At 41.9% G+C, this 566,219-nt stretch overlaps 3 protein-coding genes and 4 pseudogenes across 20 annotated transcripts; 2 read left to right on the forward strand and 5 right to left on the reverse strand.

Annotated features, from left to right (window-relative positions):
* Positions 1-20,115: 20,115 nt before the first annotated feature.
* Positions 20,116-24,087, reverse strand: Hey1 (hes related family bHLH transcription factor with YRPW motif 1). Of its 4 annotated transcripts, none has more exons than XM_004842016.4 (5): positions 23,522-24,087; positions 23,269-23,344; positions 23,075-23,158; positions 22,732-22,813; positions 20,116-21,849 (listed from the first exon to the last, which is right to left on the reverse strand). In XM_004842016.4, the coding sequence occupies exons 1-5, from the start codon at positions 23,608-23,610 to the stop codon at positions 21,266-21,268; spliced, it is 915 nt and encodes a 304-aa protein (XP_004842073.1). In that variant the 5' UTR covers positions 23,611-24,087; the 3' UTR covers positions 20,116-21,265. The 4 variants fall into 4 exon arrangements, with proteins under 4 accessions (XP_004842073.1, XP_087046640.1, XP_004842074.1 ...); XM_087190514.1 differs by having other exon boundaries at positions 22,738-22,813; positions 23,063-23,158; positions 23,522-23,802; XM_004842017.4 differs by having other exon boundaries at positions 22,738-22,813; positions 23,522-23,799.
* Positions 24,088-139,825: 115,738 nt separating this feature from the next.
* Mrps28 (mitochondrial ribosomal protein S28) lies at positions 139,826-274,423 on the reverse strand. Its single transcript, XM_004842015.3, has 3 exons — positions 274,176-274,423; positions 241,028-241,209; positions 139,826-140,112 (listed from the first exon to the last, which is right to left on the reverse strand). The coding sequence occupies exons 1-3, from the start codon at positions 274,383-274,385 to the stop codon at positions 139,932-139,934; spliced, it is 573 nt and encodes a 190-aa protein (XP_004842072.1). The 5' UTR covers positions 274,386-274,423; the 3' UTR covers positions 139,826-139,931.
* Positions 142,795-153,118, reverse strand: LOC147824166 (leucine-rich repeat flightless-interacting protein 2 pseudogene; annotated as a pseudogene).
* On the reverse strand, positions 257,466-260,058 carry LOC106009178 (obg-like ATPase 1; annotated as a pseudogene).
* On the forward strand, positions 270,677-271,978 carry LOC106009177 (bifunctional phosphoribosylaminoimidazole carboxylase/phosphoribosylaminoimidazole succinocarboxamide synthetase pseudogene; annotated as a pseudogene).
* A 13,590-nt stretch (positions 274,424-288,013) lies between the features above and the next one.
* Positions 288,014-389,834, reverse strand: Tpd52 (tumor protein D52). 15 transcript variants are annotated; one of them, XR_015442755.1, is made up of 10 exons: positions 324,282-324,759; positions 308,854-308,969; positions 305,898-306,046; positions 303,448-303,549; positions 303,176-303,193; positions 302,486-302,576; positions 302,364-302,390; positions 294,029-294,070; positions 292,544-292,592; positions 288,014-289,670 (listed from the first exon to the last, which is right to left on the reverse strand). XR_015442755.1 is itself a non-coding variant. In XM_087190516.1 (10 exons), exons 2-10 carry the CDS (start codon positions 375,679-375,681, stop codon positions 289,551-289,553), a joined length of 639 nt encoding a protein of 212 aa, XP_087046642.1. In that variant the 5' UTR covers positions 375,682-375,816; positions 389,722-389,764; the 3' UTR covers positions 288,014-289,550. The 15 variants fall into 15 exon arrangements, 13 of the variants coding, with proteins under 13 accessions (XP_087046642.1, XP_021111656.1, XP_087046641.1 ...); XM_087190516.1 differs by lacking the exons at positions 302,486-302,576; positions 324,282-324,759 and adding exons at positions 375,666-375,816; positions 389,722-389,764; XM_021255997.2 differs by lacking the exons at positions 302,486-302,576; positions 324,282-324,759 and adding exons at positions 375,666-375,816; positions 389,421-389,544.
* Positions 389,835-394,642: 4,808 nt separating this feature from the next.
* On the forward strand, positions 394,643-396,508 carry LOC147824167 (signal recognition particle 19 kDa protein pseudogene; annotated as a pseudogene).
* Positions 396,509-566,219: the final 169,711 nt, after the last annotated feature.

Here is a 566,219-nt window from a genome sequence, read left to right on the forward strand (position 1 = left end):
AAAAAATATCTACACATAGGCATATAATTGTTAAGATTCCAGAAACACAACAGAAGAACAAAGTTCTCCAAGCAGTCAGAGAAAAGAAACAAATCACATACAAAGGAAAGCCTATCAGAATCACAGCAGACTTCTCAACACAAACCATCAAGGCAAGAAGAGCTTGGAGTGACATATTCCAAGCCCTAAAAGAAAACAGCCTCCAACCCAGATTGATGTACCCTGCAAAACTATCTTTCAAAATGGATGGAGAAATAAGATACTTTCATGACAAAGAGCACCTTAGGAACCTCGTGAATACCAAACCAGCACTCCAAAGAGTTATACACAATATCCTAGGAATAGACATTGAGGATCACAACCCCAGGAAGCAAAGCAGAATGAACCCATCTGGCATGACAAGAAATTAAATGTAAAGGGGGAGAACCCAACAAAAAGAAAAAGTCATGACAATGATAAGTCAATACATTTCAGTTATAACCATCAATGTTAATGGTCTCAATTCACCAATCAAAAGAAATAGACTGCCTGAATGGGTCAAGAAGCAAAATCCAACAATAGGCTGCATACAAGAAACACAATTCAAAACGAAACTCACAGACTGAAAGTTAAAGGGTGGAAAACAATACTGCATGCGACAGGAACCCAAAAAAAAGCAGGAGTAGCTTTCCTCTTGGCAGATCAAGTAGATTTCAAACCAACACTGATTAAGAGAGTCAAAGAAGGACATTACATCCTTGTAAAGGGAACAATCCAACAGGAGGAGACGACCATCATAAATATGTATGCACTAAACACTAGTGCGCCCAACTATATAAAACAAATACTAACGGACATGAAAAGTCATATATGCACTAATGCAATTGTAGTAGGGGACCTCAACACCCCCCACTGTCACAAATAGATAGATCAACTGGACAAAAAATAAGTAATTAAATACTAGAACTCAATTGAACTCTTGAACAAATGAACTTAACAGATGTTTGTAGAGTGTTCCACCCCACAAAATCAGAATACACATTCTTCTCAGCTGCACATGGGTCATTCTCCAAAATAGACCACATACTCACACATAGAACATGTTTAAGTAAGTGCAAAAGAATTGAAGTTATCCTCTGTATATTATCAGACCATAGTGCCATGAAATTGGAGATCCATAGCAAAAGAAACTCAAAAAATTTCATAAACACGTGGAAATTGAACAACACACTTCTGAATAACCAAAGTGTCACAGAGGAAATTGAAGAAAAAAATCAAACAGTTGCTTCAATTAAATGACAATGACAATACAAAATATTGGAATCTATGGGACACAATGAAAGCAGTCTTACAAGGGAAATTCATAGTGAATACGCATATTAGGAAAACAGAACGAGCCCAATTAAACAACCTGATGCTGAACTTAAGCTTCTAGAAAAAGAAGACAAGGACAAACCCAAAACTCATACAAGGGAGGAAATTATAAAGATCAGAGGAGAAATCAATGCAATGGAGACTACGAAAACAATACAAAAAGTCAATGAAGCCAAGAGTTGGTTCTTGAAAAGAATCAACAAAATTGACAAAGCCTTAGCCAACCTTATCAGAAAAAGGAAAGAAAAGGCCCAAATCCATGCAATTAGGAATGAAAAGGGTGAGATTACAACATACCCATCAGAAATCCAGAGGATCATCAACACCTACTTCGAGAACCTACACGCAAATAAGATGGAAAACACAGAAGAAATGGACAGATTTCTAGACACACATGAATGACCAAAGTTGAATGAAGACCTAAAAATTCTAAACAACCCAATATCAACCAATGAAATTTAAAACATAATTAAAAACTTATCAACTGGGGCCAGGGATTTAGCTCAGTGGTACCAGCGCCTGCCTCACAAGTGCAAGGTCCCAAGTTCGATCCCCAGTACCAAAAAAAATAAAAACTTATCAACTAAGAAAAGCCCGATCCCTGATGGCTTCACTGCTGAATTCTACAAGACATTTAGAGAGGAACTACTGCCACTACTGCTTAAATTCTTCAATGAAATTGAAAGGGAAGCAATACTCCCAAATTCATTCCTGGAAGCAAGCATCACCTTGATCCCCAAAGCAGAGAAAGACCCAACCAAAAAGGAAAACTATAGGCCAATCTCACTAATGAACATAGATGCAAAAATCCTTAATAAGATACTGACAAATAGAATGCAGAAGACCATCAAGAAGATCATACACCCTGATCAAGTGGGATTCATCCCAGGGATGCAGGGATGGTTCAATTTACAAAAATCAATCAATATAATACACTGTATCAATAGAGCCAAGGACAAAAACCATATGATTATCTCCAAAGACGCACAAAAAGCATTTGATAAAATCCAACATACATTTATGATAAAAACCCTACAAAAATGTGGAGTAGATGGTCTCTACCTCAAACTGATAGAAGCCATCTATGAAAAAACAACAGCCAATATCATACTAAATGCTCAAGCACTGAAATCCTTCACACTAAAATCAGGAAAGACAAAGATGTCCACTATCACCACTCTTGTTCAATATAGTTTTGGAAACATTAGCCACAGCAATTAGACAAGAGAAAGAAATAAAAGGACTGAAGATAGGAAATGAAGAAGTCAAATGTCATTATTTGCAGATGACATGGTACTGTATATAGAAGACCCCAAGAACTCCACCAAAAGTCTTTTAGACTTAATAACCAAATTCAGTCAAGTAGCTGGTTACAAGGTCAACACACAAAAATCAATAGCTTTCCTTTACACCAATGACAGACTCACTGAGAGAGAAATAGGGCAAATAATTCCTTTCACAATAGCATCCAAAAAACTGAAATACCTAGGAATCAACCTAACAAAAGAAATCAAAGACCTCTTCTCTGAAAACTATAGCCCTCTGAAAAGAGAGATTGAAGATGATATCAGAAAATGGACAGACATCCCCTGCTCCTGGGTAGGAAGGATTAATATAGTGAAAATGGCCATACTTCCAAAACTGCTATATAGATTCAATGCAATTCTAATTGAGATCCCAGCAGCATACTTCATGGACCTTGAGAAAACAATCCAAAAATTCATTTGGAACAAGAAGAGACCCAGAATAGCAAAAGCAATTCTAGGTAACAGAAACATGGCAGGGGGTATTACAACCCCGAACTTGAAACTCTACTACAAACCTACTGTGATAAAAAACAGCATGATACTGGCAAAGAAACAGACCTGACGACCAGTGGAACAGATTAGAAGATGCAGAAACAACTCCAGACACACTCAGCCATCTCATCTTTGATAAAGGAGCCAAACACCCTCACTGGAGGAAAGATAGCCTCTTTAATAAATGGTGCTGGAAAAATTGGGTTTCAACTTGTCAAAGATTAAAACTAGACCTATATCTCTCACCATGCACTAAACTAAAATCAAAATGGCTTAAAGATCTAAATATTAAAGTAGAAACGCTGAACCGGCTGGAACAGAGGTTAGTTAGAACTCTTCCTACACCAATATCTTCAAAAAATTTTATGAACAAAACCTCAGTTGCCCATGAACTAGCACAAACAATCAACAAGTGGGATCTCTTCTTATTAAAAAGCCTCTGCACAGCAAGAGAAATCACCAGCAGTGTGAAGAGACAACCCACAATGTGGGAAAAAATCTTCACCTCCTCTTCCTCAGACAAAGGTCTACTATCTCGAATCTATAAAGAACTTCAAAAGATCAGATCTCCCAAATTTAAAGACCCAATCCAAAAATGGGCATCTGAAATGAACAGACATTTCTCAGACAAAGAAGTAGAAATAGCAAATAAATACATGAAAAAATGTTCAACATCACTGGTCATTCAAGAGATGTAAATGAAAACAATGCTGAGATTCCACCTCACTCCAGGAAGAATGACTGCTATCATGAAATCAACCAATAACAAATGCTAGTGGGGCTGTGGGGAAAGAGGAACCCCGCTCCACTGTTGGTGGGAGTGTAGACTGGTGCAACCACTGTGGAAATCAGTATGGAGATACCTCAAAGAACTAGGACTGGAAATCCCATTTGACCCAGCTATTCCCCTGCTGGGAATCTTCCCCAAAGAATTAAAAGTATCATACCACAGTGATATATGTGCTCCCACGTTCATAGCAGCACAGTTTGTGATAGCTAAAACTTGGAAACAGCCCAAATGCCCATCAACTGGAGACTGGATAAAGAAAAGGTGGTTTTTTAATAAAGTGGAGTACTACTCAGCCATAAAAAATGAGAAATTAGAGACATTTATATCTAAATGGATGCACATTGAGGTGATACTCTTAAGTGAAATAAATAGGAGACACATGTATAAATACCGAATAGTTTCTCTAGTGTGAGAAACTGAAAGTGTAAATAAGGACTAAGAGGTATAATAGATAATGTGAAATAAGAAGAAAAGGGGCAAAGGGGAGGGGGAAGTGGGAGGGGTAGGGGAAAGGAAAGAAGGAAATGAAATTAATATGAGAAAATGAAAAAATGGAAACAAAGTCTTTGTAAATAGGGAGGACTGGAGGGGTTGAAGGGAGGGCTGGGCAAGGGTGAAAAATAAGAACCAAGAGAGACTATGTAAAGGTGCAAATTTCCAATGATGAATGTCATTATATTGTATACCTAAAATGTAGCAATGATTAGAATGAATAATCGATAATGCAAAATAGGAAGAAAAGGTCCAAAGGGGTAGGGGTAGTGGGAGGGGCCGGGGAAAGGAAAGAAGGGAAAGGAAAAATGCTGAGAAATGGAAAAAATGGAAATAAAGTCTTTGTAAATAGGGAATGGTGGAGGGCGTGAAGGGAGGGCTAGGAATGGGGGGAAAATAAGAACCAAGATGCATCATGTAAAGGTACAATTCCCAATGAGAAATGTAAATGTGTTGTATACCTACAATGTACCAATAAAAGAATTTAAGTTAAAAAAATGTGTAAAAATTTAGCCTAGTGCCTGATGCATAGGATATAATCCATGAATGTTATTTGTTTCAGGATTTGTTTCAACTGTTAATAACTAAAAAGCCAAAACTTTTGATGGCTTATGTATATAAGTGTTTTTATTGTTTTTCATGAAGCAAGTTCCAAAGGCAGTCAGTTCAAACCATCACTGGCTACCATTGTGTTTCAGACCTCAGAGACCCAAATCTTTCTATCTTTCCTCTCCGCCATCTTCATTCATCACGTCAAGATCCAACAGAGTTGTGGAGCCCAAGCCACATGCAAGAAGCAGCAGAGTCTATAGTCCCACTGTGACAATCAGTATGGAGATTCCTCAGAAAACTAAAAGTAGAAATTCCATTTGACCTAGCTATTCCTCTTCTAGGTATCTTCCCAAAAGAGTTAAAGACATCATACCAAAGTGATATATGCATATACATGTTTATAGCACCACAATTCATAATAACTAAATATTGGAAACAGCCTGTATATCCATCAACAGATGACATAAAATATGTGGATAAAATGTAAAAAACTGTAGTGTTTATAACAACAGAGTACTACTCTGCCATAAAGAAGGATAAATCTGAATCATTCATAGGCAAATGGATGCACCTTGAGATCATAATGTTAAGTAACTCAAATACACAAGCTTAAATATTACATGGTTTCCTCTTATACGAAAAACTATATGTATATATCTATACCTATATGTATAAAAATAAAAGACAGAAATTGGAAAAAGGAGGGGAAAAAAAGGTATCCTAATCCAGCACACTGTGCCTAAAAGTGTACCTTGACTTAGGACACTTAAAACAATTGTTGGGCCGGGGTCTTAGCTCAGTGGTTCCACCGCCTGCCTCACAAGCACAAGGACCCGAGTTCAATCCCCAGTACCAAAAAAAAAATTGTAAAATTGTATAAAACATGTTTTATATATTCTTTGGTCTATTAGACTGGCTTTCAATCTGTATATATGATAATTAACTTTATAAGGTCTTCTAAGATAAATAAATTAATCTGACACTAGAAAAATAAAAGGGGGTGAATTGAAATGTGCTATGTACATGTACCAATTCCCTACAATGAATGTAATCATTATGTACTGCAAACTTATACTAAAAAAGTAAAACAAAAATTTTTAAAAAAAAGCAGAAGCATGAGGAAAGTGCATCACTCCCTCTACTTCCAAAAATCCTGCAAAACTTTTGACTGCAGCTCATTGAGCAGAACTTAGCCCCATGACCATGCCTAAAAGGCTTTGAAAACTGAGCGCATTGCTGTCAGGTGAAAGCTAAGATGGTGCTCCTAACAAAGGAGAGAGTGAGCATTAGAGTAGTTGTGTAGCAGCAATCTTCACCGCAGATGGCCTTGTTGTTGGCCTTGTTGTTGGCCTTGTTGTTGTTGTCACAGAAGATAAGACTCTGGGAAAAGAGCGTGGCCAGAGCCAAAGATTCTGAAAGTCATCAGTGTGGCAGGTGACAATTAAGATCCATGAGCAGTAAGTCCTGGAGATCTACTGTTCCACACAGTGCCTGTAGTCAACAGCATTGTCCTGTGTACTTAAAAATTTACTTACAGAGGAGATTTTAAGTTTCATGTTCTTATTGTCACAATAAAGTAAAATAAAATGAAATAAAATAGGGCAGGAGGAAACTTCCGGAGTTAATAGCTATGTTTATGGTATTGACTGTAGTGATGACTTTACAGGTAGATATTATCTAAACTCACCAATTTGTGTACATTAAATATGAACAGCTCTTTCATGTCAGTCATTCTTCAATTAAGTGATTTTTTAAATTACATGTATAGGAAAAGTCTCAAAGGAGTAACATGAACAGTGGTGTCAGAATCAGAATCGTCTAAGGCTGATGAATTCATAGATCTACAGGTTTTATACTCTTACTCCACACCTCCTGCCCTATTCAGGGTATCTGGCATTGGCTCAGATCACCTACATTTTAACAAACCTCCCAGGTGACTCGATGCAGCAGGCCTAAGGAGAGCAGTCCTGGTGTGGGTCAGGTCTCCCTACCTACTCTCTTCTCTAGGGGGCCCTGGAGGATTTCTGCTTCAACTGAAGTACAAGGGTATTGCTGCACTGGGCTATGGGAAAGGGGGAGAGTGATTACAGAAGTGATTACACCTAAGACATTTTTATCTTCTCAAAATTCACTTAGACACTCATTTTTTAAATCAGTTTAGAAAAAAATATATCTTATGTCATTCTAAAATTAATATAATATATTAAATTGCTCATCAAGAATATATAAGTAGTATATTTATAAATATATATTTGAATATGAAGAAAAAAACAATAGACTTTGCAAGTTTGACTCAATCATCAAATACCAATCACCAATTGATTAAAAGCAAGGGCCTATGAGCTCAGGGCTTGACCACATCTTACACAGACAATTGCACCTGAAGAGATGTGTATTCATTATTTTCCTGCCACTGGGACAAATATCCATGGCATAAAGGGAGAAAGTTTTATTTTTGAGTCAATTTCAGTCCATGGTCAACGGGCTCCAAAGCAGAAACGACATGGCAGAAGAAAGTTGTTCACCTCATGGCATCCAGGAAGCAGAGAGAGAAAGAGCCAGGAAGAGGATTCAGGCTTCAAAGCCTCTCCCCTCCGTGACCTGCCCCTTCCAACTAGTCCTGACCCCCAAACAGAAGACTTTTGGGGGACATTTTAGATCTAAATCATAAGGTGTCAGATGGGAAGCAAGGATGGGAACTCCTTCTGGGCCCGTGGTGGTCCTTGGAGTTCCAAGCCCTTTCATCTTCCTCACTGCCTTGCCTGAAATTCATCAGTGAGGTAAATCTACCACCCTTTCGTTGGTTGGTCCCTTCTCCACCACCCTGACCTGAGCCACTGCCACCCACAGGTTCCATTGATAAGAATTCCACTTCTTTCTCCCTCTCCCCACCTCAGTGCAGAGCTTCCTTCTTACCCTGTGTGGTAACTTAACTAATAGTCAACTTGTAATGCCCAGCTGAACTGAATCAGTCTGGTTTGGGCATGGAAAACCCACCTGAGGATTGTTGCCAATGGCATAAAAAGAGAACTGGAGGGGAAGATTGTGAGCTGTTGATTTTCTAGGAGAAGCTTTCTGCTGCTGGTTTTCCTGATGCAAACTTGGCTGTTCTCATCGAAGAAGGAGCTCAGGGCCTCGCTGTCACTGGGAATGACTGCTGTTCTCGTCAGGGGAGCTCTGATCTTCACTGTAAGCATCACTTCCTGGATCCAGTATAGATCCCTCAGCCTGATGGCACAAATTCTTCACCCACCAGCACAGGTTTTCTGGCTTCCACCACTGGCCTCTGGGCTTTCCTGGTATAGATCCTCGAGACAGAAAAGCATGAGTTATTATCATGGGCTCTGGCTGGACTCACAGAGGACATTGCCTTGGACTCTAGGCTTTAAGCTGGACTTGTATGGGACACTGCTGTGTGATCCAGACCCTTGGCTGGATTCTTTGGGTCTCTAGAGTGCAACTATTCTCTTGCACTCCTCTGCATTTGACTTTTTGGGCAACTATTATAAAATCCTATAAATTATGTGTCCTGTATTAAATCTGTTTCCCTTGCAGACCCTAACTACAACACCCTGTTCTGCACATTCTATGCTCTTTCTGTTCCTGATGCCTCTGGCTTTTAACTTTTCTCACCTCTTACTTCTGACCTCATCTTTTCCTTTCTACCAGCTTGTCTGCTCAGGTAGCACAGTGGCTCCTTCTTGATTATTATTTGAGATTCCAGTCCATCTGTGTTGCCTTCTTAATTTAAACTACATCTTCCCTCCCCATCTCCACAGTGTCATATCATATACAATGTATTTCTCAGTCCAACTCCTCATGGGGAAGAATGTGGTGCTTTCTAGGTGCCAGGACACGCAAAGGGTCATGTGTGAAAAATATCCCCAAAGCACAATTGTTACCTTCATGTTTTAATGTACATGGTTCTCATTGCTGTTTATTTTAGTCCATTTTCTGCTGCTACAGCAGAACACCCAAGATGGTAATTTATAAAGAAAAGAGGTTTGTTTTGGCTCATGGTTCTGCAGGCTGCAAAGTCTCAGATTGGACAGCTGCAGCTGATGAGGTCCTCATGGTGCTTCACCTCTGGTGGAAAGCAAAAGGGCAAGGAACTGAATGTCTGCAAAGACAGTGCACGCAGGGTGGGCTTGCTTTTATAACAACCCACTCTCAGTAACTCCATGAACGTGGAGCCCTGGTGACCTAAACACCTTCCCTTGGGCACCATCTCCCAGCACTACCACACTGGGAATTAGGGTTTCAACACAGGAGCTTTGGGGGTCATGTTCAAACTGTAGCAGCACTTTATACATAGTACTATCCTCAGAACCAAGATGAACAAGGAAGGAAGGAAGGAAGTTGGTCAGGAGGGAGGGAGAGGAGAGAAGCAACCAGAAGGAAAGAAGGTACAAAATATTTATCAGTAAGTAGATTTCATTGTCTCTGGAGATCTTGCAAACCCAAGCCCCTGAAGAATCAACTTTGCAATCTAGTGATGAATGAAAACATGCATACTTGAAATGACTTGTTGACCAAGCCACACCCTCCTGTGTCCAGCTAAATGATGAAGAGAATGATGTGAACAACAGTGTTTCAGGAGCACAGAGCAAGGTGAAGGTGCTGGGCTGGAGGGAGTGATGAAGGGGGCGAGTGTTCTAAGCTGCACTGAGAAGAAGTCAGGGTGGCCATGACCTTTAGATAAGGGTCTGACAACCTATATGACTCCTTCTTCAGCTGCGTCCTGACTCCATTATCCCATCCCAACAGTGTATCTCTCCTGTGAGATCAGCTCCACACAGCAGCCCCCACAGATGTGCTTCCTTCACAGTGATGGGGGACCCCTTCCCAGAGGAAGTCTAGGGACCACAAGGCTAGAGATGGGCAAAGAGGGCATTGTCACAGCTGGCCTATCAGTGTCCAGGTTTCCCAATCCTTGGAAGAAAGTCAAGCTCCATAACCAGAGAAAAATGGAAGTTAGATCAACTCAAAGGAAAGAATGAAAATCAGTGTTGGCAATAAGAACCAGAGTTTACCTCTTACCCCTTCTCCTTAATTACTGGACAAAGTCAACTAATCTCAATATTAGCTATCTGGGTTAAGGGGTAAAGGGCCAAAGGCTGCTGCCTTCTTAGCTGTACTTGTGATCAGCACCAAAAGCAGCCTCACTTTGAGCAACTGGCCTCTCCAGTGTTGCCTGGAGCTCAACACTACTCTTTCTTCCATTTTCCTAAAGCAGCAGTTATCAACCTTGGCTGCACATTGTTTGAATCAATCAACTGTTTGGAATTTTTTAATGTACTGATGCCACTCCTGAATCGTTTGACTTAATTGGTCTGGGTGTGAGCCAATTTTGGCCATCAGGATTATCCAAATTTCCCCACATGACAGCTAAGTTGAGATCCTTTGTCCTGAATCATCATTAACAGGAAATAATTATGTATTTAAGTTTTTACTGAGGCTTTGGGGGTTATAAAGGCATAACTCCATCGGAAGCTGAAAAAGCTTTGAAAAGTTTTAAATACTATGTCTTTTAAAAATACCTTGGTCTGTACTCTCCCTGGGGCAATTCCTTCTGACTAGAGAGAGACAACTTAATTTCATCCTGCTGGCCCCTCTCTTCCTCTCAAGACCATTTTCTTTCCCACACTAGCACTCTGTACCCAACTCTGGCACTTCTAGTATATAAAACTCTGCCGTAATGTAAGTAGTGCCCAAAAAACTGCACGAGTACATAACTGTGAAATTAATGGCGTCACCAGATGAGCCAACCTCTGCAGTTGGCCCGTTGAGCATCTGGGAATCCCACTGTGTGATTTAAAAGACATCCCACCTGGTGGTAGGGATCACTCTTGATACTCTGGCCAGACTACAGCAGGGATTCAGGACCTCTGGGTGCCTGGCAACCTTTTCTTCCACTAAATATGGAGAGATCGGACAGGAGAACACAGGAAACCCTCTGCCTCTCAACATTCCAAAACGAGGGGCTACCTTTCTCTGATCTGTGCCCTGGCTGCAGTGCTTCCTATCCTGTTTCCTTCTGCATCACTTTATCCTCTCACCCTAGTCCCGCCCTACTGCAAAGAGAACTTTTGGCGAGCCCATGTGAAAATGAGGGGTAGGCAGGCAGAGAAGGGGTGTTGGTTGCTGTGCTTTGTTATGAAGAGTTCATCTTTCTAAACTACTACTATGTCCAGCCTACTGCCCACCTTTCATAGCCAAACTCACTCACACTTTTCACCCAGCAAAAGAGACCCTACTCTTCTATGTGAATTTTCAGTACCTTAGGGGTCCCCCAGTTTAAACTACAAAGAGCTTATTAAACTGGCATCTTTTTCTCTTTCTGACACCACTATTATGTGCCAGGCACTCCACAAAAGGTTTTGTTGGTACACTATTTCTCAACTGAAGATTGAAACTCAAAAGCTTAAATAACTTGTTAAGCCACCTAGTAATCCAGATTTGAACCAAATTTAATTCCAGATACTTGTCTATAATAAAAGAGTTCCAGGTTTAAGGCCATCTAGATAGTGGTATTAAAGTTTTTTGGATTTCATACTTCTCAGGACAATTAGAAAACTATCTTGACCATATTTTAAAATTAATATCTACTCAATAGATGCAGAAAAATCATTTGACAAAAGTCAATGGCTATTTGTGATTTTTTTTAAAACTCAACAAAATAGATATAGAAAGAATTTACCTCAACACAATAAAGATCATGAGTGAAAAGTCCACACTTAACATCATAATCAATGGAAGAAAGCTGAAAACTTTCCTCTGAGATCTGATATGAAACACACCCACTCTTACCACTTCTATTCAATATAGTGCTAGATTCCTAACCAGAACAGAGACAAGAAAAAGAAATAAAACATATCGAAATCAGAAAAGAAGTAAAATCATCTCTGTAGATGATATATATGGAAAACCCCAAAAATTCAAGAAATAAATCTAGTAAAATTGCACATACAAAATCAACATTCAAAAATCAGTAGCATTTCTCCATACTAACTAGTTATGTGAAAAGGAATTAAGAAAACAGTCCATTAGAATAGCAACAAAAGGAATAAAATACTTAAGAATAAACATAAAGAAGTGAAAGACTTATACCCTGAATTTATGATACATTGATGAAGGAAATCAAAGACACAGATACATGAAAAAACATCATATGTTCACAAACTGAAAGAATTCATATTGTTAATTCATATTGTTAAACTGTCCATACAACCCAAAATGATCAACAGATTCAGTGCAGTCCCTATTAAGTCCCAATGGCATTCTTTGCAGAAATATAAAAAACAATCCTAAAAATTATATGGATTGGTTTGAGAGGGAAATAAGTCCAAGAGATTCATTTTAAAATGAGGTTACTAGGCCGGGGATTTAGCTCAGTGGTTTCGCCGCTTGCTGCGCAAGCACAAGGACCCAAGTTTGATCCCCGGTACCAAAATATAAAAAAATAAAAAAATAAAACATGGTTACTATAGTTAGTAATAATGTATCATATTCTTAAAAACCTGCTGAGTAGATTTTAAATGTTCTTAGCACAAAAACTGGGTAAGTATGGTAGGTAATCCATACGTTAACTCAATGTAGTCATTCCACAATGCACATATATTTCACAATAACATTTTGTCCATGAAAAATACATCCAATTTTGCCAATTTTTTAATTAATGGAAATTTAAAAAATAAATATTATTTTAGCATATACATTTTATATGAAACCATATAATTTTTTAATTTAAAACGGCTGAAAACATCACACTTCCTGTTTCAAAATACATTACAAAGTCTACAGTCATCAAAACAGTATGATACTGGTACAAAAACAGACACACAGATCAATGGAATAGAATAAGTCCATGCATCTAAAATCAACCACTCTTTGACAAATCTGTGAAGAACACACAATGGGAAAAAGTCTCTTTAATAAATGGTTTGGGGAAGACCTGGATGTTCAAATGCCTAATAATGAAAATGGATGCTTATCTCATACCATACACAAAAATCAACACCAAATGAATTAAGGAGTTAAATATCAGATCTAAAACTATAAAACTACTAGAAGAAAACATTTTAAAAATAGGCTAACAACCTGAATAGACATTTCCCCAAAAAAGACATACAAATTGCCACACATACATAAAAATGTGTATTACCAATTATCAGGAAAAAATGTCAAAACACAGTGAGACATCACATTGAGCCTATTAGAATGACTTATAAAACAGATAAAAAATAACAAGTACATGTGAGGGTGTGCAGAGAAGTGAACCTTTGTACACTGTTCATAGGAATGTAAATTAGTACAACCAGTGAAGAAAACAGCATAGTGTTTTCTCAAAAAAATTAAAAATAGAACTATCAATCTGGGCATAGTGGTACATGACTGTAATCCCAGCTTTCTGGGAGGCTGAAGCAGGAGAACTATGAGTTCGAGTTCAGCCTGGGCAATTTAGCAACTTAGCAGACCCAGTGTCAAAATTTAAGAAGAAAAGCGGGGAAAGGGGCTAAAGGCATAGCTCAGTACAAAGGCACTGGGTTCAATGCTTATTACCACACACACACACACACACACACACACACACACACACAAGGGCTACCAATGATCTAGCCATTCCACTTCTGGGTATATATGCAAAGAAAATAAAGTCATTTGTTGCAGAAATATCTGCACTCTCGTGTTCATTGCAGCACTATTCACATTAACCAAGATGTGGAACGTCAGAAAGGTCCATCAACAGATGAATGGGTCAAGAAAGTGTACCATTTATATCTATATCTACTCCTAAATTTACCCATGTCATTCAGCCTTTAAAAAGTAGGAAATTCTGAAACCAAGATTGTCTCTCCCCTTTGGCATCCTGTAGATTTCCATGTCTCACATTTGGAATGGGTGCGGGGTACAGCTTTCTTCTATAATAAATGGGAATACCACTATGAGCTTGAAGGTGAGAAGGTTGAACTTTCAAGTCAGGAACTGCATGCATGTGGTAGCTGAGCATCTGCAGATTGATGCCTTTAAAATATCTGCATCCATCACCTTGGAAAGTCTTAGACCCTCCAGTGACAACCTCTGCTTCATTGTCCCTGGGAGCACATGCTCTCTACCAAGAAATTTTATTTTAAGGCTACAGTAATAACTAGAAAGTATCACAGGAGATTCATTATCAAGTTAAATTCAACCAACTGATGATTTGAATTTGAATGTTTTAAAAAAAAAAAAAGCATGGAGTTTTGACTTGCCATTAAATCCTATCTTTACCTCTCAACAATTTGAAGATTTTAAACAGGTGTCTCTATATTGCAAATGTTTCCTGTTAATAGAGATTAAATTGATTTTTCAAAGCATCCATTCTTAAACATCAAAGATAATATAGGAAAAGGAAAAATACCTAGCCCAAAGCTTGGCATATTGCAAGCATTACATAAAGAGTAGTTGTCATCCAACCAATTCCTGAGCCTTCTAACCTATCCCATCATCCAGCTCATATTCCTATTCCAGAAGATAATGAAATAGTCAAATACCTTACGTGGTAAGATATGCTATTCTACAGTAGCTCCCTCATGGGCCAGCAGAACAACCCTTTTCCAAAGGGAAGGAGGATTGTAAGGAGGATGGCTTATTCTTTGTGGACTCTTATTAGCTGCTGGGTTTTATCACTTCTTTTTATAAATACTTCAGATGATCATGTTAACAATTCATCTTAACACACTGCCCAAACAGATGCTTAATAACTTACAATGGGTTACATCCCAATAAACTCATTGTAAGTTTAAAATATTGTATGGTGAAAATGTATTTAATATACCTAAACCATTGACCACCATAGCTTAGCAGAACAGTCCGCTACAGAGCACTGGTTGTTTGCCTCGTGGTGGGATGGCAGGCTGGGAGTTGACACCCTAAGACAAGAGCATATCACATATCACCAGCCAGGAAAAATGATCCAGTTCAACATCTGAAGTAGTTTCTATTGAATGTGCACCACTTCCACACCACCCTAAAGTCAACAAGTCTTAAGTCAGGACCACTGTACTACCATTAAATTCACTGGCTTATAATACAGGAAATCCATCTTTCCTTTTAAAAGATCCAGTCTTCTTGGATCTTTTCCATGTTTTACTGTCCCCCAGATCACCAGCACTCCCATGAACCCATAGACAAGCTCACAGCACTTGCCTATTCCCATCCCAAAACAAGGGACAAGATTAAAAATGCTTAGTCACCCTGATCGGAGAGAAGACAGAAGTGAAGAGGAATTAAGAATCTGATATCAAGATGGGCATGGTGGTGCATGCCTATAATTGCAGCTACTCAGGAGGCTGAGACAGGAGGATCTCAAGTTTGAGCCCAGCTTGGGTAACTTAGTGAGAACCTATCTTAAAATAAAAACTATAAAGGGATAGGATTTAGCTCAGTGATAGAGAGCCCATAGGTCCCATCCCAAGTACCCCAATACCAGAAAAAAACTTTATCTTTGGGAAAGCAGCATATATAAAAAAAGTGACTGACACCATACATTTTCACTACACACACACATGGAAATAGACTTGAATGATGTTTCAATTAGATGCTTATAGCAGAATTTTGTAATAACAGAGAAAATACTGACGTGAAACCTAAAACTATCTTCCAAATAAAAGACTGGTGGTGGGGGCTGGAGGCATGGAGACATGTCTTTTGGCATCTAGTTTGCTCTGCCTCTCAGAGCTAACAGGGCAATACATGGGTTCGTTTGTTCTGCCAATACTTACTGAGAGCCTCAAACTTGCCTGGCACTGCTTTAAGTTACAGAATTGTGGAAGTGAACAAACCAGGCAAAAGCAGTCAGTGAACAAATATTGAAATAGGCATTCGGACAGATAATAATAGGTACTGTAGAGAAAAGCAGAAGAGGAAAGGGAGGTAGGGAGTAAAAGGGTAAGATGAGGATGCCTGTTTTAGGCAAAGTACTTTTTGTTTGTTTTGTGTTTTGAGCTAAGGTCTCTATGTAGCCCAGGCTAGTCACAAACTGGTGGTGATCCTTCCACCTCAGCCTCCTGAGTGCTGGGATTAGAGGTGTGCACCACAATGCCCAGGTAAAGGATGGTTGTTTTAAGTAGGAAAAGACCTCATGGAGAAGCTGAGCTGTGAGCAAAGCTCCAAGTAGTTTATAGGTTGCAGATACATCTTAGTTCACTTTCTGTTGCTGTAGCAGAATTCCACAGACTGCTAATCTGTAAACAAGAACATGGCTTCAGCATCTGGTGAGGGCCTTTGCACTACATTACAACATGGCAGAAGGGCAAATGAACACCTGCAAAAGAGAAAATTGTGTGGAGTCATCTTTTTATCAAGAAGCTGCTGGCGTGATTACCCCCCTCCCACAATAACTAATTGAGAGCAGAGCCCTGGTGAACTAATCAGCTCCTAAGTGTCCCACTTCTTGGTATCACAATCACAAGGGAGGAGGCACTGAAACCACAGAAGACAGATTAGCAGGCAGCTGAGGAAAGAGCCTCCCAGAGCAAGGCAGCAGCCAATGCAAAGGCCAGCAGGGACCACAGGGGGTGCATGTGGCAAAGCAAAGAGCAAAGGTGGCTGCATCGACACAGGAAGAGCAAGGGGCAGGAAACAGGGTCAGAGAGGGTAAGCAGAGCCACGAACAGGTCATTCTTTAATTTTATGGTTCTATTCTGCATGAGTGGAACATTTCTGTGCACCAGAAACAAAACCATGCTCCGGGAGAGATTTTTTTAAAACAAAAACTAAAGGTAGCTTCAGCAAATGTTTAGTAATCACCTCTCTCAGGGAATAGCTGGTCTCTTTCTGGCTGAAATAGGATGTTTTCAGGTCTCTTCTTCTAAATCAAGCTGTACACCATCTAACAACAGCCTACACTTGATCTAGCGTTTTCAATTATAGGCATGATCTTTTAACCTGGGTATGTGTGAAAACCCAACCTTTAGTATTTCATAAAAAATACAAGCGCAACAGTAAATACAATGGGAAGGTTAACAACCAATTTATAAAGAAGTTGCTATTACAGACTCTTAACACAAAATCTGAAAACCTGCCTGCATTCCTTGAACCCAACTCTCGGGAGTGTTTGTTTACCTTGTATTTTGCTGGGACTTAAGAGGCTGCTGGACAGTTCTGTGGGAACTATGACATTATCTACAGACATCTCAAAGAGAAAGGCCTGGGCTTCTTTTTCCTTGGCTTTTCTCTCCCCTCTCCCACCTCCACCCCAGTGCAGAACACCGAAGCATCTGAGAGAAAAGCCCATCAAGATCAAGGCAGGCATTATATTTCAAGTTGAAGTTCAAAACAGCTTGCTTTTTGCTGGGCCTTACTTCCTGAAATCAGACGGCGCCTTTTAGTACTTCAGTGCGCTGAGTCACAAGCCAGCTACACACTCGCTCTTTTATTTGAGGCCACCAGGTCGACAACCGGTCTTCTCCCTGGCTAAGGGAACACAACACAAGGACCGTGTCCAGGGCACCTTCAGAAGAGATTCCAGTGAAGCGTCAAGAGGTAGAACAAAAGGATGCTTTTTGCCTCTTTTTCTAGCTTTATTTTACCTTGAGGAAATTTAACAATCCAGAAAACCTTTTTTAAAAATGTAAAACCTTTGTGCATAATTTTTACATGGTACTACCTACAGCTGCCTGATTACTACACTGTTTGTTTTACTTTAGGCTTTTGTCTACCCTCTCAGCATATGCAAAGGATCTGCCTTGCAAAGACAGAAGAGTCTAGGCTTCTAGGGAGCCACTCAGGTCAGATCACTACAAGCTACGCCCACTGTCTTTCTGGTAGACAGATTTGGGTGAATTAGTCAATGATCAATAAAAATTCAATAATTTCACATAAAAATCCAGTTATTCTAAGACTCGAAAGATTTACCAACACTGGACAAAAAATCCTGTATAGGCACAATATGTATTGATAATGTGGGGCTCTAGACAGACCTATGGATAGGAAGGCTGCTGGGAATTTGCGCTTCCTGGATTGCTGCATTCTTCCCCAGTCCCTGATCTGTGCACTTGGGACCCCCATGGGGCCAAACAGATTCGTTTAGCAGAGGAGGAAACCGGGGTCCAGAGAGTTTTAAAGGCTTATCCGAGGTCAACCAGTTAAATAAAGGCAGAGCTGGAGCCAGAATTCTGGCCCCCTTCCCAAGATGCCCCATTCCCTGGAGATCTAGTTGAGAGAGAAACTGGGCCATATTTGAAGCAGTGTCTCAGACGATGTTGGCTCTGAAGTTACTTTAATTATAGATCATCACTGGAAACTAATGAAGGCATCAAAGCTGTGATACTGGGATAGACCAGAAGGGCTGGGGGAAAGTATAACTAGCAGTAGAACATTTCCTCGAGGGTTTTAAATGTAAGTAATCTATATTTAAAATATCATGATTTTAGTGAGTAACAGAGTGGGGCAATGAAAAGCTGAATAAAAATCACATCCTAATTTAGCTATACTGAATAAATGAGAAATCATATTTCTTGGGATTTTTCTATTAGTGGCATTTAATGCAAGACTTTGCTCTATATCCTTCATTTTGTTAATTCATTTTAATATATTTAAAAATAACTAGGCAGTTTTAAGGCCTTTTAAGAGTCTTTATATCCAATGATACTATTTTTCTCAGAAAGTAAATTTATAGGTCATCTAAAAAAATGTTTTACACAGGTAGCTGTATTATAAACATATATAATACTAACGTATGCTGGTACCAAGGACCCTGATATTAATATTTTTTTCTTATTGCATCAATTCACAATAGAAGTGGGAATGTCCTCACATTAGCTTTCTCCATATTACTGGCTCTCAGTAGCAATTCCATCCTGTTTCCCTGGAAGCTACAACTCTACCTGCACTATCCCCAGAAAACCAGAATATTTCCTTGGAAAAGTATGTGATCTGGAAAATTATGTACTACACCTAAAAAAGTACTGCCCCACCCCAGATCACGACATAACCACATTAATGTGAGGAGTGGGACACGCAACATGCTTTACACTTCCATAGCTCTTGGGGTAGAGCCCACAAATAAAACCTGCAAATGGTTGATCAGCCATCTAAACCTAGGTAACAACACAAATCTAAATAGTGCACGATGATGTTCAGTGAGACTGCAGAGCTACTGGAAATCGAGGTTGCTAAATTAAACTGACACTTGGCAGAAATTATCTTACACTTTCCATCAGCCTCATGACAGGCAGAGTGTCTGCAAGGCACAGGCAGTAACCCACATGCCAGCCTCCCCAGCCTTCTTAGGAATCCAGAAGTCCTTGTTGAAGTTCAAAGCCCAAACTTCCCCTTGCCTCCTTGCCTTTGTTTTCTCGTAGGGGTTGGCGAGCTCAGAAAAAGGCTGTTTTTTCATCTGCCAGAGTGGGTTTTCTCTCTCCTTCCCATCACCCTCAAGATTAAGGAGAACATGTTCCGAACGAGGAGGCAGCGCTCCTTAATTGGCAGGACTACTCTTAAGGCGATGGAAGCCTTCCTCTCCCCATCTCTGTTCTGGCAGTGTTCGTTCTAATCTAAAGCCTATTTCTGCTTCCTCAGACACTTCAGAGGAACCCAATGCAACTAAAGGGTTAAGCAAATCCCTCAGAACAAGAGGACAGAAGACTCCACAAGCTGTGCAGGTGCGGAATTACAGCTTGCCACTGCTCATCATGCCAGATTCCCCAGCGAGATTGCGCGGGCTCTCGGATACAGCGTTTGTTTTGTCTTGTCATTAAAGTACATTTTCTATGCTCTCAGCACATACCTAAGCACACAGCTCTCAGCAGCTATTTGTGAAGTGGTCCACACAGGTTTTAAAAGATTTTAGAATTCTTTCCCACCCCTGAAATTCCCAGTCTGATTTAAGCATAGTCCATAGATGGCCAGGTTAGAGCCAGAGCAGCTGACTGAACAGCAAAAGGCTATGTCCCTTTGTAGGAGGCTGCACTATAATGAAGTCACCTTATTCAAAAGCACGAATCACAGTTTAGAATTCTGAGAATAATGAAACTGCTAAATGTATGAAAACCAATCGTCATGCAGAATGCAAATGGAAGAAAATTTATCTTTTCTCAGTAAACAGAGGGAAATGCCAAGGTATGTGAGACACATATAGCAGAATACTTTGTTCTTTCTTTTTTATTTAGTCACAACACATCAGTACAACAGAGGTCAAACCCAGTTCAGTGGAGGTCATTGAAACTACACCTGCTAAAGGAATAAACCTCTAAAATGATAATTTTATAGCCTGAACCAAATTAAAGAAACCAAAGAGAAGCAGCAAAGTCCTTTTAAATATCTCAACAACCACATTTCCATGCACCAAAAGAAAAACACAATATAAAAACCTCCAGTTAAAAGAAAATCTGGCAGATCCAGGAAAATTAGATTATCCATTTAACAGGTTCCACTGTATTACTCAACCGACCTCTTGCATACCATGATCATTTATCGAGGTTAAGACTTGCGAATTTGAGATGCGGGATTAAAACTTCATTGCATTGCTTGGGGCTAATAAATGTAGGCATATTCTATGCAGTCCTCTTCACACACCAACATTCCAAATGGGGACCCTAACCTACCAGTGCATATGCCCTTGGCTCCAAGGCCAGAACAGCAAATCCTGTCCGACAACAGGAGTCAGTCATATGGATTCAGGGCCACTGATAGTATGTACATTCACCTTTTTTGTTGTAGGAGGAAGAGAATTAATGGCTCTTCTTTCTTGGATAAAGCTGATCATCTGATTTGTCAACGCTTTGCTTGGAAATATAAAATTCAATATAGCTTCCCCCAAAAGAATATTATTTATACACCTTAATCTGTCAAAATATTAACAATCATGTTACATTAAGCATAGTGGTTTGGAAATTAATTCTAAAATCAGACCACAACTGTACAAGAAAAACAGACCAAAAACACTAAATATTAAGAGTCCTAAAACTCTGAGGCAAAATGGAATCACTCTTAGACAGAGGTTTACAAAGTAAATTAGGCACAGTACAAACCTATCACAAAATGTTGGCTTATACTATCTCAATTTAATGTTTTAAACAAAAATCAACTACCTTTTTAAAACTGCTAAAACACGACATGATAAAAAAATGAAAAAGAAAAAAGTAAACCAACAAACCTTTAGTCTTTAAAAAATTATCTGAAAGTGTACCTTTTTCCTTTTTACTTTTACTGACGACTTTCAGGTGATGTTGGCAACACAGTCCAGCTCAGCTGGGATTTTAAGTTTTCCCCTCCCTCATTCTATAGCATCAGTTCCTTAAAAGGCTCCAATCTCCGTCCCCCACGGTCTATAGGGCTTGCCAAGGTTTGCGGCCTGCGTGGGTGCCGAAGGGCTCAGTGCATTGGGAGAGAGTAAATGGAAGGAGCCAAAGGAGAAGGGGAAGGCGGACAGCGAGGCCACGGAGGAGAGTAGAGGTGGTGAGAGTTTGGAAGCGGAAGTGACCACGGGGAGCACGGGTCCAAGGCCGCCGGTAGGGGGTGCTCGCAAGGCAGGCGCCTCCGGGTGTGCTGAGGCCAACCTGCCCTGATGGTGTGGCTCTGTAGGCGACGCCGTGGTCCCAGCGTTCGAGTGGCCATTCTGGGCCAGTAACAGCGGGTGCGCGATGTGCGGATGATGTCCGAACGCACTCCCCCAGGGAATGTGTCCAAGGCCTGCGTGGGCGCCACTCGCAGCTTCCCGCTGGGAGGCATAGTTGTTAAGATGAGAGACGAGTCGCACGCGAAGCGGATCAGAGGCATCCAGTCCTTCAATCATGCTCAGGTAACGGGCGACTTCTGCCAGGCATTCCCGGAACCCCAAACTCCTGTAGTCCATAGCGAGGGCGTGCGCGTCAAAATAGCCTGAGAGATAGAACAAAAGAAAAACCTCAGGGCTTTGCGCATTTCCCACATTTCTTCCATCCCAAAGGCAACCCTTCCTGGCAAATGCCTACATCCTTAAAACATGGCACTCAGGGGGTCTCCTAGATCCAAATATTTTGGAGCTGACCAAAATTTTTGCATTAATCAACATGAGCAGAATGTATCTGCTAACGCGAGTTCAAAGCCCAATTAGAAGCTATGGGGCAGAAGTTGGAATTATACCCTATAAGCAGATGAAACCATGTTCATTCCTTTAATGTTTTTTCTCAACAACAACAAAAAATACATCAAGGACAGAGAAACCACAGAGCAGTGAAATTCATTAGACACACAGATGTAAGTTATCATCCCGGAGCTTTCAGGCATTGGGCCCTTAGCAAAGCATTTTCTGGTTGGAGACAGACACACAGATCTTGGTCTCCCACCTTGCTAGATTTTTCTCTACTTAACCACAGGTTTCTTTCCTCAAGTCATATGACAGCTCTTTAAAAAAAAAAAAAAATCCTGCATCTGAAATTAAGACCATATACTTCTTTTTTTAAAGCTGTTTCTCAAGCTTTTCCTCAAAAGAACAATGGGCAAATGTGAAAGCTACCTGATTTGTATCAGGGCTGTCAAAACTTTACAGAAGACCTTACAGATGACAAGCATTGTCCAAAAGATGTACTAGCTCAATGTGCAGAGAGGGCTGGGGTGATGAATAAACTGCAGAAATTTTGATGAGCATATGAAGATGTAATGACGGGCTCCCGCACACACCATGCACTCTCCCCACCCCCAAGGGAAAAGGAGGTTGGGCCTGCATCAATCCTGGCCCAAGACCAACCACTCAGATCCCCCACTGGACTAACAGAGATGTACCTTTACCCCCGGCAGTGTGCAGCATTTTCAGGTGATCCACAGTCATCTGCAAGATCTCAGCTTTTTCTAGCTTAGCAGAACCCTGAAAAAGAGAATGGTAAAAACAATGATTTGATAGTGTCTTTGGGGAACAACTGAAAATATTCACAAGCACACAATAACTCATCATAGGTGGTGTAAAGCAAGTGCGTTGCGTTCACAAAATCCGCTGAGTCTGTATGAATTCATCCACATATAAGCAACACAGCTATTTTCCAAGACACAGGTAAGGTTCAGATCCATGGGAGAGCGGGCAGAAGATGCAAACAGCCTCACTAAGAGCTCTACCTACTTTCTCCATTACCTGCTTCTCAAAAGCACTGGGCACCAGCCTCCTCAGCTCAGACAAACTGTTATTGATCCGGTCTCGTCGGCGCTTCTCAATGATCTATGGGAAGCAGGCAAAACAAAGGAGGACATTTCCATTACGACTGTAAATTCCACAGAAACGCAGCTCTTGCCGTTAATTAAAAACAAGAGCATTGTAAAAGGACTCACCCCTCTCCGTCTTTTCCTGGCCAAGATCTGGGAAGATGTAGTTGGGGACATGGAACCTAGAGCCGAACTCAAGTTCCTGCAAAGAGAGAGGAGGGGGGAATCTCCGCTAAGTACAGTAAGTGACCTGAGAGGTGGCCGCAACGCCCTCCCTGAACTCAAATCTGCCGAGGGTCCCCGGGGTCGCCGCTCAGGAGTCCGCGCCCCAGGGCGCGCTGTCACCGCCGGCAGCCGCTCCGTCCTCCCGCCCACTCACCCATTCTCGTCCACACTCTCCTTCTCCACCTCGATGGGCTCGTCCAGCTCGCTGTCGGAGGAGCTGTACTCGGGGTGAGCTCGCTTCATGCTGGCTAGGCAGGGGCAGGGAGGAGTTAACCACGGCGGCGCCGCTCCGCGCTCGGCTGCTCGCGTTCTGCACACACTGATCCCGCTCGCGCTCTGCCTCGGGTTAAAACTCAAACCATCCTTTCCCACGCTGCGCCCCAGCTCCGAGACCGAAGGAGGGAGGGAGGCGGGGGAGCGGGGAAGGCTGGCGTGGGGGCGGAGGGGCGGGGCCGCAGCTCCCGGGCAACAGCCTCCCTCCGGCCAATCCCGCTCCTCAAACTCGGCTGATTGGCAGCCGCTCTCGGGAGGGGCGGCGGTGAGGCCGAGCGCCAGGGCGGACCGCGCGCCCGCCCCCTGCGCCACCCCTGCCCGGCGGCTGTGCGTCGGCTCGGCGGGGACTCGGCGGGGGGAAGGAGGAGGTGCCGGCGGCGGTGGGCAGGCGGCGGGGAGACGCGGGAGTACAGGCGGAGACCCCAGCGCGCCGGCGGCCGCAGCCCCGCCCCGCCCCGCGTGCCCTGATTGGCCTGGCCGCGCGCCAGGGCCGCGCCTGCAGCGCCGCCGGTGAGCCGCACGCGCCGCGGGCCGTGGGAAAGTGGCGGCGCCGCGGCCGCCAGCCAATCCGGGCGGCTGGCGACGGCGACGGCGGGCTGCGGCGGCGGCGGCGGCGGCGGCCCTGGGCGTCCGCATGAATGGAGAAGAATGGCCGGGCGGGGGCGCGGGGCCGCGCGGCCGCAGCCGGGCTCCCCGTGTGAACCTGTAATCGGAGCCCGGGCGCCGGCGGCCCCGGAAGCCGCCGCAGAGAAGCCGCGGGTGCAGACAGCGGGAGGAGGCGCGCGGGGCGGGGCGGGCGCACCTGGCTGGGCTAGCGCCGATCCTGCAGGGAGCACGGAGAGGGGACGCCCGGGCGCCTGGCGCGTTCCTGGTGGCCTCCACCCCGAGGGCCAGTCACGTGGAGGGGCAGGCGTGTGTTTGGGGGATGCTCGCGTTCAGTTTCTGGAGCCGTCTCCCCCCTTGCAGCCAGACTATTTTCTGCAAGGGCTTCCCGGTCTCCAGGATGGAATGAATTCCCTTGTGCATTTAATTTCCGGGGAAGTAGAGCGCTTGTTTTCTCGGCTAACTTTTGAAAAAAAAAAAAAGTCCCTGGGGATATTCATTATGTTGGGGGTTTTTGTTATTTTTTTTTCCAGGCGTTGGCGGCCAGATACTCTCAGCGGGCGACAGGGTGGCGGCCGGCATTTGCGTCTGAGGCCAACCTCGCTGCGGGTATGCACGTCCCTGATCAGTGGACATACACACACACACACACACACACACACATTCACACACCCTCTGGCCTCGGTTGTGGCATGACGTGTCCTTCAAGTCCTCTAAGAAAATAGACCTTTTAAAAATAGAGTTTTACATCTCTATACTGATTTCCTCTTCTAGGTTTTGCAGAAGCTGGTCGGGTGGTTATTTTGAAAGCCCAGTTTTCTCTATCCCTTACAAACATGCACAGCCATCAGTCACAGGTCCACTCAGCAGTCCTGTCTGAGGGAAACCTTAATAAATGTTGAGGGTAACAAAAGAAATTGTTTTACTTTCCAGACCTCATTAATTATTGATCTAAATGCCATGCATCTTAACACATCTTGGAAGTCACATTTTGAGTGGCGTGAGTATACTTCATATGTTCCTCTGAGGCCTCACCTCCACACACATGTTATGCCACCTCCTGACTCCCGCTGAAGTTCCCATTACCCTTCATCTTGACCTTCAGCCCCTCAGCCCTCCTTCTGGCCTCCTCTGCTCCCCCTCTGGCCTCTTCTGCTCCCTGGCTGGCTGTGTGAACACATATTGGATGTGTTCTTGCTGGTACCCAGTTCCTTTCGCCTCCTGTGACTCCACCACATACTGCCTGTCAGCTGTCAATCTCACTGCCTGCTTTCTCTGCTCCTGCTCACAGGTGACAGGGCCTCCCGGGGGTTGCTGCTGTCACAAAACTGCAGATTCAGCTCCAAAGCTCTTTTCCATTCCCTCAGGCTTCAGTGAGACACATCATGCCACCTGCCTCTTCCCTACCCAACCTGATGATCCAGGCATATCAGGAACTGCTGAGCCCACTCTCTGCCTCCCAGAGGTCCCTCTGACATGTTGTTTCTTCCCCTAAAGTGATAAGCCACCCTGGCCCAGAATCAGTGCATCCAATCCTCTGGGATTCTGTAAATTTCCCCAGTCTCTGGCATCTACAGTGAACCAGCTTCTGCTTTGGCCCATTTCAGCTGTTGTGTAGCAGTGTAGACAAGCTACAGGTTGGTGGGTGAGAGGGAAGAACAGGCTGCGGTTGACAATATTTGAGTCCACATTGGTACATAAATGAAATATTCCTCACATATGCATGTTTACAGTCAAAAATGAAGTTATCTTCGGTCTTGACTCTGTCATCCATCCAACAAATACTTAGTGCTGTCTATGTGCCTGTCACTGTGCTAGGGCTTGAGAATCCAAAGGTGACCTCAAGGTCATGGCTCCACCTCTGTGAAACTCACATCTTAGGGGGAAGTCAGACCATACACAAGTGAAATGCCTGTGGATGACTCAAAGCTTGGAAGCACCTTTGATAAGGGAAAATGAGGTGAGGGCATTTATGAGGTCTGGGGGCCATCTCTGGGTTTGGGAAGAGACTTGAGAGCAAGATAAACTGAAACAGGAAGGAAAGGATGCTGGAATGAGAGGACATCCTCAGTTGAGGGGACTGGGCCTAATTTCCCACCCCTACTAGGTAAATAGAGGCATTTATCCCTGAAGGCCTTGGGCAAAGAACTGCTTTAAACTTCCAGGAGATGCTTTGAATGCAGGGCACATCCTGCAAAGTGAGGGGGCTGCCCAGGCCTGGACACAGAGAAGGAACTTTTCCCAACTGGAAGTGCAGGTTGAGGTGCTGCTGCTTCTAATCTGCCTGTCCTGAGGAACAGCCCCATTTGAATTTGCTTGCCGGTCCACTTCCTTGCCTGGCTGAGGAATGTGGGCATTGGAATAGCTCTGTATTTACAGTTCAGCAGGCTGCCTTTGCCGTGTTCCATGGAAGGAGTTCACACTCAGACCATACCTCTAGCTTTCTATGTGAAGGAGACCAAAGGATCGCCAAGCAGTTGGAAGGGACACAAGCACTAGCCAGGCAGGGGGTGCACAGGAGGAAGTCTGGGTCTTCAGTCATTCATTCATCAGAGTGTGGGCAGAGTGGAGGTCCCTGCCCTGGAGCTGTCTAAGAGGCCTTTGCTCTGTTAGTGTGCTGGTGGATACAGATGATCACTGCACAGGCGCTGAAAATGGAGCTGAGGTTACACCTGCAGCTTTGAGAACACCAGGAAGCGTCACTCTGCACTTCTGGTCAAATCACTTCATGTTGAGCCAACAGGGCTTTGTCGGATACACTTAGGTAAAGCCAGCTAGTATAGGAAACCCCTGGGATTTGATTGGTCACACATTCACTCAGCAAACTTGTAGAAAGCCCTTATTATGTTCTGGGCACTGACTAGGTTTTGAGCAGTGCAGCTGAAAAGCCACAATCTATCAAGCTCCTCACAAGAACCTCTTAGCTGTGTGGCAGTGGGCAAGCTACTTAACCGTTTTAGGCCTCAATTATCTCATCTGTAAAATGGGATTATTCAGTTTTCTTCCAGTGTCACAGATTAAATTAGATCAACTATGTAAAGTGTGTCACATAGTATGTGGCCATTAGTAAGCACTGGATAAGCAGCGATTGTTACTGTGTATTAATGTATTACAGTATTAGTATAATATATTAGTGTGTTACTGTACTACTGATGAACTCTGAGAACTAAGTTACCCTAGAGTCTTTTTCTGATACTGTTACACATTAAATGTAATTACCTAGTAATTGGATATCTCAAAACAGTGTCTCAATATAATAGTCTTTTAATATCATGGGAAGAACTCAGTTCTTATTGAGAGCACCAGATTATTTTGAGTAAAATGCCCATCTGCTATTCATTATTAGTGAAAGTTGTGCATTTTGAGCCTCTTATTAAGAAACATCCCCTGAGCATTCTGTGCTCTGTACATAAAGTGCATAAATAACCCGGGTACTGTAAAATGGTGAAAAGCCACCAGACCAGAATTCGGTCCAAGTTCTCCTTTTCCTCTGTCTTTGTCCTTGCCGATGAGTCTAGGAACCTGTCTCAAGCTCCAGATTGCCTGGTGGTACACTGTGCCGCCCAAAAGGGCACTCCCACTGCAACTCTGCTGATTGAGGGCAGATGTGAGATGCCCTGGGGTTTCCTTTGAAGAGATTGTTTAATTGGAAACCCAACAGGCCACAGTGGTGCAGAGGGAAAAGGAGGGGATTTCAAGTCACCTCTTTGGGTTTGAATCACCCTTTATGAGCTGTGTGACCCTGAGCCACGCCCATACCTCATTCCTCTAAACCTCTCTTTCCTCATCTGTAAAACAAGAATAACGCATCAGTGGTTTGTTTGTTTTTTTTAAGATGAACTGAGGCAAAGCATTTTGTAATTAAATGATATTCCTTATGCTTATACGTGATGGTGGTGGTCATAACGTGGGCTGCTTCAGCCTCAGCATTGCTGCGCCGCCTAAATAGGTTTCCTTGCTCCTGCCAGTGAATTCCTTCACCTGGGGCACTCCATCCTTCAAAACAGAAAAGGAGAAGAGGAGGAGGAGGAGAAAGATATTTATAATACCAAAGGGCATTTCACAGACCATTAACCTCTTAAGATGCTGTGTAAATAAAATAATCTGTTTTCTAAATACGTTTGGGAAACTAGCTTGTCTCTTGGAGGTCTCAGGATATGTTAGGGCATGAGATAGTCCTGGTAGAGAAGCCTTAGTTACACTCCTCTAACTCAGTTCTTCTAAACTCACCAGCTGCCTTTTTATTTTACATAACACCTGCTAATATTCCACTAAAATAGCATCCCAAGAAACACATTTTGGGAAATTCTGCTCTGGCATAAAAGTGGATGTGTTTTGCTTTTGATTGAAGACCACTGACCCACCAGAAAAAAAAAATAATCATAAGTGAAAAGTAACTTAAAATTGTTATTACTGAGTCAAGCACTGAATTTTTTTGTTTTAAAGTTCTTTGCTGACTAATCAGAAAGACTAATTCCTTTAAAATAATTTTCATACTTTAAAAATGTTTTTCCATTGTGAACATGTTTATGGCACATTACTGTATGTCAGGAGCAGTCTTTTAGAACTTCACATATAACTCATTGCATCCCCACAGCAACCCAGGAAGTAGGAGTTATTGTTTTCTCAAGTTTTTAAAAGGAAGCCTGGGACAAAGAGAGGTAAGAGGTGGCCCAAGGTCATATCTGAATCCTTGCCATGGATTCATGGGTCTGATTCTATGACATCCTCTTTTCCATGAAGGGTAATTTACAGTGTATTATTTTTTCAGTAAAAATGATGCAAATGCCAATGTGCAGCATGTTCTTTTTTCATTTAAAGTAACTTACAAGGTAATTTGTAGTAGACTTTCATAATTTAAATAATTCAAGTACTTTTTATACTTTGAAGATATCTTAGGATATAAATGAGGTAAATCTTAGGATGCCAAAAAAGCAGTGGGAATAGTTCGTGGAACTGGTACCAAACTGTCTTCAGTAGAGTGACAACCAATTTTCCCAGTAACCTGGAGCCACAATATCACAATACTTGTATGTACACCTTTTTATATCTGGTTTCCAAGTACTTTTATGTTCCTAGATGTTTATGATAAATAAATCGAAAATGACTTTAAATTATTGAAGTTCCAAGTACAGCAGGAAGTGCAATGTGAGCTCAGACTAGAATACAGACTCTGTGTCTGTGAACCTAGAAAACTGTTAACCTCCTAAGCCATCTATTGGCCAGAATAGAGCTTTGGGTATTGTTTGGAAAGGATTCCCCACTTGATTCAGTAGCACAGGGCAGTGATGAGGAAGAAAGAACCTTTTTAATCTATAGATTTGGGTCCCAGGACAAAAGGTTTAGGAACAGAAGATGAAGGAGCTGTTTGTGTGATAGATAATTCTAGTGGAAAAAAAAAAAAAATTTTGTATCAGCATCCAGGTGAGTGTGGAGAGCAGGGATAGGATCATACTGCCCCACTGTGTGTGCACACTATAACTAATGGCACCCTGAGGGTGCATGGTAATACAGCAGTGGAAAACTGGGTCTTGTCATATCAGCAGTCTTAGGGAAAGCTTGGCTTAGGAGACAGCAAAATCCTCAGGTGGAAGATATAGTTAACAGATAGTATTGAACTTGATCCAGAATATCAGCGAGGGGTGCAGTGCCCATGTAGGGAGAATTTAGAAAAGGGTTGAAGTCCTACAGTAAGGCAGGAAGAGTTAAGAGGAGTCATTGTAATTTGGGCACTGATGTGACTTCAAAAGTTTAGCGAGGCCAGGTAACCACAGGAGGAAAAAAATAAGTGAAAAGCGTTTAAATATCTTTTTCAAATTGTGTCCCCTCAAAATTCTTATGTTGAATCCCTAAACCCCAATGTAATGGTACTTGGAGATGGGACATTTGGAAGATAATTAGAGATAGATGGGGGTGGAGTCTCTCGTGATGGGATTCTTGACCTTAAAAGGAGGCAAGGAGAACTGGTGCAACCTTTCCCCGAACCTCTTTGCTCCCCTTTTTCTGCTCCCTCTCTCCCTCCTCCTCTCTGTTCCTCTCCCCAGCCCTTCTTTCCCCTCTGCCATTGGAGAACACAGGAGATGTCAGTCAAAACAATCTAATAAGAACCTTACCAGAACCTGCCCATGCTGGGTCCCTCATCTTGGTCTTCAGATCTCCAGAACCCTGAGACAGTTATTTTCTCTGTGTGAGCGACTCGAGCCATGGTATTTTGTTATGGCAGCTGGAGATAAGACAATTCCTATTTCAAAACTTTTGTAAAATGTTAATGTATCTTTGTAAGTAGGCATTTCTGCTATAGATAAGTGTTCTGTTTCTCAGCTTTTAAAATGTATTCAATTTTACTTGTCAGAAATCAAAAGAGCTAAGCAAAAGATACCAATTTTCCCCCACTTAAAAGCACTATTTTTAGAGCAAAGATTTTTTTTTCTATTTTTCAACAACTTTTTCAAATCCCTTGTGGATTATAAATTAATGAACCAGGACAACTTTCTTTCCAAATCAATGACAAAGAGCTTGGCGCTTCTGGTATCACCATTTAAGAGGAGCCCGAGTTTCAGTGTGCAAGTTACTCTCACAACCCTCTCCTTTTTGAGCTGCTTGTCAAGTGAGTGAAATAAATGGGTAGTTTATCTCTGCTGGAAGTTCCCACTGTTCAGAACTGGCTCCCTTTAGGCCTTCCACCCCATCAACCGGCTGCAGCAGCTCTCTGCAATTCACTGCTAGGAGGGCTTCTTTCTCCAGTCTTGCAACTGTGGCTCCGCCTCCATGAACTCCCTTCAGAGTGCAGTTGGCCCAGTGTTTGTGTTCCCTGAGAACACACTTTAAGAACACAGCGCGCTTCCCTGGATATTTATAGAATGCATTCCTGCAAAAAACCAAAATCTGTTTCACCCTCTACCATAGTTTGCATCTGTAATACCCTCCAAAGACTTACAAATTTGGGAAGCAATAGAACCTTTCAAGAGTTAAGGACTTAGGGGGAGGTCTTCGTTGGTGCTTTTACCCCCATTAGTGCTTTTTGAAGAATAAAATCAATGTATTTTCTGCCAGATTGACAAAAGTAATACAGCCAGATAAGTGAGCTGGCAGAATTTTTCATAGGGTTTACGTATATGCCATAGTTTTGAAAAATCTGAGTATATTCAACTTGAAGACAGCTTGGTTTTTCTTTGCTTATATGTGCCATTGCATGTCATTACCTTGGTTCCTACACAACTACCATAATAAATATTTAAAGCACTTTTTTAAAGTGTTTATCTAAAATATCCAACCTGCAAGTAGTTTTCTCAGAAGCTACAGCTTTGACTTAAAAGTTTTTGTCCTCTGTGAAATATATGCATCTTAGTGAATTTTCATATCCAGTTTTAAGCATTCCTTTAATATTTATTGGTGTTAGAGAAAACTGAAAAATGCTAATAAGTATTCCTTAATTTGGTGACTTTAACCAAAATTCCACTCTACTAATGGCTCATATTAAATTTTTTTAGTACTCAATTCAAACTGCCTTAGTTTCTTCTAAACTGCTTTTTAAAACACAAAAGCTTATCTTACTGTTCTGGTACTACTTATTGTTCATTAGCAATATTTATTTATTGAACTTTTTTCCTTGAAATTTGACTGGAAGAATTCATTTTTCACTTCACATGTACGCGCATACACACACACACACACACACACACAAGATCTTGCTTTACAACTGTTAATGTTCTCTACACAAGGCACCATAGTAGATACAGTAAGTATTCTGCTTTTTGAATTAGCCACTCTGAAGCCCTCAACACTAAACTGTGTGACTATAGCACAACCTTAGACCAGACTGAACAAGAACATGCCACAACGTCTCTTCATTAGCATTTTCTCTCTCCACGTTTATCTCCAGGAAGACTTTTCATATCACTTCTTCTATATGGTTTTTCACAAAATCTGGTCTCCATGGCCCACAGTTTTGAGGGCAAACAACATATATGTTGATATATGGTGAGTGAAGAAATAATTGTATACTTCCATCCAATGGATGAGGAGCCATCTCCTGCTTTTATTTCCATTACCTTTACTTGTGGCATTCATGGTGTTCACAGAAAAAGTGACAGAGTATGGTAGTCTGTGCCGGGTGAGAAAACAAAAAAGGCCTTGAATATAAGCAAACAAGTGGAATGGGGTGGTCCAGTGAAAACTGATGACCATTAAGAACAAAGAAAGTGAAATGGAGTAAGTCAATCTAGTTAGGTTTAGAAGCACAGGGGAAAAGATTTCAGGTCTTCATTTTACTCAATTGAAGTAATACAAAAAGAATACACACAAAGAATAATAAAAGTCCTAGAGTTATGCATCTGCCTGGAATAAATCTGGATTAAAGGTATGGTTTCAGGAATGGAAGCTCAAGTTAAAGGAATTACAAAGGAACACTGAAAAACACTTGATATATCATTGGGTGGAGATGATACTACCCTGATAGTGAGTCAAGTTATTCCAAGTTTTTTTTTGCTTTAGAACAGAGATTCTCAACTTTTGGCATGCATCAGAATTGCTTGAAGGCTGAGATGCTGCTGTCACTGTTGGCCCAAGGATCACACAACGAAAACCACCATTCTAGAAAACGATTTCTCTTTGTGGGTAGAGAAACACATCTCTAATGGGACCGTTGAAGAGGACACAAAGTTGTAAAGCTTCAAGTCTATCAAAAACTCATGAAATATACAATTTCCAGCTATATATCTATGAAATCAGCAGAGTTCTTTCAAATGATAAGAACTTTGTACTTTTCTAACAATTTCAAGATAATATACTAAATTCCTAAATTGAACTATTTGAATTTTGGAATAATTTTGTTGTCAGAGGTAAGAGTTTGATACTTTAAAAAGTTGCTTCCTGTCTTGAGAAACCATGGACTCCCAAAATAAGTTTCCCATGGGAAGGGCTCCATAGAGAAGAAAGGAAGCCATTGTTTTCCCTCTGTCAAATGAAATGTTCACGCCTCTGAATCCCAAATAAGTGAACAAATACAGGGTAAATGCATAGATGAGAGCATCCTTCAAATCTACAGAGGCAAGATAATTTAAAACAATGTGCACATTACAATGGCAAGAATAGAATTTAATAACATCTTAATTATATAAACAAAAACTATGTTCCTCTAATGCCTGCAGTCTATAGTTTTGTAATGAGCTTTGATCCACCCAAAGTCTCTATATTTATACATATATATATTATACATATATATGTATATATACCATTTTCAGAACCTAGAACTATGCTATTTAGGCTAGTGATTCCCAGATACCAAGCATTAGAATCACACCGATAGATTAATAATAAAACACAGATTTGGGAGCACCCCCCTCCCATGTCTGATTCAGTAGATCTGGACTGGGTTGAAGAATCTGGCCTTCAAACAAGTTCTCAGGTGATGCTGATGTGCTTGTTTGAGAAAATTGCTGGTTTACCTCTATGGTTCACAGCTTGGCCAAATACTAGAAATCTCTGGGAAGCTTTTTCTAAAAAGTCCAAATTATTAGGTCAGATCTCAAAGTCACAATTTCCAGATTTTTAAAGGTTCTCTGATGATTTCAATATGCGGCCAAAGTTGAAAGGTTCTCAAACTATAGTACCTATCCTAATCACCTGGAGACGTTACTAAGATGCTGATGGCGGGCTGCTCTCCTGAAATCTTTAAATCTGTAAGTTTGGACTGAGCCCAAGAATTTGTATGTCAATTAAGTTCTCAGGAGATGTTGTTGGTCTAGAAACTACACTCAGAACCACTGGGTAAAACCAGTAAAACCCTGGCTGCACTTGGAATCTATTGGGGAGGTGGTAGAAAATAGAGAAGTGAGCTCCACCTCAACCCTTCCTCCCCCCCCCCAAAAAAAACAAAAAACAACTAGAAATTAAAATTTAATTAGGGTTGGAGTCTGGAAAAAGTGTTTTAGTCACTTTCTCTTCACTGGGACAAAATAACTGACACCTCCACCCAATTCCCCAGTTTAAAGGAGGATTCAGCTCCACCTTTGGAGGGCTCCAAGGCAAAACCCGCTTGGTGGAAGGGCCTGGTGAGAGGATAGCTGGTTGTCCCCACTGCAGCCAGGAAGCGGAGAGAGAAGGGAGGGGTGGGAATGGGAGCTACACCCTTCCAGGTCACACCCCCAGTGACCCACCTATTCCAACCAGACCCCACGTTCTAACAGCTCTGAACTCCGGTGGATGAATCCACGGATGAGTACAGCGCCTCCACGATCCAATGGCCTTCCAAAAGCCTAGCCTCTGAACGCATGAGCCTTTCAGGAGACATTCTAGATCTAAACCATGACAGCTTCCCAGAAGCCTAAGAATCACTGCAAAACCGAGCAAGGTGAAAATGCATGGATGCATCACATACAAAGTTGGCTTCTCATCTGAGTTAAACATGACCTCTTCCAATCGGAATGCATTTTAATCATTATATGCAGAAGATACCTTTGTTGAAGAAAAATACTACATTGAAATAAATGTAAGATGATGACAGTCATTTTTGAATTTGAGAAATAACTGGGTTACTCCAGGAGGGGATTCTCCCCTCCCCTTTCATTGCTATAAATACAACATACTGTCTACAACATTTTTTAACTATAAAATGGTAACCCACCCCTTTGGTGATCTGCAGCCAGTCATGTAAACAGAAACATTATAACTGTTATTATAAAAGCAGTTTCTATAAATGAAAATTTATGCTTATATCTAAATAAACTTGAAACCTGATCAAACACCCTGGTTCCAGGAAAATAACTTTGGGTTTGGACAAGACAACCTCGAGTAACATTTTACTGCCAGTTCAGGTTTTTGAACATACAGAATCATTTTTAATCATATAGTATGGGAATAACTTGTCTGGTACAAACTAAGAGTTCAGATTTGGGAATGGGGTGGGGGAGTAGCAGAGAGAGTCAGCTCTTAACTGGTCCATTCTTAGCCAATTCTGTGTTATCAGTGAGATACAAATTTGTAAATAAGTACTTTCTACTTCAGTTTTCACTGAAAAGTATTGTGTTTTAACAACTGATATTAATAAGTTGCCCTTCATGACCCTCTAGAATATTCTGGAGGAAGTTACAGTTCTTATACCCAGAAAGCCCTCAGAAATTTAGCACTGGAAAAGAGTCTAGGGCTTATCAAATCTTTTGATTTTATATTTGAGGAACTACTTCACAACCACTGGAGTGGCAATAATAAAAAAGAAAAACCATAGCAAGTATTGGTGAGGACCTGGAAAAAATGAAACCCCCGTGCATCACTTGCTGGGAATTTATAGCTGATTTGGAAGCAGAGTGTCAGTTTTATTAAAAATTAAACATAATTTAACCACCAAATGGGCAATTCTGCTCCTATATATCTACCCAAGAGAAAAGGAAACAAGTTCATACAAAGACTAGAAGGTGAATTTTCACAGCAGCATTATTCATAATGGCCAAAAGGTGGAAACAATTCTAGTGCCCATCCACAAAATGTGTTTCTATCTGTGCAATGGAATATCATTCAGCAATGAAAAGAGCAGTATTGATAAGTGGCACAACCCAGATGAACCTTGAAAACATGCTAAGTGAAAGAAGTCATGGAAGATGACGTAGATGATTACATTTAAATGCAATGTCTAGAGTGGGCTGCTATATAGGTAAATTAGTGGTTCCTTAGAGCTGGACGTGAGAGGAGTAGGGTTGGGTAGTGTTAGCTGAAGGGTAGGTACAGCTTTTCGGTTTTGCAAGTCAACAGTAGTGATGGTTACACTTACCTCTGCGGGTATTAAAACCATTGACTCATACACTTTGAATGGGTGAGTTGTATGGTACATGAATTCTAGCTCAATAAAGGTGTTAAGGGGGGGAGGGCACAGAACATCGTGTACTGGGAAACCTGAGAAGCAAATTTCCGTCGTTCTACCAGGGGAGTCACCTTGGCAAGCAGACGGCTGGGTGCATGAGCCCAGGGCAGCTTCCGGCCAGGCGCAGTGAGCACAGGTGGAGACCTCGGGTTAGAGACGCGGGGCTCTGGCCAGCTCCTTGCGGACCTGTACCAGCAAGACGCCCACAGGCTAGGACCCCCTTCTCCAGCGTGCACCGACCGACCGACCGAGCTTGTTAGCTGCAGGCTTCCCGCGGGGACCCTGATCCCCACAGTAGGCCGTGCTCCTAAGCTGTCCGGGCCCCCAAAGAGTCACAAGGAGGGCGGTTGAGAGCGTAGTTCTTCCCTAGCTCTTGCCCAGCAAAGGTTAGGTGACCTCCCGCGTGACCCAGCAAGAGCTGAGGTTCCCTAAACGTCCTTTACTTTCCCTCTATTGTGTGCAGACCCTGGCCGATCGGAGACCAGCGGCGCGACCCTCTGGAGGGACTGGAGACGAGGACACGACGGGCAGTGCGTCGCCTGCAGCGGATCTGGGCGGGCGGGGTGGGGGGGAGGAAAGGCGCTGTAACAGCCGCGCGGCCCCGGTTCCCACGCTCCTATTGTTGGCGACTTTGTTTCCAATTCCCATCGCGTGTGCTAATTAGTTAGCGCTGCTGGCTGACTGGGTGGCGTGTGGCCGGCCTAAAAGCAGAAAGGTCACTTCCTGTAGGGAGCCGGACAGGGTGAATACCACTAGAGGCTTCTTCCTCTCTCCTTCGCCACTGTCCCTCCCAGGAGGACGGAAGTTGAAAGGAGGAGGAGAGGGAAGAAATGCAGACTGGATCAAATGCCTCTGAATTGCAATAGCAGCCAAAAAGCTGGGGGTGAGGGCCGGGCAGTGAAGGGGAGATTAAAGGAGAAAGTCACATTAGATCTCTAACCCGATTCAGAAATGCTGTACGAAGTTCCTTTCATAATTTTATTCATTGACTCTTTTCAAGATTAGTGCGACGGAGGAAAGGTATTTTAGCCTGTTAATTTTTTAACTTTTATTAGTACACGTTAGCAGTACATAATAATTACATTCACTGTAGGGAACTGGTACATGTACATAACACATTTCAATTCTTTTTTCCCCTTCCCTCCATCCACTTTTATTTTTCCAGCGTCAGATTCATTTATTTATAAGACCTTATAAAATTATCATATAAACAGATTAAAAACCAGACTAGTGTTCAGCCTGTTCATTTAAAAATCGAGTTTTCACATTCTGAATGCAGCACGCACACGCATCACTATACAATAGGAAAGGAGAAGAAAAGTGAAATGCAGTGAGTCATCACTTTTGCGTCAGTGACTTTGTCCTTGGACCACAGCTTGACTTTTTTTGACTTTGGCACTGAGCTTTTAAGAGGGGTGCAGTGACGAATTAGAGACCACTGGCAGGTGACACTAGTAAGCTTTGCCAGTATACATAGGTCTACTGAAAAGAAAATGCGCTTCCTATATTTCTCAGCTTTTTATGATGTTGCCGGATTTAGGAATGCTCTGGTTCTCACAATAGAAGTTTCTGCTTTGAAAAAACTGTCATCCGTACTTCTTCACACAAATAGTGGAAAGCTGGCATTTATAAGGAGTCACTGTAGAACCTTACATATGGTAACAATAGGGAGAAGATTTAGCCCTTTCCTTAGAAAGTGGCAGAGTGGCAATGGAATACTATACCTTCAAGCGTAGTAACTTCACTCAACATGCACTTAGCAAGGATATTTTGAGCATCTATTGGGTGCAGGCATTGGGCTGGAGATGGAGAGGTGAAACAACTAGGATCTCTTTTTAAGTAGCTTGCTCACAGGTCTCGTATATAAAGCAGGAGTTAAGGATGACTTGGAAATGGCAGGGTGCAGGGTGCTGGGGATTATGAGACCAGGGGTACTAGATCCAGACAGGGGAATGTGGAGAGGATTCCTGGAGAAAAAAATGATTCCTCTTACACTTACAGGACAACCCTTGGCCAAGGGAAAAGGGGAAAGGTCATAAAGAAGAGAGGTGACAGGGCGTACAGAAAGCCTACAGATTGGTGATGGAGTATGAGCACTGGGCAAATAGATGTGCTTAGCTGTAGCTCGGGTCTGCAGGAGTGTGCATGAGTAGGCTGATGAGGCAAGATCATGAAAAGTCTGATGGAGAGTAGGGGCCATGAAAAAAATTATGAAAAGGAGTAAAAATATCCAGATTTGTCTTTAAGAAAGATTACTTGGAGGGCTGGAGGTGTAGCTCAGTGGTATAGTGTTGCCTAGCATGCACAAGGCCCTGGGATCGATCCCCAGCACCAGAAACAATCAAAATAAATTCCATGGGCAGTAGTTTGGAGGATGGATTAAAGGGCTCAGGCTAAGGCAGGGCAAGGAGACTGGAGACTAACTCAATGGTCTGGAAGTAAGAGATACAACACACTGAAATGAAGAGTGGGATGGAAGAAACTGGCCAGATTCAAAATATTCTTAGAAGAAGGAATTGACTATCGGGAAACCAATCTTACTTTGGCAATAAGCAACTGGGAGGAATATGGATTGACTCCAAGTTTCCATGCTGTGTGCCTAGACGGAGGATAGTGGCCTTCACGAGGATAAGCAACTTGCAGGGAAGAAACAGCTTTGAAATGGCAATAATCTCAAGTGATTAGGGATCAAAAATGCTAGGGAAAAATGATTGATGATATTAGATATAATTTTCAAATGAGGTATCCAATAATGGAAAAATAAATAATTAAACATGATGAAATACCACACAACTGTTAAAAATTTTTCCAAAGAATTTATAGCAACATGGGAAATACTTATAAAGTGAAATAAAATTTGGGATACAAAATTGTATTTATTCTTTGATCACAACTATGTCGAACACAGTCTATAAACAGAATAAATGCTTGGAAGAATATGTACTGAAATATTTATAGTAGATATTTCTGATTGGAGCTGTAGATGATTCTTTCCTTTTTAAATTTTCTATGTTTTCCAAATGTCCATATTAAGCAAGTATTATTTTATAATGGGAAAAGTAGCACATTCTCTTTAATTTTTCTATGAAAGGATTGCTGTCCCTTTAGCTTTAAAAAAAAAAAGAGAGATTCACATTTAACTCAAAGCTATATTTTTTTCAATATTCCCTATTTGCATTTAATTCAAAGCTACATTTTTCCAAGTATTGTTACATAAGTGATCTACAAATATCAAAAGCAAAAAAGGAAAGAAAAAAGCATCCTCAAATAAAAATGTTAAAAGACTAAAAATTCTTCTATTTGAGTATTGATTTTCTTTCGCTTCTCTTGTGTGGGAAAAGGGAAGCAAGAGAGCTTAGCTTCAGGAAATGACGTCAAGCATGTTAGCTGAACCTAAGAGCTTGAAAGACAAATTAAGGCCTTGTCTCTAATTGAATATAATGGGTGGATAGGCCACCTGTGGCTGAGATGGAGCCTCTAGGATGCCAGCTCTGGCCAGAACAGCCCTAAAGGTCAGTGCTTCCTGGGGGATGGGCTTTTGATTCCATATCCAATTACACCCGCTGTGCTACAAAGAAACATTTAATTAAAACCTGAGCGTATGATTTGGTTTAGAATGTGTTGAGAAACCAAAGAAAGGTATAGAAGTTTACAATTATGAATTTATGTTTTTTAAATCAACAACCAAACAAGAGCTCAACAACCAAACAAGAGCCCTTTCCTGTGTGCCAGGTGGTTTACTAAGCATTTCACATATAATTAACTTGCTAGGGAGCTGTGAAGTAGATTCTATTACTGTTATTACAGTCATCGCACTTTGCAGGTGAGGAAACCGCAGTGCAGAGTAAGAGTAAGCAATTGATGCTAGGTCACAGAGCTTGTAGATAGAGCTGGAGCTCGAATCCAGGCAGTTGTCTCCATCATTTGTATTCCTAACCATTATGCTGTGGTGCTTTTTGAGATCTCTCGAAGATTATGCTTTACTAGTTGACTGTGAATTCCAAACTCACAGTAGGTCAAACCTTGTATTTAAAGCAAGTGCCTGTACTGCGCTCCTTCTCCTTCATGTTAGTGTAATAATAGCAGAAGCAGCTTTTGGGAGATAGGAAAGTCCATGGAGGACTGAATCAGAAAAACTAAAATTACCATGTGACAGCAAATGTCACAGACACCTGATTCATGCATTATTTCATTTGAGCTTCTAGCGTGATACCTAGATAAGTTAGGAGCAAATGAGCATTCCTTTGGAAGCAGAAGAATATTTCACACCTGGCTTTGCCACTGTCCACCAGGACCCTCTTTGGCACAGTTAGGAGAGAATCTGGATTGGTGATAGTTAAAAGCTCCTAAAAGAGAATATAGCCACTTGGACTCAGGTTCTTCTTAGCTAAAAATGTGTCCTAGGAAATTCTCCAATGGCCTAAGTATCCTTTAGACTCTTACGTGAAGTGAAGATAAGCATTAGACTGCACATCTGAAAATAAGCTCATCAGCTTCTCCCCAGACCAATTCTTCCTCCCAGTAAATGGAACTACTATTACCTAGTTGTCAAAGCTAGAGGACATCGTGCTGCCTCAATGTCCATTCCACATGAAATGCCCTCCTCCCGTGATTGTAAATCTTCCTTGGTAATCATCTCCCTTGCTAGTGATTGGTTCAGGGGTGGGCAGGTCTATGTCAATCTAGCCATTGGAACATAAGAAGAGGCTTGCACTAGACTTCTCCGAAAAAGATGTCAGTATTTCCTTCTTATTCCATATAAACGAAAATATGTCCTGTGTGTGGCCATGGATTTGTGTGATGTAAAAATTTAAGATAATCCCAATGTTGTGGATGACAGAGAGACAAAGAATGTTGGGCTACTGAACTGGAAAGTCCTAAAGCTAGTTCCAACCCAAAGTCTTCAACTACTGAGATAGCACATTTCCTATTTCACCAGCATGACAAAAGGTTTCAATTGCAATACAAGCCAGCCTCCCTGGTCCATTTTGTACATCCAAATCACCACCAAGTCCAGGCTATTCTCCTTCCTAAATGTCTCAAAACCACCCAACTCTCTGCACCCCACTGCTACTGATACTGTTGTTCAGGCACCAGTGAGGCCCCTTCAGAGGTACTGCAAAGCCTCCTGTCTCCAAAATGCCTTGTTTGAATAGGCCTGAAGACAAAGTAAGACAGAGAATGTGGAAGGATGAGAGCATGACGGGGGAACAAAAATCTCCTTATCTTGTCATAGGCCAAACTTTGAGTGATTTTAGACTTCAGACCACCCCCTAAAATTTTAAAAGACACAACCCTCCATTCCGAGCTTCTCTGACAGAGCAGATCTTCATGAATGGGCTGTTGAAACCACCTAATGGTGGGCAGGTCGCCTCATTCATATCCTTCTATGTGATGTGTCCCCTGTACTGTTTGCTTGTACCTTGGCAGCAGTCCCAAATGACAGCACTCTCTACTGAGTTCAGGTCATTTTTGTCGTCAGTCTTTGGACCTGGACCAGCCTTTATGGTCTGGCTTTACTTGACAGGAAATGCAGTGATTTCTGCCAGTCATGGTTCCAGTTAGAGCACAAATACTTGTTGGCCACCTTCTTTGTTCTGGGAATGTGCCAGGCATTAAAAAGTGCAGACAGTGAGCACATCTTGTTCTCAGTACCCCAGAACTGGACACAGTGGCACTCAAAACAGAGCTGTTGCATGAATTAAAGAAAGATGTAATGGTGAATATGTATTAATCTACCCTTCAGCAACTCACAGTCAGAACAGATAAACACAAAGTTAGTCTACCACAAGGTTCACTAGTATACAAAATACAAAAATAAGAACATTTATGGATGCTTAGTAGACTGAAGCCTCTCTTCTAACAGTTTTGCTTGTATTCAGTTCTGTAGTCTCCACAATGGCGCTTGACATGTACACTGGTACTGTCCATGTTTTTAGAAGGAAAAACTGAGGTGCAGAGAGGTGAAGTAGCCCAGAATCACTTAGCTGGTGATGTACAGAAGCAGATGAGTTGGAAAATAGAGAAGGAAAATATTTAACTAAGAATCTTTTAAAAGCATCATATTATGGAAAAATGGGCTTTGAGCTATATCTTCTGGGATGAGTAGGTATTCAGCATGCTGGGGAGGCAGCATATACTAGATTACAGAATAGTATGAGTAAAGACTTAGAAGTGGATATTCAGAGAACAATAAATAGTCCCATGTGGCTGGATATAGTATGTGCAAAGAAGGAGGGTATGGTGGGAACTAAGACTGGGAAGATGGCCAATACCTTAGTTATAGATGGTCTTTAGTGGCCCATTGAATTTTTAGTCCCTGGTAAATCCTTGTACTTGTTTTGGAATTTCCCATCCTTGGTCAACTCAAGTATACTTTCTTTCCCCCGACTACAAAATGAGTTCAAGGCTAACCCTGGGACCTAAGCCTGTCCAAACAAGTGAATCTCAAGACTCTTGCTCAGTGACCTGGGACAGTGCACCCCCACCCATCTTTGTCTCTCCGCTTGAAAGTACCCAGGGGAGGATGCACTTCTACAAGCTATTGACTCCTTCTTGCAAGCTCAGGACAAGTCAGCCTCTGTACAGAATGCAGCTGTAGCACAGGAGACATGGCAGTGAGACACAAAGTGCCTTGATCCTTGGCCACACCACTGAGCCACTGGATCAACCCCTTCCATAGGTAGTACTCTCATTTCTGGATCTGCCTGTACAAAAACCTGGAAGGGGAGGTAGGTCTGCCCATGCCCTACCGAGGTCCTGAGTCACACAGAACACGCCGTATCAGCCCGCTGCAGACAGGCAGGTCTGTGCACGCCCTACCGAGGTCCTGAGTCCTGCTGAAGACTCCGAATCACCCCGCTGCAGACAGGCAGGTCTGCCCATGCCCTACCGAGGTCCTGAGTCACACAGAACACGCTGAATCAGCCGCTGCAGACAGGCAGGCCTGCCCATGCCCTACCGAGGTCCCCAGTCGCGTGGAATACGCCAAATCAGCCTGCTGCACACAGGAAGGTCTGTGCACGCCCTACCGAGGTCCTGAGTCACGCGAAAGACACCGAATCACCCCGCTGCAGACAAGCAGCCACCTGGTTCCACACTACAAAGACGCAGAGGACACCAGACCACCAGACCAAGGTACTGAGTCCCGCTGCTCCCGGCCCAGAGGTAGGGGCTTCTGAGCCGTCGTCCCACTGCTCCTGGTCCAGAGGAAGGGGCTTCCTGGTCACTATCTCTCCCGCTGCTCCCAGCCCAGGGGAAAGGGCTTTTGGGCCACCTTCTGTCCCACCGCTCCTGGCCCAGAGGAAGGGGCTTCCAGGCCACCATCCCTCCCTTTGCTCCCAGCCCACAGGAAAGGGCTTTTGGGTCACCATCCCTACTGCTGCTCCCGGCCCCTGTCCCACCTCACCCAGCTCAGAGGAGGTAATCCATGCAGGTGCTAACAGCCCCCCACCCCAGTCGAAATGAGAAAACACATAAATAAGTCTCAAAACCAGACTTCCAGATCACCTACAGCAACCCCAAAGGGAAATGAGATGGAACACTCTGATACTCAACCACCTGGACCCACTGAACTGGCAACAAAAGGGGCTCTGGAAAAATTGAAATCAGAAATAATTTCTCAGATAACAGGAGAAATTGTGCCCCTAGTGCAAGACATGATTAATAAATCTAGAGAGGAGCTCAGGAACATGATGAAATCCCAACATAAGAAACAAATGGAATCCATAAAACAGATGCAAATAGATTTCCAGGACATGAAAAACTCCATTGAAAGTCTACACAGCAGAATGAGCCAGTGTGAGGACAGAATTTCAGATATAGAAGATAAGATTGCATTTAGTGACCAGGAAAAGAAAAATTGCTTCAAAATTATAAGGGAACATGAGAAATCAATCCAGCAGCTCCTAGATGATGCAAAGAAGAATAACATAAGACTGATTGGGCTGAATGAAGAAACAGGAGACAGTGCAGATGACATAAAAAATCTCTTCACAGAAATAATGGCAGAAAACTTCCCAAGCAAGGGAAAAGAGCTTGACATACAGATAAGTGAGGCATATAGGACTCCAAATAGCCTTGATCAAAAAAAACCTACACATAGGCATATAATTGTTAAGATTCCAGAAACACAACAGAAGAACAAAGTTCTCCAAGCAGTCAGAGAAAAGAAACAAATCACATACAAAGCAAAGCCTATGAGAATCACAGCAGACTTCTCAACACAAACGATCAAGGCAAGAAGAGCTTGGAGTGACATATTCCAAGCCCTAAAAGAAAACAGCCTCCAACCCAGATTGATATACCCTGCAAAACTATCTTTCAAAATGGATGGAGAAATAAGATACTTTCATGACAAAGAGCACCTTAGGAACCTCGTGAATACCAAACCAGCACTCCAAAGAGTTATACACAATATCCTAGGAACAGACATTGAGGATCACAACCCCAGGAAGCAAAGCAGAATGAACCCATCTGGCATGACAAGAAATTAAATGTAAACCGGGAGAATCCAACAAAAAGAAAAAGTCATGGCAATGACAAGTCAATACATTTCAGTTATCACCATCAATGTTAATGGTCTCAATTCACCAATCAAAAGAAATACACTGGCAGAATGGGTCAAGAAGCAAAATCCAACAATATACTGCATACAAGAAACACACTTAATTCAAAAGGAAACTGATAGACTGAAAGTTAAAGGGTGGAAAACAATACTCCATGCAACAGGAACCTGTAAAAAAAGCAGGAGTAGCTATCCTCTTGGCAGATCAAGTAGATTTCAAACCAACACTAATTAAGAGAGATGAAGAAGGACACTACATCCTTGTAAAGGGAAGAACCCAAGAGGAAGAGATGACAATCATAAATATCTATGCACCAAACACTAGTGCACCCAACTATATAAAACAAATACTAACGGACATGAAAAGCCATATATGCACTAATACAATTGTAGTGGGGGACCTCAACACCCCACTGTCACAAATAGATAGATCAACTAGACTAAAAATAAGTAATGAAATACAAGAACTCAATTGAACTCTTGAACAAATGAACTTAACAGATGTTTACAGAGTGTTCCACCCCACAAAATCAGAATACACATTCTCTTCAGCTGCACATGGGTCATTCTCCAAAATAGACCACATACTCACACATAGAACATGTTTAAGTAAGTGCAAAAGAAATGAAGTTATCCTCTGTATATTATCAGACCATAGTGCCATGAAATTGGAGATCCATAGCAAAAGAAACTCAAAAAATTTCATAAACATGTGGAAATTGAACAACACACTTCTGAATAGCCAATGAGTCACAGAGGAAATTAAAGAAGAAATCAGACAGCTCCTTCAATTAAATGACAATGACAATGCAACCTATCAGAATCTATGGGACACAATGAAAGCAGTCTTACGAGGGAAATTCATAGTGAATACGCATATTAGTAAAACAGAACAAGCCCAATTAAACAACCTGATACTGAACCTCAAGCTTCTAGAAAAAGAAGAGCAGGACAACCCCAAAGCTCATACAAGGGAGGAAATTACAAAGATCAGAGGAGAAATCAATGCAATGGAGACTAAGAGAACGATACAAAAAATCAGTGAAGCCAAGAGTTGGTTCTTTGAAAGAATCAACAAAATTGACAAGCCTTTAGCCTACCTTGTCAGAAAAAGGAAAGAAAAGGCCCAGATCCATGCAATTAGGAATGAAAAGGGTGAAATTACAACAGACCCTGCAGAAATCCAGAGGATCATCAATACCTACTTCCAGAACCTGTACACCAATAAGATGGACAACACAGAAGAAATGGACAGATTCCTAGACACATATGAATTACCAAAGTTGAATGAAGAAGACCTAAAAATTCTCAACAACCCAGTATCAACCAATGAAATTGAAAACGTAATTCAAAACTTATCAACTAAGAAAAGCCCGAGCTCTGATGGCTTCACTGCTGAATTCTACAAGACATTTAGAGAGGAACTGCTGCCACTACTGTTTCAACTCTTCAATGAAATTGAAAGGGAAGCAATACTCCCAAATTCATTCCTGGAAGCAAGCATCACCTTGATCCCCAGAGCAGAGAAAGACCCAACTGAAAAAGAGAACTATAGGCCAATCTCACTAATGAACATAGATGCAAAAATCCTTAATAAGATAATGGCAAACAGAATGCAGAAGATCATCAAGAAGATCATACACCCTGATCAAGTGGGATTCATCCCAGGGATGCAGGGATGGTTCAATTTACAAAAATCAATCAATGTAATACACTGTATCAATAAAGCCAAGGACAAAAACCATATGAATATCTCCATAGACGCAGAAAAAGCATTTGACAAAATCCAACATGCATTTATGATAAAAACCCTACAAAAAATTGGAATAGATGATCTCTACCTCAAACTGATAGAAGCCATCTATGAAAAACCAACAGCCAATATCATACTAAATGGTCAAAAACTGAAATCCTTCACACTAAAATCAGGAAGAAGACAAGGATGTCCACTATCACCACTCTTGTTCAATATAGTTCTGGAAACATTAGCCATGGCAATTAGACAAGAGAAAGAAATAAAAGGAATAAAGATAGGTAATGAAGAAGTCAAATTGTCATTATTTGCAGATGACATGATACTCTATATAGAAGACCCCAAGCCCTCCACCAAAAGTCTTCTAGACTTAATAACCAAATTCAGTCAAGTAGCTGGTTACAAGGTCAACACACAAATATCAATAGCTTTCCTCTACACCAATGACAGACTCACTGAGAGAGAAATAGGGCAAATAATTCCTTTCACAATAGCATCCAAAAAACTGAAATACCTAGGAATCATCCTAACAAAAGAAATCAAAGACCTCTTCTCTGAAAACTATGGCACTCTGAAAAGAGAGATTGAAGATGATATCAGAAAATGGACAGACATCCCCTGCTCCTGGGTGGGAAGGATTAATATAGTGAAAATGGCCATACTTCCAAAACTGCTATATAGATTTAATGCAATTCCAATTGAGATCCTAGCAGCATACTTCATAGACCTTGAGAAGACAATCCAAAAATTCATTTGGAGCAAGAAGAGACCCAGAACAGCAAAAGCAATTCTAGGTAACAGAGACATGGCTGGGGGTATCACAATCCCCAACCTGCAACTCTACTACAAAGCTACTGTGATAAAAACAGCATGGTACTGGCAAAGAAACAGACTTGAGGACCAGTGGAACAGATTAGAAGATGCAGAAACAACACCAGACACACTCAGCCATCTCATCTTCGACAAAGGAGCCAAACACCCTCACTGGAGGAAAGATAGCGTCTTTAATAAATGGTGCTGGAAAAATTGGGCTTCAACTTGCCAAAGATTAAAACTAGACCTGTATCTCTCACCATGCACTAAACTAAAATCAAAATGGATTAAAGATCTAAATATTAAAATAGAAACTCTGAACCAGGTGGAACAGAGGTTAGGTAGAACCCTTGAAGACATCGGTGTAGGAAAAGATTTTATGAACAAAACCTCAGTTGCCTGTGAACTAGCACAAACAATCAACTAATGGGATCTCTGCTTATTAAAAAGCTTCTGCACAGCAAGAGAAACCACCAGCAGTGTGAAGAGACAACCCACAATGTGGGAAAAAATCTTCACCTGCTCTTCCTCAGACAAAGGTCTACTATCTCGAATCTATAAAGAACTTAAAAAGATCAGACCTCCCAAATTTAAAGACCCAATCCAAAAATGGGCATCTGAAATGAACAGACATTTCTCAAAGTAGAAATAGCAAATAAATACATGAAAAAATGTTCAACATCACTGTTCATTTGAGAGATGCAAATGAAAACAACACTGAGGTTCCACTTCACTCCAGAAGGAATGGCTGCTATCATGAAATCAACCAATAACAAATGCTGGCAGGGCTGTGGGGAAAGAGGAACCCTGCTCCACTGCTGGTGGGAGTGTAGACTGGTACAACCACTGTGGAAATCAGTATGGAGATACCTCAAAGAACTAGGACTGCAAGTCCCATTTGACCCAGCTATTCCACTGCTGGGGATCTTCCCCAAAGAATTAAAAGAATCATATCACAGTGATATATGTGCGCCCATGTTCATAGCAGCACAGTTTGTAATAGCTAAAACTTGGAAACAGCCCAAATGCCCATCAACTGGAGACTGGATAAAGAAAATGTGTTTTTTTTAATAAAATGGAGTACTACTCAGCCATAAAAACTGAGAAATTAGAGACATTTATAGCTAAGTGGATGCACATTGAGGCAATACTCTTAAGTGAAATAAATAGGACACACATGTGTAAATACGGAATAGCTTCTCTGGTGTGAGAAACTGAAAGTGTAAATAAGGACTAAATGTATAATAGGTCATGTGAAATAGGAAGAAAAGGGGCAAAGGGGAAGGAAGTGGGAGGGCTGGGGGAAAGGATAGAAGGGAATGAAATTAATATGAGAAAATGGAAAACTAGGAACAAAATCTTTGTAAATAGGGAGGACTGGAGGGGTTGAAGGGAGGGCTGGGCAAGGGTGAAAAATAAGAACCAAGAGAGATTATGTAAAGGTGCAAATTTCCAATGATGAATGCCATTATACTGTATACCTAAAATGTAGCAATGATTAGAATGAATAATCGATAATGCAAAATAGGAAGAAAAGGTCCAAAGGGGTAGGGGTAGTGGGAGGGGCAGGGGAAAGGAAAGAAGGGAAAGGAAAAATGCTGAGAAATGGAAAAAATGTAAATAAAGGCTTTGTAAATAGGGAAGGGTGGAGGGGGTGAAGGGAGGGCTGGGAATGGGGAAAAACTAAGAACCAAGATGCATTATGTAAAGGTACAATTCCCGATGAGAAATGTAATTGTGTTGTATACCTACAATGTACCAATAAAAGAATTTAATCCAAAAAAAAAAAAAACCTGGAAGGTACTTTTTTTTTTTTTTTTTTTTTTTGGTACCGTGGATCGAACTCGGGTCCTTGCGCTTGCAAGGCAGGTGGTGGAACCACTGAGCTAAATTCCCGGCCCACACTTATTATTTAGGCAGATTGAGTAAAGTTTTCTATTACTTGCAACATAAAGAGGGCTAATTGATAAGGCCTCCAATATTGGGTCACATTGTTTAAAGTATATCTTGGGAAGTCATTAGAAAGATCACTCTGCAGCCATATGAGGGGTGAATTGTGTAGAGAATCCTGAGGCAAGGAGATGGCTAGAGGACATGGCAAGATGCCAGTGAGTTAACTGGGGCAAAGTGGACACCACTGATGGGAGACGCAGACAGGAGAAGATTTGAAAGAGGAACATGGGCAAAGCTTGCTTTAATGAGCTGTTGAATTTACCTGTGATTGCAATCTTCATTTGTCTTTCTATTTAATCTCATTGCAATTTAAGATTGCTTTGAAAAGCTCTCTCTGTAAATGGCCAGAGGTGACCTGTAAAAATGGTATACTACACTCTTGACCCAGAAAACCCCACAAAATCATCCAAATCAAGAGGCTCAAATCCTTTTGTTCAGTTTAAGAATACCCGTGAAACTGCTCAGGCCATAAAGGGTATGCATAACTGAAAGGCCACCAAATATCTGAAGGATGTCACATTGAAGAAGCAGTGTGTGCCACTCTGGTGTTACAATGGGAGTTGGTAGGTGTGCCCAGGCCAAGCAGTGGGGCTGGACACAGGGACAGTGGCCCAAAAACAGTGCTGGATGTTTTCTGCACATGCTTAAAAATGCAGAGAGTAATGCTGAGCTTAAGGGTTTAGGCATAGATTCTCTGGTCATTGAACACATCCAGGTGAACAAATCACCCAAGATGCGCCGCCATACTTACAGAGCTCATGGCCAGATTAACCCATACATGAACTTCCCCTGCCACATAGAGATGATCCTTACTGAAAAGGAACACATTGTTCCTAAACCAGAGGAGCAAGTTACATAGAATAAAAAGATATCCCAGAAGAAACTGAAGAGACAAAAACTTCTGGAGCGGGAATAAATTAGGCATAAAATAAATGCAAAGATTATTTTGAAAAGATAATTTTCAAGATTAGGTCAGGGGCCTGAGCTCTGTCTGTTTCTGTCTTTCCCTACAGAAGTAAGAGAAAGGAAAAGAGACTTACCTTCATAGTTATTTTGTCACTGCTCAAATTATGTTTTAACTCATGTCATTCATTTGCTCATCATATGATGAGATTCCTCACTAAATGGCTCACCTTCCTAGGTGTTTCTGGCCTTCACATATTCATATTCCTTGCAGTCACTGAGTAACCATTTTCACCTCTTTAGCTTTTCTAAATCTTCCTTCACCTATCAGATCCTCTAATTCCTTTGCAAGTAGAAAACTGTACTCATTTTATATTCATGTGTTTTTCCTCCATTCTATTTCACACCACATTAAGGGCATTGGCCCAGGTGTCCAGTCTCAGCAGGAGGTGGGGAGTAGGGAAAGAAGCTACACCCACCCAAGCAGAGGTGTGTTATGTTGGGCCTAAAGTAAGACCCAGATGGGCTACCACTCTGCCTAACTGCATGGCCTGGGACAAGCCACTTAAACTTCTGAGCCTTCAGCTCCAACACAAGAATGATCAGTGGCCTGTAAGGGTACTCGAGTCTACCTTATGTTCTTCCTTCATCCCCTCCCCTCTGTTCCCTGAGGAGGATAAGGGCTGATACAGATGAATCGAGGGCTTGTTCCTGGGCCAAGTGGGGAGTGGTGAGGTCTCACCCTCTGATTTATTGTTATCCCTTTGAATTGCAAATTCTCCAGGGAGTAACTCAGCACAGGTCTAGCTATTCTGCTCTGAGGTGAAATAAACCAGATTTAGAAAGACCTCGTTTTCTTCTTTGCTTATCATGGTTTTTTGTTTTTTAGTTTTGTTTTTTGTTTTTCCATCAGCCTCTCTGGGCTCAGCAGAGAACAGAGAGCTAAGAATTGACTGTGGCTTGGTGGCAAGCGCCAAGAAAGGGCCTTGGCCTACTTTTCACATTGCAGTCTCTGGCCAGTCACAAGGAGCTCTGAGCAATCCAGCCTGGCTCCAGGCACTGGTGTTTAGGAGCAAAAGCCTTGTGCTAACAAAGGTCTGTGTTGCACTTTGGCTGGATCCCAGCACGTGTCCTTGGGGACAGCCGCAGAGCAGCACTTGAGCTTCTACCATCTTGCAATTTTTTTAACCGGAACAGAACTAATGCTATAGCACCATCTTATAGGATTGTCCTGACAACCTAAGGAGATCATCTAAGAGAAAATGTTTTGAATTTTTTTTTTTTTGGTACCAAGGATCAAACTCTGGACCTTGTGCTTGCGAGGCAGGCAGCAGAACCACTGAACTAAATCCCCGGCCCCTTACAGAAAATGTTTTGAAAATCACCCCAAACTGTAAAATAACAGTCATGAATTCTGAATTCGTCATACTTATGTCCCTCGGTTGTTAGATATAGGTTTTAAAAACTAACATACTTGTGAGGCGTTGAGGGATCACTGGAGGAAAGGATTGGGTTAACAACAGCAAAAAAGACGATCTGTGGTCCTGCGACTGTTTCATTTAATCTTTACTAATACCTTTGGCATTGAGAACATCTTGCTATGGTTTGAGTATAATCTGAGTGGCCCCCAGGGGTCCATGTGTAAAGGCTTGGTCTCCATGGAAGCGGATTTGGGAGATGCTGTGGCCCTTTAAGAGGTGGGGCCTTTAAGGGGGGGCCCCGTGGGTCATGAGGGGGAATGCTCTCAAAAGGTATTGTGAAACTTGCCTGTCCCCCTTCCCAGCACCTCTGCTTCCCACTGGAGATATGACAACATGATGTGAGGCTCCAACCCATGGGGCCTGACCTTGAACTTGAACATTGAGAACCAGGAGACAAAATTAACCTCTCATTATTTAATTTGTAGCTCGTGTCTGATATTTTGTTGTAGTGACAGAGCTGAAAACAAACCTCTAAAAAGTTAGTATACTGTTAAAACTTTATAAGGCTTTCTGCCTTATTAGTGATTTCTTAAATCTGCCCCCAAAAGACCATTCATTGGCTGTATTCTCCCATCAAGAATGTATAGATGGTTCTACGTCATATTGCACAACTGTTTCCTTTCCAGTTCCTCGAAAGTACATAATTTCTAGCAGTAAATGAGCCTCTTTTATTCATAGCAAGATCTGTCTGTTTTATCATTGCATCTATTTTATTGTATTCAATTGTCGACCCTCATGTAGCTCATATGTCAAAAACATGGCCCTGTCCCCCCGGACCTACACTCCAAGCAACTGACGTTGACCTTAGAGATGTGAGCATGTGGAACTCGCAGCCAGTCTCCTACATATGTGCTAAACATCACATCTTCCCAACATAAAGAGCTAGATGTATTGAGACCTTAAATAAAGTCTAATTTTCTGAAAGCACAGTTAACATTTCAGGGAAAAAACCAAAACCAAAGACGTGCAAAAAAAACACCCCTCAGCACTGGAAAAGCTATAAAAGAAATTTAAGGAGTTACACACACACGCGCGCGCGCATACATACACACAACTGTCAGTAAAGGAAATGCTTTAAAAGAAATCTAAGGAGTTTTTATATCTTGAAGGCAATGGATGAATGGGTGCCTAAAGATAATTACACCAGACTAGAAGTAAAAATCAGCTAAATAACCATATAACTGAGTGCAGATCTTTTTGGGATTTCTCCAAAGCCTCATGACTGTCACACTCCAGGGGTTGCTGTACCCCTTTCCTTCCCTCTCTGGGGCCTTTGCTGAGCCTGTCAGTGTTCTCACAGGGCTGAGTCTCTACTTGCTCTTCTGCACCTCAGTTGTAAGGTTCCTGGGGAAGGGCCGGGGATGGAGCTCAGTGGTGCCACGCCTGGCTGGCAAATGCAAGGTCCTGAGTTCGATCCTCGGTACCATCGAAAGAATAAAGATTCATGGGGAATCTGTGCCAGAGTCCATAGCAGAGCATAGAAAGAAAGGGACAGAAAGCACATGGGCCCCTTGCCCTGGCCACCACCCTTAACCACCCATGGCCTGGCAAGTGCACGAGCGAAGCTCCCCCTAGGAGCTGGTGCCATCCTGGAAGAGAACGGGCATGGCAAGTCCAGGAAGATGGTGGACCTTCTGGCCCCTGTCAACTGCCCTTGAGCATAAGGGAAAAACTTCAAGGCCTTAGGAAGGGGTCTAGCCCGACATGTCTCTTGTCATCTGTTTGTCACACATACTTTTTAAGTATCCCAAATGGTCAAACCCTTGGAAAATACTAGATACATATTCGTGAATGCAGAGACCACGTGACTGCCCAGGCCCCAGAGCAGAGTGAGGCTGAACCCTCCTGGTCAAGGTTGGTTTCCTCCCCGGAGAGACTTCCAGTGTCTCCGACTTGACAGCACCAACACTAACATCTAACACTCAGCACCTTCATTTTTGCAGTGTAACGTTGCCTAATCTCAAACTGGCAAAAGAGCTTTTCCCTATTAGCTGGACTCCAGCCCTGCCCTTCCATAGTTGCATGGTGGCTCCTTCCTGCTGGCTGAGGCCAAGCATTCACACACTAAAGAACCCAAGGACATGTCCAGGCCCATTACATTCTTTTGATTCAGATTATCTGACAGAGGGAGGTAAGTCAGAGAAGTGGTGGGAGGTGGATCTTCATTTTCTCAGTGCCCAACTTCCATTAGTATTTTAAAGTACAAGGAGGAGATTCTGAAATTTTCCATTTAAGACTCAAAAATATCATTTGATTAACTTCTCATTTCTCAGACAAGCAGCTGTAATAACCTCTAATTAAATGATAAGTTCCATTCTGCCACAGAGTCTGAGTCAATGAGATTTAGCTTCTATTTTGTAGGTGGAGACCCGAAGGCCCATTGGGGCTGGGACACTTGAGGGAGGGGACTCTGCTCACATGGTCTTAATCTCTCACTCAGCATAGTTTGGGAGCCCAGGGTTCACAGGCTCCTTCCCCCTGCCCAGAGTAGTCCTCTGCCCTGCACCAACTCCAGGCCCTGTGAGGTCCCAGCCACCCACGTTACAGGATGCGGCTTCAACTCCAGTTATTCATATGAGAAAGCAGCCTAAAGCCACCGGGGGCCTCATTTTCCAAGTTGACAGCCACCACCCACTCAATTTCACCAGCATTTTTGAAAAATAAGTGTAGAATAGAACATGTTGCCTATAATAAATGTAAGTATCTTTTATTCATTTGCACAGTTTGTTTCATAAAATTGCTTATGAAATTTTATTTCCAGTGGATAGATAGGTAAATAGGTAGATGAGGCATCATTTTGGTGAGCTGGGTCATAATATAGATTCTACTACAGCTCTTAGGTGAGGTAGTCAGATAATGGCTAAGGGATGCTTTTGTTATGTAGTCTTCCCTTTGAATTTTAATTTTTTTTTACTCTGCTTTCAGTGCTACAGAATAAAATATGCTTCATTTCTCATTCCTCTTGTTCACATTCCCCAAAGATATCAAATAGTATCTGCATACCTAGTCTGGATTTTACCTATTTTTAAAAGGTGATTCTAGGTTCTTAGGATGGCAACAGTCTGGATATTATAAGCATCACATATATAAATTCCAAACGTTTTGCAGAATTTAAAAACATGCATACACATGCATGCCAGCACACACACACACACATTTTTGTTGTTGTTTTTATTTTTTCTGGTCATGGCAGTAAATGGTAGGAGATTTTTAGAATTTAGCCTGAGATACATCAGACTCCCACACATTGTGACACCCTCCATTTCTTGGCTTCTAAAAGCCTGCATGTTTGCAAGCCCCTGTGCAGATGGTGGCCTGGACTGACCTCGTAGCCCTCCGGTTGTGCAGTGGCTGAGATGGACTCGCTTTGCTGCAACCCACGGGTTAATCCTCCTTCCACTGAAGCCCGACACGGTGTGAACCACAGCCACCCCCTCACAGCTGTTTTAGCATTTCACATGCCTGACAAGAAGCATTTATGTCGAACCTAAACCTCACCTGTTGCAATGTGACTCCACTTCACTGATTCACTCCATCATTTGGCAACCAGATATTACTTGTGCCCCCCAAACAGGCTTGCTATTGCCCAAGGCTTTCCAGAGCCCAGATGCAGGAGCTTGCAGGCCATCCAGAAGGATGGCAACATAAATCACAAGGCCAGGCCACCTATGTGGCGAAGGCAGTGAGGCTGGAGGTGCACAGGAAGGGGCTAGAATGGGTTGGCATCAGACAGTCTGGTTGGGCTTGCAAGGTGCTAGTTATGACTTGACTGTCCAAGTAGAGAGGAACAATAGTTGGTGATCTCATAAAAATACTTTTCCCTAAACTTTTCTTTGACTCTTGATTAAATATTCTCAATTAGTTGTTTTATTTACATCTGATTGTTAGCCCTTTCATCAATTCTATTTCAAAGTTATTGATTTTTTTTATCCTTGCTATGATCTGAATGTTTGTTTTCTAAAATTCTTCTGTTGAAATTCTAACCCCACAAAGATGAACGTTAGGAGATTGTGCCTTAGAGAGGTGATTAGGCCATGACAGCAGAGCCCTTATGAGGGACTGGTTCCCTTCTAAAGGAGAGAACAGAAAGACTCTCACCCTGTCTGTCATGTGAGGTTACAATGAAAAGATGATCATCAGTGAGTCAAAAGCAATGCCCTTGCCATATGCTGAACCTGTTACTGCCTCAATCTTGGACTTCTCAGCCCCCAGGACTATGAGAAATAAATTTCTATTGTTTATAAGCTACCCAGTTCATGTTATCTTGTTATAGCAGCCCAAGGAGGCTAAGACATTTCCTCTATAATGTAAGCTCAAGGACAGCAGGGACTTTGCCTGTTTTTTTCCCTATTCTATCTTCAGCATCTAGTACAGTGCTTGGCAATGAGTATTTGTTCAATAGATGTGTGAAGCCCATTCTTCATGGGCTTTCCTTAGGCTGATGTAGGGAAGGGAGGGCTGATGTTTAAAATAGGTTCCCACTACAAATAATGAAATCAACATCTCAAGCTCCCCTCTGTGTGCATTAATCATGCCTGCCAACTTGACCAGATTCAGAGACACCTTTGAGATTAGTGAAACACACTCCTGGGTGTGTCTGGGTGGGTCATGGGGGTGTGAGCTTGGGCACTGTCTTGGTCCCTTTACTCCTACTCTCTGGAGCTCCTCTCCTTTACTCTGCTTCCCAGCCACCATGAAGTGGTCAGCTCTGCCCCATCATGCCTTCCACTAAGATGTTTGCCAGCTGACCATGGACTGAAACTATGAATCAAATAAATCCTTCTTTCTTTAAATTGTATACGTCAGACATTTTGTCCCAGCAATGGGAAATCTGACTCTTTTGTGTATCAGGTCTTTGTTGTGTACTTCTGAGAGTCCCTAGGGGTATCTTCAATGTGCTCAGGAAAAAGTTGCTGACAACATGACTACCACACTGAAGAGCTCAACCACTGAAGAAGGTCTGTGTTCTCTGAAACCATCTCTGAAGCCCTCCATGCTTCAAACCCATGGCTACAAGCCATGGAGAAGGGGAAAGAATGCCTCTTCCATCCCTTGAATAAACCTCTTGTTACAAGGACACCAAGGAACCCCACTCTGTGCCTTGTATTTGGAGGATTTGGAATGAAAATACTTCTTCCCATATTTACTTCCAGTACCTTATTTCCCTTGAATCCAGACATGAGTCCTTGAAGATCTCATCCAAGGACAAGGGGCACCACTGGGAATCTCTTCTGCCCACAGCCCACTGAGACATTGGAGTTGGGCTAAATCTACTAGCCTACCTCTTCCTTAGGGTGAGAAATTCCATGAGGTGAGTCACCACTTCCTGCAAAAGACACTGCTCTGTTAGCCCAGTAGCCACTACCAGGTGTGTGTCTCAATTCCAGCAGTGATTGTGCTCAACCTTGAACTTGAGAGCCACCACCAAATCCCTTCTTTTAAGTGGAGCCTCAGGTTGACTAAGCTTGTGTCTACAGATTGTATGTGGCCATTAAGTTTGGTGAATGAGTCCATGAATCCAGACATGGCTAGTGGCTGAATCCCATGGGATGACACTTACTCTGGTTCTCGATAAACCCATGAACATTCTGCCAGTTAGGCGGTCACAGTCCAACTTGGAGAGAGTGTATGGACCTCACAGAAGGTGCTGTCACTCCCACCAATGCAACTGTCACAAATAGAACCACTGTACTCTTCATGGCATGCTCAACCAGTCACTATGCTTAGGACGCTTGCAGTTGCACTTGCTTATCTGGTGCTTTGTGGGTATATGGTATGTTTTAGAAATCCATTTGCATTGCTTCTCAGCCTTTTGGCTAAGATCAAGTGTAGAAATCCATTTGCAATAGGAAGGGAAATGTTATTTTTTAAATTCGATGATCAGCAAACTGAATGTTTAATCTACCAGAGATTCTTTTTATTCAAAGCCACAAATAAAAAATACATGGCCACTATTCTTATGTACCTTACCCGAAAGAAGAACATGTCATAAGTAAGAACACGGTTCCATAAAAAGATAACTTGCATAATCATGATTCTGTGGAAAAAGTAAACAACAATATGGCATAAAATATGGCTGGGATGAGCCTCTCCATGTCATTCACGTCTCCTCTTCCCTTGCACTCTCCAGTGGGCATGCCAGAAGGATAAAACCCTTTTCCTCAACCTCCCTTGCTGCTAGGGGTACCAGTGTGACATAAATCCATGACTCCAGATAGAATACCTGGAGAGGGCTTCCCTGCCCAGTAAAATGCAGAGATGTTTAAGAAAACAATTTAATCCTTTGAGATTTCCCTTCTCCTTATGAGGAACACAGACATTATACCCAGATGTACGCTGGATATCTTGTGCTTGTGCAGTGCTAATCACAAGGAGGGAAGCCAAGATGCTAAGGATGGCAGAGTGGGAAGAAGGAGCTGGAGCCCTGAAGGCACAGTGAGCCGTGGATAGCCTCCATCTAACTACCCTAGATGTCTAAGCACGTGAGGCAATAAAGTTCTGCCAGTTTAGGCCTCTGGTAGGTTTGTTCCTATTTGAAGGCAAATACTTTCCTAACAGAGGAACGTGGAATTTGTGTGGATGAGGTGGGGGGTGGGGTGGCATTTTAACCAGAGTATTTAAGGAACTCTTCTCTGGGATGACATTTAATGGAGACCTAAATGATAAAAAGGAGCAGCCATGACCTGGGAAAAAGAATTCCAGACAAAAAGAAGAGCAAGTACAAAGGCCCCAAGACAGAAATAAGTCTGCTGTATTCTAAGATCGGAGTGTGCCTGCAGCATCATGAACAAAGGAGATTCCAGCCACACTAGAGGTCTTAGTGGCAAGGGGGATGAGGCCACAGGAAGCCCTGTGAGTCATGGCTTAGGGTTGGGATCTGCAAAGTCTCCCAAAGGCTTATGTGTTCAAGGCTGGGTCCCCAGTGCAGCCATGGGGCTTTGCAGAAGTGGGGCTTTGGGGAAGCAATTGGATCATGAAGACTCCAACCTCAACCATAGACGGCTCTACTGATGGGTTCAGCCCTGAATGCACTATGAGGAAGTGGCGAAATCTGTAGGAGGTGGGGCCTATTAAACGGAAATCCTTTGAGGGCCTTTGAAGGTGTGCCCTTGGGGACCATATCTTGTCTTCAACCCCTCTGTCCCCCACTTCCTGGATGCCATAGGTTCAGCAGCTCTGCTCCACCACACCTTTCTGCCCTCATGTTCTGCCTCACTGCAGGCCCAGAAATTACAGAACCAGCCAACTAGGGACTAAAACCTCTGAAACCATGAGCCAAAATAAATCTTTCCCGCTTTAAGTTTCTGCCTTTAAGTTTTCTCAAGTATTATGGCACGGAGACAGAAAACTGACCAACACACCATACCAAAAACTCTGGACATAATTTTAATTCTAAGGAAGAGATTTGAGATGTATGGATTTGAGTTATATTTTGGAAGTAAGTCCTTTAACGGGACTGGTTGAATGACTGACTGTAGGCCAAGGGAAAATAAAGACTTACAAAGACGCCCAGGATTTTGTCCTGAACAACTGTGTGGGAGATGGAGCCATTCTTGTGTCAGGAAAAACAGGGAGACATGAATAGGAAAAAGAAGGGGAATGAAGATTCAAGAATTGTGTGCTAAGTTTGAGGAATCCATGAAAACTACAAGTGGTGATGTCATATGAGAAAGTGGAAAAATGAATCTGAAGCTCCAAAGAGAAGTTAAGTCTGGAAATAGACATTTGGAACCATCCACATACAAATAATGTTTAGTCCTGGTCTGGATGTAATGTCTTGACCAAAGGATGCAGCAGTTTTTGCCCTGCCATATATCACTATTTAGACTTAGAATGAAGGTGAAGAAACCAACAAAGGGGGCCAAGAAGGAGCACTGGGAGAAATGAAGTAAAAAAAAGAAGCTCTGAGGGCTGGGGATTTGAGTTCGATCCCTGGTACCAAAAAAAAAGAAGCTCTGAGAAGGAAATGAGAAGGAGAAGGAGAGTGGGATGAGCTCTGTGGAACAGGGCAGAGAACAGCTGAGTTGCACTGGCTGCATGTTTGGGGATCTTATTGAGAGCAGACTCAGGAGGAGCAAGAGTCTCATTAAGGTGGGATCAAGCAATGTAGGAGATGGGAGATGAAGCACAGATATCTGTTAAGTACAGATGGTTTTGCTCTAAGGAAGAGCAGGAAAATGGGGAAAATGGGGCAGTGGCAGCAGAATGTTTGGGTTAATGGAGCCTCGGGAAGGCTTTCTAATTATAAGATAGATCCTTGTTTGCAGAGAGGTGGAAAGCTTGACATTGCTGAGCCCCCACTATGTATTAGACATTTTATAAATTCCTGTTTAATCCTCCAACAAGCCTGTGAAGCTGGAATTTTCCACCTCTTTATGGACACGAGGAGGGCAGTGTAACATTGGTTGGTGCCTGTGATTTAAGTACCACATAATCTGAGGTCTGTTCCTTGTTAGCGGTGTGGCCATGACCAGTTATTTAAATATCCTTGCCTCAGTTTTGTCATCTGAAGAATAGAGACAGAAATACTACTTTCTCAAATGATTGGCCTGAAGATTAAAATGAAATAAACCACACAAAACACGTAGCAGAAGCCTTCATACACCTCCATAAACATGCGTTTTGGAGATGGGGAAAGAGCCTCAGAGATTATCTTCATTCGTTTAACAAATATATTCAGCATCTACATTTTACTAAGCACCAAGCAAGGGCAGGAAGCACAGCAATGAGCAAGATGCAAAGTGTCTCGTCTACAGAGCTTACAGCCCATGACGATAGTGGTCGTGATAACAACAATATCATTATCAACATCATCATCATCATCATCATCATCATCATCATCATCATCATCATCATCATAATACCAACAATAGCATGTCTTTTCTGTGTGCCGGGACCTGAAGGCTTCATCGTAGTGAGTAACAAAAGCAGAGCCTGTCTTGTTCCCTTACTTTCTATTATGTCATCCTTCCCAGGGGTATCATTTTGCAAGAAGAATGAAATCCAGCTCTAATGAAATAACCCAGTTGTGGGAGGACATGTTATTGAAAGGAAAACAGTAGAGGTGATGACTAACCTTCCTTGCTTTCTCCCCTGTTTCCCTGATCATATCACAAACAGATTTGAAGGATTGTTTTTCTGTGCTTCCTGCCTTGTTTCCGTTCCCTCATTTCTTCCTAATTTGTTTAATTAATGAATGACACAAATGTGACGGGTACCATGTAAGGCTGGGTGGGTTATCAAAGATAAGTGTTATGGGCTGAATTGTGGCTCCCCCAAAGTTCATATGCTTTACCGCCAAGTAACTCAGAACGTGATTCTACTTGGAGATGGGGTCTTTAAAAAGATAATTAAGGAGAAAAGAGCTCATATAGGTGGAGTTTAATCCAATATGACTAGTTTAAGAAGAGACGATTAAGACACAGACACACACAAAGGCAAGACTATGGGAAGGTACAGGGAGAAGACGGGCACTTACAGACCAAGAGGACAGAACCCAGGAACAACTAACCCTGCCAACACCTTGATCTTGGCCTTCCAGCTTGTAGAACTGTGTGAGAATAAAGGTCTGTTGTTTAAGCCACCTATCTGTGGTACTTTGTTATGTCAGCCTTGGCAAACCAGTATAGCAAGCAAAACACACCCCAGGCCACAAGACTTTACTGCAGTTGAGGAGGTGGGACATGCTCCATACAACTACCAAGCAAGGAAGAACAGACCAGAACCACATGAGAAGCGTGAAGGTGAAATTCGGGGGCACCAAGGGTAAAGAAACCATTTGCACTGGTGGGTGTGGACAGTCCTGGAAAGATCTGAGACAGAAATAGCTTGTGAACTGGGATCACAGTGACCCCCAAGGACTTCCTGGGTATCAGGCGGGACACAAAGCATTCCAGGGAGATGGCCCAGCATGAGTCATCCTTCCTCTCCTATGAGGCCACTCTCTTTGGGCCCCTCTTATGGATTATCTTTACCACGCTCTGTAATCAAATGATCATTCAGTTATCATTTCATTATTGTGTCTATGAAAGAGCAAAAGTCTCACTTTACAGATGAGGGGGCTGGGGCACAGACAGGGAGGCCACATATCAAGTAAGCAGTGGAGCCAGATGCTCGCCGGGCAGGCCCCTGCCCTGGCCTTGTAACTGAGACCAAGTCTGGTCAGTTGCTGAATGGGTTCAGACTGAGGGCCTGAGGAGCGAACGGTGCTGTGGGAAAGTGGAAATCCCTCTTTCAAGACAGGTGAATGAACCTGGAGGGGCGGAGCTAGAACCGGAGTTTGAGAAGAGAGTGAAGGTGGAGGAAGTCGTGCTATCTTTGAGGAGAGGGATGATTAAATGCATGTGCAGAAAAGGGAGGAGGGAAATACTGAAGCTTGGAAAGGAGACAGTTGGCCAGGAAAGCTCCTGGAGAACAGAAGCTCAAATGAAGTGGCCTGCAGAGTGGGGCAGTTTGGGCGGGGTGGGGGGAAGTGAAAGTAAGGAGCCAAAGGTAAGAAAGAGGTGAGGAGATGTAGGTGCATCAGGATGGTGGCTCCTGGCTCTCGGTTTGGTTTTGATTTTTAATTTTTATTTCTTTCTCTAAAGTATGAGGGAAGGAGAAGGGGTGGGATGGGAATCCTGAGAGGAGTTGTGATGTTTGGAGACAGATGACATAAAGAATTAGAGAAATACTGGGGAGAAGAAAAAGAGTAGTGAGCCACCCATTCACAGGAAGCATGATTCCGTCCAGGATTCCACAGCCAAGGGGCACGGCTGGAGATGGCAGCAGGTGGGGGAATCTGCTGGGGTCGGTGTGGAGCAGAGACAAGGCGATCAGAGAACAAAGCCTAGAGAAGTGGAAAGATTAAACAGGGGAACCAAGCTAGAGAGGAGTAGAGTAATGAAGGAAGTGACAGAATAAGGAATATAAGATTCTGGGATTAAGAAAGATCATATTCTAATATCCACAGCCTATTCCTTATTAAATATTTCCCTCTTAATTATTTGTACAGATATTTATACTGGAGACTTCCAAGCATGGACAGAATTTTACTTTGTTGTGATGTTTATGATCCTGCCGTGAGAATACAAGGAAGACACTGATGGGGCGGGAGTGACCAAGAGAGATGGCACCTTTGTCCACAAACATCAGAACACACTTGTCAGCAGCCTTCTTGGGAGGCTGCTGTAACTCTGGTGATGCTCCGGCATCTGCCTTTTTAAAATCTTGTCTTGGGACTTTCCTTCCCATCCCCTTGGTCATGCTGTATCATCAATCTCTCTGTGTGGATTGGATTTTAGTGGATTTTATTTTTTTAAAGAACCAAGACATTAAGCATCACTTCATAGGAGAGATATTTGATCAAACTGAGCAGCATACTTCTTGTCAAAAACAAAGTGACAATAAAATGACAAATTTCTTGGGACACTCATCAGTTAGTTTGAGGACAAATACTGGATGAGTTCTAGAATAGTTTTGAGGGAAAAAAATATATATGGAGTATTATCCCAGCACAAGTACAAAAAGGAAGGACATTTAAATGGTTGACTGATTTATATAAATCTAGTCTTCATATTGCATTTACAAATGTATGGTATGCTAGAGAATCCCATTAGCCAAAAAACAAACCCTGATGTGCAGATGCACTGAAAACACACAAATGAAAATAAGCATCCCCTGTCAAAAATGAATGGTGACAATCTGAACTTCATAATTTCTTCATAATACTGAAAAATATACCTGGCCAAGGGAAAACTTTTTAATAGCCACCTTTGAAACTGGGTTAGAGAAGAAATCAAATTTTCTTTCTTGTATTCAATTCATTTTCACTCAAGATATTGTTTTACTAAGTTGCTAAATGTGTGGAGGAAGGGGTGATACATGTCAGTAGGTCATAAGTCTGAGATAAATTTACAAAAAAAAAAAGAATGCCCTTCTAAGAAGAAGCTTTTCCTTAGCATAGTTAAGAAGTCAGAGATTCTGACAAATCCAGGTTCTGCCCCTGCCCTGTCACTGTCACTGTCATTCTGGATTTCCAGGCAGGCACCCACAGCCACCACAGTGCCTCACAGGTCCTACAGCACTCGGTGACCAATGTCATGTTTTCCTACCTCTCTTTTATCTGCATTCACAATTCTCCTTCTAAGCTTTCAGAAATAAATTAGCACCTAATTACATGAAAGCATGTCATTTTTTTCTACATGAAGTAAAACCTTGAAGTAATATACTTTAATTATCCTCCCTGTGTTAAATTATGAGAAAAGATAAATAATATATTTACTTCATTGTTATAAAAATAAATTCTGGGCTGGGAGCAGTAGCAGGTCAACCCGGAAGCCTCCTCTGTACTGGAAGCAGTGGTAGGTGTGCCCGGAGGCCTCCTACTCTGCACTGGGAGCTGTGGCACATTGATCTGGAAGCCTCATCCTCTGCCATCCATGCATTATTTTTAACTAAATACTATAACTTATATGGACTTCTTAAGTCGTTCCCAAATGTCCTTCTTGTATTCCAAAATCCTGTCCATGTTCCCACATTACATTTAGTTTTCTTCTTAGGCTCTTTCTTGACTGGAACAATTTATGATTAACTTTTTGGAAGAGAGCCATTCTATATACAATCTATAACAGACCCCAAACCCCAAAATAATGCAATAAATCATAATTATTTTTTAAAAACTCTGTTTCCAGCTATTTTGTTTATTGGCTCAAATCAAAATTTGAACAGTATAATCAGTACGTATTTTTGGTATTCATATGAAATTAGTACTTCATAAATATGAATCATGCTAGTAACTGTGTGTATTATGATATTCTTGAACTACTGTCATTTACATACTACACTTATCTCCAGTAGTCAAATACCTCTTATCTCCAGTAGTCAAAAGATTACAGGAGAGTTTGGAAACTGCACTGCACATTTTTAATACAGAGCACAGCACACAATAACTTGGTCTTTTAACACATGTAAGAGAGCTGGCTGTTAAGTAAAGTATACAGGAAAACAGCCCTACTTTAAGCAAGCTATCAAACTCTGGAAGAAACTCATATGTAGTAATCCTGTGTAGCAGGAAAATTTTGTAATTTTTATTTTATTTACTTTATTTCAGACAGAATAAAGACATTTTAAAATACTTTCAAACGTGGAAATTTTTTCCCCCACTAATCTGGATTATAGAGGATTTTTTCCTGTAAAAATAGGAGGGAAAATAATGGTGGTAAGTGAGGCCGGGGATTTAGCTCAGTAGTTTCACTGCCTGCTCTGCAAGTGCAAGGACTGGAGTTCGATCCCCAGTACCAAAAAAAAAAACAGTGGTAAGTTTTATTTAAATATGCAAAGGCTAAAAAATAATGGGAATCTCTGCTTATATAGCATTGGATAGAAGAGCTAATGTGACTCTCTTACAAAAGCAATCAAAAAGTGAGTCATTTTGCAATGGACCTTTGTTTCTAATATTTGGGTTCTAAGGGGTTGGCTGTGACAGTGGCCATCCAGTGTATAAATCTGCATAACACCACACTTCCTGGCAGAGATAAAAGCATTTAGGAAATACTCTTGTTGCAGAAGCCATCGACAGAGACTGTCTTTTGAAATCATATCCAGCTTTAACCTTGGTTTCCTTCTCTCCCCTCTCCCTTCCCCCCAGTACTGGGATATTCGACCCAGAGCCTTCATACTGAGCTACACCCCCAACCAAATTTTGAGACAGGGTCTCACTAAGTTGTCAAGCAATCCTCCTGCCTCAGACTCACAGTGCTAAGATTATAGGCGTCCATCACCACGCCCAGCTTAGTATTTTCTTCTGGAGGCATAAAAGCTTTATTTTCTTCTTATACAATATTTCGTCCTAAACCAACATGCCATTTAGAACTAGGGGGAAAAAAACCAACACTTTTTATGGTTTTGTTCAGGTGGAAAACCAGAGGAAGGACAACGAAGAGAGTTGGCAGCAGACTGCTCTCTAATGCCTCCCACGTGAATCCACCTGCACAGCCTGCTGGCCCAGGCACTCCCCAAGTCAGTGCGGCTGCTCTGGGCATGCAGATCAAAACAGCAGCACCAGACACCAGGAAACTCACTGCATCTCACACCACACCTCCTAAGTCGGAAAGTTTGCCGTGCAACTCGGGGATATCAATTTTAAATGAGTCCTCCATGATTTCGATGTTTAAGAACTCTGCCCTGCAGCACGTGGCCTCTTGATTCTCAGTTAATTTTCACTTTCCTATTAATGTCCTTCCTTCACCCCTTAGCATCTAACAAAACCCTATCTCTCCAGCCTAGCTATTCCATCCAACGTGGACAACTATGTCACATACGGTAATTCAGTGTTACCTCTATATGCTGAGATTTGATCACACTATGTCTTAAGTCATGGATTTTTCAACTTTACAGTGGAGCAAAAGTGACACATATTCAGTAGAAACCATACTTCAAATTTTCAATGTTGATCTTTTTCCAGGCAAGAGCCATACAATGCTATCTTCTCTCTCCATGCTGGCCAGGGTTGCTGGCCACAGCCCACAGCCAGCCCGAGAGGAGAAGGAGCAGAAACCCAAGCACTACAGTGTACTGTGTTGCCAGTGCTTTTTCAGTACAAGTAATTAATAATGGACATGAGATATTCAACACTTCATTAGAAAAAATAGGCTTTGGTTTAGACGATATTGCCCAACTATGAGCTAATGTAAGTGTTCTGAGCACATCTAAGGTCGGCTACGCCAAGCTTCGGTGTTCCCTATGTCAGGAATATTAAATGCATTTTCAACTTAACAGCAGTTTCAACTTGGCATGCATTTACTGCGACATAACCCCATTATAAGTCAAAGAGCATCTGTATTTCCTCCCTCTGTGTGTTTTATCACTTCAACAGAAGCAAAAGCCTCTTGAAGTCAGGAGCTGTATCTTTCAGACTAGTTTCCTTCCCATAGCATCTGTCAGTGCTAAAGCCACAGTAAGCCTTAAGAAAATGTCTTTGGTTTTGTCGCTTCTGTTCCAGCTAATGCCCTTTTCCTCTTCCCACCAACTTCCATGTATCCAAATCCATGCATTCAAAGTTCAGCTCGAAGGACACCTTCTCTGATCTGGCTTCTTCTCTATATAGAACTATTTTTTCTTCCTTGAAAAACTTCATAGCATTAACATTTTTTTGTTTGTTTTTCTGCTTCATATTACAGTCATTTATATATGTATTATCTCTCATCACTTAAAATGGAAATTGTTCAAAACCACCCTTTAAAAGGGGAAGAAAATAACTTAGTATGCTTTAGGGTATGGTTGTATAATTAGTATATTTCCCCCAATATTTCTAGCTCTGATTTTGGTTAACCTAACTATTTACACAGGAAGTAACTCTCCTGTTTCAGAGAGATACAGTCTTTCTCCTAGGCACACTCAGGGTCTGGACCCTGCCTGTGTGTGCAGGAGACAATTGTTACAATTTGTGTGGTCTAATGAGTGGTCTCAGAAGATTAGACATGAGGTACGGGAATCTGCAGGAAATCGAGCCAGAAGGAAACCAGGGCGACTTAAGTCCCATTGGTGAGGAAGAAAAGAGCCTCACCCCAGGGTAAGGACCAGTAGCAGGGGCTTAATTGTTACCATGCCCTGGTGTGAACCTATGGTGCCACTGTCTGGGCTAATGGGAACCTGATGCAGCCGGCTTCCTGAAACCCACCAGTCCTGACTTCAAACAAACAGAAGCAGAAGCAGCGGGCCGGACTCCCACTCACAGATTTATTTCCTCTCCAACAAAGAGCTGTACCTTGCTTCCACCCCCATCAGCCAAACCAGGCTGCACCAGGGCCCCTTAGGACTTGGGGCTACTCTTCCAATTTTCCCCACTTAGTACTGAATCCCAACCTTCAACCCCATGAAAGTCGTCCAGAATTATCTCAGCAGCCTAGAGAACCTCTGGCTCTGTGCTTGCAGATTCAAGAGTGAGAAAAAAAATCTCACAGGTCATTTGCCAACAAATCGCATGTGGCCAGCTGGGAATGTGTCCCAGGCCCACATGTGCACGTTAGGAAATCAGGTATGAGAATTCCTCATTGGTGGGACAGGCAATGCCAATAAAGGGAATCTGGCTGAGCTAACACTTTCAAGGTCTGGTTCCCCTCTTCCTAACTGAATCCTTCACTTCTGTTTGGCCACCGGCTCTCCACAAGAATCTGTCTGTTTATGTGGTCAGAAAAGTGTTTACGGTCCCTGGTGTTTGGGGTCAGCCCAAACCCCCCAAGGCAGGCAAGTAGAATCTCAGGTCTCCTCTCTGAGGAGCTGTGTTCTGCAATTTAAAGCTTTCTGGGCTCTTTTTCTTATGCCAGGTCCCAAGGGCTACCCAACCTCTGTGTTTTTCCTTTGCTGAGATTTCTAAAGTTCCCTTTTTTATAACCCTTATTGACATGTAAACTCCACACTAGGGTGAAAAGGTAGGTGTTTAAGACAGACGGCAACAGCTGGCATAAACTGCCCCTTAAAAGGCTGTCTTAATGAAATGCATCTATTTTTATTTGGGGCACTTGTAAGCAGAATGGGAATGAAACTTGAGAAGACTGTGTGATAACCAGACTATATCCTGTCAAGAGAGTTTCTCCAATAACACAAAGATGAGCTTCTAGATAGTCTACCAGATAGCCTGCTTCCGCCCAGTGCCTCCCACCATAAATTTTCATTCTCACTCAGGTTTTCAGTAGATTTTTGAGGACAGAGCTCATTTCCCTGGAGAGACTGGCCTAAGGAAAGATCTGGAATTCCTCCAGTTAAAAAAAAAAAGCCACCATTCTGCTTAGTCAACACAGCTCCTTCAGAATCAATATCCTGCTGAGGGTGGTTTACATTGTTCTAAAATCTGTTTGCAGGTGGCCAGGCAAAGATACAGTTCCTAATCTGGATTTTTCTGAAAGAGAAAAGAAAATATTCCTTAGAATAGACACACACACACACACACACACACAAACACCTGAATTGTCCTTTTGTAAATAAGCTTCCTTTTGTACATTTTCTGCCTGGTTTTGCACTCTCCAGAAATTTCAGTAACCTGATAGTTTGACAACACCTCCCCCCTTCAGTTATCTGATACATGTGTTCTTCATAATGCAATAAAATGCATCAAATATTATTAACACAACAAATACACTTAAGAAGCCAAAGAAAAGTGTTTATCTCATCGAAAACAAGTATTGTGTATCTGTTCTGACTGGTTTTAAGATTTTTGACTCTAGGAGAAAGGCATTTATGGAGGAGCTAATCCAATCGAGGTGCTTAAACGATACTCTTTGAGCTACAAGGAAGAAATCCAGGGGGGAGAAAAGTTTTCTCCTGCTTGGAGATACATGGATACTCAAATAACTTGTGAAACTCAGAGTAGGGGATTATCTGTGCTCCTCTTTCTGAAAGGGATCGTGCATAGGTAGAACAGCTGGAGATCCTCCCAGACCCCTGCTGTCACACCTTATCGGTGTTGAGGGACACGATCCACAAGGCCATTCCTGCCCTGCTGCTCCCATAGAAAACACACTTCTCTGTTTCCACTGTGCTTTTATCTTCCTCCAAATGAAAGAACAACTTTGTTTATGACACTGAAATATATAGGAAGTCGTGAAAGCATTAATGCCATGGGGCAAATTCTGTCCCTGGACTTCCATGTGGCATAATTCTATTTTCTACCTATTTTGGGTTTCTGGTTTATTTTCACTAGAAGAGTAGGAAGACTGAGCAATCTGTGAATTAGGCAATGCATATAGGAGCTAACACAAATACATATGATACAAGGGCAACCCACACACACATATCTGTGTGTGTGCCTGCACACCCTACAATCAATTGGTTAGTAAATTTGAAAGAATTTAAACTTACATAAATTTGGGCCTAGGGTTGAATATTTCACAGATTACCAAAAATGTGTACATGATAAAGTCATATAGAATGTGTATTGTTTTTGTTAATTTATGCCTGAAAAATAAGCACAACCCTGAAGAAGTATGAATTTACTCCTTTCTAATAAGATTAATAGGTAAAAAGTAAATAAATTGATATATTATTATTCCATAAACATTTAGTGAGTGCTTACCGGGTTTCAGGTGCTGTGCCTGATACTTCATTGATGTCAAACCAATATGCTTCCTACCCTCAGCATTGGCATCCTGGTTTAAAACATTGAGTGCAGCTTCACTCCCTTTGGCATAAGTAAGGGGAGATCAGCGTAAGAAAACTGTCTCCATGCTCATGATAACTTCCACTTTAACCTGGACCAAAAGGCAGGAAAGAGTCAACTTTGTCAATTGGCAAGGTAAACTGAGGCTATGAGGGCCACCTGGAGGGGCAGTAGGCGCATGGGCTCTGGAGTCTAACTGTTGAATCTTGACTTCTCCACTTCTACTTCATGCTTGTGGGAATGATACTCTCCCTGTGGCGCAGCAAAATAAAGGTTATATTAATATCCACCTCATAGGGCTACAGTAATGACCAGCTAACCCTAAACACATAGAGCACTTAGGACAGTGCTTGGACAATGCACAGGTGCTTGAGAAATGCTAGAAATTGTTACTCATCTCTGACCTCAACCCCATCCCTGGCTCCACACACCACCTGGAGGCCAGGCAGGATGACTTCCATTCTCGTTTGTCACAATTTTCCTTGCTGGCCCCCTACCCTCCCACCACCAACCCCATGGTTTTACACATGGTGTTCCCTTGGTCGGAAGAGTCTTAATCATTTCTTTTCTTCCTAGCAAACTTTTCTTGTATCCTTCAACCTCACCCAAAGCTCACTTTCTCTAAGACAATCACCTTGCCCCTGAGGATCAAGGGCTGGGAATTCTTCCGCTTTCCTTGTCTAACACCTGGGCAGAGATCTAAGGCTTTAATTAGTAATCCACTCTAACAGCTCACTTTTGTGTTCCATCCCACCAGATGGGGACTTCCATAATGCCATAGGTGAGGCCACTTCCATGTTTATTAAGAAGATGAATGAATTAATGAGGCAGGGATGAAGACAGAGAGGGAGGGAAGAATGGTCCTTGGAACCTTGAATCCTTAATTATAACTTGTGGAGCAGGCAGTGAGATAAGCAGGCAGTGAAGAGCTCTGAGCCTGATGATTATCACCTCCTCCTGGCTCTATAGCACTCTGCTAGTGGTCTGAAAACGATGGTAAGCAAAGACAGCAAAAATCAGAGAGCAGCTAACTTTTTATGTGACTTTATCATCCACGAACTCTAGACCAGACACCTACAAGCTGCCTTAAGATGGAATCTGCACCAATCCTTTATCATTAAGCACATGAATACCTGCTTTCCTGGAGAGGAATGGTTATCCATGGTTTTAATAGTATTTTCAAGTCTGGAAAATTCACAGTTCTCCTTGGTAGAATTTGCTTCAGGGTACTTCTGCACAGGAACAACCTTTCTTGTGGTTTGGTTTGGTTTGGTTTTTGGTTTTTGTTTGTTTTTTTTTTTGGTACTGGAGATTGAACTCAGGTCCTTGCCCTTGCAAGGCAGGCAGCTGAACCACGGAGCTAAATTCCCAGCCCCAGGAACAACCTTTCTTGAGCTGCAGTTGAAGTCCACAATTGCTATCCTCAAAATGTACATTCTTTTAATCTCTGGCTCTGGCTCACCAGAAGCATTACATTTTGATCGACTACATATTTGTATTAACAACAACAAACAGGAAACAAAGAAATGTCAGCTTCGTGATACAAAAGATCCCAGGCACATCAACATTTAGCAAATACCAAGAAAGGGGGGAGATGTTTTGTTTGAATATCTTTAGATCTGAGTGCCAAATGGGGGAAAAAAATTACCGAAGCACTCACATTCCTCATAGACCCTGAAAAGAGTAGGCATTGTGTTCATCAGTATAGAAGTTTCCACCACTGAGCTTTTAATTTCACCCTTCTGAATAGAAACAATTAAACATTAGAAAAACAAAGTATAGTTTTTCAAGTTTCAAAAATGAAATCTCCATATCCTCTTCTTAGTTTCTCTCTCTCCTTTCTTCGTCTTATGTGCCTAAATTCGCCACTGGCATGTAATGAGCTACATCCATATCTTGTTGTCTGGTGCTGGGGTGATGTGCTTCCATGTCGAGGAAGACAACTTTCTAGTCACTGTCCTCAGCATAAGTTCATTCTTTTACTTGCTTATTCAACTAGTAATTATTTATTGACCTAGCACAGGCATTTTACTGATGAAAGAGGATAAAACGGTCAGCAAAATCTGTCCTCTGTCCTGGGAAAGTTCTGAGTAGTTTGTGATTTCCTAGTAGAAGGCAATTTGCATGTGTGTACCTAAGTGACAAATATATTTTGAGCATATGCCACAAAAATTGTATTGTTATGAAATTTAATATTTTAACAAGATGAGATATTTATGTCCCCTGGCATAATACACGGATATAGTAGTCACTCAGCAAAAACACATTCCTGGCTTTCTTACCTTTGAAAACTAATCAGGTTTAATATGCATTTGGGTTTTGACATATCCACTGAAAAGTTGTCTAGTTGAGAAAATACTAGCATGGTCTTTAAGAGAGAGACTCATCTAGCTTTCAATACTGGTTTCTCTCTCCACTACATAGAGAAGAAATCTCAGCAATGGAGCTTAAACAGTACCTATCTCCACCAGTTGTGTTAAGATTACTTGAGATGAAGTATGCAAAGGGCTGACCATGTGACTCTTGCATCAATAGCATCTCCTCTTTAATGCAGTTTCTCTTCCCAATTTCTCTGCTGTGGGAAACCAGCTTACTTATCAAAGTTGGAGTTTCTTTTTGTTTTGTTTTGTTTTTTGGTTTTGGTACCAGGGATTGAACTTGGGTCCTTGGGCTTCCAGGGCAGGCAACGGAACCACTGAGCTAAAGCCCTGGGCAAAGCTGGACTTTCTTAAGGCAAAACATCTCTGTAATTTACAACCAAACATTAGCTCCAGAAAGGAGATCTGTGAGATTCTGGAATCTTCATTATTTTTCAAGATGCATCATGACCCCTGCCCCAAGAATCCCCCCGAAACTGGCAGACACAGGCCACAGCAACACAAGCCATGCACTCCCCCCATGTGATGGTCCGAATCTTGCACTATCAAATCTACCCAGCTTCTTTGCTCAACAGGTTTATCAAGGCCGAACCAGATGCTGAGTTCCTTAAGGCTCCCATGTACACGTTCTCTCTTCATTAACAATGCCCTCTCTCCCAGAGCACAGCCTCAAAACTACAAATTCTGGGAGCAGAGTATCAGCTGAATGGAGCCATCCTGGGGAGAAACATGGCCCCACCCCACGCCCAGCACCACCACGACAAAGGGCCACCGTGTGGGTCTGCCCTGCCTGCTTTTGTTTGTGCTCTCCCGGTTATTGTTTTCATCGCTTTGCGTGAGTCAACAGCCAGACTCTACTGTGGCAGAGAGCACAGCAGACAGTGCAGTTTACTTTGTGGAGACTGTGATTGAAGGAAGCCAAAGGCCCCCTAAAATTAGCTTTGGAAAACCTTTAATATAAAGCAGTGGTTCTTAAATCTGGGGGAGTCTTGGGCTCTGGAAAATGTCTTTCTGGGGCTGAAGGAAAGACCTACGTTTTCTCCACGTAAAATTTTAATTCCATCTTGGATGAATCACAGACTCTCTTCAGCCTTCCCCGGCACACTTTTGGCTTCATCTACAGAAATCCCAAACTGCACCTGAGTTCTTGTCAAAATGCTATCTCTTCTTGTATCATGACAGCCCAACAATGTGGTGAGTGCCTCAGAATTCAAACACTGAATCAATCAGATCCCACACGGCAGACTCTGTTCTGCGTGTCGCTCTTCTTTATAGAGGGGTGATCACTCATCTTACTGGGGACATCCTGGCCAGTTTCCTCAGGCCCAGATGTGGTACAAAACTCCAGAAGCGCCTCAGTCCAAGAAAAGGAACATTAGGCCGAAAGCACACTGCATCACAATAAACAAAGGCTTTCTAGTGGGGAGTAGTCTGGGGTCATTTTCTTGTTGGCAGCAGCAGGCTCAAAACTGATGCACACACCAGAAGATTAGGCAGCTGGGGAGGGAGTTGTGCTTTGCCTGGTTCAGGGGAAGTTGCTGTAGGCATTTTTGCCGCCAGTCTCTTGTTGAGTGACGGGAAAAGAAACAAGAATCATGTGAAGGCTCCCAATTCAAATGGTTTATACAGAATGCCAGGCCCTGGCTGCCCTGGAGAAAGCTGCTCTGGTGCCAGCTTAGGGAACAAATGTGCTCCCACTGTCTCCTGGAAAGGCTTTCCCCACCCCTGCTGAGGGGTGGATTTCAAAGCAGCTGACTTCTTGCCCTTTTTAATAGGACTGCAAGCGTTCCTGTTTTAATTCTAAAACTTTCCCCCATCTTCCACTCCTCCAATGCCTCCCCAAGAAAAGCTGGTATTCTGGGTCACTGGAATGGTGGCAGGTTATTAAGCAGAGAAAGAGGATTAGAGAGACCATTCATAGCAGCAGCAGCAGCCGCAGCAAACACAGTTATGGTATTGAGTGCTCACGTTGCATGTTAATGAAATGCTATAAAACATCAAACCCTAAAGGTACCAGGAAAAGCCACCAAAATCCCTTCTGGAGTTTGCCTTCAGCAGCTGTGACTCTAAAAGTTCCACGCCTTCCCCAAACTTTCATAATCATACTTTTCCTCCTTTCAAGACACACACAGACTCACTCCCAAACTGGGTGTGTGTTATGAATGCTGACCACCCCATCCATCCCTGACACCATGGAGCCTTTCAGTCTAAAACCCCAGAGTCTGCACACTGGGGAGAGGTAGACAGTAATGAAGTTAGCTATTAGCTGCTGTGAGCTGACTTTGGTATTTCGTCGCAGCTGCCTGCCTCTGTCTCCCCAGCCGCCCTCCCACATCTTCCTATGAGACAGGCTGTGTGTGTGAAGGAGGAGCTGTTTCCCACAGCTCTGATCTAATTCAGCTGAAATTCAATCTCCGTGTGACCCACCTCAGCCAGCGCTCTCCCACCCGCCGCCAGCTTCTGCAGGCTGTGTGTGCTGGCCATTTACACCGTCAATCCGGCAGCCTCCCCTCCAGCAGCCCTGGGTGTAGACTTACGGTGTCATCAGGCCAGCCTTGGGGGCCTGCCTGCTGCCCGGACGCTCACCCCTCATCCCCAGTGCGCAGAGGGGACACTCTATACCTGCCACTCAGCCAGCTGAATAGGGCTTGTGAGTTATCGCAGCAGAAAAGGCAGTGGAGCCAGCTGAGGCTGAGAACCTGAAACAGATGTAAAAGACATCAGGCTGGGTTTTCCATGGATCTTCAATGCCCAAAAAGATTTATGGGCCCCTTTAACCTTCTTTTAAGATAGGTTGAACTGAGCTTGTTTTATGCAAGGAAACAAGCCTGGCAGTCATACAGAAAATCACCAGAGCACTGGGGTCTGCTCTGGGCTCTGTGGACCCTGGCTTCCCCTCTTTGTCCTCCCTCCCTTGAGCTCCCTCCTTGAACATCTATGCTTGGTGGGGATATCCCATCACCAACTCTTCAGAACTCTTTATTGCCAGACACCCTGAAGCTGCCAGTGGCATGGACCCTAGATGGTGCTCAATTTGGGTTTCCATTTTCCTGCTGAACAAGGAAATGATAAATATCTTTTAGAAAGGCAGGGGTTGTAAGGGTCCAGCGCTGGTTAGTGATGCAGGGGCCCCAGCATATTTTGGTCTAATTGTCACCTAATCATGTTATACTGGATCAGGCTTACTTTCTTTTGACCAAGAAAGCTTTGAACTTTGCTTTGCACTTCCTGCAAGAGGAGGATTTCTACCTAGGGGCAGGGAGGCACAGGAAGGCTGAGGTTTGCGGGCACCTTTTACAAGCCCTGTGAGGCAAAAGAGCCAGGGTTTACAAAGGCGTCATAATTAGGAATGATGTGTCAAGGCAGGCAGGCACCTCCTGAACCTGACCTTGCTAGTCTCTTTGCAGGCTGCCAGGGAACATGGGGAATTCAACCTGCTTTGGTACCTGGCGCCCAAGCCACTCTCCAGGACAGAGGACCCTAATTATCTTTCATTCATCTTACTGCACGTAGTGAGAAAGTGCTAACAAGGTCATACTTCTGTTGTTCATCACTATTTTTAAGAGCAATATAATTTGCATGAAAAGATCCCTTTTTGCTAACAATCCAACAGCCTGCTCATCCTGATATACAGATAAGAGCAGACAGGTGGAGCTGGAAAAAGTTTCCCTCGCCCTCTCCTCTCAGCTCCCAGACTCACAAACCTTTCCATCCCTGTGGCCAAGGGAAACATTCTTTTCACAGTCTCACAGAGAGAGTTCTTCCTTTTTTGCAACTGTGGGTAGATGTGGCCAGAAGAAAATTCTTGAGCACTTAGAAAAGCAAACAAACAACAAACAAAAACCCTGGACTTCTCCTGGGCACAGGCTGTGTCCTGGGAGGAGGTGTCATGGAATAAAGAAACTGCGGTTTTGCAGGAGGAGACTCTTCCCTGCCCCAGGAGGAGGGGGATTCCCGAAGCCAAGCTCAGAAATAATAGTCTCCCTGAGTCCTGAGAAAACTGCCCAAAACGTGAACACATCGGTCTCGAGGAAGCAAGCCTGGCGTTTACTGACTTAATTTCATATAATTATTTCAGAGTTTGAGTCTTTACAAGAAAGAGGGAGTGGAGGGAAACGATCAGAAAATTGAAGGGGATGGACAGAAAGGAATGAGATTGTCTTTGTTTTGAAGATTCCCATTTCTGCTGCCTGCCCAGGGCTCCATGCGGGCTTTCAACTTCCAGGAGCAAATGTGCAGCATACTCAACAGCATGGGAAGCAGCTCTGAAGGCACGGGTTTCAGCTAGGGTCTATCTCTAAGAGACACTTTAATAAAGCCTCCTCTTGTGTCTCGGATCCTGGAGCACCAAGAGCATAGTGAAATGAGGCTAGGAGATCCACACCAGTCCTGCCTCCTGACAACAGCTATTGTGGTTGGCCCAAGTCATTAAGCTTCAGAGGACTCAACTCTATCCGCAGAATGCAGGCAACATAGCTCCTCCAGGTCCCTGCCCACCTCAGAGTGCTCCTTGCTGGCAAACACTGTGAAAAGTTAAACATGCTGCAATGCAAATGAGAGGTATTCTCTTTATGGTAATCAAGTAGAACTAGGATAAGTGTTCTGTAAGGATTTCAGCCTAATCATTCGTAATATTGACAGAAAAGTCAGAGGTGTAAAATTTGGTTATGTAAACAAAAGACTTGGACATCATCTAGTTCCTCTAAACTGTAAATTACAAAGCCCATCCCCCACAAAGTTTAGTCAGTAGAGTCCCGCCCAGGAAAGTGAGTTTTAAATAAGTACCTTGGAAGATTCTGAGCCAGAGTCCAGCAACCTGACATTGTTTTGCAAAAAGAGGACATTTTTCATCCTCCCATTCCCTGGCCCTGCCTACACTCCCACTGAGGCTGGGTGTGAGAATAGAGCACATTACATTCACCTCCCTTCATTAATATTTCAGAATCTACAACACGAAGGCCTGGAAAGAAACAAAGCAGCATGGAGGATTATGTAGATGGGTTTGGTTTCCTTTTAATGATGAGAAAAATGCATATCTGCTGTGAGCAGATGATAAATTGATCCAGAAAATGTTGCACAAGTGTTCTTTGCTAAGCTTCAGGGTCAAAGTCAACAATATAAAAGAAAATATATCTCCATTCAGTTGAAAAGGACTTACGTTTAAGGCATTGCACAATGGGGCTGGTATGGGTTACACTTTGTCAAATGGCCTTGTTCATTTATCCAGCTTTCCACAGGACTTTGCCAAAGAGGACAATAAAGGAGGAAGGTAGAGAGAAAGAGAGAGAGAGAGATTTAGCTCTTGTAGTTGCAGTTTGTTTTTACACCTGTGGGTTTAAAACAAATGACAATAGTTAGAGAATATAATGATAACATTTTAGTGCAATAGTTTGTATGTGAAGTGGGGATAATGAACCGAAGGGCCTTCCATAAAAGGAATTGCCTTGGAGGAACCATTACCTACACTAAGTGACAACAAAGCATGAGACTGAGGAAGAATTTTCTAGAAAGAGATGGCTCCTGAAAATTTGAAGATAACTTTTCACCAACATTAAACTCATTTGCCCTCCAACTTTCCACTTCTAGCATGAGAAAAACGAAACAAAATAAAAACTTTTTTTAAAACCCTAACAAAATGGCCCCTGGAAAACCAAAATAAAGAAGCCATCCTATATTTGATTTACTCACCAGGAAACTTCCCAGCTCTTCCACATTGCAAATGAGAGAAGGATGGCAGAAGAATTCTGAAGATAGGTACATTAATCACCACAGAGATAGGTGATGATGTGGCAAAGAGCAGGGAGACCGAGCTTATTTAAAAGTTTACAAAATAACTTCCAAAAATCACAGAAATCTACGATTCTTTATATTCCCAAAAGACTCCCAGGGCTCTATTATATTGTGGCAGAGTGACAAAACTTTTTTTCACTGGAATGATCCCAAGACATCCAGAAAAGAGATAAGTCTGTTCTATTTCCCTATTTAGGAAGGTACTAAGTAATGTGTTTTGGAAAGACATGCATCAAAATGGTTAAAATTAAAAAGTTGTCCATATTGAAAGAGGAAAATGTTTCCTCTTTCAGAAATTCTCATTTAAAAATATGCTCCCCCCACCCAAGTTTCTGGATAAGCAAAATCTGTCTTCTAAGGAGCAAGAAGGGGAGGAGGCAGAGGAGGAACAGATGTTTTGAGTTAAGGAACATGTTGATGACAGCACAGGAGCCAGGGAGAGGCCTGGGTTGGGCCTGCTAGTCAAAGAAGTCATGTATTAAACTGCAGCCTAGAAACAATTTTTGGAGGCCTGTCATAGTGGGTGTGAGGAGGGAGATTTGGAAGACAGCACTGACAGAATGGGATCTCTGCGGTACAAAATCATCCTCCCCCAGGCCGCGATCAGAAGCAGGTGACCACTCTGGCCCTCAGTACTGACGGAGAGGGCTTCATCGAATCCACCAACATTTGGATTTTTTCTGGGAGCGTTGATAACTGGAACACATATGGGCCAGGGTGGGAGCCAAAGAGGAGAAGACAGGATGTTTTCACTGGAATATTAGTGATAAATACAAATGCCATGATTACTAAGAAAGGTACAGGCTCTGGAGGCAGTAAGGAACAAGAAAAACAGTAGATCATTTTATCTTTACAGTGATTCCTATAAAGGGGTCAGCAGGTCGAGGCAGAAACTAGCAGTTAATTACCTCCTCGTGTCTCTAAGTCAGCACAGGCCTCTAGCAAGAGCTGCAGCCCCTTTGGAAGAGACCCGACCTGGGAGAAGGACAGGGGAGGGGGTGCCAGGCACTAAGCTTCCCTAGCTGAGGTGGGGTTGCACCAGGAGCCACATCCTGCTTCTGGCACCCACAGACACTGAAAATGTCCCAAACTTCCCCTTTGACTGGGAACCGTCTCCATCTGAATGGAACTGAAACAGAACTGTGTTAGTCAGCTTTTGTCACTGTCACTAATCCCTGACAAAAACAATTTGGAGGAAGAAATATTCATTTTGGTGCAGTTTCAGGGATTTCAGTCCATGGTCAGCTGGTTCTATCGCTGTGGGGCTGAGGTGAGGCAGAACATGGCGTCAGAAGGGCCTGGTGGAGCCAGACTGCTCTTCTCATGGCAGCTGGGAACCAGAGCACAAGAGCAGAGCCAGAGAGAGAAGGGCTGGGGACAGGACACACCCCCAGAGGCACGCCCCAGTGACCTGCTTCCTTCAGCTGTGCCTACCTCTGATTAAGCCCTCGACCTGTGATTCTTTGGGGGATAATTCCTAATTCCAGTCATAATAACTTGCTTTAGAAATGGTATTGTATACCTAAAATGTACCAATAAAAGAATTAAAAAATAAAAGAAATGGACAAGGAACACAGCCTTCTGATCAAAACCCCAAAACTGCTCTCAGCAGAATGGGAATCTTAACCTTAATGTCAGCCCTGTCTCCCAAGCCACTTGTCAAGAAGGATTCATGTTTAGGACTTTGAAAACACATAAATCTTTCAAAAGTTTTTTCTAATTCTGTGTCACATCATCTAGTTTATGCTGTAGATTATAAGAAATATAAATACACATCATTAGGTTCAAAAAAAGTTGGAGGTCATGGGCATCAATAATCCCTTCTATATAAATGACTCTGAAGTGCAATTCCCTCCTCAGTCCTGGACTTGTACTTCCCATTGCCTGTTGGACATGACATTTCCACTTTGCTGCTCCATTCCTCTGAAACAATTGTGCTTGACTCAGTTTACTTCAGACGCAGGTATGGTGTCACCTTCTCTGCTTTGTAAATTACTGAGATGAGGTAAGACCAAAAGGCTGGATAGTCACAAACACACCTGGCTTGCCTCAACATAGAGGTGTAGAATGACACTGTGGATTTTTAAGGATGTGTGAAGGGTTCAGAACCCAGGTATTAATGCAGGGTGTGTGTGCCATGATCCTACACATCAGCTGTTCCCCGGCACCAGGAGTCATGCAGGTAAAGGTTAACAAAATGCCAGGCGCATACCACAGGCATTAACAATAATCTTTATTACTCCTATGGTTATTTCAGTATGCAGCCACAGGGATTTCCCTTGACAGCAATGTGATGTAAGAAAAGTTTGACTTTGGGTGTCTGCCTGCCCATTCCTGGCCCTTTGCCTGAGTAGAAACCTGCTCGCTCAGATCCCTTTCTACAAGTACTCCTGGCCACCTAGTCTTTTTCCTTGGAGCCTCACAGAAAGTGGAGCCTGAAAGGGACAGTAGAGATATTCTGGTTTGGTCCCTTTCTGTGCAGATGAAGGCAGTGAAACCCAAAGGGAGCTACAACTAGGACCACAGAAATCCAATGGCAGAGCTGTAGCTAGAAACAAGATCATCTGCAGTGTCCCTGTCTCCTTTCTGTTTTCATACCTACACTGGGATGAAGAAAAATGAATGCCCTTCCCAGGGATGCGCACACCTTAACAAGGCTCACAGGACCAAGCTAACCAGCAGTGAGGGTAGGACATTAGTGATCAGCTGCAAAGCAGAGCAGGGCTTTGCAGGCTGGCCACCCATGAGGCTCTGGATTCTAGAACGCATCCTTTTCAACACCACAGAGGTGTGACATTCATACAAAGCTTTACTTTCTCTCAAATTCCTTTCAGTAGTGACACCTTGGAGTAGGAGGGTAAAGAACCAAAGCAACTACCTTTTATGACCATACAGTGTGCATGTCATAACCAGATCATGCGCAATGTGGGCCTTCTCGTATGGGCAGTAATCTACATTATTTTTCTCCAAGAAAATTGAAGCTAATAAGAAATTCACATTTCCCTTTTCTGTTGTTTGTCTTTTGTTGTCAGTGTAGTGATTGCTCAGCTACAAATGTGACCTGGAAGAGGGACAGAAGGTATGGGGTAAGGTCATGGGACACGGCCTTGAACCCAAGGAATGTCCATGCTTATTTACCTTGGTGACTCCAAGGCCATTTCTCCTGAGCAGACTAATTTGGCTGCAAGAGAGCCAGCTTGCTTCATCCTAAGCATTGCTTCTTAGCATGATCTCAGTCCCTCCTTACTTCTCCATCCCTTCTTCTTCCAAGACTGGAAATAGCTTTGTCATTTCCATTTATCTTCACCTCCATATCCCTACTTCCCTCCCATTTATCTTAGCAAAGTTAAGATATTCAGAAGACTTGCTTAACCTGCTTGTCATCGGTGTACAGTAAGCATCTGAGATTACTCCATGATCGCTATCCTTCCTCTGTTCCTATGAATCTAGAAGCCCCTGGAGAATCTGGCTCTGTACCAAATGAAAATAGTTACATAGATTGTACATGCCGAAGGTGACCATATTACTTCACTGCTAACAAGGATAAAGACTGATTCTAGATCAGACTCTTGACAGCATTCATTGAGTTTTCCAGGGCCCCTAATAAGGGAGCTACAGGATCTTTTCCACAAAGGATCCATCTGTCACCATGAAATTCAAATTATGTTCCAAAGAAATGACTCCTGACTGTTTTGCAGTCTATTCCATCATACGTTCATGTTTGATTTAATATAAAATTTCCCTGAAAAATTCTGGTAAATTCTTCGAAGAACCAACCTCTTTGAAGGCCTGGCTTCCAATTTTATTCCAAGGCTTTCTTTCTCCATTAAATATAAAATCCTGTGACTGTTTCTGTTGAATAAATGTATTAGAATTTGGGGTAATATATAATCTGTGTATTATTTTTTTCTAAACTGTTTTTATTCACACTGTTGCTAAAAGGTTATACCAGACCTTGTTAATCCTATGCACCAGAAAATTCCTTGGCCACTATGTATTGCACCTGACCCAAACTGGTCCAATCAGAAACTCTCCTGAGAGTTTAGAATTGGGACCCAGGAAGAGTGTTGGGCCGAAGATCAGAGAGGTAATACAGAACCAGGGCTGGCAAGTCTTCTTATGCCATGAACATTTAAAGCAGAGCAAGCCAGTGCTGAAAAAAAAAAAAAAAAAAAACAGAAGAATTAAGCAAAATCATTTTAAAAGAAAAAACAATATATGAGTTGATGAAATATTTGTGTATTATATATCAGTTTAAATTTAAAAAGTAAAATTTTTTTCTGACAAAAGTGGAATTAAATTGAAATTGATAACAAAAAAACTGTATTGAAAAACCAGCAGATATTTAGAAATTAAATAACATGCCTCTAGATAACTCACAGGAAAAAAAATCTTATCATCAGAGAAACTTTAAAATATTTTGAAGTGAATGAAAAGAAATCAAATTGTGTAGGATGAAGGTAAAATAGTTCTAAGAGAGAAATCTGTATGTGTTAGATCTTTACACTACAAAAAGATTAAAGCCTCAGATTAATGCCATAATCTTCTACCTTAAGAAATGTGAAAAGAACATATAAATCCAAATCACAAAGAAGACAGAAATATAAAGGTAACAGCAGAAAACTAGTGGAATAGACAACACAGAAACAAAAGAGAATATGATTAAAATTAAAATCTGGTTCTTTAAATTATCAATAAAATTGAAAACCTGTAGTGAGACTAAATCAAGAAAAGGGAAATTGCACAAGTTACCAGTGTCAGAAATTAAAGTGTGAGTAGAACAATAAAATAATCATAGTAAAATATTACAAATAATGTCACGTGGGTAAATTTCACAACTTAGATGCAATGAACAAAGTCCTTGAAAGACACAAAACTACCATAGCTCATGAAGAAGTAATCATCTGAAAAGCTCTGAATCTATTAACACAATTGGATTAATTTTTTAAAAGTAAATTTACAGGTCCAAATGGTTTCACTAGAGAATTCTACCAAATATCTAAGGAAGAAAGAATACCTACTCTAAAGAAACTCTTTTGTAAAATAAAAGAGGAGATAATATTTCACAATGTATTTTTTTTTTTTGGGTACCAGGGATCAAACTCAGGTCCTTGAGCTTTCGAGGTAGGCAGTGGAACCACTAAGCTAAATCCCCAGCCCCACAATGTATTTTATGAGCTCAGAATTGTACTGACAGACCAACTAGAGAGACATCACATGCAAAAATGACAGACCAACATTCCCATGAACATAGCCATAAAAATCCATAACAACAGCTAGCAAACTGAATCCAGCAATACAGAAAAAGGAAAATGTATTATGACCAACTATATTTTTCTTATGAATGTAAAGTTGTTTTTACATTTGAAAATCAGTCAATATAATTTAGTGTATTAACAAACTAGAAAAGAAAAATGATATAATCATCTCAATAGATAAAAGTACTTGACAAGATTCAATACTCATTCATGGTAAAATTGAAAGTCATAAGAAACTATGAATAGTAGGGAACTTCTTCAGCCTCAAAAAGGATATATCTAGAGCTGATGTCTAGAGCCAATACTATATTTAATGAAAACTGAAAGTTTTCCCCTAAGATTTAGAACAATGTAAGGATATCTATTCTCATCACTTGTATTCAATGTTGTACCATCAGTTCTAACCCTTGCAACAAGGTAAGAAAAAAAAAAGGCACACATAAAAGAAGTAAAACTGTCTTTTATTTGCATATGACATGATTGTGTTTGTATAAAATCCTGAGCCTACAAAAAAGTTACTGAAGCTGGAGACATAGCCCAGTGGGAGAGTGCTTTGTAGCATTCCAAGGCCCTGGGTTTGCTCCCCAGCACTATCAAATAAGTTACTAATATAACAAATAAAAAACAACTAATATGTGAATAAAGTCAGATAATAAGATTCAAGGTCAATATTAAAAATCAATTGCATTTTTATATACTAGCAAAAAGTAATTGGCTTGATTCAGAGAGTAAAGAATTGATAAGCTGGACTTCATTAGAATTTAAAACTTCTGCTCTGAAAATCCCATCAAGAGGATGAGAAAACAATTGACAGGCTAAGAGGAAGTAGTTATAAAATACATATCTGATAAAGGAATGTTTCTTTATAATAAAGAACTCTTTTTTTTTTTTTGGTACCAGGGATTGAACTTGGGACCTTGTGCTTGTGAGGCGGACACTGGAACCACTGAGCTAAATCCCCGGCCCTAATAAAGAACTCTTAAAGCTCAACAATAAGAAAGCAAATAACCTTAACTAAAAATGAGCAAAAGATCTAAACAGGCACATCACTAAAGAAGATGTATATATGGCAAATAAGTGTATGGTACAGTTCTCAATATCATATGTCATCAGGGAACCTTAGGCTGCAGCAACAGTGATCTACTAAGGCACGCCTACCTCAGTGGCCAAATCCAGAACACTGCAGCAGGAGCTCACACTCATTGTTGGTGGGAATGCAAAGTGGTACGATCACATTGGAAGACAGTTTACTAGTTTCTCACAAAACCAAACCACACAATTTACCAATTGCATGAGTTGGAAAGTTAGGTCGAAACAAAAACCTACACACAAATGTTCACAGCAGCTTTATTCATAATAGCCAAAATGTGGAAGCAAATAATATGTCCTTCACTGGATAAATGGATAAACTCTGGTACATCCAGATAATGGAATTTTATTTAAGGCTAAAAAGAAATGAGCTATCAAGCCATGAAAATACATGGAGAAATCTTAAATGCAGTGTCAAGGGAAAGAAGTCAAGCCCAAAAGGCTGAACCACAGTATGATTCCGACTGCCCAACTGCAGATACTCCTCAATTTATGGTGGGATTTTGGTCCTGAAACCCATTGTAGACTGTGAATCTAAGTTGAGAATGTAGTCAATACACCTGTACTACTGAATGTTATAGCTTGGAACAAATAAACTGTAGAATACCAATTGTTAGCTCTCAGGACGGCTTGGCTGATTGGCAGCCGCAGCTCCCTTCTGCTATCCGGCATCACGAGAGAGCATCGTGCCACCATGTATCACTCACCCAGGAAAGATCAAAATTCAAAATAAGCAACCTGGCTTCTTTGGAATGCATATCGCTTTTGCACCATCATAAAGTTGAAAAATTGTTAAATTGAACCTTCCTAAGTTGAGGACTTCTGGGTACAACATTCTGGAAAAGACAAAAGTATGTAGGCAGTAAAAAAAAAAAAAAATCAATCAGTGGTTGCCAGGGATTAAGGGGAGAAAGGGGATGAGGAGGTGGAGCACAGAGGGTTTTTAGGGCAATGAAACAATTCTGTGTGATATCATAACGGGGCTACCTGTCATTATACATTTATTTTCTTTTTTTTTTTTTTGGTACTGGGGATCAAACTCAGGTCCTTGTATTTGTGAGGCAGGCGGTGGAACCACTGAGCTAAATCCCCAGCCCCCACCATTATGCATTTTTAAAACCCATAGGATGTACAGCATCAAAAGCGAAATAAAATGAACTGTGGACTGCGTGTGATCATGTAGTGTTCTATGGTTTGGATCTTAAATATCTCTGTAATGATCCATGTGTGTGAGGCTTGATACCCAGGTTGGCACTACTGAGAGGTGGTTAAATCTTTAAGATGTGGGCCTAGTGGGAGGTTTTAGGGCACTGCAGTGCACCCTTCAAGGGGACAGTGGGACCCCAGTCCCTTCCTCCACCTTGTGTGTCTTGGCCAAGAGGTGAAAGGCTTTTCTTTGCTATGTGCTTACAGCCATAAGGAGCTGACTCACCACAGGCCCAAAACCAATAGGGCCAATCGGCCATGGACTGGGACCTTCAAAATTGTAAGCCAAAATAAACCTTTCCTCTTTATAAGTTGTATATCAGGTATTTTGTTACAGTAATCAAAAGTTGATTAACACAATGTATCATTGTAGATTCGATAACTGCATTGTTACCACTGTCATCGCAAAGTGCCAACACTGTAAAAATCTGAATGTTTGGCTGCTAGGGTGATGCTGGGTGACTTGGCTCATGTGCCGACAGAGAGGGCTCTGCATGCCTGCTGTGGCATTCATGCCGTAGGTTTGCCACCACTGATACCAAGACAGTATTTGCTGGTGGAAGGATGGACATACAGTGCTTGGGATAGAAAGAAAGTCCAGAAACTGACCTACATATGTCTGGTCAATTATTGACTAAGGTGCTAAAGTAATTCAATGAGAAAATAATAAAGCTTTCAATAACTAGTTCTGGAACAAACTATGTGGGGGATTAGGGTGAGCGTTAATAACTCCTCACCGAAACAAACAAAAAACTTGAACTGGATCATAGAACCAAATATAAAAATCTAAAATCATAAAATGTCTAGGGACAACATTGGAGAAAAATCTTCCTGACTTTGGTATAGACAAAGATTTCTGAAGATACAAAAAGCCTTAACCATAGAAAATGATATAATCATCTTCATTAAAATCTAAGACATTTACTTTTCAAGAGATACCATTGAGAAAATGAATTGGCAAACCAAAAACCCGAAGGAAATACTTGCAATGCATGTATCTAACGAAGGACTAGCTGTGTGATCCCCACCGAGTAATTCGACCTTTCTGCATCTCAGTTTCCTTACCTATAATGTGGAAATAGTAGTAATACTTATCTCATAAAACTGTGCAAGATTATGTGCCATAACAGGCCAAATCAATCACAAAGTAGTCTTCCTGTCTGATTTTTAATATGGCATAGATCATTCTCTTTTATGAAAGGGAAAGGACAGCACTCAAAGTGAGCAAAGAATGCCCACAGAAAATCTGAACTACTCAAAGACAAAAAAGTTGCCCTCTATTTCCAAAAGGTTTTATAGAAGAAGGGGCTGGGAAAAGCCCTCCTTTCAGCTCTTTGGTAACCGAGGTCCACGCGATATTCTGTCTCTGAATCTGGAGAAGTCTTGTTTCCTAAAGGGAATCGATAATTAAAAAGTCTCAGTGAGAAGCATGCCTATAGTGCCAGCTACTCAGGAGGCTGGAACAGGAGGACGGACGGCAAGCTCAAGGTCAGCCTGGACAACTACCTTAGCAAGACTATGTCTCAATTAAAAAAAAAAATAGGCGGGAGTGTTGATGGATAGGAATGTAGCTCAGTGATAGCATGCTTGCCTGGTGTGCTCTACTCACTACTGAGCCCTGGGTTCAAATCCCAGGCCGTGGGGTGAGGTAGGAAGATTGAATCAGGAAGCATCTTCTCTGCATTCGAGATGAAAGTAGAGTCAGGTAAGGTTGGCTAATTGTTGAATTTCAGGCAGATATCAAATTGTATCTTTTTCATTTTACTTTGTTCTAAATTGAACTACTTTCTCATAAATGTTTGTAATTGTAACTACTAACTACCTAATGTTAATAGCTGATTTCTGTGCCGCAGTCAGTGTCGGCAAAGGCCTGCCTTCCTCTTCTCTCTTCCTTTGCTCTTCCTTTCAACTCTCACTCCCACCAGCTCTGCTCTCCCCGACTCATCCTGCTGCCACTGCCCTCATTGCAAACATGAGGACTCAGCCAGCAGGGCTAAAGTGTGACCTTATTGGGGTGGGGACCAGGGGTGTCTTAGCACCTTCTCATGCTGAAACAATTCCTGACACCCAGAAATTAAATGAGGAGAGGTATATTTTGGCTCACAGTCTGTAGAGGTTTCTGTCCACTGTCCATAGTTGGCTGACTCCAAGGCAAGGTGGCATAGCAGAGGAGAAACAGCTCATGACATGGTTGGCAGGAAGCAGAGAGAGAGAGATCAAGGGAGGAAGGAGGGAAACAGACTCTTTCAGGCCACACCCATAGTGACCCACCTCCTCCAACCAGCTTCACCTCACAACCTCACATCTAGCTATAAACCCACCTGTGATAGTTAACTGCCTGTGTCAATTTGAGTAAGAAACACCCTACTAAATTGGATCAGCATAGTTCTCAGTGTAGCTAATGGGATTTATTAAAGACAGAAGACCCATCGCGGTGTGAGTGGCACCAACAAATAGGCTTGTCCCCCAAATGGAATAAAAGAGAAATGAAGAAGGAAGGCTTGCTTCTGTTTCTTCAGAGGAGCTCCAGCCTTCACCTTCACCTTGGATGTTATCTGGCTTCCATCACAGACCCTTTGGCCTCCTGATATGAACTCACCTGGGACACTGCAGTGAGCTCCAGCCCTTTGACTGGATCCTTTGGATCTCCAGTGCACAGACAGGCTTTCTGCACTCTTCCACACCTGACTCTACACAGCCATTGTAAGACAATCTTGTAAATTCTTATATATTTATCTATCTTGCATAAAATCTGTCCACTGACTGATACACCATCATCAGACTAATCCATAGATGATTATCACATCCCCATGATCCAGTCACCTTCTAGAAGCCCCACCTATGAGCTCCCTAGGCTTGGGGGGACATCTAGATCTAAACCATGACAAGGGGCTAGGGCTAGATCCTTTCAAGTAACTGCAAAGAGGAAAAGGTGATTTAGAGGAATTTCAGATTATGAACCAACAAGAAAATTTCCTAAAGAACTTCGAGATTATCATTAAACTCTTCTGAGTGTTTTTAAATTTAAACCACCTTTGTGAAACAAAAGCAAATTATTTAGGTGCCGAGCTCGATCCCCGGTACCAAAAAAAAAGCGCAGCAAATTATTTAAAAGTAAAAAAATCCAAAAGGAAAAAAGTGAGGTTTTTGAAATTAAAAGCATGACGTTAATTAGCCTGAGTTAGCCATTCCGTATAACTAGGGGACTGGCTGTCCTTGGGAAAGGGGGAGCGGAAGAGACACTGGGGACTGCGGTTTTTCCGAACAAACCTTCCAGAACTAGTTGACAGTTTAGTGACAAAAGGTGTTACTTTGATAAAAATAAAAGCTTAATTCTCCAAGCCTTTCAATCCTACATTACAAGTGAATTTCTTAATGCCCTATTCTCTGCAGAGACACACACCCCAGCCTTGCCTTGGGATTCCGTTACAGCGTCCCGAGTCTTTGTTTCATCCCAGGGCTGTTTCTAGTAAAAGATGGCTCTTGGAAGAGGAGAACAAGAACAAGGACGAAACACAGCCAGAATTTTTCTCCTACCTGAAAATGTTCAAATGGACTAAAGTAGAAATTGCAGAGGTAATTTTACAGAGGTAGGAATGAATCCAAAGGTGTCAATAATTATAATAAATTAGAATAGCTTATTAAGTGCTATTCAAAGTAAAGGCATAGATTGTCAGCCCCAGTTAAGAGTAAACCAAAACAAACAACTGTAATTGTACCACACACACGCACACGCATGTACACTGGTGGGACCTTCACACTAGAGTTCCCTCAGTCCGGGGCGCTGTTACTCCTCCTCTGTTCCCCTCACTGCAGGGGCCCCTCTAAGGCACCAGTTACCCCTCCAGCTCAGCTGAGAGGCAGCCTCCTCTGCGAAGCTTTCTGGCTGAGTTAGTTGTCCTCCTCTGTGGCCCTCTGTTCATACCACATCCACAGATTGCTCTGACCACAATCACCTCTCATAGGTGCACACCCAGAGCTCCTGCAGAGGAATCGCCCTGTGTGCCTTACACATGCAGTGTGAAATGCAGTGCCCAGCGCTGCTCCCCCTTGGCTCAACAGATAGGATCACAGAGGCCTCAGACCTAGGACTTCAACCCACAGGTGGCCTGTGCGTGGGCTTCACCCAACAGAAATGAGGGGACTGCATTAGACTACAGCATCCTCTTAGGAGAATCAGGCTGGATGCTTTGAACTGGGGAAAGAAGCTAAAAGACACAAGAGAGGAGCCAATCTGCAGAGATCCTACAGCAGTCAATGAGTGGAAGAGCTGTTTTCTGTAGGATGAGCCGTGTGGTGGAGACCACGGTGGTAGAGTTCAGGGGGCTCTGTGGTGCAGCAGTAGGAGAAGCAGAGAGGAGCCAAGTGAGCACAGCAGGTGTAGCTGAGTGATGAAAAGCTTGGGAAGCCACTGCAGTGCCACACTGCCTTCCCATTGGCACACACATCCAACTTCCTGAGGCTGTCCATGAGGCTTTTCCTGTTTCTCGGTGATTCCTGCTCTTTATGCAATGTACTTGAGTGCTACTCTGTTCCTCACTAGCAAGAAGACCCAGCAGACAACCTCTTGTGGTTTACCAGTCTGCATTTCATTTTCTGCAGGCACAACCCCCTTCCAGACTGGAAGTTCAAGGGTACTGTTTCCTGTTATTCTGTGTCCCTACTACTAGGCAGTGCCTGGCTCAGAGTAGGGATTAATCCTCGCTGCCTTAGTAAAAGGACTCATGGTTAATCTAAAGCCATAAGTGTGTCCACATCTATGTTGTGGGTCTCACACAGAAACGTCCTCAAGAACAGGGAGATGGGCCAGCAAAGAACACTTACAGGCATTGGTGGGTCTCCAAAATACCTGCTCGATATGCAGAGGCTTAGGAAGCTGGTATCTGTGCTGAGATCTCAATCTCCCTGCTGCCCGCATACCTCTGCACAGAATTAAATGTTAAGAAGTTGTGTGGGTTTTTCTCAAAATCAAAAGTACATGCAATTCTTCTGAGAGCTTGCTGATTACTCTTAGCACATTGTGTTTTAATTTTGATCTCTGGAAAATATCAGGAACAAGGAAAGAACTTTTCACCCCCCACCCCAGCAATCCTGGCTCCATAGGAAAAACAGTATTGAAATAATACAAACATCTTGGATCAACCCTCTTTTGAAAGTAAGAAACGCGCCCCACCCTCCCAACAGGCCTGAAGCCTGCACAGTTTGTCCGCCAAAAGAGTGGGATTTGGCAGCACTCCTTGTAAACTTCAACCGCAGGAGGCCTCTGATTGAATTGAAATTGTTTCCTCTGGTCAGATTTTGCTGGTGGTGCACCCCCCGCAGGATGTGAATTCATCATGTTTCTGTGGGGTGAGGCTGGGGAGGTGGTCGGGGCGTGTGGGGGTGAATGCACATCCTTTTATCCCCCTAACTCTCCAATGAGGGCACTGACTCTGCCCAGAAGAATCTTGGGAGAGTCTATCCATTCTTATTTATCCTCAATATTTTTTGAGTGACTAGAATTTAATCAGAAAAACAAGGCAAGGAAATTGGAAATGACAACATAGAAAGGACAAAACCGACAGTCAGTTGTCCACACGTCATTGACCTGGCCTCCTTGTCAGAACACATGTGGCCTGTAACATGCGAGGAGCCAGCGGTGATCACAGGGACCCCGGCATGTCCTCCTTCATAGGGATCGGAGAGTGGGGAAAGAAGGCAGGTGTGAGCTGTGATGAAATTCCATCTTAGCTGCGTGAGGTGGTGCACACCTGTAATACTAGTGCTCCAAGAGGCTGAAGCAGTAGGATATCAAGTTTGAGGCCAGCCTAGGCAACTTAGCAACTTACTGAGAGCTTGTCTCCAAAAATAAATAAAAAGGTTGGGGATGGAACTCAGTGCAAAGGCCCTGGTTCAATCCCCAGTGCTGAAAAAAAAACAAACCATCTTGCCCCTGGGTGGATTCCTATCCCTGCTTGATCTGCTTGAACAGCAGTCCCATTATCTAAAGAAAGGACACTACGGGGATGGGTATCTTTCTGGCCACTGTGTCTAGGATTTGAACTTCTGCACTGGAAAATATTCCAGCCCCAGTGAATCCTCAGTGTTCTCAGGACTTCTCACAAATGTTCCACAGGACCGATGTGGTGGATCTCCCAGCTCATTCGTTTTAGCGTCAGTAGATAAATTAAAGCACTGTTTTGATTTTAAAACAAAAATGTATTACAAAATATAATGCATCATTTTCACACATTTTTAAAGATAAAACACAAGGCTATGAAGAAATCTGCTAGCTGCAGTGGGTGATTTAGCCATGCTCAGGCCAGGCTGGCAGATAGAAGACCTCCCCTCTGTGCTGCTAGCGAACTGGTAGAGACGTAAAAAAATCCTGCCATGTTCCGCAGAGGACCACCAAGCGTCTTTTCCCACTAGTTATAGAATTTTATAGGTGAAAAAACATCAGAGAACTTCTTGCTCCTCCCTATCATTTTACAAATGGAGAAACAGGCCCAGGAGGTGGAGGTCTGGTGACAAGTCCCTTGTGCTGATCCCACTGTCACCCATCCAAGAACATGTACCTGATCTCAGCCAGAGGACTGAAGTTACTGACAGAAAACAGTCATGGGCACATGAATGTGCCTACACTGCCACTCAGATATGCATAGAAAATTAGCTTTTTTTTTCCTTTGGATTCTATTGGATTTGGCCTCACTGTCTAGGAAGTAAGGCAAGAGTAAGAATTCTCCATCTGAACTCTGACCCAGTGCAGTTCACTTACAAAGTCTGGGGAGGCAATGTCCAGCGGCCCTTCCACCTTATGCTTTGCCTCCCTCCTGCCCAGAAGGGTGGCTGGGTGTGCTGAAAGGCCCAGTGACCTCTGGTGGCTGGGTGCCTGGGCCTCTGTGTGGCCTGCTGTTCACTGGGCCAGCTGCAGAGCGACTGCTCAGAAGCCCACTGGGGAATCATTGGCTTGAGAGCTTCCTGAGCATCGAGTTGATGCCTATTGCTCACATCCACAGCTGATAAACTTGCAGCCAATTCTTCCCCAGCCCTGCCCTCCCTGCAATCTAGGCCTCCTCCCAGCTTGACTGGTCCAAGTTTTAGCCCCATCCCCCGTCTGGTCTCCAGGCCCTCCATCCAGCCCAGGCCTCACCCAGTCCTTGTTGTGGGGCACTTACCTCCAAAGAGCAGCCCTTTGGAGACTCACTAAGTCCCAACATGCAGGTCACAAGTAAGTCCAGGCCAGTTCCTGGGAGTTCCCCAAGCCCTCTCTCCATCTAACTCCCCTGTCCCCTGCCTGAACTGCCCATAATGGTAATCTGGGCTCTCACAAAGTCACCTGCTCCAAGGTTCAGATGAGCAGGGAAAGAGCCCCCAGACCTAGGTGATCCTCAACTTTATCTAACACCCACCCACCCCTCTTGGGGCTGAAGCCTACAGAGGGGAGAGAGGAACCCACCTTAACTCTTCTACTTTCTATCTCCCTCTTTCCCTGTTCTCTCCAAATCCACTGGCGTAAAAGAGATAATCATACTCTGATCTTTTGGACAAGAGTTTAAACTCTGGGGCAAACTTTATAATCTGGCAGGAAAAGCTGGCTATTTGAGGGACTGAAAAGGAATTTAGGGGCTGGGGATTTAGCTCAGTGGTGCCACTGCCTGCCTTGCAAGTGAAAGGACCCGAGTTCAATCCCTGGTATCATCCTTTCCTCTGGTTTTATTTGATTTGGGGGGGGGGGGTCAGGGTCCCTCATGTAGTTTAGGCTGGTCTTAAACTCACTGTGAGCCCAGGCTGGCCTCCAACTTGTGGCGATCCTCCTGCCTCAGCCTTCCCAGTGCTGGGATTACAGGTGTGTGCCACCACACTTGGCTCATCTGGTTTTAAATCCTGTTGCTGAGGCTCCCACTATTCTTTCCTCCTGGCTTGGTCTCTTAGGGATGGGAAGAAACCAGGTGATGGAAGATACAAAGAAGTAAATTAAAGTACATCAACTTAACAGTTGTAAAAATATTATCCCTATATTTGTAAAACATTAGTACAGACATGTTTGTAAAATTTATGAAAATATTAATACAAATATATGTTTATAAAATTGAATGGTTAAACTGTAAAGGCTTATGTAAATATCTAATGCAAAAGTTCTATTTCTAAATGCTTCCTAATTTCCAACATTATTCAGGCAGGCTTTTTTGTGTGTGTCCTGGGAATTGAACTCAGGGTCTCATGCTTGCCAGGCAGCTGCCATGCTGCTGAGCTACGTCCCCAGCTCTTCAACATTATTCAGTATTTTAATGAACAGTATTTTCCTGCACCTTGCCTCTTTCTACACAGGACCATATAATCTCAATAACAGATTGGGGTGTTTGTGTTGTCAGTGGATTTTTTGTTTTTATTTGGGAAGAAAAGTTAATTTTTTGAAGAAAGGCTAAAGAAAATTATATATATATATATATAATATAAAACATTAAAGAAAATTATATATATATATAAAATATTTCAGAATACCATACCATTAAGCCATAAAAAAGATGAAATCCTGTCATTTGCAACAATATGGTAGGACCTGGAGATCACGATATTAAGTGAAATAAGCCAGGCACAGAAACATGAGTGCCACATGACCTTATCATATGTGGAATCTAACAAAATGTTTTTCTGGGAGTGGAGAGTAGAATGGCGGTTACCACAGGCTGGGGAGAGTAGGTGAACGGAAAGGGGAGGAGGCACCGATCAAGGGTGCTGAGTTTTGGTTAGATGGGAATAAGAAGTTCTTGCGTGCTCACACAGGAGGGTGATGAGAGTGATAAAGCACTATATATATTTTAAAAGCTAAAAGGATTATGAATATTTTCACCATAAAGAAATAATAAATGTTTGAGGAGATAGATGTATTTACCCTGATTTACCATGCATTGAAAAATCACATAGAGCCCACACATATGTACAATTTATATGTATAGCACCAGTTACATTTTTTAAAGAAAGTAGTGTGGGGGGGGTAATTTCTCCTTCTTCCTTCCTCAAAGGATATCTCTGGGGGTGAGTGACGGCTCTGGATCTACAACAGAGGGGAGATGGAGATGTCCCCCAAAATCACCCCTCCCTGGAAATCTGGTGGTCAGTTTGTCCCGAGAGGAGCTTGATGGCCCCCACCCACCCACCCACCCAGCACCTCCATGGGTGGCAGGAGCTCCGGCAGCATGGGAAAGCATCTAGGGTCCCAGTGCTGAGCTCTGTGGCTCTGGGGAGGCCATGGCCCATGTCTGAGGCTCTGGCCTGGACAGCCCCAAAGTGGTCACCTTCCTTTGTGCAGCTGAGGGGCTTGGCTAATGAGCTGCTCGTCTGCAACCTTGCTGAGCAGAAAGCTAAAGGCCCCTCCTATTTCCCCAAGACTGCACAAGCCCACTAACCCCTGCGCTGAGGGGAGGAATTGAGAACCCTGACATTTCATCTTCCCCCAACTAGACTGTTACAAGGGACCTCCGTTTAATTTTATTTAGAAGAGTAAATGTCACCCTTCTTGTATTCCAGGGTCATGAAGCAGTTCGTACTCATTACATTTATATGAAAAGTCTCACAAAGTTGTAATTAGTTTGACTCAACAATTGATCAATTGATGACAATTGATTCAGCTTTATATATTTTTTTTTAAAAAAAAAATATCACTCTATAGTGATGGACTTTTGTGAGCTTAGACCTAAGTGCTATGTCTCATGCTGGTACTAGGAGGACAAGGACCATCTGGGGGGATTTAGCTCAGTGGTTCTGCCTCGCAAGCACAAGGACCCGAGATTGATTCCTAGTACCAAAAAAAAAAAAAGAAACCTGTTCTGGGTGCTGATTTGTGAGGACAGGGTCTGTACATAATGGAAATACATGATGATTCCTGAGGTGAGTTTCACCTTTTTGTCACTGTTTCCTCTCCCCACTCTTCCTTCCCTTCCTTCTTCTTTCTTCACTTACAGGTGGCCTTCACTGTGCTAGATATCAAAGATAAAAACAGAATGGAAACTCCTGCTCCTAAGGACCTAACAGGCCAGAGGCCTGGAAAAATACATTCTTGAAATATGACCAGTGCTCTGATTGATTCATCAGGACACGACGGTGGCAGACAAGCAGCCCTTAGCCCACCGTTCAAATTGGAGAGAATAACATTTTCAACCAATAAAGTCATGGAACAAACTTGGTAAATGTTCTAAAAGCAGAAATTAGTGAGTCACATCTCAGAACTACTATACCCCAATTAATAGGAGACTGCTCAGTGCTGGAAGTAAGGCAGAAGGCTTTGGTGTGGACTGTACAAAGGCCAAACCCTGGAGTCAAGATTCCATACAGGTTGCCCAGGACACTGCACAACAGGACTTTGGTCACAAACCCTTCATTCTGGGATTTAGGATCATTTAACATGTGCTTTCAAAGAAGTCACCTGGTGACCCTCCCAGTCCCTTGCACAGAACAGGTGGGAGGATTCCTGATTTCTGACTACACACACACACACACACACACACACACCCGCTCCACCCTCCCTCCAGGGCAGAGCAGAGAGCTGACCAGGGAAGAGAAAGGGTAGCTAACCTATGATCATCAGTCCTTAATGAAAAGAGGTATGGCCAGGGGACTTCAGACTTGTCTTTCTCATCCCAATTGTTTTTAAGAGTCTTCTAGGCCTTGTATCTGAAACTTGTCACCCACGGGATCCGGACCTATTTTCCTGCAATGGCTCACCTTTTCTTTTTTTTTAACACTTCAGGTCCATGCTTATCTGCCTATTCTTATTTAATCTTGACTAAAAACTTATAACTAATCAAAGACTTTCAGTTTTACAGCTAAACTCTCTTAAAGATTCATAGAAATTTTATATACAAAAAAGAAAAAGAAATAATTCAGCCTTAATGTTAGTTTCCATAAAAAATTACAGTGGAATCAAGAAGTTATTAAGAACATATTTTCATCATAAAATATTTTAATCTTTTTATAATGTGGCACTCATTTTTATATCACTTTTCAGTAAACTTCTCTTGTTTTAATGCCTTTCTAATGGAAAGCTGAATACCTGAGGGCATATTTCAAAAACTAAAATTTCTCTGAAACATTTTTATATCATTGGTAAATGGATTTTGATACATTAGCTAGCATGAACTCCTTGCTTTTAAATAGTTATTCTGGGCCCAGGGATTTCGCTCAGTGCTGCCATGCCTGCTTTTCAAGTATAAGGTCCTGAGTTCGATCTCCCAGACCAAAAAATGAATAAATAGTAATTCTGTTAAAATAATATAAGATTATCTGTTTGCATTAACCTGAACAATAAAATAAGCAGAGGATAAATGCTAAAACATAGTTTACCTCCATTCAATGATTATTCTTGTGTAAAATTCAGCTACAGACATAAATCATAGATAATTGAGGGCAAAACATCTTCATGTAAGTTTATTATTATTGCTAAGCAGACACCTCAGAGTGAGAGGGAGTTTTAAAATCCATTTAGTCCCAAATGAATCCTACACAGACTGAAACCCAAAATGTCATGAAACACTAGAACAGACCCTAAAATCCAGGTGGTACCCACACAGGTCCTATCATGAATTATATGTGGCAATCACAATGGAAGAAAAAGGACACAAAGTACAGCCCCAACTACAAAAGATTAAAATAGAAAAATTGCACAAATAACTCATTTCTAAATGGTTCTGTCAGCCTATAGTAACGCCACACCACCTTCTGTTTCTGTTGACCCACAAACAAATTAGATTTGGATTTTTCTGAGTGTTCCTTCATTTGGGCAGCAAGACGCTGGGACAAAGCGGTGGTCAGCATAGGCACAAAACCCAGAGAGTGGGTTTTGGACAGGCAGAGGTAGCGAAGGCACCTGTCTGTCGCTGACGCACAGGCCGCCAGCAGTGTGCCGGCAACAGGGCCCTTTCCCTGTGGACAGCCAGGCCAGCTGTCTAGGCAGCAGGAAGAGCCCTCCTTTCCCAAGCCCAGGCCTGTGGGAAAATCTTCACTGGCCAGTAATTGATTCCACCCTGCCAGCTCCATTACTCCAGGCTGCAGTCAAAGTGGCAGCCAGCTAGGGAGAGGACCAGGAGCAGAGACCGTTGCGGGGAGGGGGGCTGCAATTAACACTGATCTCAAAATTGGCCTCTGACAGCAAAGCCCAACACCTGACAGCTAATTTCTTGTGTCAGACTGATGTGCACTTCGTATGGAAAGGTTATTTATCAGAGACCAGGGGAAACCTCCCTCCCCTTTCAGTTTCTCTTTAGTTGAAAACAGTAGGGAATTGTTCCTGGTTGCCTGGCCCTGTATATGAAAGTTCTCATACTTCATTCAACTGAAAGTCGCCTAAATAACCTTCCTGAGGCCCCATGCATTGGTCCGGGGCCACTCACCTGCACTGGAGACTATAGAAAGGTTTAACGTCCCACAAGGTGAGGCTCATTTCCTGTTAAAGGTAGAGCCAGAGCAATGACACAAACTCTTAGAATTAACATGCAAATAATAAGGGGTTCCAGATTGGACCGATCAAATTCATTAATCTTATTTACAAAAAGTCAATTACAGTGGAGAAGATTCTTACAGAATCAAAAGTCTTGTGTCTTCAAAGTATTTTTTCAAATCTTCATATAGCTATATAGTAAGTATCCAGGTGCCCTACACGGTATATTGTCCTCAAACTGATGATTTGTTCTGTCTTGCCAATAATAAAAGTAGTTATTGGGCCAGGGACTTAGCTCAGTGGTACCATGCCTTCCTGGCAAGCACAAGGTCCTGAGTTCAATTCCTGGTACCCAGAAAAAAAAAAGTGATTATCATTGGGGGAGAGGGATTTCTATGGGACTTTCCCTGTCTATTTCATTCTTTCGGTCAACACACAAATTTTGAATACCCATCCTATGCCAAGTATTGTGCTGGCTAGGAATATGACAGACATATTTCTTGCTCTTAGGAAGGTTTGGAGACTGGCTGAGAGAGAATTCAGCAAAGTTGAAGGCCAGCACAGACATGACCCAGATGACGCTGATAACTACAGAACATAGTTGATTTGTCCAAAGATTTTCCAAGAACAATGATCAGTTTCACAAACGTTTCACTACTTACCTGACCTGACCCCACCTCCGGTACAAAGTTGTGGACAAATCCATGCCAGGGAAACTCAGTCCTACTGAGAAGAAACAAAATCTATTGGCTCTCACAACAGGAGCCACAAGGCCTGGGACGGTAGACAGCTTCAATTTTTTTGTCCACCAAGCACCCATCTTTCCAATGAGATTCCCTCTTCCCATCTCAAGTGAGTTTTTTTTAAAGGATTAATGTATTCATCCAACAAATACTTTTGAGTGTATCCTTTATACCAGTTTATAGGTAGCACCAAGAAATCTGAAATGAGCAAGATGGCTGGGTCCTGCCCTCAAAGAGCTCATCTGTACTAAGGGGAGAACAGATATGAAACAGATTGTTACACAGAAAATATGCTAGTGGAATTTCTGTAATTGTTAAAAATGCCAGGCACAGTGGTGCATGCCTGTAATCCCAGCTATTTGGGAGGCTCAGGCAGGAAGACTTCAAACTCAAGGCTAGTCTGGGCAACTTAGCAAGACCCTGTCTCAAAATAAAATATAAAAGTGGCTGGGGAGATAGCTCAGTGGTAGGGTGCCCTGCATTCAATCCCCAGTACTGAAAAGTAAGTCAGAAATACATTATCAAAAGCAATCATCTATATGAAACTGTTACAAATAATGTATATAACTGAAAGGAAAGATTCTGCCATAACACATCCATTGCGGAAAGTCATGAGGAAATGACAGAGGACATCAAGACACATGAGTTGAGTTCTTGTATGTCTGAGGCTGGGCTGATGCTTTACCTGGACAGTAGCATTGGTTTTTCACAAGTCTATGATGGTGTTATTATTTCCCCTATTTTGTAAACCAAGTTGCTAAGATGCTAAAGCGCTTTAACATGTTCAAGACCACCCATTTAGTAAAGGAGGGGAAGGGGAAGGTTGGAGCTACACTTGACAGCTTTCTTCTAGCCCTCCCAACCAAGAAGGCTTCATTCAGGACAGAGGAAATAGTTGACCCCCAGGCCAAGGACTTCATCTAGTGGCCAGAGCAAACCTGACTGGAATGTTTTACAGCTCTTGTGGGCCACCTTTCCAGTTAGTAAACATTACCAGCCTATATTATCTTGGGACAAATCCTTCCCCTTTCCCAGGTACCATGTTTCATGAGACCTGTGGTCATCACAGCACCTCCAATTAAGGGCAGCCAGGCCCTTGAGAAGTGTGATACTGAATCTAGAAAAACTGATACACCGTACCATTTTGAAAGATAGAAGAATCAGTAACAAAATAGAGATGTGGAGCTATTCAATGGTATAAACCTAAAAGAAAAACAACTTTGCAGGGCCGGGTATTTAGCTCAGTGGTTTCGCCACCTGCTGCGCAAGCGCAAGGACCGGAGCTCGATCCCCGGTACCAAAAAAAAAAAAAGAAAAACAACTTTGCAAATAGATATAGCGTCCTAAGAGTGTTACCATCATGCCACATGCTGCTGGTGTCAGATGGGCCCCGCATGGCTGAATTATTACCGTACAGTCATCACGCCTGGTTAATATTTAGGGACCATTGCTGCTTCAACAGTCACAACCAAGTCTCCAGGCACCAGCACAAAACAGCCACTTTAGCTAAGTGATGAGCAGAGAAGCAGTAGTCCAGCTCAGCCGAAGACACCTGAAGAAGAAAACAACCTCACATTGTTCATTATGCGCAATGGTTGTTATCTCTGAAGTGTCCTCAGGACACCAATCCCACAGCTCTGCTCAAGTGACCCCTGAGCAGGGGCTCTTGTCAAGACAGTGTCAGCAGCAGCTTCTGGAAGCCGTAGACACTGTGATCTCAGTCCTTAACAGATCATTATGTTTGGGCCTCCTAATCACCCACTTGGAGTACAGAAAGAGAACACTAACTAACCAGAGTGACCCAGCTGAGGCCTGCACTTGGCCTCCTGCTCTGGCCCAGAGGCCACCTCCCCAGCCGGCTTTTTTTAGGCACTCCAATGGAAACAGTTAGATAGTCTCTTGGCCCCAAGCAAGGGCCCCATTCCACAGCTCCTACTGTCTATTTAGCACAAAACCAACCCTGTGACACATTTATATCCACTTATGTTTTGGGCATTATTGAAAATGCTTAAATCTTATCAAACTTTTATTTTCTTTCATCTATCATTCAACTCTTTTTTTTTTTTTTAGCAAATAAAACAAAACATGTCTGACACCAAGAATGAGTGCAATGTTTTAAAGTTTTGATTTGTTTCTATGAAATGATTTCTTGCCAGTTTGCCTATAAATGATGAGAGGGTGTGATTTTTAAGTACAGAGTGTATACCATTTGTTTTGTGAATAAAGAATTCCTGTCTCAGTCTTCTCAGAAGTGCTTATTTTTCTTAAGGAATAAAGCCTAGCACAGCTTCCCACTAAGTATGGAGGTTCGTACAAGACAGCCCACGGAATGGTCAAGGGCCTGGAATGCTAATATGCCAAACTGGCTACCACCACCAATTTCCATTCCCCTTCACTTACCACGTATCACAAAACCATATGTATGCCCAGGACCCCAAAATATTTCTGCATGAAGAGTTCCCCATACAACTGCTCTGGGTGGCTGGAAATCGGCCACCACTCTCAAAGCTTCCGCAGTCCCTGGACACCATCAGAGTGAACCTCTGAGCCGAGTGACACCTGCTCTCAGCCAGTCTGGATGGGTAGACCCTTGCTGTGAGATCATTGGCATGGTGCAAGACCCCCGGAGAACTCCCTTAACCAAATGCTAGGCAGGTGGGCACCATGGCCACAGATCCACGGGCCCCCTTGAAGTACTATATTCAAAAACATCATCATCCAAAAAGAAAAAAAAAAAACAGAGAAACAGAGAGAGAATCTTGGCAGCTCAAAACATGAACACTCATTAAGTTTAATAGAGAATTATTAAAGAGACAGGCTTTATTTCAATTCTTATTTGCCAAATTCCAATCTCTTTGGAACCTATTTGGCGCCCGTTAACAACGCACATATTGTTTTACCTGGGATTGCCTGTTGTGTACTGGACTCATGGCACCAGGAAGGTAATTTTCAGATCAACATTTTCTTAAGCATGAAGATGGTTTTAAAATCACAATAAAAGTAACTATGGTTTGGGTTTATAAGGTGCTTACTCCAACAAAGAGCAATGCACATTTTTCGTAATCATTATCTGGCACTAACTGATATGCAAATTCCCCTTCGACTCCCCAGAGTGCACAAAGTTGTATGCTACACAGCTGTGAGTCATCAGGCATTAATGTTGACTTAATTTGAAGTGGTGCTGGAGGTAGTGGGTACAACTCAAATTAGACATGTGGTGGGCGTTTAACCACAATATTACCAATTCCCATTCTGACATTTGACAGCCCTTAATAATTAACTTCATGTAAATGGTCAGAGCTTCTCCCACTGTTGGACCGGTCTGTAGCCATACCAGTCACTGCATTGTAATTGCTAGCTGGGGCTGTCAGTTGCACTGGAGACTAATCATAGGCAAAAGATCAGACAGCTTCAGGAGCCCCGTGTCCTCTGTTCTATCTGCCTTTTAATTGGACTGGAAGGCCTTCCCAGCAGTTCCCATATGCTGCCTCCTTAGAAAGCTATAATGTCCTCTGGATAAGAGGGAAATTGATTGTGCTTTAAGTCTTAATTGGAGGCTTTTGTGATAGGCCTCACAGTGCTCTCTAGAACATACCCGGCAGGCACAGAGTCCCAGACCCACACCTCACTTCCCCGGTTTGGAATCTTCACCCTTATCTGCCTTCTTTTCTCCTAAAACATCGCATTCAGATTTGAGCCCTAGAGTAACAGGCTAAACTTTTTTCTGTCCCCCACTGAACAATGATGGTGTATTCTGAAAATTAAAAGGAAATGTCACATGGCAGCAGTGACCAAATTCAGAACTATAAACCCATTGTCTCTGGAAAAAAGTTGATATCATATTCAGTCTTGGAAGCTTGTGAGCAAAACATTCTACTGTTTCTGCTCAGCCAAATTAAAGTCCTAGAGCCAGGCGTCTCTTTCTTGGACAAAACAAAGATTCAGTTGACTCCTCAGGACAGTTTGTTATCTACAAAAAGATCATTATACCTGTTAGCGAAGGAAACCTTGACTGATTAATGGCTGTAGCTCACATGCTGCAACCCATATTCCACATAGGAACTAATGACCCAATTACATTTAGAATCAAGTTTTATATAATGCGGATAGAAACAGAAGCGACTTTTCTTTTCAACGCTGGAGCTTGAATCTGAGGCCTTGACAAATGCTTGACAAGTGCTCTACCACTGAGCTACATCCCCGGCCCTTTTAAATTTTTATTTTGAAACAGAGGGTTGGGGATGTAGCTCAGTGGTTTCGCCACCTGCTGCGCAAGCACAAGGACCCGAGTTCGATCCCTCATACCAAAAAAAAAAAAAAGAAAGAAACAGAGACTCACTAAATTGCCCAGGCTGGCCTCAAACTTTTTATTCTCTTGCCTCAGCCTCTCAAGTAGCTGGGACTACAGGTGTAGTCCACATCCAGCCAGAAATGACTTTTACTCTTGTATTATGAATGAAAAAAATGATTTGCTAAGCAAATAAATTATAGCAAGCGGATTATGGAATTTGTAAAACTAGTAGAGGCATAAAGTTTTCAATGTTGTGAAGCTCTTTGATGTACCACTTACATACAATTCATACGATTATGAAGTTTGTTTTCTTTTTCTTTTTTTCCCCATTAAGTTTATTGGTACATTTTAGGTATAAAATACAGTTACATACATCATTGGGATCTTGTACCATTACATGAGTATCTTGGTTCTTATTTTTTTCCCCCTTCCTCTGCCCTCCCTTCACCCCCTCCATCCTTCCCTATTTGCAAAGACTTTGTTTCCATTTTTTTTCTTTTCTCATATTTTTTCTTTTCCCTTTTTTCCTTTCCCCTACCCCTCCCACTTCCCCTGCTCCTTTAGAGCTTTACTTCCTATTACACAATATCAATTATACATTTTTAAAATTACAATATCAAGATCTAGGAGACATTGCCACAGATTTTACAGAATTTAAAAGGATATAGAAAGCATATTAGAAAAATCTGTTTTGAAATAAATTTGACAACTTCTAAGAAGTACCTTGGAAGACAAATTAATGAAACTAACTCTGGAGGAAATATAAAATTTGAATAGCATCTATTAAAGAAAGTATATTCCTAGCTTGAAAACCTACCTATATGACAACAGGCTTGTATGCATTTTAACTGATAAATTATATCAAACATTTAAAGCAGAAAAAAAAGGAACACTTCTCCCCTTGTTTTCTTTTTAGTAAAAGAGATCTCCTAATAACATATCCTAAATAATATTTTATTACTCTAGCTGGATGCTCTTCAAAGTATTAAATTTGTACTTCTTTGTAAAAATTCTAAAATTGAGGCTGGTTTTACCCAAGTCAGTTTGCAGTGTTCAGATTTTGGGGGGGAGCTGGGGGCTGTCTCACTCCAGCTGTGAGGAAGCATAGCAACAGCCTGACGCTGTGTGTTAAGCAATGAATAAGTAAACAATTAATAGGGCTGTCAGCCTGTCCTACAGTACCCCCAGACTGAGTAAGCATACTTGCAGTATCAGCCCAGTTATAACCTAAAGGCATAAAACTGAGTTAAGAAGGAGCTTGAAGCAAGAAACAAAGATGCATTAAAGAGAGAAAATGAAAGAAATGTTCTCTGAACATCATCTCATGGATTTGTACCCAGAATGCATGAAGCAAACAGATGTGAGGGCCCTTGGAACTTAAAATATGGCTACGTCCTGGTCATTTTTCTGTCATAGAAAAAGAATAAACCCTTTTCAAAGCCAAGGAAGAGCTAACATCAAACAGCCTCAGAATAACCAGGAGATGAAAGCCCAAAGCTATTCAACTTCCCTGCCTTATAACTAACTAATCTCCTTAGAGATGGAGGAAGATGAGGGGCCACCATTGTACCAGAAAAGCTTTACAGGTCAGAAGCATGGCCTCGTGGCAGAGTGGAGGAGAGCAGAGCCAGGAGTGAGGGGACTCGTGCCACTGTCTGTCCGTGATCAGCCCCCTGTGACTGGACAGGTCCACACATGCCCCTTTCCAGGCTGTCCACATCCTCACAGGGCTCCCCTGCTCTGCATACCTGGGAGCCACCTTGCCCCAGAAAGAAGCTCAGGAAATGCTTTCAGCAGAGGTAGAAATCGGCTCCAGCTCCAGGATGCCTTGCAGCCAGTACCTTCTAACTGATGGTGTGGCCAGGGTCACCTCTGCCATGTCAAGGGCACTGGCTGTGGCCTGCTCACCAGGCTCCATCTAACTGCTAGTTTCTAAGCACTCTGGGGCCTGCCAGCTCCTGGGTCTGGCTTTCCCTTTGTTCCTTTCCCAGCCCAGCCTTGGCAGGCCCCGGTCCTGGCCCCAGCTATCTGCCATAATTCAGGGGCCTGGCGTGGCAACAGAACTTTAGCTAGAAACCTAAAAGTGTTTCGGAAAATGTGAGCAAATATGAGAGGAAAAACCCACTTCCACAAACCAGTAATGCTGACCAACAGACTTTACACGGTGTCATTTGATGAAATTTAGGAGAAACTCAGCAAAAAAATAAAAAAATAAAAAATAACACCATTTCTGTACACCCCATCCCATCCCCCAAAAGTCAAGCATATTTATCAGTCATACATTCCTATGCATAACTGACCAGCTTATGAAACTGGGAATATTACCAATATTTAAACTATTACTAATATTTAAAAATTAAGTAACTATAAATATTTACCTTGCAGAACCATTAGTCACCAAAATACAAAGAGTAATATTCCCAAACCCACCCAGGAAGTACCCTATCAATCTACTTAAAAAACACTGAAGTTATAAAAATAAATATGCATCAAAATCTAGGGAATACCGTTCCAAGATAACAATGCCAAAACTGAACAAAAAGAATAATTATATTCTGTTTTCTATGTATATTTTGCAATTAAAATATTCTGACCTCTCTGTCTCTTCTCCATCCCTCATCTGAATTCCATGCAAGGTCATAATCTTATTTCTACCTGTTGTCTAAGAGTAGGAAATACATAACTTGCAAAATAATATAAAAATTATACATATCCACCAAGCAATAGTTAGCACAAGGCTATTTAATAAATGCCCATTGAATGATGAATGGATGAATAAGTAAATGAACAAACAGATGAATGAGTGAAAACTCAACTCTTACAATTACTGCTGAAAAAATTCTAAGCCAGAATCTGGTCTGCTTTTTTCACATTTGCCAACCCAAAAGACTTTGTACTGTACAGTCTAAGGTGGCATTTAAGTGACAGTCCAGAAATACTTTCAAAGTGAAAAGAAACACATGATTCAGACTCTTTTTAGAAGCCAAACTAGTTTGACGGGTTGGTTTTTCTCGCCTGGAGCACTTGACTCCTGTGCCCTGAGGCTGCTGCAAGTGATTAAAAGGTGTGAGCTGCCCTCGGGGCTGCTGTCTGTCCACAGCGAGAACCCAGAGGCAGCTAGGCTGTTGCTTCTCTAAGCAACCAAACTTACAAAGATCTCAAGAAGCAACTCTTGATTCTATAAGGGAACATCCGTATCTTGAAAATCCCACACCTACAATGCTCCAGAATCCAAAACTGACATGGTGCCACAAGCAGTAGACTCTGTCCCTGCCCTCATGGGATAGGTCACAGTCAAAATGCAGGGGCACTAAAAATATTGTGTGATATTACTTTCAGACAATGCATATAAGATGCGCCTGAAACATAAATGAATTTAGTATGCAGATGGCTCCCACTCTTCATCTGTACCCCATCAATACTCTGCTTACTCCCTCTACATAATAAACAATTCTCTTTTAATTCTAATACTTTTGCCCACAAATTCAAAGATTTCTTCCAATATACAGATGAACACAATAGCATAAGCACCCGGTGAATAAGCAAAAACAAGGTTAAGATTTTGCCTTAAAACAATGGTTTCCAATTTGTCTATAAGGAACAGATTTTGGTTCAAAGTAGATGACTTTACCTCTTTGGACTCTGATTAGAGGTTAGTGGCAAAAACTCCTGGACCATCAGAGCTGGTTTGGAATCTCAGCTCTAGGACTAGGTGATCTCAGGTAAGTTATTTAGCTACTCTGTGCTTCAGGGTTTGGTTTGGTTTTGTTTTTAATCAATTAAAGGGAAGGAGATAAAGGCTTAAAGGAATTACACGAAAAGTGTACAGGAGGAGTGGAGAAAGACACTGGCACATGATAGGTATTATTGGAAAAGCAAATTTAAACTACACTGAGGCACCACTTCACATCTACTAGAATGGCTGGAACAAAAGCTGCTGACAACACCACATGTTGTTAAGGATGTAAAATATATGAGACTCTCATGCATTGCAAGCAGGAATATAGAATGTCGCTAACACTTTGGAGGACTGTTTGGAAGTTTCTTGTCTGCCCTACTAGCAAGTAATTTCACATTTAGGTATTTACCCAAGAGAAATGACCTATGCCCTCCTCTCCAAAAAAAGATTCAGAATAGGCAAATGTCAATCAACTCAAATGACTATCAAAAAAGAATCAACAAGAGAATGGGTACATTTCAGTACGCTTATGCAATGGACACCACTCACAAAAGATCAAACTTCTACATGCAACAATCTGGATGAACCTCAAAAACATTATAATAAGGGGAAAGAAGTCAAATAGAAAAGGCCAAGTGCCATCTGGTTCCAAACAGGTAAAACTAATCTACAGTGATCGTATTCAGAACATGATTGTTTTGTTGAGGATAGAAGCACGGGGAATGGCTGCAAAGGGGCATGAGCGAATGCTCTGGAAGAATGGAGATGTCCTGACCTTATTTTGGATAGTGGTCCCAAGAGTGTATATAATTGTTAAAATACATCCTCTGAAGAGCACTGAAGGTCTGTATGTGTTACTCTGTGGTAAATTCTACCTCAGTGAAACAACACACACAAACTGCCCAGTGTCTCAGTCTCTGCCCTCACAAAGTTTGCACTACAGCTGGGGACAAAAGGCATTGGTCCGTTTAGATTATGAAAAAGATTAAGTTGCACATATATTTGTGGAGTCTCGGTCATTCAAAAAGGGTGCTGCAAGACACAGAACACAATGTTTCCCATGAAGCCAGAAAACTGCACGCTGCAGGAGAGGCCATGGAGCATAAAGCAGCTCTTCGGGCTTCCTTCCGCAGGCCTGCGATCATGGAGGAGGTGTTGGCAGGTGGCTGTGAAGGGGTCATTCTCCTCTGGCAAAAGCGCACTGGATTATTAAATTCTTCCTCCTCCGGCCCTGTTCACCTTCACTGTTTATTGTTTTGTCTTGTGTGTGCGGCTGCCAGCCCTAGGCAGGCCCTTGTCCTCTTGGTTCTGCCCCAAGGCATTAGGCCTCACTGTGCACTCTGTAACGTTTTCATTACTGATCCCAGAGCCTTCACAATGCCACCAACAAAAATGGCAACGCTCTCAGGCACTCACACTCTTGATTCTGGGACCAGAAAGCAAGTGTCGATTATTTTTTCCCTCTCTGTTTTATTCCTATTGCTTAACTCTCTAAGTAATTGTGCTTTTTAATTTGTGATTAAAGGCAATCGTGTGTTTTAATTTGTGATGTTCTAATTGATAGTGACATTGGCCAAAACTGAAAAAAAAGCACTCAACAGACACCATTCCTGGCTCCTTGGCACAATAGAGGGGGGCAAGTGTCCCGACAGCTCAGAAAAACTCCGCGGGGTTCAGGGAGGGAGGAGCCAAGTGCAAGTCCTTTATTTGGGGCATTGTTTATATTTCTAAAGCTTCTGTCTTGTGCCCTCTTTTCACTCACAAATGGAATATTGTTCCCTTTCTCCCCACCAATAGAGCCAAAAGGGAGAGGCCAGGGGAGTTTAGAAAAAGGAGCAGGAAAGGGTACACAAAATGGCTCATTTGGTGAGTTAAAGACCCAGAAACTAGAAGGGAGAGACTTCTACACAGCTTTGTGCTTCCTCCCTCATTTAGGGCAGGTGAGAGAACAGAGCAGATAGAGCTCTCAAGGAAAGACACACACTTAGTGCTCCCCCATCCCATGCCTGTGTGCCCCCCACTCAGGGAAAATACTCAGCACACGTGACCAAAGGTAGCAAACACCCGAATTAGCAATGCCCGGGAAGCAGCATTTGGTGTTCAGGTGCTGTTGTCATTTCACTACTAATTTTTTAAATAATCAGTGGATCGTCTCATTTGGAGATGAAATTCTCTTCTTACTTTCCCCACTGCAGTCTTTTAGAGGTGGAATCCATGGAGATTTTTTAGCCATCTGACTTCCAAACTGTCCACATCACCTTGCTCAAGACTCCCTCCTCTCTCCCTGCTCCTGTCCTGTTGCAGGCCCTGGAAGTCACCTGCTGTCCTCTCTCATGGTACCTGTGCTCTGCACTCTCACAGCACTCCCAGGGCTTAACCTCCTCAATCTCCTTTTCTTCCTGTCACTCAGCTGAAGGGCTGAATTCCTAGTGAAGTATTTATCATCCCCTTTGGGAAAACCGGCCCATGATTTAATCACCCACTGTGTGCACTTCCATAAAGAAATTCTTATTCTGTACTCGCTTAGCTCCTCTGTCTCCGGGTTTCAAGTGGGCAGGAATGGTGTCACTACCTCACTGTATACCTGCTACAATCCCTTATACTTCGCTTACAGCACACATTACACACACATTAGATCTAGCCATTGCAGGACACTATAGACCTTCTAAGTATTTATTATTATTATTATTCAAGTGGAGACATCACAAATAATACTACAGAGAGTACAACAGTGAAGAGGTATAAACTAGCAGAGGAAACTATAGACAACTCTGTTGAGCAATTTGATAACAAAAGCTAAAAATAGAAATAGAAAAGTAAATGGGGTGGGAAAATGAGCCATGATAAAAAGAAGAGTTTGGGCGCTTTTGAGAACTGAGTCCTTGCATGGAAACCAGTAGGGAGAGAGATACTGGAGACTCAAGACACTCACAACACAGAGACCAAACTCTTGAGGGCATGTAGCGAACTAGGGCTAAGATTCTTTTCCAAAAGAATAAAATGCTGCTCATTCTGAGATTATAGGATAAGAAAGAAAATGACAAAATGAAGAAGGTGAAAGAAGAGAATATTAATGAAAATAAAACTAAGTGGAAATAAGCTAGAGCTTCACGTTGATAGACCTTCTTAATAAAGCAGTTCTGTGGGGAGTGAAAGCTAGAAGAAACCCTAGAGGTCTGGAGGAGGAAGGAAGGGCTAGAAAATCCAGTGGGCCAAAGAACTGTGAAGCACACTGGGCATGGTGGCATTCACCAGTAATCCCAGCTAGCTAGGGTGCTGAGGCAGGAGGATCACCTAGGCCATTTGAGAACAGCCTGGGTAGCACAGATCTTATTTCAGAATGAATGAATAAATGAATTGTGCAGCAGCTGAGATATTTTATGAAGTTCTTCCTATTCCCACTTCTCACCCCCTTTCACCTAAAATTCTTTCTCGGTCCATATGAATTGATGCAAACAAAATGCTGAACTAACAAAACAGATTAAACTGAGAACTGAAACCAATGGGCTCAGTAATTCATTAAGAAAAAGTTACTATGAAGTTCTGGTTATTATGTGTGTTATGGTTTATATCTAGATGTTCCCCCAAAGCCTCATATGCTCAGAGGTGGGGATTTGGGGAGGTGAGAGGATCATGGGGATGTGATCCTCATTGTGCATTAGTCCTCTGATGATTTATAGCTGACTTGCTGCTAGGAAGTGAGATCTGGTCAGAGATGGTGGGACACTGGGGCATGCCCTGGAAGGATCTATCTCCCTGTTCCCTCTCCACCTTGCTCTCTCTCTCTGCTTCCTGCCACCATGCTATAAGCTGTTTCCCCTCTGTGACACTACCCTGCCTGGAACCAGCCAACTATGGACTGAGACCTCTACAAACTGTAAACCAAAATAAACCTCTCCTCCTTTAACTTGTAGGTGTCAGATATTGTGTCTCAGCAACAAAAAAGTAACTAAGACAATGTTGGATATCCTAAGACAGCTCTCTTGGACACAATGTTAGAAGTTGTACTCCCAGATCAGTAACCAGATGAACTAAAGTCAATTGAGGGACATTTTTCTAAACCCTGTGCTATAGTAGATCCTACACTAGGCCTGGGATTGAAGGAGTCTGTGAACCTCAAGAAGGACAAAGATTAGCGGTGGCCCAGGGCAAGATGTCTACCCACTCATTCTACAAAACCTGAGAGCTGCTCCATGCCCAGAGCCTTACCCTTGCTACTGTGCACACTACATGTCCTCATTATGCATATATATTTTATTGTAGAACAGAGATAGTAGGCAGATACCAAATATCTAATTATGCTGGGGATTTAGCTCAGTGGTTCTGCCACCTGCCTCAAAAGCGCAAAGACCCAAGTTTGATCCCAGGTACTATAAACAAAACGAAAAACCCAAATATTTAATTATGAACTTTGTAAATGCTGCAAGAAAAAAGTCTGAATGCTAAGAAAGTATGTAAGAGTCTTAGCTGGAAAAATGAGAGAAATTCTTTCTGAGGAATTAAAAGATAATAAGGAATCATTTAGGGGGGGTGATGGGAGGAGACTTCCAGGCAGAGAGAAGCACATGCTGAAAGCCCTGGAGCCATGGAGAGTGGGCATATGAGGAATCGAGAAGATGCCAGGGCAGGTGGCCCCCTCAACAAGAGAGACAGTACAGTCCGGTGAGGATGATGAAGAGGCAGATAGACCGCACCTCAGGGAGCACTCTGTGAGTCATGGTAAGGAGTCTGGGCTTTATTCTAACACAACACAACACAACACCACTGAGGGTCTTCAACAGCTTCGACTGGTCCTTTGAAGCGATATGCTGCTTGCTGTGTGCAGAATGGACCGGGTGGGAGTGCCAAGATCAGATGCAGGGGGATGAGTTAGAGACCACTGCAGACATTCAGGATGGGAGATGAATGTGGCTTAGACTGCATGTGATAGCAGGGATGGAGAGAAGCAGAAGCGTTTGGGACAGTGGACCTGGATAATGGACAGGAAAGAGGAAAACGGGGAAAGGCAGAGCCACTGATGGGTAAGTGTGTGGACATGATGCCACCGACTGAGACAGAAACACAGAGGAAGATGCTGCTTCTCCAGCCAGTGAGGGGCTAAGGACCAGCGTGGAAGTCTCAGGTCGGTGCCCCTCTGGCCCTGCCTGCACAGCTATGATCCGGCTCCTTCAGGCACAAACACTCTCAGAAGCTTTGTCTGTGGTCACTGGGCGACCAAGCAGTTTTGGTTCACGCATGAGCACTTGTGTGCTATCTGTTAAGGCTTTAGTCTTTCCTTCCTTCTTCCCTGACCCATATCTCACTCTGACAACAGGAACAAATGGAACTCTGTGATTTTAATTTTTTAAGCTCCCGACAAGCCTTTTTACATAATCTTCAACAATAACTGGCCTTGAGTGTCTGGGCACAGGCTGTGTTCCGCACTTGGAGACACATATCTTCCTCGCAGAGATGAAGAGATAAGCGGTTAGTCCAAAGATAAAGTATTAGGCAGCTAATACAGCTCTGGTGGTGTATTTTCCCTCCTGCTTCTCTGTTCGGCTGTTAGAAGTGCCAGGCCTCAGGTTTAGCTGGGCTGTCTTAATCCCTCATCACCTGCTGTAGCTGTTTACCTGGCCATGGGCTTGACATCTAATGCAGTATGGAACAGGAACACGCAACTTAGGTTTCCTTTTTTTAAAGACAAGGCAGGGATCCAAAAATCAAATGAAACAGCATCTCTGATTCTACTACCCAAGAAGGAATCTTCCTGCTGCATGAAGAAATCAGGGCAGACACCTCAGCAGCCCCCCTAGAAATCAGTGCTGGGCCCTCTGAGTCCCTTAAACCAACACTTGGCCATATATTCCAAGGGCAGACAGCGTGAATCAAGCCCGAAGACCTATATTCTAGTTTGTAGTTTGGCACTAAGTAGCCAAGTGACCCTGAACAAGTTTTTGGGCCTCAGTGGTCTCGCTTTTACAAAACTGGGATGGAACAGAATGGAGTTATCTTCTCTCCAAGTTTGATTCAGGCTGTGCTGTCTTGGCAGAGTCTAAATCACATCCGGATCAATATGTATGTGTGTGTGGTGTCTTATTTAGGAATCATCTCTTGTTCTCCAATGAAGTTATCTAGACAGAGGAGACACTATTATTTTAATGAGGCGGCGTTCAAGAAGGCCAAGATGGGAAGGCAGGAATGTTTGTTCACAGCTACTCTTTCTCCCTAGACAAGAGCAAGGCCCCGTCTGTCTCGTTCATCAGAGTACAGTGCCTGTCACGTGGTCGGGGCTCAATAAGTACTTGTTGATTGGCTGCTGAATGGTGGGGGACACGTTGCCCTCTTCTTCAAGAAAACTGAAATTCCACCAAGGAGAGAGTCCCTCTCTTTCGTGGAGAGCCCCAGTGCCTGACCTCAGAAGCAGCAACTCCATTTGCAGAACCTGAAGCGCTGTCCGGCGCAGAGCTGTGCTTTCCAACTGTGGTCTACGGCAGCATGCTGGCCTGATGTGAAACCTTCATGAGTGTCAGTTTTTCTGGATAAAGTAAAACAAAATGTATTTTCCTATTATCCAAAAGCATATGTGTTAAGAAGTAGAATGCAAAATCAGCATGGCTTTGAAAATCAAGTTAGACTGAGAGGTTTGGGGGAACAGTGCAGGGGAAGGAGCATCGGACTGGAGCCGGAGACCAGGAATCCACCCTGGGGCATTGGTGCTCTGACTTTGGAAAAGTCACTGTAGCAATCTTAACATCTCTGATGATGATTCCACAAGAAACAGATGAAAACTGTCCTTCTTTAGTAGCTTCTCACATATGTTGCTGTTGCTCCCACCTGCTCTCCAGCCTTAGCAACAGCTCAGACCGTACTATGGGAGAAGGTAGGAAATCTCTAAGAGCAAGTTACTAAATTTCCCCCTTTCCCTCTCTGTAATATTTATATAATATTATGTAACATGATGAATTATAAGCTGGCATATTATACAATATTATTTATTATGTAAACTAAAGTATAATGTAACATATAAATGCTCCCAATAATCTGAGATAACTTCTTCAGCTACTTTTGCTCAAGGTTCCTGGCACATCCATCCACCGCCCTTTCCTCTCCAGACACACCACTCACTTGCAGTTTTGTTTTGTTTTTTGGTAGGGATCGAACTAGGGACCTTGTGCTTGCAAGGCAGGCAACAGAACCACTGAGCTAAATCCCTGGCCCCACTCATTTGTGGTTGAATTGCTTCCTATCTTTCTTGCACTCTTCCCAGTCTATGCAAGTCTTCTTTGCTAAATTCAAACTGCCCAGTTCTGTGGCTTCTGAGACATACTCTCCTCCTCCTCTCGGTTCCCCTCTCTACAGAGCCTTGTACAAATTGGGGATAGCATATGACTTTGTTAAATTGAGTTTCTGGGTGCCCAGGTATTATTTTATATGTAATGTTATTGCAAAGTAACCTGAGTCTTCTTACTGAAAAGCTTTCTCTTCAGGAGAGATAATTCTCTCTGTCCAAATTGAATACGGCAAAAATGACTGAAACGTAACAAAACTATTCCTTCTTCCTCTCTCACCAAAGAAAAATTCTATAAACTTGATAAACTTTCACAAATTCAGCTAGTTGCTTTTCTGTCTCCACTTGTCAAATCCTAACCATGCTTCAAGGCCCATCTCAAATGTCTGTCCCCACATAAAGCTTTCCATGTCCACTGCCATCAGAGGTATTTACTCATCCACTCTACCCTAAAGAGCTGTGTGTTGTGACGTTTTTGGTATTTATTTCCCTCATGCAGTATTATGAACATTGATAACCCAACTGAAAACTAAGCTCCTAGAAGAGCAAGGTCTATTTTTTTTCTATGTGCACAAAAGCACCTAACAGATGTCTGTTAAATATTTGTTGAATTGTTGATGGTAATGGTTTCCTCAGAACATTTCAGTGCAGATTCTGGCAAAAATATGTCACCATCACTGTTTTCCTATAGGAATCTCACTTCTATTTTCATTACAAATTTAGTCTGAAAGGTATTTTCGAGTTACCTGCATAATTTTGAGGCAGACTACTGGGAGCCGTTACTGAACTGCCATGAGGTGCTGAGAAGTGCTTGAGTGCTGGATCTGTTCTGAAGATAGAACCATGGGATTTACTGAGAAATTGGAAATGGGGTGTACACAAAAGGAAAGGGTCTAGAATGACTCCACGATTTATGGCCTAATAGCAGGGACAGAAAGTTGTGGGAGGTTGAAGGTAAAGGGTATTGGAAGTTCATTTTAGCAGGTACTAAGTTTTTGGTTTTTTTTTTTTTTACCAGGGATCAAACTCAGGGCCTTGTGCTTGCACAGGCATGGTGCCACTTAGCTAAATCTCTGGCCCTGGTACTAAGTTTTGTGATGCTGATTGGACATCATAACAGAGTGGAAGATGTTTGTACAGGTTGAGTATCCTTTATCTGAAATGCTTGAGATCAAAAGTGTTTCGGATTTTAGATTATTTTAAATTTTGGAATACTTGCATATACATAATGTATATCTTGACCATGGGATCTAAGTCTAAACAAAAAACTTACTTATGCTTCACGTATATTGTTTGTTTTATATTGTTTTGTTTTGTTTTTTGAGGCAAGGTCTCACTATGTAGTTCAAGCTGGTCTTGAACTCATTATCCAGCCCAGGGTGGCCTGGAACTTGTGGTAATCCTCTTGCCTCAGACTCTGGAATGCTGGGATTACAGGCATGTGCCACCACTCCCAGCATTTACGTATATCTTTATACATATAGGCTGAGGTAATTTTATGCAGTATTTTTAGTGCACCTGCATTTTGATTGAGACATGATGTCAGGTGTGAATTCAGTACCTATAGCGCTATGTTAGTACTCAAAAAAATTCAAGATTTTAGAGCATTATGGAAATCTATATGTGTATATGTCTTGAGTTATGGAAAGATTCAGGCTAGAGATCCAAATTTGGGATCAAAGCTATGAGCCATGAAAGATCACTCCAAAGAGTGAGTATAGAAAAGGCAAGTTAATAGATGCTAAGACTGGATCTTGGAGACTCGAACTGTAAGATATAGGAGAATCAAGCAGTGAAATAAGCTTGCATGTCTTAAATCTATCTCTAAATTATATTTTCTAGCTCTAACATTCAGAGGCTCCATTAGAGCACTCCTACAGCCATCCTTCTGTAGCAAAGCAAGGAACTTCTGTAATTGGCAGCTTTGAAATGTCTAGAAAGTCACCTCAGAACTGGCTACTAAAATTGTGTGTTGTGTTTATCAGATCTAAATTCAAATCCCACCTTCTCTCTTTTGCTTTTGGAAGGAAAAGAGGGAGGAATGGAAAGGGGGCATTATTTGATCTCTTCAGTAATATTTTCCAGAGTAAAGCAGTTCTGGAAGACTCAGCTACAAGATGCATACTTGAACACTAAGATATGTAAGTTATCTTATTCTGTAATTAAGATATTGTTCACTTTTATTTCAAAAGATATAAAGAGGATAAATGTCTCTACTCTTGGCCAGATTCTTTGCAAAATACATGAAAACCCTAAACCCAAAGACAAGACAAACCAAAAATTCTCTTATTTCAAATGAAACCTTTTATTTATTTATTTATTTATTTATTTGGTACTGGGGATTGAACTCAGGTCCTTGCACCTGCACAGCAGGTGGTGAAACCACTGAGCTAAATCCCTGGCCCCAAATGAAGCCTTTTAAAGCGTGTCTGTGTGTGTGTGTGTGTGTGTGCGTGTGTGTGTGTGTGTTTATGTCAGACTCTTGAAGTTTAACATCATGACACTTTTAAAATATGAAAGTTATATTCATATTTCTGACGGCCCCCAGCGCCATCACCTACTGGGAGGAGAAATGGGAAATGAATGGAGGTCCTCTTTATTTTTGAAATATGAATGGTTAAAATTTTAGCTCACTTGAAGAACAAACACTATTATCTGGAAAGAAATCATAGGGAATGTCGATTTCCTTTTTAAAAAGGGGAAATTTAATATCATGGGTTAAGTGCTTCCTAATTTTTTTCACAGACCTAAACTTTGTGTTATTACCTTATTGTACTTCTCAGAATTTCTCAACCCTCTATACAAAGAAGTAGAAAGTACACAACTACAAAAGACTCCAAATCCTTTTTCTGTATCGGAACACAATACCAGCCCTTTGTCCAGTTACACAGGGCTATTTCTTCTTCTCTTTGAGTTGCAGAAAGCACACAATCCCATTTCTTACCTTCCATTTACATTCATCCGGGAGTTCCAACTACATTTTGAGCAACTTAGCAACAATAAATGAAAAAAATAAATAATAAATGAGACACACAACAATTTTTAGACTCATATAGATGGATATGTCAAAATGTTTGAATTTTTAAGGAGGAAAAAAGAATTCCAAATTTCTTACACATTTTTGCTATTCAGAATCTAAACATGTATTCCATACATTTGTAGATGCCTGAGGACTTCTGTGTATCCAGACCTGGGGGAGGGGGAAGACATAGTATATGCAAATGGAGTCTTGGGATAAGCACCTGCTTTAGAAAAGCAGACCTGGATTTAAAGTCTAATTCCAATGCTTTTACTACTTACATGTCCTAGGGCAAGTTTGCTGACCTCTTCAAGCTCTTAGAGTCTTCATCTACCAAAAGAAGATAATAAAGCCTTCCTCATTGGGTGATAAAGTGGGTCAGCAGCTAGAATAGATGTGCTCAACAAATGTGATACCCCCAAGTAGCAATGCAGAGAAAGAGACTCAACAATAATTACTGGAGATGGAAGATCTTTCAGGTGTAGTTTTCAAATAGACATCATCAAACGGAGGAAATGCACAAAACTCTTTTTCAAATGATTACATATGGTGATTTGAGCTACACATTCTTAAAGTAAGCAAAGCCTCAGTATTACCAAATCTATCAATGTAGCTTAGTGATTATTACACCAGAGCAAAGTATGAGTTTTCTTAATAGATCTCAGACAAAAATTTTTCCAAACTTCGCAAATTCAAATATTAGAATCACTTTTGGAAGTATTCATCAATTATCCTTACAACTGAGCTATTCCAAATCAAATGTTAATCTCAGAATTTTATTTCTAAAGCTTTATTTTGATTGGTGTAAAATCTTTGCTTCTTCGTATGGCAGAGGAAACCAGTTCTCTGGGCTCATTTTTCTTTTCTTTTTCTTTTTCTTTTTCTTCTTCTTTTTTTTTTTTTAGTTTTTGTTTTTGAGACAAAGTCTTGCTTTGTAGTGCAGGCTGGCCTTGAGCTCACCTATGTAGACCAGGCTGTCCTCAAACCCCAGGCAATCCTCCTGCCTCAGCCTCCCAAGTGCTGAGATTACAGGCATGCGCCACTATGCCTGGCTTCATTTCTTTATTGTTGTGTTCTTGAGAGAAATCCAGATATTCTTTTTTTAATATTCTTTGGACCAGAACAATAGTAGCCTGATGTGCTTTCAAAATGTCTAGTATAACTTTCCATGGAATTCTTGTGGCTAGTTCTTGTGTTTCCCAGGTATTTTCTGTAATTTTATCAAAGTTCTCCCCAATTTTTAATTGGAACAGAGCCAATGTGGTAACCCAAAATCTAACATGCCTAGAACTTATGATCTTTAGCCAACGTTTTCTGGAGGGAGGTGTCACAAATTAAGAAAACCAGCCCTCAACTCTGTGGATAGAAATCAGAGGAAAAGAGGATGTGAGCTGAATCAAATAGTGGATGATAGATAACCTTTCTCTCAATCAGGACTATATCAACCACCCTTTGTAGTCTGAGGTTTAATGAGAGGGCATCCACTGAAATAATAGTAGAACTAAGGTCCTGTGCATTATTTATCTAATATTCCTGAGGAATAAGGAATTCTGCCTACATGTTTGTAACAACTAAATCTTATCTCCTTAAGTGCTAAAATTTTTCATTTTAAGTGGAAATCTTTATAAAAATTACTATTTCCCTGCCTATCTAAGTGGAGGGCAATAAGCATAATTCCACTTTAATAATTAAAGTTTATCATTATTGTCATTTATGCTAAGGTTTGTTTATGACTTCAAGATCTTTTGTATGGAAAGGAAAATTTGCTCTGGTAAAGTCTGCCTGTACTATTTTTTAAATTGTCATTTTTTGAGGGGGAGAGGGTTCTTAAAAAGTTTCCTTCATAGTACTGGTTATAGTCAGCATTCTATGTTTTCCATTACAGTTGTCTATTGTACAGAGAATACTCAAGAAACTAACACTATGTGGATGTGATTCAAGAAAAAGCAAATAGGCTCTGAGAGGATACCTGCAGGAATCTCTTAATAATAAGTTATACAACCTTAATGCCTAGCTTTCTAAGGTTTTTTGGTTTTTTATTGCTTTCATATTTAATAGTTGTATGTCTGACAGGTAAATTTAAAGATTTTGTTTGAGTGGAGTGTTAGCATTTCCTTCTAAGAGGAATTAGGAACATAAAACATTAGTCTTCCTCACTTCCTAGACAGTTTTATGAGAACTCTTGCTTTCTTACATTTAGTAATGGGAAGAGACAGTGACATGACTTATCTAAGGACAGCAACACTAGGGTAGAGCCAGACACAGAAATGTCATCACAGAAATTTAACTATTGTGTTAGTGAGCTTTCCATTACTGTTACAAAATACATGAGATAACAGACGTCCAAAGAAGGAAGGTTTATTTTGTCTCATAGTTTTGGAAGTTTTGCTTTGTGACTGCTTGGCCTTATTGCTTTAAGTCTGTGGTGGCAGGATATCATGGCAAGAGCATATAGTGGAAGAAGTCCATTCACCTCATGGCCATAAAGTGAAAAAGAGAAAAAGGGTTGGGGCCCCACTGTACCCTTCCTCAGTGACCAGAAGATCTCTCACTGGTCCCCACCTCTTAAAGTTTCCACCACTTCCCAATGGTGCCAAGCTAAGAACTAAGCCTTTAACACACAGAAAAGTCTTTGGGGAAAATTTCACATCAACCACAGCCCAGATCAATTCGGTAAATTTATAAAAATCTATAGGACTTGCTTATTATAAATTTATAATAATCTGTAGAACTTGCTTACCTGGAATTTCAATTGAGTATTTTAGTATTGTTTTTGTAAATCAAATGCTATGAACAGGGTAATCCCTGCTCATTACAATACTCTACTTGGTGTTATCTTTAAATGTTTAGTTTTCATAAGTGGAAGGATGAAGGGAGGCCTTACAGAAAGCATGGAGAGAGCTTTATCTGTTGCCTGAACTGACTAGAGGCCTCATGATATCTTTCCTCTGCCACTTGGGATTTCGTGATCTGAACCATGAAACTTTTTAAAGATGAAAGTTGCTGCCAATCACATGGCTCCTTAAGAACATGTAACAGTGAAAAGGGGTGCTTCTCAGAAATGTCTATAATTCCACTGGATGAACAGAGGGCATTAAGTTGATTCATTTGATTTTTAGGGAAGTAAAATCCTTCCTACAGATTAAGAGCCCCTTTAGTCTAAATCTTTAGAACACGAAGGTTTATTATTACTATTAGGAATAGAGTAGGGTCTACGGTTAGTAGACTTCATCAGGTTGCATTCTTCTTTTAACTTAAGCAAGCACCACAAGGCCACTGCTGGGGGAATGGGAGGGTGCTAACCCCACCACCAGTCCAGAAGCTTCTACCTTGCCTCAGGCCACTGTGCTGTGGGAGGTGGGGCTTGGACACTGAGGCCACTAGGCTGCAGGAGTGGGAGGATGGAGAAACCCAGGGCCCACTGCCTGCGCCACCCTGACACCCCCCCAGGGCGCCTCTGGACGGCAGGGTCTCCTTGTACCCAGCCCCACACCACAGTCAGCGGTGGACTGAGATGAACTCCCTGTCGTCCATGAGAGTGTGTCCTGGAAACTGTTAGCCTCACTCAATACGATTATTTATCCCTTGTTCAAATCTCTTACAGTTTTAGAAAGATAAACATTAGTCTATGGGCAGATAACTAAGCAAAAACAAACAAAAAACTACTTTTAAGTTTCACTTGCTGTCCTGGTCATTCAGTGATTTCTGAAAGTTAATGCGGCACACAAAGAAAAGTGTAAAACACGGAGAAGCTGAGTTTCTGAAATGAAGACATTGCTTTCATTTGTCAAGCTCTAGGGATTTCCCAGCCTGGAATTTTCCTGGCTTGAATAGTTTTTAAGAGGTTGGCTTTTATTCCGAAGTCCAATCCCACCCCACCTCCCCCACTCACGCATCCCCGCAGGCACACGCGTGTGCACACACCAACCAGACAAGGAGAGGAAGGCAGGGTTAACAGCGAGGAGAGGGTGGTTTCAGCAAGTTGTGTTTACACAGCACTTTCCTCCAAGACCGCAGAGCCCTACACAGATGCTATCTCACTAATCCTCAATGGGGCTTTCTCAAAGCGCCTTTATCCCGGCTCTGTAAATGAGAAAGTGAGGCTGGGCCCGCAGAGGTGGCTGAGTCCGCGGTAAAGGTGGAAACCCAACCCCAGGCTCCTGACGCAGAGGCCCTTGTCCTTTCCACTCCACCAAGCCACCTTCCTGTCAGGTGTCTGGTAAACAGGTTAACCGATCTTTCCAGAGCAGGGAGTGACTGGGGATCCTCGTTTCTAGTCAGTAGTAGACATTTAAGTGCAAACCATTGAGGCAGGAGATTCAACCCCACTCTGACCCTAACGCAGGAGGGAGGCTGCGTCCCGCGTGGCAGGGTCTGGTCCTGGAAAGATGCTGAGGGGGCGGGGTGCCCTTTGGGGAAATGCAAAAAACAAACCCCGTTTGTTAATTTTTTGTACTTTCATGCCACTGGCGCATTCCTACGAAAAGAAAAGAGAGAGGAAGAGGGGAGGAGGCTGAATGAATGAATGAATGAATGAGGATGAATGAATGAGGATGAATGCCCCAGGGAAAGGTCCTGAGAAATGATGCTCGAGACCATGAACTTGGCCCGGGAAGACAAGCATCCATTCGTGGGCCCAGGACGAGCGGGGGCGGCCAGCCATTCCCATGCCATCAGGGGTGACCGGGTGACTACTCGGCACCGTGGCGGGGGTTTTCACACAGGAATTCCGTCCCCGCGGCGCCCTTGACGCCTCTGGGAGCCGCCCCAGCGCGGGCCGCAGCGGAGCAGACGGCGCGGCCCCTGGGGCGGGGGACTTGGTCACAGCAGAGGGTCGCTGACTGCAAGGCCCGCTCCTGACACCTGACCACTGCTCCTTCACAGCCCCGGGCCTGTGCCTCCGCTGGCGGCGGCCTCCGCTCCCTTCCCTGCCCTCCTGGGGCCCCGCCTCCCATTCCCATTTCCTCCCCCATCGCCCTCCCGCCACGTCACCCCTCTCCCAGGCCCCTGCCCATCAGGGGCCGTGGCCTCTTATCCCCACCCCCATCCCGCCTCTCTCTCTCTCTCTCTCTCTCTCTCTCTCTCTCTCACACACACACACACACACACACACACACACACACACACACACTCCACTCCCCATGGCCACAGACTCTGATTTCCACCCTGGCTACCCCATCCCGCTTGTCTGATACCATGCAGTCAAGATAAAATCATGGAGAAGAACATGAAATAGCCCTCCATAAGACCTCAAGAGATAACTGAAGTAAATTTATCTTGTTCATTATGAATCTCCTTTTGTTCCATGTATACATCAAGGAGGGAATTTTTCCCTAAGGCAGTTAGACAGGAACCCCTTCCCCCAGATCACCTCATCTTAAGACAATAGAGGAAGAGAACGTTTATCAACCCAAGGATTGCTCCTTCCAGTTCAGGGATTAGTGCATCGCCAACATCTCCCAGCCTGCCCTTGCAGGAGCCACTGAAACATGGCCTCTTTGACTATCACCTTTAATCTTCAGAGGGATGCTTGAGTTCTGGAGAAGGGTGAAAGTCCTTGCCGCTCTCTGCATCTCTCATAGTCCTGGCTACTGGTCATTGCTAATTGCTGTGTGAACGCTGGACTTCTTCACCTATGTGGTAGTTTCAGGAACCAGGAGGCTTGCAGGCAGGGTCCAAGCAGAGGGTCTCTGTAGACCCTCTGCACTGCTAATAACAGGCCTGAGTAACACCACTTGCTTAGTAGTTGCTAATTATCTTATTTACTCCTCACAACAGCCTATTTAATGGATGGTCAAACTAGCTTAGGGAGGTTCAGAACTGCCCAAACCACACAATTGTTAAGTGCAGATCTGTCTGGCTCCAGGCTGTTAAAGGGTTTCTCAGTCCTGGCCTTGGTCCACTAGTATTGTGTGGCAAAGCAACAGAGGACAGAAGGGCAATGGGGCAATGAGAAGGCATTTTCCTTTTTGTAGATACTAGTTTAGAAGCCCAGTGATAACCCTGGATTTACCTCTGAAGAATTCCCTCCAGGCTCCAGATTTCAACTAGCATCAGAGAAGTCAAAAGTTCACCAGGGCCAGACCCCAGCTGTCATTCTTCACTCCTCAGACTCAAATTCCGCATGAAGCTACTGATATGGGAAATGTAAAAATTCAACATGGTGCCACAACTCAAACCTAAGGTAGCTTCGATAGCAATGAACAATTAGATATTAATAACACATTAATATTAATGGAAATGAACTGATAGTAAAAAGGAGAATGCCTTGGTATGCCCTGGCAACTGTGTAAGAATAGTTTTGTATTTTTTTAATACTTGACTTGATATCCATTATTCAAAGTCCAGTGCCATGAGACCGTCTTTAGGATGCAATTGTGTTGTACTGAATGCCTTCTGACACTTTGAAAACTAGACCTCTTTCAGGAAAGTCAAAGAGTCACTTTATAATTTTATTTGAGAAAGAGTTCCTTGGAACTGGAAGCAACTTACACAAATATTTTTATAAGCTTAGAATAATTTATTTAATAGAGCAACTTTGGTTCAAGCTACTACATCAGCAGAATACTGTTTTGGAATGATTTTTCATCTATTTCAAAAACAGGTCCAGGGAAGCCAGTAATCAGGAGCCTGAGTCTGTTTCTCCATGTGTGAAAGAAGAATAATCCTATTGAGGAAGCTTATCTTGGTCAAGCAGATGGCCACCTGCTCCTTTCTCCAGACATTTGTGTAGGGTTGGTTGATTGCAGTAAAGAGCTAGGAATTGGGGGCTGCCATGTTCTAATAAAATTCCTCTCTGACCTTAGTCTTGCAAAAGTAAAATGATACACTGACCTGAGAGTGGCAGAGCACAGTAAGTGACAGCTACAGTACAGGAGGAGACCTAAGACATTTCCTCCTTCTGCCAGTAAATCCTTCAGCCATTTACATCCTAGTATGAATCTATTTCATTCTTAAATGATGGATGAAATCAATACACATTTTCCTAGCTTATTCTTTTACTAGCCACTCTATGTTTTATAGTAGACAGTATTTTTTTCCCCATGATCCACAGCCCTTTTGAAAACTTGTTATTAGATTACTGGAAGACTTGATAGGATGGACAAGAGGTGAAAGAAGGGATAATTCTGGTTGTATGTGTCTGGCTTCCTGGATGAAAGGGTTGGGGTTGGGGTGGGATATCAATGGCAAGACGATTAGGGCTTCAAAACTGAAAGCAATTGGTGCACAGTGGGAAGGGGAAATAAGATTTCAACAGATGGAACAGGAGCATAGGAAGGGGATGGGGAACCAGACTTAATTTGCTTTATGACTTAATTAGACTCAGTCCTAGGCAGAGGCAGTCACCTTATATAGTGACCACAGGACATGGTCCACTCTGATAAGAAGGCTCGTGGGGACCATCAGAGCACTGTTTAGGCAGAAACAGGCTCCTGAACTGTGGCTGCTGTATATGACTGGGACAGTTGTTGTCAGAAATAACTAATATATTGTATCCTAAATTTTAAGAATTCAACTTCCCTAGGTTCCTGGGCTTTAAACGTCCCTGGGTTTATACATTTATCTGTTGTTTCCAAAGATAAGCCATATTAAGACACACTTACCAAAAATTTAGATTGTATTTCTTATTGTTAAGTAATTATTTTGAACTGTTTATTACGAATAAATATACATACCATCATAACATTTATAATAATCATTTTAAGTGTACAGTTCAGCAGCTTTAATACATGCACACTAATGTACAAGTATCACCACTCTCCTTCACCAGAACTTCTTCATTCTCCCATACAGAAACTACACACTAAACAACTCCCTACCCACCCTACAATTTCTTTCTGTATGCATTTGGCTATTCTAGGTCCCTTATGTACGTGGAATCACACAATATTTGTCCCTTTGTGACTGACTTATTTCACTTGGCATGATGTCTTCAGAGTTCATCCATGTTATAGCATGTATTGGAATTTCACTTTTAAAGAGCCAAATCATACTCCAGAATATACTACATTTTGTTTACCCATTTATACATTGATGGAAGTAATCCCTTTTTCATAACCTACCAGTATTTACATGTAAAAATGATGTCATCCCTCAGAGTAGAGCACTTGGAAAATTATAGACTTGATGATTTGTCTCATAGGCTGAATCCTGTTCCCTCCAAATTCCTGTGTTGAATTCCTAACCTGACTGCACTTGGAGATTATGCGTGTGAAGAGGTGATTATGTCAAAAGGAAACCATCAGAGTGTGCTCTCATCCAATCTGACTCTGGTGTCCTGATGGAAAGAGGAAATGTGGAAGGACAGAGAAGCAGGGAAGCTGCACGAGGACACGGCGGGATGGTGACCATCTGCAAGCCAGGGACAAAGGATACCGGCACACCCTTGATCTTAGACTTTATGCCTCCAAAAATGTGAGAAAATAAATCTCTGGTTAAGTCACCTAGTCTGTGGTATCTTGTTACTGCAGCCCTCACAAACTAATACAACTCGTTACAAGTAATATTTTGGTGCTTTCATTGAAATTGCTTCAGAATCCATCTAAATCCATGTGTCCACAGCAGTCTTATTACTTTGCGGACACAAGCATTACTCAGGCTAATCACTAGCTTCTTCTCATCAGATATGACTATTTATTTGGCTTTTGACTCTTTAGCAAAAAATTAAATCCTTTCATAATGGATAAAATGTCTTCCTCAGAAGAAATTCAAGGGAATACTCTGCCAACTTTGAAAGCAGTTCTGGAAGGAAATTGCTTTGAGCAGTAGCCACAGAGTTGAAGAAAATATTTTGTCTACTATGACAATTTACACTGGAGGAGAAAACCCTCATTAAGATCAATACGCTCCATTATATCTGCCAAAGAATCTGTTGCCTTACTTTATCTCCCTGCTTCTTCTTTACAATGTTCATGCATTTGGAACTTGCTTCCCACTCTTCCTACAAGAGCGCAAGCCCTTCAAAGACTTCTATGACTTGACTCTTAAACCCAAGCGGCAGAGCCTTCTGTTTCTTTAATCCACAGCTGGGTTGCTTTGATACTTTGGTCAAAAGGATCAGCTCTCAATGAGCCTTAGTTCACAGGCAAGCTCCAGGGCAGACCCTTCTCCTCCGCCTCCAGATGAAACAAGGGAAGGTGGGGGTCATAATGAAAAGACAGAACAATATGAAGAAGAGGGCAAGTCCCAGGAAAGGAGGCTTTTGTGTCTTGAGGGGAAAGGACAGAGTTGGAATTGGAGGCCTTGAGGTTTTTTGTGCACTTGGGTTGGTAGAGATTTAGTATTTGGCATTTCCCAAAAAGCTTCTAACTACATTATCTTGTAAAGTTATTTTAGAAGGCAAGAAGAGGTTGGAATAGGTCTCATGGTCAGTTGATTGCAGCAATCTCTGTCAAGGTTCTTGCCTGTAAATTTTTTACTGGAAAAAAAATGTAAATATAATACCAGCTTGGAATATCATTTATTTTTCTAAAAAATAAAGCCATATTTCCCCCTGGGCTGAGCTTGAGGACAGGGTCTGTGCCTTCATCATCATTATAAACTCTGCACAGTGTCAGGTGCCTCTTAACAACCCTAAATGTTAAATGAATGATTTATAGCCATTCAATAATTTTCAGGTCCATGATGCTCCACTGTGTTTCCCATTTTTGTCCCATTCCCACTTGATTTTCTCTCACTCTATAGTCCTCACGTTGAAACCCAGATTTATAGTAAAACTTTGTCCATGGCTCAAACAGATTTTATCTTTACCACAGCTCTGAATTTGAACTTGCAATGTGAATTGAGGGCTACAGAAAGTAACTGAATGTTGCATAAATCTATTTCTGTCATGGTTTATAGCTAATGGTTTGTATCTAAAATGTCTCCCAAAGCCTCATGCACTCCCAGGTGGGGTTTTTGGGAGTGACTGGATCAAGGGTGTGTGATACTGGATTAAGGGTATAATAACTGGAATAGTCCACTGATGATTGGTTTAGTGTACTTCTGAGTATGGATAATGGGAAGACCCACCTTGTGTGTGGCACCAATAGGTTTGTAACCTGCATGGGATAAACAGGAAAGGAAGGCTCAATACTTGCTGCTCCCTGCCTGCCATTCGATGAATTGTTTCTCCTCTGCAATGCCCCCCTGCCTTGGAGCTAGCTGACTATGGACTGAAACTTCTACAAACTGTGAGCTAAAATAAACCTTTCCTCCTTTAACTGTGTCACATATTTTGTCCTAGCAATGAGGAAGCAACTAAAATAGAGTCCACTGAAAATGTGTGTAGGGAACAAGGAAAGGGAACGTTACCAGAACCTCTGCAGTGAGTTCTAGTCTCCTGAAAGCCACGGCAGCACAAGGCGCATTAACTTATTATACAAGAAAGGTAGAAAAAATGAGACTTGGAGAAGAAGCTGAGCTTTGGGCCTGATCAGTGCTGCTCTGGGCACCAAAGACGAAAGCCCGGGAGCTTTCTGCACCTTTTATTCAGTACATCGGGAGAAACATATGTACAAACGACTTGCAGAGAGTTCAGTACATCGGGATAAACAAAGTGTAACAAATGATTGGGGGGCAGTGGAAATCCAAGAACAATGAGGAACTGAGTAGATGAAGATTTTGTTCCTCCCAGGATGTCTTCAGCTGGTGTAATCTTGTCCTGGAGCATCACAGCATCACCGGATCATCGAGTCTCAGTTGTGACCGGAGGCCAAAATGGAATTAGTCGTGAACTGCCATAGCTGGCCTACAGGCAGAAGAACTAGGCCTAATCAAATGATTTTTCCCTAAAATTATGTAGCATTGCTCCGGACAGACTTGGACTGAAGCTCTCTCCCCTCTCTGTCAACCGCCTGTCAGCAGGTAAAGAAAGGTGCCAGCCAAAGGAATCCAGCCATTATATTCCCCCATCCTTCATACTACCTGACTTTACAGCACTCCTTCAGACTTCAGATGGTTAATAAAATTAGGTTAATGCAAGAGAGCTCTTTAGTAAAGACAAAGAAAATCTAGCACACGAAGACACTTATTTCATTATATAGAAAACACATGAATCAAAACACCTGTTAAAAGACCTGCCTTATTCTCCCACTGTCCCGGAGCTTTGTAGCTGGTGTGAAATCAAAACATCTTGTTTTACTGTTCCCCTCAAAATATACCTTATATAGAACTATTGTCTGGGAGCAGAGACCAAGAATGATACCTGCTCACAGTGAAAAAAGTTTTAGTTCCCTGAAGAAAATTATTTTTCAGTGAGTCTTCACTGTCCCAGCAGACCACAGTGCAGGCTGGCAGGTGGAATGCTCCTTTTGTGAACACCAAAGCCTGCAGAAGTTCTTAACTTGGCTGAACTTGGCAACAAGGACTATTGAGAAGGAGTTTTCTGTTTTGAGGTCCAAGGAATGCAATATGCATGGGGGCATGCGCTCACGTGTGCGCACACACACACACACCCATTTTATTGTCTCTTAATGTCAAGAGGAAGGGCTGAGAATCCTTGACATGCAGATGCCTCATTAGGGGCTTTCAAAGCTGACACCAAGTAAAACACTCACATTTTCCTTGAAAGGAAAGTAAAAGAAAAAAAATGTTTTTACTTTGCTAAAGACATCCTCCAATAAAATTAGTTTCTTATTTATACATCCTACATAAGCTAGGCTGAGCTTGTTGCTCTCATTCAGGAAGTAAAACGTTCACATTCTCATTTGGAATAAGAGGCATTCACTCCAACTTACCTGAAACCTCTTTCAGAGGCTTTTGCTGACTCTGCCAATCTAACCAAGCAACTCATTGTTATGGTTTGGATGTGGTTTCTCCCCACCAAAACTCATGCTGAGACTCTTTCAATGTGGCAGTGTTGGGAGGTGAGGTCTAGTGGGAAGTGAATGGGTCACTGGGGCAGAGCCCTCATGAGTAGATTAATGCCCTCTCTCAGGAGTAAATCCTTGCACTCTCAAAGGAGAACAGGTTATTTTAAAGAGGTTATCCTTGTGTTTTGTCTATTCCATACATACTACTTGCACATACTCTCTTGTGGGATCAACTTTCCTTAAAGGAAGAGCCTGACATCTGAGCATATCTGGGAGGTGGTCCTAGGGCAGAGAAGATCAGGAAAGTAAGATAGCAAAAGGGGAAAGCACTCTGCTAAAGGGAAATAGGGGCTTGATTCTGGTAGGACCACTGGAAAAGACCACTTAATGTCTTCCAGGACTGTCCTACTGAAAGAAAGGAAGCAGGTCCTTGCAGCCATCAGCTCCTTCCCAATGATCAAAACGTAAACTCAGTAGCATTAACTTCCTGACCTATGCAAATTCTTGGGCTAACCCAACCTTCCTCAGTATCTGTGGTGGCCCAGGGTAGAAAGCAAAAGTATGTGACTTATTAGTTATCTGTGGCTGTAGAATAAATCATCCTATAACTTCATGGCTTAAAACCAAGAACAATTATTATTTCATAGCTTCTGTGGTTAGGAATGTAGAAGCAGCAGGGAAACTGGCTCAGGTACATTCAGGATAGTGCAGTCAAAGTGTTGACCCAGACTTGTAGCATCTAGAGACTTGATTGGAACCAGCGGACCTATTTCCAAGGTGGTGCACACAAAGGGCCGATGGCAGGTGACCTCAGTTCTTTACTAGCTGTTGGAAATAGGCCTTATTTACTATCACCTGGGTCTTTCTACAGGGCTAGAAGGTTTTTACTGCATTGGTAGGAGCTAACTTCACCCCCCTCCACCAAAGTGATCCAATAAAGTACAAGGTAGAAGCCATAATGTCTTTTATGACTTCTTTAAGACTGTTCATGCTATTGCTCACATAGACCAACTTTGACAGCACTGTGGGAAGGGTCTACCCAAGAATGAGAACTCCAGAAAGTGGAGATAATTGGGGGCCTTCATGTAGGGTAGCTACCATATGTGAATACTTATTTAAGGTGCACTGTTGGCATGAAATGTACTAGAACCCACAAAGAACTGTATATGCCAACATGGCTGAAATAATGCATGAGGTCACAGGATGTAAGTCATGGCATTATAGATGTCTCTTCAAGTTATGCTTCCTTCATCCCTCCTACTACTCATATTCAATCATTTCCTTGGCTCTTCAAGTTGAACCCAGGAGGATGTTCAAGTAAACAAAGATTTCAGAAAATATCAATGTGCAAAGCTGATCTAGAATTTTAACAATTAAAATAGATTATCTGAAAATGGCCCCTTGGATTAAATCATTTAGAAAGTTTCTTTCTTTTTTTTTTTCCTATCCTCAAGCTACAGTACACAGGCTATAGAAGCCAGCATGTAACTTTCTGCCTTTTCACAGAGGAAACTCACAGAGCTTACAGATCTCTGACTCACAGGTCAGACTGGATGCTCCAGTTTTATGGAACAAGACATAACCCTAAAGGAAACAAATCTGTTATTATAAGGACAAGATTTATGTGGTTTAAGTATGTTTAACATTTCAGCACACTCCTTTGGACTGTTGGGGTCATAGAGTTTGATGAACATAGCCCCAAAGACATGTTTTTTGAAACACATGTAACCAAGTCATTTGAGTGGTATAGAAAAAGCATTTCCCCTCATAGACTAAAAAACATTTGATCTCAAAAGGAAAGATCCAAGTCAAAGACAAAGATCCAACATCCATCCCCACATCCATCCTCCTCCCTTTCTTTATTGGCAGATCCTAATTTTGATGCCCCACCAAAACCAAAAACAAAATTAAAAAAAAAAAAACTCCATCCAAAAAACCCCCCCAAAAAACCTCTCATCTTCTTCAGCAACTTGGAATGGTCACGTGATTGTTCTGATGTAATTTATGTAAAGCCTGCTGGTGAGTTCTGAAATTGTTTTCCTGATATACACATTAATCCTACTTTTTGTGCCCTGCCTGTGCTTGCAAAGGCAAGAGAGTGACTGGAGCTGGGGCCAAAGTAGCCACCTTGTAGTCATGAGGGAAAGGCCAAGGGAATCAAAGCACTCTGGAGCTACCAGACAACCAGCCCTTGGTCAGCCCTGTACTTGTTGCTTGGAAGAATCCTCCTGTTGGTTCCCCGGTTCCAGGGTATTTCCTGTTTCACACTGTTACTCAGTCCCTAATGGACACAGCCCACAAGCGTATTTTTAGATTAAACCTAATAAACTGATAATTTTGTTGCCTTGTTAATTTTTTGGAATTTTTATTATCTTGAAAGATGTAGATGCAAAGTTTCAGGGCTGGAAATTTAGCTCAATGGTTCCATCACCTGCCTTGTAAGCACAAGGTCCTGAATTCAATCCCCAGTACCAAAAAAAAAAAAAGGGAAGCAAAATTTCAAATTTATAAAAACCATTACTGGTGATCTTCTGAAAAATACCAACCTCCTGATGATCCTGACACTTCTGCACAATCTTTTCAACCAGCCATTCACGTGCCTTTGAGTTTTCACAGATGACAGGCTGTCCCAATGCAACCCCCTCTCCCTACCCCAACTCTGTTTACCTAGCCTCTATTTTGGTGATTCTTCCAACCTAACCCAAGTAATGTGGTTTGTCCCCACCAAAACTCACATGGAAACTTCATTCTTCAATATGGCAGAGTCAGCAGGCGTTTGCGTCATGTGGTATGGCCCTGCTAAACAGATTAATGGCCTCTCTCAGGAGCGATCTAGTTCTGTCTGTCACAGGACTGCATTATATACTGCAAGTCTGGGTTCTTATGAAAAAGGGAGGCCTCAATGTCTCTTCCATACATACCCACTCACCACGATGGAACACTCTTCCATCATGAGATGCCATCAGCCTCATGATGCAGCTTGATATAGCATGAGGCCCCTGTTGGGATGTGGTCTTCCAATCTTGAACTTTCCTGCCTCCAGAACTAACATCTAAGTAAACCTTTTTTCTTTAAAAATGTCCCAGTCTTGGATATTCTGTTATAACAATGGAGAATGGGCTAAGATACTGTTACATTCTCGTGCAAACAGAATCTTTATTTTTTTCCAGAGCTTACCAGATGTACACATGGACACACTATTTCTTTTTTGAGGGTATGTGCATAGTAGTATTTATTTCTCCACTGAATGTTAAGCTCCATGAGGTCAGGGGCTGAACAAGTTGTGCCTGTGCCTGTGTCCTGATCCCTGAAGAGAAGAGTGGAAGGTAGAATGTCATCTCCACACTGGTAAAAAGAACCCCCTGAAAAGTCCAAGGGGAATACTCTCAGTCCAAGGATGTAGAGAACTTAAAAGTATCATTTAAAAGTGGCCGTACTAGATTCTGCTAATTGAAATGTTCACACTTTTCTACTTGCTATTTATTTTTTATTATTTCTCCCTGTAAACCTTTAGGCAGCAGGAATGTGTCCAAGGGTGACAAGTGCTAAAGAGCAGTTCAAACTTCCAGCCAATCAAGAGTGCCAAGGAGCAACAGGCCAGGTTCTAATTCCTCTTAGTTACTCTAAACAAGAGAAAAACACCAGTTACCCATGGCTAAAGGTGAGAACCTCTTAACACTTTCTTGTATAGTTTTTTTATGGTCTGAATTTTGAAGAGGTAAATACAGACTGGAAATATCTGTTTACACTGGTGAGCAACCAAGTATCTGGAGAACATCTGGATGTGGTGATACTTTGCTCTCAAAAGTTCATTCATTCTTTCCTTTCTTATTTTTTTTTTAAAGTTCCATTTCTTGGAGTATAACACAAAGTTATCCAGCTTTCCAGAAAGTGCCATTTCTCTTCTGGGTTCTATACAAAGATGAAGGTAAGAACTAAAGATAGATAAGCTATTTTTTGAATATTAAAATATAGGCAAATGAAAAGGTGAGCAAAAACTGGAAAGAAATCTAATAAGTCATAAGAAAACTTGAAAATATAACACCCACTTGGGAAATATGTTACTGTTTGCTGCTTACTCTACTTCTTCTCTTTATGCACTTACTACACGGGAAATGCCCATAAATGACCCTGCCTATCTGGAAATTTCATTAATCCACTCCGTCTGGGGCTTGAAAGACATAAAGGCAGGAAGCCGGGCCGGGGGGGGGGGGCAGTCGGAAGCTGCATTTCTAGGCAGAGCTACACACTGTGGACTGGAGCTGAGCAGCCTTAGTAGTAGATCAGCCAGAGACCAGGGTTCTAGAATATTTGGGTGCGATGCTCCAGATTATTTGAGTCTCAAAGGAGCCAGGTAGAAGGATTTCTAGTGGGCACTACATAAAGCTCTGACTCAGCAGTTAATTCTAGGTACTAACTGTATAAGCTGGTTCATTTTCTACTGGAATTAGGATATAAATCTTAAATAAGTTAATAGGATTTTAAATTACTAAATAAAACCAATTTATAGCTATGCTGTATGAGGAATAAAAAATCTACTCATCATTCAATAGATAGCTGCCTTTTAAAGAAAATATTATATATTTCCTGATTTTTAACATAGACTTAAATACACTAAAAGTATTTGTGAGAAAAATTTCAAGACTTTAAACATTGGTAATATTTCTCAGTATCTTTTAGACAAGAATTTTTAAAGGTGACTGAGAAGTTGTCCACCACAGAGGTAATCTGTCATAAAGAAATTGATTAGAAAATATCAGAGACATAGAATTAGTAAACCTAAAGCAGAGAATTGTACACCTACAAACTTTCAATATGTTTAGGTCTGGACAGGAAGTATTGCCTCTGAGAGGGACAAAAATATTTTTGTATACTATTCCATCAGGAAAAAAATTTAGAAACCTAGGCTGAGAGTATAATTCAGTGGTATAGTGCTTTGTCTAGCATGCATGAGGCCCTGGGTTTGATACCCAGCACAGCAAAATTAAATAAAGAAAGAATAAAATACAAAACAAAAAACCTGAGGTAGCCAGACTATTTATCAAGAAGTTATGACTTAAAAGTTAAAGTCACTTAAAAACAAAGCGTGCTGTGGCCCACCTATCTACTTCCTGGTGAATCAGACTCATGAAGCTTAACATGAAGTTAGGAAAATGAGTAAGATTCAGCCTGCAGCTTATATCAGTGCCAATAAAGTCTATATGATCATTTAAAACTGTTTTTTAACTGTTACTTCTGCTTTAACTCCAAGTTGGAATGGACACAGCACAGAGCAATTCCATGTATCTGTCCTGAAGTCCTCATAGGTGAAGAAATGAATACATTCCCAGAACTTCCCCAGGAAAGCGTGTGTCAGAAGGCTGCCCCATGTTAGAAGGGTGGATCTAGCTGGCCTTTTTCTACCCCACATTGCCTGTGTCTCCATCTCTGGGTAAAAAGTAGAAATACTTTACCAGTTATTTCACAGTTTAATCTGCGGGGCTCAGGCTAGAAGAAACAGATGGAAGTAATGAAAATCTCAGTGTGGGATAGTGTGCTGTTCACTCTTGAATGATGTTTTTTGCGTATTTGTGGAGCAAAGCCTCACGAGCCATCACTGACAATGACAATGGGGCCCAGGAGTGGTTCTCAAACCAAGGGGCAGAGATGATCTTTTTGTGAGAACAAATTTGATTAAGAGGCCCCCCCTTGTGCACTTTTTGTGGGATTAAACAGGAAGCCAAGTGCTTAGCTTCCATCTAACCATCTTTCCAGCACACTTGAGAAAGAGCTGCCTGTCAACACTTGGGTAAATAACATCTGTGAGTGATGGAAGGAAAAAGGCTCAGAGGCAGGAATGGCACTGCAAATCTCTAAGACCTGCAGGCAATTCATGAAGGGACCAGGGCACTCACAGAGTGGAATTCTGTGCCCTCCCCTCTAGGGTCCCCACAAACTCCCCACAGCCCTAGGGTCCGTAAATTCTCCTCTGGTCCCACTCTATGGTTTGTGCCAACAGAGAAATACAAGAGCACAGGTGGCCTAATTAAAGACACATGCGCTTTAGTCACTCACAGCCACTTCCTGTCCCTGCCCACCGGCATGCAAAGTGCTAGATAAGGAGAGCCAGGCCCTGAACCAGCTCTTTGCTAGATCATGACAAGGAGACACGAACCAGTCTCAGATGAATACTTGAAAACTGGATATGTGAAATCTGCCAGTGTAGCCTAAACTTTCAGCTTCTGTTTAAAGCCTCCAAAACAAAATGTGGTGAAAGATCATTTACTCAGAAAGCATGGGTGGTAGCAGAGGAAGGAGCTGAGGTGGAGAGGACTGTGGAGGAGAGGAGTGAAAGTAATGTGATCCTGGAGATTATTTGCAGCAATTGCACAGTTAAAAACATTCACCTCCCATCTTGAAGATTAGAGTCTGCAGAACATTTTATCTCTCTGGTGACAAAAAAGTCTTATAGAATGATGGTCAATTAATCAATTAAAGTACACTCAACAAATATTGATGAGTATTTTGTTTCTCACACTATATTGGCACAATAGAAGACAGAAAAATGACTAAGCCCAATCCTTATTTTTGAGGCTTCTATAGTTTATTAAGAAAGTTTACCATGGGCCGGGGATTCAGCTCAGTGGATCTACTGCCTGCTTTGCAAGCGCAAGATCCCGAGTTCAATCCCCAGTACCAAAAAAAAAGTTTATCATAACTCCCTTGGAGATGGGTCTATAAAGAACTAATTTAGTTTACTAAGTACCTCAAAGAAGAAATAATCTATTAATTCAACTACCTGTCTACTCATTTATTTAAATACTCAAGGTCTAGGAGATTGTATTATTAAAGTTTACTTTTGAAATATTCAAGTTATTCTATTAGTTTTATTCTTTTTAAAAACCTATTATCAAGTTTTCTAAAACCTTTCCTAAAACCAGTCTATCTCTAAAATTAAATGAACACCTTCTAATGTCTTAAATAAAGCTGTGGGTCTGGAAATAGGAGACAAAAGGCTTTGACATAGAAAACAGAGGTTTCAAAATTCATGCATGGTTCCTCATTTCTACAAAATTGTCTTCGGATTCTCTTCCAGACTACTATAAAACAAACTCCCAAATTAGAAACAGAAAAGCATATTGATACCAATAAAAATTACAGCTGACAACAGAGAAAAGAGATGGAAAAATGTTGAAAGCAAACAGAACTGAAAGATGGTTATTGAGAGTTACTCAGTACATAGGCAAAAACTTCCTCAGTTAGATTGAGCAGTTGGACATACACATGGATTACTATGAGCAGGTACCCTGACATAAGTATAAACAATCAGCTGGTGGTAAGGTAGGTTGGAGGTAACAAGTGAAAACTTCAAAGACTATGATGATCTGGGCCATTTGGTAGGCGCTAGCAGCACTACCCACCTTTATAATCCCTGGGAAATCACATCATTATGAAATTATTTTCCACAATGGTGGGTCCTGAGTCATCAGGAAAACTTTAAATCCTGTTTAGTATTCTCTATTTTTAAAAGCAGGAAATGTTTTAAGGTCAGGAGAATGAATAATGCATTTTAGAGTTTTATAGGCAAGATTTGGTTGGGTAGACATTATACATATCCCCTGGGTACTAAAAATTTTCTCTTTCTAATCAATCAGGAGCTTGCAGAGTTTTTGACCAATAAAATACTCTCCTAAAAACTATCTACTATGTTAAGATGTCATTAAAAATAGCACAAAACAAAAAGATTCTATTTTTTAGATAGCCCCAAATTATTTTAAGACGCTAAGTCTAATCTACACTGGGGAAACAATTTGATATAGCATTTCTATAGATGGAGAGATGAGGACAGGGAGGGAGTTGACAGCAGTAGAAACAGTATGAAGGGTCTGGGTAGCTTGGCTGTGCACAGATTTTGTGGTGAAGGTAGACAGTGGCAGGTCCCCACAGATGAGGCCGTGGGGCAGAGAGAACATGGGCAAATGATCCCGTGCCTCTCTATGACTGTTCTACAGATGTGAAGATGTGTTTTGTGCTAATAGCCATGTAATATTTAGGCCCCAGAGAAGGGCCACACTTTTGTGGCTGTCCCTGAACCTTTCACAGGGAGCAGAACGGCACTGGAATAGGAAATGAACTTGACAAAACAGGCCCTTCCACAGGTGGGAGAGAGGACACCTAACTTCCTCCTGGCCACGCTTTCCTAGGCTTGGGTTGGAGCTGTCTAGATACTTTGAAGCCGTGGCTGAGGGAGCACCCTGGTGAAAGCAGAAGCTAGTCTCTGTCCTGGGGCAGGACAAGAGGAGCAGTCAAAACAAATCCTCAGCCTATGGGATGAGCAAGCCTTATCTAATCAGCTGCAATTTTAGCTGCAGGAGAGTTTTGTGTCTGTTTTTCTTTAATAACCATGGAAGCACTGTCATCTTCTTGCACATTACTAAGCTTCTCAAGGGCCATCCAGCCTACACCCACCCTATCTCACTTCCTGCCTCGGCAAGCAGTCTGAGAAAACTGTTCACAAGATAACCATGGTAGCATTAATTCACGTCACACAAGTAAGGCTTTAAGTTCTGACTTAGTAGAGGACTCAACTTTATATTCACTTTCCTTTTTGCTCCCTGTGAAATACTATCTTTTCTGGTTTTTCTAGCTCTTATCCACACCTATCAAGTAACATGTAAGTTAGAATACATGGAGATTGATGATAATATCCACTTGGACTTTTCATTTGTCATTTCAAATTTTGGTAACACCTGCAGCAGAGGATGAATGGGAAAAGAAGTGTTAACAGAGATTGAAAAGACTAATGAAGCAGACTGATTTTTTTTAAATAAAAAACTTAATTACAGGCATGGGATTACTTTAAATTGTCATCTATTTTGTGGTTCTATTTTGGAAATTTACTGGAATATTGGACATCACTAAATATATCTAAGATCATCATGCAGCAACATAGCTCAGACATACCATTATTTCCAACCAAGAGGGCTCCCAGTATTTCCACAATCTTTGTCCTAGCTGCCTGGCTGGTGGAATTCCCACTCCTTTGGGTATGGTCTTGGGAGCTGGGACATCATCTTTATCTGCTGGCTTCTGTGTATTTACTGCATCTAAAATGAAAGCTTCTGCATTTAAATGTTGCCTGGAAAAAACATACTATCTTGCTTTCTTTTATTCATTCATTTGAACTAATTATTGCTATCATAGCCTCATGTGCATTTTTCCCAAACCATAATGATTTGAGACTTATACAGTAGGGTAAAACAGTTGGATTGTTTTTTCAGGCAGGCAATTTTGTGAAGTAAATGGTAGTAATCTGAGCCACTTTTTGGTTTTGAAAGATTTCATCTCTTCATAGGATGATTTCAGGGTCCATATAATTCCTTACCTGGAGATTAACATTCTGTGTTCAAAATCCTGTTTTCCATCTCCCACATGTAGAATACAGGTTTGAGAACTTTAAACAAGACACATTCTTTCATAGAATTTTCCTTGTTCTACCTCCTTTGGGTCAGGATATCTCTGAGTTCTTTGTAATTAGTATAAAAGAAACATGGGGGGAAAGTTAATCTTTTCAAATAAACTACATGTTTCCCTTAGGAATTCATACTAAAATGTGTATTTATCTTTTAAAACCAAATGATATGAATATAAGAAATGCAATACTGGGTCAGCCTGATGGTCTAACCAGCCTGTGGCTTCAAGGTTTTACAGTACTCCACTAATGTTGGGCTCAGAAGTTTGGGGATGTATTTCAAACTCCCTGGTTTTCTTTAATACTGAAATCTGGGTTTACTATTCATAGACTCATCTAAACCTTTCCGGAACTTATTTACAACTTTAGCTTACATCAATTGTAGAACTAAGTCCCACAATGGCAAGGGACCTCCCCTACCTACAATGAGACCATAGCAAGGGCTCTGCTACAGAGGGTGAAACATTAGGATTGGTCATTCAGTCTATCATAGTTATCCTCTTGGTCAAACCCATTCACATCCCCCCCCCATCTGTAAAACTCACTCACCCCATCCTGTAAACCCCCTTCCCAAAGCCTCAACAAATCGCAACACTTGCTAAAAGGCCAGGACCTTGTGATCGATATTAGGTCCAGATCCTGCTACTCTGCTCTAGAGATCTATGAACTGTATAGAAAATCATGCTTCCCACCTACTGTGGTTGGCAGCTTCTAATGGCCCCAGTGGCCCTCACTTCCTTTTGCTTGTGGCTTTGCATTATCATTGCTCTTCAATAATTTGATTTTAACCAACAGAATATGGCAATATTGACAGGACACCACTTCTTTGAATAGGTTTCCTAAGATGGGCCTCCTTCCAATCTTTGTCTCTGTCCCTGGTTCTCATGAAGTAAGATGCCATGTTGAGGAGGCCCACATGGCAAGGAAATGAAGATGATGTCCAGCCAAAGCCAGCAGCAGCAAGCAACTGAAATCCTCAGTCTAACAGGCCTCAGAAAACTGAACCCTACCAAACACAAAGGTGGGTTTGGGAGGAGATGCCTCCCTACTTGAACCTCAGATGAGACTCAGGCCATGGCTGACAAGTTGGATGAAGCTTTGTAACAGCCCTGAATCAGGACAATGAGATAATAAATTGTTAATATTGGAGATAATTTGTTACTTAGCAATAGGTAATTAACAACAGATAGTATGACTAATGTGCAATAGCAATAGGGTAGTTGTAATAAGTATTCTCATTTGTTTTGTTTTTTGTTCTTTCCACAATTCTGGTCATAGAATTCATTCCATGATTCTGGTTGCAATCATGGAAAGAATTAAGTTCGTGAATGAAGGTGCCACTGTACCAGTTCCCCAAAACAAATGTAGTTCTTACATATCACAAACATATAGCAATAAAAAATTAAAGGAATAAAGATTGCATCCTGAGAACTGGTTCTCTAGCTATTCCCACCTGTCTGACTTGAACTAGATATTGGGCTTTGAGGTATTTCCCTAGGATGAAGGTAGATGGAGGTTCTGATGGACGTTTTCATCAAGGCTGCAAACAGAGGACTGCAAATGACACAGCAGAACAAAAAGGTGAACTTCAAAAGAATGATATGTAGGAAACTGAAGATGCACCCAAAATATACTTACTGAGTGACAGAATTTTGCAGTAGAGTTTACTTCACATTATCCCCATCAAAGGAAAAAAATGGGTTAAGGGGGCAGGGGGTAGAGCTAAAGAAAATTCTAACAAGAGGTATCATTACAGTTTTCATTTATTACATCCCCTGCAATTATTTATTCATAATTTTCTAATCACATTCTTGCTAAAAATTTGGGTTCAACAAAGAAGGTGTGAATGTACTAAGCAAAGTTAATTTCGTTTTCATGTTCCACTTTAGGTTTTGGGTCTCTGCTGTCCTGGAGTCCTAAGAGAACTGCATCCGCCTCCAGGATAGTTGTGTCCGTGGTTGCTCCCAGGAACCTAGAAGTGAGCTCAAGATCTAAGAGCCGCAGTCGGACCCTGGTTCCTTTCTGGTATTTCCTAAACAGTGGGGGGAAAAAAACCTTCATTAATTCTGCATATTTTAATGTGAACTAGTTTAAAATGAAATCCATATTCTAATTTTGTGTCGGCTCAAGTGAAGATATTAACACTTGTGTTATCAGAATTTTCATTTTAAAGTTACCTTTAAAGATTTTATAATCACAATAAAAATGTATTACAGGGCTGGTGATGTACCTCAGCAGGACAGTGCCAGCCTGGCATGTGCAAGGCCCTGAGTTTGATTCCTGGTACCAAGAAGAAAAAAAAAGTACTACAAACAAATCAGTTCTTAAAAATGGCTTTTATTTTACAGTACTGGGGATTGAACCCAGGGCTTTCACATTGAGCTATATCCCCAGCTCTTTATTTATTTTGAGACAGAGTCTCACTAAGCAGCTAAGTTTCCTAGGCTGGGCTTGAACTTGTAATCCTCCAGCCTCATCCTCCCAGACAGCTAGGATTACAGGTATGCACTACCACACCTGACTCTGGCATTTGTTTTAACATGTCATTCATTTTTAAAGTCAAAGAGTATCAAGGAGGAAAAGGGTTCTGATATATTTTTTCCTTCTAAAATTAAAATCTAAAGGCAGATAATTCTTGAACTTGGCCCTTTGTCTCCTTCTCCCTAGCTAAAGCTTGAAGCATGGCACAATCTTCCTGGCACGAGTGCTTCAAGGAAATGGCCTGGTGCCCATTCTCATATACTTTTCAGATCCTCTGCTTTTGCTGCCAGCACACTTGGACCTTCTGTCTGCCTAAGTGCTACTGACTCTTAACCACGTAGGCACAGCACACAAGAGTCTGTCTTTTTAACCACCATAAACACACACACACACACACACACGTTAGACACGCACTTTAGACAACATGCTTTCTCTGAACCACACTTTCCTTATTTATATGCAACCACTTTGCAATGAAGCTTAATGAGATAACATATCCCAAGTGCATAGTGCAGTAGGTGCAAATGTTAGTGCCCTTCACTTCCTTGCTGGTTGTCTGTGTAAATGTTTCCTTCTTCAAGAGACTGTACACTAGGGCTGGGGATTTAGCTGAAAAGAAAAGAATGAAAAGAAAGAAAAAGAAAGGAAGGAAGGAAGGAAGGAAGGAAGGAAGAGAGAGAGACTGTATACTTCCTAAGGTATAACACTATGTTGTATTTTAGTTGGCACCTTCCAGAACCAATGCACCAAATCCTCACCCGTGGTCAGTAAGTGAACATGATACTTCCCCATAAAAGCCACTAGGTCACTGATGATCTACAATCTCTATTTTCTTGGTTCCAGAATAGTACATCTACTTAATCTCTCTGAAATTGGCATGGCATAGTACTTGACACACAGTGGTAAATGAATGTTATTTTTCCTCTTTTTCCCTTGCTCAAACTTGTCAATCTATTTCTTTTTACTTATTTTGAGGAGTATTACTCATAGTCCCACTGTACACTGATGATAATGATGAGAATAGTGATTTTTTTAAACAAAAAGAATTGAAAGCATCACTAACACCTGAGACAAGCTCTGCACATATCAACACTGAAGAGGCAGCTGAATGCATCGTAATTATTTGCTCAGTGTACATTGGAGCTGAATAATCTCCAATTAAAAAATTAAAACAGAACCATCCTGAGAACCCAAGGTGCATGGAAATTTATGGATGGTAAAACTCTATCCCCATTTTTTTTGTTTGTTTTTTGTTTGTTTTGATACCAGGGATCCAACTCGGGACCTTGAGCTTGTGAGGCAGGCGGTGGCACCACTGAGCTAAATCCCCGGCCCTCTATCCCCACTTTAAAATGTAGTGGCCATTAATAATATGCCTTCGTTTCTATAAATTTTGAAAATTCTAGAAATCATCCCAGTGAGCTAGTGAAGAAAATGACAAGCAAACTACATGCCTTTATGTGTACTGAATGAAGAATCATTCAAATGTGTATGTTGTGCATTAAACAACACAAAAATCCTCCAGTGGATTTCTGACTTCTGCTCTCTAGAAGTAGCTGCTTCTCTACCTTTAAGAAACTTATTTAGCAGGCTGGGGATGTAGCTCAGTGGCAGAGTACCTGCCCAGTAAGCAGAAGGCCCTGGGTTCAATTCTCAGCACTGCAAAACAGTAATAACAACAACAACAAAAGAAACTTAATTTATTTTCTTTTTAAAAACTTTGTACTATAGTTACTTCTATACAAGTTGGTGATCTGGCAAATCTGAGATGGGACTTGAGAATCTTCCTTTTTGAAAAATTCCAAGGGGGTTCTGATGCAGTCTTCTCTGATGAGCCACTTTAGAAAATCTGGCCAAGAGTTACCTTTATTGTATATAATCAAATAAAGACAGGACATCCCACATGAACACAAAGGTAAGATGAGGACTGCTGACAGAACATTGTGGCCACTCTGAATATCCTTCAAGAGTAACAAGAGTCTTCCGTAAGTGGTGACACAGTCTTCAGGGTGTCATTTAGAAAGAGAGAGAGAAAAGACAAGCAGTGGCACTATATAATGGAGAAATGCACCCAAAAGAAGCCCCCTTCAACAAAGCCCGCTGACAGCCTGCAGCAGAGGCGGCCTCTCCCGTGGCCGTGCATTCTGGGAAACCCAAGATGGGGGAAGGCTGGCATACTACTCCTTCAATGGGAACGGAAGCCATAAAACAGATGGCGAGTTCATCCTTGCTGTATCTTTGGAACACTTTATTAAAGAGAAAGAAAGAAGTCGACCAATAACATATTTCTGAGAACTCCACTCTGCGGATGTAATGTCAGGTGAACCTTCAGTACTGTGGTCTTTGATAGTCACTTATACCACGTAAGTCTTCTCATTTAGTTTTCCATTGTTCATATAACAAGATTCAAACTTCTCTCAGATTGTTCGTGCAGTCTTTAAATTTAAATGATCACTTCTTTCAATGATTTTAGTCGAAGTGAAAGTGCAGAAGAGGCAAAGTCATTGAGTGTGGCCTCAGAGGCCAGATGACTAGGTATGGTACCCAGCTCTGTCACTTCTAAATATGAAACTCTGAGTTGGGCACAGGATCTGTTCTGTTTCTTCATTTGTTACATGAGAATATTAACTGCACAGATCTCCTAGAGTTCTTGTGGGCACAAAATGAACAAACATGTCACATGCTTTTACAAAGACTCAATGACTATTAGCTCTTGTCATCAATCATCATCAAGAGAAATTCAGCAACACCTTATACTCTACTTTGAGAATGACACAGAGTACAAGAGCTGTCAAAGTCCTAATAATTCCAGGTTATAATTAATTCAATAAGAGATTTGTGTACAAAGATGGGGTGTGGGTTTGACTCAGTATTTTGCTTTGATTCAAATCTTATTTTAATGATACAAACATTCCCCTCTTAAAATATTGATGTTTTACAACAATGAAATTTTCTTTTGAAATGAATGAATTTCTTTTGAGGGTGTGAGGCAAACTAATACTGAACAGAAACAAGTGCATTTAACAGAACTACATATTTAACAACCCACATTTCCCGGCACTATTATGACATAACTGGAAACAAGAGTATGCACTGGGTCTGACAGCTGCATGAGGGTCACAGTGACGAATCTCCTCTAGGATTCTCCTTGACAGTGGCTGGAGGAAGCCTGGGGACAGGGAGAGCTCATTGCTTGCTTTTCCTACCTCCTACCACCCTTGCTTCCTTTACTCCTGAAAGAGCTCGTGGGCTAAGCTTTTATGAATCTACTTGTAGTTTTTGCACATATGATTTCTTGGAAGGGTAGAATAATAATTCCTATAGGTTCATTATTTGTTCTTCCAAGGAACATTTTTCAGCTTCTTTAAAAACTCACTATTTCAATAGTAGTCTTAACTTCTAACCTAATCAATTATCTTCCTTAAGATTTTACAGACTCAAATCTCTCCTCTGCCTTCTTTCTATAATGAGGTCTTATTATTCGTTTACTTAATCAGTTCCCCCTCCTTTGATTATCTCAATGGACTCTCTTCTAAAGTATGCACAAATGCCCACAGACAGTTCTGCTAGTTTTGGGGGTTCACAGATTACCCATAAGTCATCCATGAACATCAAAAATTAATAAGCACCGTTCTAGACTTTACATGTGTTAGTCCTTCTTGAGGTAAGAGAAATGGGTTCTCATTTCATCTACAGAACATGAGTTTGTGACGGTAATTTTTGTTATTTGAACGTGCTTCTTGAGAAAACCCAGAGTTTCACTGAACAAGCTCATTGGGCCCTTGCTCAGTGGCAGGACCAACTTCCACTACAGCCTATTTTCTAATGAAAATAACAAAAAAGTCCATAATATATATGGAAGAAAATTTTTCTTTCATCATCCCTGAATACTTAAGTCTAATCTTACTAGGAATGAATAAGGGCAAATGTTAAAAGGAGAATTAGATCTACGGCAGCATTATATTTTCAAATAAAAAGTATAGAAAAAAGACATCATTAAAATGTATCCAAGAAAAGAATAGGCTTAAGATAGTATCTTAAGTCTGGATGGGTCCACAGTTTTAAATATTCCTACCATAAAGCTCAGGTTTTCTAAAATTAGTTGGAAATTTTTATAATTTTAGAGTTGCTTTTTGATTGTCCTAGTGATAGGAATGACACCTAGTGGGGTCTTGTTATGAACAGAATGCTTATGTCTGACACAGCTGTCCTCTGTCTGTGCTAGACACTGATGTGGGTGAAAAACCTATTTATAATGACCTAAGCCTAGAACTTGTATCTACTAAAGATAAAAAGTTTTTTTAAAAAACATAGTTTAAGTATACACTAAGATTTCAGGAATTTGACTGCTATATAAATTGATAGAAAACTCTTTGTTGAGAACATTATCAAAGGGCGATACTATTTCAATTACATCATCATAAGCAACATCAACACTTCATTTTTATGCTTTTCAACCCATGTAAATGTACTTTCTTTAAAGTTTGGCCTTTGGTTTAATCTTTCCATTGGTAGATCAGTCTCATCTACACCTGCTATCAAAAACCACAATTTGGGCCAGGGATTTAGCTCAGTGGTTCCGCTGCCTGCCTCGCAAGCACAAGGTCCGGAGTTCGATCCCAGGTACCAAAAAAACCAAAAAAACCCCACAATTTATGTTCTCCCTCTTTCATAAAAATGTGTTGGTAAAAAAATTAAAATGTCAATATTAAAACATGGCTGCACAATGTGACTTTGTGTGACAACGGGAACATTCTATATTAATGTGATAATTAAGCACTTAAAATACAGCTAGTGGGATGGAGGAACTAAAATTCTGAATTATATTTATTTAATTAATTAATTTTGCAGTATTGGAGACTGAACTCAGGGGCTCACACTGAGCTACATCCCAAGATCCTTTTTAATTTTAACTTTTATGAGACAACATTTTGCTAAGTCTTTAAGCTGCCCAGGCTGGACTCAAACTTTACAATTCTCCTGCCTCAGCTCCCCAGAGTACTGAGATTACAGGTGTGCACCATACCATGCTCAGCTGTAGTTCATTTTAATTAACATCTGAATATTCACATGACAGTATACTTTAGAAAACTTCAAATAGTATAAATAAAGTAGTATGCATAACTGTCCCACAACAATTACATTGTGTTGAAAAGGCAGGTTTAAAAGGAAAAAATAGCACTGTGAAATAATTTGTTCTAATAACTGCTACTACTTAGATCCAACAATAATGAACAGAGAAGCCATGTAGGCCATTATGAACCCTTCTAATGTTTTCTTTTTGAAACTTTTTATATTCTTCTTCAAACCTGTGTGATGTTATGGCATACAATAATTGAAACTGTCTTAGGTATTTAATGGTTAAAATTAATTTCTCCTCTATGTGACAGAGGCTTCCTCTATGTGACAAAAGCTTCCTCTATGTGACAGAGAAAAATTATGGTATATAAAGTAAAGCTAGTAATCTAATGCCACACAATAGCACAAAAAGAAACACAGGTATTTTTGCTGTCCCTCTTAAGTTCTCATTACCTGTGATCTCTTGCAAGAACAGTAAATTTAATTTCTTTAGGAGTGATAAGAATTTACCACTTCATGCAGTCTTATAATATCTTTCCTTTGAAATAAAATATAAGCCATGTTGCTGCATTCAGCTCATTATTTCAATTATTCCATTAGAAAAAAATGGTTACTTTCACTGCTAATGAAAAATGAGTTAAATTATCAAAAAATCTACATAGCTTTATGCAATATTGTCAATTTTTCTCATCTTTTTTCTTTAATCAGGGAAAAATTCTCCAGATATTAGTTTTGCAGAAATCTTATATATCAAATTTAAACCACAGAATACCACTGTCTTGAAAGGCAAATAGGATGACTCCAACGAGCACAACTCACAATGAAAACAGCCTGTGCTTTTACTGCTTGGTGTGTTTCTTTCTTTTAACTTCAAGTGCTTCTTCTGACTGATCTTTGTGAACTCCAGCCTAAATGGATTCAATCTCAGACTTTACCACGACTGCTCTCTTCCACTGGGCACTTTCTCAGACCATATGCTGCCGTAAACGAGCCTGCATGTCTGAGCTGTGTAGGAAAAGGGCAATTAAATCTGGTTTTGCATTTCTGCATTAAGGACGCGGTTTAAAGACTTTCCTTTGGAGAGGTTTTTGACATTCTTTCCACAGACATTCTTTAACATCTGTCAGTGCATGCTACTGATGGTTCTCATAGACTTAAATAAAGAGAATCTCTGACTAGTTCTTTGATATAAATATATTAAATAAAACAAAGCTGACAAACACAAAGCTTGGATTGAACTTCAGTATCCAAAGAGAATATTGTGAGGAATTTTGACTTTGTTAGACAAATTAGCTATTTTTCTATAATCATAATTCTCAGAGGTTTTAAAAATAGTTCTTTTGAAATCATTAACTGAAGTTTTTGAAATCATTAACTGAAGTTTTCAGTACGTCAAAGTCCTTTAGAATTTTCCTCACTTTCTCACAATTTCTTAAAGTTTTAAAACTATAAGTATTTTTTCCTTTTTGAGGGAAAAATATTTCTAAGTTTAATTAACACCAATTTGTTTTTTCTAATTCTCATTATCATGCTGATCTCTACGTGCAGCCAGCAGCCATGTCCATGTGTGTACATGTGTTATGTTTGTGGGGATGGGTGCACTTTGTTCTTTAAATGAACTGCCTAGGCCTCAATTTCCTTCATTGTTAAAAAGAACTGTTATAAAAGACCTAAAGTCTTTCCCAGTTCTGTGATTTTATTCTACCTTTATGCAATTTTAAATGTTTGGAAACTGATATAGTGTAAGGTGATATTAAGTTTAAAGTTGATTAAATATATATATGAAAATTTAAGCCTTTTTACTAGTCATATAAAATATTGTGAAAGTCCTGAATATTTAATTAGCAAGTACGCCTTTAATATAGACTACTTAGTGTATTTCTAGTAGTCTGTATTATTATACCAAATAATGGGATTTACTGTGACATTTTCATAACGCACATAACATACTTTGATCCTATCTATTCCCTATTAACCTTCCTCTCTCTACTCTCCCTCTCCTTTGAGTCCCTTCCTCTTCTCTGATAGTCTCCTTTAAAACTGCATGTCATCTTTTTTTTTCCTCTCCCCCTAGATTCCACATATGAAAAAGTGAGTCTGGGTTACTTTGCTTAACATGATGATCTCCAGTTCCATCCATTTTCCCAAAAATTACATTATTCCATCTTTTTGGCTAATACTCCATTGTGTATATATACTACAGTTTCTTTATCCACTCATTCATTAAATTTGTCCTTCTTTGAAATACTATAAGCTGTGTTTCTTCGACCTATCATCTATTACTTCTTTCTGTTCAATTGACAAGATTCACACCAAGGTTTTCTCATTTGTTCTTGTTACTCTCCCCTTTATCATAAGCATGCGACATTTCATAAACTCTAACTGATTTCCACACACCTCCTTTTTAAAGTTTTATTCATCACTGTATTATCTGTACTGTACTATCAAGCACATGGCTAACAAAATAAAGATGAATATTTATAAAGTTTACTTATTGCCGGTATTTCTATTCATCATCAAAATTTTAAATACAGCATAAATCTTAAGTCACAATTTATTATACCAGGTCATGAGAAGATGTAATAGAAAATAAAAATTTATATTATAGTCACAAATTCCACTACCTGAATTATTATAAAAAACTATCTGGGAAAAACAAATGATTAACACTTTTAAAACACTATATAGTGAGGCCAGGGATGTAGCTCAGTGGTACCACGCCTGCCTGGCAAGTGCAAGGTCCTGAATTCGATCCCTGGTACCAGGAAAAACAAAAAAACGAACACAAAAACCCACTATATAGAGTGTGATTGTCAATGAGGCAAAAATAAACAATGAATGAACTGAAAATCGACATGCCCTCATGCAAAAAGCAAAGGATATTGTTCAAAGTACCAAAATGCATTTCCTCTAGCTGCAATCCTGGAAAAGAACTTTAATCTGCAGTTCTAGAATGAATGCATGATTTTTTTCTCCCTAAAACCAAGTTCTTTTTAACCTTGTTCTTTTAATATTTTGTGCCACTACAATTTTTTTCTCTTGCTCAAGCACTGACAAATATTACAAAATGTGAAACTGGAGCATTTTTTAAGTAACCAGTAAATTATTTTTTGATAATTTGTAATATGTATGTACATAATGTAGTGCATCATATATGGCTTCAGTAATGACAATTATAGTGGTACCTCGATTCACAAATGCTTCTGTTCACAAACAATTTGGTTCTCAAACAAGAGCGTTTGACAAAATTTTGATTCTGTTCACAAACTCCAAATCAGGTAACAAACACAAACACAACAACTCCCCCAAAACTCATCCATAAGCCAAGTTCGTGAGCCAAGATACAGTACCACTGTATACTCTTTTCTCAGAGTTACAAAATAAGATGCAATATCAAGAGATGAAGGAAAGGAAAATTCTATGACCTAACAACATATCAAGTCTGGTTTTATTTTTTTAAAAAGCTTCCTGCTAGTACAAATATGAAATGTATATTATGTTCATGAGGATAAAAAGATCCAAAAGAAACAAGAGTAAATCCCTTTAAGTACCTGAAATATGCTGATGACTAAAATCAGGATCAAATTTGGTGTTAGTATTATGGCATCCAAACAAAAGCAAAGGAATATTTTGTAGCATGTAATTTTCATTTGCTGAGAAGAGAAAATGTATCTGTTTAATGCCAGAGAGTTCTGTCAGGGTGGAACAGAGGCTTGACTATGAAGGCAAAAAAAATCTACCTTTTGTGAGCTGTTTACTTATCTATAAAGTGAAGGCAATATGCCACACCTCTTTGCTAGGTGGCTATGAGGCTCAGAGAACTGCAGGGTCTGAAAAGTGCGTGGCATATTATACATACTAGAGTCATATTTATTATAAAATACTTTTTTGTATAAAGCACAATATATAACTGAAAGGATAACTTCAAATATGGTTTTATTAGAGATGCTAGAATACTATTCAAATGGACAAATCTTATAGCAATCTTTAACATTTAAAAGAAGTGACAGGAAAATAAAATTCATGGAAGGCATTCTTTGAGTTTGGAGGTTGGGGCTGAGGGAGAGGGATAATAAAGTCCAGAGATTATAATTTACAGAGATAGACTTGGTGACACTACAGTGAATTACAGAGCTGGGAGACATAACAGAGTGATCTGTAGGCACTTCATGAATTTTTTGGTCTTCTTTTAAAAATACTGATGCCTAAGGTCCAACCTAGACCCACTCTATCAAAATCAACAAGATTAATGTACATTTGGATAAAAGCTCCCAAAAGGATCTTGTCCCTTGATCTTGTTCAAAAATCATTAGTTTATAATGTTCATAACTTGTTCTCTGAGTGATTTCCACAATTGAGACCTAAATGGTTGGTAGTAGTTTGGGGCCAAGCTTTAATTTCCCTAAGAAGTGCCTGCAGATCAAACACTATATACAGGGTCAAAACTAGAACTCTACATTTTAAATAATTGTTCTCCATTTTTAAAATTGAGGAGATTAATATCTGTGTTCATCTAAACAAAAGACTGAATCATTTAGCTTGGCTATATAAAGTTTATGGCAGGTAACATTATATTTTCATGACCATAAAATGCGAAATTTTCAAAACACAGAATGCTTGAGAACCTAGCACTTGTTAGCATACAAAAAAGTCAAATTTTAGCTTGATAGTTGCTTTATGGCAGATTTTATCTCCTGATTACATCTCTAAAACATCCTTAATAATGTCCTTCCATGGCAAATCCTGTCTCCAGATTCCAACTGAACTTTTTGCACTTTTGATTACATTAAAAGAACAGAAAAGTTCTGAATTTATTGTACCAACCCATTTTTAGGTTTCTTTTAATCTTGTTTCTGTCTCTCTAAATTAGTTACTTATTAAATAGGTATAACTGAACTGTCAACAAACAGCTGTTCAACACCTGTGTATGGTAATGGGATACAGTAAGATAGAAAAAAATATCTCCTTTCCTCCTCTCCTTCTAACCCTTGAAGGCAAAAGTGGGATGCAAGGTCATATTCTACCAATTACCTCAGTTGGAGGTAGAATTGCTTTAGCAGGTTGGTTCTAATTTTTGTACTTTTTCAGCAAGAGATGAGACTTAATCAGATGCCTTGTCAAAAGCCAAACACTTAAGAGATTATTATGACAGTAGCCTGTGTGTGCTGGCAACATTCAGAGAGAGAAAAATCTTTCATAGAAGAATAAGATTCATCCACCAATCCACCCATTCAATCCAAAATATTCACAGCAGCCTCCTCTATAGGACTATCCTAGGTGTCTGTGAGAAGAGCAGGGAGAAAGGGGAACAGAAGGGGCAGGACGGAGCTCAGAGACTTGTCTCATGCTGGCAGGCTTAGGTTAGGCTTAGGTTAGACTCGGTTTAAGAAAAACTCTTGGGCTTGCGAGAGAGCTTATGACTTGACACAGTTCTTGTCTGACAGTTGCCTGCTGCACACCCAACTCTAGGTACATAGAACACTCAAATTCATGTCTGTTACTTAAAACTGAGGGCACTAAAGCCATCAAAATTTTATGAAATTTTATTGATTTTATGAAATCAAAGATAAGAAAGTCAACTACACAAGTACTATATAAAAACAAGCATTTCGTTGCCTGCTGAGCAAGCACAAAGACCCAAGTTCGATCCCCGGTACCAAAAAAAATAAATACATAAAAAATAAAAAAATAAAAACAAGCAGATTATAGGCATATCATAAGACAAGCTGGTTTCAGAACACTGCAAATTCAATAAGATTTAGCAAATTGGAGTTTGTTTTGTTTTCCACTGCTGGAGATCCACCCCAGAGCCTTGTGCATGTTAGGCAAGCATTTTACCACTGAGCTATGCCCCTAGCCCAACAATGTGGTTTTGTGTCCAAAAGAGCTAATATAATTTTTTTTTGAAGATTCAAACCTGCTTCATTCCCATAAATCATAAAATACAAAGGTGCCTGTTTTAATGACAAAACTCAAACAGTACTGAAAGGGGTCTGTGTTAATATAGAAAAAGAGTCAGTCCCACTGAGCCAGACCTCACAGAGCTGCACACAGGCCAAAGGGCGACCTCCCTACTACTGGGCCAGAAGTGCTGTCTTATTGGCCTTCATCTTCTCCAGCCACTTGGCTAGGTGACTATTAGTCATTTCCATCTCTTTAATCTTGTCCAGTGCTGTTCTTAACTCTCATTGTAGCTTCCTCTTTTCTGCTTTCAGTTCATCTTCAACTTTCTCTGCATTCTCTGCAGCAGTTTTATATCTCAGCACCTGTCCCTCAAGCTGACTAATACTTTGCTCCAAGGTAGTTATATCCTGTTCTGCTTTTGAAAGCTTAAATTTGTATTCACTTATTTGCCTGTTGGCATCTCTCTACATTTCAATGAACTGCAAGTCTGAGCCATTCTGCAGTCCTGCCAGGTCACCTGCTGTGCCACGATTCCTGGAGCACTTTTGCCATTCTTCTTCTAGCTGCAGCTTCAGTTTTCTAATCTGGGATGATAGCTTTTTCTCCAGCAAGTTTTCGAAGCCTTACATCTAGTGGCCCTTCTGCTGCTGACTCCAAGACCTGAGCAGCTTCCTGAGACACAACAGTAATGGCTCCAACCACTGGTTCATGATTGACATCATCATTGGGAACACCATCAGGGATTATGACTAAGCCATGTTTCTCTCCTGTTCTCACTGTCTCCTGCAGATCAGCCAGTTCCTCTCTGAGCATATCTCGCTCATTCCTAAGGCAAGCAATGTATTCTTTCTGTTTCTCTGGGGCCTCAGTAAGCTCATCTCTTTGCCGAAGGCCTTAAGTTCATCCATCTTATGCTGCAGCACACTACACATATGTTTCTGCCTTTCCAACTCCTTTGATTTTTCTTCATTTTCTCTATAAAATTCTGCCATCTGTCCCTCCTGTTCTTCAGTTACATCCTTGAGGGCATCTACCTGGTATATCAAATTGTTCTTCTCATTGTCTAATTGTGCATTAGAAACCATAGCTTTCTTGTATTTCTCTTCCACTTCAGACAAAGACTCTCACAATTCACTCAATGAAGTATCTGGATTTATTAATCTGCTGGTGTCTCCACTTCCTCTTCTGGATGAGTTTCCACTCAGAGGAGTTGTTGCTGAAGCAGAATTTCGAGATGAAGGCCTTGTATAATTTTCAGCATACTGTTTGTCAGATTTTTCATCCAACTCTTTTTGTTGTCTTTCCAGTTCTCTTACGCGTATATCTCTTGCTTCTGCCCGAGCAGCACGTTTCGCTGCCAGTCTTGCCTCTGCCTCTCTGGCAGTGTTACTCAAAGCTTCATCATCTGCAGAAAATCGATCTTTCACAGGTGTTCTTTTCCTTCCCGAACAAGGAGTCCCAATCCTGTGCTCTTAATACTCTTTTAAATATGAAAGTAACTTCACTTTCATTACCACTTAGTAATGGTAGCTCTCCTTTCCCCGGATATTTATCTTGCTTCTAGACTGCTTCATTCATCTGCCCACATCTGTCTCGGGGCGGACTGTAATGCCGCCCAGGAAGGGCCCGCTGAGCTCTCGGCGGCAAGAGGCGAAGGGCAAGCGGCACTGTGGCCAGCCTCCGCCCGGGTTCCCCAGCCAGGCGGGCCGAAAGGATGTGGTGGCTCCCAGCGTCGGCGACCAGCCAGTCAGTCACGCCGGTGAGTCCCAAGCGCCACGGCCGGGACAGCGGGAACTGGACCTGGGATGAGGCGCAGCCCGAGCTGCCGGCAGAAAAGATGAGGGGGCGGGGCCACGGGGCGGGCAACCCGCTCACCCGCTCACCGGAAGCACTTGTGACCCAGGCGGCGGGGGAGGAACCCGAGGCGAGATGCCCTGGGCAGCTACTTGCCTGCCTCCCTGTTGCGGCACTACGAGCCGCTGGGGTCCCGCGGGAGGGAAAAAGACAAGGCGCTGGAGGGGCTGCCGCCGGTGGGGCGGGGCCCAAGCGCCGATGGGGCCAAGCTAATGTAATTTTAAGCTGAATTAGAAGTATATGCTCCACATAATAATATATATTCCACATAACAATCCTAATTTCTGATCACAGTTACAATACTATGATATGTTCTAAGCAATACAATTAAAGAGTCATGGATAACTAGAGTCTATCCAGAAGAGGATGGTCAAAGTTTCATCTTATGTTGAATGAGTGTTATGGTTTGGGTCTAGATGTCCCCCCAAAGCCTCATGAGGTCATAGGTGGCTTTTTCAGAGGTGGCTGAATCTACAGAGTGTGATGCTGGGATTAAAAATATGTGATTACTAAATCAATCCACTGATTGGTTTGGTATTGTCCTAATCCCAGTAGTCTGGATAAAAGGGACAGAAAGATGCTATTAAGGATCCCTTGTTGCTTTTGATGCCTTCTACTGCCATGAACTGTTCTCCTCTGCCATGTGTCACCCTGCCTTGGAACCTGCAGATTATGAACTGAAACATCTACAAACTGTGAGTTAAATAAACCTTTTCCCTTTTAACTTTCGGTGTCGGGTATTTTGTCTCACCAATGACACAAAAGTAACTAACACAATGAGGAACTTAAAGAAAGAAGGTGTTCAGTAGGTCAGGAAAACAAATGGTAAGAGGATTTTTTTTTTTTTTGTACCGGTGATCGAACTCTGGTCCTTCTGCTTTCGAGGCAGGCGGCTGAACCACTGAGCTAAATCCCTGGCCGGGTAAGAGAATTTTAAATCTGTCTGAACTTGAAAGCCTTTAACATTAAAACTGCGCAACTATTCATAATAGCCAAACCATGGAAAGAACCTACATGTCCATCAACTGACGAACAGATAAAGAAAATGTGGGACATACACACAATACAGTACTATTCAGCCACAAAAAGAATGAAATCCTATCATTTGTAAAGTGGACAGAACAAGAGATCAATATGTTAAGTGGAATAAGCCAGACACAGAAAAACAAGTACTGAATCTAACTAATACAGGGCATATAAATTTTTGATCTCTTAGAACAGTGGTGGCAAACTTATGGCATGTGTGCTGCAACCAGCTGTTTGTTATCACTGAAAGCTCTAAAAGGTTCGCCATCACTGTTTTAGAAGTTGAAACTAGAATGGTGGTTACTAGAGGCTGGGAAAAGTAGGGATGAGGGAGAGATAAGGCAAAGTTGATCAAGGGGTACTAAGTTAATAGGAAGAAGAAGTCTTAGTGTCCTATTGCTGCACAGTAAGGAGGCTATACATAACAGTAATGTACTGTATATTTCAAAAAGCTGGAAGAACGGCTTTTAGAAGCATTTACCATAAAGAAATGATAAGTGTATTATGATATACATGCATATTTACCTTGATTTGAACATTATACAATGTATACACATATCAAAACAAAAATCACCCTCCTTTGCTATAAAAATGATAGCAACCTGAAGAGGTCAGATGGACCTACATTTTCCTGCTACTTATGCTACATTCATGTTTGTAATACTTTTTTTTCTTTTTTTTTTTGAGACAGAGTCTCGCTATGTAGTTCACGTTGGCCTTGAACTCATATATAGGCCAGCCTAGCTTTGAAGTTGGAGAAATTCTCCTGCTTCAGCCTCCCAAGTTCTGGGATTACAGCCACCATGCCTGGCTGTAATACTTTCAAACTTCTACTCAGTTGCACTGCACTATACTGTCGTCATCCCTCGTCATCCCCCCCTCCCCCCGGTCTCTCTCTATCTCTCTGTCTCTCTCTCGCTCTGAAAAAAGATCTGGAACTTGGTTTTGGACACTGGTGGTCTCAGATTTTTGGACAAATCTACATTCTACCACCTGTCCTAAGTACTTCTCAACTTAGCTTCAAATCTCAAAGTTGCATTCATTTATTTTATATCTTGAGGGCCCAGGTGTTGACAATGTGTAAATCAGCATAGTGCAAGTGTTCTCTGATCTCTGGCTCACTCCTGCCAAAACAGGTGTGACCACACAGTGACCAGGGTGCTTATACTCAGCAGGTTGATAATATTTTTGCTTCTGATATAAACAGAGAAATCATTTCTGAGCAGACTGGTTTCTCCAGGGTGACTTTGATCTAAATGGAACGGTATAAAATATTGTCAATAGACAAATATCTTTGAAGTAGAATTCTGCAAAAATTATCACACACTTCTGACTCTCTGAATAAAAGAGCATGTATTTATGACTTAAAATTGCAAATAAAGGCTTTTCATTTGCTTTTGTTTTGATGTAAGTAGGAGGTTGAGACAGTTTTCTTAGGAGTAGATAATAAAATTATTCTAGACCATTTGTTAGCCAGAAAACATTCAAATAATAAAATTCCACAAGAAAAGTATTAGAGGTGGGTTGTGCCACCATGCCCCTGCCACAAACTGTGGGCGAGATAGGGTTCCTGAACTCCAGAGGGTTTTGGGGGAGACAGCTGCTCCTCCACCAGCACTGGCTGTGGCTTCTACCACCACCTTGCTGCCAGGATCCAGAGATGCAGGCTTTATCCAGGGGTGACTTACACTTCAGAGCACTTCTAGCACTTCTAGCACTAATACTCATGCAGATGATGATGACTGACTGGAAAATGTTCGGTATCCCTATCAACTGTACATTGCTTCTTCTGCCTGTTGCATGAAAGGACCAAGTCCAGACTGACTTTTCCAATCCAATCTGTGGGGTATGATTTACCCATATTCAGAACCTTAAAAAAGCAATGCTTAAAGGCTGGGGATTTAGCTCAGTGGCACCACACCTGCCTTGCAGGTGCAAGGTCCTGAGTTTGATGCCCAGTACTGAAAAAAAAAGCAATGCTTACCCACTCAGGAATTAAACTACTTCAGCATGACTACTATAAGGATATCCTAGAAAGAGACAATAAAGCTAACAATGACAAAAAGTCTAATAGAATGAATATACCAGGTAGGGTAAGAAGTTAAGTAGAAGTGAAAGAAAGGGAATCAGGAACAAGTTAATACCTATCAGAAGCAACTCTCAATGTGAATGGTTCAATTCCCCAATCAAAAGACAAAGACTAAGAGGCCAGGGATTTAGCTTAGTGGTTCTGGCACCTGCCTTGCAAGCGCAAGGTCCCAAGTTCGATCCCCGGTACCAAAAAACAACAAAAAGACAAAGACTGGCAGATTAGACAGAGGAACAAAATCCAACAGCATGTTGTTCACAAGAAACACATTTAACCCAAAAAGAAATTCATAGACTAAAACTCAAAGAATGGAAAACAATATTACATGCAATGGCAACCTGAAAAAGCAGTATAGCTATCCTATTTTCAGACAAAGTGGACTTCAAGCCAAAACTGATCAGAAGAAGCAAAGACAGTCACTACATATTGGTTAAGGGAACAATTCAACAGAAAAAATAACAATAATTAACATGTGTGCACATGAATAAGGCACATTCAACTTTACAAAACAAGTACTACTGGACATAAAAGATCAGATAAACGTAATTATAGTGGGGGACCTCAAAACCCCATTAGCACAAATAGACTGATCAACTAGGCAAAAAATCAACAAAGAAGTATAAGAGTTGAACAAAACCTTTGGACAAATGGACTGAACAGACATCGACAGTGTTCCACCCAAAATAGGGCCAGGGATTTAGCTCAGTGGTTTCACTGCCTGCTGCGCAAATGCAAGGACCCGAGTTTGATCTCCAGTACCCAAAAAAAACCCAAAACAAAATAGAATACACATTTTCTGGGTAGCATATGGAACTTTCTCCGTAACAGACCACATACTATCCAAGAAAGCATGCTTAAGTGTAATACAAAAGAACCAAAATTATACCATGCATGTTATCAGAAACTAGAAATGAAATGACACTAGCAAACACAGAAATTATGCAAGCACGTGGAAATTAAACAATACACTCTTTTTTTTTTTTTTTTGGTACTGGGGATCGAACTCAGGTCTTTGCACTTGGGTAGCAGGCGACGAAAGCACTGAGCTAAATCCCTGGCCAAACAATACACTCTTAATCAATGGGTAACAGAAGAAATGAAGAAAGAAGTATGACAGTTATTATAACTAAACAATAACTCCAGGAAAACACCAGAACTTATGGGTCACAATGAAAGTAATCCTAAGAGGTAAGGTTATAGCTGTGAATGCCCACATCAGAAAAACAGAGCAAAACCCAAGTAAATAACCTAATGATACACCTCAAAGTCCTACCAAACCAAGAACAATCCAAACCCAAAGCTAGTACAAGGAAAGAAATTATAAAGATTAGAACAGAAGTCAATGAAATTGAGACAAAAAAATACAAAGAATCAATGAATTGAGGAGTTGATTCTTCCAAAGAATAAACAAAAGAAACAGGGCCAGGGATTTAACTCAGTGGTTTCGCTGCCTGCTGCGCAAGCGCAAGGACCCCAGTTCGATCCTCGGTACCAAAAAAACAAACAAACAACAAAAGAAACAAACCTTTAGCCAATCTTACCAAAAAAACAAAAAAGAAAAGAAAAACCCCAAATCAATGCAATTAGAAATTTTAAAAAAGATGAAATCACAACAGATACTGCTGAAATAAAAAACATTATTAACAACTTCTTCACAAATATGTACACCAATAAATTGGAGCCTTCAGAAGAAATGAATAGATTCCTAGATACATGTGCATCACCAATACTGAAACAAGAAGCTATAAAAACCCTGAATAATCCAGTAACAGGCAATGAAATAGAAGCAGTAATAAAAAAAACCTACCAAGAAAAGCTCAGGTCTAGATGGGTTTATTACTAAATTCTACAAAAACTTCAGGGAAGATCTAACACCAATATTCTCTCAAGCTCATTAATGAAACTGAAAGAGAAGGAGTACTCCAAAAGTCATTCCTGGAAAGTAGCATTACACCAATCCCAAAATCAGACAAAGACCCAAAAAGAGAACTACAAACCAATCTCTTTAATAAATATAGACACAAACATCCTCAACAAGTTACTGGCAAACAGAATGCAAGAAATCATCAAAAAGATCATACAATCATGATCAAGTAGGCTTTATCCCTGGGATGCAAGGATGATTGAACATATACAAATCAATAAGTGTAATGCATCATATAAACAGACAAAAACCCTGTGATCATCTCAATAGATGCAAAAAAAGCCTCTGACAAAATCCAAAATCCTTTCATGATAAAAACAATGAAGAAAATAGGTATAGAAGGACTTCTTCTCAATTTGATAAAAGCCATCTATGACAAACCTACTGCCAACATCATATTAAATGGGGAAAAACTAAAGTTTTTCTCTCTAAAATCTGGAATAAGATAAAGATGTCCATTATCACTATTCCTGTTTAACACATACTCAAAACATTAGCAAGAGCAATTAGGCAAGAAAAAGAAATAAAAGGGATATGTATAGGAAAGGAAGAAGTCAAATTATCATTATTTGCAGATGACATGATCTTCTACCTAAAAGACCCCCCAAAATCCACCAAAAGACTCCTAGAATAACCAAAACAAGCAATGTACCAGGATACAAAATCAACATTCAAAAATCAGTGGTGTTCCTGTATACCAATAATGAACCCACTGAGAAAGAAATTAGGCAAAAACCATTCATACTAGCACCAAGAATAATTAAATACTTAGGAATTAACCTAACTATGGAAGTGACAGATCTCTACAGAAAATTATACCACTGCTCTGGAAAAATGAGCTAGAAGAGGACATCAGAAAACAGAAAGATATCCCGTTCCTGGACAGACAGAACCAATATAGTCAAAATGGCCATACTTCCAAAAGTGCTATACAAATTTAATGTAATACCTATCAAAATATCAACAGAACTGAAGAAAACAATCCTGAGTAATAAGAGTAAAGCTGAAGGCATCACAATCCTGAACCTGAAGTTACACATATTACAAAGCTTCAGTGATATAAATGGCATAGTACAGGCACAAAAACAGATAAATAGACCAATAGGACAGAATAGAGGACCCAGAAACAATGCTAGGCACATTCAACTACCTGATCTTTGACAAAGGTGCCAAAAAACATACACTGGAGGAAAGATATCCTCTATTAAATGGTGCTGGGAAAACTGGCTACCCACATGCAGAAGATTGAGTCTAGAATCATACACCTCACCATGTACTAAACTAAAATCAAAATGGGTTAGCACAGGAAATAGTACCAAGAATCAACAAATGGGATCATATTAAGTTAAAAAGCTTCTATACAGCAAAAGAAACAACCAACAGAGGGAAGAAACAACCTACAGAACAGGAAGTTTGTTTTTTGCCAGCTAGTCCTCAAACAGAGGACTAATATCTAGAATACATAAAGACCTCAAGAAAATTAAACCCCTCCTCAAAATAAAGGACCCAATCAAAACATGGGAAAGTGAAGTGAATAGCTTCACAGAAGAAAGTACAAATGACAAGTACATGAAAAAATCTTCAACATCGTTGGCCATTAGAGAAATATAAATTAAAATAACACTGCAATTCCATCTTGCTCCAGAAAGAATGGCCATCATCAAGAAATCAAATAATAAATGCGGGCAGGGTGCGGGGCAAAAGGAACCCTTCCACATAGCTGGTGGGAATGTAAACTAGTATAACCACTATGGAAATCAGTATAGAGATTCCTCAAAAAACTAACAATAGAAATTGCATTCGATCCAGCTATTTCTCTTCTAGGTATCTTCTTAAAGGTTAATGACAGGTCCATCCCGCTGCTCCCAGCCCAGAGGTAGGGGCTTTGGAGCCACTGTCCCACTGCTCCTGGTCCAGAGGAAGGGACTTCTGGGCCACCATCCAGCCCGCCCCTCCCAGCCCAGAGGAAGGGGCTTCCTGGCCACTATCCGTCCTGCCAATCTCAGTTCAGAGGAAAAGGCTTTTGGGCCACCATCCGTCCCGCGGCTCCTGGCCCAGAGAAAGGGGCTTCTGGGCCACCATCCGGCCTGCTGCTCCCCACTCAGAGGAAGGGGCTTCTGAGCCGCTGTCCCACCGCTCCTGGGCCAGAGGAAGGGGCTTCCAGGCTGCCGTCTGTCCCGCCACTCCCAGCCCAGAGGTAGGGGCTTTTGAGCCACCATCCCACTGCTCCCGGCCCAGAGGAAGGGGCTTTTGGGCCACCATCTGTCCCACCATTCCTGGCTGAGAGGAAGGGGCTTCTGAGCCACTGTCCCACCACTCCCGGCCCAGAGGAAGGGGCTTCCAGGCAACCGTCCATCCCACCGCTCCTGGCCCCTGTCCCACCTCTCCCAGTTCAGAGGAGGTCAGCCACGCGGGTGCCAACAGCACCAACCTCCCCAACCCTCCCCACCGCCCGATCAAAATGAGAAGACAAGTATATAAGTCTCAAAACCAGACTTCCAGATCACCTACAGCAACCCCAAAGGGAAATGAGATGGAACACTCTGATACTCAACCACCTGGTCCCACTGAACTGGCAACAAAAGGGGATCTGGAAAAAATGAAATCAGAAATAATTTCTCAGATAACAGCAGAGATTGTGTTCCTAGTGCAAGACATGATTAATAAATCTAGAGAGGAGCTGAGGAACATGATGGAATCGAACACAGGAAACAAATGGAATCCATAAAACAGATGCAATAGATTTCCAGGAGATGAAAAACTTCATTGAAAGTCTACACAGCTGAATGAGACAATGTGAGGACAGAATTTCAGATATAGAAGATAAGATTGGAATTAATGACCAGGAAAAGAAAAATTGCTACAAAATTGTAAGAGAACATGAGAAATCAATCCAGGCCAGTCCCAGGACCCGGAAGGAAGCTTCCCACCTCCATCACAGGCTTCTAGGGCAGTGAACCTCAGACGGTCACAGCACCCGGAAGGAAGCTCCCCCGCTGCCATCCCAGGCTCCTAGGGCCAAGAAGGTGAGCCCGTCCCAGCACCCGGAAGGAAGCTCCCCCACCTCCATCCCAGGATCCTAAGGCAGTGAAGCTCAGCCGGTCCCAGCACCCAGAAGGAAGCTCCCCGCCTCCATCCCAGGCTCCTAGGGCAGTGAAGCTCAGCCAGTCCCAGCACCTGGAAGGAAGCTCCCCTGCTGCCATCCCAGGCTCCTAGGACAGTGAAGCTCAGCCGGTCAGAGCACCCGGAAGGAAGCTCCCCACCTCCATCCCAGACTCCTAGGGCCAAGAAGGTGAGCCGGTCCCAGCACCCGGAAGGAAGCTCCCCTGCTGCCATCCCAAGCTCCTAGGGGACAGGTGAGCTGCATGGGCACCAGAAGCACCACCACCACCCCCGCCGCCCCGTGGAAATGAGAAGATACATAAACAAGCCTCAAAAACAGACTTCCAGATCAACTACAGCAACCCCAAAGGGAAACCAGATGGAACATTCTGATACTCAACCACCTGGACTCTCTGAACTGGCAACAAAAGAGGATCTGGGAAAAATGAAATCAGAAATAATTACACAGATAATAGCAAAGATTTTGCTCATGGTGCAAGACATGATTAATAAATCTAGAGAAGACACAGATAAAAAAATAGAGGATCTGAGGAACATGATGGAATCCCAACATGGGAAACAAATGGAATCCATAAAACAGATACAAACAGATTTCCAAGAGATTAAAAACTCCATCGAAAGTCTGCACAGCAGAATGAACCAATGTGAGGATAGAAATTCACATATAGAAAATAAGATTGCAATTAGCGAGGAGGAAAAGAAAAATTGCTTTAAAATTGTAAGGGAATATGAGAAATCAATCCAGCAACTGCTAGACGATGCAAAGAAGAATAACATAAGACTGATTGGAGTCAGGGAAGAAAGAGGAGAGGGTGCAGATGACATAAAAAAACTGTTCACAGAAGTGATGGTAGAAAATTTCCCAATGAGGGGAAAAGAACTTGACATACAGATAAGTGAGGCATATAGGACTCCAGCTAGCCTTAATCAAAAAAAATCTACACATAGGCATATAATAGTTAGGATTCCAGAAATCCAACAGAAGAACAAAATTCTACAAGCAGTGAGAGAAAAGAAATAAATCACATACAAAGGAAAGCCCATCAGAATCACTACAGACTTCTCAATGCAAACCCTCAAGGCAAGAAGAGCTTAGAGTGATGTATTTCAAGCCCTAAAGGAAAAAGCCTCCAACCCAGATTGATGTACCCTGCAAAACTATCTTTCAAAATGGATGGAGAAATAAGATGCTTTCATGATAAAGAGCACCTCAGGAACTTCATGAATACCAAACCAGCACTCCAAAAAATTTTAGACAATACCCTAGGAAAAGACAATGAGGATCACAACCCCAGGAAACCCAGCAGAATGAATCCACTGGGCATGACAAATTAAACTCAAAGGGGGAGAATCCAACAAAAAGAAAAAGTCATGACAAGGCTTTTAAAACTTTTAACTTCATCTCCCTAATGAGTGTATAATTCAATCTTATTATTGCACTGATTATTTTTCTGATTCTAGAGTTGCACATCATTCCTTGTGTTATACTGGCTATTTATCACCTTATGTCTACATTTTAATTGGGTTGTCTATTAATGAACTCTAAGAATTCTTTATATATTCTGCTCATAGGTTATATGCATTGTAAATATGGTCTGTTTAAGGACTACTTTTCATTTTAATGATGTCATTTAAAGTTCTAAATTTTGATGGAATCTCATCAATTTTTTTTCTTTTATACATCATGGGTTTTGTATCCTACGTAGTTGTTGTCTACCCTGAATTCATAAATATTTCCCCTTATAATTTCTTCTTAAAGTTTTATACTTTTAGGCTTTCTTATTTAGGTTCATAGATCCCTTCAAGTTATTTTCATATATGGAAATAAAGGGTTGAGGTTAATTTTTTATATACGGATACCAGGTGTTCTAGTGCCATTTGCTGAAGACACTATCTCTTCCTCGGCTCTTGAATTGAGTTTATATTCTATAAAATGCTAATGTTAAATAATCTTTCAAAACTCAGTGGACCATATATGTGTGGTTCTGTTTCTAGATTCTCTGTTTTATTCAAATGATCTATATGTCTTTCCTTACACCAACACTGCCTTGATTACTGTAGCTTTAGAAGAAGTCTTAAAATTGGGTGCTAAACATCTTCCACCACTGTTTTTGTTTTTGGCTTTGGCTTTTCTGGGTCCTTTGTACTCCTACATAACTTTCAAATTTCAATATCCAGTTCTTCATTTATAGCAAGTATACACAGACCTGAATTTTTATATATACCTTGTGTTTTCTAATCCTGCTAAATTCAAGTACAAGTTCTAGGGGCTCCTAGAACTAGATGATCATTTCATCTACATATAAAGATTTTGCTTCTGCCGTGCCAATCCTATCCTAGTTGTGTCATTTTATTGCCAGACTATTTTGGTTTAGACCTATGTTTCAAAGTCTAATGGACAGATGAAGAGTAGGCATATATGCCCTTGTTCCCCACTTTAGGGACAAAGCATTGTATCGTCTCCATTCATAGAAGGAGGTTTTGTTGGAAGTATGGAGTACATGTCTCTGATCTGTTGAGAAGGCTCTGTTCAACTTCTAGTCTGTTGATAGCATTTGCCATGAACAGCTGTAGAATTTAGTCCAATACTCTTTCTCCAACTAGTGACAGGATCGTATGGCTTTCTCCTTTCCACTGTTAAAATGATTACTTTTGGGGGTGGATCTTCCAATGCTGAACCAACACTGCCATCCCTATAATAAAACCACTTTCTACATACTGCCAGATCTGACTTCTAAGAGTTTGTTTTGTTAAACAAATTTCTATCTATGTTCATACTTTTTTCTTCTATTATCTTTAACCAGTTTTAGGATTAGCACAATGTTGAGTTCCTAAAATGAGGGGAAAAGTGTTCCTTTTTTCTGCTTTAAATGTTTGATATAATTTATCAGTTAAAATGTTTATGAGCCTGTTGTTGTCATATAGGTAGGTTTTCAAGCTAGGAATATACTTTCTTTAATAGGTCCTATTCAAATGTTATATTTCCTCCAGAGTTAGTTTCATTAATTTGTCTTCTAAGTTACTTCTTAGAAGTTGTCAAATTTATTTCAAAAAAGATTTTTGTAATATGCTTTCTATATCCTTATAAATTCTGTAAAATCTGTGGTAATGTCTCCTAGATCTTAATATTGTAATTTAAAAAACGTATAACTGATACTGTGTAACAGGAAGAAAAGGTCTAAAAGAGCAGGGGAATTTGGAAGGGTAGGGGAAGGGAAAAAAGGGAAAGGAAAAAATATGAGACGAGGAAAAAAACTGATACAAGGTCTTTGCAAATAGGGAAGGGTGGAGGGGGTGAAGGGAGGGCAAGGGAAGGGGAAAAAAAATGAGAACCAAGAGACTCATGTAATGGTACAAGATCCCAATGATGAATGTAACTGTATTGTATACCTAAAATGTACCAATAAAGTTAATGGGGGGGGGGAAGAAATCAATCCAGCAGCTGCTAGACGATTCTTCTTCTATCCAAAGAAGAATAACATAAGACTGACTGGAGTCAAAGAAACAGGAGAGAGTGCAGATGACATAAAAAAAACTCTGCACAGAAGTAATGGCACAAAACTTCCCAAGCAGGGGAACAGAACTTGACATACAGATAAGTGAGGCATATAAGATTCCAAATAGCCTTGATTTTAAAAAACTACACATAGGCATATAATTATTAAGATTCCAGAAACTCAACAGAAGAACAAAGTTCTACAAGCAGTTAGGGAAAAGAAACAAATCACATACAAAGGAAAGCCCATCAGAATCACACCAGACTTCTCAACACAAACCATCAAGGCTAGAAGAGCTTGGAGTGACATATTCCAAGCCCTAAAAGAAAACAGCCTCCAACCCAGATCAATGTACCCTGCAAAACTATCTTTCAAAATGGATGGAGAAATAAGATACTTTCATGGCAAAGAGCACTTTAGGAACTTCGTGAATACCAAACCAGCACTCCAAAAAAATTTACACAATATCCTAGGAACAGACATTGAGGATCACAGCCCCAGGAAGCAAAGCAGAATTTCTTGGCACGACAAGAAATTAAATGTCAAGGGGGAGAACCCAACGAAAAGAAAACGTCATGGCAATGATAAGTCAATACATTTCATTTATAACCATCAACGTTAATGGTCTCAATTCACCAATCAAAAGAAATAGACTGGCAAAATGGGTCAAGAAGCAAAATCCAACAATATGCTGCATACAAGAAACACACTTAATTCAAAAAGAAACTCACAGACTGAAAGTGAAAGGGTGGAAAACAATACTCCATGCGATGGGAACCGAAAAAAAGCAGGAGTAGTTTTCCTCTTTGCAGATCAAGTAGATTTCAAACCAACACTGATTAAGAGAGATGAAGAAGGACACTATATCCTTGTAAAGGGAAGAATCCAAGAGGAAGAGATGACAATCATAAATATCTATGCACCAAACACTAGTGCACCCAACTATATAAAACAAATACTAACGGACATGAAAAGTCACATACGCACTAATACAATTGTAGTGGGGAACCGCAACACCCCACTGTCACAAATAAACAGATCAACTAGACAAAAAATAACTAATGAAATACTAGAATTCAATTGAACTCTTGAACAAATGAACTTAACAGATGTTTACAGAGTGTTCCACCCCATAAAATCAGAATACACATTCTTCTCAGCTGCACATGGGTCATTCTCAAAAATAGACCACATACTCATGCATAGAACATGTTTAAGTAAGTGCAAAGGAAGTGAAGTTATCCCCTGTATATTATCAGACCATAGTGCGATGAAATTGGAGATCCATAGCAAAAGAAACTCAAAAAATTTCATAAACACGTGGAAATTGAACAACACACTTCTGAATAACCAATGGGTCACAAAGGAAATTAAAGGAGAAATCAGACAGTTCCTTCAATTAAATGACAATGACAATGACATTACAATGTATCAGAATCTATGGGACACAATCCAAGCAGTCTTATAAGGGAAATTCATAGCAGTGAATACGCATATTAGGAAAACAGAACAAGCCCAATTAAACAACCTGATGCTGAACCTCAAGCTTCTAGAAAAAAGAAGAGCAGGACAAACCCAAAGCTCATACAAGGGAGGAAATTATAAAGATCAGAGGAGAAATCCATGCAATGGAGACTAAGAGAATGATACAAAAAAATCAATGAAGCCAAGAGTTGGTTCTTCAAAAGAATCAACAAAATTGACAAAGCCTTAGCCAACCTTATCAGAAAAAGGAAAGAAAAGGCACAAATCCATGCAATTAGGAATGAAAAGGGTGAAATTACAACAAACCCATCAGAAATCCAGAGGATCATCAATACCTGCTTCCAGAACCTATACACCAATAAGATGGACAACACAGAAGAAATGGACAGATTCCTAGATACATATGAATTACCAAAGTTGAATGAAGAAGACCTAAAAATTCTCAACAACCCAGTATCAACCAATGAAATTGAAAACATAATAAAAAACTTAAAAACTAAGAAAAGCCCAGGCCCTGATGGCTTCACTGCTGAATTCTACAAGACATTTAGAGAGGAACTACTGCCACTACTGTTTAAAATCTTCAATGAAATTGAAAGGGAAGCAATACTCCCAAATTCATTCCTGGAAGCAAGCATTACCTTGATCCCCAAAGCAGAGAAAGACCCAACTGAAAAGGAGAACTATAGGCCAATCTCACTAATGAACACAGATGCAAAAATCCTTAATAAGATACTGGCAAACAGAATGCAGAAGATTATCAAGAAGATCATACACCCTGATCAAGTGGGATTCATCCCAGGGATATAGGGATGGTTCAACATACACAAATCAATCAATGTAATACACTATATCAATACACCCAAGGACAAAAACCATATGATTATCTCCAAAGACGCACAAAAAGCATTTGATAAAATCCAACATGCATTTATGATAAAAACCCTACAAAAATGTGGAATAGATGGTCTCTACCTCAAACTGATAAAAGCCATCCATGAAAAAACAACAGCCAATATCATACTAAATGCTCAAGCACTGAAATCCTTCACACTAAAATCAGGAAAGACAAAGATGTCCACTATCACCACTCTTGTTCAATATAGTTTTGGAAACATTAGCCACAGCAATTAGACAAGAGAAAGAAATAAAAGGAATGAAGATAGGAAATGAAGAAGTCAAATTGTCATTATTTGCAGATGCCATGGTACTGTATATAGAAGACCCCAAGAACTCCACCAAAAGTCTTTTAGACTTAATAACCAAATTCAGTCAAGTAGCTGGTTACAAGGTCAACACACAAAAATCAATAGCTTTCCTCTACACCAATGACAGACTCACTGAGAGAGAAATAGGGGAAATAATTCCTTTCACAATAGCATCCAAAAAACTGAAATACCTAGGAATCATCCTAACAAAAGAAATCAAAGACCTCTTCTCTGAAAACTATAGCACTCTGAAAAGAGAGATTGAAGATGATATCAGAAAATGGACAGACATCCCCTGCTCCTGGGTGGGAAGGATTAATATAGTGAAAATGGCCATACTTCCAAAACTGCTATATAGATTCAATGCAATTCTAATTGAGATCCCAGCAGCATACTTCATGGACCTTGAGAAAACAATCCAAAAATTCATTTGGAACAAGAAGAGACCCAGAATAGCAAAAGCAATTCTAGGTAACAGAGACATGGCAGGGGGTATCACAACGCCGAACTTGAAACTATACTACAAAGCTACTGTGATAAAAAACAGCATGATACTGGCAAAGAAACAGACCTGACGACCAGTGGAACAGATTAGAAGATGCAGAAACAACTCCAGACACACTCAGCCATCTCATCTTTGATAAAGGAGCCAAACACCCTCACTGGAGGAAAGATGGCCTCTTTAATAAATGGTACTGGAAAAATTGGGTTTCAACTTGCCAAAGATTAAAACTACACCTATATCTCTCGCCATGCACTAAACTAAAATTCAAATGCATTAAAGATCTAAATATTAAAAGAGAAACGCTGAACCGGGTGGAACAGAGGTTAGGTAGAACTCTTGAAGACATTGGTGTAGGAAAAGATTTTATGAACAAAACCTCAGTTGCTTGTGAACTAGCACAAACAATCAAGAAGAGGGATCTCTTCTTATTAAAAAGCTTTTGTACAGCAAGGGAAACCACCAGCAATCTGAAGAGACAACCCACAATGTGGGAAAAAATCTTCACCTGCTCTTCCTCAGACAAAGGTCTACTATCTAGAATCTATAAAGAACTTAAAAAGATCAGACCTCCCAAATTTAAAGACCCAATCTGAAAATGGGCATCTGAAATAATCAGACATTTCTCAGACAAAGAAGTAGAAATAGCAAATAAATACATGAAAAAATGTTCAACATCACTGGTCATTCAAGAGACGCAAATGAAAACAACGCTGAGATTCCACCTCACTCCAGAAAGAATGGCTGCTATCATGAAATCAACCAATAACAAATCCTGGTGGGGCTGTGGGGAAAGAGGAACCCTGCTCCACTGCTGGTGGGAGTATAGAGTGGTGCAACCACTGTGGAAACCAGTATGGAGATACCTCAAAGAACTAGGACTGGAAGTCCCATTTGACCCCGCTATTCCACTGCTGGGGATCTTCCCCAAAGAATTAAAAGAATCATACCACAATGATATATGTGCTCCCATGTTCACAGCAGCACAGTTTCTGACTGCTAAAACTTGGAAATAGCCCAAATGCCCATCAACTGGAGACTGGATAAAGAAAATGTGGTGTTTTAATAAAGTGGAGTAATACTCAGCCATAAAAAAAGAGAAATTAGAGACATTTATAGTTAAATGGATGCACATTGAGGCAATACTCTTAAGTGAAATAAATAGGACACAAATGTATAAATACCTAATAGTTTCTCTGGTGTGTGAAACTGAAAGTGTAAATAAGGACTAAAACGTATAATAAGTAATGCGAAATAGGAAGAAAAGGGGCAAAGGGGAAGGAAATGGGAGGGGTAGTGGAAAGGAAAGAAGGGAATGGTATTAATAATGAGAAAATGGAAAAATATTAACAAAATCTTTGTACATAGGGAGGAATGGAGGGCTTGAAGGGAGGGCTGGGCAAGGGTGAAAAATAAGAACCAAGAGAGATTATGTAAAGGTGCAAATTTCCAATGATGAATGTCATTATATTGTATACCTAAAATGCACCAATGATTAGAATGAATAATCGATAATGCAAAATAGGAAGAAAAGGTCCAAAGGGGTAGGGGTCGTGGGAGGGGCAGGGGAAATGAAAGATGGGAAAGGAAAAATGATGAGAAATGGAAAAAATGGAAATAAAGTCTTTGTAAATAGGGAAGGGTGGAGGGCGTGAAGGGAGGACTAGGAATGGGGGAAAAAGTAAGAACCAAGATGCATCATGTAAAGGCACAAGTTCCCAATGAGAAATGTAAATGTGTTGTATACCTAAAATGTACCAATAAAAGAATTTGAGTAAAAAAAAAAAAAAAAGAGTTAATGACATCATGTTATAGTGACACACGCATATCCATGTTTATAGCAACAGAATTCATAGTTGCTAAATGTTGGAAGTGGCCCATGTCCATCAATAAATGAATGGATAAAGAAACTGTGGTATTTACACACAATGGAGTACTACTCTGCCATAAAGAATAAACTTGAGTCATTTGTAGGAAAATGTATGTACCTTGAGACCATAATGTTAAGTGAAATAAATCACTCAAGCTTAAATATCACATGATTTCTCTTATATAAAAAAACCAAAATATTCTAAATAATTTATTTTGCAACACATTATTGCACAGTTGTAAATAACTTATGCACTATAACATCACTTTCAGTTATGTGTAAAGAAATAAATTAATTTTAAAAAAGAAACCCAAAATATAAGGAGCAAAATAAAAGTTAGATGATAGGGAATAAAGAAAAAGATCACTCTTAAATGGGAAGGGGATCACGATGTGGAGGGAGAAGGGAGGGAGAAGAAAGGAAGGTGGTGAAATAAATAATTAAATTATGTACACGTACCAACTGTAAAAACTATGTATTGCATAGGAAGGGAAAAGAAAAAAGAGAGAATACAAGGAAAAAAATGGAAAGAAAGCTTTTGTAAATAAGGAGGGGAAGAAGGGTTGAAGGAAGGACAGAGGAATGGGGAAAAAAAGATCTAGATATATTATGTACAGATACAAATTCCGTATGATGAATGTGATCATTATGTATATGGAGTACTAATAAAATTAACAGAAAAGACTATGTATTGCAAATATGTACTAATAAAAAGCACAAATTTAAAAGTAATATAGTATTTTGATTAAAATAAGTATCTCTGAATAAAATTTTATGCTTTAAAGAAAAACCAGATAGAAGGCTAGAGGAGGCTCAGGGTTGGGGAACGAATGGCTCGCACATTCCTGGGGAGGATGCGCTTTGCCCAGAGACTTGTCCTGAGAACAGCCCTTCCCAGACAGTCATCTGCCTGGGCCACAGCTGCCCCTGTACACTGATGAGACCTTTCTACTTTCTGCTTCTCAAAGAATCAGGATGTCTTCAGCTGATGTAATCTTGCCCTTAAGTATCACAGCATCATGGGATCACTGAGGTCTCAGCTGTGACTGGAGGCAAAAATGGAGTTATGTTTCAGCATGTCATAGCCGGCCTGTAGGCAAGAAGACTAGGCCTGATCAAAATTTAATTGTGAAATAATTTTTCCCCAAAATTATGTAGAATTGCTCCCATCCTCAACGGATCAGTAATTAACAGACTAAAGGTTGTTAAGCCAAAGGGCCCTTGGTAGACTGCAGTTGCAGATAGAACCGTGACTTACAATTCTTCTTCACTACTAAGAAAGAATTAGGAGAAACTCTGAACTTTGACCAGCAATCACTTCTCCTATCAACTTCTCTTTTATAGAGGATGTCTGTATCTAGCCTTTTTTGCCCATGTAAATGGACTTCCTAAATTAATGCTTACAAAATAGAAAAAGATTTCAAGATCCTGGACCTTTTTAACTGGCCAAGAAAAGATGAGTGAAGGTACAGCAGATGCTGCCCAGACAGCATATATTATGTTGTTTTAATAGACAAAGAAAGCCATCTATTCGTTTACTGGCCAGAAATAACTAAAACTAGGACAGACATGCTCTTTTTATGTGAACACCTCTAAGACTGTACATAACATCTGGCAAGGTACGCATTTCCTCCACTGGTAGTGTGAAATGGGAGTCACCACAGCTTCTACCTCGCAGGCCTGCAGGGACCTCTGTGTGACACAAAGCATATAAAAGACCTATACACTGTCAATAAGAGCCCAGTCTGGATAGGCCTTGACTGAACAGAGTCAGGCAGAGCCACCTACTTTCTGTCCTGATTGAGAGGCCTGGCTATAAGGCTGACTGGGCCTTGCAAACTGACTCGGAGGAGGGCTGTCTCCTGTAGGGAACTAACAGCAGTTGGCGAAGAACTTTTCAAGGATTTTGTATTCAAAGAAATTGAGTTTAACTTTTTTTTTGGTACCAGGGATCAAACTTGGGACCTTGTGCTTACGAGGCGGGCGGCAGCACCACTGAGCTAGATCCCCGGCCTGAGTTTAACTTTTTTTTTTGTATCAGTCATCTAAAGACTTCTATAGATAAACAATAATGACTGGACTTTTGAGGAAGTGTGATTCTAGGTCCTAGAAGACCTTTCTGTTGACAGCAGGACCAGGTGGCTGAGAATACAGGGAGAGAATATAAGGAGAGAGTTCCTTTGGGTCTCTACCTCCTTCCCTAAGGATATTGTCAATCTCACTGATTAGGGCCCCATCTTACTCCTGGTGACCTCCTTCACTCTTACTACCTCCTTATGTAGATTTTACGTGCAAATACAATCAAATGGGGGCTACAAGTTCAACATGGCAATATGGCAGAGGATACAACTCACTCCGTAACACAGCTCTATTGTTTTATGGATTTTTAAATTAGTGTGGGTACATGCACACTTACTCCCTCCCCCTCTTCCTCTTTCCTTTCTTTGCTTTCTGTCTCTCTCCTTATCCCTCCCTCATTATTCTTCCTCTCCTTCTTTCCCTTCCTCCCTCTCTCTCCTTCTTCTACAAGGTCTTGCTTATAGCTAGGCTGGAGTCAAACTCAAGACTCCCCTGCACCAGCCTCTGGAGGGCTGGAATCACAAACATGCGCCATCATGCCTGGCTTCAAAGTATTTAAAATACATACTTAGTCACTCAATATATGCCAAAAAGCTACTCAGGATGTGAAGAATAAGTCTATGATCTTAAGAAGTTTAGAGACTAGCACGGAAGTTAAAACAACTATAACAAAATGTGGCATATTATACTAGAGGTAGATGTAAAGAATTCTATTAGGAAAGAAATTGCTGGGAACTTCAAGAAGAGAAGAAATTTACGTTCAATTTTATAGAATCAATAGGAGTTCACCAGTGAAGCAGACAAGAAAACCCAAACCCAGCTCACAATTCAACCTATGTGAAAAAAGTCTTCCTCTGGCTACCATGGCCTGAAGATATTTATCCTGTTTCAAGAATAATTATTGTTTTCACAGTTCATTTAGCCACTAAAGAAGTAATGCTCTGAGATATAGCTCCCCTTATTGTCTTGACCTACCATTTAAATCTTTTGTTATCAACAACTTTTAATGAGTACATTCCTTGTTTACTAACTAGAATGTAGGTATCTCTGTGTTAAATATCTGGTGAACTCTTCAACAGACAGGGAGCTCAGTAAATGTTGTGATTTGATGAAATTAAAGGATGTGAGAATTAGAAGTCTTATAATCTGGTTTCCACTCCTTACTAACTATGCATTACTGGTTTGTTTTTCTGGGTCTCCTTTTTTTTTCTGTCAAAAAAGAAGGCTGACTAGATAGCTATGGTTCCTACAAGGTCTAAACTTTCATGAACATATTAGTTTGATTTCTAATCCAACAACCCTATCTAATTAGGGGTGATCTTAAAGACTCCAGGGTCAACTACTTTTTATAGTCTCCTTTCCCTTCCTGTTTAAATTTTATGTAAGCAATTAAAAGCCCATAAAAATTCATTCAAAACACAAAGGGGGACAACTAAATATAAATACATTATTTATATTTAAACAACAATCCCCTACACATAAATAAACTGTGAAAATGCAAAACATGCAAATCAAGCACTTTTATTTTGTAACAAGGACCTTATCTTAAATGAGCAAGTGGGTTAAGAACAACCCAATTAAAAAGGTATTTCTATAATGACTCTGAAAAAAACTAGTTTAACAATTATGAAAAAGGAAATAATTCTGTTTGAAAAGTGGTTACAGTTCTAACTTTACAGTCTCAAGCTCTTCTGTTGAATTACATTAAATAAATTGGTTGTTAAAAACTACTGCTTACAAAAGTAATTCTGATGCCCAAGTTTGGGACGGGCTCCACGACCACAAAATTATGCCAGCTCTACCTTTTAAATAGAGTTTGCCAAGATGAGTGTGTTATTAGCCAGGCTTGGCTGAAACAATCCATTGCCCACAAAGCTACTTTAATGTACTGTCTCTATTGAAAATCACAGTAATCCAACAATACATTACGATACTTTCCCATCACTGCAGCGATTCCCACCACAGGCAACACTTTGTCTCCAACAAAGAAGCCTCACATAGGACGTCTGCAAAACCCCAGTCCTCACTAGTACTGTAAGGCTGCCAAGAGGAACATCTGTGTGCTCGACAGTACACAAAACTGGCTCTTTTCTTTCTTCCTTTCTTTCTTTCTCTTCCTTTCTTTCTTCTTCTTTTTTATTTCCTAGACAATGAACTGTGTGATTGCTTGGTAAGGAAATGGTCTTTCATTCCCTTCCTCTTCCCTTTTGTTTGTTTGTTTAACACCATAGTCAACTACATCTGCCATCCACTATTTAAGTCCAAATCCTGAAAACACAGTAAAGTTTATTTTCTGAAATCATATGACTTAAAACTTGTGATCAGCTAAAGAGGATGATTCCTAAAGGTATATGAATAAAAGGAAATTATCCAATTCTGAGATTATTCTAGAACTTCATTTATATATGTAGAGCAATAAATCCAAATAAAACACCAAAAATGAAATTTACTTTAACTTTATCATTAGCTCACAACAGTCGTACAGATTAATGATTTTCTCTGTGATATTTCCATACATGCCTGCATTATGTTTTGTTTGAATTTACCCTAAGGTAATTTACTCTTCAGAGTGAGAAACTTGCAAACTATGTGTTCTCTGTAGGATACTCATCTAGCATTTCATAAGAATATCATATTTTGGAATTTTATGCCAACACACTTTTCCCTTATGTTTACTTTTCCCTTAGGATAATAACTGGGCTTAAAAGTAGAAGAAATTGAGGCACATGAAAAAAATGGACAAAAACAAAATTGAGGTGTGAAAGCAAAAAAAAAAAAAGAAAAAAAGAAACAGAAAAAACAACACATACAAAGAAAAGAAAAAGAACCAAGTGGACAAAGATGTAATGGGGGAATTCACCAGAGAAAAACTACATATTATAGGTCTGAGATCTCAATCTGCTTGCTAGAAAAGAAAACAAAAAATCTGAAGTTCATTGATAATTAAATACATGCAAATTTTTTGCTATGGGTATTGTTAATATTAAAAAAGTCTACTCATGTTTGCAAATAAATGGACTAGCTGGGGTTTTGTATTAGTATTACCTTTCTAAAAGAGAACAATTTGGCAGTAAGAATGTTTATACCACTTAGTTGAGCAATTCTCCTTCTAGAGTCTTATCCAACAAAAATGAGAAGACAGGCCTAAGGATGTTTACTGTACTTTATTTAAAATAAAAACAATTTAGAAATAGCCTAAATAGCCAACTCCGGGGTGTTAATTAAATAGAGTCTATCTCCACCAGATGTACTGTACTACCCAAATGTATGGTTAAGAGATCCTGCAGGACTGGCTGTAGCTCAGTAGTTCCTTCAACAAAGCAACAGATCTGCAGGGGGTGGTTCAAAACCTTGGGTTCTCTCTGGTCCTACTGAAAAAAGGAAAAAAGAAAATGAAAAAAGAATGTGATAAAAAGAAAATGTTCAAATATATAGTTGATAAATTAAACAAGGGTTAAAATGATTAAAATGAATAATTGATAATTTGAAATAGGAAAAAAGGTCCAAAGACGAAGGGGTGAAGGGAGGGGAAGGGGAAAGGAAAGGAGGGAAAGGAAAAACTATGAGAAAAGAAAAAAAAATGGAAATGATGTCCGTGTAAATAGGGAAGGGTGGAGGGAGTGAAGGGTGCACAGGTAATGGGGTAAAAAATAAGAACCAAGATATATCATGTACAGGTACAAACACCCAATGACAAATGTAAACAAATTGTATTACCTAAAATGTACTAATAAAAGAACTTACAAAAAATAAATAAATGAAAATAGCAGATTACAAAATATGATATATGAGCCCTGTGCAGTGGTATTACAACTGTAATACCAGTACTTGGTAGGCTGAGGCAGGAGGATCGCCATGAGTTCAAGGCCAGCCTAACCATAGTAAGTTCAAGACCAGTCTGAGCTACATAATAAAACCATGTCTCAAAACTAAAACAAAATATGATCTATGACAACAATTACCTTTGAAAAAAATCTGTACTTGTTTAGAAAAAAGGAAAATTATAGTATTACTTCATGGATGGGGTGATAATATATTTCTCAATTTTACAGTAAATATATTCTTAGTTTCATAAGGAGAAAAAAAGACTTCCTTGAATTATTGCCTAATAGAATAGATGCCTTATTAGAGAAATAAATGGATATTCATTTGCTTTCAAAGATTTAAGCATTTTTTTTGGTCTTTCAAAAACTGTTCCTTTGAAAATCATGTAATATTTCACTGGAAAGCAATAATAAGATAAGCCAGTACCTAATTTAAGGAAAAAGAGACAGAAAAATCTCTTAGGTTTACTACTTTAAATAGTAGTACAAAGTCACAAAATTATAGCTTAAAAAGTGTATTGAAGATATAGCTGATTGATACTCATTTTTATTCTCTGAAAAACCAGACCATGAACAATTTATCTTTAATTTTTAGTAGACTGAAACAATATAAATAACAAATAATTATAATTTGCACAACTCTGTGTGCTTTGGGGTGTGTAGTTATGGTACATACAGAATAAATGGAAATATAATTAAGTTTTTATTCTTTAAATAAAAGACAACGTGGGGCCTGGGATTTAGCTCAATGGCACTGCGCCTACCTTGCAAGCACAAAGTCCTGAGTTTGATCCCTGGTACCAAAAAAAAAAGAATTAAAAAATAAAATAAATAAAAGACAACGTGGACTGTTTACTTTTACTTTTCATGGTGAGTTATCTTATATTACCAAACTCAGATTTACAATCAATGGAGAAGTGATTTTAAAAAAAAAAGTCCTGGCTTGTGATTTGGGTTTCTCATTGTACAAAGCAGAGTTCATATTATATTTTTAAAGAAGCACTTTTCTAGAAATGAATTCATCTGGTTTTTGTGTGTTCACTAGTATCTAACCAAATGCTGCTCATAAATAAAATTAAAGGCAAATGATCAAACTCATTACATAAAGAAGTATCAACAAATAATTCAACTGCTAAAGGATACACAGATCTCTTCTGATATTACACTGAATAAACAAATGTACACAAGGGAGTGCTCCCTTATCTAGTGGAGTCTGAGGCTGTATCACCAAGACCCAAGTGGGGGTATGCTCCTACTAACTCCTACTATTTGTTGCAAATTATGTCTTGTACTTTACATATTATTTCATTTATTCTCACACGACTTTAGTGGTATACATTACTAATACTATTTTCTAAGTGAAGAAACTTCTTGATTACACAGCTAGGAAATGGTAGAGCTGGGATCCAAACCTGTTCTCTGATTCTAGTGTGTGCTCTTTTTACTATGTTATTGAGTCAAGAGCAGTAGGCTAATTGAATTGTAAAATTAAGGAATACCTTATGTAGAGGTTTAGTAGTGAACATCACTAAACAGATAGTTTACTGTTGCCAGTGGTTTCCCTCCCCTTAAAAATACTGGCAAAATGCATTTGTTAGAGAAGTCAAACCCAAATCAAATGTTTGACATGAGAATTTGTACAGAACTTAACATTTTTATTGCAAATCTGTCAAAAAGGTACACTGAAGTGTCAGGTTATGACTTAATTGATTTCTAGAGAAGTCGGACCATAGGTTCAGTGATATAAATGTATTTTCTGTTCAGGGAACCTTGGTTTCATCAAGTAAATAGATGAAAGAAAAAACTGAACTTTATATCCATTTACAAATATTTACTAAATAAGAAAAATCAAAAATTTAACATAAAATCTATGAGTGGGGAGTTCTTTGGCTGTTCTAAACTGGCTGTGAAAGGGGGAGAGAGGTGGCAGGGAGCCTGTGGTGACCACAACTTCCGCTTCAATTTCTCTCCATGTGCACCAGCAATCATGGCTTCACAGGTACTTACTGCAAGACCAGGGCAGAAGTTTTATCCCAATTCCTTGAGATTGGGTTCAGTTATCTTACTCAACTTTCACGGGTGGTTTTTATCCCACTCTTTGAAATGATTTTGTTTACAATGAAGAGAAAATCTCTAGTGGTCACATCACATTCTTACACAACTGAAAGCAGGACAACACTGGCTGCCTGCTGAGGGACACTGATTTGTAAGTGCCACAAGGCAGTCATGCAATTAAACACGTTCTAAGTCATCAACCAGAACATTATTATTTTTAAAACCCCTTGCCTACATGGTGGTTTTACAACTGATAAAGTACAGTATACCTAGTTAGAGTTGCCTGTAATACACTCAGGTAACTTTTTAGGGCATTATGACAACTGCATTTTAAAATTTATTGCACAACCCATGTTGTAACAAAACAAAGGAAATCAACCTGGTCTCAGTCATCATGAAGAAAATCTGATTCAGCCATCCCACTACTAGGTATATAGCCAAAGTAAATAAAATCAGTATGTTGAAGAAATATGCACTCCCATGTTTATTGCAACACTATTTAACAGATATGGAATCGGTGGACAAGAAGATAAAGAAAATGTGGTAAATATACACAATGGAATACTATTAACCTTAAAAGAGAGTGAAACATGTCTTTTACAACAGCATAGATGAATCTGGAAGATTTTACGGGTGGGTCCAATCTTTTGGCTTGCCTGGGCCACACTGAGTAAAGAGGAATTGTCTTGGGACACATATAAAATATATAATACAGTTAATGTATATAAGTAACAAATGTCTTTTTAGAATGTTTATTATAACATGAAAAAAAAAAAAAAGAGGACAAGCAGCCTGAGGGTCACAGGTTGGACATACCTGAAATGTTAAGTAAAATAAACCAGACAGATAGACAAGACTACACGATCTCACACATGGAATCGAAAAAAGTTGATTTCATAGAAGTTGGGAGTAGAATGGTGGCCACTAGAGGCTGGGGGAGGGCAAAGGAAGGAGGAAAGACACTGGTCAATGGGTGCAGTCACTGTTAGAGAGGAGAAATAATATCTGGTGTTCTATTGCACAGTAGGGTGACTACAGTTAATTTACTATACACTTAAAAATAGCTAGAAGGGGGCCGGAGATGTAGCTCAGTGGTGCTACACCTGCCTGGCAAGCACAAGGTCCCAAGTTTGATCTTCGGTACCCCCCCCCCCCAAAAAAAAGCTAGAAGGAGAGATTTTGGATGTTCTCACCACAAAGAAATGATAAATGCTTGAGGTGATAAATATACTAATTATACTGATTTGATCATTACACAATGTATAGATAAATGGAAAGTTTGTACCCCATAAATATGTACAATTATTATGTGTCAATGAAAAATAAAATTTAAAAAAGAAAATCTGTTATTAAATATTTTGATTTTGAAGTTTTTATACAGAGTGTATCTTTTAGTTTCCTGGTCTCTCTCCACATATTATTCTTCTTCTCATCACTGTGGTGGCTTGCCTCAATACCCTATATGGTTTTTAGAAATAAAACGCTTCTAATCTCTCAGCTGGGAAACCAAATAAACTTAATAAGAAACATACATCAACAAGGATTGAAGAAGCTCTTTCTAAGAGTCAAAGCAATCTTCTTCTTCTTTTTTTTTTTTTTTTTTTTTTTTTGGTCTTTTGAGACAGGGTCTTGCATTGTAGTTCAGGCTGGCCTCGAACACACTATGTAGATCACGCTGGCATCTATCTCACAGCAATTCTCCTGCCTCAGCCTCTCTAATGCTGGGATTACAGGCATGCACTACCATGACCAGAAATGTTCTTCTCTCTCTCTTTTTTTTTTTTTAAGGAAAAGAGGTTTATTGTGGTTCATGAGCAAGGTTCTTTATTTTTTTGTAAGAATCTGAAGTAGAGGATGTGTCAAAGGCTGAATTTGGGGTCTCATCTCCAGATAATTCTGATTCTTTAAATTTGCAGTAATATTAATGACTTGCATATTAAGCAAAAATCTGTGCTCTTAATACACAGGCTTTGTGGTCACTGATTTTAGAATTCCACATTATTTTCAGGTCCTACGCTCTGACCTGGACAGCTGGCACTTTCAGAGTCTAATTCTAGATAGATGAGGCATTATTGCACTTAAAACTCATTGAACATTTTTCATAATGCATTATGCTAGTAAAATGAACACCTTTATTCTAATAAATAAAAATGTGGTAGCGTAATCACTTCGGCAGCACATATACTAAAAATATGGTGATAGCTGATAAATTATTTTTAAAGTTTCTCTAATAAATGTTGCTTTTGACATCAGTCTTGCAGAATGAAATATACTCCAAATTTGGAAAGAACAATAGATAAATGATTAAAAAGCCCTGCCTTTATTGCATGGAAATAGAAACTATACAGCAGAATCTTTCTTTTTTCACCATCTCCAAAGGTGGCTTGTAGCTTTCCCACAGTATCTGGTTGCTAGTCTAGGTACACATACAACCTAGGTGATAATTCACTTAGATTTAAACTACTTTTTTTTCAAAGCCAACTTTTCCAAACAATGCATCATCTACATTTTAAATAGTGGGTGAAATTCTACCATCACTCTCAAAAAAAGGGACAAGGAGGTGTATTACACTGGACAAAAGAAATGGAGAAAAGTATTGACAGTACAAGCAATCTATAGTACCCTTGGGGTAGAAAGATTGTTGAAAGAGTTTTCTCAGACGTGAAAAAGCAACGAAGCACAAATCATTGATTTTTATTTCATTATTTTTTGGATCTTAGTATTAAAATACCTAAAAAGAAACCATCTTTTAAAAAAAATACATACACAGTAGTCCCCTTTTCTCAACAATAGACAAGTCATGTATCACCCTACACTTTAAAACAAAATTTAAATTTAAAATCAGATCAGTGAGACTCTAGTTTCAATTCCAGAAAGATTTGTCTCTAAGAAAAGGTGAGACATACAATCTTTGGTAGTTACTTTATAAACTTAGTCATTTGGGAAAATATAGAAAAATCCTAAAATCATTCAGCCCTTTCTTGATTCCAAACGGGGTATAACATCTTGATCCTTTCATTGGTTGGTCTCCCTCTACTCTTAAGATGTAAGATTATTCTTCATATCTTCTGTTACTCTCTGTCTATACCATTTTGTGTTTCTATAATCTTAAAACAGATTTTTAGCTTATATCTCTCAACTAAGCAACTATTGATAAGAAAGACACGTGCAAAACAAAACAAGCTAGGTATAATATAAAAAGTATATTCCCAGGGATCTCTAAGACGTCACCTTTTCAAATCTCCTGCCCTTATCCCTCCTAAACCAGCAAGCGCTTATAACTAAATAGGGCTCTTACAAGATTTTACGCTCCATCATTCTTCTTATTATTATTATTTTAGTCAAATAAACTAGCAAGAACTAATGAGCTAGATTTTAAATACTGAAAAACTAAGCTTACCGACAAAGACATGTCAGTTGCCATGAAAGAGAAAACTATTCCGACAATTTATTAACATCTAAAGAGAAGATGGACCTGTGTTCCTTCCACTGTATTATCATCAGAAGTGTCTGTGACTTGAATATTGTAATTTAGAGAAAAGGGTACTAAGATAAAAATGTTTTTCACCTTCATGCTCATGCAAATTATGGTGACCTGCTGCTGTGGACGAAGTAAAGCATAGTATGTGTGTGCGTTTATTTTAATGCAGTCAGATGGTGGAAATGTGTTGAGGAGGTTAAAGAAGTTAAATCAGATACAGTGCCTGTGGATCTGAGACTCAAGTTAGACCCTAGTGGCACGCGAAGTTTCATACTGAGGGATAGGACACCTGAGCACAATGAACTTAAGACTGTACAATTCCCCATACTGGGGATTGAACCTAGGGACTTTGCATTGAGCCACATCCCCAGACCAGTTGTTCAGGCCCTGCATGAACTTGTGATTCTCCTGTCTCAGCCTACTAAAGTCATGAGATTACTGGTGTGTACCACCATGTTCAGTTAAATCATATGGAAAAATGAGAACGTTTCTGATTTGCTCAAGGAGGGTCAGTGACAGTAATTTGGTCCAAGAGGATAGCAGATTAATAGATGGCAACAAAAACTCCACTGGCTCCACTGCCAATCCAGGATGCATTCAAGGGAGTGAGACATTTGAAAGGAGCACAATATCCAGGTGGAAATAGTTACAATTTCAGGAGCATCACAAATTGTCATTAGCAATTTCAAAAACTGCTCAAAGTGAGGGGATACACTGGGTGTGGTGGTACAGTCCTGTAATCCCAGCCCTCAGGAGGCTGAGGCAGGAGGATTGCCATGAAATCGAAGACTGTATTACACAGTAAGTTCAAGGACAGTCTAAACTACATAACCAGACCTTGTCTTTAAAAAAAAAAAAGTGAAGGAAGAACACTGCTGGGATTTTTGAAGATGAGTCTTAAATCTCAGAATTATTTCCAAATTTCTGGCTAAATGACCCAACTTTAGGCAGTATTTGCATTCATTTAGCTCCATAACATTGGTTTCTTTCACAAAATTTCTACAAATAAAACTGAGAAGACCAGTTCTAGAAGTCTGGAGTCAGAATTATTGTAGTGCCAATATGAATTTATGCAACAATTCTCAAGACTTCTAGTGTGTTCACAGATTTGGTCAAAATTGGTATATGGGTAACATGAGACCAGTATTTATGCATTTTTATCAAACTGGTCTTCAGATTGCTTTAAAAAATACCCCCTAATCCAGGTTAAATATTTTAAAATTATCAACAGGCTATTATAATTATGGCTAACAGAAAAAATAAACTCATATCTCATCTACAGATAAAAAGGAACATTGAAAATGTGGCCCATAAAACAAATAACCTATAATTTATGTCTTTGTCCTAAATCACTCCAGAAAAGGAGATTCTAAAAGATTTGTAAGAAAAAGGAAAACAAACAAACAAAAAGAACACTAGCAGCAAACTCAATTAAAACCACTTCAATATCTTTCCAATAATTATGAATATTTTTAGAAAGAATCAATAGTGCTATTTCACTCCAAATGTCCAAGATCTATGATTAAAAGACTCCTCCAATTTTCTTTTTTATACATGTTACATTTCGTTAATACCAAGTGCTATTCCTCCAGCTGTGAAGTTAGTCTAACAGCTGCCTGAACAAACCATGCCAACCCTACACCAACACATAGAGACAGCTGCCTTGCCCATCCTTACAGATGAAAGAAGAGTGCTAAAAGCCTCAAAAAATCTTCAGTCCTGGGAATGGCTGTGCAGGCAGCTGCTTGCCTCCCATCCTGCTGTAGAGTGTGCTATGTGACAATGGCTACAAGAGATGAGAAGAAGAATGAATACAACTAATTTCTATCAATAACATCATACTTCCAAGTTGTTCTCATTGTGCGATATTACATTGTTTCTGATACTTTTAGATTCTTCAGCATTCTATTCACACAAGTGAAACCTCACCATTATATACATAATCCTGATTTTTACTTTAATTTTAATAAATTAAACAATCAAGAATTTTGGAGACTTTTGTCCAAAACTTCAAGTTACAAGTGAACTGATTTTCTAAAGCTTCAAAATAATCTGAGAACTGTATCAGAATACAACTGAATTTGAAGCAGACAATAATTTGATGAGAAATATTTACAGACAAAAAGAATATTTCTATTTCTATTACAACAAAATGTCCCTCTGTATACATTTAATATGATTAAAAGTCTAAATAATTTATAGATGGAATTGCTATTTATATTTCTTTTAAGAAATGTTTTTACTTTAATGAAACTATTCACTCTACTTGATGATCACAATGTTTACAATGTACTCTGAAACACTTAAAATATCCAGTGGGATAATGCGATGTGTAAATAAGAAATATTCAATCCAGGGAACAATCAAGTGCAGTCATAATAAATATCCATAAAGTAGAAGTGGTTACTATAAGTGCCTTTACTATCTGTGTTTTAACGGACAACTGACCTTTTGCTAATCTTCATAGTGAACATCAGAGCAGGTTGGTGAAAATAATGGGCTGTAACTAGGATGATGAATCTTAAAGAATGGGGTGTGAGGGCCGGGGACTTAGCTCAGTGGTTTCGCCGCCTGCTGCGCAAGCACAAGGACCCGAGTTCGTTCCTCGGTACCAAAAAAAATTTTTAAAAAGGGGTGTCATTTGTGAAATAAAAAGCATTTAAGAAATATGGGTTGGCTAACAAGCACTCAGATTTGGTCCATCCTTTCATGAATAGAGGCTAGGGATGCCTTTCCCTTGCTGCATGCCTTCCCTTAAATTAATATTCCAATATCCATCTGTGAAATGAAGATTCCATTTGCCTGTTGCTAGCTATGAAGGGAGCAAAATTCCCCCTGTAAGTGATGAGCCCTTTTCTACAAGGTGTTAGTCAAAGCCTCTTTGAAGGCTGTGAGATGGAATTTCCTTGGGTTCCAAGAACCGCCTGTGCCTGCTTGTTATATTTAGCTAATAAATTTCTGTATGTGCAGCAGAACATGGTCTGAGATTTACTTTCATTAAAATCTAATAATGAGGTAGTGAGAAGTAACTAGTTCTTACCTATTTTAAATTTCTTTAGAGGCTATCATTACCTACCTAAGAGCCTACCTAAGAGTGGGACATGAACATACTAGCTTATGTCAGTGGAGAATGATATACATTATCTATAAACACTTATGAATAATCCTATATAAAGCTACAATCTTGTCAAATGAGAAATTTCAAATTCAATGTATGGCTATTATTATGAGGAAGAATTTTTAATAATATTAGGTTAGATGATTTGCATAGGAATAAATGGCTTTACACCAAAACACGTATGTAAAACATATTAAGTTTCACTAAAGTCAGTATTTAATTTTGGAAAGTCTTAGCAACCTACATGGAAGGCCACTGTGAGATATGTTATAGTTTATTATGGATAAATATACATACAGTATATGATTATTCAGACAGAATAAATGAAGGGGTTTTGGCATGAAGACTAGCTACAAATCAGTATATTTATAAATATAAATTTATTTTCTAAAATCCCTGGCAGAGAATTGGGAAAAATAAACTGCCCTGAAACAAACCTAAGTATATATACAGAACTTGGTAGATGATAGAGGCAGAATTTTAAATTTGTGGAAAAACAAGATGAGCTAGTCTGTAAACTATACTGGGAAAAAATGGTTTTATATCTGGAAAAGAAGAGATTAGATCCTTATTATCAAACTATACATAAAAATAAGCTTAATAGTGGTACAAGGTTTCCTTTTGGGGAAGTAAAAATGTTCTGGAACTAGACAGCAGTGATGGACGTACTAAATATCACCAAATTGCACACTTTTAAATTGTGAAAATGGCAAATCTTATTATAGTTTTTTTTAACCACAATAAAACCAGTAAGTGGCAGAAATATAGAAACTAAGTAAGAAAAATCTGTATTATACATAAATAGGGAAATACCTTTTGAACTCCAGACTAGGAAAGGCTTTTCTAATTTTCTAGATGGACATTATAAATATTCCAGTTATATAACAAATCAACCTAAAACTCAGTGGTTTTAAACACAGTAATCATTTATTTTGCTGAAGTATCTGAAATTTGGGTTGAACTCAGCATTGACACTTGGTCTCTTATCTGCCTCAAGTCTGTTGCAGTGGCTTGACGGGAGCTAGAGAATGATTTCCATACTGGCTGTGGTTTCTGTCCACATGCACCTTTCCGAAAGGCAAGGCAACTGGGGCTTGTACCTCAAGGGAGAGGAAGTGGAGGCTGGCACGTTTTTAAATCCTGGGGCCCAAAGCTGGCTCTTCTACTATACACTATTCTACTGTTCAAGTACTCATACCATTCAAATTCAAGAGGCAATGTAGACTTCTTTGATGAGAAGAGTGTCATGTTTATGACTACCATAACAACCCAAAAAGATGGGTACACTTGCCAGTATCAAATTTTAAACCCATGGGGCCAGGATTTAGCTCAGTGGCACCATACCTGGCTTGCAAGTGCAAGGTCCTGAATTCGATCCCTGGTTCCACTAAAAAAAAAAAATGTAAACCCATGCATGATAAAATCATCATGAAAAGAAAGTTAAAACACAAGACTGATTCAAAAAAGGAAATCTGCAACACATATAACAAAGAATATCCAGAATATATAAAGAATAACAAATGTGTAAGAAAAAGACAAATGGAAAAATGAACAAAGAATCTGAAGAGTCGATTCATACACAAGGAAAATTACTTGGCCAATAAGCATGAAAAGATGTTCAACATTGTTACAGTGATCAGGAAAAACCAAATGAAAATATCTCATCTATTAGACTGTCAAAATAAAGTCTTTAAAAAGCCCCAATGTTCAGTTTGTGATAAAACTCATAAATTTTTTAACATAAGAGTAATTTTGAGAATAATTTGGCAGTATTTAATAAAATAAATGCAACATTAGGCTTCCAAATAATACAGAGAAGCACACTTGTCCCTAAAGACATGTATATAAAATGAATGTTCATAATATTCATAGCAATTAAAATAAATTACACAAAGGTTCATCATTAAAGGCTTTGGGGCCCAGGAAAAAGCATAAACAAAAACTGGTGTGTGCAAGTATATACTGGAATACTCTACAGATGATAAAGTGTATATACTTATGCTCTATAGAAGATAAAGTGTACACTGGGATACTAGATAGGAGATAAAGTAGTACTGGAGAGTTGAGCAAAGTAAATACACCAGAAAGAACTGGTTGTTCACCAGAGACAAACCAGAGATTTCTGTGCCATCTTTATAGCTGCTGCTTGGAGAACAAGGATTAGATTTTCCAGGGCCCCACATTTAGGTGGGGTCATGTGACTGTCTTTCATCAGTGGACTATGAACAGAAATGAGGGCATGTTGCACAGAGACCAGGGAATTTAGGTAGCAAGAGTGCCTCCTACTGTCTTTCTTCCCTTTTCTTTCATCCTGATACATGTGTAGCAACATGACCCTGGAAACCATGTGGAAGATGGTGGAGCCATAAAATGGAATCTGGGTCATCGTATGGAAAGTTAGCCATGAAGAGAAAGAGTCACACAGCACTTTAATTTTGGGATTTATTTCAGCTAGCTTCTCCCTACTATACAATTAAGGGTTTTAAATTAAAAAAGAAAAACCACTATGAATTTCTATTTCTCTCATTTTAAAGAAGTGTGAAATTTTTTAAGACGTCAGCATTTGTTAATTTTATCCAGTGGACATAGTCAGTAGCTGTTAAACTATTTCCTGTAGTTTTTATAGATCAAAAGAGCTTTTATTAAGAAAAATTTAACAAGTTAGCCATTCCTCTAACATTTTATAAGAATGCTCTATTTTTTACTACAGTTTACACTTTTCTTTGTGGCATGCTCCTAAAGTAATGCTTTCCTCTGCTGTAACTGTTCCAATTTTCTCCAGATTGTATTTCTTTCAATTCAAAGATTTAACTCAGTGCACAAGTACAGTTTTAAGATTTTTCTCCTTTCCTTCAATGTTTATCTAGATAAATGTAAAATCTCACTGTTAAGACAATGAATGAATTAAAAAACATAAAACTATATAGGAAGAAAATGTAGACTAAAAAGGTGTGAAATAACAAAAGGATAAGAAAAAAAAAAAAGAAGAGGCAATCCCATGCAAGCTAGAAAAAAAGAATATTTACGGAGCATTTAAAGCATTCCAAATTCTACCCTAAGTCAATATGTTAAATATTAATTCTTTTGGTTGGTCTTCACAACAACCATAAGGTATACACTATAAAGATTCGTTCTCTTAAAATTACCAAATCTAATTTGTGTAGAACAAATTTTGCTTATCCAAGGTTCTAAAGACAGAAATCGAAAACCCTCCTTGACCCCAATGCTCCACTTAAGACACCAATTCCATTGCTTACTATTTTCTAAATATTTCGTGAACCCATTCCTTTCTTTACATTCCTAACGTCACTGCCCAAAGTAAAATCATCAAAATGTCACACCACAACTACAGCAACAATCTATTAAATCTCTTCTCTTCTGAGCTCACCTTACCATTCTGAAAGCCATCAACTGAAAGTCAGCAATTACCTGCCACAGGAGAGGAGTAAGGCAGGTAAACACTTACCTTCTGGGTGCTAATACTGCAATACTTCACTGCTCAGCTACAATGCCCCAAGTGCCAGTATATTGTAGCAATGCAAGAAATGTTATTAGTGACACTGATAAAAGCAGGCTTTATCAAGCCCACTTTACAGAGTAAAGAAATTTAAAAATTCAATCATTTAATCAAAATAACTTAGCAAGTATCAAAAGCAGTTTGAACTTTGGTTGGTGTGGCTCCAAAATATGCACTTTCATTACAACATTTCTTCCTAAATACATTTTTTCCAAATTAAAAATTTAAAAATATATTTTGTTATAATAAAGGTTGAGGTAATAAAAACATAAGTTATATTTCTTTTTAAATTTAATGACATGGTGAATTTTTCTTTCTTTCTTTGCAGGGCTGGAGATCAAACTCAGGGTTCTGTGCATGCTAGGCAAGCACCCCACCTCTGAGCTATATCCCCAGTCCAGCCTTTTAAATAATAAGCTCTAAGAGGTATACAGGAACTACATAGGAAGAAAATGTACAGCCTAAAAAGATAAACACCTACAAACCGCAAAATTTTTTCACTGTAAATTAACTGCTTTCCCAAAGCTTTCACTCCAGCTGAACACTCAGGTAATACAGCAATACTGGTAGTAGGGGAAAACCAAACACTTAAAAATCCCATTAATGCTAGTCAGGTTTTAATATATTACATGTAGCATTCTTGAATTGCTATTTTAATATGTGTATGCTTGAAATAAAGAAGTAGATGTTATACTACACGCTCATTCCTTGTTTGTACTAACTTCAAACTAATCAAAGTACAAACAATCCACCTAGCCAAAAGTGATTTATTTAGCTGAAATCCAATTTAATGTTCACTTTATGGTTCAAAATCTTATAGGAAGAGAATCATTTTACCCAAATTAGAGCTAGCTATTAAAAACACTACTTGTTACATATGAAGACAAAATTTATTCTTTTAAGGCTGCCCACTTAGGGAATAAATCTCTAGAATGAAGCATATTACATACTCTATTTCCAATGGTCATCTCTGAGTGGTAGGATTAGTTTTCTTATTTCTGCTCTCATGTAATTTCTAAATTTTCTATAGATACTTTTTGAGTAAGAAAAAAAAATACTTATCAATAAGTCATCAACTGTAGATCTAGAAAAATAATTACTTTTCTAATTAAAATGGCAAGCTTTTTTGTAGTCATTATTCCATTAGTATTCACTAGTCCCAAATATTTAAAAAATCAGCATAAGTAAATGAAGAAAAAATGTCAATCAATATCTTGATATTTTGTATTTTAATAGCAAGTACCATTACAGCCAATATATTTAGAAAACATAAGAACCATAAAATTGAAAGAAGGATATGTTTTCAATTGTTTATAGTTGATGACTATTTCCTTGGGGAAATCTCAAAAAATGAAAGCAATAAATATTATAGACCATAAATTTAGTAAGGTGATTAGATACAAAATTTTTTTTTTTTTTTCTGGTACCGGGGATTGAACTCGGGACCTTGCTCTTGCAAGGCAGGCAGCAGCACCACTGAGCTAAATCCCCGGCCCTAGATACAAAATTAACACACAAAAACTCACCAATCTTCATATATGCAAACAAAAAATAGGATGAAGACATATTCAAAGAAAAGACAACATTGACAATAAAAAACCCCAAGACAAAATATCTTGAAAATATAAAATACATGTAAAATCTTCATAAAAATCCTTTAAAAGCTTGACCAATATACCTCTTCCTATATCAATAGCCATACTGTGTTGTTGTTATTAACACCACAGTGTGTTGATTGACCTTGGAGCAACAGGGAGAGAAATGACACTTAAATCTTAACAATATCAACTCCTTCTAGTCCACGAACACAGTATCTTTCCATTTACTTAGCTTTTTAAGTTTTTCTCATAATATTTTGTGGATTTCCAGGCAGCAGCCTTACACATTTTTTATTACATTCCTGAGTATTTTATACTATTATATAATGTTTATCTTTTCACTTTCTAATCATTTATTCTTACTATATAAATATTACTAACTTCTGAATGTTGATCTTATACTCTGAAATTCTGCTACATTTACTTTTAGTTGTAGTAAGTTCTTGGAAATTCCTTTGGGTTTTCCACATTCTTGATCATGTCATCTGAAAACACAGACTGCTTCATTTCTTCACAGCTTTTCTTTTTCTTGGCTTACAACTCTAGCTGGGACCTCCAGTGTAATGTTGAATAAAAAGTAAAAATGAATATCCCTAAACATCCATGCTTTATTTCTGAACTTAGAATTTGATGTTATTTATAGATTTTTAAATAAATGACTTTAATCAGCTTAAGGAAGTTCCCTTCTATTCCTAGTTTACTAAAATACTTCGACATAGGAATGTTGAATTTTGTCAAATGCTTTCTCTGATCACATGCATCTTCTCCTTTATTCTATTAATGTAATGAATTATACAGGTTGATTTTTTTCACATGTTAAACCAGATTTACATTCCCAGGATAAACTCCACTGTGGTCATAATGTATTGTCCATTAACAATTTTTCTGGATTGCTATCATTTTGTTAAGAACTTGTACCTCCATATTCATAAGGTATATTGGTCTACAGCTCTGTTTTATTGTGATAGCTTTGGTCTGATACCTGATATTTACTTTCTGGTTATCATTATGAGGTGGTAGAGGGTAGAAAATCAAGCAAGATGGGATGCAATTATTCATGCCTGTCAATTATTAATGGAGTAAAAATTACATTAATGATTCAGTGTACAGTAATATAGCTCAGTATCTTGCACAGGACTGCTTTTTAGTTTTAAAGCTAGTCTGCTTCTGGGCAAAGCCTAATATTTAATAAAACGTAATGATGGTGGGAATCATTTCCATTAAGCAAAAATGTAAGGTTCTGTTTTTGCTTCCAGGGTTCAATAAAACCACAGGAGTTTGTATTCTACCCTCCCAGGTATCTTCTGTAATCAAACAACAGTTACATAATTATCATATACATTATAATTCTTGGTATAATATACCTATATGCATTGATATTAATTGTTGCTTTCCACACATAACAAAAAATTACCTTTTTAAGGTATCAATTTGTTGATGAAAAATGATGTCAATAAACACCAAGTCTCTACAAGAGGATGGACAGAGGGTTGCTTAATGTAATCACCAATTAAAAATAGAATCGATCATAATTACAAAAACTGAATAGTATTTCTATGTTCTTTCCTTTATTCCAAGAGAACAGCTAAAAAGATTTTCATTATTTTAAACAAAGACTATTTCCTTACCTATAACAAGCACATCACCCACAATTCTTGAGCAGCTTTATTAGTTAATTTTAAAAATCATTAAACCATATTTCAGGTCACAGTCAGAAAAAGCACAGAAAAACTTATGAAAATATAAAAATAAAAACAAAAGCCCCCAAACAAAAAAATCCCAACTTCTTCTCTAACCTCTGGACTTAATATGCAGAAAATTTTCTAAATTATTTAACTAGTAAAATAAAATATTCTTTTCAGGTCAACAGTACTCTTTTGCATTATAAATAACACATTTGCTTAGCTTATTTATTATTTTTTGGTGGTGGTAATCTTTATTTTTAAGTAGTTTGGTGTAAGCAGTAACAAAACCTTTCATCTTTAATGTCTTCTTCAACTGGGAATTCTTCCTCAGGCAGAGAATTAAGCCACAGAGAAAATGATGTGACTAAGTCTTTTCTCAATTTTCCCAAGGATGGTTAGAAGTTAATTCATTATATACAATATACTATAAGACATTAGGCTATAATTCTCTCAATATTTATTAAGAAAGGTCCCATGATAATTATTTCAATGATGCTGGTAATGCAGTGGTATGATTATAAACTGCAACATACACTGACACAATGATGACATAGCTCAGATATATGGCTAGAAATAAAAACAAATGCACAAAAATCTAAAAACAACTGTACCAATATAGGGAACTTAATGAATAAATGCTTTATGGTACTTGAAGTTTATGTCCTTTACTATATCAGCATTGCTGACTTCTCAGATGTTGTTCACAATGTGTGAACCAATATCAAATGAATAAATCTCTGCTTCTGCTCATCCTAGGGTTGCCAATAGGAAGTCAGAGTATACTCCCTGTGACTTTTACCTAGGGACTCACAGCCAAAACACTATATTTTTTCTGCCCCATGTTGTTCAGGCAGCCACTCTGGTATTTTTCAGGGGAGGTTGGCCGCAGTCTCAAGCTCTGGAAGAGAATGGGTATGTAATTAACTAGAGTAGTCACTCAAGGCTTCATGCACAGAAGGGCACAATGCTTGAGGCTTAATGCTTTGTGGTCACTAGCTAGAATTTTTTAATAATTTTATCTTTGTATTTGTGTTTACAAGTGAAGCATGATGGAACAAAAAAGCATGTGTGTAGGTCTTGGAGTCTAGGCTCACATGTGTTCTGTCTCCTCAGGATAAGTTCTTAGCCACCAGGTCAGGGTTGGGCACACACTGTGGAATCTCAGTGCAGGGCAAGAAGGCAGCCGTTCCAGCCCCAGGATGACAGTGCCATGGTATATTTTGTGGGCAAATCAGTGGAAACCTCACACCCACCCAGGATCCAGAGACCTCTGTACATCAAAGCACAAAGAAAGCAATCCTGGGCCAGGAATTTAGCTCAGTGGTTCTGCCGCCTGCCTTACAAGTGCAAGGTCCTGAGTTCGATCCCTGGTACCAAAAAAAAAAGAAAAGCAATCCCTTGGGCTGCCTTCCACTGTGGCTTGGGGTAGTGGCCCACAGAAGGGAAAATTAACTTTCCCAGCCCTAGCTAGAGGCCCCAGTTTTCATTCTGCACTGGACCCTGCGAAGTATGCAGCCAGCACTGACAGATCTTGAAAGTCTGAGTCAATCACAGTGACCACATTTCTAGTAATGATTGCTATATATTTTGATGTAACTCTGGCCAATAATGCACAAAGGAAATTATCTTCACAGGAACTTCTAGGAAAGTTTTCTGTACTGTTTAGAGACAGAAGAAAGAGATGTTCCTTTGTATGCATCTGTAAATTGTCAATTCTCAATATAATGCCTAATATTTTTACATCTTGCAACCAATAAAAGGACCAAGCCTGAGTACAAAACTTGTATAAGGAGGGCCAGTCTAGACCAGAAAATTACAGAAAGGAGGATTCAGGGCTCTTCTAACACAATCTCAACTACTGTATCTCTGGATTACTTGTCATGTAAGATGGTAAGTTCCCTTATTAAGACAGTTAATGTGGAGTTTTCTGTTTATTGAAGCTGAAAGCATCTGATATATGATATATAATAGTATACTTTTGATAAAAGTAAAGAGATCTTATAAACCCATCTGATAAACTTTGGGAAAAAATGCTCATTCCTTTGAGATATCCCCAGCTCCTCTTTCCCTAACTGGATTTTGTGTATTGCATAGCCTGTATTTTAAATTAACTCATTCAAAAATACTTCCTTCCAATATTTGTTAGAATATGTCCAATAGTTTCTGGGATCACAGATGTACTTGATGGATTAACAAGAGATTTTAGAATGGAAACTGGTTTCTGGTAAGCCTACTTTCTCTCTCTTCCTATTTCAACCTTTCAAAGTCGTATCACTGAGCTGCACACCATATACATGGATATTTATATGCAAAGTAGAAATGTCACTACATTTTACTTTGTAGGAAAATGACATTAAATAGTCCTCATGTAAAATAAAAATGTTCTTCCTTTGATAGCCATTCTGGTGTTGAGATCAGTGCCCCCGAATGGCCAGGACTTCACTTACACATGGCAAAAGGATCAACCTAGAGAGCACACCAGCAGATACACCTCTGTCTTCACTAGTCAAGCCCTTCCTCCCTTCCTGTATCAGGGTCCTTTTTTCCTATGGGTACTGCTCTGCTACAGGGAACCAGCTGTTCAATAGATTGACCGGTCCTCTCTTGAGAGCTGCCTAGCTTTACAAAGCAAGTGATCTATTCCTGGATGATAATAATAAGATTGGTTAGTAATTAGCTAAACTTGTGTGAGGTAAAAGCATCCAACAGAAAGTTGGTGATAAAAGTTTCATCTGATTTTGGGAAAAATTATAAGTCCTTAACAAAAAAACAAAAAAGAAAACCAGTTAAAGTACATGATTATAGCTTTTTTTAAAGATAACTCTCAGTAGTGAGAAAATTAATCAAACATTCTTTAGAAGCCATGGAGCTGAAGTCAGCGCACTGACTAACAGAGCAGCTGTCAGCGCGAAGTGGGTTCCTGTCCTAATCCTGTTCTGACCTCAGAGTTGAGCCTGAGAACCTGTCAGAAAGGTGCTCTCACAGTGGAAGACATCAAGCAGCAGCTGCTTGAGCTCAGCAGGCTGCAGCAGCTCGGTCTCTCTCTTTAAAAAACTACAATGTCACTCTGGTTGCAAATTTCATGATACCGGGACGTGTACAGTTCTCATCACTGCTGAACAGGATGGTGAGTTTTCATCCCATTAGTACAGGGCTGTCGACAGCAGGGGTCCTCCAGAATTCCCTCAGGATTTAGAGCTGAATTTGTACCTACAGAGGCATATTGTTATATAATAAAGCTGGTAGTAACTCCCCTTTTTCCAGGAAGTTAAAAGTGAATAATCATTAAAAAAAAAAGTGAAATAGTCACTGATATCATTTATAGAAATGGAAACAAATGACTTTAAAAATTTCTTTTAGGACAGTTAATGAAGGAAATAAAAATACAAAAGTTGGAGGTGAGAAAGCAAGTCATATAGCGAGATGGACAGAGATAGAAATAAAAATCATTCATTACACACTGTATACATGCCCAAATGATCACCCTATATCCCATAAATCTGTACAACCAAAGTTAAGTTTTAAAAATAAAAATAAGAAAGATAATTAACTTAAGGTTGAGGCATACTAGCGACATGCCAATACTTTCTCTTAATTTTGTGATGTCATTTGTATTACAGAATTGTGTTGGGCAGAGTCCCCAGTGGCAACATATACCTCATTGTTTCTCCCTGGTTCTTCCCTTGCATAGTTAGGAAAAGAAGAAGGGAAATTCATTATGAATAATAAATGCAATAGTGTGTTGTGAATTTCTCCTGCAAAAACTACAAAAGTTCCCTACAATGTCTGACATATAGTGGCTACCCATAGGCCTCTTTCTCAGTTTTTGCTGCTATCTCCCCAGGAGTAGGCATTTCTTTTACCTCAAGGGGAGCACTGCTATTACAAGTATCTCTCTGGCTTTGCTGCTGCTTCTACATTACTTGATGCTACCAGTGGTGGTAAGGTTAGTTCACATGCCAATTTGGCTATGTTATTGCATCTAATTATCTAGTCATACACTAATCTAGGTGTTACTATGAAATTATTTTGTAAACAATGTTAACATCTACAACCTATGACTATCAATAAATTACTGGGCCTCATCTAATCAGTTGGAGGCCTTAAGAACAAAATGTAAGGTTTCCTGGAGATGAAAAAGTTGACTCAAAACTGCAGTATCAACCCCTACTTGAGTTTCCAACCTGCTAGCCTGCTCTACATATTTCAGACTTGCCAGTCCCAACAACTGTGTGAGCCAATTCCTTAAAATAAGTCATCTATAGTTAAAGCTCTTATTGGTTCTGTTTCCCTAGAGAGCAAAGTGACACAGATGGTAACAGTAACTCCCCTGTTTTTTAAGTGGAAACCCTAAATCCTCCCATCTATGCTGGGCATCTAGCAGAGCTGCCTTCAGTAAGGTACTCACAGGCACACAATGTCCTGGTCTCCCGGGGGCTAAATTCACCACCTAATCTTTGGTCAAGGCTTGATTGAAACTTTGTGATTGGCAGCTTTCCTACCATTCTCACCTTGGCTGAGTTTCCCCTCGGCCAGAAATCTGCATAGAAAAAGGTCCTTTCCTTTTTTGCTCAGTTCCTTTGTGCTGTATGATTCTTTTTTTTTTCAATTTTTATTTTTTATTAGTACATGTTTGCATTACATAATCACATACCCTGTAGGGAGCTGACACATGAACATAACACAAGTCAGTTCCTTTCTGATTCCCTTCCCTTCTCATCCCCTTCCCTCTATCTCTTAGTCCCCATCCCATCTGCAAAAAAAAAAAAAAACTCCCTATAATCTTTTATTTTGTTCTTTATTTATATTTTGGATTTCTCATATAAGAGAAACCATCCGATATTTAAATTTGTGTGCCTGATTTACTTCATTTAACATTATGGTCTCAAGGTACATCCATTTTCTTACAAAGAACTCAAGTTTATCCTTCCTTATGGCAGAGTAGTACTCCATTGTGTACAAATGCCACATTTTCATAAAGAAATTAGGCCACTTCCAAGGTTAAGCTATATGAATTGTGTAGCTATGAACATGAGTATGCAAGTATCACTGTAATATGATGTCTTTAACGCTTTGGAGAAGATACCTAAAAGGGGAATAACTGGATCAAATGGAAACTCTATTTTTAATTTTTTAAGGAGTCACCATACTGATTTTCTTAGTGGTTGTACTAGTTTACATTGCCACCAACAAGTTAGAAGGGTTCTTTTTTCCCCACAGCCTCACCAGCACTTGTTATTATTTGATTTTTGTGACATTTGATTCTAACTAAAGTAAAATGTATGTGTATGTGTGTGAGTGTGTGCATGTGCATGCCTGTGTGCACGCATACTATATCAAAACCTTAAAGGATGAGGCCCTAAATGAATGTTCAAGGTTCTGGAAATTTATCTCCTTTTTAAAAGTATATTTAAAAATAGAACTGGAGAGAAAACAAAGCAAATAGTAAGATGGCTAATTTAAACACAAATATACTGTAGTTATATGAATTTCAATGGACTAAAAACTCCAACAAAAAGTCCAAGATTGGCAGACTGGATAAAGCCTGGCTAGGTGCTGCTTGCAAGTCGTCACATTTTAAGCAAATAAATACAAGACACAGAAAAGTGGAAAGTAAAAGGATGCATACAGATATATCATAAGAACATTGAAATAAAGCTAATGTAGACCTATTTAATAAGATAAAAAACTTCAAAAAAACCTTCAAGACATGAAACATTAGTGGAGATAAAAAGGAATATTTTGTATTTCATAATGACAAATGGATCAATTCCATCAGAAAATAAAATTTTACTCAGTTTACTCATTTTTAAGTGAAAAGCTGGCTATTTCCTACTTCCTTTCCTCTACCTACACTGGGTGATTATAAATTACTGAGATTAAATGATAAATGAGCAAGTTTCTTGGAGCTGTTAATGAATGAATTTAGCACAGCCTACAAGGAGTTTGCTGGAACCTTCCTGGACCAGCTCTCCAGTGTCATCTCTGCTGCTGCTGTTCCCACCACATGAACCCCAGGCGCAGAGCCACTCGGAGTGTCTGAACACTCCATCCTTGATCACCTGTGCTTCCTGCTTGGGCTGGTGCCTTGGGGTAGGCGACTCATTCTCTCTGCCTACAAAGCTCTCACTTCCCTAGCACTTCTTGTTTTGTTTTGTTTTGTTTTCTCAAACTTAGACCGACAGTCTCATTCCTGGAGAATCTTTCCTAACATCTTTCTTTTTTTGGTACTGGGGACTGAACTCGGGACCTTGTGCTTGCAAGGCAGGCGGCAGAACCACTGAGCTAAATTCCTGGCCCTTCCCTACCATCTTGAGGTGGGGCAGAGCACTTTCTTTCTCCATCTCCCAAAATTTGATAAACTATAAAAGAACAGTCTGGCCTTCAGGACAGACACCCTATACCATAAAGTCACATTTTTTTCACCTGCTTTTGTTTTTCTTATCCATCCTACTAATGATGGGACTCTGGAGGGCAAGGAACCATAATCTGGTCATCTTTCATTGGGCACATTTTCAGAATTCATTCATGTTGTATTACAACTTTTGTAATATTTGCAAAGTAAGAGCTATAAGAAAAACATGTTATCATGACTTTTGAGAATCTTCCCTAAATGAATAGCTTAATGTGAAAAGGGATCTCTGACTGAAAGAGCAAATGTTAAGATTCAGAGGAATTCAGGACTGATTTATAAATTTCTTTTTGCCAAGTTACCTTAATTTATTAATTTTATCAAGAAAGAACAGATTTTAAAAGACATTTACTAAAAGTCACCAATTGGGGGCTGGGGATTTAGCTCAGTGGTTCTGGACCTGCCTCGCAAGCACAAGGTCCGGAGTTCAATCCCCGGTACCAAAAAAAAGTCACCAACTGATTTTTTTAAATGCAAAAAGGAAGCCCAAGATTTTGCTGATGCGTATGTGTCAACACGAAGTGCTTTAGGAAATGATCCTGCCCTGTTTGTTACTCTATTCTGTCCACACAGATAAAATACTAAGAAATGTAGTGTGTGCTCAACACTGCAAACACTGGATTCTACTGATACAAAATAGTTTTTCTTAAATCTTGTAAAAAATGTTCAAAATTTAACCTCCAAGAATATCAAAACTAGTTTGGATTTGCTCATTTGAATAAAGCAAATTATACAACTGAAGTTAGTAAAGATTCACTGTGTGCCTTTGTATCAACAATGCCTTAAGCAGTAGGTTATAATCCAGTTTTGGAAACTACGTGAGTTATAGAAAAAAATACAGGATTATCTATGAATAAGTGCATAGATAAATGAGTGGTACAGACCATAAAAATGTACACTATACACAGCAGTGACAGTATAGATTCTGAAATAAAATTCCTCCCTCTTTCATATATTTTAAAGCATTAAAGTATACCTAAATTGCTATTTTTAACTGCAGCAAAGATTATCCAATTAATGCTATTCTATTGTTATCTGACTTTAATGGTAGCAATATATCAGCTCCAAAATATTGTATTAAGTAATGCTTAAAGTAGCCTAAGAGCTGGAGATCTTTGTTATTCAAAGGCTATAAAATAGGAAAACATTTTCTAATAGTACTCCTAGGGAGATATTCTACTTGTTTTTAATAGTTACAGGGAAAATTAGCTCTTCTAAAAAAAAAGACTAAAATAAAGTTTTTACTGTGAACTATAAGATTTTATATTATATTTTTGTTTAAATATAGTTGTTAGATGTTGGATTTCCCTCTAAAAAACTAAACCAGTACAACTTTAAATTTAAAGGGGCAAAGGAGGTTTCTTTTTTTCCCCAGCCTGCAGCTGGCTGAGGTTGGGAAGTTTCTAATGCAAAATGGTATCCCTTATGTAAAACAATTTCACACAGAAAAATTTGTCAGCATATAGATCTTCAAGCACAATATGGAGTTTTGGTATAAAAGATTACCACTGAAGTTTTAGTCAGAAAAAGAACTGTTATAAGCTGTCCACAGAGAAAACCTACTGCCAGGGATTTAGCTCAGTGGTTCCGCTGCCTGCCTAGAAAGTGCAAGGATCCGAGTTTAATCCCTGGTACCAAAAAAAAAACAAACCTACTTACTGTTTTTAAGCTAATAAAACAAGTAGAAAATATTAGATTACCACCTTTGATCATTCAGATTTTATACTTAACACACACACACATATATTGTTTTATTTCAAAGAGCTTACAATCTTTTGAGCTACTATGAATTTTATCAATAAGGCAACAAAATTACTACTTTCCTCCCTTGAAAAAGCACAGAGGCTAACCACCGACTGATTGAAACTTCTCAGCACCGCCAAATGTCCATTGGATCATTCCCAAACCTCAAATCCTGACAACATCCTGTTTGAAAAGGAAGACTCCACTCAACACAGTCCCAGAGAGACCACTGGGTCTTCAGTGCATCTGCACAGGCCCCTCCTTGAATGGAGCACAGCACCACAGAAATCAAGCTCAAAGACAGGTAGCCTCCTTCATGACACAAATACGGTTGTGATACTTGATGGAAAAATGCCTGGGTGCTTTGTCCCTTGTCGGACAGACTCTTACTTTCTTTCCCACAACAGGTAGGCACAAGCAGACTGCTGTTGAAGGCTCCAGGCCTTGCAGAGAGGCTGAAACCCACTGGTTTCTACAGTTGTCCCAAGCAGACCCATTTTCTCCAGATCCTGGCTCTGTGCCAGGGCCTAATTAAGCCACTCTGAATGCCAGATGGTTAACCCTCTCTGCACCCACCCACAGTTACTTGTAAAGCACTTTGATGTACTGTACTTCCACTATTCCCCCAAAATAAAGTGCCAGACTTCGTAAAGTACAAGAGGATGAGGGTGGATGTGGGTGTGCAGGTACACAGGCAAGTATGTACTTACTGCTAATACTTACTGTGAAGACAGAGAAGTTCAACTGCAAAAGGTGAGGGCTCAGGGAACCCTCCAAACGGTATATATGAGTTTGGTTTTACTAGATAAGAGTGTGGAGAAAATTTAAAAGAATTCTATATTTTAATTATGCTTAATTTTAGGGAAATAATTTTTCATTAAAAGAAAGAAAAAAAATGAGTATTTGGATCACAACGTCTGTTGTGAATCTTTTTTACCATATGAACAAAACATTATAGAGCTTTTGAAATTCCCAAAGGCACTGCTGTTCATTAAAAAAAAGAAAGCACTCTTTTAAGATTTAGATGCTTTATCTTTTCAAAAATGAAAAGATCAAACATAATACCTTATTTGTAAGCAAGGCAATAGTGTCTCTGGATCTCTTGCTAAGATCAACAGCAATGAGGATGAATGAGGGGAAGCAGTGACAATGGTCAAAATGGGTGAAAGGAAGCTCTCTGTTGAGGCCAGCCTTCCCTGATTGCAATCTTTAGACCCAGGGCCCATAACTCTGTTTAACTACTATATCCTGAATAAAAAGTTAATTCTCCTCTAATGAGAAGCAAGTGAAATTGCATGATGAGAGGAACACTGAGTAACCTAATTGAGCCCATCTAATCTGATATCAGAAAAGATCTCTGTTTGAAGATAATTTAAGAATATCTAAATTTGAATTCAGAAGAAATGCAGGAAATCGATTAGTTAGGCTAATTATTTTATCTTTTTTACAATAGGGTATCCCAGTACACAGCACATAATTAAGTAATCTTCTCCTTCTATATTCTCTAAAAACAGACACCTGCTACAGATGTTCAGCTTCCAACTTCCTGCTAACAGTGATACCATTCTCAATGGACCAGAGGGATAGCAATCACTTTTCAGCTATCCAAGGGCCAAATTCATACTTACATTTTATTCCAATAGCTTTTCTCCATTCTTCTGGTGGTTCAGTTACTAGTACTTATAACATCCATTTCTTTGTAGGAAGACAGCACCAAAGTTGACTTCCTTCTCTGAAACTGTTATGGATGTTCAGGAATATTCCTAACTAGTGATGACAGATTTCACACCTACATAACACTAAAGAATGGACAAAACAAAAAGGTGACTAAATTGTTAGTCAATAGCCATGTTCTTCACAAATCAGGGCTTCTGCAAGATGCCATATGGTTTGTTATTTCTTACAAATATGACACAAAGTCCACTGAAGTGATTATACTTGTTATCTGTCAAAATAATTCTGTACATGTTACAAAAGGATAGATAAATAAAAATATTATTTTAAAAAGGAAAAGAAAGGGATATCATTATAAGAATCTGAAAATGGCTTTTATTTTTAAGAATTAAAAGTAGTGACAGGCATATTATTTGCATAAATATTAATTCCGCCTAATGTTCCACATACAAGATGCCAACTTACGAACATTAATGTAAAATGTTACTTATCAAGTAGAAGGAATAGTTCATTATTGGCCTACATTTTCAAATTTAGAATATATTTAGATTTTAATTTTTATCATAGTAGTTATATTAAATTCAATCACTATGCCTTTTTCATTTCAAAATTGTGGCTGCAAGTTAGGATGGTTAACAAAAAAAAAGAGGTATTTAGCCTGGGTTCCCTAAGTGTACGAGTTTTACAGAATTTACAGTATGTATCTCTAATACCTAGGATGCATGAGGTGATGAACTACTATCCTCTGAATGACCTCTGCAAGGTCTAGCAGATCAGCACAAGCAGCCCTTGGTCATTCTGAAAAGTACAAGGCAAAAGGGAGCCCTACGTACTTGACTCTGGTTCAAAAGGCAGGATAATCCTGGCCTGTGGGCATTCTGAGTGCTTTCTCATTAAGGCCCAATAGGGTTTGTGACTATCCACTTAACAGATACTGCATCCCAATATCGAGACAGAAAGTGGCAAAACATTAGGAAAAAGCTGATTTCCTCTATAGCCTGTGTGTTTCACCCAACAGACTTCATAATGCCACTAGTGATGGTGTGAATTAGAAAAAGCAAACAGATTTTTAAATTCTACCCAAATATCCAGCACAGAGCCCATCACCACTAGGCTTTTAATAAATATTGTTAAATAATTAATTGTGGAGATGAACGAGACTATACATGTAGAATGTTTGAGTGTTAAATGGATTTTCATGGTAGGTTAGAACATATTTCTAAACATTTTTTTCTTTTACTATTATAAAAGTGGTTCATCTCCACAGGACAGAGGATGTGATGTAGTAAGACTAATTTATTCGTAGCTTTTGCGCCTCAGAATACTGAAAGTGACTAGAAAAGACAGAACTCACTAACATAGTTGATAGCCATAAACCTCAAGTCACTGTTATGCACTTGCCCTAATCCTGATCAGAGAGCACCAATCTCTTGCAGATCTCTTGCACACACTGGATTGTAACAGGTGGGAGGCAATGAAGACACAATGGGTAAACTAGAAAAATTAGGAGAAGCGGCCTTCCCAAAGTGATTAGTATGACACGCTCAAACATGATAATAAACATACAAATGACCTTTACCTTATACTACTTTAAAACTGAATCAAGGGCTGGGGATTTAGCTCAGTGGTTTCGTCGCCTGCTGCACAAGTGCAAGGACCCAAGTTCAATCCCCGATACCAAAAAAATAAAAAAATAAAACTACAACTGAATCAAGATTATTCACATTGCAGTTATGGAGAAGCACTGTGTTGTTAAAGGAAAATGTGCGAACATCTGTGGGAGAAGCTAAAGTATCTACCTTGTTGATCTTCTAGTGTTCCTAATCCATTATCTATTTTCAGTTAGAAATCATTAAAGTCCAGCATGTAAGAACCTAGACACAGGGCAAAAACACATATTTCTTTCCCCATAGGGGCAGTAACCAGATGTCAATAGCTGCAGCTGTGACTATATAATTACCTGTTTGCATTAACGTAGACCACAGTTTAGATTTAATAGGTCAGATGACAATGCAGCAAAATGCATTTAGCCTACGATTACCCCTTTCCAAACATTCTCTCACTCGCAACTTCGACCCTGGGAACATAGCAGGCACAGACTTAGGTCAATAAGAAACACTGGCCGGCACAATAAGCCTTGCCTCAAACAGTGCTGTTGACAGACACCAGCACAAAGGAAATGAATAGAGTCCCCCTCAGTTCTCACACAGAGCAAAGAATGACTCAGTGTGCTGCTGCTTTGGTGCTCTGTTTGTACAGTGTATACAGCTTTTGTCCTCAGCCACTGTTCACAGCTCAATGGGGGCTAAAGAGCCTAGGAAGTAAAGGCGGAAGAATGCTCTGCACTTTTGCCTGTGGCCAATGCTTGTAACCAGACACACATGACAGGTCAAGTGAGAACAGGAAAGTCACTAGATAAAACTCCTACTCTAGCTTATAGGAGTGAAGTAATTTTGGACTTAAAAAGCAAAAAAGGCAAAACAGAATTCACCATTAGTTTAACATTAATATAGTTACTAACTGAATCAGTATTACTGTTCTGTGTTTTTACTTTTCTGTCATATTCTCTTATCGTCACTTACATATTCCTTTACAGAGGCTTGTATTAGGTGTGAAGCAAAATCAGGGTTGGCTCAAGGTAAAGAAGCAAAGTAAAGTAGGCCACGACTCAGATTGTTCGAATAGGACCAGAAAGCGATTGAGGAGGCAACGAAGATCCAGGTAGGGGGCCTGAAGCATCAGCAAGGGCTGGCAGTAGCTGTTTCCTTTTCCCTTTTCTTCTTCCTCCTCCTTCTCCTTTTCCTATCCCTTCTCCTCTTCCTAATTTCCTTTCCCTTCCTCCTCCTCCTCTTCTTTTTTTGGATGTATATGAATATATTGTCTCAAGCACATGCACTTTTCTCTTTATGTCTACTTCCTAGGGTAATAAAGTATAACAATAAAGAAGGACAAAACAGAATACTAAGGCAATTTAGTGGAGACGATGGACAGACACCTTCCGTTTACTTAAAATGGTTTGCTTGACACTGGCCAAGAAAACCTAGCTAGAGAAAAGTACAAGCTCAAATGCTGAACTAAATGTCATTTCCCAAAGCCAAAAACATCTTAGCAGAAGTGCATCTGTATTTGAGTGCATGTCTTAGAATCAGGCTGTTCAAATCCAGTTTTACTGATTATCGGTTGTGTGGTAATCTCTTAGCATTTTCTTAGCATTATATAATCTCTTAGCATTTTCATGTCCTCATCTGTAAAATGGGATGTCTATTCATTTCTTCATTCAAAAGCCATTATCATTATTATTATTTCTTAAAGTACATTAATGGTACTTATTTACAGGATACAGTATTATAATTATGTATATATCTATAATGTGTAAATTATCAAATCAGGATCATTAACATCTCCTCAAATATTATCATTTGCATGTGCTGGGAACCTTCCTATTCTTCTCTAGTTATTTTGTAATGTATTTAATTGAGGAACACTATAGTTACCTGACTATGTTGTACAACATTAGAATTCCTTCCCTGAGTGTACATTGTATCCATTAACCATCTTCTCTCTTTGCCACCCCTACCTACTCTTCCAGCCTCTAATGACTTCTATTCTACTTTAAAGCATAATTATTGAGATAACATTAATGCCTTCTTTTGTTGCTGTAAGGATAAAATAAGTTAATATATATGAGCTAATGGAAGAGGACCTAGCACTATGGGAACATTCAGTAAATGTTACCTACAACTTTTACTTCTTATTGTTACCGTTAGCAAATTCTACAAATAGTATTGACATCACAACCACCACCATACCACTCCCACAGTGAGTAGACTGATATATTCATGATTCTACAAGAAAATTTTTTCAGATTATGGAGATCATTGAATCTCCAGTCCATAAGGATATCTCATTTACCCAAGGGCTGTTTTCAGTGGTCTCCAGTAAACAGATGAACTCAGATTTTATGGATGTTGCATATGTAACATAGCCATATATAACTCACACACACAAATCTATTAATATTAAAACTTTTTGAAACGTGTATGGTTTGACATTTTCCCGAATTTTAAATCAAGATACAGCCTAATTATTCTTAGGAGGGAAAAACAACAGCAAACGTTAATTAACTGCTTTCTATTTTAGGAGCCTGATATTCTTCTAAATGATTTATCTAATGTTCTATTATTTTCTCAGTAAAAAACCTGAGGGACAGAGGCTTAAATTGCTTAAGATCAGAGTTTAAAAAGCAAATCCAGGCAATTTGACTTTAGATCTTGTCATAAATAATATGCTATACTCTCTCATTGATACTCCTATGAAGGGATCTAAAAGGACTTCCTAAGTAGCATGGTCCTTTTGCTTAGCAAAGGAAAGAAGGTACTGTCTTAAAAGTCTGCCATAGACTCAAAACATAAATCCACAGTAGCTTCAAAAATGACATACTACGAATTAAAATAAACTTAAGGTTTATCCTTTTACCCTTTTTGAAGAATAAGCAGTTGATGACCACATCTAATCTTTAGGGGTCAAGAACTACAGTGCTTTGTTAAATTGCCCTCATAAATCTTCATAACGGGCCACTCTGTTCTCTCTTGCATGGTGTGGCCCACCCTCATACCGTAGGGTGTACTTTCTTTTCCTACTTCTATTTGGCCCAGACTTGCTCTGTAGCCTGTTTCTTTTCCTATCTTTAATACAACTTTGCTACTGTTAAATAAATAAATAATCCTCATAACTACACACCCATAATTAGTTTTATGCTTATGAATTTTACCTTACATGTTAATTATATCTACAATGATTCAAAGAATGCAAAGAAGTTAATTAATGAAAACAGCTGCCTTGAGGATAGATTATTTAAGTGACTGGAAGAAAAGAAAGATAAGGAGGATCCAGTGTTTCGGTTACTTCCAGACTGCCTCCCTATGTTTAAACTCCCATAGCATTGCTTAGCAGAATATCAATATCCAACAGAACAATGTCAAAAGGTTAAGTAAAATTTTTCACTAATTTAAAAAAGTTCATCCCGAATAGCTCTGATTTAATTTATTCTTCAAAGTATGAACATGTAAACATATACAAATATTCATGAATGATCCTGACTGTAAGTAAATTTTAAAATAAAGAGAACAGACTTCCATATCCAGCAATATGTTTAAAATAAGTAAAATGACCAAAGCTTCTACTGAAAAAAATAAACATAGTGGTTCCAATACCAAAAATATTCTCTTTAATTGTATCACCGAGCCAGCCGTTTAGAATTAACTACAGAAAGAAAAAGAGAAGAGAACTAAAGTTGAAGAGTAAACAGAGCATTGAAGCTGGGGTTTGCAAAACTTGCGAGTCTTTTAACACTGTTATAGGTAATAAAGATGATTATATAATGAAAAAAGGAGAAAGTTATATAGAATATGAAAATTCTACACTTTTATGAAGTAGTCAAATAGCCTCAAAATATATAAAACCAAAGTTAAAATAACTACTAACAGAAAAATAAATTCATCATAAAAGTGATTTTATAGTGATTTAGCTCAGTAGTTCCGCCACCTGCCTTGCAAACGCAAGGTCCCAAGTTCGATGCCCGGTACCAAAAAAAAAAAAAAAGTGATTTTATAAATGAAACATTTACAAATCGACCCAATACTGGGTAACAAGGAAAGCTGTGGGCTGGGGATTTAGCTCAGTGGTTCTGCTACCTGCCTCACAAGCCAAGGACCCGAGTTCGATCCCCGGTACCAAAAAAAAAACCAAACAAACAAAAAAAGGAAAGCTGTGACAAATTTAAAAAACAGGAGTATTTTCTTTGATCTCAATACAATTATGGTAAAAATCAATCACTAAAAAGTCTCATTGGTTTAGAAAATGAAAATATATCCCACACAACTAATGAGTTAAAGAAGAAACAATGGGGCCGGGGATTTAGCTCAGTGGTTTCACCGCCTGCTGCGCAAGCGCAAGGACCCGAGTTCAATCTCCGGTACCCAAAAAAAAAAAAAAAAAAAAGAAGAAGAAACAATGGGATCTAGACAACAGCATGAAAAAGTAAGTGAAAAATTAGCAAAGTTGCTAAAATGTATTATATTAACAGCACAATATATACTAAAAAGAGCATTTTAATTCTTATGAATTTATTTAATAGCCTGCAGTTTGTCTGGCTTTAGTTCTTTTTCCACTCATAAAAAAGAATATTACTAGCACAATTCATAATCAAGTATGCTATGTATAAAAATGTGACCAATATTTTTCTTTATAATAAATTCTGTTCTATCCCTTTTTATACCTTTACATGCACGTGTTTAAAAGCAATCTTGATTCCTGAATAAGTTCAGGCTATATGGCAAGAATCATTTGAAAAGAGATAGGAAAAGAATAATAAAAAGAAGAACCTTGAAATCAGTTTTGAGAGATATATTGGATATGTACTTGAATCTAAAAATTTGTATTAGAATGCACTCCATAGTGCTTCCTACTCTAAAATGCTAAATCAATCCAAATGCCTAAAGTGGACTGAAAATATGAAGGCCTGACTTGTATTTCAAATCATTAAATCCAAGTACATTGTCTGGATGTCAAATACTTTTCCAAAACGGTACGCATGGTTTCCCTAAATAGCACATCTTTTGACAACAGGCAAGAAAAGGAATGAGAGCAGGAAGTGTTGCTGTGTAGATAATGATTCCTGGCTTCCAGAAACTGAGAAGCCATGAGGGACAGAGCAATAATCTTTCTCCCTCCCTCTCTCTTCTCACTTTTCATCTCCTTGCATATCTGTGTTATTATTCCCTCTTTTTTTTTTTTTAGTATCTGCTTTCACTGTTCTCCAGTTTGGATAGCATATAAAAACTCCCTTTACAAGTTAAAGCCTCAAACATGAAGAGACTCCTTTTCTTTCTCTTGTTCCCAATATCTAATTTCTGGGCATGGAATTTGGGTGGTTCAGATGTCTACTCTGGTCTTATCTGCTTTGGCTAAGTAGAAAAGGCCACACAGTTTCAACACGGCTACCCACAGGCTATTGCTTGGGTGGCGACGGGTAGCTAATGGTAAATGCTGTAAGCAAGAAATGGCACACGTGTTTGGGGTCAACACACAACATGAGCTATGACTGCACAATGTGCTTTCTAATGGGATCCTTGCACCACCCTGTGCCTGGCAGGCAAGTGTCATGGTGGACAATCAAAGTGGAAGGCACTGCCTGGGACTTTGGGTAGGGGATGGGATGTCTTTTGGCTTCCAGAAAAGGGCTGGCGGGTGGATTTCATCAAAGAGCAGAAGAACGTACAGCAGAGGGATGTGACTAGCCCTGCCACAAGAAGCTGACAGGTCACATTTGAACAGAAACTGCCAATTCTTACTCATGTATGATTGGACACATACTCTCTATACTCTCTTCTTCAATGCCCAGATTTAAATTAGTAAAAGTCAATATGGCAAAACTATAAGTCACTCACTACAGGGATAACAATTAGGAAAGTTTAGATATCTGAGTAATTTCAAAGAAGGAAATATTGAGCCTAGCTTTGGGCTATTAAAATATATAGACAAAATTGGGGTCTGGGGTTATAACTCAGTTTGGTTCCCAGCAAAGGTGGAAAAAGTATAGGGAAAACTCAAAAATCTAGAAAGAAATCTCGACCACTGCCCCAGGGTGCTGAGGTGAGCCACGCAGGTGCCAGCACCGGCCCCCTCCCCACCCCGAGGGTTTTCCGAGCCATTACCTGGATCCACACTGCACAGTTGCAGGGGTCATAAAGGACATTGTTCTGAGCTTGAGAAGATAGAGTAGAAGTGAACAACAGAAAGAAGGCCTCTCTCCTTGATGAAAATTAAAGCCCACCAGAAAAGTGAAGAAAATCTCTGCAATAAAGGCACACCAGACCACCTTAGTTGGGGGAGCACCAGTGTGGACCAGAGCAGCATGGCTGCAAGCAGAGCCCAGCCAGGGCTCCACCCCGACCCCAGAGGCTGGGGCACACAGGCCCAAGCCAAGGGCCCACCTGGAAAAGAGCTCCACAGGTGCACAAGCAACAGCCAGAGGTTTGCCCCAATACCATCACATCAGTAAGTGTGCGAGACCCTAGCCAGAAGCTTGCTCACACAACAGGAACTGGGGTGCACAGCCCCCAGCCAAAGGCCCTCCCAGACAACAGCTACATAGGGGCCCTAGCCAGTGGCACACCTAGATACCATCCCAAGTGCGCACAGGCCCCAGCCAGAAGCCCACCCAGACAACAGGTCAGCTCAGAGATCCAGAAGGCCACCTTTCTGAACCCAGGCATTAGTGTACTGGTGAGCAGCAGAGAAAAGGCAGCTCTGTGGCTTGCTAAGAATTGAAGACCACTGGGTGAACAAAAAGTTGCCTCAACAAAGGCACAGAAGTCTGCATCTGTTGAAATGAGAAGACACTTAAGTCTCAAAACCAGACTTCCAGATCACCTAAGGCAACCGCAAAGGGTAACAAGATGGAACAATCTGATACTCAACCACCTGGACTCCCTGAACTGGCAACAAAAGAGGATCTGGAAAAAATGAAATCAGAAATAATTTCTCAGATAACAGAAGAGATTATGTCCATAGTACAAGGCATGATTAATAAATCTAGAGCAGACACAGATTAAAAAAATAGAGGAGCTGAGGAATATGATGGAATCCCAACATAGGAAACAAATGGAATCCATAAAACAGATACAAACAGATTTCCAGGAGATTAAAAACTCCACTGAAAGTTTACGCAGCAGAATGAGCCAATGTGAGGACAGAATTTCAGATATAGAACATAAGATTCCAATTAGCGACCACGAAAAGAAAAATTTCTTTGAAATAGTAAGGGACCATGAGATATCAATCCAGCAGCTGCTAGATGATGCAAAGAAGAATAACATAAGACTGATTGGAGTCAAAGAAGAAACAGGAGAGAGTGCAGATGACATAAAAAAACTGTTCACAGAAGTGATGGCAGAAAACTTCCCAAGCCAGGGAAAAAAACTTGACATATAGATAAAGAAGACTTATAGGACTCCAACTAGCCATGATCCAAAAAAATCTACACATAGGCATATAATATATAAAAATATACAATATATAAAAATCTACACATAGGCATATAAGATTACAGAAAAGAAGAACAAAATTTTATAAGCAGTTAGAGAAAAGAAACAAATCACATACAAAGGAAAGCCCAGCAGAATCACAGCAGACTTCTCAATGGAAGCCCTCAAGGCAAGAAGAGCTTGGAGTGATGTATTTTAAGCCCTAAAGGAAAACAGCCTCCAATCCAGATTGATGTACCCTGCAAAAACTATCAAAATTGATGGAGAAATAAGATACTTTCATGACAAAGATCACCTTAGGAACTTCATGAATACCAAACCAGCCCTCCAAAAAATTTAGACAATATCCTAGGAACAGACATTGAGGATCACAACCCCAGGAAGCAAAGCAGAATGAACCCATCTGGCATGACAAGAAATTAAATGTAAAGGGGGAGAATCCAACAAAAAGAAAAAGTCATGGCAATGACAACTCAATATGTATCAGTTGTAACTATCAATGTTAATAGTCTCAATTCACCAATCAAAAGAAATAGACTGGAGAGTAACTAACTGCTGATCACAACTACCACGGTCTTCAGCTGGAAGTAGCCAGAACAGTCTTCACCCTTTGCCCCCTCACAGCAGTTAGGGGTAATTCTTCAGAGGGGGGAATATTGCAGATAGGTAACTTAATTAGATATCTTGTAGGCAGTTAGGCAAGGCCAGCCCAGGAGGAGCCAACATGGAGGACAATCAAGACACACTCACTGAAGCCCAGAATTGTAAAAGGAGAGAAACTGCACACTCTTATGCTTCCCCTGAGGATAGATAGGAGTGATTGATATTCTAAATAGGTATCAATTACCTGGATGGGGGATCAAGGTCTTAACCTAGCCTCTCCAGGAAATATCCCTGACCCCCACCCTTACTGAAAATCTTTGTATGCTTGCTACATGACTTGCTCCCCCATTTGACCCCCATTTAATCAATATTACCTGGGTGACTGTACTTGTAATCTTATTGGTTGGTCATGGTTTTGTCCGACCTCATGCCCACCTCGTAAATTTCCATTGGGTCTTATAGTTTTGTCCCACTTTGTACCCGCCTCACCACATAGCTTTGCTGTATAAAACATCTTTGAAAAGTGGGGTGGGCAGGCAACCCACTTCCCGGTCCCCCTTCTGTCTCTCTTAGGCAGAAGATTTCTTTCTCCCAATAAATTTTTCTTACTCTTAAAAAAAAAAAAAAAGAAATAGATGGGCAGAATGGGTCATAAAGCAAGATCCAACAATATGCTGCATACAAGAAACAAACTTAGAAATTTAAATCCCCCTTCCACAGCTAAAGACTACAAGGAACTGAGCAAAAGAGAAAAAAGAAAATGCTGTGATACAGTGGGAGACAGGGAAGAGAACCGGTGGGGAGAGCAAGCTAAGCAACAGAGACCTGTAGCTGCTTGAATACATATTAAATTTTGCAAAGCCATCTTTGCCTCTGTAAATGAATAGGATTTGAACTAAGTTCAGAACCAAGTTGTTTTGCTCTGGATAAAAAGCGAGTGATGCCAGAAATTGCATTATCAGTTTAATTTGGTGTACATCTGGTGAACATTAACATACCTAAAGCAAATCAAAAGTCATGAGAAAATCACTAGGATAATCTAACATCTCAAGATCAGAAGTCTTCATCACACTGTGTCAACAATAAGCTATGCTAATTTTAATTTAGAATATTATACTTTTTGCAAAATTCTTCTGAAAAAGACCAGCATTTAATGAAACAATAGTTTGATTATGACACCTATTAAGTAAACTTTTACCAAATTCTAGGCACTCCATAAAATCCATGATACTATGAAAAAAAAAAGAAACAAACTTAATTAAAAAAGAAACTCATAGACTGAAAGTTAAAGGGTAGAAAACAATACTCCATGCAACGGGAACCCCCCCAAAAACGCAGAAGTAGCTATCCTCTTTGCAGATCAAGTGGAATTCAAACCAAAATCTGAAACACTTCTGGTCCCAAGAATTTCAGATAAGGGACAGTCAACCTGCATGTACAAATCTGTTGTGAACATGTGTTTTCATTTCTCTTAAGTAAAAAAGAACAGAGCTGTTGGTTCTTAACAGTAATACAAGAAATTTATATATTGTTTTCCAAAATGGTTTTATCATTTTACATGCACATTAGCAGTATTAGAAAGTATGATCTTGGAATTGTACTGATTAGTATTTTTCTGATTCTAGTGTTGCACAACTTGCCTTTATCATCTTCATGTGTCTACTTTTTAATTGGGTTGTCTATTAATGAGCTATAAGAGCTCTTTATATATTCTGGTCATAGGTTATATGTATTATAAATATCTTCTGGTTAAGGACTACTTTTCATTTTCTTAACAATGTCTTTTAAAGTTCTGAATTTTGATGGAATCTCATTTATCAATTTTTTTCTTTTATACATCATGGTTTTTGTATCCTAGGAAGTTCTTGCCTACCCTAAATTCATGAACATTTTCCCTTAATAATTTCTTCTTAAAGTTCTATAGTTTTAGTCTTTCCTATTTAGGTTCATAAATCCTTTCAAGTTATTTTTATGTATGGAAATAAAGGGTTGAGGTTAATTTTTTACACACGGATACTAGGTGTTCTAGTACCATTTGTTGAAAACATTATCTTTTCCTCTGCTCTTATGTTGAGTTTATGTTCTATAAAATGTTAATGTTAAATAATCTTTAAAAAATCAGTGGACCATATATGTGTGGTTCTATTTCTAGATTCTGTTTTATTCCATTGATCTGTATGTCTTTCCTTATGCCAACATTGCCTTGATTACTGTAGCTTTAGAAGAGGTCTTAAAATTAGGTAATAAATGTCTTCCAACACTGTTATTTTTCTCTTTTTACTTTTCCAGGTCCTTTGTACTCCTACATAACTTTTAAATTTCAATATCCAATTCTTCATTTATAGCAAGTATACAAAGACCTGAATTTTTATATGTATCTTGTGTTTTCTAATCCTGCTAAATTCAAATACAAGTTCTAGGGACTCCTAGAGATTTCTTAGTATTTTCTCTGTAGATGATCATTTCATCTACATATAAAGATTTTACTTCTACCTTGCCAATCCTATGCTATTTGATAATTTTTACTGCCAAACTATTTTGGTTTGGCCCTATGTTTTAAAGTTTAATGGACAGTTGAAGAGCAGGCATATCTGCCCCTGTTCCCCACTGTAAGGAGAAAGCATTGTATCTTTTCCATTCATATAAGGTGTTTTTGCTGGAAGTATGTAATCATGTCTTCTATCTGTTGAGAAGGTTCTGTTCTACTTCTAGTCTCCTGATAGCTTTTATCATGAATAGCTGTAGAATTTAGTCCAATACTTTTTCTGCAACTACTGATAGGATCATATGGCTTTTTCTTTTTCTTTGTTAAAATGATGACTTATGGGGGTGGATCTTCCAACGCTGAACTAACACTGCCATCCCTATAATAAAACCACTTTCTACCTACTGCCAGATCTGACTTCTAATAGTTTGTTTTGTTAAACAAATTTTTATCTGTGTTCATACTTTTTTCTTCTATTATCTATATCCAGTTTTAGTATTGGCAAAATGTTGATTTCCTAAAATGAGGGGAGAAGTGTTCCTTCTTTTTTCTGCTTTAAATGTTTGATATAATTTATCAGTTAAAATGTATATGAGCCTGTTGGTTGTCATATTGGTAGGGTTTCAAGCTAAGAATATACTTTCTTTAATAGGTGCTATTCAAATTTTACATTTCTTCCAGAGTCAGTTTCATGAATTTGTCTTCCAGTGCTTCACAGAAGTTGTCAAATTTATTTCAAAAAAGATTTTTGTAATATGCTTTCTATATCCTTTTAAATTCTGTAAAATCTGTGGTAATGTCCTCTAAATGTTGATATTGTAATTTTTTTAAAAAATGTGTAATTGATACTGTATAATAGGAAGAAAAGGTCTAAAGGAGCAGGGGAAGGTTGAGGGGTAAAGGAAAGGAAAGAAGGGAAAAGAAAAAATATGAGAAAAGGAAAAAAAATGGAAACAAAGTCTTTGTAAATAGGGAAGCGTGGAGGGGGTGAAGGGTGGACAGGGGAATGGGGAAAAAATAAGAACCAAGATACATCATGTAAAGGTACAAGATCCCAATGATGAATATAACTGAATTTTATACCTAAAATGTACCAATAAACTTAATGGAAAAAAAAACAGGAGAAGAAAGAAATCTCAGACAACAAAATCTCCATTGCTTATAAAATGAAAATTTCAAGGATTCCTGTAGGCTTTCAAATAAGGAGAAGCAGTACAAAAACTTCTTATGAATCCTGCCGTTTCTCTAATTTGAAATGAGAAAGGCAAAGTAAAGAAAAATTTGGTCATCTGCAACAAAAGGAAAATAAACATGATTCTGTAAGGTAAGACAAAAAAATAGGATAACTAAGCTTGTGTTCAGATGCCGAATGAGCCCCTCTGCACTCACATATCATCATCACCAGATCCATTCTTATTTTGCCTCTGAAATATCCGCTATTAAGAAAGGGTTGATAGTGGCACAGCTTGTAATAGCTAAAACTTGGAAACACCCCAAATACCCATCAACTGGAGACTGGATAAAGAAGATGTGGTTTTTCTATAAAATGGAGTACTACTCAGCCATAAAGAATGAGAAACTAGAGACATTTATAGCTAAATGGACGCACATTGAGGCCATACTCTTAAGTGAAATAAATAGGACACACATGTAAATGCCAAATAGTTTCTCTGGTGTGAAAAACTAAAAGTGTAAATATGGTTTAAATGGTATAATTGATAATGTGAAATAGGAAGAAAAGGTCCAAAGGAGTTGGGGAAGTGGGAAGGGTAAGGGAAAGGAAAGAAGGGAAAAAAATATGAGAAAAGGAAAAAATAGAAACAAAGTCTCTGTAAATAGGGAACAGTAGAAGGGGTGAAGGGAGAGCAGGGAAATGGGGAAAAAAATAAGAACTAAGATACATCATGTAAAGGTACAAGATCCCAATGATGAATGTAACTATTTTATACCTAAAATGTACCAATAAACTTAATGAAAGAAAGAAAAAGAAAGGTTTGAAGCAAATATAGTGAAATCTAGAAACAAAAGGCAACTCTTGTGCAGAACACTTTTCTCCCTGGATGCATTCATTCATTCTTTCAACAAATATTTACCAGGCACCTACTATTGCACAGGCCCAAATAGAGCAGTGAACAGCAGAGGCAGTGAGGTGCAATGCTGCTCCTGCGGTGGACATCTGAGCAGACTCTGTATTCAAACAAGTTCAGCAACACTGCTAACCTTACACTCTGCCACAAGGAGCACATGGCTCCACCCTCAAATTATTAACATTTTTGACACTGGAAGATAGAATCTATCTTGCTTCTACATTATCAGACCTCCAGACCTTGGGTTTGTAACCTAGGATCGTGGTACCTCAAGGTTTAATGGGTGTGTGGGGAATATCTATGAAACACTCCCCATATTACATGTGATTTCACATGTAATACACACATTTGTGTATGTACATAATGTATAAATTCTCTTAGACAATGTGCTTTGACTGTATCCTCAAGTGGACCCAAAAGTACAAATAATCACTGTTCTTGGTGTAGGAAATTCCCTGGTAATTCTTCCTACTGAAAAGGCTGCTGCATGTGTGAACCCAGAGGGCACTTAGTAAATTCCTTATCTGACATTTCTTAGCACAATGTTCAAGTTAAACATAACTAACAAGTTATACTTTGCTCATCTAACTTCAGTCCTCTAGTGTTTTGAGTATCAACAATCTAGTCAGTCTGTTAGACAAAAACTTCTTCCAAAAAAACTGTTTACAGAACTTGGGCTCCAGCAACTCTTGCAATACAATCCTTGTGTATTACTGAACCACAGAAAAATAACTCCTTAATTTGTGGTTAGAATAACCACTGCAGAACAACCTACAGTGGGTGGCATGAAACTATCACAATTATAAAGTAACCAAGCAAATAATACACTATTCTCTAAGAGATAAAATGTTATAAATCCAAAACATACATGCTATAAATAAAGTCTGTGGTTATTTCCTGAGATACTCTGACTACCAGTGCAGTGACAAGGGCTACTCTTTGCATGTTTTACAGAGGAGTAACTAAAGCTACTTGACAGTAGACTCAGTGGCACCACATGTATTGTTTGGGCTAAGAAATGAGGTGATCTGCACTGTATAGTAACTTTGGGAAAGTACTGCCTTTAATATAAACAAACAATGGGTTGTCCTTTAGAAGCCATGATAAGGGAAGGGAGGGCAGTAGGATCAGTCCTACTGAGCCAGCTCGCCTGCAATTTGGGAAACCATTGAATCCAAGCAATCGTGTGTCCCCACACACATTTGTTGACAGCTATAATCAGATCACTTCCCCCAAAATTAAAATAGATTTTAGGGTCGAGAAAGCTCTAAAAGACCAACCAGACAACAGGAAGTGAGGACCAAAAAGGTTGTGTGACTTGTTCAAGCTCACAAAACAGAACAGAAAGAAATTAAGTCTCTTGACTTCTTTATCATGTCACCCTTTTTTCTTTTATAAACACAGAAAAAATTTTAGGCCACTGTGTTCTCTCTTGTGTGGTGGCCCTCACTCACGCTGTGGGGTATACTTCTTTCCCTAGTTTTTCTTGGCCCAAATGCACTCTGCAGAGCCTGATTCTTTTCCCACCTTTAATAAAACTTTGCTACCATTAAGAAAGTTTTTAAAATAGAAATATAATTCCCATGCCATAGTTAGTATCCTCTAGACATCACTCCCTTTGATGCTCACCTCCTGTCCCTTCACTCGTCCTCCCCATTCATAGGGCACCACTAATCTATTTGCCAATTCTGAGTATTTCAGATAAATGGACTCAAAACAATATGGAGTCCTTTATGACTAGCTTCTTCCATTTAAAAATAAAGTTTTTGCTGGCCGTGGTGGTGCATACCTGTAATCCCAGTACTCAGGAGGCTGAGGCAGGAGGATTGCTGTGAGTCTTAGGTCAGCCTGAGCTACATAGCAAGACCCTGTCTCAAAAACCCTAAAACCCTAAAAAGAAAGAAAGAGAAAGAAAGAAAGAGAAAGAAAGAAAGAAAGAAAGAGAGAGAGAAAGAGAGAGGGCCAGGGATTTTGCTCAGTGGTTCTGCCGCCTGCCTCACAAGTGCAAGGTCCAGAGTTCAAGCCCTGGTACAAAAAAAAAAAAAGAAAAGAATGCTTGAAAGAAAGTTTTTAAGATTTAGCTGGGCTGGGGATTTAGCTCAGTGGTGCTGCACCTACCTTGCAAGCACAAGGTCCTGAGTTTGATCCACAAAAAAAAAAAAAAAGATTCAGCTGTTATATCCTGCCTCAGTAGCTTCATTCTTTTGTGGGGGGTAGTAATATTTTATTGTATGGATAGTCCATAGTTTCTTTATCCATTCATCAGCTGATGGACATTGGATTATTTCCATGTTTCGGCTATCATGAATAATGTTGGATGAACATCTGTGTACGAGTGTTTTAGTGTACATATAAATATCTCTCTCACCTAGGAGTGGAATTGTTGGGTCATATAGTAAATTTACCCACTTAGGGAACTGTCAAAAGTGTTTTCTAAAGTGGCTGCACCATTTTATATTTGTACCTATCAGAAAGCTCTTGCCTTTAGAATCATAACAGTTTAATCATATCATGAAAATAAACTAGGTGTGGTGGCACACACCTGTAATTTCAGCACTCTGGGAGGCTGATGTGAGAGGATCACAAAGTTGAGCCTAGTGTGGGCAACTTAGTGACTTAGCAAGACATTATCTCAAAATAAACAAAGAAAAAGGGCCCAGAAGGTAACTGAATGTGAAGACTTTGGGTTCAATCCATGGGGGTTGGGGGTGGGGTAGATTCCTTGATTCTGATAATATATAACTGAAGAATAAACTCAAGCGTTACTAAATGTTTTTTTAAAAAACTATATACTATCAGTACATGAAATTTAGGTTCAGCGTTCAGAATAGAAAAATAAGCTTAAATTTTGAGTTATAGTGTAGTAAATATTCCCTTTATTACTTAAATCATATCAGAATATTACACATGAATTAGATATCAAACATTTAAAAATATTGGGAAATCTTAAACTATGAATAAAAAGGGACAAGTTGAATTTTCTCAAAAACTAATCTAGAAATTTATCACCAGAAGATATTTACATAGTTTCAGTCATTAGAAGGGGAAAAATTAGTTTTAAGATAGAAACTTGACAAGTATTCAACAGGCCAAGGTAAATACAGCCTACCAGTTAGGAACAGAAAATGGAAGTTACCTTCTACAGTCATTCAGTAAAGATAATAAAAAGTTATTGTTCAAGTAGGTTTATTGTAAGCAATTTGAGGAACAATAACTTTATATACTATGTATAAAATTGTGTATGCTGGATGGCAAGGGTTTGTATTTACTGGAATCCTAGGACAAGTCATAGCCTATGACCAGTAAGGTCTGAGGAAGATTAAAGGAGAATTTGGTTCTGCATCACTAGGCCCCATGGGTGTTTCTGCCAAGGAGAGAGTTTGTATCTCTGAAAACAGCAGCAAGGAGACAAGTAGCTGGGGAAAGTTCAACTTGAAAGAGAAAAAGTGAAGATCCCAAGGATGCCAAAATCTGCAGATGCTTAAGACCTGTATATGAAATGGCACAGTATTTGCATATAACCTACACACATCTCCAGTGTACTTGAAATCATCTCTAGATGACTTATACATGTAATTGTTACTTAGGGAATAATGACCAAAAAAAGTCTGTGTATGTTAACTACAGATGCAATTTCTTTTTCTGAAAATAGGGCTGACTGTATATCCTTTCTAGTTCTGGTATTCCAAAGACTTTATGCCAAGGAAATAATCAGGTAATCATAGCAAAACGTATGCATAGAAATGTCACTTTAGTATTATTTATAAAAACAGTGAAAATTGTAAACAACATCACTATAAATAACAATTGGGGATTAGTTAAATAAATTATAGCAATGAAATGCTGTATAGTATAACAATTTTGTTTATGACATACTTAGATGGTCCCAATGGAAAACCTAGTTATAATAGAATTTGAAAATATGATTTTTAAACTATTTTTACATTTATGTAAAAACATTTTTACTAGATGATCTTTGTTTTCTTCAATCTATCTTAATTGATACTTTACAATGAGCTTGAGTTACTTTTGTAATAAAATGAGTTTCAAAACAAAAAGGTGAACAATCTTAATGATATCAAGAGCTCATGTAGGTAAATCAAGAAGGCACTACAATCCCAATAGTTAACAAGCTAAGCAGAGAAATGAACAATGTATTAAAAAGGCAGTATCAGCCAGGGATTTAGCTCAGTGGTGCCGCCGCCTGCCCTGCAAGAGCAAGGACCCAAGTTCGATCCCCAGTACCAAAAAGAAAAAAAAAAAAAAAGGCAATACCATTAATAAGCAAATACATAAAATGTTCAACATATTTACATAAGTCTGAAAAATATTAATAATCTAGCTACGCCACTTAATCATTCCTCAAAAAATAAACTTATAAGTCTTATCTAGAAAGATGTTCACGGCTTCACTTAAAAAGAACACTTGAACAAAAAAGTAGAAACAACCCATTTAATAAACACGAACTATGAAATATCCAATGATATATTATGTATCCTTCATACTGAAAAAACTCTATGGTATAAGATTCAAAAATACAGAGTATTTAAAAAAAAAAAAAAAAAGGACACAAACAAAACCAAAACCTGTCCTGGCTGGAAGTGTTTTGTTTTGTTTTGTTTTCGGTACCAGGGATTGAACTCAGGACCTCGTGTTTGCAAGGCAGGTAGCAGTACCACTGAGCTAAATCCCTGGCCCTGGAAGTTTTTAAGTGTAAGTACTTATGGAATGTTGCATAGCTTCTATATAAAAATGCATTATTTTTATAAGTTGAAACAATAAAGAAAAAATTAATAACAGAAACACAAACATAAATTTTACTAATTTTGCTTGACATTGAAACATATTAGCTTTCACACTGCAGTGATCAATATAAAGAATAAATAAATGATTTAAAGTTTTAATCTAAAAGGAAGAAACCCAAAAGAATTAAGGCTTCGTTTGGTCAATAAAATGTTCTTATAATAAACAAGAATATATATAGAAAAGCCTGTCTAAATTAAAATGTATTCATTTTCAGTAAAACATAAAATTTTAATGTAGAAGAACACAGTATTTGGTATTGACAACAGATATGTAAATAAATAATTCTTCCCACTTTCTTTTTTCTTATAAAAATGCAACTAGAAATATTTTGCTTGGTTAGCTACTCAATTTTTTAAAGTGAACCTAAAAACAGAGCTATATATACAGAAACATAGATTACATTGCAATGTAATTACTTAAAAAGACACACCGTGCCTTGAAATTCAGGCTGAAAAGGGCAAGATAAGAACAGTCTATTTATTAGTCACTGACAGCTTAAGACTGACAATGGTGCAGCTGAACTTAGCTACACAGTACTTGATAATATCTCTGGTAAAGTGATTTGGTAGACAAAAATGGAAAAGAATGCACTAAGGTAAACTTGGCTTCTACTTAATGTTTTAAAATTCTTTTATAAAAGATGACTGTGACAAAATGTTGTTGAATTTAAAAAAGGGAATGCTTACAGGTATGCTTTTTTTATCCTAATAAACAAGCAATTTAAATATTTAAAAAGAACTAGAAAAATAAGAATTCATCCTACTGGACAGATTGATCAGGATTTTATTATCACAGTGCAGTGTAATCAGGTTGGCTACAATTCAAACCACTGAAAATATATTTTAGTGACCTTGTACAAATTTAATAATTTCTCTAGATCTCAGCCTTGTCAAAAAAATGTGGATAATATTTCTTAATCCAGAGGGCTACTGTATCATTTTTCCTCTATAAAATTCAATGTAATTTAAACAAAAGAATACTGAATAAAAGAATAAACTATGGTTAAATATTTTAGGACTAAAATAGAGAATCTGTGTAAATTCAATATAATTTTTATTTTCCTTAAAATTAAAATGATTCTCATTTCTTTACTAAAATAGGAATACTCAAGCCTCTTCAACAAAGGTGATTTCTTCTTTTATAATACTAAAAGAAAATTAAGAACAGTACATCTCAACCAATAACTGAAACACTTTACTGTTAGCTAAATTATATTAATCTCATCTGTCAAAAAAGTCAGCAGTGTGGGGGGGGGTGCACTCTAACAGAGTGCACGCTTAGCATGTGACAGCCTTGGGTTTGATCACCAGCAGTCCCACCCCTCAAAAGTAAGCAGTGAGTATTTACATTGAATTTACTCATCAAAGCATTATGTCAGATATTTAAAAACTGTATTTCCTGAAAAGTATAGTATCAGTTTATTTTCTGAGAGTGACTAAGATTTCTTTGGCAGGAGAATTATATAACAGTCCTAAAAATTAGAAAGTTGCTGCTGCTGTTATCAATCAACACCATCATCATCACTATCAATACAAAACTTCTATCACAAGCCAGCATATGCTAAGCTTTACTCTGGGAACATTGTTCAAACTTAAGATGTTTCCTTCATCAACGTGAAAAAAGAACTTAAAAATTTTATGTCCAAAACAAAAAAAATTTATGCCAAAGGCACAGTATTTTCAAAACAAGCTAAATTCAAATTAAAGTTTCAAAATTACATTCAGGAAACAGACTAAAATATTTGCAATCACAATTAGGAAAAAATTCTTGTTTCTGGAATAGATTTTGAGATTTAAAGAGTTTATGTTGTTAACTTCAAACTAGTTTGGCATTTTATCTTTCTAGTAAATAAAAAATAAATGTCATCTAAGGGTCAAGACAAAATGGATGTTGACTAAAATAGGAGTTTTGAGATCAGGTTAAACTCAAAACTGTTAAGTCTCAAAATATATACACTTACAGCAATATATTTTGGAAGCTAAGTAATCTCTAATCATATATTCACACCATAAGAGGTATAGCTGTCTGCATTATTTATCATAACAAAGTTGATACCGTCATTTTCATAAGACACAGTATGTGGAAGAAATTGCTTTCAAGGAAAATATATCAAGGAAAGATGTGTTTGCTTAATACATTCAAAATGACAGAGGCAATAGCATAAAATCCACATGAACATTATAATATGCTCAATCAGTACTAATTAAGGATCTAATTATACTTACTTAATATCTAATTTGCATTTTAAAAAGGAACACAAAGTATTCTATTTTAGTTCCAAAATTAAGATTCTGAATTAAAACTTTAAAAGAAATCTAAGTGCAGTATATTTATGAAAATTTTCTTAAAAATTAGAACAAACTGAGATAAATGCATATTTTCAAGTATTAGGTGGCCAATGTTAAACCTGAATGATTCCTCCTTTACCAAATGAAAGAAAAACAGACACACTGAAACAGAGACATTTATAAAGTGTTATTTATCGACAAAAGAAGTATTTCTCAATTAATAGAATGCTCTGGCTTTAAAAGTATCCCCCCCTGCAATTCATAGCAGTGAATATGCATATTAGGAAAACAGGACAAGCCCAATTAAACAACCTGATGCTGCACCTTAAGCTTCTAGAAAAAGAAGAACAGGACAACCCCAGAGCTCATGCAAGGGAGGAAATTATAAAGATCAGAGAAGAAATCAATGCAATGGAGACTAAGAGAACAATACAAAAAAATCAATGAAGCCAAGAGTTGGTTCTTCAAAAGAATCAACAAAATTGACAAAGCCTTAGCCAACCTTATCAGAAAAAGGAAAGAAAAGGCCCAAATCCATGCAATTAGGAATGAAAAGGGTGAAATTACAACAGACCCTGCAGAAATCCAAAGGATCATCAATACCTACTTTCCAGAACCTATATGCCAATAAGATGGAAAACACAGAAGAAATGGACAGATTCCTAGATACATATGAATTACCAAAGTTGAACGAAGAAGACCTTAAAATTCTGAACAACCCAATATCAACCAATGAAATTGAAAATGTAATTAAAAACTTATCAACTAAGAAAAGCCCAGGCCCTGATGGCTTCACTGGTGAATTCTACAAGACATTTAGAGAGGAACTGCTGCCACTACTGTTTCAACTCTTCAATGAAATTGAAAGGGAAGCAACACTCCCAAATTCATTCCTGGAAGCAAGCATCACCTTGATCCCCAAAGCAGAGAAAGACCCACCCGAAAAGGAGAACTATAGGCCAATCTCACTAATGAACACAGATGCAAAAATCCTTAATAAGATACTGGCAAACAGAATGCAGAAGATCATCAAGAAGATCATACACCCTGATCAAGTGGGATTCATCCCAGGGATGCAGGGATGGTTCAATATACAAAAATCAATCAATGTAATACACTATATCAATAGAGCCAAGATCAAAAACCATATGATTATCTCCATAGATGCAGAAAAAGCATTTGACAAAATCCAACATGCATTTATGATAAAAACCCTACAAAAAATTGGAATAGATGGTCTCCACCTCAAACTGATAGAAGCCATCTATGAAAAACCAACAGCCAATATCATACTAAGTGGTCAAAAACTGAAATCCTTCACACTCAAATCAGGAACAAGACAAGGATGTCCACTATCACTACTCTTGTTCAATATAGTTCTGGAAACATTAGCCATAGCAATTAGACAACAGAAAGAAATAAAAGGAATAAAGATAGGTAATGAAGAAGTCAAATTGTCATTATTTGCAGATGACATGATACTCTATATAGAAGACCCCAAGAACTCCACCAAAAGTCTTCTGGACTTAATAACCAAATTCAGTCAAGTAGCTGGTTACAAGGTCAACACACAAAAATCAAGAGCTTTCCTCTACACCAATGACAGACTCACTGAGAGAGAAATAGGGCAAATAATTCCTTTCACAATAGCATCCAAAAAACTGAAATACCTAGGAATCATCCTAATGAAAGAAATTGAAGACCTCTTCTCTGAAAACTATGGCACTCTGAAAAGAGAGATTGAAGATGATATCAGAAAATGGACAGACATCCCCTGCTCCTGGATAGGAAGGATTAATATAGTGAAAATGGCCATACTTCTAAAACTGCTATATAGATTTAATGCAATTCCAATGGAGATCCCAGCAGCATACATCATGGACCTTGAGAAAACAATCCAAAAATTCATTTGGAGCAAGAAGAGACCCAGAATAGCAAAAGCAATTCTAGGTAACAGAGACATGGCAGGGGGTATCACAATCCCCAACCTGCAACTATACTACAAAGCTACTGTGATAAAAACAGCATGGTACTGGCAAAGAAACAGACTTGAGGACCAGTGGAACAGATTAGAAGATGCAAAAACAACGCCAGACACACTCAGCCATCTCATCTTCGATAAAGGAGCCAAACACCCTCACTGGAGGAAAGATAGCCTCTTTAATAAATGGTGCTGGAAAAATTGGGCTTCACCTTGCCAAAGATAAAAACTAGACTTATATCTCTCACCATGCACTAAACTAAAATCAAAATGGATTAAAGATCTAAATAGTAAAATAGAAACTCTGAACCCGTTGGAACAGAGGTTAGGTAGAACCCTTGAAGACATCAGTGTAGGAAAAGATTTTATGAACAAAACCTCAGTTGCCCATGAACTAGCACAAACAATCAACAAGTGGGATCTCTCCTTATTAAAAAGCTTCTGCACAGCAAGAGAAACCACCAGCAGTGTGAAGAGACAACCCACAATGTGGGAAAAAATCTTCACCTGCTCTTCCTCAGACAAAGGTCTACTATCTCGAATCTATGAAGAACTTAAAAAGATCAGACCTCCCAAATTTAAAGACCCAATCTGAAAATGGGCATCTGAAATGAACAGACATTTCTCAGACAAAGAAGTAGAAATAGCAAATAAATACATAAAAAAATGTTTAACATCACTGTTCATTTGAGAGATGCAAATGAAAACAACACTGAGATTCCACTTCACTCCAGAAAGAATGGCTGCTATCATGAAATCAACCAATAACAAATGCTGGCGGGGCTGTGGGGAAAGAGGAACCCTGCTCCACTGCTGGTGGGAGTGTAGACTGATGCAACCACTGTGGAAATCAGTATGGAGAAACCTCAAAGAACTAGGACTGAAAGTCCCATTTGACCCTGCTATTCCACTGCTGGGGATCTTCCCCCCAAAATTAAAAGAATCATACCACAGTGATATATGTGCGCCTATGTTCATAGCAGCACAATTTGTGATAGTTAAAACTTGGAAACAGCCCAAATGCCCATCAACTGGAGACTGGATCAAGAAAAGGTGGTTTTTTAATAAAGTGGAGTACTACTCAGCCACAAAAAATGAGAAATTAGAGACATTTATAGCTAAGTGGATGCACAATGAGGCAATATTCTGAAGTGAAATAAATAGGACACACATGTGTAAATACTGAATAGTTTCTCTGGTGTGAGAAACGGAAAGTGTAAATAAGGACTAAATGTATAATAGGTAATGTGAAATAGGAAGAAAAGGGGCAAAGGGGAAGGAAGTGAGAGGGCTAGGGGAAAGGATAGAAGGGAATGGGATTAATATGAGAAAATGGAAAAACAGGAACAAAATCTTTGTAAATAGGGAGGAATGGAGGGGTTGAAGGGAGGGCTGGGCAAGGGTGAAAAATAAGAACCAAGAGAGACTATGTAAAGGTGCAAATTTCCAATGATGAATGTCATTATACTGTATACCTAAAATGTACCAATGATTAGAATGAATAATCGAAAATGCAAAATAGGAAGAAAAGGTCCAAAGGGCTAGGGGTAATGAGAGGGACAGGGGGAAGGAAAGAAGGGAAAGGAAAAATGCTGAGAAATGGACAAAATGGAAATAAAGTCTTTGTAAATAGGGAAGGGTGGAGGGCGTGAAGGGAGGGCTAGGAATGGGGAAAAAATAAGAACCAAGATGCATTATGTAAAGGTACAATTCCCAATGAGAAATGCAATTGTGTTGTATACCTACAATGTACCAATAAAAGAATTTAATACAAAAAAAAGTATCCCCCCCCCTTTTGATAGTGCTGCTGAGGACCAAACCCAGGGCCTCACATATGCTAAACATGCAGTTTACCACAGGGATGGATGGATAGATAGATAGATAGATAGATAGATAGATAGATAGATAGATAGGTATCTCCAGTCTGCTGATTAAAATGGCCTGGGGTTTAGATTTCTAGTAAACAAGTTTTCCTATATATACTGTCAGATACAGGGTTAGAACCAAGGCTTCTTGACCTCCTGACCCTTCCCTTCCTCATCTTTCTTGCCCATGCCCAATGCTATTTGTGCTAGGTAGCTTCTGTTTACTTAACAAATACCTGAGGTAGGTCAACTTACTTACTTACTCTTCCATCCCACACGTAACTAACCAATCCCAAATACCAAATGCCTGCAGAATAGTCATAACATGTCTAAAGCAGAGCTCCACATCCTGCCCTATGACCAGCTCCTCTATCCAATGTCCTTCCTGCTGTGACCTCTACTTTCTTAGCCACATGGGCTGACAACCTTAAGCATCATTTACCAAGTCCTATCATCTCACTTTGAACAGCCTCCCACAGCTTTCTGTCCCCACCCTTTTGCTCTCTATTCCAGACCCTCCTCAGCTCCTGCCTGCATCACTCTAAGGGTCTCAGAACTGGTCTTGCTGTGTCTACTCCATCTCACACATCACTATATAATGTCAGCATCCAAAAACAGCCATCCTCAAACACCATCTTCTGTCTCTATGACTTTTCCATCTGAAATTCAGAATTCTCTATCATACAGTAAAGGAAATATTTCACTTCTGCCTAATATTTCAGCCATATCAGGGATTCTGACAACTGTGTGTTTTAAAAAGCAAAAGAACAGATTAGAGGAGGAAAGAGACTGGAGGCAAAGAAAATGATTAGGATGAAGTCACTGTGACAAACCCAGGTACAGTACAAGATACAAAATGTCAAAGGCTGGAGAAAAGCTCTGATGGCAGAAACAGGGGATGGCAGATTTCAGCAATAATGAAGAGAAGCTTGAAAGAACCTGGCTGATTGGATTTAGGAAGAGGGTTCTAATGAAGAGAAAAAAGTCTATTACGGACTCAGCTTTCTGGACTAGGTGGCTTGTGTGGATGGTGATTCAATTAGCCAAGCCAAAAAACACAGTGTGAAGATCTGTGTGAAATGAGCAACGCTCTCCTGTGTGAGAGGGTAGACAACTGAATGCCAACAGCTAAAAAAGAGCTTTTGCCATCACTGGAACTTGAGGGAGCAAGAGAGGAGAGGAGAGAAGAGGAGAAAGACAAGGGAGAGAGAGGGGATGGGAGGGGAGGAAAGGGGAAAGGAAAGAAGGAAGGAAAGGGGAGGGGAAGGCAGAGGAGAGGAGGAGGAGGGGAGGGAAGAGAAGGGGAGGAGGGAGCAAGGGTGAGGAGAGCAGAGCAAGTAGTAGAGCCCGAGCTAGTTAGTGCTGGGCCTGATAGACTTGATATATGGTTACTGACCCAAAACAAATCTATCCATTATTTACTCGGTGCATGGATAAGTAAGCAGACACTCATCCACACACTGGGATGCTTATCCATACACTGCTGTTTTGAATCCCCAGAATCACAACAGGGAAGAACACAATAAAGTTATCTTACAAGTATATAGAAAATCTAGGCTTAAGCAGTGTCTAATAATAGTATATTAGTGATAAAAATATATAACATTGAAAATAAAACAGACAAAAAGATCATTCTATTTTCTTAAATCTTGCTCTATCATAATTTTGCTGTTTTTATAGTTATTTTTCATTACAAGTTAAGCTTTATTGACAAAAATAAAATATGTACACAGATTTTGTGGATGCCTCCCTCTAATAGGTGGGCTTTGATTTCACTTGAGTATGGACTAGACTAAATGACTCACTTCTAATAAATAGAGTATGACATACGTGACAATGTGTGCCTCCTTTATAAAGGGTCTGACTTCCTCCTTGCTCTCTCACAGACACTCACTCAGCCCAATGGAGAGGGAGAGTTCATGCTGTAGTTTGGTCCTGGAATGCCAACCAAAAGCCCATGTGTTAGTTAACAGCTTGCTCCCCAGCCCCCAGTGCTGCAGGAGGTGGTGGAGCCTTTAGGAGGCAGGGCCTACTGGAAGGAAGTTATTTCACTGGAAGGTGTGCTTGAAGGGAAGGGGGACCCCAGCCCCTTCCTGTCTCTCTCTCTGCATCCCAGCCACCAGGATTTAAGTACCTTTCCTCATCACACGCTTCCAACCATGATGCTCTCCCTCACACAGGGACAAAAGTAACAGAGCCAGCTGACAATGGATTGAAACCTCTGAAACTGTGAGCCTTTCTTCCCTATAAGTTGATTATGTCAGGTATTTTGTCAGAGTGACAGCAAGCTAACACACAGCACCAACTTGCCAGCCATAAGACTGAACCACATTCAAGGCAAATCCTCCAGCCCCAGTCAGGCCTTCAGGTGACTGCTGCCCTGGCAAAAACCTTAAATGGTCCCAAGAAACCTTGAGCTATACCCATTCAGCTAAGACGCTCTTGGATTCCTGGCCCATACCAATGTGTGAGACAATCAATGTTTACTGTTTTAAGCCACTAAGTTTTGGTGTAATTTTTTACACAGACACAGATAACTAATACATCAAGCTCATTCTCAGTTTTGTGCTACTGCTCATGCCATTTCCCCTAGAGGTGTCCTTTCATTACCTATTTCTCATTCATTTTCTATAAATGGCTCAAGTTTATCCTTCTTTGTCGCAGAGCAGTACTCCATTATGTATACCACATTTTCTGTATCCATTCCTCTGTTGATGGACATATAGCTTGCTTCCACAATTTAACTATTAGGAGTTGCACTGCTATAAATACAGATATGCACACATCACTGTAGTATGATGTTTTTAACTCTTTTGGAAACCATCTCAACCTTCTTCTCAGCCATGTCAAACTCTAGCTTCTCTTGTGAACACTACTGTTTGACCATATTATTCACTTAAGCATTTACTCAAACATTCCTGTGTTATTGTGCTATGTATATCTTTCCTCCTAAAGATGTCATATCATTTTTAATTGCATTCAGCACACTATAATTAAGGTACTCAATAAATATTTGCTGAGAAAAAATCAGCAAATTACACACACACACACACACACACACCTACCTTGGAAGTATTTTTGAATAACATAAAGTATTCATTAGCAAAAATGTACTTAGAGAGCTATAGTGCTTCAGTAATTTACTTTAGGTAAATCTCTGGAAGCCTTAGTTTCTTCAGTGTTAATAAGGATCTTAACACTATAGCAATAAACAGGTTAAAGAAAATAATGCACATGAATCTCTTAAAATGCCTAGCATTGAGTGTTCAATAAATGTTAGCTATCATTGTTCTTATAACTGATCACAATTACAAAATACATGCTGAGATTTGGGTTCCTAAGTCTCTGGATGTTATCAAATTACAATCTACATTAATATAAAATCCTACAAACTAAAGTAGAACTCAGATACTCTGTTAAGACAGCCTTTAATTTTTCAAAATCCATTCTTAGGTCAATAGAACTATAGCCTGAACCAAGTGCAGGAGTGCAGCCTTGATTTTTTTCTCCTGTCTGCCCTATTAAGATATTAACTTCAAAGCTTTTGGGGGAACACTTAATTGCTTGCATTCCTTAACAAGCAGCCACCAAAGTAGTTTCCAGATTCACTTTTGACCTTTACAGTCCTGAGAAGGCATATAAGGCAAACTTAGCAGACATATAAATTTAGACAATCTCTGACTGACAGAGTGGTACACTTGCAACTGCTAGTGGAAGCAAATCAATTTTCAACATCCATCAAAATAGAATCTAACAGAATAACCAATCTATAAAGCAAAATACAAAAAATTTCTGACATATCCAAACAAGGAAAGAAAACAATTCTCATTACTCAGTCTGAACCCAGAATATTTTTAAGATATTTTATAATTTAATCATATTTAAACATATAATTCATAGTTGAACATATGATTTGAACATATTCATAAGGCTTCTTACTTAAACAGTTAAATATAACAAATGTTCTTTTATCCTAAAAATCAGAGATTGGTTAAAGAAAATAAGATGAATTTAAATCATCAATCTATTAAAAAATGTGTACTTCGTAAGTGTGTCCCATCTCCTCTGGTATAAAAAAGACCCACCTAATTCAAATTCTTTTCTTTCTCCCACCAATACACCTTAAAAAGTATTTTTTGAAATATACAATATACATTCCACTCTGTATTTGACCCTACATATCACACAACCTGAAATAGAAACAAAGACTGGGAAATTAGCTTGTTTATTCCACCTTAGTGTCAAACAGAAGTACAAGTAACATTCAGTGCACGTGCCAGTTACTTTAGAGCTGCCAATCATCCTTGTTGTGAAACTCTTTGATTTTCAGAGCTGTCAATCATGTGTGTTGTGATAGAGATGTCAGTGTAGAGATAATGCTTTAAAAGACAAAACCCTTACACATTAATAAATAGATTTTATTAATAAATCTGGACTTGAGAGTTTTATAAAAAATGCTTACAACTCTTAAAAAATAAAAATTAAAATATAACTTGATGAAATAAAAAGATCAGAAGAATTTGGCTCTTTAGCCAAAGGAAAAAGCATGAATTAACCATAAGGATTTTATATTTTGGTAAAAATAGAAATGTTTCTTGCCTTATAACTAATCAGAAGTACTATGACTATGAGTGGGAGCGACAGAATCAAACTGATGTAACCCTGGACAAGCAGGCAAATGTAAATATAATACACCCCCTCTTCCACTCCCCCAGTCAGCCCAACTGACTGTCTACTAGCCATTCACCTCTGAACTAAAAGCGTCTCCCTCTGCCTTACAGCCCACACTACTCAGTCAAAAGACCTGTCTCTTCTGCCTCCTAAATTACTAAAGAAAGTTTCTTCTTTTCCCACCCTCAGACTTAATTCACACTCTCATCATTTCTTCCAGTAGCTTCCTCACTGAACTCCAGCCTGACTCTTCCAATACACACTCCACACCTCTGCCACAATGATCTCACTGAAATGCAAATTTTATCCATGTTACCTGCTACAATATCTTAATGGCTATTTGCTACTTTTAGAATAAAGCCCCATTTTTAAAGAATCCATTCTTAGGTCAACAGAACTACATAATAAATTCCTGAAAATCTGGTTCGGTCTGCCTCGCACTCTCCTTCGACTCCTTAACTTAGGCCAACTAAGCCACCTGGGTTCCCAGGAGAGCCAGGCTCTCCTCACCTGGAAACACTCTGGGTTCTGCAGCTCCTACTCATCCTTTACCACTCAGTTCAACTGTTAGCTCCTCTGAGAAAGCTTCTCTGACACAAGCAACTGAACCATCGATCCTCTCTTCTCCAGAGAATACAGTAAACAGAACTTCTATGGTATTATGTATGTTGGTTTATTCTTCGTGCTGCAGCTTGAATCAACTCCCAGAGAGCAAGAATTGTCTTTCATCTGGACATCATTAGCATTAAACACAGAGGTGGCACATAATAGCTGCGCATGAACAGCTTGCAGGCTCACTGAAAAATTATACAATGCCCAGTTTATTTAAAAATAAAATTAAAATTAGCAGCATATTTCTTGAGACTAATAAAATGCTTTACAGGTATATTCCAAAGCAACCAAACTAATCAATACCACAAAGCAATTCTTTGGGCTTAACAAAAATTTTAAGGAATTTATTCATTTACTTACAAATTTGCTGTACAAACTGCCACCATCTCAAAAAGAATGTGGAATTAAATAATCCCATTTTATTTTCCCTACTGTTCTTCTGGAGGTGTTAAAATTTCAACATGATAAATGCTCATGTCCAGAAACACTCAGCACCTTGCCTGGGTGCACCAAACACTGTTCTCCTATATGACAATCTCTATCAAGGGCATCAGTGAATAGGCAATCAACACAGGCAAAACTGCAAACCAGTTACACTTCACTTATCAGGAAGTTAGTTATCTGGTGATATCAAGTATCCCCAGAACCCAATGTGAATTAAGTGAAAGGAGTCTAGGAGCTGTCAAAACACATGCTGAAGCCCATGCACTGAAGTGCATGCTCTTTCCTTATAGGAGAGGCTACTAGGTTCTCACTCATGCTAGCTGTTCTAATTTTAAGCACAACAAACCTAGTGATTGATTTCTCAGGTATCTACACGCTAGAACAAAAAAAAAAGGTCTGAAAAAGCTAAGAAAGCAGAAATGGGCACAACAGCAGAAGAGATGAATCACAAAACTACAGTACTACTAGGTTATGTAGTTATTGAACAATAATTCTATGTAGTATTTGTTTGACGATACAATACAAAAACAAGTATTTATGACCATTCATCATCAAAAACAAGGTTAAACTACTTTAGGTCTAACAAAATTCAAAGGAAGTGGATGCACATTGAGGCGATACTCTTAAGTGAAATAAAAAGGACACACATGTGTAAATACCAAATAGTTTCTCTAGTGTGAGAACCTGAAAGTGTAAATAAGCACTAAAAGGTATAACAGGTAATGTGAAATAGGAAGAAAAGAGGCAAAGGGGGAGGGGAAGTGGGAGGGGGAGGGGAAAGGAAAGAAGGTAATAGAAGTAATATGAGAAAATGAAAAAATGGAAACAAAGTCTTTGTAAATAGGGAGGGGTGGAGGGGTTGAAGGGAGGGCGGGGGAAGGGGGAAAAATAAGAACCAAGAGAGATTATGTAAAGGTGAAAATTTCCAATGATGAATGTCATTATATTGTATACCTAAAATGTACCAACAAAGGAAGTAGATGATATATTTTATAAAAAGAATCCAAGAAAAAACAGCTGATTTTCTGTTTACAGAATTTTTATAAAACTGCATCATTCTCATGAGTCATGTGACTAGTCCTTGCCAAACATTAACTGGTTTCTAGAAGAGATCTAGAACAGCAAAGGCAATCCTGGGCAACAAAGGCAAAGGGCGGGGGGGGGGGGGGATCACAATCCCTGACTTGAAATTATACTACAAAGCTACTGTGACAAAAACAGCATAGTATTGGTAAAAAAACAAAAACAAAAACAAAAACAGACCTGAGGATCAATGGAACAGATTAGACGATGCAGAAACAAGTACAGACATACTCAGCCACCTTATCTTTGACAAAGGAGCCAAACATCTTCATTGGAAGAAAGATAGCCTCTTTAATAAATAGTGCTGGAAAAACTGGGGTTCAACTTGCTGAAGATTAAAATTAGAACCATATCCTTCATCATGCACAAAACTAAAATCTAAATGGATCAAAGATCTAAATATTAAAACAAAAACACTTAATCTGCTGGAAGATAGAATAGGTAGAAGTCTCGAAGACATTGGTATAGGCAGACTTCATGAGCAAAACCTCGGTCGTTGGCCGGGGATTTAGCTCAGTGGTGTCACCACCTGCTGCGCAACCACAAGGACCTGAGTTCGATCCCCGGTACCAAAAAAAAAAAAAAGAAAAATAACCTTTTGCACTGCAAGAGAAACCACCAACAGAGTGAAGAGACAACCCAAAGGGTGGGAAAAAATTTTTGCCAGCTGTTGCTCAGACAAAGGACTAATATCTAGAATATACAAAGAACTCAAATCAGACCCCCCAAATTTAAAGACCCAATCCAAAAATGGGCATCTGAAATGAATAGACCTTTCTCAGATGAAGAAATAGAAACAGCAAATAAATATATGAAAAATTTGCAACATCACTGGTCATTGGAGAGATGCAAATTAAAACAATGCTGAGATTCCATCTCACTCCAGAAAGAACGGCTGTTAACAAGAAATCAACCAATAATAAATGCTAAAGCGGCTGTAGGCAAAAAGGAACCCTTCTCCACTGCTGGTAGGAGTATAGACTAGTACAACTATTGCGGAAATCAGTGTGGAGATTTTTTAAAAAAACTAAAACTAGAGATTCCATTTGACTCAGCTATTTCCCTCGATATTTTCCTGACAGAATTAGAAGCATCATACCACAATGATACATGCACACCTGTGTTTACAGCAGCATAGTTTGTAATAGCTAAATCTTAGAATCAGCCCAAATGCCCATGACGAGTGGTAGAGAAGATGTGGGGTTTTTTATACAATGGAGTACTACTCTGCCATAAAGGATGAGCTTCAGACATTTATAACTAAATAAATGGATCTTGAGACCGTACTCTTAAGTGAGATAAACTCAACACACATGTTTAAAATACCGCATTGTTATCTGTTGTAAGAAACCGAAAGTGGAAATAAGAACTAAAATGTATAATACACACTGGGAAATGGGAAGAAAATGTTCAAATGAGAAAGAGAATGGGGTGGGGGGGGGGGAGAAGGAACAAGAAAAAAGAAAATAGAAAGAAAAAATGGAAACAAAGCTTTTGTATATAAAGAGAGGAAGAGGGGTCAAAGGGAGGGGGGGAATGGGAAAAAAAGAAGAAGATAAATCATGTACAGGTACAAATTCCCTATCATGAATGTTATCATTACATATATCTAAAATGTACCGATAAATGTTTTGCTAAAAAAAAATTTAACTGGTTCCTGTCACTATAGGTCTCACTATAATTATGGTACGGACCCATTCAGGAACAAAATCTGGGCCTACTAGCCATTACTATTTTATTGATGGTAACACTATCCAAATATACCATTGTCTTAGTTCAGGTTGCTATAGCAAAATACCATTAGCTGTATAGCTTATAACAACAAAACCTTATTTCTGATATTGCAGAGGCTGAGGAGTCCAAGAACAAGGTGCCAGCAAGTTGTGTTTCCTGAAGCCTGGTCCTGGTTCATGGATATCACCCCTCATTGTATCTTCACATGCCAGAAGGATCAAGGCAGTGCCTGGGGCCTCTTATAAGGGTGCTAATCATCCCATTCGTGGGTGCAGAGCACTCATGACCAGCAGCCCTACCTCCTAATAGCATCATAGTGGTGAGAGTGTTTCCTGGGGGGAAATGAACAAATCCTGGGGGGACACAAACATTCAGATCATCTCCATAGCAACTACGGACACCGTAACCAGGGCTCTGCATGAGACTAGTCACCATTAACAGACCTGCACACAGCTCCCTACTCCCCATCACACTGCCTCCGGGTGCCTGGTTTAAACCTGCTTCATATGTGAGACTCCTACAGTCCAAGGTATTTATGATACTTGAATGATTACATGTTGTATAACTCAGAAAATAGCACAGCAGAATAAAAAGAACATTTATGAGCTTTGGATATACACAGCCTTAAGTCTGAATCTCTGCTTTCTTAATTACTAGTTGTGTGATTACAGCACATTATTTATACTCAGACTTGTTTTCTTCATTTGGAAAATGGGGAAAGTATTGTCTACTTTTTAAAAAAGTTATAAATGAGACAATGTACATAAAATGATAATGTTTTAAAAAAACTAGCTAGTATAATTGTTGAAAGAAATCAGATGGAATATGGAAAGGGAACAATCTTAATTTACACTGGGACAAATTTTGTGAAGTTATGTGCTGATTAATATGACAGAAGAAAAAATGTCTAAAGAAAAGAATAGGCAACATCTTTGAGAAAAGTACTTTGGTTACCCCACAGCAGAAGCTCTCTGGCTTACAGAGTAGTTCATAGAAAAGCAGGTCAAAGTCAAGACTCATAAAACAGGGTACACATCAATTATAAGAATATTAACTGAAAGAAAACTAGTTCAAATATTCTGATATGAGGCCACAGCCTTCTCTCTGAGTGGAAGTCCAATCACTGAAGCTCTACACAGACTTCCCCACATAACAGTGTCACACTGCAAGACTCGTATTTGCTAGGGCCAGTCACTTGGAAGTAGAACTAGAACAGAAAGATATTAGGAAAGTAATGCCATCAAAATTTTTACAACTTAAAAAAAAACTTTATAGTTTTCTTGCTCAACCTGATTCAATAACAATTTTCTTAAGCAAAAAATAAATTTCTTTGAAAAACATTAAAATTGCTTTTTTGGTTTTCTTTTGTTTTGTTTTTTGAGATAAGGTTTCACTATGTAGCCCAGGCTGGCCTCAAACTCGCAGCAATCCTCTTGTCTCAGTCTCCCAAGTGCTGGGATTATAAGCATGAACCCCCATACCCGGCTAAAATTGGCTTTCATGAGAACAACTTGAAAACAAAATAAAATGGTTAAAAATTTTGAGGTTGCAGGAATTCCATCATGGTGGTCTAGAGGAAACAGCACATTTTGTTGATCTAAGGCAATCACCCAGGTTAGTGGCTGTGTGGCTGCACAGGTAGGTAACAAAACTCCCACAGGAATATAATCTGAACAACAGTGAACAAGTGAAAGACAGAAGTAAGAAAAAGTAGAACAGAATAAGAGAAGAGGTCAGGGAATTTTAAGCAGTTGTTGAACTGACTATCCAAGAAAGTTAAATATCCTTAAGAAGTGACTTAGGCATGGGAATCTATGACTTAATAGCTCAGTGTTATGTTACTAACATAAAACCAATATAAATAGCTATATTTTGTTATACATATATAAAAAGACCAAATCTAAAATATTTAACAAAATACTAATAGACATGCAAAAGGAAGGGAGAAAAATGAAAAAAATGTGTGTATATATGTATTTGAAGAATTAGAAGTTAGGGGCCAGGGACTTAGCTCAGTGGCTCCGCATCTGCCTCACAAGTGCATGGTCCTGAGTTCGATCCCCAGTACCAGAAAAAAAAAAAAGGAATTACAGATTATAAAAATGAATCAAGCAGAAATCCTGGAAATAATGAAAAATTCAACTGAAAGTTTTGGCAGTAGACAAGATGAGTCAGAAGACAGAGTGTAAGAACCTGGAGACAAGGTTAACGGAGTAGAACGTTCACTCAATAATATGAAAAAAATGATAAAAAAAATGATCCAAGAGTTTGTAGATGAATCTAAAACAAACTTAGGATCATAGGTCTTAAGGATGGAGCACAGGCAGAAACCAATAGTATAAAAAAATTATTTACTGAAATTATTGAAGAAACTTCCCCAAATCTAGTTAACGAAATGGATACCCAATTGAATGAAGCATTTAGAATCCCAAACACACATGATTAGAAAAGAACCTCTCCATGGCCCAACCATCACCAAGAATCCCAGAAATTAAAAACAGAGAATACTAGCTATCGTGTCTCTTCGTGGTTGCCCAGCCTACACATAGAGTGTATTTTTTTTCCTCCCTTTTTACTGAGCCTAAACTCACTCTGCAGAGCCTGTTTTGCCCCTACCCTTCTGGGTTTTTTCCTACTTTTAACAAATGAGAAACTTTTCCACCATTAAAAAAGACAAGAGAGAATACTAAAGATTATTAGAGAAAAATGTCAAATAACATACAAAACCAAGCTCATGAAAATAACAGCAGACTTCTCAACATAAAACTTAAAGGCCAGGAGGCTGGGAGTGAAGTTTTACAAGTCCTAAAAAGAAATGAATGGTAACCTAGATTATTGTATCCTGCAAAAGTATCCTTCCAAATCGACAGAGAAATACAGGCTTTCCACAATAAAGATAATCTAAAGTAATTCATGACCACCAAACCAGCACAGCAGAAAATACTTAAGATGCTATGGTTTATATCTAGATGTCTCCCCAAAGCCTGTGCACTCAGGTAAGGAGGAGACTGGATCATGGGGGTGTGCTATTCATCAGTGGATTAGTCTACTGATGGGTTTATAGCTAAATGTGATATCCTGAGGTAAGGCCTGTCTAAGGAGGTGGGTCACTTGGGGCAAGGCCTGGAAGGGTATATCTCCATCCTTCCTCCCTTGGTCACTCTGTGTTTCCTGTCAGCATGCAATGCCACCTGCCACATCGTCTCGCCTTGCCATGCCACCCTGCCTTGGAGCCAGACAACTATAGATTGAAACCACAACAAACTTCGAGCCAAAATAAACCTTTCCTTCCTTAAGTTGTTGGTGTCAGGAATTGTGCCTCAGCAATAAGGAAAATGACCAAGACAAAAGAAAATCTTAAACAGAGACAAGTCAACAACACCCAACACCCCAAAGGAAAGAATAAATTTCACTGGGAGAACAGTTAAACAAAAGGAAAACAAAAAGAAATAAAGTACTGGAAAAATAATATAATGACAGGAATCAGAACATACCTTTCAATAATAACACTCAACATAAGTGGTCTTAACTCTCTCATCAAAATACACAGACTGCTTTAAAAAAAAAAAAAAAAAGACAGACTGCCAGATTAGATTAAAAAAAATAATAAAGCCTAACTATATGTTGCCTGCAAGAGTGCCTCACCCATAAAAATACAAACAGACTGAAAATGAAAGGATGGACAGGTATAGCCTGAAAGCAAACAGAAATAGCAAAGTTTACGAATTTCTGGCAAAGTTGATTTAAGACCAAAACTGGTCAGAAAAGACAAAGAAGATCACTAATATCAGTAAGGGAATAATTCACCAAGAGATAACAACCATAAATATACAGGTACTAATCAATGGCACACCCAATTTCATAAAACAAAAACTACTTGACATAAGTACAATCATATGAGGGACATTAATATCCTACTCTCACAAACAGACCAACAAAAAATCAGTAAAGAAGTAGAGTTAAACTACACCATAAAACAAATGATTTTAACAGATACCTACACAGTGTTTTACCCACCAATAGCATCATACACATTCTTCTCAGGAGCTCATGCAATTCCCAAAACAGACCATATTTTAGGCCATAAAAGCATGTCTCAATAAACACAAAAGAATTTACAGAGCATAATGGAATAAAACTAGAAATCAACAGCAAAAGAAACCATACAAACACATGGAGATTAAATAATTCATTCTTGAACAATCAATGGATCACAAAAAATCATAGGAGAAATTTAAATATTCTTAGAATCAAATGACAATTATAATACAACACATCAGAATCTATGGGACACTGTAAAAGCATTTCTAAGAGGGAAGTTTTTACCTGTAAGTGCCTACATTAGAAAAACAGTGATCGAAAATAAATAATCTCTTGATGCATTTCAAGGTCCTAGAAAAACAAGGAATCCAAACTCCAGGCTGATAGAAGGAAAGAAATTATAAAAGTCGGAGCAAAAAAAATCAATGAAAGTGAGACTAAAAATATAAACAAAGGATTGGTGAATCAGAGTTGGTTCTTTGAAAGGATCAATAAACCCTTAGCCAAATTTACCAAAAGAAAAAGAAGACCTGCATCAATATAATTAGAAATAAAAATGGAAAATTACAACAGACACCACAGAAATCCAGGGAATTACTAGAAACTGTTCTGAAAACTTATATTCCAATAAAATGTAGAACCTGAAAGAAATGGATAAATTCCTGAACACATATGACTTATCAAATTTGAACCAAGAATAAACTAATAGACCTGAATAGACCAATAATAAGCAATGAAACTGATGCAGCAATCAACTACCAACTAAGAAAAATCTCAAGACCTGAAGAACTCGCTGTTGAATTTTACCAGAACTTTAGAGAAGAACTAGCACCAATTCTCCTTAAATTTTTCCATGCAATTGAAAGGGAAGAAACACTTCCAAACTCATTCCATGAAGTATTATGCTGATATCAAAACAATATATTTTATCAGGTCCTATTCATATTCAGGTAGAACAAGCTTGTATCCCCTAACTGAGAAGCCCTGTTAACACCTGCACATACACTTATTTATTTATTTATTTATTTATTTATTTATTTATTGAGCTGTACTTTTTGATATTCAGAATTCTCAGGAGGGGCAACTCATCCTCGTCATTGTACACTTAGGCCTAGATTCTCTCCTTATTCATTTCTACAATATAATTCATTCTGAAACATCACAAATTTCTAAATCACTGTAATTCATACTAAGATGTCACTGGTTACTAGATGTGCCATTACTTGATATGCTATTAGATAAAAAAAAAAAAAACACTGTCAACTATAAGATGCATCCTGATACCAAAAATACTGAAATCTAAAAAAAGTTCACATTAAAAATTGATAGGGAAAAAAAATCATTTCTATCTTGTTTACTACTGCTTTCCCATCTTAGCTCAGCATCCCCTTTAACTTGATATTCCACTCCTAGATCTCCCATCTTAGTGGTGTCCCCAACGCACATTTATATTCATAAATATTAGTACAAACTATAAACAGAATGAATTGTTTATATCAAAAGAAAAATAATAGTCCTGAACAAGAGATATAAAATAAAAGAAAATGACAAAACATCAGAATTTGGTGGGGTAAGAAAATGGAGCACTGAGAAACAAAAAGGGGAGGTTTCCCTGAAAAGTAAAAAAAATATATAGAAAAGAGAAAGGGCAAAGAAAGTTACAGGTAAAAGGGCCTATGCAGCACATACTACTATGAAATTTATTTTAATTTTATGGTGTGGAATAGTTTGTTATCAGGATGAACATTCACATCTTCCCTAAACTATTTTCATGGCTTTGAGAAGAAATGAATGTGGCCCATCATGACTAATAAGTATTTTTAAGCACTTTATTAAGACTTTTCTTCTAATATCATTATCAAGAGAAATAAATACACTCTCTCATTTCAAATATCACCTACTCCCACTATACTTTTGAGGTGTACCAACTTTTATGAATACTCTTAAAGCACTCAGCAATGATTTTACTTACTCTCCATCCACTTCTGGTCTTTTACATACACAGTGAAACTTGGCACCAAAATCTATGTAAAGATCATTCTCCACAACATGAAAGATTCTTCCAATGACCAGTTTATCCTTGGCAGGTCCCATCTGTATAAGAGGAGAGTGTCTCAACATGGATGCAAAGGATTCCACATCTTTTGGAGACTCCTAAATATGAAAAGAGATATTTATATACATAAAATTCAACATTAAGATATAATATGGTAAATATGATAAAGTCAAAGGGAAATTTCAAAAAGTCAATTTGCTGTACATTTACATTTTGTAGCAATAAAAGAATGTAAGTGGAACTTTGCTTTAAACAGCCAGTTATGCTCTTAAACTTCCTCCTCCTCCTCCCTTTCTTTCCTAAAAGTAACCAGTAAAAAGTCAACACCTGTGGCCCACAGTGAGTCTCAGAAGCCCAAGCAGGTAAGGAGCTCAGCAGTGTCTACATCCAAACCTCCCAGAATGGGGCTGGAGGGTGTCAGAATCTGAATGTGAAGAAGGCATCGAAGGATCCCACTGATTTCATTCCTAGTACTGATCATTTGCAAAACAATGCTTTGTGATTCAGGTTTAGTGAGAATGACTATTCTTTTAATATGAATTCAAATATACAGTCCAATAAAAATGACTAAAACCCTTCATCACAATTACCAGTCTAAACATGAGTTATACAATAATTAATTTTTTTATTTTTTTATTTTTTGCAATACTGGGGATTGAATTCAGGACCTTGCACTTGTCAGGAGGTGCAGGCACCACTGAGCTACATCCCCAGACCCATTATATAATAATTTTAAACAATCTGAGTTAATTTCCTTCTTTTTCCTCAAGTAAAATTCCAAAGGAAGTACCTTCTTTAATCATTTTGTGCTGCTCACATTCTAGGAGTCTCTTTACAGAATGAAATTACTTGAGGTATGGCTGAACGCATAATGTAGTCTGATTACTCCTTTTTTTCCTTCCAATTTTTTTCCAAATATATGTTTTTATAGAAATATATGAGCACCGATTTGTGCCTTATTTTAATTTGCAAATGGTATGGTGTGTGCATTTTTGGGCACAAACTAAGGGAAGTACTAAATTTCCATTTATGAGAATTAATCACAGAACAATATTAACAATTTGGTTATCTACATCCTGTCCTCAGAGTGTTAATTTGTTATGCAAGGAAAATTATTAAGAGTTTAAGAGCATATTTACTCTTTAAACTATACAATTACATCATGACTTAATTTTAATGCATGTATTATTGTAAAGATTATAAGCTCAAATGCTGGACCACATGCAGGCTTCTATGTAGAACAGTATTGTGCACAGTCTAAAAGGTACAGCCACTCCTTAACTGCAGCTGGAACTGCAATCAAATGTGGTTGTTGCCACATGTTTTATTAGCCAAGATGCCAAAGTCCATATGTTAAAGTAAAATTTCCAATTTTTAAATGCTATACACTGAAAAGGAAAAAATTCCCATTTTACAAATCAGGCAAAATGTACCCAGGTGTTGAATTTGGCCCACAGACCACAAGTTTATGACCTCTGCCTCAAGAAAAAGAAAGTCAAGTCATCTGGTTGACATCAAGTCCCTTAGGCGCTAGAGGGAGGATATAATGATGAATTTATTTCACTGGGTTGAAACTCCCCGGAAAGAATCCTTAGCAAAGACGGATCAATCTAAACCAGTCAGAGAGCTAGATGTCAGCTTGGGCTGCAAAAGGAGCCAGGAGTGTATGACATGAATCGTAACATCAATTTATAATTCTACAAAGTACAACATTAAAGCTCCTTAAGCAACCACTTTTTAAAAAACAGTTCTTTCTTGGAGAGAGCCAAGAGGGAAAAACATATTCTATAGGCTCTATACAGCAGTGGTGACGCCCAGGACAGTTGATGGGCACTGCGGCAGGGAAAGGCAGACAGCATCACCTTGGGAGTTTTGTCCTGCCTGCCACCTGTGAGAGTCCTGCCTACTTTAACCTACTTTCCCATTACCCAACTTCTGCACTGCATACATATCAGGCTTCCTTTCTTACTTGAACCCACAGTCCAATTGAAAGAACCTCAGATAACAGGCAGGTCAAGTAGCAGATCCAGTAGTTAAACATCTATTGAAGACAATTCACCCTCTTCTAGGTCTTTTTTCTAAAATCTTCCTTACAATTATGAAGACATTTAGTATGATAGTGATATTTCCCCCCTTGGTTCTAGGAAATTGAACATCCTCTACTATTTAAAAAGATACTCCTCACAAGCACAAGGTCCCAAGTTCGATCCCCGGTACAAAAAAAAAAAAATATATATATATATATATATTGAAAAAGATACTCCAGACTGGGGATTTAGCTCAGCAGTACAGCGCCTGCCTGGCAAGCATGAGGCCCTGAGTTCGATTCCAAGTACAAAAAAAAAGATAATGCTGGGTGTGGTGGCACATGCCTGTGATCCCAGCATTGGAAGGCTGAGGAAGGAGGATTGCCTCGAGTTTGAGGCCAGCCTGGACTACCTAGTGAGTTCAGGGAAACCCTGAACTACAAAGGGAGACCCTGCCTCAAAAAACCAAAAAAAAAAAAAAAAAAAAAGATACTCTTGAGGCCATCTGCGGCAGCCCATGCCTCTAGTCCTAGTCATATGGAAGCTGAGGCAGGAAGATACCAAGTTCAAGATCAGCCTGGGTGCCTTAGCAGCCTCATCTCAAAAAAAAAAATTAATAATAAGTAAATAAGAAAGGCTATGGATGCAGCTCAATGGTAGAGTGTTTGGCTATCATGTGCAAGGCCTAGTGTTCGATCCCCAGCACCATAATAAAATAAAACAAGATAAAATCAAGTGGAAATAAAATGTTACTGCTTTCTCTGCCATTATTTTTGCCTTTACTTCATCACATTTTACAATGGAGGTGAATGTGTTTTCAGGAGTAAAATGATTTTGACCACAAGCCTAAGGCCCTTAGGTTAACACCTAAATTTGCTTTTAAACTGCACATTCATTACTGGTTTTGAGAAGGTATATCAAACAATCAGACAAAGCTCTCCTTCAAAAATCATAGTCTAGAACCATCTCTGAATTCCTAAGGCAGAAGCTCAGCTACACTCATTTACTTGTCAAGTAACTTCTAAAAGTAATAAATGTCACAACTTCCACAATACATGTTGGCGACAAGGAGTCCTGTTTATAAAGCATCTAGGCCAACACTGTTAGCTGCTCTCATGGCGACATAGACTGCAAAGGTTGGAGGTACCCTGCCAACCACTGGGTCTGTATCATAGAGCTGTCAGAGGTAAAGCAGGTAATTTGGAGTTGATTGCTTACTTTAAGAGTTGGTTACAGAGCTCAGATTTTCTGTTATTCTCTATATTACTTTCACCTTGTGAAGGCTGAAAGTTGGACAGGACTGTTTATGTAGAAACGGGGACAGTAAAAGGATTACAGATAAGAGAACAATACCATTTTCAGCCATTTATTCAGTAAGCATGTATTGAGTGTTAAGCATTCATCATGTACTAATCTCTGTTCTGGGCCTTGATATAAAAAGATGTGAAATGGTAGAGGAACACAGCATTAAACCAACATAATAACAGAGCTTAGGGTTCAAAATGTTGCTGAACTAACTGCTACTCACACTTTGGCTGTGAAGAGTCTTGTGTCCTAGGCTAAGTGGGTTAAACATCTTGTAAGCAGGAGGGAGTCAAAAGAGGTTTCTAATCAATGGGGTGACAGTACTGGTTCTTTGTTCTGAAAAGAAAGCTTGGCAGCAATGTGTAAGATGACCAGAGGGAGAAAAAGAAAAATTGGAAAGAGAGTTGACTTTTCAAGAAGCTCCTCCAATTAGCTAGGAAGAATAGAGATGATGAAGGGCCTATACTAAAGCAGTAGCCACAGGAAAACAAGTGATACAGAGATGTTTACCAGTAGAAATGCAGTGGGGAGGAAAGAGCAATACAACAGAAGTAAGAGAGTAAGTTTAGTTTTGCACACATTAGGTTTATTATATAAACTTTCAGTGAACACTGGCTATCTCATAGTTTAAGAAAACAGTATAGAGACAGGGGTGTAGCTCAGTGGTAGACTGTTTGCCTAACATATACAAACCCCAGCACCACCACCAAAAAAAGTACACACATTTCTATACTATTTACTTAAACTTACAAATATATTCTTATAGTAATATATAGTTATAAATCCCTCAAAAGACATGTATCAAATGCTAACTAAAATGATTTCTGTATAGAACACTTTTCTTCTTCATATAGAAAATCTAGAATTCAAAAACTGTTAAAAATTCTTAATATACATTAAGCACATATACATAACAATCATGTATATAACATTTAATATATAGCTTAAAATCAAAGGTTACTAGTGTTAAAAGAAACATGAAGCATCAACTAGTCCAACTACTTCATTTTACACACGTACCATACTTGCTGTTCAAAGGTACATGTTATACTGAATAGTGATTTTTTTTTTTTGGGGTACCAGAGATCAAACTCGGGTCCTTGCGCTTGCATGGCAGGCGGCAGAACTACTGAGCTAAATACCCAGCCCTGAATAGTGTGATTCTTAAATAAAAGTTGCCACAAGACAGAAACATCTTTTTTTTTTTTTTTTTAGGCTGGCAATCACAGCAATCCTCCTGCTTCAGCCCCCTGAGTGCTGGGATTACAGGCATGCGCCATCATGCCTGGCCCAGCTTCCTCTTTTAATGCAAACAATAACAAAAAAAATAATGAAATAGTATGTACTGCTTAATTCACGCTATTTAGCCAGAAAAAATTTCAGCATGCATCTTCTCTGACAAGTAATTTCAGAAACACTTCTATTAACTGTCCTGCAATAACTTTCATTTCCTCAACACCAACCAATACATGTGGTGCTCCTAACAATGTTCTTTTATTAAAATAAAGGGATTAGTGGTTCAAGAAGGCATACATAGGGCCAGAGATTTAGCTCAGTGGTGCCGCCACCTGCCTCGCAAGTGCAAGGTTCCAAGTTCGATCCTCGGTACCAAAAAAAAAAAAAGAAGACATACATAGTACTTACAGATATTTGCTCCCTCCTGAAATTCCATTAAATGATGGAAATGAACGAAAAAAGTGAAAAAAAATTATAAACTCGAAACACTGAAAGAGAATAGTAAAGAATCCAAAGCATACTTATTACACTTGCTAGTGGGCAGAAAAGGATGTAAAAGACTGGTAATTAATGAGGCAAAGTGAAGGAAATGGTAGCGCAAAAAGAATGCAGAAAGATGAAAGCTTTAAAAAAAAAAAAAAGAGAAAGAAAGCCATCTATCCCGAAGCACTTCATAAAGATGTGGAACTTAATCGTGCTACGGATAATATAAGACTAGAATGAAAAGACAGGATGAAAACAAGAGGAATAATTAAAAACTATAAAGGGAGACTAGCCAATCTCAAGTGCACAATACCTGGTAAGAAGGTACTTATTGCCCTAGCAAAAATAAATACAATCTTTTTTTCTCACCTATAAAAATTTTGAATAAATTGTCCAGAGAACTAAGTTTGGGGTAGTTTGGTATGCAACAACAGATAACAACAGATAAAAGTAGTGAAGTAAAGAACTAAAGCAACAGCTGTGCAGCAGTTAAGTGAGGACTGGCATGGAAGAACTCCTGAAGGAAGTCTGAAGTCTGGCCATACGGTTCACATGTTGTCCCTGCCACTAACCAGCTCTGCAGACGACATAACTTTCTGTGACTCTCTGCTGTTTTCTCCTTTTATAAAATGTGGTTAATAATTCTAGGACCTAGTTTACGGGTTTGCTGTGAGGATTGAATACATACGTGGCCATCTGTAAGGCACTCAAACAGTGCCTAAAGCAAAGCACTTCCCAAAATGTAGATTTAAAAAAAATTAATCAATTCCCTATAGACCTAGTCACCATCAAATTTTATTGACTAACCTCGTATTTTTCAGCCAGGATGATTCTGCTCTCCAGAGGACATGTGGCAATGTCTAGAGATATGTTTGGTAGTTACAATGGGGGTGCTACTGGAATCCACGGCAGACAGGCCAGGAATCCTGCTACACATACCACAACTCACACCACAGCCCCACACAACAAAGAATTATCTGGTCCAAATTATCATTAGTGCCAAGGTCGAAAGTCCCTGGATTAACAGAACCCGGCACTCACAGCAAAGCAATGTAAGTTGTCTGAGGGAGTTCTAAGGTGGGAAAAGATTAAGTCAGTGAGATCATGGGACAGCAGAATGGGTTCCAAGTGGTCCCAGGCTATGAAGGAAGATAGGGTCAGAGAAAAGTTAATGAACTGGTAGTGAAAAGTGTTGTTAAGGAATTAGAGAACATAAGGGTAAAGAAAGAAGTCAGGAGTTTAAGAACTTCAAGGTGAGACAGTTGTTAGTGATAATGATATACAAATAACTGCACATTTGTAAATAGACATGAAGGTCGTAGAATATGATACTGAAAAGTTGTATAACTTCTGGTTTCCAGTCTTGCATATAAGAAGCTAGAAGCTGCCAGTCTTTCCTAACAAGTAAAAAGCTGAACAAACTGAAAAATCAACAACTCTTTTTAAACCTATGTAAAAGTGGGGGTTGCAGGGGAAACTGTTACCCCCAAAGACAAGCCAATACAGAGAGGCGCTGGTCAAACCAGAACCCCCAAGCACTAACCTCTGTGGGAACCAGTGCAGAGGAAGGGGAATGTGAACTATAAAACAAACTGCTGGAGCCTCACGGTGGACAAGCTTGAGAGAAAACTCCAGGGAACACAGTTGTTGGGGCTGTTAGCCTTCTGTTGCTGGGACAAAGTAACAACATACATAACTTAAAGGAGGTAAGATTTACTTTGGCTCATGGTTTCAAAGGTTTCAATCCACAGTCAGCTGGTTCCAAGGCAAAAAGATCATGGTTAAAGGGCATGTCAGAGAAAAGCTGCTCACCTCACAGTGACCAGGAAGAGGGAGACCAAGGGAGAACCAAAGAGAAAGAGGAAAGCGGACAGGTTCTATCTTTCCAAAGCTATGCTTCAGGGACGAACCTGTAAGGCCCTGGGGAACAACACCTCAGTGTGAATGCCTGGGGTTCAACCCCTAGTGGGGGGGGGGGGGGTAGAAAAAATATGTGAAATAATAACAACTGAGAATTTCCCCAAATTAGTATCATACACCAAACCCACAGATCCTAGAACCGCTGAGAACACCAAGCAAGAAAAATGCCTAAACAGAATGCCATATTATTTTCAAACTAGAGAAAAATCAAAGATAAAGAAAAACATTCTGAAAGAAGCTAGAGAGAAAAAACACCTTACCTATAGAGGCATAAAAATAAGAACTGCTATACTTACAGCTTTTCAGAAACCATTAAGGTAGGAAGAGAGGGAAGTGACATATCTAAAATGTTTTTTTAAAAGACTTGCTCGGACAAAAATTGGGAGAATTTGTTGCCATTAGGCCTTGCAAGAAATGTTAAAAGAAATTCTTTGGGAAAAAGAATTGTTTGGAAAGAAGGAAAATTACAAAGCTCAGAAATTCATATCTACATAAAGAAAGAGAAGAAACAGTGCAAGGAAAAGAAAAACTTTTATTTTTCTTAGTTTTTCTAACATGAATTATGTTCAAGATAAACAGTTCATTAATAATAAAGGCGTTAATTCATCAAGAAAACATAACAATCTTAATATGTATACACCTAACAATAGAAAGCCAAAAAAAAAAAAAGACCAAAACAAAACAACCATGTGATCAAACTGCAAGGAAAAAGAGACAAATCCACTACTACATTTGGAGACTTCAATGCCTCTCTGTCAGAAATAGACAGATTCAGCAGTCAGAAAATCTGTAAGAATGTGGTCAAACTCAATACCCTCTTCAATTGTTTGGATATAATGGACATTTAGAGACGATTTCATCCTACAATAGCAGAATACATACTATTCTCATGGAATATTCACCAAGTTAGTCATATTTTAGGCCATAAGATATAACTTAACAAATTTAAAAGTAGAAATCATAATGCCTGCTCTCAGACCACAGTGGAACTATAGGAAGTCCCCACCTTATGAAAATTCGAGTGGAGAACTTTCACAGGTACAGACAGACCTCACATTAGGAGCACATTTAGATATGAACAAATCGCAGAAATAGCTCCTGGGTCTGCCCAACATGGTCACAGTTGTGCTGCTGCTGCTTACTGTACAGTGCTCAGTCAGAGCCCAGGATGTGCGGAAGCAAGAGGAAAACCAGTGGTGATTGGAGGGCACTGCTAGGAAGTGCAAAGCAATATACTTTGTATATTTGTGTCAAGGGTGTATAAGACTCACTTTGTTGGATTTATGAATAAATCCAATTTAACAAACGTTCTCCTAGAACAGAACTCATTTGTAAGTCGGGGAAATAATAACTGGAAGACAGTTCAAAACTCCCAAAACACTTGGAGAGAAAACTATACACTACTAAATATATGGGACAAAGAAGAAGTCTCAAGAGAAATTAAAAATACATCGAACTAAATTAAAATGAAAGCAGAATTTAATCAAAATTTGTGATTTGCAAGCCTGGGGATTTAGTTAGCTCAGTGGTGATGCCACCTGCCTCGCAAACGCAAGGTCCCGAGTTCAATCCCCAGTACCAAAAAAAAAAAAAAAAAATTTGTGGTATGGAGTGAAAGCAGTGCTTACAGAGAAATTTATAGTATTGAGTGTATATATTAGAAAAGAAAAAAGTCTGAAATCAATCACCTAAGCTTTCACCTTGGCAAACTAGAAAAGGAAAGCAAAGTAAATCTAAAGTAAACAGAAGAAAAAAATTAAAATCAGACCAAAAAGCAATGAAACCAAAAAAAGGAAATCAATAGAGAAAATCAACAAAGTCAAAACTGGCTCTGGCTGGGTATGGTGGGGCACACCTGCAATCCCAGCACTTAGCAAGAGGATTGCTGCAAGTTCCCAGCCAGCCTGGACTACAAAGTGAGTTCAAGACCAGCCTGGACTACACAGCAAGACCCTGTCTCAAAAACAAAACAAAACAAAACCTGGTTCTTTAAAAAGATCAATAAATTTCATAAGCCTCCAGCCAGAATAACCAACAAAATGAGAGGACAGAAATGACTAATACAGTATTCCCTTTCATTCATGTGGGACACATTCCAAGACCCCCAGCAAATGCCTGAAATCAGGGACAGTACTACGTATATATTTCTCTATATATACTTATGATAGTTTAATTTAAAAATTAGGCATAGTAAAAGAATAATAATAACATGAAAAGATGGGAAAATTATACCAAATACTATAATAAAATTTATGGGACCATGACCTCGAGATCTCTTTCTCTCTTTCTCTCTCTCTTTCTCTCTCAACATATTATCCTATACTAACTCTTCTTGCTGATGGACTGCGGGTAAGTAAAACCCCACAAAGTAAAACTACACACAAGAGAGGACATCATTACAAATCCCATAGGTATTAAAAGAACAATAAAATAATACTAAGAAGAACTCTATGTTCATAATTTTGTTTGTTTGTTTTGGTACCAGGGATTGAACTCGGGACCTTGCACTTGCAAGGTAGGCACCAGAACCACTGAGCTAAATCCCTGCCCCTATGTTCATAATTTTGAAAACTTGATCACATGGGCCAATTCCTTTGAAGACATAGTCCACAAAACTCACATAAGAAGAAAAGACAATTTAATAGGCCTATATTTGTTAGAGAAATTCAGCCAATAGTTAATATCCTTTCCAAACAGAAAGCACCAGGCCCACTCACTGACAGATTGTACTGAACATCTAGAAATTACGGCAATTGTCTACAATCCCTCAGAAGACAGAAATGGAGGAATTAGTGAATATGTCCTAATTCATCCTATGAGTCCAACATTACGTAGTACCAAAATTGCACAAGGACATTACAATGAAAACCAAAGACCAATATCTTTCACAGACTTACATTCAAAAATCTCGAACAAAATATTAGCAAATCAAACCAAATAATATATAAAAGGAATTATATACCACAACCAAATGGGATTTATGACAGTTTTGATATTTGAAAATCAATTAATGTAACCTATTATATCAATGGGCTGAAGAAAAGCTACACCATGGTCATATCAATAATTGCAGAAAAAAAACATATGACTAAATCTAACACCCATTCATAATCAAAAACTCTCAGTAAACTAGGAACAGAGGGACTCTTTTCACCTTGATAAAGAGTATCTTCAAACACCTTGCAGCTAACATCATACCTGATGAGAAACTTGAAGCTTTCCAACTAAACTCAGGAAGAAGGCAAAGCATGCCTTCTCACATGGGTTTTCAATGTCATACTAGAAGCCCTAGCTAATGCAGTAAGACCAAAACCAAAAACACAACACCACAAAAACTAAAAAGTATACAGATTAGGAAAGAAGGAATAAAATAGTCTTTGCAGATGGCATGATCATTTATTTATGTAGGAAAATTCTTTTAAAAATCACTAACAACAAAAATACTCCTGTGACTAATAAGTGATTACAACAAAGTTGCAGGATATGAGGTTAATATATAAAAAACTCTGTGGCCAAAATAAAGTCATAAATAAAGAGGCTGAAGTCAATGAAGATGGGAAATATGTAGATAGAGTAAAGTTGTGAACTGCTGCTAAATAAAAAATCTAAAAGATTTCTGTTGAGGAACTTTTATTACTAATAGAACAGTATTGTGAAATGGTACTGAGAAGTAAAAATTGAGATAACTCATTTTCTGCTTTAGCCTTGAGACCTACACAGAGTCTCTAACCTCTACTAAGACAAGGCCAAAGGGAAGCAGAAAATCAAAGCTGGGCGAGGTGGCACATGCTTGTAATCCGAGCACTCAGGAGGCTGAGGTAGGAGGATCTGCACAAATTCAAGGCCAGCCTGGACTACACAGTGAGTTCAAGGGCAGCCTGAACTACAAAGCAAGACTCTCTTAAAAATCAAAGTGGGGGGGGGGGGGAGAAATCAAGTAAGCAAGCAGGAAACAGTTGTTGAGAAAGCTAAAGGGCAGAGTATTCATAAAAAGACATCGGAGATTTGGAGCCAAGGAATACAAATCTAGAGAGCAAGACTGGAGGAAAGACAGGCTGGATGAAAGAGGAGTGATCTTCATGATAACCCATAGGACAAAAGAAAAAGACACTGGGGATGGGGATGTAGCACAGGGCAGAGCAGTTGCCTAGCATGCAGGAGGCCCTGGGCTCAAAACCAACTACAGTGGTACCTCAGTTCATGAATTTAATTTGTTCTATGATTTTGGAAAAGATGACTACATTTGTGCTTGTGTGGGAAAGATGACCATGGTTGTGTTTGTCACCTGAGTAGTCTGCAAACAAAAACAAAATTTTGCCAAATGTTGTTTATGAACCAAATTGTTTGCAAACAAAAGTTTTCCTGAACCAAGGCAACAATGTACTACAAAACAAAATACTGGAATTTCTTTCTTTTTTTCACTTCATTCTTAAAAATGGGGGGGGGGTGAAGATGTGCATGCTTTAAAATGTATATATTAAATAGCACTGTAGTACTTATGTGTATTTTTAAAGTAAATATTTCCAGCATGTACCTCAAAATTTATTAGGAGCATGATTGAAAAAGTTTAGGAATCTTTGTTACAAAGGTATAGCACAGTAGCAGAGAAATAATTATGCTAGACCAGGTGGAAATATACTTACAAAAGGAAGCTAGGTTCATATTCTTCCCTTCCCTCCCTTGCTGCCCCCCTCCCTTCTCGCTTGGAGAGAAGAGGTTCAGGACAGATGCTTATAGACATGGAGTGGGAGAGGGGGAAAAGGGACACACACAGACACAACCTGAGGCCAAAGGTGCTCTAAGGTTTTGAAAAGACAGAGGTAGTGTGACAAAAGCTAGGGTATGGAGGTAGACACATGGAGTTTTATTTCCAAGTATTTTAGTTAAGTGGAACACATTCAAAACTAGATCAAATGTCTTCCACTAAGATTTTATATAAGTTAGTACTACATAATTTATTTAATAACACATTTTAAATTTATTATTAAATTTTTATGTTCCTTGCTATACTTTAAGAAAGAAAATGTCTGCTTTGTTCACTACTTTAAAAAACTGCATAAATACATAATCTTGGTTTCTAAAAGATTCTAAAGAAAACAGAACTGGTATATTTACTGACTATTCTAAAAAGAACTTTCTGGAAACCAATTGCTATCTCATCTATGGAACTATCTTACTACCCACATTTCAGTGTTTCACAAACACACCGGTCAAAAAGTCCTTTCAGAGATGTGTTATATATAAAGTGTCTTCAGAGATCTGATATAAAAATGCCACTGCTACTTCTACTTCTTGTTCTTACCCTAAGCAATAAAAAATACAAGAACAACACAAAAAATATCTGGAGAAAAATGTTCAGGACAGGAACTGGTTCATAACTAGACTCTCAAGAAATAGAGTAAGGCTGTGAACATAAGAGATGAGATACCAAAATAGGTTCAGAGGAACAGAACCTTAATCAGGATTATTGGAATTCTGGGGTCATTTGGGATTTGTTCTCTGAAGTGATTCAACTTAAATACATTAGTTGATCCATTTCCAGTGATGAGGAACACTGGCAGTGAGTGGTGTATAATGGCAAAGCTGTTTTTATTTTTTTAATTTTTTTTGGTACCAGGGATCGAACTCAGGTCCTTGTGCTTGCGCAGCAGGCAGCGAAACCACTGAGCTAAATCCCCAGCCCAAAGCTGTTTTTAAATACCAGAAGACATTTATAAGCAAGTGCCAATAGAAGGCAAGGTTTTGTGGTGAGCAAGAGTTTTCAACTCCAGATCAGTGATGTCAAAATACAGAAGTATAAATATACTGGTTATTTGCTGTTAAAAATTCTCAGCTAAAGGTCAGTGTAAGGAATCTGAAAGTTTCTATGACAATCCTAAAAGAAACCCTTATCTCCCTTAGTCACAGGATTAAGATTTCTAAAAACAATAACTCAAAGTCTAATTGTATAGATGGTTGAATGACCATGCATATTGAATTCCCAATTTTTCAGGTTCTCAAATGTCAATTCATTCTAGTAAGTGGAACACCTCCAAAACTAGATCAAATGTCTTGCTTTAAGATCTTATATAAGTGAGTTGGTACCATACAATTTATTTAATTGGAATAGTGTAACTGGGGATAAGTGTAAGAATGGATCATAAGAGTCCTAGATCATGATGAGAGGAGAACAATGTTGCCTGAGATAAAATTAATATGGGCTTGGTAAGCAGTTTCCAGATACAATGCATTAGCTTAGGAGACTGGGAATGGCTTTTAATAGCTTGCTTGATTGGTTGAGTGATATTTGATCCCAAAGATAGACAACACTGAGTGAAAATAGATGACAAGGTCTTGGAAAGGGATTTGCAGATAAACTTCTCTGAGTAGGCATAGAATGAAAACATGTTTGTTTTTCCTTTGCTATAACCAAATACCTGAGCCCATGTACTTTAAAATAAAAGATTTATTTGACTCAAAGTTTTGAAATGTGACAGTCCAAAGAGCATGGTTCCAGCTCTACTGAGGGCCTCCCTGACTGCATCTCACATGCAGATGGCATTCTGATGGGAGTGCATGTGACTCAGGGAGATCACATGGTGAGATAGGAAGCCAGAGAGCAATTCAGGGGTAAGAATCGCTCCTATCCAGCACCTCACTCTCACAGGAACTAAGTGGGATCCCACAGCAACACATAAGTTACTTCCAAGTGCAGCACCCTCAATGATCCACTCATCTTGCATTAGACTCACCCTCTTAAAAGTCCCATCACCTCTCACATCACCACACTGGGGACCAAGTTTCCAACACACAAGATCTTAACGAGCCCACATTCACACCATAACAAGTCGCATGTGAATGACCTCTTCAGCACAGAAGAATCTTGCTATTCCAGTGGATAAAACAAGCAATTCATGGGTGCTGGTCAAGCAAACTCTTTCCCCAGCTACTCCTATTCCTCATAAATGGGTTCAAGAACAAAGAGAAAGTGAGCAAGGTGGCACATACCTATAATCCCAGCTACACAGGAAACTGAAACAGGAGGATCATTAGTTTGAAGTCAGGCTGGCAACTTAGCAAGACCCTGTCTCAAAATAAAAATTGAAAAAGAGCTGGGAATGTAACTCAGAGCTGCTTGAGTTCAATCCCCAGTACTGCCAAAAACAAACAAAGTGGAGTGTCTATGGCAGGAGGAATATGCTCCCATCTTAGTGCTAAGATGGTTATCTCAGCATGCCCTCAGACTACTTGTTCCCTAAAACTTTCACCAAGGTGTCAGGCCCTATATGTCTATGGGATGAATATTACCCATGAACTCATGGATAATACCCATGTTGATAAGGCCACAGGCCCTGCTAAATGACCAGTCTGCCAGGAGGAGAAACCAACACTTAACCCAAAATATGGTGGCATCATGTTTTAGGAGGATCAGCTTGTTACCTGGGGGCAGTCTGATTACACTGAACCATTCTATAGTGAAAAAAAAGGATAACAATATATTATCAGTGGAATAGACACTATGAATATGAGCCTGTCTTACCTCCTCACAATGATTCTACCATAGCCACCATCTCTGAATTTATAGAGTCCCTTATCACTTACAAGGTATTCCACACATTGCCTGTAACCAAAAATTCATTGTATAGGAAATAATATGGGGTAATAGGCTTTTATATAGAAATCACTGGTCTTACCTGTCATGGGCCTGATTGGTGAAATGATCCTTTTTTTTTTTAAATTAAACTTCCTATTTAGAAATCACTGTAGATTCATATGCAGTTGTAAGAAATAATGCTCAGAGATCCACTGCATCCTAACCAGTCCCCCAGTGGTTAACATCTTGTAAGACTGTCACAATTAGGAAATCAGCACTGATACAATCTAAGAATCTTGTTCAGATTTTACATATAATTGTTTTACATATAATTGTTACTATGTGTGTATTTAGTTCTACACAATTTTATCATAAGTACAGGTTTCAGTATCTTGATACAGTTAAGATACAAAATAGTTCCATTGACACAGGTGTTCCATTGACACAGATATCCCTGTGTTATCTTTTTATGATCCCCATCATCCTTAGACCTACCCATCCCATCCCCAACTCTTACCAAATACTTATCTGTTCTCTATATAATTCTGTCATTTCAAGGTCATATAAATGTCTTTCAGAGTCATTCAAATTGCTCTGTATATCAATCATTTGTTACTTTTTAGTGCTAACTAGTATTCTGCGGGAAAGATGTAAAACAGTTTAACCATTCACCAGGTGAAGTATGTGTGGGCTGTTTACAGTTTTTAGAATTACAAATAAAAGCTGTTATGAACATTTGTGTATAGGTTTTCATATGAATTGAGTATTCATGCCTTTAGGATAAATACTCTCTGCCCCAGTAACTCCCAGGTCCCAGTGTTATTTCCTCTGGGAGAACTCAGAGGAAATCTTAGGTAGCTGGTCAACATCAGGCAACTTGCTAAACTGCTGATTTCTGGCCTGACAACTGCCTGTGCCAGGACTGACTCACTGCTTAGCACTTGTCAAGAGTAGAGTCCTCAAAGCTTTAAAAGGCAAGGCAAAACTCAAACTGAATCAAGATGATTTCATTTTATTCACAAATCCCTAGAAATTAGATTCTGTTCAAATGTGCTTAGTTTTTTTAATTTCTTCTATTACTTAATCCCAATAGATTAAAAAAAAACTTAAGGGCTACAATCATATTACAAAAATGAATGTAATTAAAAGAGAAAAAATTGGGCCGGGGATTTAGCTCAGTGGTTCCGCAGCCTGCCTTGCAAGCACAAGGACCCGAGTTCGATCCCCGGTACCAAAAAATAAAAAGAGAAAAAATTAATATAATCTTTAAAAGAAAAAAATAAAACAAAACCTAGACATTTTTTAAAAGGTGGTGGTATTTTGGAGTAAAACAAGAATACAGAAAGAGCTACAAATAGCAAAAGCTAATACTGACTTGGGAAATCATAACAGTCTGACTCAGATCACATCCACCTCCACAAAATAAAATGCGTAGTGTATAAACACCTCTCCTTTTACAAAATGGATACCACTGTTTACAAGAACATCATAGGTCTTGATAAAAACTTACTTTCCCTCAAGAATTCTATCTACTTCAATTCACTCTCTCATTATCCTTATATTAAGGGGTCATTTCCTCTAACCATGCTTTGAAAATGTTAGACTCTACTGGGGAAACTAAACACTTCAGATTTTTATTATCAACTCAGAGATAACTCTCCTAGAATTCTATAAAATAGAATTCTACAAAAATAAGCTGATCTCATGGTCAAAACCAGAAACATTTTTTCAATATTCCTTTATATATTAAGTAACATTTTAAATGGTGTAATTTTTAAAACTGTCAATATAAAACTGGAAGAAAGACAATGGGTTAACTAAAATGATATAATTTTGCTACTATATGAATTTAGTAGATTTAAAACTTAAATAAAAATAAGAAAATTTCCCCTTTACATTGAAACAAATCGTTTAAACAATCTTTTTTTATTTTATTCTGAAAATAGATATCTGATTAAATGTTCTGTCTCCTGGAATACCGCAGTATTTTAAAATATAAAGAACAATAAGAAATACTCATAAAAAAAGTGAAAGTGACATCTAAAAAATATTTGCATGAAATCCATTTAACATATCATTAAGAAAAGGTAAAACTATAAACTGTTTTGTAACATCACTATTCTAAATGAGCTCAAGTACTGAGATGTTCTACTGCGTGCTCCCCCCGACAATCTCTGAAAACCATTTTTTCAATGTGCTGCAAAGTGATATGCCACCCTCTACTGTCAAGAAGTAGTAGTAATATTCATAAAGAAAAAAAAACCCCAAACTTCAAATCTTTGCTCCACTATTGCCACCTTGTGGCTCAGATGAGTTATATGCCATAGAACATAGAACCCACTGTCATTTTTATTAATCTAAGTATTTTATAGGTTCGAATTGACAAAAATGTAAACACGCAGTAATTTTAATTGAAATCAGAATGAGGGATACACTGGTTCTCAATTTCTGTATTTTGTTTTGGTTACCCAATATCACAAAAACCCACCTAGGTCTGGAGATTTAGGTCAGTGGTAGAGATTTGGTTATTAGCACACACCGGGCCCTGGGTTCAATCCCCAGCACCATGAATTAAAAAAAAAAAATTTAAACACTCTTAATAAAGGCCTTTCCTAGTTAAGTAAATTATGTTTTATCCAGAACACGGAATAGAAGCAAAAATTTTAATGAGATATATATTACATATATAAAAGAATAAATAGTTCAAAGTTATACTTAGGCAAAAACAGCTATCTTCAGCAGTAGCAACTAAAATATAACATGTATTTGTTAAGCATGAGGCACTTATACAAATGCTTTAAATAATAAATTATTTAATCTCATAATTATCCTATGATATGAGGTTCCCTTTTATAAAAAAAGAAGAGAAAAAAAAGGAAGAGAAACACAAATATTAATTTCCCAAGGAAAAACCACTAGTAAATGGTGGAAGAAACAGGATTTAAACCAAGACTGTCTGAATCCAGAGCTTGTACTCTTTTTTTTTTAATCTGAGCAATATCTGAAATTTTTTATTTCTTTTTTGGTTGCTGAGGTGTATTAAATTTGAAGATAATGTCTCCATCTTCAACGATATAATTTCTGCCTTGTTGTCTGTATTTTCCAGCCACCTTGACTGCATTCTCAGAAACTTCCTCTTTAAAATCTTCATACTTCATTACTTCAGCCAGAATGAATCCCTTTTCAAAATCTGTGTGAATCTTTCCTGCAGCCTGAGGAGACTTCGCCCCTTTCCTGATGGTCCATGCACGTACTTCATCTGGGCCTGCAGTGCAAAAGTATTCATTCTAGTTGGAGTGCTCCAAACCCAGTCTTCATGATCTTTGGCAAAGCACTGTGTGTCATGTTCGCTTCCAGATACTTCTGTCTCAGCACTCAACTCTTGCAACTTGAGCTGTAAGGCCCCCTAAAAGGAATAACCAAGGTACCTGGGTCATACTTGTCAACCCACTCTTTAATTTTTATCAACCACTTGTTTGTCTTTCTAATATAGTCTTTTTCAGAAAGATTAACCAAGTAGACCATTGGTTTCAAAGTCAAAAATAAGTGCTTATTCAACACTTCAATCTCTTTTTTTAAAAATAACTTTATTATCAAACACTCACACATATAAAAATTAAAACCATTCAAAGAACAACGCAAGGGGAAAAAAACCACAATAATATTCAAAAACAGTAGAACTCAACCAAAACAAAACTGAAAAGCACTTAAACATTTTTCCATATAACTTCAAAATGCATCTCAAGCACCAACAACACACCAGAGGATGTGATTTGTTTCAGAAAGATCCCCAAAACCAACACTGAACAAATAGTGGTCTGGAAAAAAACTCCAGTTAGCTAGCAGACTCCACATAAGCCAAGCTTCTCCCTATCAATCTCTTTTATTATTCCAATCATGACAGAAGTGAACAGGTTTCTTTTGATCTATAACCCAGGATTTGACTTTGAACATTATGTCACATTCAGGTTTTAGTTTTTTATCTTCTCCTCTCACAGCCACCTTTTCTAGTTTATCTACAATGGCCCCAATCATTTCCTCATCTTTAAGTTGAAGCTCTTCATGAATTATTTCTCTATCTTGAATGGGATCTACACTTTCCTCAACATAGGTGATATTATCATCTTCAAGAGCATGTGTTAGATGAAAGAGCCAATCACAGGCACTAATATGAGATAAAAAGGCATTTCCCAACCCCTGCTCATTGTGAGCTCCTTTCACAAGGCCAGCAATATCCACTACATTTAGAAAGGCAGGAATTTTGCTTGCTGGTCTATGATACTGGCAAAGAAAGTCAAGGATAATATAATTCAAAGCAGTACAGTATGAATCAATTTGTTTGTGAAACTACACATATATATGTGTGTGTATGTATACATACATATAATCAGCTTATATTTATATGGATATATATATATATATATATATATATATATATATATATATGAAACTGAGGAGGTATGCATACCTGGGCATGGTGGTACACGCATTAATCTCAGCATCTGAGAGGCTGAGGCAGAAAGATCTCAAGTTAGAAGAGGGCATGGGCTACATAGAAGTTTGAGGCCAGTCTAAATTACATAGCAAGACCCTGTCTCAAAAATCAAAGCAAAACACCACTCCCCATGCAGAGGAGACTTCCAGGCCACCATACCACCGCACCCAGAACAGAGGAGGCTTCCAGGTCGTATTAGCACTGCTCTCTGTGCAGAGGAGGAGGCTTCCGGGCCGCCATACCACCACTTCCAGTGCAGTGAGGCTTCCAGGCCACTGTACCACCAATCCCAGTGCAGAGGAGGCTTCTGGGCCACCATACCATTCTGAGCGCAGAGGAGGCTTCCCGGCGGCCGTACCAATGCTCCCAGGGCAGGGGAAGCTTCCCAGCCGCCATATCACCGCTCCCAGTGCAGCGAGGCATCTGGGCCACCATACCATCACTCCCAGCGCAGAGGAGGCTTCTAGGGCGCCTTACCACTGCTCCCAGTGCACAGGAGGTAAGCCAACGTGCACCAGCAGCACACACACCCCCCAACACCCTCCCACCACCACCCTGTCGAAATGAGAAGACACATGAACAAGTCTCAAAACCAAACTTGAAGATCACCTACAGAAATCCCAAAGAGAAATGATATGGAACACTCTGATGCTCAACCAGCTGAACTCCCTGAATTGGCAACAAAGAAGATCAAGAAAAAAATGAAATCAGAAGTAATTTCGCACATAACAACAGAGATTATGCCCATAGTGCAAGACATGATTAATAAATCTAGAGAGGACACAGATAAAAAAAGAGAGGAGCTGAGGAACATGATGGAATCCTAACATAGGAAACAAATGGAATCCATAAAACAGATGCAAATAGATTTCCAGGAGATTAAAAACTCCATTGAAAGTCTATGCAGCAGAATGTGCCAATGTGAGGACAGAATTTCAGATACAGAAGATAAGACTGCAATTAGTGACCAGGAAAACAAAAACTGCTTTAAAATTTTAAGGGACCACAAGAAATCAATCTAGCAGCTGCTAGACAATGCAAAGAAGAATAACATAAGACTGATTGGAGTCAATGAAGAAACAAGAGAGTGCAGACGACATAAAAAAGCCGTTCACAGAAGTGATGGCAAAAAACTTCTCAAGCGGGGAGAAAAGAACTTGACATCCAGATAAGTGAGGCATATAGGACTCCAACTAGACTTGATCAAAAAAAAAAATCAACACATGGGCATATAACTGTTAAGAGTCCAGAAACCCAACAGAAGAAAAAACTTCTACAAGCAGTTAGAGAAAATAAACAAATAATATACAAAGGAAAGCCCATCAGAATCACAACAGACTTCTCAATGAAAACCGTGAAGGCAGGAAGATCTTGGAGTGACATATTCCAAGCCCTAAAGGAAAACAGCCTCCAATCCAGATTGATGTGCCCTGCAAAACTATCTTTTAAAATTGATGGAGAAATAAAACACTTTCATGACAAAGAGCACCTTAGGAACTTCATAAACACCAAACCAGCACTCCAAAATATTTGAGACAATATCCTAAGAAAACACAACGAGGATCACAACTCCCAGAAGCACAGCAGAATGAATCCGTCAGATGCGACAAGAAATTAAATGCAAAGGGGGAGAATCCAACAAAAAGAAAAAGTTATGACAATAATAACTCAATACATATCAGTTATAACCATCAATGTTAATGGTCTCAATTCACCAATCAAAAGAAATAGACTGGCAGAATGGGTCAAGAAGCAAGATCCAACCATATGCTGCATACAAGAAACACACTTAATTCAAAAAGAAACTCATAGACTGAAAGTGAAAGGGTGGAAAACAATAATCCATGTGACAGGAACCTGAAAAAAAGCAGGAGTAGCTACCCTCTTTGCAGATCAAGTGGATTTCAAACCCACACTGATTAAGAGAGACAAAGAAGGACACTACATCCTTGCAAAGGGAACAATCCAACAGGAAGAGATGACAATCATAAATACCTATGCACCAAACACTAGTGCACCCAACTATATAAAACAAACGCTAATGGACATGAAAAGTCATATATGCACTAATACAATAATACTTGGGGATCTCAATACCCCACTGTCACAAATAGATGGATCAACTAGACAAAAAGTAAGTAATGAAATACTAGAAGTCAACTGAACTCTTGAACAAATGAACTTAACAGATGTTTATAGAGTGTGCCAACCCACAAAATCAGAATAAACACTCTTTTCAGTTGCACACAGGTCATTCTCCAAAAGAGACCACATACTTGCTCATAGAACCCATTCAAGTAAGTGCAAAGGAAGTGAAGTTATCCCCTGTATTGGCACAGGCCATGGTCACAATCTTGCTGCTTGACACAGCACCAGTGAAACCGAGACTATGGCTGAAACCATGACTCCATCCTTTTCTTTTGCTTTCCGCGGTAGTGATTACCTCGGTGCTGTACTCCCCGGGAAATCACTGAAAGGATAAAAGTCATTACTTCAGAAATGGTTACTAGGCCGGGATTACAGGGAGAAATTGTAAATCCATTTACAGAAAAGCCCCTCACTCATACCTCCATGAGTAGTGGGGACGTGACATCCATATGCCCTGAGTATACAAAGGGAAATTGGGACATCAACAAATTCATGACCCAGGCGCCCCACTGTCTGGCACCTGGTCACCCTTGGCCAACACCCGCAGGGCGCATAACAATGAGATCTCACAAAACTTGGCCTAATGAAGTAGCCTGACCTTTTTAAAATGCTTCCTGTTCCTCAAATGCAAATCTGATAAATTAGCAAGAGTTCATGTAGTATTTAGAACTGGGTGGTCTAAAAAATAAGTTTCTTAAGATGATACCAGCTTTTAACTCTGTATGAAAACACACTGTGTATGGACCCATGTGCTTACTAAAGCCTTGTGTAATCAAAACATATGTAAGTAAAGTGATTTCGGTATAACTCAGACAGGTAAGCTGAGCTGCTGACCCGCCACTCAGTGTCTGTCTCATTCTCTCGTCACCGACTCCACACCTCCTCTCAGGACTTGAACCCGCTGGAGCTGGACTCCAGCACTGTATATTATCAGACCACAGTGCGATGAAATTGGAGATCAATAGCAAAAGAAACTGCAAAAATTTCATAAACACATGGAAATTGAACAACACACTTCTGAATAACCAATGGGTCACAGAGGAAATTAAAGAAGAAATCAGACAGTTCCTTCAATTAAATGACAATGACAACACAACATATCAGAACCCATGGGACACAATGAAAGCAGTCTTACAAGAAAAATTTGTAGCAGTGAATATTCATATTAGGAAAACAGAGAGAGCCCAATTAAACTACCTGATGCTGAATCTCAAGATTCTAGGAAAATGAAGAGCAGGACAAAGCCAAAGCTCACACAAGGGAGGAAATTATAAAGATCAGAGCAGAAATCAATGCAATGGAGACTAAGAGAACGATACAAAAAAAATAAATGAAGCCAAGAGTTGGTTCTTTGAATGAATAAACAAAATTTGACAAATCCTTAGCCAACCTTATCAGAAAAAGGAAAAAAAAGGTCCAAATCCATGCAATTAAGAATGAAAAGGGTGAAATGAAAACAGACCCAGCAGAAATCCAGAGGATCAGCAATACCTACTTCCAGAACCTATATACCAATAAGATGGAAAACACAGAAGAAATGGACAGATTCCTAGATACATATGAATTACCAAAGTTGAACAAAGAAGATCTAAAAATTCTAAGCAACTCAATATCAATCAATGAAATTGAAAATGTAATTAAAACCTTACCAACTAAGAAAAGCCCAGGCCCTGATGGCTTCACTGCTGAATTCTACAAGACATTTAGAGAGGAAATACTGCCACTACTGTTTAAACTCTTCAATGAAATTGAAAGGGAAGCAATACTCCCAAATTCATTCCTGGAAGCAAGCATCACACCTTGATCCCCAAAGCAGAGAAAGATCCAACTGAAAAAGAGAACTATAGGCCAATCTCACTAATGAACATAGATGCAAAAATCCTTACTAAGATACTGGCAAATAGAATGCAGAAGATCATCAAGAAGATCATACACCCTGATCAAGTGGGATTCATCCCAGGGATGCAGGGATGGTTCAACATAGGCAAATCAATCAACGTAATACACTATATCAATAGAGCCAAGGACAAAAACCATATGATCATCTCAATAGATGCAGAAAAGCGTTTGTCAAAATCCAACACTCATTTATGGTAAAAAAAAAAAAAAAAAAACCTCTACAAAAAATTGGAATAGATGGTCTCTACCTCAATCTGATAAAAGCCATCTATGAAAAACCAACAGCCAATATCATACTAAATGGTCAAAAACTGAAATCCTATAGCATCCAAAAAAGTGAAATACCTAGGAATCAACCTAACAAAAGAAATCTTCTCTAAAACTACAGCACTTTGAAAACAAGAGATTGAAGGGGATATCAGAAAATGGAAAGACATCCCTTGCTCCTGGGTAGGAAGGATCAACATAATGAAAATGGCTATACTTCCAAAACTGCTATATAGACTCAATGCAATCCCAATTGAAATCCCAGCGCCATACTTCATAGACCTTGAGAAAACAATCCAAAAATTCATTTGGAACAAGGGGCCCAGAATAGCAAAAGCAATTCTAGGTAACAGAGACATGGCAGGGAGTATTACAACCCCCAACTTGAAACTATACTACAAAGCTACTGTGATAAAAACAGCATGGTACTGGCAAAAAAACAGACCTGAAGACAAGTGGAACAGATAAGAAGACACAGAAACAACTCCAGACAGACTCAGCCACCTCATTTTTGACAATGGAGCCAAACACCCTCACTGGAGGAAAGATAGCCTCTTTAATAAATGGTGCTGGAGAAACTGGGTTTCAATTTACCAAAGACTAAAACTAGACCTATATCTCTTACCAAGCACTAAACTAAAATAAAAATGTATTAAAGATCTAAATATAAAAACAGAAACGCTGAACCAGCTGCAACAGAGGTTAGGTAGAACTCTTGAAGACATTGCAGTAGGAAAAGACTTTATGAACAAAATCTCAATTGCCCGTAAACTACCACAAGCAATCAACAAGTGGGATCTCTTTTTACTAAAAAGCTTCTGCACAGCAAGAGAAACCACCAGCAGTGTGAAGAGACAACCCATAATGTGGGTAAAAATTTTCACCAGCGGTTCCTCAGACAAAGGTCTACTATCTCAAATCTATAAATAACTTTAAAAAATCAGACCTCCCCAATTTGAAGACCTAATCCAAAATGGGCATCTGAAATGAATAGACATTTCTCAGACAAAGAAGTAGACATGGCAAATAAACATATGAAAAAATGTTCAACATCACTGGTCATTGGAGAAATGCAAATGAAAACAACACTGAGATTCCACCTCACTCCAGAAAGAATGGCTGCTATCATGAAATCAATCAACAACAAATGGTGGTGGGGCTGTGGGGGAAGAGGAACACTGCTCCACTGCTGGTGGGAGTGCAGACTGGTGCAACCACTGTGGAAATCAGTATAGAGATACCTCAAAGAACTAGGACTTCAAGTCCCATTTAACCTAGCTATTCCCCTACTGGATATCTTCCCCAAAGAGTTAAGAGAATCATACCACAGTGATATATGTGCACCCATGTTCATAACAGCACAGTTTGTGATAGCTAAAACTTGGAAACAGCCCAAATGCCCATCAACTGGAGACTGGATCAAGAAAATGTGGTTTTTTAATAAAATGGAGTACTATGCAGCCATCAAAAACGAGAAATTAGAGATATTTATTGCTAAATGGATGTACATTGAGGTGATACTCTAAAGTGAAATAAATAGGACACACGTGTAAATACCGAATAGTTTCTCTAGTGTGAGAAACTGAAAGTGTAAATAAGGACTAAAAGGTATAATAGATAATGTGAAATAGGAAGAAAAGGGGCAAAGGGGTGGGGGAAGTGGGAGGGGTAGGGGAAAGGAAAGAAGGGAATAGAATTAATGAGAAAATGGAAAAATGGAAACAAAGTCTTTGTAAATAGGGAGGGATGGAGGGGTTGAAAGGAGGGCAGGGGAAGGGGGAAAAAATAAGAACCAACAGAGTATGTAAAGGTGCATATTTCCAATGATGAATGTCATTATATTGTACACCTAAAATGTACCAATAAAAGGATATACAAAAAAAAAACCCTGAAATCCTTCACATTAAAATCAGGAACAGGACAAGGGTGTCCACTATCACCACTCCTGTTCAATATAGTTTTGGAAACATTAGCCACAGCAATTAGTCAAGAGAAAGAAATAAAAGGAATAAAGATAGGAAATGAAGAAGTCAAACTGTCATTATTTGCAGATGACATGATACTCTATATAGAAGACCCCAAGCCCTCCACCAAAAGTCTTCTAGACTTAAGAACCAAATTCAGCAAAGTAGCTGGATACAAGGTCAACACACAAAAATCAATAGCTTTCCTCTACACGAATGACAGATTCAGAGACAGAAATAGGACAAACAATTCCTTTCACAATAGCATCCAAAAAACTGAAACACCTAGGAATCAACCTAACAAAAGAAATCAAATACCTCTTTTCTGAAAACTAAAGCACTCTGAAAAGAGAGACTGAAGATGATATCAGAAAATGGAGGGCCAGGGATTTAGCTCAGTGGTTCTGCCACCTGCCTCCCAAGCACAAGGACCAGAGTTCAATCCCCAGTTAAAAAAAAAAAAAAAAAAAAAAAGAATAGAGGAAGAAAATGGAAAGATATTCCCTGCTCCTGGGTAGGAAGGATCAACATAGTAAAAATGGCCACACTTCCAAAATTGCTACATAGATTCAATGTAATCCCAATTGAAACCCCAGCAGCATTCTTCACAGACCTTGAGAAAACAATCCAAAAATTCATTTGGAACAAGAAGAGACCCTGAATAGCAAAAGTAATTCTAGGTAACAGAGACATGGCCGGGGGTATCATAACCCCCAACTTGAAACTATATTACAAAGCTACTGTGATAAAAACAGCATGGTACTGGCAAAAAAAAAAAAAAAAAAAAAAGACCTGAGGACCAGTGGAACAGATTAGAAGATGCAGAAACAACTCCAGACACACTCAGCCACCTCATCTTTGACAAAGGAGCCAAACACCTTCACTGGAAGACATAGCCTCTTTAATAAATGGTGCTGGAGAAATTGGGTTTCAACTTGTCAAAGACCAAAACTAAACCTATATCTCTCACCATGCACTAAACTAAAATAAAAATGGATTGAAGAGGGCCGGGGATTTAGCTCAGTGGTTTCGTCGCCTGCTGAGCAAGTGCAAGGACCCGAGTTCGATCCCCTGTACCAAAAAAAAAAAAAATAGATTGAAGATCTAAATATAAAAACAGAAATGCTGAACCAGCTGGAACAGAGGTTAGGTAGAACTCTTGAAGACACTGGTGTAGGAAAAGATTTTAAGAACAAAACCTCAGTTGCCCATGAACTAGCACAAACAATCAAGTGGGATCTCTTCTTACTAAAAAACTTATCCACAGCAAGAGAACCACCAGCAGTGTGAAGAGACAACCCACAATGTGGGAAAAAATTTTCACCAGCTGTTCCTCAACATTCTAGTATCTCAAATCTATAAAGAACTTTAAAAAATCAGATCTCCCAAACTTAAAGACCCAAAATGGACATCTGAAATAAACAGACATTTCTCAAAGAAGTAGAAATGGCAAATAAACACATGAAAAAATGTTCAACATCACTGGTCATTGGAAAGATGCAAATGAAAACAACACTGAGATTCCACCTCACTCCAGAAAGAATAGCTGCTATCAAGAAATCAACCAATAACAAATGCTGGTGGGGCTGTGCGGAAAGAGGAACACTGCTCCACTGCTGGTGGGAGTGTAGACTGGTGCAACCACTGTGGAAATCAGTATAGAGATACCTCAAAGAACTAGGACTTCAAGTCCCATTTGACCCAGCTATTCCCCTGCTGGGAATCTTCCCCAAAGAGTTAAAAGAATCATACCACAGTGATATATGTGCACCCATGTTCATAGCAGCACTGTTTGTGATAGCTAAAACTTGGAAACAGCCCAAATGCCCATCAACTGGAGACTGGATCAAGAAAATGTGGTTTTTTATAAAATGGAGTACTACTCAGCCATAAAAAATGAGAAATTAGAGATATTTATTGCTAAATGGATGCACATTGAGGTGATACTCTGAAGTGAAATAAATAGGACACACATGTGTAAATACCAAACAGTTTCTCTGGTGTGAGAAACTGAAAGTGTAAATAAGGACTAAAATGTATAATAGGTAATGTGAAATAGGAAAGGGGCAAAGGGGTGGGGGAAGTGGGAGGGGCAGGGGAAAGGATAGAAGGAAATGGGCTTAATATGAGAAAACGAAAAAATGGAGACAAAGTCTAGGGAGGGATGGAGGGGTTGAAAGGAGGGCAGGGGAAGGGGGAAAAATAAGAACCAAGAGAGATTTCGCCAAGATGCAAATTTCCAATGATGAATGTGATTATATTGTATACCTAAAATGTACCAATAAAATAAAAACTTTTTAAAAATCAAAACAAAACAAACAAAAGAGATATGCATTAAAAAAACATACTGTTCAGGGCCAGGGAGTTAGCTCTGTGGCACCGTGCCTGCTTCGCATGCGCAAGGTCCTGAGTTTCATCCCCAGTATCAACAAAACCCACCCCCAAAAAAACCCACACTGTTCAGCCTTGAGAAAGTGAGAAAATGGGAAAAGTAAGTAAATGTTTACTTTTGTAATTTAATTTTTTTCCAAAATCCTGATCATACAATAAAGCATTTTGTCATCTCAAGATAACTTTCTCATTAAACAGGTCCAGAAACTTCAAAAAGTGAGTTTTTTCACACTTTGAATCCTTATCAACAACTTGTAACTGCTCACCTTCCTCATGATAAATACAGTATAAGACAGAAGTTCGCTGAAAACTTTCAATAAACACTAAAATTGAAACTAATGTGTCATTTTCAGTTTCTTATTACTTTTACAACTATTTTTGCTCAATTATTCTGGGCAGGCCCATTTAACATGATATGCTCAGGCTTTTACTATTCTTTTGCAATTATTTGTGAGCAATCATAGGTCACAATTCAAAGTCAGTCCAAGTATAAATGAAGTTCCCATATGACTATTTGTTCATTATCCATTTAGCAAATATTTAGAGTAGCCACCGCAGGGCAAGCCCTGTGCTAGGTAAGAGGGACACACCACAGCAAGAAAGATCTCCGCCCTCTTGAAACTTACATTCAATTCAGTAACAAAGTCAAAAAAACTTCATTCTGAGTTATGCACATACTAGTCTGTCACAAGTTAGCATATTAAGAGACTACAAATGTCATTAAAAGTGGGATTAAGCAGCATGGCCTGTACTTTTAATTTAATTTTTTTTTTTTTTGGTGTTTTTGGTTGGTTTTGGTTTTTTGGCTGTGAAAATTTTGACTTTATTGTCTCTTCAATTGGTATATCTAAGCCTCTAGCTGAAGTATAGATCTATTTATATTTACCATCCTACATGCCTTCTTCAAAAAAACAAAACTATTTTTTGAGCAGTTAACAGTTTATAACAAAATTCAGAAAACAGTAGAGATAGCTCATGCAGTCCCTGTCCCGAAATCCACAACCTCCCCTATTATCAGCATCCTCCAGAGTGTACAGTTTTTATAAATGATGAACCTATATGGTTTGTCAAGGCTTATTATTAATCATTTAAGGAAACAGTAGGATTTCATTTAAAGAACTATGCAATCCTGGAACCATCTCAGTGAAACTATCCTCCATAAAGCAGAGGAAGGAGAAAAAAACTAGAGCCACATAAAAGCTAAAATTTACTGACATCTTCCTCTGCAGCGGTCAGTATACTGATAATGCTTTAAAGGTATTATTTCATGAAAACGTTCCACTAACTCGTTAGTATTATTCTCCACTTTGAGAAAAGAGAGGCTATGTCACTCAGTTAGTAACAAGGCAGAATGAGTATCTGAGTCCTGGCAGCTTGAAACAGCCTAAGCACTTAACCTAGGCACTAGGCAGGACCTGAATGATAGGAGGCCTGGATGCATGGCAAGAGGTACATTTTTATTCTTGCAGGCAGTGTGAATGGGGGTCTATAAGATTGCCAAGAAAAGCAAAAAAGACCAACTCTTAAGTCTGACTATAGATCCCAAGTTTAGGAAGATGACTGTCCTACTGTCCTACAGGGTTCATAAGGATCTGGATCAGCAAGCAACAAGAGTCAGCAAAGAGGTCCCACAGCTCAGTGCTTCAAAGTTCAGAATCTGGATATGCTGCCCCCCCACCGACATCTGGAAGGCTAATTTTTCTGCATGTGGAAATCTCTGTTATTTGCCAACATCCAAGACTGGGGTGATGAAAGTAACATCATTTCTCTCAGAAGGTGTAAATTTTACACGCCTCTCCTGTTCTGCTTTCCCCTGGCCATCCAGACTTGGGTTCTACCTCTCTTTTCAGTGCAATTACGGCCTCCAGCTCGCTCAGGATCATGACGACAGCAAGGGTGCCAAACATTGGTAGAAAACTCTACAAGGGTAAACCAAAAGAAGTCCATGAACTGTTAGATAGTCCAGGAAAAGTCCTCCTGCAGTCCAAGGACCAGATTACAGCAGGAAATGCAGCCAGAAAGAATCACCTGGAAGGAAAAGCTGCAATCTCCAATAAGATGACCAGTTGTATTTTTAATTGTTACAGGAAGCAGGAATCAAAACAGCTTTCACCAGAAAATGTAGAGAGACAGCTTTCATTGCTCCCTAATGTGAAATGATTCCAATTGAATGGGTTTGCAAAACAACAGCAACTGGTTCTTTTCTCAAAAGAAATTCTGGTGTCAAGGAAGGATTTAAGTTTTACCCACCTAAAGTGGAGCTATTTTTCAAGGATGATGCTAATAATGATCCGCAGTGGTCTGTAGGAACAACTAATTGCTGCAAAATTTTGCTTTGCTGGACTCATTATAGGACAAACTGAAGTGGGTATCATGAATCAGGCTACACAAGCTATTTTTGAAATACTGGAGAAATCCTGGTTGCCCCAGAACTGTACACTGGTTGATATGAAGATTGAATTTGGTGTTGATGTGACCACCAAAGAAACTGTTCTTGCTGATGTTATTGATAATGATTCCTGGAGACTCTGGCCATCGGGAGACTGAAGCCAGCAGAAAGACAAACAGTCTTACAGTGACCTCAAGGAAGTGACCCATGAAGGGCTCCAGATGGTAAAGAAAAACTTCGAGTGGGTTGAAGAGAGACTAGAGTTGCTTCTGAAATCAGAAAGCCAGTGCAGGGTTGTAGTATTGATGGGATCAACTTCTGATCTTGGTCACCGTGAAAAAATAAAGAAAACCTGTGGAAATTATGGAATTCCCTGTGAATTTTGAGTAACATCTGCCCATAAAGGCCCAGATGAAACTCTGAAGATTAAAGCTGAATATAAAGGGGATGGCATTCCGACTGTGTTCGTGGCAGTGGTGGGCAGAAGAAATGGTTTAGGCCCAGTGATGGCTGGTAACACTGCATATCCACTTATCAGTTGTCCTTCCCTCACATCAGTGTGGGGAGCTCAGGATGTGTGGTCCTCTCTTCAACTACTCAGTGGTCTTGGCTGTTCTACCATACTTTCTCCTGAAGGATCAGCTCAGTTTGCTGTTCAGATATTTGGGTTAAACAACCACTTGGTATGAGTCAAACTTTGAATGAGCATACTGAACACATGGATTTCCTTGAAGCAGGCTGACAAGAAAATCAAAGAATGTAATTTCTAAAAATGTCATTTCATTGGTGGTGGGGAGGGGGTCCTACACATTTCCAATTTAGCTGCAGAAAAATAAGCAAAGTAGAAAAAAATGATTCTGAATCAGAGAAAACAAAATTGATACATGCATAAATGCTTCTCTAGATAAAAAAAAAAGTTCAGAATCTGTAAAATAGAGCCTGCAACCAGCCTCCTGCTACTCTCCTCCCCAGGGAATTTTCTTCCCATTAAACCAAGGTGGACAAGAATTATGAATAAGAAACATGAACTACAAGTCACTAACAAACACTTTTATCCTCCATCTACTAGAATAATGTTTTCTAAATTGTGTTAAGTAGAGAAAAACTGCCCAAGGAGACTCCAATCAGTCTGAGCTAGACTAGGAAAATCTAGTGAATATCCTGGGATTGCCAGGAAACACCCCAGCCTCCTTCTAAAAAACTGAGTCACCAAATTAGCAGTCTTGGAGAGGACAGGAAAGGGAATCCTGGTTACTCTTAAATAACCTGCTTGTCTTCTTCATTAAACAAACATTACTGCTTCCCATGTGAAATCTTGATGAGAGATATTTTGAGCGTCACTTATTCTGTGTGTGATACTACAATTTTCTTTCTTGACACAATCAACTTAGCAACTTTTCTGGGGGTTTCTGAAGATGCCTGAAATGTGGTATATATGGGAGGGAAAGGATGAGTGAAAAAGATTAGAAGATAAGAAATAGGGAAACTCCTTTCCCATGCAAATATTCCAAGGAAGACCACTGAATTATACTTAGGCTTTTTACCTCATCACACTTAATCCTCAAAACCCTATGACAAAGATGAATCTGAACTTCCATCCCTTAGCTGGCTTCAGATCAGTCACAGCTATTCTGTTGTGATTTTAACTTCTCCCAGTAGACAGAATAATCTTTCCCAAAAGGTGTTCAGTTCTAATCTCTACAATTTGTGTTTACCTTCCATTGCAAAGGAAAGTTAAGGTTGGTAATCAACTGATCACAAAAGAAGGAGATGGTCCTGGATTATCTGGGTGCACCCTACATAATCATAAGGAACCTCAAAGGTAGAGAGGCATAAGAGTCATAATGATGTGGTTTGAGGACTCAATCTGTTATTGCTGGCACTGCAGATGCCAAAAGAGGGTTTTGAGCAGAGAGATGTTGACAGCCTCTACAAGGTGGACAGGGCAGGAAAAGAGATTTTCCCCAGAGCTTCAAGAAAGGAAGGAAACTGCCAAGACCTTGATTTTAGTTCAGTAAGACCCCATCAGACTACTCATGTACTACATGTTGTATCAAATGTGTAGTAGTTCGCCACGGCAGAAAATAGAAAACACACCAGGCTTCTTAGATCTTAAGAAAATTTTGACAATAACTACTAAAGTGACCATATACTCCAGTATGCTGCCTGTCTGTGAACTGTTTGGTACCATTCCCCAAGGAGATAATTACAAAAAGGTTGTTTTTATATAATCCAACTTCATGTTTACTGAACCTAATAATAGAAACACTCAGGTTTATCCTTACACTTATTTTCTCTATTTCATTTACCTAGTAACTGTATTGTTTCACTAAAGTATTGGGTGAAACGGAATTAAAAAACAAATAAGCAAAGTGCAGCCCGGAAAAATTAATTGTCCAAATTCAGAAACAGTAATTCTACCATCCACCTATTTAAAGAACAAATATTTATGAAAAGTCTTGTACACCAGATACCAAAGCTTCATGATGGAGCTAGTCTGTCTGCAAGACTCAGCACAGCTCTGCCTCTCCCAGCTGAGTCCACTTCGCCTCCGAGTCCCAGGAGCCACCCGGGACCGCCTCACTGGCCACGTCCCCTGTGATGCCCCCTACTCCCCGCGGCCAGCACTCGCCGGGACAGACACAAATTAGGGCATGTGGGGACAGCAGGTGCGGCAGTTGAATGTCGCCTAACAGTACAATGACTGAAGAAAAAAAGCCAGCCACAAGTTTGGGTTCCAGTCCCCAGCGGCAGAGCTACGAAAGACCTATCCGTCGCCCTCCAGGTTATCCGGACCCGGCCAACCTGGATCCCCAACTTCGGGTCCAGGTTTCGCACACCAGGCCCCGCCCCGAGCCCCAGGGCCCATCCGCAGCTCCAGCCCAGGCCGCAGCGTCTCCACCGTGGCCCCACCCCCTGCGCCGGCCGGCCCACCGCGAACTGGGCGTGACTCGCGCCAGTCCTCACCCGCCCGAGCTCCGCCTTCCGCTGGAACTCCGAGTGCCGCTCCAGCGCGCTCGCGAAGCCCCCTGGGCGCGTCTTAGGCTCTGAGGAGTCAGAATTCCCGCTCTCGGAGCCACTCTCAGTGCCCGAGCTTCGAAAGCGCCTAGAGAAGAGAAACACTCGCAGTAAAGGATTCTCCGCCGCCACGGCACGAGTCCGACACAGCGCCGCCATGATGCCTTCACAACCTCTGACCTCTGGCCTCCGTTCCGCAAGCGCGCGGCCACGGGGCGGGGCGACGAGGGCCCCGCCCACCTGCCGCTGAGTGCTGAGGGGAGGCGGGCCTTTCATTAGGAGCTGGAGAGCAGAGTGGGCGCAGAGACTTCAGCCAAAACTGGACCAAATCGTTAGTGGCTAGAAGTGCGCAAAGATTTGAGTGGGGAGTGCATCCGACTCACAGGAGTACGTGGTAATGCCACCCTTGCTGTTCTCCGCGTCTGGGTGTCTTCCTATAATTGGCCGCCTCGTTTCTCCTCCTTTTTCCCAGTCTCCGCTCAAACAGGAGTTCTCCGTGTTAGACTTGAAGGCTGAGACACTGTTCGGCTTCTGCTTCTGTACCATTCAGCACTTCCTAATACGTCATATATTGTACTTGAAAGAATTTTTACAGTCTGCTGCCTCAATTTTGCAAACTCCGTGCAAGAGGGAATTTGCAGTTGGAATCCCTGCAGTGGGCCCAGAGTAGGGCACAACAAACGTATGAAACCCTGGGCCCAAGTTTGTGCTTTGCCATTTCTTCGGCCAGGCCACCCTGGTTATGAAAATAGTAATCTTTCTGAGATATTCTGTCACCTTCTAGGTAGCTACTATCCCTTCTAGTCTAGGATATTAGGAAATTTCAGAATATGCCTACACATTGAACCACCAGGAACTCCCACTCTCTTGATTTTTTTAGCCTCAATGTTAATTTCTCGAATTTGCTTACCCTCTGCAAAACTAAACCCAACGCCAAACATAAGTGTTTATAAAATAATCACTTTCTACACATCTTTTTTTACACAACAGTTTTATGTTAACCCACATTTACTTTGGAGGGCAGGTGGCACACACGTTTCCATTTAAAGGAAATTGAGAGAAGGAAATTTTAGGACGTTTTCAACCTATGTGGCATAGACAACGTACAAAACAAATTCAGTGGGGGTTTAAATTCGCCAGATGAGTTCTGTCCTCTTGGCATTTAAAACTATTTCCCTTAAACTTTTAATACACTCTTGCCTAAGACACTTTTGAATTATTGTCTCCACTTCTTTCAAGATAAAATTCCATAAGTTGTAAAGAGCATGGCCAGCTACCTTTAAAAGCCCTGAGTTATAGTCCTGGCTAAACTTGATTTTAGGCAAGCCAATTTCATATTGCTTTGGTTTCCTCACTTGTAAAACCAAGCTGTTACCACAGTACTGTTTAAGGAAGTGCTTTGTAACCTTTACATCACAATGAACTTAACAAGTGGAGGAGTTACTAAGGTCTCAGCTCTAAAATTCAATAAAAGCCAGGCATGATTGAACATGCCTGTAGTCCCAGCACTAGGGAGGCCAAGGCAGGAGGATTGCCATGAGTTCGAGGCCAGTCTGGGCTACACAGTGAGACCCTGTATCAAATAAATAAAAGTCAGTATATAAGTGATATCTGTGCCCTGCCTTTGCCAGACAACAGGCATTTTGGGGACAATTCCTTTGTTTTTTCCCCTGGATGTTTGTAGTTTTTAATGAATGTGTTGATGAGCTGTATGTACTTCATTGAAGCTTTCAGTTTTACTTGAAAATTGAAGGTTACTGTCACATTAAAAATATTGTTTTAAAATGCCAAAGTCATCAGAGTTGAAAACTGAAGCTTGTTATCAGCTGACTTCAAATTATGCCTCAGTATTCTGCCTTTGGTAGAGCATCAGAAGTATGAAATGAGAGGGGTTAAAGAAAACAGTGAATCATCAAGGGAGGATGTCTACAGGCTTTCTTGCTTGCACAAACACCAACAGGAACATCCGCTGTACTGCAGTGTTTTCACATCTTTCTAGCATTTCAAGAATTTTAACTCTGGAGCGAGCTGCAACTCCCAGGGTGGAGGCCGCTTCCAGGTCAGCGTGCTTCAGCTCCCGACTCGAAGGAGGCTTCTGGGACAGCATACCACAGCTCCCAGCAGAGGAGGCTTCCTGATCAGCGTGCCACAGCTCCCAGCACAGAGGAAGCTTCTGGATCAAAGTGCCATGGCTCTCATCACAGAGGCAGGTTCCAGGTCACTGTGCCACAGCTCCCAGGGCAGAGTAGGAGGCTTCCAGGCCAACCTCCCACTGCTCCCAGCAAAGAGGAGGTGAGCCTCATGGGCGCCAGCAGCACATACACCCCCCCAATGGAAATGAGTAAACAAGCCTCACAACCAGACTTCCAGATCACCTACAGCAACCCCAAAGGGAAACCAGATGGAACACTGATACTCAACCACCTGGACTCCCTGAACTAGCAACGACACAGGATCTGGAAAAAATGAAATCAGAAATAATTTCTCACATAACAGCAGAAATTGTGCCCATAGTGCAAGACATGATTAATAAATCTAGAGAGGGCACAGATAAAAAAATAGAGGAGCTGAGGAACATGATGGAATCCTAATATAGGAAACAAATGGAACCCATAAAACAGATGCAAACAGATTTCCAGGTGATTAAAAACTCCACTGAAAGTCTGTGCAGTAGAATGAGCTAATTAATGTGGGGACAGAATTTCAGATACAGAAGATAAGGCTGCAATTAGTGACCAGGAAAAGAAAACTTGCTTTAAAATTGTAAGGGGCTACGAGAAATCAATCCGACAGCTGGTACACAATGCAAAGAAGAATAATATGAGACTGATCTGAGTCAATGAAGAAACGAGAGAGCACAAACAACATAAAAAAACTGTTCACAGAAGTGATGGCAGAAAACTTCCCAAGCAGGGGAAAAGAACTTGACAGATAAGTGAGGCATATAGGACTCCAACTAGACTTGATCAAAAAAAAAAAAAAAATCTACACATAGGTATATAATTGTTAAGATTCCAGAAACACAACAGAAGAACAAAGTTCTATAAACAGTTAAAGAAAAAAATCACATACAAAGGAAAGTCCATCAGAATCACAGCAGACTTCTCAATGAAAACCGTGAAGGCAAGAAGAACTTGGAGTGACATATTCCAAGCCCTAAAGGAAAAAGCCTCCAACCCAGATTGAGGTACCCTGCAAAACTATCTTTCAAAATGGATGGAGAAATAAGATGCTTTCATGATAAAGAGCACCTCAGGAACTTCATGAATACCAAACCAGCACTCCAAAAAATTTTAGACAATACCCTAGGAAAAGACAATGAGGATCACAACCCCAGGAAACCCAACAGAATGAATCCACTGGGCGTGACAAATTAAACTCAAAGGGGGAGAATCCAACAAAAAGAAAAAGTCATGACAATGATAACTCAATACGTGTCAGTTATAACCATCAATGTTAATGGTCTCAACTCACCAATCAAAAGAAATAGACTGGCAGAATGGGTCAAGAAGCAAGATCCAACCATATGCTGCATACAAGAAACACACTTAATTCAAAAAGAAACTCATAGACTGAAAGTGAAAGGGTGGAAAACAATAATCCATGTGACAGGAACCCGAAAAAAAGCCGGAGTAGCTACCCTCTTTGCAGACCAAGTGGCTTTCATATGGACACTGATTAAGAGAGACAAAGAAGGACACTATATCCTTATAAAGAGAACAATCCAAGAGGAAGAGATGACAATCATAAATATCTATGCACCAAACACTAGTGCACCCAACTATATAAAACAAATACTAATGGACATGAAAAACAATACAAGAACTGATACAGTAGTAGTGGGGGAACTCAATACCCCATGGTCACAAATAGATCAACTAGACAAAAAACAGGAAACAAAATACTAGAACTCAATCAACTCAAATTAACAGGCTCACTGCCTCAATCCCAGGCTCCTAGGGCAGTGAAGCAAAGCCGGTCCCAGCAACCGGACGCTTGCTCCATGGCTGCCATCCCAGGCTCCTAGGGCCAAGAAGGTGAGCAGGTCCCAGCACCCGGAAGGAAACTCCCCGCCTCCATCCCAGGATCCTACAGCAGTGAAGCTCAGCTGGTCCCAGCACCCAGAAGGAAGCTCCCTTGCCTCCATCCCAGGCTCCTAGGGCAGTGAAGCTCAGCCTGTCCCAGCACCCAGAAGGAAGCTCCCCCGCTACCATCCCAGGCTCCTAGGGCAGTGAAGCTCAGCCGGTCCCAGCACCCAGAAGGAAGCTCCATGCCTCCATAACAGGCTCCTAGGGCAGTGAAGCTCAGCCGGTCCCAACACCCGGAAGGAAGCTCCCCTGCTGCCATCCCAAGCTCCTAGGGCACAGAAGGTGAGCCGTGTGGGCGCCAGAAGCACCCCCACCCCAGGGAAATGAGAAGACACATAAACAAGCCTCAAAAACAGTCTTCCAGATCACCTACAGCAACCCCAAAGGGAAACCAGATGGAACACTCTGATACTCAACCACCTGGACTCTCTGAACTGGCAACAAAAGAGGATCTGGGAAAAATGAAATCAGAAATAATGACTCAGATAACAGCAAAGATTTTGCTCATGGTGCAAGACATGATTAATAAATCTAGAGAGGACACAGATAAAAACATAGAGGATCTGAGGAACATGATGGAATCCCAACATGGGAAACAAATGGAATCCATAAAACAGATACAAACAGATTTCCAAGAGATTAAAAACTCCATCGAAAGTCTGTGCAGCACAATGAACCAATGTGAGGATACAATTTCACATATAGAAGATAAGATTGCAGTTAGTGAGGAGGAAAAGAAAAATTGCTTTAAAATTGTAAGGGAACATGTGAAATCAATCCAGCAGTTGCTAGATGATGCAAAGAAGAATAACATAAGACTGACTGGAGTCAATGAAGAAATAGGAGAGTGTGCAGATGACATAAAAAAACTGTTCACAGAAGTGATGGCAGAAAACTTCCCAAAGAGGGGAAAAGAACTTGACATACAGGTAAGTGAGGCATATAGGATTCCAGCTAACCTTAATCAAAAAAAATCTACACATAGGCATATAATAGGATTCCAGAAATCCAACAGAAGAATAAAATTCTACAAGCAGTGAGAGAAAAGAAACAAGTCACATACAAAGGAAAGCCCAGCAGAATCACAGCAGACTTCTCAAGCCAAACCCTCAAGGCAAGAAGAGCTTGGAGTGATATATTTCAAGCCCTAAAGGAAAACAGCCTCCAACCCAGATTGATGTACCCTGCAAAACTATCTTTCAAAATGGATGGAGAAATAAGATGCTTTCACGATAAAGAGCACCTCAGGAACTTCGTGAATACCAAACCGGCACTCCAAAAAATTTTAAACAATACCCTAGGAAAATACAATGAGGATCACAACCCAAGGAAACCCAGCAGAATTAATCTATTGGTCATGACAAATTAAACGTAAAGGGGGGAAAATCCAACAAAAAGAAAGTCATGACAAGGCTTTTAAAACTTTTGACTTCATCTCCCTAATGAGTGTATAATTCAATCTTATTATTGCACTGATTAGTATTTTTCAGATTCTATAATTGTACACCATTCCTTGTGCTATACTGGCTATTTATCATCTTCTCTACATTTTAATTGGGTTGTCTATTAATGAACTCTAAGAATTCTTTATATATTCTGCTCATAGGTTATATGCATTGTAAATATGGTCTGTTTAAGGACAACTTTTCATTTAATGACGTCATTTAATGTTCTAAATTTTGATGGAATCTCATCAATTTTTTTTCTTTTATACATCATGGGTTTTGTATCCTACGTAGTTCTTGCCTACCCTGAATTCATAAACACTTTCCCTTATAATTTGTTCTTAAAGTTTTATACTTTTAGGCTTTCTTATTTAGGTTCATAGATCCCTTCAAGTTATTTTCATGTATGGAAAAAAAGGGTTGAGGTTAATTTTTTATATACGGATACCAGGTGTTCTAGTGCCATTTGCTGAAGACACTATCTCTTCCTCGGCTCTTGAATCGAGTTTATATTCTATAAAATGCTAATGTTAAATAATCTTTCAAAACTCAGTGGACCATATATGTGTGGTTCTATTTCTAGATTCTGTTTTATTCAAATCATCTATATGTCTTTCCTTACACCAACACTGCCTTGATTACTGTAGTTTTAGAAGAAGTCTTAAAAAAACATCTTCCAACACTGTTTTTGTTTTTGGCTTTTCTGGGTCCTCTGTACTCCTACATAACTTTCAAATTTCAATATCCAGTTGTTCATTTATAGCAAGTATACACAGACCTGAATTTTTATATATACCTTGTGTTTTCTAATCCTGCTAAATTCAAGTACAAGTTCTAGGGGCTCCTCGAGATTTCTTAGTATTTTCTCTGTAGATGATCATTTCATCTACATATAAAGATTTTGCTTCTGCCGTACCAATCCTATCCTAGTTGTGTCATTTTACTGCCAGACTATTTTGGTTTAGACCTATGTTTCAAAGTCTAATGGACAGATGAAGAGACGGCATATATGCCCTTGTTCCCCACTTTAGGGACAAAGCATTGTATCGTCTCCATTCATAGAAGGAGTCTTTGTTGGAAGTATGGAGTACATGTCTTTGATCTGTTGAGAAGGTTCTGTTCTTCTTCTAGTCTCCTGATAGCTTTTACCATGAACAGCTGTAGAATTTAGTCCAATACTCTTTCTCCAACTAGTGACAGGATCATATGGCTTTCTTCTTTCCTCTGTTAAAATGATTACTTTTGGGGGTGGATCTTCCCATGCTGAACCAACACTGCCATCCCTGTAACAAAACCACTTTCTACATACTGCCAGATCTGCCTTCTAAGAGTTTGTTTCGTTAAATTTCTATCTATGTTCATACTTTTCTTCTATTATCTTTATCCAGTTTTAGGATTAGCACAATGTTGAGTTCCTAAAATGAGGGGAGAAGTGTTCCTTTTTTCTGCTTTGATATAATTTATCAGTTAAAATGTTTATGAGCCTGCTGTTGTCATATAGGTAGGTTTTCAAGCTAGGAATATACTTTCTTTAATAGGTGCTATTCAAATGTTATATTTCCTCCAGAGTTAGTTTCATTAATTTGTCTTCTAAGTTACTTCTTAGAAGTTGTCAAATTTATTTCAAAAACGATTTTTGTAATATGCTTTCTATATCCTTTTAAATTCTGTAAAATCTGTGGTAATGTCTCCTAGATCTTAATATTGTAATTTTTAAAAAATGTATAACTGATATTTTGTAACAGGAAGAAAAGGTCTAAAAGAGCGGGGAAATTGGGAGGGGTAGGGGAAGGGGAAAAACGGAAAGGAAAAAATATGAGAATAGGAAAAAAATGGAAACAAGGTCTTTGCAAATAGGGAAGGGTAGATGGGGTGAAGGGAGGGCAAGGGAAGGGGAAAAAAAATAAGAACCAAGAGACTCATGTAATGGTACAAGATCCCAATGATGAATGTAACTGTACTATATACCTAAAATGTACCAATAAAGTTAATGGGGGGAAAAAAAGAGAAAAAAAAGAAAGACCTAATCCAGGAAAACAAAAAAAAAATCAACAGATGTTTACAGACTGTTCCACCCCACAGAATCAGAATACACATTCTTTTCAGCTGCACACAGGTAGTTCTCCAAAACAGATCACATGCTTACTCATAGAACATATTTAGGTTAAGTGCAAAGGAAATGAAGTTATCCCCTGTATATTATCAGGCCACAGTGTGATGAAACTGGAGATCAATAGCAAAAGAAACTCAAAAAATTTCATAAACACATGGAAATTGAACAACACACTTCTGAATAACCAATGGGTTAGAGAGGAAACTGAAGAAGAAATCAGTCAGTTCCTTCAACTGAATGACAATGACAATAAAAGATATCAGAATCCATGGGACACAATGAAAGCAGTCTTACAAGGGAAATTCATAGCAGTGAATACTCATATTAGGAAAACAGAGAGAGCCCAATTAAAGAACCTGATGCTGAACTCAAGCTTCTAAAAAAAGAAGAGCAGGACAAACCCAAGGCCTATAGGAGGAAATTATAAAGATAAGGGCAGAAATCAATGCAATAGAGACTAAGGGAACAATACAAAAAATCAGTGAAGGCAAGAGCTGGTTCTTCGAAAGAATCAACAAAATTAACAAACCGTTAGCCAACCTTATCAGAAAAAGGAAAGAAAAGTCCCAAATCCATGCAATTAGGAATGAAAAGGATGAAATTACAACGGACCCAGCAGAAATCCAGAGGATCATCAATACCTACTTCCAGAACTTATAGGCCAACAAGATGGAAAACAGAAATGGACAGATTCCTATGAATTACCAAAGTTGAATGAAGAAGACCTAAAAATTCTGAACAACCCAATATCAATCAATGAAATTGAAAATATAATTAAAAACTTACAAACTAGGAAAAGCCTGGGTCCTGATGGCTTCACTGCTGAATTCTACAAGACATTTAGAAAGGAAATACTGCCACTACTGTTTAAACTCTTCAATGAAACTGAAAGAGAACCAATACTCCCAAATTCATTCCTGGAAGCAAGCATCACCTTGATCCCCAAAGCAGAGAAAGACCCAACCAAAAAGGAGAACTATAGGCGAATCTCACTAATGAACATAGATGCAAAAATCCTGAATAAGATAATGGCAAATAGAATGCAGAAGATCATCAAGAAGATCATACACCCTGGCCAAGTGGGATTCATCCCAGGGATGCAGGGATGATTCATCATATGCAAATCAATCAATGTAATACACTATATCAATAGAGCCAAGGACAAAAACCATATGATCATCTCAATAGATGGAGAAAAAGCATTTGACAAAATCCAACATGGATTTATGGTAAAAACTCTGCAAAAAATCGGAATAGTCTCTACCTCAATCTGATAAAAGCCATCTATGAAAAACCAACAGCTAATAACATACTAAATGCTCAAACACTGAAATCCTTCACACTAAAATCAGGAACAAGACAAGGATATCCACTATCACCACTCCTGTTCAATATAGTTTTGGAAACATTAGCCACAGCAATTAGACAAGAGAAAGAAATAAAAGGAATAAAGATAGGAAATAAAGAAGTCAAATTGTCATTATTTGCAGATGACATGATACTCTATACAGAAGACCCCAAGAATGCCACCAAAAGTCTTTAGACTTAATAACCAAATTCAGTACAGTAGCTAGATACAAGGTCAACACACAGAAATCAACAGCTTCCCTCTACACGAACAACAGACTCACTGAGAGAGAAATAGGGCAAATAATTCCTTTCACAATAGCATCCAAAAAACTGAAATACCTAGGAATCAACCTAACAAAAGAAATTGAAGACCTCTTCTCTGAAAACTATAGCACTCTGAAAAGAGAGATTGAAGACAATATCAGAATATGGAAAGATATCCCCTGTTCCTGGGTAGGAAGGATCAACATAGTGAAAATGGCCATATTTCCAAAACTGCTATATAGATTCAATCCAACTCCAATTGAAATCCCAGCAGCATACTTCATAGACCTTGAGAAAACAATCCAAAAATTCATTTGGAACAAGAAGAGACCCAGAATAGCAAAAGCAGTTCTAGGTAACAAAGACATGGCAGGGGTATTACAACTCCCAACTTGAAACTATACTACAAAGTTACTGCGATTAAAAAAACAGCATGGTACTGGAAAAAAAAAAAAAAGGCCTGAGGACCAGTGGAACAGATTAGAAGATGTAGAAACAACTCCAGACACACTCAGCCACCTCATCTTTGACAAAGGAGCCAAACACCCTCACTGGCGGACACAGCCTCTTTAATAAATGGTGCTGGAGAAATTGGGTTTCAACTTGCCAAAGATTAAAACTAGACCTATATCTCTCACTATGCACTAAACTAAAATCGAAATGGATTAAAGATCTAAATATTAAAACAGAAATGCTGAACTGGCTGGAACAGAGGTTAGGTAGAACTCTTGAAGACACTGGTGTAGGAAAAGATTTTATGAATAAAATCTCAGTTGCCCATGAATTAGCACAATCAATCAACAAGTGGGATCTCTTCTTTCTAAAAAGCTTCTGCACAGCAAGAGAAACCACCAGCAGTGTGAAGAGACAACCCACAATGTGGGAAAAAATTTTCACCAGCTGTTCCTCAACATTCTAGTATCTCAAATCTATAAAGAACTTTAAAAAATCAGATCTCCCAAACTTAAAGACCCAAAATGGACATCTGAAATAAACAGACATTTCTCAAAGAAGTAGAAATGGCAAATAAACATATGAAAAAATGTTCAACATCACTGGTCATTGGAAAGATGCAAATGAAAACAACACTGAGATTCCACCTCACTCCAGAAAGAATAGCTGCTATCAAGAAATCAACCAATAACAAATGCTGGCGGGGCTGTGGGGAAAGAGGAACACTGCTCCACTGCTGGTAGGAGTGTAGACTGGTGCAACCACTGTGGAAATCAGTATGGAGAAACCTCAAAGAACTAGGACTTCAAGTCCCATTTGACCCAGCTCTTCCCCTGCTGGGGATCTTCCCCAAGAGTTAAAAGAATCATATCACAGTGATATATGTGCACCCATGTTCATAGCAGCACAGTTTGTAATAGCTAAAACTTGGAAACAGCCCAAATGCCCATCAACTGGAGACTGGAAAAAAGAAAATGTGTTTTTTTTATAAAATGGAGTACTACTCAGCCATCAAAAATGAGAAATTAGGGCAGGGGATTTAGCTCAGTAGTTCCAGTGCCTGCCTCACAAGCGCAAGGTCCCGAGTTCCATTCCCGGTACCAAAAAAAAAGAGAAATTAGAGACATTTATACCTAAATGGATGCTCATTGAGGCGATACTAACCCTAAGTGAAATAAATAGGACACACATGTATAAATACCGAATAGTTTCTCTGGTGTGAGAAACTGAAAGTGTAAATAAGGACTAAAAGGTATAATAGGTAATGTGAAATAGGAAGAAAAGGGGCAAAGGAGGAGGGGAAGTGGGAGGGGTAGGGGAAAGGAAAGAAGGGAATGGTATTAATATGAGAAAATGGAAAAATGGAAACAAAGTCTTTGTAAATAGGAAGGGATGGAGGGGTTGAAGGGAGGGCAGGGTAAAGGGGATAAAAATAAGAACCAAGAGAGATTATCTAAAGGTGCAAATTTCCAATGATGAATGTCATTACATTGTATACCTAAAATGTACCAATAAAAGGATATACAGGAAAAAAAAAAGAATTCTAACTCTGTTCTACCTGCACCCTCATCCTTGCTTTACTAAAGATACAGGCCTTTTTCTCCTTTATAGCTTTCAGGTTGTTAATACACAGGACAAAAATATTAGTAATGGCAGGTGGCAAGGAAACAAAATAGTTCAATTCCTGGCTTTATGAGTACTGGCTATGGTCTCATCTATAAAATTGTTACATCACCATATCCCTGAGAAAAGAAATTAAAATGACAGTAAAATGCCTGGGCACTTACTGAAATATCAATAAAAAGTGGCTATTGTGGACAGGTGAAGTGACTAGCAGGTGATTAGAAATTTATGCCTCTTAACCAAGAGTAAGAGCCTATTAAAAAGGACAGATCTAGAGATGCTACAATCTACAGTCATTTCAGCCATACATTTTTAAGATCATTAAGGGGATCGTGTAGAAGATGACTAGGGATAGGCGGTAACATTTAAGGAGTTGAAAGAATACTAAAAGTCAAATTGGAGGATAACACAGAAACTAATCTAAGAAACCAAGGAAAATGTTTATGCTTGAAGCATCAAAATGAAAAAGCAGGGCCGGAGATTTAGCTCAGTGGTTCCGCCACCTGCCCTGCAAGTGCAAGGTCCTGAGTTCGATCCCCGGTACCAAAAAAAAAAAAAGAAAGAAAAAAGCATATCCCCCTACAAATATGTATTCAAACAAAATTTTTGGCTTTTACTACATGGTAGGAAAATTATCAAATTAAAATAATCACACTACCAACCAACCTCAGTAACACCAAAAGTATGTGAGAGTTGGCAAGAATTGTGTTGACTGAACAGCATTTACTGATGTAGTGCTGGCAGGTGACAGGCACAGGCAGGCCCTGCCCTCTGAGGCCTAACATATAAGAGTGAAAAGCCTTCTGATTTTGGTATCAGCATCAGAGCAATATGGAATTGTGAAGTTTCCTGGTAACAGTACTTTATACTGTGACCCACTCTGGTTCTCTAATCCGCTTACAATGGCACAGTCTCTAAGAAATGACTAATCAATGGCCAAATGTCTCTTCAATATGGGCAAAAACTTGATTTTTTTCCATCTGATTTTTAAAACCTATAAGAAGCTGGATGTGGTGGCATACACCTGTAATCCCAGCACTCGGGAGGCTGAGGCAGGAGGATTGCCACAAGTTTAAGGCCACCCTGGCCTACATAGTTCAAGGCCAGCCTAAACTACATGGGCAGACTTTGTCTCATATATTTATGGGGGGGGGGGGCGGGGATCAAACTTGTGACCTTGCACTTGCAAAGCGGGCGGTGGAACGACTGAGTTAAATCACCTTTTTTTTTGAAACGTGGTCTTGACAAACTGCCTTATGCAGCACTTCCTTTGGAACATATACAGCAAGTAGTCACTTAATACATGCATTTTAATAGCCAGCATGTTTTTTTTCTTCACTTGCTTGATACATTGATTCAACACAGGTACTTATGGTTCTTTACATATCCAGGTTAGAAGGGCTTCAGAGAAGTTGCTTAATAGACTTGCCCCTTTCGTTGACAGATAATACATACGAAAGAACCCATACCCAAAGTAGAGAATTTTTATTGCTTTAAAATACTATACAAAAAATACACCATGTATCTTAACAGATCCACAAATGACCCAAATTAAATGTATTTTTCTATGTTTCGAAAATTGGACTTGCTAGGCTAATCCAGTTAGAGTCATCTTGATTACTTTGATCTAAGCTTATTTCCCACAAACTATAATTTAAGGACTCTGCTTTGTGTAAGGTCCTTAAATCTCTGAGATTTCATAAATAACAGATTTCTCTCTCCTGTTTTGTTATGCTAAACACAGAGTAGCCAGGGTCACTTTCTGGCAGTCCTACTAATCAATGTTTCAAATTTCCTAAATATATCAATTTATAATACCAAATCTGCCACAAAGAACACAGTGAATAATATTTCTAAATCCATATTTATTTTTCTGAATTCATCTTTTTACTTCTAAGAGCAGAGTGCTGTATAATAGATTAAATAATTTTTAAATTAGGAAGGTATCTAGGAAAGGGAGTTTCTCGTTTCTTTTATAGCCGTGCCCAATACTCACCTATATAGATGCATCCACACTTCCCACACTCATTTTTCCTCATGGTGGGAAAAGAGATTTGAAGATACATCTCTTACCTAAAGAAATTGCCATTGCGGAAAAATAGGAACAGGGCAGGACACCCAACAAACAATATGATGAAGAGAAGATATAGGAACACAGAAAAAAAAAAAAAACCTTGATAGAAAAAATAATTTAACAGCTATGTTAAATAACCACAATATTTCTACAAAGGAACAAACTTCTACAGATCTGCTCTTCTCAGACAAAACTTCAACAATCTTTGCCTTAAGCCCCTAGAAGGAAATTATTTAAAATGTTAGTCTGATAGCATTAAGCAGTGATTTAAAATTGACAGTGAAATACAGTTTTCAAAGTATAGACACTAGAATTACTCTTTAATACAACAAGCCATTTCAGACCACTGACCTCATAATAAATATTGAGACCTATACTACTGATATGCAGAATTTATTTAAGCTTTGCACATGTAATAGAGCAGTTTCATTCGCATCCGAAGTGCTAACAAAAGCTCTAGCAATCAAGAATGGCAACACGTCATTTTGTAACAATCAACATTGTAGCTTTTCAAATTTGGTTTACAGAAGAATTTATCTTCAAGTAAATCTAGTCATGCTTTTAAAAATTGCTTTAGGTCACTCCAAGCTTGGCAGTTAACATTTGGCATAAACAAGAAAACAATCGCAATTTGATAAATAACAGATAACATTGTAGGCCTAAACATACAGCATAAGGAAATGGTGGTGTAAGTCAGTAGTTATTAAGTTACTAGAGTACCTTTGGCCTCTATGCAGAGGATTTGATTCATTAGCCTGGACACCCAGTTTTCAAAGTAAGAGCAATGTCTACAGTATCATTTCTAACATTGCAAACAAGCAGAGAATGAGGGATTTTTTTGAGGGGGAGGGGTCAGGACCTTGCACTTGTGAGGCAGGCAGCAGAACCACTGAGCTAAATGAGGAATTCATTTTTATTAATAAATTACACCCTCAGGAGTTAGAATCAACACCTTAGTATAAAAATGTTCAAGTTATATCAGTCATAACTGTGTGCTTATTTTAAAAGGTGCTAAATGGATTAAATGGAGACAGCAATGCTTCCCCTAATGTGACTGATTTTACCATGTTAAAACTTCAGGTGTTTAACTGAACATGGATGAGCACACTTATATTTCAACCTGATATGCTAGACTCTGTTATTTGGTCAACTGTCCATTTACTCTGAAATTAAAATTTTAATATTATCAAAAGTCGATATAAGTGGCAAAAAAACAAATATGCTGAAATGGTTATAGTTACAAATAGCAGTTAATAAGGATATGGGGAGATCCCACTCCCAAGTCACCCAGTAGTTGGAATTACTGTATATACTGTCACACAACTGTAACAAATTGGATTTAAAGCTGTTTAATCTGACATCTTCACACACCCAAGATATGTACCTTATACGAAAACAGTGTTTATTCAAAGACAAATTTTTTGTAGCTGTTAAGTTCTTCCCTTAAATGTAAATAAAATGGCACAGAAACTTTTAATAACCAGGACTAAGAAAATTTAAAAGAATAATTTGAGTTAGGAATCAAATATACAGTCAAAGAAGGAAAAAAAATCATCTAGAAGACAAAAATCCAAGTAGCATCTCAGATGCAGAGCAATTTTGTAAAGTAGAAAAGCAACTGTGATCACCTGCAGGTTCTCAGATCATTCTAGCAAGTGTCTCCAGGTACTACCTGTTGTCTGTATAATAGTATTTCCCTAAATAAAGGGCCTTGAATGCACATTCAGCGTGTTTCCTGCGAGTAGAAGTGAAGATATTTTCATTTTGTTTAACTCACAACTATTTGGTCAAAGAAATATGTAAAGCTAAATAAAAGCACATCTGGTAGAAATCCATAGCAACAAATGTTGATAAGATGTGCTTGGATCTTGCTTGCAGCATCTGGCAGTGGGTAGTGGAACAAAGGTAGCAATCTCACAGGCTCTCCTGTGTCTGTTCTGGAGGTGGCTCCGTGGCGGTGGCACTAGCATTTGCAGTTGAATTCAAGACTTCTCCAAAATCACCACCAGCAGGCTTGGTTCCCCCTACTTTAGACTTTAAAAAAAAAGTTCCAAAAAAAAAAAAAAAAGACAAGAAACAAAATTAGCTGACTCAGCTAATTTACTTTCAAGAACAAATCAGGAACCTGATAGCTCAGTGATCATTTATAGACATATGGAAGTTAGTACTGTTACAATGTTCAGCGTGGTTTGTTAGTAAAATAATGCTTTCTTCCTTGCTGAAATCTTCAGATTGGGGTCTGCTACTTGTTCTTCATAGGAAAATTTGTCTAAAGAACTTTGTAAAGCCTAAAACTCCAAAATGGCTAAACTCTCTTGATGCTTGGATAAACATTTTGCATTGCACCAAAGTGTTCATTCAGCTACACTCATTCAAGAAATGCTGAGGAGAGCAAATGAAAGAAATGTTTTTCCTAGTTACAGTATAAGCTTTTCAGCCCTTTACTACTTAAAATGGGGTCCAAGGACTGCAGACTCATCGTTAGACATGAAGACTCTCAAGACACTTGCCCTCCCCCTAACTAAAGAACTGAAATCTATACCCTAACAGGATCCCCAGACACAGAGGAAAGGGTTCCTTGGACTGTTTAAAATCCTTCAATGGTTTCCCATTGCTCTAACTACAGAGATCCCCATTCCTCAACAGGGTCTTCAATCATCAAACATTCCTCTCAATTTAAAGATCTCCATTTCTTGGGTTTTTGCTCCCCGCCACCCCCCCCCCCCGTACCGGGGATCGAACTTAGGACCTTGCGCTTTCAAGGCAGGCACACTGACACTGAGCTAAATCCCCAACCCCTTAAAGATCTCCATTTCTATCACTGGGTCCCCTGAGAGGCCTTCCTGGACTTTCCCACTTAACAAGCAAGGTGAGGTTCCTACCATTAATCCTCACTGCACCCTCAACTTTCCCTGTCATAGCAGATGATCAGTAATCACAGATAAAGCAATCCAAAATGTAAAAGTATATGCTAACACAGTGCTTAATTGAATATAAATGTAAACTGCCAAATTTATAACCCAAGCATACAACTATTTTGCAGTTTCCTTGGGAATATGTTTGATATACAATACTGTATTTATAAAATTACTTTTTATCTGAATGACTCCAACACCCACACACACTCACAGGCAGTCCTGGAGATTAAACCCAGGACTTTGGCACTAAGCTACATTCCCACACCTTTCTTGAGACAGGATCTTGCTAAGTTGCCCATGCTGGGCTCAAACTTTTTGAAACTCCTGCCTCAGCTTTCCAGAGTGCTGGGATTACAGATATGTGTCACCACACCCAGCTACAAGTTGTATTTTAAAAGTGTATTTTACCACAGTGATAGAGTCTAAATATGTTGAGAATATATAGCAAATGACTACAGAGGTTCCTGTGCAGGTCAACCATCAAAATGGAACACACGTTGGCTTCCAACTAGCCATTTCAAAGACTAATGCTTAGGGCAGACGTCCAGCTGAGGACATGAGAATCCTAACAATACTGAGAAGTGAGTTATGGTAAGCCTTGACTTTCTGCAGCATACAGTTTGTTTTCAAGTATATGAGTAGGCGTTAAGAAGAATAAAACAGGTCTTATATAAATCTAAAAGAATGACTGATATTTTTTTTTGGTACCAGGGATCGAACTCGGGTCCCTGTGCTTGCGCAGCAGGCGGCGAAACCACTGAGCTATGACTGATATATTTTTAATCATCAAACACATGAGCAATGTTCCAAGGATCTCTCTCGGCCCTTGAGAGGTATCAGCAAAGTCAGTCAGCCTCTGCAATCAATGGGTTCACCTTGCACTGTGCCAGGGGAGGGGGGCTGAATAAATAAGCTATCAGGCTGTGTGTACATTGTGACTCAAAAAAGTATTTACATATGTGTGCATAAACAGTGTGCTAATGTTTATATAGGCAAATAAAGTTCCAGATCTCTGTACAGCATTTGATTTTCTTTCAATAAATGTAATCTGCCTCTGTAATGTTAAAAAGATGAATTTGAAAATAAGTGAATTGTTTACAGTTTTAAAAGTCTAAACTGATTAGCATTTAAATTCATTTAAATAAAACACTAATTTTTATGTAAAATTAGTTTTTATATAAAACATTAAATCCTTAAAATGTATCCACTGTAATTATCAGGTTAGGAAGAAATGACTATTTGGGCTTTGTAGAAACTAGAGAGGGTCAGGCAGTGCATGAGAACCCAAATAGCCTTTGTAATTACAAAGAATTAATGATTTCATAATTTTGAATATACTGTAATCTTAATAACGCAACTGAAATAGTTAATGACAAGCACCATTCTAATACAGTAATAGCAGATTGTCCAATCACTGAGGATCAAACAAACGCTGTCCATTATAAGACATTAACAGCCACTAAACACAATAGTGAAGAATATTTAATGATACTGGAAAATGTTTTGATGTATGGCTTTTATTCTTTTCGCAATGCTGGAATTGAATACAGGGCTTCGTGCACACTAGGCAAGTGCTGTACCACTGAGCTCCACCTCCAGCCCCCAATTCTTTTTAAAATCATAATAGCATAGTACTACTTTCTACATACATCACAATCTCTGGGCAGTAGCACCATATCTTTTGTACTTTCTATATTTTTTGCCTCCAGTATTTGAAATGAATAAAAGCAAAAGGCTCAAATTTCTAAACGACTACTGCTTTGTAAGTCGTACTTTTCAGCATTCAGTATGCTACTATGCTGTAACATATGCTCAAAAAAAATATTAAAACTGTATATACACCCTAAAATGTCCATTAATGTCATAAAGAGTAAAGTTCTTTAAATTTTTTAAAAAAGAAATACCGATGGTGAGTGCTTTGCCCACATCAAAGAAAAGTTAAGGCACCGAGCAATGTGTTGCAATGACCCTATTCATCTCTTTACTTGCCTTTAAGTTTTCGACCTTTTCTTCAAATGACTTGAAAGTTGGGGAATTTCTATGGAGAGAAAAAAATGAATAGTAAAATTACAAACATTGAAAAATCCCAACAATTGTGAAAACAGTTGACTGAATTCCTCTTCACCATCACTGTCAACCAGCAAAAGAACTGTTATACTTATTTGCACATACACAAATATTTATAATGTAAGACTATCCACTTCTGAGCTACTATTTCTATAAAACTGCATTTGAATTCATGAAGACAGCCTCAGATACAAGTTACAGAACACTCAAGTACCTGTGTGAAGAGAGTGAAGGAAGCCAAGTAAAACATCAATTCTGTCTCTCCCCCAAACAATTTCTTGTTGTACAAGAAAATTACACTATTAGATCAGTTTACTTTTGGCTAAGGTGTTACACTCTAGAACTCTTGTTTAGAGTCACATCTTACCCGGCAGAACTCAGGCACGAACCCAAACCCAGATGAGACAAGCAGACCATCAGCAGTTCCATAACAAGGATCCCAGTTCCTAAAGGACAGCATCATGGACAAGGAAAGTGGGGTCCACAGGGAAGCCTGGACTTGGCTCTGCTACTTCACAAGCTTCCCTGGCTGACAGAAGCTTCACAACTGCCTTAAAATCCATCCACTTTAAGGATGCTCACAGGGCTTTTGACTCTCACACATGGGTTCCCAATGTTCTTATCCTATCCATGTGGCTTTGAATATCCTTTCTACTGCTAAGACGAAAAAGACAAAGAAGGCAACATGGGGCTTCCTCCTTCCCCCAGTGGGGATGGCTGAATACCATAAGCCAGTGGTTCTCAAAGTGCATCTCCCAGACCACCTGTATCATTTGTTAGTAATGCAAATTCTCAAGTCCTACCCCAGTTCTACAGAATCAGAAACACTAGGGGTGGACCCAGCAAGCAGGGTTTAACAAGCCCTCCAGATGATTCCAGTGCAAGGTGAAGTCTAAGCCAAGCACATACTGTTAAAACCCTCTAAATTGTCTGGGGAGACTGGATGAGGTAACAACATGTACCACTAATGCTCGCTGCTGAAGGCCAACCGTCCTGTTAAATCACAGATGGTTTTATATGTCACAGCAAGATGAGGGAAACAAAACTGTGAGGGATGAAAAAAAAAGGGGAGTGTAACTAGGGGTAATGCAGACAAAAGAAGTGAACTACCTGTATACACCAAAAGAAAAGGTTTAATTAGGGAGCAGTGTTCACTTTCCAATGAAACACTTCAGATATGAAAGTTTTTATGAAGTAAAACAAATAATTCTTGTATTAAAATTTATAAACATTTAATGTATCTCTTGTACCCAGGCCAACATTGAAAGAGTAAATGAAACTTGGTATTTGGTCAAACACCACTTGTTTAGAGTGGAATGCTAGTTTGCTACTTCCAAACAGTTCATTTAAATATATCAACAAAGCACAAGCCTAAGACCAACTACATTTTATAGAAATATACTTTACCTCATAGCAGGCATGCTAATTGAATGTTGAATGGAGCGTATACTTAAGAGGCAGCATTAAAAAGAGATAGAAATGATGTTAGTACAGAGTGGTAATTCAACATACAAAAAAGCCAACAAAACTGCTTTCTACAAACTTTATCTTTTGGCACCATGAAGAATTATCTACTTCTAGGGTCAGGGATTTAGCTCAGCAGCACAGCACCTGCCAAGGTCCCAAGTTCGATCCCCGGTATCAAAAAAAAAAAAAAAATTTATCTACTTTTGAAAGTGGAGGGGATCACAGTTAATACAACATAATTTACCTTTACTCATGAGCCAATTTAATCCTAATCCCTATTAGAACCAAGTTTTAAAACCTTACGTTTTTAAAGCATTTGAAAACTGAAACAGGAGTTCACCTGGATCTGTAAAATATATCACATTGAGGTCAGAAGTTAAATGATTTACCCAGGGTCAATGCAGAATCAAGAATGGAAATTAGGTCTTTGGTACTCCTAACTCAGTGTTCACCACCTCCCCTCAAAAGCACACACATAACACACAAACACACAGACACACACAGTGACACGCCTCTGCAATCATCTTTGTCTCTGGTATTAGTTTCCAGGCTGGAATAGATAAGCTTCAAAATAAATCACCCATTTGACAACTTTAAAAGGGATTTTAAAATTACATGTTACTCCTTAGCAATAACAGTATGTATTTTGTACTTCCTTATACACTTCATCCTGACTAAACCAAATGCTCTTAAAAGGCCACTCAAGTAACATTTGGCCATTGTTCTTACTAAATCCTTCTTCCACTCAGGGACAAGGCGGCTCACTGATTGTTCAAGTTCGAGGCTATCTTAGCCATCTCCCACAGGAGGAGACCACCTCAGAGCTTAAAACATAACATCACAGCATTCTGCTGATAGTTACTATGCATGTAGTATTTTGACCACTGGCACAGCTCTTTTTGGTAAATAATCTTTCCTGTGGGTGAAGTGGATAGCTCAAAGTATAGATTCTCAATTATATTTAAATACTTTGTGTGTTCATATTTTAGTTTTCTCAACGATTCGGTTGTTACAAATGGTAATGTGTTTTGACTATAGCTCCTTAAATGTAGTTTTCCACTAATGTGTGATAACAGAATGTGGTCTTGATATGCATCAAAATATTCTGGCAGTTCGAGGAATCAATAAAATATTTGGACATCTCTGGATTTGTTGTCTTAAGTAACACAAGAACAGGTCCACGTAACTCAGTATCCTCTATTCTACAATGGTGATTGATATCTTGAGTAAACCACTATATTCTAGGAATTTGCTAGTTCTCTTCATATGAAGTGTATTGGCCCCATATTTGAAAGACAAAGATGAAAGAAACATCTTTCTAAATTTGAAGCTAGAGCTTCAATCAATACCCGTCCTGCCTCAAGCCCTTCGAAAAGCCCTGCCTGGAACAGCTACACCACCATAAACCACCTCCTGCCACAAATCCCATGATAACAGGTCTGTGGAGCACCACCCACCACATCTAACTCAGGGTGATCTACAGAATGTCTGGATTGAATTGGGGCGGGGGGGGGGTTCACGATTAAGATTCTTATCCCAGGGCCAGGGATTTAGCTCAATGGTTCCGGCGCCAGGCGCCTCGCAAGCGGCAGGTCCCGAGTTCAATCCCTGATACCAAAAAAAAAAAAAAAAGATTCTTATCCCAGCAGATTACAATCAGGATGCCACACTTGCTGGCTCAGCTAGCAGTAGGCACTTAGGTTAGAAAGTCACATGGACTTCAATGTTCATGAGACTTTTTTTTCTTAAATTCTTTTATTGCTACCTTTTAGGTATACAATACATTTACATTTATCATTGGGAACTTGTACCTTTACATGATGTATCTTGGTTCTTATTTTTTACCCATTCCCCTCCCCTCCCTTCACCCCCTCCACCCTTCCCTATTTACAAAGACTTTGTTTCCATTTTTTCCTTTTCTCATATTTTTTCCTTGCTCTTGATTTGTTTCCCCTACCCGTGCCATTTCCCTATCACTTTGGACCTTTTCTTCCTATTTCATCTTATCTATTATTCATTTTAATCCTTATGTACACTTTCAGTTTCTCACACCAGAAAAACTATTCAGTATTTGCACATGTGTGTCCTATTTATTTCACTTAAAAGTATCGCCTCAATGTGCATCCATTTAGCTATAAATGTGTCTAGTTTCTCGTTCTTTATGGCTGAGTAGTACTTGATTTTATTAAAAAAAAAACAAAAAAAACCCCCACATCTTTATCCAGTCTCCAGTTGATGGGCAATTGGGCTGCTTCCAAGTTTTAGCTATTACAAACTGTGCTGCTATGAACATGGGCGCACATATATCACTGTGGTATGATTCTTTTAATTACTTGAGGAAGGCACCTAGCAGGGGAATAGCTGGGTCAAATGGGACTTCCAGTCCTAGTTCTTTGAGGTATCTCCATACTGATCTGCACAGTGGTTGCACCAGTCTGCACTCCCACCAGCAGTGGAGCAGGGTTCCTCTTTCCCCACACCCCTGTCAACACTTGTTATTGGTTGATTTCTTGATAGCCGCCATTCTTTCTGGGGTAAGGTGGAATCTCACTGCTATTTCATCTGCATCTCTTCATGAAACTTTTTTTGAAACCAGGTGAAAGCTACAAGAATCCAGAGGAAACTGGTTCCCCCAAAAAGAATCAAATATAAGCAGGCACAGGCAGAGGACCTTAGAGAGAGATGACCATGCAGGCAGAGAGAGGAACGGGTTTGCTGGTTTCCTTGGTTTCTTTCTTTTTTTTTTTCCCTTGGTTTCTACTATCTCAATGCCTAATACCTTTCCAGTTATCAGGTTGCCTTCAGAGAGGCATCCTTTCCTCTCCTTGGATTACAAAGAACTTTCTATCTGTACAGCATATTTCCTTTTTAAGCTGAGCTAACACACATTAACTTTTCTGCTCATAACCAAAGCAGTCTCCACTGGTACATTCATTTTTGTTATAAACTACCAAATTCTGGCAACAGGAGCTGAGTAATGGCCAAATATGATAAAGTGCTTGTTCATGAGATCTACAAATTCAATAGAATCAACAAAATGAGGACTTAAGTGGTTAAAAGTAAGTAGAAATTTCAGAAACTCACAATTAATGCTACTCCCTATTCCTACACCCCACTTAAAGGGCCATCTTCTTCCCATGGCTGGCAGTTGGGTCCTCTGTCCTCACTCGGGCTGCATGCTGACTAAATGCGCTTCAGCAGGAATATGTGAGGAAAACCAAGGGAGTGTGACTACAGTAAGATCTATTTTGTGAAAATTATTGAGCTGAATTTGAGTTTGAGCACTGTTCTATTTCACAATAAAAAGACAAAAGTACACTTGTTAAACAGAATGAAATCAACAGAGATTTAAACCCAAGGCTTCTTTTTGGTGTAGCCATTTTAGTAGGAAGGCCAAGGAACACAAACCCATTTCAATTCCATCCAGTTATGTGATCCTCTCTACAATCCGTATTTAGATGAAATTCAATTTCATTGGAGGGTAGTCTGGAATTAACTTGGGTAGCCACTGTTTCATTTCCAGGTGCTCTACAGAAAGTTACACAAAGCTTCAACTTGCCTCAACTTCATATCAAATCTCCAATTTCAATCAAGGTTAAATACTATACGGAAAACTTAAAAAGCAGAAAAGCATCTTACTACTGGGCCAGAATCATCTCTAATAGGTTGTAAGGATCAGTTAGCATCTACAAAGCAAATTTTGTTCAAAATTTTTCACTTGGCTTTGTAACCTTCAAATATATTACCCTAATTAAAACAGAAATTAAAAACTGAGTCTTTTGCAGGGTGTGGTGGTACAAACCTGTAATCCTAGAACTTGGGAGGCGGAGGAGGCAGAAAGATTTTCTGTGAGTTCAAAGCCAGCCTGGGCTACACAGTGAATTTAAGGTCAGCCTCAACTACATAGCAAGACCCTCTCTCAAAAGACTAGGAAAAAAAAAAGAGAAAAGAAAAGAAAAGCAAGCCGAGTTCCTTGACACATACAGAAAAAAATAGAAGGGCCATCTAATACTAGTGCTTCTCAATTTCATGTTCACCCTTACTTTGAAAAAAGTTTTGTTAAAATCTAAATTGACCCTAAGATTTTCCTGGTTTCTCACACAGTTATTTGATCTTTATATCCCTAGTAAGGGAAAAGGAGAAAGAAGCGAGTAGCAGGTGGAGGAAGAGTTAATGGGTAACCTGTTGGAATACTTCTGCATTCTAGGCACACTTGTAAGAGCAGACTATGCGTAATTACACAATTTTGTTCTGGAAACAATCTCTTGGTGTAGGCAATGCAAGAGTAGCTGCTGGGCAAGGTCTGGGGGACACTGTCTCAAACTGTCATTGTTCTGGGAGGCACACAGAAGAATGCCAACTCTGAAACTAGGGTGTGCAGGGTTTGAATGCAACCATCAGCTACTAATCCTTTCTCTGCAACCTCAGGGATTCCCCTCAACTGTACTATCCAAGCAGTAACTTCACTTACTTCAGAGCTGCTATATGTATTTGTCATAATAACCATTATTATTATAACAGACGACTTTAGTTAAAACATCTACTTCATATTAGATTTTATCTCTCAAAATTTTCAAATTTCAGTTTATTTCAGTTGTCAGCACTGCCCCTGCAGTCTAGACCAGTGCTTGACACACAGCCAGCACCCAATAAGTCTTTCTGAATGAAGGATGAATAAACAATTACTAACTAAATTGGAAAATACTAATATGAAAGATAGAATAATATAATTTTTAAAATTCAAATCAAAAGATAATCTCTTTCTGAGAAAAGACATTTCTTTTCCCATTAAGGAATAGAAATTTTCTGGAAAAAGCAACTGCCTGGAATATTTTTTTTGTCCGTTAAGTTTATTGGTACATTTTAGGTACACAATACAGTTACATTCATCATTGGGATCTTGTACCTTTACATGATGCATCTTGGTTTTTATTTTTCCCCATTCCCCTGCCCTCCCTTCACCCCCTCCACCCTTCCCTATTTCCAAAGACTCTGTTTCCATTTTTTCCTTTTCTCATATTTTTTCTTTTCCCCTCTCTTTCCTTTCCCCTACCCCTCCCACTTCCCCTGCTCCTTTAGATCTTTTCTTCCTATTACACAGTAACAATTATACATTTTGATCCTTATTTACACTTTTAGTTTTTCACACCAGAGAAACTATTCAGTATTTACACATGTGTGTCCTATTTATTTCACTTAAGAGTATGGCCTCAGTGTGCCTCCACTTGTTCTTTATGACTGAGTAGTATTCCATTTTATAAAAAAAAACACATCTTTAACCAGTCTCCAGCTGATGGGCAATTGGGCTGTTTCCAAGCTTTAGCTATTACAAACTGTGCCACTATAAACTTGGGTGAGAGTGAGCATATATCACTGTGGTATGATTCTTTTAATTCTTTTGGGAAGATACCCAGCAGAGGAACAGCTGGGTCAAATGGGACTTCAAATCCTAGTTGTCTGAGGTATCTCCATATTGATTTCCACAGTGGTTGCACCAGTCTGCACTCCCACCAACAATGGAGAAGGGTAGGGAACAGGGAAAGGGGACATTACTAGAACCTCTGCAGTTAAGTCCTAGTCTCCTGCGAGCTATGGCAGTACACAGCGAATTACAGGAAAGGTAGAAAAATGAGACTGAGAAGAAGCTGAGCTTTGGGTCTGATCAGTGCTGCTCTGGGTGGCAAAGACCTGCCTGCAATATTTTTAATAAACCTAAAACAAAGAAAAAATACCTAGAGGTATACAGGAAAAAACAGTAATTTAAAAAGAAGAAATTTCTTTCAGAAATAAAGGCAAACTGAATTAGCACGTTCTCTTAAATCTATCACAGAGAAATGAAACTACCCTTATTACAGTATTCTATTAATAAAAATTTATGTTTCATGGTGGCACAGACTGAAATAGGAAGGTTCTTTTAAAGTTTCTCTCAAAATGGTAAACGCATGAGTCAATGCTTACCATACATGTTAAAAAGTAAATAAGCAGCAGAGTGAAAATGCACACATCTCAGAGTGGGGCTTGCTGTTCCCAGAGGGACAGATCTTGCTCATGACCTTGTCGCCCCTGCCATTCAGCTCTACTGTGCCCACATTCACAGGGCATCGGAGACAGATACCCGGATTCTCATTCTTCCTATCCACCCACCCCACCCCCGTCTGTCCATCTCTCTCTACTTCCCCCTCTCCTCTGTCTCCTCCTCTCCTTCGCTCCTCTCCCTCTGCCTCTTCCCATCAAGGAATAACGACAAATATCTAAATCTCAAGTGATAATGTTGGCTATGTAAAACAAAATCTGTTGCTAAATCTAATGACTAGTACATTTCTCCTTCTGTATCTGTATTATTACCTCTCAGTGAAATCACTGGCCTAAGTTTGCCAGGTAAGATGGATCTAAAGCAATTAACAGGATTCACCAACTGTTTCAGAGCAGGTGGCAAAAGGACCTCCTACACACACCAGCATCCCCTCCCACGAGAGGGACCTTGCTACTGGGATGGAGCACTCAGCTTAAGGTCAGCTCCCTTTCCTCGGACAGTTTCTGGCAGAACGGGGCCAGCATTTGCCTCTGTGACCCACATAGTCTAAAAGATGTGCTTTGCTTTATATGTCTGAACAAATTAAATCAGATTAAGAGGTTTTATTCAACTTTTGATCTGTAGGAATTACAAAGTTTAAGAGAATCTTATTTCTCTCATTTTCAAATGTTAATCAAAAGATTTAACCTTGCATATTGATATTGATACATATGGTCATTAAAAACAAGACTGAAAACAGTTGAGGATCTCAATTATATTTTTAAGTGAAATGAAAAAAGCAACTTAAAAAGAATGAGAAAACAAAACTTAGCTTGTTTCTGATGAGTTAACAAGTCAGTACACATTGAGCCATATCGTTACATCTAACATATTTTTATATTTTGTATTTATATCACACCTAACATTGCTTTATAATTGAGCAATTACGGGCTCTTTCATTCTTAATGCATCCCAAGTCCTCTCCTCCTTCCCCATCCATTCCAAAGATTTTAAGCCCTACCCCAACAAAAGCCACATCTGCTTTGTGACCACTACTTCGAGATCTGTCACAGCATGCTCTCAGATTAGCAGAGTGCTATATGCGACCGAATGAATGCTCACTCAGGTGCCTATAGCACTTTGCAATTAAGATACACAGTCACCGCCTATCACTGGTTATTTGCTTTTTATAAAAACATAATTTTAGCTTTAAATAGTTAACATTTAGAATTCATGCATCCTTATGATTTCCTCCAACTTCTAGGACTAGGTGTCACCAAGTCCAGAGGTGTAAGGATCTGCCTCCATAGCTAGATCACAGCAAGTGACTGCTTTAGAAGACAATCTGCATTTGCTGGACAGAGAGGGAGACTCATCATCCTCTTGCTTACACTCTAAAGACATCCTTCCACTATTTTTTTCCTCCAGCATCTAACTGGATGTTAGAGCCTATGGTAGAGTTTTACTCAACATCCCAAGGACTCCTTCTAGAAGGCATGGTTTAGACTAACATCTTTTTAATGTACTTTGTGTACTGGCCTAGTATACTTTTTCCTTTTGCAAACCATGAAATTGCCTTGTGTTAAAGACTACAATTAGTGGAAGAAATAATAAAATAGTAAAAACTATGAGGGAGTAAAACAAATATTAAACAGTACAGAGTAACAGTAAATCTTATGTTGATTTTACCATACACAAAAAGTACAGTAACCACTGAACACAGAAGACTACCAAGAGGCAGTACTCGTGCAGCCTATTATAATTGCATAATGAGACCCAGGTGAAAGAATTTCAACTTCCTTACAAAAGCACCAAAGAAACAAAACCATCAAAAAACAAAGTTAGAGATTAAAAGGGAGGAATTCTGCATGCCATGGTAAAGCTGCTTTTAAAATCAATTAATTAATTAATTAAACTTAAAAATCATTTCCATATCCATTGAACCTTGGTGTCAAATTCTTCTTTTAATTTATCCATTACTCATGGTATACAAGAAATCTTCCCTTGAAATTAAAAATGCACTAGAGGGCCGGGGATTTAGCTCAGGGGCACTGTGCCTGCCTCACAAGCGCAAGGTCCTGAGTTCAATCCCTGGTACCAAAAAAAAAAAAAGAAGCACTAGAGAGAAAGATACTCCAAATGCAAGGAGAATACTGGATGTAGTGGACAAACACGACAATCTGACATGACATATTCATCTAAGCTTAGGACACTTGTCTCACACAACTGCTAGGCTGCAGTGATGGGTGGAACTCTCCTTACCTAAAGGAATGCGAAAAGGCCTGCAATCTGTAAAAAGCCAGAGTAAGCATTAAAAAAGAAAGGAAGCTCTGATAAATCAAAAACAATTAAATAACCTACTTTTTAAAAGTCACATGTTTTACCTGGGCCCTAAAGTGATTCAGTCAGCAGAAAGAGAAGCAAAAGCACCAAACAGATGTATATGTGTAATGGACTGTCAGGAGTTCCAGGAAGCTGCAGTTATTACATTACACTTAGAATGATATTCCAAATATAATAAGCAAGGAATTTAGCTACTGTGGTACAAAGTATGTAATGCTGACCAAACCTAGCCAACTAAAGTTCTGGTTGTAGAATCTACTTTCCCCATGAACGAAAAACACAAAGTCATGCAATCTGAGCTTTTTTTTTTTAACCACAAATTTTGCATGCCAACAAAAGCACAGCTGATTTAAACCACACTCGTCATTTTCAGCACTATTCTAATCCACACGGGTGGAGGGAGGCACAAAAGCACTACGAAGTGGTTTTATCAAAAAGACAAGGAAAAATCTGCAAACTAATCTAAAATACAAATGGAAAATAAAAAGCAATAGCTCAAAATTAAGATTTAGGCCTAAGCATGAATGTCGGTACAGCTTATAGGTTAGTACAAATCAGTGCACAAATAAGCATGTTGTAATCACACCATGGAATAAAGATGTCAAGTACATACAGAAAGTAAAGCCAGGTCTCCATCCAAGAGTGCAAGTCAATGCCCTTTTACTTATCCCCAGAAAGACACCAAGCAAGGTCCACAATCACAAATTTCCCACCACCAGGGACATACTTACCGAATACGATCAGAAGTACTAAAAAAAGACACAAAAGTTTTGCAACCACAATTTTTCAACAACCTTTATGGATTCAGAAAACAACCATTTTTGATGTTAGAATGCTATGCCTAGAGAGATCTGAGCAAGAATTTCAGATCCTGGATTGAAGGAATATCCTTCAATCCAACAGGGAATCCAGTGTCCCCGGACAACACCAGGAAGCAAAAGCAACCACACCAATGCTTCACTATGCCGCAGCCTCTTAGCAAGCAAAGAAAATGCAGACATACTTTACATCTTCCAGCTTTTTGGTGATAACAGAGCCAACAGATGAAAAGGCCGCTGAAGCCTTCTGTCCGGCCTGAGATAAGGTTTCAGAGGTCTTCCTGTATCTGTATTCAATTAGAAATGAACAGAAAAAAGAAATGTCAGCTAATTTTTTTTTGGCTAACTTTTTCTAATACCAATTATTTTAAGTGCAGTGGTTACCACCTGTTTGAGAACTCTCTAAAATATTTTGCTGAGGTATAGTAGCGCATGACTATAATGCCAGCACTGGGTAGGCTGAGGCAGGAGGATTGAGAGTTCAAGCCCAGCCTGAGCAACTTGGCAAGACCCTGCCTCAAAATGAAAAATAAAAAAGGGATGGGGACGTAGCTCAGTGTTTACATCGGTTGAGTTCAATCCCCAGTACCACATGAATGAATGAATGTCAAAAACCCTTCATAACCACCAAAGCAGCAACAATCACATCATCTTAGACTGAACCATCATCTGGACATAATCTGCAGTGCCCTAGTCTAGATGGAAAGACAGAGGCTCGTAAAGGCAATGCCAAAGAAATCAGTAAGAGCTAAAAAAAAGTCATGGGACAAAAACTAAAAATGAACCAGGCGTGCCGGAGCACAACTTTCATTCTGGGTACTTGGAAGGCGAGGCAAGAGGATCTTAAATTTGATGCCAGCATGAGCAACTTAGAGAGACCTGGTCACAACTAATTGCTTGTACCTATTTTTTTTTTCGTGAAAGTGCTTGCTTAGCACATGTGAGCCCCTGGATTCAATCCCCCATGCTGGAGAGGAGGGAGCCAGCGTCTGAAAGAAATTATACCTCTTCTTTCCTTTTCCACATAACCAAAACAAAAATTAAGTTCTTCTTGTCTGTAGAGCTACCAAATAAGGGCCTACTGGACTCTCAACAGAATATGTTTAAGGTATAATACTTAAAATGACTCTGGGGAATATCCACTCTAACAGAAAGGGATAAATTACCAACCTCCTCTCCCCAGGAGATAGAGAAAAAATGATGATGACCACAATAAGAATGAGGAACATACCAGAAAAGGCCACCAAACCTCATTGTGGACATGGATGGTCAGGCATTTTTTCCCCACGAACATCAAATACCAGGACCAAATAGAGCTTATGATAATACAGTCCAAGATATGCTTCCTGCATGTTTTCCCAGTGCTAACTGGCATTAACATGGGCAGGAAACAGGCCCAGGTGGAACCCAGTCAGCCTTGCTGCTGATGGCTAAGATGCAAACAATTCCTCAGCTCCTCAGCTCAGCAGCTGGGCTCTACACAAAACATGGAACAGTTCCATCTGATGGTAGAAGCTTCAAAACTGCGCTGTGCTCATGCTGTATCACGACTTGTGCGATTGAAAAGACAAACAGGTTAAGGGACTGGCCTCTGCTTTGAGGACACATGAGATGATATGTATTGAGCAGGGCCTAAAAAACAATCAAGAGGGCTGGGGATTTAGCTCAGCGGCACCACACCTGCCTTGCAAGTGCAAGGTCCTGAGTTCAATCCCCCGTACCCCCCACTCCCAAAAATCAAGGCATGGTAGTGCACACCTGTAGTCCCAGCACTCACTCAGGAGGCTGAGGCAAGAGGAGCACCACAAATTTGAAGCCAGCCTGGGCTACAGAGTGAATTCAAGGTTGTCATACATAGCAAGATCCTGCCTCAAGCAATAAAACAAAAAGACTGGCTCCACATTTTGAGAAAGGCTGTGACCTCAACACTTCACTTATCTGAGCCCGTTTGCTCACTTAGGGTTCTCTTGCCTTCAATTTTACTGGGTTATGCTGAGAACTAAATGACACAGTGTATGTATTTGAAAATTCAATATTCCTTAGTCCCCTCCCTAATGTGTTGGGGATGTGTTCCAAGACCACTGTGGCTGCCTACAGCTGCAGATCTTATCAAAACCTATAGAATCCTGTTTTCTCTTACACGGCTATTAAGTGACTGAAGGTAGGTAGCACATACAGCCTGAACACACTAGACAAAAGTGCAGTTCATGTCCCCAGCTGGATATAGGGGGACCACAAAGATTAATGGTGCTACTCAACATGGCATGCAATTTTAAGCTTTTGAATTATTTCTAGAATTTTCCATGTAATATTCTCAGCCCATGGTTGATTGCAGGAAAAACACCTCACAAAGAGAAACTGGTAAGAGCAGCCTGCTCTATAACATTTCTGAAATTTGAATTTTGTTTCTTCAACTTTTATATAAGGCTGGCTTTCTTTGTTTCCTAGAACAATCTGGAAAACCAAAGTTAGAAAAAGAGTCAGCTACACTTGAGAGCTGTAAAGTCAGTGCCCTATATGACTAAAACAAAAGCTGTAGAAGCATTCTCATCCCTTTTATCTCCCCCTCCCCAAAGAAAACATGCAAAACTGTCTTTCACATTGTCTAGAAAAACGTGTGATTGAGGGAACATACGCGGACGTGGCTGTCACATCCTGCCACCCTTTGGCAATGTTCTGCTTTAGCTCCTGTAGTGAACCAATCCCAAGTTTCCGCTTGATCTCTGCTAGATGCTTCTCTTTTGCTGCTAACACTTGAGACAGAGTTTGGATTTCTTCTTCCACCTATGAGGAAGGGATTTGTGGTAGAAATATGGACAAGAGTCATTCAGGTAAGGTTTTTAGAGCAATGCAATACTCAAAATTGTAGTCACTTAAAATATTTTTAAAATTTCTCTGTCTCTTTACAAATGTAGTATCATTAAACTGTTTCACACTCATCCCTCCTATAGAGCTATTCTTTTCCCTCCCATGGTAGCATTTTGCAACCCTGTGAGTTGTCCTTGGCCTTCGCTCTCCTCTCTTTCCCTGTATTTCCTTACTCAATTATCTCACAGAAGTTTGGAGCTTGAATCCTTTACACGAATAATTCTCAAATCTGATCATTCCTATCTCCTGACTTCTGATCTAACTTTCCAGCTAGACATTTCTACTCTACATGAATACTCACTAAACTGATATTTGCATGCTAAATCAAAATAATCTCCATCCCCCAGCAAAATATGCATAACCATCCCAAACCAAAATTTGACCTTCATGTGTGCTTTATGAGTTTAGACTCAGTGTTGTCAGTCCCAGTGTCGGTCAATGCCATCATGGTAATAAATTAAATTGCCTCATCCACAGAGCCCTGCAGAGGTCTTGATGGGCCCTGACCCACTGAAGCTATGAAGCAGTGACTGCCTGGTGTGAAGGTTGCTCCACTAATCTACCTCTCTCATCCAGGAGCCCAGGTTGAGAAACTGAAGTAACACTGGGAGAAGCTGAGAGGACTTAGAAAACAAAGCCTTGAGGTATAGCTGGGCCACAGTGAGCTGTGAGCTGTGGAGGCCAAAACTGTGAGCAGATGCTATGAAAAAGAGAGAAAAACTCAGCCAAAGAAAAAGCTAAACCAGGAAGCTAGAAAAGGGCAAGCTCACAGAGGGAAACAGACTCCATGCTGAAGAGATATTTTATGCCAGGAAGTTGAAACACTGAATCCCTACAGTACATTCATTAATATTCAAGACCTTTACAGAAATGCTTCCTTTGGCTTAATGCAAAGCCATATTCTCAGCCCTGACCTACACAAAATTTCTATGATCTCAAAGATGACATGACCTTTAAATCTAAACAGGCATTGCTAAGTCAACTGTTTTCACTGCTAAGTAAATCCTTAGAGAACACAGAAGACGAAATGTAGAGCTCAACAATGGAAGGCAAATCAAACATAATGCAACTGCAAAAAGAAAGAAAAAAGAACAATAACCAAGGTTCTAGACACCAATTGGAAAGTAAGTCCAAAACAGACCTTGGCTTTTCTGCTTGTCAGAGAGGATCTCAAGTATTATACCCAATTTGTAGAAGTCCCATTTTAAGACATACACTGATGAAGTAGAAAATGAGAAGAAAAAGGCAACCAAAGAGGAATGGGTAAGTTTCAGAATCGAGTAAATGGAATGATTTGCCCAAAGTTATCAAAGCAGATAACGTAGGAATTAGAACTCTGACGCAAGTTTTCAGACTCAACTTCTCAATCTACTGGCTGATGCCAAGGACATGAAGATATTGCTGACAGAAATGTAAAACGATGACATTGCTATGGAACTTTTTCCCCAAAAAAGTTAAATACATGTAACTGCTTCATATGAAGCAGTCCTACTTGAAGTCATGTGTTCAAATATTTGTACATAAATGTTTTTTTAATTGAAGTCGGATCCCTGCACTTGTGCAGCAAGCAGCAAAACCACTGAGCTAAATCCCCAGCCCTAGATATTTGTATATAAATGTTGCAAGCTCACTGTCCACAACACTCGAAAAGTGGAAATCACCCAAATGTTCATCATTGGATGGATGTACAAACAATAATGGGGGGGGGGGGTATTACCTAGCCACAAAAAGGAATGAATTCCTGATACATGCTACAACATGGATAGACCTTGAAAACATAAGTGAAAAAAGCCAGATTCAAAAGGTTACACATTGTGCAATTCTACTAATACGAAATATCCAGAAAATAGTTAAATTCATAGAGATGAAAATCATATTATGGTGCCACACACCTACAATCCCAGCATTCTGGGAGGCTGAGGCAGGCGGATTGCCAGTTCAAGAACAGTTTGGGCAACTTAACAATTTAGCAAGACTGTGTCAAAATAAAAACTATAGGAAAAAAAAAAAAAAGAGTGGGACTGTAGCTCACCATGAAAGCCTTGGGTTCAATTCCCAGAACAAGAGGATGAGGAAAAAAAGAGAGAGGGAGGGAGGGTGAAGGATGAAAGAACAATGCCTGCACATTAGCTGTTGCCAGGGGCTGAGCTGGGGAACTGAGAAGTGAGTGACTACTTAAGGAGTAGGAGGGACTCCTTCAGAGGTGAAGAAAGTATTCGGAGCTTGACAGCTGTTACAGTGGCACAACACTGAGAATCTGCTAAATGCCACTCAATGGTGCACTTTCATGTGGTTGACTTTATGTATGTGAATATAACACATGGAAGTTAGGAAAGGAGCTGGAAGTCAGGCAGGCAGACAAGCAGAAGTTGAAAGAAAGGAAAGAAGAGAGGGAGGGAGGGAAGCAGAAGGCCAGAGCCTGGACAGTGCCTGCATCCACAACCCAGGCAAGGATAGAATCAAGAACAAAGTGTTTGAGACATCCTTGGAGCCCCTTGGAAGACTGGAGGACTCCTTCCCTCCATCTCTACCTCACACCCTGCCTCTCAGCCACTTCACTCTAAGTTCTGTCATATAAAACAAACTGGCTTCCCCCTGCTCTATCTCCTGTCCCTAGTCAAGACCTTCACCAGTGAACATGAGGCACCTTCTCTCCCAGAACTGACCACAAGCGGTTCCCATGCATTTGGAAACAGGAAGCTCCAACAGGAGAGGTCCTTTACCTTTGCCAGCTCTCTTCTCAGCTCATCTTGCTCCTCTTCCGAGAGCGTCTCGGTGATGCTGAGCGTGGCTGCAGCATCTTCTCCTTCCTCAGGTACTGGGTCTGTCCTCAGCAAACCTTAGGGATTAAAAAAAAAGTCTATAAGGGCCGAGGATTTAGCTCAGTGGTGCTGCCGCCTGCCTCAAATGTGCAAGGTCCTCAGTTCCATGCCTGGGACAATAAAAAAGTCTATAAAAGAATGAAAGCAAAGTAAAATTCTCCGTTAGTTGCTCCCCTGTCCCAGCCAGAATAAAGCCAAGCTGACTGTATCTACATATCACCTATCTGGCACCTTTGAAGGACTGGCTCTCCTAGGTAGGGCCAAAAGAGAGGTTAAGGTCACCACCTCAGACTCTGCATTTTTGCAGTCTGTACCCTGTCTTTTGTCAGCTTCGACTCACACCCTCGGCCGTGATATAGTTACAATACAGCAAGAGAGGTCAAGAATGGGAGCTTGGCAAGATCCAGCTTTAAAAGGCTGCATGAACGGAGCAGCATAAATGGGGGGGGGGGGCTGTGAGGATCAACTCAGTATTTAACAACCTCAGTGAAGAAACAATCATGGAACAAGCTAAATACTCAAAGAAAATTGTATTCCATAATTTTTGTTAGTAGAGGAAGGAAACACCTTCTGGTAGCTTTTATTAAAACTATCATCTCATCCAGATTCCTTTTTAAAGAACCTAATGTTGATATAAGAGACACATCCAATAGAGGCCTCCCACATTCTTTAGGACCAAACCCGCACAGCCCTTCCCTGAATCAGCCCACCAAGAAGAGGTCCTGTCTCGGGAGCATCAGAGGTGACAGCCTCTCAGCTCTCTCCTACTCCTGCCCAACCCACACCCAAAAGGGTATGGGGAGGCCAGTGAGGCCCCAAACCTTGGGTGCAAAATAGAAGGGGGAACCAAAAAATTCAATAATATTTTAATGCAATTTTAAAAATCAAATTCAAGGAATCCACAATGAACAAAATATCAAATTTTTAAATAGATACAATTAGTAATTGCTGGTTTTTTCTTTTGTCTCAGATTCCAAAGTGGCTCTGCATGGACAGCTTCATCATCAATCTTGTCTTTAAACTTCTGACATTTTGTCACGAATTTTTTTTTTGGTATTGAGACTTTTAAAGAAGACTGTGTTGCCGGCAATTTAGCTCAGTGGTTCCGCCGCCTGCCTTGAAAGCACAAGGTCCCAAGCTCAATCCCCGATACAAAAAAAAAAAAAAAGAAAAGAAAAAGGGCTGGGGATTTAGCTCAGTGGTTCTGCCACCTGACTCGCAAGTGCAAGGTCCTGAGTTCAATCCCCGGTACCAAAATAAAAAAAAAGAAGACTGTGTTAACACTATTCAATTACTTAAACTGTATACCTGAGGCAAGTGCTTACTCTCCCTGCCTTATGGTCACCCATCCATTCCCACAACACAGATTTAGGATTTTGCTGTCACCTTTGGACCTCTGACAACAGTTTTGTTGTGTTTTTTCCACAGTCAGTTTTTCCCTACACCATCATGATCACTGCTGGGAGGCACTGGTGCAGCCTACCAGCAGTGTGACTCCCACCCACAATGCCAGGCAGCACATGAGGGACATGCAGGCAGAGAGGAAGGAGGAGAACCACACTGGTGAATAAGCGCCAGCATAACAGCAAACATCCGGACAGGAGCCAAGGGCATCATGTGTACGTGCACTGTGTACACATTACAAAGGCCTCGGCACAAGAGGTGCACAGGGGCTGGTGCACGGTAAGTGTGAGAAGGCAGTGAACAGTAACAGCCATCACCAGCATGACAGCAGTACAGAAACAGTGCCTACCTGGATGCTGCCTGCAGAACTGTTAAAGGCATAAAAGTAATGCAAACAAAAGAATTCAAAAAATAAACTGGGCCGACAGTATGATTGGCTTCTCAAATGCACAGACAGCACTATGAATAACTGCTCCCATATGATGTCTCTCAAATCTCTTGAATGGACTTCCCAAGTAATATTTCCACAAAAAAATCTGGCCACATCGCTCTCCAGCTTAAATTCTTTTAGTGGTTCCATATCATTTTTAAAGCTCAGCCCCTTAGCTCAGCACACAGGCCTAACTGGACCCTTTGGCACTGACCACTCTGACTGCAATCCCAGCAGGAGCAAAGGTGAACAAGGTCCTGAACGGCTCCTGTCAGAACCATCTCGAAAGATCACTGTGTGAAGATCACTGTAAAACCAGCCTTACATCACATTGTGTGCTGAAGGGCAGATGAGACTGAGGAAGGGAGAGGAGCACACAAGTAACAATCAGGTAACGCAACGTGACCCAAAGTATAACAGTACTAAGTGTAAACATTATTCTAGTTTAATGTTTTGCTCAGCACTCCCAATTCTCCACTACAACAGGACCCAAAACAAAAACAAGACCAAAACATTCAGATTCTAACGTATATTTTCAATAACAAAGACTTTTTCACACTTTTTAATAAACACTATTTTGCAAATCTAGTTTAAACTAGGAAAAATGCAGTATCTAATTGCCAATAGTGCAGTACAGATACTGCTCAATTCTAGGAAGAATATAAAGGGATTCTAATTCAGGCTGAGCATTCCTAATTCAAAAACATTAAAGACTCTGGCGCATTTTGAATTTTGTATTTTCAAATTAAGGATGCTCAATGAGTAAAACCTATATGCAAATATCCCCAAATTAAAAAAAAAAAAAAAACTCCAAAATCTCTAACATATTTGGTCCCAAGAATTTTGTATATGTGCTGCTGAAGCGAGCACAAAACTCTGGCACTTAAGGGTTTTTTGGGGGTTTTTCTGGTACGGGGGATTGAACTCGGGACCTTGTGCTTGCGAGGCAGGCACCAGAACCACTGAGCTAAATCTCCAGCCCTGGTCCCAAGAATTTTGGATAAGGAATACTTAACCTGTACTATTCAAGTACTGTCACTCTACCAAGAGAAAGAAATGTCTCAGGAAGGGTGACAATGGGTTTGTCCACAGCCAACTTCAAGACCACCAAGATAACCCAATTTTATATTCAGCATCTAAAATGGTAATGACATATTCTGCTTTTTCCATCTTAGCCTGTAGGTGGCAGCAAATCATCAAGATTGAATTTTTTAAGGTGCTGTTTAAATTAACCAACTGGAAAAAAAGAAAATAAAAGGCAAGATGAGAAGGAAAAACAGAATGGTAGATAAGATCACCAGCAAAACCCTGGAGTCCTGTGTCTCAAGAAAACTACTAACTGCAGCCACCACCAGCACTCTATTCATATCCAAATCTGAGCTAAGTGGTCCAAATATATCCAGTCATTTAGGTGCAACACTTCTGTTACAGATGAGGAAACATGCTTCCAGAGGCCAAGCAACTTGCCCAAGGTAACACACCTGCACAGGTAGTGGGTGAAGGTTTCGAACTCAGCCTGATTTGAAAGCAGAGGTTTCCAATTATCGATCTGAAAACAAGTAAGACAAACAGGGGGCATGTGGGCCAGACTTGGAAGGTATCTAACAGCAATTACAACACTATACAACGTGAAAGAATCTGGCAGACTAGGTCAAAACCATCTTCACCACTTCCAACTTAAGTTTCCCCAGACCTGAAAATCCAAATTTCACTTTATGTACTTTCCTAAACACTGTTCCCCATATGGTCAGTAACACTGCAGTCTTTAGGAGAGTCTGATTTGGGAGAGAGAAAAACATTCATTTCTCATTCGAACCATGAAAGGCAAGAAACTTTTTTTTTTTTTTGGTACCAGGGATCGAACTCAGGTCCTTGCGCTTGCGCAGCAGGCGGCGAAACCACTGAGCTAAATCCCCGGCCCCAAAGAAACATTTTAAAGTATTAAAATTACAAATAACCCAAAAAATTCTGACTTTAATTTTCATTAAAGTTCCTTTTCAGAATCTGATCAACATTTTTATCTAACGAAGAAGGGGAACTTTGACTGATATTTATTCAAGTTCAACACAACAGCCACTGTGAAGGGAGATTTACACTGACAAAGAAAAGAGCCTTTGGTTGACCAAATGTCTGTGAGGCTTCTGGGTGCACTAGTTTCCTAGGCTCATCTGTGCCTTCTTTGTAAAATCCAGTTTTAGTAAAGAATCCTGTTGCATCAGTTTAGCCAGAGGCTCCCGTTCCCCATCCTAGATATGCTTCTACCACCCCCAGGTGAAGTCTGGTCACCCCCGCCTCCCTGCAGCATGAGTCCTATTAGGTCAGTCCGGCCAGAATCTACCTCACTTCTGAAGTCCCTCTTAGTAGTTTTCCATCCACAAACATGGCCCCCGCCCCCACCTCTCTCTGGCTAGAAATTTCTATTTGCCCATACTGTATTCAGAGCTAAGCCAGTCTGCTCGCTGCAAAATCCCACGGCAGCAGCCCCTATACCTATCTCGGGTGCTGAATAAAGTCTTCCTTACCGTGCTTTAACAGATAACACTGAACAACTGCTTTCTGTAGCAACATATTAACCCATAAAAGCAAACACAAAGCCTGCTATCATGGCACATGCCTGTAATCCCAGCACTCAAAACCAGAGGAGGATCACAAGTTCAAGGCCAGCTTGGACTACAAAGTGAGACCTCGTCTCAAAAACAAAACAACCTGACAACCAACACCCCTATCAGAGAACAGTGTTTAATTCCATTAGGAAACTGAGTCCCCTGTGGTTACATAATTTACCCAGAGTCACAGAGGCAGTCTGACTCTAAAGTCTTGCTCCCTCACATACACTTTTTCTTAATGAAATACCAATGAGCAGTAAAGACAAGAAAGTCTTTCCACAGACTTTTCACATCCCTGGCCTGAAAGTCATCAGGCCCAAGTGAGTGAAATTGATGTTCATTTCTCCCCTCCACTTATTAATGTTTTAGCCACTTCCTTAATTCGTTTTCATCTAGTGCAAAGAGACTGCACCCATCTTCAACTCCATGGGAGTTTTGAGAGTGGCTGGTGTGGACAGTGGAACCCCAGCCAGGGCAGGACTGCTAGAGGCCCAGGCAATGGCCCACTGTCTCAGAAGTAGGGATGGAGAAGCAGACAAGACCCCACAATCCTAGCATACACTCTACACGTCACATCTTGAACTTGAGGTCCACTGTATAACTTGTCAGCCAAGCAGCTGCTGCGACACAGTTACCACCTGCAACCCCATCTGAAATCTGCACACCGGGTGCCAGCAGTTTAGAAAATGCCACATGGTGTTACAGACCTCTCATTCAGGAGAGGATGCTATTGTAGACAGCTAAGATAGAAATATTATACGCAGTCAGAGCTGGGCCCTGGGAGAAGTCAGTGCAGAAAACAAGAACACATCACAATTGTGGCCGGACACACATTCACTGAAGGCCATGCTTCAGGACAAACAGAACCGACTACAGCCACACACTTCCCCTAGGGATGAATAGCAGTGATCGATATTCTAAATAGCCACCAATCACCTGGGTGAGGGACAAGACCTTAATCCATCCTTTCCAGGAAAAGTCCCTGACCCATTCCTTCCTGGAAAATCCTTGTTCTTCCATATACATTGCTACATGACTTGCTCCCTATTTGATCCCCACTTAATATTATCTAAGCGACTATATGTGTAATCTTATTGGTTGACCATAGCTTTGTTTCACCTTATACCCACCTTGTGATTTTCCACCGGATCAATACTGAGTGGCTAATACTCTTAAGTAAAATAAATAGGACATACGTGTAAATACTGAATAGTTTCTCTAGTGTGAGAAACTGAAAGTGTAAATAAGGATTAAAATGATTAAAATGAATAATTGGTAATTTGAAATAGGAAGAAAAAGTCCAAAGAGTCGGGGAAGTGGAAAGGAAAGAAGGGAAAGGAAAAATTGTGAGAAAAGGAAAAAAAAGAAACAAAGTCGTAAATAGGGAAAGGTGGAGGGAGTGAAGGGAGCACAGGGAATGGGGAAAAAATAAGAACCAAGATACATCATGTACAGGAACAAGATCCCAATGATAAATGCAAATGTACTGTATACCTAAAATGTACCAATAAAAGAATTTAAGCAAAAAAAAAAAAAAAACTAAGTGGCTATACTTCTAATCCTATTAGTTGACTGCAGTTTTGTCCTGCCTCACCTCATACCCACCTCACCTCGTGGCTTTGCTCTATAAAACTCCCGTGAGAAGCAGGGTGGGCATGCAACCCACTTTCCGGGCTATCTTTCTCTCAAATTCTTCCTACTCTTAACTTCCATTGTTCCTAGAATTCATTCTTCAGTTCTGGAGAACATGAACTCAGCATGTTGGACATCTAGCAGGTTGGGAGTTATAATATTTCCCTTTTATTATTTGGAGGTCCACATATCATCCCTGTATCATACGCCCTGTATCATTTCAACACACATACTGTATGGGGAAAACAAAACAGGCTCAGAGTAGTCCTAAGGGAAAAGCAATTCAAGCAAGACAATGAACGTGAAGGCATTTTAAGAAAACCGTGACTCTCTTAACTTTAAAAAAATAAGCCCAGGGCCGGGGATTTAGCTCAGCGCAAGCGCAAGGTCCCGAGTTCGATCCCCGATACAAAAAAAAAAAGCCCAGGACTGTTACAGTTAGTGTACATGTCTGAATAAATCTAAAAGAATTCCAATGAGTGTAACATTTTAAAAAAATTTAAACTCAACATTTTTCATCCTTTAATAAAAGACAAAACAGAACATCTTATGATCTGAAGTGTCTTTGAGTGAAATGCAAGACTGCTGAAACACAGTCCTTCAGAGAACTGTGAGTCATCTGAGGAAGAGGGGGTTCTTCAGCTTTCAGCTTGGTGGGAATGTGTGGGAGCAAGGCCTGGGCACAGGGAGAGCAGGCCAGCCTGAGGGGGGGGACGTGGGGGGGACGTGGGGGGGGGGGATGTGAGAGGGAGGAAGTGAGAGAGTTCAGCCCTCAAACATGTCTCCAGTCTAGATCATAAGGTCCTGATGTCACTTCCTTATCTTTCCATCTCAGAACCCACAGTGCCTAGAACAGAACAAATGTCAAGAATATTTTATTTGAACTGATTTACTGGCTAAATATTAATCAAAGTAGGGTTCTCTTTTCCGCTGCAACCCACCCATGCCCATTCGCCATGTATTTCCAGGAATTTCAACAACAAAAAAATAGGCACCACTGAACCTACAATCTAGCCAGGAAAGGCTGAGAAGCACCACCCTGCTCCTTCTGGGCCCCAGGGTGTAGCCTCAGGGCCCCCACACTGAGCACCAATCTGATGGCTCTCCCAGTCCTTCAGTTTCATCTCTGACCTTCATTCCAACAAAACCAACTGTTTTCCCTTGACTTGCTATGGTGACATTTTTTAACCATTTTCATATAATTTTAGATGAGAAAGATTTGGGATCATTTGATCCATGCCCTTTGTTGTATGAAGATAAGGAGCCTGGGAAGGGGGAAAGATTAAAAAAAAAAAAAGTAGAAAGGGTTAAGCATGGGCTTGGAAATGAGGTGGTACTGTGAACACAACTGTGTCCCTTTCAAAGATCCATTCACCTTGCTAACTCCTGTTCCTACGAAAAGGTCCATATGAAAACAGGGTCTTTGCAGAGGTGATCAGGTTAAGGTGCGGTCGGTCACCCTGGACTTGGGTGAGCAACAACCCCAGAGCTGCTGACCAGAGGCCCAGAGAGGAGTAATGTGTGAAGGCCCAGGGCAGGGGCTCAGGAACAACACCCGTGGTGCTTCTAGGCAGAGACCAGAGTGCTGCAGCCACAAGCCAAGGCTGGCAGGCTGCCTCCAGCAGAGGAAGCAAGGAAGGACTCCCCTGAGGGTTCAGAGGAGAGTGGCCCTGCACACACCTCCATTTCAGACTTCTAACTGCCACAATGGTAGAACAATCAGTGTCTGTTGTTTTAAGTCTCCCCATTTGTGGTACTTTGTTAGGGCCATGCTAGGAAATCAATACAGATGGAAAAAAACTGAAAAACTGACTCATCCATTTACTAGCTGGGCCACCCTTGACCAAATGTCTATCCTCAAGAGCCCTAAGCCCATCACCCATAAAAGTGGGCACATGGAAGGATCTGTTGTTTCTCGTCCTCCCCCACTTTCTGGGACACCACTGCTCTCCTATTTCCCTCTCTCCTCTGCTCTTCCATGAGGCTGGGCTCTCGGGCCTCACCTTTCAGCCCCCTCACCCCCACCTCCACCCCTTCACCTGAGGAAGTTCTCAGTCACTCTGGCATTTGCCATCTGACAATGAACTTCAGCCTGAAATCTCTACCCTCTTATTCCTCTCCCACTGCCCACCCAGGGATTCACCCCCACTCCAGGCACCCTCTTCGCCGCTCACCCCAAAGCCAGCCTCCTGCACACTCAGGCTTTTACCATCACTCGCTTAGAGTCTTGCTCCTAAGGGCCTGGATGGTCTCTGTCCCCTCCAATCACTCACCATCCTGCTCCAGAGTGAGCTTCATTCTCAGAAAGTATCTGACCACTGCACTCCTTGCTTTCAATCTTTCTATGGCTTCCTACCTCCCAGGAAATTTAACTTATGCTTTTGGAACCCACCTACTCTGTCTGTCACTATCCACACCTACCTAATGCTTCTAATGCCAAGTTCACCCAGGGAGACATGATTTCAAATTAAAAAATGTCTTAACATAGAGAAATCTACATCCCATAATCAGGGTCCATTTTTTTAATTATGGGAATATATACCATAATAATGTGCTGCATTAAGCCATTTCAGAGCATTCACTTCGGTGGTATTAATTATATTCACAATGCTGTGCACCACCTATCTCTCTCCAAGCCTACTCTGTGTGTCCTTGGATATTATTTCTCTGCCTGAAACTCCCTATCTCCAAGTCTCACTCATTTCCACATGTCAGTCTTAAATTGCTCCTGGAGGATTTCCTTGGACCCTGTGACAGAGGCTCAGAAGTGTGCCCTGGCTCTGGGAACGACCTATGAGTATTGTCCACTGCTGACACAGCCCGAGGCTGGACAGTACGTGGCCTCCAGGTTCTCCTCCCTCCCTACAGGCCCTGAGCAGCCTCTACTTAGCAGTGCCTGGCATACAGGAGATGTTCGCAAACACTCTCTGAATAAGTGGATCCCAGGCAATCACAGAGGTGAGTCATCACAGGGAAAGAAAAGAACACAGGGTGGCTTCATGGTATACCTTATATTTACAGCTTTTTATGTACTGCATTCTCCACTGTCTTAGCAACAAAGACTTTCCTACTGAAAACAGACATAAAATGCCACTTTTCTAAAGAAATGCAACTTCCACCTCATACATCATCTCTATCGGCACTATTTGGAGCAGGTCACACACCTTCATGTTTACACAGGCAAGGCACAACTGGTATCATACAAGGGAGACTCTGATGGTTGGTCCCAAGAAAGTCCAGTCAGAAGGAAAGAAGATGCCAGAGAAGCCTAAGGTATCTGGTATTTAGTCATAATCCAAGAAAGAATTTGTTGACATATAATTGAGCTAGAAAATAAAACTGCATGCGCCTGTCCTTTAGTTTCCAAATAGGCAACAATGGCTTTAAGACCAGAGTAGGTGTAAGAAACTTCAGTCTCTAGGATTATCTCATTTCAGCACAAACAAGATAAATATGCATCCCCTTTTTAAGCCTAGAGACATACAAAGAGAGATATGGTTCCAAGTATCTTTAGTGGTAATATCCAAAATGATCACAAGGTAAGTTTTCCCCTTAGAAGTCTGTATTTGTAGCTCCTGTTCAGTGTACCTGCTCTATGCTGCTGGATATAACAGAATCTAAGAAGGGGATTTGTGAGGTCCCCATATCAAGGTGGTTCTCTTCAGTGAAGATGGAGCTTCTTGGTGGTGGCCCGATGGAAATTTTGAGCTGATTACTCCATGGAGTGGGGGCTCCATCCTGATTAGGATCCCCACATCTGGTATGAGAACTGGAAACCAATGCCTGCAGGGGACAGAACTGTCCCAGGGTGAGGACCACTGATAAGAGGCCAGGAGGCATCTGAAGACACACCTGCTGCTGTCTGATGCTGATCACCTTACCACAGCTGGGGAATACTAGCTTCTCAAGGCTGCAATGTTCGTGCGTAATGGTCTGTGTTTAGATGTCCTCCCAAAACCTCGTGCAGATGATGTGGGACTTTCTTTTTCAGAGGTAGCTGAACCTAGAATGTGTGATGCTGGGGTTAAGGGTGTGTGATTACTAAACCACCACACGAGTGATTACTTTGACATCGCCCTAATCCCTAATAAGATAAAAGGGGCAGAAAGACGCTGTTAAACTCCCTTGTTGCTTTGCTATTTCGTGCACGCCATGTTGTCTCTCCTTTTCAATGCCTGTTTGCCATCCCTGCCTTGGAGCCAGCCAACTATGGACTGAAACCTCTACGAACTGTAAGCCAAATAAACCCCTTCCCCTCTAACTTTGGGTGTCAGGTATTTTGTCTCAGCAATGAGAGAAAAGTAACTAACACACGGTGTTATTTGCTCATTGAGAGAAAAGTAAAACCATAGGCTGCGGAAGCTGAGTAACTGTAACCAAGGCAGGGGGAAAGAAAAAAGCTGGGGAGACTTGATCCACTCCATTTGGCGAAAGAGCCAAGAACCCTCAGAGCTTGGCTGAGCAATGTGATGGTTACTAAAGAGGAAAGCAGACAGGCGGAAGTGAAGAGTAGCAGTAAAACAAAAAGAGAAAGGCAGGCATGGGGCCCAGGACAGATGGATGGTGCTCTTAGGAAAGAAGGGCCTTGGACAGAGGCCAATTTCCTACCTAAGAAAGTCACCTCATCCCAGAAAGAGTGGAGAAGGAAGACAAGGTTGCCAGAGCAGAAGTACGTGAGTAATTTCATTCCCTTGCTCATTCCAGGCAGCCCTAAACTGACCCCATTAAAACTCATCTTTTCAAGGGAGAGTCAGGGAGAGTCGGATTTCCAATCAGTTACTTCAGAGTCCTCTCCTCTCCTCACCATCCCGCCCTCCAAAAACCAAATGTAAAGCCAGTATCTAGGGCACTCCACAAAAGAGACTAAGGTCAGCCACGGGAAAACCCGAGGATCCCCAAAAAAGAAGTCTCTTGCACCCTTAAAGTTCCTTTCCAGTTTTTTATTTTGTAAACCCTGGCCATGTTTGCTATTTGAGGTTTCTGCGATCATGGGGGCAGAGCACAGAATGAAAGAGAAGAACTATGAGCTAAGACATTATGACTTCTCACTCTTCAGAGTTTCAAATACGAGAGCATTAAACTGATTTTTTAAATTGCTCTTAATTTCTGAGGTCACTAGAAATAGCTGAAGGGGCTCAAAGTCAGGTCTGTGTCTGACTTCTTAGAAAGCTCTTAAGAGGAAGAGAGATTCTACATAAATAGTATCTGGGAAATTATCCTTATGGGTTTTCATAGAAATGAAGAGAAAAATGCCACAAAGGACAGCAGCTATGAAACTCCCTTGTGCTAGGGGGAAGCTTCGAAGAGGGAATGAAATGCTTGGGTCCGACGGGCACATAGGAGCAGACAAACTACTTCACAGAGAAACCCTTAACCAAAGGAGAGGTTACACCTCGAATGATTAACCTGCTCTGCATTATCCATTTCCAGAGAGGCCCAGATGCTGTGGCCTAAAAAACAACCATCTGCTTAAGAACTGAGATAAGTGCTAGTCCAGCTCAGGCTGGACATGGTGAGTGAGGGACACCACACATTTTGCCCAGACTCCACGTTCACCCCGGTGAAAGGACCTGGAGTGGGAGCCAGTCCTTTCCAGTTTCATTCACTCATTCATTCATTCATTCAGTATTTGTTGAGCCACAAATGTCAAACACTATTCCAGGTGCTTGGGAAAAGAGCAGTGAGCAACAACAAAAGACAAACTAACATCTCTTAAGGGTGCTTATATTCCAAATTCTGAAACTTATTATAAATCAGTGTTTTCAAATTATGAGCTGTGAAATTTATCTAGCAGGAGTACCAGATGAGCACTTACAAAGAAAAACAAAGGGAACAGTAAAAAATACCAGAGTACATCACACACAGTAAGGTCAGTTCTGTTTCATAAAATCCACTTCACTCACAGATACCTGTTTATGAGGACTGGGAGCCAACACATAGGTAGGTGCTTCTGAGCATGGACTGGTCCGCCACAAGAGTACAGAAGTCCCCAACTTTAAAAACCTCTTTACCTTCCAGACACTTGCTCTCCTCCTCCTCTTCACTCTGACTAGTTCTTAACAACCTGTCCATAAATGCAATCTTACCACCTTCTTTGCCCGGCACTTTGGGTAAATATTAAAGAACACATTCTTTCCAGATCAGTGTTCCCAGCTTTTCTGAGTAGATGCCCTTTTACACCTGTCTTCCTTGTCAGCTGATTAAGAAAACACACACCATGGCCAGAAGCCACATGAACTTTTATATGGATTTTTTCCGGAGACAGGGTCTCACTGTATAGTTCAGGCTGGCCTGGAACTGACAGCAATCCTCCTCCCTCAGCCTCCCCAGTGCTGGGACTAAAGGTGTGGGCTACTATGCCTGGCTTACATGGATTCTTAAATACTAATCTGATCCTAAACGCTTCTACACAGAACTACAAAGCATGCAAACACACAGAAGACAAGTATTCGCTCCCTCTGCATACCATGTCTGATGTTCAAACAGGCTGGCAGACCTCTTGTGCCCTGATAGATCCCAAGCACAAAGACTGGTAATCACTTCTAAGTCCCTATGTGTACAGTATTTGACTACTTCAGGCTCACCATAAAGCCATGGCTGGGGGTGCACACCTGTAATCCAACACTCAGTGAGCCTGAAGAGAACCCTAAATTTGAGGCCACCCGGACCCCACCCAAATCGCCGGTTCTTACCAGATGGCTGCTTAGGGTAGTTTCCACTTATTTTATTACTCCTCCCTCTTTCTTCTTTCAACTCATCCAAACTACTAAACCTGAGCACTCACAGGTACATGACTGTTTTTACTTGTGGTTGTTCATTTTCTCTTTTATAAAATTTTTAATCCCTGGCTCCTTCAGAGTGCTACTGGTAGTTGTGAAGATAATTCTTAAACACTGAGAGGCACGCCCATCCCCATAACTGCCTGTGCTTTGGCGGCCAACATCCAAAGATGGCCATGAGTGGAACTGGGGGAGTAAATGGGGCTGAAACAGAACAAAGAGCTGTCTTCCTGGGTCTTCTGATGCCTGAAGTCACAGGACTACAGCAGCTCTGACTTCTCAAAGGCCTTTACGCTCCCTGTCATGCAGGCTACATTATGAGGTCTACTCCTGCCTCCTCCTCCCACCTCTGCTGCTCTGCTCCATTTGGGGGCTGGGCAAACAGGAAGCCCAGACACCTTTATCACACATTTCAAGGTGGGCCACACAGAAAAGATTGGAAAGTCTGGAAGGAGGTTGTGGCAGTCCTAATGTAGACAGCTAAGTTAGTTAGAAATATTATAGGCAGTCAGACAGAGCTGGGCCCTGGGAGAAGTCAGTGCAGAAGACAAGAACACATCACAACTGTGGATGGAGGTGCATTCATTGAAGGCCAGACTTCAGGACAAACAGAACCGACTACAGCCACACACTTCCCCTAGGGATGAATAGCAGTGATCGATATTCTAAATAGCCACCAATCACCTGGGTGAGGGACAAGACCTTAATCCATCCTTTCCAGGAAAAGTCCCTGACCCATTCCTTCCTGGAAAATCCTTGTTCTTCCATATACATTGCTACATGACTTGCTCCCTATTTGATCCCCACTTAATCAATATTATCTAAGCGACTACATGTGTAATCTTATTGGTTGACCATAGTTTTGTCCCACCTTATATCCACCTTGTGATTTTCCCTTGGATCAATACTACCTAAGCGACTGTACTTGTAATCTTATTTGTTAACTATAGTTTTGTCCCACCTTATACACATCTCACCTCATGGTTTTGCTCTATAAAACTCTCTTAAGAACCAGGGGTCTGCAGCCAACCCACTTTCCAGACTCCCTTCTGTCTCTCTTAGGCAGAAGCTATCTTCCTCTCAATGAATATTTCCTACCCTTAACCTCCATTGTTCCTAGAGTTCATTCTTCAATCATAGAGAACACAAACTCAGCATGTTAAGACATCTAGCAGGTTGGGAGTTACACTATTTCCCTTATACTATTTGGAGGTTCATATATCATCCCTATATCATGCACCCTATTGTCAGTCCCACTCCCCAGCAGACTCTGGCTGTTGCCTAAAGCCCCCACTTCCAGAGACCAGCTCTAGCCCCTCCACCATTTCAACAGTGTTCCCTTCCCGGAAATCCAAACCGCAGAAAGGTGGTAGCCAACTGCAATCTAGATTACAGGCGATTAGATGATTGCTGCGTTGACAACACTCCCTATGGTCAGCAAATACACAAATCTCAGAATACTTAAAACTGGCTTTCACATGGACCCTATACCATTTGTTTCCCAATTACTCGTGTTTCATTTTTTAAAAAGAGGAGAGGAAGGAGGGTTGAAGGGAGGGGAGGGGAATGGGGGAATAAAAAAGAATCAAGTTATATTATGTACAGGTTAAAATTCTCTGATGAATGTGATCATCATGTATGTCAAAAATGTACCAATAAATATCCATTTTAAAAAACACGCAGGCCGGGGATTTAGCTCAGTGGCATCGTGCACTGCCTCCCAAGTGCAAGGTCCTGAGTTTGATCCCGGTACCCGGGGGGGGGGGGGGGGGGGGCACGCAACCTAGTCTTCACTTATTAACCACCTCCAGGAAAACCTTGCTGCTTCCCTGGCTGGCTGCAGAGGAAGTCGTTTCGCCACCTTCCAGTGCAGGCTGTAAAATGCCGGCCTGGACAGGGCTGATAAACCAGACTCCTCCCGGACCACAGCTCCAGCCTCCAGGACAATCTCACACTGCCACAGACCAGGGGACCGCTTCCAAAGGGACAGTCATTTTGAGTTTTTCTTTTCTAAAGCAATCTCTTGCCTAGGTATTTCTGTAAGTTGCTCTCCCATAACAAAATCCAGGACATCCACATCAGGCCTTCAAATTTAACTCAGCGCTTCAGGTGTCTAAACCTTGTTTTTACCAAAGACAAAGATGAAGGCAGTCTTCATAAATTACACAGGCAATTAGAAACCACAGCCTTCCAATTTTTCCTTTTCTGTGTTATTAGCTAATAACAAGGTCAATGAACTCAAAGTAATCAGAATAGCACAGAAACAACACTATCTTCCCGGTATACACACATACTAAATACATGTGGCCAAATATTTAGTAAGCCATGCCCTCTGTGCTTTGAACCTAAAACAGCTGTTAACTACTTACAACACTGCAACATGCTGGTACATCCTTACACTGCTAATTTTAAAACCAGGTAAACCCGTTATGTCTAGGCTTTATGACAACAACCTAACTTCACAAAATTAATAGTTACCAAGTTTCTCAGTAGGTGATCCGGGTGGAGACGAATTCCCACTAGGGGACAGGTAGAGGTAGTTTTTGTTCACTCCTGCATTGAAATCGAACGGGGACTGGTAGTCTTCATATAAGTCTGTGTCTCTGTGATCCATCATCCCAGGCAGAGGCAGAATGCATGGCTTTACGGCCACCTGAGCTCCCTCCGAAGTCGCTCGCCGCTTTGGCCTTATTCCCTTTGCCCCACCTTGCAAGTTTACTGAGACTGTCTTCCCAGTTTGGAGGCCCCGCCCCAAACCTGAGTGTCCTGGCTCAGGTGCAGCTTCGGCAAGCAGGCCTTTTAACAAAGACGTCTCCTGAGCAACTTCAGGAGGGGCTCTGTTCACCACCTGTTGTTAATTTCGGTCAACAAAGAACAACCTGAGCAGGGGCGTGGAGCCTTCTTCAGTAAATAAAGGAGGGCTGGGCTGTGGGCACTGAAATATCACTCAGACGGCTGAAAAGTTCAAGTAAATGCTTGACACTGTCAGAATTATAAGAAATTCCTTTTTTTTTAATGAGTCAGCTGACCACAACTATCCCAGGGCAGAGTTAATATTCTAGGACAAGGAAGGATTATCAGCCAGTAATCTCCTGCAAATGCCATCTGGGTGATTTTTTTTTCCACCCTGGATTTACCATCAAATGTGAAAGCTGAGCTTCCTGGTTTAGCAACCAGCTTTCTAAGCATAACTTGATACAAAAATAAAGCTGTATTTCCATCATTATTGTATCTAAAGTGGAGTCTGCACTGCTAACATAAAATGTTCAATCTGACTTGTCTCTTTCTCTTTATGGGGAGGATGGTGTTTCAAATACTAGAGGAGAATCCACTGAAGATCAAGCCCCTATGTGGCCTGCACTCCACTGTTTGACCAAGGCTAGGCTCTGTACATTCTACACTGAACCCTGTTTGTCTTGGCGCAGTCCACCTGGCAATGGCAGGGCTACAGTTGGCTCATAAAACAAAACTTTCAATACCAAATCCATTTCCTTGGGCACAAGTCTCAGCAGAACCTTTGCAGCACGCTCAAGATGGCCTCTGCTCCTAGCATTTGCAGCTCCCAGGCTTGTGTTAACATAAGGAGGTAAAAACAAAGCAACCCACTGGACCCCTAGCCGGCACAGGTCTTCACTGCATAACAACAACAAAAAAAGGCAGTTCTCTATCTTTCCAAATCTACCTGAAAAAAACAGAACTTGACACACCCTCCCTGAATTAGAAGCAAATATAATACCCAATATATTTTAAGGATTAAAAAAAATCAAGGTGTTTAGTGTATAAAACATACCAAGTGTACCAAGGTAGTCTATATTCATCTCAACTTATGACTGATTTTTAATATTTTCCGTTAGCCACATGTACTCTATGGCAAGTCTTCGCCTTAAGTTTTCTAAAACGTTTATTTTTAAAAAGCAATACTTTTCTCCTAAAAGATACCAAAATTTAAGCAGTTATGTTATTCATTTTATATTCAGAAATAGTATAAATGGTTTCTTTTTATCATTACTTAAAAGAATAAATTGTTGAACTTCCTAAAATCTGTGGCATCTTTCACTGTGAGGGAACACACACTGGAGTATGTTCCTGGCCTAGAGGTGGCTCAAGGGGTCCTTATTGTTATGGTTTAGATCTAAAATGTCCCCCGAAAGTCTCTCATGTGTTCAGAGGTACAGCTTTCAGGAGGTGCTGCCAACGGACTGACCATTCAGGAGTTCCTGGTGGAATGTGCTGTGAGGAGGTGGGGTCTGTCAGAAGAGGTGGATCACTGGGGTGTGACCTTTCTAGAAGGGTGTGTTCTTGACCCAGCTCCTCCCCTCTCTCCTGCTTCCTGGATGCTATGGTGGGCATCTTTGCTCTACCACACCCCTCTGCTATGCTGTCTCTGCCTTGAGCCATGCACCATGGACTGAGCCCACTGAAAACATGAGCCAAGTAAACCTCTCTTCCTTGGAGTTGCAGGTGTTAGGTATTTTGTCCCAGCAATGGCAAAGTGACTAATACACTGGCCTTCTTCATACATTCTGTATTTGGTCACTACTTACCGGCAGAAAACGCATTACTCTATCACCCTATTTGTGCCTCCTCCTGGAGCCACAGGTATTAGAAGGTGATTAATTCTGTCACAGATACAATGCAAATCACAGCTGCCTTCACATCTCTCATCATCTCAACCCCATATCCTTGGCCTTCAGTGCTAATGGCCAAGTGATACCCATTACCTGAAATGCTGCCCTATTTCTGCCAGAATCACACACCCTTCGAGACTCAGACAGAAATGCTACCCCTTCTCAAAAGTCTTCCCAGTGGCTGTCCCCTCCTTTTCTAGCAGCAGCACCCAGATATGAAGTGCCCGTTTGGCAGCCTGTCTGTGTCTCTACAACCTCCCCTCCAAGGCAGGCGCCACATCTGAATTAGACCGGGTTTGGTAATCAACGTGGAATGAAAAAAGGCAATTAGGCCTCATTCTCAAATGTAAGGACAGAGATTTTAAGTAATGGTCTAAAAGTTGTCTCTACCTGCTTGGGTATAAACTTAGGAATTTACATAACATCCCAGCTCTTGCAACCAATTCTTAGTCTCCACATCGCCAACCAGAGCCTACTCCAGACATCGTAGTCTTGAGAAAAGTGAAAACAGACAACCAGACCTGAGAAATGCCTGATGGGACTAATGGAATGGCAGAAATCCAGTTCACCCAAGATTCACGTGGGCCGGGGATTTAGCTCAGCAGCACAGAGCCTGCCTGGCAGGCACTAGGTCCTAAGTTTGATCCCTGGTAGGGTACCAAAAAAAAAAAAGATTCACTGTAAAGTAGAAGCAAGTTTAAAAATTAAAAATGGAAATATAACTTGGGAACAGACCACCAAAGACACGGAGTGACAAAACAATGACATTTAATGTACTGGGGATTAGGGGCTGAAGGTTTTTGAGCCAGGCAGGGACAATATAAAAAGTAAACATGACAGCTGGTGTGTAGCTCACCGGTAGAGCATTTGCCTGGCACCCACAAGGGCCTGGGTTTGATCCCCAGGCATTGAAAAAAAATAGTAATTTTTTTTTTTTTTTGGTACTGGGGATCGAATTCAGGTCCTTCCGCTTGCGAGGCAGGCAGCAGAACTACTGAGCTAAATCCCCGGCCCAAAAATAGTAATTTTAAAAGCAAACATTATAGGGCCAGGGATTTAGCTCAGTGGTGCTGCCATCTGCCTCACAAGCAAAAGGTCCCAAGTTCGATCCCCAGTACCAAAAGAAAACGGTGACCCTAGAAATGGTGCACAGGACACATTGCAGGGAGAAAGAGGGTAAAACAGAGGGGACTTTGAAAGAGAATCCTAGCCAAATCCAAGCAAGAAGAAGGGAAGCCTTTGGCTCTATGGCAGCTCTTTTTATTTCCTGCATGGACTATTTGGCCCAAGGAAAAACCAGTTAGATTTGGTCCTGCTATTCCAAAAATACTTCAAGATCAATGTGCACAAGACTGCATTTGCCAGTCTTCCTCACAGTGTTCTTTTCTCTGTGCCCACCATCCTCAGTTTCCTAGGCCTGGCCTCGAAGTAACTGTACCTGGAGGTCTATATATAACCTGTTGCTGGATGCTGCTCTGGAGGGGCCTCGGGATCCTTTCCTCCCCACCCGGACAGGACAGACAAGCAGAGACAGGCAAGGAATGGAGCAGCAGCATTTCAGCCCCTAATCCAGCTGCCCTGGACTTCCTAGTTAGTAAGCACTACAGTTCCGTTCTGTTTTTCTTAGGCTTCAATTTTATCACTTCATAGAAAAAGTCTCAAATGACGTACTTTCCAATCCTATTTCCCCTATTACCCACCATGTTTCTGCCAAACTTGATTTTCCTGCTTCCTGAACACATCCTAAATTTGTCCTAGACAATTTTTTCCAGTTAGAGTCTCCTTTCTCTATATTTTTACCTGTTAAGTTCCCACTTATCAAACTCCACTTAATAAGAGATGTTCATTTTTAGATGCTACCTAAAATGGAAAAAGTAAACAACACAAAGGCCTATTAAAAGTAGATTATTTAAATGCTTAAAAGCACATTCATGTAGTAGAAAATATGCAAATATTAATGTGATGATGTAGAAATATGTAGTTCTTAACATGGAAATATGTTCTTGATATAGTTAGGTAAATAAAACAGTTCAAAAGTAGGTTGTAGAGTGCTCACTTCAGCAGTACGTATACTAAAAAGCAGGTTGTACTGAATTATCTGTAATTATATAATAACTAAAGAGAGATCAACCAAGCAAAACAAAAAAAATGGGCAGAAAGAGAACTCCATGTCCCTTAACCCCAGAAAAGTGATCGTGTGCTGCAGAGCCAGCAGAGGGCGACCACAGGCAGCTCACCGATCAATTCAGGGCACCCAGTAAAGTGCAGAATCCATTAGATGACTCATTATTGCAAATGGTAATGGTAGTAGATACTAAAAATAACTGTAAAGAAAACTGAGTTTCTATCTGCCTATTAATACATCACTCAAATATATCAGCATAGATTCTCCCCAAATCTGAAAGACATTCAAGGGATAGTCTGATTTAAAAGCTATACAACATACAAAACTTATTTTTGGGGCCCCTGAAGTGGACCACAAAGAAAATATGGCCGCCCAAAAGGAGAGGCAGGGCACAGGGGGTGTGGATATGCCACAAGACACTGAGCTCGTTCAATAGGGTTCCAAATACCAAACAAGGGACAATGGACCACTGAAATAACTGGGGACGGCAATAAGTTATAGCCCAAGAGTCTATAAAAATAGTAAGTAGGCAAAGAGGAAAAAGGAAGACTCTCAGAAAAATGCCATCCTGGCCATCACTGTAAAGAGTCACACTGCCAAACTAGGGAAATATTTTGACAAAGAGTGGTATATTCTTATAGGTTTAAAGTGCCCCTCCCCACACACAAACAGAGATTAATTACTTGTCACAAGGGAAAACAGGCTAACAGTACAATGGAGAAATCACCCACACTTGGCTGGGTGATCAAAACTGTCATTACCCAATGAGAAGTTAGCTGGATATGTGTCCTCAATAATGACACCGCATGCAGGTGAGAACTCTCTCTATTCAGAAGGGAACACCAGGCAAATCCAAAATGAGAAAGGTTCTATTTTTTAAAAGGGGAGGGAGGGCCGGGGATTTAGCTCAGTGGTTTTTGCCACCTGCTGCACAAGCACAAGGACCCGAGTTCAATCCCCGGTACCAAAAAAATAAAATAAAATAAAAGGGGAGGGAGCTGCATTCTTCAAAAATATCAACTTCATTAAAAAACAGGCTTTAAAAAGGATCTACGTCAAAGGAGATTTTTTTTTTTTTTTTGTACCGGGGATCGAACTTGGGTCCTTGCACTTGCGCAGCCGGTGACGAAACCACTGGGCTAAATCCCCGGCCCTCAAAGGAGATTTTAAAAAACACACAACAACTAAAAATCCAATACTTGATTTGGTCCAATACTCATTTGAAAAAGAAATTCTGTACAATAGGACATGACTGGGTCAGTAGAAAAATTGAAGTACGATCACAAATTAGGGAAAAGTCTTATATCAATTTCAGATTTACTGAAGTTGGCTGTATTGCAGTTACACCACAGATCCCTCTTAGGAAATACAAAGTGAAAATATAAAGGCCACTGTGCCCTGATGTATGCAACTTCCTCTCAAACACTTCAGAAAATAATAGTACTGTGTGTGGGCATACACACATGCTAATACAGACGGGGTCAAATGTCAGCAGTGAATTCATCGAAATTGAGAACACGGGTGTTCTTAGACTCTCTCTGTTTTTTCCATCCTTCTGTAAATTTGAAATTTAAAAGCAACTGAGAAGAATTTCTCTGCAACACATTTAGCAGGCTTGCTGGAGCTGAGCAAAAAAGGAAGAGGCCACCTCTCATGGCACTAATGGGAACAGTGGCCTCATACCAGGGACTGAGCTTCTGTCACTGCTTAGATGCACAGGCACATCCTGGTTCCTGGCCACTTCTAAGAGCTGAAAGGAAACCCTCCACCTCCCACTGAAGAACCTGCTGAGGAAGTCCCCCCAGCACACCCTCTCCTGGTCACACCTTGGGGCGGGGGTCTGCAGTTAGAAGGCAGGCCAAGGAGCCTGCAAAGGACAGAAAATGGCCTCTAATGAGGATAATGATGTCAGTAATTATGATTCATCCCAATGGACCATTACTATGAGCAATTTACACCAACCCTTTGGGGTAGGTTTCTTCACTGCACTCACTTTACAGATGCACAAACTGAGGCACACGAAAGTTAAGTAATTTGTTGCCAGAACACAAAAGTGGTAAATTAGCCGGGAATGAAACTTATGGAAGAAAACCTTGTGTGATCAATATCACAGAAATACAGGCAGGAGAGAGAGTGCACAAATGCTGTGAAGCCACTGGACTTGGTGTTCTGAAGTTTTAGTAAGAGCCACAGTAAAGGATGGGTTAGGGGAAGGAGAGGCTAGTTGAAGAAGAGTAAAGTCAAGTGACAAGAAGTTTTAAAAAATTTTGAGTGGATCATAAGAGACAAAGCAACGCCAAGGAAGTTGTACAGTATGGCCAGCCACAGTGAAGTATTTCTCCAGAAGTCAAGGGGAGGCTTCTATTCCTAAGCTGAATAAAGCTAGACTAAGACATTCTGGCATTCTTTAAAAAATACATGTGAGCCTTCAGATTAGAAACTTTAGAGACCGAGGCAATATTCCCTATGGAAATGTCATTTATTCCTTTATTATCTACCTTAAGGGGAGAAAAGTCTACAGTAAGTTGCCCAGTATACAAAAACAAAACAAGGCTGGCATGGTGGTGAATGCCGGTAATACCAGCACTTGGAAGGCTGAGGCAGGAGGATCGCTGTGAGTTTGAGGCCAACCTAGGCTACATAGTGAGTTGAAGGCCAGCCTGAACTATACAGTGAGACTTTGTCTAAAAAAAAAAAAAACAAAAAACCCCAACAAACAAAAGCAAAAAACTATTTGGACCTGGGATATAGCTCAGTGGTAAACTGCCTGCCTAGCATGCAAGAGGCCCTGGGTTTAATCCACAGCATTGGAAAAAAAATTATTTATATATACACACACACACACACACACACACATATATATATTTATACATTTATGTATATATATTATATATATTCATACATTTATGTATGTGTGATATATAGCCTCTTTGGAGACCCCTTTCCAGAACAAAAATGCACAAGCTAGCAGGTATATTTAAATATTTAGACCTAATGCAAATGCTCTCTAAGTGATGAGTTCAAATCCATTTCCATGACCCACTGACTTACAAAGAAGTTCTCACTTGGTGAGAACCCTAACATTTTAGGTATAATGTTCTTCTGCCCTCTCAAAATAACTGAAATTGAGTAACACTGTCCAGCTAAAGATTTCTTTTTCGTCCTTTAAGACATGAGGATTTTGGTTTTTATTTTTAAATATTAAAAGGCTTGAGGATGGTGGGATTTCATTCCCTCCTTCAGTCTATGTCTCTCCAAACAGATTTTTCAGGTTCACTCTTTAACGCGGGATGCCAGAACCTAGAGTGCGGTCTCAAACAAGCTTGCATTCACTGTCATGGGGAGTCAGAGACTGGCTTCCAAAATGCACAAGAACTCGGGCTTAGTTTTACCATTGAGACATGTTTCTGCTTCTACTGCTCTCAGACTAAAGAGTTTTCACTATCACACCAGAAGATAATAGATAGCTTGACATATCACATCTACCCAGATAGTTAACTGCAATGTGCTTTAAAAAAATTTTTAAGAACCAGATTTTTCATTGTATAAATAGAATCTCAGTTAAAATTTTAGGATCACTCCTCACACTAGTTAGCAGTTTCCTTGATCACAGGCTCAGGTAAAAGTTCTCCAATCAGTGTTTCTCCAACTTTAATAAGTACGGGAACCACCCGGGGACCTTGTGAAACCACAGATCCTGACTGAGAAGGTCTGACCCCAAATGCTGCCTTTCAGACAAGCTCGAAGCCCACAGTTACCTAAGAGCTGCAGGGTCTGCCTGAGGATGGAGTATGAGCAAGCTCTACAGCCAAAGGTCACTTACCAACGAAGACATGTCCAGCACAATGCATCATTAGGTGATTTCAAACCCTGTGTGAACATCACAGAGAGTGTATGAAACCAAACTAGGAAGGCTCTCTTGCCTTACTAGGTGATGATGATTTTATGGAACCACAATCATAAGTGTTGTGATGGTCAAAGTGGATTGTCAACATGACTGACTTGGGATCCAAACTGCCCAGGGGATTAGGAGGCACACTTCTGGGTATGTCTGGGTGGGTCATGAAGGCATGACCTTAGTTAAGAGTCTTATATCTGCTCACTCACCCCTTCCTCTCTGGTACTGTTCCCCTCCTCTGCTTCCTGGCCACCGTGAACTGAATATTTTTGCTCCCCTGTACCTTTTTTCCATGATGTTTCTTTCTTTTTTTTTTTTTTTTTTTTTTTTGGTTCAAGGGATCGAACTCAGATCCTTGTGCTTGCGCAGCAGGTGGCAAAACCACTGAGCTAAATCCCCAGCCCGATGTTTCTGCTTTTGAGCCAGCTGACCATTGACTAAATCCTCTTAAAACATGAGCCAAATTAAACCTCTCCTCCTTTAAGTTGTGGGTGCTGGGTTTGGGTTACCAGCTATAGAAACTGGAAAACTAATAAATGTGTGATTCATTGTTGTGTTTGTCTGATTTCTGTTGCTGTCCAAAATACCTGAGATACTTAATTTAAAAAAAAAAAAAAAAAAAGGATTTGTTCCGACTCACAGTTTCAGAGACTTCAGTGCATGGTCACTTTGCCCTGTGGAGAGGCAGAACATCATGGCAGCACTTACACTGGTGAGAGAAGCTGCTCACCTCAGGAAAGCAAAGAGCGAAGAAGGGGCCCAGGTCCCAATATCCTCTTCAAAGGCATGACCCCAGTGACTATTCCTTCCACTAGGCCCCACCTCCTAAAGGTGCCACAGGCTCCTGACCAGACCTACACCACATGAGGCCTTAAAAAAACAAGACCAAAACAAAACAAACACACATGAGCCGTTGAGTCTTTGGGGAACATTCTACAGACAAACTATAACAACTGTTAACTAAAATGTTATTTGGCACATAACTGTATTTTTCGATATTCTTCATGGTCTTGGCACTTTCTAAATATATATTTTTGAAAATAAAAGATTATGTAGCCAAAGGAGTGGAGTGTGTGTGTGAGTGTGTGTGTGTTCCTGCTCTCCTAACCATTCACAAAGCAAGCAAGTTTAGACAGGGCAGTCAGCTAGTCATGACACGGTGTACACTTGCCTGGCCTTTTCTACCGAGTGACTACAAACAGCAATAACAATGACTGGAACAATAGCTCAGTAATAAGGGAATGAGAGAGAGCCAGCCATTCTGTGTAAGAGTATTAGCGATATACTTGAGATGACACAGTCTCTACAGTGAGATTACTGGAAGATAAAGAGGGTTCGTCCAGGCTGCATGTTTCCAATTTGCTGACTGAGTTTAAAGAGTGGTCTGTAGGGTGGCATAAACACAACCGACTGTCAGAACTCTAAAAGGAATAGATGAACTGGCAGCCCTCATTTTACTCTGGAAAAACTTCCACAATGCTTATGCAGCTATTCCTGGCAAATGGTGGCTCAGATGAAACATTTTTCCTTAAGGGAGTGGGAGTTTTTCAAGAACAGTGAGCACTTATTTAAAATTAATGTTGACTGCAAACTTCAATCACCAACAAGCTGAGGCATAGCAAACATATTCAAAATACCACCGAGCCTTACAGCTGGGCAGCTGAACTCACTTTTAAACTTAATAAGCTAACCAGCTATATATAGTGAGCCAGCTATTAAAAAATAAACAGACAAATATTGCCAATTTATTCTTGAATTTTATTAAGACACAAAGTTTCATGCCATCTCTCTCTGAATCTCTTACTCTTCTTTAAAAATGCTTTCTCTAACTCCAAATTTCACATCCTTTAAAGACAACAGAATACCAGTGCTACAAGTAAATTCAAGAGTGGCCTATTATCTTGACACCAAATCAACAGCTGGAACACATCAAGCCCTAAAATTTATAAAATGTCACTGAGGCAGGGATTAGCTCAGTGGTTCCACCGCCTGCCTTGCAAGCACAAGGTCCGGAGTTCGATCCCCGGTACCAAAAATAAATAAATTAATTAAAATATAAAATGTTAACAAATGAATATTTATCAAAAGTATCTTTTTTATTTATCCCCAGAAACTCTGTGTTAAAAGGATAAGGTTTTTTTAAAAAGAATAATTTCACTGAATTTTGGATGAGAAGAAAGCGAGATGGAAAAATGCCTTCCTGAAAAGTATCCAGAACTAAGAAGCCATGCATTTACTGTCCTGGCATCTAGAAAGAGCAAGTATGTATATATCATAATCTTAATATGACTAAGAATGCTAACGGACCTCCAAACCAATTTCCTCTTATACACACAGCTAGACTACATCTCGCAGCATTTCCTACAGTTAGATGTGGCCATATGACTACGTTTTAGCCAAAGGAAAATGATATATGTAACATGAGAAGGAAAAAGATTGCTGTCCAATCCAGGTGTGCTTGGTCACAGCCTGAATCCCAGCACATAGGGAGGCTGAGGCAGGAGGATCACAAGTTCAAGTTCTGCCTGCACAACTTAGCAAGAACCTGTCTATGCTGCTCAGAGCAAAGACCCTAGGTTCAATCCTCAGTACCACCAAAACAAAAAAAGGTTGTCGTCCACCGCCACTGCAGCAAAGTTTACCATAAACTAAGAGAACAATTTTGCCAAATAAAGCTTCAAATGGATTTTTTAATTCCTCTTTTATCATGATCATATATCCCTAGATGAAATAGTTCTGGAAATAGTGGTGATGGCTGCAAAATGATGTGAACATAATGAATGCCCTTGATTTTTACCCTTGGAAATGGTTAAAATTGCAATTTTATGTCATACAGATTCTACAAAGATTTTTTTTTTTAAAGACCCTCAAATGATCACATAAGGGTTGAGACAGTTATCTACCAGAAAGACCAAAATAAGTTTAACATGCTGCAAAGGTGCAAGGAGTACTGTCATTAAGTATTTCAAATACGCTTTCTGGAAGCTGCATTCAAGACCACTGCATCCAAATTTGTTCAGAAAATGTTTCCTGTCAGTAGAGAAGCCCGTGGCAAAGGAGGCCCTGTCAGGAAGCAGACAGGCTCGAGCAACAAGTGGACACCTCCAGGTCAGACACCCATTTCAGACCCTGCGAGGGTTCACCCTGATGAGCTACACACTCACGTGTGCACAAAAACCTACACACCAATGTTGCCAGTCTTCACAATCACCCCACACCGGAAGCCATCAAGATGCCCCTCGGTAGATGGAAGCGATAATAACTGTGGTAGGAAAAGACCACAAAACAGTACTTGGTGCTAAACAGAATGCACTATGAACCCTTGAAAAGACAGTAAGGAGTCTTAAAGGTGCGTTACTAAGTGAAAGAAACCCATCTGGCCAGGAGACCACACACTATACAATCCCAAGCACCTGACACTCAGGACAGGCAACACTGGAGACGTAAACACCTTAAGGGCTGCCCCTGGCTGGGAGTTCACGAAGGAGGAGAAGGAAGGAGGGATGTGTAAGCAGAGCACAGGCGATTTTTAGGGCAGTGAAACTATTTTTTGCTTGGTTGTTTTGTTGTTTTGGTTTTTTTTTTTTTTTGGTACCAGGGATCCAACCCAGGACCTTGCGCTTGGCAGGGCAGGCGCCAGAACCACTAAGTTAAATCCTCAGCCCTAGGGCAGTGAAACTATTTTGAAAGATACTGTAAGGTAGATGTAAATCAGTGTGTGTTTACCAAAACTCACCGACTGGCCAACACAGTGAGTGACCCTTAATGTTAATGACAGACTGGTGAAAAGTAATGCATCATATTAATCAACTGTAACAAATGTAAGATGTTAATAAGGGAAATTAAAGGAGTAGGGAAAGCTGGACCATCTGTTCAAGTTTTTGTAAGCCTAAAAAATAAAATATTAATTTTTAAAACAAGTACATTTCCCCTACTCTGCCACTCTAAGTAGAGGAAAACATGCAGGATACTAAAAGTCCTCTTCAAGGGCCTACTGTCGAGGCTTCACCACAGAAAGGACACTGATGTTCCAAAGGAAGGTCCCCTAATAAAAGAAGCAATGGCTTTATTATCAAGCTCCATTATTAATGCAAAGTAGAAGGTCACCTGAGAGCCTCTCATTAAATTCCTATCAAAAACAACTTAGTGATTTGAGCATTTGTCAGGGTAAAGTTGTGGCAAATTATGGAGGAGTTCCAGCACATAGTATTATTATCTTTAAAGAATCTTCCACCTCAGGTGATGGTGGTTTACAGAACTGGCTGGTGATGTAACATCTTTCTAACACTGAACAGAAACCAATATCTATTTAATAGAGGTAGGACACCAAATTGAAGGCCTACACTTGATCCTTAAAGTCTCTTTCTTGGGAAAAAAAAAAATTTCAGGAAAAACAGGGCATGGTGGCACACACCTATAATCCCAGCATTCTAGGAGCCTGAGGCAGGAGGACTACAAGTTCAACCCCACCCTAGGCTACATAGCGAGTTTGAGACCAGCTTGGAAGACAGAGATCCTTTCTCAAAAAATTTTGTTGTTGAACTTGGGACCTTGTGCTTGCGAGGCAGGCAGCAGAACCACTGAGCTAAATCCCCGGCCCTTAAAAAAATTTTTTTAAAACTAAAACAATTTTTTTTCAAGGAAATAGCCTATCAAGATGCCAACCCCATCATTGCCCAGTGGCTCAGGGAGTACTGGAGCCCTAGTCCCTTTCTGTGGCCCCAGCATCTCCTCTAACAGTGTGGTAAACATTGAACCTGCATGCTGATTAAAAAAAAAAGACCAATTCTAAGTTTAGATTCCCCGCAAGAGGATTTGATTTAGAAACATAATCCTCGGGTGAAATCTGCCCTCCAATTTAGAAACTGGAAATCAAAGGTACTACTGCAGAACCGGGCTAACACAACACAAAGAAACAAGCTGTGAAACACAGAAACCATGGGTGGACACCTATTTTAATAGGAAGATCATTACTTGAAACATGCTGATCCAAAGCTAAAGATTTTTTTCCTAACATGATTTCTTACTTGTAAACACTTGACTTCCCTTTACAGATTTTACCTGGCTGGTTAAGAAAAAAATAGAGGAAAAGGAGTAGGCAGACCATGGGACCTTCTGCACTTCCCTGGGAAAATCAAGCTCATTTTTGCAACAGAAACTTGAAGCTGTGTCACTGAAACACGGCTGCTTCTCACTGCTAGGAAAGGAAAAGGCCGGCTCTCCATGGGCATCTCAGAAATAGATGAGTCAGATCTTCACAGTCATCTAGCCAGCTACTGTATATGAAGTCATTTGTCTCAGGGCTCTCCAAAGATACAGATAGATGACTGACTGATTGATTGACAATGTGTCAATATCTACTAGTATTGAACACTATATCCCTTCCACCTAGCAAATCAACTGCTACAAACTTAACCTCAGAAACATGTATCACAGAAAATATACCAAGATACATAAAAGGATACTAATGACCATAAATAGGTTAATTATAGGATACTACGTGCTTTTTAAGAATAAGTTAGATCTTTATGGACAATTCTCTGAAATATAAAGCATTAAAAAGCAAGCACAAAAAAAGATCATGAATAAAAAGAGCAGTCATTATTATCAGCCATACAAAATAATAAAGATTGGGCCAGGGATTTAGCTCAGTGGCACCACGCCTGCCTTGAAAGCGTAAGGTCCTGAGTTCGATGGCCAGTACTGGGGGCAAAAAAAAAAGGATTATGGCCAGGGATTTAGCTCAGTGGTTTTGACACCTGCTGTGCAAATGCAAGGACCCAAGTTCGATGTCCGGTACCAAAAAAAAAAAGGATTATAAAGGAATTCTGTGAACTGCATGCCAACAAATTAGACTGAAATGGACTAACTCCTAAAAAGACACAAAAGCCTGAAACTGACTCAATAATAAATAGAAGATCTGAAAACATCTCTAACAAGTAGAAATTTTAAAAATCACCCACAAGCAAAACCCCAGTCCCAGATGGCTTCACTTTAATTATCTACCAAATATTTAAACAATGGTACTAATTCTTCATGAACATTTTTTTTAAAATAGAAAAAAAAATAGAAGAGAATCAAATACTATCCTGAGCGTAGTTTATGAGGCCAGTATTACCCTGATAAAACAATCAAAGATATCATAAGGGAAAAAAAAGAAACTATAGGCCAGTATCTCCAACAAATATAGACATAAACCTCTCAACAAAATACGAGCGAGAAATGTTTAGTCATATTTAATAATATTTAATATTTAATAATATTAATGTTGCTTTAATATTTGATGTTAATAAAATAAAATATTATAAATATAATATTTAGTAACCTTATTTTATTTAGTAATATAAAGAGGTTATATAATATGAACAAGTAAAGTTTATCCCAGGAATGCAAGGCTGGTTTATCATCCAAAAATCAGTGTAATAAATCATATTAATAGTATAAAGGACTAAATAAGACTATTAATAGTATAAAGGGCTAAAAATCATGATCATCACAATAAGCACAAGAGACAGACAAGGCATAAACAAGATTCATCACCTATTTACTATAAAAACGCTCAACAAACTAGGAATAGAAAGGAACTTCCTCTGCCTGATAGAAGGCATCAATGGAAATTCACAACTAATACCTTAACAGCAGAGGGGTGAATGCCTTCCCCCTAAGATGGGGAACAGATAGGACATCAGCTCTCACCAGGTTCTATCCGAGATTGTACTGAAGGTGCTAGCCAGGATACTTAGATCAGACAATGAATGAAAGGTATCCATTTTGGAAATGAAGAAAAACAATCTCTATTTACTGATAACATCATCTCATCTATAATACAACTAAAGAATCCACTAAATCACTATTAGAACTCAGCCAGGCAGGATGGTACACAGCTGTAATCCCAGCACTCTGAGAAGCTGTGGGAGGAGGAGACCACAATTTAGCTACTTAAGGGGCTGGAGGTGTAGCTCAGTGAGAAGGCCCGGGGTTTAATCTGCAGTACTGGAAAACAAAACAAAACAAAACCCAAACTATTAGAATGAGTTCAGCAAATTTTCAAATTTACAGGATATAAGATCAATATTCAAAAAAGACCAGGTATCTAGTCAATTACAATGAAAAATCTGAAAATGAAATTAAGAAAAATTCCATTTGCAATACCATTAGAAAAAATACATTTAACAGAAGAAAAGTAGAATTTATACTCTGAAAGCTACAAAATATTTTTGAAAAATTAAAGAGGGCCTAAATAAATGCTGTTTCGTGTTCATGGATCAGAAGACTTCATACTATTAAAATGGCATCCAAGACAGTTTACATATTCAATGTAAACCATAGAAAATTCTAGCTGATTTTGCAACAGTTTACAAAATGATCCTAAAATTCATAAGGAAATTCAAGGAACCCAGACAGCCAAAAGTGTTTTGAAAAACAGTTAAGTTAGAAGATACTGGCTCTCCAATTTTGAAACTTACTACAACATTACAAATAATGAGGTATGGATATGAAGATAGACATACAGACCTATAGAATCAAATTAAGACTACAGAAGTAAACATTCACATTTAAAGTCAATTGATTTCTGACAAAGTGCCAAAACAGTACAATGAGGAAAAATAGTATTTTCATCACATGTGCTAGAGAAAAAATTATTCAAATGTAGGGCCGGGGATTTAGCTCAGTGGTTTTGCCGCCTACTACGCAAGCACAAGGACCCGAGTTCGATCCCCGGTAGCAAAAAAAAAAAAAAAGGGTTAGTTTACGTAATAACTCAATAGATAAGATCCTAAAATAGAATAAATTAATTGCATTTTAATACCTTTTATCTTCATATGATATAATATGTATTCTATTTATTATTGGTTGTTTATTATACCTAACTTATAAATCATACTTTATCATAGGTATGTATGTAGAAGGAAAATGTAGCACATTTAGGGTTTCATACCATCCACAGTTTCAGTAAGGGGTCTGGGAATGTACTAGAAAATGGAAGGGCAGGGATAAACTAATATTTTTAGATACTATAAAATCATGACTGGATTGAATTACAGGCTGATTCTGGAAAAGTTTCTGCTGGAACTAAAATACAGTGTATGTAGACAAGTGAAGTACAGCTTTAAAATTTAAGATAGTTTATATTTTTATCTACTCTCACTTCCTTCTCAGTGACCAATGTAAACTACTATTTATTATAATCACTTTAGCTAAAAAAAACCTAAGACACATTTTTTTTTTTTTTGGTACCAGGGATCAAACTCCGGTCCTTGCACTTGCGCAGCAGGCAGTGAAACCACTGAGCTAAATCCCCGGCCCCAAAAACACACATTTAACAAACAAGTTTTCTTCAACTGCCTTATGTTTTAAAATACACAGGTAGCATTGTCAGCAGTAAAGCAAAAATTCAAGTTTGTTTATATTGTTTTTCCACCCCTCTGTTCAAATTTGCAAATATACCTAGGTACAAAATTATTACCAATACAAGTAAAAAAATTAACACTCTTACCATTCTCTACTAAGAACGATTATCAATTTAAAACTAAAGGTTACTTAAGGTGAACAGAGCAAAACTCCACCCCGCCACTCTTTCACAGCCCCAGAAGGGCAAGGCAAGGCAAGGCAAGGCAGGGCCCCCAACACCCCTACAGGGAGAACCTCCCTCAGGCAAGAGGAGAGGCCACACTGTCCCATTCTATGAAAAGAGACACTGCGCATTTCGACTGAATGTTTTTTAAACATCCTCTTAAGAGTCTCAGGATTTCTCTTACTTAATGCAGCCATTAATCCTCATGAATACCATATTGCAAAACCAACAAATACACTGCACAAAAATACTCAAGCCCAAAAACATCATCTGAACTAATCCTCTGAAACCTCAGAACCCACAGTCAAAATGTCATGTAATTATCTCCCTGTACACTGTCCATTTGTTACAAGCAGTTCCTACTGAGATGATATTTTCATTCAAATGCATGGAATTAACTCCACAACACAAGACCAGGATGTGCTTGGGCAGTCTGGTTTGCAGATCAAGTCTCCAGTCTGGCTTCATCTTTCTCTTTATTCATGTGGAAGGTTTTTATTGACTTACAGCTGAGTTCCTAGAGCCATAGATCAGAAGACAGAGTAGTTTCTTTTTCAATTATTATTCATTATATAGTTAATAAAAGGAATTATATCTATCACTATTATTATTGCTACTTTACATCTTCTCTCTTTGCTTTCAATGTACTGTCTTCCACCTTCCAAAACAAACAAAAAAAAAACACTAAGCAATGATGTTTTATCATCATTCCATTTTACAGATAAATCAAGTAAGTTAATTTAGTTAAAGCTGCGTAAGTTTTCTCATGAGAACTAGGAATTAGGTCTTACCTACATCGTGATGAGGGCTTTCTCTACTGCAACAGATAACATCTCAAAACAAAGCACAAAATAACATTAAACCAAGTTGGCGGACACAGCAGGAAGAGAGCATTGAGTCAGACCCAGCATTTGGGCTGAATGGACAGCCACGAACAAGGATGAGACAACTGTGAGAACAAAGAATAAATCACCTTAGAAAGTGAGGTCTGCAGACTTTTCACTGCCAGGCCTAAAATGCTGGGTGTGGCCACAGCAAATCCCAGCCTTGGGGCACAGCAGGAGGAGGCAAGTGCAGCAGGCACCAGGGAGACTCAAAGGGCAGCAGGACTGAAGCTGAGTGCTGGTGATCTAAACGCAGAGAGGTGACACTTAGAGCTCCTCAGAGAGATCCCTCCGGTGACCATGAAGGACCAATGAGACAGAGCCAAGTCCAGCGGCAGGAAGACCAGTTAGGAGAGCTCTGGAATCTCCACAACAGGGTGAGGTCCTAGGTGAGGGCACTGTTGAGTTGGGATAGAGGGAAGGTAAACACTAAGCAATGCTGATACTAAATGACTGTACACTCAGGGAGAAAAAGAGAAAAGGAGGACTCTAAAGACTGGCTGGGCAGTGGTGTTACCAACCTAGAAAGAGAATACAGGAAGTTAAGTAGGTTTAAAGAAAAATAAATTGGCCAGGCATGGTGGCACATGCATGTCTATAATCTCAGCACTCAGAAAAGCTGAGGCAGGAGGATTGCTAGTTTGAGGCCAGCCAGGCAATTTAGCAAGATGTTTTTAAGAGCTGGGGATATAGCACAGTAGCTCAGGGCAAAGGCCCTGTGTTCAATCCCCAATACTGCAAAAAAGGGAGGGGAGAGAAAAATAAGTTCCATTTTGGTCAAATTTATGGACTATCCAAGAAGGTATGTTGCAGTTAAAAACAGCTCATGTTTAGCTTATAAATCATGCATGCAGAACCATAACTGAAACTGGGAGAGGTTCTAAGCTCTCTGGAAGAGGGTATGGGAAACACAGAAACATGTACATTTAAAGCATGAAAAGACAGCATAGTCTTTAAGTATTTGTGAAAGAAATATGAGAAACACTGCACAAATCCATACCTGGAAAGATCCAGGAATACAATTTTTTTTTTAAATGAAGGGGCAGGGGCAGGGATTTAGCTTAGTAGTTCCACCACCTGCCTCGCAAGCGCAAGGTCCTGAGTTTGATCCCCGGTAACAAAAAAAAAAAGAATGGGCAACAGCATCCAGTGGTCCCTGGGCATGTGGACAACAGTGTGTCAGGAAGGGTATAAAAGACACCAGGCTAATTATTGAAGCTAAACCTGATGTAAAGGAAGTGAAGACTGCGAGCAGACCTCTTTGGAGAACTGCTCAGGCGAAAAGGAGGCAACATACAGTATTAGACACGAGAGGGGAACCCACGGCCCCAGAAGGGCACACAGTCCACGGAATGCATTTCAGCCTCTGTCAGGAAGGCGGCTTTTAGGGAACTGGCAGCTTTCTTCTTTCTTAATGATAATGAGGCTGACAGTTGCTGATGTCCTAACAGATGAAAAACGGTAGCTTTATGTTTTTTCAGTAACATGAATTTTAAAATAATTCATTTTACTTCTTTCATGTTTTCTAAATTTTCTCAAATCAAAAACCTGGATTTTTTTTTTTTTTTAGTAAGGTCTATTGGAATATTTTCAGAATGACTTCATTACTTGTAATGTTACATTCCAACTATAAAACATATATGCATTACAAGACTTTTTTAAAACTTTAGGCCTCTGAAGAAGTTTCTCTGAATGACTTGTACCTAGAAGGTAAATTTTGGCCCATGAGGTCTTTCACTCACTCTCAAGAACTCAGGATTCCAGTTTGATTGACATATATATCAAGAACAGCCCAGACCTGTTCTTTGCTCTTGTATTCTCTTCAAGTTTCTGTCACTGTTTTATTTTCCTCTAAGAACCACAATGTTTGTAAGCTGGCTGGCACAGCCGATTTCACCTACTTTGATAATCAGGATGGAGGAGAACAGCAGTAAATACTCTGCCCAATGCTTCTCTCTCTTGCTATGACTAAATGTTTACCCTGCATAAGAGGATGGTGGGGACACAGGTTTCATAGCCTGAAGAAGGCAGGCAAGTGGCAAAGCTTTCAAGGAAAGAAGCCCAGAAGATACCACCCACCTAGCTCAGAGCACCCAGGAAGGGAGCTGGGAGCCTCTGACAGGAAGAGGGGCAAGGCTGGTGGGGCTTGGAAAAGTTCTTCCAGTCTGGAATAGATAGAGCACACTGACTGGCAGAATACAGGCTGAGCATCCAATCTGCAATCCTACAAAGTCAGAAATTCTGAGCACCAACCAGACCCCACCATGGAAAATTCCACACCATGAAACTTTGTTTCATGCAGGAAACTATTTAAACCTTATAAATTCATCTCTAGGCTCTCTCTATAGTATATACAAAGTAACAGTGAAGTTTGTGTTTAGACAGGTCTCATTCTCAAGATATTTCTTTATGAATATGCAAATATTCAAAAATACAAAAAGAAATCTGAAATTCAAAACACTTCTGGTCTCAAACATTTCATATATGGGATACTCAACATGTAAAAGCATGGGAAGCATATACTACAGGCTAGATAAAAACCACTTTTAAAATCTTCCAAAACTCACTTTGCACCTATCTGGTTGCTAAGGAAACCTATGAATGGTTCCCCACTGTCCTAAGGACCAAGTTTACTCCTGAATGTGGCACATGAAGCCCTTAGCTCTGTGGATTATGCACATCAACCACTGCACTCTACCTGGGGCCATGCTGGGCAATGAGCAGTTTCCCAAAGACCTGCTTAGCCTTCAGGATAAGACGTGCCTTCCATCTGGAGCTCTCTCTCTCCTTGACCACAGTAGGGACTTTAGTTATCTTCTTCAATTAAGACAGATAAGACAGAACCTCAAAATCAAAGCAATATACTATAGTAGAAATTTTATTTCAAGTCCATAGCTATAAGCTGGGGGCATGACCCAGAAGGGCATAGCTCCCTCCTGGGCTCCTCTCAGCTCCCTGGCTGCCATGATTGAGCACTTTCTTCTTCCATGCCAGGCTCTTCCACCATGGGATTTCTATGGTTGAGCCTGCCTACCGTGGACTGAACATTCTCAAACTGTGAGCCAAAATAAGTGTAAGTGTTGGGTATTTTGTTCCACCAATGGAAAAGAGACTAAGACACAGCCATACATCCCACTACAGTAACACTACATGCCAATCATCAAAACCAAACTATACAAGACCAGATGTGGACAAAAAAGGCTTCTGTCTTAAGAGGGTTGTGTATGAAAAGGCAAATCAGCACCCTAATTAGGAACACAGCTGTAAAATTTAAAAAAAAACAAACCAGGGATATAAACCCTGCTTCAATCTTCTGCACCTCAAGTTCCTCATCAATAAAAGTGAGATACCAAAACCTATCTCATTCTGTTGCTGTAAGGATTAATTCTGTTATTGGTAAAGATTCCAGCACTGGTCATTGGACATTATGACTGCTACTATTTGTCAGGAAGAATTCAGGATCCTATGGACAAATTCTTCTGTAAACCAACACTCCCTTTTCCTCACTGACACAATACCCTGGCCAGAGACTAGACCTGTGCTTGGATTTACACTGTATCAGGGTGGGCCAAGAAGGAAGAGGCGTGCGCAGAGCTGAAGGATTGTAAAGGCAGAATTTGAAGGTAGACTTGGTTCAGAGAAAGAAACATGAGTCTCCTGTCTAAAAACAGAGAGAACAGTGCCCTGGGGAAGACAGCATCACAGGAATACGTTCTCTGGTGGCTGGAAGGAACGAAGGACAAAAGATTACACAGAGCTTGGTTACCTGAAGTCCACGTGACACTTCTGAGTGCATCTTTCACAGTTCTTAGCCTCTAGCAACTCAATCAGCCATGATGCCCTTTGATGCTGATATAAAAAGACAATTTGTTTGTTGAAAAATACTGAGTGTGGAGTTCAAATCTTACCTCCAGTACCTAAGAGCTATATGGCCTTGGACAAGTCCCCTGGTCACTCTGGTCCTTTTCTCCTATATTTTTAAAACTGCAGTAACCAAGCCTAGTCTATATAGTTGCTATCAGGGATAAATATAACATTTAAAAGCAACCATCCTCTAGCCAGGTATGGTGGCACATGCCTGTAGTCCTGCACTCAGGAGGCTGAGGCAAGAGGATCACCACGAGTTAGGGCTACAAAGTGAGTTCAAGGCCAGCCTGAACTGCATAGTGAGACCCTGCCTCAAAAAACAAACAAAAAGTAGGCATTATCATTTTTCAACAATGTTTATTCCTTTACCTTTCTTCCATAAACTATGGGTACCCAATATGGTCAACCCTGTCATTTTCTAGGGGGACAACAACCCCCCCCAAATTTAAAATCAAAACTGAATTTTACTTCTCCCATTCCCGAACCAGATATTCTCCGCTCTTTTGTGTCCCTTCTGGATTTCATTAGTAACACCAGCACTCTCCTCAGTCATCCACTGATCAGCCAGAGCACCACCAGCCCTGTGCTCCTCAACTGCAGCTTCATTTCTTCTTTCCCTTCCTCCTACACCTTAGGCCTAAGCTACATCACCACCTCAATGCTCATGGGTGACTGCAGAAACTGTCCCAATTTTTCAACCTGCAGTTCAGAATTCATAGTACCACTAATGTTAAAAAATAAAGAATTGTTAGTATATTTTGAGGAAGCTTAGCAAGGAGTGAGAGATTATCACACACCAGTAAGAGAAGGAGTCACATTTTTAAGGATTTAAGTTTCTATCCTATGTCAGCATAAGAAAATGTAGTCATAGTTGAAATTGACATTGGGGAAGTCATCCAAATACAGAAAATGACAAACAATAAGAATCACTTCCTCATATGCAATGTTGTGTGCAGTCAAAAGACATGGCAGATATTGTGTGTGCCCTAACCTATGGCCACAGCTTAGGAGCAGTAACCACTTATAAACTGCCAATTAATTTTATGCAGTACCTGTCTTCATCTATTTCAGGAAAAGTGACAGCAGCTAGTAACTGCATGCTTACCATGTAGTGGGCACTGAGTTTCGTAGTCTACGTGGATCCTCTCCCTTGATCCCAACTGCAACCCTAGAAGGTGTTATAATCATCCAAAGGCATTTATGTGTCACATAATGAATTTTCAGTCAGTAACAATAGGCTCGTAAGATTATATTGTGTAGGAAGTTGAAGTTGTCCACATTTGTGTAAGTATATCTATGATGTTCCCCTAACAATGAAATCACCCAACAAAACATTTCTCGCATTGTATACCCCATTGTTAAGCAATCCGTGACTACACTAAAACTACAAGAATAGGGATGGTGCAGAGAGGCCTCTGAGCTAATCTTTACAAGAGAAAAATGCTTTGCCTCCAAGAAGAAAGTACTTGTCTACTAATCTGTGGATTAAAGTCTCCAAAATCCTCAATGTTCCCGTCTTCTTGGAGTCATCAATAATCCTAGGAGGCAGACATGACCACAATCGTGACCCAGGAGTTGCACACCTGAGAGGAGCACCCTCCATGTCAGCGCAGGCCCTGTCTTCTGACTGAGCATGACTGCAGAATGTTTCTGTCTCAAGAGAATGGGAAAGGGGTGCCCAGGGTGAAGGGGGCAAAGGAGGTTCTCTGGCTCTGCCAAATGCTTCTCTCTATGCCCTGTCTCTTACTGATGCCTGGAACTTTCCCTGGGAATAAAGCTCCCCCGCTGTAGCTAGAACCACATTTCTGCAAAAACAAAGCAGATGTGTACCTCTTCAGGTCAGTGAAATACATCGAATCCAAAAATAAAGAAGGTGGGAGTCAGCCAGGAATACATATCACTCGGGTGGAAGAAGTCGTAGACACAGAGAGATCTCTGTTCTACCACACCCTGCAGGAGACTGTGCTGGTAGCAGAGTTCTCTGCAGTTCTTCCCAAACATCAGAAGTTATTAGAACTCCCTCAAACTTTCTATAAGCAGACTGCTATAGCAGGCTTTCAGAACTGCCTAGAAATTCTGATTCAGTAGGCAGGAAGTCAGGCCTAAGAACTTTTCTTTTATTAGTATATGTTTGCAACAAATAATAATTCCATCTTCTTGGGGAAGTGGTATACATACACACATTGCATCTTCACCATTTTACTTCCCCTTCCCCTCCTCTCTCTTCCATCCCTGGAACACCCATGTCTAAGAAATTCCAGGTGCTGCTCAGTCCACAGGTGTGTAAAGACACTCTTGACAAGCACTGCTCATCAAGATGGGCAGCTGGGGAGAGCATGCCAAATTCTCTTTTCCTTACCGAAATCACAGAGCAACCCTTCACAGCCATACTGTACTAAGCAGAAAATCAAAGGCAAGTGCACCTTTTCTGCCATCTTCACAAAAATCTGAAGGGACTCTCAGAAGAGAAGCCCACCATGCAGTGATTCAGTTTCCTTCTTGTGTCACTCCTTTTCTCTTATGACAAAAGAACAAGTGAGTTGACAACTGATCCTGGATTCACCTATCCAATCAAAGTCCTTTAGAGAGAATACTTCTGCCTGGAGGCAGCTATGTCAAAAGCTCGTGCTTATTCTGAAGTCCAGGCATGCAGAGCATAAAGTCTGTCTACAATGGATGACAAAGGTGGTCCTGTAAGATTGTCACGGAGCTGAAAGTTTCCATCACCTTGTGCCATATCTGTGGTGCTGCCGGGGTAGGTGAGCCTATTCCAACAGTATGAAGGACAGGACACAAAATGAGGCACAGTAATATTTGGGTTTTTTGGTTTCTTTGCTTTTTTGGTTCTGGGGATCGAACTCAGGACCTTGCACTTGTGAGGCAGGCACTGGAACCACTGAGCTAAATCCCAGGCCCCAAGGACAGTAATATTTGATGACAATAGTAACTACCCTCCGTATTTATGCATTTACTGTACACTTTATCACTATTTTACAGTGGACTCCTTCGACTTATTTCTTATAAGTACACAGCAGCCTTAGCCAAGACCTCGGGATGCCAGGAGAAGGCAACGTCATCACCGAAGGTGACAGTCACCTACCCCTAAAGACCTTCCAGCGAGGCAAAAGGGGGCGGCGGGAGAAAATTACACTGATGACTCTCAACTTGCACAAGTCTAAGATGTGTGTCTGTGTCTTAGTTTTTAACAAAAACAAAGTTATTTTCTTCGTATCAAAAAAAGCTTATAGATTAAGGATATAAAGAAAGAAAATATTTTTGTACAGCCATACAATGTATGTTTGTGTTTTAAGCTAAGTGGAGTTTTTGCTTTCTTTTTCAATAGTGAGTGCAGGTTGCCCTTACACTGGAAATGAAACGCAGGGCCTTTAAATGTCAGGCAAGTGCTCTATCACTAAGCTACACTCCCAGCCCTCAAGCTAAGTGTATTACAAGCATCAAAAAACATTTTTTAAAACTAAAAGGTCCACAAAGCCAATTCATATTACTGAAGAAAGAAAATACTTTTATGAACCCAGTGCAGCCTCAGCAGTATACAGTAACAGCCTCGGCCTTCATGCTCCCCACTCCCTGGGACCAGAACAACTTCCACTGCTGGCGCTCCACTCATGATAGCTGTATCACTTTTTATCCTTTATGTCATATTTTCATAGTAACTATTGCTTAGATCCACAAATACTCACCCTTGTGTTGCCACTGTCTTAATACTAAGCACAAAGTATGCTATGCAGGTTTCAGCCTGGGGCAAGAGGCCCCACCACACAGCCCAGATGCACAGTGGGCTTGTAGCTTCGAGGTTTGGGTCAGGACACTTCATGACATTAGCACAGTGACAAAGTCACTCACCTTGGATGCACCTCTCAGAATACTCCATCTTTCCAATAGCCCTTTGTGTGAATCCCAGCAGAGGCAAACCCAACTCATCAACTTCAGTCAAGATGAACAATGCTCTTCTGTGGAGATCCCTAGAACAACACTACTACAACCACCAACCACTCAGCCACTTTGAGGCGGCCCAGGGCCCAACCCGGTGGTATTCATACCCTGTGTAGACTCCTATACCGTATATCAGGGTTGGCCTGTGAGACCAAAAAAATACAGACGTGATTGTATGTGACTTCTACTGTGAGGTCAGAAAAGGCATTCTCGCCTCTGCCTTTCCCTCACTGGATGCGATGCAAGAGAAAGTGCATCAAGCAAACCCACAAGTGACTCCATGAGGAACCAAGGGGTCCTCCAACACTACACCAGGGAGCCCTCCTGAAGTGGCCCCTTAGTCCACTCAGCCTTCAGGTGGCTACAGCCTTGCTGTCACCTTGACTGCAGTCTTGTGAGAAATCTTCAGCCACACCATCCAGGTTCCTGACTTTTCCCTGAAATAATAAATGTTTCTTAAGCCACTAAATTTGAGAGAATTTGCTAAGCAGAAATGGAGAACCAATACAGAAACCCAGACATTTGAAGCCCACCAGCCTTCAACAGGAAGAAGCTGAAGAAGAGCTGAGATCCCGAGAGCTAATAAATTCCTGTGTAGGAGATGAACCCGGGCACAGGCCGCAGAACCAGGCAGAGCAGGGCTCTGACAGAAAGGATCCGTGTGTAGGATGGGAAACTGCAGACAGTCCCTATTGCTTCCAACCGCAAGAACTGATGAATTTTTCTAAAGTCCTCCCTTGGCTAGATGTGCAAACTGTTGCCAAAAAGGGCAAAAGTGATAAAATGACTAAAATCCATCCAAACTCCCATTTAGAACATTTGAAATAGTCATTATTTTGATAGAAAAGCAGCCACACAGGAAGTTTTCCTTTTCACTTCCCACTGCCCTAGAGCAGCTAGCTCAACTTCACAGCCAACCCAACAACTTTTTCTCAGTCAGCTACCAGATCCTAGTCTTCTGACCCTGCACACCCCCAGGAAGACTTCTAGTAGAGCTCAGATGAGGGGGGGACCCAATTCAACCTACTTGATCCCTTGACTGAAACTGTTCCAGTGTTTCCATAACAAACACATATACACACACATTTGTAACTTAAATGCGAGTTTCTGAAAACAGTGCTCACCACTAAAATATGCAAGCTATTTTATTATATTGTTCCACTTGTTTTTTAAAAAAACAGGTGTTCAAGCCAGGCCCAGTAGTGCTTGCCTGTGATCCCTGCTACTTGGGAGGCTTGGACTTCTACCTAACCAAGAACAACCTCTATTCAAATGTAGAAAATTACAGGCACTAACATCCTTTCCTCTGCCCCCAGCTAATGACTGGAAAATCCACAAACAACTGCTGCTGAAGCACCCTTATCACTCATGCCAAGCATGGCTCCCAGGCAAAAATCTCAATCGTGTCAAAAAAATTATAAAGGAAGTAGGAAGGCAGCAAATAAAACCTCAGCAAAGACCAAATTTGCTTGGAAAGAGACCAGTTAAATACATGTTTTTACTTCTACTGGTCCCTGTTAAAAAGACTAAAATCAATCTGTGGAGACAGAAAGTAGATTAGTGGTTGCCTGGGGCTAGGAATGTGGAGGGACCATAAAAAGGCTGGGCTTGATGGAAATGTTTGAAACTGGACTGTGCTGGCTGGCGGACAACTCTTAAGTGTACCAAAAATCCATGATTTTAAGGGAAATTATATAGTAATTATTTATGGTCAAAGTATATCTCAGAGCCACTGAAAAAAATCTATATGGCTAGATAAGGGAAAATGTTCAAAATACATGTTAGTGAAAACAATGTGTACGATAAGTTTCCAATTGGATTTTTTTCAGGTGGCTGCATACATTACCTGCAGAAAGACCCCATTGAAGCTGAACCTGACAGCTGTCTCCAGGAAATGGGTCCAGGGAAAGTCTGACTCTCAACTGCATATCCCTTTGTACTGTCTGAATCCATCTGCCTTGAGTATGTATTATTTTTCATCAACATAAAAATAAGTTGGGTGGAAGCCCATAGCATCAGTCCCATGTTCGTAATGGTCAATATTAGCAGTCAATACTGTCCTTTGAGGGAGGGAACAGCCTGCTGCATCAGAATTTAAATATCTCTCAGTAGAAGACCTACGTTAAAAAGATGTCTGTCTTTGACAACAAAATGGCAAGTGACAGAAATAAAACCCAACAGGAAGAGAAGGTGAATGCCCTCCAAGGAGGAAATGTGACTTCCTAAGATTTAATCATCTGCTTCTGCAGGTGCTCAAACAAAGCTCAGTTGTGCTTTATGAATCTGAAAAGGCATTAGATACATTATACACCAGCACAGGGCTGTATGACTCTAGGAAAATGAAATATACTCTGCATAGAGATTTATCAAGAAAAAGAAAACACTAAAAGAAGACCTCTCACAAAAAAAAAAAAAGTAGCTGAATACTACTCAAAAAAATAATAACCAGACTTCTGACAAGTACCCAGCTCTGGGCCTGGTCCTTGCTTCTGGCCTTACCCTCATGCCTTGGCTGTCACCTTGCTTACCAAGGACAGACACTCTGAAAATTGAGATCTTGAGGTTCACCACATCCTCCCCTCTCCAACTTCCCCAAAATACAGACATCTTCTAGCCTTCAGCCCACCCAGTCATTACACAGAAGTCACTAGATACGAGGGATCTGCCATCATGAATGGGTTAATGTCATTACCCTGGAGTGGGTTAGTTGTTCAGAGAGGGTATTCGTTAAAAAAGCAAATTCAGCTCTCGCTTGCTCTATCCCTTTAACCCTCTCTTGACCTTCCACCTCCCATCATGGGATGACACAGCACGAAGGCCCTCACCATGCTCTTGGACTTCCCAGCATCCAGAACCATAAACCTTCCACTCATTATAAATTACCTAGTCTCAGGCAGTGTGTTCCAGCAGCAGAAAACAGACTGTGAAATTATTCAACACTCAATCACCTATTATGTCACCATGTCCAATTCACTCACAAACTGGCAAGATAAAAGGGAATTTCTGTGGTAACATCTAGGATAGGGTCTTGTTTCTTAATAGCAGCTTTATCAAGACATAATTCACATACCATAAAATTCACCCTTATAAAGAGTACAAAAAGAGTACAATTCAGTGGTTTCTAGTATATTCAGAGTTGTGCAGCCATCATCATTTAATTTTAGAAACATTTTCATTACCCCAAAAAGAAACCTGTAGCTACCAGCTGCCCAGTAAAGTCCTTTTATGGAAATAATTTTTTTCAGCTTCAGATGTGCAATCTTTTAGAACATTTAAAATTATAAACTGCCCATATTTTCCAAAGGCTGTACAGTAGGTGATCTAGATTAATATAGTTAATAATTATCCACGGTTGGAGATATGCAATTTAAAGGGCAAAGGTAAAGTTTTCCCTTGGGAAAAAATTCAGCACAACTATTGCAATGAGGAACAGCAAGAAACAGGAGTTTACATTTGGATAGGCCTTCACAGCTTACAAAATGTACTCAAATACTATCATTAACAACAAAATACTGTACACTTAATTAAACACTTATTAGGAGAGCAGAGCTCTTGGAAAGTGTTCTTATCACAAAATAAATTTAAGGAAAAAGCAGTGGCTTTTTTCAACCCTCCCAATCACCTTGGTAGGTGCACAGGACATTTACAACTGGAGAGCCTGATACTTATTCTGGAGGACACCTGATCCCAGTCACCCAACCAGCACCCCCAGCGCAGCTCTCCAGCCTGTGCGGGAGAAGCCAACAAACCAGCTCACCGAGCAGGTGCCCTGTTACCACTAAGCAATTCCAAAGGAAAACAGAAGCAAGCTATCTGTGCTCTCAACACAACAAAGAATGCCTTTGTCTTATGCTAAGCCCTGCAGATGTTTCAGCACAGCCACTGGTCCCTGTCCTGTATAAATGCTCTCCCTTTTCTGGTGAGCCCTCAACTAGGACCTAAGTTCCTGGATCTCTTGAGGTCACCTTAAAAGTCAGAAGCAAAGCCTCAAGTACCTGTGCGTCACTCAGAGGAGAAGGTAGGTTAGAGTTAGAATCTTTTAATTAAAATGAGGTAAAATTCTAATTACTCCACAAGTATCTCCAGAATGACATCATTTCTGACTCAAGTCTTATTATAACCTGACCCATGGGAACATGGGCTTCACCTTGTTAACTAGAAAAAACAGCATGCTTTTTCCAGGAACATTAACTTCTTTTTTCAGGCATAAAGTGGTATTTAGTGGGTTTGCTTATTAGTCTCTAAGCTGCTTAATGGCCTAGAAGAGATTAACCAACTTCTGAAAAGTAATCCATCTAAAGTAACAATGGTTGAGGCTTCCCAGAGTACAGGACACATGGCTCTTAAATTTAACACTGGCTTAAACTCACATCACACACAAACACATGATACTCTCACATGCATCCTATTTTTATATGAATCGGGTATGTGGTAGTAGCAAATTCTAAACAATACAACATAAATACAAGGGTTAGTTGTACCACACTCCAGGTAACAAACGATATTCCTACCAGCCCCAATTTCTGTGCCACTCCAAAACACAAAAAAAGTTGGATAAGTCAACACTACCAAACCAACCAGTGAGGTCATGGGGGACCCTTCCTTCTTCCTGTGGAGAGCAGGAAGGGGGTGCGGCCTGACTGACAGCTGTCAGACCCCTCCTTACCTCCTCAAGGGTGGCCCAGGTGAGTAGTCCCAGGGGGACTTCCTGCCATCCTGGGGGTTACTTCAGAGGGAGGCACCCAGGAGCCAGCCGCAGGCTGGCTGTGATGCCACCCCCAGTGGTGGCCTCTCCAGACACTGCGGCTGCCTCTCTGAGCAACAACCAGAAAACCATGCCTGACAAGGCAAAGATCAGGGAGGGACCAGCCCCATAGCTGATATCCCCTAATTTCCGTAGCCCCAGTGGGACAAGACCACCACAGCCACGTTTCCCAGAAACTCCAGGAAAGCAGCAGCAAAGCGATTTCAGCCTGGCCATTTTTACAGAAGTGCACAGCTGTCAATTGAACAGGCTGCTTTTTCCTAAATTGGGCAAACTGTCACCTTGACAGCTAAAACTGTCTTAGATTCCCTGCTGCAGCTCCAGAAGACGGCCTTGGCTGAAGCAGGCTTGAAACATGAATCTATCCAGATAACCCCACCCTACAGCCGCTCCTGACAACTCTGACCTGATCCTGTCCCCCTCTGTCATTACTATCAAAGTTCTCAAAAAGGCCCATAAAATGTACACAATTCCACATGCCCAGCCTGCTGATGCTCTGTAAAAGCAATGCTCCCTCACACCCCTCAGGTCAGGCAAGGAAGGCTCCCCTCTTTCCCCACCACCCATGCTGCAGCACAAATCCCAGTAAAATCTCACTTGGGTGATGCTGTAAACCTACTCATGATTCTCATTTCAGGTACTATGTGCAGTGCACATTGCATTAAAAAGAGCTGGTACACTGGGCACAGTGGTGCACACCTGTAATCCCAGTACTTGGGAAGCTGAGGCAGGCGGATCAACACAAGTTCCAGACCAGCCTAGGCTACAGTGTCAGACTATGACTCAAGCAGAAAAAAAAAAAGTTGGTAATACTAGGGCTACTAGCCCTCAGGAGTTTCAGAGACTGGTGGCAAAACTGATGACTGGCAGTGAACACAGATGGCGGCAACTGGCAGCAATTGGCAGTGACCAGCAGCAATCTGCAGTGACTAGTGCTGGTGACCAGCAGAGAGCCCCAGGAGGGCAGCAGAAGCTGCTGGAAAGCTCAGAGCCTCAGCTGCTGAGAAGCTGGCAGGGGTGGCTGGGAGCTGCTAGGAGCTACAACCCTAAGGGCCAACAGCCACTCGCACTCAGAGCTAGAACCACTAATATTTGGGGAGCTGCACTCTGCCAACTAATGATTTCCATCTGAATCGAGCGACAGAACCCTCAGCTGCTTGGTGAAGGGAAGAGCAGACTGCCAGAGGCATCTTCAGTGACAATGCAACTCTGCATGTGTGCGCATATGCACGAAGACAGAGGGTCACAGCAGTCTATGGCACTGCCAGGCAATATTTGGGCTGTTTCCTTCAAGCACACGTCCCATCCCCACAAACCCGGCTTTGCTCCCCCAGTTTACAGCACCTCTGAATCACAGGTGCAGTCCGTACCTCTGTGGATGTATCACTTTCCACATGGGATCACAGTTAAGTACAAAATGTAACTCCTCTACTGGACTAAGCTGCTTGAAGCTTAATTCCACATGTTCATGCCCCACAAAACTCATGATACATGGGGATTAACTTCACCTGTCAGGCATCACTCCTGATCCTCTAAGTGCCAGCTAGAAGATCTGTCCCTCCTCCTCCCCACACCCATCACACTGCAGACTACGGCTATGGTCCCCAGTGACCACTGGGATGCAGGACCCTCCCCAGTGGAACCAGGGTTTGCCTGTGTGACCAACAGAATAAAATACCTCTTGGTGCTCTTGCCTGGATCGCAGACCTGAGAGAGGCCACTGCATGGAGCAAAGGACTGACACATACCGCCAGTGAGCATGCAGGGAGTGGGAAGCTACATCCTCCAGCCCTGCTGAGCCTTGAGACAACTGAAGCCCCAGCCAGTAGCTTCCCTGCAACTACACAGAAGACGCTGAGCCAGAGCAAAGCAGCCAGACCGATCCCTGAGCAACACAAACCATGTAAAGTAATACATGGGATTTCTTTTTTTGGTACCTGGGATCGAATTACATGGGATTTTTTTAAGCTGCTAAATTTGGGGATCATATGTTCTACAGCAATAGACAATAAGATTCTCCATACCACTCTGTCTGGGACATTCTTCAAAATTCTCAATGTTGGGCCGGGGATTTAGCTCAGTGGTGCCACCGCCTGCCTCACAAGCACAAGGTCCTGAGTTCAATCCCCAGTACCAAAAACCAAAAAACAAAATTCTCAATGTTGAGCTCCAAGGAAAGTGGCTTATCTTTTATAAAAATGCTTTTGAATCTCACTCTCCAGTTACTTGCTCCTTTCTCTTAACTCATATTGCCCAGCTCAGCCTTTAACAGTGAGTGACGTTTTCTGCCTTATGTTGTAGTTATCCCACACTCTGCCCTGGAGCATAAGTTGTTTGTCTCCTCCCACTGACAGCAGTTTGTCCTTGTCACATAGAGACTCTGCCCCACCCCACTTCTGTGCACAGGAAAACCCCGAAGTGGAGGTGGTGGACTTTAGGTTAGGGTTAGGATGGTAACCAGCAATAAAGCATCGATTAACTGTAGAGGGAACTTCTCTCAGGGGACACATTCATAAAACATGGTAGATTAGAGAGAGAAGAAAAAAGCGCATCAGACAAGTTGTGGGCAGAACTCAGCCTTCCCCTACCTTCCTGACTACTGTATGTTCCCTGGGTCCCATCAGAAGAGAGTGGGAAAGGAGGAATAATTTATAGGAACATCATCACTGATGGCAATGCTGCTGTTCCCAGGATCCAGCAAGAGCCAGAGCCTCTGCATACACGTGCTCACATGCACACATACATGTGGGAGTTCACAGGGCAAGTGAAGGAAGTAAAGGCAGTGAGGTCAGCATCCGCCAAAGTCAACCGCAAGGTCTTTCGGCAGCTGCCATACACAGAGCATCAGCTTGGGAGTCGAACCAATCTGGGTTTGCATCTTGACTCCACAACAGATCCTCTGAATTAGGAAGAAGAATCCAACCCTTGGACCTTCAGATCTACAAATGATTAAGGCAGCTGTAGGGGAGGAGAGCGATCTAGGAGTTGGACAGAACACCCAAAACAGTGTCTGTCAGCTTGTCCACTTCTTTCCCTTGCCAGAGCCAGGCTTTGATGATGCAGAGATCCCAGCTGTAATTCGAGCACCCAAAGCCAGCTTTGTGTGTCTTTGTTGCAACAAATCTCAGAGACTCCACAGTTGGGAAGACCATCTCAAATTTATAAACAGACTTACATATGACCCCAACTTCAAGTTTGGCTCCCTTGAAATATATATATATTGTCTCTGATCAGAACTCATTAAAACTTAACAGGAGGCTGGCCATAAGCATCAGCCTGAGCTAATTACACATAGCAGTTATCACCTTGTATCATCTACCATACCTGATTCATGTGCTAGCACTCCCATGTATCTGTACCTGCCTTAGGGGCAGAAGCTGTGGAGTCACTTCTTGCTTTGTTTTATAAGCTTCATAGTTCAGCATGACACCCATCAACTTTAACAGTAACTAATTAAGCCAGGTGTGGTGGCACACACCTGTAGTCCCAGCACTCGAGAAGCTGAGGCAGGAAGATCACCAAGTTTGAGGCCACCCTGGGCTTCACAGTGAGTTCAAGGCCAGCCTGAGATACACAGCATTTTTTAAGACCCTGTCTCAAAAAAAAAAAGGGCCAGGAATTTAGCTCACTGGTGCCGCCTGCCTTCCAGCAAGTATGATATAACCTACTCGGGGCACTAAGAAAGTAGAAATGCTGAAAAATCTACTAAGGATTGGTTAATTCCTTTTTCAACATAAAGCATATTTTAAAAATATTATTCTAGTACAGTGGACTATATTAGATGCCAAAGTAGACACAAAAAGCAAAAGGCTTTTCAGAAAAATGTATTTATAAACATTACCATAACACTCATAAAATATAAACTTTTTAAACAATCACTGAAGTCACAACAGTCTGTTGGTTAATATATAAAGTGAAATTGATGTAAAAGATTCCAGTACTTAAATTATGTATGACTAATTTTATAATCAGTTTTTTTAAAATTTGAGGTATTATTCAGAGCATTTTTTCCTTCTTTAAATAAAAGCAATCTTTGTCAGGCAAGGATTTTGCAATATTTTATAAAATTATATACACTGTAATACTGTACTTTCTCTTATCTAATATGGTGAACTTCACAGTATTACAATTAGTAAATTATATCTGAAATTTATCAATAAACAAGGCCAAGATTGTGCAACTGGAACTAGTCCAAATAGAGTGCCAACTAAAGGGTCGGGGATGTAGAGCTCAGTGGCCCAGCGCCTGCCTGGCAAGGGCAAAGTCCTGAGTTCAATATCCAGTACCAAAAAAAAAGATATTAGAAGAACGCCAACTAAAATAAAGGAGTATTTTTTTAAAACTCTAAATAGCTAAAAATATTAGACATATTATAAAATGGGAGACTATAAAGAAGCTGATCAATACACACCAGAAGCAAGAGGGCATGTCAAGCAGAGGTTAAATGACCTTTTGCTCTTGCTCTTATGCCTGAAAGGCCTGTCTCTGTCACCTGCTGGGACCAGCAATGCCTCTCCATGGCAACGGCAGCAAGTCCTTCAGATGCCCCTTTGTACATTAAATATTTACTAGGTTTCAGAGCAGGGGCCTTTACAGGGAACTTCATGAGAGGCACACACAACTGTGTGCTCACCACCCTTCCCTTAAAGACACCTCCATCTGAGTCACTGAAACCCAGAAGGGAGCCCACAACTGGTTCTTGAGGACAGCCAAGTGTTGGACTATCCCTCTTAGCTGACCTTTTTTTCTTGCTAATTTTGTTATTATTATTATTTATTATTATTATTATTAAGTGCCAGGGATCAAACCAGGGCCAAGTGCATGCTAGACAAGTGCTCCACCAAAGAGCTACAACCCCAGCCATATATGACTTCTGTGTCTATTCCTTACATGGCATTCAGTGTCCATTTGGACCAAACTTAAGGATTTTCAAAGTTTTTATCATCTCAATCCCTCAATTCCCCTCAGGACCTCATCCAATAAGTTATAACAATAACAAAAAAAATCTAGTAAGTACAGAATCTATTTAAACCCTATTAGCTCTTTTATCTTGTTTAGAAAGAATTAAAGCTGTAGTGAGTTCCTCTGTGGATTTCTCCTTAATTTGTTTCCACGCAGAACATGAGGTTCAGAATGAGCAATTACAGTATCCTAAGCTCAGATGAAGCCCTCCTGGAGGATCCCTCTATATTTAGGGGAAGCCACAGTTCTAATATTAATGCAAAGCTTATGGTCATGCATTAGGGTTATCTCACATCCCAAAGCAGAAGCACAGAAGCCAGGAACAGATACTAAAGTTTCCTGATAATAAAAAGGATGCCTTTGCTTTACTTTGCTCTGCCTGAATAGCCAAGTGAAAAGCAAACTCTCTCAGGATGCACAAAGATACAACGGCCATCTTGTCTGCGTCTGGCTTATGGCCAGAAGTGATGAATCTCTGTAAAAATTCTGGCAGCAAGGAGCTCTGAGCAGGCTGTCATCCCAGAAGGCTGAACACACTTCCTGTGCTACTGGAGCAGAACGATCAGGGAGCTGGCTAAGGCACGGGACACCTTCCCCTTTTAGGACCTTGCCCAGGGCCAACCCTCAGCAGGTGCTCAAGGGATGGGGAGAAATGACTGTAAGATTATATGAAGGTTTCTTCCATCATCAAGGAGCTTCAGATTCCGGGCCACCCACATCTCCTGGCAGTCACTACTGGATACGACGACAGAAAGCCTGAAACAGACATCAAATCAAAAAACGGCCGAATCCCTTTACAAATCCCTTTACAACTCTACACTATATCTACATTTTACTTGTCTGAGGCAAAAGGAGAAAAAAAACTTTGTTCCTGAAATTAAACTTTAAAAAAAGTAATGCCTTTTATTATGGGATATAATGTTCTTTCTGATTTGGGGGGGATAAGTGTTAAAATTTTTCTATTTATAAAAAGATGGTGCCTTTTTGTTGTTTGGCTTTAACAAGTTGGCAAAATGAACAGGTGACACTCCAGCATGAGCTCATTTCATCCCTGATTTTGGTTTTCCGTTCCAGAAAACCAAAAAACTCAGGAGTAGTAGTGGAAAGCTACAATACACACCTGCCCTGCTGCAGCTCCCCTATGAGTGCAGCCCTCCCTAACACCTGCCCAACTCCTGGCCCTCATGACCTCCCAGGACACAACCAGACAGCTTCAGACCGGGAGGCCACAAAGCAGGCTGCACTCGGTTACACACAGGCAGTCCACTAAGAGCTAAGAAATCCAAGTTGGAACAGTCTAGCACTGAGTTCACATTAAAAAATACATTTACACCTCTAGGCCACAGAAGACGATCTAAGTCACTGCTGCTGAGGGCAATTCTTATCCATGGAAAAAAGGTCAATATCATTGCTTTAGGAACTCTATAAAAACTTTAGAGGTCAGCCAGCAACCCAAAGCCTACTGGCAGGCTGAATTTTTAGAGGGTCCAACCAGCACATTTTTATGATTTTCACAGCAATTCCGACTTAACCCAGGGGCAGAATTAAACAAATTGCCTAGGACCAGGCATTACTTGAAAAGTATCAGAGAACAAGGGTGCCATTACCTATTAGTCCAAAACTGAAATAAAAATGCAGATGCTCAGCAATTTCACTTCCCCATACTACCTTAGACCAACATGCTTGCATAAAGGAGCAATTTCAATGAAGCATGTGTTTATAATAAATAAAAAAATACCAGAAAGAACCAAAATGTCCCCTGACAGACATTACATGAAGGCATATTTATACACTGGAATGCTAGGTAATAATTAAAAAAGAAGGGAGTGACCAGTATGTACGTGCACAGAAAGCTCTGCGTGACAGCTGATGGGAAACACAGGAACACACAGCATGCTAACATTTGCCTTTTACAGGCACACAAAGGCCAGGAGTGTAGCACAGTGGTGTAGTACTTGCCTCCCATACACAAAACCCTGGGTTCAAGCCCCAACACAGCAAAAGAGAAGGGGAAAAAAGCATACAAAAAACTCAGTTCTATGAAAGTTACTGGTCCAGGAGAATCACCATCACTTGAGAATTTGGTAAAAATGCACATTCTTAGGACGAGCCTCAGCCCCACTCAATCAGGATTCTGTGGTTTAACAAGCCCTCACGTGCTCTGACGGCTCAAGAACCTCTGGTCTACACCAGGAGGAACAGAGACCGCTAATGAAGGCTGAGCCAACTGAGGTCCCCGAGCTTTATCTACATTCTTTTGCTTTTGGGGTGCAGGAGTGAGACAGGGTCTCGCTATGTGGTCCATGCTGGCCTTGAACGCACTATGTAACCTAGGCTACCCCCTCAAACTCCTGGAGATCCTCCCTGCCTCAGCCTCCTGAGTGCTGGGATCACAGACCTGCACCACCATGCCCTGCTTGCTTGTTTTTTCCATCAACTGGAGACTGGATAAAGAAAATGGGGGTTTTTTAATAAAATGAAGTACTACTCAGCCATAAAAAATTAGAAATTAGAGACATTTATACCTAAATAGATGCACATTGCGATGATACTCTTATGAGAAATAAACAGGACACACATGTATAAATACCAAATAGTTTCTCTAGTATGAGAAATTGAAAGTGTAAATAAGGACTAAAAGGTATAACAGATACTGTTAAATAGGAAGAAAAGGGGCAAAGGGGAAGGGGAAGTGGGAGGGGTAGGGGAATGGAATTAATATGAGAAAATGAAAAAATGGAAACAAAGTCTTTGTTTATAGGGAGGGCAGGGGAAGGGAGAAAAATAAGAACCAGGAGAGATTATGTAAAGGTGTAAATTTCCAATGATGAATGTCATTATATTGTATACCTAAAATGTGCCAATAAAATAAAAATTTTTTTAAAAGTATGTATTGCTCCTGTAAGTTAACTTTCTGGAGATTCTGCAGATGCTAGCGAAGGCATAAGAGAAATGGTTCATTAACCATGCAAGCCTGGTAGGGCTCATGGGATGGGAGAATGAGGTTCCCGAGGAGCTGCTGAACGATACATTTCACAAAAAGCATGAAAAACACACCCAGGAGGATTTCACTCCAATCTGAAGAGTTCAGCTGGTCTTACTGGTGTCTTCTGCGGAGGGTGGACATGACAAATGGCAGGTTCTGGTAAGAAGGACAGCTAGCCACCACAGGCTGAAAAAGACTGAACAATGTGGACACTGTTTGGGGAAAGCTATACTTTCATAATGCTTTTGTTGATTCTTTAACACTGCACACTGAGCAGCCAACTGGGCCTCCCAGCCCCCATGGTGAGCCTCACGTCTGCTGGGGCTGCTCAGCAGGGCAGCAGGGCAAAAGCCAGGGGAACAGGAGCCTTCAGAGCAAAGTCATAAGTCTCAAGGAGGTCCGTCACAATCCTCTGAGCCTAGTAAAGACCTGACCCTGCAGCGGAGCCTAGAAACACCCTGAGCACAAGCATGCTCACATGCACTTGCACACACACACACACACACACACACACACACACACATGCATGCGCACACACACCCTCAGGCACACGTGCTTTTCTCCCATTAGCTTCATCATCAGAAATGAAATAGACTAATACTGCCAATGTTTATGAAGATAAAATAAATGTCACAAGTGCAATCAGAAGCCTACTTTAAGATAAGGCTGAGAGAAACCTATAAATATAAAAATAAGATGGCATATACTTAAGTTTCAGTTGAAAAATAGCTGTAAGAGTAGTCTATTAATCTTCCAAGTGTTGCTATAAATTGTTTTCCAAACCAAAGATTAAAAGTAGTATTTTATTAAAATATTATACATTTTCGGGCCAGGGAGTTAGCTCAGTGGTTTTGCCACCTGTTGCACAAGTGCAAGGACCTGAGTTCGATCCCCGGTACCAAAAAAACAAAACAAAAAAATAAAATATTATACATTTTCCACACTGAAAAATTTTTTAAAAGCTTAGTTGACTTAATGTCAAAAGTACACCACATCACCCATGAAACATAGGCTATAAGAGTCTTAAAAGCCAACATCTAGAACAACCTAGATATTATTTCTTAACTTTGTCATAAAAAATTAAGAGGAGGCCTGGGGATCTACCTCAGTGGTTCTGGCGCCTGCCTTGCAAGTGCAAGGTCCCGAGTTCAATCCCCAGTACCAAAAAAAAAATTCCACTGATGAGAAAAAGCTGACTAAAGTATGTTCTCACTCCTGGGTTATGGGAATATTAGCCACTCTGGTTTCTGGCTTTATTCTCTTGGATACTGGAAGGAGATCACAATCCACTGTGATATCAACAAAACCCCATGCTCAAAGTCACAGGAAAACTACAGAGAAACAACTGTGCGCTATTCTACTTTCTAGGCCATCCTTCTCGCTGCATAGAAAAAATAATAATTTATGTTTTTAACCTGAAAGCAAACATAGTTCTTCTCTCCCACTACTGAATTCAGTCAATTTTTTGCTTCCTTTAACAAGACCAAACTTTTAGCTATATCCTCGGAAGCTTAGCTTTTTTTACCCAGAGACTATGAAGGATTCATAACAGAAATATCCAATTGCCCCCACTCCCCATAAAGAGATCTGTAACTGGGAAGGAACAAGAGAAGTAGAGAAAGTACACTTTTCTCTAAAGAAAAGAGACTTAAAATGAAAAAAACAGCATGTGTGATTTTTTTTTCCAGTACTGGGGATCAAACTCAGGACCTTGCATTTGCCAGGCAGGCATGGCGACAGGGTGCTACATCCCTGGCCCTTTAGCTTTTTTGAAGCAAGGTCTCATAGTTCAGGCTGGCCTTGAACTCACTATGTCACGAAAGCCGGCCTCAAACTCAAGGTGATCTTCCTGCCTTAGCCTGAGGAGGCTAGGATTACAAGCATGTGCCACCACACCCGGTGCATATGTGATTTTTAAGATATTTTAAACAAAAATTATGAAAGGCCACTTTTGTGTACTGAGCTCTTGCAGTAAAAGACCAGACCAAACCAAGATAAAGTCAGTTATGCTAAGTGCCACGTAATCAAACTGAAGCTGTAGGCAGGTCGATCGCCAAACCATCCAGTTTTTCCTGAAAACACAGGATGCCAGCCTACCTGAGTCAGCGGAAAAGGAAGCTGCCTCTGCTCTAACCCTTGGGGAAGTAACCTAGAGTAACCTGCTGTCATTGTTCCTCTCCTTGTCCCCACCTTACAAAACTCTCGCCGCTCAGTCATTTGCTACTGACAGTGCCAGGCTGTGTCAGAGAAGGGAGACTCTCCTATTCATGAGGCTAAAAGTCAATTAGATCTATAACTAAATTTGTTGTCATTTTGCCTTTTGACAGATAGAAGATACGGTGCATAGCCACTCCATAATACATCCATTCCTACCTGTGATAGGAGGTAAATTAAGTTAAAATAAGCAAGGCACCAAATATAATTGCCTTTATGTCAACATTTGTCAGAGGAAGCCAAAGCACTTCCTGGTAAGCAGCTTTCCATATAAACAAGAGCCCCGCACCTCTTTGTTACCTCAAAAATGGAGCACGGAGACTCTGGGAGTCCAAGGCTTTGAGGGCTTGGGTTGTGGGGGCAGCCTGTGAAAGGTACTGGTGGAGGGCCAGTAAGGCTCCTGAGGAAGGCAGCCCTGCCTGTGCCTCCCACCCCGTCCCAGAAGCAGGTGTGTCCTGCAGCTTCCCGCCCAGTGTAGAGCTAATAGGGCCGGACAGTAAATGTCAGTACCAGTGTGAAATGTTGCTGTGAAAATACCCATCCTCCTCCACACATAGCCCCTCGGAAAAAGACACCCACTGTATTAAGATCTAAAATAGAGACTGGTAAATCCAGCTCCAAAGATCTCTCACATGAGAAAAGGCAGGCACAAGCAAGTCTTCGTTCCCTTTGAACCAAGGAAACCCAAGCCCTTGAAGGGCTGCCAAAGAAAGCAGCCAGTGCTTCAAGTAAATCCTGTGATTAAGAACCTCCACACTGGCTTACAGGGTGTGCGCAGGGGAGGGTGGAGAAATACTAGAGAATAAAGAAAGTGAGGGCGGAACACACGCCAAATCAGCCTGCTGCAGACAGGCAGGTCTGTGCATGCCCTACCGAGGTCCTGAGTTGCACAGAAGACACTGAATCACCCGCTGCAGACAGGCAGCCACTTGATTCCACACTACAAAGACGCAGAGGACACCAGACCACCAGACCAACGTACTGAGTCCCGCTGTTCCCGGCCCAGAGGTAGGGGCTTCTGATCTGTCATCCCACTGCTCCTGGTCCAGAGGAAGGGGCTTCTCGGTCACCATCCCTCCCACTGCTCCCAGCCAAGAGGAAAGGGCTTTTGGGCCACTTTCTGTCCCGCTGCTCCTGGCCGAGAGGAAGGGGCTTCCGGGCCACCATCCCTCGCACCACTCCCAGCCCAGAGGGAGGGGCTTCTGAGCCACCATCCCACTGCTCCTGGTGCAGAGGAAGGGGTTTCCCATCCACCATCCCTCCGACTGCTCCCAGCCCACAGGAAAGGGCTTTTGGGTCACCATCCCTACCGCTGCTCCCGGCCCCTGTCCCACCTCACCCAGCTCAGGGGAGGTAATCCGAGGAGGCGCTACCAGCCCCCCCGCCCCAGTCGAAATGAGAAAACACATAAATAAGTCTCAAAACCAGACTTCCAGATCACCTACAGCACTCCCAAAGGGAAATGAGATGGAACACTCTGATACTCAACCACCTGGACCCACTGAACTGGCAACAAAAGGGGATCTGGAAAAAAGGAAATCAGAAATAATTTCTCAGATAACAGGAGAAATTGTGCCCCTAGTGCAAGACATGATTAATAAATCTAGAGAGGAGCTGAGGAACATGATGGAATCCCAACATAAGAAACAAATGGAATCCATAAAACAGATGCAAATAGATTTCCAGGACATAAAAAACTCCATTGAAAGTCTACACAGCAGAATGAGCCAATGTGAGGACAGAATTTCAGATATAGAAGATAAAATTGCACTTAGTGACCAGGAAAAGAAAAATTGCTGCAAAATTATAAGGGAACATGAGAAATCAATCCAGCAGCTGCTAGGTGGTGCAAAAAAGAATAACATAAGACTGATTGGGCTCAATGAAGAAACAGGAGAGAGTGCAGATGACATAAAAAATCTCTTCACAGAAATAATGGCAGAAAACTTCCCAAGCAGGGGAAAAGAGCCTGACATACAGATAAGTGAGGCATATAGGACTCCAAATAGCCTTGATCAAAAAATATCTACACATAGGCATATAATTGTTAAGACTCCAGAAACAACAGAAGAACAAAGTTCTACAAGCAGTCAGAGAAAAGAAACAAATCACATAGAAAGGAAAGCCTATCAGAATCACAGCAGACTTCTCAACACAAACCATCAAGGCAAGAAGAGCTTGGAGTGACATATTCCAAGCCCTAAAAGAAAACAGCCTCCAACCCAGATTGATGTACCCTGCAAAACCATCTTTCAAAATGGATGGAGAAATAAGATACATTCATGACAAAGAACACCTTAGGAACTTCGTGACTACCAAACCAGCACTCCAAAGAATTTTACACAATAGCCTAGGAACAGACATTGAGGATCACAACTTCAGGAAGCAAAGCAGAATGAACCCATCTGGCATGACAAGAAATTAAATGTAAAGGGGGAGAACCCAACAAAAAGAAAAAGTCATGGCAATGACAAGTCAATACGTTTCAGTTATAACCATCAATGTTAATGGTCTCAATTCACCAATCAAAAGAAATAGACTGGCAGAATGGGTCAAGAAGCAAAATCCAACAATATGCTGCATACAAGAAACACACTTAATTCAAAAGGAAACTCACAGACTGAAAGTTAAAGGGTTGAAAACAATACTCCATGCGACAGGAAACTGAAAAAAAGCAGGAGTAGCTATCCTCTTGGCAGATCAAGTAGATTTCAAACCAACACTGATTAAGAGAGACAAAGAAGGACACTACATCCTTGTAAAGGGAAGAATCCAAGAGGAAGAGATGACAATCATACATATCTATGCACCAAACACTAGTGCACCCAACTATATAAAACAAATACTAATGGACATGAAAAGCCATATATGCACTAATACAATTGTAGTGGGGGACCTCAACACCCCACTGTCACAAATAGATAGATCAACTAGACTAAAAAGAAGCAATGAAATACTAGAACTCAATCGAACTCTTGAACAAATGAACTTAACAGATGTTTACAGAGTCTTCCACCCCACAAAATCAGAATACACATTCCTCTCAGCTGCACATGGGTCATTCTCAAAAATAGACCACATACTCACACATAGAACATGTTTAAGTAAGTGCAAAGGAATTGAAGTTATCCCCTGTATATTATCAGACCATAGTGCGATGAAATTGGAGATCCATAGCAAAAGAAACTCAAAAAATTTCATAAACATGTGGAAATTGAACAACACACTGCTGAATAACCAATGGGTCACAGAGGAAATTAAAGAAGAAATCAGACAGTTCTTTCAATTAAATGACAATAACAATACAACACATCGGAATCTATGGGACACAATGAAAGCAGTCTTACGAGGGAAATTCATAGCAGTGAATACGCATATTAGGAAAACAGAATGAGCCCAATTAAACAACCTGATGCTGAACCTCAAGCTTCTAGAAAAAGAAGAGCAGTACAACCCCAAAGCTCATACAAGGGAGGAAATTATAAAGATCAGAAGAGAAATCAATGCAATGGAGACTAAGAGAACGATACAAAAAAATCAATGAAGCCAAGAGTTGGTTCTTCGAAAGAATCAACAAAATTGACAAACCTTTAGCCAACCTTGTCAGAAAAAGGAAAGAAAAGGCCCAAATCCATGCAATTAGGAATGAAAAGGGTGAAATTACAACAGACCCTGAAGAAATCCAGAGGATCATCAATACCTACTTCCAGAACCTATACAACAATAAGATGGAAAACACAGAAGAAATGGACAGATTCCTAGATACATATGAATTACCAAAGTTGAACGAAGAAGACCTAAAAATTCTGAACAACTCAATATCAACCAATGAAATTGAAAATGTAATTAAAAACTTATCAACTAAGAAAAGCCCGGGCCCTGATGGCTTCACTGCTGAATTCTACAAGACATTTAGAGAGGAACTGCTGCCACTACTGTTTCAACTCTTCAATGAAATTGAAAGAGAAGCAACACTCCCAAATTCATTCCTGGAAGCAAGCAGCACCTTGATCCCCAAAGCAAAGAAAGACCCAACTGAAAAAGAGAACTACAGGCCAATCTCACTAATGAACATAGATGCAAAAATCCTTAATAAGATACTGGCAAACAGAATGCAGAAGATCATCATCAAGAAGATCATACACCCTGATCAAGTGGGATTCATCCCAGGGATGCAGGGATGGTTCAATATACGAAAATCAATCAATGTAATACACTATATCAATAGAGCCAAGGACAAAAACCATATGATTATCTCCATAGATGCAGAAAAAGCATTTGACAAAATCAAACATGCATTTATGATAAAAACCCTACAAAAAATTGGAATAGATGGTCTCTACCTCAAACTGATAGAAGCCATCTATGAAAAACCAACAGCCAATATCATACTAAATGGTCAAAAACTGAAATCCTTCACACTAAAATCAGGAACAAAACAAGGATGTCCACTATCACCACTCTTGTTCAATATAGTTCTGGAAACATTAGCCACAGCAATTAGATAAGAGAAAGAAATAAAAGGAATAAAGATAGGTAATGAAGAAGTCAAATTGTCATTATTTGCAGATGACATGATACTCTATATAGAAGACCCCAAGAACTCCACCAAAAGTCTTCTAGACTTAATAACCAAATTCAGTCAAGTAGCTGGTTACAAGGTCAACACACAAAAATCAAGAGCTTTCCTCTACACCAATGACAGACTCACTGAGAGAGAAATAGGGCAAATAATTCCTTTCACAATAGCATCCAAAAAACTGAAATACCTAGGAATCATCCTAACGAAAGAAATTGAAGACCTCTTCTCTGAAAACTATGGCACTCTGAAAAGAGAGATTGAAGATGATATCAGAAAATGGACAGACATCCCCTGCTCCTGGGTAGGAAGGATTAATATAGCGAAAATGGCCATACTTCTAAAACTGCTATATAGATTTAATGCAATTCCAATGGAGATCCCAGCAGCATACTTCACAGACCTCGAGAATACAATCCAAAAATTCATTTGGAGCAAGAAGAGACCCAGAATAGCAAAAGCAATTCTAGGTAACAGAGACATGGCAGGGGGTATCACAATCCCCAACCTGCAACTCTACTACAAAGCTACTGTAATAAAAACAGCATGGTACTGGCAAAGAAACAGGCTTGAGGACCAGTGGAACAGATTAGAAGATGCAGAAACAATGCCAGACACACTCAGCCATCTCATCTTCGACAAAGGAGCCAAACACCCTCACTGGAGGAAAGATAGCCTCTTTAATAAATGGTGCTGGAAAAATTGGGCTTCAACTTCCCAAAGATTAAAACTAGACCTATATCTCTCACCATGCACTAAACTAAAATCAAAATGGATTAAAGATCTAAATAGTAAAATAGAAACTCTGAACCAGTTGGAACAGAGGTTAGGTAGAACCCTTGAAGACATCGGTGTAGGAAAACATTTTATGAACAAAACCTCAGTTGCCCATGAAGTAGCACAAACAATCAACAAATGGGATCTCTTCTTCTTAAAAAGCTTCTGCACAGCAAGAGAAACCACCAGCAGTGTGAAGAAACAACGCACAATGTGGGAAAAAATCTTCACCTGCTCTTCCTCAGACAAAGGTCTACTATCTCGAATCTATAAAAAACTTAAAAAGATGAGACCTCCCAAATTTAAAGACCCAATCCAAAAATGGGCATCTGAAATGAACAGACATTTCTCAGACAAAGAATTAGAAATAGCAAATAAATACATGAAAAAAATATTCAACATCACTGGTCATTCGAGAGATGCAAATGAAAACAACACTGAGATTCCACCTCCAGAAAGAATGGCTGCTATCATGAAATCAACCAATAACAAATGCTGGCGTGGCTGTGGGGAAAGAGGAACCCTGCTCCACTGCTGGTGGGAGTGTAGACTGGTGCAACCACTGTGGAAATCAGTATGGAGATACCTCAAAGAACTAGGACTGGAAGTCCCATTTGACCCAGCTATTCCCCTGCTGGGGATCTTCCCCAAAGAATTAAAAGAATCATACCACAGTGATATATGTGCACCCATGTTCATAGCAGTGCAGTTTGTAATAGCTAAAACTCGGAAACAGCCCAAATGCCCATCAACTGGTGACTGCATAAAGAAAATGTGGTTTTTTTATAAAATGGAGTACTACTCAGGTATCAAAAATGAGAAATTAGAGACATTTATAGCTAAGTGGATGCACATTGAGGCAATATTATGAAGTGAAATAAATAGGACACACATGTATAAATACTGAATAGTTTCTCTGGTGTGAGAAACTGAAAGTGTAAATAAGGACTAAATGTATAATAGGTAATGTGAAATAGGAAGAAAAGGGGCAAAGGGGAAGGAAGTGGGAGGGCTAGGGGAAAGGATAGAAGGGAATGGGATTAATATGAGAAAATGGAAAACTAGGAACAAAATCTTTGTAAATAGGGAGGACTGGAGGGGTTGAAGGGAGGGCTGGGCAAGGGTGAAAAATAAGAACCAAGAGAGATTATGTAAAGGTGCAAATTTCCAATGATGAATGTCCTTATATTGTATACCTAAAATGTAGCAATGATTAGAATGAATAATCGATAATGTAAAATAGGAAGCAAAGGTCCAAAGGGGTAGGGGTAGTGGGAGGGGCCGGGGAAAGGAAAGAAGGGAAAGGAAAAATGATGAGAAATGGAAAAAATGGAAATAAAGTCTTTGTAAATAGGGAAGGGTGGAGGGGGTGAAGGGAGGGCTAGGAATGGGGAAAAAATAAGAACCAAGATGCATCATGTAAAGGTACAATTCCCAATGAGAAATGTAATTGTGTTGTATACCTACAATGTACCAATAAAAGAATTTAATATGAAAATATATATACATACAAGCAGCTATTGAAAATAAACAATTCAAATTTTAAAAAAAACAAAAACAAAAACAAAGTGAGGCCTCGCCTTAGTGTGGCATCTATTAGAACGTGCTCGGGTTTCTGTGCGAATCCCTGTCCCTTCATTTACGCACATGCAAAGAAAGGTGACTCCTAGACGCTAGCAAATAAATGTACAAAGAGTGCTTAAGACTGCTGAGTTAATGATTTATAAAAGTATATGTAAATAAACACAAATATAGTTTGTATTAAATATTTTATTGCTTTACTTTCATGTGTATTTCTCTTTTTTTTTTTTTTGGTACCAGGGATCAAACTCAGGACCTGGTGCTTGCAGGGCAGGCACCGTGCCACTGAGGTAAATCCCCACCATATTCTGGTGAGGTTTTTTTGTTTTGTTTTGTTTTGTTGGTACCAGGTATCAAACTCGGGACCTTGCACTTTCGAGGTAGGTGGCAGAACCACTAAGCTAAATCTCCAGCTCTCATATATATTTCTCTACCAAGGTTTTGTATAACTTACGGGCTTATACTAAATAAATAAATAAATAAATAAATAAATAAATAAATAAATGATAAAGAATTACTTGAAAGCAGGGCCAGGGATTTAGCTCTGTGGTTCCGCTGCCTGCTTCGAAAGCACAAGGACCTGAGTTCGATCCCCAGTACAAAAAAAGAATTACTTGAAAGCAGAGAAAACTGCAATACATTACATTTAGCTGCTTTGATTTTGCAATGCCCAGAAACCAAAGGAAGCTCATGGTAACCATGGCTCCTTCTAAGAGCACAGGGTGTGTGATGGGTCCTCCACTGGCTTCCACTGGAATGAGCAGAGGCACACTCCTCCTCCATAGGAGAAACTATTTCCCCAGCTATAGCTTCCCAAAGCAGGCTGGGACAATTCCTAACAGCTAAATCTTGGAAGCAACCTATGTCTATCAATAGGTAAATGGATAAAGAAAATATGGTATTTACACACAATGGAGTACTACTCTGCCATAAAGAAGAAAAAACATAAGTCATCTGTAGGAAAATGGATCCACCTTGAGATCATAATGTTAAGTGAAGTAAATCAGATACACAGGCTTGAGTATCACATGGTTTCTCTTATATGAGAGGCCCAATATATAAAGTGCAAAAGACAGTAGGAAAAAAGAAAGAAAAAATATTATAGGAATCCACCATGAGCAATGTATCTAAAAGTGTATCCTGATTTATTCTAATTGTCTTATGTTTTTTATGTTTTTGGCTTGTTAGTCTGGCTATTAATCAGTATTTATGATGATTAACTCATAAAGATTTATAAAATAAATGAATCTGATGCTGGCAAAACAAAATTTAAAGAAAAAGGGAAGTGGATGGAAAGGAGAAAAAAAGAAGAGACATGTTATGTACATGTACCAAAGTCCCACAATGAATGTAATCATTATATACTGCAAACTGGGTGTGGTGGTGCATGCCTGTAATCCCGGCACTTGGGAGGCTGAGGCAGGAGGGTCACCACAGAGTTCAATGTGAGGTTGGTCTACATAGTGAGTTCAAGGCCAGCCTGAACTACACAGCAAGACCCTGTCTCAAAAAACCAAAAATCAAAACCATTATGAACTGCAAACAGGTACTAATAAAATTTTAAAATAAAGCAGGCTGCATGGGTTGGGCAGAATCTTTCCTTTCTAGCACTTTCCACATCTCCCTGCCTCCTCCCCTCTCCTACATAACAAGGAATTTCCTTTCCAAATAGTATTAATAGGCAGGAGTCAGCAATTTTGCTATCCTGGCATCTTAACGTTTTACTAGTGGTTAACTCAATAATTCCAACCCCGAATTTTTTATTTGAGATTGGGTAAACTAAATTAAACGGCACCATTTTTACAAATTTACATCTTTAACAATTTCATTTAAAACAAAGTCTCCTATAACCCCAGCACTGTGGGAGGCTGAGGCAGGATGACCCCAAGTTAGAACCCAGCCTGGGCAACTTGGTGACTCAGCAAGACCCTGTCTATAAATAAGGGCTAGAGATATAGCTCAGTGTGTAGGCCCTGAGCTTAACCCATAGTAACAAATACAATAAGGTCTCGCTACATTAGTGAGAACTGGTAAAATACTTCAGATAAAGTCTATGATTATAGATAGCTCCTTAAGCCCCTAAACATTAAAGCCCCTCATCAGCAAACAGGAAAAGGCGAAGTACAAACCCCTGGGCTGACGAGAGGATCAAACAAGAGGCCATAAACGCTGAGCAGGAGCCAGGGCACAGGAAGCACCTGAGAAAAGTCAGTATCACCATCACCAAACGAAATGCCTTCTTTTCTCCATGGTACTGATTACAAAGAACTTCAAATCCTTCAAAAGCTGAAAGACCCAAACCAGCACCATCTCACCTCTGGGTCTTTTCATTCACCTTTCCCATCCTTTAAGAAGAAATGAGCAGAGCTGCCACACTGTGAAGGCCGTAGTAACATTTTTCTTTTGCTCAGTGTTCAAAGTAAGGATGTCAGGTAGTTAATGAGAAAATATACACACCTAAAAAATTTTTTAAATACATATTATTGTCAAAAGCAAAAAAGTAATAATAATGATTGGGTGGACAGGCATTTTGTTCCAGACAAGCAAGTGATTTGGGGCAGCTATTGTTCCCTGGGGTTGAAAGATGAAAAGGGAAATTAGGTGGAGAAAAAAAGAGAGAGAAAAGATCAGTAAGCGATGGACAGGAACCCTGAGAAGAGTACACACAAAGTGGAAAACAAGGCTGCACACACGCCGACTGTGAGCCTGGACTTCTGCCCCACTTAGGCTGGGAGAGAAGCAGCAAAGTTACCAGCACACGGGGTGAGCTGCCTCTGACTGGGCCTTCAGCACCAATGTCTACCACTGCCGTCAAGAGTGGAACGACCCAACCAGAACAGCGTTCTCTACAGGACCACAGCCCCAGCCACGGCCCAACACCAGGCAAGCAGCAGCTCCTGGGACCCAAGCCCCTCTGGGAGGATTAAAAATATATGTAAGTTGGGCCGGGGATTTAGCTCAGTCGTTTCGCCGCCTGCTGTGCAAGCGCAAGGACCCAAGTTCGATCCCCGGTACCAAAAAAAAAAAAAAAAAAAAACACAAACAAAAAAATATATGTAAGTTTGGGAATGGATTATAATGCTGGAAAAATAAGAGCTCCTAAATCAAGAGAAATCTGTCATGTTATCTTTAAAATGTTCATTGAATCCCTGAAGCAATCAGCAGTAAAAATCCACTTAAAAACCCCAGAAGGGCAGACAGGCTCCTCTTCCAACGGTGACCCCAAGAAAAGAACACACTGACTCCCAGGCTAGGGAAGTGCTGTTCTGCAGTGGAAATCATTTCTCCAAAGAACCTAAGGGAGATGGCTATCTAACCAATCTAGACCTGCACAAATCAATCCCATCACCAACTGACTCCATGATAAAATCACATACAGACAACTCCGGGTCTGCCCTTAGAAACCACCGGTTAAAATTTTAAAATCGCTGCATTACTATAATTTTGCTCAAATGTCACCTCTAGGCATAACTGCTTCTCTGGCGATCAGACCACCCAGGGAAATTATAATACTTTCACTGGGCAAATATTTAATAAGTCCTTATTCTCTGCAAGACTCTTACACATTAAAGTGAATTACTGCTTACAGACTTGGGCTCCTTGAAGGTCAAACTCTATAATATCACTATTAAAATACATTCTGCATTAAAAGCATCTTAACCAAAGCCACTGGCCTACATAGGAATAGCAAATCCAGTTATTCCCACTCACCCTGGATTTTTTTCCCCTCCTTTTACAAGCACACATAAATGCCAATTACCCATCCTCTCCACTCTCAAAGGAAGACCACTACCCAACACAGGCAAGCAAATCACTGCCACTTAATCCAAATTTCCCCTCAACACACTCCTTGAGAGCTGAGGCTGTAGCTCAATGGTAGAGCACTTGCCGAGCAACCGAGCCCTGGGTTCAATCCCCAGCACCCATGATGGGTCCTCATCATCACAGCTCCACCTACTTGGCATCGCAGCAACCTATGAAAGTCTAACTTTCTACTTCTTAATTTGCACAGTCCTCTTTCCTGCGCTTGAGGTTCACATTGCATGCTTGCTGCTCTTTTACTTTACCTCTTCCCTGGGCCATCTCAACTTCACAGCTTCAAGCATCAGATGGGCTCTGTTCTCCCAAACTTCAATACTCTGCCCATCTTGTTCTGAGATCCGGGTTCCACTCCTGAACTGAACTCTCCACACTGACATCCCACGAAGATCTGGTGGTCTTAAAACACAAACGCACATTTACTGACACTCTTCCCACCCAAGGGTGGCGTCCAACCACCGTTTCCTTGAATGCAGGCTGCCCTGGTGACACAGTTCTAACACTGGTGTGAGACAGAAGTAAAACCGCGTGACTTCCAAGACCAGTCATAAAAAGCCATATAGCTTGCACCTTCCCCTCCCAAGGCTCCCTCCTGAGAAGCCCTAAGCTGTCACCTAAGGGATCTGGGCGTCCCAGGGCTCCACTCGAGACCAGGCCCACAGAAGCAGGTGTCCAAGGAACCCAGCTGTTTGAGTCTTCCAGGTATCACCACCCCTCATGTGTGTAAGGCTCCGGATGAGCCAGACCCCGTCTTCAAATCCCTCCAGCTGAGACTGAATACTCAGGGTTGCTGTCCCCTGCAAGTCCTGCCTGAACTGCAGGTCTGGGGCCATCATAAATGCTGTTAAATGAACTTTAGGGCTGAGTCCGTTACCTAGCTTTGGAAACTGAAACAGACTCCAAACACAAAGTGCCCTCAAAACAAATCCATTACCTCTCTTCCCAAATCTGCTCTTCATTCTGTATTCTCCATCCTACTTCCTTCTACACTCAATCAGAAAACTTTATTCAATTTTTCCTGAGATTGCCCCTGCCCCTCAATATCTGCCCTCTTCTATCCCAAGAGCTCTTGGGAATTCCGCACCATCTCCACAGGCTCCTCACTGCTGGCCTGGAGTAGTGTGACACAACCCACCAGGTCGGCTAGCACCTTCCGAGGTCTGCCCAGTGTCATTTCTAAAGCCAACATCCCACACGCCCACCACCACCTGCTTACAACCTAGAGGACACAGTCCCATTTCCAATCCCCACGCTCCCCCAGGATCACCTTAAACCCGAGCCTCAGGCAATTTGGAGGACTTACATCTGTCTGCATCTTTACGCCTCATCATCAATTCCCTTCCCCCGTCTCACCACTTACAAAGGCTCCTACTCGGTCTTGCTCAGCTGAGGCCACTGTAACAAAATACTGTAGTCTGAGTGGCTTAGGCAACTGACAATGACTTCTCACAGATCCAGACTCCAGAGCAAGATCAAGGTATGAGATTCAGCGCCTGATGAAGCCCCTCCTGGTTTGCAGACAGCTGCCTTCTCGCTGCCTCACACAGCAAACAAAGCAATATCTCTTCTTACAAAGGCACTGATACTAGTACACGGGCTCTCAAGGCATCCCCTCCCAATATCACTATACTGGGGGCTGGGACGTCAACATACAGATGGGGGGAGGGGGTTTGCAAACATTCCGTCCACTGCAGCCTTTAAGTCCAAGCTCAAAGATCGTCTACTTTGGGCTGTTTTCTGATGACCCCATGCAGATTTGCTCACTTCCTCCTTAGCATGGATAGGTGGCTCTCAGCATCCATTTCTTTACAGTGGCTGTTATGGCTTGTGTTTGGATATCCCCACAAAGCCTCATGTGGATGAGACTGGGCTTTCTTTTCCAGAGGTGGCTGAATCTGGAATGTGTTATGCTGGGATTTAGGGCATCTGATTACTAAACCACTACACAGGAGTGATTTGATTTGGCACCACCCTAATCCCCCATAGTCTGGATGAGATAAAAGGAACAGAAAGACACTGTTAAGGTCTCTTCTTGCTTTTGCTGTCTTCTTCCACCATGAACTGTTATCCCTCTGCCATGTGCCACTCTGCCTTAGTGTCAGCCGATTATGAACTGAAACCTCTACAAACTGTGAGCTCAATAAACCTTTTCCCCTTTAACTCTGGGTGTCAGGTGTTTTGTGTCAGCAACGACAGAAAAGTAACTAACACAGTGGCCTACCTATATGTGCTCCTCCAGACTGACGAGCGAGTTTCATATTTGTCTCTAGATAAATGAAATGTTTGATTTGTATCGGGAACCACTGAGTTGGCATTATCTGGAAATATCTAACATTCAGCTTCAGAATCAGTACTTACTGAGCACCAGCGCTTCTCATATTTTTACTTATTTTCACAAATATGTGAAGTATTATCAAGTCTCAGAGGGTCAGTGACTTGGCCAATGTCCTACAACCAGAAAAGGATGAAGCCAGATTTTGAACCCAGATGTGACTTCACGCTCAGCATTCACTGCCCTAAACATTTACAATTAGCTCTAATGCTCAAGGACAGACACCAACCACATACTTCTTGGGGCTGCTGCCTTCCGAGGTTTTGATCACAGCTGTACTAAAAAAAATTTGAGTGATACTTTATTTCTGACCAAATACAGAAATAAATCCAGGTTGGATAAACCATTACCTTTATTCCTCCAGCCCGGACTGGACCGTAAGCTCCCTTTCCAATACCTCCCATAAGCCCAAGAGCACAATGAGTGGTCTGATCCTGTGGCGTAACCTCCCCATCCTAAACTTTATCAAGGTCACATTTTATTTAACTTTTGAAACTGACATTTACATTTGCACAGCTGTGACGTGAAACATACCTTGTTTGCAAGCTAAGGTATGCAATCAGTAGCTTGTCTGAAACCACTATTTTTAGTGCGAATTACAAAAGTGTCTAAAGGGAAAAGACAGAGAAGGAAGTATTGAAGGCCACTCAGAGCCACGTAAAATGGCCAAAAATGTCACCTAGAAAATATCTGCTCTTAATACTGGCAGTAAAAATGATGTTAAAGGGTCCAACATAACCAACACGATGAGAAAAATAAAGAATAAATAAGTATTAGACACAAAATGCAAAGATTTAAAATGGGGGGAAGAGAAAAAACAATGAGAGGCTGGAGGCATACTACTATTTCTAAAACATAGATAATAATAAATAATCTCAAAAAAGGAATGCAAATGGCTAAAAACATCTACACCTCCCTAGTAAACAAATTTATAACACAAACCAAAGGCAGTTTTCCACTATAAGCTTCATAATACTTTTTTTTAAAGACAGTGACACCTGCAAAGAAAAAAATCAAGAGTAAAAGGCAACCTATGAAATAGGTCAAAATATTTGTAAACCATACATCCAATAAAGGTTTGATATCTAGAAAATACAAAGAATCCCTACAATGCAACAAAAAAACAAGTAATCTAATCAAAGAAATCGACCAAAGGCTTGAATAGACATTACCCCAGAGGGTATCCAATGGCCAACAAGTAGACGGAAAGATGTCCGACACTGTCATTATAAGGTACACCTTACACCTATTAGGGTGGCCATTATCCCCCACCCTAGGAAGAGTGAAGAAAACATTGCTGGGAAGACATGCAAAGATTGCAAACCTTGTGCACTGTTGGTGGACCTAGAGCATATATTGGTAGAGCCATTTGAGAAAATATGGAGGTTCCTCCAAAACCTAAAATTAAAACAGCCATAGGGTTAGGGATTTAGTTCAGTGGCACTGCACCTGCCTGGTAAGCACAAGGTCCTTGATTCTTGTTATCAAAAATTAATTAATTAAAACAGCCATATACAGTAACCCAGCAATCCCACTTCCAGATATATACAGATATATCTATGAATTGAAAACCAATTCAAAGAGATATTCAGATACCCGAGTTTACTAGAGCATTATTCACAACAGAAAAGAGGCAAATGCAATGCAAAAGTCTACCAACAGGTGAATGAAAACAGCATCAGTCCTAGCTCCCTGAAAACTCAAAGATGCAAAGGAGATAGCAGATAGAAAAGTTACCAACCACTCTGAAGAGCTCATAGCATCATCAATGGGCTCCATACAGGGGTCCCCCCCATCCACAGCTTCCCTTTTCATGGTGTTAGTAACCAGGGGTCAGCCACAGTTGGATAAATTGGTTGCAGAAAATGTGACATACACACGCAATACAATAGTATTCATCTCTACCCCTCCAAAATCCTGTCATATGATACAACATGAACAAGGAGGACACTATACTAGGTGACATTAGTTAATCACAAAGACTGCATGGTTCCTTTGTTTTTTGGTTTTTTGTTTGTCTGTTTGGTACCGGGGATCGAACTCAGGTCCTTGAGCTTGCAGGGCAGGCCACAGAACCACTGAGCTAAATCTCTGGTCCCTTAATTGTATTAACTTTTTTTTTGGTACTGGGGATCGAACTCGGGTCCTTGCGCTTTCACAGCAGGCGGCGAAACCACTGAGCTAAATTCCCGGCCCTCATGGTTCCTTTTATATGAGGTAAGTCAGATAGTCAAACTATCTGGTTACCAGGGGCAGACGGTTAACACTACTGTACTTTACACTTAAAAATTATGATGAGCCAGGTATGGTGGTACACGAATGTAATCCCAGCACTCAGGAGGCCGAGGCAGGAGGACCACTGCAAGTTTAGGGCCAGCCTGGGCTACATAGTGTGTTTGAGGCCAACCTGAACTACATAGTGAGATCTTGTCTCAATAAAAAAAAAAAACTATATATATATTTTTTTCTCTTATGATAAGAGAAAAATAACTAAAATGGTATGTGACCCATAGTCCTGCAGAGAAACATTTAATTGAAGATTCAAATGGTGCAAGGGTGAAATCATCAAATATTATAGTTGGGAAAATGATGCTTTTTAATGATGTGGTAAAATTTTTATTATCTAAATGTATTAGTCATTTCTCCCTTGCTAGGAAAAAACACCTGACACATACAACTTCAAGGAGGAAACATTTATTTTGCCTCAGTTTCAGAGGTTTCAGTCTCAGGTCAGCTGGCTCTTCTGTCTTCTAGTCTATGGCAAGGCAGAAAGACCACAGAACGAGGACATGGTGGAGAAACGCTGCCCACCTCAGGACAGCTGGGAATCAGAGGGAGCACTCCAGGGAGGGAGCCAAGGACCAGACAGTCCCCAAGACCACGCCCCCTTGTCCCACCCCTTCATCCAGGCCACGCCTTCTCTTTCTATTACCCCCAATAATGCATCCAATTATGATCTCCTTGATGGATTAATTCCCTGATGAAGTTAGAGCCTTTGTGACCCAGTCATTTCTAGAAACACCCACAGACACACTCGGAAGCTGCTTTACTAATCTCCTAAGCACATCTCCATTCCATTAAACTGAGTGGATGGACAACCAAGGTTGACCATCATGGTGCACCTGGTGAGGCCAAAGCCCTGCACAGCAAACGGCCAAAGCTGCTCAGGGCTGGACAAGGATGCCATATATAAATAAGCTAGATAGAGCAGGACTCTCCTGATCCTTCCTGTGCAGGCTGGGAGCAGGGCTAAGAACATGGCAGACCCAGAACCATCCTGGGTGCTTGTACCACAACCAGTGTTGAAATGAAGTCCTGTGACATGAACCCGGTCCTGAGACACCAGAGAGCGCCTAGGCCCTGGTTTCTACTATACAAGGTTGCAATATGGGTTGCTGCCTCCAACAATACCCCTCATCACCATTGTAATACCTGTAAACAAGTTATTGACCCATCAGATCCTCTCTGGACAAGAGTTAAAGCTAGGGTTGGATGAAAAGAATTTGGCTACGCAGGGTCAAAAAAATTTATCTTGTGCAAACAAGGAAAAATTGGACCACCTAATCTAGCTGTCTGACAGGACAGGATGACTAGGAGGACGATTGTATCATTATTGACATATTTCACCCTTTAATTATTACCCTGAGTCTGCATTCAGGTAGTAACCAGTCAGACCACTGCAGCATAATCTCAAACTCCTGTCACTCCAGAAATGGCTCTGACAGTGGCCTCATGGGTTCAGACAGCCTCATATCGGACTCATAAATTCTCCCAAGTAATAAAACCAAAATAAAGACAGAACCATAGGGAAAAATCATTTGAGTAGGCCTAGTTCTCCTGCCTACAGGCCAGCTATGACATTCCAGACATAACTGCATTTTGGCCTAGGGTCACAACTGAGACCTCAGTGATCCTGAGATGCTGTAATCTCCAGGACAAGACCACACCTGCGGGAGACGCCAGGGAGGAGCCAAACCTTCATCTTCATAGTTCCTCATTGTTCTTAGATTTCCATTGCCCCCCCAGTCTTTTGTTACACCTCGTTTATCCCAAGGTGAAGTACAGAACTTTGCATTTCACTTGTTACATTTGTTTCCCCATGTACCGAATAAAAGGTGCTGCAAGCTAGGAGGGCTTTTGTCTTTGCTGCCCAGAGCAGCACTGATCAGACCCAAAGCTCAGCTTCTTCTCAGTCTCATTTTTCTACCTTTCCTGTAATTAGTCCGTGTGTTGCTGTGGCTCGCAGGAGACTAGGACTTACTGCAGAGGTTCTGGTAACGTCCCCTTCCCCTGTTCCCTACATCCTGTCACTCCAGAAATGGCTCTGACTGTGGCCTCATGGGTTCAGACAGCCTCATATCAGACTCAGAAATTCTCCCAAGTAATAAAACCAAAATAAAGACAGAAGCACAAGAGCCCATAAAACCAAGAAATGCACTGCCTCTTTTGCTTATGACAGCCACATGTGCTTGGGGGTCTGCTTGTCGGAGATGGCAGTGGGAAAGAGGCTTTGATTGGTTACAACTTACAACAGACTCCTAAGAATTTTCATAAATAATTGAGATGTAAGCTTTAAAGGATCTGATTTTCTTGGATGGTTTTCCTTCTTTGACTTTATGAAAAGATCATGATCTCAGAAATGGTATCTTAATTGATATGAACCAAATGGAGTGTCTTGATTTAGATAAACATGTACACAGCCTGTTGAGATCATCATATTTGACCTGAAAACTAGAGACTCTCACCTGACGTGGTGGTGCACACCTGTAATCCCAGCACTGGGCAGGCTGAGACAGGAGGATCACTCAAGTTCAAGGCCAACCTGAGCTACATAGTGAATTCAAGGACAGCCTGAACTGCACAGTGAGATCCTCTCTCAACCAAAACAGGGCCAGGGATTTAGCTCAGTGCTTCTGCTGCCTGCTTCGAAAGCTCAAGGTCCTGAGTTCACCCCTGTACCAAAAAAAAAAAAAACTGAAATACCAAAAAACCAAAATAAAACAAACCCACAAACAAAACCATTGCGGCTTATGAACCTTTCCATCCAGGTTTCACAGTAATAGTGAATACTGCCCAGTTAGCCCCACTTCCTGTGGTAGCTGGGAATAATCCATTCTCATCACTTTGAGAAACAACAGATTTTTTGCTTTTCTGTGCCTCAGTATGGTATTTGTTTTTATAAGTCTATTTGTATAGTTTGTTTTTATTTTTGTTGTAAAATGTCTGTGCGTTGAGACAGGGTCTTGCTACTTTACCCAGGCTGCCCTTGAGCTCCTGAGACAGAAAGCTATCTCAGCCTCCCAAGTAGCTTGGATCCCAAGCTTGCACTGCTACACTGGCTGTGCATAGTATTTTCAATGCCTAATTTTGGAAGAAATTCTAAAGCCTTTTCAAAAATGGATTTAAAATCTAAATTCATATAATAGAATTAATACAGGATAGAAATAGAAACATAGATTTTTCATGAATACTGCATTTAGTGATTTGAAAAAGATTAACCATAGCACTAATAATATCCAACAGAGAATATAAAACCATATATATCTGTATGAACAGTCTGACCCTAATGAACGATTATTAGGGCATTTAAGAAAGACCAATTTCTAAAGGCGGGGGGGGGGGGGGGGGGACAGGCACCAGGAAGAAAAAAAAAAAAAGATAGGCCTACTTTAACAGCCTATGAGTTGAATTTTCACCTAAGCAAGTTGATTTTAATATTCATTTTGAAATAAAATCTGGCAAGAGTAGCCTGGAAAAATCTGATAGAAAAAAAAAAATCAGGAGACTGGCCCTTCCAGACATTTTTATACTTTATGAAGCTACAATAATTTATACAGTTTAGTCACTGGCAATGAACATATTATCAAGGGGAAAGGAAAGAATATAGGAATTTACTATGTGACAAGTGATCCAGTATTTCAAATCAGGAGGAAACATCCATTATGCAATGAATGGTGTTGGACAAATGAGAAGCTAATCATGGACTGGAGGTGTTAAAAGTCAATACTCCACACTTTATATCAAATAAACTCCAGATGGATGAAAGATTTAAATGTAAAAAATAAAACCACAAGCACATAAATTCAAAGTAAGGAAAGCTTTTCGAGGAATGATTCAAAAGCTAGAAGTCACATATGAAAAGAACTGTGGATTAGCACTTCTTGGGGAAAAAAAAATCACTATAAAGTCAAAACAAGAATGACAAACAGACCAGGAAAATCAATACATTAAAAACTTATTGTGGTCACAGGGCTGTACTTTACAAAATAAGGAGGAGGAGGAAATAACAAAAAGAAAAAAATAGAAAAACTGGCAAAGGACATGGTCTGACATTTCACAGAAAATGAAATACGGACCTGAAGCATATCCAAAACCCAGGCAACCAACTCCACTTAAGAAAAATATAGGGCTGGGGATTTAGCTCAGTGGTTCCGGTGCCTGCTTCACAAGCACAAGGTCCCGAGTTCAATTCCCAGTACCAAAAAAAAAGAAAAACAGAAAAAAAAGAAAAATATATATTAAAACATGTACTGAGAAGCCAGGTCTCTTCTGCAAGATAAGGGAAGCTGCAAAAGTGTGCGAACACCCCAGCCACAGGGCGTGGGCAAGAAGACGCTCACACGCTGGCGAAGTGTAACTCGCAGCGCCTCTACAGAGCAGAAGTTGGCATGATCAAAACTGAACAGTCACATTCGTCTAAGAATTCTTCCTACATACTGGCATTTTTATAAAATGACGTACACATCTATTTGCTGCAGCTTTGTTTTAATAGCAAAGTATTGGGGTGAGAGAGTTCAGGACTTGCCACCCCAAAATACTCAGCTTTAGCTTATGGGTTATTTTGAGCTAAGCGAATGTGAATAACAGCAGGTGCAAAAGGGCTCTTGTGGCCTCTCCTTTTTTCCTGAAAGCAGATGAAACTCCCATAGGAAAGATGGTCTCCCTATACCAGGAGCAAAGAATCAGTATTAGGAACAAAGATAAGAAACTGAAGAGAAATCTTGTTAAACTAATTGTCTCATTTCCACAATTCCTGCTCTCTGTTCAATCTTGTACATAACAACTTCAACCAGGCCACATCTTTGGATCTTAATTTTCTAAGGGCCCTCGTACACAAGGAAACTAAATAAAACTTGTACGCTTTTCTCCTGTTGGTCTGTCTTACATGGCTGATGTACATGCCCAGCAAGAAACCCTAAGAAGGTAAAGATGAAATTTTTCTTCCTCTGTAAGTGGAAGAACTTGTTCTCCACTGATGAACTTGAGAGAAGAAGTTCAATACTGCCTAATGTGGACATAAAACAGTACTTACAGAAGCAGACACATACAAATGGCCATTACAAATGAAGCTGCTCTGGGCTGGAGATGCACCTCCCCTCACAGCACGCCCAAGGCCCTAGAGCTATTCTCCAGCACTTAAAAAATAAAAAGCTGTTCGATATAACATGTTGAATGATCATTAAAATATATAATCACATACTGCATTCCAATGAAGAAAGTTAGATACCAAACTATTGATGTGCTACAGTTCAAATAATATATCTACAAGCTGATTAAGCAAGTGGATATATATACAAATATACACACACAGAATGCTTCTGGATGCACAGAGGAGAAAATAATAAGAGCTGCATTTTTACTCAAGGGAAATAGCCTGGGATATGGGAGGAGCAGGGAGATTTATATTTTACAACCTTTTAAACATGAATTTTGTATCTTGTGCACTAATTACCCAAGAAAACAAATCAAAATGATGTCGAAGTGTATTGTTAAAATACACTGGGTTTGCTTTAAAAAGCTATTTATAAAATGGGATATTCAGGAAGATTCATTTGTGATTTGTTTAAAAGGACAGACACATGGACAGGTATGGAACAATATAACATACTATTTCTGGTATAAAGAAGTATTCTTGGGCCAGGGATTTAGCTCAGTGGTTCAATCGCCTGCCTCACAAGCGCAAGGTCCCAAGTTTGATCCCCAGCACCAAAAGGAAAAAAGAAAAAAGTACTCTTACTAGAGAACAGTGGCACACACCTGTTATCCTAGCACTCTGGGAGGGTGCGGCAGGAAGACTGCAAGCTAAAGCCCAGCCTGGGCAACTTAAAAGAGATCCAACAAGACCCTAACTCAAAATAAAAATAAAAAGGGACGGGGATGTAGTTGAGTGTAAAGGCCCTGAGTTCAATCCCTAGCACTGGGGGTGGGGGTGGAGGGAAGCATCCTTATATTTTTTTAACTTCTACTAACAATTTAAATTCCTCAATTCCTTTTACTTTTTTAAAAATAAAAATACTGGGCCGGGGATTTAGCTCAGTGGTTCCAGCACCTGCCTCACAAGCACAAGGTCCCGAGTTCAATCCCCGGTACCAAAAAAACCACATAAAAATAAAAATACTAAAATTCTGATTTCAGTACAGCTGCTACCCACCCAGTTTAAATAAAATTTGGGAAATTCTCAGGAGAGCTATTTTACAACAGTCAACAACTAAAGCAGCAATAATTAATCCCAAAAGGAAAATAAAATGAGCTAAGCCTATAACAAACCGCTCAGTAACTCAGGTTTAGGGGATGTGGGTGGTTTTTGTTTTGAGCTGTGCAGGAATAGTATTTGCTTTTATTGCATGCATAGATTATGCTGTTTTGAGACCTTGCTAAGAGATCACAACCCCTCCTACCACTCAGCTTTCTCCCTGGGGACCAGGCAGGCAGCCACACAAAAATAAATGCAGGAAGTGAAGGAGCACTAACAAAGACATTAGCACCATCTGCAAACAGTGTTGACCAAAGAAATGAATAGCTGGTCAGGCAGATCAAGCCCAGAGCCTTGTGAGTGGCCCCTCATAACCGTGAGCCAGTTTCTTTTCTATCTGCTTTACTTTTAAATAAATGATATGCCACACGCTCATCATTTCTGAGGCATAATCACAACACCAAACACTCAATGATAATACTATTGCTACTCTTGTGCTGTAGCCTCCCCTCTCTGCAGATTTAGGCCCCAGCAACCTTTCCTCTTTCTCCTAATAAGGTTTTTTTTTTAAATTCAAACTAATAAAATGCTTAGTAGCTAGAAGACTGTCACTCCAGTATAACAGAGCTAAGCTAAAGGTGATTACTCGGATAAGAGAGAGCTTGCATATAAGTATTTATTCAGCCCCATAAAAGAAGGTAGGAGGGTTTCTGCACTGCGTCTGCTCTCTTAACAGCAAGCTGCACTGCTCTTTCAAGGTAGGAAATACCACACACATTAAGTGTGCTGTGCTTAGATTAATGGTTAGAAAATACTGAAAGGCATTATGTGATTTAAGGTATTTTACATCACTGAATGTTCACTGAATTCTTAAAGTACTAGTATTACATATATGGTACGGGAACAGAAGAAAGTGGAAAAATGATGGAATCTGAGCCTCGTATTACAGAGCATTAAAAACCCATGAGCGAGGGTTTAGCTCAGTGGTTCCACCGCCTGCCTTGCAACCGCAAGGTCCTGAGTTTGATCCCTGGTACCAAAAAAAAAAAAAAAAAAAAAAATCAAGGAATTATATAAACCAACATAGTTTGCTAGTGAACATGAGTTTAAAATCACAGGCTCACCTTGTTCACTTTAAGCCAGGAAGTTGCTACAGATGAACAGATCCAGCCACTCCACCAGTTCACAGGCCTTACAGGGAAAGCTAAACGTCAAGTCATCTAGGCCTTATCAGCAACTTTCTTTGCCTAACCACAGAGTTCTCCTTCTTGAGAGCAGAGAGGGAAAGAGAAACAGGAGAAAATGGGAAGCAAGCTGCTGAGTTGAAAAGATGGCCTCAGCAGCTGGAGTCGGCCCTTGGGCACTTTTCCCCTTCCTCTTTGCATCCCACAAACACTGAGCACCTATTTGTGCCCTAGAAACACACACACAGCTGGAAAGGGTAAGACAGAAGCAGGGTGGAAGGAAAGGCCCTGGTCTGGCACAGCAAGGGGATTCCTTTCCCCAGAGTCCTGCCCCTCTCAAAGCTGGGAGGGTGGCTCTCCCTAGCCCCTCAGGAGGCACAGACAAAAGCAAGGACCACCAAGACAGTGAATATCATGACCAAAGAAAGCACTGCAAAGTTTCAGAGAGTCTCACCTTACAAGCCAAAGAATGAATAAAAATGCCTTAGAATTATACACTTGAAGGACTAAGGAGACATAGTTTAGCAGTACAGCGCTTGCCAAGCACGTTGAGTCCCTGGGTTAACCTCAGCCCCAAAGAGGGAAAAAGACACTAAAAAAACACCAGTCCTATAAAACCATACCAGGTGTACTGGCAAACTGGAACGTCACAGGTACTGGTGACTGCTGTTACCACCCATGCTAAACACGCGCTTTATTAAAATCGGTCACTCCAGTCACCTAGGTCAAACAGCTATTTTATCTCCTTTGGCAGATCCCAGTACAGTTATTCTAAAAACATCATTATGTTAAATATGACAATATAAAACAGATTCGTGTACAAATACACACGTACACATTTGCCTCCCGTCAAAAACAGGATAAAATAATGCTAACTTACATGGCAGCTCTCAGGGCTTCTAACTATATATACAAGACCTGTGATGAGATTTCTAACTCATCTGAGAGTCAACTATGTGCAAGTCACCATGTTACCCAAACAACCATAATAATCAAAGACTGAATGTATGTTTCTAATCTTAAGAAACGGAAAAGCTGTTCGATAATGTAAGTGTACACACAGAGATGCATATATGAATAACAGATGTATAAAATATATATTGTATATAAGGTTTACAAGCACTCATACAGTAAGTGTGGAATTACTTTGAGAGGTGGGGAGACAGGAAGGACTGGACAGTTCCAAAGACTTTTTCGGGTCAGGGATTTAGCTCAGTAGTGCCACTGCCTGCCTGAAAGTGCAAGGTCCTGAGTTCGATCCCCACTACCAAAAAAGAAAAGGAAAACAAAAAAAATCAAAGACTCTTTTTCAAAAGTAAAATACACCTGGGCCTAGTGGTACATGCACTGGGGAGGCTGAGACAGGAGGATCATTGTGAATTTGAGGCCAACCTGGGCTACACAGTGGGTTCAAGGCCAGCCTGAAACTACATAGTGAGACCCTGTCTCACAAACCAAAAAAAGTAAAATACAGTATGTATGGAATATGCTTTATTTACATAAAAACTCACACATGAAGGCAAATACAGGAAGAAAGTAAGCAAAAAATTAGAAGTTATATCAGGGCTCGAAAGACTGATTCCCATCCTCCACATCCCAGATGTTACCTTTTATCAGCATATATATATATATATATATATATATTTTTTTTTTTTTTAAACTGGCCAGGCCTATTTGCGTTGCAGTCGTTGGTTTATTATCAACAGAGATCTCCAAGAAAAAGCAGTATTTAAATCTAAAAACCACGCACTACTATTGCTACATCTCACACAAAGAGTCCATTCGGGGCAATTTCACATGAGTTACTGTCTTAAGACACTAAGCCACGGTAAACTAAGGGTTTTGTGCTGTGGGATTTCATCTTGATAGGTAAAAGAAAACCCTTAGTACGCAAAGCTCCCTTCCGCCAATTGAACCCATCCACACCGTTCCGCCATCCGGGGACACTTGATATGTTAAAGATCTACACCCAAAACCACGGGCACGCGAAGATCCAACACCCCAGCGACCCCACCTGGAGAGCGCGGAAGTCCTAAGTCTGTGTCCCCTCCTGAGGGACGGAAGAACTCGCAGTCTCAGGTGCAGGCGCCCACACAGCACCCGGCTCTCTGGCACCCCAGCTGAGCGCACCCCGCGCCGCACCCCGCGCTGCGCACACGCACCGGCGCACACGCGCACGCCCGGGGCCCCCTCGGCCCCTCCCTGCAGCTAGGCGCCCCAGGACGCCGGAGCCGACCGAGCACGCGCTACTCGCGGCGGGAGCCGGATAGGGTCGGCACCTGCCCGGGCCTCGCGCCGAGCCGCGCCCGCCTCACCTCGCTCGCCGCGGTCCATATCTCCTCCGCCGCCCGCCCGAGTGCTCTGCGCCAGCCGCCCGCTCCCGCCGCCGCCGCCCGAGCTCCGCCCGCCGTCCGAGAGCCCCGCCCGCCCGCGCTCGCCCGGCCCCGCCGTGCCCGCCCGCGCCCCCGCGAGTCCCCACCCCCGGCGGCGGCGGGCGTCACCGACCACCTGACCCGCGACCTGCGCGCCCGCCACGTAGGCACGGGAGGCTGGCCCGGGGAGGGGAGGGGCTGGGGGCGCCGCCTGGGCGCGGGGTCGCTTTGGCTTCTGCCCTCAAGTTCTCCATAAAATCGAAAAAGTTTCTCTCAGGCTTTGGAGATGCCTGTCTCCGCCTCTGCGAGCTCCTACTCTCAGGTACTGATGGAGTGTGAAACGCGGCAGGCATATTTAGAGATGCCAGCGGCTGCTTTTGCCCCTTATGAGTCGTATTCAGCACCGTAGGATAGCCTCACTAGGTCAAAAACCAGCAGAAGCGAAAATGGCAGTCTCTTGGAAAATAGTACAACCCTATCTTTTCATACGAAGCATGGATTTTTTTTTTTTAGGTGACAAATTAGAATGATTTCTACGTGTTTCATGAGTCCAGGGCTGAGGACAACACTGAAATGAATTATATCAAATGAAATTAATGGCCAACTCGCAGGGAATATCAACAGAGATCTTTGTTGAGGCTTCCTAGCCCTTGATCAAGTCCCTGTAACAATACTTTCGATCATTCGAATGAGCCTCCTTGAAGGCTTTTGCTGAGTGGGGTCCTCAGGGGCACCTCAATTTCATTCGCCATCTGCCATGGCAAGTGAGGGGCTTACTTTCTGTGTTATTTGTGGAGCCCGGCTTGGCCTTCAGCCGTGATCACAGTACCTGCATGGGGCTTTTATTATGTTTTTTAAATTACTTGTGGTTACCGGAAGTGACTCCGGGCTTTCTGTCTCTATGCTGTTTTGTTGTATGCACGGTATTTCCATGGTCCTCATCTGTGAAATCTATTCTTCTTACCCAACGGGGTATCATCCCGACTCCTCTCACTGCCCCGCTCTATTGGCACACACCTTGGCAGTCATACCCGGGTCTGGCCTGCTACCGATCTCCTGTTTCACAGCCCAACCAGGTAACAGGCTTGGGGAGGGCGGTCCCATTTTGATCATCTTTTGATCTTCTACCTCACTAGGCCCAAAACAACAGGGCCAATTGATCATGGAGTGGAACCTGCAAAACTGTAAACCTAAATAAACCTTTTTTCTTTGTAAGTTGATTATCTCGGTTATTCTGGCTATAGAGACACACATGAACTTCAATAATTATTATAATTTTAGTTTTCAGATCGCAATTTTAAAACAAAATATCAATCCAGTGTTTGTAATAAAGAAGTGTGACGATATGCTTTTTTTAAAATAGATTTTTTTAGGCGGGTGTTGTGTTGTGGTGCACACCTGTACCCCTAGCATTTGGGAGAATTGAGGCAGGAGGATTGCCAGAAATTCAAAGCTAGTCTGGGCTACATAGTGAGTTCAGTGCCAGCCTATACTATAGAGCAAGACTCTGTCTCAAGAAAACAAAACAAGGAATTCTATAATGTGATAAAGAATTTTTGACTAGCTGATGCTTGTACCTATTGTATAGAGATAAACATCTGGAAAGAATGTCAGACTATGGGCTAAATCATAGATAAATAAACAGGCCTCAAAAATAAATGTAGGCAGAAATGTTTCCTTGCTTATGGCAGTGCTGGGGGCCAAACCCCAGGTCTCAAATCTGCTAAGTAGGTATCTACCCTAAGCTGAATCCCCAGTCCCTATTCTGTTCTTTTCTATATGGTGATGAATTTAATGTACACGTGTGTTGAAAGGAGAAAAGAATGCCTTGTCTTTCAAAGAGTTTCTATACTTGTTAACCTGTGATGGCTTTCTCATTTTCTTTCTTCAGAGAACCCAAATATTGTTTGGAAAAGCAACATGCTCAGTTGAAAGGCTTCCACTTCTGACCCCTTGCAGCTAGGGTAGCTCACTAGTGTCAGATATGAGCAAAGCGTGCTGCTTAGGATCGCCAAGAAATCATTTTAAAAGACTGACTTGGCCACACTATTTTTCTCTTCACCCTTCCTCCCTAGAGGGGCAGTGGCCACATTGCAAACAGGAGGAAAGCCCACACCAGGGTGGCAGGCTGAGTGGAAGGGCAGAAATGTGCATATTCAGTGACATCACAGACCTGCCTTTTAAAGAAGAAAAATAAGTGCCTGACTTTTTTTCCCCCCTTTGGTGATACTGGGGATTGAACCCAGGGGTTTGGCACTGAACTACATCTGCAGCCCTTTCCTTATTTTTGGACTCCAACTTCCAATTCTCCTGCCCCAGGCTCCCAGAATGCTGGGATTACTTCAGCACCACACCCAGCTATGCCTGACTTTCTAAAGCCACTGTAGTTGTGTTCCTGTCATGGAGCCAAATGCAGCCCTAACTGCTGCAACAGGAAGCTTTTAAAACCCCCTCCTGGAGGGCTGGGGATTTAGGTCAGTGGTGCCATGCCTGCCTCACAAGCGCAAGGTCCTGAATTTGATCCCTAGTACCACAAAAAAATAAATAAAACCCCTCTCCTGGAGTGTACCCGCATAGAGGGGTTCCTGCAACGCTGAGCCTTAGGCAGTTACTTTTTTTCTCTATGAGGTTATATAAGTTCTTTTCAAAGTATTAACAGAGTGGTACACATTTCCACAAAAGCCTGCTTTTCTCTTCTGTCTATCTTCTACTTGACAAATGGAATCTGCACATACAGCTCTGCTGTGTTAATCTGAGATGAATGGGGCTTCTATTTCAGCCTTCTGAGGCATCTCTAGAGAATGCCTAGCTAGCACTTAGAGCACCTGGATGCGTTTAACTGAACTGCACCTAAAGGCTCAGAACAAGAGAACGAGCTACATTTACTTTGTGGTAATGTTGCTGTTGGTAATGGGACTTGGATCTTTTTTGTTTGTTTATCTAAATACTCATCCTTTGGTGAAATTTCCATATGAAATTTATTTAGATTTCTCGAACAGGTGATGGATTGAAGCAAGGGCACTGCTGTTGATTAAACCAACCACTCCTGTGGCTGGGGAAGTCCAGTGACTCATGCATCTCTAGCCACACTTTCCCTTGGCCACACCTCCAGCCTCGGATGGCCCCAGAAGGATCATCATGGACAAAAGGTCAAAGGCCCTGAAAGAAGATTCAGGCCAGTTTAGGCAGGAGATTTGAGAGCTGCAGGCATGAACTAAGATGTTTATTTGGTGCCAGGACCCCTTTCCCTAAGGAGAGGCACTGGTCAGCAGTCTCTAGAGTCCAGGGCTCAGGACAGGGGTCCCCAGTACCCAGAATCTAGGGTTGCCAGAAAGATAAAATACCCAGTTCCATTTGAATTTCAGATAAATAACAAGTAATTTTTTAGTTTAAGCATATCTCATATAGTATCTGCAACACCCTTATACTTTAAAAAATATTTCATTATTTATCTGAAATTCTTAGGCATCTTGTATTTTTATTTGCTAATCATGACCCTATCTGGGTCCAAGGACAATTCTGACTCACTGATTAGTCAAATCAAAGAAATATGATCCCTCAGTTTTGAAAGTTATCATCCAGGGGAAAAACAGACTCTGAACTATGAAGATAAAGGGATAAGGGTTAGAAGGTCCAAGAAATCAAGAATAAATTTTGGAGAAAACTCAATTTAATGTCAAGTAATTGGCATTTAATTGCTTAAAAAATATTATAGTCATCTTCTCTACTTTCTTAGCTATGTAAAAGACTGTGTAGATGAAATAAACAACTTAAAATGTGCAGAAATGGATATTGGCAGGAAAGAGTACTTAACACTAATGGAAGATGGACATGTAAATTCCTAAACATTAACAAGAAGCGATCTCACATTATTGATTTTGGCTATGTTAAGAAAAACCATAGACCACTTAATCTTCTTTGTACGTACCCCACCGAATTCTGAGTATTTATCAAATTACATTATGAGAGCTGAGAGTGCAGGGAAGGATGCAGACCCTTTTCCTCCTGGAGTCACCACTCTCACTGTGTTTTCATTTTTCCATCGATCCTACGGTATAAATGGCCTGGAGTGCATGCAGATTCAACAATTAAGTGATAAGCAATATTTTAAAGTATTTAAACTGCTGTTTGACTCAGTGTCTCCCAGGCCATTTCCCCCTTGCAAGGACAGTTGGTTTTCCAGAGTTCCAGTGGGCCTCTTGCAGAAATGGGGTAGCCTAGTGTTAGGGTTTAGATCTAGACTGTCCCCAGCCCTCGTGTGTTCAGAGGTGGATCTTCTGGAAGGTAATTAAATGGGGGTGGGAGGATGTACTCAGCAGTGGATTAATCCCCGATGAGTCTAGCTAAATGTGCTCTTAGGTGGTAGGCCCTGGTAGGAAGAGGCTGGTACCTGGCGGCAGGGCCTGGAAGGGTACATCTCCCTCCCCAGCTCCTCTCCTCTCTCTGCTTCCCGATTGCCATGCTGTGAGCAGATTTCCTCCACCCAGGCCCTTCCATCCTGCTGTTTCTGCCCTGCAGCCAGCTGACTATGAAACTGTGAGCCAGAATAAACCATCCATTAAGTTGTGAGTGCCAAATAGTACATCCCCTAATAAGAAAATGACTTAGCCAGGATGCAGCTTCTCAGGGGCAGGGCTGAGGAGCCCACTGTCACTAAATGCAGCACTGCAAGGCCAGATACAATTCAGTACCCGGAGTGCTTTTAGCCGAGTCTCACTTATACCATCATAGTCCTAGGCTCCTTACATAAGCTTCTCTGATTCACTGCCCTTGTCTCTAAAATGGATAGTCTACTTTGAGATTAAGATGGGTTTTGGCACATATTTATTCATTTCTAAAATGTATTTTATTATATATAATAAAATTTACCCTTTTCAAGTATACACTTTAGTGATTTTTAGTGTACTCACAACATAGATTCATCCTTCCTCCCAGTGCTACCAGAATTACACTTAAAGGGACAGATCTATAAGGACAAAGAGAATGAAAGAGGCTACATAATCGATCATGCAGACTGGAGAAAGCCGAGAAGAACCTAATTAACACAAAGAACTTCTGAAAAATTCAGGGCTTGGCATCAGGTATCTGTGGATTCAAAAGGAAAGTGAGGCTCAGAATAGGAGGATGGGGTGAATGTCTACTAAGGAAGGAGTTAGGTTTCAATTCCCTCCCCTCCTTTGAAAAGGAGAAGACTGGGGTGATTTTTCTGGAGGAAGAAATTGGGCAGTCAAATCTCTTGACTGGAGCATAGCAAGTACATTTGAGGGAGAGGATCTCCTACTCCAAGCAGAGAAATCCATTAGCAATGCACATTATGAATGCTAAGATCTCCTGGCTTCCCAGAGTACAAACAGCCAACCCTGGATCCTAAAGACAGGTGCATGAATAAGATCTGGCTCACATGGATTTGAAAAGAACTAAGTGAGAAAAGAGCTAAGAAGGTTGAAATTGGGTATGCTAGGTCACATTACCTCAAGCTCACAGTGCACAAGTCTCCCCCAGGTATCCAGAGGGATGGATCAGCTGCTGGAGGCCTATGGCTCGCAGCTTTGAACCAGCAGAGAGCACTGGAATGGAAGCCAGAGACCAAAATAACCACAATAAAAAGGTAACTTACATGAGATAAACTATACAAGGAAAGAAAATAAACAGGCTTTAAAGCTATCATTATCATAGTCAGAGGAATAAATATACTCATTAGTGGGAGTATAGCTCAAGTTCAATCCCCAGCAACAATAAAAAAATACTCCAAACATGAAACAAAAATAGTTTGCTATATAAAAAGAATATTCTGACGGCTGGGGATTTATCTCAGTGGTTCCACCACCTGCCTTGCAAGCACAAGGTCCTAAGTTCGGTCCCTGGTACCAAAAAACACACATAGAAAAGAAAAGAATATTCTGAGACTGAAGAGTTCTTAAGAATTAAATATAATAGCTCTAGTTCTCTCATTACGGGTTCTGTGAGATCTGGGGTTGTGTGGAAATGGCTTGTGCCACTGCAAGGTCCCCAGCAGACCAAGACAGATTTATTTGTATCTACCCTGCTTATTTAAATAATAAGAAAACCATCGCAGAGGGGAGGTGGATCCCAATAAGTAAGGCTGTTGAAAATCCTACAGCTACCGAGATTCAAGACGTACGCTCAGCAGTTGGACTCAATGTATTTCTTGAGAAAAATAAAATGTACTCTAGGGAATGGAATCATGATGTTCAATACAGAGGCAGAGTCCGGTCCAGCTCAAGCAGAAAGATGGCAGCCTCTGCCTGGGACAGTTCCCATCGCGTAAATCAGTAATGTTGTATGCCCCAGAAATGATACCTAAACTGAAAACAGGAACACAGAAAACAGGAGATGGTGACCCAAACCTTCAGCAAGGAGAGGGAAGTAAAAAAGGGAAAGGAAAGAAGAAGAAGTGATCTGCTGTGAGCATCAAGTATGTGATTCTACTGTGAGGGACATGATGGAGGCTTCTTTGTAGCTGCGGGGAAACAGCTTTTCGTTTGCATCAATCATGTGAACTGTGAACATTTGTGCCTCCCATCTTCATCATCGGAGTTAACAATGAAATGAATACATCAGAAGTACAACACATTGAAAATGTACATCTAGCTGTTACGCAGTATAAAAGAAAAAATTTTCTGTCTTTCATTGAAGAGTTTTTGTGGAAGAATAAATATTTTTAAATGGACAATGGACTCTTGCAGAAGTTAACAGAAATCTGTATCTGTCCTCTGTGTAAGCATTATTTCAGATAAATAAGTTCAATAACTTGAAATACACATTTTGTTCACCTTTTAAGTTAATGAAATAAATTTTTAAACTTAAAAGAATTAAATATAATATAGTAGACATTAAAAAAAAAAAAACTCCTGTGGTAGGTGGAATAGGATGTCAAAGTCCAAAGACACCTGTGTCCTAATCCTCAGAGCCTATGGCAAAAAATAAAACAATAAAAAGACTTTATATGTATGACTAAGGTTAGAAATCCTGAGATAGGGAGCTTATCCTGTACAATCCCAGGATAACTGCATGAGGTCATAAAAGCTGAGACTCTTCTGGCTGAAGTGAAGACAGGCTGCAATGGAAAAAGAGGCACGGGAGATTAGAAAGCAGGACAGAGACATGACCCACTGATGCTGGTTCTGAAGAGGCAGGAAGGGGACAGGGCTGAGGAACGTGGGGGCGTCCCTAGAAGCTAGGGGAGCCCTTTGCTGACAGCCATCCAAAAAGCAGGAATCCCAATCCTAAAGCCACATGAAGCCAAGTTCTGCCAACAACCTAAATCAACAGTAAATGATTTCCCTGAGGCGCCAGAAAGAGTGAAGCCCTCCAGACACTTTGTCTAATCCAGTGAGACACACGACAGATTTCATGAACTATAAGGTGTGGGTTATTTCAACCCATGGCATGGAAAGTTTGGAACATAAAATTAAATATATTTCCCAGAAAGAAAGTAAAAAGAAGATCTGGAAAATAGAGAAGAATATATAAGAAAATTAGAAAACTGATCCTAGAGGTCCAGTATCCAAATTAAAACAAACAACAACAACAACAAAAAACACTTCCAGGGGATATGGAGGAAGAAGGAAATTATCAGTGAAATAATTTGAAATAATTCAAGGAATTTCCCTAAACTAATGGGCATGATTGAAAAAGGCCTCACATGAGGGCCAAGGAGTAAGGCACATATCTATGAAATTCAGAACACTGGAGACAAAAGATCCTACAGATTTCAGAGATGGGGGTGTCACATTAAAAGTAAAAAGAGCAACAATAATGTTGGTGTTTTAAACAGTAAGACTAGAAGACAATGGAAACCTTCCCTTTACCAGAGAAAAGTGACTTCCACCTTATTTTCTCCTGGTGTTGAAGAGACAGAATGGGAAACAGGTGGGAAGGTGAAAGGTGGGAGGAAAGAATGGACAGAAGGGAAAAACCCTTATAATTCATAGTAAAGAACATATGGGTAATGCATAAAAATGGAAGAAATATCAACATATACAAGTTATTTAAAAATGACAGTATTCTACACAACAAAAAAACAACAGAACTTATAAAATGGGAGGAAATATTTGCAAACTATTTATCTGACAAGAGATTAATATGAAGAATATATAAGGAACTCAACTCAAAAGCTAAATAAATAAATAAATAATCACTTTTTGGAAAGGGCAAATGATCCAAATAGATATTTGTCAAAAGAAAATACACAAATAGCCAATAAGTCAATGAAACAACATCTGACATCACCAATCAGGGAAATGCAAATCAAAGCCAAAATGATATATAGCACACCCCAGTTAGAAGGGCTATTATCAAAAAGACGAAAAATAAATAAATAAACAACAAACACTGCAAGATAGGCAGAGAAGAGGAATTAATATACAATGTTGCTGGGAATGAAAGTTAGTAGCCAGTATGGAAAATGGTATGGAGATTCTTCAAAAAACTAGAACTAGAAAGAACTGCCATGTGGTCCAGCAATCCTACTGCTGGGTACATATCCAAAGGAAAGGAGGACAGCATGTTGGAGAGAGAGCTCCCCTCCCAGCTTCACTGCATTACTATTCACAGCAGCCATGACACTGGATCAACCTAGGTCTCCTTAGATGGGTGAAGAAATTCAATGCATTTACACAAGGTGGAAGATTGGCCATAACAAGAATGAAATCTTGGGGCTGGGGATTTAGCTCAGTGGCTCCACCGCCTGCCTCGCAAGCGCAAGGTCCCGAGTTTGATCCCCGGTACCAAAAAAAAAAAGAATGAAATCTTGTAATTTACAGCAGCAACATAGATGGAAGTTGAGGATGCTAAGTGAAATAAGTTACACAGGCACTGAAAGACAAATACCACAGGTTGTCCTTTATGTATGGAAGCTAACATAAAAGTAAAGAATAGATGTGACCATGGCAACTTCAGTGGATTAAGAAATACCTGGCAGATTCATACAGCACACTCCTGTCCTGGGTGTGGCTGGGTGGGTCATGGAGGCACGGTCTTTGCTGCCATATGTGGCACCTCACCCTTTCCTCTTGGGCACTGTTCCCTGGCTCTGCTTCCCGACAGCCAGGAACTGGGTGGCTGTGCACCACCTCGCCCTTCCGCCCTGTGCTTTCTACCAGGGAGCCTGCCACACTGTACTGCATTCTCTGCAACCATGAGTTTAGCAGACCTCACCTCCTTTGAGTCATGGGTGTCAGGTATTGTGTCTCAGCATCCGGAAAGCTGACTAATACTGTAAAGGAGTGGTTACCGGAGACCAGGATGGGTAGTGGAGACGGAGAGAGGTTGGTTAATGGGCACAACAGTGCAGATAGGAGGCATACTGTCTAATATTCTACAGCACACTAGGGTGGCCATGCTTGATAAAAATTAATTGTGAGGGAGCCAGGGATTTAGCTCAGTGGTTCTGCCACCTGCCTTGCAAGTGCAAGGACCGGAGTTCGATCCCTGGTTCCAAAAAAACCCCAAAAATTAATTGTAAGGGCCGGGGATTTAGCTCAGTGGCACACACCATGCCTGCCTCACAAGTGCAAGGTCCTGAGTTCAGTCCCCAGTACCACAAAAAAAAAAAAAAAAAAGAAAAGAAGAAAGAAATTGTATATTTCTAATAGCTAGGAAAGAGGATTATGAATGTTTCCCTTGCAAAGAAATGATAGATATTTGAGATGATGGACATTCCAGTTATACTGATCTAGTCATTATGTATTGTTTATGAGTACCAAAATGAAATATTAATAATAGTTACTTCTTTTTTTTTACAGCAAAACATTTATTGGTACATTTTTTTTTTTTTTACTTTTTTTTACTTTTTTTTTTTTTGGTACCGGGGATCAAACTCGGGTCCTTGCGCTTGCAAGGCAGGCGGCAGAACCACTGAGCTAAATCCCTGGCCCTATTGGTACATTTTAGCCATACATACTGATAACACTCACCATAGGGAATTTGCACCTGTCCATGATACCTCCCGCCTCTTTTTTTCCCATTCTCCTCTCCCTTCCCTATGTACAAAAGCTTTGTTTCCATTTTTTATTCTATTTTCACTTTTTTCTTGTCCCTTCCTTCCTTTCTCTCTCCCCCCTCCCTTGTTACCCTTCCCATTTGAACATTTTCTTCCCATTCCCCAATATCTATTATACATTTTAGTCCTTATTTCCACTTTTGGTTTCTCATACCAGAGAAACAATGCAATATTTAAACATGTGTATCCAGTTTATTTCACTTAAGATTATGGTCTCAAGTTGTACCCATTTAGCTGTAAATGTCTCAAGTTCATCCTTCTTTATGGCAGAGTAGTACTCCATTATGTAAAGAAATCACTTTTTTTTTTTTTTTTTTTTTTTTTTGCCTTGCCAGGCATTTAGCTCAGTGGTGCCACCACCTACCTCACAAGCGCAAGGTCCCAAGTTCGATCTCCAGTACCAAAAAAAATATCACTTCTTCTGTTACTGGGAGCTGCTATTTTATATTATGACTACTTTTTAAAATTGTTTTTGTTTATGGATCTGATAAAATCTAGATCTCTAATGTTTTTAAGCCCAAGCCTCTTGGACACTGCAGCTCTTTTCAGTTTTTGCTTACATATGATTCATTCTTTGCAGCCAATTAATAAAGAAGCCTGGGAATAAAGTTTGAAACAAAGATTAATAAAATTCTTTGCCTAGAAAAAAAAATCACTTGGGCTGGGGATTTAGCTCAGTGGTTTCACTGCCTGCTGCGCAAGCACAAGGACCTGAGTTCGATCCCCGGTACGAAAAAAAAAAGAAAAAAAAATCACTTCTTCACCCATTTGTCAGCTGATGGACACTTGGGCTGTTTCCAAGATTTAACTATTACAAACTGTGCCACTAAAAACATGCATATGCATATATAGCTGTGGTAGGATGCTTTTAATTCTTTCTGGAAGATACCAAGAAGGGGAATAGCTGAGTCAAATGGAACCTCTAGTTTTCGTTTTTTGAGAAATCTCCACATTGATTGCACCAGTCTGCACTCCCACCAACAGTGGAGAAGTGTTCCTTTTTCCCCACAGCCCTCCAGTATTTGTTATTGGTTGATTTCTTGATAACAGCTATTTTTTCTGGAGTGAGGTGGAATCTCAGAGTTGCTTTAATTTGTATCTCTTGAATTACCAGTGCTGTTGAACATTTTTTCATATATTTATTTGCTGTTTCTACTTCTTCATCTGAGAAGTGTCTTTTCATTTCAGATGCCCATTTTTGGATTGGGTCTTCAAATTTGAGGGGTCTAGTTATTTTTAGTTCTTTATATATTCTAGATACTAGTCCTTTGAAGAATGGCTAGCAAAAATTTTTTCCCACACTATGGGTTGTCTCTTCACTCTGTTGGTGATTTTGCCTGCTGTACAAAAGCTTTTTAATAAGATGAGGCGGCAGTTGTTGATTCTTTGTAGTATTTCCCATGTGGTCTGGGTTTGGTTAATGAAGTCTGCCTACTCTTCTGTCCTCAAGCATTTTACCTATTCTCTTTTCCAGCAGATTTAGTATTTCTGTTTTAATATTTAGATCTTTGATCCATTTCAATTTTAGGTTAGTGCATGGTGAGAGATATGTGTCTAGTTTCAATCTTTGGGGTATGGAAAGACAATTTTTCCATCACCATTTATTAAAGAAGCTTTCTTCCATTGAAGATGTTTGGCTCCTTTGTCAAAGATAAGGTGCCTGGGTATGTTTGGAGTTGTTTCTGTATCTTCTAATCTGTTCTATTGATTCTCAGGTCTGTTTCTTTGCCAGTACCATGCTGTTTTTATCACAGTATCTTTGTAGTATAATTGATGCCCTGTGATGCTTTGCCCTTGTTGTTCAAAATTGCCTTTGCTATTCTAGGTCTCTTCTGGTTCCAAATGAATTTTAGGATTGTTTTTTCTAATTCTGTGAGATACACTGTTGGAATTTTGATAGGAATTGCATTAAATCTGTATAACAATTTTGAAAGTATGACCATTTTCACTATATTGGTTCTTCTTATCCAAGAACAGGGAATATCTTTCCATTTTCTGATATCCTCTTCAATCTTTTTCAGAGCAGTGTAGTTTTCAATGAAGAGGTCTTTTACATCCTTCTTTAGCTTGATTCCTAGATATTTCACTTTTTGGATGCTATTGTGAAAGGTGTTGTTTCCCTAATTTCTCTGTCAGTGAGTTTGTTATTTGTGTACAGGAAGGCTATTGAGTTTTGAGTATTGTCTTTTTTTTTTTGGTACCAGGGATCGAACTCTGGACCTTGCGCTTGCGAGGCAGCTGCCAGAACCACTGAGCTAAATCCCCGGCCCCTTGAGTATTGTCTTTGTATCCAGCTACACTACTGAATTTGGTATCAAATCTAGAAGTCTTTTGGTGGAGTTTTTGGGGTCTTTTATGTAGAGTATCATGTCATCTGCAAATAATAATAATTTTTTTCTTTTGTTTTTGTTTTTTGGTACCAGGGATCGAACTCGGGTCCTTGCACTTGTGAGGCAGGTGGCAGAACCATTGAGCTAAATCCCCAGCCCCAAAATAATGATAATTTAACTTCTTCCTTTCCTATCCTTATTCCTTTTCTTTCTTTCTTTCTTTTTTTTTTGGTACCGGGGATCGAAATCGTGTCCTTGCACTTGCAAGGCAGGCACCAGAACCACTGAGCTAAATCCCTGGGCCTCCTTTTATTTCTTTCTCTTATTTAATTGCTGTGGCTAATATTTCCAAAACTATATTGAATAAGAGTGGTGACAGCAGACATCCTTGTCTTGTTCCTGATTTTAGAGTGAAGGATTTCAGTTTTTGTCTGTTTAGTATGATGTTGGCTGTTGGTTTGTCATAGATGCCTTTTATCAGTTTGAGATAAAGACCATCTATTCCAATTTTCTGCAGGGTTTTTATCATGAATGGTGGTTGGACCTTGTCAAATGCTTTTTCTGCATCTATTGAGAGGATCATATGGTTTTTGTCCTTGGCTCTGTTGATATAGTGTATTACATTTATTGATTTCCATATGTTGAACCATCCCTGCATCCCTGGGATGAATCCAACTTGGTCATGGTGTATAACCTTCTTGATGATTTGCTGCATTCTGTTTGCCAGTGTCTTATTGAGGATTTTTGCATCTATGTTCATTAGGGAGATTGGCCTGTAATTCTCCTTTTTGGTTAAATCCTTCTCCAGTTTTGGTATCATGGTAATGCTTGCTTCCAGGAATGAATTTGGGAGTACTGCTTCCCTTTCAATTTCATTAAAGAGTTTGAGAAGTAGTGGTATTAGATCTCTAAATTTCTTGTAGAATTCAGCAGTGAATCCATCAGGGCCTGGGCTTTTCTTTGTTGGTAGGTTTTTAGTTACGTCTTCAATTTCATTAGCTGATACAGTTTTATTTAGAATTTTATATCTTCTTGACTTAGTTTTGCAGGCACTGCAGTCCACTGTGTCCACTGCTCCATTCCACTGGTGTGTTTCTCCATGGAGGCCTCTGGGGTCTCCAGCAGTTACCACGTGCCTGCAGGTTCAGCCTGCCGTTCCCTCAGTCTCTCTCTTTGCTCTCCCCATGGACTTCAGTTGTTGCTTCAGATCCTTCCTGGGACCCAGGGACCCATTTCCCTCCTTCTCCTCACACTGCTTTATTCCAGTCAGGACACCAAATCTCGGAGAGGCTCTTTCTCAGCTGCTCACCACTCCATCATCTTCCCGGAAGTCAATAGCTACTTCTTGATGACAGGATCATTATCACCCTGGTTTGTTTTTGATATTTTCTTAAAAGCACCTATAAAAGAAAACAAGCTATTTTAGTTACAGTAAAAATCTAAGGAATCAATGAGTATGATATTTACACTGACTCTATCGTACACGAGTCTTAGAACCTCCAGCCTTAAATGTACTAATTACAATCACCTCGCTTCCTAGGACCTTTTCACCTACTGTTTTCCCTTTTAGTGGTCACTGCTTTGCCCAAAGCCAAGTTCTGGAATCACCCAGGATGTCCATCTACTCTCTTTTTTCAAACTCAGATTCTTAGAATGAAGAACAAGGACTAAATTATGGCATCATCAAGAGTGCTCCACACTGCTTAGCAGTCCCAAGGTTCAGCTAGGACGATGTTGTTCTGGAGAGGGATTGTGGTGATGACTGCACACTAAGTGTGTGTTCTTCACACCACTAACCTGCACACTGAAATAGTGAAAACGGTAAAATGTGTCTTATGCTTATTTTACCGCAGTAAAAAAAAGTCAGCCAATATTTTCCCTTCATTCAGTTCTACTTAACCATATAACTTCTGGTTGACATTTGGGAAATACAGAAAGAAACATTGAAGAAGATGCTAACTGTTGTAAAATCTCGTAACAATCTGTGTTTTCTGAAGGCAGCCTTCTGAAAAACTTTGAAGTTTTTCTTACACTTTTTTTGGTTTCATTTTCATTAAAAAGGAATATATTCCAGGCATGGTGGCACACACCTGTAATCCCAGCACTCAGGAGACAGAAGAATTGTGAGTCCAAGGAGCCAGGGCTGTACAATGAGTTGGAGGCTGGCCTGGACTACAGAGAGAGGACCTGTCTCCAAAAAAAAAAAAAAGTTCAAAAGCACAAGGTCCTGAGTTTGATCCTGATACCAAAAACAAAGAGAGACAGAGAGAGAGAGAGAGAGAGAGAGAGAGAGAGAGAGAGAGAGAGAGATCTCGACTGGACAAGGGAGATAAGAAAGGTATCATAACATGGCTCCTCCAGGCAAGATAATGCAGTGACTATTAGAATCAGATTCCCAGGGAAATAACTTATGAGATGGTCATGCCTATGAAGGGGACTTAACTGGGGTATGCTCCAGGGGCCACACTCGTGGGGGAGATAAGCAGCAGGATTAGTGGGGGAAGAATGAGCTGTGGTGGAGTCACAGCAAAGGCCTCACACCCTTCCTTCAGGAACTGGAGAGCCGGAATGGCCCTGCCTTTCTACCCCCACATCAACCCATCCTTGGGGGTGGGCAGCCCGCAGGAAATGATCTTAGGCAAGGTGGCTTTCTGTGCCTGAGCTCAGTCCTCAAAGAGAAACTTTGCTAAATACCGTCAGCTCCTCACATCGCTAAGGCCTAATTGAAGGGACGAATGGTGCATCACTCTGCTTTCTTTCTTTTCTTTTCTCCCTTCCTTCCTTCCTTCCTTTCTTCCTCTCTTCCTTTCTTCCTTTCTTTCTTTCTTTCTTTCTTTCTTTCTTTCTTTCTTTCTTTCTTTCTTTCTTTCTTTCTTTCTCTCTTTCTTTCTTTCTCTTTCTTTTTTGGTACCAAGGATTGAACTCAGGACCTTGCGCTTTCAAGGCAGGTGGCAGCACCACTGAGTTTAAATCCCTGGCCCTATTTATTAATTTTTTTGACACAAGGTCTCTCTATGTAGTTCAGGCTGGCCTTGAACTCATTATATAACCCAGCCTGGCCTTGAACTCGGGATGATCCTTCTGCTTCAGCCTCCTAAGAGCTAGGATTACAGTAGTGCTCAGATACCTGGCTTACGCTGCATTCTTTATGGTTCTACAACCTGTTTGACCTTTTCTGCCTAGGCTATAAATTATGCATATAAATCAGAAAAGAATTAAGTGTTAAGGAGAGAAATAAAACCTATATCTACCTTATAATGAAACTGGAGCTGCAAGTATAGCTCAGTGATAGTGTTCCTAGCATGCATGGAGTCAGGTCCTAGGTTTGATCCCCAGCACCAGGAGGAGGAGGAGAAGAAGGAAAAAGGGGAGGAGAACAGTGTTCCTTTACTCAGATGTGAGGGTTTGAACTCAAAACCTTCCCAGGGGAGCCAAAAGCATGCTCCTAATGATGCAATTATGTGCTATTGTAACAGGAATCAGTGAGACAGGAGTTAAGGTTCTATTAGGCAGTAAGGACAGCAGCCCCCACATAGAGTCAAGAAGTCCAAAATGGAGTCTTCTGAGTCATGTCCCTCCAGGGATCTTAGAAAAACATCTGCCAGGTGTCCCCAGAGCAGGATCAGGCAGGCCACTGGCTCAAGGGCACATGGACACTGTGTGAACAGTGCATAAATTGGGCCCTGAAAAGTATGTACTCTCCTGGAGGGTAGAGATCATAGTCCTTACATAAGCACCCTTTTACAGTTTTAAAAATCCCTAGACAAAGAGCCTTCGTGGGTATGCTACTCAGGACCCCCTCCCGGCTACCAGGAGTTTTACTTCCTTGCCTTTGTATCTTTTATTTTTTATTAGTACATTTTAGGTATACAATACATTTACATTTATCATTGGGTGCTTGTACCTGTACATGATGTATCTTGGTTCTTATTTTTTCTTCATTACCTGTGAACCCTTCACCCGCTCCACCCTTCCCTATTTACATATGCCTAATGCACAATCTCCACTGCCTGTGGCTGCAGACCCCAGCATTCACCCTGCTCGCACCATGGAAGTTCCTTGGCCCGAGCTACTGGTGGCTTTTGAGTTGGGGATGACATGGTGAAGCCAGCATGAGGTCTGAACTCTGCCCTCTTTGCCCCAAGTTGCTTGGCTGTTTATTGCCTGGTATTCTGGTTATTTATTGGTTCTCCTTTGCTTGGCATCCTTGTGGAACAGTCATTTCTTTTCATCCTTTTTCTTTTACTGTGCTTTCAATTTGTGTCACACAGTCTAAGTGCTGTTTGCCATAAAAGGAGAAAAAACATAGAACACAGGCATAGGCGCTATTGGCCTACTTTTAAACATTACATTTATTTATGTGATGGTGTCAGTTTTCAAAACATCTTTAGTAAGTGAATAAAGGGGAGATATAAAACGCTGTGGTTTGCTTGGTGAATCTTATTTGCAAAGTTTCTCCTTTTGGAAATTTTCCAGCTCCATTTACTGCTTTAGTTCTTTCTCTCCTTTGCTCCTTGGAAATTCATAAATTAAGGTCCCTAAGAATTCTTAGAAGCCCTTTCTATCCTTGTTCTTGTAAAACCTTTTGAGTCCATTATTACTGGTCTATTTTTTAAGTCAGTTTCACAGACTATTGAATTCACCAAACGAATAGCCATTGAGACACACTTGGCTGAGGATCACCAGGAAAACAGTGAGATTCTTCTGTCTCCTCTTGATGTTGGGGGGTGGGGGTGGGTGTAGGGGCAGTGTCCTGGGAGCTCTGCTTTTCTAGGGAGCATGGATTGTTGGGTCTGGTGGCCTGAGACACAGTGTACAAGCATCACATCCAACAGAATGCTGTAGTTGTCATGGGTTCATCTGCGTCTCAGTCCTCCCCTCCTCCAGGAAAAACTGCTTATTGATATTTTCATTACAATTCTAATTCTCGTGACTTCTTTCTAAATGTGCAACCTCCCTGAGGATAACTTGGGCCCTCACTGGCCACTCTGGGGAAACATCTGACTTGAGCAAGATTGTTCATTTGGGGGAATCTTAGTAAACAAAGGGAATAAACTTTCTCAGGCACAATTTTATTGGTATGCAGAGGATTCCAATATTTGGATTCAATAATGGCTTTACTAGAAACAATTTGGCCAAAAGTAATGAGTAATTTGACAAACAATAACAAAGTAAATTTATTTCCCTAATAAGCCTCCCAAATCCTTGTTTTTGTTGTTTTGTTTTTTCCTGGGGTTTTTTGTTCGTTTTTTCTTCTGAGACAGGGTTTTTCTATGTAGCCCAGGCTGGCCTCAAACTCACAGTGCTCTTCCTGTCTCAGCCTCTCGAGTGCTGGGAATACAAGTGTGTGCACTACACTCACCTAGGCCTAGGCCTATTTTGAAAATTCAGGGTTTCAGTAATCGCTCCTGGGCAGGCTGCTTCTATCTTTGCTCAAATGGGAACCCTACATTGCCCTGGTTTTTATACTCTCTGCAGGGCAGCCTAGACTACAAGAAATCTAGTGGACTTAAAGTAAATTGTGGTAATCCCACGACTTGGGAGGCTGAAACAGGAGGATTACAAATTTGAGAGGTCTCCTAGGTTTTATCCCCAGTACTGGGGAGAAATAGAGGTGGGGGGAAGAGAGATAGTGAGAAAGCGAGAGAGAGAGAGAGAGAGAGAGAGAGAGAGAGAGAGAGAGAGAGCAAGAGAGAGAGCAAGAGAGAGAGCAAGAGAGAGAATCATGGTTCAGCTACCTGGTTTCTCTCAGTGGGCTGATATTGCCACCTGAGATCATAAGAATAATGAGTAAATTTCTCTTTTACCTCTACATTAGATATGTGTGGAAAATAAGAGGATATAGGGCTGGGGATTTAGCTCAGTGGTTCTAGAGCCTGAGCACAAATGCAAGGTCCTGAGTTCGATCCCCAGTACTGAAAAAAAAAAATCCATCTTTGGGCCAGGGATTTAGCTCAGTGGTTTCACCGCCTGCTCCACAAGTGCAAGGACCTGAGTTTGATCCCCGGTACCAAAAAAAAAAGGGGGGGGGTATATAATGACCCTCCCTAAGTTTTATAAAACTATACTTGTCTCCCTTGTATGTGATCCTTCCGGACGAAAGTTCTGGCCGAAAGAAGGGGACGATGGATGGGACACACTGGCATCTCGCTGCGGAGGAAACACCCTTCAACCCCAGGGTGTGGGACTGGAAAGAGCCACACCCGGAAACTTCCTCCCTAGTGCTCTCTCCAGCTCTAGCAAGTGGCTTGACTTTGCCTATCCAGCCCCCCACTGACAGCTGCCACAGCACTCCCCTGTGGGCTGTCACGTGGACGTGGACGTGACTCACTCCAGTTTCTGTGCCTCTCTAAATAAAAAATAAAGAAAGGCTGGAGATGTAGCTCAGTACAAAGGCCATGGATTCAGTCTCAGTACCCAAAACAAAAACAAAGCACAACCCCAGATTTTCTCTCCTATCTCACCTAATTTATACTCAGTAGTCTCAGATGGTGGAAAGCACACCTGGGAGGCTGAGGCAGGAGGATCACAAGTCTACATTTCAGAGGAGTTTAATAAGAAGCTTTGGGATGCTCTTGCCCTAGGACTGACGTCTCAGATGCCAGGCACCTGTTTGTTTGCTAACATATGGTAGCTGACTTTCCTCCTGCTGGTCTCTGGCTCCTAAAGTTAGGCTAAGAATAGTTTTGGAAGGAGGGAGGAAAGGAAAAAAGAGAGGAAGAGAAAGAAGTAGACAGAGAAGGAAGAAAGGCAATTTCTCCAGCTAGTAGCTCGTCCTGTTGGTACTGCAGAGCTGGCTGGGCGGCCTTTGATCTTTGAACAACTCAAATCCCTGCTCCCATGCCCAGGTCTGGGACATGCAGATTGCACCCAAGTTTGACAGTGCATGAAATGCATGGGGATGAGGATGAAAGCATGTCCTTTGGCCCAGGGTCTAAAAACCACAAGACATCCAGGGAAACAGGAAACAGAACTCATGCCACGCAGGGAATCTCTGGGTGTCCTGTCCACATCAATGGCTGCTTCATTCTGCTCACAGTGTCACTTTAGGGGGGGTTGGTCCTGGAAAAAAGACATAAAAATGGAGGTGGGAGGGGTCAGGGAAGGCCCTGTGTTGAAAAGCAAGTCTTCCATCTGCTACACGGCTCAAACAATGAGGCCATTATGTGCTGTTTACATTCAAAGCAGGGGCTGGGGGGTTTAGCCCAGTGGTTCCACCACCTCCCTCGAAAGCGAAAGGTCCCAAGTTCAATCTCCAGTACCAAAAAAAAACCCCAAAAACATTTGTGTACTTTTTACATTCGAAGCTTCAGTCTCTCTCCACCCCTTTTCTGGCTTTCCTTCACAGTCCTTCTACGTTTATGGCTTAGAAAAGAATTAATGTCTTGCTTTTAACTCCAACAGGATGCTTCTGTATATATACACATCCTACAGTGCAGATCTTATTCGAGGTTCAATTAATGTGAGTATGTCTGATTTGGGTTTTGCTTAGCTCTTCATGTAATTCAATAGATGTAATATGTTACCCACGGAGAAATGCAGGAGGGATGTCAGAAAGAGCCTTTATTTTGATTACCTTGTGTATCTTGCCGGATCTTAAATGTCCATCTTTGAGTTCTCTCCCCACATTATGAGGATAAACTGTTCCAGGAGTATTCGCTAATGGTCCATTGCCTTTAGTTAATTTCCTCTGAGAAGATTGATCTCTGTTTGTGTCTGCACCAGCAATGGGCGCTCACTTTCTGGTCTGCGAAACTTGCTCAAGCACCATAAGCACAGTGAGTGATGAGCAATGTGTAATCCTTTCTTCTCACATTCTTCACTGCTGAGAGGGAAATTTTCATTAACTGCTTCATCAAAGTTTTGTGTTTTTCTTTTACTGACAAAAAATGATAAGCAAAAAAATGCAACAGTCAATACAAATCCTGTAGGAAACATTTTATGAAGCACCTTTCTATTCTGTTTATTGGCATATGTTCAGGAATGAGGGCTTCAAACTCTGAGTATTGATGTGATCCTCTGAGGATCCTCCAGGGGCCGATTCAGGGCATGGGGTATTGGCTGGCTCCAAACAAAGGAACACCCTATAGGGTGGGCAAGGTCTCTGAGGTACAAACACACTCATGGGGAGCCACCTGGTGTAAAGGAGCCAGCCCGTACCACACTGGGCCTTGACTGCACAAAGCAATTCTGAATTAAAGACCCCATTTTACTTGTTTTTTGTTTTTTAATAAATCCAGGGCCTCTAGCATGTAGTAACACTGTGTCACTGAACTCCACTCCAATCCTCAAATTTTACTTTTTTTTTCCCCCTCAGTATTGGGAATTGAACTCAGGACCTTGCACTTGCCAGGCAGGTACAGTGCCACTGAGCTAAATCCCAGGCCCTCAAATTTTATTTTTGATTGAAACAGTCAGGGCTTGTCAGTCTTTAATTACAAATAGGATTATGGTTTCAAATGCTCAAATTGTGAAACTTTAAGCTCTGTCTGAGCAGGAGCAAGAAATTACTAGTTACACTGTAATCAGGATCTGGTGAATGTTCTAGTGCAGTAGTGGCAAACCCTATGGCATATGTGCTGCAGCAGGCTGTTTATATCATTGAAAGTGCTAAAAGGTTCACCTTCACTGCTTTAGGGGCTGCCACCATGAGTTGTCACCAACTGGATGAAGGTTCTTTTTCTCAACTCAGGTGGAAATCACAAATAGGCACAGTATAGCTCTGTTAGTGTTAACAGCCTCCAGCTTTGAATGCCAGCTCTTTGGTACTGGGGATCGAATTCGGGTCCTTGTGCTTGCCCAGCAGGCAGCGAAACCACGAAGCTAAATCCCCGGCCATGAATGCCAGCTCTCAATGTCAGCAGCTCTGCCACTGTCCTGGCAGCTGGAGCCAGCAGTTGCTGGCAGCCCTGGGCTCTCTCCTCTGATGGGAGATGGCAGCTCCCAGCAACACTCCACGGCTTCTCAGTGAGCTCACATGGTGGAGGGGGGCCAGCTGTGTGTCTCTTCTCCTGAGGTCACTAACCACCCATGGGCCGCCATCCTGACCTGAGGAAATCCCAGCCTCCCTCCTCCAAGCACATTGCGCCGAAGGGTGGGGCCTCCATACAGGAATTCCTGAGGACACAAACATTTGCTCCCAGGAGTGGTGAATCCTGAGAACTAATCAGCATTGTGAGCATTACTCTTCATATCAGAACTGTTCTCCTATGTCTACTTACATACTGATATATTATTAAATACCTTAAATATCACAAAACTGAGTTTGTTCTAGGGTGACCACATGCCCAGGACTCCTCAGTACATCTTTGCTCATGCTTGTTGTCCTGACAGAATTATTAATAACACCCCTCTTCCTCTCAAAATGTCCTGGCATAGATGATAAATCATATAGTGATGCTTCTTATTGACAGTATTTCAAAAATATGCTTCTAGATTGGAAAATTTTGCTCATGTTGGAAGCTGAGTGATAGATATATAGGGGTTTATTCATCTTTCAAAAGCAAATGTAAAATAAATAATTTATAGTTATATATATATATATATTTTTTGCAGTACTGAAGATTGAACACAGGGCCTTCCCAATGAGCTACATCCTCAGCCCTTTTAAAAATTATTTATTTTGAGACAGGGTCTTGCTAAGTTGCTAACTTGCCTAGGCTGGGCTTGAACTAGTGGTCTTCCTGCCCCAGCCTCCCATGGTGCTGGGATTACAGGCTTGGGACACAGGCCCGCTTAGTTATGATGTTTTTGGAAGTGCTGGAGATCAAATCTGCAAGTGCTCTACCACTGAACTGCATCCTCAACCCTGTAGTTATGATTTGAATGCCGATGAGGCAAAATTTGATTTTGGGGTTCAAGCAATTGCCTTTCTTTCACATGTAAAAATATTCATGAGGCAATAATTTACAGTTCTCTTTCCATCCATAGAATTGTGCTCTTAAGGAGTTGTAAATGAAAAGCAAGCAAATTGAACTATTATAATCAAAAGAGTTTTGAATGAATGAAGAGCATTTGTTATATTATAGGACTAGAAGTCGGGCATGGTGGCACATGGCTATAAATCCCAGGACTTGGGAGATTGAAACAGCAGGATTGCCATAAATTTGAGGCCAGCCTGGGCTATACAGTGAGTTCAAGACAAACCTGGACTACATAGCAAGACTCTGTCTCAAAACAAAATAAAACAAAAGCCTAGAGAGAATTATAGAATCCTATCACTCAATAGATTCTTTTTTTAAAAGGGTAATTAATGTTCTTATTTTCCTTCGGTGCAAATGCATATACTTCAAATGGCCCAAGACCAACATGATTTGAATAATTTTCTCATCTATAAAACAAAACTCAAAAAAATGATACCATTTCCTTACAAAATTCTCATAGGTATGTATTTTAAATTTTCATGTAAAGACTATAACTCATTGCCTGGCATAAGTAAGAATTCAATAGATGTTATTGTTTTTATCTGCTATTGCCATAATTTTTATTTATGTTCTGTGGTGGCTTGACTAGTGATCAACCTGTATCACCCTGCTAAACTAAACCAGCATGGTCTCGGCATGGAGGATCCACCTGAAGACTGTTACCAATAGCCATAAAAAAGAACTGTAGGGGAAGACCTTGGCCTGTTGATTTTCTGGGAGAAACTTGCTGTGGATGGTTTTCCTGATGCAAACCAGGCTGTTTTCATTGGAGGAGCTCAGGGCCTCCCTGTCACTGGGAATGGCTGCTGCTTTCACCAAGGGACCTTTGATCTTCACCATGAGCATCACTTCCTGGCTCCAATGTGGATCCCTTAGCTTGGTGGCACAAATCCTTCACCCCACCAGCACAGATTTTCTGGCTTCCACCACTGGCCTTTGGGCCTTCCAGGTGCAGATCCTCAATACGGACAAGCATGAGACATTGCCATGGGCTCTAGGCCACTGGCTGGATTCATAGAGGACATTGCCTTGGACTCTAAGCCTTCAGCCGGACTTGTGTGGGAAACTGCTGGGATCCAGGCCCTCAGTTGAATCCTTTGGGCTTCTAGTGTGTGGTTAATCACTTGCACTCCTTTGCATTTGACTCTTTGGGTAATTATCATAAAATAATCTTACAAGTTATGTGTCCTGTATTTAATGTATTCCCTCGCCAAATCCTGCTGACTACATGTTCAAATATGTATTATATCAAGTAAAGTGTTAAATGACAGCAGCATCAAAACATTCCTTGAACACATTTTTATTAATGTACTTATTTTTTTGTAATTGAAAAATAAAAGATCACTGATGAGCAATGCTGAGTAAAAATTACATTGAAAAAACCCTGAAACAAATTCTATGGTCTCCCAGGAATTCATTCAGCCAGACAGCCAAAATGAGCCCAGTCGCTCGAGGACCAGCGGGACTGGGCAGGCTCAGTGTCCAGGCTGGGCGTGGCCAGAGGTGTGGCACCCACTCGGGGACCGCAGACAGCCCAGCCTTACTTGGTGAAACTAAGAAATTGGGGTGAAATTCTAAATCTTCTCATTACCCAGGAATACACCTTTGCACTCTGGCCACGGAGTTATTTTCCACAGGCTTTTCACAAGAGACAAAGATGGCTCTGATGGACTTTTCACTTATATACTTTCTGTGCCCGAAGGCATACAACCGTGTAGGAAAATCTTTCTTCTTTTCATTCTCTCTCAGGCTTTCAGGCCTTTGGGACTTTTGTGGGTTTTTTTGTTGTTTTGGTACCAGAGATTGAACTCGGGTCCTTACACTTGCAAGGCAGAACCACTGAGCTAAATCCCTAGCCCAGGCCTTCGGGACTTTGAAACAAAGCCCTACTGAATACACCGATGTAGGTATTCCCAGAGAACAAAGGAGTTTACACTAGGCAGAGCATCAAAAACATTTGAATACTCTTTTTCTCCAAAACTTGACCTTTTTCTTATTGGAACAGCAAGAATTAACAGTATTCTTGTTGTAAAGTTGCCACTGCTTTGCTTACAAACAAACTAAAAGCTTGTTATGCTTTGAATTACTCTCCTTCAAAATTCAGGTGTTGCCATTGTGGTAGTACTGAGAGCTAGGCCCTTAAGAGGTGACCAGGCCATGCGGGCTTCTCCCTCTTCCCTGGGAGTACAACCCAAGTCTTCCTGCACCCCAGACAAACACTATCACCCAGCTACATCTCCACCCTGGTTAGGTTGCTCATAAAAGAGACATTGGGTGGCATTTGGCCAGCTTGCCCTTCTGCCTTCTGCTATGGGAGGGAGGACAGAGGAAGAGGACCCCGACCAGACCAAATGCTACTTCAACCCTGGACCTTCCACCCTTTCTTTATAAATTACCCAGTCATGAGGTTGGATGGGGGGCGCAGGCCTATAATCCCCACTGCTGAAGAGCATGAGGCAGGAGAATCCCCGTGAGTTCAAGGCCAGCACTGGCTAAATGGTTAGTTCAAGGCCAGCCGGAACTACACAGTAAGACACTGTCTGAAAAACCCTAAATAAATAAATAAATAAATAAGCCACTCCTGGCAGGTGCATGCTGATAATTCTAGATACTCAGGAGGCTAAGACAGGAAGATTGAAAATTTGAGGCCAGCCTGGGCAACTTAGTGAGATCCTGTCTCAAAAACAAACCAAACAACAGCAAAAAGAGTTTCAGCAAGAAATGTAGTTCAGCATTCCCTGGATTCGATTCCCAGTACCAGGTAAAAAAAAATTACCAAGTTTCAATTATTCTAGTACAGCAGTACAAAATGGACTAAGACAATCATCAGCCAGCCTCTTCTTAAATTCATTAGCATTTCACCAATAGCCACTAATGTTCAAAAAAGGTTCTGGGCTAGTGGTAGAGCACTTGCCTAGGAGGCATGAGCTCCTGGATTTTATGCCCAGAACTAGAAAAGAAAAAAAAAGTACTGATAAAATGCATAATTTTATGTAACCTATTTTCCTGTTTTCCATCTTAAGCTATTAATAGTTTTCAAACAATACATATAGTCAAGTATATTACAAGTTAAATAATATCTGAGTAATAAAAAATATTTTATGAGTTTTCCTGAATATGCAAAACACTTTCATCCATTTCTGAAAAGCTTACAGTACTTCACTAAGCAAAATCAGGAGGAAAGAGGCACATTGGTATTGCCTTAGTTACTTTCTTTATCACTGGGACAAAGAAATTCAACACCTGTAAATTAAAGGAGGAGAGGTTTATTTTGGTTCAGTTTGTAGCAGTTTCAGTCATAGTCGGCTGGCTCCACAGAAGGGAGACATGGCAGAGGAGAAACAGTCCCTAGAAGGGTGTCCAGGAAGAAGCAGAGAGTGGAAGGGAGGAGCTGGGGGTGGGAATAAACCCTCCCAGACCACGCCCACAGTGACCTGAGTCTTCTGACCTGATCCCACCTCCCAGCAGGAAGTCAGCTATAAGGCCCGGCCTGTGAGTGCATAAGTCTCTTAGAAGACATCTAGATATAAACCATAGCAGATACTATGAGTCAGTAGCAACCAGAGGTTGCTACATTTTCTCATTTGAATTTTTGATCAATAAACGACAAAAAGCCAGGTGCAGGGGCACATGCCTGTAATCCCAACACTTAGGAGACTGAGGTAGATGGCTCGTGAGTCCAAGAAGAGCTCCAACTACATAATGATCCCTGTCTCACAAAACCTAAAACAAAACAACAAAAAATCAATGGGAAGCTCTGGCTGTGAGCGTGATTTTAGTTGTAAACAGAAAACCCAACTCACAATGGTTAATGATAATGGGAACTGACCAGTTTAAACATGGGACAGCCTGCAGAAAGACTTGATTTAGTAGCTCTGTGATGTGAAAAGAACCACGTTAGGCAAAGAGTGGAAAGGTCAGAGCCCCGCACAGTGGTGTGGTGGTGCATTCCTGTAATCCCAACACTCAGGAGGCTGAGGCAGGAGGATCACGAGTTCAAGGCCAGCATGAGCTACATAGCAAGACTCTGTCTTGCTAAAAAATAAGAAGGGGAAGAAGAAGGGGAAGAAGAGGAGGAAGAAGGAGAAGAGGAAGAAGAAGAGGAACTCACTTGTTACACAGTGATTTCAAAGCAGGAGAGGGAGGAAGAAGAGAAAGACAAGCTGCTGCTGTCATTCACTTTGCCTGATATAACACTTATTTGAACATAAATTAAAATTATGCCAATAGCAGATAAAAATAATCCCATCTATTGAATTCTTACCTATGCCAGGCAAAACTGAACAGTTCAAACTTGTGATTCCCCTGCCTCAGCCTGCCAAGTACCAGGGACTACAAGTGTGTGCCAGGCTCACTGGGGGATTGAACCCAGGGCTTTGGTGCTGAGCTACATCCTCAGACCTTTATTTTTTATTTTGAGACAGGGTCTTACTAAACTGCTAATTTTTTTTTTGTACTGGGGATCGAACTCAGGACCTTGTGCTTGCAAGGCAGGCATGGTGCCACTGAGCTAAATCCCTGGCCCTAATTTTTTTTAGACAGGGTTTTACGCTGTAGCCCAGGCTGGCCTTGAACTTGCAGCAATCTTCCTGCCTCAGCCTCCTGAGTGCTGAGATTATATGCATTCCATGAATGTGTTACCAAGCCCAACTTAACCTGACATTTCACAAGCGTCCAGGCTAGTAATCACTGCAGTGTCCGCTGGCTTGGATGAGTCTCGTGTTTCTTGAAGAGTTATCTTTGTTTGTTTGCAAGGACTACTGCAGCAGTAATGCTGCGCCCTTCCCACGGCATCATCATCGTTGATGGTGTTATCCTTTACCACTTGGTTAATGTGATCTTGGCTAAGTTGCTCCACTGTAGGGGGTCGAGAGGGCCGGGGAGGGAAAGGGACTGAAAAGAACTGAGATGTGTTATGTACGCGTCCCAACTGCCCACGAGGATCGAGGTGTGACCCTGTACTCCCCTTTCATTGTGTCCATCCCTATTACCATTGCAGGGTTAGCTACTAGTGCAGATGTCTCGGGCTTGGCGAGGGTGGCCCTGAAGTCCTTTCCCATGGCCCCTTCATCCCTCGAGCCTGTCTTTACTCTGGCAAACACGATCCTGCAGGCCCCTCTTGGGTTTTCCTGTCCCTGCCCTAGAGACAGCCCTTTCCCCAAGGAGCGCCAGTTGTTTTTATGTGAGGCTTTAGAAACCAGGATCTGCATGTTAGAAATGTTCATTGCTACCAGAGCCCGGCTGCCTGAAGACCCTGTAAGGGAAGTGTCACATGGGACAGTGTCACAAGGGCATCGATGGACACAGGAGTTGCAAGAATTTACCAAGCTTAGCTGGGCGTGGTGGCGCATACCTGTGATCCCAGCACTCAGGAGGCTGAGGCAGGAGGATCCATTCACGTTCAAGTCCAGCCCGAAATACATAGCAGGACCCTGTCTCAGAAAACAAACAACAAACAAACAAACAAAGATAGGAAAAGAGAGCTGGACTCACCTTTTAGCTGAGAGAAGCCTGTGATTTCACCAGTAGAGACAGGGAGTCACTCAGAAAAGGTGAGAAACAGCTGGTTTAGCAGTGGTTCCTAGGATAACTCGGCTGCTCAACATCTGTGCCAGTCTCTTCAGCGTCTCTGGGAAGGTTCCGCACTCTGGCTTCTGACCAGGGTCAAATCTGGGCCTTCCCTGAGCACCCCCTCCCTCAGGGCATCGCTGCCCGCCCCCCCTCCAGGGGATCCAACCCAGGGCCCTCACATTGAGCTACAGCCTAGCACTTCTTAAAGTTTTTATTTCGAGACAGGGTTTCACTACGTCACTGTGTTACCCAGGTGAGACTTGAACTTGCGATGCTCCCACCTCAGCCTCCCTGAGCACTGGGGTTACAGGTACGTGCCGTCACACCTGGCTACTCACTGACTTTGGTCTTCTGCCTTCATATTGGCAGAATGCTTACTTAAAATCCAGCTGGAGTCTCTGGAGCTTATGACAAGCAATTTTTAAAATATAAATACCAGATAGTGTAATACATCATTCTTCAAGCAAATCGAATGCGTTATCCTCACAGTGGAATCTGTGGTCCTGACAAGACTTAACCTTTAAGTCGTAACGTGCGTGTGTGCGGTGCTGGGAATGGAATCGGGCATCGCAAGTGAGCCCTGCGCCCCGTGTGCCCGGGAAATTCTGTCCAGCGCGCCTCGCTAACGACGTTGGGAATCTGTGGTAGGAGCCGGGGCAACAGGTGAGCCGGGGCAACAGGTGTGCCGAGGAGCAGCAGCTGAGGGTACTCTTACTGGTGATGTTCCTCCCCGCCCAGGTTCTGGCCAAATAGTTCAGAGATGAGTCATCAGAAAGGAACAGAGGAAAAACAAAGCAGGAGAGAGAGGAAATGAAATAGATTAATCTAAAAATAGCTAGAATAGGGGCCAGGGATTTAGCTCAGCGGCGCTGCGCCTGCCTGGCAAGCACAAGGTCCTGAGTTCAATCCCCGGTACCCCCCCCTCAAATAAAATAATAAATAAATAGAATATCTGAGCCAGGCGTTGTGTGCGCTCTAATCCCAGCACTCCGGTGTTACCTCGGTGAGGGTTACTGCGGTTCTGGAGGGTCCCAAGGGTCCAGGTTCTTGTGTGTCAGACCTCGACTGGTCTCATGGACCCAGGAGAACAAGTGAGCTCAAGTTACAGAAGCGCAAGTGCACCGGGCCCTGCTAGCCAGGGGCGTGGGTGGAGGTGGCTTTCACTTCCGGCCAGGGGTCCCGGTCCCTCGCAGTCTGTCCTGGGCGCGCGTGACGGTGTCGCGTGCTCAGGTCACCTGCGCCTGTCCTGTCCCGAAGTTCACCCTGCTATAATCGTTACTTACCGGTGGACACGCTGCGTGTTTCTAGTCCTGCACCTGGGGCCCGGGCTCCACAGCAACTGATTTAGGGGTGGCTTCTCCGTGTCCACTGTTTGGGGGTTGAGAGGTGGGAACCCTTAGCCCATGATTGACAGCACCAATAAGCAGGTAACAAATAAGCCTTGCAAGTATTTCAGTCTTTCCTCTTCCCTCTCACCACTGTGGTTCAAATCCTGACAGCTTTCATGCCAAACCGCCCTCGCTTAACCCTGAACAACACCCATAACCCTTCCCTCATTCTTTAATATCTAAAACAGCACTAAACCGGGTGTGGGGCACATGCCTGTAATCCCAGCACTGGGGAGGCTGAGGCAGGAGGATCACCATGAGTTTGAGCAAGCCTGGACATAGCAAGACCCTGTCTCAATCAATCAAGCAAGCAACTCCACTGACCCTGGAGGAAAAAGCAGTCCCTGCTCTATCCTTCTCAAGATTCAACTTTTACCAGCTTTGGTCTCTTTCAGCGTTTCTGAACTCTCTTCTCTTCTGTCTGTATCTCAGCCCCATGATTCACAAAAGCGACTTCCCCTCCTCAGAGTGTGGTTTATTTCCTTCCTTCCCTCTGGAGACCTCCTCTTCCTGCCCTGGACTTTAGTCTTGTCTCATCAGTCACATTTCTCACAGTTCCCACATCTGGCTTGAACTTGTGGTCCTCCTGCCTCAGTCTCTCCAGTAGCTAGGATTGTATGTGTGTGTCCCATGCCAAGTCCTGAGTGATATTTTTATAAGCAGCTGTGATTCTCCTAGCATAATTTCCGTCATACATTGTTAATTCTTTAAGTGCATGTCCTTCCTGGCTGACCAATCCTTTGTCAGTCCCTTATTCCCTTTGCTCCCTGTTTTGTTCACGTACGTCCTAGTAGACAAAAGATAGAAACGCTTTCAATTAAAAGTGAACTGTGAAAGCTAGAGTTGTAGTTCAGTGGTCAGTGCTTGCCCAGCATAATGTTAATCTTGACTATCAATTTGATTGACTTGAGCAATGCCCAGGATATTAGTAAAGCACACTTCTGAGAGTGCCTGGGTGGGTCATGAGTACGATCTTGGGGACTACAGCTGATCCGTGGCTCTTTCCTCTCTGGCCCGCCCCCTGCGGTTTCCTGTCTGCCATGAAGTGAGCAGCTTGTTACCTCCAAGCTCTTCTGTCTTGATGCTTCTGCCTTGGAGCCAGCTGACCATGGACTGAACCCTCTGAAACTGTGAACAAAATAAATCTTTTCTTTTGGCCCAGCAATGTAAAGCTCACTAACATATCCAGCATGTGTGAGGCTCTGGGTTTGATCTCCAGCACTACCAAAAAAAAAAAAAAATGGATGTGGTAGTGTATGCTTGTAATCCTCACACACAGGAGGCTGAGGCAGGAATATTGTGAATTTCAGGCTAGCTGAGTCTACAAAGCAAGCTCAAAGTTAGCCTGGACTAGGTAGTGAGATCCTGTCTCAAAAATGAATAAATAAAGAATTAGATTGGAATCCTACATCATACTACATAGAAAAATTAACTCAAAATGTGTAAGACCTAAGTATAAGAGCTAAAATTATAAAACTCTTTGAAGAAAATATACGGCAAAATCTTCATGACTGGATCTGGTAATGATTTTTTCCAGAATGATGTATTTCAGAAACACAGGGGCAAAAAAAGAAAAAAAATAAAATAAAAGATAAGTAGGACTTCATCAGAACTGAAAACTTTTGTACTTCAAGGGACACTGTCAGAGAAGTGAAGGCACTGTCAGTGTCACTCTGTGGGTCGAACTCTTGCCTAGCATCGTTGCCTGTATGCAAGAGGCACTGGGTTGCAGGCCCAGCACAGAGAGAGGGAGAGGGAGAAAAGGAGGGGAGGGGGAGAGGGAGGGAGATGGAATGAAGATCTACAGAATAGGAGAATATCTTATAAAAGATTTTACCTAGAATGAATTTTTCTTTTGGTACTGGGAATCCAACTCAGGTCCTTGTGTTTGCGAGGCAGGCACTGTGCCACTGAGCTAAATCCCCGGCCCCTAATTTGTAAACTCTTATATAAGCCGAATGTGGTGGTGCACGCCTGTAATCCCAGCACTCAAGAGGCTGAAGGAGGAGGATAGCCTGGGCTATATAGTGAATTCAAGGCCAGCCTGAACTACAAAGCGAGACCCTGTCTCAAAAAATGAGCAAACAAGAAACTCATATGTAAGATAGGAAAATCTAGAGACAGAAAGTTGTCATTTGCCTCTCTAATCACTGCATTAACTTCATATCAGAAATTTTTATATACTTTCACTCAGTTTAAAATATCTCCCAGTATCCCTTGTAAACTCCTCTTGGATTTTTTTTTTTGGTACTGGGGATCGAACTCAGGACATTGTGCTTGTGAGGCAGGTCCTAGAACCAGCGAGCTAAATCCCCAGCCCATGCTCTTGGGTTCTTTAGAAAGGTATTTCTTGATTCCCAAGTCCTTGGAAGGTTGTCTTGATAATTCAGTTCTCACTACAACTCTCACAAAGTAAGGTCTGCCTGAACTTAGAATAGGCCAGATGATGACAAAATCCCCGCTCTTTCTCAGTTCGGTTTCCTAAGTCACAGGGTGGATCTTCCTTCTCTCCGCCAGGCTCTGCTGTCCGCTCTTGGGCCGAAACTCGGGGGTGAAGAGAAGAGCATTTTTCAGAGCACCCACAAACTCAGCAAGACCTAAGTGTAAATGGGATACTTTAACAGAAACGAGACTCGATCTAAGTCTCACTGTGAAACGCGGCCGGCACCACGCGCCTGGCTGTGCCCCACGTCGCCGAGCGGCCCCAGCCTCCACGCGCGGACTCGCTCGCCACGCCGGTCCCCTTGGCCGCAGCCCTGGCAGATAGGCTTTTACAGCGCCGGCCCCCACAGAACTCTCAGCACCCCAAAAGCTCAAGAAAGAGTGGAACCTGTGTAGCCCCCTGAAATCTGTATATATCAAGTGAAAATTGCCAGTCAATTGTGAAATTCTCCAAACTGTAGATATGAAACTCGTGCTGTACAACCATCCCTTTATTACAGCTGAGTGAGCTTCTCTTAGGAATTGTGGCACAGCGTCCAGGTGTTTTTATCTGACTGTTTCTGAACAACAGAAGAAAGGGTACTGATGATACTGTTGTTATGTGCAATTTAAACTGCAGTAAGTATGTTCTCAATAAAACAATTCAATTACCAAACATTTATTTTATCAATCATACTGTTAGAGTTGTGGGGGTTTTGTTTGCTTGTTTGTTTGAGACAGGGTCTCACTCTGTAGTTCAGGCTAGTCTTGAACTCGCTTCAATTTAAGGCCAGGTAGGCCTTAAATTCATGATGATTCTCCTGCCTCAGCCTCCTGAGTACTGGGATCATAGGCATGTACCACCACACAAGGTCACCATTAGGATTTTGAGACATAAAACTGAATAAAGCACAGCCTGACATCTTGAGAGTTTTGCAAGCAGATTACATTCACTTATTCATTCAACAAATATTACAGAGTATCTGTATTATGCTAGGTAATTTTCTAAGGGCTGGGGATGAAAAGGGCTCAGAGAGAGCAAAATAGACAAAAGTCTCAGTACCTGTGGAATTCACACTCTAATAGAAAAAAAAATAATCAAGTAAAGAAATTACATATTTATCAGTTTGGAAAAAGTATAGCTGGGTACAGTGCCACAAGCCTGTGATCTCAGCTAGTCAAGAGGCTGAGGCAGGAGGGGGTCGAAAGTTTCAGGCCAGACTAGGCAATTTATCGAGACCTTGTCTCAAAATAAAAAATAAAAGCTGAGTGGGGCATCGATAATCCCAGCACCCTGGCAGACTGAGGCAGGAGGATTGCAAGTCTGAGCCCAGTCTGTCTCAAAATAAAAATAAAGGCTGGGGTTCCTAGGGGTGCGGAGTTCAGTGCAAAGACCCTGGTTTTAAGCCCCAGCACTGCAAAAATATTTTTAAAGTTTTAAAAAAAATAATAAAATAAAAACAAGTAAATAATACTGTAATAAAAAATAATGCAAAGATTTGAGGATGTAGCTCAGTTGTAGAGCACGCCTGGGCTTAATCCCCAGCCTGACATTTAAAAACTGTTACTGAGAAAAACAAAGCAGGACGCGAGGGGACACACCGCTCTGAACTCTTCTCAGTCCGCAGAGACCTGGGTGTCCGAGGCCAGCCAGGATCCTTCCCATGGCCCCGGTTTCCCGCCAACACGGAGCCAGGTCTGGGCTGACGTCCTTTCCCCTGACGAGGCACTGACTGTGGCCGAGTCAGGGTCACTGCGCTGGCTGACCGCGGACCACAGCGCACCATGTGAGGTCACTGGGGGTGGCTGCAGGCCGAGTGGCTTCCTCCGGGGAGGCGTTTCTGGAGGTCCGAGGCCTGCAGGCTCACAGCCCCTGGGGCTGACGGGTGGTAGAGGCTGCGGGGTCTTTTTCTTTTAGCTATGGACGTCTTTCTGCCTGCCCTTCTTGGCTTATGGAATCTTTGCTTCAGTTTTGGGAAGGACTTCTTACTTTCCTGAATCATCTCCTCAGAAAGGGACAGCTGTAATTTCAAGCAGGGTAGGCAGGAAAGCTTCCGGAGAATGTCCTATTGAATCAAAGACTTGAAGGAGGTAGGAGAAGGATGGGTGCAGGAATCTGGGGCAAGTGCAAAGGCCCTGGGGTAGGTTTGTGCCTGGTGTGTTAGAGGTAAGCAAGGCATTTGTAAGTCAGGCACAGTGGTGGGTGCCTATAGTCCTGGTGTGATAGGAGGCTGAGACAGTATTATAAATCTAAGTCCCACCTGGGTAAATTCAGTGAGATTTTTTTCTCAAAAAAAAAAAAAATGCGTTGAGGGTGTAATTTAGTGGTAGAGCACTTGCCTAGCATGAACGAGGCCCTGGGTTTGATTCCAGCACCAAAAACAAAACAAAGCAAAAAACAACCAAAAACCTGGTAGAATTAATTTTTGCTGGGGGTGGTAGCACATGCCTGTAATCCTAGGGAGGCTGAGGCAGGAGGATCATCATGAGCTCAAGGGCAGCCTGCACTACATAATGAGGCCCTGTTTCAAAAGCAAAAGAAAACAAAATAAAAAGGGCTGGGGATGTAGCTCAGGGAAAGGCCTTGGGTCCAATCCCCAGTACCAAAAAACAAAATAATAACAAAACCAAGAACAACAACCAAAACATTGTGATGAAAGTACTTATGGTAAAGAATACTTCCACGAAAGGAATGTTTCAATCTTACCTTGTATAACTAACCCGTAGCCCTTTAAGAATTTCAGCTGCATTTACAAAGAAACGGTGGCTACCTGACTCGTAGCATAGTCGGATCAGCGCGTTTACATCACGTTCTGCTCTGAAACAGGCGAGGAGCAGGTAAGAGGAAAGGTCAGGGAATATGAAGAACAGCGTGGGTGTGGGAGCTATTTTGCCTGAGTAAAAAAACTTCCAGCATTGCACTGGGCAAGGTCCTAAACTCCTGTTTGCCTCAGTTTCCCACTTTAATGTGGAGATAATCATAGAACCTTTGGTGTAAGATGGTTATGGAATTGAAAAAAAGAATATATAGTAGAGAGAGCTGTGCCTCCGAAACTTCAACAGACACCCGATCTCTCCCTGTCTCCCTTCTCACTCCCCCTCTCTTTATTTGAGGTGGTGGGAATGAACCCAAGGCCTTCCCACTAAGCTGCAACTGCAGACTCGGTTTAAATTTGTGACCCTCCTGCCCCAGCCTCCCGGAGTGCTGGGATTACAGGGCTCCGGCTCCAGCAGTCTCCTTTCTATAGTCTTGGGGTCCGTAGATCTGGATGGGGCCCGAGGTTCTGAACCCTGACGAGCTGGTCCTCAGACCTGGCCGGTAACTGAATGAATGTAACGTCACCCTTTCTGCCAGGCTCGGGTTTATTTTAGGGCAGCGGCACGCGGCCAGGTCCCGCTCAGAGAGCCCGGGGGACTGTGAGACCCGAACCCTCGCCGCCTCAACCGGGTTCACAGCGCCCTCTGCTGTCCGGCTCGGGCGCTACAGCCCCAGAGGTCGGAGGCCGAGATCGCTGCTCCCCCAGCGCGGCCCACGCTGGAGGGGGCGGCATCGAGAGCGCCGCGGGCGGGGCCAGCTCTTGCCCGGAAGCCTCGCCGGGAGCTGACCCTGATCCCGCGGGAGAGGGAAGCGGCTGCTGGTGACTGGCACTCCAGCCCGCCGCCACCCAGCCGCCTCCTCCTCCAGGTTAGCTGCGCGGTCAGCCCTTCCCTCTACCCCTTCCGCCTGCCCGGTCTGATCCTCCTTTGGAGAAATTGGGAAAATAAACAAACCCCTGCCTGCTACGCCGAGCAGCTCTGTTCTGTGACCCTATTTGTTTTCAGTGTGTGCGTGTGTACTGGCAAAGTTGCACAACTATTACCATACTCTAATTTTAGAATATTTCATTACCCTAAAGTAAATTTCATGGCACACACCTGTAATCCCAGCACTGGGGAAGCTGAGGCAGGAGGATCTCCATGAGTTTGAGGCCAGCCTGAACTAAATAGCGAGACCCTGTTTCAAAAAAGTAACAGTTCCATACTCAGTAGTACTCACTCCTCATTTTATTCAGGCCTCACGCTCAGCCCCAGACAACCATTCATCTACTTGATGTTGATAAATTTGACAGTGATAGAGATTCCATATAAATAGAGTCATATAAAATGTAGCCCTTTGTGAATGGCCTGTTTCACTAACATAACATTCTCAAGTTGTAGCGCCTATCAGTACATCGTTCCTTCTCACTGCTCAATAATATTCCATTGTATGGATATACCATGTTTTATTTACCCATCTTCTAGTTGATGGACTTTGGATGTGTCTGCTTTTGGGTACTGAGTAATGCTGCCATGAATATTCATATAAACGTTTTTGTGGCTGTTTTTCCGGGTGCCAGGAGGGCAATCAGCTGCCTCAAGGTGAAGCTGAACACACTGAAATGGATGATGGTCGTGAACTTTGCACTTCCTGTGGGCAGCATGTGGCCACAGGAGCTGCTGCTGACCTCGGGATGCAGAAGGGAAGGGTGTGTGGTCCGAATCAGTGGTGGGATGACAACCAAAGCCTCCCCGGGAAGTAGTTAGAAACCGCCCCGTAGGGAGTAAGGAGGAGGTTGCTGAGCACGCTAAGCTTCTGGCCCAAGCACAGGCTGTCTGAGAGCTGCTGCCTCCAAGTCTGAGCCCCTAAGAAATAAGAACGCTCGAGTAGCAGGGAAGGAGATCAGGCCTCAAAATCATGAATAAATAAGTAAGGTCTGAACACAGTAAAGGAAAGAGGCTTCGGCTGACACCTGGCCTGGGGCTGCAGTCCTGGCCTCCCTGGGGCGCTGTCCCCTCTCTGCTGCCCACAGGGGACGCCAGCGTGGGGCCACCGCAGACATCTATGGCCTCCTGGAGAAACGCCAAAGTTGTTTTATTTGGCATTCAAGGCCCACAGCAAGCTGGCCTTGATCTACCTTTCCGACCCTTTTCCCCCGTGAGCCCTTAACACCTAATAACCTAGCCACTCACGGTCTTCAGACTCCGGGCCACTCCCCAAAACGAGGCCCTTCCAGATGCTCCCTTAGCAGGCAGGGCCTGGCTGCTCACAGAGGCTCAGCCCCTCTTCTCTGTTCTTTTGCTCCTGACCAGTCCACATGTGCAGTACTTATGTGTCGGTTCCTCGATGGAGCTGGAACATCTGTGCAGCCCAGCCTGGTTTTCTTTGCATCCCTAACCCTCCTCTCCCTCCCCTGCATCTCTTGACCCCCTTCCCCTTTGAGAAAGATCTACCTCCCTATTTCCTATTATCTTTGATTTTGGTCTTTGTTTATAATTTGGGTTTCTCATATAAAAGAAACCATGCGATATTTAAGTTCATGTGTCTGACTTACTTCACTTAAAATGGTGTCAAGGTGCAGCCATTTGCCTACAAATGACGCAAGTTCATCTTTCTTCGTGGCAGAGTAGTACTCCATTGTGTGTAAATAGCATTATTTCTTTATCCATTTATGTTGATGGGCATATGGGCTGTTTCCAAGATTTATTATGAATTGCACTACTAAGAAATAAACAAAACAACAACAACAAAAAGAAACCAAAAAAAGGACCACTGCTATAAACAGAGGTATGCATGCAGCAGGTAATGTGAGGCCTTTAACTCTCAGGAGGAAACCTAGAAAGCGAAGAGCTCTGGTTTTTGTTCCGGGGATCTCCACACTGGACCTCCACAGTGGCGGCGTCAGTTTACGCTCCCACCAACAGCGCAGAGGGCCCTCTCACACAGCCCAGTGCTTGTTACTGCTGGGTTCGTGAGGACAGCCACTCTTTCTGGAGTGAGGCGGGATCTGATTGTCTTTTGCCTTCGAGTCTCTCTGGTGGCCACTGTGTCACCATGAGCGTTTCCTCCTGTGTTTTGGCCACCCGTGCGTTCCTCTCCGTCTGTTCATTTCAGCGGCCTGTTTTCTGACTCACGCCAGCCACTCAGGTCCCTTTGTCCCAGTGCTGCTGTCAATCTCCGCCCCCCCCCCCCCCGCCATGTTGTCCAGACTGGCCTTGAACTCACTGTGTAGGCCTGCCCGGCCTTGGACTCTATGTGATCCTCCTGCCGCAGCCTCCCTGGTGATGGGATCACAGGCGTGTGCCACCGCCTGGCTCACACACGTAGACACAATCTGGTGTGTTGTTCATATGGCGCAATACCCTGTGGGTACTGCAAAGATGGACATGCGTAGGGCCCTGGGAATGGGCCGCAGTAAGGTCTCATCTTGGTGGCCCCCAGCATTTATACTTAAATGCCTAAGGAAAGACAAAGGTTTCTGGGCATGGTAGCGCACTCCTGTGATCCCATCTCTCGGGAGGCTGAGACAGGATTGTCTCAAGGTCAAGGCCAGCCTGGGCTACATAGTGAGACCCTGTCTCAAAAAAAAAAAAAAAAAAAAGAGGAGGAAATGATACGATGATAGAACATGGACCATGAGCAACCAGACAGAAGAGACCCCAGAGTCTCTGCTCTCTGCTCTGTGGGCTGCCGAGCAAGGAGAGGATTCCCGAGCCTCTGACCACCCTCTCCTGGGGCAGGGGGCGGGTGGGCACTAAAATGCCGCGGAAAATGCACGGAGGGAAGAGGCCTGTTCCTCAGAGCCGGCTCCCAGCTGGAATTCCACGGAGCTGCGTGTGTGCTGGGGTGCTGGGGCTGGGGCTGGGTCTGCTGGGTGTTGGGCGGCTGGGGCTGGGGCGGGCTTACTCTGTAACAACGGATCGCCCCGCCAGGCGCTGACAGTGTCCCTGAACCCCAGGGCTGAGACCCTGGAGGAGGCTGAGCCCAGGAGAGCCGGGCGCCGCCCAGGGAGGCCCGGCCGTCCTCACACTGCGACCAACCCAGCGACGAGGGCGGCCAGCCGGGAACCCGCCCCGGTGCTCACCTGCAGGGCTCCCGAGAGCCCCACCTGCCCTTGGCAGCCAGGAGGCTGATTCTGAGGACAAGGCCAGGATTCACCGCCACCCACGTCCTCTCCGTCCACTCACTGACGCGGAGGTCGCCGCAGCGCCCCCTGCCGGCGCCCCGCGGAAGGCCCGGCGCGCACAGCCCTGAGGCACGGTCTCCGGCCGCGCAGTTCGTGGGCGCCCCCCTGCGGCCGAGGTCTGGGCATCCCGCTCTCCCTAGAGAGCGGCTCTCTGCGCAGGACAGGACTCCGCTCTGGGGTCGGCCCCAGGCCCCAGGATTGAGAGCCAAGGAGTAGGGAAGACTCCAGCCATGTTTGGTGAGACCTACGATGAACTATGCCTGTTTCCTTCTGGCTCTCTTCTCGTTTGTTCTCTGTCAAGGCTTCATGGTGGAGCGGGGCCCAGCACTCTGGGAAGCTGAGGCAGGAGGATCACAAGTTTGAGCCCAGACAGGGCAACTTAGTGATTTAGTGACACCCTGTATACATGTGCTTGGCCCCTTACGTATAGAATTGTCTTATGGCTTTACATCCTTTCCAGTAAACCTTACAGCACTGTTCAGGGCTTAGATTCGATTCTTCGCTTGTTTTCAGTGCCGGGCCTCAGTATGCTAGTGCACACTGCACGACTGAACCGCACTGCCAGCCCTGGATTTTACAAAATCATTCTTTACATTTGAATATGCAATACTAAGTTATCATTCTTACTTTTTATGGTTCTCTTTTTCCAAAACTTATCTCTCATTCCTTTTTTCCCCTTCTGATTCTAGGGATTAAAAACAGGGCTTTTGCACGGAGTTACACCCGTCTCTCTTTTTTTTAAGATAGGATCTTGGTGTGCAGTTCAGGCTGTCCTTAAACTCACTATGTAGCTCAGACTGGCCTCAAACTCATGACAGTCCTCCTTGAACTCATGACAATCCCTCTGAGTGCTGGGATTACAGGTGCGCATCACCAAGCCCAGCTCCCTTCTCTTTAAATTTTTTTTTTCTTTTGAAACAAGGTCTCACTAAGTCACTAAATTTTTCGGGCTGGCCTCAAATCCTCCTGCCTCAGCCCCTCAGAGTTCTGGGATTGTCAGCACCTTGGTAGAAAGGTATCTTCTTTTTTTCAATTACAACTTTTATTGTTTTCTATTTTGCTATGCCCACTGTAATGTTCTATTTCTTTCTTTTTAAAATCCCTTTCTTTTGGAATCTGGAATCCTTCAAATTATATCTTGACTTTTTTCTGTCCCTCCTTCCATGTACTATACATGCTTGCATTTTGCACCTCTCATCTTTAGTTTATGATTCAATACCCCAAACCCTCTGTCAGCTTTTCTCACCTTTGAATTTCCACCAAAATGTTGCAGTTATGGGACTGGGATGCTCTGATTGACCAGAATGTAATGTGTTCTCTCCATGAACCTACACCAAAGGCATTGTCTTTAAGCTCCCGGCTACCTTCTTTCCTTACTGTAAAACACTGTTATCTTTAGCAGTACTTTTGAGAATATTTTATTTGTTTGTATCTACTTTTCTTTTTTTTTTTGGTACCGGGGATCGAATTCAGGTCCTTGCACTTGTGCAGCAGGCGATGAAACCACTGAGCTAAATCCCCAGCTCTATATCTACTTTTCTGTCCACTTCCCAGTAAAACTTTGTGATCTAAAAAAAACCCTAAACTTTGTGATCTAAATTATTTTCACTGATTTGTTAAATGGATTTCCTTACTCTTAGAGCCTTGAAATCAAGATATGCCCCTTAATTTAAAACCATTTGACTCTCTTTTGGGTCATCCCGATCTGATTTTGCTCCTGTTTGTGATAATCAGCAGCAGCCCACAGAAGTGCTCCATTCCTGACAGGCTGGGGACAGCTACTTGCCTGAGCTGAAATTAACATCGCTTCATAAAAATACATTTTAAAGACCAGAGTGAAATGCAAAAGGGAAGACAAGATTTTAAAAATATGCCTTCTCTCTCGGAACTCAGATGGTAGCGCATGGACAGATGGAGAGCCCAGGGCGGCAGTGAGAGCAGAATTATTCAAACCCACCGCTGTGTGAAGGGCTGGTGAGAACCACAGCCTCTCACCTGGGGGATTTGAACAATGGACAATTTTTACAGACTGTTGTATTTGGTGCCTCTCATTAGGAGCTAATTAAATGCCTGTTTTATTGCACATCTAATTTTTCAAATGCCTAAGGATTTCCCCAAATCCATACTGCTGCTTACACTGACTAAAGCCAAGCATCAACTGAGCTGCAGACACACGTGTCCTATGCTCTGTGTGTGCTGCTGCCAGGATGGAAGACGATCTTCAAAGATGCTCTGGCCCAGGTATAACCAGAAGTGTACATGGTCTGTGAGGCTCAGAAGAGAAACCAGAGTCTTTCCATGTCCACAACCACATTTCTAACAGTGGCAGGGCATACTATTATTTTATGTATTTATTTATACTTATTTATTTTGCAGCACATTGGACTGAATCCACAGCCCCATGCATGCTAGGTATGTGCTATACCAGTGAGCTACAACCTCTATTTTAAAATCAAAACTTGGTAAAGAGGTGTGTATTGTGTGTGCCTGTGCATATGAGTGTGTATTCTAAAATTCCAAGATGTGGCACATGCTGCTAATCTCAGCACCTGGGAGCCTGAGGCAGGAGCATCTCTCAGACTGGGAGGCCAACCTGGGCTTCTTAGTGAGTTCTAGGCCAGCCTGAGCTACTTAGAAAGACCTTGTGTCAAAAAACAAAACAAAAAAATAAAATTCCAAGGTAAGTGAGCAACACAATAAAACTTTTGAGTAGTAATAAAAGGGACAGGGCACGCCGCTGTCCTGTTGATTTACAAAACAAGGGACTTTACATCCCAGTCCCTTCCTGTCACCTCTCCAGCTCCAGGTGCACTGTCCCTTCTGCCTCCCCAGTTACACTGCTGCCTGTGTCTATTCCGACTACCTCAGGATCATCCTCAACTGTCCCCTCAGTTCCTAATGCCACCCCGTGCACTGCCCAGACTTCCTGGGGATGCTTCCTTCCCAGCCTCTTTGCCTGGCCATCCTGCCAGGTGACACCTGTGACCACCCCAGGAAGGCTCCCCAAGGACACTGGCCGAGTCATGAAGTGACCGGGGGAGAAGCTGTCACCGATGTCACTGTCCGCCAATGAGGACCCTGAGGTCAAGAGTGCTCAGCTCCCAGGAGGCGGCTGTGAGGGGCAGAGGCCATGAACTGGAAACAGTGCTGCCATCCCGGACTCCTGGGCCTGGGCCTTGACGCACGTGGAGTCCCGAGCTGAGGGCCCAGCGTCTCAGGGACACAGCAAAGCCCAGTGGCAGAGACATCCGCGGCACCGCAGGGCCGGCCAGGCCCCACTCGGGGACATGACCTCCCCCCGGGTCCATGAGCACAGACAGGTGACGCCGTGATCCAGGGCGCGGACAGTGCGGGGCTGGCATTTCCGGCCAAGGCCAAGTCCTCCCCTGCCGACCACCTCCGAGTCTGCTGAAGTCCTTGCGTCGTTTCTCACGGGCTCTTTCTTCAAAATCCCTGTGGCTGTTTTCACAGGATGCCACATCTTGGGAACGTGTCCTAGCACTGAGGTGGGGTCCCAAGTCTGAGCCCTGTCTGGCAATTCAGCAAGACTCTGTCTCCAAATAAACAGTAAGAAGCTCGCTGTGGTGGCACACGCCTGAAATCCCAGCACTTGGGAGGCTGAGGCAGGAAGATCACTGTGAAGTTGAGACCAGCCTGAGGTACATAGTGTGAACTACATGGCAAGATTCTGTCTCAAAAAGAAAAAGCACTGGGGCCGGGGATTTAGCTCAATGGCACCACACCTGCCTTGCAAGCACAAGGTCCTGAGTTCGATTCCCAGTCAAAAAAAAAAAGCACTAAGGAAAGGGCTGGGAATGTAGATCAGTGCAAAGGTCCAACATTCAATCCCCAGTAGGTGCACGCATGCGCGCGCACACACACACACACACACACACACATCAAGACCAGGTCCTGTGTCTTGCTTCCAGAAGGAAAGCAGCCCATGGGGTGTCAGGTGGGGGCATCGGGACAGAGTGGCCGTTGGAGTCCATCAGGAAACACCGCACCCCAGACTGGGACTCACCAGAGCCCCCACTCCATTACCCCGAGTCTAGGGAAGGGGATGTAGTTCAGTGTCAAGGCCCTGGGTTCAATCCCCATCACCTAAACAAACAAAGCTTCTTGAACTTACAAAATCATCTCAAGGCCTCAAAGTGGAAACTAAAGTTTTTGTTTTTCTTCTTAAGGGTCCTCTTAAAGATCAAAGACTAACAGATTCTGAAAATCTGTGCGAATACCTATAGGGTATTGTCTTTTTACCGATTTGCCCTGCTAGAGGCATTTGTGTACTGTAAACGCCTCTCACAATGAAAGAGAAGATTGCTGACCTGAAGTAGCAGCCAGGACCTGCAGCACTTGGTTGGCCACCGGCCACGGAGATGCCTCCCAGGCAGTGTCCCATAGGGGTGAGAGACGGAGTTTGGATCAGAAACGCAGAGAATTAAGTCAGGTGTGGTGGCACACACCTGTAAACCCAGCTCTCAGGAAGCCGAGGCAGGAGGATCTCCGAGAGTTCAGGGCCAGCCTGGATAGCACAGGGGGAGCCTGTCACTCCCCCTCCCAGTGAAAGGCAGAGAATTAAATCCCTGCTTGGGTCTGGGAGATTAGCTCAGGGGTAGAGTGCTTGCCTGGCATATAGGAGGGCCTATGTCTCTATTTTTACTGTTGGGGTCCTGTCCAAGCCCCAGGTCGGGGTGGGAGGCCTGGGCTGCTCCACACAAGGCCACACCGCAGTCCCAGTGCCCAGCTCTGGGGTGAGGGACTGGGGTGAGCTCGGCCACACCCAGGTGCCAGCTGAGCCGGCCACAGCCCTCCTGCCACACACTGCCCTGGTCAGAGCAGGTCTCAGAGAATCCGCCCCCTGCCTCAGTTTCCAAATGTGGAGAGGAAGGAAAGTACAAGCCCGAGTCCATGCACACCTTGCATCTGACCTGTGGGAGGGCACTGCCCAGCCCTATCTCTCTGTCTCCCCCCACTCTGCTTTTTTTTGCTTTGTTTTTTGAGACAGGGTCTCATTATGTAGCTCAGGCTGGCCTTGGACGCATGATGATCCTCCTGCCTCAGCTTTCCGAGGGCTGGGTTCACAGGCATCCGCCTGCAGGAGTGGGCTCCACACCGTTCCTTGCCTTCCCTTCCCAAATGTTTGTGTCTGGTTGTGACTGGTGCATCACTGGTCACGTGGGTAGGACTTTAGCTCTGCCTGCTTCGCTCTCCCTGCACTGCTGGACTCAGAGGGGTAGCTGGGATGGAGTCATCGCCACTTATCGAGGGCAAAGTTTCTGAACGAGGCCATTGTTTCCCTCCACTTTTTCTTCTTTCCTAGTGCAGTGTGAAGACTTCTGCCTCCAGGTCTCAGAAACTGGGTCTGACAGCACAGGGCGCGGCCAAAGTGTCCCACTAGCTCCTTGGTGGAGCTGGTCATTGGTTTGGTTTGGTTTTTTTTTTTTTTTTTTTGTACCGGAGATTGAACTCTGGTCCTTGTACTTACGAGGCAGGCCTCGGAACCACTGAGCTAAATCCCTGGCTTGGTTTGGGTTTTTTTTTTTTTTTTTTCATGTTGGTTTGGTTTTTGAGACAGGGTCTCCCTATGTAGCCCAGGCTGGCCTCGACCTCATGGTGATCCTCCTGCCTCAGCTTCCTGAGTGCTGGGATGACAGGCATGGGCCACCATGCCAGGCTGATGCTGGTTATTATTATCTGCAGCAGGAAACACTGGACACCAGCGCAGCAAAGAACATGTCCCCGGCTCGGTGGAAGGGGGGAACTCCTTGCTCCTCTCCCTCACTGTCGCCCACCCCATAGGCCCCGTGCCTGGCCTCCCTGCTGACTCCCTGCCCTCTGACCCAAACTCCTCCCAGAAGGTCGTGCGGAGACAGGACGCCCTGTGTGTTGCTGTCATCTCACCGAGGGCCAGCAGGGGTCACGGAGGTCACTTGGGTGTGGCTGTGGGTGCTGGCGCCCAACTGGCTGGGGTGGGGCACTGACCACCGGGTCCCAGCAGAGGTCAGAAGGGGGCTGGGGCCCAGCCCTGACCCCCGAGCTTGTCCCTCAGCCCTTCTGCCCCTTCCAGTATTTAGCCAGTGAGGTAGTTCAGCTCCAGAGGGTGTGCTCCCCCAGCAGAGCCACTCCGGCCACAGTCCAAGGCCTTCGGAGGCATCCTGGAGGCTGCCCTGGGGATCCTATGTGGGTGGCCAGGCTACTGCCTGGCCTCTCCACCTGCTCCCCACTTCCTGTCCTACCTGTCAGCGCTGCCTCTGAAGACGTGGCCTCCATAGTGTTCAGTGGGAGCAACAGTAAGCAAGCCCGAATTTAATGATGAGATGTTAGCGGGATGTGATGGCCCACGCCTGTCATCCCAGCACTCAGGAGGCTGAGGCAGGAGGATCACTGTGAGTTCAAAGCCAGTTTAGGCTACCTAGCGAGATGTGGTCTCAAACAAATAAAACATTGAGACGCTGCATGGGGAAAGCCCCTTAGACACTGGACAGCATGAATGCTTCCTCGCTCTGATGGAGGAAGACCCTCATCTTCCACTGACAGCAAGAACATTTCCCTCCCATGATGCCACCAACTCAGTCAGGAGTCTTGGCTGCCCAGCCTGCGGTGGGTGAGCGACCTCACTGGGCTCACCCGCCCTCCTGGAGGTCCCTGTCCCCTGATCCTGTCTCTCAGCCCATGCACCTGCCCTTTCTCCTGGGCCAGGTGACAAACACAGCACCCCACGTGGGACCTAAGGGACGAGCCTGGAGCTCTCCTTTGCAGGAACAAGGGGCAAACCCCAGGTGGGGCGGTGCAGTGCAGGCCTGTTGTCGAAGCTGTCTGGAGGCTGAGGCAGGAGGATCACTGTGAATTCAAGGCCAGCCTGAATGACATAGGAGACAAACAGGATGTGGAGGAGTCCTGGCCCTCCTGGGTCTCCCACCTGGTGACCCGGGCCTGACGGCCATTCCCTCGGTCCTCCAGTCGACCCCGTGCCTTCTTCCCTCGCTGTGGGAACCAGCTCTGAGCACCTGCGTCGCTGCTCCCCTCAACTCCCTGGGCTCGGGTGTGGTCAGGCGGGGAAGCAGTCACTGGCTGGTAAGGTTCCGGTGGTGAGGGCACAGCTCAGAAATAAACGCAGCGCCTGGACCATGGGTGACTGCCGCACTGCCCTATTCTTGGGACACACACTGACCCTGTGCTCCAGACAGCCACGCATCAGAGCTGTGTGGACAGAGATGCGGCCTTGTAGGCCGTGCCCAGCTGGCCTCGGGTACCAGCTCAGAGTGCAGAGTGGCGGCCCAGTTCTCCAGGGTGCAGGTGGGCATGGGGCTGGGTGCTCAGTGGTAGGACACTGGCTTAGCACTCGGGAGGCCCTAGGTTGGGTCCGGTACCCCAGAAAATACAGCCACAGCAAGAACAGCGATGAACAGTGTCAGCCGACCTGGTCATCAGAATTCTGCAGAGCGGATGACTCCCAGGATGGGTCCCAAGAGCCCAAAAGCTGCTTGCTGGACTTGAACTCACTATGGAGCCCAGGTTGGCCTTGAACCTGAGGTGATCCTCCTGCCTCAGCTTCCTGAGTGCTGGGATGACAGGCATGGGCACCATTCGGTGCTTCACGTGACACCCTCTGAAGGAAGCATCACCTGCACCACATGACAGATTGCAGTGCCTCCTCCTGGTTTCTGGCCCATTTTCTGCTTTCTTTTCTAGGTGTGCTCTACTGTGCTGGGAGGTAATGTAATACTTGTTTACTTATAGTTCTCAGGGCACCTCGGCCTCCCTAGGCCACACACAGCCCGGAAGCAGCTCTTCCAGGGGAGGGATCCCTCTGCAGAATCCCAGCATCACCAGAGCCCGACAGGAAGCCAGGGTCACTTGGTCCCACAGTGCTGTCTGTCCTCCCAGCTGCCCACAGCTCTGAGGCCCAGCAGTCTCTGCCCGGGCCCTGTGTGCCCACGGGTGGCTCTGGGCCCTGAGCCCAGGCCCTGTGCAGAGCCACGGAGCTACAGCTCCAGTACTTTTTGTTCTGTTTTGTTTTTTTAACTTTGGGCCAGGGCCCCGTCAAGCTGCTGAACTGCCCAAGCCGGGCTTGAACTTGCAATCCTCCTGTCTCCACGTCCCCGGGCGCTGGGATCCCTCCGGGTCCCTGGCTGTTCTCTGAAGGCCTCTGAAAGACACCTTCCCAGGCGTGCATGCTGTTGCTTTGCCTTTCTTTGGCCACTCCCCGGAGACTTTCACAATGGACCGGCCCACTTTCGGGAAGGCCCTGAGGTCTGGGACTAAGTTGACCTCGGCCCTGGGAGGGGTGACTCTGCTCGGCCCTTGTGACCACCCGTGCCTGGGGGGAGCAGATGTTGAAAGGACAGGTGGGGGTTCAGGAATGGAGGCGCCCAGAGACATGAGGCCTCTTTCACAATCTGGCCTGGGGCCAGTCCTGTGATCGGCCACGCAAGCAAGAACGTCCCCAGAATTCCCAGGCCTTTCTCCCCCGAGCTGGGAGCCAGGCCCAGCGCTCCAAGCTCCAGCCCTGGCCTCCGAGTCATTTCAGCCGCTGCACCTCAGCTGTGGTCGGCAGCTTCCCCTGAAGTGGGCTTAGGGGCTGCCAGAGGAGGCTTCCGGGATGGCGCAGTTTTAGGGCTTGAGGTGGGGAGAGAGAATCAAACTTTTCTTCGATTCTTTTTATTTTTGTTTCACAAAATATCATAAAATATAGAAAAGAACAAATAGAAAAATATAACGTTCATTTATTTTCCAGCTAGAAATCCAGTCACCTAGTTTATTAAAAATTCTAACATCCTGGGCATGGTGGTCCATGCCTCTAGTCCCAGTACTCAAGAGGCTGAGGCAGGAGGATCGCTACAAGTTCCAGGCCAGCCTGGGCTACAGAGTGAGAACCTGTCTTAAAAACAAAACCAAACAACTTTGTAGCAAGCACAGTGTTGGTGGACTCTCCTGTAATCCTTCCCTTCCCCTCCTCTCCCCTCTCCACTCGGAGTCACTAAGTTGCCCACGCTGGGCTGGAACTTGTGATCCTCCTGCCTCAGCCTCCCAGAGTACTGGGATCACAGGTGTGCGCCACTATGCCCGGCGAGTGCCTTTCTTTTTGACTTTCCCACATCTTTTTTCTAACACAACAAAAGAGTGCTTGGCCTGACCCTTACAGGACCATGGGAAAGAGAATGGGGGTCATCATTACTGCAGTGGTGGTTGCAGCAACTTCAGAACAGAGGCCTCAGTATCGCCGTTCCACTGGGGAAAGAGCAAAGCCTGGCAGGGAGAGAGAACTGAAGGTCCTGGAGGCCATGAGTACGTCAGGTCTCCAACCATGGATGAAAACATTCCAGAAAAAATTGTGTCTGTGCTGAACATGGACAAGAGCCCCTACACAACACAGCATGCCAACTAAGTACCCAGCGCTTACATCACAGCAGGCGTTAAAGTCATCTAGAGAGGAGTGAAGTATGGGAATGCCTGGAGCCCCAGCACTGGGGAGGCTGAGGAAGGATGATTGCTGTGAGTTCGAGCCCAGCCTGAACTGCGTACCAAGACTGTCTCAAGAAACCAAAAAAGAGATAGTAGTAGAGTCCAGGACTGTGGCATGATTCCAGATTTTTAGCTTTTGCCCTCAAACTGCACTTTTTTGTCACCCCCCACCACCGCCATATAGTTCAGGCTGGCATTGAACTTACTATGTAGCCTAGGCTGACCTGGATCTTGAGGTGATCCTCCTGCCTCAGCCTCCTGAGTGCTGGGATGGCAGGCATGGACCACCACGCCTGGCCAAACTGCACTTCTAAGATCATCACTGCCTCTACTTCAAGAAGGTAACATGCCAGCTGGGTGTGGTGGCATGTACCTGTAGTCCGAGCTATTTGGGACCTGTGTGTAGTGGCCCACTCTGTAATCCCAGCACTCAGGAGGCTGAGGCAGGAGGATTGCCATGAGTTCGAGGGCAGCCTGGGTTACATAGTGAGACCTCATGTCTAACAGGAAGAGGAGGAGGGTAATGTATCAGGTGAATAATATTATTTGTTTTTCTTTTCTTTTTTGGTTTTTTTGAGACAGAGTCTGGCTTTGTAGCCCAGGTTGGCCTCAAACTCACAAGGATCCTCCTGCCTCAGCCTCCGGAGTGCTGGGATACACAAGTGTGTGCCACCAAGGCCGGCTCAAGGCCCTTGGCCAGAGTCTTGCGGAGGCCGTTGGAGCGCGATGGGGTGAGCGCCCACTGTGCATGGTGCATGGCGGGGAGAGCAGCCAGGGCTTGGTGAGCGCCCACACCGGAAGTCAGCTGGGCTAACCAGAGAGCACGGATCCGCTCCCGGCTGGCGGTGCCACAGCCCTGCACAGGGCCATGGAAGACCGGCTTTGCAAATGTGCAGAGTCCTGATTCGAGTCCCTGCTCTGCTCCTTATCAGCGGGGTGATCGAAAGCAGTCGTCCTTCCCGAGCCTCCGTTTCCGCTTATTTCCACAGCGGAGCAAATACCTAGGTCACAGGGCCTTGGGAGGATAGCGGAGATAATGCCCGGCCAGCGCCTCGCCCAGGGCCTGGCCTGTGGAGAACCCCTTTCCATTTATCATTCGGGCCATCATTTGGCAGATAATTGCTGAAATGCAGGGCTCATTCCTGTATTCAGCAACTAGCTGCTTGTCGGGCGTGGTGGCGCACGCCTGTAGTCCCAGCACTCGGGAGGCTGAGGCAGGAGGATGACTTCGAGTTTGGGGCCAGCCTGGGCTACATAGCAAGACCTTGTCTCAAAGAACCAACCAAACAAAAATATAGTCAGCGGCCGGTCTGTCTTTGGAGAGCTTCAGCAACGGGCTAATGTGATAACACGTGTACGTTATGGCTGCCCTCTAAGGGCTTATAAATCAATGTTTATGAAATTGCTTAAAAAATTCTTTAGGGCCAGGGATGTAGCTCAGTGGTACAGCACCTACCTAGCAAGCACGAGGCCCTGAGTTCAATTCCCGACAACAACAACAAAAATCTTTTAAAAGTAATTCTGTAGAGCACAAATTTCACATAACCTCAATATCCCCTTTGCCCCTTGTTTTTGACTTTTTTTCTTTTCTTTTCTTTTCTTTTTTTGAGAGGGTCTGGCAAAGTAGCCCAGGCTGGCCTCCAGCTGGCAATGCTCTTGCCTCAGCCTCCTGAGTGCTGGGGTCACAGGCAGCACCACAGCCAGCTGACATGACAGCGCTGCGATAAACAGGGCTTACTTGGAGCTTGGCTTCTGGGGTTCTCTCTCGCGCTTATCAGCGGGGTGACCTTCAGCAAATGAGCTAAACTCTCCCAACCTCTCCTAATCTGTAAAGGGAGAATAATAACAGTCCCACTTTGGGTTGTTGTGGGGACCTCCTGAGATAACAAGATGCTTTGAAAATTCTAATCTTCTTGAGGGCTGCAGAAGAAAGAACTTGGATTTCAGTCAGAAGATCAGGATTCCGGCCCTAGGAGACCAAAGACAAAGAGCCGAGATAAGGAGCCGCGCGTGCGGGAGCTGGGGGCTCGGGAGGCGAACCCCGGAGCGAGGCGCCTGCATCCTGGCTCGGCTGGCCTGGCTCTGTTCGGGCTGCCTCGGCAGAAGCGCGAGTTGGTACATGCCTGGTGCTTCTGAGGAATCAGACCCAAAGAACCTGAGGATCTGCCTTCAGAGGCTCCCCCAGAGCAGGACGGGTTCTCCACGTCCAGCCGGCCTGCCCCGCCCCGTCCACGGTGGCCCCTGCCAGGAGAGCTGGGCCCAAGGCTCGGGGCCACCAGCCTCCTCCGTGCGGGCGGGGTTCCCGTGGGCTGGGCAGCGTTGGGGCTCGGGGCTCGGGGCTCTTGTCTCCCTCACGGCTCTGGGCGGAGACAGAAGTAGAAACCGCAGTGAACAGGACAGGCCGCGTGGCAGTGTGTGAAGGGTCTGCACGCGCGGCAGCTGCGCGCCCCAGGAGAGGGGCCTGGGATGAGGGAAGGGGCCCCTGGTGTTTTCCTAGACAGCAGGCTGCGCGTGCCCGACTCCTTTCGCTTCACATCAGCACCTCACTTTGCACGACACTGCACAGTTAAAAAGTATGTTCACGGTCTGGGATTCATTTGATTTCTTTTTTCTTTTCTTTTTTTTTGGAGACAGGGTATTGCCACATAGTCCAGGCTGGCCTTGAACTTACGGTGACCTTCCTGCCTCAGCCTCCCAAAGCTTTTTTGATTTTAATTAAAATGAGGGGGAAAGAATTAAGATGTGTTATGAATATGTGTCAACTCCCCACTATGAATGTAATCATTACCATGAACACGTAGTGAAACAATTTTAAAAAAGGAAATCGGAACGGAAGATGGGATAACCCCCATTTTACAGATGAAGAAATAGCCACAGAGAGGTAAACAAGGTCACAGGCCATGTAAATAGCAGAGTGGAAATTACAGTGTAGTTTTTCTGGCTCTTAGAAGTGCTTTTCCATCAAGAATAAGTGGCCTTGGGCCAGGGATTTAGCTCAGTGGTTTCGCCGCCTACTGCACAAGCGCAAGGACCCAAGTTCCATCCCTGGTACTGAAAAAAAAAGAATAAGTGGCCTTGGGCTGGGGATTTAGCTCAGTGTTTCCACTGCCTGCCTCAAAAGCGCAAGGTCCTGAGTTTGATCCCCAGTACCAAAAAACATCAACAACAACAAGAATAAGTGGCTTCACCCTCAGTCCCGGAAGCACATGCTCTTTGACATGGCATCCAGGGATTTCACCTTTTCTTTCATTGTATGTATACTTTGGTTCTAGAACCTAGTAAGCGTTTGGAGTCCAGTGCCACCATGACTGGAACAAGCAAGGACATGAACCATATTCTGGAATCTGAGGCTACACACTTCCAACGTCGCTGTAATTGTAGCCCAGCCACATGCCACCCTTGGAGGAGATACTGCTCCATCATAGGAAGGGCTCAGGTGACCATCACCACACGCTACCAGATGCCTTTTTATAAGCATCAGTGTGATTTACAAGTGCTCATTAGGCTGAGTGTAGCTGCACATACCCATGATCCCAACGCTCAGGAAGCTGAGGTAGGGGGATCACCTGAGGGCCAGCCTGGGCTACATAGTCAGCTGGAGGCCCTCCTGGAGTACATATGGAGATCCTGTCTCAAAAAATCATTCACACACACACACACACACACACAGCCCGAGAGAGATTTGGGCTGGGTGTCCTGACAGCCTGCTGCTACTCCTAGGAGAGAGCGCTAGGCCTCAGGGGAGTCTGGGGTGGGGAGACCGACCGGGGACTGGAAGGATAGCTGTGGGGAAGGGGACCCCCTGCACCCCTCTCCCCTCCCATTCCTGTGCTGGGTGGAAAAAGAGCATCCATACCCTCGAAGGGCCCCCAGTGTAACTTTAACAGTCAGATTTTTCTCCTTTAGAGACAAGGGCTTCAAACTCCACAGACCTAGGGTGGAGAAGTCCACCCCACCTCCCCTCTGCCCCATGACCATGACGGATGTGCAGATGCTTGGGGCAGGAGGTCAAACCCAAGTTCACTCCCTCAGGCACGGAAGGAGAGGTCCGGGTACAGGAAGGGGTAGGCCAAGCCTGGACCTGTCTACTTTTTTGTTTGTTTGAGACAGGGTCTTGCTACGTGACCCAGGCTGGCCTTGAACTTGTAGAGATCCTCCTGCCTCAGCCTCCTGAGAATTGGGATTCCAGGCATGTGCTACCACAGCTGGCTTGGACTCGTCTGTTGTTCTGTTGTCTCCTTGTGTGTCCCCAACCTGTTCCTTGCTATAGAGGACCCAGCACCCCTGTACATGGTAAGACAGTGATGTGAGGAGAATGGGGCCTTCCACTTCCTCAGAGCCAGCTTTGAATAAACCCTTTTCCTTGTTACCAAAACAAGTGGCCTCCTGTGATTTGGTGATTTAGTGAGCAGGGAGCCTGAGCCGATGGATGCTTGTGGGCGGGACACTGAGAGCCAGCAGCCCCCCGAGGGCAGACAATGTCAGAGCCGCCCCCACCCCTGCTCCTAACCTTTGGGATGGTGAGCTGTGCCCAGTGCAGTGGCACCTGCCTGCAATGCCGGCACCGAGGGAAGCTGAGGCAGGAGGCAATCTGGCAAGACCCTGTGTCAAAATAAAATGTTAAAAGGGGGGCTGGGAGGTGGCCCAGTGCTAGAGGACCCATGGGTTCAAATCCCAAGAACAAAAATTTAAAAAAACCTTCCTGAGATGATCTCTAGCCACATGGAGACCAGCCAGGTGTGGAGCTGGGTGGCGGCCTGTTTGCCAGCTTCTGGGGTGGGCCCGGGGGGGGTTGTAGCTGGAACCCTACTGCTCTGTTCGGCCACAGAGCAATGAGGCTGCCCGAACCCCTGCAGACCCAGCTGTGGCTCTCACAGGTGTGGACCTCAGGCTGCCTTGGCTCCCAGGCAGGGGTGGGGCTCAGCTTGCAGACCCCAAAGAGGGCACAGCCCAGAACCATGGCTGCTGGGGAGGAGGAGGCTGCTCCAGGCCAGCCAGGCCAGCACAGCGAAACCCTGTCTCCAAAGGTCTGGGGAGGGCCGGGGGTTTAGCTCAGTGGTTTCGCCGCCTGCTGCACAATCGCAAGGACCAGAGTTCGATCTCCGGTACCAAAAAAAATGAGCTGGGGACCAACCTGGGTCCACCTCAAGCTTTCTGGGTCAGCCAGCATTTGTCTGCATTTTGTATTTATTTAGGGTTTTGAGGGGAGATGGGGGTGAGGCAGGGTCTCCCTATGTGGCCCAGGCTGTTCTTGATCTCCAGGTGACCCTCCTGCCTCAGCCTCCTGAGTGCTGGGATTACAGGCAGGCACCACTATTCCAAGTTAGCAGGGGTCTGATCAAGGGCTTCTCTGAATTGCTGAGGATGGGCTACCAGGCTTCAAAGTTGACATCTTAGGGCCGGGGATTTAGCTCAGTGGTTTCACCACCTGCTGTGCAAGCAAAAGGACCTGAGTTTGATCCCCGGTACCAAAAAAAAAAAAAAAAAAAAAAAAAAAGTTGACATCTCAAAGGCCCCTGGGGAGCACCCAGGAGGGTTTGCAGTCTTCAGAGCCCTTTGCTAAGGTAGAGCAGTTTGGGCCAGGGGAGGCCTCAGAGGTCCTCGGCCAGCCGGGACAGGCCTGGGGAAGAACGAACAAGGCTCTCAGAGTTACTCTGACTCTGGACACAGACAAATGCTGAGAAACTTTTGTTGGAGGAAAAATAAAGAGAGATTTGGGGTTTTTCCCTTTCTTTCTCTTTATTTGTTTTTGTTTTCTTTTGTTTTTTGGAGACAGGATCTCACTATGTACTTCAGTCTGGCCTCAAATTGGCAGCAACCTTCCTAGCTCAGCCTCCGTAGGTGTGGGCCACCACGCCTTTTTCAAAAAATATTTTTGAGACAGGATCTTGCTAAACCACTAAATTGCCCGGGCTGGGCTCCAACATGCAACCCTCCTGGCTCGGCCTCCTGCAGTGGTGGGATTATGGCCCTTTGCCACCTTGCCTGGCTTCCTTTCCTATTTAAACACAGCATTTAACACCTGGTTGAGGGGACAGTCAGGATGCAGTTCAGTGGTGGGGCACTTATCTAGCAACATAAGGCCCTAGGTTCAACCCCCAGCACCACAAAAAAGCAAAAAGGAAAAAGCCTGGCTGGTGACTGGTGCTGGGCCGACTTGTGGCTGTGACCCGGAAGGCTCCAGGGAGTCGGACGCTCCCTGGGTCACCTCGAGCAGCTGCTCGGCCATGCAGAACTCCCGAGGATAATAAAACCACCATGGTTGGATAATAAAACAACACCATGTTGTTCCGGGTCTGCGTGCAAGTGTACCAAGTGCTTAGATGCTGTTAGCTTTATATCCATTTGTTTACAGAACAATTCCCTGGCTAGGTGTGGTGGCACGGCCTATAACCCAAACTACTGGAAAGGCTGAGGCAGGAGGATCAAACATTCAAGGCCAATCTGGAATATTTAGCAGAGGTCCTGTCTCAAAATTTAAAATGGAAAGGCTGGGGATATAGCCAGCGGGAGGACACCTGGGGCTCAGTCCCAAGCATGCAGAAACACAAACACGGCTGGAACCAGCTACACAGCCAAGACCCTGTCTCCAAAAACCAAAAATCAAGAACAAAACTAAGCACGCTTTCGTTCCCCGCCCAATGTTGCTGCCGTGGGGTTGAGGCCTGTTCCCCTCACCCTGGTCCTGGTTCCCCCAGCTGCTCCTCTCAGGCCCCACCTGGCCTGAGTGCCACCCACAGCTCTTCCCAGGTCTGCAGCAGCCGAGAGGCCTCCACGCCTCAGTCCAGCCCCACCCTCGGGAGCACCTCCTTCCTTCTGCAGTGAGTTCATTTACAGACCCGTCCTACAGCACTAGGGATTGAACTCAGGGCCTAGTGCCCAATGAAGTGCTCCACCACGGAGCCACCTCCCTAGCCCTTTTACATTTCTTTTCTTTTGTTTTTGGAGTCAAGGTCTCACTGTGTAGTTCAGGCTAGCCTTGAACTCAGGTGATCCTCCTGCCTCAGCTTCCCTGGGATTACAGGTGTGGTGCACCACCACACCCCAGCTCTAGAATATGTTAGGTTTTAAATAATAAAAGTCTACTTCAACTTTATTTTGGGTGTCTTTAAATTCAAGGACAGAAAAAACAACCAAGTCAGGGATAGAAATGTCGCCGGTGGAGGTGGACTTTGGTCTGGGGTGGCTCAGCATGAATCCGGGGGACAGGACATCAGGCAGCCAGAGGCCGAGCTTCCTTATTGTAAAAGCCCGGGCTCCGAGGCAGGTGAGGGACACCTGGAATTCCCCGCCAGGAGGCCGAGGCACCCCGCCCTCCTGAGCCTTGGCCTTGGCTGGCGGGGCCTCCGCAGGGTGTGGGGTGGGGTGTACGGGGGTCTCAGCTCCTCCCCAGATAAGCAGGGCGGAGGGGGACAGACGCCCCCGCGGGGAGAGGCAGCTCAGGCGCCTGAAACCCAGGGTTTCATCAGCCCCCCAAGGCCCATTGTTCCGCAATCACAGGGTGGCTGGGCGGGGTTCCTGTGGCCTTATCTGGGCCGGCTGGGGAGCAGTGGCGGGAAGGGGCTTCTGCCTTGAAGCCCGAGGAGAGCTGAGTAGGCGAAAGCTTTGCCATCGCTGAAATGTAAATGCTTCAGGAATAAAGCACGGACAGGAGAAAGGCAAACTCGGCTTTGCTCTGCGAAGGGGCTCTGCGGCCGCCCCCGTCCGGGTGGCCTTCACAGCCTCTTCCTTGTGGCTGTGGCTCAGCCGTCCAGCCCTCGCCCACTGTGCACCAGACCCTGGGTTCTGTCCCAGCACCAAAAAGGAAATAAAAACATGTTTTTAAGAAAGAAATCCAAGCCGGTTGTGGTGGCCATCCCAGTACTTGGGAGGCTGAGGCAGGAGGATTTTGGTGAGTTCCATGCCAGCCTGAGCTACCAAAAACAAACAAACAAACAAACAAAAAAACAAAAGAAGACAGAAATTATCTTTGACAAAGGAGCCAATCTCCCTCATTGGAGAAAAGATAGCCTGTTCAATAAATGGTGTTGGAAAAACTGGATTTCAACCTGCCAAAGATTAAAACTAGACCCATACCTATCACCATGAACTAAACTAAGATTGAAGTGGATTAAAGAGCTAAATATCAAGACAGAAACAGTAAACTTGCTGGAAGATAAGTTAGGTAGAACTCTCAATGACATTGGCATAGGAAAAGACTTTACGAACAAAACTTCAGTAGCATGGGAACTAGCACAAAGAATCAACAACTGGGACTTCATCTTGTTAAAAAGCTTCTGCACTGCAAGAGAAACAGAGCTAAGAGACAACCTACAATATGGGAAGAAATTTTTAGCAGCTGTACCTCAGACAAAGGACTAGTATCTAGAATATATAAAGAATTGAAAAAAATCAGACCCCCCAAATTCAAAGACCCAATTCAAAAATGGGCATCTGAAATGAACACATTTCTCAGACAAAGAAGTAGAGATAGCAAATAAACATATGAAAAAATGTTCAACATCACTGGTCATTTGAGAGATGCAGATGAAAACAACACTGAGATTCCACCTCACCCCACAAAGAATGGCTGCTATCAAGAAATCAACAAATAACAAATGCTGGCAGGGGTGTGGAGAGAAAGGAACCCTTCTCCATTGTTGGTGGGAGTGCAGACTGGTGCAACCACTGTGGAAATCAGTATGGAGATACCTCAAAGAACTAGGACCACAGGTTCCATTTGATCCAGCTATTCCCCTATTGGGTATCTTCCCCAAAGAATTAAAAGAATCATACAACAGTGATATATGTGCACCTATGTTTATAGCAGCACAATTTGTAATAGCTAAGGTTTGGAAACAGCCCAAGTGCCCATCAACCAGAAACTGGATAAAGAAGGTGTGTTTTTTTAATAACATGGAGTACTACTCAGCCATAAAGAATGAGAAACTAGAGTCATTTATAGCTAAATGGATGCATATTGAGGCCATACTCTTAAGTGAAATAAATAGGACACACATGTGCAAATACTGAATAGTTTCTCTATTGTGAGAAACTGAAAGTGTAAATAAGGATGAAAATGATTAAAATGAATAATTGATAATTTGAAATAGGAAAAGGTCCAAAGGCAGGAGGGGAAGGGGAAAAGGAAGAAAGGTAAGGAAAAATTATGAGAAAGAAAATAAAATGGAAGCAAAGTCTATGTAAAAATGGAAGGGTGGAGGGGGTGAAGGGCGCACAGGTAATGGGGAAAAAAATAAGAACCAAGAAACATCATGTACAGGTACAAACACCCAATGATAAATGTAAATGTATTGTATACCTAAAATGTACCAATTAATATATAAATAAAAAAAATAAGGGATACTATAGGTTAAGTTGAAATTATTTTATATTATTTTATATATATATAAAATTCTACATAATTAATATTGATAACTTTGGTAGCAAAATAAATTGTCCCTTTCTTGAAAAAAAAATAACAACAACCAAGAAAACCTACCAGGCTTGATGACACACACCTATAATCCTGGCACTCCAGGTGGCTGAGGCAGGAGGGTCAGAAGATGGAGTCCAGGAAATTTATCCATTTAGGGAGATCCTGTCTCAAAATAGGAAGGAAGAGAGAGAGAGAAAATAGCCAAGGTCTGGAGATGTAGGTTAGTGTGAAGGCCCTGAGTTCAATCCCCAGTGCCACAAAAAACAAAAGCACCCCTGTCCCCACGTGTGGGTGTAAAGTAGGCACAGGCTCTGCCATCCTTGACCTTCGCTGGCAACAGAGTTCTAATGACACCATGCCTGGAATGCCCGTCCCCTGAAAACACACTGTATGTCAGAGGCACATACATGTGGGTGGTGTGGTAGGGTTGGGAGTGCGGGTTCTAGCAGAATCCAAGGGTGGCCATGTTAAAGAGGGTCTTAGTCCAGAGCAAGTGACAACTCCCTAGGCCCCCGTGTCCCCATTTGAAGAAGGGAGACAGTAATCGTGCCTGCTTCGCTCACCTCTAAGAATTGAGATAACGTGTGAAAGGGTTTCCCCAGGTGTGGTGGCACATGCCTGCAATCCCAGCACTCAGGAGGCTGAGGCAGGAGGATTGCCCCAAGTTCAAGGCCAGCCTGGGCTACATAGCAAGGCCCTGACTCCAAAAAAAAAAAAAGAAAACAAAGAGATTTTCAGGAGTCTTGGCTCATTATTAGCACACAGAAGAACTTGGGTACCACGAATGCCATGTTATTCTTTTGTTTGGCTTTGTATGTGTGGTGCCTGGTTTTGAATCCAGGGCCCTGCACATGCTAAGCACATGCCCTTTGCCTAAACTGCACCCAACCCTGTACTGTGGAAAAGCATTCACTGTCAGACTGCACTGCAGAGTTTGGGAGACCTGGCTGGAATGGTACAGGCTTCTGATTCCAGTAGTTGGGAGGCTGAGGCAGGAGGATCACCTCCAAGTTTTAAGCCAGCCTGGACTAGGTAGTGAATTCAAGGCCTGCCTGAAGTACACAGTGATAGTGAGACCCAGGCCAACCTAGGCTACAAAGTGAGTTCAAAATTAGAGCAGACTGATTGCGAAGTTTTATTTCATTTTGGTTTTATTTTTAAAACAAGTTTGAGGCTGGCCTCAAACTCATGGCAATCCTCCTGCCTCGGCCTCCCAAGTGCTGGGATCACAGGCGTTTGATACCATGCCTGGCACGGTTTTTGCTCAAACCTCACGGACCTGGTTCTTCTCCCTCGCCTGGTTAGACTGGAGCCGGGTGTGCACTGTGGGGCCAGGCAGCCCAGCCCAGCCCCATGAGCTCCGGTCCCTCAGTTTCCCCAACTGTGCACTGTGAGGACCGAGTTAGGGGAGTGAGAGGGACGCGCTAGTCACACTCGAGCTGCAACCCCTGGCCAGGACACATGAAGCTGGCCCGTGATGCAGACCACGCTGGGGTGGAGGCCCGGATGGGGCTCAGGGCTGGGGCTGCGCCTAGTGTGCGAGGGGCCCTGGGTTTGAGCCCCGGCACAGCAAAAAAAAGAAACTAGAATTATAAAGTGGAGGCCTCCGCGGACTTGCAGGCATTCAAGAGCAAGCCGCGCTAGAGGAGAGCAAGCGAGGCGGAATCCGGAGCACAGCCGGCCCCCGCTCAGACGCGGCGGAAGGTAGAGCTGGCTCACTGGGAGCCCAAGGCAGGAGGACTCCGAGTTCCAGCCCAGCCTGAGCAACTGAGCACCTTAGGGACACTCTGTCTCAAAATGAAAAATAAAAGGGGGCCGGGGATGAACTCAGTGGTAGAGCAGCCCTGGGTAGTAAAAACGAGCTCAGTTTCTGGCTCGGTGAGCGGGAGGGGGTCGCTGGCGCTGTGAGAAAACGCACAGGAGAGGCGGCAGGAGACGTGGCTACAGACCCTAGCTTCCTCCAGTCCTCTGATCACACCCTGTGCCAGGCATTGTGACCCCGAGGCGGATGCAGAGTCCAACAGCGGTCGTCACTGCAGAGGGCTGGCAGCATCTTTTCTTTTTTTCTTTTTGTTTTGCTGGCACTGGGGAATGAGCCCAGGACCTTTGCACCGCTACATCCCTAGCCCATTTTTTATTGTTTTGTAAAAGGGCCTCACTAAAATTTCCAGGCTGGGCTCAAACTTACAATCTTCCCGTCTCAGCCTCCCAGAGCATTGGGAATACAGGCCTGCACCATTAGACCCAGCTAGTTTACCCTTTGTAAGTTAGTTTGTTTGCTTGTAGCCCAGGCTGGCCTCAAATTTGCGGTGATCCTCCTGCCCCAACCTCCCAAGTGCTGGGATTACAGGCATATGCAGTTGAGCCTGGCTTTTCTGGCTAGTGTACCTTTCAAAGCCTTCTTCTGTCCTTGTCCCAAACTCTCTTGAACTTCTTGTGACCCCCAGAAGGCCCTGAGCTTCCCTCCCCTCTGGCCTGTGTAACCCTGTCCCTCCCTGGGGGTCAGCAGAGTCCCTGCCCCCAGGGCCAGGGAGTCTTCCGAGCACCCAGGCGAGGGAGACCATGCTGGGGGCTCCCAGGGATGCTCCCAGGAGGCGTGGGTGTCCAGATGGCATCACATATGCAGCTCAGCCTGGGAGGGACAGGGAGCCAGGGAACTGGCTACACACAAATGTGTTGAACTCAGGAGCGAGATGAGAGCAACAAAGCTGCAGCCTTGTCAGATCTGCTTCTCACCTTTCAATCATTTTCTGGAAACTGCAGTGTTCTCCCTGGTCCTGAGAGTACCAGCTATTCTGCTTTGTGTGTGTGCGTGTGTGTGTGGTACTGTAGACTGAACCCAGGGCCTTTGCACTGAGCAACGACTCCACCTTTGGTTTTTATTTTGAGGCAGCATCTTGCTAAGTCACCAGGGTGCTGAGGCCTGGCTCACATAAACTTGCAACCCTCCTGCCTCGGCCTCCCAGAGTGCTGAGATTACAGGCCTGCACCACCATGCCTAGCTCTATTCTAATTCTTTTGCTACTTTGGTAACAAACACTTTTTTTTTTTCTTTTTTGGCTTTTTGAGACAGGATCTCACTCTTAGCCTTGAACTCACTGTGGAGCCCTGGCTGTCCTTGATCTCCTGCCTCAGCCTCCCAAGTGCTGGGATCTCAGATGTGCACTACCACGCTTGCCTCCCTTGCTGCTTTCTTTTCTTGATTTCTTTGCCTTTAGCCACCTTCTGGCCTCTATCTAATTTCCCCCAGAGTTTCCATTTCCCCTTCTTGACTGTTCTCCAATCCAATCCGCTCCGGAGGTCCTGCCCTGTACACCAGGTCCTCCCAGCCAGCCAGAGGGATGGGTCAGTTTCCACCTCCTTGCCACTGCTCAGACGGCCGCCAGCCTCCAGCAGGGTTATCAGGACCCCAAGCAACCCTGGACATCTTAGCCGGCTCCAGTCCCACCTGCTCCCAGCGCCCACCCTCCCTTACACATCTCATCACCCTGCCTGAGTGCCCCCCCCACTTTCGGAACTGGGGATTGAACCCAAAGCCTTCGCACTGAGCTGGATCCCCAGCTCTCTTTTAAAAGCAAATCTTTAAATTTTATTTGGAGACAGAAACTGGCTAAGACACTAAGTTGACTGGCTGGGCTCAAACTCACCATCCTCCTGCCTCGGCCTCCCTCAGGGCTGGTATTACAGATATGTGCCGCTATACCCAGCTCCTCTGACAGTTCTGAATTCTTCTTTTCATCTGATTATCGCTGTCACTGTCCCAGTTCCGACCTTCAGTGTCTGTTGCCTGGGCTGCCATCGAGTGTCTTTGTTGGCCCGTTTATCTGTACCTACAACACAGTCTGGTCCCGCACCCTTTCCCTCAGGCACTGCCCAGGCCCCTTGGACAAGCTCTGCCCTGACCACCTCGACCAGCGCCTTCACTGTCTGCCCCCAGCCTATTTTTCCAGGCCCATCTCTCAGCAGCCCATGCTCCAAGAGCACCCCACATAGATCTCTGATTATCCCAGCATTAGTTGTTTAAGTACCTCGCCGAGTCCCCAAATTGTAAACGCCCTAGAGTTCGATCCAATCCCTATTTTATTTACTTATTTATTGTTTTTTTGAGACAGGGTCTCCCTATTCTAGAGTTGAGGCAGGCCTTGAACTCATTATGTAGCCCACGCTAACCTCGAACTCACAGAGATCCTCCTGCTTCAGCCTCTTGTGTTCTGGAATTACAGGCATGCACCAAAAGGCCTGACTTATTCATTTATTTATTTTGCAGTACTAGTGGTTTGAATTGAGGTGTGAAGGGGGAAAGGGTAAGATAAAATTATCCTGGTGTTATTTTAATGTAATTTAATGAACATGGGTTTTTCTACAGTTAGCCAGGTCTTCAGAAAATAGGCAGTAAAAAATAATTTTGTGTCTCTCATGCGATACAGGGTCTGTTAGAAATATAAAAGATAAATGGAATACTAAAGGAATTTACACTGAGCATTTTGTTCTTTGAGGCTTTTGTTTATTTATACTACAAGCTGCACCAAACTGAGCAGGGTGGTCCACGCCTGTAATCCTAGTACTCAGGAGGCTGAGGCAGGGAGATTTCGAGTTTGAGGCCAGTCCACGCTACATAGAAAGCTTGAGTCTGGCTTGGACTCCATAGTGAGACCCTGTCTCATAAAAAGCCAGCAAATAATTAGAAAAGATGCACCAATGTTTCTCAAAATTCAGGTCCAGGAAAAGTGTGGATTTCCACATCCCTCCACGCCATTCACTGAATGGGGATTTCTGGGGCCCAGGCCCAGGTCTGCATCACTGGCACCACTGACCACAGATCTGAACATTCTCTACATCTTCAAAGCCACCACTCTTGGGAACAGCCTCACTGCTACTCCTTTACAGTAGGTGCTGCCTGTTCTCTGCCTTGAACTTGCGATCTGCTTGCCTCAGCTTCCCAGAGCGCGGTGATTACAGGCATGTGCCACCATGCCTGGCTCAGAGATTGTTTGTTGGACGTATCTTTCTCTTAGCAGGGCTGGGGACAGCTCTGCTACCAGGCTCCACCTGCGGCCCTGAAGGCAAACTGTGCCAGCAGCTGACTTCTCACTGCAGGGTCATGCTCAGACTACTTAGTGGCTGAACTCTATAGCTGAGAAGACACTCAGAGGGGTAACTTCCTCAGCGCTACCCACCGAATAAGTGGCAGAGAAAGGATTTAAACTCGCCGGCACTGAAACCTGTATCTTTTCATGATGTTTTATTATCCATTATGTCAAGGAGATGGAAATGTGTTGTGCCTTGGAGTTTTCAGTCTATTTAGGAATGAAAAGTATAGTTATAAAGGTGGAAAATTGCCAGGTGTGGTGGTGCATGCCTGTGATCCCAGCACTTGGGAGGCTGAGGCAGGAGGATCGCCATGAGTGTGAGGCCATCGTGGGCTATGTAGTAACACTGTATCACAAAAACAAAAAAAGACTGCAAATTACAATGGAGGGGGGTAAGAAATCCCCGGAGGCTGAAGAAAGGCTCTCTGGATGGCTGCCCGGAGAGGACGCAGGTGGCAGCAGTCTCCTGCACGTAGGGAGGTGACGTCAGGGTGCGGGGATGCGCGGGTCAGGAATGGTGTGTGCTGTGCAGTGGCTGAGTACAGAGGTGGCGCCCGGGTAAACTTGCGGGAACCCAGGATGGAGCAGGATGGGTCGGAGCCCACAGGGCCCTGTGTGTGTGGCACCACGGGTCGCCTCTGTCACCGGAGAGAAGGAGCCTCCCCAAAGAATCCAGGCGGGAGCGAGGTGGCCGAGCGTGGCCGGGCAAGGGAGACCCAGGCTCCGGTGCCCCGGGCACTGACTTGCGGCCAGACCTCCCTCGAGAGCAGCTCCCCAAGGAGGAGAAAGGACTGGAGAGAGGGAAGGGTGAGGGCTCTTTCTGAGGCCGAACTCCAGCACTTTCTTTCTTTCTTGTTTTTGAGAAAGGGCCTGACTATGTGGTTGATCTCGAGCTCACGATGTAGTCCAGGCTGCCTGGAACTCGCAGCGATCCTCCTGCCTCAGCCTCTGGAGTGCGGGGAATACAGGAATGCGCCACCAGGCCCAGCTCGCACTACAGGACTTGGAAGCAGGTTGTGGAGGAGCAAGAGAGCAGCTCAGTCCCTCAGACGGTCTCAAATTCAAGGAGACTGGCGGCGGGGGGCACCAGGATGATGGAAGAGGAGATCGAGGCTGTGTCGACAGGGCCAGGGCCAGGGCCAGGCCGAGGCCACGGCCCCCACCTCGCGAGGTGCTGGTCCGAGCAGCTCCCTGGCGCTGTTTCGCCTGAATGGCTCCCTGTTAAAGGCTAATCGCAGCGACATCACTGATTTATGAGGAAAACAGGGTTCTCAGAGAGGTGGGGAGATGGGGGACCTGCGTCCGTGGGGTAGCAGCAATGGCTGCTGCGTCACCCAGCCAAAAGAGGCTCCGCTCTGGTTTTTATTTTCCTTCTGGTTATATTTCAGCCAGTTAATAGTGTCCAGTGACTCAGGGGTTCAAGTAATTACCACCACGAATCAAAGTTTCTCTCTTCTAGGACTGCCCTGCTCACACAGGGCCCTGGAAGTGAAAGGAATTTATGGTTCTGTACGACAGTTCCTCCACTCGGCTGTGAAACATATTATCAGACTTTAAAATAAATTTATTCTTCATTTGTGTCTCTATTTATAGCTAGAAAAAAGTGATAAAAAAGACAGCCAGGTATGGTGGCACATGCCTGTAATCCCAGCACTTGGGAGGCTGAGGCAGGAGGGTCACCTCGAGTTCTCAGCCAGCCTGAACTACATAGTGAGATCCTGTCTCAAAAAGCACAAACAAAACAACCTGAAAACAACAACAACAAAAAATGAAAAATAATTAAGTGCCCTGTAAGTCCCCTTCAAAAAGTTCAGTGGCTTTTCTTACACAGCTCTTCCTTCTTCCCGTTTTAGGATGGTTAGGAGAAATGAGGATGAAAATACAGAATATATTTTTAAAAATTCCTTTTAGTGCTTGTCTTAGCTCTCTTCCTCCTAGGTGTGAAAGTATTTTAGTGAAAGTTTCACCACAACTTTGTAAATCATTAATCCTCTGTTTCCCCCCAAAAGTCTGACAATACCAGAGGAACAATAACAGGCCATAAAACCTCCCCTAATTGTGCAAAGCTTTCTTCCCTGGCAGGGTTGTGAATGGAAATGTGCTGAAATCTCATTTCCACACCTTCCCTGGCCAGGACCAGGGGCTGGGCTCCAGAGGCTGAGGAGGATCTTTACCCCCTCTGCTCACAAGGGAGGCCTCAGAGGGCTGGGGCTGGAGTGGAGACCAGGCGGCAGGAGGGGGCTGTGGCGTGGACCCCGGCCTCAGGCCCAGACAGTGCCATGAGAAACACGGACACGACTTCTTCCTTCATTCTTGACACTTACTGGGCTCTACTTAGTAAATGCTTTAAAATAAGACAGGGCTCCATAAAGAAGGCAAGAACAAACAAAAAACCTCCAAGCCAAAAAAAACCCACCCTCATTTAAAAATAACTTTGTATTTACTTTTTTGTGTTGATTTACTAAGTGGCAGGGTTGGTTTTAACAACGAACTCACAGTGACATCTTGACCCCAAATTACCAAAAAACATTTTTCTTTAGACAGAGTCTTGCTATATACTTCAGGCAGGGCTTGAACTCACTATGGAGCCCAGGGTGGCCTCAAACTCTCAGTAATCCTCCTGCCTCCGCCTTCCACGTGCTAGGATTGCAGGCATGTGCCACCATGTCCAGCCCAAGACTTCTTCCTAATGATGCTAGTAAGATACAACATGATACCATAATATTCAATTTTTTCTTCTGGAGGAGACAACTTGAATTCCTGGGCTAAAGTGATCCTCCTGCCTTAGCCTCTGAACTGCATGGGATGGCAGGTGTGTGCCACCTATGAACATAACCTTTTTCTGGCTCTCTCTCTCTCTTTCCTTTTTACTTCTTTCTTTGTTTTCCTTCTTTCCTTTCTTTTGTAGTACTGGGATTGAACCCAGAGCCTTCACACTGAGCTACATCCCCAAGGTCTTCTCTCTCTCTCAGCAAAACATCTATTCATACATTTTAGATACTCATAATGACCACATTCATAGCAGGGAATCTGTACCTGCACATGGTATATCTTGCTGCTTCTTTTTTCCTCATTCTCCCTCCTTTCGACTCCTATTCCCCTCCATAGTTACAAAGGCTTTGTTTCTCTTTTTTTCCCCTGTCCCTTCCTTCCTTTCCCCACCCCCCCATCCCTTGTTCCCCTTCTCATTTGAACATTTTCTTCCCATTTCCCAATATTTATTAAACATTTTGGGGCTGGGGATTTAGCTCAGTGGTGCTGCCGCCAGCCTCGAAAGCACAAAGTCCTGAGTTCGATCCTTGGTACAAAAAAGAAAAAGAAGACGAGTATGAAATATTTTGGTCTTTATTTACACTTTTAGTTTCTCACACCAGAGAAACAATGTGGTATTCACACATGTATGTCCAATTTATCTCACTCAAGAGCATGGTCTCAAGGTGTGTCCATTTAACTATAAATGTTTCTAGTTTCTTCTTCTTTATGGCTGAGTAGTACTCCATTTTATAAAAAAAAACCACATCTTCATCCAGTCTCCAGTTGATGGACAATTGGGCTGTTTCCAAGCTTTAGCTATGACAAACTGTGCCGCTATAAACATGGGTGGACATATATTGCTGTGGTATGATGCTTTAATTCTTTTGGGAAGATACCAAGAAAAGGAATAGCTGGGTCAAATGGGACCTCTAGTTTTAGTTTAGTTTTTTTTTTTTTCTTGGTACCAGGGATTGAACTCAGGTCCTTGTACTTTCGGGGCAGGTGGCAGAACCACTGAGCTAAATCCCTGGCCCTCTAATTTTAGATTTTTGAGGAATCTCCATACTGATTTCCACAGTGGTTGCACCAGTCTGCACTCCCATCAATAGTGGAGCAGGGTTCCTTTCTCCCCACAGCCCTGCCAGCATTTGTTATTGGTTGATTTCCTTATTTATTTATTTATTTATTTATTTATTTATTATTTATTTTTGGTTGATTTCTTGATAACAGCCATTCTTTCTAGAGTGAGATGGAATCTCAGTGTTGTTTTCATTTGCATCTTTCCAATGACCAGTGATGTTGAACATTTTTTTCATATATTTATTTGCTGTTTCTACTTCTTCATCTGAGAAATGTCTGTTCATTTTCCAGTTTTTGGATTGGGTATTTAAACTTGGGGGGGGTCTGATTTTTTTGAGTTCTTTATATATTCTAGATATTAGTCCTTTGTCTGAGGAACAGCTGACAAAAATTTTTCCCACCCTGTGGGTTGTCTCTTCACTCTGTTGGTGGTTTCTCTTGCTGTGCAAAAGCTTTTTTTTTTTGTACTGAGGATTGAACCTGGGACCTTGTGCTTTCAAGGCAGGCGGCAGAACCCCTAAGCTAAATCCCCAGTGCAAAAGCTTTTTGATAAGATGAGATCCCAGTTGTTCTTTGTGATAGTTCCTATGTGACTGAGGTTTTGTTCATAAAGTCTTTGCCTACACCAATGTCTTTGAGAGTTCTACCTATTCTGCCTACCAGCAGATTAAGTGTTTCTGTTTTAATATTTAGATCTTTGATCCATTTCAATTTTAGTTTAGTGCATGGTGAAAGATATGGTTCTAGTTTTAATCTTCAGCAAGTGGAAAGCCAGTTTTTCTAGCACCATTTCTTAAAGAGGCTATCTTTCCTCCAGTGAGGGTGTTTGGCTCCTTTGTCAATGAGGTGGCTGAGTATGTCTGGAGTTGTTTCTGCATCTTCTAATCTGTTCAACTGATTGTTGGGTCTTTTTTTTCCTTTTTTTTTTTTTTGCCAGTACCTTGTTGTTTTTATCACAGTAACTTTGCAGTATAGTTTCAAGTCAGGGATTGTGATGCCCCCTGCCTTGCCTTTGTTGCCCAGAATTGCTTTTGCTACTCTAGGTCTCGTCTGGTTCCTAATGAACTTTAGTATTGTGTTCTCTAACTCTGTAAGACATGCTATGTTCTTTTCATTGGGATTGCATTAAATCTGTATAACAGTTTTGCAAGTATGACCATTTTCATTATATTGATTCTTCCTACGCAGGAACAAGGGATGTCTTTCCATTTTCTGATACCCTCTTTTATCTCCTTTTTCAGAATACTGTAGTTTTCCCTGTAAAGATCTTTTACTTCCTTTGTTAAATGAATTCCCAGGTATTTCATTGTTTTGGATGCTATTGTGAAAGGTGTTGTTTCCCTAATTTCTCTTTCAGTGAGTTTTTTATTTGTGTACAGGAATGCTACTGATTTCTGAGTGGGTGACTTTGCATCCAGTTACACTATTGAATTTGGTTATTAAATCTAGAAGTCTTTTGGTGGAGTTTTTTTTTGGGTCTGCTATGTAGAGTATCATGTCATCTCCAAATAATGGTAATTGAACTTTTTTTCTGTTTTGTTGTAGGTTTTTTTTGTACTGGGGATCAAACTCAGGACTTTCCGCTTGCAAGGCAGGCATATTGTCACTGGGCTAAATCCCCGGCCCCGATAATTTGACCTTTTCCTTTCCTATGCTTGATCCTTTGATTTCTTTCTCTTGTCTAATTTCTCTGGCTAATGTTTCCAGAACTATATTCAATAAGAGTGTTGACAATGGACATCCTTGTCTTGTTCCTGATTTTAGAGTGAAAGCTTTCAGTTTTTGTCCATTTGGTATGATGTTCACTGTTGGTTTGTCATAGATGGCTTTTATCAAATTGAGAAGACAATCTATTCCAATTTTCTGTAGAGTTTTTTTTTTGGTAGTGGGGATTGAAGTCAGGTCCTTGTGCTTGCTTGACATGCCGCAAAACCACTGAGCTAAATCCCCAGCCCTTTGTAGAGTTTTTATCATGGATGTGTGTTGGACTTTGTCAAATGCTTTTTCTTCATCTATTGAGATGATCATGTTTTTTGTCCTTGGCTCTGTTAATATAGTGTATTACATTTATTGATTTCCATATGTTGAACCATCCCTGCATCCCTGGGATGAATCCAACTTGGTCATGGTGTATAACCTTCTTGATGATTTACTGCATTCTGTTTGCCAGTGTCTTATTGAGGATTTTTGCACCTATGTTCATTAGGGAGATTGGCCTGTAGTTCTCTTTTTCGGTTGGATCCTTCTCTAGCTTTGGTATAAGGGTAATGCTTGGGCCAGGGATTTATCTCAGTGGTTCTGCCACCTGCCTCGCAAGTGCAAGCACCAGAGTTCAACCCCTGGTACCAAAAAAAAAAAAAAAGGGTAATGCTTGCTTCCAGGAATGAATTTGGGAGTATTGCTTCCCTTTCAATTTCATTAAAGAGTTTGAGGAGTAGTGGCATTAGGTCTTCCCTAAATTTCTTGTAGAATTCAGCAGTGAATCCATCAGGGCCTGGGCTTTTCATTGTTTGTAGGTTTTTAATTACATCTTCAATTTCATTGACTAATGTTTGTTTATTTAGAATTTTTGTATCTACTTGATTCAGCTTTGGTAATTCATATGTTTCCAGTAATCTGTCCATTTCTTCTGTGATTTCTATCTTATTAGAATACGGAGACTCAAAGTAGGTACTGATAATCTTCTGGGTCTCTGCAGGATCTGTTGTGATTTCACTCTTTTCATTCCTCTTTTTTAAATTAAAAAATAAATTTGGAGGGGCCAACAGGAATTGAACACAGGGCTCCACCCTTGCCAGACGGGCCCTGTACCACTGAGCTACATTGTTGGCCCATCACCCTTTTCATTCCCAATTAGGTGAATTTGAGTTTTTTCTTTCCTTTTTTTTTGATAAGGTTGGCTAAGAGTTCGTCAGTTTTATTTAATCTTTCAAAGAACCAACTCTTTCATTCTTTGTTTTCTTAGTCTCCATTACATTAATTCCCACTCTGATCTTTATAATTTCCTCCCTCATACGAGTTGTGGGCTTGACTTGGTCTTTTTCTAGAAGCTTGAGGTTCAACATTAGGTTGTTTATTTGAGCCCACTGTTTTTCTTTCTTTCTTTCTTCCTTCCTTTCTTTCTTTCTTTCTTTCTTTCTTTCTTTCTTTCTTTCTTTCTTTCTTTCTTTCTTTCTTTCTTTTTTTGGTACCAGGGATCGAACTTGGGTCCTTGTGCTTGCGAGGCAGGTGGCAGAACCACTGAGCTAAATCCCCACCCAGCCTGCTCTATTTTTTTGACACAGGAATTCACTGCTATAAATTTCCCTCAAAAGGCTGCTTTCATTGCATCCCATAAGATCTGGTATGTTGTACTGGCATTATTGTTTAGGGTAGGAACTGTCTAATTTCCTCTGTGACCCATTGGTTGCTCAGGAGGGTGTTATTTAATTTCCATGTGTTTATGAAGTTCTTGTGGTTTCTTTTGCCATTGATTTCCAATTTTATTGCACTATGGTCTGATAATATGCATGGGATAATTTCAATTCCTTTGCATTTATTTAAGTATGGTCTATGAGCTAGTATGTGGTCTATTTTGTAGAACATCCCATCTGCAGCTGAGAAGAATGTGTATTCTGATTTTGTGGGGTGGAACACTCTGTAGACATCTACTAAGTCCATTTATCAAAAGTTTGGTTTAGTTCTGATATTTGTCAATTTTTTGTATAGTTGATCTATTTGTAACAATGGGGTACTGAGGTCCCCTATCACAATTGTATTAGTGCTTATTTGATTTTTCATGTCTGTTAATATTTGTTTTGTATAGTTGGGTGTGTTGGTATTTGGTGCATAGATATTTATGATTGTCATCTCTTCCTCTTGGATTGTTCCCTTTATAAGAATGTAGTGATCTTCTTTGTCTCTCTCTCTTTTTTTCTGGTACCGGGGATCGAATTCAGGACCTTGTACTTGCCAGGCAGATGCCAGCACCACTGAGCTAAACCCCCAACCCTACTTTTTCTCTCTCAATCAGTCTTGTCTTGAAATCCACTTTGTCTGCAAATAAAATAGCTACCCCTGCTTTTTTCCTGGTTTCTGTCACTTGGAGTATTGTTTTCCATCCTTTAACTTTCAGTTTATGAATTTCTTTCTTTTTTTTTAGTACTGGGAATCAAACTCAGGACCTTGCCAGGCAGGCAAGGTCCCACTGAGCTAAATCCCCAGCCCCTGAATTTCTTTCTGAATTAAATGTGTTTCTTGTATGTGGCATGTTGCTAGGACAGAACTTAGAGGAAATGCTATCTTTTAAAAAAAATTTTGATACCAGGGATCAAACTCAGGACTTTGTGCTTTCAAGGCAGACACGGTCCACTGAGCTAAATCCCTGGCCCTGCAGCATACTGTTGGATTGTGCCTCTTGATCATTCTGCCAGTCTGGTTTTTTTTTTTTGTACCAGGGATCAAACTCAGCACCTTATGCTTGCGAGGCAGGCGGTGGCACCACTGAGCTAAATCCCCAGCCCATGCCAATCTGTTTTTGATTGGTGAATTGAGACCATTTACACTGATGGTTATAACTGATATGTATTGAGTTATCTTTTTCATGTTATTTTCCTATTGTTGGTTCTCATTTTTCCCCTGTTTAATGTTTGCTATGCCTCGTGAATTCATTCTGGTGGGGTTCATGGAGTTGTGGTCCTTGTTATCTCTTTCTAGAATATCCTTCAGAACATTTTGGAGTGCTGGTTTGGTGATCATGAATTTCTTCAGGTGCTCTTTGTCATAGAAGTATCCTATTTCTCCAACAATTTTGAAGGATAGTTTTGTGGGGTACATCAATCTGGGTTAGAAGTTATTTTCTTTCTTTTTTTTAATGAACCATCTATTCATTATGTACATATACATGTATTTACAAAAACACAAATGTCATATTTTTTGGTACCAGGGAAGGAAGTTGGGACCTTGCACTTGCAAGGGAGGCGGTGGAACCACTGAGCTAAATCCCTGGCCCCTATTTTCTTTTTTTTAAACTGATCTTTTTTATTATTTGTTCATTTAAAAAATAAATTGTATTTTATTTTATCCCATTCCCCCCCAACCCCTCTCCTCTCCCTATGTACAAAAGCTTTGTTTCCATTTTTTCCTTCTGTTTGGAGGTTGTTTTCTTTTAGAAATGTTTTGAAATGTTTTACTCTAAGCTTTCCTTGACTTGAAGTTTTGTGTTGATAAGTCTGCTGTGATTCTGATGTGTTTTCTTTTATAGGTAATTTGTTTCTTTTCTCTAACAGCTTTTAGTATCCTGTTCTTGTGTTGAATTTCTGGAATCTTCACTATTTATATGCCTTGGTGTAGATTTTTTTTTTTGATTATAGCTAATTGGAGTTCTATATGCCTCACTTATCTGTATGTCAAATTCTTTTTCCCTGCTTGGGAAGTTTTCTGCCAATACTTCCATGAACAGGTTTTTTTTTTATGTCATTTGTGCTCTCTCGAGCTTTTTCATTGACTCCGATCAAACTTGTTATTCTTTGTGTCATCTAGCAGCTGTTGGATCAATTTCTTGTGATCCTTTGCTATTTTTAAGAAATCTTTCTTCTCATGATCATTAACCACGATCCTGTCTTCTATAGCTGATATTCTGTCCTCACATTGGCTTATTCTGCTCCATCTACTTTGAGTGGAATTTTTAATCTCCTAGATGTCTGTTTGAATCTGTTTCATGGATTCCATTTCTTTCCTATGTTGAGTGTTCATGGTTTTCATCATTTTCCTAAGCTCCTCTATTTTTTTATCTGTATGTGCTCTAGAGTCACTAAGCATGTCTTTCATTATGGTCACCATCTCTGTAGTTATCTGAGAAACTATTTCTGATTTGATGTTTTCTAGAGCCTCATTTCATCTGCTTTGTTACTTCCACTGTCACTACTTCAGAGAGTCACAAATGGGTGGGTTTCAAATTGTTCCACCCTGGGTTTGCCTTTGGTGAGCTAGAAGTTTAGGATTGCATCTTGCTTAAGTATCTTCTCGTTTTCTTTCTATTTTTTTGTTTGTTTGTTTAATTCCTCAGTTGATGCTTGTAAATTGTATATGGCAAGTAACTTTATTGATAGTATTTAGAACCCTTCGGAAATGACTACTTCTCAGAGAAGTCTTTTAGGTGTAGCTGACTTTTGGATTTTGAGCCTGCTGCAAGATCCTACCTCTTCAATTTATTGGGGATGAGAAGTTGCTGCCTATTTGGCCTAGCCCCTGGTTCTTTGAAACTGGCCCTATAGTATGTTTATGATGCTTGGGCAATCTCACTCTTGGCATACCAGGAAGAACAACTGATTAGAATAATTATGTCACCTTGGCTAAAGTAGTACAATCAGCAATAACAATGCATCAAACACAGCCTAGAAAATGACAAACTGCAGTAACCATTAATTTGCCACCTTTAACTTTATGAACTAGATTTGTGGTTATACAAAAAAAACTAAAGCAAATCAGAAAATTATATACAGCAAATATGCCCTCAGTGTGACAATTTTATCCTCAGGGTAGAAAATTTAAAAGGGGTTGGGGGGAAAATAGAGAAATAGAAGAACAGGAAGAGATTAGGAGGATAAAGGAAGATCACACAAACTTTGGGAAACTGGTGAAGAAGACAGGAGAGAAAGAGAGAAGGAAGAAATAAAAACAAGAACAGAACAACACAAACTAGATACAATGTTCACAGTTATATAAAAATAACAAATAATTGAGAAAAAATAAAAATAAGAAAAGGAAAAAAGGAATAAAATAAGAAAAAAAAAAGGCCACTTCAAGGTGTGTCTCTGCTGTCACTTGTAGATAAATTGGGCACACAGAGCCCCGATCCGTGTTGATTAATCCCAGTAAGCCACCTGTAGATTTACAGAGGGGTAGTGGATAATCCCAGCAAACCTGTGCCTTTAGTTCTGGAGCTCAGGCTGGTTTCTGGCTGTGAGGCTGGAGCCTGATTTGTTCAGCCTGGAATAGTCCATGTGCCTCCTGTCAGCTTAAACTCAGCTCCTTGACCTCCTGTCGACTTGAATTCATTTCAGGCTCACCTCAATGGACCCAGCCTGCAGCTGCTCTGAGTTCCGAGCTCAGGTGGGCCCTCTTCAGGATGGCTACTGGCCAATCCTTTTCTCCTAGGGGGCATCTGAACCCAAATAACTTACCAGGCACAGCGGTCTGCTGTGTCCACTGCTGTGTTCCACTGGTGTGTTTCTTTTTCTTTCTTTCTTTTTTTTGGTACTGGGGATCAAACTTGGGACTCAGCTTGCCAGGCAGGTGGCAGAACCACTGAGCTAAATCCCCAGCCCTCCACTTGTGTGTTTCTCTGTGGAGGACTCTGGAGTCACCAGTAGTCACCGTGCATCTACAGGTTTGAGCCACCCCTCCCACACAGTCAGTCAGGGCTCAGAGAGAAAGTGCCACTTCCATCTCTTTCTTTATCATTGAAGACTCTTTCTTCACTCTCCCTGTGGGCTTCAATTCGTAGTTCAGATCCTTGCTGGGTCCCAGAGACCCATTTCCCTCCTTCTTCTCTTCCTCATATTGTTATATTCCAGGGTATGGACACCAAGTCTCAGAAAGGCTGTTTCCTCTGCTGTTCACCACTCTGTCATCTTCCTGGAAGTCTCTGCATTGGATTTTGAAGACAGCACCATGCCCAAAGCCCTCAATTCGCGTTTCCAGATTTCAACCATGTCTTATTTTGAGACAGGGTCTTGCTGAGTTGCCCATTATGGCATCAAATTCACAATCTTCCTGTCCCAGACTCTCTTAGTGCTGAGATTACAGGCATGAGCCATCATGCCTGGCTGTAAGTTTATACTTAAGATCTTCATTTATCCACCAAATATGTTGTGTCTTTGCCAGGTAACCCACACTTGCTGTAGTTTGGGGAATGAATGGCAAAGCAAGTATTTCCCTGCCCTCAGGAAGTGGCCAACTCTGAAGCCTTTTGCTAACCATGTGACCTTTTAATGTCACATATTCCTCTGTGCCTGTTTCCTCATTCATAAAATGAAGACAATAAACATTTGATTTTGATGAGTACTAAATAAAGTAATTCCGCAAAGCAAGGACAACCACTATTGCAAATAAGCAGTGTTCAGAAGGTAATGTGAAATGTTGCTTACCCTAGTAAGTAAGACGGTACCTTACTCAGCCCCAGCTTCTGTTCAGCATCATCTCATTACTGGTTCTGAGAGAATCACTGGGAATCAATATTTCTTAGCTGAGTTTGGTGTCACATTACTATATTTCTAGTTACTTTCCAGGCTGAGGCAGGAGGATTGTTTGAGTCTACGAGTTTGAGACCAGCCTGGGCAATATAGCAAGACCTCACCTCAGTCAAACAAACAATTCTTTTAAATATCTTTAAACTTGTTTATTATAAAGGTACCGTATGTACTAGGTTAAAAAACAAATTCAAACAGTAGTAAAGAAGCACATATAACAAAAAACAACAAATCCCATCTACACTCACACCCAACTCATTCCTCAGAGGCAATCGTTGTGAACAATGCTTTGTTTTCCCTTCCAGAAGAATGTTATTCACATAAAAGCATGCACCATGCACATCTGTAAAAAGTGAACAGCAAATAGACTCCGCCACTGCTGATCTGTTGTCACCAAGCACTTTCACTTCATAGCACACACAGAAGAGTCCTCTAAAAGCAGCAAGTATTGTTCGCATTCAGACTATTTTGTGCTTTGGTTTTTTTTGGGGGGGGTACTGGGGATCGAACTTGGGTCCTTGCGCTTGCGCAGCAGGCAACGAAACCACTGAGCTAAATTCCCAGCCCCGGTGCTTTGTTTTTTGAGACAGGGTCTTACTACATAGCCCAAGCTGGTCTTGAACTCATGGCAATCCTCCTGCCTCAGCCTCCAGCGTGCTGGGATTACAGGTGTCCACCACCACACTCAGCTTCATTCAGTGTATTTTAAAGGTCTCAACACAAAAGTTGAGAAGAAAAAAGCCCTCTGAAACTTCTTGAGGAAGTCTGTGGCCCCTCCTCCAGCCCCCTTCAGCCTTCTCCTCCACTGCTAGGCGACACCTGGCCACTCCCACTCTGGGCCTGTGGCTGGCTGTGGTCTGAAAGTGAGGGTGGTCGAGGGTGAAGCAGGAAGAGAACGCAGGTTTTCCAGTCATGGAGAAAGAGCAGGAAGAGCGAAATGAAGTCAGTACACAGGCAGCGGCACCCCAAGGTGCTGGACGACGAGCGTTTCCACAGGAGGATGGAGGAGGAAGAGCCCGGAAGGGTCTAGAAGGCCCAGTGGCGGTGCCAGCTAACGCGGACGCAGGCCTCATGCCGTGGGCTGCTGGGGACGGACTTGCTGCCTAGAAATGCAACGAGGCGCGCTTGGGGGAAACAGACAGAGAGAGAGCGCGGTCCTCAGAGCAGTGGGGCAGCGAGACGAGACGCAGGCCCAGGAACAGGCTGTCCTTGCCGCCCAGGCTCACCTCCTCCAGGCTCCTGGCATTTGCTCATTTGCTGTCTGCGGCTCCTCCCGCTCCTGAGAGTGGCCCCTGCCGCGTCCCCACCGTGCGCGCAGCCAGTGGCTGGATGCCAAGCGAGGGAGGCCTCGAGCAGGGCTTCTGAGGGACTTGGAGGAAAGATCTCCAATCGTTTCCTCTTTCCCTTGGTGACTCAGTTAATCTTGGCTCTCTGGGTTATTTCTGCTCCATCTGGGCCAGAAAATAAGATCCCAGGTGACGTAGACCGCGGGCCGCCTGGGACCTGCAGGCCTGGGGCGGGCCACACCCGAGAGAAAGCCTTGTCTCGGCCTCCCAGACAGGAGCTGGGGATCTCTGGCCAAGTTTATATTGGGCAGGTAATAAAATTAAGGGCAATAAAGCCAGATAAGCACCTCATTAGCAGCGCTTTACTGGTAAAGCCATATAGAAGGAAAGGTGAGGGAATTCTTTGTCAAGTTCTTTCCTATGCAGCCATGGGTCACCTGACTGGGATGCTGCCTGACAAACACAGCCTCCTTGGGGGAGGCCGTTGGTGTGCAGAGCTGGGGGGCAGCCTGCTCCCCGCCTCCCCAAGGGGCCCATCGCTGCCTGGCTGTCTGCGTTGGTCAGCAGTCAGTGTGTCACCACGGCTCCCTCCTGCAAGGGACCTCTCTGGGTGCTTGGGATGGGGAGGGAGCAGCTCCAGGGAGTCTCTGGAATTCAGACTCTCCATTAGGTTCCACTGAAGATCAGCACTAAACTCAGTTTTTCTCAAATTGTTGGGCCAGTGGGCGGGGGCTTTGAGACAGGGTCTTGCTATGTATTCCAGGCTGGCCTTGAACTCTCAGTGATCCTCTTGCCTCAGCCTTCCGAGTGCTGGGTAACAGGTGTGCGCTCTATGCCTGGCTTCAAAAGGTTTTTATCAGTTGTGGAACTGAGGAAGGAGAGGTTCCCTACCAGTCTGTGTAGACTCAAATAATTGCCCAGTATTTGTCTTTGTGTGCTGTTGTTTGTTTCCTGGCGCTGGGGTTGGAACCCTGGGCCTTAGTCATTCCTAGGTGAGAGCTCTATCACTGTGTCACACTCCAGCCCCAGTGCTGCTACTACCCAGACCTTTTTTATTTTTATTTTGCAACAGGCTCTCACTAAGTCACTAAGTTGCCCAGGAGGCGAGGCTTCAACATAAGATCCTCCTGCCTCAGCCTCACAGAGTGCTGGCATTACAGGCCTGCACCATCATGTATGGATGACACATTGGTTTTAAAGAACAGAGAAGAAAAAGCATGAGAGAGCAGATTCTCAAAATCGCCGGGGACAGACTCGACTGCAGACAAACAGGGTGGCACTTGGACACTGAGGTGAAGAACAGAGTTAGGATGTACTTCTTCTCTTTTGGGGGAGAGATTGGACTCGGGGTGCTCTACCCCGAGCTACATTCCCAGCCCTTCTTTTTTATTCATTTAAATACTGAGACAGGGTCTCATTAAATTGCCCACTCGGGACTTGGACTCAACCCCACCCCCACCCCTACCCCCGCCTCTGCGTCTCTCCGTGCTAAGAGTGCAGAAGTTAATTAGTAATTTATTTATTTCTAGCAGTTGTGAGGATTGAACCCAGGACTTTCTCCCTGGGCTACATTCTCAGCCTTTTAAAAGTGTTTTAAATTTGCAACAGGGTCTCTCTAAATCACTAAGTTGCCCAGGCTGGGCTCAAATTTGTGATCCTCCCACCTCAGCCTCTTGAGTAGTCAGGATTACAGGCTTGTGCTGCCACACCAAGCAGAAGTCAGTTTCTTCAAATTGGGCAAGCAGCAGAAGCAATCTTTGGCCCCTGAGAATGAAATCAGTACCACGGCTGTGCAGACCCAGCCCCATGGGCCCCCAGCACCCCAGCACCCCAGCACCCCGCAGCCCACACTCACCTCAGCACACACCCCGGTGGCAGGCTGGGTCCTGGGGTGGCGGAAGTCACAGCTGCACCCCAACATCTTAAACCAGAAATGGGCAAAGGAAGACAAGAGCCTCCCAGGTGCCTCAACTCCCTTTCTTAGCCTGCGATTCCTGGGGGCCCTGGGGCCCAGGGGGAGCGGACAGGGGTCTGCCTGTCACCCATGACGGTGACCCCATACCAACCTGGGCCACAGCTGCACCCAGTGCTGCCTTTCAGGTGTGGAAGGGGAGCCCAGAGTCACCCTGCTCAGCGCTGTCCTGGGGCCAGGAGGGAGACCCCAACATCTGGCCCTGAAGCCTTCCTCTTCCAACTCTGCTTTTTAACCTTTAGCACAATCTCTTTATAAGTGAATACTTGCTTTTGTCAATTTTATTTTACAGAGTACTAATATCTCTAAATGTCATTTAGAGATTGAGTTTCTTCTTTTGAATCTGGGTCTCACTACGTAGTTCAGGCTGCCCTCGAGCTCATGGCAATCCTCCTGCCTCAGGCTCCCAAGTGCTGGGACTACAGGCGTGTGCCGCCATACCGGGAAATCCTTTCAATATTAAATAAAATGCCTCCCTAACACTCCACTTGCTGTTGAGGAAGAGGCATTAAAGACTCCAGGATGGCACTGCATGGAAGGCAGGATTGGAACACACTGTACCATTGAACCACAACTCCTGCTCCACTGCCAGGCCCCAGAGCAAGTCAGCCAGCACCCTGGAAGGACTAGATTGGCACTCCCTTCCTGCAGTTCTCCAAATCCTGAGGACCTGGAAGTTATTCTTTCTTTTAAAAAATCAAGTTTGTTTTTAACTGATACATAAAAACATAAAAATTATGTTTTGATTCATGTATATATTATGTAATGTTTATTTATTGTTGCAGGTCTTGTTGGCTTTGTTTGTGATTCTAGAATCCAGCAGCAAAGATGGCTCAGAATGGCCTGACACAGAGGTTCAAATCTCTAATCCCAGCTCTCAGGGAGGCTGAGGCAGGAGGACTGCAAGTACAAGCCCAGCCTGGGCAATTCAGCGATTTACCGAGACCCTGTCTCAAAAAAAAAAAGCCTTTCTCTGCTGGGCATGGTGGTGTGTGGCGACAAATCCCAGCACTCTGAAGACTGAAGCAGGAAGATCTTGAGTTCAAGGCTAGCCTGGGCTACGTACTGAGACCTTGTCTCAGAAGACTCCTTTCCTCTAGGTTTTGAAGACAGAGTCCATTACTGCTGTCTAAAGCCACGTTACCTTGCAGTGGTGCACTAGAATTTCTGGCTCCTACATAACGATAACTTGGGACGGTTTCCCACCCTTTCCCCACATCCTGCCCCAGGGCCCAGCCTATGATCACCCCCCACCCACCTGCTCAGCTTGTTAGGGACCAGCCTTTCAAGACTCCAGTGTGCATGGAGTCATGTGGCCCCATCTTCCTGTGTTGGGCTCACATCACTCCGCTTGAGGTTCTCCAGTGCTGGTCTACATGAATGACTGCATCACATCCTTTTCATGGATGCATAGTATTCCACAGGGTTTCCGCATCTTTACCCAGTCATCATGTGGTAAGCACTCAGGTTCTTTCCTGGAGTTCATCTTGCTTTCTCCCATTTCCCTCTCTGCTGCATCCATCCGATTCCAACATCTCTCCACCGCTTCCCTTCATGACTCCTCTCCCCCTTCCCTCTTCTTTCACTGCTTACTGTGCCACACTAGCTGGGTTATTTTAGTTAGAACCTTTCCAACTGGCATAGCACCATCCACTTTTACCCTTTCCATTCATACCCTCCTATGGCCATGTTGATTAAAAAGCAAGCACATAGCTGGGTTCAGAGGTCCATCCCCATAACCTCACCACTCCAGGAGGCTGAGCCAGGAAAATCCCAAGTTCTAGCCCAGCCTGGACAGCTCAGTGACTTGGTGAGACCTCATCTCAAACAAACAAAAGAATGAGTGAATGAATGGGCTGGAGGTGTAGCTCACCGGGAAGGCCCTGGGTTCAGTCCTCAGCACTGAAAGAAAGCGAGCTCCTATCTGAGCCATCTTTCCTCTTCAACAGACTCCCGTGGCTCCCATTGCTCTTGAATTGAAGATCAAATTCCACCCCAGGCTCAGAGGCCATGAGTGAGGGGTGCCCTGGACCCTCCACAGTTCCGACCCATGCCTCTCGTGCTGTCTCCCCTCCACCCTTGACCTGCCATGGCTCCCACATCTCAGGGATGGGAGGACGAGGAGAGGCCTGGGTGTCCCCAGAGCTGTACCATTGCGTGGCTGAAGCACCAACCAAGAGTCAGTCTGCAGCTGGCACCTGGCTTCCAGCACAGTCGACACCCAGCATCAGGGTTTGTGCTGGGTCAGAGGCCTGGAAGTCTTTGGGGTGGCTACAAGACCGCCAAGCAGGTGCTTCCTTGCTGTCTAGAAAATCTAAACGGAGCTGAAATAAGCCATCTCGAGGCTGAGGATGAATCACCAGAGCTCTGGAGCGTGATCTAAAAAAAACTAGATGGCTCCCACAGAGCCACAAACTCAGCTGAACAGTGGCTCTCCCGGGGGCCCGGGTCTCGCAGGTGTGGCCTGCGGTGCAGCAGTTTGCTGAGTGGATTAGTATGGGGGCCGGCGGATCCTCTCAGGAGGTGGACACCGAGGAGCTGGCAGAGAGTGCCGTCTCCCAGCTCCCACTGCACTTGGAGAGGAAAGCACAGAAGGAAACGGATCAAGGGTTAGTGGCAGGATATCATACCCGCTCTAACAGTTTTTGGATATAAATGAGGTAATAAGTGTATGATTAACCTGGATCCCTCTGCTGTACAGGTCAGAAGGCTGACCAGAGGGACTGTCTCTAATGCACACACACAAAATTATTTAACTAAAAAGAGAGAAGCCAGTGGGGTAATGCAGGCCTGTGATCTCAGCACTCGGGAGGGTGAGGCGGGAGGATTGCTCAGAGTTTCAGGCTAGTCTGGGCTACATGGTGATTTCAAAGCAACCCTGAACTACAAAGCAAGATGAGAGAGCGAGGGACCTTAATGGACTAAATGTAAAGTAAAGGCTATTTGGGGCTGGGATGTTTTCAGGGGTAGAACATGTGCTTGGCATGTTCAAGGCCCTGGGTTCAATCCTCCCCTTAAAAAGAGATTTTATATAGGTAACATATCCAAGAGGTCTTACATTTTAAATGTCCAAAAGCACAATGAAAGTATGTCAACTCCTAGTCCTGTACCTTGGACATCCAACTACCCTCCTTGGGGACAAATGCAGCTACCAGTTTCTGATTTATTGGTGCAGAGGCATTTTATGCATTTACAAATACACATACCTGCATGCGTGCATGCACACACACACACACATACACACACACACACACACACACACACACACCCATGACACATTCTTTTTTGAAAACCCAAATGGCAGTATTTTATACAATTTTTTTTGAGACAGGGTCTCTCTATGTAGTTCGGGCTGGACTTGAACCCACTGTGGAGCCCAGGCTGGCCTCGAACTCATGACAATCCTCCTGCCTCAGCCTCTATATAAGTTTGTACATTATAGATTCTGACTTTTTTTTTTTTGGCAGTAGGGGAGATTAAACCCAGAGTTTTCCCACTGAACTATATCCCCAGCCCTTTTTTATTTTCTACATTTTGAGACATGGTCTTACTACACTGCCTAGGCTCTGTTCATACTTGGATCTTCCTGCTTCAGCCTCCCAGACTGCTGGGATTGCAGGTGTGCACCACGGTGCCCAGCTCCAATGCTGGTTATTGAAACACTGTGGGCTGATGCTCCACATTAATACCTAGACAGGCTTAATTTTGTTATCAACAGCTGTGCTTCCTGCTATACTAGCTTGACCTCCTAGAGTACCCTTCTGTATCTGCAAGGCTTTTGTGGCTTTTCGGGATCCTGGTTTGACACAGAAAGGCCCCTCCACCAAGCGCCACATCTGCAACATGTGCAGTGGCTCTTTAACTCGAACTCTCCGCTCCAGTGCAGGGGACTCAGAGTGGCCCTAACCTGTGCCCCTCCCAGCCCGCTGTCTGGCAGGTGAGCCCTGGGCCCCCTCTCCAAACTGCAGATGGTGCGCAGGGGAGGGTGGCCCATTGCTGAGGGCCTGACTGCTCCACCCTGTGAATCTGTGACTAGAGGAGCTCAAAGGCCTTCCCCACGCTACCCTTTGATCCGAAATTTACATTTCCACGAGTTTGGTTTCACTTCCCCACCTGCCTCTAAGCTCATTAAAGCCAAGAATATTGGCCAAAATTGTTGCTCCAGGGATGTTTGTTGATTCCCTAGGTTATTATTTAAAGTGCTCTGCATCAATAATTGTCTCAATTCTATTACTTGAAATAGGTCAGTTGTCCTTTTTTTTTTCAGGACAGGGGTAGGAATTGTAATGCTGATGCCATAACTTGATCTAAGCCCAGGCCCTTACTCAAACAGGGTTAATCGACACATAAAGTAACAGATATGTGAGTAGGCAATTTATTTAGAAGAGAGGCAAAGCGTTAAAAAATCTTTCTTTTAATGAATGAACATACAACAATCTACTACGGTACTGGGTAGGTTAGAAAATAGAAAAGTTAATAAAGTACTCCAGAAGGATAGGAGGTAAAATCCATTTAAGTTCGCTTTGAGCTAAAGAATATTCTTAAAGCTGAGTGTGGTGGTGCGTGTCTGTAATCCCAGCACTCAGGAGGCCGAGCCAGGAGGATCGTCACCAGTTTGAGACCAGCCTGGACTACATAGTGAGATCTAGAAAAGAGAAAAAAAATTCCTTTTTATAAATTTGTTCTTTTTAGACAAGGTCTCACTGTGTAGTCCAGGCTGGTCTTGAACTCACTGTGTAGCCCAGGTTGGCCTCTAACTGGTGGTGATCCCCCTGCCTCAGTCTCCCGAGTGCTGGGATTACAGGCATGCACTACCATGCCCAGCAGGAATATTTTTAATACAGGACAACATAAAATTGTGGCAAGTTTGTGTGAAGTTTTAAAAATATAATTTTCAAGTGTATAAATTAGTCATGTACTTGTAATTACTTGAAATTTATGTTCACAGTAATTGGTATTTATACATCCATGGCAGTCATTAATTTTCTGCAGAACAGATATCTTTTTTCACTGGTGCTGCAATGTGACCACGTACAAGCTCGGGAATACACAGCCAGATGACTGGATCGAAAGGTGTGTGAGGATGAAGCCCCGGCAGGCACGCAGGCCTCCTTTAATGCAAAGGTACAGGGCCAGGCTCCGCCGTCATCCGCCCCACAGGGACCTGAGGGCACAGGCATCCAAGAGGTGGTACAGACTTTAATTAAGAGTCAGGGATCCGGAGGATTCCCTTCAGTGGGGATTGTGGGGCCTGGTCTCTTCTATTTCCTTTTTCTTCTGTCTCTTTTTTTTTAATTTTTAAATTTATTTTTCACTATATAACTGTATATCCTTTTATTGGTACATTTTGGGCATACAATACAATGACATTCATCATTGGAAATTTGCACCTTCACATAATCTCTCTTGGTTCTTATTTTTCCCCCTTCCCCTGCCCTCCCTTCAACCCCTCCATCCCTCCTATTTACAAAGACTTTGTTTCCTTTTTTTCATTTTCTCATGTTAATTCCATTCCTTTCTTTCCTTTATGTTTTATTTTTTTGATATTTGGTCTTGGTATATAGTTCAAGACTGTATATTAAAAAAATGGTACAGCAGGTGCATAGCATGCATGAGGCCCTGGCTTGGACTCCAGCACAGTAAATGAATAATCCATCGATCCATTGATCAATTGATAAGTAACTAAATCAGCTTTAAAGAGGGACACTCTTGTCCGCTGGGTCAGAGCAGAGTGGCAAGCTCTGCTGAGGTGGGCACTGGGCCACCTTTGGCGGCCACAGAGGATGCTGACAGCAATAGCATCGGGTGTCCAGGCCTACTGGCCTCTGAGCACTCTGTCCTCTCCTGTCCTGTTCTATCGCTGTGCTACCTGGGCTTCCTTGTTTGTCTGTTTTTGTGGTACTGGGGTCTGAATCCAAGCCTCACGTGTGCCAGGCAAGCTCTGTACACTGAGCTACACCCCCAGCCCTGGTGGTTTTCCTTCTTTCAATGCTCTTGTTCTTCAAATGCTGCTGTCTAGTTTTTCATATGGTTCACTATTATCTTGAGAACTAGGTGATACATTTCCCTATAAACACGTCCTAGCTTTCCCTGTGATACCTAATTGCCAGTCATAGATTTAATAAGTATTGGCTGGGCGTGGTGGGGCATGCCTGTAATCCCAGTACTCAGGAGGCTGAGGCAGGACAATTTCTATGAGTTCAAGGTCAATCTGGGGTACATAGTGAGACCCTGTCTCAAAAAACCACCCCACCCCACTCCCCAACAAAACAAGAACAAAAAAACTTCACAAAGGAATGGACATGAATATTCAATGACTTTCAAGAAAAATTGAAGGATGTCTAATGACTTTAAAAAAACAAATAAACAGGGTCTCACTATGTATAGCTCAGGCTGGCTTTGAACTCACCATGTAGCCAGGCTGGCCTCAAATTCACAGAGATTCTTCTGCTTCATCTAATAACTCATGAGAACCACATTACATAAACTACCTAAGATATTATTGGTTTCCAAGTTTTTGTCCAATCTCCCCCACGAAGCAACTGGGGAAATCCCTTGTAGTTAATCAACATATGCTTGATGAACTAATGCTAGGCTAATATTAATTCCTCATAGCTGCAGAGCAGTAGAACCAGATTTTGCATCTGTATTTTAGAGACGCAGAGCTGGGAGAAGAACTCAGGCCTTCCGATGATAAAATCAGGGTTCTTTCTATTCTCCTCTTTTATAAAATTGGATTTTGTCTCAAGATTTGGGATCCTCTCTTTGCCCAATTGGGCAAAAAAGTTGGAGTTCACAATGAAATGTAAGGCCAGATGTGGCAGTGCACACCTATAATCCCAGCACTCAGGAGGCTGAAGCAGGAGGATTACCAGAAGTTCCGGGTCAACCTGAGCTACATAGTGAGACCCCACCTCAAAAAAACAATTAAATGAAACTGGATTTATTATGTATAAGTAATTCAGAGTAATCCAGGGTTCTTCTCTATTTAATTATATGACTTTAGTAATATCAATATTTATTCCTGTTTGCCTTACTAGATAGTTACATAATTTATTAAAGAAAAACAACAATAACAACTGCCAGGCACGGTGGTGCCAGCCTTTAATCCCAGCATTCAGGGAGCTGAGGCAGGAGGACCGCAGGGAGTTCAAGCCTGGGCTACATCCTGAGAGTCTTTAAAAAAGAAAAGAAGCCTCAGTGGGAAAGAGGACTCATTTCTCTCAATGAGTGGAGCCATGTTGAGGCCCGGGCGTCTCCGCCTCCCACTGGCCGCGGGAGAACCAGGTGGCTGGAAGCAGGAAAACAGTGCTCCGGAGAACTGTGCCAACCCGGGGTTCCCATCCCAGTTCCGCCCTCAGTAGCCATGTGATTGGGGCGAGTGCTCGGCTCCCAGCTCTTCCGCTGGTTAATCTGTGAAGTGGGGTCACAGGAGAACCCGCACCCGGGGTCTTGAGAAGACTGCGGCATCGGGCGAAGCTGTTTGCAGAGTACCAACTCAAGAACTGCCACTTACTGTTTCTAGTTCTCCACTCTTCCCTATTTTGTGTGATTTTTGCCCTAGAGAGCTGGGGAAGTTGGCAAGCCAGGACTGGTTGTGCACGGGAACTACAGTGTTTCTTCGATCCTCACACAAACTTTACCTTTTATTTTTTCATTTTGGTTTCCTGAGACAGGTTCTCACTATGTAGTCCAGGCTGGACTTGAACTCATAGCGATCCTCCTGCCTCAGCCTCCTGAGTGCTGGGATTACAAGTGTACGCCACCACACCCCGCTCACACAAACTTTATCAACTGGATGCTTTTGTTATGTTCACCCTACAGGTGAATTCAAGTTTAAGTCATTTTTCCAAGGGCACACAGCAAGCAAGCAACAGAGCCAGCCTGGGGAGGTATGCTTGACTCCAAGTTCCATGTAGCTATCACTCTACTCATATTTTGCATCTTGTGCCAGGGGGTAGTTTCTAGTTCCAAGGTGGGATTTTGGCATCGTGGATATGAATGAAGAATCCAGACATCAGGGGTGGCTGGCCTCTGACTCCCAGTACTTGGCGGGGAGCCGGGTCCTTTGGTGGGGTCGCCCTCCTTCCTCTGCATGATCTGTGATGAGGGATTTGGGGCCATAAATTGTGGTTCTTCTTCGCCCCTAGTGACCCACAGGGGTCTTTTCATGCTCTGTGAATGGAGTGTGTATTCGCCAGCTTGGTAGGAGTGTAACTGTCAGTCTCTCTGGAGAGCAAACAAACCTCCAAGCCCTGATGCCTAAGCCAGCCTGGCCTGCAGCCGGCCATGGTGAGCTGGGACTTGGGAGAGAGGAGCCCGGGATGGGGCATCTAAGCTGACTTCCAGCCCATTCCCTGCACCCCACTTCCCCACAGCCCCTGACTGCGCAGTAGGATGGGGAAGCTGGATGGCTCGAACGAACCAGGACAGCGAGCTGGGGTTGGGCTCCGGATAAATCACAGGGACACCTCCGCTCGTCTACCCTGTGGTGCTTTTGACACGTAAAATCAGGCTAAAAATGAATTCACAGAGCCTTTGGGTGGTGGCCCAGGAAGAGAGAAGAGGCCCAGCCGCAGGTCCCTGTGAGCGGGACGGAGGGGAGCAAGGGGCTCACGGGGCCTCAGGTCCTGCTCAACCCTCTTCTTCTGCTGTCTCCCAAAGATACTGTCCGGGTTCCTGGGTTGAAAGATTTTTGTGTTTTGAGACAGGGTCTTGCTGCGTAGCCCAGGCTGGCCCTGAACTTGGCGTGATCCTCCTGCCTCAGCCTCCAAAGTGCTGGGATGGTAGGCATGCGCCACCACATCTGGCTGAAAGTTAGAAGCTTCAGGAAAATTCTGGAGTTCAGTACAGATGGCGCCATACAGACTCAGAACACAAAGCCCGGGAAAAGCAGAGAAAAGCCTTTAAACCCTTAAACCCGACCCCTAAGCCCTTAAGGGAGGCTCTCGCTGAGAACTATCAATCACCTCTGTCATCTGGAGCAGAGCCACAGAAAAGGAAGGGCAGGGACACCACCAGCCCCTGGCTCTGTGATTCCTGTGCCTCTGTCACAATCCAGGAGAGCAACTGCAGCCCACACAGCCCGGCAACAGTGTGCTGTTCCGGGCTGCGAGGGGCTGCATGCTCATGTGTGTGTGTGCGTGTGTGTGTGGGCAAGATGTGCAGCTTCCTACCTCACTGTGGATCTTGTCACATCCGTCACCACCACAGCCAAGAGTTTTGTCAAGCAGGCTGTTTCAGCACCAAATTGCCCACGTGGGAGGGAGAACATCTGCTCTGAACCTACAGGCCGCTCAGACTGGCCTCGCCAGGACACAGCGGGAGCGGCCCCCAAGCGCCCCTCCTCCCACTGAGCTGCTGTAACCCTGGCTCTGCAGGAACCTGGAATTACCTCGGCCCGTGAGGACATCCTGGGAGCCTGCACAGCTCTGCCAGCATCTCCTGGCCGGACTGAGGCTGGAAGGTGTCTGGATAACGGGTGGCACTTGGATCTTAGGAGGCGGCAGGGCTCGGCGACTGCCAGCTCACTTTCTGAAGATGAAGGTGTTCAGAGCGGCTCACAAGGTCTGTGTGCGTTTCCTGGAAGGTCTGTTTTCTCTAGAGGCTCCATTGTCAGAGGTGTGAGACCTGAAGCTTACTCCAGGAACATCTGGAGTGCTTAATACAGCAGAGAAGCCTGCGGCGCGCGCAGCCTATGTGGATATAATGCACAACTCAATTTTCTGGATAAATTATCAAGGTCAGGAGGTGGGTCTTCATAACAAGGCGTTAATGGGGTGTCACAGGAACACAGGGCCCTGCCTACTAGACCCCCTTCCTATGTCCTTGGGGGGAAAGTGGTGCGGACTCCAGAGTTTCTCTTTCTCTTTCTTTTTTGAGACAGGGTCTCACTTTGTAGTTCCAGCTGGCCTTGAATTCACCATGTAGCCCAGGCTGGCCTTGAATTCATGACAATCCTCCTGCCTCAGCTTCCCAAGGGCTTGGATTACACGTGTGCACCAAGGCCAGTTCCAGCCATTCTGTCAAGTTGGGGCAGGACCGCACTGGAGAATGAACGGATCTGGGAGCTGCGCTGGCAACAGCATGGTGTTCCCAGCAGGTTTGTTTGGTTCTGGTGCATGGTTTGGGGAAAGGAGAGATGATGGGAAACTGAAGTGCACCCCACGACCCCTCGAGCTGCCATCAAAGGGAAGGAAACGGGTTCTTCGGACATTTTTTCTTTCCTGCTGATCTTCATTGACTTGCAGCAACAAATGGATTTTCTGTAGGAAAGCTTGGATCCGTACGGGTTCAACTTGCCTAAAGTTCAGCCCTTTGCATTTTGAGCCCTATTGATTTGTATTCTACCTGAAATGCATATCTTTTCTGCTAAAAAATGAGTGAGGCTTGGCTTGCATTGTGCCTTATTTTGAGCTCTTTAAGGGGGATAACATGGGTCTCTGGGGGTTATGGGTGCAGCTGAGTGGTCGGGCACTCACCTAGCATGCACAAGGCCCTGGGCTTGATCCCCTGCATGGTAGCAGATATTCTTTAGGATGAAATTTCATAATATACATTACCTTTCTTAGTTCTATCCAAGCACCAGCACACTAAATAGCACACATTTACTAACTCTGAGTTTTCTCATTTTATTTTGACTACACTGTAAGATGAAGAATTTAGGATCTTAAACTTAAATGATTATTTTTTTTAAACAGGGTCTTTCTACAAAGTTCAGGCTGGCCTTGAATTCAGAGCTGTCCTTCTACCTCAGCCTCCCAAGTGCTGGGATTACAGGCATGTGACGCCATGCCTGGTTTAAAATATATATATTTTGTTTTGTTTTTTTAGACAGGATCTTGCTGTGTAGTTCAGGCTGGCCTTGAACTCACTGTGTAGTCTAACCAGGCCTCGAACTTGCAGTGATCCTCCTGCCTCAGCCTCCCAAGTGCTAGGATTATAGGAATGGAATCCCACCACACGCAGCAAAATGTGATATTCTAATTCCAGTGTGGCCACACCAGACACATCATAAAGCATATACATTTTGTAGTAAAATTCCATCAAAATTGGTGTGCATTTTTTTAAAGCTGCTCTGTTTATATTTTTAATAAGATGTTATGCTATAACATAATCATATGGCTAAGAGATTTGGAATCATTTAAGAGCTTTGGAGCCAGGTCTGGTGGCTGAGGCATGCAATCCCAACATTCCTGGAGGCTGAGGCAGGAGGACTGTAAGTTTGAACCCCGCCTGGCACTTAGTGACTTTGTGTTGTGTCTCTAAATAAAAAATTTTAAAAGGGCTGGGAATGTAGTTCAGTGTGAAGGCGCTGTGTTCAGTCACCAGGAACACACACATACACACACATGCACACGCACACGCACAGGCACACAGTTTTGGGAATTTACAATGCAACTCTCTTCAAACACGTTAACCAGTTTGTCACTTCTGACACTCTGGTTACAGTAAAACTAAGAAAATGAGTCAGTATATCTTAGGCTCCTAAAAGTCAGAAATTACTTCAAACCGAGTTCAAGGGGCTGGGGATTTAGCTCAGTGGTTCTGGCGCCTGCCTTGCAAGCACAAGGTCCTGAGTTCGATCTCCGGTACCCCCCCCCCCCAAACCGGGTTCAGAACAGTGATCTTGAACCTGCAGGTAGGCGGACCACATCCACACATCCGAAAGGCCGGGCTGCGCTGAGGCAGGCTGACCGCGGGCGCCCTCACAGACTCCACCGCTGAGGCAGGGACAGGTAGCTCCGGGAGGTGGAAAGAAGGTGGAGCTGGGGCTGCACTGAGTGTCACTTGTGCCATTTCAGGTCGGCCCACTGTGGCCCTGTCTTGAACACATAGCAGAACACAACTCTTCTCACTGCAACAAGACCCCTGTCCTGAAAAGGCAGCGGGTTCTCCCTGAAAGATGCTAAGCATAATAATTCTCTAGACATGAATTCTGTGACAGAAATTCTGGCAAATAGTTTTCTCTGCCCGTTTACCCTTTCAGCCTTTCAGTGATTTATTTATTAAATTAGTTGTTTTTCTGAGACCAGGTCTTGCTATGTATTCTAGGCTGGACTTGAACTCACTATGTAGCCCAGGCTGGCCTCAAAATCACAGCAATCCTCCTGCCTCAGCCTCCTGAGAATTTGGACTCCAGGCAGGCACCACCACACCTGGCTTCAGTTATGTCTTAATACTCACATTTTTGCCACCCAGATAGTTACCAGCTGGCCCACTACTTAGTCCTGTTCCTGTTCCTATTAACCCCTCCCTGGTTCTTACTGCCTTATCCAAAATGAAGCAATTTGCTGCTGGGAAGCACAGGTATCTTTCTTTTTATTCCCATTCTCTTCGCAAATATGAGGTTTGTGGGAGTCTCAAGAATCAATGCCTGGGAAATAAGATGGTCTTGCCTCATTTTTCTTCTCCCAATAAAGGCCTGATAATTTTTTTGAAGTTTTTGGCTATTTGAGACAGGGTCTCCCTATGTACTTCAGGCTAATCCTGAACTATGTAACCCAGGCTGGCCTTGAACTTATGGCAACCCTCCCGCCTCACCCTCTCACATGCTGGGATTACAGGCACACACCACAATACCCAGCACATCTTTCGTTTTATTCCATCCAGGCTACAAGCCAATTGGTGGGTGCCACTCATAACCTGGTGAGTCTCCCCTCTTTAGTAGGTGCATCATCCAGACACACCCGGAGCTATGCTAAACCAATCTGCTAGTTGACACTGCAGTGAACTATGGCTCACATGGGGATCACCCTGTTCCTCTGAGTCACTGAAAGGCTCTAGGGCAGTGGTGGCAAACCTATGGCACACATGCCGCCTTGGGCTGCTTGTTACCATTGAAAGCTCTAAAAGGTTCACCATCCCTGCTCTAGGGAGAAGACAGAAGATGGAAGAGGCCAAACCAGAAGACTCAAAGTAAGCATCATTGTCTGCTGTGATTCATTCCATTCTGGACACAAATAGAGTGTGCTGTTAAATTTAATTTGTTTCAACTTGGTTTAGCATCAACAACAAAAAAGAGAATGCTGGGTGTTTCGTCAGGGCTCATCAAGCATCAGGCCCTGTGTGACTGAACCATCACAGGGGAGGGGGGTGAGACGTGTTCCAAACGGATGCTATCGCAGAGTGCAGTGAGTTAACATCATGACGGATAAGCCACCAGGATGACAGGGACGCAAGGAGAAAGGTACATTGGAGGAGCTGGCATCTGAGATGGACCTTGAAGGACAAGAAGGGGCCCAGAAGGTAGGATGAGTTGTTAAGCAAAGGAGCTGGAGGAGCAGGGATTTGTCACTTGATGTGTCAGTCATCTTTCCTGTCACTGGGACAAAATATCTGACTCCTGTAATGTCAAGAAGGAGAGGTTTACTTGGCTCATGGTTTCAGAGGGTTCAGTCCATGGTTGGCTGGCTCCAAGGCAGATATGGCATGGCGGGAGGGCCTGGCTGAGGACAGCTGCTAGGTCCATGGCAGCCAGGGAGCAGAGAGAAAGGAAAGGGCTGGAAACCAGAATCCAGCCAGCCAGGTCATGCCTCCAGTGAGCCACCTCTTCCAACACCTGGGCATGCACCAACGGGTCAATCCTCTTATGAGCATAGCAGTCCCTGGATTCCATAGCACTCCTGAAAGCCTCCCTCTGAAGGACTACTGGGGGACTTTCAGATGTTTGTTACTGAGTATATGGAGATAACAGCACTATTTTCCAACTGCAATAAAATGATCTAAATTAGTGTTTGATAAAGTTGGGGGTTTTTTGGTACTGGGAACTGAACTTGGGGCCTTGCGCTTTCAAGGCAGGTGGGGGAACCACTGAGCTAAATCCCTGGCCCTGATAAAGTTGTTAACATTTGATATTTAGGGTATTTTGGAGAACTACATATGGTCTTTTCCAACATGAAGTCCTAAGTGGGTGATTTTGTTTTTTTGTGTATTTGCTTGTTGATATAAAAAATACTCTTCTCACAAGGGAAAGGACCAGAGTTCAATTCCTGGTACAAAAAACCCTCAATGCTGGGTATTGTTTTTTTGAGACGGCATCTTGCCATGTAGTCCAGGCTAGCCTTGAACTCACTTTGTACTGCTGCCTGGCCTTAAACTTGCAGCAAGCCTCCTGCTTGCTGGAATTATAGGCATGCATCACCATGCCTAGCTTATTTATTTACTTGTTTTGCAGTCCAGGGGATTGAACCTAGGGCCTTAACACTGAACTACATCCCCACTTTTTTAATTTTTTATTTTGAGACAGGGACTCACTAAGTCACCAAGTTTCCAGAGCCAGGCTTGAACTCATGATTCTCCTATCTCAGGCTACTGAGTGGCTGAGCTCTCAGTGGCACCAGGTCAGCTTGATGCTGGGTGTTCCCGGAGAGCTTTGGTTCTCCATTCAGCTCCCTGTCGTCCACGTGGCTTCTGGTGTTCCCTTTATCTGGGAAGGTTCCAGCATCTCCTTCAATCCCCACACCTCCCAGACGGCTTGTGTGTCCTCTGTTGTACTCTTCCAATAACCTGTCTAACACTTCCATTGTGTTCACCTCATGATGCTGCAATTCTCTTTCTGTCTGTCTCCCCAACCCACCAGTGAGATCCTTAAAGGGAACATGGCTTTGTCATTTTATTTATTTATTTATTATTTTGTTTTCTTTTTGTTTTTTTGAGACAGGATCTTGCCATGTAGTTCAGGCCAGCCTTGAACTCACCATGTGGCCCAAGCTGGCCTGAAATTCACATTGATCTACCTGCCTCAGCCTTGCAAGTGATAGGATTACTGGTATGCACCACCATGCCCAGCAGCTTCATCATTTTAAAGTTCTCATTAGCTAGCACAATGCCGAACACATAGAAGGCTGTTATCTAAATTTTTTGTGTGTGTATCGGGGATTGAACTCGGGACCTTGCGCTTGTGAGGCAGGCGGTGGAACCACTGAGCTAAATCCCCGGCCGTTACCTAAAAGTTTTGAATGAATTCACCCATTTTTTAATGCAGAGTAACCAGAATTGTGTAGGTAATTATAACAGCATGTGCTTCAATTCTATCCCTTGGAAACTAGAAACGTACGATTAAAATAATAGAAATGACAAAGACTCAAAATATTTATGCTTCTGGCAATCAAGGCATGAAAGTGATTAAACTGATGAGGTGTAGGTATTAGGGCTCTATCCCACAATATCTGTCTTGGGCTTTTTGCTCAAAATATTTTTTTACTCCAACTCTGATGTTAACTGGCTGGTTGGAGGCTTTACGTAACCCTTACTGTTTTTTTAGTGGATTTGTTTACACAATGTTTGGAACCCTTGCGGTTTCTGTGGACTGCATGGGCCTGCTCCCTGACCCACCTCCTGGATTGGGAACCCAGCCCGCTTGTTGTGTGGCCGCTGCTCACCCCTAGCCTCCCTCATTCCTCGGCTGGGTTGGCAAAGTGAAAAATGCCACAGGAAAAACAAGAGAGGCGGCTAAAATTGGCTCACTAGGTTTCATCCTGCCAGAAAACTATCTGGGAGAATAATTCAACATCCATCCAATGTGAAAAATGTCACAAGTAGGAGAGGAAGAGACATCTTTGCTTCTTGTCAGGAAAAGTCACAACCCACACCTGGAGTCAAGGGGTGGCGGCCCTGAGAACCCTGGCAGTGGCCCTTGAGACTTGGGTCCAGGTCACAGTAGGTTGGAGGTCAGAGCAGACTGGGCACAGACAGCTCGCCATGGGCAGGAAGGGCTTTCTTTATCCGCACAGGGTCCCATCTGGAAGGCATTGAAGTACAGGGCAGCACTCAGAGTCACAGGGCTGTGGCATTTGCAAGTGTGATCAAGGGTCCCTTCTGTTCCCATTTCTCAAGTTCCAGTCTCTCCCACCCTCTTGCCTGCTCAAGGACGCACTCCGGAAGTGACCCCTTCTCTTCCTGTCTCATCAGCATCAACCCTTTGGATTCTCTCATCTCCCAAACCCTTTCTCTTCTACCCTTTGCCCCATGGCTCTTCTGCCATTTCATCTCTCATTTTGTCAAGTCAACTCTTTTTTTTTGAAGTCTTCTATACTGCTTTTTCCAATTACTTTCCTCCCATTTTTTGGCTTATCTCTCTCCAGTCAGGCTTTTGCCCCTTTGCAGCTAAAATTGCTTTTGTGAAGGCTCTCCCAGACCATCCTATAGCCAGATCCACTCGTCAGTCCTCGTGCCTCTATTTACTTGATCCATCAGCAACTTGAACACAATTGTTCACTCTCTCTTTAACATATTTTTTGTGGCGCATGCCTGTAAACCCAGCACTCAGGAGGGGCTGAGGCAGGAGGATCACAAGTTCGAGGTCAGCTTGGGCAATTGAATGAGATCCTGCCTGAAACAAACAAATCAACAACAAAAACCTTTCCCCTCCCACGTGGCTTCTGGGAAAGCTCCGGCGCTGGTTCTCTTCCTAGCGAATTGTCCCTCCTCAGCCTCCGGACCTCACCCTCGCCATCACTGGGTTTCTCCACAAGAGAACCATCCAGGCTCAGTCCTCAGAACTCCACCCTTCTCTCCATGTAGTCTGCCAGTGAACTCATCCCGTCTGGTATAGTCCAATAACATTATATGACAATAACGTCCAAATTTGTGTTTCCATCCAGAATTCTCCCTGAACTAAGATTCCTGTCTGCTGGCTCGGTATTTCTCCTCGGGTGCCACATGCATCTCAAACTCAGTGTGTCCCCGAGTGAATTTCTGCTCTTTCCCCCAAAAATCTCTCCCTGAAGTTTTGCAGAGAGCCAGTGTGAGCCTCCCACTTTTCCAGCTTCCTTCACATCTTGGGCTCATGCTGGACTCCAAGTATATTCCGTGAGTAGTTCCTGCAGGCTCTGCCTTCAAGATCTCTTCAAATTTCCTGGGTTTTCTCTCCCTCGGCTGTTCGGCGCCAGTCCATGGCATTAGCAGAATCCATGGGAAGACTGCAGGGACCTCCTAAAGGACAAAGGACACCAGCGCAGCATTCTCAATTCTTCCTTCAACATTTACTACCGCTTCAAGCCACATGTATGGAAAGACTATATTCTGTCCTCTTTATTGGGGTATAGTTAAATAGAATTCAGTAAGCTCACATTAAGTCTGTATTTTGATGAATTTGACAAATTTATGCACAAGTAACTACAGCCTCGATCAGGGCACAGAAGAGGGCTGGGGGTGTGGCTCAGTACTTGCCAAGAGCAAGGCCCCAGGTTCAGTCCCCAGCACATGGAACATTTCCATCCAGTCAAAAAATTTCCTTTCAGCCAGGCATGGTGGTGCAGGCCTGTAATCCCAGCGCTGAAGGGAGGCTGAGACAGGAGGATTGCAAGTTTGAGTCCTGGCAGGGCAATTTAGCAAAACTAACTCAAAATTAAATAAATAAATAAAAAGGCCTGGGGATGTAGCTCAGTGTGAAGGCCCTGATTTTGATCCCCAGTAGTACTGGAGAGAGAGGGAGAGGGAGGGAGAGAGAGAGAGAGAGAGAGAGAGAGAGAGAGAGAGAGAGAGAGAGACAGAGAGATTCTTTTGCCCCTCTCTTTGCAGTAAATAATCTCCCCATCTCTGGCTCCAGGCAACAACCCAGGTGCTTTTCCAAAACTGGGGTGGAAGCTGGAGAAGAACAGCATATTTCGTCTAATGAGAAAGACCCAGTCAAGAAGAAAGTGGGTGACACAGATCTTAATAGATCATATTGCATTTGCCTTTTTTAGACATTCATATAAATGGGATTAGCATTGTACGGTGTCTGCTGTCTTTCATTCAGAATGTTTTTGAGATTCATTCATTTTGTTGCATTTATCAGCACTTCCTTTTTATTTATGAATAACATTCCATTTTAAGTATGTATCACAATTTGCTTATAAATTCACTAGCTGATGCCATTTGAGATATTTCTGAGTTGAGACTTATGTGTGAATAAAGCTGAATATATAAGTATATATAATCTGTGTATAAATGTATAAATTTACATAGCTATGTTTTCATTTCTCTTGGGAAAATACCTAGGACTGCTGGGTCATACAGTAAATATATTTTTTCTTCCTTTTCTTTTTTGAGTATGTGTTTGCAATACATAATAAATACCTTCATCATGGGGAATTGGCACTTATCCATGTTGGTCTTTTTTACTTCTCTTCTGCTTCCCTTCTCCCAGACCTTCTCATCTCCACAAAGTCTGTGTTCCTGTCGCCTAGCATCACTCTTTTATTTTGGTAAGCATACATTCATCTTCAGAAGAAACTGTCTATCCACCGTGGTTGGACCACTTTACCTTCCTGCCAGCAGTGAGTGAGTGAGGATTGTAGTTGCTCTGTCTTTGGTTTCACTTGGTATTTCAGTCATTTTAATTTTAGTTGTTCTGGTGGGTGTGCAGAGGTTATCTCATTGTGATTTTAATTTGCATTTTCCTATGATTAATCGTGCTAACAATCTTCTCTGTGCTTATCATCCATTCATGTTATCTTTGGTAAAATATCAATTCAAATCATTTGCCCATGTTTTTAATTGTGATTTTTTTTTTCTTGAGTTGTAAGAGTTTGCTTATTTATTTATTTATTTATTTTTGCAGTGCTGATGATTGAACCCAGGGCCTTTGTGCTGAGCTATATCCCCAGCCTTTTTTTATTTTTTATTTTGAGACAGGGTCTACTTAAGTTGCTAAATTGGCTCCGATTTGCAATTCTCTTTCCTTTGTCTTCCAGAGCGCTGGGGTTTCTGGTACTGAATGTGTCCCGCCATGCGCTATTTTGTAAGAGTTCTTTATACATTTTGGACACAAGTCCTTCATCAGGGTGTGTAGGCCAGTGGTAGAGCATCTCCAGATTCAATCTCCAGTACCAAAAACTTTAAAAATAAACTGATTTTATCCAGATTTTCCAGCTTCTAACTTAACTGAGCTGTATTTTCTTAGTTTGCAGATGAGTTCATAGAAAGACAATACGGCGGTGTTTAAGAGCAAGAACCTGAAAAACACACAGACCTGAACCTGAAATCGGCAGCCTGTCACAGTGGCCTGGATTGGGAACATCACCTAACATCTCTGAGCTGCTTTCTTTATAATCAAAATGAAAACAGTGATGATTTTATGAAATAATACAAAGCCCCTGGCCTAATCCTGGGCACATGGATGGGGTTCAATACATTTTCATCATTATTATTATTGAGTTAAATTTAGACCTGTCAATGTCAACTTAAGTAACAGGATATTGCAGATGGTGTTTATAGGCTTGTCAGAAGTTGCTGGGCATGGTGGCACACATCTATAAACTCAGCATTTGGGAGGCTGAGGCAGGAGGATCTTGAGTTTGAGGACAGCCTGGGCTACATAGGGAGTTCAAGACCAGTATGGACTACAGAGTTAAACTCTGTTTCAAAAAATCCAAAACAAAAGTTGTCAAAAGTTGAAAGTATTGCCATGATTATTATTAAATTATTACAGGCACTTTTCCCAAATAGCAATGAGCCACACATTTCACAGTTGGCAGTATGTTTCCCTAACAAAAATTTGGGGGTGTTTGTAATTTGTTGGAGCCCTATGTCAACAGATTTCTTCCAAACTTCTAAGAATAGAATAACCTCAAATTATTTTTCACCACAAAAGGACAATCTAAAAATGTCTTTCTTGACTGGTGGTGCTTTTGTTTCATGAAGTCAAGTCTGGGAGAGTTCTTGTAAGGTTAGTGTTTCTGTAGCAATTGCTTATTTCTCTCTTCTCATCATTAACTGTGGGTCACTCACTCCCCAGGCACATGCTAGGTCTTAGGACAAAATACAAACCTACCTGATATTCTTCGCTTCCACTCACAGAAGTTTTGTAATTTCTGGTACAGTTTTAGCAACATTATCTTACTCTCCCACTTACAGTGATGCCTCGGGAACAACTTGGTTCCCAAACAGAAGCACTTGGCAAAATTTTGCTTCTGTTCACTTACTCCACATCCAGTGACATTGAACCTTATGGAGAATTTTGATTCATTTCTCACCAGAATCGTGGAAGGAATTAAGTTCATGAACCCAGGTGCCACTACAATTTGTATATCATTTGTATCTAAGTTAGCTTTTCAGCTTTGGAACCCTGGCCCAAATATTTACCAAGAAATCTGGGGTCTTACATTGGTTGCATTTAATAAATGTTTTCAACTCGCCACTCAGAAAAGGTGATTCTATTTCCTTCTGATCGTTGCTACCTCTGTGGACCAATGTCTCCTTGTGTGTGCTGAAGGGACTTCCCCAGAGGATGCACACAGAGTGGGATGGAGTGCGATATTGGTGCCTTGGATGACTGAGGGCTTTTGCTGTCTGAATGACTGAACCAGAGCTGGGAAGAGACTCACCTCACTCTCGCTGCCTGGCGGCTTCCACTCAAACCATGAAAATGCACCAAATTGGGTTTTGCCATAAAGACTGGGCAGGCTGAGCTCAATGTGTGCATTTTAGAGTCCAGCTCTCCGTGTTCACCCCCGGAGTAGCAGATCTTTTCCAGCCCAGGACAGCTGGCGCTTGGTAAGCTACACAGGAGGTCTCTGGGTGCCAACCTGTGGAGGCTGCTCTGAAGGCCCTGGAGGAGGCCCAGAAGTGTGGCCCGAAGCCCCGAAACAAAGGCACCAGGCTGGCTGCTTCTGCCCGGACAGAAATCCTTATGACTTGAAGCTTAACTCACTGGCTGTTTCTATAGCATAGATTCACTGATGCCTCTGAGAAAGTGGTCATTTTGGTTACCAGTTTATATGTATATGTATGTGTGTTTAATTTCTACTCTATTTTTCCTGTGCTAGGGCTTGAACCCAGGGCTTTAAGCATATGAAGACAGCATGGTACCAATAAGCTACGCCTCTGGCCCGTTTTCTGTATTTCATTGTGGACGCATGCCTGACTACATCCTGTGATCTGTTATCTGTAGGAGAGGCGACGGAGGGAAGCAGAATCAAGAAGAGGGCTGAGCACTGTGGGAGGAAGGAAGGACAGGGCAGGGTGCCACTCCCCCAGCCCCCAGATTCCCCCATTTTCCTGACTGATCCAGCAGGGGGGTGCAGAGACTTGTGTGGTGAGCAGTCTTATAGCGAAAGCCATGGTTCTCAAACTCTGCTGAACATTAGCATCCCCCAGGGGGTGTGACAGCTTCTCATGCACAGTGCGCTCCTGATCTCTGGCTGGGCTGACGTACTTGGTCTTTGATGGGCTGAGAGATTGGATTTTTTTTTTTTTTTTGAGAGTGGATTTTTATAAACTCTGCCACAGAGCCCAGTCCAAGATAGAGCTCAGTGCAAAGGCCCTGGGTTTGACCTCCAGTATTGGAGGGGAAATAAAAGGAACCCCAACCAAAAGGAGACTTTAAGCATCCCCAAGAGTGGAGAACCCCACTTGGAAGCCTGGGGAAGTCCTAAGGACAGCTCAGCAGTGGAAGAAATCCCCAGTCGTGTTTACTGGGAAAGGGGGATGGCTCAGTTGTCACCCTGGAAACTCCCAGGGCTCAGGAGTCTCCCCAGCCTCTCCACCACGGCCTGTCTCGGGGCGCCTTTCCTAGGACCTCATTCCTTTGGAGATATTTATGATTAAACTTCTCAAGTTAGGGTAGAGACCATTTCCTGAGCATCAAGAAGAGCCGATGGTGTTTTGTGGCACATTTCCTCAGTGCAACCCTAACGAGGCCGTGGGGTGTGGACAAAATGTGTAGTAATATCATCCACTTTAAAATCAGATGAATGATGCCACCTGCCTCGCAAACGCAAGGTCCCAAGTTCGATCCCCAGTACCAAAAAAAAAATCAGATGAACGATTCTGAGCTTCTAGATGAGAACTGGGGGGAAAAAAAGCCCTCCTCTTCTGTTTCAAGTCCTTGGTCAGAGTGATAAATATGGAACGATTAGAAAACAAATCATACTTGGTCTCAGTTTACTTGTCTGTGAAGTGGGATTACAAATACCTCTTTCCTGTCAAGGATTTGTTCATGAAGGTTAAATTAGATGCACTTTAGAAAGTATAAATGGCTCTTTGGAAATAAAATACTGTCATGGTCTTGTTGAAGTATATTCTCTAAAATTTTTTTTCTTTAGTTCATGTTAATATTACATGATAACGGGGTTCACTTTTTGGGAAGGTGGCACAAGCATTTAACACCTTAATTAATTTCAATCCAGTTACCTCCCCCAACCCAGGCCTGATTATCCCCTTCCCCCCTCCAGAAGTCTCCCTCTGGTTTCCTGTTCTCTCAATTTTATTTTATTTTTTAATGTTTTGGGGATGGGAGTTTTTGGTACCAGGGATCAAACTCAGGTCCTTGTGCTTTTGAGGCAGGTGCAGTGCCACTGAGCTAAATCCCTGGCCCTTATTTTTAAATTTTTGAACAAGGTCTCATTAGGTAGTTCAGGCTGGCCAGTGATCTTCCTGTCTCAGCCTCTCGAGTGCTGGGATTATAGGTGTGCACTACTGCGCTCAGCCCTCTCTGTTTTATTATTACTTATTTTATTCATTTTTTAGGTTTCTCATATAAGAAAAATCTTCTTCTTTTTTTTTGCGGTGCCAGGGATTGAACTCAGGACCTTGCACTTGCAAGTGGTCACAGCACCACTGAACTAAATACTCAGCCCCGAGTGATATTTAACCTTCTGGCTAATTTCACTCAAAGTGATGGTGAAATATATTTTTCAACTTAGAATTGATTACACTGAAAATGAATCACCCTATTTAGTCCCCAACTTTGGAAAGATATGGAAAATGCAAATAAAAATGCATGTAGCACCCACCTCTGTAGATCATATTTACTAAAAAGATCTTGCTTTGGTAGCGATTATAAAGTTAACAAAAATCTTTCCAAAGTTTTGGTCATTTTGTCTAATTTTATTCTTGCAATGATTTAATAGTAAAAAACTCCAGTTTAAGGAATTTTCAACACATGGATAGTCTCGTTTCTCCTAGACCAAATTACTCCCACCCGCCTTAGGTCCCAGGTTTTTTAAAGAACATATCCCACCCTTTTAATCATTTCATTCATAAGTACTTCAATATTTAAAAACACATTTTTGAGGCTGAGGATGTAGCTCAGTGTAGAGCACTTACCTAGTATACCCGAGGCCCTGGGTTTGTCCCCAGAACTACCAGAATAAATAAATAAAATAGAAATAACAATAAAATGAAACACATTTTAAGATAAACAGGCATAGTTGCAACAATACAAATGTGGAAATGGAGCCTCTTGGCACCATAGCTTATTAGCAGAACTAGGACTTGAAACAAACCTTTTATATAGAAACAAATACCATTTAAAAAAACTTATTAAAAATACATTTTACCTCATGAGTAAATATTTTTTGTTAAGAAATACCAAGTATATATTGCTTGGGGTTTTTTCTTATGGATTAGGTACAAATGAGTTGTAAGATTGAGTTAAAGAATTAGGGTGAGCCAGCGATCATGGTGTACACCTGTAATCCCAGCACTCGGGAGGCTGAGGCAGGAGGATCACCACAAGTTCGAGGCCAGCTTGGGATATATCGTGAGTTCAAGTTAGCCAGAACTACAAAGCGAGACCCTGTCTCAGAAAAATAGATACATTAAAAATAAAAAGAAACCAAGGATTCAGCTCAGTGGTTTTGCCACCTGCTGCACAAGCACAAGGACCTGAGTTTGACCCCTGGTACCAAAATAAATAAATAAATAAATAAATAAATAAATAAATAAATTAAAAAAATAGGGGCCAGGAGTTTAGCTCAGTGGTTCCGGTGCCTGCCTCGAAAGTGCAAGGTCCTGAGTTCGATCCCCGGTACGAAAAAAAAAAAATAATAAAAATAAAAAATAAAGAAAATAAAAAGAATTAGGCAGGGCTTGATTATCATGTCCCTTAATTTTAAGGATGAAGAAGTTGAGATCCACAGAGATTGAGGTTTTTTTAACACAGAAAGCCTGTTTTCACTCTCTAGAGTTTCATACAGAGAACTAGTTGACATTTTGTAGCGCTAAGACAAGAGTTCAATGGGAAAAATAATTAAGGATTTGATTTAAAAGAGTTGTAAATGGGCCAAGGATTTAGCTCAGTGGTTCTGCTGCCTGTCCCCGCAAGTGCAAGGACCTAAGTTCGACCCTGGTACCAAGAAAAAAAAAGGGGGGGATGCTGAGAGTTGTAAATGAATGCTAATAAAGATGTGTTTTACTTTGCACTTTCTCAATGCTTTGTAGCAGTGGTAGAAATATTGAGACTTTTACAGGTGAGAGAAGGGGTGACCATGCCTCAGCATCCAGACGGGTTACTCAATTCTGTGTGACGAGATGAAAAAACTGCATGTGTGTGCATGTCCGTGTGTGTGCGTGTGTGTGCACACATGCATGTGCTTAGCTAGCCACAGGCTGCGGCAATCACATAAGCTGCAGCACTCAAGGTTCTGTGGCCCGTGTCATTCACGGACACAACAGTCAGCACGAGCTCTGCGGGGCAAGGCAAGCAGGGCAATGTGGGACAAGGAGCCTCCAGAAGTTGTGACTGGGCCGATGTGCTCCCAGGCCCTGGGCTCTGAGTTACTGGTTCAGTTCTGCTCCTTGGATAGAAACAGAGGCACAGAAGACCTTGATTACTTCAGCTGGTGGTGCTTCATCACAGAGCACAGAGCTGAGCACCCTCCTGGATGCTCTGATTGAATGAGGATGGGCCACAGCCTGGCTGGGCTGGAATTCTGTGTGCTCCTCATGGGGTGCGAAGGGATGGCCAGGCCGGGGACAGGTGTGTGGATGACGTGAAGCCTCCCTGCTTGCACTCTGCTGGGGGACAGGGATGGCCTTCAGGATGCAGGTGGGTGTCAGGGTCATTTGAGATGGGGTGCAGGTGGCATCTGTGTCCTCTCCTTGTGCTGGCTTCTCTCAGGTGGGAAGGCAGAGTTTAACTGTGAAGATCTCTGTGTCTCATCAGCGCCATCACGTTAGGGAACTGGATGTCCTCTGAAGCCAGAGGAGAACATTCTTTTGAAGTAATATCTGGACAGAAGACTTCCCAGTCAAATTTCCATTCTGTGTCTGACCTAGTACAGCCAGCAGGAATTAGTTGTCAGGTCAGGTTAGGGTGTTCTATACTGGCCGAGTGGAACTGAGGGTTTTTGTTCTGTTTTTTGTTTTTGTTGCTGTCTTTGGAGACAGGGTCTCTCTGTGTAGTTCAGGCTGGGCTTGAACTCACTATGTAGCCCAGGCTGGCCTCAAACTCGGTGATCCTCCTGCCTCAGCCTCCTGAGGGCTGGGATTGCAAGTGTGTGCCACCACCCCTGGTTGAACTGAGTTTTATTTATGAGCAAGACTCTGCCTGCAAACCAGGCTGTGCCTCCTCAGGGACACAGCCTTGTCCTGTGGCTCAGTGTGGCTGGACTTATACAGCAAACACTAGCTCCACCTGACAATGAGAATGCACGTAGGTGATTTCCATGCACTTGTGAGAAGGGGCAGTATGCTCACCCTCATCCTTGATCTCTCCAATTTCCATGACAAGATGTTTCTCTTCTGGACAAGTACATCAACTTTGGTTCTGCAACTTAGTCAACAAATCAGTCGATTGGTTTTTCCTTTAATGAGAAATATTTCTCTCTCTCTTTTTTTTTTTTTTGCAAAAGCACTACATGCTTTATTTGAAAAGCCTGTATCCCCTAGAAAATCAAAATTAAAAAGAAAAAGATGGGGTATATTTACTATTCAGATTATCACACTTGCCATTTGGATTCTATTTTTCCAGTACTTTTTTTTTCTTTTCTAATTTCAGGAAAAATGCTTTCTTTCTTGGTAAGGCAATTGACAAAAACAAGACATATCCAAGCCTATCAGGGAGCTAGAGGAGTTAAGACTCCGGCGAGGGTGATTAATACAGGATCCACAGCTGAATTCATTTGGAAGAGGAGCCTTAATTGGCCTGGGGCACCATGAGAGACAGGTCACATGCTGACCACTGCATGCAGGTCTGGAGGCTAAGAAAATTTGATTTCTCAGATGAGGTTTCGTTCTGGATACTGGAATCCAGTGAAGATTTAAAGACCCATCTTCCCAGAGAAAGGGGCCTACAGAGGCCAAGAAACAAGCTGAGTCAAACCAAGAATCTTCACCTTTATCACATCTTGGGCATTTCCTCCTTTGAAATTCTCTGTCTCTCTCTGTCTCTGTCTCTGTCTCTGTCTCTGTCTCTGTCTCTCTCTCTCTCTCTCTCTCTCTCTCTGCCTCTCTCCCCCCTGCCTTCTCTCTCTCTCAGCTAGAGTCTTGCTATGTAGTCCAGGATGAACTCACAGTGATCCTCCTGCCTCAGCCTCCTGAGGGCTAGGATTACAGGTGTGCCCCACCACAACCAGTGCCATATTACACTTTGTGTGGAATGATCTATCTTCTTCCCTCTACTTATTGCCTGCTGTAAGGCCTAGATCTAATCATACCTCCTTTTCAGTATGACCCTTGATTATTCCAGTCCATGCAGATTTATGTTTCCTTAGACTATCACATCAATAATAAGTTATCATGGGGCCGGGGATTTAGCTCAGTGGTTTTGCCGCCTGCTGCGCAAATGCAAGGACCTGAGTTCGATCCCTGGAACCAAAAGAAAAAAAATAAATAAGTTATCTTATTTTTTTACTGACTTGAATTCATTATTTTATTTTTTGTAACCTGTTCCTCCACAACTAGATTACAACTTGGTGAGAATTGAATCTATAGCTTTTTCTTTTCTCATCTAATATATAGAGCTAAATGTGTAGAAATACAGAGATTAATACTCACCCGATTGGGCAGAATATTAATATTGTATGCAGAAAAAATACTCAAAGTCAATTGCAGTAGTTTTTTCCTATATTTTAAAATAAAATATGCTTTCCTTTTTCCTTTTCTTTTTTTCATTTGTTTTTTGAGATACCATCTCTCTATGTAGTCCAGGCTGGCCTTGAACTTGCCATGCAGCCCAGGCTGGCCTCTAACTCGTGACCCTCCTGCCTCAGCCTCAGGCATGGATGACAGGCATGGGCCAAGCAGTTGCAGGTTTTCTAAGGCCATTGAATTGATACAATTTTATCTCTATTCACCTTCAAAAGTTACACTGGAATCTTACATATAGGAAAAATAGAGTCAGTGGTATCCATATTTTTAAAACACATATAATAATAATAATTATAAAATTAAATAAAATCATTAGCCAAACCATAAAAAATACTAGCACAGATATAAGCCATTGTCCAGGTACCATTTCTTCATGGAAGACAGAAATACAGTATCTTTTTATTTGAACAATATTTTCCCAAGTTGAATATGTGTTTGTTAATTATAAAATTAATAAATATTTAAGGGAAAATCTTCCAGTCCAGGGGCTGAGATGCAGCTCAGCAGTAAAATGCTTGCTTGGCAGACACGGCACCTTGGGCTCAATCCGCAGCCCTGCCGGCAGAAGAAAGAAAAAAATACTGAGGCGACAGAATTGTGGTCTGAGTTAAATTGTGTCCCCTGTGTTTGTAATCTGAAGTCCTAAACCAGTGGACTATCTTGGAGAGAGTTTTTAAAGATGTGCATAATTCAAGTGAGTTCTCACGGGTGGGCCCTGAGCCCATCTGGAAGGTGTACCCATAAGAGAGTAACTCACAGATGATGCATAGAACGAGGGGACCTCATGATGATCAGGAGCCTCAAGGCCGCCGTTGCACGTCCAGGAGTGAGGCCTCCACAAATCCAAACTCTGCCCCCTGGATCTTGGACTTCCGGGCTCCAGAACCGTGGGAAACATTTCCGCTGTTGAATCACCCAGCCTGAGGCCTTTTGCCACGGCAGCCTTGTCCACCAACACAGGGGAGAAGGAGGAAGCTGAATCAGTCTTATAATTTTATCCTCGGGACAAAACAAAACAGTTTGAAGAGCGTGAGATACTGTGCGTCCTTTCCATACTTTCTAACACAAGTGGGTCCATGCCAAGTTCTGCCAATGTTTGTCATGGCAGTGTTCTGACAAAGGCAGACACACAGCCTCCTTGTGTGGGAGGTGCAGGCTGGGGCAGAAACCCCGTGCTCTACCACTGGGCCACACCCACAGCCCTGTTTTTATTTTGTTTTGGGGTAGGTCTCAGCCTGGAACTTGTACTCCTCCCCCCTCCTCCTGCTGAGTAGCTGGGGTTAAAGGCGTGTGTCACCAGGCCCAGTGTGAAAGCCTTCCTTGTGGGCTCGTAACCTTCCATGGTGTGGACAGACCTTGTTTGAGTCACAGGTCCACTGTCCAAGAGCCCCTGGATAGCCATCAGGTGGCCACCTGTCTTTGGGCTGAGGTTGTATCTATGTCGTCCCTACATCTTTGCGTAACTGACAGGTTAAGAAACATGATTCAATCCTCAGCACCACCAAAAGGAAGGAAGGGAGGAAGGGAGGGAGGGAGGAAGGAAGGAAGGAAAGAAAGAAAGTCCCATAAGCTAAAAAAAAATCAGAAATGCTCATTCATCATGTGAGGATCTTTAATCTTCTCAACTGTGTATACAAGGTAAAAGGATAACTGCATATTCACATTTCTCGGTAGCACTAAATTGTCAGAATTCCCTTTGCGCACATTGCCTCTGAGTTTTGTGTGGAGTCTACAGCAGGAGCTAAATGTTTTGGCAGTTGTGAGCATTGCTTGCTCTGTTCCTTTAAAACCCCTGGAGTGCAGCTATTTTTCAGTCAGGAAAACACCTGCAATCCTGCAGGCAGAGCCACCAGGCACCGGTGACGGAGCTGGGGAGAAGTCTGGGATGGCCAGGAGACACCTGAGTGATAGAAGGAGCAAGGCTTCGAATACCTTCGCAAAGAAGTCACTTTGCTCCTCCCCTCTGTGGTGGGAAGACGGGAAAGGCCAACTCCCCAGTTCTGCCATTTTTTGGTCCCTTTAGGAAGATCGTTTGGGGTGAACTCTTAAGTTCTACTTAAACTACGGTCAGCACCTTGAGAGACAGTAAATGATAAATAGTAATTTGGAATTTGCAGCTTGGTCTTAACTAGATAGAAATTTCTAGTTTATCAAGAAGTTGCATCATTTGTAAGTTGAGGGACATGGGCCGGGTGTCTTACAAAGTTCTCCCCAGCTGCAGGGTGCAGAGCCCTCGGACTCTGAGTCTATCTGAACCCCAGCATCACTCGGCAGCCCGCACAGAGCACGCTCCCCCTACAGGGCCGCTGAGTTAAATTAAACAGCAGGAGAGATTGTAGTTAACTAGATTAATTACTTTGTAAAAAATATTAAATTGCAGTTCCGTATAGATTGACAAAAGTAGACTCCTCTGTGGCAGTGTCTGGTAATTATTTTGCTCTTAATTAGCTTGAAGTTGAGGGTTGTCAAAGGTTGAATAGCAACAGAATTAAGGCTTCAAATATAATATAACCAGATTGTAGAGATAAACATGCTAAAATTTGAGCTCACTCTAACTGGACAGGGAGTTGAAGTATGCCAAATGTAGAGCTCATTACACATGTTCAGGAAGGAGGGAAGGCTCCTGGTGGATACAGAGTGACCCCATGTTTATAATTCTCCTCCTTTCTCATCAAAGCAGAACCAGTAGGAATCCTCCACCCTCCCACATTCTCACCCCTATTGTGGATATGCCCTTTGATGACTTGGCTTCAGGACTCTGTGCCCTCTAAATGCTTTTAGGGTAAGCTGAGTGGGGTGGCTCATGCCCGTAATTGCAGCACACTGGCAGGAGGGTCACAAGTTCAAGCTCAGCCTGGACAATTTGGTGACTTAATGAGACCCTGTCTCAAAATTAAAAATTAAAAAAGGACTGGGGACATAGCTCCATGGGAAGGCCCTGGGATCAAGCCCTAGCACCACCACTATATATGGGGGTGTGTGTGTGTGTGTGTGTGTGTGTGTGTGTGTGTGTGTGTGAAGGCGCTAGTGCTGAAGTCACACAATAAAGAAGCTGATGTGGATTGAAGGATTAGTTTCCCGGATGCCCTGGCTGTTCAAATGTCCTCAACGACACCAGCTTCTCATATTCTTAAGAGTTTTTCTTTAATTTTAATTTTTATTAGTACATGTTTGCAGTATATAATGTTTGCATCCATCATGGGGAGTTGGTACATGTACATAGTCTTAGAGTTCTTTAAACAAGCTGGGTGTGATGGTGCACGCCTATAATCCCAGCACTCAGGAGCCTGAAGCAGGAGGATCACAGGGAGTTGGAGGCCAGCCTGAACTACATGAGACTCTGTCCAAAAAACAAAAGAAACAAAAAAAAACAAAAAAAAAAAGGAAAAAGAGAAAATATGTCAAGAAGTAAAATCAAGTAATCTAGGGACCTAAATAATTGATTCCTCCAAATACTTCAATTATCAGAAAATTTTAAAACCTTTTAAATTGAAATGACAGGGAGGATTGCCTCAATGGCTCACTTTCCACCACTTGCATAGTTTCAGCCTGCCGGATTCGGGATCTCACACACCCACAGGACACAAGACCTTCCAAGGGTGAACGCCACCCCTGTCGTTAGGTCAGTGCTGAACTGAGATACACTGCAGCTCATCAAGCCATTCCTGGTGTGAAGTAGTCTTGGGTGCATTTAATCTTTGGAAAGACTTGTGGTTATCTGCAGGTGGAGTGTGCATGTTTTCACCAAATGAGTAGGAGAGCTGCATCTTTCCAAACATGCATTGCTTGTCTTGTGGCCAGGCACGCCAGGGCCAGCTAGTGTAATCCTCACAGGAACGTCTGAGAGATCCCAGGATACCTGTTTGCCTCGGACAGTCTACTCAGAAAGCAGAATGGAAACCACCCCTCACCCACATGGTATTGTCAGTCTGCACGGCGCACTGCATCATGGCCTGGCACCTGTCACTGCATCAGTTCTCCCAGAGTACATTTCCTGTAAGTGTGCAGACTCGTGTGGACTCACTTGGCACTCTAATTCACTCAGATTTCCAGGTTGTGCCGAAAGGGTCCTCTGAGACCCTGCAGTGACTGTGCGGTCACTTACGCCATCACTGTGTGCTTGTCGGAAGCCTCTTTGGACTGCATAATTGTGGTCACATCTTAGAAGTACACACTGGTCTCTGCCCACGGTGGATCCCCATTTGGCATGAGTTTAGGGCCTGTAACCTCAGCTTCTCAGCTACTCAATAAATGCTCGCTGAATAAAAATCTGAGAGTAGATTTTTAGAGTTCTCACCACAAAAAATGATAAGTATGTGAGGTAATGTAAATGTTATCTAGCTTGATTTAGCCACTACACAATGTATACATTTTTCAAAAACATCGTATTTTACATGATAACTATGTAGAATATTTTTTGGTCCATAAAAAAGAAATTAACTGCTGGGCATGGTGGCACATGCCTGCAATCCCAGCTACTCAGGATGAGGCAGGAGGATAGCAAGTTTGAGGCCAGCATGGGCAATGTAGTAAGACCCTGATTCAAAATTTAAAAATAAAAAGGGCTAGGGATATAGGCCAGTGGTAGAGCACTTGTCTGGCATGTGTGAGACCCTGGGTTCAATCCCAGTGCCACAAAATAAGTAAGTGAATTTTAAAATGTTTGTTGGATAGACAGTTCTATTCACAAGCAAGAATAATTAGCAAATTTGTTAAGGTCCGTGTATTCTTTGCCTCTTAAGATTTTAATTAATACACTCCACTGCTGATAAGGGCATTAGTTCTTGAAATGAAGGTTATTTTTTCTAAAGTTAAGTGAACAAATGTTATCCTACCTTAAGCCCATAGTTTAGCAAAGTACCTGCTTTAACTTGGGTTCAGTGAGTTAGCCCTTCTATATATTGCAAAGCTCTATTGAGATTATAATACTTTTATCCTGCTGAACACTTTCAAACTGAAATTATACAGGATTATAATTAGGTAGTAGTATCTAAAGGGCCTAGAAAAATGCCTGGCATCCAGTCGGTACCTAAAACTTACTAATTTTCTCTCACATATATTTTTAGTTTTCATTTTTTGAAACAGGGTCTTGCTGTATAGCCCAGGCTCATCTTGAAATTTTGGTGATCCTCCTGCCTCAGCCTTGCAAGTGCTGGAATCACAGAAGTACGTCACCTCACACAGCTTTCTTAAATGTATTTTTTTAAAAATAATGAAAACTAGTTCTAGAGCTTGGTGAAAAGCATAAAATTAACTTTAGCAGAGGACAAATAGGAAAAAAGCTGGGGGGATGCTGTATTGTGTTTTGACCTAGTAAAGAAGTTTTAACTACCCCATCAGAATTTAAAATATTAGCCTGGCCTTATATTTCCTGGCATCATAATGAAAATGCATCTATATTAAGGTTGCTAAAAAATACACATAAAATACACAACACCTAGTTACATTTGAATTTCAGATAAACAATGAATACTTTTTTAGTATAAGTATGCTCCCTTGTAACATTCGGGACATGTAAGATTTGGGATACTTATACTGAAAAAGTTATCCATTGTGATTTGGATTTCAAATTGAACTGGGCATCCTGTATTTTCAGTTGCTACATCTGACAATCCTAATCAAACAACGACTACCCAGTAATTTGAAAAGCAGTAATAATTTGGTGTGCTCTTTTTATTTTTACGGCTTTTAAGCTCATTTCTTTCCTCGCCCTAAACCTATGGTTAGTTTGTATAATGGCACTGTGATTTCATCTTCCTTTAGAAAATGCTCTAGAATCAAAATATCTATTTTGGTTCTCTAGGGTTGCCAGAATGTGGCTTGCCAAAAAAAAAGGAACAGTTGTTAGTCCTGGCTAAAAGCCAGACATTTGGTGTTGAATTTTCAGTTGCTTATTCTACTGGACGTTCAATGGAAGTGTCTAAAGCAGATTTTCCTCACTGGCGTGGACCTAGTAGCCAGGGGACCCGCACACTGCTGTTTATTTGCTTTGCACTGAGAAGAGCCCAGAGCATGCGCACTGCGGAGCAGAAGGGCCAAGCCTGATAAGCAGTGTGGCCAGCGGTAATAAGCAGCTTGTGACCCGCCGGGGAGCTCTGGTTCACAGAGCAGAGGCGTCAAGAGCCAAGTTTGGATGGAGGTCTTGGCAGGGCACCGCCAGCCAAGAAAGCAAAACCAGAAGTTGCATTAAATTGGTCCTTTTATGGGCACTTTCCCCCTTCATTATTCACCTCTCTCAAGCAACCCTATAAATCATCCTGGCCCTGAACTCTAAACCTCCAGAAAGCCGGTAGGTGAGCAGCTGTGGGAGGCTGGGGCCTCCTGCCAATGCAAACCCCAGCACATTCCGGGGACCCAGCCAGCTCCCAAAGCCCTCTTTCCTTTCTTCTGCGCGTCCGAGGGATTGGCCGTCCTGGTTCCTCTCCCCTGACCACCTGTTATCTCCAACTGCGCCCAGTTCCTGCCTGGGTGCACAGAGGACAGAAGACAGCTTCGCGCCCCAGGTCCACCTCGTTCCACCAGCTGCCGCTCACCCGGCCCGCGCAGGGCAGAAGAGGTCCCGTCTCTACTCTGTCTCCAGGTTGGAGCCCATCTTCCCCTAGAGGAACTGAAGTTCTGAATTGCACTCCAGATGCATCCATTCTGTGACCACGGTCCAGTTCCTGGGACAAGCAGCACCCCTGTGTACGTGACGCTGCCGGGCTTCCCTCTGCTGCACAGACCTGCTGGCGGGAGAATACGAAGCCCACGGGGTGAAAGCGTGCATCTTTGAGGCTTCCTGAGACTTTCTGGGTGAGACAGATAAGAAGCGACCTGGTGGAGGAGAGGGTTTCGAATTTTGATGCACAGGAGAATCATCCAGGGGGGCTTGTTAAAGTTCACAAGCAAAGATTTAAAACAATTTTTTTTCCTTTTTAAAGATACCAGGGCTAGCCAGGCATTGGTGGCACATGCCTGTAATCCCAGCACTCGGGAGGCAGAGGGAAAAGGATCGCTGGGAGTTTGAGTCCAACCTGGGCTACACAGTGAGTTCAAGACCAGCCTGGACTATACAGTCAGACCTTGTCTCAAAAAAACAAAATAAATAAACAAACCAGGGCTGGGGGTATGGTTAAAGTAGTGCTGAAAACAAAATTTGTCACTTTGAAAACTTAGAAGTTTTAAATCAGTGATCTAAGTCTCCATATTAAGAAAACAGGGAAAACAAAAAGAAGATAGGTAGAAAAAAAGAGGTAATAAATAAAAACAAAAATAGAGAAAAATTTAAAAGTCAAAAGGCGTTTCTTTGAAAAAATCAGGAAAATTGACAAATATCAAGAAAGATTAACAACAAAGAGACCAGACTAGGGGCTTCTCAGTAGTAGAGCAAGAGCTTAGCATGTGGAAGGCCCTGGATTTGATCCCCAGCACCAGAAAAAAAAAATTTAAATGTTAGGTACAACATCAATGCATATTAAATATTGAAGGATAAATGTAATAACTATGAACAAGATGTATATACTGAAAGCTATAAAACTGCTGAGAGATTTTAAAGATCTAAATAAATAGAAACTTTTTTAACTGAATGACTCAATATTGTTAAAAATATCCATTCGTAAAGAAAAAAAAAATCCATTCCTCCTAAAGCATCTGTAGAATCTATGTAATTCTAATCATAAGTCCAACAAACTTTATCGTTGAATTTAATCTAAAATTTAAATGAAAATGCAAAAGATCTAAAATGGTGAAAATAATCTTGCAGTACAAAGTTAAAGGACTCACATAGTTATATTTTAAGGTTTCACCTGGGGTCACAGTGATCATGACCATGTGGTATTGGCATCGACAAGGACAGACATGCAGGTTAGTTAGACAGAATCAAGCCCAGAAATAGATCCATGCATATATGGCCAACTGACTTCCATAAATGTGCCATGGCTATTCAATGGGAAAAGCAAATCTTGGGGCTGGGGACTTAGCTCAGTGATTCCAGCACCTGCTGTGCAAGCACAAGGTCCTGAGTTCAATCCCTGGTACCAAAAACAATCCAAATCTTTTTCACAAATGGTGCTAGAATAACTGAATACATGTGTGGAAAAATTGGACTGTAGTCTCTTTGTCACATCAGGCATTAAAATTAATTCAAGATGGATCCTGGTCCTAAATGTAAAAGCTAAAACTATAAAGTTTTCAGAAGAAAATACTGGAGAAAATTTTTGCAAACTTGGGTAGGTAAATTTCATAGAAAGGGAAAAAAAGCACTAAGTTTACAAAGAAAATTTGATTAACATTATCAAAATTTTAACCTTAAAAATTTTGGTCATCAAAATATACCTATTAGCAGGCTGGGGATGTTGCTCAGAGGCCCAGCATCTGCCTGGCAAGTGCAAGTCCCTGTCTTCGATCCCTGGTACAAAACAAAACAAAACATACCTATTAGTAAATGAAAAGATAACCAAGTATAGACAGGCAAGTCTTGTCAGAATATAAAGAGCTACAAATATGAGAGAAGGATAAGCCACCTGATATAAATGAGCAAGAACTGAACAGGTCCTCCACAAAAGAATATACAAATGGTTGACCTTACTAGTCATGAGGGAAATACAAAGAAAACTTCCGGGAGATTTAATTTCACACTCAGAGTAACAAAAGTTTAAAAACTGACACTACCATGTGTTGGTGAGGATGTGAAATAACTGGCACTCTCAGACATTGCTCATGGATGTATAAAGTGGTATAAACACATTGAAAAATGATTGGGCAATTCCTTACACAAGAAATTCCACTCCTAGGTGTTTACCCAAGGAAAATAAAAACAATGCAAATGCTGACTAAAAGAGTTGTACAAGAATGTTCCCAGAAGCTTAGTCAAAGCATGGAAACAACTCAAATATTAAACAAATCATCTCATATTTATACAATATAGTCCTATTTATTGATTTTTTTTTTCTTTTTGGTACCGACGATTGAACTCAGGACCTTGCGCTTTCGAGGCACGCAGTAAAACCACTGAGCTAAATCCCCAGCCCTTATCTATTGATTTTTTTAAAATGAACTATTCACTTAGAAGGCTGAGGCAGGAGGATTACCATAAGTTTGAGGCCAGCCTGGACCACATAGTTCAAGGCCTGAACTACATAGTAAGACTGTGTCTCCAAAAACCAAAAATCAAAAAACAGAACAAAACAACAACAACAACAACTATTGATACCTAGGAGATCATGCAGAGGAATACAAATCTATGATTTCATTTATATTAAAGTCAAGAACAAGTGAAACTAATCTATGGGCTACTGGGTGGGGTAGCACATACCTGTTATGACACTCAGTTACATAGTGAGTTGAAGGCCAGCCTGAACTACATAGTGGGATGCTGTCTAGTCCCTCCTAAGACTAATCTATGTGGATAGGGATTTGGGTATGTGGAGCAGACAATCACAAGGAGGGGACAAAAGGCAAGTTGGGGTGGCACAATGTTTTCTATCTCCACCCGGAGCTTGGTTATGGAGGTGTGGACATTTTCCACAGCAGTGATTGTACCCTTAGGATTAGGGCACTTCATTCCACAGAAGAATAAGTTTGATTAAGCAAGTGCAACTAAACAAAAGCCTTGTGGGCACAGCTGCAAAGTGGGCAGGGCAGTGGTGCTTGCTCATGAAGGGCTGGTTCGCCATGGGAAGGGGCTGAGCTCAGCCGCAGAACCAAAAGAAGTTCTCACAGAGCCTCTGTCAGGGTGGGCCCATAAAGGGACGTGTTTTAGGAAGGTTACTGAGATGCTCTGTGTGAAGAAAGGCTCTATCTTTCCTTTTTCTTTTTTAAGTCAACATCAACGGAAATTGTATAGTCCCTTTGCGTTAGACCTACCATAGCACATGAAGGAAAGCCTGCCCTCGTCCTCTGCTCCCACTTTATCCCAGGTGACCCCTTTTATTTAATTCTGATGATTTTGTTTTGCAGAAAACTAAACAAAACATTACAATCCCTATAGTGAAATTATTTTCCTAGAGGTATTCTGTAGGGTGCTGTGGAAATCAGCCAAGAGACTCAGAATGTTATTTATTTAGGGAATGGATTAGATTCTAGACTGAAGAACACAATGGCTCTGACTTCAGACATGCAGTTGAGTTATAATCCAAAAGTCTTAGAAAACAAATGAGTCCACATTAAAAATGTGATAAAAGGTAAATAAATAAAATTGTGAAGATTTAACATAAGAATGCAGATTTGTGGTAAGCTGTGGACTGTGCTTTTCCTCTTGTGGGGCCTCTGGGTATGGCCATCCCACACATGGTTCTCATAGCCACTGAGCTCGTGGCCTTTAAGGGACATGACGTCACCTGTAGCAGCTGTCCCAAAGTCTCTGAGAGGGTACTTTATTTTTATTAATGTTGCCTCTTTCATTCATAGTTGTAGGAAATCTAAATTAGGATTAAAGATACAAGGGACGTCATGGGTCCCATATGGTTCCCACCGCATCTTTGGTTAGGCCTCCCGTATTTGATAAATATGGGGCCAAACTGGGTTTCTGGAGTCACTGGAGTACTAACCTTCCATCACCTTTCTATCTTTTCCTCTGAAAATTCTGAAGAGTCTAAGCCCAGCAGACAATGGGTTCTCCATGAGAAGACTGTTCCATGAAGCTAAGCAAAATCTCTAGTTAAAATGAAACTCTGACATCGGCTCACTCAGCTGTATCACTTCAAAGAGGAAAACAAATAAAACCCAGCTTCCTGTCATCTCCTAGCATTCAAGGATGACAGACTACAGTTGCTTTCCATTTTAACTAGAAACAAAACTACAGATGAATAACATACTAGATCAAGAAGCCAAGCAAACCGAAGCAACCTCTTCATCATCAGAAGTCAATAAAAGACAGAGTGAAAACCTCCCACGCTGACACCCTCTCAACTTCAAATGAGGGGAAGAAAAAAGTGAAAGGAAGAGAAACTCTTGCTGAGCAATCAGCTCATGACCCAGTATTTTACATAAACTACTGAAATCTGTGCGTACTTTTTACCTATTTACAGGCAGTAAAAAAGAAACTACTAAAATAATAGACACGTTCTGTTACCATGGAAGGCTTTCCTTTCCCAAAGGTAAATTCCGCCCCACTCCCCCTGTTGCCTGACAGAAAATCTTGATTATTGGAGACCACTTGAATGGGGGATTTTTTTTTTAAATGATACTGGGGCTTGCACCCAGCCCCTTCTCACTGAGCTACACCCGAGCTCTTCTTTTATTTTTTATTTTTGAGACTGAGTCTCACTACATTGTTAGGTTCCCCGGGCTGGGTTCAAGCATGCAATCCTCCTGCCTCAGCCTCCTAGAGTGCTGAGATTGCATGTGTGGGCCGCCATGCCCAGCTTAGAGTGGGGACTTTTTGGATATCCTGAGACAGTCATCATACTATCTTTTGCTCATTCATTTATTTACCACGCACTGATTTATTCATAGGGTCTACTCCTTGTGCACCAAAATTGTTAGAGGACCACACAAAAATACTACATGTCCTTTTAAGGCTGTTGCTTTAAAAAAATTTTTTTATTTTTTTAAAATATGGTTGTTGCTTTTTAATGGTGCCAACACTTGATGAATCTATTTTGACAAACTCCACCCCTACCCCTGAGGACAAGGGTAACAGCTTTTCATGAGAGGGCAATCGTGTAAGGAGAGGGATGTCAGGAATAGCTGCAGAAACCCAGCTATTACATAATTAGATTCAGTAGATCACCGGTCACCATGGGGAAGCCACACCTTTACCTTTAGAGTCCTTACTCATAGAAGAGTTTACAGAATGTCTTGGGGTGCTGTGAAAATGATTATTTCTGGAATCGACCCTGGAGTGGAATCGTGTGTTCTATAAAGTTGACAGCCATTGGTCCATGCCGTCTCCAGGTCCCATCTGGTTCTGAAGGTCATGACCAGGGGTTGGCCATGCGAAGAGAGTGTATCACCAGGAAGATGAGATTCTGACTGAGGTTGGGGGATGCTGAGGACAAGGGAGATCATTTTAGAAAAGAGAAAATTTTAGATGTCGTACAGTTGAAACAGAAGCATTACACTGTGATAGTTACTCCTTAAAAGAGTAAAAACGGGCCGGGGGGGTTAGCTCAGTGGTTCTGGCACCTGCCTCGAAAGCTCAAGGTCCCAAGTTCGATCCCCGGTACCAAAGAAACAAAAACAAAAAAGAGTAAAAAACGTTTTGTTGAAGTGAACAATTCTAGTATGCTTTGTAATACAGAAATCTATGAGGAGTAATCATCTTAAAATGTGCAGTTGATAAATTAAGCTATAATTAGAAAGAGAATAGAGAATAAATTCCAGATGCCTCTTTTCATGCAGCGGTGCAGTAACATTGGGTTAAGCAAGGGCTGCTCAACTTAAGTTAGAGATGACAAGTGTTTGCCGCAGAATGAAGTCAATATTTTTGGTAGAATGCCTTTAATCATCATTCTGGTGGGGTATTATACTTCACTGGTGATAGGAGGAAAACAAACTGAAGAATCATAGCATAGCTGAGGAAACATAACATTTTGATGTACAGTTAACAGTGATTGGGATCTGTCATTTATTCAGCTGTTTGAGAGGGCTGCTGAAATCAAAAGCATATTTCTGGGTCAGAAAAATCACAAAAAAGGAAAACATTTGAAAATTCAATAAATCCTCTCACTAGTGAACCAATTTCTCTTCTGTGGAAGTAGCTGGGCACACTTGTGGGATTCTCAGTTCCTTTCACGAATATAATTAATTATTGGAAGAAGCATTAACTGGGCTCCGTGATATCTTCCAGAAAACAGATGTGGTAAACTGGCTAAGGTGGCCCATACCTGTAATCCCACTCTGGGAAGCCGAGGCAAGAGGATCGAAATTTCAAGACCGGCCCGGACAACTTAGTGATTTGCAATAACCTGTCTCAAAATTAAAAATAAAAATGAGAACAGGCGATATAGCTCGGAGCAAAGGCCCTGGGTTCAATCCCCAGTACTGACTGCAAAAAACCCCCCAAAACGAACAACAACAACAAACAGACATGGTAAATTTTATCATGTTAATACTTAAGCTGGGCATGGTGGCACATGGCTATAATCCCAGCACTCGGGAAGCTACGGCTGGAGGACTGCCACAAGTTCAAGGCCAGCCAAGGGTACATAGTGATTTCAAGACCGGCCTGAACTACATAGCAAGACCCTGTCTCAAAATAAAAGCCAAAACCCAAAACCAAACAAAAAAACCCCACAAAACTTAAGGCCATGCCTATTTTCTCTCCCTCAAATCTAAAATGTAATTTTAAAATATATGTACCTTACAAGTTTATTCATGGAGGGGTCCAACCTTCTGAAATTTGCAAACCTGTGGGTCTTCTCCCTCTCCAGGCACATTCTGGCACCCGCGTTTACATCAGTATGGTCTACCTAAAGACAGCTGCACACTTGTCCTCCTTGGGGATATCAAATGCTAACTCGAGGGATATGTTGCACGGTACTTTTGAAACAACGCTGCGCCTGAATTTGCAAAGGGCACACAGGGGCTGGGCATGTAGCTCAGGCAAAGAGTTTGCCTGCCACACACAGAGGTGTTTAGAACGGTGTTTAAAACATGTTATGTCTTAATTCCTATATGATTGTGTTCCTGACTAGAAAAATCATGTTTTTCCTGGGTTTCAAATACATTGTCCCACTGACTGCTTAAGGACAGTCCCGTTCATAGAACATAAAAAGAGAATTAAAGTTTCATTTCAATATTTTTGAACATATCTCTGGACAGTTCCCTTCCCACTTCCCCAGAGCGTGGATGATTTCCTATTTCCTCCACTCTCCTCAGGCTCTGCAGTCTTTGGATCACCAGCTCTCCTCAGCAATTTCACTGGAAAAATAAAAAGCTGACACCATTAAGTATGAACATTTTCACCTCTTGTCTATGTTTCCTTTTCCTCACAAACCTACAGCCCAGCTGTCCTTTCTTTCCTTTGTTGTCAGAACAAGAGGTGTTCTGCATCCTGTTTAGGGGCTATGGAAATAATGCCTTTAACATTTTTTTTGGCACTGGGGATCGAACTTGGGACCTTGCACTTGTGAGACAGGTGGCGGAACCACTGAGCTAAATCCCTGGCCCTAATGTTTTTAAGTTTTAACACAGTAATATTACATACTCATTGTAGAAAAATAAGATAGTATAAACAAGAAATGGCCTTTATCTTTTCTCCCTATGCAACACAATGAATCTTACACTTTTTTTTTTGGTATGAGGAACTTCTCACTGAGATACTCCATCCCTAACTCATTTTTTAATTTTAAGACAGGATCTGTAAGTCGCTAAGTTGCCCAGGTTGGGCTCAAACTTGCCATCCTCCTGCCTCAGCCTCCCTGAATGCTGGGAATCCAGGCCTGCACCACCAGGCCCAGCTCCCTTCCACTTACTAATGCTCACTTACTGCTCTCGACCCTCAAGTCCACACTTCCCCAAGTGCCCCACCGAATCCCCCCTGCAGACTCCCCCGTACACACCTACTTTGCCTCCTCCTCCCCTGCAGCCCCTGTCTTCTTTCCAGAATTGCTTCTTCCCACCACAATGATCACTGCACTGGCCTCACAATCAGAGCCCAAAGCACAAGTCATCCCTGATCCTTCTTGCTTGTCATCTCTTCTTCTACTCCATGCCCTGGGCCATCCAGCTGGCTTCGACATTCGCCAACACCAAGTGCAGCCCCACTGTCTGCTGCCTCCTCCCACCACTGTCAAGTCCAACACGGCAATGCCAGTGGCTGCCCAGCTGGTCTCCTGCTCTTGCCCAGCCCACCTGCTCATCACTCTCATTCATTTTTCCACACTGTATGCATCAGTGCTCAGGAGGGGAACAGACTTACAGAGCAGGCTTACGATGGCCACCTGCAGAGCCAGTGTGGAAGCGTGCAAGAGGGTCTGTGTGCTGGTCCTCCTGACTTTGGGGAGTCCACGTCCTGTCCTGTCCCTCACCTCTCTAAGTCCGGGTGAACTCACCCTCAGCCTCACTCTGTCCTTCCCAGCATCCTCCCCTCGCATTCACAGGCACAGGCAAGTGCCTCTTTTATGCTCTCAGAGTACTGTGTCCACCTCCTTCACATTCTCTGTCCCATGTCAGCCTGGTCACCTCCTCAGATGCTCTTGGGTCTCCCCATGAATGGCTGCCCTGATCTGGAACTTTCTTTCCCCTGTCCCTAGCTGGTAACTGCCACCTGTCCTTCATTCCTCAGCCTAAATATCACTCCCTTTGTCAGGGCTTCTTAATGGTACACTAGACTCAGTCCCCTTTCTTAAAGACTCATAAAACTCCACTTTCCCTACTGCAACTCCAAATTGTGACTACCTGGGGAATTATCTGTCTTCTCTAGTAGATTATAAATTTCATGAGGATGGGGATGCCCTAGGAGAATGGCTGGGATTCAGTAGGAACTCAACAAATATTTTTTCTTTCTTTTTTGGGGGGAGGGGTGGGTTGAGTCAGTCTTGGTGTGTAGCCCAACCTGGCCTTGATCTCCCCATCTCAAGCCTCCTGCCTCAGCCTCCTGAGTGCTGGGATTACAGGCATGCGTCACTGAGCCAGTCGCTCGATTTTTTAGCTGAGCTGCTCTGGGCAGTCTTTGATATTCCTGTTACAGTCCTGAGTTTGTCTAGGACAGAGATGGTGACCCTTTTAGAGGTGAGTACCCAAACAGCAACGCAAAACCCTCTTATTTATCGCAAAGTGCCAACACTGCAATTAAACCTGAATACTGAGGTTTTAGTTTAGAGAAAACAACTCATACATTAACATGTTTTGTCTCAAAGGAAAAACACAATACAAAGGACAGGCCACATAATTTATAGGATTATTTTATGACAATTACCCAAAAAGTCAAATACAGAGGAGTGCAAGAAATTAACCGCACCCTAGAGGCCCAAAGAATCCAGCGGAGAGCCTGAATTCCACAGCAATGTTCCACACAAGTCCAGCTGACAGCCTAGAGTCCAAGGCAATGTCCTACAGGACTCCAGCCAGTGACCTGGAGCCCACGGCAATGTCTCATGCTTGTCCATATTGAGGATGTGCACCTGGAAGGCCCAAAGGCCAGTGGTGGAAGCCAGAAAACCTATGCCAGTGGGATGAAGGATTTGTGCCATGAGGCTGAGGGATCCACATTGGAGCCAGGAAGTGATGCTCACCGTGAAGATCAGAGCTCCCTTGATGAGAACAGCAGCCATTCCCAGTGACAGCGAGGCCCCGAGCTCCTCCTCTGACAAGAACAGCCAAGTTTGCATCAGGAAAACCATCCACAGCAAGCTTCTCCTAGAAAATTAACAGCCCACAGTCTTCCCCTCCAGTTCTCTTTTTATGGCTATTGGCAACAATCCTCAGGTGGGTCTTGCTCACCCAAACCATGCTGATTCAGTTCTGCTGGGTGTTACAAGATGATCATGAGTTAATCCACCAGAAAAGGTGTCAGTGATACAAACAGCTTTTTACTGAAAGGTGAAATTTTGCATTTGGTGTGCTTTTCCACAGTTAATGTGCTCTTTGCTGTTGTGTGCATGCAGATAATTTGTCCAGCCTTGGCTGGGGTGACTTGGCTCGCATGCCAACAGAGAGGGCTTGGTGTGCCGCTGCGGCACGCTTGCCATAGATTCGCCACCACTGGTCTAGGAGCTTATACCCATAGAAAATGGACATGTTATCATCATTAGATTTACCCTGCTTTCCTGCCAGAAGCATAAGAATACAAGTTTCCCTTATTCTTCAAACATGAGAGTGTTATTATAGGTCTATCTCTGTTCACAAAGGAATAGGTGGAAAATGTCTCCTAAAAGACTATTATAGGGCTGAGATTTAGCTCAGTGGTTCCGCTGCCTGCCTTGCAAGCACAAGGTCCTGAGTTCAATCTCTGAGGGTACCAAAAAAGAAAAGAGTATTACAGAGGAAGCATGAAAAAGGAAACTAAAATCTATTCTACTCATACTCTCAGTGTCACCGTACCACAATAACTCTATGAAGATGGAGTAATTACACTCATTTTTCCAGATAAGAAAAATATTTAGCTCAGTGGCACTGTGCCTGTCTCGAAAGCACAAGGTGCTGAGTTCAATCCCGGTACTGGAAAAGGAAAAAAAAAAATCTTGATCGGAAAACCTGATGAAGACAGTGTAGCCACTAAATCTCATATTTCCCCTACACACACACACACACACACACACACACACACACGTATACATATGCACACAAACCCCACTAATTGACTTCTAAAGTCTTTGGTGTTGCTCTTCTTCCACTTATTTAAACAAAGTAGCTAACATTTGTCAGAGCCTCCTATGAGCCAGCTACTATGTCTAGATTAAATAAATTAATCTTCCAAAAAGTGCAGGAACTTGGCATTCCCCTCATTTTTGTAGGTGTTGGAGCTGACTCAGAGAGGCTTGAATATAATTCACGCACAACACAATGGGCATTGGAACCCCGGTCTGCGTGATGAGCACCCTCCGGCCTCTCCACTCTCCCACGGTAAGTGCCCTCTTTTCACCTGGTTGTGTGAGGACGGAACTCGGATGACCCACCCCAGATGTCTGGGGTCAGCCGCCTCGGCCGGGGAAGTGTTTGCCGGGCAGTCGCAGGATCCCGGCCTCCCACCTCGCAGCACACAAGCCGGCCGTCCTAGGAGCCCCAAGCCCATGGGCAGCGAAGGCTTCCTGGAATGGAGAAGTTTCGTGCAAGTCGGTTTACACAGAACAAATAGGAAAGGGAGTTAAGCTGCCGGGCACTAGACAGGCGACGATGCAAAGTACTCAGTACCAAGTAAATGCCAGTGTAGGGCAGTAAGTGAAAGGCGCGGGCTGATCCCCAGAACGCGATCACAGAGCACTTCGCAGAACATACACAGGAATAAAGCAGTCCTGGCCAGCAACAGCTGCAGCCCCACCACTTTTTTTTTTTTTTAATTTAAAATAAGGTCTCACTAAATTGGCCAGCTGGGCTTGAACTTTTCACTCTTCCCGCCTCAGCCTTCTCAGTAGGTGGGATCACAGGCATATGTCACCCTGCCCAGCTAAGGTCTGAATTCTTTCTTTTCTTTCTTTCTTCCTTTTTTTCTTTTTTTTTTTGGCTGACTTTGTGAGCAAGTTTAATAGAAGGAAATACCATTTCCGTATGTTAAGTGGCCTCTTTTTAAGATTAATTTAAAAGCATTTTGGAGTAGGAATTTCTCAAAATTTTCCATGACTTCCTTTTCTACAAAGGTTATCTGAAGTGAGAGGTTATCATTTTTAATACAAATCAATTGTCAGAGCTGGCCATGGTGGCACATGCCTATAAGCCTAGCACTCAAGAGGCTGAGGCAGGAGGATTACTGTAAATTCTAGGCCAGCCTGTACTACATTGTGAGATCCTGTCTCAAAAAAACAAAACAGGGCTGGAGATTTAGCTTAGTGGCATCTCACCTGCCCAGCAAGAGTAAGGTCCTAAGTTCCATTCCCAGCAGCAAAAACACACAATTATCAAGGACATAAGAACTTCATATTAAAACTGCCTTTATTTTAGAAACCAGGGCCTTCACGGTAGTACATACCCATAATCCCAGCACTTGGGAGGCTGAGGCAGGAAGATTGCTGAACCTGATTGTCAGCCTGAACTAAACAGCAAGAATCTGTCTCACAAACAAAACAAAAACAAAAAAAACCCCAGAGCTTTCACACTGAGCTATATCACTACCCCTTTCCTATATTTTATTTTGAGACAAGGTCTTGCTAAGTCACTAAATTGCCCAGCTGTCCTCAGATTTGATTCTCCTGCCTCAGTCTCCCAGAGCACTGAGGTTACAGGTATGCACTGCTATGCTCCGCTAAAATTGTCACAAAATTTTTTTATCCCTTTTAGTTTAATGGCAATCCCTCCCCGCATCCCATGGCCTCCATTGTTCCTGATTAGCAACTTTGTATCACGCTTGTCAGGGAACTTCCCCACAACAATTTCTTTCAGATCCTGGGACCAGGCACCAGGGAAGGTGGTTAGTTCCATTGCTACTTTTTAGCTGTCCTTCAAAAATACTTGTCTGCATGGGGTGCCCATGTCTTTGGTAACCATGAAATCTCAGCGTCTTAATCCCATCCCAGAAAAAGTAATGTGACTGTTGTTCATGAGCCTTCTGTGCCAATAGCTGGACTGCTCAGGATGTTTCCCCATAATTTGTAAGAAAAAAATTTACTTTTCCTAATTTAAACAAGAAAATACTCATGTACTATTTTACTTTTTAAAAAATTTATTTGTGTGGTTTCTGGAAGTTAAACTCAGTGCCTCCCATACGTTAGGCAAGTGCTCCATCACTGAGCTACATCTCTAGCCCAGTCCCTTCATGTAAAGTTTTTTGTTTTGCATTTTGCTTGTTTTTCGATACAGGGGCTCTCTATGTAATCCAAATTAGCCTTGAACTTTCCACTCTCCCGCCTTAGTCTCCCAAGTACTGAGATTATAAAAGTATAGGCCTGGCTCCTTCATGTAATGCTTTAAAGATACTTTGATTCAGAAAAATAATAACATTATATTTAGTGAATTTTCCTGCATGGGTGCTAGTAAGGCCTGTAATCCCAGCACTTGGGAGGCTGAGACAAGAGGATCACCAAAAATTCAAGGCCAGCCTAGAGAGACCATGTCTCACAAAACCAAAAAAAAAAAAAAGGTAAATTTTCCAAATGAGTACATGTTCTGATAAGAAAGTATATTAACTGAAGGAGTAACAAAGTAGAATTCTTGAAATTGAGACTGTCTCAGGAAATCTTGGATGTATACTGGCCGTGAAGATCATTCAGCATTTTTTTCCCTTCTCATTTTCCTTTAAGCCCATAGTCTTCAGTTTCTAAATGTTGGCAATGCAGTGTTATAAATTTAAAACAATCATTGGGCCGGGGATTTAGCTCAGTGGTTTTGCCACCTACTGCACAAGGGCAAAGACCCGAGTTCAATCTCTGGTACAAAAAAAAAAAAAAATCACAGTAAATCATAAGAATCTGCCCATTGTATCCCAAAAGACTGAAGTTATGCAGGGGGAGCCTCCTGGTGCCTTTGGAGCCCTGGCGTAGAAGGCTCTGCTGCCTCTGCAAGCTTCTTGGACAGCAGGGACAGCCTCGTATTTGCTTCTTGGAAGGTTCAGACTGTCAGCCTCTGCTTTCATATTCATTTCCAGTTGCTCAATCAGTGATTACACTTCATTCATAAGGATCCAAATTGAGAAATCAGAAAAGATGAATCTATAAGCTGTTTGCTGCCACTTACTGGATAACCACTCGTCTTGCCTGAAAAATTGGAGACTGTTAACAGCCTCCTGGCAGTCGGACACAGACACCAGGAAAATATTAGAGACAATAGGAAGATTACTTCCTGAATCTGTTATGTGGCCTCTCAATCAAATGTGTGCTCCCTCCTGCTACTTATTTTATTTTTATTTTGTGCCCAGGAAATGGAAAACAGAAACAAAACTTGTAAAACAGACTTTCTGGGAAAAGGGGGAGGAGGGGTTGGAGATCACACAACTTGTATGAAGGAAGGGATGAAGGAGCGCATCAGTTAGTTAATTTTAACTCAGAGTGTATTCCAAAGCCCAGAGCAACAAAACTGGAAGCTTTCCTCAGAATAAGCGGCATCTGTGGCTTCCACAAATGCCTGTGTGCTTTATTTCCTGTACTGTAAAACACTTCACTTGGGTCGGCTACAGGACCCACTGCTGCGAGTATTTCCCCTATTTATTTTGTACCAGGAATCCATTAGAAGGAAGCCTTTGAATGCTGTCATCATCAAACAGGTGTCTAATCTTTAGGACACTACATTTTCTTTGCCCTCGATGGTGTCTCAGCTGTTACTGAAATGTGCTTTCTTCCTGGCACACAGACAGATGTGTGGATCAACAGTGCAGCACAGAAGATGCAGAAACAGCCCCAGGCACATTTAGCTATCTGATCTTCAACAAACGGCCAGAACCACAAGCTGGAGGACAGGCAGCCTCTTTAGCAAATGGTGCTGGAAAAAATGGCTATCTGCATGTAGCAGATTGATCCTAGGCCTATCTATCTCACCATGTACCAAACTAAAAATCAAAATGAGTCAAAAATCTATTAAAAGAGAATATTTAACCTGCTGGAAGACAGAATATGTAAAACTCTTGAAGACATAGGTATAGCCAAGAACTTTCTGAAAAGAACCCCAATTGCACAAGAAATAACATCAAGAATCAACAAATGGTATTGTATCAAATTAAAAAGCTTCTACATAGCAAAGGAAACAACCAACAGAGCAAAGAGACAAGTTACAGAATGGGAAAAAATTTTGCCAGCTATTCCTCAACAGAGGATTTGTATCTAGGATATACAAAGAACTCAAAAATTTAGGACCACCCCCCCCCCCCCCCGTCCAAATAGAAGACTCAATCAAAACCTTGGCAACTGAGAAGAATAGACATTTCTCAGAAATACAAATGGCAGCTGGGGATTTAGCCCAGTGGTTCCGACGCCTGCCTCCCAAGTGCAAGGTCCTGAGTTCAATCCCCTGTACAAAAAAAAAAAGGCCAATAAATACATGAAAAGTGTTCAGCATCTCTGGCCATTAGAGAAATGCAAATTAAAACAACACTGAGGGACAGGGATTTAGCTCAGTGGTTCTGCCGCCTGCCTCGAAAGTGCAAGGTCCCAAGTTCGATCCCTGGTACCAAAAAAAAAAAAAAAAACAGCGCTGAGATTCCATCTCGCTCCAGAAAGAATGGCTATCATCAAGAAATCAAATAATAAAAAATGCTGGTGTGTTACTTTTCTCTCGTTGCTAAGACAAAATAACAGACACCCAAAGTTAGAAGGGAAGGGGTTTATTTGGCTTACAGTTTGTAGAGGTTTCAATCCATAGTTGGTTGACTCCAAGCCAGGGATGGCAAACAGACATCCCAGAGGAGAAACAACATGGCGCCTACAAGGTAGCAAAGGTAACAAGAGAGTTTAACATCATCTTTCTGCCCCTTTTATCTTATCCAGACTACTTAGGGCAGGCATCACTCACACCCTTAATCCTAGTGCCCTTGAGTCTAGCACTGCACCATGAATCAATTCCAGCTTCACACACTCTTCATTCAGCCTGTGACCACATGAGGCTTTCAGGGGACATCTAGACCCAAACCATAACAGCTAGCAAGGCTGCAGGGAAAAAAATCCTCTACCTTATTGGTGGGAGTGTAAACTGGCACAATCACTATGGTAATCGGTATGGAGATGCCTTTAAAAACTAAAAATAGATACTCCATTTGACGAGCTATTTCTTTTTTCTTTTCTTTTTTTTCTGAGACAAAGTCTGACTATGTAGTTCACCCTGGCCTTGAACTCACCATGTAGCCCAGGCTGGCCTCCTGCCTCAGCCTCCTGAGTGCTAGGATTACAGGCATGTACCACCTCACCCAGTTTGACAAGCTATTTCTTTTCTAGATATCTTCCTGAAATATTTAAAGACATGATATTACAGTGATACATTCACACCTGTTTATAGCAGCACAACTCCTAACAGGTAGATATTGGAAGCAGCCTATAGGTCCATCAAAGATGAATAAAGAAAATGTGGTATTTTACACAATGGAATACTACTCTGCTATAAAAAAGGTAAATCTGAGTCATTTGTAGGAAAATAGAGGTGGCTGAAGACCATAATGTTAAGTGAAAGAAATCAGACACAAGCTTAAATATTACATAGTTTCTCTTATATGAGAAACCCAAAGTATATACAAATTAAAGAGCAAAATCAAAGATAGATAATAGGAAAAATTGAAATTGTTCTTTTTAACTGGGAAGAGGACCAAGAAAGGTAGGGGTGGTGGGAATGAGAGGGAAAGGGAAGTAAAAATAATTAAGATGTGTTATGTACATGTGCCAACTCCCCACGATGAATGTACTCATTATGTACTGCAAACATGTGCTAATAAAAATAAAAATTTTAAAAAGTTTGTAGACTTATACAAGTTAGTGACAACAGTTTATCCAAAGGGATCCTCTTTATTAGGGATGATATGGTTTGGGGAGTTTTGTGGGGTTTTTTCATTTGTTTGTTTGAGACCAGGTCTCACTTTGTAGCTCAGGCTAGTCTTGAACTCTCAGCAATTGTCTTGGCTTACCCTCCCTCCCACGGGCTCGGACTGCAGGTGTGTGCCACCACGCCCCACTCCAAAATGAAGTTTTAGCAAAAATTTATCAAAAAAAGAATATGATTGAATTAAATCAGTCCAACCTGACATAATCTTATGTCTCTGAGCTGGAATCCACTTTAAAGACAATTAATAAACATGACTCATATGTAGGGGCATGGTCTCGGAAGTTAAGTGTGATGGTGAAAGTGATGACAGCGATGTTATGGGACATGTGCGGATACTGAGCACCTCACACACGTGTTCTGCCTCCACAGTGCCACACCACAAGTAGGTCGGATGATCCCAGGTTTCAGAGCCCAAAGGCAGAGCTGTTCATCACAGGGGGCAGTGGGCACAGTGTGACTCGTACTGACTTTGTCTGGCAACAGATCACATCCCTAACACTGTGCCTCCTGCCTCTCTGATAAGCCTGGACAAGTACTCTTGGCATATGTAGACTTTTTTTTTTTGGTACTGGGGATCGAACTCGGGTCCTTGCGCTTGCACAGCAGGCAGCGAAACCACTGAGAAAAATCCCCAGCCCCATACGTAGACATTTTTAACTGTTAATGCTAAAATTGAGATGTGTATATTTTATGATGTGGATATACATGTATTTTTGTGTGGTGCTGGAGACTAAGTGCTCTGTCACTGAGACACATCCTCAACCCTATTTATTTGTTTGTTTATTTATTTTTGAGACAGGGTCTCACTGAGTAGTTCACGCTGGCCTCAAACTTACTATATAGCCCAGGCTGGCTAAGAACTTGAGAATTCTCCTGCCTCAGCCTCCTGGGCACTGGGATTACAGACATGTGCCACCGTGCCTGGCCTGTATTCTTTTTCAGGTATGGGAAGATGAATGTCTACATCTCCAAGCCAGATCTGTCTTGGGGGATTCTGACTCTTCAGTGGTCATTTGTACTCTCAGGACCCTCAAGATCCGTATACTCAGCCCTCCCCATTTGCAGATTCTGCATGTACAGATTCAACCAAGTGTAGATCCAGAATATTTGGAAAAAGATGCATTTTTACTAAATATGTAGACTTTTTTCTTGTCTTTATTTCTAAAACAATACAGCAAACAACAGTTTACACCGCAGTTTCATTGTATTCTGTGTCTGAATCATGTAAAGATGATTTACAGCATTCATGCAGATTGTAGGAAAGTGTGTGCCCTGAGCTGCTTCTAGCCAGGTCCCCATGGTAACCAAGGCTACATCATCCATCCACTCAGTTGCTCAAGCCAGGAGCCCGGGTATTGTGCAGACTTCCCCTTTCCCTCTCGAGGTACGTATGATAACAAAATCTGTCCAGGCACCCTCTAGCTCTCCAACCCACCCAGCCCTCGGCCCAAGGCCCTTCCCCACCCCTACACTGTCCCCAGTGTGCACTGCGCCCTCCTGGCTCCCGCTGCCCTGCCGATGTTGCCCTCTCCGAACTGCTTGGTGCAGAGGTACCAAGGAGTATCATTTCCTTCCCCTCTCTCTTGCTTACAGAATTCACTGGCTCCACATTTCTCTTGGGGTTCATTCCCTGCTCCTCAGCCTGGCCTTTGCAGAGTCTGGGACTGCTAATCTCCCTATGGAGGAGACAGATGGATGAACAAATGCCAGGATTTACACTGTGCTCCAAATCGTGAAGGAAAGCAATGGGGAGAGGAGACTGAGAGGCACCGGCCACTGGGCACCTCCCAGACAAGAGAAACTGAGGGAAGAACACTTTGAGGTCCCTATGTGGGGCCCAAGGAAGCACTTAGAAAAAGCCTGTGTTCCTGGGACAAGAGGAGCAGAGGAGTAAGAGCCTGAGCTGAGGTTCTCAGCTGCAGACTCGGATGCAACTTGGATTCCCTCCTGAAGGAAATGAGAACCCATGGCCATTTAAAGCAGAGCATGGAGCAGGGAAGCAAGGAAGCCAGATAGAAGGCAATGGCAGAGCCCTAGCAAGGAGAGGGGGCCCAGCTCAGAGAAGGGTGGAAGACAGGGGTAGAGCGGGTGCCAGGCTGCTGCTTCCCAAGTGGCTGCTGGGTGAGGCAGGAATAAAGGCAGGCTCCAGCTCCCAGCAGGAAGCCTCAACTGGGCTGTTTTGTGAGAAGGGAAACCGGGGCGAAGAGCAAGTTCTAAACCCAAGACCCTCCTTGGACATGTTAATTTTGAGATGCCCATGAGGGTCTCCGGCGAGTGTAATTGTCAAGGAAGTGGTTGTTCTGGGGGTTGGAAACAGAGGGTAGAACTGGGTCAGAAATGAAGAGCGGGGATTTGTCACATGTGGATGGTGTGTGAGAACACCTCCGGTCCCAGTCTGGCTTAGAATCCTTTTGTGTCTCGTGCCGTGTCCCACACGTCCTCCACCACTGTCTGGAGGATACCCGTCACTGTGCTGAGACTGTCCACACCAGCCTGAGTCCTCCCTGCGACTGGCCTGTGGCATTCCAGTCCCCTGCATCTGACCTGGTGAACGCCCTGTCCTCCCAAAGAAGGGAACTCGGGGCCCCAAAGGCAGACTCAGCTGTGTCACAGCTGTGCCCAGCGTCCTGACACTTGGACACACGAGCCCAGGAGCTTGCCGACTCGATGCTCTGCAGCAGGTGCCCAGCAGGCCTGCCGTGTGCTGTGTCTGCAGGTTGCAGGCCCCAAGCCCCCCTCCTCCTGCGCTTTTGTGTGAGCAGGAGGTTTGCGGATGGTGCTGGCCCTTGCAACAGGAAGCAGGCAAGAGTGACTCCTGAGGAGCCCAGCCTAAGGTGGCAAACATTTTATTTAAGAAAATCCAACTTCACTCTGCTTTACAAAATGATGATTTGCAATTCTTTTTTTTTCGGTACTGGGGATCGAACTTGGGACCTTGCACTTGTGAGGCAGGCAGCAGAACCACAGAGCTAAATTCCCAGCCCAATGATTTGCAATTCTGGGGACTCGTGTGCCTCAACATTCTCCTGCTATCTCCCATCCTAGGAAATAAGTGAGGCATCCTCTTTATGTTGGGGCTTTTCCTGGCTGTCAGCCTGATACCCGACTATCACTCTCAAACAGTTCAGGGGACACTGCTTTTCTAAGATGCTTTTACTGAAAAGCAGGAGAGGTGGCACGGACTTGAGAGTCTGGGCACTAAAGTTCCATGTTGGCTGCATTAACAGCAAGCTGTGTGGTCTTATGCAGTGTGTTACAGTTCTCTAGAGGAACAGAATCAATATAAAATATATGTATCCATATACAGGGGATTTATTAGGATTTATTACAGGATCTGAATTGGAAGTTGCAGTGGGCATCTTTGGGATCAGAAGAGGAAGAATCCAAAATGGCTATCTGTCCTCTGGAGAGCAGAAGATCCATAGCCGTCAAGGTTGAAGATCTGGAAGCTCACTGTAGAGTTTCCTGGGCAAGTATGTGTCAGAAGGCCAAAGAGCCTGTGCTGGAAGCTGAAGAATGTGGAGACAACATCCAAGAACAATGGCACAGCCCAGAGCTCCTCCAAAGGGAAACACTTCCCTCCTATTCTTCCCTTTATTCTGTCGGAGCTACAAGCCCATTGGGTGGTGCTGCTCACATCCAGTGCGTCCGGCCTCCTCGATTGGCTGGGTGTCAATCAACCACAGACACACCCAGTACTCTGCTAATCCGCTATGTTCTTACTCAATCAAGTTAACATTTCTCAATTAACAATCCCAGGCAGATCAAATAAGCCCTGGGCTCCCCTTCTGTAAAGGAAAGGGATGCTCTGCAAGGCTAAGAGGGGAGAATCACAGGTTCAAGCCTCGCCCAGATAACAGTGACTTAGCAAAACCCTGTTTTAAAATTAAAAACCAAAGAAAAGGAGGCATGAACCTGTGTTCCTTCTAGTTCTAAAATTCTGTCATTCTAGCACTTGATCCATTCCAAGGCCTCCCACTATTACAAAAGTACTTGCCAGTTTTGTTTGCTCACTTGTTCTAATTTTCCCCGCCCAGACCCCCCAGCCTCAGAGCTTGGTCATGTAGGTCTGCTTTTCAGTTCAGAAGAAACTATCTCACATAGTGTACTGGCCATCTGTTGCCGCAGAACAAGCTCCCTGGAATGCTTGGAAGTTTAAGACAAAAGACTCCCGACTGATCTCACCCAAGTTTGGGGAGCTGGGACCTTGGAAGCCATACTCAGGTTGCTGTGGCTCAGGATGTGTGAGGCTATGGGCCTGGGGCCTCGCTTTCACCCCCGATGCTGTAGATGGGACATGAGAGACCAAAGAGGTGCCTCTCTAAGTCCGGCCTGTGCTCAAGGGAGAAGAGTTAGCCCCACCTTTTGAGGGGTTTCAAAGAATTTAGTGATTGATTGCAGTACGGGGTTTGAGCCCAGAACCTCCACATTGAGCTACATTACATCCCCAGGCCTTTCAAATTTTCTTATTTATGGCCGAGTCTGGTGATGCACACCTGTAATCCCAGCACTCAGAAGACTGAAGCAGGAGGATTGCTACAAGTTCAAGGCCAGCCTGGGCTACATAGTAAGTTCAGGGCCAGCCTAAACCGCATAACCAGACCCTGTCTCAAAAAAACAAAATGTTATTTATGCCCACCTTGGGCTTTAGCTTGCACTCCTCCTGCCTCAGGCTCCCACTATGCTGCGATTGCAAACATGTGCCCCCACACCCAGCATGAAGTGGAACATGTTATTTTGTTCTTATTAGAAACATTTTAAGATGATTGGTTATGAACCAAACTCTCACTTCTTTGAATTTGATTGCACAGTTATCTTTGCTTTGAGATCAAAATTGGAATTACCAAAAACCTTATGACTAACAGAATAGTCTTGTACATATACATGAAAGAGAACTCACGATTGCTTCATTTCGTCATCCAGTAAGGTGACAGTCATATGGCACAATCTTTTTTCACCAGACTTCTAGGAAAGAGAGAGAGGAGAAAGTTTGCTAGTCTAATACTTATAACTCTGGGTTTTAATTGTTAATTTACAATGGGCAATAAAATGGTTAGTTGCTACTCTTATCAATATCTGTTCTTACAGGAAGGTTTGCTACAAGTGGAAATGCTACTGCTAGTCATGAAGCTCTTGTTTGCTCTGGGATTAGCAAGGTAAAGAGAGTCAAAAGCCACTTGTTAGACCTATGGAACATTCTGTGTTTTCCTCCTATGTGGTCAGATGAAGGTTCTGCTCATTTTTTTTTTTAAAAAGATGATAGAAAAAAAGAAAAATAATATAAAAAATTAATTAAATTAATTCTCTTTTAAGATGTTACCATGTCATAAAATAGTTATTTTATAGGAGAAACCCAAAGTATAAGTAATTTCAGAGCAAAATAAAAGGCAGATGAAAGATAGGGAAAGAGACTTTGTGGAGATGGGAAGGGGATGTGGGGGTAGGAGAGCCGGGAGGAATGGACAGGGAGAGGAGTAAGAAGGGTCAGGATGGCTGTATACCAATCCCCAAGGTTAACGTGTTTATTACTTATTGAAAACATATACTAATTAAAAAGGAAAAAAAAGACACAAAAATACATATATTCTATTTTTATCAAGATAACAGTGGAGCTAATAGGATCTTCATTTAGATGTTATAAATCTTAGATGCTGTTAATTTTTTATTTCCTCTGTAGAGAAACTGCTATAATTTTAGGCTGTATATATTTTCTCCTCCTCTTGCCTCCCTCCCTCCTCCTTTGCCTCTTCTTTTTATTTTATTTTTATCACTACATGTTTGCAGTACACAATGACTGCATTCATCATAAGGAGTTGCAACATGTCCATAACACTTCTTAATTCTTTTTACAACCCTTTCCCTTCTTCTCCCTTCATCTCCTTTTCAGAGACAGGGTGTCTTAGTTATTTTTTCCATTGCTGAGACAAAATACCTGACATTCAAAGTTAAAGGAGGAAAGGCTTATTTGGCTCAGTCTGTAGAGGTTTCAGTCCATGGGCAGCTGACTCTGAGGTAGGATGGCAAGGCAAAGAGGGATTGCAGAGGAGAAACAGTTCATGGCAGGCAGAAGGTAGCAAAGCAAGAAACAGCTTCTTTCTGCCCCTTTTATACTCTATCTAGGCTATCAGGATTAGGGTGGTGCCAAACCAACCAGTGGACTGATTTAGCAATCACACACCCTTAATCCCAGCATCACACACTCTAGATGCAGCCACCTCTGAAAAAGCCCCACCTATGACTGCATGAGGCTTTGGGGGACATCTAGACAGAAACCATAATGCTCTGTCTCAAAAAAAACCCAAAAAAGTGCTCTGTGAGGGCAGCAAAGAGTAACAATTCCAGACCCACATCTGCTTTGGCCCTGAGTATCCATGGTGACCATTTATCTAGGTGACCATTATTCCCCTGCAGTCCCTGCCTAAGGGTCCCCGATGTCTCAGAACGTGGCCCACTGCATTTCTGGACACCTCTAGTCATTATCCTGAGAACCCCACCTTTTAGTTGGCCTCATCCTACCTCCCTGGCTGGGACTCCAGGGTCTTCGCCGTGGCTCCTTTGTTCCCACTTGAACATTCTTGTTTTACTCAGGGGGTCCTGACGGATGTGGGCAATGACCCAGTGTGGTTTCAAGACTGAGGGAGGGAGGGAGGGAAGCCAGGAGGCCTGCAGTGCTTCTGTGCCTGCGCAAGGGGAAGGGCAGTGCAGCGAGGGGGGGCTGGGGGCCTTTCCAGCAACCTCTGACCCTGCAGCCCCGGATGATCAGGGACAGAAGACTTCAGCTACAGGGGCTGTGAGGACCAGAAGTTTCACAGATGTCCACAAGTTAGTTTCAACAGGCTGGCAGCGAATGTGTAGCTCCAGGAGATTTGCACCCAAAAAGAAAGTTTAGAAGGGCTGGGGATTTAGCTCAGTGGTTCCACCGCCTGCCTCGCAAGCTAAGGACCCGAGTTCGATCCCCGGTACCAAAAAAAAAAAAAAAAAGAAAGTTCAGAGCTGAGTGCAGACAGACTGTAGATTCTTCAGAGTGGGTTAGGGAGGCACAATTGAGGTGGGTGGGAGGTGGTACAGGCCCCAGAAACGAGACTTGTAAAAGGAAATAACTAGAAGGTACCTGATAAACACCAGACCAAGACAAAGCTGGGGAAAGCCTGTGTATTTGTTTTATGGTAAGTCATCATTTGGTCTATGTCTCTCGTAAAATGCAAAAAGATTTACTTTGAGAGGCACACCAGTAATCCCAGCACTCTGGGAGGCTGAGGCAGGAGGGTCACAAGTTTGCCAGCCTGGGAAACTTCACAACTTGGTGAGACCCAGTCTCAAAAATAAAAGATTGGGGATGTAGCTCAGTTCAAAGGCCCTAGGTTCAAGCCCCAGGATTGCAAATAAATGAATGAATTAAGAAAAGATTTATTTTGTAGCATCTATGTGGGTGAAGAGACCTGTTTTCATGGTTAGGTTCTTTACGTAGACTGACACCAGTGTGGGCTCCTCTTCCTCCTCTCTCCTTTCCATCTTCCTTTTCTCTTCTCCTCTTCTTTTCTGGTCTTTTTGTCCATATTTTAAAAAATCATGGGGCTGGGGCTGTACCTCTGTAGTAGAGCATTTGTTTAGCATGCAAAGGGTTCTGGATTCCATCCCCAGCACCCCAGAACTATGTGTATATATATATTTTAGGCTCCAGATTCTGGATCTTCCTGTCTAAATGCCTTCCTGGTACCATACATTATGTTAAATATTGGAGATGGAAAGATGAGCAAGGAACTTCCTCTAAGCAAGAAGCTTGGTATAGAAGAAAAAAAAATTGCAATGAATGGTCTCTTATTGTTGTTCTTAACCTAGTTATAAAAATATTTGAAAAAAATATTTATTTTCTTGGATTTTTAAAAGTAATGAACATCTATGGCACAAGCTCAATGATACAGAAGGGCAGAAATAGTTACTCTGTGGAAATCCTAATTATCCTCCAGGCCCCGGGAAATGCAGCCTGGATCATGAGGCCGTGGACCTCAGCCCCTTTCGGGTGTCTGTGACCCTGGGTGGCACTCAGGACTCTGAAAGGACATGGGCCCTGGGTCCTTTCAGGATAACTGAGAGTGTCAGAGAGATTCAGTTCACAGCAGTAATCCATAGATTACTGGCATGAGAATCAGAGAACATTAAAGCTAAGAATGGAAACCAGGCGGGAAGGCCAAGGACTCCTTCCTCATAGACAGCACTGCTTCAGAGTGGCCTTTTTTTTTTTTTTTGGTTACCAGAGATCAAACTCAGGGCCTTGTGCTTGTGGGGCAGGCGGTGGAACCACTGAGCTAAATCCCTGGCCCCAGAGTGGCCTGTGTGTGCACAGTATGGACTGGCAGAGACAGGGGAATGAGAGGTCATGGGACCTGGTGAGCTAGGGCTGGGCACAGAGATCTGTGGGAAGAATCCAGAGAACGTGGTGACTGCTTTGGATGTGATCTCAGGAGGGATTAGAAGTAGTCTTGCATAACTGTGTGGTGAGGTGGAGAATTAATCATGGCAAAATTAATGAGAACTCAACAGGAAGACTGGTTTAGGAGGAAGATGGTAGATTAGGGTTGGTTTCATTGCCTGTGTGATGCTGGCAGTTCACAAAAGTGGCGATGTCTAGTTCCTTGCTACTCAAAGGAGGAGTGGTATGGGCTTACCTGGAAGTGTTAAAAATGCAGGGCTTGGGCTGGGGAATTAACTCAGTGGTGTCAGCGCCTGCCTCAAAAGTGCAAGGTCCTGAGTTTGATCCCCAGCAGCAAAAAAAAAAAAATGCAGGGCTACATCAAATCTGCACTGTGAAGGGAGCATGACACACACCTGTAATCCCAGCACTCAGGAGGCTGAGGCAGGAGGATCGACAAAAGTTCGAGGTCAGCGTGGGTGACGGTGAGTTCAAGGGCAGCCTGAACTACATAGTGAGACCATCTCAAAAAAAAAAAAATCTGTATTGCAAGGCTACACCTGTGAACTCTGTCTCTTACTTACCACCAAACAGCTGAGGAAATCACTGAACTTCCTGTCTCTGGAGGTTAAAACTTCTAGGATTAAGGGTCTGTTCTGTAGATGTGGTTAGTGTAAAGGAGCTGTGGAAGAAAAGAAGCTGGTAAAGCTGTGTGAATCTTGCGCATAAAGCCTACCAGGCCAGAAGCCACTTGAGGGCCAGGCGTACAGCTTCTAGGCACAGGGACAGCTGACTCATCTGCCACCAGGCAGTTGCACCACACATTGTTCTCTGCATTTAAGAGCAGAGATAAAAACATCAAAGAGAAAATTGCTGACAAGGCTTTTATTGAGCTCAGCGAATTGTTAGAATTTGTGTATAGGCAGTTCATGGGAATTTGGGGGTAACATCATAATTATAAAATGAGTATCTTGTTCTTGAAAACGCTCCCTGTTTATAAATACAAAGGTTTCCTGTTAATCACATCAGTCAGTTCCCAACTCACCACAAGACCAGACAGACATTTCTGTGTAAGAAATCATTCCCAATCTCACTACGAAAAAAATCACAACTGTGATATTTCTGATACGCAGTTTACATAAATGCATGGAATAACGCTTCCTTTTCTTTGCTTGTCAACATCTCTGTTAATTGTTAAGCATTTGTTTAATAATGCAGTATTGGCTTTTAAATACTTGCAAATGACTTTATAAGTCAGTTTTTTAGGAATTGTGACTGTAAGTAAAATAATGCATGTGATAGAGTGTGTAACCAGTAAAGACTAGATCGCAACGTGCTACGACTGTGACCATGGAAGCCCCTTCTGGCCCAGGTGTGGTGACCCCTTATTACTCCATTCTGACACCAGCCGTGTGCCACACTCCTGGCGATCCCCTTCCCTCAGCTTCCTGTGTGCCAGGATTACAGGTTTGGACCACCAATATGGAGTGAGTTTTAAAACTGTCTTATGGGCTGGGGATTTAGCTCAGTGGCACCATGCCTGCCTCACAAGCGCAACATCTTGGGTTCAATCCCCAGTACTGCACACACAAAAAAATTAAAAATAAATAAATAAATAAAAGTGTCTTATGGATTTGGGTGTGGTGGTGTGCCAGTAATCTCAGCACTCCAGAGGTTGAGGCAGGAGGATCTCTGTGAGTTCAAGACCAGCCTGAACTACACAGCAAGACCCTGTCTCAAAAAATAAAATAAAAATAAAAACGTCTCATATAAACTGGATTTGGTGGCATATATATATATCTTATATAAATAAAATGTTGCTAAAGAAAATATCAAGAGTCTTATATAAGTGAAATGTCTTTGCTTGGATTGCTTAAATCAGTATCAGGATTACTAGGATGAAGTGCGTGAAATTGCCATTTTTGTAGGCAGACTGGTCAATTATTGGTCAAATATTGGCAATTTCATACAATTCAGCCTCCACCATAATCAGACAATTTCTTGAGGACACGGAAGGTTTTTCACGTACACTGGTTGGTTTGCAGCGCCCAGCTGTGCTGTTGCCTCGCTGGCTCTCTTCATGGCACCTCTGTAACTCCACAGCCAAGGAGGAACCGAAATTCTGTGATGAGTCCCTGGTTAGTGCGTCCTGGCTTGATATCGCTGTAGCCCTCAGAGAACTATTGACAAATCCTCTGTTGGGCTGGAAATGAACCCCGTTATTTCTTTAGCAGGCTGGAAAGGCACATGTGCTGTCTCCGCGTACTGATTACACCTTCTTTGAACTGAAACTCTAAATACCTGAAATGCAGATGTCAGGGTAAACGCCTGCCTCATTGTTTAAAATCTGTTGCCAAAAAAAGCCGACCTGACACAAATACGAAGCAAACTGTGTTTATGTTCAAAATGTTTTATTCCACGTAATCAAATTTTGAATACATAGCCAACTGGTGCCTCTTGCCCAAGGGCTAATTTTCTGTCATGGCTCTAATGAGAAAAATAAATTCTCCAACAATTGTAGGGGAAAAGATTGTTATCTGGGAGTTTGTTGGGAGATAATGTATACATCACATTTTAAATGATTTTATAAAACCTGAAACAGTCAGACAAGGGCCAATCCAAGTGAATTATTCCAAAATTTTTAAAAAGGGGTGCGTCAGTGTTAGATCCCGCACCTGGCATTCTTGAAATCTGAGGTTCAACCTCCAGCATTGCCAAAAAAAAAAAAGGAAAGAAGAGGAAATTAAAAATAGGTGTTATGGATTAGTGATTATATTACTGAAAAACAACACAGCACTAACAAACATTCAAAATCTTTCACGACTATTAATATCACTACCATTACCAACACCACTACTACCATTAAAACTGAGGCTATTGACTATGTAGAACTGTCTTTGAGATAACAGTTGCACCTACTGTATTTTTAGATGTGCTCAGAAAGTATTAGTTTGGCTACAGATTTCTTTAGTCAGGTCCAGAAAGTAAAGATGCTTTGTTCTGCAATAAATGATTAAGACTAAGTATGTATGCAGTGCCTTATTCATGCTTGTATGGTGATGCTCATAGATTTTTGTACAAAATTGGAACCTAGAGTTAAAAAATAAAATAAAATAAGAACCTAGATTGGGGTGTGGGCTCTGTTGCTGTGAAGCATAGAGAAGTTGCTTCAAGCCCACGAGCCTGGGCTCCTTCTCTGAAAAAAAAAAGCAAGATTAATCAGAGCAGCAGTAATAACAGCCAACGTTCAGAGCCCGATGCTTTTTCAACCCCAGAAGTGTTGGCGAATTATATCACGTGACCTCATTACAGTACCTCACAAGATGTCTAGCATCCGTTTAGGAAAAGGGGACTGGCTGGTCTGCCTCCCTTGCCCCCGCCAGTACCCTTCTCTGCCAGGAGGCTGTGTGCTGCACACCCGTTCCTTCCACCCTTCCGCCTGACCCTCCTCGGGTTCAGACAGGGGAAGGCATCGGGTAGAGACCAGAAGGCAGGAGGAGAGGGAGAGGTGATTGCTCCCCACTTCCTCTTCCTTCAGCATATCTCTTCTAATGGTGGGTTGGGATGAGGGGACCCCTACAAAACCTCAGCCTCCCCTTCTCTCTGGGTTCTGTAAATACTGTGCCCTCCCGTCCCCTCTTCGAACCCAGGGTGACCATGATTTCCTGCTGTGCTAGTCCTGGCTACCTATCAGCTCTCTCTAGTCCCCTTAGCTCCCTCCCACCTCTCTCTAAGTAGTTCCTGCAGTAAAGTCTCTACATTTGAAGAGTGAAATCCTCTCACACACACTGGGCCTTTGACTCTTTGAGGGTTTACTTGAGCATTTTAGTCGGTAGTCGGTACCCACTGCAATATAAGGATGACTTTTTTGTGTGTTTGTTTTTTGAGATGGGGTCTTGCTGTGTAGCCCAGGCTGGCTTCAAACTCTCCATCATCCTGCCTCAGCCTCCAGAGTGCTGGGATCACAGGCATGTACCACCACACCCAGTTTACTCTGAGGATGCTTTAAACAAAGTTCTGCTTTATAAAAAATAATTAAGCAATATGTTAGGAAATATGATCTTGCATTTCAATAATTTTAGAAAACCGAAAGGTTTGTTTCTAATTTGAACTAGTTTACTACTTTTTATTTAATAAACAAAAGAATCTCTTTCATTTGGTTCATACTTCAGGAGAAAGATATTCGAGATTTGATTTAGTTCTGGAGCTCAACAAATTGGTTTGATATTTGCCAATTAAATGATTCATGGTTTGGCTTCATTCAGGTGCAAGCATAAAATCGTGAAATACTGGAAAAGGTAAGTTGGAGAAAATTACTTTCTCTGAGTTCGGCTCGTGCACACTCTAATTATAGGGTTACTGGAATAGTAGAACCTTGAAGTTGTCTATCTAATAAAATCAAATCATCTTCACTTAAATGAGAGGCTCATCAGTCACAATTCCCACTGTGTACAGTTTCCTAAATGACCATCCATGTGTGTTAGGTTTTCTTTTTGGTGGTGCTAGGAAGAGAACATAGGCCCTCTTTTACTGCTGAGCTTTCTTTCTTTGCTGTTGTTTTCTTTTTGTTGGTTTTTGAGACAGAGTCTCACTATGTAGTTCAGGCTGGCCATGAACTCATTATGTACCCCAGCTGGCCTCCAACTCACTGGGATCCTCCTGCCTCAGCCTCCTGTGCACCACTACACCTGGCTTCTACCACTGAACCTTCTAAGTACTACTTTCTCTTTTAGTCTAAATTAATCCCCTTTCCAATCAAATCAAAGTACAGGTCCCAGACCATCACCTGGAATTTGCCAGGTGCACACCTGTAATCCCAGCACTCATGAGGCTGAAGCAGGAGGATTGCCACGAGTTCAAGCCCAGCCTGAACATGGGAAGACCCTGTCTCAAAAAAAAAGGAAGCAAAAAAGATGCAGAAGCAGTAGGAAAACCCAAAGTTATTCACAAAAACTTTTTAAGCCTCAAACATCCCCTAACTTTGGAAAGCAGTATGTATTTATAATACATATTCGCTTCATTATTTGTATCCAGTAAAAAGGGCCAAGATGTAATTTTGCTAACACACATCTACATTTTCAAGCCCGAATTTCTGATTACACTGTAAGCAAGCTTTGGCTTTGTTTTCCCCTTCTGGAAAGCCCATTTCTCTGCCTAATGAAAGCCAGGCAAAGCTGCACACAGAGAAGGTGGCTCCCGCGTGTGATAAAGCGGACACCTTGTTCTCAGCATTCCAAATGTGTTTCATTGTATCTTCTGGCTTTCGCAGTTGCACAGGACACTAGGACTATTTTAGCTACATATGTTTTGGTTTGTTTGTTTGTTTTTTTGCCCGGGGCCTAATGGCCCAGCTTCCCGGAGAAGCACAAAATGTGCAGAAAGGCAGGAAGGGGGCGGGGGCAGCTCTAACCAGGGATTCCCTGCCTGGAAGCAGCTTGACTCTCACATTGAGTCATGGTTTAGAAGAAGACTTCATTGAAGATCCCTGTGTTCCACAGCTGGTAATTTGGGAGTTACGTTCGTTCCCCCTGCCTCCTGTCCCCAAACAGAATCTGTAACCAAGCCTTCCTGATTCTAGCTGCCAAACCATTCTCGAGCCTGTCTTCTCCTTTCACCTTCCTTCAGTCACTACTGCCTTAATTTAGGGTTTAGGATTTTAATTGGACTTCCTTTCGCCTCATTGCCATGGCAACTCTTAAGACTTTCTGAATGCCATCTTGCTCATTTTCAACACCCACCTGCTGGAGTGCTGGGCAGGCTTCCCTCCACCTCCTCACACTCAGTCACAGTCCGTGGTACCAGCGGATCTGGTTCCGAGGCTTCCCCTTCACTTCCGGCTATTTCCTCTGCCTAGAGCTGCCTTTCTTCTCCTCGGCTGAGAGGAAAAGACACTATTTCTTCTCGTCCAAACCTCTCTCCAAGGTCACCTCTTCCCGGGAACCTTCCTAGTCCATGAGTGGAAGTTCTACATCCCTTGGCATCACGATGCCTGGGACATACCATCTTCGTCCATCACATAATTACCGTAGCTGCTTATGGCCTTGTTCAGTGTAGACTCCCAGACATTCCCCACAATGCCCGACACCAAGAAGGCATGTGCAATTTAAGGAACAATTGTATTCATCAACACTGTATAATAGTCTTTAGCTATGTTAAGTGATATTAAGCATGAATGCAACTTGAAAATTTTTCCCTCATGCAGATGTCCTCAGAAGCCAGACGCTTGAATGGAGCAGCTCTCCCAGCTGTCTCCTGCAGCATGTGCGGATTCATTGTCTTTAGTTACAGAAGAAGAGAAAAAAAATTGTTTCAATTACTTCAAAACTCTTCCTATACAGAGAAACAGCGTCTAACCATCTTATTTTTGGCCTGTTCTGCCGAGCACATGCATTAGTCCAGATATGGCTAGGTAGGGCCAAGAAAACTGATTTTAAATATACACCTGAATGGACTGCATTATTAGTCAGAACTACTAACCTCATTAGGCAAATTATAAAAGGTTGGGATATAAAACAAACTGGAAAAAAATTAAAATAAAACAAACTGGGCAGCTGGGCATGGTGGTGCACGCCTGTAATCACAGCACTTGGGACCCTGAGGCAGGAGGAGAGCAAGTTCACTGCAACTCTGGGCCACACAGCAAGTTCAAGGCTACTCTGGACTACACAATGAAACTGTCTCAAAACAAGTAAATAAATTAGTTTAAAAACAAAGAGCAAAATGCCAATGCAGCTGGGCATGGTGGCGTACACCTGTAGTTCCAGCACTCAGGAGGCCAAGGCAGGAGGATCACCATGAGTTCAAGGCCAGTGTGGGCTACATAGTGAGTTCAAGGCCAGCCCGAACTACATAGTGAGACCCTGTTTCAAAAACAAAAAACAAAAAATGAAAAAACCACAAAAATCCCAGTTCATTAACTAATGATAAAAGATATACACCTGGCCAAAGAACTTGCTATTTCTATTACTCCTGTCTAAGCAGGAGGTAAAATTGTGGATCAGAAGACTACTCAAGTGTGAACTAGGAGCAAAGGGTCACTGCTGGTCTTAGAAGTTGTTTCTTCTGGCCTCCAAACAGGCAGATCTCCTCACTGTAAATGACCAGTTATTTTTCCAGGATGTGGATACACTGGCAGGTGAAAGACTTTCTCCTGGACAGCTCAGAAGAAAGAAGCACTACCCAGCTACATTTTATTTTATTTATTTTACTTTGGTTTTTTGTTTTTTTGAGGCAAGGTCTCGCTATGTAGCCCAGGCTGGCCTTGAACTCACGGTGATCTTCCTGCCTCAGCCTTCCAAGCGCTAGGCTAACAGAACTATGTGACAGGGCCTTGCTAAGATTCTAAATTGCTCAGGCGGGACTCAAACTTGAGATCTTCCTGCCTCAGCTTCCCAAAGGCATTACAGGCTTGTGCCACCACACCTGGCTTGGGGAGAGGCCTTGTTTGCTGCCATTGTCCAGCTCCTGGGCTTCTGCTTACAGCTCTTGTTTTGTTTTATTTGGACAGGGCATGTAATAAACAGTGACCTCAGAATTTACCCCTCACCCCCTTTTGACCTGGCCTTTTCTAATCACTTTCGCTACTTCTCCTTTTGCCCTGGTCTGACTTTGTTATCCTCCTAAGAGTTTTCACTTCCTCTTGCTCACTTTACAGGTGAACCAATGACAAGAAGATCAATCCCCCAGCACAGTGTGGATGGTCAGTTTTCTCAGGCATCCACCTGCGCCTGTCTCATCTTTGGGAGACCTGTCCCATCATCCTCTGTGTTCCCAGCTTTGCCTGTCTCCTTCCTAGAGAATAAGTTCTCCAGGAGCCTGACTCTGATTCCCCAGGTATGGACTACACTAACTTGAAGGTCTTGACAACTACTGTTCCAAGCTAATTTTTGTTTTTGAAAAAGAAGAAGGCCAATTAGAGAAAATAAGCTGAATCTTTCTCAAACTCATCCTTCAAAACACTTCTCTTTCTACTTTCATGCACAAGCTGGAGGTGAGAGGTGCCCATCACCAGGTTCTATTGGGTAGAATCCCTTGCTCCCCAGAGGCTGGAAATAGAGGCTCTGTTTGTGGCATCTCGGCTGATGTTTTCCATAGTTTAGAGGCCCAAGGAGAGGGGATGTGCAGGGATTTGCTCCAGGGCTCAGAAATGGCTTCATTTTTAAAAAGCTTCTTCTTGTGGGATGCTGGGCTTCTTGTCTAAGCTTGGCCACAATCATTCATGGCCTTGAAGGTCTTCGCTTGTACAGTACCTTCAATATCCTTCACACCTGTACAATATGGATGAAAAATTACTTGATTTTCATCTATTTCTTAGTCACTTTCTCATCACTGAGACACAATACCCGACAACCACAAGCTAAAGGAGGGAAGGCTTATTATGGCTTGAAGTTTGTAAAGGTTTCAATCCATAGTTGGCTGGCTCCATAGTTTCAATCTGTAGTTGGCTGGTTTCGGTCCCTAATGGCTCCAAGGCAGGGTGGCATAGCAGAGGGGCATTACAGAGGAGAAATAGTCCATGGCATGGTGGCAGGAAGCAGAGACCAAGAGAGGAGGAAATGAAATAGAGCCCAGGCCACACCCCCAGTGAGGCATCTCCTCCACCAGGCCTCACCTCCCAGCATCACATTGAGCTGTAAAACCATCAGTGGACTATTCCAGTGATGAGGATCACACTCCCATGATCCAGTCTCCCCCTAAAAGCCTCACCTAGGAGTGCACAAGGCTTTGGGAGGACATCTAGAAATAAGCCTTAATAATCTACTATACAGATATAATCAGATTTGAGTTCCTAAAAAGAAGTAATTAATTCATTGTGTCTCTTTAAGGGTTAGCCTTGATTGCTGAGTTTTGGGCATACTTCTGAGGACTCTAATGATTATATAATACAACAAAAGCTAAGCCTCTTTCAGTATATGACCCACACCTGTTTTCAACCCATATACGACTTTGAAAAGTATCTTTCCAGGGGTTTCTGACTGGAATCCCAGCTACTCAGAAGGTAGAGGTGGAGGAGGAGGTGTTTGAGGCCAGCCTGGGCAGCCACAGTGGGACAGGTTTCAAAAAGAGAAACCTTCCTTACATAGTATTAGTATATGCCGGGACTTTACTATAGCTGGGCACTTAGAAATATTAAATAAAATGCTCAGCTGTTCTTGTGAGGATCACTTGTGGGCACTTCTCAATAGATCAACTCAACTCCCTCCTGGATTCATTTTTTTTTTTTCCTTCTCATAAAATATCTAGGAAGACAGCTTCTCTGCTGGAACCATGGCAAGCACACTGTCAGGAAGTGGACCTTATCTTTAAGAAGTTTAGCTGAGTGTGGTGGCACATCTGTAATCCCAGCACTCAGGAGGCTGAGGCAGGAAGATTGCTATAACTTCCAGGCCAGCCTGAACTACACAGCAAGACCCTGGCTTAAAAAGCCAATCAAACAAACAAAACAGGGCTAGGGATGTAGCTCAATGTAAAGGCTCTGTATTCAATCCCCAGTACTGGGGGGGTGGGGGAGGCTGAGGGAAGTAATGCTGAGTGACGCCCACAGAGTGGGCAGCAGCAGGGCAGAGAGGGCAGTGGAGCAGACAGGGCCGGGCTCATGTTGGACTCCACCAGTGGCTGGCGGCAGGGAAGAAGAGAACCTGGCGTTGGGAGTATCCAGGTGACCTGTCCTTTGGACCTTGGGCATTTATGATCCAGGCCTCCACTTCCTCATCTGCACAGTGGCTAATGATACTCACTTTATTGAGGTCATTCAATGGCATAAATCGCATAAAGCGCCAAGTGAGGGGGAGCCCAACAAAGTTGTGTTTCAGAGTTACAGTGCTTTGCTTTTTGTTTGTTTTTGTTTTTTGAGACTGGGTTTTGCTATGAACTGCAGGCTGGCCTCGAACTCACACAGCTAGATGTTTGGGGGTGGGCGGTACTAGTGGTTTAACCCAGGGCTTTTGCACTAAGCTACATCCCAATCCTTTTTAAAAAAATTTTTTGTTTGCTTTTTTTTGTTTTGTTTTGTTTTGTTGGTACCAGGGATCAAATTCAGGACCTTGCGCTTTCAAGGCAGGCAGCCCTCTAAATTGCCGAGGGTAGGCTCAAATTTTCCATCCTCCTGCCTTAGCCTCCCGAATTCTGGGATCACAGGTGTGCGCCACCAGGCTTGGCTGTTGAGGCCGGCATGATGCAGCTCCTGATCCTCCCTCGGCGTCCACGCAGACCCAGAACATGGAAATGACCTGTTTAAGTTAGTCATGGAGCTGGTACAAAAACTGGTCCAGAGCCCTGGTCTCTTTCCACTCTGAGTGGAATGGAAACACAACCACAGACACTTCCGTGTTCAGGCACTGACAGTGATGCCATGCATAATGATGGCTGCTCCCTGAGCCTCAGACAGCTCTGTGGAAAACGTGAGCGACTGCAAAGTTTGAGCAGTGGAAAAAAGGTGACTTAGGGATGAGGGGATGTTGGTGCTGCACTTCGCCCTGCTTGGGAAAAGCTGGCCAGAGGCGAATTCCAGAGGGGAGGAGGACACCGGGCCTACGGGACTTTAACCAAAACTGCCTCAAAAGAGCTGAGCTAGTTCCATGTTTTCTGTAAACAGAAGGTATTACCCACACACAGAATTATGATGAAGGTTAGCTGGAGTAATACCCAGAAAGGAATTTGTCTATGGGGCGAATATTACAGAATCTGTGAATCTGGGAGAAAAGAAAATTGGAAAAATAAGGCACCCCTTCTCTGTCTTTTCAATATTTCCTACCCGAAAACTGTAAAATATTTGTGCTTTGTTACATGGGCTGATTCTAACTAACTAGAGCTTCACTGGGGTTAATAAAATGTATGTTTCTGAAGTTCCACTGTCTCCCACTGTTGTGTGATCAGATTGTTTTCCTAACTTTTAAACAAAAAGTTAAACTTTTAAAAAAAGTTTTCATGTTTTAAAACTTAAAAGTATAAAAAGTTTTGCTGGGTGTGGTGGCATATACCTGTAATCCTAGCACTCGGATGGCTGAGGCAGGAGGATTGTTGCCAATTTGTGGCCAGCCTGAGCTACATAGTGAGTTCAAGACCAGCCTGAACTACATAGCAAGACCCTCTCTCAAAAAACCAAAAAGCCAAAAACAAAAAAGTTTAAAAGTTTTAACTAAAGGAAACCAAATCATTTTGGCAAGGGGCGGAAAAAGGTAATTGGAGGTAAAGAGCAATGTGGGGTGTATGCAAGATTGGGTTCAACCAACTCAGGTGCCTGCGTAATCAGAGAACACAGAACTTCAGGGGCAGTGAGTTGCAGAAAAATGGTGGAGTCCCAAGGTTACTATATGGCAGAATAACTTTCCAAAGTTATGTCTGTACCCAGAGGAAGTGTGGAAATATTTTTCTTCTTCATCTTCCTCTATATAAGAGGGGCTTTAGTTTTCCTGTAACCTTAGCTTATGATATCACTCACTATTATTTGACTCTGTAACACTTAAAAAGATTTATGGCTGATAGGCTGGGGATTTAGCTCAGTGGTTCTGCTGCCTGCCTCACAAGCTAAAGGACCTGAGTTCAATCCCCGGTACCAAAAAAAAAAAAAAAACGATTTATGGCTGAGTGGTTACATAGTTTCTGTGGGAAAATGATTCAGGAGTTTTTGTTTAAAGAGTAGGAAAATTTATTGGGGAATAGGAATGGAGTCTAGGAATGGGAAATAAGAATAGCTCCTGAGGCCCGCGGATTTAGCTCAGTGGTTCTGCTGCCTGCCTCAAAAGTACAAGGACCCGAGTTCAATCCAAATGGGTTGCCAAGGAGCCCACTTCTCAAAGGAAGTTTTATAAAACAGTCACAAAGGGTGGGTAAAACGTGGGTTAAAAACTATAATCAACCAATAAGATTACAACTATAGTCGCTCAGGTAATATTGACCCAATAGTAACAAGGGTGTATGGATGACATCATATAGTCTTAGTCTTAGTGGTTTTAGCCTTAGTGGGTGGAGGAGGATGGCCCACCCCCAATGAGATAATGGTCTGTCTATAGGAGAAATCCCAAAAGGGTGGTATAAATAATCTTGGGCTTCTGTTCATCCCTTGGGAAGTATGCAAATCTGGCCACTGTAACTCTAATCTTCTACAGATGAGCCTGCAGCCACAGCTTCCATCTTTTCTCATCCTCTGCTTTGACTTCCTTGAGGGCCTAGCCCTGTTTGACTGCCTACAATATTTCTACCTAACTTAGCTGCCTGTATCATTCCCCCCTCCAAGGAGATACCCCTAACTTTGGTTAGGGGAGAAGGGACGCGGTTTCTGTCTAACTGCTCAGGCTGAGAAGGGCCGATAAAAGGGAGACCGAAGTCAGGGGTCCTCTCAAGAGAGCTCATCTACTGGGCCTCAGACAGAAGTCATGTTGTAGTTTAGAAGTTATGAACTTTCTTTACAAGGTCAATCCAGTGGATCCCTCTAAAAGAAGTCTAGCACATTTGTCATTGGTCCCATCTATGTGATCACTTGGATTTTGGCAGCCTCTAGGCAAGAATAAATAAATTTTAATCTTGGAAACAGCCCAAGGCCCATCAACCTATAAATGGATAAAGAAGATGTGGGGTTTTTCATATAATAGAGTACTACTCTGCCATAACGAAGGATGAGCTTCAGATATTTATAGCTAAATGGATGGACTCTTAAGTGAAACGAATTGGACACATATGTTTAAATACTGCACTGTTTCTCTGGTGTGAGAAACCGAAGTGAATATAAGGACTAAGATGTATAATAGATACTGGGAAATTGGAAGAAAATGTTCAAATGGGAAGGGGAACAAGGCGGGGGGGAGGAAAGAAGCGACAAGAAAAAAGGAAAAAAAGAAGGGAAAAATGGAAACAAAGTTTTTGCCTGTAGGGAGGGGAGGGGGGCTAGGGAAAGGGGGGAAAGAATAAAAAGAAGAGGCAGGATATATCATGTACAGGTGCCAATTCCCTATGGTGAGTGTTATCATTATGTAGACCTAAAATGTACCAATAAATGTTTTGCTATTTAAAAAAAGAAAACAAAGTTCAGTGCAAGGAAAACAACAACCCCAATATGTTGTAAAATTACCAGTCATTAATAAAAAGTATATTTAGAAGGAGGAGGAGGAGGAAGAAGAGGAGGAGGAGGAAGAGAAAGAAGTATGCCTGACTTCAGATGTGCCAAATCTGAAGACTTCACATCTTAGCATTCCCTGCTTACATGTCAAATGTTGCCCTAGACCACCCCATCCCTCTCTAGGAGATGATCCTGTCTGTTTTTCTTCTTTCTTTTCAGACAGGGCCTCACTATGTAGTTCATGCAGGCCTTCAACTCACTAGGTAGCCCAGGTTGGTCTTAAACTCAAAATGATCCCCCTGTCCCAGCCTCCCAAATCCTGGGATCACAGGTGTGTACACCACACCCAGACATAATCCTGTCTCATTTCCTTTGTCGCATGTGTTACCAGCTAGGAGTACAGTACGTGGTATGATAAAAGTACATTTCATGTTTTTAAAAAAACGTGTTATGGTAGAAAAGCATTGCCATTAATTTCTCCTCAAAATATTCAACCTTACTTCAAGCACACTTATCCCATCATCCTTACCACTTTCTGCAGCAGTTCTGGAAGTCCTCTCTGGTGAGTATCTTCAGGGTTTTGGTCCTGGCTGCCTTGATGTCCTGCATGGTTTCAAAACACTTATCTTTCATGGTCATTTCACTTTGGGTAAGAGCCGGAAGTCCCACAGAGCCAGATCCAGGGAATAAGGTGGAGAAGAACACAACATAATATTTTTATTTGACACAAATTACTATAAACATTTTCAATCAACTGAGGACATCAAGGAAGCTACAAAAAGATGTTCATCCTAAAAAAAAAAAGACATTCATGAAAGACTTCAGAAAGTGGCAAGAATGATGGGATAAGTGTGTTCAAGGTGAGGGGGAGTATCTTAAGGGGGATTAATGGCAATGTGTCTTTTATTATAATACATTTTTTTCCTTAATTTTTTTTCACTATTTTTTTTTGGTACCAGGAATCGAACTCGGGTCCTTGCGGTTGAGCAGCAGGCGGCAAAACCACTGAGCTAAATCCCCAGCCCTTTCACTGTATTTTTTAATCAGCCCTTATATTGTTATCAATTTATAGTTATCTCCACTTGTTTCCCCATCCCACTAGATTTCTCTAGGAGAATGAGGATCTTACCTTGTTCTTAAACACTAGAGTTGGAACCTTTTCTCATACATATAGTACTCAGTACTAGCTGACCTTATAATCTATATTTTAGAATTGTGGGCCGGGGATTTACCTCAGTGGTTCCACCACCTGCCTCGAGAGTGGAAGGTACCAAGTTCGATCCCTGGTACCAAAAAAAAAAAAAATCCCAAGAATTGGAAGGACATCTTAAAGATTATAAAGTACAACATTTTCATGTTGTAGATTAAAATACATAAATATGGAGCTGGACGTGGTGGCACATGCCAACAATCCCAGCACTCTGGGAAGCTGAGGCAGGAGGATGGGGAGCTAGAGACCAGCTTCAGCAACTTAGTGTCTTGGCAAGACCTTGTCTCAAAATTAATAAAACAGGCTGAGGCTGTAGCTCAGTGGTCGAGTGGCTTAATCCCCAATACTGCAATAAATAAATAATATTGGAAAGTTAGGCATGGTGGTACATACTGTGTCCTAGCACTCAAGAGGCTGAAGCAGGAGGATCGTAAGTTCAAGTCCAGTCTGGGCTATATACAGTAAGATCCTGTCTTTTATTTTATTCTTATTATTTTGTTTGTTTGTTTTTTGAGACAGGGTCTCCAGGTGTAGTTCAGGCTGGCCTTGGACTCCAGGCGATTCTGCCTCAGCCTCCCGAGTCCTGGGATTACAGGCATGCACCACCACGTCCCGCTCCTGATTCCTCAGCTAGCTTGATCATATTTCTCCTCTTCCTTCCTTAGACAGTTTCTTCCTAAGCTATTGTCTTGTCCATTCAACTCTGCTAATGTAATTCATTTACTTGTGTGTCTTACTCTCTTTCTTATTACCTCCGAAAACAAACCCTAAGGTGAAGAGAACCACGGTCCACAGTAGTGCTACACACAGTGCCTGTAACAAAGCCTGGGTTGTGCTTTGCAGGGAAGAATCAATAATTAGTAACACATTTCTAAAGGTCTCTCTTGCATAATTTTTGTGTCCAGATGTCTATGACATTTGGGTTCTAAAATAGACTTCCAAATACCACACATTCATGCACATTTTCCAAGAATAATTGGATGATTTTTGAGTCTTTCTATTTAATAAACATCAGGACCGAAGATGGACTACTTCACTATATCAAATTTATTCATTTTAAACATCCATTTTGATGTGGAAAGTGTGTGGAATAAACACAATTAAAAGAGTGCCAGATTGTAAATCCTTTGAAGTTTGTGTTTATAATATGTCTCTTCCAACTGCTAGTAGTATAAAAATGGAAAGTCATTTACATAGAATTTTTCAATTCCCATGTTCTGGGAGATTAACTGCTAACAATCCTCATGGGGCGCCATGGTGGATCCCCTTGGCTAAATGCAAAGTCCAAGTGGACCTAGGAGGACCAAACCCCCTCTCCCGCCCTGGGACCTGCTTACCTCTCCAGCTGCGTCAGCCAAAACCCCTTCCCCAAATCCATGCTCAGGGAAGCGGTGCGCTGCCCCTGGGACACAGAGCAGTGAGCTTGCTTCCCCTGTTCCTGGTGACTGGTGGGACCCGTGCTTCGGATGGCACCCAGCTCCCTCCCCGGGCTGTGCTGAGTTCTCCCTGCCTGGGGGCTCCTATTCAGCCTGGACCACCAAAAGGAAGGTCTTCTTTGTCTCTACCACATGTAGCAGGACTTAAATAGTAAAAGTGAAATGAATAAAGCGTTTGCATAATTAATGAAACTAAGTTACAAGGAGCCAAAGGTTAGATGTTAGTGATTCTTGGGCAGAATTAGAACTAACTGAGTGAAGTCACTGGAATGTTTTATTTTTCATTTTTATTTATTTATTTGAGACAGGGTTGTGTTTGGGTTGTTTTGCTTTGTTTTGGTTTGGTTTTTTGCAACAGGGTTTCCCTGTGTGGTTCAGGCTGGCCTCCATCCTCCTGCCTGAGCCTCCCAGGTGCCACCACACACATACACACACACACACACAGACACATATACACACATACGTACACACACATACATACACACATACACACACACACATACACACACACACACAGAGTTGGTTTGTTTGTTTGGTTTTTTTCTGGTACCCGGGATCAAACTCAGGACCTTGTGCTTGCAAGGCAGGCAGCAGCACCACTGACCTAAATCTCCAGCCCTGTTTTGTTTTGTTTTTTCAATAATGGTATTGGGGATTAAACTCAGCCTTTGTTTGCACTGAGCTACATCCCCGGCCCCTTTTAGAATTTTGAGGGCCGAGCATGTAGCTCAGTGGTTCCAGTGTCTGCCTCAAAAGCACAAGGTCATGAGTTCAATCCCTGGTACCAAAATAATAATAATAATAATAATAATTTGAGAGAGTAGCTCTACTAAGTCTCTAAATTGCCCAGCCTGGGCTCAAATTTGCCATCCTTTTGCCTCAGCTGTTCAGAGTGCTGAGATTATAGACATGTGCCACCATGCTGGGCTTTTACTGGAATTTTTAAAAGAAAAAGATTCATAATAGGTCTGACCCCCATTTGTCCCCAGCCACCCAAGTTCCTGAGCTCCAAGAACAGTCACCACTGGTTCCTACATCCTGCAGCCCCCTGCCTGAGCCTGGGAACAATGTGCGGACTCGACACACCTGTACACCTGCCCCACCTTCGAGGCCGCGGCACTGTTGCCGTAGCCACATACTCAGTCATTCTCCCTCCCCCGATCTCATGTTCTCCCCTTCGCATCACCCCCCACAAACCCATCCCACTAAACCCACACCCTATCCATAAAAGACCCAGGTGGATAAACTGGACTCGGACTCTCCTTTAGTCACTCCAGCGGGGCCCGCCCAGGATACCCAAATTCAGACTGGCTTGCTCTTTACTGGGTCATCCCCATTTACCTAACAGTTTATGGTTTTTTCAACAAGGATCTCTTCAAAATGAAAGAACAAAAAGACACTGGTTTTTTTGAGACAGGGTCTCAATGTACACTTTAGGGTGGCTTTGAACTGAAAAGACAATTTCTAAGGGCCGGGGATTTAGCTCAGTGGTTCCACTGCCTGCCTCAAAAGCACAAAGTCCCGAGTTCGATCCCCAGTCCCCCCCCCAAAAAAGAATTTCTAAACAAGATTTAATAGCACAATCTTCTAAAGCTCATCCATGTATACCAGTGCCACCTAAACCTTGGAAAACTGAGATCCCTTGAAACTATTTTTAAATGGTCTTTCAGCCAGGTGTGGTGGCACACATACTGTGATCCCAGCACTTGGGAGGCTGAGGCAGGAAGATCACTGTAAGACTGAGGCAACCTTGTGCTACATAATGAGTTCAAGGGTTTAAGACCAGTCTGAACTATATAGCAAGACCCTATCTCAAAATAAAAAAAGGTCTTTCATCCCCTACTGTAGTCTGAATGCCAGTACTTGTTACTGGGGTCATGTCTCATGGTGACAGAATGAAACTGTGGACGGGGAGGTAGAGGGAAGGCAAATTTATCGAAAGGGTATAAAGGCAAGGAAGTAAAAGATATAAGGCAAGGAAGTAAAGCTCCTGCTAGCCAGGAGGGGGTTCTGAGTAGGATACCCATAAAGACTCTGTCTAGGGCTTTAGAAGGGCACTCAGCTGGGCATGGTGGTAAACACGTGTAATCGCAGCACTTAGGAAGCTGAGGCTGGAGGATCACCATGAGTTTGAAGCCAGCCTGAACTACATAGTGAGACCCTGTCTCAAAACAAAAAAAAAAAAAATAGAAGAGAGTTCAGGCTGTTGTGTAAGCACTATAGGAGACTACATACTTTTCAGGGTCCAATCTATGCAGTGTCCATGCAGGGCCCATGTGCCCTTGAGCCAATGGCCTGCCTGATCATGCTCTGGGGACACCTGGCAGATGTTTTTCTAAGATCCCTGGAGGGTCATGACTCAGCAGACTTTATTTTGGGCTTCCCAACTCCATTTCGGGGATGCTGTCCTTACTGCCTAATAGAATCCTAACTCCCGTCTCGCTAATCTGTCTTATACCTATATGGTTAAAAATGATGCCTTATGAATATTATAAAAGTGTATGCAGAGATCAATAAAATATCAATCTGTTTAAAGCAATACTAATTCATAGAACTGATGCCATTAGGTATTTTCTCACCCCTTGTGTTCATATCCTCTTTCAGCAAATGGACATCAGGAGTCCCAGTAGCTACTAGGGATTCAGTAGTGAACCAGCTAAGTGTATTTCCTGCCCTCAAGGTGAGACAAAAAACAAGTAATAACCAAATGGGTGAGTCATGGGAAAGAAAAAACTTGGAGTTATGTCAGAAAAAAAAACAGGAGAGAAGGCAACAGGTATTTGGAAAAAGGCCTTTTCCAGGAAGGGGACTTATAGATTAAGATGTGAAGGCTAAGACAGAGCCAGCACAGAAAGAGGTGGGAACAGTAGTCTAGATTGAGGCATCAGCGCATGGCAAGGCTCAGTCAAGAAAGAACCTCCAGTGTTTGAGGAGCTGAAATAAGGCCCAGGAGGACACAGGACACTGAGAAGCGTGGAGGAGAGTTGGAGAAGTAAGCAAGACCAGATCGTCCTGAACTTGTGGGCCAGCACCAGGAATTTCCACTTTTTTTTTTTTTTTGAGACAGAGCCAGGCTGCCCTTGAACTCATATGTAGCACAGGGTGGCCTCCAACTTATGGCAATCCTCCTGCCTCAGCCTCTTGAGTGCTGGGATTACCGATGTGTGCCACCATGGCCAACTCGGGTAATATTTATGAAAACATTTCTTTTTCAGGCTGCAGAAGAGTAGTGTTTCCCATAGTGTGAACAGTTTATTCAAACAGACCTGGCTGACTATATTAGTAGAAGCTGGGGCCTCCAACACCCCTGTTGTCTCAGCTCAAATGGGCAGCCACAGAGCAAAAACAGACTACTGACAGGAGCACCCAGAGGGCAAAACGTCTTCTCTAACTCTGGGCGCACTAACTGCAGCGTGCTCTGCTTGGTTATTGTCTCACAGCAATTCCAAAAGGCGTCTGATCTGAGCCAGAGCCGGGCAGAAAGCAAAAGCTTCTGAACACTGCAAGATTGCCGTCCTGTGTGCTGTTTGTTCTCATGTCTTCTGCTCAGGCTGAATTCCTGTGCACCCGGGTATTCTGATACACCTCCCCCAAATGAGGGGGAGGCTATGTTTCTGTACCGTTCTGGGTTTGAAAAGCAATCTCAAACTTGGAAGAGTAAAGGGATCATAAGTGAGCACCTGACACATCTCCGAATGGTGACCCCGCACTTCGCATCCCTGGATGCGTTTGTCCTCTGCGGTGCTCAGTGGAGACACTGAGAAATCAGCTGTCAGCGACCTCCCTGGGGTCCCGGGAGCCGTGGTGACGTCAGCGTTTTCCTCCTTGGGTTACATTTAGGAGGAAGGGAAATCCGCTGAGTCGGTGTTTTCTGTGGCATTCAACCAATTCTCCTTCCCACGTGTGGTTCGCCAGGAGCTCCGACGACGGGGTACAGGCTTCAGCTGCACGGAAGAGAGGAAAGTGGAGGAGGCAGGCTGGTGACCCTAGCTGCTCGCTGCAGAGGGTCCAGAAATCAAGAACGGAGGCCAGGCTCACACACACGTGGACACAAAGTCAGACTGGCAGCCCCAGGGAGCTGGCAGTTTTCTTGATTTGCTGTAGGAAGCAGGTGGCTGGGAGACCAGGGAAGTCTGAAGGGAAGGGCAGAGAAGGGCCTAGAGTTGGGTTAGGCGTGCTGACCGCAGTGAGCGCCCTGGGAGGACGCGGCTGAGGAGGAGGCTCCCGAGGGAAGGGCTTTCCGAACCGAGTCCTAAACACACGGAACACTGGGAAGAGGTGGGGTGCGCTGGTCTGGGAGCATGGAAGGAGAAGCACTGATGCAAATCCTGAAGGGGAGCGGATGTGACTTGGTGTGGGAATACTCGGGGTGCGGGAGGGGAGAGGGCTGAGGACGAGAGTCCGCCTGTGAGAGGTGAGCTGAAGATCCATGGGAGCTCACTGGGAACCCGAGGAGGGCTCTAAGCCAGAGAGCGTCCATTGAGGAAGACCACAGGGCCGTCTGTGTGCAGAACAGAGCCGAGGGCCAGGAGGGAGAGCGGGGAGTAGGGATGGGCTGGGGAAGTAGATGAAATGAGGAATAGTGAACAGGACTTGCTAAGTGTTTGGAAGGAGAAGTTGAGGAAGAATGAGTTGTCAGGGAGGTTCTGCCAAGAGCTAGAGGCGGGCGTGGCTGTCTTCGGGGGGCTCGGGGAGAGAGCCGGGCTCCTTGCCCTGTGCCATCTCCATCTGCTGCAGGTCATCCTGCATTGGCAGGGAGATCCAGGCGGCCAAAATGAACTTGGCACTAGCAGGATTCCCCAAGACAGTCCCGCTCTGTGCCATCCATGTCTCTACTGCTTTCTGGAGAAGAGTGTCGTGCTTTGGACTATAAACTATAGTTACCTACTCAAGGTGATTGTTCTCTCTCCCTTTCTCGACCAACCCCCTCTTTCTTGTAGTTCTGGGAGCCAAACCAGGGCCTCATGCATGCTAGGCAAGTGCTCTATCACTGAGCTGTGTCTTAAACTCCCTGGTTTTCCTCTTGAACACAAATGTTATTGTAGTTGCAGTTAGTGTGTAAAAGCAATGAATTGAACTGGGAATAGTGTCATACACCTATAATCCCAGCACTCAGGAGGCTGAGACAGGAGGAGGGTCACCTTGAGTTCGATGTCAGCCTGGGCTACGTAGTGCATTCAAAGCCAGCCTGAACTACATAGCTAGACCTTGTCTCAAAAAACAAAGAGCCGGCCATGGTGGCACAAAACTGTTAATCCCAGCACCTGGGAGGTTGAGGCAGGAGGATTGCTGTGAGCTCGAGGCCAGCCTGAACTTCATAGAGAGACCCTGAGACAAACAACAACAAAATAAAGACAATTATTCTGTAGCTTCATGTTACTGTCTTAAGATCTACTTAAGTGTTTTTATCTATAAACCTCATTTATAGTCCATTTCCTTCCAAAAGCGATTCAAGATAACTTAAAAAGATTTAGCTTACAGTCCTGGCTAGAGGTACACCTGTGACCCCAGCACTCTGGGATGTTAAGGCAGGAGGATCCCAAGTTCAAACCCAGCTTGGGCAATTTATCAAATTAGTGAGACCCTGTCTCAAAATACAAAATAAAAAAGACCTGATATAACATAGTGATGCATCTCAAGATCCTAGCAAGATAAGAACAATCCAAATCCGGAAGTATTAGAGGAAAGAAATTATAAGAATCACTCAGGTGTAGTTGCAAAACAAACAAAAAACCCAATTGGTACAGGTATAAAAACAAACAAACAGGGCTGGGGATTTTAGTTCAGTGGTGCTGTGCCTGCCTCATAAGCACAAGGTCCTGAGTTTGATCCCCAGTACTGGAAAAAATAAATAAAAATAAATAAAAACAAACAGAAAAGAGCCCTCAAGCTAGGTGTGGTGACTTGTAAACCCTCACCTGTGGAAGCTGAGGCATGATTGGGAAATCAAGGCCGGCCTGGGCAACACAGCAAGACCACAGGAAAATTCTAGAAATGTGAGGTCTGTCTTATCTTGACCCTTTCCTGCATATTTCTTTCCCCAGCCCCAGTGATCCTTGATGAACTCACTGCTTCCCTGAATTTGGCCCTAATTAAAAAAATCAAAACACTGATTGTACATCTATATGTGAATGAGTAATGGATTGTGAGTATTTGTAGAGCTCTCTTTTAAAAATAAAAAAATTTATATAATTTCAAACATTTATGATTTGGGAGGAAAGAAGGCAGTGTAGTTTAGAGGGAGGAAATTCAGGGGAGGATAAGGTGTTTTTGGACCAGGGCCTCCAGAATTAGATTCTTTAAATGCTGACTTATGGGCTGAGGCAGGAGGATCGTATGCTGCAGCCCAGCCTGAGCCACTTAACGATTTAGCCAGACCCTGCCCCTCCCAAAAGTCCCCAATATTTCCATGTTTATAGAGAAGACTCTGGCACCATGGGCAAAAGGAAAGGCAGAGACAGGCATAGGTATGGCTAGGGACTGCCGCCCCACAAAAGCCATTTTTGTTAGAATTTAGATGTGCTCCTTCTAGGAAAATGGTTTCAATTGATGTAAACTTGAGATGTGCTATCAGGGAGTTTGGACAGAGAGTCCAGAATACAGGAGCAGTGTAGTGGGCAAGCCTGTGATCCCAGCTACTCCAGAGGCTGAGGCAGGAGCGTTGCAAGCTCCAGGCCAGCCCAGGCAGTTCAGTGGGAACTTCCACCTTAAAATAAAATCAAATAAAATGGGCTGAGGATGTAGCTCCACAGTAGAGAGCTTGCCTCACAAAAAAGGTAAAAAGGCTTAATTCTGGAGCCCTGACCCCTCTGAGGTTGCTGGGTCAGAATGAACACCGCCCCACTGGCCCCACCGGCAGGTGTCCTGGCCCAGCAGCAGGGGAGAGGCCCATGGGCAGTGCTGGGGGGGGAAGGAAGGCGGCCGAATGGTGGAGGAGAATGGCAATGCGGTGAGCAAAGGTGGGACTGGAAGCAGGCAGGCAGGGCAGTGTGTCAGCATTGGGACCGGTGGGATGCGCGTGGAATTCAGCACCCCTCAGATCATGCAAAGGAGGAGCTGGAGGAGGACGAAGAGGCTGGGGAGGTAAAGAACCTTAGGGTGTGTGGTGTCCATGCACCAACTCCCTATGAGGAGTGCAATCTTATGGACTACAAACATGTAACCAATAAAACATTTTTTTCCCAATAAAACATTTTTGAAAATTTTTAAAAAGCTTAAAATGGAACAAAAGAATCATTTTTTTTTTCATTTTATTTTGAGTTTTATTTTTATGGGTAAAGAGGCTCCTTGTTTGGGCTGAATCATATTTGGGTTTACTAAGGTGTAGTAAAATTCACTGGTATTCATTTACTGTGCTATGTTTTATTAGTAAAAGATTATAAAAGACATACCTCTGTACAGTGGCTTTCACTTTATTTTACTTGTTTACTTATTTTTGGTGCCAGGGTTTGAACCTGGTGGGCAAGTGTGCCCCTAAGTTAGGTCCCAGTCCCTCGCCCATATTATAGTCTCTCTTGTCTCTGGCCACAATGTTCTACCTCAAAAACTCACCCTCCACCATTAGCTAAGCTAGTTCCTCCTCATTTTCTGGCTGAAATATTATCATATTCATCTTTTATCTAATGTTTCTCTTTTTCTCTTATTTTTTTCATAACATTTGTCACAATTTGCAATTGTGTTATTTATTTGGAGTTTAGTTTTTTCAAGTTTATAAACAAAAGAGGTTCATTTTGGCTCAGGTTTCTGGTTGCCAGGTGGAGGGATGTAGGGATGGCCTTGTGCAGGCAGAGCTCAGAGGCAGACAGGGCCTCATGTGACAAGAAGCAGAGCGTATGTGGATATGTATGTGGTCTGCTTACTAAGTTTAATACAGTTGTTTCCCTCTTTGATCCATCACCGTAAACTGTCCATCTCTTTCACTGATGCATGCCTAGTACCTAGCACAGAACCTGCTCAACAATACATGTGCATTAAAAACTTACGGTAGAAGTAATAAATAAAGAAATGAACAATAATGCAGTAAAGTGCACCACCTTTTCAAAGAGGCCTAAATTATTTCCTAATGTTAACACACCTGTTCTGTGGTGACCCAAATAGAAGGAAGCCTTTGTGACTGACAGGGCTGTGTCCCCTTCTACCATGCTGTTGAGAAGCAAACCTGAGAACACGGCACATTGTTCTACAGTGAACTTTATTATAAGTAAGGGTACACTAGAAGGATGCCTTTTTCCCCTCTTCTGGGCCTGGGAACTGAAGCCAGGACCTCACACATCTTAGGCAAACACTACACCACTGAGTTGTACCATAGCTCTTGGAGAACAGTCCAAAATAAGCTAAAAAGTATAGTAAATGTATGAACCAGTAACAGTTTGTCTTAGTTACTTTCTCTTTGCTAGGACAAAATGCCCAACACCTACAAGCTAAAGAAGGAGAGGTTGTTTGGGCTCACAGTTTGAAGAGGTTCCAGTTCATAGTCGGCTGGCTCCAAGGCAGGGCGGCAAGGCAGAGGGGCACGCAGAGGAGAAACAGTCTGTGGCAGGGTAGACAGGGAGCAGTGCAAGGGGAGGGTGGTGATCAAGGGAGGAGGAAGGATAAATATACACACACCTTTCTATGCCAACAGTAACCCATGTCTTCCCACAAGGCTTTACCTCCCAACATCACACCCAGCTATAAACCCATCAGTGAACTAATCCAGTATCACACACCCATGATCCAGTCACCTCCCAAAAGCCCCACCTATAAGCACATATAGGGTTTGGGGGTCATCAAGATATAAGCCATAACAGAGTTGTTTATTTTCATCATCAAGCACTATGTACCATACATAATTGTATGTCATGTAGTTTTATATGACTGAGAGCACAGCTCTCACAGTCCATGTGTGACAGCTCTGGCTGTGACATCACTAGGCAATATTTTTCAACTGTGTTGTAATCTTTTTGTGTGTGGGTTGGGGGCTACTGAGGATTAAATTCAGGGCCTTTACACTGAGCTACATCCCCAGCCCTCTTTTTTAAAAATTTTAAAATATTTATTTATTTATTTGGTACCGGGATCAAATCAGGACCCTGCACTTGCCAGGCAGGTATGGCACCACTGAGCTACATCTGCAGCCCCTTGTTTTTTTATTTTTGAGAGAGGATTGAAAGAACAGGAGGGGACCCCTTGTGCTCCTAACCATGTCTTAGGCACCTTTCTTGTTGCTGAGACACAATACTCGATACCTAAAGTTTAAAAAAGAGAGGTTTATTTGGCTCACAGTCTGTAAAGGTTTTAGTCTCAAGTTGGCTGGCTCCAAGGCAGGGTGGCATTGCAGAGAAGAAACAGTCCATGGCAGGGCAGCAGGAAGCAGAGAGACATGAGGCTTTGGGCAAAATCTTGATATACAACAGCCAGGAGGAAGAAGACAGAAATTGCAGTGTTCTAGCCAAACAGAAGAAATAGCACCATTACTAAGGAGTGAAGTGATAGAGAAGCAGAAGAGGAGGAGGAGAAATTAAAATATAAAGTTAGATGGCACCAGATCAGGGAGTTCTTTTTATTCTTTATTTTTGGCAGTCCTGGGGATTTATTCCAGGACCTTCATGCTGAGGTACATCGCCAGAGCTCTTTTTTTTTTTGTACCAGGGGTTGAACTCAGGACCTTGCTCTTTCGAGGCAGGCAGCAGAACCACTGAGCTAAATCCCTGGCCCTTCCAGAGCTCTTATTTTTATTTGTTAATTGTGAGGTAGGGTCACAGTAAGTTGTTAAATTCCCCTGGTTGGGCTTACAAGTCCACCCTCCTGCCTCAGTCTCCCACAGTGCTGGGATTACAGGGTTGTACTACCACACCGGGCCCTGAACTTTCTAAATAGAAAAACAAAATGGGAAGAAGCTATGGACAGGACAAAGGCAGAGATTAGAAGACAAGTGAGGAGACTCACGGCAGGATTCAGGATGAGGGAACAAGTGGCTGGGCAGGACAGTCAATGCGGAGTCAGCGAGCAGCTGAACAGGAGAGATAGGGAAATCATGTACTGCAGACATGTTCTAATAAAAACCCCAAAGAGTTAGAAGAGAGAAATACAGAAAAAGACCTCAAGAACAGAGAAACAGGAGAAGGAGTAGATGCAAAGGGCAGTGACAGTGTTCAGCATTTCAGGCTTGTTGAGCTTGTGAGGCCCCTGGGGCTGAGGAACCTGGGGCAGACACAGGACCATCCATCACCAGCTGTGAGAGAGGCTGGGGGTAGCTGGAAACTTGGTGGGATCACTACATTCATGATAGTTAAGATCAGGTCAAGGGTACAAGCCAGGCGTGGGGCGCTAACCTATCCTAGCACTCAGGAGGCTGAGGCAGGAAGATCACTGGGAACTTGATGCCAGCCTGGATTCCATAGCAAGTTCAAGGCCAGCCTGAACTACACATTGAGAACTTGTCTCAAAATAAATAAACAAACAAACAAACAGTGATCAACATAAATGGATCCACTTACTTGATTTATTATTAGTTTCTTGAGGGCTTTTGTGGTTTTTTGAGACAGGGTCTCACTGTATTGTTCAGGCTGGCCTTGAACTCACTACATAGTCCAGTCTGGCCTCAAACTTCCAGTGATCCTTCTGCCTCAGCCTCCTGAGTGCTAGATTTATAGGCGTGTGCCACCACCGCCAGCCTCATTAGTTTATTTATCTTTAATGTTGTTCTCCAAATCTTAGATACAGAGGCTCATGTGAAGTGAAGAAATACAGAAGAAGAAAACAAAAATCAAACACTTGATCAAAAGTACTATAACTGGGCTGGGGATTTAGCTCAGTGGTACCGCACCTGCCTTGCAAGCGCAAGGTCCTGAGTTCAATACCCAGTACCAAAAAAAAAAAGTACTAAAATTGAGTATGTTGATAGTTTTTTAGCACTATTTCTTACTTTGGGGGGTTCAAAAATACCCCACCCTGCTAATTCTTTAGTTTCTTTTACCTCTTAGTTAAGCTGTTGTACCAAGTTCTACCTGTCTAGCAAGTAGGCCACTAGTTTTAGTGTTCTAGTTCTTTCTTATCAATATATAACTCAACAATATGCTCTCAAGGTGACAATTCAGCATTACTATCATATCTCTTGTGGATTTTTTTTCTGAGACAGGGTCTCACTATGTAGTTCAGGTTGGTCTTGAACTCTGTGTAGCCCAGGCTGGCCTCAAACTCATGCTGATTCTCCTGCCTTAGCCTCCTGAGTGCTGGGATTACAGGCTTGCATGGCCATGCCCTGAAACCCCTATTACTTTTTGTTGACTTCTATGTCAAATCAAAAGTATTTTCTGAGTAGTTTCAAGGAAAGAACCATGAATAAAAGTCTTGTAATGATATTGTAGAAACGTGTGGCAACCGTGTTGATTCACATTCACCCAATTCCCACAGCTACCAAAAATAAATCTCTTGTCACTGGGCAAAGTGAGTGGGTGAGTAGATTTTTTAGTAGGACCATGACCACTAAGATTTTCTATTGTCCTTTCTATGGTCTAGAAAATGCACAGGGCCAGGGATTTAGCTGAGTGGTTCTGCCGCCTGCCCCGCAAGTCCAAGGACCTGAGTTCGATCCCCAGTACCAAAAAAAAAAACAAAGAAAGAAAGAAAAGAAAATGCACAAAGGGCTGCTTTCTTTCTCAGTTCTTCACTAGTCTGGGACCAAGGCATCTTCTGGGAAAGGAAATATTATTCCTGTTATTTGTTTTTGTTTTGTTTTATTCATTCATTTGTTTGTTTTGAGACAGGGTCTCACTGTATAGTCCAGACTGGCCTCAAACTCACAGCAATCCTCCTGCCTCATCCTCCCGAGTGCTGGGATCACAGGTGTGTGCCACCACGCCTGGCTCTTTGTATGCTGTTTTCTATTGTCGTTTTTTAATGGCAAAGCCTGTCCACTTGTACCTTCTCTACATTCCATGTCTGTGGGTAAACTGGTTACCACCACAATTCACAATTCCAATATGTTGCAACATTTTTTTTCCTTGCTAATTTTCTTTTCTTCTACATTAAGAAAAAAGAAACCCTCATAACTAATGTTCTTTTTATTCTTTAAAAAAAATATATGCTTAGGCACAATTTGCTGGTGGCTTTCGAAGCCAGCTTTGGAGGGTCACCCTCCTCTGGAGTGACGTGTGAGTCCTCCACGATTTTATATACTTACAGCGTTTTTTTTTTTTTCTGACCAAATGTAAAAAGAAAAACAAAAGAAAGAAAAAGGAAAAAATGCTTCTTGCAGCCTGGTCCCAGGGCCAAGATGCAGCGCCAGGATCCAGGGCTCATGGCCAGCCAGTGTGGGTTGAGATGGCCACACACCAAGCTAGGTCACAGGGCCCCATTGTCCCTTCAGCATCCCGGGCGATGGACTCCAGGACCCTTCCGAGATATCTGAGAGCAGGGCCCCCAGAGGAAGCCTGGGCCCTCCTCATGTCCCTGTCACATGTGCCCGGTGGATTGTCACAGCATTTTAAATTTTTATTTATTTATTTGACTCAAGGTTTGCTCTGTCATTCAGGCTGGCCTCAAACTCCTGCTATCTTCCTGCCTCAGCCTCCCCGGTGCTGGGATGACAGGTATGTGGCACCATGCATCACATGTGTCACAGCACTTTGAATAAAGCAGGTCTGTGCTCCGGAATCCTTAGCACCACAGTGTTCAGCGATAATTCAGTCCCAGTCAACTGGAGCTGACAAACAAGAAGGAACTCAGCTGCTTTCCTGGTCCAGACCTGCCTTTTTCGAAGGTTACCTCGGGCAGCATCCTTTGTGATTCTCCTCAAGATAAAAAGTGGACCTGGGGCTGGGGGTAACAGTGCACAGTTGTAGTCCCAGCACTCTGGAGGCTGGGGCAGGAGGTTCACTTGAGCCCAGGAGTGTGGGAGTGCTTGGATCACAGCGTGAGCCCCTCCTCTCAAAAATGGCCTGTGTGTGTGTGTGTGTGTGTGTGTGTGTGTGTGTGGGGGGGGGGAGAAATACAAAGATAACCAGGCTGGGCTCCTTCTCTAAGAAGCTCACAGTGAAATAAGAGGCCCAAGAGCAGTCTGTGAGCTATGCAGTGTGCTGCGTGAAATGACAGGGTACTTCATGCAGAGTTTCAATCTGATTTTACAGTTTAAATGAGAAAGGGGAAAAGAAAAATAACTTACTCTTAGCCAGGCATGGTAGCACACACCTGCAATTCCAGCACTCAGGAGGCTGAGGCAGGAGGATCACTGTGAGTGTGAGGCCAGCCTGGGCTACCTAGTGAGACCCCCATCTCAAAAAACAAAACAAAACAAAAATACTCTTAATCTATGTCATCTATGAAAGCATATCGAATACCTACAAAGCTTTTACTTCCAACCCAAACTAATATTCCTAGGTTCAGGAGCGATCTACTTATTTCATTGGACCATATCAATCTAATAAGAATTATTTCTTTGAATGTCACAATAAGAATTTAAAGTTAACAATAAGTACAAAGACTTACCTTAGGGCCGAGGATTTAGCTCAGTGGTTCCGGCACCTGCCTTGCAAGAGGAAGGTTCCAAGTCTGATCCCAGCTACCAAAAAAAAATACAACTTACCTTAGCCAGCTAGACATAAATAACAAAAATACACTGGTTTACTAAAAACCTATGGTCAACATGGAGCAAACTCAAGGGTGGCACTGGAATACCTAAAGGTACTATGGTAAAAGAAATTTAAACTGGGGGGGAGGGGTGCAAGCCTGTAATACTGGCACTCGAGAGGCTGAGACAGGAGGATCACCACAAATTCGAGGCCAGCCTAGGCTACACAGTGAGTTCAAGGCCGGGCTGAACTACATAGCAAGATCTTGTTTCAAAAAAAAAAGAACTTTAAGAAAAATTTAAGCCAGGCGTGGTGGCACACACCTGTGCCAGCACTTGTGAAGCTGAGGCAGGAAGATCGCCATGAGTTTGAGACCAGCTGGGGTACATAGTGAGTTCAAGGCCAGCACAAACTGCATAGTGAGACCCTGTCCCCAAAACAAAACAGGAAATTCTGCCAGATTCTCACAGCGAATCTTGCAAATATAATGTCTAGCATTGTCCAGCAACAGAGTCCACGAGTCTGAGAGGGATGTGGAGAAAGTGGAAGGGATTCATCAGAGAGTCACAGAGATGATTAAAGGGTTGTTGAAAATAGGAGCTAGAAATTATTTAGCCCAAGTTAGAGAAGACTACTGGGTTTCTTAATAACAGTATTCAAGCCTAGGAAGGGTTGTTATGCACAAGATGATGAACAGCTACTTCCCATCTCAACGGGAGCGTGAACAGAAGTGAACTTTGATGAAAGCATGGAAGACCTAAGCTAGGGAGATGAGCTGTGTGCAGAGGCTGGTGGACCTGGGTTGTCTAACCCCACCTCCCTGCTTGCACCTGTCCCTCGTGTGAGGGGTGCCCCATCTTCTCAGGTGCTGTCTGTCTCAATGTGCTCTGTCTCCTTAGTCTGTTGCATTCACTCTGATTTTAATTGCGTCTTCTCAGATGATAAGCCCCAGATACATCCCTAAACACTTCCCATCCCGAAACCAGACTCCTCTCTGAATGTCTGCTGGACTCCAGGTCTCATCTCTCACTTGTTCTGTTGTGAGCGACAGCTGAGACACCTGTCGATCCAGACTTCAGTTCCACTCTGGTTTTTGGGGTTTTTTTCCCTTTTATTCTGGTACTGAGAAATGAATCCAGGGCCTTTTCACTGTGCTACATTCCCAGCCTTTTCTATATTTTATTTTATTTTTTTGAAACAGGGTCTCACTATGTAGCTCATGCTGGCCTTGAATTCACTACTTAGCCCATACTGGCCTTGAACTTGCAGTGATCCTCCTGCCTCAGCCTCCAGAGTGCTGGGATTACAGGTATGCGCCACTATGCCCAGCTTCCTATATTTTGTTTTGAGACAGTATCTTGCTTAATCAATGAATTGCCAGGGCCGGGGATTTAGCTCAGTGGTTTCGCCACTTGCTATGCAAGCACAAGGACCAGAGTTCAATCCCCAGTACCCCCCCCAAAAAATAAAAATAAGTAAATAAATTGCCTAAGCTGGGCTCCAACTTGCAATCCTCCTGCCTCAGCCTCCCAAGTGCTGGCATTAGAGGTGTGCAGCACCAGCATGCCCAGCTTCATTCTCCAGACTAGATGATGGGCTGAATCTCCTCTCTAGAAGCAACGCTAATCATGCCTTTCCCTGCTTTTTCAACCCTTCCATGGGTGCTGAGCACATGCTCCCTGAGTTATCCAGGCCTCAGATATTAATCTCAAGATGCTTTCCCTTCTGCCACGCCTGCTTTATGCTTCTACAGCTGTCTGAGCCTCTGCTCTGCTCACTGCTAGAACACACCATTGTTTTCCATGATCAACTTTGCTTCCGGGACTCTTCCTGCCGCCCAGGCACCCTGGACTCACCCTCGGTCCTGCTCCTAGTTTCCATGAAGACTCCCTGACAATGCTGTTGCTGCTATCGATGCATCGGCCCATGCCTGAGACTCCGGGGCTACTGAGAAAACTCCATGAGCCGCCAGTGAACAGAACCTAGGGGGTCGACCCACAAGAAAACGGGGTGCCAGGCTCTCCTGCTGACCCACCTTGACCTGCACTCTCAGCCAGTGCCAAGACCCCGGCACGCAGGACTCTGTGCAGTCTGCAGCCTGGTTCCTGTGACACCATGGAGAGGACCAGGTCCCCGTCTTACAGAGAGTAACCCACCGCACATACGAACGTAACTTAGGTGGATGTGAGTGTGTATACACGTGTGGTTTTTTGAATGTCTCAAAAGAATTTCCAAAAATCAGGTTTCCAAAAATGAATTCATAATTTTACCCCTAAACTTTTTTTTTTGAGACAGGGTCTCACTCTATAGGTCAGGCTGACCTTGAACTCCTGGTGATCCTCCTGCCTCAGCCTTCTGAGTTCTGGGATTATAGGCGTGCACAACCACGCCTGGCCCATACCCCTAAACTTTCTTCTTCTGATGCTGCCTAACAGTGAATGTTGCCAGACACTTGGAAGTTATCTGCAATACTTTGTCCTTCCTATCTATCTATCATCTTATTTTGAGACAAGATCTCCCTATTGCAGTCCAGGCTGGCCTTGAACTCTCAGTGATCCTCCTACCTCAGCCTTCCAAGTGTGGGGATCACAGGCATTGCCACCACACTTGGCCTTTTTTCTTTTTAAATCCCCATATCCAATCCATCTCTGAGTTTTGTGAATTTTCTCCCCTAAACATCTTCCTCCACCTTTACCATTATCACCAGGTGTGGTAGTGCACATCTGTAACCCCAGCACTCAGGAGGCTGAGGCAGGAGGGTCAGCCTGAGTTTGAGGCCAGCCTGGGGTACACAGTGAAATTCCAAGTCTGCCTGAACTACATAGTGAGACCCTGTCTCAAAAAAACAGAAAATGATTGACTTGGTCCAAGCTTTCCTGTCTCTGGAAGTAGCCTCTCTATGGTTTGGTCCTTGGCTGATATCAAATCCAAATTGGAGGGAGGTGCTTCTGGAGGAAGGTGCTTCCCTTCCTACTGCTTCATCCAGTCCCCAGCAGCTTCCCTTTGCGCTTATCAGAACAGGGCTTCCAATGCTCCAGGCCTTACACCCTGGACCCCACCCAAGTCACGAGAACCCCTTTGGAAACTGCGCCCCGCAGCCTTTCATGGGGTGGGGGTGGGGTGCTTCCGCCCTCCCCACAGGCGGTGAGGGTTCCCCTGCAGGCCAGCAGGCATCTTTCTTCCCTCGTGACCTGGACTAAGCCTGCTTCAGCTCCTCACTCAGGTCCCCGGAAGTGTTCTCTGACCCCCTGAAGACCTGGGTCAATCTATTACGACCTGTAGAAGGGCCCTGTTCCCTCTTCTTTCCTTACTCAACCTTCCCCTCTTCCTCTTTACATCTGTGTCTGTGGTTATTGGATTGTGATTATTTGATCGTCAACCTCCTCCATTAGGTTGTAAGCCCTTTTTCCCCCTTTTTGAGACAGGCTCTTGCCAAGTAGTCCAGGCTGACCTCAAACTCATGGCGATCCTCCTGTCTTGGCCTCCTGGGCACTAGGATTATAGGCTAGATTGTAAGTTTTATGGACACTGTGTCTACTTTTTCAGTTATTTCAACTGTCACATAATTGTACAGATTTCTGGAATACAATATGGTATTTCTATATATGTTTACAGTGTGTAATGACCAGATCAGGCATGGACTGTCTCACCATTTTATCTCCAGTACTTAACAGAGGAACTGACAAGCAGAAATTATTTAAATATGTTGATTAGTCAGTTTGTTGAACTGTATTTGCCAACCACTGAGCTAAGTACTCTACGCATATTATCTCATTAAACCTTCACAGCGAACCTCAGAGGCGACCACCACTCCACTCTGCTCTCCATTTTACAGGAGGAAATCAGAGTCGAGGGCCCTGAGTAATTCGCCCCCGGCCGCGCAATCCACACCCCGAGGTCTCTGCAGTGGAACTGTGTGACTGCGGCCCATCCTCCGGCCACGCCTTCGCGGCTGTAAACGTAGTAACTCGAGTCCCGAGCAGGTGAGGAGAACTCTGAATCATGAGCCGATCATTTATGTCTCATGAGCAAACCTGAAAATCTGAAACGTTTAAGAGTCAACAACAGAATCCCAGGGCTGTGAGGTCAGGCAGCTTAAACAGAGAGAAAGGGGGCTGAACCTGAATTGTGCTTGTTCAGTGAGCCTCACTGCTCGCTGCCCAGCGAGGCATAAAAACTCGGCGCGGAGTACAACTCCCAGCTCGGAATGTGACAGCCCGAGGACACGGCTCAGTCCGGAAAGTCCGAATGACGGCGCGCTGCTGCTTTCTGCCCCGGTCACCTCCGTACACGCAGGCGCCGCCGGCCTCTCTGGGCAGAGTCCCCGCGGCCGCAGGCTGCGCAGTGGCTCCCGCAAGCCGCGCCTCCTCTCTGCAGTTTCGCCCGAGGTCCTCATGCATTTGTCCCCTCCACCCCAACAATCTGGCCCGCCGGCTGTGAACAGAGGTACAATTGCACAGCGGCCCTTTTGGGGGGAAGTGGAGGGGTACTGGGGGTTGAACCCAGAGCCCTCGAACTGGGCTGCATCCCCAGCCCACTTTTATCTTGATTCAGGGTCACCCTAAGTCCCTGAATGGCCCAGCCTGGCCTCAAATCCTGCTTGCCGAGCTGGAGAGTGACATCTTAGTGTTTGAATTTTTTTTTTTTTTTTTTTTGAGAGAAGGTCTAGCTGTGTAGTTCAGGTTGGCCTTGAACTGACTACACAGTCGTCTGGCCTAGAAACCTGAGTGCTGGGATTACGAGTGTGAGGAATTTTAAACGTCATTTTATGTTGGTTGATCATCAAATGTGTGCTGGAAGGCTTCCCCTTCATTTCTGGAAGTTGTGTTAAAGATTTTGAAAGTATCACTGACACCTTTTTCGAAATTATTGCTAATCATGACTGGAATTCTCAGTAGGCCTGAGAGGTGGGAGGCTCTTGGATATGTAATCTGCTAGTACCACCATTCCTAAGAAGTCCTAGTAGCAGAGGTGAAATTTTAAGACGTGGAAATAACTCTTACATCACCCAAAAAAGTCTCAGATCTGCAACTCAGGAATGGTCATTTCAATTCTGGGCTTGATCACTATATTTAAAATATACTAGGAAAAAAAAAATATATATATATATACACACACATACTAGGGATCTGGGTGTAGTGGCACACACCTGTAGTCCCAACACTAGGAAGCTGAGGCAGGAGGATTGCCACAAGTTCAAGGCCAGCCTAAATTACAAAGTGAGACCTTATCTCAAAAAACAAACTATATGTGTGTGTGTATATATATGTAGAGAGAGAGAGAAAGAGATACACACACATTAGGGATTAAGATGGGTGCAGGAAGATATATCATGTACAGGTACAAATTCCCTATGATGAATGTTATCATTATGTATATCTAAAATGTACCAGTAATTAAAAAAAAAAGATGGGCATAAGGGTGTATGCTTGTAATTCCAGCACTCTGGGAGGCTGAGGTAGGTGGCTAGCAAGTTTGACCCCAGCCTGTACAGGGCAATTTAGTGACTTAGTACAACCCTGTCTCAAAATTTTAAAGAAGGGGAAGGCAACTGTGGATGTAGCTCAGTGCAAAGACCCTTGGTTCAGTCCCCACTACCAGAATAAACAAATACACATCTGCCGCCTGCCTAGCAAACACAAGGTCCCAAGTTTGATCCCTGGTACCAAAAACAACAACAACAAAACAAACAAATACACAAAAGGCTGAGAATGAAATCCAGAGCTTTCTGGGTTCAATCGCCACTACTGGAAAAAAAAAATTCTCTCCTTTGTCTTTATTTTCATTCTGCCACCAACTAGTGAAAGATAGCATCTGAAAAACACCATATAGTACTAGATTAGTGTCTTCCCTAAAAGATTTTTGAAAATAATCCTTTTATATATTCTTAAGAATCTGAGCTGTTTCAAGTTCAAGTTGTTATGCTGAATGTCACTTCTGGCATGCTGTAAATATTAACACTACAAAATTAAATTGTCACCGGGCGTGATGGTGCAAGCCTGTAATCCCAGCACTCAGGAGGCTGAGTCAGGCAGATCACTGTGAGTTCAAGGTCAGCCTGAACTACATACATAGTGAGACCCTGTCTCAAAAAGATATATATTTATTAAACTGTCATCTTACAAAATACACACAATAGAACATATTTTCTCAACATATGTTTTTATTAGAACACATTCATTTTACACACAATAGAATTTAGAAATCATGATTATTTGATGCTCACCAGCACTAATTAAAAATACATGAACAGTTGGAAAATTTATATTTTTCTTTTATTTCCACTGACTTATGCACAAAATTATATAGATTTATACTCAAAGGTCTATTTTCAATTTAAAAATGTGACCTAAAATATTAAAGTAGCCAGGGCATGGTGGTGCATGCCTGTAAACCCAGCATTCAGGCTGAGGCAGGAGGTCACCAGGAGTTCAAGGCCATCCTGAACTGTATATTGAAACTCAGTCTCACCCCCCCCAACAAATAAATATAATGTCAAAAATATCCTGAATTGGCTTAATTGTAGTTGTTAGTGCACACCTGACTAAAGGAACATAAATACATTACAATATAAGTACATGATATTAAACGTAATGCACAGGTGCCGGGGATGTAGCTCAGGAGTGCAAGGTCCTGGGTTCGATCCCCAGTACTGAAAAATAATTAAAAAATAAAAAGTAAACATAACACATGAGCACTTACTGGAAATATATTTCTCTGATTTTTTCAACTCAATAATGTGCCAAGGTCGTGTACACTAGCGTTAGATGGGGTTTGTCATACATTTTATGCTATTTTCTTCTTCCCTGAGAGCTATGTTCACAGAAATCATGGATGATGGGAATAGAAGTTTTGTTTCAGATATGTCACATTCTTTTTTCCCCTCTATTACACAGTAATATCTTCCTGAATTTCCACCCTCAAATTTCAGTCAGTTGGAGAAGTTTCCAACTCACAAAATTCTTTGAGGTCCTTCCAAACCATGTATAAAAAACCCTCAGTGATTTATCATTCAAAATTCAAATGATTCCTCAGTTGGGTCTTTGAGTTTGATTGGAAGCTATAGCTGGAAAGGATCATCATTGCAGGTCTCACTGTGTAGCTCAGGCTATCCTTGGACTCGTGATCCTCCTGCCTCAGCCTCTTGAGTGCTTCGACCTGGCCTCAGTATATGCTTTTTTTTTTTTTTTTTTTTTTTGGTGAAGTGAGAAAAGGGTAGTTATGAGAGAAGAGGTGGAAACAAAACCAGCTTGGGAAGAATGTTCTTCAGCAGCCCCATTTCTGGGAAAAAGTCTATTTGGGAACAAACCGCCTGAGAACATTCCCTTAAAAACAGTCCCTGTGGTCACACAGTCCTCGGGAGCGCTCGTGTTCCTCCAGGCTAAGCTGAGCGGCTGGAAGAATGCGGGACTAGACCTGAAAGCACGCGTTTTCTTGGGGGCAGCTGCATTCTCGTCCTAGGACGTAACCTTGAGCCTGCGCAGTGGGCAGAGCCTCCCTAGTCACGTCTTTGGTATGGCAGTTTCTTTGTCCACACTCACTTCATGGCTTTCATCGGTCCTATTAGCTCGAGTTTTGAAGTGCAGTTATTTTCTGATCTTAACTTTATCTCCAAATTCTAGGGGTAAGGAATCACCCTATTTGGTTTTTGTGTGTGTGTGTCTTTATTTTAGTTTGCAGACAAGGTCTGCTTTGTAGTCCAGGCTGGCCTTGAACTCACTATGTAGCCCAGGGTGGCCTCAAACTCACAGAGATCCTCCTGCCCCAGCCTCCCCGGTGCTAGGCTTACAGGCGCCACCGCCATACCCTCTGGGAGTTGCCCTGTCTGGAATGCACAGCCCCTCAGAGTTACCTCATAGAGTTGTGTTGAAAGCCCTGCTTTATGGCATTTCTTCACGCCTTGTACCATTGTGGCCTGAGTGGCTTTCTCTTTCCACACTTTCTCACCTGATCCTCACTAAGTACCTGGTTTGCACCTACACTCACGAGAGACATGTATTGGTGTGAGATCTGAGTCGGTGAACAGTCACGTTAACTCACCTTCCAAGGAACTGAATCTGTGAACCAAACATTTGAGATGGGTTTCCAAATTACCGGAAATCAATGACAGAAATGTGGGGTTAGCAACCGTTTTCACTAAAAATATCCAATCCTGTTGGGTGTGGTGGTGCAGGCCTGTAATCCCAGCACTTGGGAGGCTGGGGCAGGAGGATCGCTGAGAGTTTGAGTGGGCTACATAGTGAGTTTGAGGCCAGCCTGAACTACAAAGAGAGACCCTGTCTCAAAAAAATAAAAATATCAAACCTGTCTTCGCTGTCCCCATTATTTGTAGCCTGTCAAAATTCACACTGTAAAAGCATTTGTTTTTGTCTAGTTCATATATATATATACATACAAGGAGGTATTTTACCTTTTTTACTTTGTTGTTTTCAGAATACAGTGAGAGAATCCTCATTTGTAATCATATAGAAACTAAATCATAAAATGGTCAGCGAACATTCAATTTTTTAATTCCAAACATTTTAAACTAAAAGCATGAATTCACAGCAATGTTTTATTTATATGTGTGTGTATATAAATGCATATAAATGCTTTGGGGGCAGCAGCCTGAGAGATGGAACCCAGGGCCTCAGGCATGCTAGGCAATGCTCTCCCACTGGGCTATATCCCCAGGTCTTTTTTGTTTTTGGTACCTGGGATGGAACTTGGGACCTTGCACTTTCAAGGCAGGGGTTGGAACCACTGAGCTAAATCCCCAGTCCTCCCCACCCCACAGCTCTTTTTGAGACAATGCCTAAGGTGCCTAGGCTGAACTAAAACCTGCCTCAGCCTCCTGAAGAGCTGGGATGTCAGGTGTGTACCACTGTGCTGGCTGCAAATATTATCAGCACTTCCTTAACACTTGTCTGTTCTACTGACTTACTTAGTAAAATTCTGACCTATGTTTTAGTCATTTATAAAAGTTCAAGATTCTGGGTATCTAGTGATTGCGTTCAAAAATTGGCATAGTCCTCTCTAGTCTTAGCACTCTGGGAGGCTGAAACAGGAGGATCTTGAGTTCAAGCTCTGAGTGGGCAATTCAGCAGCTTAGTGGGTCCCTGTCTCAAAATAAAAAAGGGCTGGGGGTATAGCTCAGTGTGAAGGCCCTGGATTCAATCCCTGATACCACAAAAAAGGAGGAGGATGGGGTGACAGAGGGGTAGGAGAAGGGGAGGAGAAGGAGGAGGAGAAGAAATGTGCACATTCGTTTATTTTTTCAACAAAAACTATCATCTATGTCGCAGTCACTTTTCAGATGGTAGAAATACAGTATTGAGCAAAACCAGAAATGGTCTCTGCCCCTGGGGGGCTTACAGCTTAACGGGCAAGTATGGAATAAATAATTACACAAGTTTAAAAAACGTGGTTGTAACACTGAGTTAAACAATACTAGGAGAATCTATACCAGTACATGTATTAGTTCTCCATTTTCATTTGTGTCTTGCAGTGCTGGGGCTTGAACCCAGGCCCTGAGCAACCTAGCTAGGAACTGGACCCCTGAGGTGCACCCCCAAATGTTAAGGATGAGTGTAGTTTCATGTGAAGGGAGGGGAGAACATTACAGATGGTATGATTTGTCCAAAGGCCAGACAGGGATTCAAGCAAACATGAAAATCAAAAAAAGTCAATCCCTAGCTGGGCGTGGTGGTGGATGCCTATAATCTCAGCACTTGGGAGGCTGATGCAGGAGGATTAGTGAGTTTGAGGCCAGCCTGGGCTACACAGTGAGACCTTGTCTCAAAAAAAAAAGCAAAAACAAACCTGTTTCTGAAGAGTACTGGGGGAGGAAAGGAACTGCAGATTTAGGCATGAAGTGATTGGGAATCATGATGGGGTGGGGCAACTGGCTCAGATTTGCATTTTAAAAAATCCCTGGCTTCTGCAGAGAATGGGGGCGGGGCAGAATGTGTGGGATACTTTGTCTGTTGTGACAGATGCCCCCCTGAAAGTATGCATATCATCTTAAAGTTCTGAAAGATAAAAAGCATTTTAAACTGGGTGTGGTGACACACACCTATAATTCCAGCACTTGGGGGGCTGATGCAGGAGGATTGCTATGAGTTCAAGGTCAGCCTGAACTACAAAGTGAGACCCTGTTTTTAAAAATGGTTTTTTTTAAGTGGTTGGAATTTTCTAAGCAACATCCTGGTTTTAAAATTTTTTATTTTCCGTATTTACTGTATTTGGTGGGCGAGAGGAGACTGGTTCATAGTAAGTGGCGAAAAAAGGAGTTCCCTGAAAGTCCTGGGAAGAACTGTATCATTGATTAATGAAATTAACTGCCAACAACTCTTTCCTCTAAAATGAAAATAACTATTTTTAAAATGATATAATCAATATAAGACTGTATAAAATATATTAGAAGATTTAAAAATTGATTTTGGTTTTTTGAGATACGGTCTGTGGTCTGTCTTCGGTCTGTCTTCATAGCTCAGGCTGGCCTCAAACTGCTGGCAATCCTCCTGCCTCAGCCTCCCAAGTGCTGAGATTATAGGGGTCCACCACCACGCCCAGCCCAGCTAGGGATTGACTTTTTCAACTTTCATGTGCCTCAGCCTCCTCAGTGCTGAGATGATGGGCATGCACCTCCATGCCTAAGACCCCATTTTTCAATCCCATGATTTTGGGAGTTATGTCTCAACAGATTAGCCAGGTATGGTGGCCAAAGCCTGTAATCCTAGCACTCTGGGAGGCTGAGGCAGGAGGATCACAGGTTTGAGCCCAGCCTGGGCAGCTTAGCAATTTAAGGAGACACTCTCAAAATTTTTTTAAAAGGTGTGGCAGCATTGTAGCTCAATGTAAAGGCTCAGGGTTCTATTCCCTGACTGAAAAATATATCCCTCTCCCCCAAAAAACCAAATGAGTTTTGAGAGGTCAGAAATGTCTGGACCCTAGCACTTGTTTGTATGTATGTATGTATGTATATATATATATATTTTTTGAGACAAGGTCTTGCTATGTAGCCCAGGCTG

This window comes from Heterocephalus glaber, unplaced genomic scaffold (assembly GCF_053883595.1).
Source record: "Heterocephalus glaber isolate CG9 unplaced genomic scaffold, H.glaber_assembly_v1.0 deba00001553, whole genome shotgun sequence".
NCBI classification, from domain to species: domain Eukaryota; kingdom Metazoa; phylum Chordata; class Mammalia; order Rodentia; family Bathyergidae; genus Heterocephalus; species Heterocephalus glaber.

Coding starts and splice junctions, on each gene's coding strand:
- Hey1 (XM_087190513.1), bottom strand. CDS start 23,610: ATGAAGCGAGCTCACCCCGAGTACAGCTCCTCCGACAGCGAGCTGGAC. Junction 23,159..23,268: donor CCAGGAAAAGACGGAGAGGG/GTGAGTCCTTTT, acceptor TGCTTCCCATAG/ATCATTGAGAAGCGCCGACG. Junction 22,814..23,062: donor AGAAGCAGGTAATGGAGAAA/GTAGGTAGAGCT, acceptor TCTCTTTTTCAG/GGTTCTGCTAAGCTAGAAAA.
- Mrps28 (XM_004842015.3), bottom strand. CDS start 274,385: ATGGCGGCGCTGTGTCGGACTCGTGCCGTGGCGGCGGAGAATCCTTTA. Junction 241,210..274,175: donor GGAAGGCGGAGCTCGGGCGG/GTGAGGACTGGC, acceptor TTTCATATTTAG/GAGTCTCCAAAAGATGTGGA. Junction 140,113..241,027: donor AGACCAGAAGTGGATGGAGA/GTAAGTAAAATC, acceptor CCCACTGTTTAG/GAAATACCAGAAAGGAACCA.
- Tpd52 (XM_021255996.2), bottom strand. CDS start 324,420: ATGATGGATCACAGAGACACAGACTTATATGAAGACTACCAGTCCCCG. Junction 306,047..308,853: donor TGAGAAGAGAGCTGGCAAAG/GTAAAGGACCTC, acceptor CCTTCCTCATAG/GTGGAAGAAGAAATCCAAAC. Junction 303,550..305,897: donor GATGTGACAGCCACGTCCGC/GTATGTTCCCTC, acceptor AATTGAATACAG/ATACAGGAAGACCTCTGAAA.